Consider the following 557,240-nt stretch of genomic DNA (forward strand, 5'->3'; position numbering starts at 1 on the left):
ACTGTTATCCAAAATATACAAAGAACTCTTAAAACTCAATGATAAGAAAACAATCCAATTAAAAAATGAGGCAGGGCTTCCCTGGTGGTGCAGTGGTTGAGAGTCTGCCTGCCAATGCAGGGGACGTGGGTTCATGCCCCGGTCCAGGAAGATCCACATGCCGCGGAGCGGCTGGGCCCGTGAGCCATGGCCTCTGAGCCTGCGCATCTGGAGCCTGTGCTCCGCAACAGGAGAGGCCACAACAGTGAGAGGCCCACGTACTGCAAAAAAAAAAAAAAGGTGAAGAGAAAATGAGCCAAAGGGCTTCCCTGGTGGTGCAGTGGTTGAGAGTCCGCCTGCCGATGCAGGGGACATGGGTTTGTGCCCTGGTCTGGGAGGATCCCACATGCCGCGGAGTGGCTGGGCCCGTAAGCCATGGCCGCTGAGCCTGCGCGTCCGGAGCCTTGCTCCGCAACAGGAGAGGCCACAACAGTGAGAGGCCGCGTACCGCAAAAAAAAAAAAAAAAAATGAGCCAAAGACCTCAATAAACACCTCACCAAAGAAGATATACAGATGGCAAATAAGCATATGAAAAGATGTTCCACATCACGTGTTATCAGGAGAATGCAAATTAAAACAACAAGATACCACTACATACCTATTACAATGGCCAAAATCTGGAATACTGACAACACCAAATGCTGATGAGAGAGTGGGGCAAAAATAACTCTCATTCATTGATGGTAGGAACACAAAATGGTACAGCCACTTTGGAAGACACGTTAGTGTACAAAACTAAACATACCCTTACCATACGATCCAGCAATAATGCTCCTTGTTATTTATTCAAAGGAGGTAAAAGCTTCTGTCCATACAAATACCTACACATGGATATTTATAGCAGGTTTATTCATAATTGCCAAAACTTGAAGGCAACCAAGATGTCCTTTAGTAGGTGAATGGATCAATAAACCGTGGTACATCCAGACAGTGGAATATTATTCAGTGCTTCAAAAAAAAATAAAAAAAAAACAGAGTGCTCAAGCCACAAAAAGACAGGGAGGAACCTTAATTGCATATTACTAAGTAAGTGAAGCCAATCTGACACACTATGATTCTAACTATTTGACATTCTGGAAAAGGCAAAACTATGGAAACAAAAACATCAGTGGCTGCCAGGTATTGAGGAGAGGGGATATGAATACATGGAGCACAAAGGTCTTTTAGGGCAGTGAAAATACTCTGTATGGTACCATAATGGTGTATGCATGTCATTATATATTTGTCGAAACCCACAGAATGTACAATATTGAGAGTGAACCCTAATGTAAATTACAGACTTTGGGTGATAAAGATGTATCAATGTAGGTTCACATCAAGCGTAACAAAGGTACCACTCTAGTGGGGGATGCTGATAATGGGGGAGGCTGTGCATGTGTGGGGACAGGGGGTATATGGGAAATCTCTGGACCTCCTAATTTTTCTGTGAATCTAAAACTGCTCTGGAAAAATATTAAGTGTTTTTTAAAGTAGTAAAAACAAAGAAAGGAATTAAAATGGCACACTACAACATACTTATTTTAAACAAAAGAAAGGAGTAAAGGAGGAAGACAGGAACAACAACAACCAAAAGAATTGAGACATAGGAAACAAAACCCAACAAAACTAATAAGTGAGTTCAGCAAAGTTGTAGGATATAAGATCAATGTAGAAAAATCAGTCATATTTCTATATACTAACAGTGAACAATCTGAAAATAAACTTAAGAAAACAATTCCATTCATTAAAACATCATAAACAATAAAATCCTTAGGAATAAATTTAACAAAAGAAGTACCAGACCTGTTCACTGAGAACTATAAAACTGAAAACACTAAAACTATGAAACATGAAATTTTAAAAGATATAAATAAGTAGAGGGAGATTCCAAGTTCATGAATTGAAAGACAAGATTGTTAAGAAGGCAATTCACCCCAAACTGATTTATAGATTCAACAAAATCCCTATCAGAATACTAACTGGCTTTTCTGAAGAAACTGATAAGCTAATCTAAAATTTATATAGAAGTGCAAAAGATCCAGCCAAAACAAATTTGAAAAACAAAGCTGGAACATTTATACTTTCCTATTTTAAAACTTAATATGAAGCTACAGTAATCAAGGCAATGTGGTGCTGGCATAAGTATAGTCATATAGATGAATGGAACAGAACTGAGAATTTATAAATAAACCCTTACATGTATGGTCAATTCATTTTTGACAAAAGCACCAAAGCAATTCATTGGGGGAAGGATAATCTTTCCAACAAATGGTGCTGAGACAATTAGACAGCCACATGCAAAAAGATAAATTTAGACCCTTTACACCATACAAAAAATTAGCTCAAAATAGATCACAGATCTAAATGTAAGAGCTAAAGATAAAATTTTCAAAGAAAACACAGGAGAAAATCTTGATGACCTTGGTTTAGGCAGAGTTTTTAGATGATACCAAAAGCATGATCCATAAAATTTAAAACTTGATAAATTGGACTTAATCAAAATTTAAAACTTCTGTGTTTCAAAAGACACCATTAAGAAAATAGACTAGGAGAAAATAATTGCAAATCTGATATAGAACTCATATCCAGAATGTATAAAGAACTCTTAAAACTCAATAATAAAAGGGAAAACCCCAATTTAAAAATAGGTTGAAGACTTAAACACAAATATCTACAAGCACATGAAAAGATGCCAACATCTTCAGTCACTGGGGAAATGCAAATTAAAACCAAAATGTAGTATCACTACACACCCATTGAATAACTATAAGATAGACAATAATAAAGTGTTGCTGAGAATGTGGAAAAACTGTAAATTCATAATTATTGGAATATATAAAGTAGAAATATAAAATGATATATTGTACTTTGGGGGAGGTGATGGAAATATATTCAATATTAAAATTGGATTGTGGTGATGGTTACAGAGCTCTGTAAAGAATACCTCAATAGAGCTGTTAAAAAGAAAAATTAACTTTACCATTAAACTAACTTCCCATTTATAGTACTGGAACAAGTAGGACAACACCACAAGGAAACAATCAGATATAAAATGTGGGACATTATGTAAGACAAATGACTTACAATGTTAAGGACAAACAAGCAGGGGATTGTTCCAGAATTAAAGACTAAAGGTACACAGCAATCAAGTATAAGGCATCATTCTTGATTAGATTTTGCATCGGAAAAAAAATTGCATTTGCATTTTGCATTGCATTGCAAAGACATTTCTGGTGTTGTTGAGGAGGTTTGAATTTTGACTATTAGATGATACTATGAAATTATTGTTGAATTTTTATGTGTGATAATGGTATTGTTCGGTTGCAGCATGTCCTCATTCTTACGAGATATATGTGGAAATATTTAGGGATGAAGTACCATGATGTCTGCAACATACTTTCAAATGGATCAGCAAAAACAAATATGTATTTATAAAGATAAAGCAAATATGGAAAAACGTAAATAAGTGAACCTAGTTGAAAGGTATCCAAAAAGTTCATTTTACCTCTTCAAACATTTCTGTAGCTTTAAAATTTTTTAAAATAAAAAGTGGGGAGGAGACCTTCAAGATGGTGGAGGAGTAAGACGTGGCGATCACCTTCCTCCCCACAAATACATCAAAACTACATCTACATGTGGAACAACTCCTACAGAACACCTACTGAATGCTGGCAGAAGACCTCAGACTTCCCAAAAGGCAAGAAAATCCCCACGTACCTAGGTAGGGCAAAAGAAAAACGAAAAAACAGAGACAAAAGAATAGGGACAGGACTCGCACCTCTGGGAGGGAGCTGTGAAGGATGAAAAATTTCCACACACTAGGAAGCCCCCTCACTGGCAGGGATGGAGGGTGGGCAGGAGGGCAGCTTCAGAGCCACGAAGGAGAGCGCAGCAACAGGGGTGCAGAGGGCAGAGAGATTCCTGCACAAAGGATCGGTGCTGAACAGCACTCACCAGCCTGAGAGGTTTGTCTGCTCACCCGCCGGGGTGGGCAGAGGCTGGGAGCTGAGGCTCAGGCTTCAGAGGTCAGATCCCAGGGAGAGGACTGGGGTTGGCTGCGTGAACACAGCCTGAAGGGGGCTAGTGCGCCACAGCTAGCCGGGAGGGAGTCTGGGAAAAAGTCTGGACCTGCCAGAGAGGCAAGAGACCTTTGTTTCGGGGTGTGCAAGGCAAGGGGATTCCTTCCCAGTGTGCCCCCAGAAGGCAGAGCACTGCACGAGCTCCAGAGACAGGCGTGAACCGCAGCTATCAGCTCGGACCCCAGAGATGGGCATGAACCTCTAATGCTGTGGCCGCTGCCACCAAGAATCCTGTGTGCAAGCGCAGGTCACTATCCACACCTCCCCAGCCCCCACCAGGAGCCTGTGCAGCATACCACTGCCAGGGTCCTGTGACCCAGGGACAACTTCCCCAGGAGAACACATGGCGTGCCTCAGGCTGTCGCAATGTCAAGCTGGCCTCTGCCACCTGAGGATCGCCTGCATTCCAATTATGACTACTGTACTCCTCCCTCCCCCTGGCCTGAGTGAGCAAGAGAGCACTAATCAGCTGCTGCTTTAACTCCCTCCTGTTTGGGCGGGGAATTGACTCCTGAGGGCAGCCTACACCCAGAGGCGGGACCAAACCCAAAGCTGAACCCCAGGAGCTGTGCGAACAAAGAAGAGAAAGGGAAATTTCTCCGTGCAGCCTCAGGAGCAGATTAAATCCCCGTGATCAACTTGATAAACCCTGCATCTGAAGAATACCTGAATAGGCCACGAATGTTCCCAAAATTGAGGTGGTGGACTTTGGGAGCAACTGTAGACTTGGGGTTTGCTTTCTGCATCTAATTTGTTTCTGGTTTTATGTTTACCTTAGTTTAGTATTTAGAGCTTATTATCGTTAGTGGATTTGTTTATTGATTTGTTTCTCTCTTCCAGTTTTTAAAAAATTTATATATATATATTTTTTCCTTTTTCTCTCTCTGTGTGTGTGTGTATGTTTCTTTGTGTGATTTTGTCTGTACAGCTTTGTTTTTACCATTTGTCCTAGGGTTCTGTCTGTCCATTTTTGTTTTGGGGTTTTTTTTTTTTTTTTAATCTTTATTCCTTTTCTTCTGAGCCCTGTGGTCTTGGTGCTCTGGCCGGGTGTTGGGCCTGAGCCTCTGAGGTGGGAGGGCTGAGTCCAGGACACTGGACACACCAGAAACCTCCCAGCCCCACTTAATATCAATTGGCGAGAGCTCTCCCAGAGATCTTCATCTCAACACTAAGGCCCAGCTCCACCCAATGGCCAGCAAGCTCCAGTGCTGGACGCCCCATGCCAAACAACTAGCAAGACAGGAGCACAACCCCACCCATTAGCAGAGAGGCTGTCTAAAGTCATACTAAGTTCAAAGACACTCCAAAACACACCACTGGATGTGGCCCTGCCCACCAGAAGGACAAGATACAGTCCCACCCACCGGAACACAGGCTCCAGTCCCCTCCACCAGGAAACCTATACAAGCCACTAAACCAACCTCACCCACGGGGGACAGACACCAAAAATAACAGGAACTACAAACCTTCAGCCTGCGAAAAGGAGACCCCAAACATAGTAAGTTAAACATAATGAGAAAACAGAGAAATATGCAGCAGATGAAGGAGCAAGGTAAAAACCCACCAGACCAAACAAATGAAGAGGCAGTCTACCTGAAAAAGAATTCAGAGTAATGCTGGTAAAGATGATCCAAAATCTCGGAAATAAAATGGAGAAAATACAAGAAACGTTTAACAAGGACCTAGAAGAACTAAAGAGCAAACAAAGAGTGATGAACAACACAATAAATGAAATTAAAAATACCCTAGAAGGAATCAGTAGCAGAATAACTGAGGCAGAAGAACAGATAAGTAACCCAGAAGATAAAACAGTGGAAATAACTGCCGAGGAGCAGAATAAAGAAAAAAGAATGAAAAGAATTGAGGACAGTCTCAGAGACCTCTGGGCCAACATTAAATGCACCAACATTCGAATTATAGGTGTCCCAGAAGAAGAACAGAAAAAGAAAGGGTCTGAGAAAATATTTGAAGAGATTATAGTTGAAAATTTCCCTAACATGGGAAAGGAAATAGTCAAGTCCAGGAAGGGCAGAGAGTCCCATACAGGATAAATCCAAGGAGAAACACACCAAGACACATATTAATCAAACTATCAAAAATTAAATTCAAAGAAAAAATATTAAAAGCAACAAGGGAAAAGCAACAAATAACATACAAGGGAAACCCCATAAAGTTAACAGCTGATCTTTCAGCAGAAACTCTGCAAGCCAGAAGAGAGTGGCAGGACATATTTAAAGTGATGAAAGGGAAAACTTACAACCAAGATTACTCTACCCAGCAAAGATCTCATTCAGATTCAATGGAGAAATTAAAATCTTTACAGACAAGCAAAAGCTAAGAGAATTCAGCACCACCAAACCAGCTTTACAACAAATGCTAAAGGAACTTCTCTAGGCAGGAAACACAAGAGAAAGAAAAGACCTACAATAACAAACCCAAAACAATTAAGAAAATGGTAATAGGAACATACATATCAATAATTACCTTAAATGTAAATGGATTAAATGCTCCAACCAAAAGACACAGACTGGCTGAATGGATACAAAAACAAGACCCATATACTTGCTGTCTACAAGAGACCCACTTCCTACCTAGGGACACATACAGACTGAAATTGAGGGGATAGAAAAAGATATTCCATGCAAATGGAAATCAAAAGAAAGCTGGAGTAGCATTTCTCCTATCAGAGAAAACAGACTTTAAAATAAAGACTATTACAAGAGACAAAGAAGGACACGACATAATGATCAAGGCATCAATCCAAGAAGAAGATATAACAATTGTAAATATTTATGCACCCAACATAGGAGCACCTCAATATATAAGGCAAATGCTAACAGCCATAAAAGGGGAAATCGACAGTAACACAATAACAGTAGGGGACTTTAACACCCCACTTTCACCAATGGACAGATCATCCAAAATGAAAATCAATAAGGAAACACAAGCTTTAAAAGACACACTAGAGACTTCCCATGTGGCGCAGTGGTTAAGAATCCACATGCCAATCAGGGGACACAGGTTCAAGCCCCAGTCTGGGAAGACCCCACATGCCACGGAGCAATTAAGCCCATGCGCCACAACTACTGAGCCTGTGCTCTAGAGCCCGAGAACCACAACTACTGAAGCCCGTGTGCCTAGAGCCCATGCTCCACAACAAGAGAAGCCACTGCAATGAGAAGCCCGTGCACCACAACAAAGAGTAGCCCCACTCACCACAACTAGAGAAAGCCTGTGCGCAGCAACGAAGACCCAATGCAGCCAAAAATAAATAAATGAATAAATTTATATTAAAAAAAAGAAAAGCTGCCCATTCATTAAAAATCAATCAATAAATAAGACACATTAGACCAGATAGACTTAACTGATATTTATGGACATTCCATCCCAAAACAACAGAATACACTTTCTTCTCATGTGCTCATGGAACATTCTCCAGGATAGATCATACCTTGGGTCACAAATCAAGCCTCGGTAAATTTAAGAAAATTGAAATCGTATCAAGTATCTTTTCTGACCACAACACTATGAAACTAGATATCTATTACAAGAAAAAAACTGTAAAATATACATACACACGGAGGCTAAACAATACGCTACTAAATAACCAAGAGATCACTGAAGAAATCAAAGAGGAAATCAAAAAATACCTAGAAACAACTGACAATGAAAACACAACGACCGAAAATCTATGGGATGCAGCAAAAGCAGTTCTAAGAGGGAAGTTTATAGCAATACAATCCTACCTCTAGAAACAAGAAAAATCTCAAATAAACAACCTAACCTTACAGCTAAAGCAATTAGAGAAAGAACCAAAAAAACCCAAAGTTACCAGAAGGAAAGAAATCATAAAGATCAGATCAGAAATAAATGAAAAAGAAATGAAGGAAACAATAGCAAAGATCAATAAAACTAAAAGCTGGTTCTTGGCGAAGGTAAACAAAATTGATAAACCATTAGCCAGACTCAAGAAAAAAAGGGAGAAGTCTCAAATCAACAGAATTAGAAATGAAAAAGGAGAAGTAACAACTGACAGTGCAGAAATACAAAGGATCATGAGAGATTACTACAAGCAACTATATGCCAATAAAATGGACAACCTGGAAATAATAACGAATTCTTAGAAAAGTATGACCTTCCAAGACTGAACCAGGAAGAAATAGAAAGTATGAACAGACCAATCACAAGCAATGAAATTGAAACTATGATTAAAAATCTTCCAACAAACAAAAGCCCAGGACCAGATGGCTTCACAGGCCAATTCTATCAGAGAGGAGCTAACACCTATCCTTCTCAAACTCTTCCAAAATATAGCAGAGGGAGGAACACTCCCAAACTCACTCTACGAGGCCACCATCACCCTGATACCAAAACCGGACAAAGATGTTACAAAAAAAGAAAACTACAGACCAATATCACTGATGAACGTACATGCAAAAATCCTCAACAAACCACTAGCAAACAGAATCCAACAGCACATTAAAAGGATCATACACCATGATCAACTGGGGTTTATCCCAGGAATGCAAGGATTCTTCAATATACACAAATCAATCAATGTGATACACCATATTAACAAACCATATGATGATCTCAATAGATGCAGAAAAAACTTTTGACAAAATTCAACACCCATTTATGATAAAAACTCTCCAGAAAGTGGGCACAGAGGGAACCTACCTCAACATTATAAAGGCCATATATGTCAAACCCACAGCCAACATCATTCTCAATGGTGAAAAACTGAAACCATTTCCTCTAAGATCAGGAACAAGACAAGGTTGCAAACTCTCACTACTGTTACTCAACATACTTTTCGAAGTTTTAGCCACAGCCATCAGAGAAGAAAAAGAAACAAAAGGAATCCAAATTGGAAAAGAAGAATCAAAGCTGTCACTGTTTGCAGATTACATGATACTATACATAGAGTATCCTAAAGGCGCTACCAGAAAACTACTAGAGCTAATCAATGAATGTGGTAAAGTAGCAGGATACAAAATTAATGCACAGAAATCTCTTGCATTCCTATACACTAACGATGAAAAATCTGAAAGAGAAATTAAGGAAACAATTCCATTTACCACTGCAACTAAAGGAATAAAATGCCTAGGAATAAACCTTCCTAAGGAGACAAAAGACCTGTATGCAGACACTGATGAAAGAAATTAAAGACAATACAAACAGATGGAGAAATATACCATGTTCTTGGATTGGAAGAATCAACATTGTGAAAATGACTATACTACTCAAAGCAATCTACAGATTCAATGCAATCCCTATCAAACTACCAATGGCATTTTTTACAGAACTAGAACAGAAAATGTCACAATTTGTATGGAAACAGAAAAGAGCCCGAATGGCCAAAGCAATCTTGAGAAAGAAAGATGGAGCTGGAGGAATCAGGCTCCCTGACTTCAGACTATATTACAAAGCTACAGTAATCAAGACAGTATTATACTGGCACAAAAAACAGAAATATATATCAATGGAACAGGATAGAAAGCCCAGAGGTAAACCCACGCACATATGGTCACCTTATTTTTGATAAAGGAGGCAAGAATATACAATGGAGAAAAGACAGCCTCTTCACTAAGTGGTGCTGGGAAAACTGGACAACTACATGTAAAAGAATGATATTAGAACACTTCCTAACACCATACACAAAAAGAAACTCAAAATGGATTAAAAACCTAAATGTAAGGCCAGACACTATAAAACTCTTAGAGGAAAACATAGGCAGAACACTCTATAACATACATCACAGCAAGATCCTTTTTGACCCATCTCCTAGAAAAATGGAAATAAAAGCAAAAATATACAAATGGGACCTAATGAAATTTAAAAGCTTTTGCACAGCAAACGAAACCATAAACAAGATGAAAAGATAACCCTCAGAATGTGAGAAAATATTTGGAAACCGAGCAACTGACAGAGGATTAATCTCCAAAATATACAAGCAGCTCATGCAGCTCAATATCAAAAAAACAAACAACCCAATCCAAAAATGGGCACAAGACCTAAATAGACATTCCTCCAAAGAAGACATACAGATTGCCAAGAAACACGTGAAAGGTTGCTCAACATCACTAATCATTAGAGAAATGCAAATCAAAACCACAATGAGGTATCACCTCACACCAGTCAGAATGGCCATCATCAAAAAACCTACAAAGAATAAATGCTGGAGAGGGTGTGGAGAAAAGGAAACCCTCTTGCACTGTTGGTGGGAATGTAAATTGATACAGCCACTAAGGAGGACAGTATGAAGTAGTTTTTAAAAACTAACAACAGAACTACCATGTGACCCAGCAATCCCACTACTGGGCATATACCCTGAAAAAAACCACAATTCAGAAGGAGATATGTACCACAATGTTCATGGCAGCACTATTTACAGTAGCCAGGACATGGAAGCATCCTAAGTGTCCATTGACAGATGAATGGATAAAGAAGATGTGGCACATGTATACAATGGACTATTACTCGGCCATAAAAAGAAACGAAATTGAGTTATTTTTAATGAGGTGGATGGACCTAGAGTCTGTCATACAGAGTGAAGTGAGAAAGAGAAAAACAAATATCATATGCTAACACATATATATGGAATCTAAAAAACCAGAAAGGTTCTAATGAACCTAGGGGCAGGACAGGAATAAAGATGCAGATGTAGAGAATGGACTTGAGGACATGGGGAGAGGGGAAGGGTAAGCTGGGACAAAGTGAGAGAGTAGCATTGACATATATACACTACCAAATGTAAAATAGATAGCTAGGGGGAAGCAGCTGCATAGCACAGGGAGATCAGCTCGGTGTTTTGTGACCACCTAGAGGGGTGGAATAGAGAGGGTGGGAGAGAGGTGCAAGAAGGAGGGGATATGGGGATATATGTATACGCATAGCTGATTCACTTTCTTATACAGCAGAAACTAACACACCATTGTAAAGCAATTATACTCCAATAAAAATGTTTAAAAAAAAACATTAAAAAGACTTAAATAGGTTTTCCCTAGTGGCGCAGTGGTTGAGAGTCCGCCTGCCGATGCAGGGGACATGGGTTCATGCCCCGGTTTGGGAAGATCCCACATGCCACGTAGCGACTGGGCCTGTGAGCCATGGCCACTGAGCCTGCGCGTCTGGAGCCTGTGCTCTGCAACGGGAGAGGCCCAACAGTGAGAGGCCCACGTACCTCAAAAAAAAAAAAAAAAAAGACATTAAAAAGACTTAAATAAGTGATACAACATGTTCATGGATTAGAAGGTCCAATATAATAACATTAATTCTCTCCAAATGCCCTGCAGAATCATGGCAACTCCAATCAAAATCTCAATGTGTTTGGTTTGTTTTTTTAGTTTTGGGGAGGAAACTGACAAGCTGTTTTTAAAATGGATATGGAAGAACAAAGAACCAAGAAGAGCCATGAGCTCTTGAAGAACAAGGTGAAAGGACTTGCTATACTATATATCAAAACTTTTTTAAAAGATATAGTAATGAAGAGAGTGTATACAGCACAGAAGACCAATAAAACAAAATTAAAAGTCCAGAAATAAATCTTTGCATATATCAATGCTTAATATATAACAGAGAAAGCACTTCAAAGCAGTAGGAAAAGGAAGGTTTTTTTCAACCAATGGTGCTGGGACAACAGACTAACCATATAAAGAAGCAAAAAATAATAATAATAAATTACCTCATACCACATGCCAAAGACAGTTCCAAGTAGGATGAAACTTCTGTGAGAGAGGCAAAACGAATAAAGCATTTAAGAAGAAAATATCAGCCATATTCATAACCTGGAGAGAGAAAAAAATTTAAGTGAAATATAAACCATGCTACCCATAAGGGAAAACTGATGTATTTGAACATACTAAAATTAACATGTTAATCAAAACATTGTGAAAAGACAAGCCACAAACTGGGAAAAGATTTTGTAACACCACTCATAAAGGAATAGTATCCCGACATATAAAGAACCCCCTGCCAATTATTAAGAAAAATGGACAAAACCTGAACACACATTTCACTCACCAAAGATGAAATCCAAATAGCCAATAAACTTATAGGCATTCTCACATGCTATGAGGTGGAAAGTAAATTAGTAAAGTCTTTTTGAAGAACAATGTGGCAATATATATGAACATATAAAAGGCGTCAGCCTCATCTGATATAAGGAAAATGCTAATTAAAATCACAAGATAACATTATACACTCGACAGATTGGTAAAACTTAAAGAGCCAATACACTCTTGAAGGAATGTAAATCAGTACGGGCACCTCTGGGAAATAGTTTGGCATGATCTAGCTAAGTTGAATCTTATAAACCTTGTGCCTCTGTGGTTCTGCTCTTAGGTATATATCCTTTTAAAAATGCATACTCCAAAACACACATACAAAACATCCAGAGCCTGTAATATACCCAAACTGGAAACCACCCAGATGTCCAGAGTAAAACGGCAAAATAAGTTGTAATATATTCATACAATGGAATAAGCAAATCATAGCTTATATAGCAATTTATAGGGATGAATCTTATAATGTTTAGAAAAGGAAGCAAAAGTATACAGTATAATTTGATTCACATAAATTTCAAAAACAGGAACTAAATAGTGTGTTTAGGAATGTGTACGTGGGTGGTAAAACTATAAAGGAAAGCAAAGAAATGAAGAGCAGGGATGGTGTTAAAGACGACAGCAGGGGTTATGATGGGAGGATCCTGTGGGGGAACTTCTAAAGTATTAGAAATGTTCTTTCTTGACCTGGGTAGTTACATGGGTGTTCACTTTATGACTGTCTGTTTAAAAAATATCTATGTGTGTGTCTGTGTATACATATACACATAGATGTTTCATGTATTTTCTGTATATTGCACTATAGTAATCAGATACACAGATAGTAAATATGGAAAGACATTTGACCTCACTAGTAATTAGTAAAATGAAAACTAAAACACCTATCACGATTTGCCTAAAACATAAAAGACTGACAATATCCATTTTTGCTGCAGTTGCAAAGAAATAGGCGTTCTGCATATGCTGTCAGAAGGAAAGTAAATTAGTAAAGCCTTTTTGAAGAACAATGTGACAATATATATAAAAATGTAAAACCCATTATCTCATGAAGTACCAATTCCAATTTGAAATATCCATCCTAATGAAATACTAGCACATGTACTCAAAATACGTGTACAAAGATGTTTACTGTTCACTGCAGCATTGCTTGCAATAGTGAAAAAATGAATAAATGTCAATAAGGGAGTTTTTGTGAAAAGTATCATAACCCATACACTGGAATACTATGCAGCTGTTAAAAATTAATCTTTGTGAGCTGACCTGGAAAGATCTTAAAGACTTCAAGTGAACAAAAGCAAGTCACAGAACAACACATACATAGCATAATCCTGTTTTTAAAATATAAATATGTACATATATTTATATACATATATATGTATGAAAAACAGACCACAACTTTATACTCTAACCTTTAGCAGTGATTACCTCTGGGGCAGGGAGGGTAAAGGGAGAAGCAGGGTAAAGAGGGTACTTTCACATCTCTCTCTCTCTCTCTCTCTCTCTCTCTCTCTCTCTCTCTATATATATATATATTTTTTTTTTTTTTTTGTCCTGAAACTTTTGCAAGAACATATCCGTGGACTACTTGCTTACTTTTAACCGGTGGTAATAGCAAAACAACTGTATTGCTATTTATTCCATTCCAATGAGAACAGCTGAATACATTTGGAAATAACTTGCTTTCGAAGCGAATTCTTTTGTTCCTGGAGGGCCTCGAGAGAGCCTATAGTGTGCTACAGGGCTGTCAGCCATCAGTTGATGAACCACGTGTAGGATATTAAGTGACTTGGTCCAGCTCCAGGCTCACCCCTTGAAAATATTTGCATACATTCTCATGCCGGCTCATTGGCAATAGCAATAATGTTTTCCCAAAGCACTTTGCTAAAATAAATAAATTCTGATGCTATACATCAAATCACAACCAGAGCAAAGTGTTGATGTGGCTGTCAAGATGCATGTTTAGATCTAAATTAGCAATCACACCCTTTGGTGAGTGACTTTTGGAATAAGTTTGTATTTGGATTCATAATGAAGAGCCTAGACCCCACCAAATTATGAGATACAGCTTTTCTCTTTCTTCTGCACTCCTCTCACTCCACCACAGCCCTTTCCAAATCAAATGATTTCCTATAAAAGTGGGAAAGAGGGAAACCTGATCATTAGTTATTGGGAATCGGTAGTGAATCAAAATAAAAAGTACTATCGGTACCTTTATGAAGGAAAATCCAACTCCATGCATACATTTTGGTGTGCATTTTATTTTTGATTGGAATCATATCCATATGAAGGAAAATTGCCAAAGTATTCTTTACTCTTTTGAAAGCTAGGCCCTTGCCTTGCTGTGTCAGAGGAAGGCAAAACGAAGCCAGTAATGCTGGAGACATCCCTGTTTCCATATGCACACTGGCAGGAGAGGAGCTGTCTAGGAAATGCCTTTTGATTGATGAACAGAGGAGAATCTATACACACGTGAAATATAAATAGAAACCTATCAGTACACACACAAGTCATTAACCTGGTCCTCCGGCATCCACTGGCATGCATCTGTTCCAAAGGGTCTCTTCTTCAATGGTCTCAGCACTTTGTCTCATTATGCCTCTTATCAGCAAATACCTTTTTATTCCAGAAGGGAAAACAAGCTAGGAATTAAATACATCCAATACTGAATGCTTTATTTCCGTAAGTCACCAATAAGAGAATGAATTTAATTTCAATACATTTATTTTCGTGTAATTCTTAATAAAGCGCTTTCAAAACATTCTGTACATTTCAAGCCACTCAGAACCGCATTACATTCTATAAATGTGATTTGTCGGGATGAGGTGCCAAGATGTCTCTGTACAAAGATGTACAATATGTACAGTCACTGTAAGTGCAAGCTGTGCGAAGCGGTCTAGGACAGTAACTCATGCCAAGGCTTAGAAAACGTTTCAACACATAAAACTAAAGGTTCAAACTGCGTTGTATTTTTTTTTTTCCTGGGCAAATGATTAGTTTATAAACAAATATATGTATATGTCATATAGAAAGAATAGTTTGACCCCTCAGCTCAGTCAGCACCATGCAGCTGACTGGATGCGTTACGGGGCTGCTCTCCTAGGCCTCTCTCTCTAGGGCGCCGTTTTGCCGCACTCGATGGTTGTCTCATCACTGAGCTGCCGCCGCCACCTTTGGCTGAGCCACAGCAACACTAGGAGGTTTAAATTTGGGGAGATAAAGGCCAAACTTGTTTTCGATGCCAGCAAAAGTGGCTGTGGCGAGTCTGTATCCGCCGATGTGGTCGGGATTGGCAGGAGGAAGGTCTGCGATGCGCGACTTAGGTGTTGGTTCTGAGCCAGAGGGTTTGCTGTTGATAGGGAAAGCCAATGGTTAGTGGGCTCGAGACTGATAAAGATGGAAAACTACTGAACACTTTCAATCTGACCCGCATGCCTCAAAGAAGAGTGTCTGTCCAATGAGTTCCTTGTCATTTATGCTGCATTAGTCATTATTTATAGCTACTTTGAAAGCAACACATTCACATATTTGATTAAGAGAAATGGCTTCAATTTCATATACATATATAGATCCACAGAAAAGAGACCAGAAAAAATACACTCAAATATCACCACTCTGGGAAGCAGGAATACGGATGATTTTCTCTTTTCGTTTTCCCAATTTTTTTACACTAAGCATAAATTAATCGTAGAAAATTTACATCTTTCTTTTATTTTGACATAATTTTAAAAGCTACCTTTTAAGGTAAGAGACTCACGAAGGTTATTACTAAAATTACTTAAAGAGAAATAGATATAATGCTTACTTTTCCAGGATGTAAAAGTATAGAAAAGCCTGGAATTGTGAGACTGCTGTTCTTACTTTCTTTGTGTTAAGTCCCTCTACTTCTTGGTTCAACAGCTAATTCCCTACTTGGCTTCTGAGCAGGAAAGGGGTTCACAGGTTTATGAGGAAAAGACTCAGATACAGAATTTGATCTTCTGCTGAAAAGCTGGTAATTGCTTCCTTTGGGTAAAACCTTCGCCAGCAAATTCAAGTGATTCCTCTTGTCCACAGCACAAGCTTCAAGTACTAAGCTTCAAAAGGCCCAATTTCTGGCCTAAATGTCACCAGTGATTTTGTCCATGGGCATAACCTCTCTTTGAATTTTTTTTTTTTTGCAGTAAATCAGTTCTAAGAATGTCTATACCTATCTAAGAATAAATTATGGTGAATAATGAAATCTTGGGGGTGTGAAAGGGCTTCACTGAGTCTTAGAAAGTTTACAAAAGTGTAACTAATACAAATTTATATTACTTCTGGAGAAAAGGCCATATATAATAAAATCCAAATAAGGAGCTAAATCCATGAAGCTCAGTATCTGCCTACACGTAGAAGACAGTTCTTCACGTTACATTTTAATTTGCTGCCTCCCTAAACTTTCCCCAAGTAACTGCTTAATACTTGTATGATGTCACCCTGCCAAGGTCTTACTCCTCCGACACTGAAGCTTCTCAAGTCCACTGTCTGTTTTAAATGTGTTGGTCCTGCAGGATCCTCTGTCCTGTCAGTTTCTGTTCCAAAGCTGCCTTAGTAGGCTGAACAAAGACCTGTTTGGGGTTTTGGTGCTTTCTTTATAAGGGAGTTGAAAAGCTGCACTTACAGGCCTCCAAAATCAATGTAAAACCACCGCTGGAGAAGTTCATAGGTGACCAAAGTAACACCAAACTGGGGAGAGGATCGAAACACTCGAGCTGAAAGAGAAAGACTGGGGCAGTCAGCAGCAGGATGACTACGGCAAAGACAACCAGTAATGGGACCAGGACCCCAATGCCAGCCTTTCCACATGGCCCCAGCCCCTACCTGCGGTCCCTTTCCAAAACGCAGAGGGCCCTTCTTCCCGGAGTATCTTCCTGAAACAGTCGATGACACCACTGTAGGTCGTTTGGCCAGCGCGGGCGGCCACCTGCAGTCTTGTCTTGATGACATCAGCAGGGGTCACCAGAGAAGCGGCAGGCACACCTTTCGGGAGAAAGGCACATTTAATTCATCCAAAGTGCCTTAACAAAGGAGAGACATACTGCTAAAACTAACAATACAATTAGCAGCTTTAACTAGAAGCTTCTTAAATAGATACCTGGGTGCTAATGGAAAAAGGATCTATAAGCCTATTAGCTGCTTCAATGGGGTCAGGGCAAAGCTCTTTTTTTTTCTTTCTGAATTAGGAAAATCACTCTATATTGCATGATCCCGAAGAACTGTGAGAGGAAAAAAATGCAGCAACATGACTAGGACAATCCCCAAGTGTTCTTTAGGTTTCAATTATTTTACCTCCTTTCTTTTCTTAAATAAGATACAGTATTTTCATATATAATAGAAAAAATGAGGATAATGCCAATTTAATGAGCTGCTAAATATATCTGATACCAAGCTGTAGTGTTTTTTGCTGATTCCTGTCACCTTACTGTGCAAGGTGACTATCAACACTCATATATCCACTCACCCGTTTGAGGGGCTAACTTGAGAGCTGACTGTGCCCCTTTCAGACATGCTTACATGACAGAAGTCATTACAACTGAAGCAGAGGAGGCCAGGCAGGCAGTTAAGGAACGTAAGGGAACTGATCATGAAAAGGCCTTGTCATCCGTCCCCTGTGCCCCAGCTCCCCGGGGCCATGTTAAGATTCAGCAGCAGCAGGACACACGAGATGGATTTCACAACCACACCTTTCACTTATAAAACAAAACAGGGAACAAAGGAGCAAGATAATCTTCCTCAGGGGGAAGAAATTCAATTTGGCCTGAATATCACCAAATGCTCACTAGGCAGATGGGGCCGTGACTCTGCGGGGGGGGGTTCTGTTAGAGACGAGGCAAACATCCCCCCGCAGAGCCCTCTACATTGTTCAGACAGAACTAGGTAAACTGCCGCCTTTGGAATGTTCTGAATTCTGAATGTTCTCAGTGCCGGCCAGCAAAGCTTTACAGGTAAAAATTAGAACAATTCATCTCTCATTCTGAAAACTGACATCGAATGTCTGTGGGCAAGAAGCTGGTGCTGACAGTTCCATGAAAATGTTTACTTGGTTCCGTCAACCACTGGCAAAACGTCTGCCCATGATAAGACTGTTCTTTGCTGCTGCCTGGACAGCAGAGAGAAAAGACTGGGGGGAAGATTTGCTGGCCCTCACTTAAAATGGGGAGGCTTTGGTGAACACCCAAAAGGAACTGTATGAACACTCGGTGCCAAGACTGAGCAGGCAGCTTTACTGGCTTTCAAATTATAACTGCAAGTGACTGTCCCAAATAAGGGCTCAAGGCTCCCTGGGAGAGTTTCTTGATCATCACAAGTCATTCCCTATCATTGTGGATGAGAAGAGTAACATGCCCACCCGACACCCCTGGAAGCAAGGGCTCCTGCCACACACCACACTCCAGGGAGTGCTCAGGCTATCCTGCTGTGCTTAGCCAGCAAACCAGAGGAGAAGGTGCCCAGTGAGCCACACAGCAGTGCCAGGAGCCAAGTGGTAAGAGCCACCCTAAGCACCTGGGGACAGCCCTGGGTTTGTGCTCATTCACCTTGCCCGTTTCTCTCCCTGACCAGCTGTAACGGGGAGCAAACATGCGCCCTTTCCTTCTTCTGTCACATCCGAGGGCTGGTGCAACAAAGGACGCCTGGTCCTCCCCTTCTATCCCGAGTCAGCTCCCTCACAGCTCAAGAGGAAGGCTGGAGCATGAGATCAGGAGGAAGTGTCTTAGTACCTTCCTGCACTTGTTGGGCTCCTCTTTCAGATGGAATCTCTTCTGTGCTTAAATCCGGTATCTTAGACCAGATGAGGATTTTCATTCGTTCCGTTAACATTTACTGAGCTCCTATTATTACTATGTTGGCCACGTAGGGAAGGCAAGGATGAACAGAGTGAAACCCCTGCCCTCAAGGAGCTTCCAGTCCAGTACAGGGGGTAAAACTTATGCAAACAACCATTAATACAAGACAAAAAGTGTTAAGCGACAGAGAAGAGACGCCAACGGAGTGCAAGGTGTGTGCTGGGGAAGTACGGCTCACTTTGGTCTGATGAGGACAATGGCAGAAGGAACAGGAACAGCTTCCTGAAGCAAACTCGATTTTGAGCCAAATCGTGTTGATTCCAATATACAGAATTAGAAAGTGAGAGCATGCTTAGACCTGTGCGTCAGGATGAGGTACAACAAAGCAACTGGTTTGATGAAGAATTTTTCCACCTTAATGCTTAGCTGGCTGCACCCAAGGTTTCAGGGGTAGAGGAGGCTAAGGAACACGTTACTGATGAAAGCCCAATTGAGATGGGCAGAGCTAATTTGGCTCTAAGTTGCTAAGCTGCATTAAGCTGTTTATCCACATTATGCAAATGAAATTAACTCTCATCAGAATTACAGCACACCTCGCAAAGGAGAAAAAGGGATCATATTTAAACTAAGTCAGATACAAACAATAACCTTTCCAGAAATAAAGGGGGAAAGCACATACAGATTCTGTACTTCTTAAAGAGAATGTAGGGGGAGGCGGGGACTCTTTTGGTTTAAAAAAAATATTGTAGTTACCTGCCATGGCTCCAGCTGTAAGGAGATATATACCTCCCACGTGTCCGTGTTCATCAGCCAGAAGTAGTTTGCAGTGAGCATAAACAGGAAAATAGATTGCAGAGAAGGGAATGTCTCGGAGGAAGCACGCTTTGGCACCCTGTCACACAGTGAGGAAACAGTGCAAAACAGTTGTGTAAACAAGGTGTGAATGCCCACCAGGGATCCAGGGTGACAAGCCTGAGATGTCCCTCAAACAGCTTTGGGACTGATGTGGAAGGGAAATGGGAGAACCAGCCGGGCACAGGGAAGTAGAGAGACACGGCTCAAAGTTTGAGAAACACTGGTGGACCCAGGAGTCCTAGAGTTAGTTAACTGGGTAATGATGGTATTCTGACAACTAAGCATTTTCTGGCATTTCCAGTATAGATTCAGATTTTAAGGTTAATAAAAATTCAATGCTCAAATCTCTAGGCTGCTTGTTCTGTTTGGCTTTGGTGAGTGCCAGGGGAAGGGCGTGTGGGTGGGAACAGACTTAGAAACCCAAAATTAATAGCTTGATTTCAAAGCAACCAGCAAAGGCAGCCCCCAAAACTAACAAATTACCAATTCAACCCACCTCAGCTTTGAGTCCCTGAAGTACCAGGTAAGAAGCTATGGACAGGAGCAGTGGAAAAGGAAAGTGACTATTTTAGGGAAGGGGAAAAAGAAACCACCAATCTTCCCTCCTCATTCCCCATGTCCTAAATAGCAGAGGACGGAGGAAACCCAGACAAAATATTTTAGCAGGAAATTTCCCTGGGAGTAGAAATCCAGCCAGGTACAGCTTGTCTCAGTGACTGAGGTCGCAATGAACACCTTCCTCAACCCCACTATTCTACTCCCCAGGCTTTAGCTAGCCAGGCAAAAACTCCGTCTTTGGTACTTGTTTCCCCGATGGCTCTGTTTTTAAAAGACAAACTCAAACATTAAAAAAAAAAAATTCCTGGGACTCTCTGAAAGATGATACAGAGAGAAACAACTTTAATCAAATCAGCTCTCAAAGGGAATTCCAAAAAGGATGGAAGCTGGGGGCAGAGGGGAGGGAATATGTACAAAACTCTCTCAGGATAGGCATCATTGGTTTACTGGTCTCCTAAGAGCCTGTAGCTGTGTGATTCTAATCTAGAGAATTTCTAATTTCCAATTTGTAGCTACAGAAGCCAATTTACACATTTCTACTGTGATGGATCTATAAATAAATCAGATGCTGTGGAAACACAGTTGTCTATAAAAGCTAAATTTACGTATACCCCCTTTATACCAGGCAAAAGAATAGAAAGAAATATTCTTCCTTGTTTAAGAAAAATAATAGCTTCTGCTCCATTACATCTGATGTGTAATGATGGGAGTAAGTACACCTGTGGGGAAGGACTCTGTTGACTGGCGTTTTGCTAAAGTACAGTACACCCTGGTTTGGTTTGGTTTTGTGTTTTTAAATGGAATTCATTATTGACAAATCCCACCACTTAACTTCTTAAAGACCTGAATCCTACCAAACTCTACTACTGTTTCACTGTGGTCAAATTATTAAGACAAAGAGAAGCTCCTACTGGGAAGATAACAATAGAGATAACTCAGACTCAAAATAAACGTAAGACTATTTTGAAGTCCTAAACCAGCCCCAAAAGAACACCAAAGAAACTTCCCAAACCCACCATCAAATAAAAGGCTGTGAGCCTGCAGCCAGCTGGTCTGCAGGGCTGGCCTCCCTGCTGGCAGCTTCATAAAGGCCTGAAGATGACAACAGGAGAGCGCGTTTGTATATCCCAATGCCTCTAATAGAAGTGTCCTGGTTTTTCCTTTTTGTTTGATTTTCTACTCCAGGGACCACCCTGCTGGACAAGATTCCTTTTCCATTTGGCGGGGGAGAAGTCTGGTTCCACATTTTTTCACATTTCTATTGAGTACATTGCAACCTCTCTACTGAGATAACCCAAGGGAATCTACTCACCTTATACAGACCAAAGAGTCCCAGGTCCCGGAGCACATTCAGGGCACTGACCCTGGGTCCTGTGGTGATCTCTCCAGCTACCTGCAGGCGAATCTTGACTATCTCCAGAGGGTTAGTAAAGATGACCTGAGAGCCACCAGCCTGCAGGCAAGAAAGGAGAGATAGAGCAGATTTCCAAATCAGCCCCACCAGAAGTACAGGCAAGAAAAATCCGGAGATGCCTCCACACTGTACCACTTTACGCTTCCCTCTTCACGGGGGAATGAGAGTCTGATGCTTTGGCCTATGCTGGAGGGGCTCACAGGGATGGCCCGAAACTCTGTCTCAAGCTTTGTTTCTATTTGAAATGTCAAGAGTGTTTCCCAGAGCAGTCTTTCCAGGGTTAACCCAGCCATATGCAAAATGGCAAAACTAATAAACTCATTTGGAAAACAAAAGTGAAGCCAGATGTGGCAGCACGAGAGCCAACGAAAGGGAAAAGATGGTAGAAGATTGACTGGTATCTTTTACCATGCTGGAGCTAAAATTCGGATCTACAACAGTTTCTTTCCTCTTCTTAGCAAGCATTCTCCTTAGCTCAACCACCTGCTTCTGCTTCACTGGATTGCAGAGCAATTAACACAGAGGTGTTTCTGCCCCACGGAGGTGGCTTAAGTCAAAGGGGTAAGTCTCCTCTAGTTCAAATTCTAAAATGTACTATCCTGAACAAAACTCTGAGACAGATCTACAACTACACCCACACAAAAGAAGATAATTTGGAAGGACAATTGCAGTATCATTTCAAGACCAAACCAGAAACACTGTTCAAAGACAGAGCTGGAAAATGGAACATCTAGTTACCATGAAAACGAGGGGGCAAATCAAAGCCACACTCCACACTCTCTAGTGGTGGGTGACTGACAGAGATATTTGAATTTGGCTAATGAAAGTGTATTTGCACCTGAAATCTGTTAACTAGTGGTGGGGGGGAAATGTTTAACAAAACTGCTACCAACTCCTTTTTTGGTTTCTGTGAGAAAGAAAAAAAGTGTTTATGTGTATGTGTGTACATATGGATATATAAAAATAAATAAAAATTTAAAAATATATATATACATCTCCATTCATGAAGTGAAAAAAATCTCATTTCCACATCTTCATCTCAAGTGTAGCTGTTTACATTATATAATCAGAACCACATTCGTATAATCATAATACATTATATAATCATAACTTCACTGTAATAGCATGTCACATGTGAAACAGGAAACGGGTACCTCACTGGTGATTCTAATTCCACAGGTATGGGTGGACTACAAACAACACCCATAGAACTCACAAGCAGGGGCTTCCCTGGTGGCGGAGTGGTTAAGAATCCACCTGCCAATGCAGGGGACACGGGTTCGAGCCCTGGTCCAGGAAGATCCTACATGCCGCGGAGCAACTGAGCCCGTGCGCCACAACTACTGAGCCTGCGCTCTAGAGCCCACGAGCCACAACTACTGAGCCTGCGTGCCACAACTACTAAAGCCCGTGCGCCTAAAGCTCGTGCTCCGCAACAAGAGAAACCACCACAATGAGAAGCCTGTGCACCACAACGAAGAGCAGCCCGTGCTCACCGCAACTAGAGGAAGCCCGTGTGTGGCAATGAAAACCCAACACAGCCAAAAATAAATAAAATAAATTTATAAAAATTAAAACAATGGGGCTTCCCTGGTGGCGCAGTGGTTGAGACTCCGCCTGCTGATTTAGGGGACGTGGGTTCGTGCCCTGGTCCGGGAAGATCCCACATACCGCAGAGCGGCTGGGCCCGTGAGCCATGGCCGCTGAGCCTGTGCATCCGGCGCCTGTGCTCCGCAACGGGAGAGGCCACAACAGTGAGGGGCTCGCGTACCGCCAAAAAAAAAAAAAAAAAAAAGTAAAAATTAAAATAAGTTATAAAACAAAAAATACTCACCAGCAACATTCAATGCCACCTCAGTACTCTACCTTCACCCACACTCCCGTTCATTTTTTCTAAAACCCACAGCCCTCCCAGACCTTTTCCAAGGGGGAGCAACAAGTCCCAGCCCATTCTCCTAACTGGCCAGGGGCTATAAACCAACTAAATACTCTTGTTCCAATCCTGATCCCTTATTCCTATCAACATCCACAACTGCCAACAGTGACACAAGATTCCTTTCCTCTTTGTGAGGATTCCTCAGGGCCCTAATCCTCTTTTTGTCCACCAAGCACAGAGGGTGCAGCAATTTGCTGTCTCTCTGTGGACTTCCTGCGACTCCCAACTCTACACAATCCAGACCACTGGCACACAGGCCCCTGAATGACGACTGACCCAATTTTACATGTTGGTTTGCCTGTGTTTCTCTCTCTTTTAATCTAGGGCACTGCGGGCAGGAGGAAGTAGTTCAATGTTTCAATCGAAGCAAACAATACTTTCAAAAGGATTGCTGGGTGAAAAATTATGTCAAAATGATAATCCAAGTAATTGCTCCCCGTAGCTAGCATTAAAGACCAAACCAATCGAAAAAGTTTACTACTTCCCTGAAATCTCTTGTTTAAATAATTGTTGCAAAGGCTATCTTTGGGGAAATGCTCTTTATGTTCTAAACTAAAGCAGATTAAATTAAAAAAAGAACCAATTTTTATTATAATCCCCCAAATTTGCCACCACCAGATGATGTCAACCCCTGGGCTCTACTCATTAAACATGGACGTTATGTTTAAATAAATACAAGGTTCTTTCATGTTTTTAACCATTAGTAAATTATAACATCCTGCAGAGCAGGAATACTCCAACTAGCGCTCCCCCCAGCCACAGCTCCCTCCTCCTCGCTCTCTCACAGACCCTTCTGGAAATAACTGCCAGGTTACTGAGGTTTGTATTTCTTTAACAACTCTTCAAATTTCTTTCCACGGGTACATGTAATAGGCTTTCAATTAGAACAGTACACAACTAAAAGAAGGACACACAAACACATTAACCACTGCACGCTTTGAAGATCTGTTACCCAGCACATATACTAAGTCCCAGCAACGCACTGGAAACAACCACAAAACTAAACATATATATATATATATGAAATATGACAAATGAGTGTGTAAACAATGAAACAATGACACTATGATCAAGGCACACACCGTGAGTTTGTTTCACACCTATGTATGTACTCTACTATGACTGAAGGAGAAAATTTCTACCAATTTCATAGTCTGTATATGCTTTAAAAATTAATGATCATTTTTAAGAACTTTATGATAGACCTGGGAATATGTAGACAAATATTATTCCAGATGAAATGGAACAAGACCCCATGGGGCACTCCTAGGTAAAAATCCTTTCTGGGTCCCCCGTTTCTAGTTTGTAGGAAATAGGCTTCATTCAGCCTCCTTGACCTTCCCATAGTTCCAAAGGGCAGATTCAAACAGTCGCTTTTCAGGGAAGGGAGGGAACACAGAAACAAAGCAGGAGCAATCAAGAAACAATACTGCAGCCATGGGGCGGGGTCCTGGTGCCTCCGCAAGGAATATACATAACAAAATACCTTTGAGTTATTCTGCAGGAACTAAGCCCCCTACCCAGGTGGAGGACGGTAACTTCAGGTTGAGCACAGGATTCCTGGAACACTGCCTGGTTATCTCACCACCAACCAATCAGAAGAAAGGTACACAGTGGAAGATAAGGAAGACTCTGACCCCCCTCCCCAAATGATTCACCCTTTAAGAACTTTCACGGTTGAGCAGAACCTTTGAAGTTGGTTTTTGGACACGAGTCCGCCTTCTGCCCAGACTGCCGGGCTCCTAAAGCAAACTTTCCTTTTCCAACCAACACTTGCCTCTCAAGTACTGGCTTTCAAGAGGCGAGCAGCTGAACCTGACTTCAGTAATACAGAAACACTGAGTAATAAAGATTGCTATCTAATTTGTCTAAAACTTTGGATATTTTATAACACTTGAAGGAAAACATACAAGGCAAATACAGATTGTCCTTTTTTTTTTTTTTTTTGTGGTGGTGTGTGGGCCTCCGTTGCGGAGCACAGGCTCCAGACGCGCAGGCTCAGCAGCCGTTGCTCACGGGCCCAGCCGCTCCGTGGCATGTGGGATCTTCCCGGACCGGGGCACGAACCTGTGTCCCCTAAATCAGCAGGCGGACTCTCAACCACTGCGCCACCAGGGAAGCCCCTCAGATTGTCCTCTTTTAAACGCTGAGGTTAACCACTGTCACACATATTAAACTGGGAACAGGGGGCAGGGGGAATAAGATTTGCAATTAATTCAATCACTCTGATAAGAAATGTAGTGACAAAGAATGAGGATTATGATGTTATCACATCCTTAACTTTTTCCCCTCTGAGAAACAAACACCAGGAAAATATCATTTTTCCTCTATATTAAGATGCTACTGATTATTAAGTGATATCATGAATTTAATAACAGCTTTCCACAGGGGAAAAAACACTACTTACAGTAAATATAATCACTTAATATACAGAATTTCAGAAATGCTAAATTGTGAAATAAAAATATAATTTTCAATTTTAAAAGTACCTGTATTTTTACAAATATGCTAACGTTTGCTATTTTAAAAAGCAATAAAATTAAACAGAAAAAAAATTTTAAAAGCCCATAAGTAAACAGTTAAGTAGAAATAATTATATGCTCTTAATAAGGCAATAAGATTAGGTAATAAATCATGCCAAGTGACATAAACAGAACATAAAGTATTAGGTACCCATTGGTTACAAATATATCAAAATTTACCTAAGTTTATCAAAACCAGAATAGCTTTAGAGATGAAAACATTGGTTGCTCCCCTGGAAGGAGAAATAAATAGCTAGGAGAAAGAATTTGCAAAGCATATGCTGTTATATCTTTTAAATTCTGAATCATATGAATGTATTAACTATTCAAAAACAAAAAACAACCCCCGCCACGAGCACCACAAATAAGAAACAGAACTGGCCTTAGAAACAATGGCTCTTTTTACAGACTAGGTCCTCTCTCTCACATTCTTCCCCATGGTAAACTTGGTAATTCATACACTTTAAATGAATTTTTAAAAACTAGTTAGCACTTGTTATCTGTGGATCCAAAACTTTTAAAAGGCTTACCAACATACACATATATGAACATCAAAAAAATCTAACCAATTAAAGCTAGTGATCTGAAATAATAGACACCAAGATAAATAAAATTTCAGGTTAAAGCATGATGATACGCAACTATAACATAAATATATATGGACGTTTAATGTGTGTGCATATGTATGTGTGTTCATGTAAGTATGCAAGCATAAAGTTAAGACCACACTGGTTCCTGGGGATGGGAGTGGGAGAAACTATTTCGAAACAGCTCTTTAAAGAGATGTGCAAGCTCAGCTTGCCAAGAAAGACATGGCTTAGGGAGCTGGCTAGCTACCAATTGTGGCTCCCAGGATTAGTAAATGCTCCAACTAACAAGTGGACCTCTTGCTGCACCTGTACGGGCATGGGTATGGGTGTGTGTGTGCGTGCCCATGTGCACATATAGGCCAAAGACAGAAGAGTAGAAAGATTCCAGGTTTGGAAGGCTGTTGACCTATATGGTCGTTAACTTTGTAACTTTAGATAGGTCATAACCCTTCCATTCCTTGGTTTCCTAATATGACAACAGAGATTCCAACAACCTCACAGAGTTCTTGTGCACTAACCTAAGGTGAGAGTGCTACGCAGATTGAAAACACCTGCAGCATAATGGGGTTACATCAGTCCTTTGTTGAGCAATAAATACATTTTGAGTTTTATGACTTATCCATTCAGAAGTATCTACTCCCTGAAAGAGGTAATGTGATCAGTCAGGTAAGTGCTCTGGCTAAGTTTAACAACATAAAAACCAGAGAGATGATTAGAAAATACATGTAGGTCAGTCCCTTTAGACTTTTGAACTTCCTGCTTTGCTGACTCAGAAAGACATTAAATTTTTTCCCACTTAGGTTTATGAATGTGTCTAAAAAACTCTATATCATCTTTTTCTTTTATAAAACCAACACAGAGACTATTTAGATAATTAATAGGCAAGTCACAGCCTGGGAAAAATATTCATAACACATACACCTGACAAAGGACTGTATCCATGATTTATAAAGAACTCCTACAAATCAATAACAAAATATGAATAACCTAATAAAAATAGGCAGAAGACTGGAACAGATACTTCACTGAAAAAGATGTAAAAAGCCAATAAACACATGAAAGGATGCTCAATATCTTTAGTCATCAGGGAAATGCAAATTAAAACCACAGCAAGATATCACTTCACACCAAGCAGAATGACTAAAACAAAAAGACTAAAAATATCAAACATTGTTGAGGATGTGGAGTAACTGGAATATTTGTACACTGCTGAGGAGACTGTAAAATGGTCCACCCACTTCAAAGAACCAACAGGCAGTTTCTTTTAAACTGAACATACATCTACCCTAGTCTACTCTTAGTCACCCAAGAAAACTGAAAACATATGTTGACAAAAATATTTGTACAAGAATGTTTATAACAACCTTATTTATAATAGATAAAAACTGGAAACAACCCAAATGTCCATCAATAGAAGAATGGACAAGCAAATTGTAGCTAATTCATACCACGGAATAATACTCAGTAAAATCAAAAACAAACAAAAAACCCAATACTGATACCCACACAATAACAAGGATGACTCTTGAAAACACTCTGTTAAGCAAAAGAGGCCAACCATAAAAGAATGCATTTCGTGCGAGTTGTTGATATGAAATCCAAGAAGGAACAAAACTGTTGACAGAAATCAGAATGGTGGCTGCCTGGGGGAGGGGAGGAATGACTGACTGGAAAGAGGCATGAATTAATTTTCTGGAGTGAAATGTTCTTTATCTCACTCTTGAGTGGTGATTTCATGGATGTATACAATTATTAAAACTCATTAAGCTGACAGCTAAGTTTTTTTAATACATTAATTATACCTAAATAACATATATGTGTATATATATTCAGATATATGCTAAATTTCTATGATATATATCTATGTAATATTTTTAAAAAAGAAAGAAAAGCCACTACAAAGTTGAATGGTCTCATCTAGATTTACTTTGACACATGGAGAAGGCCTTGATTTGATTCCCTAAGACAGCATCATAGAACAAAAGGAGTTGGTCTTTTCTTTAAAATCAAAATATTTGGGTGTACATGAAAACTGCAGCATATATTAGCTGTGTGATTTGGGGTGAGAGTTAGCCTGTCTGACCTTCTGTTTCTCATCTACCCATTTTATAGGAGGTGGTAATAGTGCATGTTAAGGTAATTGGAAAAATTCTAAGTTGACAACGAAGTATTGATATTATTCCTGCACACAACAGATACCATAATTAAACACTCAATTTTATATATATATATATATATATTTATTTAATAAATTTATTTATTTTCATTTATTATCTTTGGCTGTGTTGGGTCTTCGTTGCTACCCGTGGGCTTTCTCTAGTTGCGGCAAGCAGGGGCTACTCTTCGTTACGGTGCACGGGCTTCTCATGGCGGTGGCTTCTCTTGTTGCGGAGCACGGGCTCTAGAGCACAGGGGTTTCAGTAGATGCAGCTCATGGGCTCTAGAGCACAGGCTCAGTAGTGGCGCACGGGCTTAGTTGCTCCACAGCATGTGGGATCTTCCTGGACCAGGACTCAAACCTGTGTCCCCTGCATTGGCAGGTGGATTCTTAACCACTGCGCCACTAGGCAAGCCCTAAACACTCAATTATATTTATGTCTGATATGGACATGTAATATATGTATGTGTAACATATATGTATACATTTATACACATATAAAGGGAGGCTTTCTAAGAGAAAAATGAAAACATATGGCCTGACAAGAACGGCTTACCTGTGAGAACAATGAGAAAAATTATTTGAAACCTACTGTTACACATACATTACTCATAAGCATTCATAACAGATATTTACTGATTAACTGTATCCATATGCATACGCTCTCATCTCATCCCCACCTAAAGAAGCGTGGAGAGATTTAATCTAAAGTTCGAGTTATAGATACAACAACAACAAAAAAATGTATCACATCTAAATCATAAATTCTGAACTATTAAGTCTTTTTTGAGAAGATTTTAATATAGATATAAAATACGTTTGGTTAATGTTCCCAATGAAGATTTAAAATTTGAAAACGCACACTCTGTTTATAATTCTGTTCCCAAAGGTTATATCTATTTCCAAAGTGAGAAGCTCCACTGTGATTTTCTGCTGCCCTTAGAAAGTGAGAGCTGCTTGCATTTCTAATCAGGAAGTCAGAGCCAACAAAACTTCCATCTGGTTTAAAAAAGAATGTGCATCATATGGTCACCTTATCTATGATAAAGGAGGAAAGAATATACAATGGAGAAAAGACAGCCTCTTCAGTAAGTGGTGCCGGGAAAACTGGACAGCTACATGTAAAAGAATGAAATTAGAACATTTCCTAACACCATACACAAAAATAAACTCAAAATGGATTAGAGACCTAAATGTAAGGCCAGACACTATCAAACTCTTAGAGGAAAACATAGGCAGAAAACTCTATGAAATAAATCACAGCAAGATCCTTTTTGACCCACCTCCTAGAGAAATGGAAATAAAAACAAAAATAAACAAATGGGACCTAATGAAACTTCAAAGCTTTTGCACAGCAAAGGAAACCATAAATGAGACGAAAAGACAACCCTCAGAATGGGAGAAAATATTTGCAAACCAAGCAACTGACAAAGGATTAATCTCCAAAATTTACAAGCAGCTCACGCAGCTCAATATCAAAAAAACAAACAACCCAATCCAAAAATGGGCAGAAGACCTAAATAGACATTCCTCCAAAAAAGACATACAGGTTGCCAACAAACGCGTGAAAGGTTGCTCAACATCACTAATCATTAGAGAAATGCAAATCAAAACCACAATGAGGTATCACCTCACACCAGTCAGAATGGCCATCATCAAAAAATCTACAAACAATAAATGCTGGAGATGGTGTGGAGAAAAGGGAACCCTCTTGCACTGCTGGTGGGAATGTAAATTGATACAGCCACTATGGAGAACAGTAGGAAGGTTCCTTAGAAAACTAAAAATAGAACTACCATATGACCCAGCAATCCCACTACTGCGTATATACCCTGAGAAAACCATAATTCAAAAAGAGACATGTACCACAATGTTCATTGCAGCACTATTTACAATAGCCAGGACATGGAAGCATCCTAAGTGTCCATCGACAGAAGAATGGATAAGGAAGATGTGGCACATATATACAATGGAATATTACTCGGTCATAAAAAGAAACGAAATTGAGTTATTTGTAGTGAGGTGGATGGACCTAGAGTCTGTTGTACAGAGTGAAGTTAAGTCAGAAAGAGAAAAACAAATAACGTATGCTAACACATATATATGGAATCTAAAAAAAAGGTTCTGAAGAACGTAGAGGCAGGACAGGAATAAAGACGCAGATGCAGAAAATGAACTTGAGGACACAGGGAGGGGGAAGGGTAAACTGGGACAAAGTGAGAGAGTAGCACTGACATATATACACTACCAAATGTAAAACAGATAGCTAGGGGGAAGCAGCTGCATAGCACAGGCAGATCAGCTCAGTGTTTTGTGACCACCTAGAGGGGTGGGATAGGGAGAGTGGGAGGGAGACGCAAGAGGGAGGGGATTTGGGGATATATGTATACGTATAGCTGATTCACTTTGTTATACAGCAGAAACTAACACAACATTGTAAAGCAACTATACTCCAATAAAGATGTTAAAAAATATATATAATGTGCGTGCATGCCTGTGTGTGTGTGTGTGTGTGTGTGTGTGTGTGTGTGTTTATGTCTGTACATGCACAAAAGCACGTCTATAAAAGCATTAGGAGGAAATATACCAAAATGTTGACAATGAAAAATAAAACTTTCATTTGGTAATATCTCTGCTCAAAGCAAAACACCAGAAAAAATTAAGGTTAAAAATTTGTGTGAAAGATCAAAGACCTAAATGTAAGATCTAAAACTATAAAACCCTCAGAAGAAAATAGAGGTATAAATCTTCATGATCTTGGATTAGGCAATGACTTCTTAAATAAGACACAAAAAGCACAAGCAACAAGAGAAAATATAGATAAGTTGGACTTCATTAAAATCAAAGTCCAGTTCTTCAAAGGACACAGTCAAGAAAGTGAAAAATATTTGTAAATCATGTATCTGGTAGGGTACACTAAATATATACAGAACTCTTGTGTGTATACAGAATACCCTAAATACATATAGAACTCTTACAATTCAATAATAAAAAACGAACAACCCAGCTAAAACATGGGCAAATATTCTGAATAGATTGTTCTCCAAACATAAACAAATGCCAGTACATTCATGAAAAGATGCTCAGCACTGTCAGTCATTAGATCACAGTAAGATACCATTTCATACCACTAGGATGGCTATAACAAAAAGACAGATAATAATAAGTATTGGCAAGAATGTGGAGAAATCAGAACCCCCATACATTGTTGGTAGGATTGTAAAATGCTGCAGCCACTTTGGAAAACAATCTGGCAGTTCCTCAAAATACTAGTTAGGGTTACCATATGACCCACCAATTCCACTCCTAGGTATAAACACAAGAGAAATGAAAACATATGTCCACAAAACTTCTTACATGAATGTTCATAGCAGCATTATTCATAATAGCCAAAAGGTGGAAACAACCCACGTGTTCAACAACTGATGAATGGATAAAAAAAATGTGGTATTATTGGTATAATGAAATATTATTCAGCAATAAAAAAGGCCTGAAATACTGACACATACTACAACATGAATAAACCTTGAAACGTTACACTAAGTGAAAGAAGCCAGACACAAAATATTGTTTGATTCCATTTATATGAAATGTCCAGAAATGGTGAATCTATAAGGACAGAAAGTTTACGAGTAGTAGCCTAAGACTTGATGGGGAGAGGGCGGGAAAATTGGAAGGCAATAGCTAAAGGGTACTAGGTTTCTTTTGGGGATGAGAATGTTCTAAAATTGACTATGGTGATAGTTGCACAGCTCTGTGAATATACTCAAAACTGCTGAATTGTACACTTTAAGTGTGGGGAATTGTATGATATGTGAACTCTATCTCAATAAAGCTGTTATTTTAAAATTTTTTCCTGAAACATAGCAAGCATTCGATGAATGAGAGAATGAATGAAAGACTGAACGAATGGAAACATAAACCAAGTATGAAAGAATATAGATTAGAGACAGAAGTGGTTTGAATCTCAATTTTTCCATTTACTAAGTGCTTGATTTCACTGAGCTTTTAGTTTCTTCGACTCTAGCTGGGAATAATGAGATAATGCCTATAAAGTGTTCAGTCCAGTGCAAGAGGCTCAAGAAACGGTAGCTATTATTACAATGAATTATAATCATAAGCACGTATTTTCTTTGGTGACATGTAGAAATGAAGCAAATCACGATAAGGAATTCTACTTTCAAATTACCACAGTGCAATATGTTTAGATATAAGATTAGGTTTTATCTGGTGAGAATGGTCAGAACTACCCTTTTTCTATGAGATATAAACATTTCCTAAGTCTAGTTCCTTGCACAGGAAGAAACTCTAAATCCTTCTCAGCCTTGACAGCTTGTTGGATGAGAATGAATAAATGGAAGAAAGAATGAATGAAAACATACCAAATATGAGTTAATAGAGATTTGGAGACAAAAGTGGTTTGACTCTCACCTTTGCCATTCACTAAGTGCTAGATGTCTCTCAGGTTTTAGTTTCTTCAACTCCAATTGGGAATAATAATGACAGAATGCCTATAAAATGTTCAGCCCAGTAAGAAAAGTCCCTACATGCTCATTAGCATAATAGCAGATTAGCGCTACAGTAAAAGCAAAACCCAGCATCAATGATAATAGTAATACTGTAGTTGAGTGGAGTGGTAGGCTCATGGATGCTCATTTTATTATAACTTTTTGTTTATATAATGTGTTCTCTTTTGCATATATCTAATATCACATACTTTTAAAAACAGATCACAAAATAAAACAAACAACAAAAAAACACATAATGCTTAAGGACTGGATATTTTCATTTCTTGGTCACCTCAATGATCTAGTTAGTGTACATCATTTTTCCTAAAGGACGGCACAGTCATTTTCAGAGCAGTAGAATTTCCCTCCCATATGTAGGGAACTCAAGACCCTAGTCCTAGCTGATTCTTCTGCTATGGAAAAAAAAAGCTGTAAAGTCAATACTAACTGCTCAGTTTGAGCCATTTCTTCTGAATTAATCTGCATTAGGTCAACACATTAGGTATTGGGCTGGCAAAAAGGCTTGTTCAGTTTTCTCCGTAAGATGGCTCTAGTAGCACTTAGTTGCCTTTAACTTCATTCAAAATAATTTTGTTAGACTGTATGTGACAGCTGTCATATCAGCATGCATTTAAAAAAAGACTTGTCAAAATTGGTGAATTTTTGTGTAGGCATTTTAATATTGAAGATGGAAGAAAAAAAGCAACATTTTCGGCCTATTATGCTTTATTTGTTATTTCAAGAAAGGTAAAAATGTAACCGAAATGCAAAAAAAGATTTGTGCAGTGTACGGAGAAGGTACTGTGACTGACTGAACGTGTCAAAAGTGGTTTGCAAAGTTTCGTGCTGGAGATTTCTCTCTGGATGATGCTCTATGGTCGGGTTGAGCAGTTGAAGTGGATAGAGATCAAACCGAGACACTGAGAACAATCAACGTTATGCCATGCAGGAGATAGCTGACATACTAAAAATAAGCAAATCAAGCGCTGAGAATCATTTGCACCAGCTTGGTTATGTTAATCGCTTTGATGTTTGGGTTCCACGTAAGTTAAGCGAAAACACCTTCTTGACCTTATTTCCGCATGCAGTTCTCTACTTAAACGTAATGAAAACGTTCGTTTTTAACACAAATTGTGATGGGTGATGAAAAGTGGATACTATACAATAATGTGGAATGCAAGAGTTGGTGGGGCAAGCGAAATGAACCCACCAGTCACACCAAAGGCCAGTCTTCATCCAAAGAAGGTGATGTTGTGTATATGGTGGGATTGGAAGGGAGTCCTCTATTATGAGCTCCTTCTGGAAAACCAAACGATTAATTCCAACAAATACTGCTCCCAATTAGACCAACTGAAAGCAGCACTCGACAAAAAGCATCTAGAATTAGTCAACAGAAAAGGCATAATCTTCCAACAGGATAACGCAAGACCATATGTTTCTTTGATGACCAGGCAAGAACTGGTACAGCTTGGCTAGGAAGTTCTGATTCATCTGCCGTATTCACCAGACATTGCACCTTCAGATTTCCATTTATTTAGGTCTTTATAAAATTCTCTTAATGGAAAAAATTTCAATTCTCTGTAAGACTGTAAAAGGCACCTGGAACAGTTCTTTGCTCAAAAAGATAAAAAGTTTTGGGAAGATGAAACCATGAAGTTGCCTGAAAAATGGCAGAAGGTAGTGGAACAAAAGGGTGAATTCGTTGTTCAATAAAGTTCTTGGTGAAAATGAAAAACGTGTCTTTTATTTTTACTTAAAAACCGAAGGGACTTTTTGGCCAACCCAATACATCTTTAACATTGAGTGCACTCCTCTCACGTGGTGCACCAGCTGCACTCCTCTCACCTGGTGGCACTGACAGCATTCGGCCAAACACCCACAGGACACTCCACATTCTATCACCACCCGTACCCAGGATCCTGAGGGTTGGGTTCTCCTGATCAGCCTCACGGGCAGCCACTCTTCCTAGTGTTTATCTGGTGGCTGCTTACCATGTTTCATTCAGCAAAAAGAGTATTCCTATATTCCACAGTGCCTGATATTCTATCAGCAGAGACTCGTCCTTTTTGTTTAAGGTTATTCTCTGTTGAAATATATAGACTTTTGGAAGAAGTAGCAGATTGTGCTTTAACAGTCATTTATACTGTAGTGTGATCGAATTCATCAGTAGAAACTCAATAATTATACATTTTCTTTCCTCCCTGAAATGAAGAGATGTAGAGGAAACAGGGAAGCAGAAAGTGTTTGTGGTGAAGAAGTGCATACAACCTAATCATCCTCCTATAGCCCAACCTGACTATTTTTCGCACTGTCAATTTCCAGCTAGACAATCCATCAAAGCACCCAGAAATGAGTCAAAGCGTCCAGAAATAAATCTCTTAAGGAAGAGATTCAGACTGTCAGCACAACCCTCGAGGCACCCCAGACTTCAAGAGAAATTCCCAAAGTTCAAAAATAGAAACAGGGTCAATACCTAGGAAGAACAAAGGAACCAAATACCTGATTATAATTTAACCACTTAGGTCACATGTCAGACAAGGGAACAAGTCAGGTTCATGGGCAAAAACCTCTGGATATTACAAATGGAAACAAATAATTAGTTACATGGAACACAGAGAGCATGACTTGGAAGATTTCTGACAAATGTACACAGTGTTGCAGCAAAGCTGAGTTAGGAAATTTCTTAACCAAATTAAAACTAAAACCACTGAGAAAAAGAATATTTATGATACGCAATGGTTCTTTCATTAGAAGAGAAACACTTACAGCAACTAATTGGGGTAAAGAGGAGAAACAACAGTAAGAACTAAGCAAAGGTCTTAGTCTATGTCCATTATTTGTCCTACATGAAAAAAGTTAGCCAAAGACATGAGTTTTCTCCCTGAGAATGCACTTGGGCATGTGTGCAGGTATAGCGGCAAATGCACGTAAGTACACACGCGCGCACGCACGCACACTCACACAAAGGGAGTGCGCCAAGCTACCTCTTCCATAAGAACTTTGGTTGCAGAAAGATGAGGACCCAGGTATGTGCCAGGCTGACAAATATCATGAAGGAGAATCCAGAGCACCCTCTCTCTCTGACCCTCAGGGAATCTTCTCTGAATTAAAAGCTGCAAAGGTCACTGACCTCATCACCTCAGGTTCCACAAGCAACTGAGGAGGGTTTAGCCAAGACTGTCAGCCAAGTCAACTGGAAGCCATTAAGGGTTTCAGGGACAAAATGGACTAAATAAATCTTTAAAAAAATCATGTACTACCAAATGTGAAAGGAACACCACAAATAAGATGAGTTGAGCTGAAAACTTAGATTTGAGAATTGGTCTAAATCCAATGTCATGCTCACACTTTAAAGACAGAATCTCTTTAAAGTTCAGAATTGTCAATAGCTTCAACATAGTTATGGCTGTTTGCCCTGGTCCCTAAAAGGAGGAAAATTATAATTATACCACAATGGCTTACTCAATCCTACACCTAAAATACAAGGGTCCAATTAATCAGTCACCTCACACTTATTTTAAAGTTCCAGTCAATATAAATATAGGGTAACTCTACCCACTACTCTGTTTTCTGTGGTATTTAAAAAGAAACAGAATTAGAACTCTAAAAAGTGTAGAAGGTAATGTTTTAGGAGCTTCTAAGAATACTACCTCTACAAAAATACTACCTCTATTCTGCCTCAAAACTAGTGAGATTATGCAATGAAATTTAAAAAATGATTCCTTATTATCACTGAGAAAATCTGCTTAGAGTCCCTTGAGTTCAGGGGGCATGTCACTCAGATAGTATATCCAGTGTGCAAAAATCCTAAGGAACATATTTGCCGTGAGAAATCATCAGTATTAATACTTACACAACCTCCAGCAAGGACTTCTGCTAAAAGTGGAATGGAGCCATCTCTCCTGGTAAATTTGTCCCGGACAAAATCATTGACCTAATTAGAAAGACAACATCAATTAACCAGAATTCCCAATCATTACCTTTAGTAGTACGTTACTGGTTTTCCCAAATCAGCAAAATATTTGTCTCATATAAAATTTAAAATTAGCAAATGACTACAAATAAGTTTAAAATTGTACAAGTGCCTTGATAGTGTGCTAATCTTACCAGCATCCGTTTTCACTTTTGGCTTAATGATAATCTAAACAAAGGACATAAATTCAATGAGAAAGAAACTTACAGTCAGTTTAATGGCCTTTTCTGGAGCAACCCCTATAAGTTGTGGTATCAGACCTAGGTAAACAGAGAGAATCGTTAGCGGTATAGATGTACTAGACGTGAATACACAAGCCCAACAAGGTGGTTTTCCCCATATTATTTACCCATCAAACATTTTAGGGTTTTTATTAAAATGGGAAAAGTGGCTTATCCTAAAAACTATGCATATGTATATAATAATTATTCATGTCAAAACAATGTTATACTTCTTGAGGCTATAAATCCTTTTCTTAAGCACGCCTCCTTTAAAGCCTGGTTATCTAACACCTCCCAAAAAGTATGAGGAAAGAATGGAACCCATGGATCTTGTCTACTCCCAGAACACTGCCAATAGCAGGGAAACCAGATTACCTCCCTTTACAACCAACAACATACTAACGTACACAGACGCGTTAGAGAAGCCAATGTTGTATGCTTGGAAAAGCTCTGCAAAGCGTCCTGTTAAGTAGACCCAGATTTTGCCACAAATGATGCTACCTGCATAATAGCATACAGTGGCTTGGCTAATACAGAAAACCAACTCCCATCATTTTCTCTTTACAGAAACCCAGAATTCAGTACTCATTTATTTAAAAGAAAGCCAAGGGCTTCCCTGGTGGCGCAGTGGTTGGGAGTCTGCCTGCTGATGCAGGGGACACGGGTTCGTGCCCTGGTCTGGGAAGATCCCATATGCCGCGGAGCGGCTGGGCCCGTGAGCCATGGCCGCTGAGCCTGCGCGTCCGGAGCCTGTGCTCCGCAAAGGGCGAGGCCGCAACAGTGAGAGGCCCGCATACCGCCAAAAAAAAATAAATAAAAAAATAAAAGAAAGCCAAAACTGCAAAGAAAAATGCAGTTTTAAGTAACATTTAATGGGTATCTTCTACAAGCAAAAACAGCCCATTGTTAGCCTATTTGCTAATATATGTCAAACTTAAGACATTTCAAAAGATTTCTCCTAAAACAAAGGAAATCATTGTTCTTAGAAAGTTAAATTTTCCAGGCTGGCTGCAAAAGAAAAAATATATAAACAACTCAACATCTGTAGCTATTCATAGGGCTCAACTTTCTAAAGCACACAGATTATCGAAATCGCTAAAATACATTTTTTGCATACATCTTTTAAAGATGCTAACAATAAACATACTATATCCTTTAAATCACCCAGCCAAGGGGAAGTTATGTATGTGTTTGCATGCTTGCTGCTGATCTTAAGCCTACTTTGAGGACACTGCTGAGTGATTTTCTGCAAGTTGAGAGCCAGCAAGTAATCGTACATACAGCCTACTGTCAGTCAAACTGAATTATCAGTGACAAACACAAATCTGCACACACCTTTAATGGGTAGCAAACTGATTTAAAAGAATAAATCAGCAGATGGCAGTCTTAACTTTCTAACTCTCATGATTATCAGGCCCTATTACTTTTAAGCTGACTCCCATACAACCGTGTCAGCATGTGTGTTTGTTTTACTACTTGTCTCAATAAGACTCACGGAATTTTAATAAAGTATTGATTTATGTCATTTTATCATTGTTGCCTATAAAGAAATTTAGGCTAGTCTGTCAACAATTTTGTCAATCATCTGACAAAATAATGGACCACTTCTAAGCAATATATGACAATCTCAACAATCACAGTGTTCAGATACAGGACTCCTACAATCTCTCACTTAAAGGACTGATTTTATCAGCTCACATTCTGAATCAAGCTAATGATCCCTCCACACCCTCCACCCCCAACTTGCTATATTGGACCCATTTAATTAACATGACATCTCTCCCAGATGAAATCTTCTGTAAGCATCCATCCATTGAGGAGGCTAAACTGTGAGGTGTATGTCTAGGTTCCTTCTCTTTTAAAGTATACCAAGGAGGAAGAAAGATTCTTACTCAACAAAGAAAGACTGGAGATGTCAAAGAAGCAAACCACCATAGCACCACTTAACCCTCAGATTCCCTATTAAATAAAATCTAGATGTGCAGTGTTTAATACAGTCTAAAACAAGCACTCACATGCACAGATCTGCATTCTAACAATGCACACCTCTTCCCATGGAGTAAATGTCGTACAGCTAGATTTCAGACGGGCTAGAGTTCTGCATATCTGAATAAAATTCATCGCATTCTTTCTCAGGAGCAGGGTATTGAGCCTAGTTTGATTCCGGAACAACTCTCTTCCCTTGTTCTATACAATGCCAAAAATGAACATCCTCATGACCCTCTCCTTCAAGTATAAGTATATTAGAACTACATTTTCACTTGAGTATCTGCACATAATGCCAATCAGAAGTGTTTTTCCTCCTGGTCATGAGCATAAAGCTTTGCTCAGGCCCAGTTTTTCTTTCCGAGGAAGAGGTTCTAAGCCAAACAGTTCAGCAGAGCTCAGAATGAGCTCAGGATTAATGGGACTGTGTGTGCGAACAAACAAGTACAGTAAATTACATAAATGCCCTGGAATTGAGCATGTAGAAAGTTTTTCAAAGAATTTCAAGTGGCGCCCAAAGGGATTAAAAAATTAATCTCCCTCCCAAAGGAAACACTAAATTCTAATGTGAAAACATGTACATGAAAGTCTCCCTCTCCTAAGAGAACAAGTTCCTACAAAGCCGATGGGGGTGGGGAGAATTCTGCATGGGGTTGCTGCCTCTGATGCCGATAGCAGTGTGCTCAGCTTAGAGTTGGTGGTAACATTCCCTGCAAAAGAAAATCTCTCTGCTTCCACTCAGTGCCTCTGAACTACAGGGAGAAAAGGAGCAAGAATAAGATTTGGAGCAAAAAGGTTTTCTTTTCTTTCTTTCTTTCTTTTTTTTTTTTTTTAACCTTCAGATGATTCACTGGTCTCCCTGGAAGAGACAAAAATGTGCAATATTTCTTTCAGGTGAAACAAACAGATAGAGTGTAAACTCACCTTCAAGTGGCAGCCTGGTTTCTATTTCACAAAGGAGAGATATATTTTTCCTCTCTAATTCTTTGAGAAAAGAAGCTCTCTATTTCTTAGCTGTCATCCTCGTATTCCACCTGCAGACATGTGCCTTAGTTTGTAAGAGCATGGTGACCACCATAGACCCATGCTGGGGAAAACACAGGCTTTAGATTGCAGGAAGAAGAAATAAAGACCTTGTCTGCAGACTAATATTGCTAGTTACCAGCAAGAATGTAAAAAGGGAAATGAGCAAGGAGGAAATAAAAGGAGAGAAACAGCCCTAGTCTGACTGAAAAGGCTATGCACTGATTTTCACAATCAGTGAGTCTGAAACCTGCTGCTGGTGAGATAAACTCACTAACTTCAGCAGCTGAGATCTGCTTGCTCACCCCGGTAGAGTCCAAAGAAGCCCTCGTAACGCAAGACTTTCTTAAAACAGTCAAAGCTGTTTTTGTACATCAGCTCCCCGACAACAGAGCCGGTGCCACGCTGATTCTGCATGCGGGTCTTCACCAGGTCTATAGGGTACACCGCGGTGGCTCCCACAGCTACAAACGAAAACAATTGTTAGGCTTAAAAGAGAGCACAATTAAACGGAGAATCTGTAAGGACAACAAATCTCTAAATCAAAGGACTAGAAAACAGAACACAGTATATATCCTCGCCAAAGAGATTTTACGTAATTTTCCCTTCTTCCATACACAGCTGAAGGATCACAGGCTAGCAACCACTGGGATCCATAAATACAGCTGCTTCCGAGAACAACTGTAATGGATTTTCAAGTCATCACCAACATTAGATAATCAACACTCAATTTCCTTTAACAACATTAAACTCTTATATATAACGTATTTCTTTATATTTTCCATTAAATGCCTACATATTATACCCAGTTACCTCTTAAAATAACTATATATCTACACATAGGTGGCTGCAATTTTAAAATTTAGTTTACTACAGCATTTTGGTAAATTAACCTTAGTTGCAACTATAATATTGGAACCAAATCTCAACATGACCCTCCCCCTACTCACAGCATTCGGTTTATAAAAATAAAAAGCCCGGGCCTTAGAATTTCTCAGGGACTGAAAAATTTATAACATGAATTAGAGTATTATATTTTTCAACTGTTGAAAACCAAAACATGCTTTGCAACTTCTAAAACAGATTGAAAAGAAAAAATAATAGTTTCATCAGTTTAGACTTCTTTTGAAAAATCATAAGTATTTTAATCACACTACTAGGTTCTTCTCAATAAAGCAACTTCAGATTTTATACATTTTCTGTGAAGAGATTTAAGCAAAAAAAGCCTCTCAAGTTTTGCCCAGGAGCAGGGAAGAGAGGTTCATTTTAACAAATAACCTTCAAGTCTAGATATTCTTCAGCCAGTAAAAGATGAGGTGGCGGGGGGGGGGGAAACAAGCAGAAAAGCAAAAGTGAATCACTGTGAGAGGTTGTTTTATTTCATAAGGTTCTGGAATTTGTACCCCAAATCTTGATCTCTTACCTGCCCTCACTCCTAACACCAGAAACACAGTCTTATTCTCCATTTCTTCGTACTGGCTTTAACCAGTATAATTAAGGGGAGTGCAGCACGCATCCAAGACTTTCACATGATTACAGAGGTTTTGTCTTGAAGACAGACTGGAGCCAGAGGGGCCACGGCTGTGCTATGACAAGTCCTCTGATCGTAGGTAAAAATAAAGAATACTTCAGAAAGCCCTGCAGTCGTGACCCTTGGGAACAATGAACTGAACCTTTGCTGATCTGTCCCGGTCTAGTGAGATAATATTACATGAACGCAAGCTTGAAACAGCACATAGACATGTCACTCACCTCCAGCAACTGAGCCCAGAGTGAATCTGTAAGCAGACTCGGCAATCTGGAGCCAGACAGGCCTGCCTAAACTGTGAGATTGCTGCGGGGAAGAAGAAAACATGTGAAAAATTTTGGAAAAGCATACGGCGAATGAAAAAAGCTATAATTTGGCTGTGTTAAGATTTTGAAATAGATACTCCTATTATTAGCATTTAAAACCCATATCTGGCCAAACAGACACAGTAGCTTTTTCCCCCCATTTGCACGAGCCTATTAACGCCTCATTTAGCTGCCACTACTGGGGAATACACTATCTTTCTACAGAAGTGAATCTTTCAGGTAAGTAAATATTTCAGGTTTAAAATCATTTCCCCCTTCTTTACTTTAACCAACTTAGAATTTTAGAATCTTTCTAAAATGTATAAAAACTATCGCGATTCCTAAATCAGATAATATTGATCATAATTTTCCGCCTCTGATGACTGAAGGTCAACATATTCATGCGTCCATCAATTTCTGCATCGAGATCTAACGCAGCTGTTTGTGCTGTCTTCCCACGCTTGACAACTATTACTTCTTTTACCAACAGCCTCCTAGTTTGATTTTGCCGCTTCTCATCTGTCAGGGCTGGAGAAATCACATAACCAGAATTGTTAGGATTATGTGTAAAGCAAGGTCAAGGACTTCTCTTTTGGGCTAAAGTGAAAAACTTTAATAGCTGCTATTTCAAGGGTTCAGAGCCTTTGCCCCTTTATTTGAGGCTTTGAAGCTCAACCACTGAGGTTATCAATAGATAAGTATAGTATTTCTCACCTATGCTACCGAGCATTTGCTCTCCTAGACCTATGTATTCCTCAACTCTGCCTACGCAAAGAAAACACCTGAGGGACCTTAAAATATATATCCCTGAGGCCTGGGGTTTATAAATTTTTAAAAGGCTTCAAATCATTCTGCTGTGTAGTTAGGTTGAGAACCACTGTCCTAGCCATGTTTGTAGTTCTAACATAAAATCTATGTTGAAAATAAAGCTAATGGGAAAAACCTATTGTGGTTCAGAATGTTATTTCATTGGTACCCCACAGCATAAAGGACTTGAAATAATTTGTCTATATTAGTGTGTCAGTCTTGTTCTTTAATATTTTCATTATGAAAATAACAGTTATGTGTATAAACAGTCTGAAATGAAGGAATAAAATACTGCTTTATCATAAGAAAACTTGAAAAATAGCAACTTGAATGAGCTTTCAAAACACAGCATAATAAAAATGTTTAGATACTCTCACTAGAATAATTTAGAATAATTTAATGGAGAGGGACTCCTTGCCTAAAATCTAAAGAAAGAAAAAAGTAAGCTAGTCTACTCTCATTTGCTTTCATTTGTACAATCTCTTCAAAGTTCAATTAAGGAAGCTAAATATGGCAAAACCAGATATTTATAAACAATTTGGGAAGCAGCCTACAGAAAGGTTTTATCTGTCTTCTTGTTTTGTAAATTTTGCACCACAGTAAGTATCATTTCTGTTTGAACAAAAGCATCTGATATCTAAATATTTAACGTTTGATTGTGATCTCTGTAGGCAGAGATCTTTAAAAGCTCATTATGCTTGTCATAGTGTTGTGGTTCAATATATTCTATAGTGAAGGAAAATAAGTAATGTTTGATGAAAAGTCAATAAGAAACCCTTGGAAAATCTGGCAATTAGTCAAACACCATTACTTCAAACAAAATCACTACATATTTTATAAATGTCAACTGTCCCAATATACCAACTTTACTATGATGAAATTAGGTGAAAGCATACATCTATTACATCCAAAACTGAATTTAATACATGGAAGAAACCATCATAAAAAAAGGCGAAAAACTGCACAAAGACATAATCATGATTTTGTAGGGAATACATTTTTTTCCTAGCAAGTTAGCCCAAGCAACTGCATGGCCATCCATTACGTTTGATCTACATGCTGTAACAAAAGTGAGCAATTAACAATTTAATATTGATATTTTATTTGAAATGTAATAAGGGAAAGAGTAGAATATTTTAACAAAACCTTGAGTATAAGCCTAATTTTGACTCATTCACAGAACAGCAAAAAATATGCCGTCCACAAAGATATTTTTTGTTCCATTTATTACTATGATAATAATACTAACTTTAGACTGTTTAGAGATTTGTTGTCCCCCAAAAGGTGAAAGTACTTGACCAAGCACTCAGGACTGTTGCCCTGATGCAGCCCTCAGGGGTCCAGTGTTTTTCAATCTTCTGTAAATAAATTCCCTTGTGAGACCATAGAAGGATGCTTTACTCTCAGCAATTTCTAACCACAGTGAGACCACACTGTACTATTTTGCCAGTCAGTCCACTATACATACAAAGGTAAGATGGCCACACTATGGACAGGACACGCGACTTGCCAAAGGTCTCACTGTGAAATAGGGAATAAGCAGAGCAACGGCCCCTGTCACTCCACTGCATTCTCCATTATAACTGAACACTCGTGCCAGGCAAAGATTGTAAGCACTTAACTCCAATATATGATTTCATTTATAAATTATATGCATGTTTTACTGTACTAATTATATACATAAAAATCTAATATATATTATTAAATTACATATAATATACATCTAAACATACAAAAATAGAAATTATAAAATAATGAGATGAAATAAAATGATTTTTTAAAATTTAATTTTGCATTTATTAATGCAAAATCCTTCTCGGTATCACTTTAAAATATTATATTAACTGAATATGCTTCAGTTAGTTTTTCAAATATTGATTGAACACAATGCGGGTAATGAGTTAATTCTGATACTCTGTTTCAAAGACAATCCAGTTGAAAACAAACGCAATCTGTATCTCTGAGGTAAAGATGATGTTCAACATCACACATTTTAAAGAAATTCAAGTTATGGCATTTTGGCTTAGATTTTAAAATCTTTTATAACCAATGTGGCTACCTATATAGCATATATGCTACCTATATAGCAATATACTACCTATATAGCATATATGTTTTTAACTTCTAAAAATGCACACATAAAACTTTTTTTCCGAAATCAAAGTTTCTCAGTCACAAAACTGGGTGAAAATAAATCCATTCTCGTAGATTATGAATTATTTTCAATCATGACTCCTTTCAAAAGAATGTTAAATTTAAAACTCACTGACTAAAAAGAGCTATGGTCCCAAATATGAATCAAGTACTGGGGAGGGGCAAGATAAGGGTATGGGCCATATGATATCACTGATATGTGGAATCTAAAATACAACACAGGGCCTTCCCTGGTGGTCCAGTGGTTAAGACTCCATGCTTCCACTGCAGGGGGCACAGGTTTGATCCCTGGTCAGGAAAATAAGATTCTGCACACCGTGCGGCACAGCAAAAAAAACCAACCAAACAAGCAAACAAAAAACCCCGACACAAATGAACATTATCTACAAAACAAAAACAGACTCACAGATACAGAGAACAGACTTGTGGTTGCCAAGGGTGCCAGGGGGTGGGGAGGGGGGACAACTGGGAGTTTAGGATTAGTGGATGCAAACTATTATATATCAGATGGATAGAGTGTGTGGGATAGTGTGGTCTTTGTGAGCTTCCACCATGGCGTACCGGGGCCAGGGCCAGAAGGTGCAGAAGGTGATGGTGCAGCCCATTAATCTCATCTTCAGATACTTGCAAAATATATCTCGGATTCAGGTGTGGCTTTATGAGCAAGTGAATATGCGGACACAGGGCTGTATCACTGGTTTTGATGAGTATATGAAGCTCGTATTAGATGATGCAGAAGAGATTCATTCTAAACCAAAGTCAAGAAAACAACTGGGTTGGATCATGCTAAAAGGAGTTAACATTATTCTGCTCCAAAGTGTCTCCAACTAGAAATGATCAATGAAGTGAGAAATTGTTGAGAAGGCAATGCAGTTTGTTTAGGTGTCCTTTGTTAGAAGTGTAACTCTAAAGCATTTATTCATATTGTTTTGCTCACCTTTATGTTATTACCAGATGACAATAAATGCTGTGGGATTGTTTTTATTTTTAAAAAAATGGATAAACAACAAGGTCCTACTGTATAGCACAAGGAACTATATTCAATATCCTGTGATAAACCATAATGGAAAAGAATATGAAAAAGAATATATATATGTATAACAGTCACTTTGCTGTACAGCAGAAATTAAACGCAACGTTGTAAATCAACTACACATCAATGAAATTTTTTAAAAAACTAAAAACAAAGGGAGGGTAAGTGAGTAAGAGACACAAGCTACTATGTATAAAATAAATAAGCAACAAGGATATATTGTACAGCACAGGGAAATATAGTCATTATTTTATAACATTAAATGGAGTATAGTTTATAAAAATACTGAATCACTAATGTTATACACCTGAAATTAACGTAATATTGTAAATCACCTATACCTCAATTAAAGAAAGAATCAAGTAACCACTAATTCTCTTATTCATACAAAAGCTTTCTCCTGTGTTCAAGCACATATATTTTCTTTATATGCTCTTCCTTTAAAGAATCTTTATAAGCCCTAAAAAATCCTATGAAAACTGTAGGATTATACTGTCTTTAATTCTTAGCTAAAAACATCTCTAACTATAAATACCCAAATGCCTTTTGAAAATGCCACCTCTGCCCTTATTAAATTGCATCCTATTTTTTAAAAAACATACAATATACAGTTACTAAGGGTTTTTTTTTTTAGGCTTAGCTATCACTATAACTATGGTTCACTTATATTCAGGTATGTAAATTAATATAATTAATGCTATGGATTTCATTTCATGAATATTCATAAGTAGAATGCTACTGTAGCTGTCATCTCTATTAATGACTGTGTACTGAATTTTTTAGCATTTAGGCTGAAAGAAAATCTCAGCACTAAGAAGATCACCTACCGTGAGCAAATGGGCCAAAGGAAAAGGCACTCTTTTCCTTAAGGTTATGATTATGATCATGGTGATATTTAACAAGATTAATTAAGTGTTTTTCAAAGCAAAATAAGAGTTGAAAATCTTAAATGATTTTACACCTGCTGCCTAAGCGTGTGTGTATGATAGGAAATGAGGAAATGGCTCGAGAGCTCATTGAGAGAGGAGAAAGTTCTTGTACTTTGTTGTTAAATGTAACTTATCCTATAAATGAGAATTAGATAAGGCAAGATCATGTCAGTTAACAAGTCAGGCACCCTGCCCAACCAAGCCGCTTCATGGAGTATGCCAACCCAACGATGAGAACTCCCTCTTCCAAATGGCACACTATTGACGGACAGAAGGAAAGGAAGGAAAAGCTGAAGTTTTTTATACTGAGCATGGGTTGTGGCGGGAGAGGGGAAGGCTAGACTTTACACCAACTAAAATGTATGACTGTAACAGCAAAATAAGCTTAGGGAAAATAAAATTCTTTTGTCTGCAAATCACATCTATGAATTTAGTATGCCTGAATTTGAATTCCATACTCTTGGCCTCATAAAACAAGATTAAAACCCAAAGCTGTGACGATATATACTTTTTTCTCAGTGAGAGGTGAGGTTAAATTGTGTTAGAGACTGTAATAAGTCTTTAATTCTAATACTTTAAATGAGGTAAATGGCTAATAAATACATAAATAAAACTAGTATAGAAACCCAATCGCCTCCTTTTTGAGAACAGATTTCCAGTTATGGTAAAACTATTGCAGATGACAGAGGTTAAAAGTTCCAAAAAAAGAAAAGAGTAAGTGGATTGTAACGCTTTCTCTTCACTCATGAAAACAAAGTTCTCAAGAAGGTCCATTAGAATGCAAAACACACAAAGAGACAAACTCCTATTTGTCTAAGAAATGCTATATAGAAAACAGAGAGAAAAATCATTCTAATAATGTTCTGATAGAACCCAAGCCAGCTTATATTCCAGAAGTTCTTTGTGTGAGTGGTCTGTAGCTTGAATGTAATTTCCCATAGAAACAAAACTTTAAAAAAAAAGTATTTATATGCCCAAGCAGGTCCATCATAGATAATTTACCCCATATAGTTGAAAAAGCAATTACGTGGTATACAGTAAAGAAAAAAAAAAAGAAGTTGCCTACCCATTCTCACATTGGGCTAGATAGAATTGGTCTTTAACCTCCAAAGCACTTCATGCTTCAAAAATGTCACATCCTCTTCTCTCTGCAACCCACCTCCTTTTATTTAACCCATTTTACCCAATTAAAAATTTCCCATTTTCTCACTGGTCATCTCTATACCACAACATATTTACCCATTCTACTATGGACACTTACTGCAAATAATGCTGCTATATACATTGTTGCATGTTCCTTTTAATCAACATATGTACTTATTCCTGTTAGGGACTACACCTGGGAGAGGAACTGTCAGGTCACAGGATGTATGTCTCTTCAATTGTAGCTGATACTCCCAAATAGTTTCCAAAGTTGTGATGCCAGAAGTTTCTGACAGTTCCCATTCCTCCACCTCCTAAACACTTGCCATTGTCAGAGTATAATATCGGCCAATCTGGATAGTATAAAACAGCATCTAATTGTAGTTTTAATGTGTATTTTTTTCTGTTTACTAATGATGCTGAACTAACTTCCCATCCCCTCCCCTCCCCTCCTCTTCCCTTCCCCATTTGGATATCTTCTATCTTTCCCTTTTGTGTAGCCTGTCTTTTCACCCTTTCAGTGATATGTTTTAATGAACAAAGGTTCTTAAATTTAATGAAGTTCAAGTTATTAATCGTTTTCTTTATGACAGGTATTTTGTGCCCTGTTTGTGAAATCTTTGCTTATCTCTCGATTATGAATATAATCTCCTATGTTATCTTCTCTAAGCTCTCAAGTTTAGAACATCCCAACTGGAACGTACTTTTGTGTATGGTATGGGGTGAGAATTTTTTTTTCTATATGATATATATCAGTCATAATTTAAAAAAAAATACAACGTAGAATTTCAGCCAGCACAAAAATTTTAAAAGCAAAACATTTCAGGCAATAAAGAAGAAAATACAAAGATATAATTCTTCCTCACTTTCCATCCCCTTCCACCTAAGGAAAGTGGATGAAGGTGGATGAAGGAGTTGTGTCATGTCTATAATTGAGCCCAACTTGGAGTTTGCTCAGATAGCTTTCTCGTATTTAACAACAATAACAACAACTGTAATAGCAGTTAACATTTATTGTATGCTTACTAGGTGTAAGTGCATTATCTCATGTAATTCTCACAATAACCCTATGAGATGGATACTACTGTCTCTTCTTAATAAATGAGGAAACTGAGAAAGGAAAGATGTTACATAATCAGTCCCCAAGTTCTTAACCTCTGCCTCTCTCATAACTTCTATTTCTGAACTCACAGATTCTCCATCATGCATATGTGCTTTCATAACAACTTTCATAGATTGAGATAACAACAAAACATGCCTTCCTTCCTATTTTTTTTTTTTTTGTTTTTGTTTTTGAGTTTTTTTTGCGGTACACGGGCCTCTCACTGTCGTGGCCTCTCCTGTTGCGGAGCACAGGCTCTGGATGCGCAGGCCCAGCGACCATGGCTCACGGGCCCAGCCGCTCCGTGGCATGTGGGATCTTCCTGGACCGGGACATGAACCCGTGTCCCCTGACTCGGCAGGCGGACTCCCAACCACTATGCCACCAGGGAAGCCCCTTCCTATCTACATACAAAATGTAAATAATCATGTATTCATATTTGGTAGTATAGAAAAAATAAGAGAATCAAAAATGTCTTCTGAAAGTGATATGGAAACAGTTATGGTTAGCACTAATGTAATTCTGTGGCTTAGAGAATTTTAAAAGACAAGTCAGTCACTAAAATTGAAGTCTATATGGCTGCCTTAGAATGCCTCATAAATCTAAGGAGTATGCCAACCCAACGATGAGAACTCCCTCTTCCAAATGGCACACTATTGACGGACAGAAGGAAAAAACCTGTTTCTAGATTGAAACCTGCAGAAAGTTTATTACTTTGTTTGCTATAATAACTTAGGCATATTTTTATATTATTCTACTTGGGTCCTAGCCTATATTCCTTACATAGCTTTTAATGTTACAAGGAAAAAGGAAGATACACTAAAATTTTTGAAAAAGAAAAAAAATCTATTGATTCACATAACTTTTACAGAATGCAAGAACTTAAAGGATTCTTAGAAATATCTGCAGGTACTAATTTTACTAAATGAGAAAGTGAGGCCCACAGAAACTTGTACCAGATGCCAAGGACAGTAAAGGTCAGAATTACAATGGATATAACTGGGGATATTAACTTGAATCCCTCTTAAATAATCTTCATAAATCTATTTCTATGAAATTCTAAAAATTATTTATGACTTCTTTGAGTTTTATTTTCCCAGGTGTTGTTTTTACCCTAATTTACAGGGAAAAAACAGATTTAAAATCTTCATTTTATTTCTCTGTTCCTAACCCTCAGCAATAAGACTACCCAATCTAGCTGATATGTGAAAGGAAAAATAATACAGTCTCTGACCTTCCTCCTTTGAGACCAATGTAAGAACACCCAGGATCTCTACATGCTCTCTGGAGACTGCAGATCCCTGTGCCATCCTACTGTTAGAGAAAAGGCAGAGAAGGCACTCTACCACCATCCTGGATGCCAATCAGAAACAAAGGGTAAGAAGAGTTAGTAGTGGTTTTTATCACTGCCCATTTTCTAAGTATCTGACAAGAGCTTTGAGGCCATCCATGCCAGCAGAAAAAGCACCCGTGCTGCCACTGAAGGCAAATCATCTTCGAATCTGTCTTCAAAACAATTTCCAACAGTATCAGAATTACATCACCTTCCTAAGGAATCAGAAATATGAGCGACACAGACTTAGGGCGCCAAAGATTACAAAAGTAACTTTCATTTATGGCCTCCAGGAAAATCGCTAGGGGCAAGAAAGGCAGGTAAAACAAAAAAGAGTGGCAGAAAGGCTTAGAAAGGAGGAAATGAGTGGGTTTTTTAAATTCATCACATTGTTTTTAATAAGCTAAATGAGATATTCCCCAGTTACAAATATTAAGGACACCCCCAAGGAAAGTTCTATTAATAGACCTGTAACACTAAAAAGTATCTCCTTTTGAAATGCAATTTTTCAAACTTCAAGAATAAATTTTTATAAATGTGTACAATATATGAAATTAAATTCAGTAAGAACTCTTTAAATATTTCAATACATCTCAAATTTTAAATAATTTTATTAAATTTTACTATAAATCAATGAATTGGAATAAATCCATCTATTTTTTTTAAAGGATCTGAGAACGTGTAACGAAAAGAAACTCTGATGTCAGCAGATAAGAGTTTTTTGCTACTAAAGAGGGTAAATCACAGTGGGTTACAGATATATTTTAATTTACACACACCAAGCAAAGTATTAACATAAAATGCAGATATAAAAGCAATTATTTTCCATTTTCAATTTACTTACCTGACTACAAAAGTTCTTGTTTATTTTACAAAGAAAAGCTGGAAATTCTAATTCGTTTCAGAGGCAGAACCATCATTCCATGGAGTTCAAGTAGAAGAAAGATTTGCTACTGAAACTTCCCACAGTGAACCACACTTAAATACCTAGATCTTTCACTAGCACATGTGGCTATTCAACAGTGTGGTAGCAGTAAAGAAAAAGCAGACTTGGTCTCTTTCCATGGCATGCCCATGTAGCTTTCTTCTCTCTCTTCTTGTCTCCTGTCTTCATTCCCCCTCTCCCCACACCCTCTCCATCTCTCCTAGCCTCAAAGGGCATCACAGTCTCCTAAAGAATCATGAGAGACACAGGTCTCATGTGTATTAGACAAGGACTAGCCCTCCTATAACCCTCACCATCCCCCGCAACCAAAACTATATGACCATTGCTGCAACTGAGGCTTCCTCCAAATGCTCCAGAAGTAGGGCTTCAGTTTAAATCAGATTTTTAAAAAACTGCTCCATTCCACTATTCAAGGTAATATCATGGGGTTTATTTTCCTACCAAGACAGTATTTTTGAAACCAGAAATAAGACTGCATTAACTTTATAGGACTCAGAGCTATTGTTTTTCTCACTCAAACAAAAAACTAATATTATCAAAAATGTAATAATAATCAAGGTTTTCCTTCTGATTCATTAATTAGATAGTTTTCCTGTGTTACTGTTGTAATCTATAAGACACATTCTCAGTGAAAGATTTATTTCAGTAAAGGAATGTTTTGTATTTTAAAAACCCTATAAATATCAGTTTAATGATACAAAATGAACTTAACACTTATCTTTCAATGTCACTAGACAAATGAAAGGAAAAAACTGCTACTCCTAGGGGGTGGGAAGCCAAGCCCATGTATGTCTGCACTCTTATTTTCCTCATCTTAATAAGCTAAAAGAAAAAACCACAAACATAAATCTAGTTGCTCCATAAAATACTCTGGGAGGGTAAGGGTGAAAGTTCTATAAAGGTAGTCTTTGAGCTAAGTAAAGTCTTTCTGTAAAGCAGTTTTTAATTTTCATAGATTCAGGAGCCTGAGGCTGTCATGTACATATTACTTCGGCATTTTTGAAGGTGATTCTGTTTATGAGACTCCTCCTACCTGTCTCTGAAGTTCTGCCAGGTTGTAAGGTAAGGCCGCCTCAGCCAATGGGGCTATTCTCTCAATATCTGCCAAAGTCAAGCGCCTTCAGGCAAAAACACAGGAAAGAAAGAACTGTTAGATACCAACAAACTCCTCATACTAAGATCATCTTTCTTCAGAAAAAAAGGGGGTAAAACGAATTATGGTTTAAAAGTAGTATTTCTCTATGCACACAGATCATTTTAGTGAGAGAAATAAAAAAAACTTCAGACGCTGCTTGTCACACGAAAAGCAAAAGACTCTAAAGAAATAATGTGGAGTACACAAATTTAATGACTCCAAAGACAGATAATAAAATTAAAGAAATAATTCTTGCCAGAAGCAAAGTATAAACATTGACAGTTCATACACACATGCATTAAATATGCATAAGTGCAAAGTCTCTTGAGAAGGATAAAAATAAGTGATAAATACCGGTTGTCTTTAAGGGGAAAAGGGAGAAGGGTAGAAGGGAAACATTTTTACGGCATGCTCTTTTAAACTCTTAAGAGTTTTGAACTACGCGAATGCACTACTGTTTCAAAGAAATTTTACTTTAAAATAAGTACATTCCCTGAACTGGCTAGTACATCACGTCAGATCCAGTTTTGAGAAGCACTTTTTGAAAGCGTTTATTATCATGGAGGTATAATACCTTTGCTAAAAATGTGAATTCTAGATGGATGAGACATGGCCTGATAGTTCATGTCAATCACCAAAGACGGGCTGGCTTATCCAGTCTCATCTCCAGCTCAACAATTCATTATGTAGCAGGAAGGTAATAAATCATCTATGTACACTCAACTTCTATTAGTCTTCAGTTCTAGGGTTAAAACCCATTTTTTCAGATATGCCTACACTTAAGTAACTACTACAGGTGACTAATAAAATCTGATCACTTAGCAGATCACACAGGTCCTACTGGTGCCCAAAGACAAGGGTTTTTCATCTGGATTTGCATGAGATTTTGCAAATTAAATACTCTATGTGCTTTGGGTTTTCTCAATCAATAAAACAGAGGCATAAAACATCTGAGCTTAACTATGATGATAATGTCACAGGCATATTTCAAGAAAATGATACTCTCCAACACAAAATGGTATACACTGTTTAGTAAAATCCCCATTCACAATGAATCAAAAAGATTATAAGATTCCTGAACATGTACTTCAATTTATTTTAAATTTAGGCAGATGTCCACAAATCACTAAAAATTCCTAACACCTCTAGAGTCCAGATTAAATCAATTTTTCTGTCCCTCTCTTACTTTTTGTCACTTCCCTCTCCCCCTCCTCTATCATTTTTCTTCCTTTCCCGTTTCCCTCTCTCACACCTTACTCCCTTTCAACCCCTTACTCCCTTTCTTTTCACCCTCTCTCTCCATTTCTTCCCTCTCTTTTTTCTTCCCCTCCTCTCTCTTTTTTCCCCTCTTGTCCTCTTTCCCTTTCCCTCCCTCCATCTCCCCCTATCTTTAGTCTGTCTTCATCTGTCTCTCCTTCCTCCCCTGTTTCTCTTATCTGTCTCTCTCTCTTTCTTGAAATGTATATACTGAATAAACTATTGTTTAAAAGAACACCACTGCTTCACGTTAAAATAACTGTCCTAAAAAATATCATGAAGAATTATTGGAATAGTTACCCTGTAGCATTATATAAGTCTGCAAGCTGGTACAGGATATCAATTTCTAGTGGGGTGACTTGTCCATAGCGTATGGCACTCTGGGCAAATTCCTCTGGAAGAAAAAGAAAATATTTTAAAATCTTAAAAGATTCTTAACATATAACAAACTTCTACCTTAACCAACTACTATCTGAAAGCTAAAAACATTTCAGTATTATTTTAAAAGGCTAAAATTGAATTTCAATGTCTAAGTTCAATTATATAGAAATAACCACAAAAGTATGAAAGGTGGCAAAAGATAAAATGTTAAGATGATGAAACAGTAAAAGCAGATAAAGATAAATTAGCTTCAGAGATAAAACAATCTCTTTAGGATCCTCTCTCTTGTCTTGTTTATTTGATTTGGTCTCCAGAGTTACAAGACAAAAGAATTGGCTCTTCTCCAGTCACCTAAAACTTCCCACTACAATTCAGCAAAAGGAGTAGGCTTGCCCATCTTTCTGTGGCAACTCCTTCCTCATACAAACAAGCCACTGCCACTAACCTGTTTGACAGACTGGGCCAAGGTTCTTTTCAAAACTGTCAAAGCCACTTTTCCATTCCTGACCTCAGCATCCCATTAAATCCACCTGAACTTCTGGAGACCATTATGACCCAAGTGAAGCATACATACATGGTAACATACTTTCTAGATCTGGCTTCAGAGTAGTAAACTTAGACCAACCTCATTCCCTAGATAAAGTGAAAATGCTGAGATTCGAATCAACGTATATTTTAAAAATCTTACCCTTTGTGACTTCAACATCTTTCCTTGTGCCAGCTAGAGTGCTATATATCTTACGAACAAGCTCCATGTTATTCAGTAAGGAGTTAAATGCATTGAAGTACGAGAAGCTAACCTGGTGTGAGATACTTCCTCCAGCTGCCTAGGAAATGACAACACAGAAAGTTAAACAAACAAACAAAACCAAAAATATACATTTATGGACACTGAACTTTTCTCAAAGAAGATCCAAAGGAGTCTTCATTACTAAAATGATTAACAGCCAGTCCATAAATACAAGGAAGGTATCGTGCTAAAACACTGTCAGTGTGTTTCATGCCCTCAAGGAAGTCTATGTAATTTAGGTGTTAAGGAAGAAAGCAACATCTGGAAGTTGGACTTCAGGGTTCATCTACCTATAAGGTCAAAAACAACAAATACAATTATCACAGATCAAAACCAATGATTATTTAAACAGGATTTTCAAGACCTTCAACTATGGAACTCCTGCTAGCTCTGGATAATCCAAACCTCAATGTACAATATAAGGAGCATTTTTTAAACTTGCTTTTTTCCCCACACACATATACAAAAACCAGTGGTAACTTTAAATTTTAAGACTATTTCACTATGTCAACTCTCCTAATCTTTTCCTTTTTAAGTTTATTGTTATAGTTAAGATATAAAACGTCCATGCTAGGTTCTGAATCTCTATCACAAAAGGTACAACTACCAAAAGCTCCAAAAGATGTAGAGAAAATCTAGGGATATAAATCATGTCTTTAGTAGAATAGCGCTAAAGAGGCTCTCTCATGCCTGGGGAAGGATGGGGGACAATGTGGCCTTCATTACCTCTACAGGGTGAGGAAGTAATTTCTCCCTCTGTCCAACACTTGGACATAGACTCAAAAGTGAATATTTTTCGTAGCTTGCAAAAGCCTAATTTCTAAGCCAAGAGGCAGAGGAACCCAGATGATTAAAAACATTCTCTATTAAAAACTCAAAAGAAATACTCATAGAAATACCAGTGTGACAACCTTAATCATAAAGGTCTACATTAAGGACAGTATAGGTAATGCTGGGCATATGTTCCCACCCCCACCATCCCTCACACACATGCATTAACCTAAATATATATGATATTTGTATTAGCCTGAATTTGGATACCAGCGACCCAAACGCCAGACTCAAATTATTTAACACGTTCCTCCAGAAATTGAGACGGCATTTGGTAAACTGAGGCTGTAACAGGTCTATCTAACCCAACTGGAAAAGATTAGATGGGTCCCCTCACCCCAAGGCACTGAGTCCTTCTCTCTAGGATTTTCTTTCCTTCTTCCCTCCTTCTCTCCCTTTCTTTCTTTCCTTCCTTTCATTTTTTGGCTGGGGTACGAGGTGAGGGTAGGGGAGTGGGAGATGAGTGTCAAGGAGGTGAAATGTGTAGGAGAAAGTGACATGCTCCATGTTCAAATTCACTGAAGAAAAAGAACAGAAGTTGATCTTTCTACCCCCGGTCTGAATAAGGGATAATGATCTTCAGCTGAAACAACAAAAGCACTCATTGGCTTCCCTCCATTTAAAACAAGCAGCAATCAAAAACTTATACATAAGTACAACACATGAACAAGAAAACTGATAAGTGAGGACAGTTTCACCATTCTTTGTGAGGAAGTGGATGACATCAGTTTGCTATTGGTCCAGATGATTGCTTTACAGAGATTAGCAGTGTAGAGAACAAAAAACTGTCTGGTCCATGCAGACTGAATGCACAGGTGAAGGGGCAGAGAGAGGAGTGAGCCACAGAAGCTGACGCCCACATATTTCCTCCATACCTTCTGCCACAGCCATGGTTATTAAAACAGTGTAGAGGCCAGTGATGATCCCTCTAGCAAACAGCACCCTGCTGGCAACAAAGGAAGGAGCCATCCTTATAGCAAGGCTTTGGGAGCCTGGTGGGATGGAAAGAGGCCACAGGTGAAGGCAGTAGTGTCTGAGCGAAGTACTGCCCACTGGAAAAAGTAAAAAGTAATTGCACTTGTCTACAAACTCCCCCGTTTTCTTTAGGGGGACTCTGTAAATGGAAATAAACAATTTGGAAATACATGAGAGCAAGATGGTGGTGCTGAAAAAAGCAGCTATGATCTGGGGAAAGACTATTCGCTATCACCCCCCACCACCACCTCCCTTACACACCCTGTTTACCTACTACCAACCAAGCATAAGGTTGGAATAGTTGAGAGTGAGATAGGCCCACGGATGCAATCCAGGACAATGGTTTCAAAGGTTTAAGGAAACAGAAAGTTGAAGTGGTTGCTTTTTACTTACTGAAACTAAGTTCTCCTCCACAAAGGGAGTAAGCATGTGAGACCGAATGGTAACCATGATGTCACTGAAATCCAGACCAGAAATCATGCCACTTTTGCTTTTGTCTTTCAGTGCAAAGGCTTGTCTTGCATGTTCCAGTTGTAGTTCCTGGAGGGAAAGTTAGAAATGGGGCCTTAGGTTAACTAAAAGCACATCCCGAGTGTATGTTTTAGAAAAGGATAGACATCCTTCCCCTACATGCATTTACTACAAAAGTGAACAATATACAGCTCTGAATGTACAACAAAACTCTTCATTTTTTTTAAAAAAGCACGTTTTCCTGAAAATATACTACATGTTACTCCTCAGGAAAAGTGAATCACAGAATGTCAATAAAGAAAAGGGAGGAAAAACAACCTTTGTTTACTTGAGAAGTTTTCATCACTGAAAACTTTTCAGAGTATCTTTTCAGTGCTTCAAGTTCTACCTTTAAAATAACTAGTAACTCTCCTGCTTGAAGGCATTCTTATCATCCAAGAGTACTTTCTGAATTACAGCTGGCTCTCCACATCCGAGGGTTCCGCATCCGCAGATTCAACCAACTGAAGCTTGAAATTCTAATGTGAAAGTTATGAATAACAAACTGCATAAATAGTGTTCAGCTATCACTCTGTGTGGCTTTGAGTGATACTCATAAACTGTAGAACAATACAGAAGATCTCTGAACTTTTAAACTACTGGGCAGCTGACTTTTGTAATAGGTGATATCAAAAAAAAAGGTGCTAGTAATACCCTAAGGGCTATGTAAAAGTCAAAATTTAGAGCATTTCTGCCCTGAGGACATATGACATAATCCAAATAAATCTGTTATCACAACATAATAATAGTGCTATTAGATGTCATTTTCACACTATTTGCAACTCCAGAAATAATATTCCTATCTAAATATATAAATATTATTCACAAAGTGAAATAATTGTAATTTAATATTGTAAATATTGTAATGGCAATTTGCATTGCCATTCATTTATAAAAGCCTACAAATCAATGTTGATTTACCCTTTTCTGACATTTAAAATAGCTTTTGATGGAAGTTTCACCCTTTTACTAATTAATCATATTTTTCTATACCTCAATAGCAATTCAAAGACATTAAAATTGCCTTAGCAGGTGTTTGTCTCATAATTCATTAAGTTATACATTTGTTTTATATGGTTTTCTGTATTTGTATTATATTTAACAATAAAACAAGTTTCTAAAATATTTTTTCTTAGCAGGTTGATAGGCTAGAGACAAGTATATCAAACCTACTAAATCTTTCAATAATCTTAACTTTAAAAAAATTTAATAACAACATTGTGGAAAACATCTAAACATTTTAACATCCATCATCACACATGTAAATATTTGAATTTGAAATATTTATATTCAAATATTCTATTGGTCTTCAAAAGACCAACAGAAGTAGAGAAACTAAAAGTCAACTGGTAAAAATGTATGAAAGATAGAGTACAAAATAAACAACCAGCATGATTTGACAAAGTTTTCTTTCCAACCCCTTCTGCTTTTTAAAAATTTCAACTTATTAAGGTATAATTGACAAATAAAATTATAATACATTTAAAGTGTACAATGTGATGATTTGATATATGTATATATTGTGCAAGGACTCCCACCATTGAGTTAATTAACACATCCATCACCTCACATATTTATCTTTTTTTTTTTGACGAGAGCACTTAAGTTCTACTCTCTCAGCAAATTTCAATTATACAATACAGTATTATCATCAGCATGTTATACCTTAGATCTTCAGATCTTATTTATCTTATAACAAAGTTTGTGCCCTTTTTCCAGCCTCTTCCTATTTCTCCCACCCCCTAGACACTATTCTACTCTGTTTCTACATGTACAACTTTTTTTTTTAATTCTACATGTAAGTGATACCATGGAGTGTTTGTCTTTCTATGTCTGGCTTATTTCACTTAGCATAATGCCCTCCAAGTTCATCCATGTTGCTGCAAACGAGAGAATTTCCTTTTTTTTAAGTTGAAAAATATTCCATTGTATGAATGTGGAATAATACTCATATATATATACATACACACACACACACACACACATATATATACACACACCACATTTTCTTTATCCATTCTTTTGTCAATGGACACTTAGGTTGTTTCTACACCTTGGCTACTGTGATAATGCTACAATAAACACAGGAGTACAAAAAAAAAGTAAACACAGGAGTACAGATAATCTCTTTGAGATGATGATTTTATTTCCTTTGGATATATACTCAGAAGTAGGACTGCTGGATCACAGTAGCTCTATTTTAACTTCCTGAGGAACTTCCATACTGTTTTCCATAATAGCTGTACCAGTTTACTTTCCCATCAACGGTGTACACAGGTTCCCTTTCCTCCACATCCTTGACAGCATTTGTTGTCTTTGGTCTTTTTAGTAACAGACATCCTAACAAGTACAAGGTGATATTTCATTGTGGTTTTGATTTGCATTTCCCAGATGATTAGCAATGCTAAGCAACTTTTCATGTACCTGTTGGCCATCTATATGTCTTCTTTGGAAAAATGTCTATTGTGGTCCCTTGCCCATTTTTTAATTGTGTTTTAATTTGTTTTGCTACTGAGTGGAATGGGTTCCTTGTATATTTTGGATATTGACCCCTTATCAGATATGTAGTTTGCAAATATTTTCTCCCATTCCATAGCTTGCCTTTTCTTTTTGTTGATTGTTTCCTTTGCTGTGCAGGTTTTCAGTTTGATGTAGTCCTACCTGTTTATTTTTGCTTTTATTTTGTTTATTTTTTAATTTGATGTCAAATTCAAATAATCATTGCCAAGATTGAAGTCAAAGAGCTTACTCTCTCTGTTTTCTTCTAGGAGTTTAAAGTTTCAGGTCTTACGTTCAAGTTTTTAATCCATTTTGAGTTGATTTTTGTGTATGGTTTAAGACAGGAGTCCAGTTTCATTCTTTTGCCTGTGGCTGTCCAGTTTTCCCAACACCATTTATTAAAGAGACTACCCTTTCTCCACTGTGTATTCTTGGCTCTTCTGTCAAAAATTAATTGACCATATATGCATGGGTTTATTTCTGGGCTCTCTATTCTGTTCCACTGAGCTACGTCTGTTTTATGACAATGTCATACTATTTTGAATACTATACCTTTGCAATATAGTTTGAATTCAGGAAGTGTGATGCCTCCAGCTTTGTTCTTTCTCAACATTACTTTGGCTGTTTGGGGTCTTTTGTGGTTCCATACAAATGTGAGGATTGTTTTTTCTATTTCTGTGAAAAACGCCTCTGGAAGTTTGATAGGGATTGCAATGAATCTACAGATCACTTTGGGTAGTATGGACATTTTAACAATATTAACTCTTCCAATCCATGAACACAAAATATCTTTCTATTTATGTCTTCTTCAATTTCTTTCATCAATGTCTTATAGTTTTCAGTTTACAGATCTTTTACTTCCTTAAATTTATTCCTGTTTTCTTCTTTTTAATGTTATTGTAAATGAGATTGTTTTCTTAATTTCTCTTTCCAATAGTTTCTTGTTAGTGTACTGAAATGCAACTCTTTTTTTTTTTTTTGCGGTACGCGGGCCTCTCACTGTTGTGGCCTCTCGCTTGCGGAGCACAGGCTCCGGAGGCACAGGCTCAGCAGCCATGGCTCAGGGGCCCAGCCGCTCCACGGCATGTGGGATCTTCCTGGACCGGGGCATGAACCTGTGTCCCCTGCATCGGCAGGTGGACTCTCAACCACTGCGCCACCAGGGAAGCCCGCAACTCATTTTTGTATACTGATTTTATATCTGACAATTTTCCTGAAGTCATTTATTAGGTCTAATAGTATTTTGTGTAAGCGTAAAGTCTTTAGGGTTTTCTACATATATTATGTCCCCTACAAGCAAGGACAATTTTAATTTTAATTAATTTAATTAACTTAATTTTTCTCTTTCCAACTTGGAAGCCTTTTATTTCTTTTTCTTGTCTAATTGCTCTAAGGACTTCCATTACTTTTTGAATAACAGTGGCAACAGTGGACATCCTTGACTTGTTCCTGATCTTAGAGAAAAGGCTTTCAGCTTTTCACTACGGAGTATGATGTTAGCTGTGGACTTGTCATCTACAGCCCTTATTATGCTGAGGTATATTCCACCTACACCTAATTTAAGAGTTTTTATCATGAAAGGATCTTGAATTTTGTCAAATGCTTTTTCTGCATCTATATCTATTGAGATGATCATGATTTTTATCCTTCATTGTAGTGTATTAATGTGGTGTATTAGCATATGTTGAACCATCTTTGCATCTCAGGAATTAAGTCCCACTTGATTACTGTATATGATCCTTTTAGTATACTACGGAATTCAGTTTGCTAATATTTGGTTGAGAATATCTGCATCTATCTTCATCAGGGATACCGACTTGTAATTTTATTGTAGTGCCCTTGTCTGGCTTTGGTATCAGGGTAATACTGATCTTGTACAATGAATTTGGAAGAAGTATACCCTCCTATTTTTTGAAAGAGTTTGAGAAGGACTGATATTAATTCTTCTTAAAATGTTTGGTAATATTCATCAGTGAAGCCATCTGGTCCTGGACTTTTCTTCATTAAGAGGTTTTTGTTTACTGATTCAATCTCCTTGCTAGTAACTCGTCTGTTCAGAGTTTCCATTTCTTCATGATTCAGTCTTGGTAGGTTGTATGTGTCTAGGAATTTATCCATTTCTTCTAGGTTTTCTCATTTGTTGGTGTATAACTGTTTATAGTAGTTTCTTACGATCTTTATCAGTTGTAAGGTCTTCTCTTTCATTTCTGATTTTATTTGAGACTTCTTTTTTTCTTAATCTAGCTAAATGTTTGTCAGTTTTGTTTATTTTTTCAAAAAACCCATTCTTGGTTTAATTGATCTTTTCTACTGTCTTTCTAGTCTCTATTTCATTTATTTCTCCTTTGATGTTTGTTATTTCCTTCTACTGACTTTGGGCTTATTAGTTTATTCTCTTTCAAGTTCCTTGAGGTATAAAGGTAGATTGTTTGAGATTTTTCTTTTTTCTTAATGTAGGTGTTTATCACGATAACCTTCCTTCTTAGAACTGCTTTTGCTACATCCTTTAAGTTTTGGCATGCTGTGTTTCCATTTTCATTTGTCTCAAGATATTTTTTGATTTTCCTTTTGATTCCTTCTATGAACCATTGATTACTTAGGAGCATGTTGTTCAATCTCCAATTTGTAAATTTTCTCCTCTTCTACTTTAGTCATTCTCCCTAACATACTCCAACTTTCTATCACCTCAGCTCCAACCACATCACCCTTCAAATGAAGCAGGAATTTTTTACCTTTATTTCAACCTTAAAATATGGTTGAAAGTGCTCTCCAAGAAAAGGATATTCCTAAGCAGCATCAGAAGCACACACAGCTCCACTCTATCTTACATAGGCTTTCCCTTCCTCACTCTTTTTTTTCCTCCCTATTTATGCCTTTGTTATGTCTTTGTCTTTTCCATGCACGTCTTAGACTCTCAGAAATATCCAGTGGCAACCATGGGCATGATTAAGCCTTATTAATGACATTAATTCTGAAGAAAAGCAGAATCCTCACTGCAAGAGTAATGCAAGAGTTATGCTGGAAGAACAGATTTTCTATTTTCTATTAGGTCAACAGCTGAAGGACTCCCCTGTATCTTTTAAAGATATATATTTGAAGTATCACATATGAAACTATAGAGTGTATGGGATTGGCTTCCAAATGCTCCAGTAGGGAACAGAGTGGAGAGTATAGGTTAAAAAAAGACTGGCCAACATTTAATAATTGTTGAAGCTAGTTGGTGGGTACATGGGGGTTCATTATACTATTCTATTTTTAAATATATTTGAAGTCTTTCAAAAATAAAAAATTAAAATTAAGGACTTCAAAAAGAAGCAACCAGGGCTTCCCTGGTGGCGCAGTGATTGAGAGTCCGCCTGCCGATGCAGGGGACATGGGTTTGTGCCTCGGTCTGGGAAGATCCCACATGCCGCGGAGCGGCTGGGCCCATGAGCCATGGCCGCTGAACTTGCGCGTCCGGAGCCTGTGCTCCACGATGGGAGAGGCCACAACAGTGAGAGAGGCCCGCGTACCGCAAAAAAAAAAGAAAAAAAAAAAAAAGAAGCAACCAAAAGGAAAAACGTTCTGCATATGAAGCTCTCCATTTATGTAGTATAATCAAAACATCAGGGTAGAATGGATATTGTGATCACGCTAATGAAAAAAACAATACTCTGGACCTATAAAAGATAAAATAAAGATATTCTAAAGAGATAAAAATACTCTAATAAATAAAAGATAAAATAAAATAAATCTGCTTCTAGATTGAAAGGGTGGGAAAGGGAAACTGAGGGAAAGGGTAAATACAGGAAGTTATGTTAAAGCTAAAGATCTTGTGTTTTTAGAAATGCATCTCATCTAATTATGAGATGAAAGTAGCAGGGGTTCAGAAATACTGTGGCTTTGGATGAGACTGAACTAGTACATTTAGCTCTGCTGTCTTTCAAATCTCTACTCTTCACTAAAAATCACACTAAAGAATGAAAAACAAAACAGTACAGAAACTCAAGGACAAAGAGAACAGAAAAGAAGACAGCAACTACATTTTTAAGATTAGAGGGACTTCCCTGGTGGCGTAGTGGTTAAGAATCCACCTGCCAATGCAGGGGACATGGGTTCGAGCCCTGGTCTGGAAGATCCCACATGCCGCAGAGCAACTAAGCCTGTGCGCCACAACTACTGAGCCTGCGCTCTAGAGCCCACAAGCCACAGCTACTGGGCCCGTGTGCCACAAATACTGAAGCCCGCACACCTAGAGCCCGTGCTCTGCAACAAGAGAAGCCGCCGCAAGAAGCCAACACACCACAACGAAGAGTAGCCCCTGCTCACCACAAGTAGAGAAAGCCCAAGCGCAGCAATAAAGACCCAAATCGCCCATAAATAAATAAATTTACAAAAAAAAGATTAGAGGGCAAGAGAGCAAATGACAACTGGCTTAGCAGGCCCAAGAAAACCAGAAGTGAGGAAAGCAAAAAAGCAATCCAATGTACATGACAGAATTTGCCAAAGACTTGTGAATTGGCTATACTAGTACCCCCAGAAGTAATGGTGAAGGTGGAGCTGAGAACAGGAGGCTTAGACGGAAGCCTGTTTATACAGTAATTAGTTACCTGCTATACTCCACCACAGCCAGGCCACTAGCCCTTTCCCAACCCTGGAAGACAACTAGGTGAGTCTAACAGAGGATCTCTGGACTAAGGGAGACCAGGCACAGATGAAAACAGGTAATTAAATGAAAGTCCATCTCCATACTGAATGTTGCAGACCTCTAACCCTTTTGTCTTACTCAGCAACCAGAATATCAAAAGCCAGATCTAGGGCTTCTCTGGTGGCACAGTGGTTGAGAGTCCACCTGCCGATGCAGGGGACCCGGGTTCGTGCCCCGGTCCGGGAAGATCCCACATGCCGCGGAGCGGCTGGGCCCGTGAGCCATAGCCGCTGAGCTTGCGCGTCCGGAGCCTGTGCTCCACAACAGGAGAGACCACAACAGTGAGAGGCCCGCGTACCGCAAAAAAAAAAAAAAAAAAAAAAAAAAGCCAGATCTAATACTCCAGATGTGTGGCTAAATCATTATTCTGATTCCCCAATCCAAAGTAAAAGACCTGAACATACAGGCATTAGAGAGTCCCCGGAAAAAGAGCCCAGCCAGAGAACTTCACAGTAAGGTCCAGTTAATAAATCCTGCCATGAACCCAAAACTCCCAATAAGCCTCAATCTTAATTTTAATATGAGCAGAGGACCAAGAACCATCAGACATAGGAGAAGAGCTACTAACATGAAAAAGAGAGACCCAAACAAAGAGAAGGAAAGTAACTTGACAGAAACAGACACTTTGCAGGGAGAAGAAAATTTTTTTAAAAAAAACAAAAACAAAAAACCCTGCCTCTAATATGTTTGGAGAAGTGAGAGAAAATACTACATCCATAAAAGAAGAACAGTATGCTATTTTTAAAAGAAATATTTAGAAAATCAAAAAGAACTCTTGAAAATTAGAGATACAACAAAAGAAACAATAGAATGTTCAGAAGGAAAACAGGAGAGAAAAGAAAACTAAAGGATCATACATTTATTATATTTACTAGTTCTAGACAGGAAAAAAAATAGAAGAAAAGTAGAAAGAATATTTTCAAGAATTGAAGTACATAAGCTTTCAAATTAAAAGAGCCCCTGAATGCTCAGCACAATGAATAAAAATAAACTCACATCAAGGAATATCATCATGAAATTTCAAAATGCTGAAAAGAAAAAAATCTTAAAACCCTCCAGAATGGGGAAAAAAAAAAGTTTCAAAACAGAATAAAGATTAGAATGGTATTGGACTGCTCAGTGGCAACACTGGAAGCTAGAAAACAAGAGATATATTTTCAAATTAGGAGGAAAATAAATTACTAAAATTCTATACCCAGCCAAACTAAAGGTAATGATAGAGCAGAGGCTTTCATATATCAAGTCTCACAAAAAAATTATTTTACTTTCCTTAGGAAGCCCCTGAATTAAGTATTCTACCAAAAAGAGGGAGCAGGGACTTCCCTCGTGGTCCAGTGGCAAAGAATCCGCCTTCCAATGCAGGTGATGTGGGTTCAATCCCTGGTCGGGGAACTAAGATCCCATATGCCACGGGGCAACTAAGCCCGCACACCGCGACTACTGAGCATGTGCGCCTCAGCCAGAGAGCCCGTGTGCCACAGACTACAGAGCCCATGCACTCTGGACCCCGCGCACCACAACTAGAGCAAGAAAACCCACATTCCACAACTAAAGAGAAGCCTGCACACCACAACGAGTGCTGCAATGAAAAATCCCACGTGCCGCAATGAAGACCCGACACAGCCAAATAAATAAATAGATCAAATAAATATTTTTTAAAAAAAGAGGAAGCAAACCATAATAAAGGAAGAGATGAAATCCAGTAAATGGGAGGTTCAACATAACAGAAAAGCAGATGGAGTCCCCAGGATGAAGGTGAAGGGAGATCACAAGTTGACAGCTATGTAGTAAGTACAAAGTCCAGTATCAGACAGTTCCAGGAAAATGGTGTAGGGGCTGTGGAAAACAGTCTGGCAGTTCCTCAAAAAGTTAAAAAGTTATGACCCAGTAATCTCACACCTTAGGGATATACTCAAAAGATTTGAGGGCTTCCCTGGTGGCGCAGTGGTTGAGAGTCCACCTGCCAATGCAGGGGACACGGGTTCATGCCCCGGTCCGGGAAGATCCCACATGCCGCGGAGCGGCTGGGCCCATGGGCCATGGCCGCTGAGCCTGCGCGTCCAGAGCCTGTGCTCCACAGCGGGGGAGGCCACAACAGTGAGAGGCCCGCGTACCAAAAAAAAAAAAAAAAAAAAAAAAAGATTTGAAAACAGGTATTCAAAAGCATACATGTATACCAATGTTCATAGCAGCACTATTCGTAACAGCCAAAAGGCAAGAACAACCCAAGTGTCCATCAACTAATGAATGGACAGACAAAATATGATATATCCATACAATGGAATATTATTCAGCCATAAAAAGGAATGAAGGACTAACATATGCTACACACAGATAATCCTTGGAAACACTATGCTAAGAAAAAGCCAGACACAAAAATTCATATTGTATAATTCCACTGATATGAAATATCCAGAATAGGTAAATCCATAGACAGAAAGCAAATTGGAGCTAAGGAAAGGCAAGAATGGGGTGTTAGGGCTTCCCTGGTGGCTCAGTGGTTGAGCGTCTGCCTGCCGATGCAGGGGACGTGGTTTCGTGCCCCGGTCCAGGAAGATCCCACATGCCGCAGAGCGGCTGGGCCGGTAAGCCATGTCCGCTGAGCCTGCGCGTCTGGAGCCTGTGCTCCGTGGAGGCCACAACAGGGAGAGGCCCACATACAGCAAAAAAAAAAAAAAAAAAAAAGAATGGGGTGTGACTGTTTAACTGGTACAGGGTTTTCGTCTGGGGTAATGAAAAGGTTTTAGAATTAGAGCTGGTGGTTGCACAACACTGTGAATGTACTAAATTGTGCATATTCACATGGTTAATTTTATGTTAATTGAACTTTACCTCAAATTTTTTTAAAAAGAAAGCAAGCTCCTGGATTGTTCCAGTAGGATGAAATTGACCAAACACCTACTCGGTTTTAAACGTATTAAAATGAGATTTTAGTAACTGAGGCCAAGTCTGAGAATGAATTGGCATTAATATACAGAAAATAAAATAATAAAAATTAGAATCGCTAAGAAAATCATTTTAGTCATGCACAGTGTTTACAAAGTTGTGGTGATTCAAATATGATTACCGATCTAAGCAGAATCATGACATAATTATATGGAGAAAGGGGACAGAAAATGTCCAAGTCTGTGATAGAGAGGGAAAGGTGAAAAAGCTAGCTCCTAATCTTCCATAGTTCAAATTAAATAAAAAATACCTAAAAGTGAAAAATTAAAAAGTACAAGTGCCAGCACATGTTTATTATTTGAAGCTATGAAAGTAAACACCGAAAGAAACAATTACGAGAATTTAAATAAGTTGCCTCTGGGAGTGAGAAATGAAAAATGGGGGTGAAATGCCACAGAGGATTGCTATTTTTTGTAATAAACCTAATAAAGCTAAAAGGGAAGGAGATGGAGGAGGAATGGTATATATTTACGCTGGTTATGAAAAACTAAGCTCACCTGAAGAAATTGTGTGAATTCTGTGTAGTTAAGATGCTTCTTCCGATTATGCCCAAAATGCAGCCGGATAAATTCACAGTCCCAGTTAAAAGGGATATGGTGATGAATAGTAGTCTGCCCAAAAATTTCTTTGACATTTTCTTGAAAGGGAAAACAAAAATAAATAAATTATATCTGGAATAAGTAGTTTAGTCCACTGCAATGTTCCTACAGAAAGAAATTAAGAGAAATTTTAAAAGTCAATATTATCTGTTTCTACTAACATTAGCTGCAAAATTTTTTGTGCTCAGAAACCCATGCACAGGAGCACAATTGATACAAAATATAATTTTACAGTTAAGATTGTGTACCATTACATATAAGGCCATGAGATTCTTAATTTCTCTTGATTTAATTTTAATTAGAAAGTGATTTATATCTTGCATTATAAATGGCTGCTACTTTGCATTCCAGTATAAAATCAATAGTGTTTTCCCGGTTCCTCAAGGAGTCGAATTAAGCCCTTTATCAGAAGCATGAATACCTAAATTACAGTATAATGCAATATTTGTCATACTAAGTATGGCTTGATTGAGGCTTGATTATTACATTCACACTAGCCTGAATATGTCTATTGAAGATAGGTATAAGAAATACTATCAAAAGCATATCATTAGCCCAGCAGCAAGCACCTTATTAAAAGCTTCTGATATTGTCAAAAATATGGTCTTGACACAAAGCTACAAGATCCCCATAAAAACCATGATTATTAGTCTCAGCTATTAAAATATTTTAAGATAAGTGAAATTAGTGATTCACTTTTAAGTAAAGAAGGACTAAACACAGTATACTAACTTTTAGATAGGAACCAGTCACACTGTGTAATATACAACCAAAACCTTCTGACAGCTTGTCTTCATGCACTAACAAAGTCATTCACTTTCTTACACCGTTCTACACTTACTATGAAAGTCAATTCACAAATGACTGGTACTTTAACAAGCATAGACTGGATAGACTAATTTAGAAGCTCATGCCAAAAAAAAAAAATCGTTAACAAAGTTAAGAAAGCAGGAAGCCCGTTTTACTGATGTCTTAACAAAATTATTTTCAAATTTAAGCCAATTATATTAGTGAAAGGATTTTACTATCTATAGCTATCAATTATACTAAAGAATTAGTAAATACAAGCTTAATGTTTTATAATCTCCAACTATGCTATTTTATCTAATTTCTGCAAATTCTTTGAGTAAGATATAAATCTCATATTGTAAATGGTTTAATGGATTCCCTTTAGTTTTAATATACTTTTTTTTTTTTTTTTTTTTGATAAAAGCATTGCTATGCTGGGGGAGCAGCAGGGAGTGTAAGAATCCTGAATTGGAAATCCTACCAGTCTGGACTCAACATGACAGCTCTGAATAGGTCACAGTGATTAGTCAGTTGGAAGGCGGCATTGGATGTCACTGGGGAGATGGGATTCTCATCTTTTCTTTCAAATGGAATGTAGCATTTATTTCTGGCCTAAATAGCAACAGTATTTCAGAGTTTTCAAATCGTCAATTATTTTCATCTTCCATAAACACAAATTAAATATATGAGTTTTTGTTTCTGAAAGCAAAGAATTAATGCAATACAGCAAGTCATGGGATCCTAACCAACACAAAGGATTACCCTTGAATCTATATGAAACTTCAACAAGTTGTAAGATATGTTAAAGTTTACAAACTAATTAAAATAATAAGGATGGCAAAAAACTATTTAGAGTTAAAAGTATTATGGCCGTCTAGCAAAGATTTTTTTAGGATCCTCCTAATTCAATTAATTAGTTGCTTCTCTTTCCAAATTAATTAATTTGATTTCTTATTTTAAATGTTAAACTAAGGGAATATGAAGAAATTAATGGAAAGCATATTAGGATAACTTAAATTACTACATATAGTTAAGTAACATTAAGGTAAATTATTAAAGGGAATGAGTTATTTTATAACCTTTATTTTAAAGGTCACAACTCCCAAAACTCAACTATTTGATAGGAAATATACGTATTGCTACCTAAATAAGTTTTATATAACAGTGGAATAAAACTGAACTCCCTTTGTATGACTGGAAAATATCAGAATCTCAAGTGCGAAACTATATCAAATAAAGCCAAAGATTCAAAAGCTTTCAAACTTATGAAAATTTAATGAACCATGAAAATTGTCTTCTATTATCACAAAAAGGATATTTATAAACCAAAATTACAATGTATAATTTACATTCAGAAAAATAGCTCTAAAATAAAAACTTTTAACTAAAATCCTATTTTGTAAACTACTTAGCAACCTTTAAATAAAATCTTACAATACCTTTGAAACAATTAAAATGATGGCTTAAATTACTCATAATAATTTCCCCAAATATAGAAGTGTCATTTTCCATGAATATTTGTTTAAACATTTCTCCCTTCACCCAAAGTGGTCAGTTGACAGCTTTGTATATGGTTTTATTATGACCATTATTATGTGCTGTTGTTTATTAACTACCCCCAGACACTTTTAATTATTTTAGCCATGTCACAGGCTACAAAATTTCAAACCTACTTTGGCACCTCTTGACATTCCACTTCCCTTCTGTTATTATTTCCACTACCAACTGCTTAAGGCTAAATCAGGAAGCTTACAGAAATAATTAGTACAACTATTGTTTTGAAGTCAAATTCATAATTACCACTTTACTTTTACCAGGATATGCTTATTAAAAAAAAAAAAAGTTATACAAAAGCTCCAGAACTGGAGAGCTTATACTTGTGTGAGGCAATAGCCCAAAAAGCTGATGATCTTCTTATCTTACCCAGTTTTATCAGCTTCTGTACGACATGAAAGGGAGCACCAATAATCTCAAATATACCCAATATATCTAACTGAAACTACATAGCAAGTTTCCCCCCAGAGAGAATCCCGTCTTTCCAGTGGCAAACAAGGGTCTTTAGCTCTCCAAGGAGTACTATTTCAGTGGCCACAGTTCTGGCTTGGATGAAAGGGATATGATAGTCACATCTTATTGGCAACAAGATCATGATCGAGTGTTTTATACTAGGTTGGCACTGCTAAGGGGAAATAGGAATCCATTTGTTTTCTGACATATAGAAAACAAAAGACCACTTTTTCACTTCCTGCAGAGCATGGGCTCATGAAAGAGATGGTTTATAATTCCTCTGAAAAGGGAATTGGGGCCAGATACAAAAGTAGCCTATCATTATGTTCTCTTTGCTTAAAGGAGAGGAGCACAATGAGTTGTCAGGAGGGCAGGTAATGGTGACAACTGTGATTAAGTAAAAATGTTCACAGACATATAACATTAGTCAGTTTAGCTGTATCAGTCACTTATGATGATTGCACTAGATGAAATACATCGAAGCATATATATTATGTAAATATGTCTTAACAGAGGTTTTAATTTCCCCAGCAGCCCACACTGTGTCTCCCCATCTCATCCACCCTCATCCCTCCCCTGGTCCTTATGGGAGCTTCCTACTGGTCTTGTTCACCTTTCTGCAGTACAAAATTACCTCTGACCGGGGCTGGCACTCTTCTCCAAGACTGCCGCCATGCCTGTTCCATGAATGAGCCTGGAAGGAGCTGCTGTACCAACGGTGTGGCCAGAGAACTCCTCCTGTAGGTATACAAGCCATCAGCCCTGTGACACAGCCCACCTACCATCAGCCCAACGACATACTGATTCCAAGGATTCCAGCCCAGCAGGAGCCACTCCTTCCAACTTATAGGCTTGAGATCAAACATTTTTATTGTCAGGGGAAAAAAAAGTCCTCAATAGCTGAGTTTCACCTGCACAGTTCTTAAAGTGAAGTCAGAGAGGCTTTTAGAAGGACTCCCACCAGGAACAATGAATATCCTTGTGTATAACTGAACAAAAACAATGGCAAGACTTGCAGAAGTAAAGAGTTTCTCAGTGAGGGAAAACTTGGGGGGAAAGAAGAGGAACGACTAAGAAACTAAAAAAGAAAAAAAAGGAAAACAAACAACAACAAAAAGATCAACAACAGGAGCTTGTAGAAGTCCCAGCCAACCCAGCATGTCAGGCCAGACTTCTGGGTTCTATTTCCAGGTGGCTCATTAGTTTCCGGGGTGACCTCCTCTGGTAACCCTTTACCTACCTCCAAAAGGGACTACTGTACAATCAGTCAACAGAGTAGTCCTGCTGCCAAATATATGTAAAGGTCCACTTCTCAGGAAAAATGAGTTTACATTTAAAGAGCATCTATTACTATAGAAGTTAGATGCTTCAACAATCTATCACCAAATGGCATAAAAACAAGTAAAACCATGTTCTCTTTTTACCTCAAATTCTAACCTACTCTATAGCCTTGAATATTAATGTGACCTTCTCTGCGATACCTGAAAGGAGTCTCAAAAAGTCTTCCTGATTTAATCTGAACACCCAAGTGAAGCTCTCATTCTTACCAAGTTAAACTAGGCATTTATTACCATTAGAATTTCATATTATACCATGTCTATAGCTTTGTTTCCACTGAGAGAGGATATGACATTTTTCATATCTAGACTTCCATCTCCTAACTCTTTTTAACAATACCAGTGGTCATGCCTAAAACAGCCCAATCAGATTATTATTCCCTTTAGGGAAAAAGAGTCTGTTTTAGAGGCACAAATGGAATACATTTTTATTTGTTATACATAATGATGGTCAAACACGGTACAAAATCGAAAGGAATCCCTACTTTTTGAGGGTTCTACAGTCGGGGTAAAGATGTGCCCCTGGAAAAGTTTTCTTCAGAGAGTTCCCATTCCCAGGCAAACACTTTGGAACACAATGTTGATGAGATTTTTAATAGAAAATTTAGAATATGTAACATTTATTAGTTAATAGGTAAGAGTGTTGTTGGGGTTTTTTTTTAGAATGATTACATCCTTGTTAAAGCAATAGGTTTTTTTTTTTTTTTTTTTTAACTTGGGACAAATGCATGGCAACTATTGACAACACACTGTAGAATAGCTGGTTATCTAGGGTACGTCAATCTAATTCTATTGAGCAGAATATCCAGTACACTAGTGGACAACAGTGAGACCAAGGCAAGTTTACACAATATCTAGCACACACCAGTCATGCAATGGCCCCTATAAGGCTCATGCCACCAGGCAGAAACAGATATACAAGCAATTAAGTAATCATCCACAGCATGCATTAGAAGTTTTACTAAAAGAACACCAAAGAAGAAACAACTGATGATTTTATTCACTCTTTTAAAAACTCCAAAACCCTCTCTTGAGCTTGTACATTCTAAAATGGATGACCAAGGTCTCAATGTAAGTCCTCTCGCCCAGAGCAGAGGTATCTCTAATTAAAAAAAAAAAAAACTTGTCCAGCATTCAAGTAAATGTTGTTCAATACTGATATATATAAATATTTGCAAAGATACACACAATTTAAGTACACAATTTGATGTGTATAAAAAGCATATCTAAAAAAAAAGCATAGATGAGAATATACACAAGTACACAGATAACATCGTCATAGTCCATGAGATATACTGACGGCGTAATAGTCTTTCCCCACTCCATTACACCTTGCATCCAATATTCTCTCCCGCCTTTCTCTCCTGACGTGCACAAGAAAAATCTATACTTTAAATAAGCTCCAAACTAGAAAACATAAGGCCATCTGGTGAAAAGGATTTAGAGTTAGAATGGATCTAAATTTTCCTTTTACCTAAACATACGTCTATAAATACATAAGCACAATTCATTTTATTAAGTGAGTACAAACATGAAAACTGACCTTTATCATAGATCCAAAATCCTATTAAAACAAACTCCAAGTTAATTATTTCCTTATGTTGAAATTCTGTAGTCTCGAATACAGCCTGAAATGAGTGGGCCTTAGAAATTTTGTTAAATGGCATCTGTAACAGTTTCAATGCTTTTCTTCTTTTCTTAAGGATATAAAATTAAAATTTCTCTCCTTCATTATGATTTTTTTCATTTTAGTTAAGAAAGTTTGTCTAAAAATGAATCCTCAGAATTTGGGATGTAGGGCAGGGAGGGGAAATGGTCAAGGTCCCCAGCAAATAGGTGAGCACCCTCAAGAGAACCATCCAGTTAGCCATGGACCACAGGAACAATGTCGAAAGGGAGCTCAATTTTTTCTCATTCCATAAGAATCTTCCTAACTCTAGATTATGGAGCAGCAGAATGAAGGATTCTGGAGGGTTTATATGCTCTTCAGTTCAGAACAGGTGCTATAAAAACTAAAACTGATTTGTTCTGCTTTTAATCCTAATTATATTTTCTTGAAATTTTAACTCATAAATCATAGTCTGAGGGAAAAACAAAAGATCTATAAAACGCTAAAGTTGGAGTCTAATAACTACAAGCTTTCATCTGCATGAAATAATGTGTGTATAAACCATTCAGCTACTTCCTACACATTTTAATCTGCTAATCAACAATGGCATGAGTCTCTATTGTTAGTCTGTTGAATAAACTGACTTGAGTGACTTATTTTTAAAATAGAAATTGGAAAAAGCAATCAAATGGAGGAGGCCCAAAGAATCAGGATACCAAGGTAAAGGGGACCAAAAAAAATAGAATTTGGTTTTGGGAAACCTAATTCTTAAGAAATGGACACATGACAGAAGCACAGGTATACTGTCACTAAGGCAGATATTTATATCAAGTTATTTCCCAAGCATCTGTGCATCACATTTGGAAATAAGGTATATGAGCATGTGTGATACTTACTGAAAATAGAAAATGCAGCATTCTCAGCAGTACAGGGTTAATGCTGAATGATGAGATGATAAAGGCTTTATGCTTTAAACTATAAAATCTGGGTGTTTCTGAGGAAAATCAATATTCTTTAGGAGGCAGAATGGCCAGAGCTTGCTCCAAAGCAGAGAGAATGCCAAGATAAACACAGACACCTGAAGAGCTCTGCATAGGTATTTATTTGGGAAAATCTTCTGATAACAGAAGACAACTGGGTCAGTGGGCAGAAAGAAGGAAACAATCAATGCCAAGCTAGAACATGTGCCCACTAAGATGACAGCAAAGGCGCACTGGTCCTTTCAAATACCTGTATTTTCTCACCATTCTCACCATAGCAGCGATACATCTTCCTCTGGGTTTAACTAGAGGATATTTGTTTTATAACCAACACTACAGTGAATAAATATTTAGCACTGTGGCTCAGGGGAAGCCTGATTTTCAAGAGTTTCCCTACCACATATTGATTCCAATTCACACCACTAAAGGAGTTCAAGTTGAGGTTTACAAGATGAAAAAGTTCTGGAGATCTGTTTCATTACAGTGTGAATATACTTAACACTACTGAACTGTACGCTTACAAATGGTTAAGATGCTAAGGTTTATGTTAGGTGTTGTTTTACCACAATAAAAAAAAATCCAAATATTAAAAAAAAAAGGGAGGAGTGCTCTAGGTCCTTGATAACACTACATCATTTTTTTTTTACATCATTTTTATTGAAAAGCCTCTTGCAGGAAAAAATTAGCTGATACTCTTACTAAACACATACTAATTTCTGCAAGTAAGCCTCTTCAAAAAACTAATACATGGCTATAGATAGAAATCCTAGCTTGTATGCTTTGAGACGTCCACAATGTGCTAGATTATGTGCCTACCAAAGGATTTAAATTGATTTCTACATCCAATTCAAATGGCAACTTTAATATTCTAGCCTTGTTGCCTAAAACCAAAAATCTAAAATGGGGGTTCAGAGAATGCTAACTATTCTTGCCTTAACGCCCTCCTTCAGTTCCATTCTTAGGTGTTAAAATGACATAGCAGCAATTTTCCAAAGATGCTCCAGAGAAGCTCTGAACTCTCTACCCAAAAATTCCTGAAGGTATGAGATGATTACTCCACGTTGTTCAGTCTGTTTCATAAAAAATGTTGCCCAGGCTGGCCCAGAACAAGATAATTTTACACCACCTACTTTAGGAATGTGAAAGTGTCAGAGAGTCAATGAGTTGATGTAACGACATTCCTAAATTCCTTAATTTTTTGCAATAGTCTAATGCTTAAAAGAAAATAAAGCCATTTTAATTTTATCTATGTAAATCCTTTTAGGAAATTAATACTTCATTTTTTGACTAGCTCTTAAAATAAGCAGCAATCTATATGCAGTTACTAAATTTAGCAATTAAAAACTGAACCAGCCTCACTAACTTCACTTAAACATATAATCTCTTTTTTTTCTTACCAAATGTCACCTCTCCATTTCCACTCTTGTCAAACAATTGGAAAGCCACTATGAACATGGAATCTGGAGCACATAAAACAGATTCAAATGCCAAAAACTCTTGATAGGAGATCAACCTGGAATAAAATATAAAATATTATTGGCTGGTAACCTCCCTTTACAGTATGAATTGTAGCTCAGGGTAACCAAATAACTGATGAAGGGAAGTGTCTCTTTATAGTGGTATTCCAGATAAGAAAGAAAGAAGGAATGATAGAATGTTACCGTTTTGTAAACCCTTAACTCATTAATGGACCTGGGCAATAATCAATAGCCTCTAACATGGCAAGAAGAAAGAGACTAGACTGAAAATAATTGAACCTGAATCTGATCAAGTCTCTAGATCAGAGTTTCTAAAGCTTGGCCCTCAATCGTGCCATTTGAAGCTGGATAACTCTTTGCTGTGGGGGCCTCCTGTGCATTGGATCATGATTAGCAGCATCACTGGCCTCTGCCCACTAGATGCCAATAGCACCTGCCCCACCGAGAACCACTTTAGATGTAATCAACAATTTACAGAAAAATACAAAGGACAAAGGAACATCTCAAATTAAACATTACCGCAGAAACACAATTAGCAAAAATGCAGACTGTGGGAAACTACAGAGTGAACATTCTGTATATGCAAAAAAAAAAAAAAAAAGACCTTTTAAAGAAGATATGGAGGAGAACCTCATTGAAGACCTAAGAGATGTAGCAATTAATTACAAAGATACAGATCTTATTTGGATTCTGATTAAAGCAAAGTAAAAAAAATTTTTTTTTAGTTTATAAAAAAATCAGGAAATGGAAATACTGTTACAACACAAATGCTTGATGATATTAAGACATCAATGCTTTTGAGGAGGTTTTGTTTGGTTTTTGGTAATTTTTCTTATCTTCTAGAAATACACACTGAGATATTTACAGATGAAATATGTCACCTGGAATTTGCTTCAAAATACTCCAGAGGATGGAGGAATGGATGGAGGTATAAGTGAAACAAATTTAATAATTATCTTAATAATTATTAAAAGTGGGTACATTTACTTCATTAAAGTGAACCCTAAGATGAACTGGGGACCTTGGTGATTATGATGTGTCAGTGCAGTTCATCTTTGGTTAAAAAAAAAAGTCTTAAAAAAGAATTAACACTCAGGGTAGACATTTTTGGCAAAACTTGTTACACTTTTATATATGTATACATATTATATATGTGTGTGTGTTTGTTGGACTGTGATGTAAAATGTACTTTTTAGATCAAAAAAGTTTGCAGGCCACTGTAGTTAAATTATACTGGCAAATAAAAGCACAAACTAACCTCAAAAAAAGTGGGTGATGAGTATATTGCATTTATTATACTACTCTTTGTTTTATATATGTTTGAAATGTCAATAATAAAAATTTTAAAGGAAAATTCAAAACCAAAAGGAAGAAAACTAACTTATTTCATCCTATAATACTCAAGGTTGTGAAATTAGCCAGTGGCCAAAACTACACTGAAATTGCCTTCAGTGATCTTATGGAGTAGGCATATGCTAGTTTAGAGTCATCTTCCACAACAAATCTTGCTGCAAATATTTCATACCATGTTGCTGCTACTGATAGTGACTAGTATCCAAGTGACAGTATATATCCAAGAAATACATATAACAGTATATATCCAAGTAATTATACACACACACACCAGTAGTGCCACATTTTACTCTCAAATGGGCTGATTCGGACAATACATTTACAGTCACCCTATCCAAAGGAACAGACCTAATTCTTAATGTAGCTTCTAGGCCCACAGGATCTGACTTCTCCATATCTCTTCCCTGCTCTCTGCACTCCAGGCCACTCATTTTAAGCTCCTAAAACAATCCATGCTCCTTCCACTCAGGTCCATCATTCAGCAATTCATTTTCCTTGGAATGATCCCACCATCTCCAAACTTCTGTCCATTAAATTTCCACCCAGTCTTTTTTTTTTTTTTAATATTTATTTATTTATTTATTTTTGGCTGTGTTGGGTCTTCGTTTCTGTGCGACAGCTTTCTCTAGTTGCAGCAAGCAGGGGCCACTCTTCATCGCGGTGCACGGGCCTCTCACTATCACAGCCTCTCTTGTTGCGGAGCACAGGCTCCAGACGCGCAGGCTCAGTAGTTGTGGCTCACAGGCCCAGTTGCTCCGCGGCATGTGGGATCTTCCCAGACCAGGGCTCGAACCCGTGTCCCCTGCATTGGCAGGCAGATTCTCAACTACTGCGCCACCAGGGAAGCCCTGACCCCAGTCTTTATATAGCTCATCTCAAATATCGTTTCCTCAAGAGAATCATCTTAAAGTCCCCAGATGACTTCACATCCCCTTCACACCTTACAGCAGTACTGTACTTTTTTAGCGCCCCTCACAGAATTCTTGTTAAAGTAATTATGTAACTCATTGTTTAAAGTCCAATTCCCTGTTAGAAGGTAGGCCTGTCAGAGCACAGGCTTGATTCAGGGTAGGAACTCATAAATCTTCTTGAATACACCCAATTTAGAATACATGACTTTTTAGAGATACCTATTTTCCAACACAGTATTAAGAAAGTGACTACATTTTACTTTTCATTTTATGCCCTCATTCATCTAAGACATATTTTACATTCAAAGTTACATTTTCTATTACTTAAAACACTTTGAAGTATGTTCAAATTACACAGATTATATTATATCCAAAGCAACGATGTACACTATGCCTTTACCCTTTTTTGAGGGAAAGAAAGGCTTTGTGGTGGTAGTATTCAGGGCACTGAAGACTATGCCCTCACTGTGCCCACGCTGAAGAATCCTTGGTGAAATTAGGAGCTTGAGTGCCTAATGAATCCTGGGAGGAACAATCAAAACTGTTTATCAGGCCACATGTCATAACACACCTTATGCATTACTAAAAAATATAGTAAAACTCAAAAGTATGATTATCAGTACACAAATTGTAGGGTAGTAAAAAACAAAGAAGTAACAATATATCAGGTATCATCATGACTATGCACACACTCCTAAAAAGCAATGAGCAATATGTGGTTTTAAGCTCTGAACAAAACTAAAGGTCAATGAGAATGTATAACACAAATACAATAGTGATCTAGGAAATGAGTTAGAGTAGACTTTCACTTTCTACATTATGTAATTCAGAAACATGTGAAATTTTTATATTTATAATAAAGAATTAGCATTATTTCTTCTGCTCATAACATTAATTTTAAAAATAAAAATTAAAAGTAGCTAGGCTGATTATAGGAGGGAAGAACAATGCCCAGCATCTTGGTTTTTCTAAAACAAGTCTCAGGAATTAGACATCAAAAGTACAATTACCCTGAAATACAGAATATGTAGCTTTAAAGCATATTTCATGCTCAGTAGTAAAACTTTCTGTATTTATGAGAAGAGGTCAAAGATCTTTTCCTTAACTAGCAAAGGTCATAAGTGGTTGGCTGGCAGCCTGAATTTGGCCCACACATATGTTTTCTTTAGCATGTAAAGCATTATGTTTTTAGTTAGGTTTGTTGCCAACATTAGGAAATCCTAAGATTTCACAAAACTATCCAGTTTTCTGGCTTCTCTTGATAAATTATGAACTTGGGCAACAAGTTTCTAGTTCCAAGTAGCACCAGCTTCCTGGAGCCTAGCAGAAGCTGCCTTCTTCAGAGAGACCAGGGCTTGCCAGTTATCTACACCTGCCCCTGCAGATTTGAGACTCTTGCAGCGTAGATTTCCAACTAAGTGCCATTTTGTTTAAAATATAAATTCTATGGACTTTATTAAATATCTACATTTTTATCTACCAGTATATTCAAAAAGGCAAATCATATATTCATGAAATTTAGAGTCAGAAGGACCCTTAGAAAATCTGAAGAAGTGATCTGTTCAAAGACATTCAGCAACCCAGTGGGCCACGTCGAAGACTCAACTCCTGCCTTCAATCCAGTGTTCACCATCCTGCCCCCCAATCCCAAATTTAAAGTTATAGTTAAAAAATAGAAAGGGTATCTGGTACCTATAGCAAGTAGAACATTATTATAATACTCAGCCAACCCTCAATACTCAGAGTTACCTTTGTTATACACTGATTTATTTAAAGAAAGAAAAGTCAATTAAGAAACACAAAAGCAACTTAAAAATAAGTCACTTCATATTATTCACCCTTAAAAAGGAATGAAATTCTGATACATCCTGCAACGTGAATGAATCTTTAAAACATTATGCTAAGTGAAATAAGCCAGATGCAAAAGAGCAAATATTGTATTGTCCCACTGATGTGAAGTACCTAGAACAAATTCATAGAGACAGAAAGTAGAATAGTGGTTACCAGGAACTGGGTGTTGGGGGAGAATGGGGACTTGTTTAATGGGTATGAAGTTTCAGTATGGATGATGAAAAAGCTCTGGAGATGAACAGCGGTGACGATAGCACAACAATGTGAATGTACTTAATGCCACTGCACTGTACACTTAAAAATGGCGAAAATGGTAAATTTTATGTTATATATATTTTAATACAATAAAAAATAATAAGTCACATGGGGTTTCCCAAGTGTGCACGTTTGCCAAAACTCAGGAAATGTACCTTTAATATTTATATTTTTCACTGTGTGTAAATGTTACATCTAAAGAAAAAAACCTCAAAACAAATATTAAATTCTAGTTAATAATATGCATGCTGAAATATTTAAGAAATGTATCAATGTCTGCAATTTACTTGAAATGTGTAAAAAAAAATAAGACGGACTGATGTAGAGATAGACGATAGATACATGAAAAGAAGTAGAGAAAGATGTTAATGGTAGAATACATGTGGGGGGTATATGGGGTATTCACTGTAAAATTCTTTCAAATTCCCTGAATGTTTGAAATTTTTCATAATAAAATATTGGGAGGAAATGGGGAGTGGGGATAGGCCACTTATTCTCTCTGATATGCTCCTTATCTATTTTTAGCCCACAGGCATTTTATACCACATTGTAATGTAACACTACTTTTCAGAAAGCAAGAAACAGTCTGCTTATCTGGCAACATAAAGCAAACATGTTCCAGAATAATTTTTAAAGCTCTTTTTCCTTTATTCTGCCATGATTCTCCTATCTATAAAAGAATCCGATCAAGACTTCAGCAAAACAAAGGCAAACCACAAGCCACTAACTGTGGAGTGAAGAAACCGTTGCTTACTTCACACTTCGATAAATAGTTTGTTTTCTTTTCTTTTCTTTTTTTTTAAATTTATTTTTGGCTGTGTTGGGTCTTCTTTGCTGCGCGTGGACTTTTCTCTAGTTGCTGTTGTCTTCATTGTGGCACATGGGCTTCTCACTGCGGTGGCTTCTCTTGTAGTGGAGCACGGGCTCTAGGCACGGGGGCTTCAGTAGTTGTGGCTCCCGGGCTCTAGAGCGCAGGCTCAGTAGTTGTGGCGCACGGGCTTAGCTGCTCCACAGCATGTGGGATCTTCCTGGACCTGGGCTCAAACCCATGTCCCCTGCATTGGCAGGCGGATTCTTAACCACTGCTCCACCAGGGGAGCCCATAGTTTGTTTTCTTTTAACGAGGATGAGGGGGCACCTTCACTTTTTACCCTACCTGCTGTTTGACTTTTTTCAAAGAACATGTATTCATTTTATAACTTTGAAATAATATATTTTATTAATTTGATGTTTTAAAATTTTCCTAAAGAGATCCTTTTTAATTTACTGAATGGAAACTAATAAAATTCCACAACATTAATATGATAATTTTGTAATTTTTAAAACAACCAAGATTTCCTCATTAAACGTTTTTCTATATGCATGTAGAATATTAAAGGAAAACACTTGTGAAAAAGAAAGGAAGGAAAACTAGAGTTTTCCACATTATAGGAGAATAGGGCCTCCTGATGAAATTCTGACTAGAGCTAAATATAGAAACTATGGTTCTAGAAGTTACAGTTTCAAACAAGAATCTAAATATTTTAGATTAAATCACACAATAATGGTCCCTGAGATCTGCAATTAATGCACAAAATCATTTTGCTTTTCATTATACAGCCAGAACTTCAAAGTTTAAGCCACAATCTCACAAATAATGCTTGGCTAATGGCTTTTACTTTTAGACAACCCATCATGCTATTTATACTATACAATGCTGTTTCTACATGGCTCTCCATAGCAAGCACCTGTATCAAAACACTCCTGCTTATTTTACTATCTGTTGGAGGAAAGGGAGCAGGGAAGAAGGGAAAGGGGGCAGTTTACATGCTAAGAAAACATGGAGGGTAAGGGCAGAGCATGCGGCCACATTTGACCACTCCCAAACCTCCTTTTCCGATACACTTAACTAAATCACTCAAACTTGTTTATGCTAATTGTATTAACTGAGATTTGGTCTGGGGTAATTATAAACAATATTATGTGATTCTATTTCAAGTTATATATCTATAGGACTCATCATCAAAAAGTATAATAGAATCAAGGAATACCTCTTGGAGCTGGAAAAAAGATGGACCAACTGAACTATTCTAACCTTTCATCATTGCCCTGGGTAAAGGGGCGGGAAACAGAACAGTGGGGAAAAGACAGCTTTTTTTAATTAAGAGAACTTAATCTTGTGTTATTGGGGAAGTCAATCAACCTCTCTGGAGCTCATTTTCCTTAAATGTTAAATGAGGAAGGGTTGGCTACTTGGAATAAGTTAAACATTATCAAAGCCTCTGATTTTCTTAAAAGTATTAAAGAAACTTTAACAATGATATTTAACTTTTTTTTTAACATCTTTACTGGAGTTTAATTGCTTTACAATGGTGTGTTAGTTTCTGCTTTATAACAAAGTGAATCAGTTATACGTATACATATGTCCCCATACCTCTTCCCTCTTGTGTCTCCCTCCCTCCCACCCTCCCTATTCCACCCCTCTAGGTGGTCACAAAGCACCAAGCTGATCTCCCTGTGCTATGCGGCTGCTTCCCACTAGCTAGCTATTTTATGTTTGGTAGTGTATATATGTCCATGCCACTCTCTCACTTTGTCCCAGCTTACCCTTCCCCCTCCCCGTGTCCTCAAGTCCATTCTCTAGTAGGTCTGTGTCTTTATTTCCGTCTTGCCCCTAGGTTCTTCATAACCTTTTTGAAGTCATAGACCCTTTTGAAAAACGTGTGATTTCTCCCCAGAAAAATGCAGATACAAATTCACTCATTTCGCATTATATTTCAGCAAGTTCAGGAAACTCTGAAGACTATCCAAGAACGGGAGGTTAAGAATCACTGTGTTTTTAGGGCTTCCCTGGTGCCGCAGTGGATAAGAATCCACCTGCCGATGCAGGGGACACGAGTTCGAGACCTGGCCCGGGAAGATCCAACATGCTGCAGAGCAACTAAGCCCGTGCGCCACAACTACTGAGCCTGCGCTCTAGAGCCCACAGGCCACAACTACTGAGCCTGCGTGCTGCAACAACTGAAGCCCACACACCTAGAGCCCGTGCTCCACACCAAAAGAAGCCACTACAATGAGAAGCCGGCGCACCGCAACAAAGAGTAGCCCCCGCTCGCTGCAACTAGAAAAAGCCCATGCGCAGCAATGAAGAGCCAATGCAGCCAAAAAATTAATTAATTAAAAAAAGAAAAAAGAATCACTGTTTCTAGAAAATTCCACCTTTCTCTCTTTTAGAAATAATCTATATGTTTCATAAACATATATTTATCATATAGTTATAATTTTTATGACCTAACTCTATGAATCAGATTTCCTACCCAATCTCAATCTGATTTATTCCAAGGAGAGAGGGGAAAAAGGAAGTTTAAGATGTTTTTAAAATTTGAAATAGAACAGATTTACCTTTTCAAAAGAGAAACAGTTTTTGGTTTTTTTTTTTAAGTAAACACTATTCAACAGTATTAGATTCTTTACTAGCCAAACCCATTTTTGATCTATCCCACTCTGGCAACGTAAACGCTTGATTACACTTGACCACACTTTAACAACACAACTGATTCTGGCAGAACCACATGAAGCTTCAAATAAGATAGACAAGTAGGATGGTTCAGAGCAGACAGTCACAAAAGGAAGCATCTGAAAAGATATGCATATCTGAAAGCAAGTCTCAGGCCAAATTAATGACAATAAATACTCTAATAAAAGTTTCTAAAAGAGCTTTAATAAATTTGAAGAAGGAATTCTGATTAAATATGATTAATTTTTATATGCCTTACTGTCTAATCACTATTGAGAGACCCAATGACTGAATGGTCCACAGTAACTCAGCAGTTCATTTGACTTTTTTTAAGAGACCAGGCACAAAATGTATACAAGTTCCCCGATATCTGCCATTGATAAATTATACAAAATCTTTCCAAGATATAAAGTACTCACAGTAACTTTCATGCACTGTGCTAGATTCTATGAGAAAATACAAATGAATACAATAACCCAGGATTCAAAGAACTTAGAAACCAACACTTCTACTTTAACTATTAAACAGCCTTCTAAACGAATTTCACTGCATGCAAGTCTTGTCTTACTCTAACCTTCCATTTTTCTAAAATCTGATCGTATTTGTAATAACAGAAATAAGGTTTAAAGACTTAAAACTAGTTTTGCCTAGTTTTTCAAAGTTCTTCACACAAGCACCTCTACAGGTAGGATAAAGAAACTGGGCCCTTGGAGGCCTGGGGCTGTAGCTTGGAACTCACAAAGCAAGGCATATAAATATTCCATTCCCTCCATAATACAGTCATACTTGATTTTAATATAAAAATGCTGTTTCCCCTTGATTTGAGTAAACTGACACTCTAGTAAGATGCACCTTGTAACTTCTGTGACTGCACACATGTGTACACTACCAGGCTAAAAATACCTCCAAATCTGAGAGTCACAAGCCTACAGGATACAGTCAAAGCTTAGTACATGAGGTCCCCAGCTGCACTCCAACTGCTACTCTGACAACAACAAAGTAATGCCACAGCCCCACCGAAGTACTTATAACACAACCTCCTCAATGTGTACACAGCAGAGACATGCAAGTGGCCCTTGATGTTTCATGCCACTGTTGTTCCCTTTCCTGGAATTCTCCCTATTTGTCCAACCACCAGCAAGCTCCTTTTTGTCTTCCCAGATTTCACTCAAGCATCACTTCTTCTAAGATGCTCTCCTGACCACCCAAAACATAGTTAACCATGCTTTCTTGGGTGTCCTTTGTATGTTTCATATGGTTCTACTATAACACCTTATTCCCAAAGTATTACTTTTTTTCTTGGTTTACTCATCCTCTTTCTCACTAAGCCATGAGCTGCTTCTTACGGTCAGGAACCTCATTTAATTTGTTTGTATTTCTAACGTCCAACAGTGCCTGGCAAATGGTGGTTGTTCAATAAATATCTGTCAGATAAATGAGTACACAGATAAATGAATAAATACCACTCTCTAAATTCTTCCCTGATTTATTTTTCTTCATAGCAGTTGTAACCACCTAACGTTATAATTTACTTTAAAATTTTGTTTATTGGTTTTCTATGATTTATTCACTGATGGAATTCTAGTACTTAGAACACTGCCTAAAATATAGTAGGTACTCAATATTTACTGAATGAATGAATGAATGAAAGACACTTAGTTACCTGAAAACCATTCTGCTCAGATTATTCAATATAAAATACGGCTTTTGCATGTAATTTTTTTTTCAAAAAAAGAAAAAAAAGAAATGCTAGTATATTTGATAATGGCACTAAATAACAGTTTTTATAAACTTCTAAGAAAAGATATGGTTTATTAATATTAAAATTCCAGATGGTCATGGGTAAATTCATGGTTTTCCTATTTTTTAACATAATATGGAAGAACATTAGTTTTTTTAAAAAGTGCATAAAGGTTCTTACCCATCCTTGGTTTGATCAGCTACTCCTGCCAAGAGCTGCACAATCTTCGGATTGCTATTTGGATCATTATACAGTCCAAGATAGCGCTGGACAAAGTCTTCCGGGGTCATGTAATGTTCTCCATTGACCTCAGTAGTGGCATACTAAAAAATAAATAATGTATACTTAAAATTAAAAGTATTCAATATCATTTCGTAGCCAACAAATGTTTTCTGAAAAGGTAAATTAAAGGCCAGTATCATAATCAAAATAAGAATAATAAATGCAGATTTTTCTCTGTATGGTCAAAAAACAAACACCCAGAGCCTGAGTTAAGAACATCAGTAAGGTACTGATACATGCTACAATATGGATGAACCTTGAAAACATTATAAGGTAAAGAAAACACACAAAATGCCACAAACCACATGATCCCATTTATATGAAATGTCCACAACAGGCAAATTCAGAGCTTCAGAGAAAAGAGTAGTTGCCAGGAACTAGGAGGAGGGGTGAATGGAGAGTAACCACTTTACGTAGGGGGTTTTTCTTTGGGAGTGATAAAAATGGTCTGGAATTAGATACTGGTGATAGTCATACAACATTGTAAATAAACTAAAAAACACTGACTTGCATACTTTAAAATGGTAAATTTTATGTAATGACTTTTATGTCAATCAAATATATGTGTAGATATATATGAAAAAATATGAGAAAGACGAAGAAAGGTGAAAGGGCAGCCAAGTGAGCAAGATGGAAAGTGAGAAGATAACATCTGGAGACTTCCTGCCTGCAAGAGTGGGGGGGGGGATGGGGACACAACCTGCAAACCTTGAATGACAACAGCATAGCAAACAAGACCTGCCACCATAGGTACTCATTCTAAGTTCCAGGAGCGAGAAAAAACAAAAACATTCTGCCTTTTACGTCAATAATTTTAGAGAATAAAATAATAATAATACCTGCCTATCATATAAATGCCTCTTTATACATTCAGGGTTTTATGTACTATGGTGTGACCAAACATGACCAACCAAAGTCTTCATCTTTGGGTTGCAGTTGATCAATTTAGCTACTTCGGTCAACTATCAAAGTAGTAACATCAGAAAAGTTGTCAGAATTGAGGAATACAAGGCCCACTAGTGCCAAGCACAATAAATTCAAACAAACAAAACAAAAACCCACACCAGAGCCTGGCCCATCATCTTAAAATTGCAGGACATCAGGATAAAGAGAAAATCTTAAAAGTTTTCAGAGAGAAAAAATAGGTCATATATAAAGAATTATGAATCATGGGCCTCAATGTTTCCCAACAGAAACAGTAGAAGCTTGAAGACATTGCAGTAAGGCACTGAAAATTCTAAGAGAAATGATTTCTCACCTAGAGTTCTAAACTGAGTCAAACTTTCAACCAATTGTAAGAGTAGGTTAAAAGTACTTTGAGATATCCAGGTTCTCAAGATTTTTTTTCTCCCTTTATGTACCCTTTCTCAGGAAGCTATGATAATTCGCTCCATCAAAAAGTGAGCATGGGGGTTCCCTGGTGGCGCAGTGGTTGAGAGTCCGCCTGCCAATGCAGGGGACACGGGTTCGTGCCCCGGTCTGGGAAGATGCCACATACCGCGGAGCGGCTGGGCCCGTGAGCCATGGCCACTGAGCCTGCGCGTCCGGAGCCTGTGCTCCGCAACGGGAGAGGCCACAGCAGTGAGAGGCCCGCGTACCGCAAAAAAAAAAAAAAAAAAGAGAGCATGGACCAAGTAAGAGAAAGACAGGGGATCCAGGAAACAGATAATCAAATCCAGTAAAGTGGCCAAGGGAAATCCCAGTACAACATTTGTGCTGCAGGTCTCTGGAGTGCCATTCCTGGCTGGAGCAGACAGAGGGCTCCAAGAGGGCAAGCCACTAGGGAAACTGTAATGTCAGCGTATCCAAGGCATTTGGTACGTGGAAAATAACATAGGGAGGAGCTTAAATCTTTATGCAAATGCCCTCCTCTCAATGAGACCTACTCTTCATCAGCCTATTTCGCATCACCACCCATGCCTATATCATATTCCCAATTCCTCCAGGGTGCTCTGCTTTTTTTCCCCCTGGCACCTATCACCTTCTAACATACTATATATTTTACTTCTTTATTATGTTTACTGTATCTCTCAACTAGAATGTAAATAACACAAAAGAAGGAATTTTTGTCTAGTTTGTTCCCTGATGTATCCCCAAGCACCAAGAATAATACCTGGCACATGGAGGGCACTCTAAACATTTGTTAATGAATTAGTACTAGGTACACAAATCACTAAGTAAATGAAAAGTTAGGTAATTTTTAACTCTATAAAAACATTAAATTATGAATAAGTACTTCTTTTGTATAAAAATAGAAAATATTATAATACATGACTTGGCTGAAAATAAACAGAACTTAGTCATAATAATGTAGATACCAAACATTAATAACAATTACAAATATGCTCATAAGAATGGAGGGAGAAGAATGCGGGAGGAAGTAGTATAAAGAAGCTAAGTCCTCATCTGCTATAAAAGAAAGTCAATAGTGTCTAGAAACAGCAGTATAGAAATATGAAGGGAAATATCAAAATGAATAGCTAGAAAAGTTACAAGAGCTTGCTTCTAGGAAACAAGATGAGGATGAGAAGGATAAGAGCAAAGGACGGTTGGTCTGCTTTTTGGTTAAGCATTTCAAATGTCCTCATTTGTGAATCTGTCTAAACCAAGCCACTAGCTCTTTCAATAAGGAGAGAGTTAAAGTTTTAAATATTTCCTTGGTTGTACTCTGAAAAATACCGTAGAGGCTATCACAACAAATGCTCTATCAGCCTGCACAAGAAGCAGCCCAAAGGTGGACACATTTTTACTAGCTGGTACTACCAAAAGCACCTAACTAATATCACCCCAAAAAAAGTCATGTTCTCTCTACATGCTATAAAAGTCATTCCTGAAAGGGTCCTGGGTTTATATCCTGGCTCTACCACTAACTCGCTGTGAGTCCTTCAACGATGCCATTCTCCTCCCAAGCCTCTAGATAAAACACGCATCTATAAAATGAAAACTAAATAATCTTTGAATTTTAAAACAATACACATGCAAATACAGGATAAAGAAAAAATAAACTGAATGGCATTGATAGTGATAGTGAGTGGATTCTACTAATTCTAATCAACTGCTTCTTCTCCTCCTTGAAGTTCTTCAATGTATAGCATAACATTGTTATGCTATACATTGACATGTATACCCTGACATGTTTACCAAGATACGAAAACCACCAGAGTTAAGGACAGGCAGGAGTGGGGAAAGGCACAATGTCAGGGAGACTACTGCAACTGGAAAGAGGGATCAATACAAGGAAGTATAAAAATAGAATTTTAAGAGACTGACAAGTCAACAACTAACTAGAATAAGTGCCAAAGGTATGAGAAACATACACCGGGAACCAAAAAGAATGATTCATTTTGCGGATAGGTAGGAAGGGATTGATGGGAAGGAAAAGAAAATAATGTTTAGAATAGGCCTTGAGAGTAAAACTTAATTTCAACTGCAAATGGAGAGAAGTATTTCAGGCTTAAAAAAAAGCAAACAAATACAGAAATTTAAAACATATATTTATTTCTTTTTGGGGGGAGGAGGAGTTAGTTGGAGAAAGAAATGGTAACAAAGAGAGGGTATACAAAGATATGTAGAAGAAAGTGAAGCTGAAAGGCAGTTTGAGACCAGATAGTGGAAGACTTGGAATGCTAAACTGAATAGTCTGTACTTTATCCTGGCCATGGGAAGCCACTGAAAATTTTACAACAGGAGAGAGACATGATCTGACCTGTGCCCTCTCTGGAGGCAAAGTAAAAGGTGGACTGGAGAAGAGAGAAACTGACTGGGGGCAGGGAGACCAAGCAGTGGCTACTGCAACGATCCAGGTAAAAGAGATTGAGGCCTGAACCAAGGCAATGGGAGTGAAAATGCAAAACAATGGGGACTTTCATCCACTGCTAGCAGCTTTTTCTTTTATTTATGATTTTAATGCTGTCAATTCATACCATTCAAAATTCAAAACGATATACAGTGAAAAGTCTTCCTCCCACCTCTGTCCCCAGTCACTCAATTCCTCACTCCAAGGGCAATCAATTTCTTGCATATGCTTCCAGAGATGTTCTGTGCATAAACAAGTAAATTTTATATATAGGATATATATATATATATATACATATGCCAATATATATACATACAAATATGTACGTATGAATATTCTTATCCATTTGTTTTTTACACAAATGATAACATACTGTTTACATTGTTCTATACACCTTGCTTTTTCAAATTCAGGCCTTTTAAAAAGTGATTTAGGGCTTCCCTGGTGGCACAGTGGTTAAGAATCCGCCTGCCAATGCAGGGGGACATGGGTTCGAGCCCTGGCTCAGGAAGATCCCACATGCTGCGGAGCAACTAAGCCCGTGTGCCACAACTACTAAGCTTGCGCTCTAGAGCCTGCGAGCCACAACTACTGAGCCCATGTGCCACAACTACTGAAGCCTGTGCGCCTAGAGCCCATGCTCCACAACAAGAGAAGCCACGACAATGAGAAGCCCGCGCACCGCAACCAAGAGTAGTCCCTGCTCACCGCAGCTAGAGAAAGCCTGTGTGCAGCAGCAAAGACCCAACACAGCCATAAATAAATAAATAAATAAATTTTTAAAAAGTGATTTAGCAACATATATGTACATACACACAAATATACATACATGTCATATATAAAGAACCATAGAAATGCTCATATTCTCTGACAAAGAATCCTGGGCCAACTTTTATGAGAAATTTAAAAGAATTAAGAACTAAATATAAAATAAGAAAATACAAGAGATGGGTTATGGTGATCTTTGTTCTCTCACTTCACAATTTGAGTGTTGCTTTCTTTAATTAGCAGATGTCAATTTTCAAAAGAAACAATATGAAAACATTTCAGAGTATTTACAAAATACAGCAACTAATTGTTCATTTCTTTTGTCACAGAGGTGTCTAATATCTAATACTAATACCTAAATTTGATTGCCAGGACTATCACCACTATATACACAGAACACAAACACACACACACACACACACACACACAGAGAATGTATACTGCACTTACTGAATCACCAGGATTTCACAACATTCTTGACTTTAAAACTATCAGGAAACAGAGCAGCCTTAGCACAAATCACCAAGGACACAGTGGCCAACAAGGAAAACAAATGCTTTTGTTGACATGTACTTGGAACAGGCTTTGCCAGTATCTTAGGTTATAAATGATGCCAGAGAATCACTTACCCTGAGGTATTTTGCTAGTGTTTTCCCCAACTCTCCTAGTCTATTTTAACTTGATTTTAACTGAAAGATAAAGTGCATAGCTCAGAGGAAAAAAACACAAGTCTTCTCACCTACAAGGAGTCAGTACTTGACTTCTGCAGGAGACAGTTAACTAATTAACTCATTAAATTAGAGACAATTACTTGGCAATGTCAGTGAGCCTGCTGCCTGAACAGACAAAACAGAAGAGGGAATTTAGAACTGAAACTAGAAATCTACTCACAGTCAGTCAAGAGACTAAAACATTTTAGGTATTATGTTAACAAAGAAAAGCAGGTACCTCAAAAACAGGTGATACGTTTAAACCGAAAAGTATTTTTTAAAAGAAGACTGACCTGTTTATTTTAAATAACTTCATTGCTTTCAACACTTATTTTAATTGACTGGATAATAATGTTTAAACAGACCAAAAAAAAAAAAAAGAAACATGGCCTAAAGTAACACATACAGCTAGAAATAGGAAAAGGTTAAGTGGCCTTATTGAGACCTTCTCTTTCTGCTAACCAAAATGACTTGCATGTTTACACTAAAAACGATAAAAAGCAATTTAAAAAAAGTTTTGGATCTCCTAGACTAACACTTATGCTAAAATTTTAATATATTAATTTAGTAGTTTCACAATATCATTTCTTTTTTTTTTTAAGTTTTTATAAAATTAATTAATTTATTTATTTTTGGCTGTGTTGGGTCTTCATTGCTGCAGGCAGGCTTTCTCTAGTTGCGGTGCATGGGCTTCTCACTGAGGTAGCTTCTCTTGTTGCAGAGCACGGGCTCTAGGTGCACAGGCTTCAGTAGTTGTGGTGCGTGGGCTCAGCAGTTGTGGCTCACTGGCTTAGTTGCTCCGTAGCATGTGGGATCCTCCCAGACCAAGGATTGAACCCATGTCCCCTTCATTGGCAGGCGGATTCTTAACCACTGTGCCACCAGGGAAGTCCCACGATATCATTCGTATTTTGTTCCTATCATTTCAAAGACTGAACTAAAATGACTTTAAATGAAATTAACCAAATATTATATCCATACTCCAAATAACTTTAGAGTTAATCATTTGCCATTTCAAATATGTTTCTTAAGCAGTCATAAATCCCTCTTGGGCAAGAAGTCAAGGACACATGAAAGACACAGACAAGAAGTAGCTGACAGTATCTGAATAAAAATAGGTAGTCTGTTCTCTCGATTAAACTTTTTCCTAACCTAACGCAAGTATTTTAATGTAAAAGTGCACATAGCTTTGACATTTCCAGAAATATTTGAATTTACTTTGAGTATAGTTCATATGTGTTTGAAAAAGCCTTGACATTCTGAAGCTTGAGAAAGAAAATGGATCTTAATGAAAAATTAGAATCTTTATACATTTATTCAAAATTATTGCTGATAAAAGACAGTAGGGTTTCATATACAGATTTATGTTGTACTTGCACTGAACTACCTCTAGCACCAAGTGATAAGATCATGTTATCTAGAAATGTTTTGCCTATCAAGCCTACAGATCAACACATCAAGACCTCACTTGACTGTAGTAAATTGGATAACAGTAACTCCTTTGCAATTTACCAAATTTAACCTTAAGTAACCTTTAGAATGTATGCAACCTACATCACAGGTCAACTATAAAGTAGACTTTACGTAGAGTCTATACACAACCCTAAATTTCCATTGAGTAAGGAAAAAAAAAAGTTAACTTAAAATTCAATGACATGAATGAGTAAACCCAAATAGTCTAAATGATATTAAATTACCTGTTTAAATGGTTTAAGTTCAAAAACAGATTTTATTTGATGTTCGATATTTCTAAAAGATTTTCCAGAGATTATAAAGGAAAATTCTGACAGGCTGTGACTAGAAAGTTGGTTACTTTTAAAGAAATTATACAGTGTGTCAAGATAAAGAATTTTCTTTTTTCAGTAATACCAAAACAAGGTAATATATCTAGAAGCACTACTTATTAAGCCGAAAATCTGCTTAAATCAAATCTTTCAGGTTACTTTGTTTTCACTTTTAAAACATTTATCAAGCACCAACTTTGTGCTGGGCATTAGGCCTGGTGCTAGGGATGTAGAGATCAAAAAAACTTAGTTCCAGCCCTCAAGCTGCTCAGAGAGGATGGCATGATGGACACTGAAACTAAGGTCAGAAAACAGGGACTAAGCCTGGGTCGTTAACTAATAGAGATTTCTTGAGCAAACACATAGCTTCTCAGAGTCTCTTTAACAAGAAGTTACAGAAAGATAGATATTTTTGTAAGGGAGAAAATGAGATCTTGAACACCAAAGTACTTGGAAATTGTAAAGCTAATGCATATTGACATACTTATTCTAAAATGCTTAGAAGACACAGAAAAGCAGAGGATCCCAGTTTCCCTCTTGCGTATTGAATTTTTCAGCTTCTGCTCGAACATGGAGGAGTTACTCTTCTAACTCCTCACCTTTATCCAAACCAAGGTTTCTTTGGGGTTGACTTCCACTATTCTTGGGTTTACCAGAAAATCAGTCCTGACTGGTCTAGGCAGCTTCATCTCTGCTCAGCCAACATGTGGCTGTAATATGAGTCAAAACACACTGTTCCTCCATGACTTTGCTCCAATTAAGATACACTGACATTTTCAGATCTTAACATCCTTGCAATTTCAGTAATTCTCAAACGACAACGTCACAAAGTTCAGTAACTACAAATATCACGTAGAGCATTTCCCATATAGAAAAATGAATTACATGAACAGTGGAGGAGAAAGACAGGTACCAAGGCAAGAGCTGAGCATATGAAGCTAATCCTCTTGCTGTCCTTCACTATCATTACTGCTCTTACTCCTAATGGAAGCCAAATTTAGTCAGGAATGCATGCCCTTTCACTACACACTCTATGCAACAAGCAAAGACCGCAACAGATCCAACAACACAAACCCTGTTACAATAGTACAATGTGGAATTCATCTATCATAAATAATATTTTAATGAGAAAAAATAATTTTTTAACACATATGGTCACATAAATTTTAACAACTCTATTGAGCCACATTAATTTTTTTAAACAGAGATTTTAATTAGTGACACAAAATTTTTCTGATATTTACTAAAATCTACAAATGCATTAGGAAAAGGCAGTTTTATACATCTAATTAGCACTTTCAGTTGCATATTTCACGTATACTAGAAACAAAACCTTCTATTTAATTTTGCAAAGAAAATTCTCCAGAAGTCTTCCTTTCTCACTCTGATTGCTTCATGAAATACTATTCTCTTTTTGCTTTAATATATGTATTTTTTACTGTCCATTACAGCAAGTCCTACTGTCAGCTACTAAACAATGCAATTTCTAATAGAATGAGGAGGTGTAAGACTCTCGTTAATCACTGAAATCAACTAAAGCTACCATAATAAACTAAGTCTATCAAAACAACCCCTAAAAATGGCCAAAAACCTTGTAAATAAAATAATGACCCCAGACAAGTCAATAACTGGAACTAGAATGCTTCTCAGGGCAGATTAAGTTGAATAATTAATTTGCATTGTTTTTAAAATAAATACTTCAATCTCTTGGTCTAAGTAACCATGGGAACATACAAGGAGCGTACACACTTATAAGCCGGGGCAAATCACGTTTGACAATCAAGGTGCAGCTCCTAGGAGTACAGAATGCTTTACTGTTGGTAAGCCTTGATTAAATAGCAAGATTTCTGCCATGGAGAAAGAAGGCCCTTTATCCTGGTAGGGAGCAAAGACAGATCAACAAAATGCAATGTAGGAACCTGGCTTGGGTCCTGATTTTAAAAAAGTAACTTTAAAAAAATCAAACAAGGGACTTCCCTGGCGGCGCAGTGGTTAAGAATCCACCTGCCAATGCAGGGGACATGGGTTCGAGCCCTGGTCCGGGAAGATCCCACATGCTGTGGAGCAACTAAGCCCGTGTGCCACAACTACTGAGCTTGTGCTCTAGAGCCTGAGAGCCACAACTACTGAAGCCTGTGTGCCACAACTACTGAAGCCCGCTCACCTAGAGCCTGTGCTCTGCAAGAAGAGAAGCCACCGCAATGAGAAGCCCACGCACTGCAACGAAGAGCAGCCTCCGCTCGCCACAACTAGAGAAACCCCACGTGGCAGCAACGAAGACCCAATGCAGCCAAAAATAAAAATTAAAAAAAAAAAGTTATCTTAAAAAAAAAAATGAAACAAGCATGGAAATTTCAACGTGAATGGAAATCCATGTGGTTAAGGAAAAATTTTAGGTGTGACAACGTATTGTGGTTTGGTTGGCTTTTCAGAGTCATCATCTTTTAGAGACAGACACTAAAGTATTTATGCATGCAGTGATAGGATGTCTGGAAATTGCTTCAGAATAATCCAGTGCAGCTGCAATATAGATGAAGCAAAATTAGCTATGATAGTTGGTGAAGATCAGTGATGGGTACATAGCAATTCATTATGCTACCTTCTTTAAATTCATATATGTTTTAAATTTTCCATAATAAAAAAGGCTTTTTAAAAGGTTACAAAAAAACGAGATGATTCTACACTTACTACCATACCTGTATTGCCCTACAATATTAAGTAAAAAAGGCATGTTGTATTAACATACATAAAGCAAGTCTCTTCCATTTACCATACAACCTTGAAGAGGTTGCTTAACTGTTCTGGGGCTCAGTTTTCTCATCTATAAAATGGGAATATTAACGGCACCTACCTTATAGAGTTGTTCTGAGGATTACATATGATTTGTATAAAACACTTAAAACATTGCCTAAGACATAATAGTAAGCAAACAATAGCACAGTCCTAGAAGCCCAATACTGGCCATGGCACTGGTTTCAGTGAACGATGTTTCAGAAATTTCAGCAGCACTAAGTAAAAGAGAGCTGGACAGAACAGGGAGATGATGATTTTTTAAAAATTACACACATAAAGAATGAATTACAAGTCTCTCTTTCACATCTGTGTCTTGGTATTTCTTGGTTGGACTATTTTTCCTTCTCTGATTCAGAAAGAACAACTGAAGGTTCAAAAGAAAACTCTACATATATCTTCCACAGTCTCCCAGTCTTAAGACCATGGCTCTACCCCTTCTCAGAACCTACAGACTTGTGAGAAATTACCTCTTACGGTGGTATTTCTGAATGTGGGGATTTGTGAAGATCTTCAGACTTATATCTCAAGAATGTGAGTAGGACTTCCCTGGCGGTGCAGTGGTTAAGAATCCGCCTGCCAATGCAGGGGACATGGGTTCGAGCCCTGGTCCGGGAATCCCACAGGCCGTGGAGGAACTAAGCCTGTGCGCTACAACTACTGAAGCCGGCGCACCTAGAGCACGTGCTCCGCAACAAAAAAAAAGCCACCGCAATGAAAAGCCTGCGCACCACAACGAAGACCCAACACATCCAAAAAAAAAAAAAAAAAAGAATGTGAGTAATTAACTGATTAAATGTACATAATCATAAACACTAGCATCTTAGTCACTTTATAGGTCCAGCACAGTTACCTGGGGAACACAAGGGACTGAGATCCTTTTCAGGAAAGAAAGTCCTCACCTCAGAAGAAAAGGAAGGGGACAAAGAACTAAGCTTTACTAGATTCTCCATGTGTCAGGCACTATTTACACATTACCTTATTTATCTTCATAACATCCCTACATGCTAGATATGGTTACTCTTTCTTAGACAGATGAGGAAACAGACTCCAAAAGTAATGTAAACACCTAAGGTCATATAGCAAAAAGGGATCAAATAAGGATTCGAGTTCTGGTTAGATTACAAAGCCCATGTAGGTTCCAGCTACACTCTGTGGCCTCCTGGATGAAAAGGAGTCAACCAAGGCCCAGCTCAAGATATTCTAAGAGTGCTGTGGACAGGAGGAAATTAAACTGAAAGAATCACAGTCTACTCAAGGCAGTCATCCACGACAAGGTACAGAAATGTATGAGAAAGCTTACATTTCAATATGATCTATCTAAATACAATGTATTTAAAATATAAATTGAATCATTCCACTTCCAAGGTGAAGGACCTTCAGCGGTTTCCATGACACTCTTTATAAGAAGAATCCAAACTCTTCTTCATGGCCTACAAACAAGGCCCTGCTTGGTGTGGCTCCTTCAGCCTCATCTCTTACTGGCCATGCACCCCCTCACTCACTGATGCTTCAGGCACACTGGCCTCATTTTTGTTTGTTGAACATACCAAACCCTATCACCATCTAGGCCCTTGCACTTGCGGAACTCTCTATACCTACCTTTCAGTTCTCAGCCCTAATATCACTTCCTCAGGGGCCTTCACTAGCCACCATCTTGAAAAACAATCACCTTTTCCATCATTCCATTTATTGGACTTGTCACAATCTGTAGTTGGTTTTGGTTTGTTTATTTGTTTCTCAGTGTGTGGTCTTTGTTATTGTCTGTCTCACCCCTACCTAGAATGTGAGGTCCTACCTTCACTAAACTCCTCTATCTTATCTACAAAGGTAGAACCACACATATGACTGGCCTATCACACAGAAGACAATTAAAAATGTATTGATTGGTAGTAGAACATAGATGGCATTTAATAACACATTTTTTCATCTTTTCAATTATTTTTTAATCTGTCTAGCTGATTCAAGGATAAAGTCTTCACTATGTTGCTAGTATGCCCTTAATGCCTAACACTTTTTTATTAATAAGAACTCTACATAGTTTACGGCAAATACTTTATAAACTAAAGATAAATGTTATCATCTTCAATTCCTATAGTCTGAAAAACTGGTGAAAACCTGTTATTCAGTGTGGCTAAGAAAACTATAGATCTCCTTCTGTGTGTCTCTTACTGGGTTCTACAACCCAATTTACACTGCAAAGTCCTTTTTTAACTTCAGGTTCTGAATTACTAAGTTCTTACTTTTTAAATTATTCACTTGCTCAAAATTTAATACATATACATTGAAATTTTGTTTTTATTTCCCCCGAATTCTTTCCCCAACCAAGTTAACATTATCTATCCTTCCATACCTTTCTTAATGTCCATTAAATTATATCAAACATATATGTTTAAATATACATACAACATATATGAAGTAATGTTTAGAAAAGTAGAATCATTCTACATAAACTTTTTTACATCTTTCTTTCCTCATTTATAGTACACTGAAAATCCCTCTAAATCAGCTGGAATAAGCCTGACTCATTCTTTCTCGTGTCTGCATAATTTTCCATGTTATGGTTATTTCATAATTTTTCTACTGCTTCCCTTTGATAGCATTTATTTTGTCCCCCCCTTTTTTTCTATTTTTTGAGGGACAATTGAGTGCTGCCACTAACAACCTTGTACATATATATTCTTATGAGTATTTTTATTTCTCTGGGATAAATATCCCAAAAGTAGGACTGCTTGTTTAAGTGGTATCTTTTTATTTTAAACCATTGCCAACTGCTTTGCAAAGAGTCTTTGTTTCCACAAATGCAGTATGAGAGCACCTTTCTTCTCCACATTTGGCCTCAGTAGGTGTTATCATCTTTCAATACTTGATAATCTTATTAGAACTGTAATATTGTGGTACACATTCTACACTTTGGAAAACATAGTCCTAACTCATATTTCAACAAAATAGAAAAGCCTCCTGCTAAAAGCCCTGCTTAATTCCCTTCTCAGCCACAGGTTACTGCCAAAAGTAAATAAATACGTAATATGTAAACAAATATTTATTGAATAAAGCACATTTCTTTCAATCAAAAATTTATATGTTATCATAAAAACCCTAAGGAAGAATCACTCTTTGCTTTACATTAGCAGCAGCATCTTCTATACCTACTTTCTAATGTAAAATAAACAAGATAGAAAAAAATGCATTTTCATAATTTTATATGGGATATGATCTTCACTGTTACATTGGTGATAATGAAAAAAAGAACAGGATCAAAATAATATTTGGTTTCTACATTGCCATACATTTTTGGTCTAGCATATATAACGGTACAGTCTCAACATGTATTGCTTTTATCACAGAATACATTGGTAAATGAACAACAGAAAATCTATCAACTAAAAAAAAGACAGAGGGCTTCCCTGGTGGTGCAGTAGTTAAGAATCTGCCTGCCAATGCAGGGGACACGGGTTCGAGCCCTGGTCCGGGAAGATCCCATGTGCTGCGGAGCATGCCTGTGTGCCACAACTACTGAGCCTGCGCTCTAGAGCCCACAAGCCACAACTACTGAGCCCACGTGCCACAACTACTGAGACCGCGCACCTAGAGCCCGTGCTTGCAACAGGAGAAGCCACCGCGATGAGAAGCCCGCGCAACAAAACGAAGAGTAGCCCCTGCTCGCCACAACTAGAGAAAGCCTGTGCACAGCAACGAAGATCCAACGCAGCCAAAAGTAAATAAAATAAAATAAATAAATCTATAAAAAAAAAAGACAGAGATCTTGAAAAATCATTCACTTAAAACAGTTTTTTGTTTTGTTCTGGTTTGGTTTTTTCGGCCCCACTGTGCAGCTTGCGGGATCTTAGTTCCCAACCAGGGATTGAACCAGGGGCCACAGCAGTGAAAGCGCCAAGTCCTAACCACTGGACAGCCAGGGAAGTCCCTTAAAACAGTTTTTTGATAAACCTACTTTGCCACAAAGCACAGACCAAACCAGATTAACTCTTCATTTTGAAATTCGTCAGGCTTATAACAAACAGCCTGTGACATTCCTGTTGTCCTCACCTCACCTCCCTCTTCATCGTTTCTATTGTCTCCTTTTGCTACTGTATACCTCTGATGTAGCAAATTTGGTTAAATGATAGTGTGTGGGTGAGAGAGGTAAAAGAAGGCATAAATCAAGAAATGACAGTTGTAAGGGTAGCAACAGTAAAATATTAGTTTGACAGATGGTTGTAAAATTATAGCAGTCTAACACATAAGAATTCATAGCTTTGCTCCAATTTTATGAACTTGGGTGACAGGAAAAAGCAGAATCCTAGTGAATATTATTGTTCTTTTTTAATTAATAGAAAACATAGCTCATCAAAATTTGAGAAACAATGAACACAGACAAAATAAACCTATTTCTCTATACTCAAACCATAATGCTTTACTCTCATGAACTTGCACACATCATTCCATTAAACATAGATACAACAGCACTTTCAAACAGGAATATTTTGCTGTTTACAAAACAAATGATTTTTTGAGCCACACCGACTATTCGTGAATTTAGACAGTTAATGCCACAGATCTAAATTTTACAAAAGAGAGCTTCTAACTGCATTCTAAAATTCAAAATTAAATCTTCTCTTTAAGTAGCTCAAATGACCCTGAACTCAAGTGACCCCCAAATCCTACCAAAACCAAATTATACTAATAACAGAATAATCTAGATTTTAGTCTTTGACTATACCCTTTTTGTGAAACTCTAAACTCCCATGGGATCATTCTCCCTAGTTCCCCTCCTCCTCCTTCCACTTCAATTGAGGATATCACTTATAAATCAGTCCCTTATTCCCTGTCTTGTTTATTTTATAAGTAATCCCCCTAACCCAAGGATTCATCTACCACCTGTACAAATTTGTATCTGACTTTTTTTTTTTTTTTTTTTTTGCGCTACGCGGGCCTCTCACTATTGTGGCCTCTCCCATTGTGGAGCACAGGCTCCGGACGCGCAGGCTCAGCGGCCATGGCTCACGGGCCCAGCTGCTCCACGGCATGTGGGATCTTCCTGGACCGGGGCACGAACCCGTGTCCCCTGCATCGGCAGGCGGACTCTCAACCACTGCGCCACCAGGGAAGCCCCTGTATCTGATTTTTACTTACTGGGACACATTTATTTAGCAACCAAACTTCAAACTGCGCCCCCCCCAAATTCCCAAAATAGATGCCTTATAAATTAACATCTATTCTAAAAATGCCAGATTCACTACTCCTTCCTTTACTTTCACATTTAATACCAAATTCAATTGATTCATCCCTTCCAAAGTCCCTGGTATTGTCCTTCCATTCCATTTCCTCAGCCATCAGCCACTCCTGATCATTATCTCCAACATGAATTATTTCAATAGCCTCTTAACTGATCTCTCTACCTACTTCCAACCTCTCCATACTTTATCCAACATACACAAAGAGCTGCCAGAATTCACCACTTCAGTTTGCCCACTCAGAAACCCACAGTGCCTTCCTACTGTTGCAAATCTAAACTCCTTGGCCAAATGTTCTAGGTAGTCACAGTGTAAAGGTACTGTTTTTCATCACCTAAGTAACTGGATTTTTTTTTAACTTCTTAAAAAACACAGCTGCTGTTAGACCCTTACATACCTCTAGCTTTCAAAAGTCATCCCATTTCAAGATCCCACAAGTGGCAGAGTATAAGGGTTAAGAAGATGGATTCTATAGTTTGATTTGAATCCAAATCTCTACCACTTATGAGTTAAGTGACATTAACCAGCCAATTAACTTCATCTGTTTAACAGGGACAACAATGCTATCTCCTAAGGTTGTTATGAAAATTAATAAAATACCCTTACCTGAAATATTGTAAATCAACTACATGTCAATTAAGAATTTTTTTAAAGAAAATTAATATAATACCCTTAAAGGACTAGGTCAATACCCAGCATACTACAGAATGATCAGTAAATTATAGCCACTGTCATTATTATCACATGACCGCAATTATCTGGACAAACCAACTTGACTGTCATACCAGAGGCTATGCCTTCTTGACTCCCTCTACCAAAAACTGTGGGAGATGGAACCCGTCTCAAAGAGGAGCTTGTCATATGTCCATTACCATTCAAGTCTTGGCTCAATCCTCCCCTGTAATTATTCAATATACTAAACTAAATACAAGTGCATACATGGCACACAAATAATCCTCAGTAAATATATGTAGCAACATTAAGTTATAAAGAAATGCATAGTTAGTATGTATTTTTGCCTATTACCTCTAAAATATTTATAAACCATATGTATCTAAAACAAAACTTTCTAAATAATGTTCTACAGCTTCAAGTAACTATAGTTTGAAGTATTTCAGACAGAAATTTTAAAATCTATGTTACTTGCTAACTGCCCTCAAACTGATTCAACTAAAGCTGCTTCAGCTACTTGACGGTAAGTTATCTCCTCTGTCTCTTACCAATAACTCTTGGGTCAGTGCTTTACAGTTAGGGCTGAACATGCAATTATAAATTCCACAAAGTTTCAGTATAAAAAATAAGGGCATCATCAAAATAATGTGTAAAAAGATAAGATTTAAAAGTTTTCAAAAAGCTAGGCACAGTCCCAGCTCTCTCTGTATTTGCATTCTCCCCTCTCCCCAAAAACCAAATCCATACAGAATCACAGATTTTTTCCATAGGATTTTTAAAGCTGAAAGGACTTCAGTTCACATTCCCTTATGGCCCACTGAGTCCCACATGAGAAGATGAAGCCCAGGAAAGCCAGATAATTAGCTTACAGGTACCACAACCAGATAGAGGCAGGGCTGGCAACTGAACCCAGTGTTCCTAACACCTGGGTCAGTGCTCTGTTCATCACCTACTGCAGCATTTTCAAATGATTTCTTCCATGCCTACTTAATTTAGAAAATAAAATGAACTATATCCATGAACTCCTCATAAAACAATTGAGTACATGGTGTGGTTAACACTGACATATTTTTGGTTATTTTCAAGAACAACTGTGAGGAATAAAGGTTTTGAACCATAAATAGAGCATTTCTATCACAATTACTTTTGTTCTGGAAATGATGCTTCCCTTCAACAGATTTTATAAAATTTAAGATTCTCAATTTCACTAATTGGTCATCTGTGAAGCGTGCTCCCCAACAATAGCTTAAGCAACTCACATGTCTCAGATAAAAATGTCATCTATTCCAGGCTGATCTGTATATGTTAGAGTCTGTTCCTAATATAGAATCATAGACTTTTGCAGTTGGAAAGAACCTTGGAGATCACCTCTCATTTTACAGAGGAAACTAATACCCAGCAGGGACCTGCCCAAGGTCAAAGTTTCTATATGAGAACCATGTCCAGAATAGAAAGTTCTTAAAAGATTTCAGAGAAAAATACAACATTTGGTAGAACACCTTAGCTTGTCTCCCTTTATATGTACTTAGGTACAATTTCCTGCACGCAGAACTTTTGAAATTTAAGAAAAGAAAGCAAAACAAAAAAACTAAGCCAATTCTTTAGGCGTCTACAGCAAGTCACTGATCCTAAAAACTTAGCAGAAGTGAAGGTGGATCCTTGCAAGAATCCCAAACAGTAACATTTTGTAACACAACCCCCAATGCCCATGGACATAATATAAATAAACAGAGGGTGAAAACACACAAATTAAGAACAGTTATAATATTCTTACCTCTGTAACAAATTACACAGTTGCTTAGAAGTAGGAAAACTTTATAAGCACACAGCTTTCAAGGAAAAAAGAATTTTAATCATCATACCTATCAATTGCACAAGAGTGTCAATACATTTTGAAATTTTATTTTGGTCACAATGGTTAAGAGAAGATGGAAATCCTTTTTAGTGTTTTTTTTACATGTCTTAAGTCATGTTAAAAAATGTGAGGGAAATCTTTTTATAAAAACGTAATAAGAGACTTATAATCTATATTATCTATTGTCAAGTTCTTAAGAATACATGAAAATAGAACATTCCTGAAAGTTAAGGCCTAAAAAGTACTAGACTTATATCTCCCCCACCAAGAAAAAGCACAGCCCGTAAGCCAATTTACCTGTAGGAATATGTTTCTTAACTCCTGAGGATCACCTCGCTTGGTTGTCTGCACCTGTAAGAAAAAAAAAAGCCAGTTAATGCTTCACTAGAGACCAGGCAATCTCTTGAGATTACAGTTCACAAATGCCAGCAATCAATGCTCTTATCTTTTATAAGGGCATTTAGCTTAAAACAAACCAAAAGCACTAATACTGATAACAACTGTCAAATTGGAGCTCTGTGACCACAGGGTGGAAAGACAGGTGTGAAGAGCCTAAAATATAGCAAATCTACCACATAGATTTCCCCTGGACTGGAAAGGGAAGGCCATGAGGATCAATTCCCTACCTATTCCACATCCACCAGCAACACATTTGGCAACCACCCACCTTCAAATCAAGAGGCCATTAAGGCTAGTAGAGACAACAGGAAAGTTGAAACTCCCAAATTAATCGCATGGCCTACTGGCCTTTCTTCCCGTGGAAAGCAATCCAGAATATAATTATCTCCACGCCCCTCTCTTTCTCCACCCAACCTAAAATCATGAAAACCGCTGCAACGTTTCTAAATACTTTAGCCATCCTGCCACCTGCAGCTCAAATGCCAACCACTGCCCCCTGCTCCAGAGGCCCCCAAATACTCAATTACTCACCCCCTCCCCCACCGCGGTACACAGATGCCTTAGGCATCCCCGGCTATATATGCCACTTCCTCCCACTCCCTTTCTGATGCCCTCCAACCCCTGGCTCACAATTCCATGTACCCAGGGCAGGATACTACGCTTCCTTCACCGACCTGTGGCCCTTACAAGCCCCTCCAACTCAAAATCCCTCCTCCTTCCCCTCCCCCGGCCGGGCATCCTCTCCCTCCAGTCCAAGCCCCGCACGGCTCTCCCTGGAGCCCCAGGACACGCTATCTAACAATCAGGCAAAGAAGTAAATAGGAAGAGGTGAGGGACTGCAGGCACGGTCCCCGGAATGTCTCTTATGAAATAAAGACAGCAGCAGAGAGTTAGAGTCACCTTGACCGCCATGCTGTGCTCAGAAGCCGGGGACGAGCGAGTGAGCGAGCAGGGCCGAGCTGTCAGGGCACGCGCGCGCCGCCTTCCCGGCCGCGCCCGCCCTCCCTCCCGCTCGGTCGCCGGCGTCGCGCGCGCCTCTATGCAAATGAGCCCGGGGCGGGCGGGGCCGGCAGGGGGCTCGGCGTCCCAGCCAGAAAGAGCTGGCCCGCGGGGCGGAGGAGAACGTGCCTCCCGCCGGGGAGACTGGAGGACCAAGCCGTGGGATTCCGGCGTGCCGCTTGATTGCCGGCAGCTGAGCAGCCGCCAGGAAAGCCCCAGGTTTCTTAAGGCCTCTTAGTGGGTGTGGCTTTGGGAGCCGACTTCAGCCAAAGTCGTTTTCTCCTGAGACTCAGAGCAACACTTGGGGCCTAGATTGAGCAAGATTTCGAAGGATCAAAGAACATGTTCCGTTTGAAAGAATAACAGCAAATGAATTGATGACAACTAAAGGGAAATACTGACAATAAAACAGATTGGGAACCACTCACTCTGGGGAAAGCCTAAGTAAACATAACTTGAGAAATAGGTCCTTAAATTGGCATGCGATGAATACGCTTAATATACTTGTGCTTCGTGTACTGTTATAAAGCTTTATTAGTAGACTCCACATTCCTAATCACCCAAATCCTTTGTGCATGAGGTGGGGCACAAATGCCAAAGGGGAAAAAAATCCATTTGACAGGGCTGGCACTGAATCCTGGCTCAACTTGCCTCTACATAAACATTTCCAGCCCTGTCTAAGAAAGGGTAGCTCTACTTTGAACCAAAATAATGTCTCTCAAACTGAGTCTTGCCATTATGACTATATTGAGCCAAATATTGAGTCATTCAACAAATGTTTGCTGGGCATCTATTATATGCCAGATACAGTCCTGCTTATAAAGAATACAAAGATTAATAACATATAGCCCTTACTGTCTAGGAGTTTACAGATGGTCAGTGCTTCCCCACAACCCCAAACCTAAGTGTATTTTTTTTTGTTGGTTGATTGTTTGTGTTTTTAAACCAAGCAAGCTTCCCGTTTAAAAAAAAAGTCTAACAACTCCAAGGTTTAGCTTATCTCATTTAGCGCTATAATCCCTCTCCACCCTCTTTTCCATTTCCAGTGTTGAATCTCACAGGAGGCTTCCCTTTTCTCCAGTCTCACTAATCATAATATTTGTGTTAAGTATCCAAGTTAATATTGTAGAAATAAGGCAAGTGGACTGGCAAATGGAAATTGTTGATAAGGAATGATATATTACTAGTACTCCTAAAGTGAGCTTTTCTGCTGCAGTTGCTTTAACTGTCTGCCACCATCACATCTCTTTCTTCAGTCCGTTCAAAGTTCTTTTAACAATGTAATTGGACATAAGGATTTACAAATTCATATTTTGTTTTGCCAGCACCTTATGTCCCTGATACTCTGCTCTCTTATTTTACGAAGTTTCTCTAAGTAGGAATCTCAAGTTGTTTATTTTATGCTACTTTTCAAGGGAAGGATGTCTGTTTGTAGCCCAAAGTCCCTTAGTTTGAATAAAAGTACTTAAGGGAAAGAAAGACATTTATTTAAAATGAAGGGATTATTTTCTATTGGAACACATTGTTGTTGACCAAATCCATACCGTTGGAGTGAAATTTAGGGACAGACTGGCCACTTGTAGAGAGGAAGACAACACTACATTTAGACAGAACCCACCACAATAATTCATAGGTATAGGCAGGCACCAGGCCACAATAATAATTTTCTTGAATAAAAAATAGCTGATCTTTGAGCAAGCTCTAGAGTTTCACTGATGCCAATCTAGTTGCAATGGAGATGATAAAATAATTTAAAACTAAGGCTGCCAGCTACCCTAAATAAAGAGAAGTTAGGAGAGCTCAGCTACCCTAAATAAAGGTGAATTTTGGGACTTCCCTGGTGGTCCAGTGATTAAGAATCCACCTTCCAACGCAGCAGATGCGGGTTCAATCCCTGGTCAGGGAACTAAGATCCCACATGCTGCAGGGCAACTAAGCCTGTGCGCCGCAACTACTGAGCCCACGTGCCACGACTAGAGAAGCCCGTGCAACAGAAATAGAGTAGCCCATGTGCCACGCACCGCTACAAAGACCCAGCACAGACAAAAGAAAAAAAAGGTGAATTTTGCTAGGTTTTTCATCTATCCAAATATAACAAACAATAAATTGAACAAAGGTATTAAAAGTGTGTACTGTGGGATGAACTAAGTATGGAAATGAATACAAAAGCCTATGAGTTAGAGCTTCTGCCCTGAAAAACTTCGAAATCTGTCGTTCTGTTATGATGATTGCCTAATAGTATTGTTAGATGTTAAAACAAACTACAACTTACTTTTTCCTGAATTGTAGATGATCAGAGTTGAGGGAAAACTTATTAGTTAATGGAATAACAAAACACAAACCTGTCAAATAAGATTCACAAAATATTTGGGAAAAGGAAGTAGAAACAATTCAAAACTTTTTATAATTTTTAAAAATAGAATGCCAGTATAGAAATTTATAACTTTCTTTAGACTGCAAATGATATCTGTAAACAAGAAATAATTTTAACACCTTGGCACAACTATAAGTTGAAAACTTGATAACTGAGTCTAAAAAGAATGACATTTCAGAAAGTGAAATTGGAAGTTAAAGGCTAAGAGACTAGCTGCAAAGGTACTGTCATTAATAGTCACTTTTTAGAGTTGGTTTCATAAAATATTTAATATGAAGCTTGACTGAGCTGGAAATTTAAATCTGCTTGTGAAGTCCTTGCCCATGAAAATAATATATTACCCCCAGATGCAAAAACGAAGTATGGGCTTACTAGACAAATCCACAGAAATATGTCTCCAACTCCCAGGCAGCTGACATTGCATTAACTTTGTGGGTGAAAGTTGGAATTATCCTAATGCCTAGCGCCCTAATAAACTAAAATGTAGTTATTAAAACAAGAGGCAATTTCCAATGAGCCTGTTCTGCCACAACTCCTGGCCCTCCTTCTATCTTAAATAACATGTTCTTTCTGTTTATATTCTAGCTCCCTCTGATTATTTTACTGACATGGATACATTTTTGTTCCCATTTCCATATCCCACACAGCTACGACGGATGCCATCTTGCAAGAACTAAATCAAGGTGGTGTACAAGCATGTAGTAGAGCATTAGGATATCACTGACTAATTAAACCAGGAGTGGGGCTCCTCCTAGATTAAGGGTACATACACCACCACTATGATGAGGAATAAGCTGGCATTTATGCCATCCCCACATCAAGATGCTCACTTAACATATTTGAAATAAATAGCATAATGAAATAAATGGCACATACACACAAAGATATTTGAACATCTGGAAATTTTAAGTGTAGATTGGTTTGAGCCTACATCTAGAAGTATAAAATGGTTCTTTATATTTTATTGAAATATTGCAAAACCTATAAACTTTATAAGTTGTGCTTTCAACGTTTTCCTTGCTAAGAGTCTATATGGGGAAACGGCAGGGGTAGACTGGGCAGAAGTATGAAGAGTTAAGTGTCCAAGTCTGAGCAAATTATGTTTCAGTTGGTAGGCTGACGTGGAAATCAATAAATCAGAAATTATTATTTCAACCCAAGCCACTTATAGTTAGATACTAGATAAATGACACATTTTAGGACTTCTCTATACTGTACAAGTATTATACTCCCTGTAGGAACATTGGCGCTAATTGAAATAAATTCTCATTTTGGTGGAGAGGGAAGAGTAGCATATCAGAAATCAGATGAAATAGCTGTACTCTTGCAATTGCATCTTCCTAAACTGCTCTTCCTCACAGTCTGACTCTAAGTCCTATAAATTATGCAATGCAGATAACAGTGATCTTAGTTTGGGACCACAGTCTTCTTTATTCCCTTGTGGAGGCAGTAACAGCCAGTTTTCTTTTCAATAGATTTTGTAAGGAATTCATGGAATGAGCTGCTCTAGATGTTGAAGGCTGTGAGTGCCCTATTACTGTATTAGTCATGTACAAGCTGGTATTTAGTGGGAAACCTTATGATCAGATGGAGGATTGAACTAGGTGAGCTTTAATGCTTCTTTTTTTTTTTTTTTTTTTTTTTTTTTTGTGGTACGCGGGCCTCTCACTGTTGTGGCCTCTCCCGTTGCGGAGCACAGGCTCCAGACGCGCAGGCTCAGCGGCCATGGCTTACGGGCCCAGCCGCTCCGCGGCATGTGGGATCTTCCCAGACCGGGGCATGAACCCGTGTCCCCTGCATCGGCAGGCGGACTCTCAACCACTGCGCCACCAGGGAAGCCCTTAATGCTTCTTTTAACACTCTAATGTTATGATTTGGAATGACCCAAATTTTAGTTAACAAACATTTATTAAGCGCCTTGTGTTGGTACTAAACTTGCTGTTGCAGCTATAGGAAATATAAGAAAAATAAATAGCATGATTCCCAAAGCATGGAGAATATTTTATTGCGGCAACAGCTACTATTCATTTTTTCAATGAATAAAGCTGAAAGAATGATACCAAAACCTTTGTATATGCCAAAGGCCAAGGCAGCTTTAGGTAATAATTGGGTAAAAACTCTGTGGTTTGTCACATATTCCCATTCCAATCAAAAGTATATAACTGGAAGAGCAAACATCCTGCCCAGTCCTTCAGCCGCTCACCCCTCCCCTCCTCTGGGGATTTACTTGGATCTGGTTTTTGCCTCCCTTCCACTCAGAGGTCAGTAAGGAAGGATGCTTTGGGTCTGATCCAAAGTAAAGAAAAAATTTCCACTTTAAAAATTGTGGGCTTCCCTGGTGGCGCAGCGGTTGGGAGTCCACCTGCCAATGCAGGGGACAAGGGTTCGGGCCCTGGTCCGGGAGGATCCCACATTCCGTGGAGCCTGCACTCTGGAGCCCGTAAGCCGCGGCTGCTGTGCCCGTGGGCCACAATGCCCGCGACGGGAGGGGCCCCCGCGGTGAGGGGCCTGCTCGCCATGGCAGGGGGTGGGCCCCCAGCTCGCAGTGGCAGGGCAGGGCCCGGGTGCAGCAGCGGGGACCTAACGCCTCCAAAAATAGATAAATTTTTTAAAAAATTGTGCTGGGAGAAAAGCAAAGACCCCAGAATATCCAAAGCAAACTTGAAAAAGAACAAAGTTGGAGGACTTACACTACCTGGCTTCAAGATTTAGTATAAAGCTAAAGAAATCAATATTGTATTGTACTGGCTGGCAAAAGGATAGATAAATAGATCAATGGAACAGAATAGAGAGCTCAGAAATAGTTCCAAAATTATAAAGTCATTTGATTTCTAACAAAGGTGCCAATGCAATCTAATGGGGCAAGGAGTCTTTTCAACAAATGACACGACTAGCTAGATATCCATGTGGGAAAATAGAGAAACTTCAACCTCTACCTCAAAACATATACTAAAATAAATTTGAGATGAATCATAGACCTAAATGCAAAAGCTAAAATCATAAAGCTTTTAGTAGAAAACATTAAAGCATATCTTCATGACTCAGAGTTAGATAAAGGTGTTTTAGTGAGAACATAAAAGTCAATAACCATAAATTAAGAAATTGATAAATTAGATTTCACTAAACTCAAAAATTTCTTCTTATCAAAAGACAGCATTAAGAAAATTAATAGGACAAAAACAAAAAAAAGAAAAAGAAAAGAAATAGGCAAGCCACATCTAGGAGAAAAACTGGCAAACATATATAAAACAAAGGACTGATATCCAGGATATAAAGAACTCCTAAAACTCAATGGTAAATGAACAGCCTAGTTTAACAATGGGCAAAAGACACAAACACTTCACAAAAGAAGATATACAAATTGCTAATATGCACATGAAAAACTGCACAACATCATTAGTCATCAGGGAAATGCAAATTAAGTTACAGTAAAAAGATGGTACTACATACCTGCTAGAATGGCTAAAATTAAAAAGACTGGAAACACCAGATTCTGGCAAGGATGTGGAGCAACCAGAGCTCTTGTGCACTGTGGTGGAAGTGTAAATAATATAACTACTTTGGGAAAAGATTGAGCGGGTGTTCATAAAACTAAACATATACCTACACTATGAATCAGCAGTTCTACCTTTCAGTGTTTACCCAAGAGAAATGAAAATATGTGTGGATAAAAAGACTTGGTCAAGAATGTTCACAACCACTTTATTCATAAAAGCCAAAAACTTCAGACTTCCCTGGTGGCTCAGTGGATAAGACTCTGAGCTCCCAATGCAGGGGGCCTGGGTCCGATCCCTGGTCAGGGAACTAGATCCCACATGCATGCAGCAACTAAGAGTTCGCACGCCACAACTACAGAGGCACGTACCGCAACTAAGGAGCCTGGGAGCCACAACTAAGGAGCCCGCCTGCTGCAATGAAGTAGCCCATGTGCCGCAACTAAGGAGCCAGCGAGCCGCAACTAAGGAGCCCGCCTACCACAATTAAGACCTGGTGCAACAAAATAAATAAATATTTTAATTAATTAATTAATTAATTAATTTAAAAAAGCCAAAAACTGGAAAAGCCCAGTCGTCCATCAATAGGAGACTGGATAAACAAACTATGATATAGTCACAGAATGGAATACTATTCAGCAGTAAAAGAGAGCAAACTACTGATACACACAATGACATGGATGAATCTTAAAAGTATCATGCTAAATGAAAGAAGCCTTACATGGAATCATATACAAAAGAGCATATACTATGTGATTACATTTATGTGAAGTTCTAGAACAAACAAAACTAATCTATGGTGGGAAAAAGCAGAACCATGGTTGCTTAGGGAGAGGAACTGACTGGAAAGAGGCATGAGGGAACTATCTGGAGTAATAGTAATCGTCTATGTCTTGCTAGGGGCTTCGGTTACAGGTGTATGTATTTTCCAAAATTTAGGGAATGTACACTTAAGGTTTATACATTTCATTGTGTGTCAATTTTTCCTCAAAAGAAAAAAAAATCTGTAAATAAATATTGAACTAGGTATGTAATGACATGAAGTATTTAAGGAGAAGAGTACTGGTATATTAAATTTACTTTGAATTCCATAAAGGAAATAAGACAATGGATGGATGGATAGATAGATAGATAGATAGATAGATAGATAGATAGATATGTTATACCTAACCTGGGGTGGGGTGGTATTTAGGAATTCACTGTTAAAATTCTTTTAACTTTTGTATACTTTTGAAAATTTTCATAATAAAATGCTGGGGAAAATCGTGCTGGGTCTTTTGATACTGAAGATGGCTATCCAGTTATGTAATTCTGTTATTTGGCTAGAAATTGTAATGGACCTTGTTTCTTAAACACTGACAGGTCTCTGTGCATTGTTGCAGGGTAGGGAAAAGAAACTGAAACTGTTTGACAAATAATATATCTCTAGTATGGGCAGCGAAATCTATGAAGACTATATTGCACTGAGGAAGAAAAATGCTTTCCTTAACATGGATTCAGACAGTAATTATATGTCCTTGGGAGTTGTGTGTGTTTGTGTCTATGTGTCTGTTTGGTCTAAGTTACCCACAGGAAAATTAGAGGAAGAACGTGGAGGTATATTTGCACAACATACTGACAGAAACCTTGGAAAGTACCAGACTTGGAATCTGAAGCCTGCCCTGGAACTCTCCTGTTGAAATGCACCTAGAGTGTAAATCTAGGCTGAGAAACTCAAGACTTTGGTGGGAAATATCCTGCAATGGGTCATTGTGTCCTTGGACTGCCCTGTTGTGGGAAGGAGAACTCATCCTAGGGTGAAATCAACCCCAGTGAGAAGGGAGTTTCAAAAAAGGGGAGGGCAGGTTTGTAGTGGGAGACATAAAAAAAGGACTCCTTAAGGAAGAGAGGGCCACAAATCTCAAGACAAGGAAGCTAGGAACCAGGGTATGCCCAGGAAGAAACTCCTTCTGAAGAATTGCTATAAAGGAATAATGTAATGCAATGTAGTATTGATCAGCATAAAATTGTACTGACCAGAAGAATAATCAGGAAATTTAAGTTAGAAAGTTCTGGAGAAACAACATGAAAGAGCTAAAACTTGAGGACAGTTAGACCTTGTGGAAAGAGACAAATCAAGGAGGAAAAGTGGGCAGAATTGTGGAATGATTGAAATTCTTTTGATTGGAAAAGGTCAGAAGCTGAGAACATAGAAGGAACTTGACTAAGAACTGTTAAAAGGTCTCAGTCAAAGTAGTATTCTGCACTTTCCATTCCCAGTAGCCCTGACAATAGTATATCTAGCACCTTAAGGTAATGATAATATAAGAAAAAACCACATAAGAATGAAATAAATAATTATGAGGTCTTCACCATGGTATAAGGTCTTTGTACTTCAAAAGATGTAACAATGGGGCTTCCCTGGTGGCGCAGTGGTTGAGAGTCCGCCTGCCGATGCAGGGGACACGGGTTCGTGCCCCGGTCCGGGAAGATCCCACATGCCGCGGAGCGGCTGGGCCCGTGAGCCATGGACGCTGAGCCTGTGCGTCCGGAGCCTGTGCTGCACAACAGGAGAGGCCACAACACTGAGAGGCCCGCGTACAGCAAAAAAAAAAAAAAAAAAAAAAAAGATGTAACAATGGATAAGAATAAACTTATGTATAAAAAGGGTTAACTAGGGGGTCCCCTGGTGGCCTAGTGGTTAGGATTCAGCACTTTCACTGTGGAGGCCTGGGTTTGGGCAACCATCCTACATGCTGCGTGGTGTGGCCAAAATACCAAAAAAAAGGGGGGGTTAACTATATTTTGTGCTTTTGAGGAAGCTTCTGGGTAATGCTGACCTGCTGCTTCTTCCGTGATTCTGGTCAAGTCAGCATGGGAAGAAATCATGGAGTACCAGATGTACATGGTCTTGCCTGTATTATCTCTCACTTTTACTACTTGGAAAGAAGCCCCAGAAAACATTGCTTATCCTGTTCTTCCTTCAGCCTGGATGGATGGATGGGCTTACCTGGACAGTTCAGGATGAGGATGGGTAATAAAATAGTCAGCAATTATACTTCCTTTAATCATCCCCAGCCCCTCAATAAAGCATTTTATGTGAACTAGTTTTGTGTTGATGGTGTGGACGGAAAATTAAGGCGCAGTAATGGGAAGTGTAGCCTTCCTCATATCACGCCTTCACTGAGATCCATGTGGCAGTAGCAGCAACATCATTTCATCAAAGACAGTAGGCTCAGAGTCCTAGGTAGGGAACAGCAGCCAAGTGAGTATAACCCAAGGCATACTGGGTGGTAAAGAGGGGACATGGATCACAGAGAAGAAACTGCTCAGTAGTAGATGAGACAAATCCCCTTTTGTTCAAACTTACTAGAGCACCATGAAGGGATGAAAGGACATTTCATCATATGGAATTCTATATGGCTATGAAGTTCTACTCCATCTCTTAGACAGAGTGTTGGCTTATTATTGATATCCATAAGCAGGAAATATGAAGGGAACATAATTATTCCTCTCCATAAAGATCTTACAATGTATTAAGACAAAACATAGGTAAAACCATTAATTAACAATGCATATGCTTAACTGTGTGGCAAATTTATGCAATACAGGTTTAGAAAAAGAAAAAATCAGTTCAAGCTGGGTGATATACAGAAGGTTTCACGGAAACCATAATTTGCCACTTCTTGAATTCATGATTTCTCTGTTTCTTCCAGGGTATATCTTATTACCCTATCCTTCCTCCTTCATCCACACCCTCGGCCCTAACACTTATCTAAATGTTTGACATTAACTATGTAAGTACGACTTAAATGTTTATTTATTTATTTATTTATTTATTTTGTGGTACGCGGGCCTCTCACTGTTGTGGCCTCTCCCGTTGCGGAGCACAGGCTCCGGACGCACAGGCTCAGCGGCCATGGCTCACGGGCCCAGCTGCTCCGCGGCATGTGGGATCTTCCCGGACCGGGGCACGAACCCGTGTCCCCTGCATCGGCAGGCGGACTCTCAACCACTGCGCCACCAGAGAAGCCTCTTAAATATTTATTGATTATTCTTACCTGGTTGCTCAACCACTAGCCATTAGTCCTGTTATATTTCCTAAGTAAAGACCATTACCGTTGTCTTAGTGGCTCAAGCCAGAAAGCTGGGTATCAGACTCTTCCTTACCCCTCACATCCAAATAGCTACCCAGTCCTGTGTTTTCCATCCTCTTCAGGCTTTTTAAAATCTCTTCTTTTGATTATAATGGCCTTCATTATGCCTCCTAATTGCTTTCCCATGCCTCCAGTTCTCCACTTTCTGCCTCCTGTCACTATCCTCAAATCCATTCTCCACAGTGCTGTCAACTGCTCGATATAAAACAGATACTAAATTTTGTCACTTCCCCATCCTTCAGTGGCTCTCTAGCGACTTCAATATAAAATCCAAGCTTCTCAGTTTGACGAAGAATAGAAGCTTCCTGATCCAGCCCCTTCCTCTTGCTTATATCTTACTACTATACTTGTTCCTTTAGTCACAAAGATTTTTGAGCTTTTATGCTATTTCCTTTACTGGAGATATTTTACTCCACATTTATTACAATTGGCCTATCCTTTAAGATACAGATCAAGAATTTCTTCCTCCAGAAAACAATCCTTAAGCCCCCTTTTTCACCCATCATAGACCTCCCCATCATATTTATCACATTGTGATAAATCACATTGTCTTTTCCACTGGTGGCTTTCAAACTTTATTGCCCCAGACCTAAATAGTAAAAAATACATTTTTTATCACAACCCCAGTACACACTGAAGTAAAAACTTCATGAAGCAATATTGAACTTTTTTACATGCAACATACTCTGGTATTTGCTATTCTGTACTATTCTATTTTTTATTTTCTAATTCTGTTTTCAACATTCTGAATTGATTTCATGACCCATGCTTAAAAATGCTGCAGTAGCAGCTCTTGTCTTTTCTGGCTCTCCTTGCTCTCTCCTTTTCTCTTCCAGAAACATGGTCTCTGGTGTGGCTGTGTCTGATGGGGCCATCAAAGCGTTCAATGACATGAAGGTGCATAAGTCGTCGACACCAGAGGAGGAGAAGAAGCGCAAGAAGGCGGTGCTCTTCTGCCTGAGCGAGGACAAGAAGAACATCATCCTGGAGGAGAGCAAGGAGACTCTAGACGACCCCTACACCAACTTTGTCAAGAGGCTGCCAGACAAGGACTGCAACGAAGACCCAATGCAGCCAAAAATAAATAAATTAATTAGTAAAAAAAGTTAATAATAGTAATATTTAATATAGGAATTAACAGTAGTAGAAATATATTGATATATAGAAGAGGAGATATCAGCAAAAGTTTTTATGCATATGTATACCAAATAAACATGACAATGACTAGATTACCTGATTTCTAAAATCACTTTGCTCTAAAATTCCTGATTCTGTATTATTCAAAGTACCTTAGTTGCTCTTAAAATCTATTAAAAAATAACACCATATCTATAGTAACATGAACTGCCTCATATACAACAAAATTTAACTTTATAAAGATATGTAAAAGTAAACCTTTTATTCTTTAAACGCATCCTAACCCTACCAACACACCCTTCTTACCTGATGAAGCAGGTTCTCTTTGTATTATATGATGCCGGTTAGCATGACAGTTTCCTTCTCTTAGATCATTAAATTCTGGATTCCTTCTAGCAAAATTTTCAGAAAGAATTCTTTTACTAATTTGCACAGTGATTGGTTGGTTTAGCTTGTTAACAACTATATATATTCCCTCAAAATTCTGATTTGTAAAAAAATTTAGAAGAAACACTACCATAAAGCTATTTTATTTTTTTATAATTCTTTTAAGGGAGAGGTTTATGAACTAAATACTTAACAGCACTATACAGCAGGCATAAAAGCTCTTCACTTTGTGTGTCCAGATCATAGGAAGTTAAGAGTCTTGTTCTGCATAGCGATATGGGTAAACAGGTTACAAAGGGGGTGCCTGAAAACCAACCCATTAGAACGACAGCTTTCACAACAATGTGAATATACTTAATGCTACTGAACTGTATGCTTAAAAATGATTAAGATGGGACTTCCCTGGTGGCACAGTGGTTAAGAATCCACCTGCCAATGCAGGGGATGTGGGTTCGAGCCCTGGTCCGGGAAGATCCCACATGCTGCAGAGCAACTAAGCCCAGGCGCCACAGCTATGGAGCCTGTGCTCTAGAGCCCACGGGCCACAGCTACTGAGCCCACATGCCACAACTAAAAAAGCCCACACACCTAGAGCCCGTGCTCCGCAAAGAAGAGTAGCCCCTACTCGCTGCAACTAGAGAAAACCTGCACACAGCAACGAAGACCCAACGCAGCCAAAATTAAAGATAAATAAATAAATTTATTTTTTTAAAAAAATGATTAAGATGGTCAATTTTATGTTATGTATGTTTTTACTACAATCAAAAAAAAGAAAGACAGAATGACTGAAACAATATATCAGTTTAAAATATTTCTAGTCATAATTTTCACCACGTTTTAGTCTTATTTATTTAATATCAAAGTAGCTTTGATAAAGTTTTCTTCACCCTCCTCCTATCCTGAAGCTCTTCTACATTGAAAAACAACACAAAACAACAGCAAAAAAAAGTTTAAAACAGAGGAACAATGGTCATTTTTCTGTTGGCTAGAATGGAAAAAAGAATTAATATTTGAAGTAATTTTTAACTATGAAATGTGAAATATCATAGGCATTATTGTGTTAGTCACCCTAAGTAGACATACATAATTAAAGACATTTTTACAAACTATAGTTTCAAAAAGTAAAGCGGGCATCACTGGGTGGTCATTTTGTAAATAAGAATAAGCAATTATAGTCCTCTTCCCTCATTTTGACCAGTCTTTGCTTGTAAATAATGACAGAATGCAAAACTAGAAATATTAATTTTCAATTAACTGTTCCTTGTACCAGTTAAGCTGCTTCTCTTTAATTCTATGTATCACAATTTATAGAATGTAGAGTGTGGAGTTAGCCACCATGTCTAAAAACTTCCAAAAGATTGATAAGTTTCTAGTTATGAAAGAAACCAATACATCCTCATTAAAAGAAGCAAACAGCATTTTTTTTTAAATCCCTGATTAATCCCCATCTCCAAATTCCCTCTCCTAGAAGGAGCCACAGTTAAACTAGCTGGTTATGCTTCCGAATGTTTTCTATGTTTATATCAAAATACACTTTTTTTATACAAGTAAAATAACATTATAATGTTAACTTATTTTTTAACCTATTATATAGTATTTTCCCAAGTCAGTACATATTAGCCAGCCCATTTTGATGAATGTTTAGGCTATTTCCAATGTGCCAGTAAAATTAATGCTGCCTTGAACATCTTTGATCATTTATCTTTGCATTCTTGTGCAAATAGTTTTGTAGGACAAATACTTCTAAGTGGAACTACTACCTCAAAGGATGTACAAATAGAAACATGTTAAATTTTTTAAATTGCTAAATTGCTTCTCAAAAAGTACTAGTTTATACACCTATGGGTAGTGTATGAGAATTGAAATATGGAATTTGCAAACTGTTGGTGCTGTGCATCTTAATAACATACATACCTTCCTCTAACAGTAGTTTTCAATATGAGCTGGCCTATTTTTATTTTCTTTCTTTTATCCTATATGAAAGTCATCTAGCTGGATAGGGGATTCTGGATAATTGTTCTGGGAACTGAAACTCATACACCACACCCCCACCATTTGTACTATGAGCTAAACAAATGAGTTAACTAGCTATTCTTATTTGTCTGTAGAGACGTATGTATTTTGAACTAAAGACACATCAAGTACCTGCATTTTTCTTTTGGATCTCAAATTTCCTACATCCACTTTCTGATAACCATCTTTTTAATACCATGTTTTTTTTAAAAAAAAAAAAATCCCTTCCGGAGGTTTCAAGACATGATGGCAAAATTTACTAGTCCATATGCAGTTGAACCTGTACCAAACATAAGGTTGCTAGTTCATTCCTAACAGTGTAATATGGCCTTTTTCTATGGAGAAAAATGCCTTTTCCAAATTTCCTATTCTAGAATGAATGGTATCATACTAATACCACCTCATATTAATGTAGAATTTTACAATTTACAAAGCTCTCTCCTAAATTTTTCCATTTGATTTTCACAACAACTCAATGTAATGACTGGGAAGGTTTTTATCTCCACTTAATAGATGAAACAAGGTCACACAATCACGAAGTAGTAGAACTGAGACTAGTAGGGCACTGAATTTTCCACACCACTATGCTGCCTCCTTCCTATACATGAGGACAGCAGATTCCTTGTGTAGAAATTGTATTCTATGGTGGTAACATTCACTTCCTAAATCCCCTTTAGAATAAGGTAAAATATAAATTGAAAAGAGTGGGAAAACCCTACAAAAATATTTTTTCCTTTTTGGTAATTTTATTTTTACCTTTCTGAAAGAAGTCATTCATTTAGGTTTTAGATAAACTAGCTAAACATGTATTCTGTGACATTTTTAATAAATATGTGTGAAGGGTTCTAAGACAAAGTCAGTTTAAAACTGTAACCTCAATTCTGCAAGCAGATCATATGAAATATTAGTCATATATAGGTTTCATCGTATTTCTTATTCATATTCATCTTATTTCTTATTCATATAATCATATATGTTTCAACATATTCCCTACAACCAACCGTAAAGTCACATAAAGTCATAAAATCTGTTTCAGATTTGCGGCAGTTAGGACAAATTCCTCTTGATTTCTTATTTTAAGGATCATAATTGCCGGTCAGCTATTGGCCAATCTACAGGTAAGGTGGTTTTGGAAAGAAATGCTGAATCTTGCCATTTTGAAAGAACAATTATATAAAAAGATTGTTTTCCGTTTTTGATCTATAATGTCATTAGTGACAACGATTTCAGTTTTCTTCTTAACATTATGATCGTAATTTCTTATGTTTCAATAAAGCTTAAAGAAAAAGGATCTGAGCATTCTCAGTACCTTTTCTGATCTTTATCTTCAGGAGGGCCATCTCCATGTAGTCAAATACTGAGCTGAGTATCTGGAGAACTGGGCTCTTGTGTAGGCTGTACACTGAGTGTGAATTTGGGTAATTTCTCTTTTCTGGGCTTTAGCTTCCGCATCTCTAAAACGAGGAAGTGTGTTAGTTCTAGATTATCATCTCAAGGGTCCATTTTAGCTCTCGTATCATCATTGTAAAACCTATTAACCAACATTTGTTGAGACAAGGCATTCTAGTGTACAGACATCATGGGTGTATTTGTGGATACCTAAACAGTGGCTTATCCTCTGGGACAAACAGTTTCAGCAGCTACTAAACACTAACAAGCCCTATGGCCCAAATCAGGTAGCATCCTGTGATGTGGTTACGCCACGAGGACTTGAGAGATGTAGAACCAGAACAGTTCTGGTCACCTAAATTATTACTAGGTAGCAATTTCCTTACACTAAATTGTTGCCTCATAACCTTAAAATGCGAAACCCGAGTGCCTAAGATATCACACCGTATACATACTGTTAAAAAAACATAAAAGAAAAACGATGTTAAACAACTATTTACCGCAAAAATAGAAACAAATAAATATGGGAAAATTTCTCTGGCAACTAGAACTCGATCCCTATATTTTACCTGTAAAACTCAAGTGTTTGGATCTACTGTCCAGGCCAAGGGAAAAGTTTTTCTAACAGTCTCCAAAACATCGTTAAGGGGGAACAGAAAACTGCCAGAGGTATGTATATTATGCAAATCACCCCCAAAGAAACTCTCCTCGAGCCAGCGAGCATCTCAACAGAGAATATCCCTCTGCGGCCTCCTCCTCCAATTCAAGCCTCAAAGAGGCTGACTGCGCTGGCCGTGGCTAGGCAACCGTCCGAGCCTTCCCTGCCGTGTTAGCCCCGCCTCTCGAGGCGCTTCCACCACCCCGCGCTTCGAACCCCCTTCTCTCATTGGCCAGCACCAGGCCAGGGGTGGGCGGGGGAAATGCGTCAGAAAGTGTGCTCACTTCCGGCTAGGGAGCGCGCGGGTTGATTCGTCCTTCCTCGGCCGCGGGTGCTCGCAGCTCGGAAATGGCGGGTAAGTTCCCGGGAAAAGTTTACCAAGGGGAGGGGGCGGGCAGGTTTGGGAAAGAACGCCGAGACGGTGGTGACAGTGCCCGCCTGGAACTTTCGGGCTGCAGCCTGGTTTCTAGAAGGCCTGTTTCAGCCTGGAAACGCGGAACTCTCAGCTCAGCTCCTTGTCCGCCGAGGTTCGTGCCCCCGCCCCCAACGGCTCGGGGTTCCGCACCTTCTGCGGGGAACTCGGCCCTTAGGAGGGCCGAAGAGGCCAGGAGAAAGCGTCGTGATTTGGGCTTGTAAGGTGCCAGGTGCCTGGACGCCTGTTTCTCTTCTCGTTCCCTTTACCGACTGCTGCCTCATCCACTAGTCTGGTTCTGTTCCCGCCAGCTGATTTTAATGCTCAGACTCTTCTCTTCCAGGTCTCTCTTCGCCTTCCACTACAGTCAACTTCTGAGCTAGCGCATTGCTGTCTTGCCCTGCACTAGGGCTCTCATTTGAATCTTGATTGACTCCGTAATAGTCTCCTTAATGCCTCACACTTTAGTATTACTAAGATCTATTTAGATTTCCTTTGAGAGACAGTGAAGCATTCTTCTTTAATCTAAACTTCTCTTTTAGGGGGTGTCTATTTTAATTTTCTTGTGTTTATTCTATCCACCTCTTCTTTATTGAGTCTCTTCAGTTCACAAAATTTAATAACTAATAATTGCCATTATTCTGTACGTTTATAAAGATTGTTTTGGGTTGAGTATATGCTTTTTTTAATCCATTTACATATCTTTTGAAGTAATGGACAGTTTCTTTTTCTTTTATCTTTCCCCATTGCCTTTATAGTAGTCTCAGTACACTTTTATGGATGTGCTGGATACATAGGCTATAGCATGAGCTCTACAGGTGTTTAAGGAAAGGCTCTTCTACCAAATAGAGACTGTCGGATTTGGGGGTACACTGGTACTATAAAAGAGGGGGGACACGTATATTGCACAGGGTGTAGTGTTATAAGAATTACACCTAAATTCGAATCTCAGTCCCACCGTTTAGTTATCGGGTGCCCTTTAAGGAGTAAAACCTCTTTCTTTTTTAAATTTTAATTTATTTATTTATTTTTAGCTGCGTTGGGTCTTCGTTGCTGTGTGTGGGCTTTCTCTAGTTGCGGCTAGTGGAGGGGCTGCTCTTCATTGTGGTGTGTGGGTTTCTCATTGTGGTGGCTTCTCTTGTTGTGGAGCATGGGCTCTGAGGTGCGCGGGCTTCAGTAGTTGTGGCATGTGGGCCCAGTAGTTGTGGTTTGCGGGCTCTAGAGCGCAGGCTCAGTAGTTGTGGCACACGGGCTTAGTTGCTCCGCGGCATGTGGGATCTTCCCGGACCAGGGGTTGAACCCTTGTCCCCTGCATTGGCAGGCGGATCCTTAACCACTGCATCACCAGGGAAGCCCAACCAAACCTCTTTCTAACTGAGCTTTTGAATATGAAATAGGGCTGATAAAGTATCTACTTGTCTTATAGAATTGTGGGGATTAAACTAATGTATGATTTGTTGCTTAGATTGTACATAAATGCCTTGAGGTGGGTTTTATTATCTCACTTTTATAGATGATGTTTGAGATGGGTTCTATTATACCATTTTTATCCAGTAGGGTCAGAGAAACCAAGTAATGTGCTCTAGTTCACAGATCTAGTAAGTAAATAGTGAAGCCTGGATTTGAATCCAGCAGTTCTGACTCCAAACCATTAAACTATACTGCTTCAAGTGTTCCCCACATTCTGTATATGTGTGTTTTAACCGCTTACTGAAGTTTGCGGCATGTCATTGTACCCCATTTTTCATTTCTGCTCATGACCTTTTTTCCCTGAATTTTTCCTAATTTTTATGATCATTTTGTCAGGAGATTTATTGTCATCTTTGCTTGAAAGTTTCTCTTCATAATGGTTTCTTCCATTGTTAATTATTATATACATTGATGGGTAGCCACGTTGTACTAAAACCATTTTGTTATTCCAGTAGCCTATGACTGCATGCACATGGTTACAAAAATTTTGCTAATACAGTAAAAATTTTCTTTCCTAACCCTGTCCCCTTTCCTTCTCTTTATCCTAGAAGTAACAGTGGTTACTAGTTTCTTGTGTATCCTTCCTGAGATAATCTTTCTATGCATTATTAGTTTTTTTTAACATCTTTATTGGAGTATAATTGCTTTACAATGTTGTGTTAGTTTCTGCTGTATAACAAAGTGAATCAGCTATATGTATACATATATCCCCATATCCCTTCCCTCTTGCACCTCCCTCCTACCCTCTGTATCCCACCCCTCTAAGTGGTCACAAAGCACCAAGCTGATCTCCGTGTGCTATGCAGCTGCTTCCCACTAGCTATCTGTTTTACATTTGGTAGTGTATATATGTCATTGCTACTCTCTCACTTCATCCCAGCTTACCCTTCCCCCACCCCACATTCTCAAGTCCATTCTCTACGTCTGCATCTTTATTCCTGCCCTTCCACTAGGTCCATCAGTACCAGTTTTCTAGATTCCATATATATGTGTTAGCATACGGTATTTGTTTTTCTGTTTCTGACTTACTCTAGGTCCATCCACCTCACTACAAATAACTCAATTTTGTTTCTCTTTATGGCTGAGTAATATTCCATTGTATATATGTGCCACATGTTCTTTATCCATTCATCTGTCGATGGACGTTTAGGTTGCTTCCATGTCCTGGCTATTGTAAATAGTGCTGCAGTGAACATAGTGGTACATGTCTCTTTTTGAATTATGATTTTCTCAGGGTATATGCCCAGTAGTGGGATTGCTGGGTCATATGGTAGTTCTATTTTTAGTTTTTTTAAGGAACCTCCATACTGTTCTCCATAGTGGCTGTATCAGTTTACATTCCACCAACAGTGCAAGAGGGTTCTCTTTTCCCGACACCCTCTCCAGCATTTATTGTTTGTAGATATTTTGATGATGGCCATTCTGACTGGTGTGAGGTGATACCTCCTTGTGGTTTTGATTTCCATTTCTCTAATGATTAGTGATGTTGAGCAACCTTTCACGTGTTTGTTGGCAACCTGTATGTCTTATTTGGAGAAATGTCTATTTAGGTCTTATGCCCATTTTTGTATTCGGTTGTTTGTTTTTTTGATATTAAGATTCATGAGCTGCTTGTATATTTGGGAGATTAATCCTTTCTCAGTTGCTTCATTTGCAAATATTTTCTCACACTCTGAGGGTTGTCTTTTTGTCTTGTTTATGATTTCCTTTGTGGTGCAAAAGCTTTTAAGTTTCATTAGGTCCCATTTGTTTATTTTTGTTTTTATTTCCATTTTTCTAGGAGGTGGGTCAAAAAGGATCTTGCTGTGATTTATGTCATAGAGTGTTCTGCCTATGTTTTCCTCTAAGAGTTTTATAGTGTCTGGCCTTACATTTAGGTCTTTAATCCATTTTGAGTTTACTTTTGTGTATGGTGTTAGGAAATGTTCTAATTTCATTCTTTTACATGTAGCTGTCCAGTTTTCCCAGCACCACTTGTTGAAGAGGCTGTCTTTTCTCCATTGTATATTTTTGCCTCCTTTATCAAAGATAAGGTGACCATATGTGCATGGGTTTATCTCTGGGCTTTCTTTCCTGTTCCACTGATCTATATTTCTGTTTTTTGTGCCAGTACTATACTGTCTTGATTACTGTAGTTTTGTAATATAGTCTGAAGTCAGGGAGTCTGATTCCTCCAGCTCCATTTTTCTTTCTAAAGATTGTGTTGACTATTGAGGGTCTTTTGTGTTTCCATACAAATTGTGAAATTTTTTGTTCTGATTCTGTGAAAAATGCTGTTGGTAGTTTGATAGGGATTACACTGGATCTGTAGATTGCTTTGGGTAGTATAGTTGTTTTCACAATGTTGATTCTTCCAATCCAAGAACATGGTATATCTCTCCATCTGTTTGTATCGTCTTTAATTTCTTCATCAGTGTCTTATAGTTTTCTGCATACAGGTCTTTTGTCTCCTTAGGTAGGTTTATTCCTAGGTATTTTATTCTTTTTGTTGCAGTGGTAAATGGAAGTGTTTCCTTAATTTCTCTTTCAGATTTTTCGTCATTAGTGTATAAGAATGCAAGAGATTTCTCTGCATTAATTTTGTATCCTGCTGTTTTATCAGATTCATTGATTAGAGTTTCCTGGTAGCAGCTTTAAGATTCTCTATGTATAGTATCATATCATCTGCAAACAGTGACAGTTTTACTTCTTCTTTTCTGCTTTGGATTCCTTTTATTTATTTTTCTTCTCTGATTGCCTTGGCTAAAACTTCCAAAACTATGTTGGATAATAGTGGTGAGAGTGGGCAACCTTGTCTTGTTCCTGATCTTAGAGGAAATGGTTTCAGTTTTTCACCATTGAAAACGATGTTGGCTGTGGGTTTGTCATATATGGCCTTTATTATGTTGAGGTAGGTTCCCTGTATGCCTGCCTTCTGTTGTTGGTTTTTTTAATAGTTGATCTGGAAGTACTCTGGGTAGAATTTTTTCAGTATTAGAAATAAAATGCTATCCTGTAATTATCAAAGGACATTCTCACCTTGATTCTTAGCGGAGCAGTAGCATCCTTTTTATATTTCTTTTAAAAAGGCTACTTAGGTATAAATCCTAGCAGGTAATTTATATTAATATTAAATATTCAGAAATGTCAATAGTCTGTCATTTTAATTATCAGCTTTACTCATTTATGTAAAGCAGGTCTAATTCACAAGCCTCTATCTCAAAAGTAATTTTTTTTCTGTTTTATGATGAGATAGTCATACTCAGTACATTTATGCAGGAGTATATGGAGATCTGTGATCTGTTAGCATGTTGTAAGTCTTACCTTTATTCCAGTTCTAATAAGAACTCTATTTGTAGGTTTGACTAATTAAACCACTTCCACCTAGACTTTTTAAAAACCTTTTTTCTTAGGATTTGGTGCTATGGAGAAATTTTTGGTTGAATACAAGAGTGCAGTTGAGAAGAAACTGGCAGAGTACAAATGTAACACCAACACAGCAATTGAACTAAAATTAGGTATGTATGCCTTTTCTAAGTAGTATTACGTGTGTACTGTGTGTGTATATATAATCTTTCTTTTTAAATTTGAAGTAGAATTTTATGTAAGAGCAGTTTATTGCAGACATTTATATAGTTATTGTATTGTTTTTGCAATTTAATGTTTAGTTTTCTACACTTATTGAACACATTCAGATTTTATTAAGTCTTGGTTTATGTCATGGTGTGGGTAGGTGTTTGAGAGATGGCAGAGTTTACATATAGAAAGTTCAGTGTGGCAAAAAGTGACAGGTATAAGTGGTCTCAGCCTCTTAAAAGTATTTACTTTTACTTATTTGCTTATAAAAATAATAGAAAATAAGTGTTGGGGAGAATGTGGGGAACTTGCATATGTTACTGATGGGAACATAAAATGAGGCAATTACTTTGGAAAACAGTTTGGCAGGTTCTTAAAAAGTTAAACATATATATTTGCCATATGACTCAACAGTTCAACTCCTAGGTATCTACCCAAGAGAAATGAAAATGTTTGTCCATACAAAAACTTGTACGTGAATGTTCACAGCAGCATCATTCACAATAGCCAAAATAAATAGCCCAGATATCAATCAGCTGGTAAGCGGTTAAACAAAGTGTGGTATATCCATGTGATGGAATACTATTTGACGATAAAAAGGATGAAGGTCTGATACATGCTACAACACTTAAAGCACTTAAAGCAGTTGAGTTTATGGGATGTAAATTATAACTCAATAAAGCTATTTAAGAAATAATTATAAGCTCATGAATTCTGGTTCCATCACTTTCCATTCCTTAGGTTTCTCATCTTTAAAATGGAGTTAATATTACTTACTGTATAGTGGTTGTAAAGATTACATATGAGGTTAAATACAAGTAAAGTGCTTAAACAATTTGATTTAGAAATTCACAATAAATGTTAGCTATTATTATTTAAAACAGTACAAACATAACAGAAATATAAAGAAAGTGACAGATAATGGTGCCCTGATGCCTCACTAAAAAGATAATACTGATCTAAGTTTTTTTTTCTTGTACATACATTAATTTTCTAAAACCAGGATACTGTTGTAAGGCTGTTTTGTTATTTAGCTTAATAGTATCTTGAATATTATTCCTTGTAACTATATATAGATCTACCTCATTCTTTGAAATTATGTAGTATAGTACGACTGTATCATAACTTATTTAAGTATTCTCTGTTGGGAGATGTGCTTCTCCTCTTTTGCTATTAAAAGTAATTCTCCAGTAAATATCGTTGCATATGTATGTACCCACTTGTGTGAGTGATCTGTAGAGTGTGTGGCTAGAAATTGAAATGCTGGATCAGAGTTTTTCAGCTTCAGCACTATTGACATTTTGGGTTAGATAATTCTTTGTTATTCTGTACTTTGTAGGATGTTTAGCAGCATTCCTTGTCTATTAACTAGATGCCAGTAACATTCTCCTTCAGTTGTGACAATCAAAAATGTCTTCTGGGGCTTCCCTGGTGGCGCAGTGGTTGAGAGTCTGCCTACCGATGCAGGGGACACGGGTTTGTGCCCCGGTCCGGGAAGATCCCACATGCCGCGGAGCAGCTGGGCCTGTGAGCCATGGCCGCTGGGCCTGCGTGTCCGGAGCCTGTGCTCCGCAACGGGAGAGGCCACAACAGTGAGAACAACAGTGAGAAGCCCGCGTACTGCAAAAAAAAAAAAAAAAAAAAAAAGGTCTTCTGACGTTGTCACATCTCCTGAGGGTTGTGTGTAAAATTGTCTCTGTTTAAGAACCACTGTGCTAGGTCAAAGGGTTACAAACATATTCTACTTTAGTAGCCGTTGCTAAATTGCCTTCCAAAAAAGTACCTGTGCTTACACCAGAATTTGAGATTGCCTTTTTACTTATTACCCTGGTCAGTGTTGCATATTATCATTAAAAAAAACAAAGCAGAACACCCTGCCCCTGTGATGGGTGAAAAATAGCTTCTTGTTTTAATTTGCAATTGTAGTGAAAAACACATAACTTAAAATTTACTATTTTTTACCATTTTTAAGTGTAGAGTTCTGTAGTGTTTAGCATTTATACTCACATTATTGTGCAGCTGATCTCCAGAACCTTCTCATCTTGCAAAATTGAAACTCTGTATCCCTGTTTTCCCCCTCCTGTTAGCCCCTTGCTAACACCTTTTTACTTTCTGTTTCTAGAATTTGACTACTTTAGATACCTCATATAAGTGGAAGCATGTAGTATTTGTATTCTTGTGACTGGCTTATTTCACTTAGCATAATATCCTCAAGATTCATCCATGTAGCACGTGGCAGGAATTCCTTCCTTTTAAGGCTGAATAATATTCCATTACATGTTTACACCACGTTTTGTTTACCTGTTCATCCGTTGATGGACGCTTGAGTTGCTTCCATCTCTTGGCTATTGCGAATAATGCTGCTGTGAATAGGGGTGTGCAAATATCTCTTCGAGATCCTGCTTCAAATTCTTTTGGATATATACCCAGAGGTGGGATTGCTGTATCATATTGTAATTATATTTTTAATTCTTTGAGGAACCTCCATACTGTTTTCCATAGTGGTTGCTGCTCCATTTTACATTCCCACCAACAGTGCACAAAAATTCCAATTTCTCCACATCCTTACCAACACATTATTTTCTGAGGTTTTTTTCCCCCACAGTTTTTGACCATTTTTTGATTTGATAATTAAAATTGATTTTTAATCCTAAGAGAAGTATATCCTTTATATTCTAAAAGAATCAGCCCTTCTTTGGTAATATGTTGCAAGTACTTTTTTCCCTGTTTTGAGTTTTGGTGAGTTTGTTATGTAGAAGTTAACATTTTTTATCTAGGGAAATTTCTTTTTCTTTTATGAGTTTTCACTGTGTCTTATAAAAAGGTCCTTCCTACTCTAAGATTATGAAAAGATTTATTTATTGTTTCTTTTAATAATTTGTCGATTTTTTTTTCTTTTTAAATTGAAACCTTTGAATCTTTATCTTGATGAGGCATAGGGTAGGAATCCAGCTTTATACTTTTCCAGATGGTTTAGTCAGTTATCTAGCTGCTGATTTGTTGTCTTCAACAATTAAAATTTCTTTTTTAATCATACTAAAATATTATGTATATTCTTGGGTTTACTCTGGGGCCTTTTTTTTTTTTCCCTGAGCCATTAGTGTACTGTTACAGTAAATGTTGTGATTAGTATATGGTGTGACTGGGTCCCACTCATTTCTTTAGGAGTTTTCCTGAGTTTTCTCTAATGTCTACTTCTAGGTGGACATTTTATCAGGTTCCAAAGAGGTGTTTGGTTGATTTTTTTTAAATTGAGATCCTGTTAAAATTTAAGTTTAGTATGGGGAGAATCAACATCTTTACATTGCTGAATCTTTCTTTCTAATAGCAAGAATATCTTTCTATTTATTCAGGTCTTTTTTTATGTCTAGATGTGGAGTTTTAAATTTTATGTACAGATGATATACATTTCTTAAGTTTATTCCAAGGTATTTCATCTATTTTACTGCTATTATAAATGGGATCTCCTCGTCCATTATATTTTCTATCTTTATTGTGTATGGGAGAACTATGGAAAATAATTCTTAACACATATCTTTTTCCCACATCAAAATCTAGTTTACATAAATTTTATACATATTTGACAGAACTAAAATTGACTGGGTTATTTGGTCAGTCTAATCCCTTACAGTCAGCAGCAATAATTTGCTTCCCTCAAAACAACCTTTCTTCCTATCTCCCTCTTTCCCTTCCCCTTCTACTTTCTCTGGAGAAATGTTTATTGAAAGCTACCATGTGACAGGCATTGTACTAGACACATGGGATAACTTTAACTCTTGCCTGCATACCAGTAATTCCACTAAGGTTTATCCCAAGATTCTTCTCCCATAGCAAGCTATTTTCACTTTGTGTCTGAGGGATTGGTAGGCACACTTTTCCCACACGGGTCCAGTGCTCTGGGGGTAGGTTACTGTAGAAAGAGTGAATCTTTTTTTCTATATGTCACTTTAATTATGTTTAGGTATACAATTAGGTAGCATTAACTACCTTCACAGTGTTGTGCAGCCATCACCACTATCTGTTTCCAAAACTTTTTTATCACCCCAAACAGAAACTCTATATTCCTGTTAAGCAGTAATTCCCCATTCACCTTCCCCTCCAGCCCCTGGTAACCTCTAATCTACTTTCTATCTCTATGAATTTACCTATTTTAGATATTTTTTTAAGTGGGATATTTGTCCTTTTGTGTCTGGCTTATTTTACTTAGCATAACATTTTCAACTTACTTAGCAAATGTTTCATGTTGTAACATGTATCAGAACTTCATTCCTGTTAATGGCTGAATAATATTCTGTTGTATACCACACTTTGTTTATTCATTCATCTGTTGATGGACACTTGGGTTGTTTCCTCCTTTCGGCAATTGTGAATAATGCTGCCGTGAACATCGAGATACAGTTGTCTGTTGTCCTTGTTTTCAGTTCTTTTGCCATATAGCTAGGAACAGAATTGCTGGGTCATATGATAATTCTATGTTTAGCTTTTTGAGGAATTGCCAAATTATATTCCATAGTGGCTACACCATTTTACATTCCCACCAGCAATGTATGAGTTTCACTTTTTCCACATCCTTGTCAGCACTTACTATTTTTTTATATATAGCCATCCTAGTAGGTGTGAAATGACATCTTACTGCAGTTTTAATTTGCATTTCCCTAATAACTGATGACATTGAGCATATTTACATGTGCTTATTGGCTGCTTGTGTATCTTCTTTGTAGAAGTATCTGTTCAGATCCTTTGCATATTTTTTCATTGAGTTGTTTGTCTTTAATATATTTTTTGTTGTCATTGTTGTTTTAATATATTTTAAAAACAGATAATCTTACTGGATTCTTCTACTGTTGTGGAGAGTGGTTTCAGCTGATTTTCTTTGTTTTTCTCAAGCATGCAATCATAGCATCTGAACATTTTAGTAAATTCACTTTCTTTTCTATATATACCTCTTACTTTGTTCTCTTTTCAATTTGCATTGGCTAGCACGTTCAGAACAGTGTTAAAAAATGATAGCCGTCATTCCTCTTCCTTAAATTAATGATGATGGTTCTTGTTATTTCTCCACTAAACGTGATCCTGGCTTATTACATTGGAGAGTATTTTTCAGTTTGCAAAGAGTTTTTATTCAAACATGCATATTAGACTTTATTGAGTGCCATTTTGGTTTCCCTGGAAATAATTTTTATTATACTATCTTATATACAATGTAAAACATAATATTTAAATAATTTTATTTTTTAATCTTTAGATTTTGAACCATCCTTGCATTTCAGTACCTCGAGATATTTTGTTTTGATGAAGACTATATTATCTTTAAATATTTTTACATTATTGTTTATAGATGATCTTGGTCTGTGTTTTTCTCCTCAAGGCTTTCTTTTTAGGGAAGGTGAAGGTCAGCTTTTGTACTCTTTGTAACTATTTCTCATGGCCTTCCCACTTTACCATTCCTACTCTCAGCAGTTTTTAAAGCATTAGGTATACTTGTTCCTTAAAGGCTTGAAATAATTCACCTTAATCATTTTGAAGAGATTGTCCTCTTAGGCCATTTAATGCTTTTCTTGCCTTAATACAATTTAGATTGCATTTTCAGGTTTTGTGTTTTACAGGCTACATTTTTTTGTCCTTCCATTTACTTTTAACCTGTCATTCCTTTTAGGCATGTCATTTATAGAGAACATACTGAATTTGATTTGTAAAAATTTTTTTAATCTAACTAGTTTATCTCTGTTACATTTATTGTTTGTTGCTTTTGTCATCTTTTTCTGTTGCTTCCTTATACTTTCTCATTCCTCTTTTCCTATGTAGTGTGTGTTTTGTTTTCCTTTATCCCTTACTCTCCAGTATACTCTTTTAAATTCTACTAAAAAACCATATAACCAATTATAAAAATACAGTGTATTGTTAGTTCTACTGAGATGATCTTTGTTTTAAGTTTACTACCATTCAGCAAATACTTATTTAGGTGTACTATGTGACAGGCACTTATCTCGGCACTAGAGGTAGAGCAGTATACAAACAGTCCCTCTTTTCACTGAACTTACATTTTCATTATGAGAAACAGACATATTAAATACATGACACATTGTGATATGTGATATGTGTTATGGAGAAAATAGAGAGTGATCAGGTCTTACAACTAAGGTGACATTTGAGTAGATGCTAAGTAAAGTGAATCTGTGAATCGTGTAGATACCTCAAGGATATCTCAAGGAGTGTTCCAGGCTGTCTCTTTTGTCTCCTTCAGACTGGAACAGTTGTCAGTCTTTTCTTGACTTTCCTGACCTTAACACTTTGAAGATTACAGGCCAGTTATTATGTAGAATGTCCCTCAAATTGGGTTTGGCACATGTTTGCTTATCGTTTATTTCAGATTGTATATCTTTGTTAGGACTATCACAGAAGTGATGTGCAGATTTCATTGCATCCTATCAGTTTTTCATTAAACTTTCAATTCTTTCATTTATTTCCTATTTTATTTAATGAATTATAACCTGTTACTGTCATTTATTTTGGTGGTCAATTTGGCCCTGACTTGACCAGTGGGAGGCCAGATCAAGTTGGCTTCTGTGTCTTTTTTACATGTCCTCCTTATTATTTGATTACTTCGTTTTTTGATTACTTTCTGGAACAAGATGTTCTAGGCTCATGTGTTATTTCTGCCATAGCTCTGGAATTTAGTATACTCAGGAAAATATATGTTGGCCAGAGCACTTAAGATTTCAGTTATTTAAAGAACACAGGGTTATGAATAAACTTACAGTCTAGAGTACAACTAGATACAGTGGGGAATATGTGGCATCTCTGAAGCTGCTTGAGAGCTAGAACCCATTGTATCTGCAATATGAGCACCTGTTAGTGGGTTGTACATATGTTAAACGCCTAAGTATTTAATTAAACTTTAATAATTGATTAACATGCATTGGTGATTTCTTAATTTTGTTTTTGGCTAATACGACATATGTAGAATGTATCTTTTTTTTTTTACATCTTTATTGAAGTATAATTGCTTTACAATGGTGTGTTAGTTTCTGCTTTCTAACAAAGTGGATCAGTTATACATATACATATGTTCCCATATCTCTTCCCTTTTGGGTCTCCCTCCCTCCCACCCTCCCTATCCCACCCCTCTAGGTGGTCACAAAGCACCGAGCTGATCTCCCTGTGCTATGCGGCTGCTTCCCACTAGCTATCTATTTTTCATTTGGTAGTGTATATATGTCCATGCCACTCTCTGCCTTTGTCACAGCTTACCCTTCCCCCTCCCCATATCCTCAAGTCCATTCTCTAATAGGTCTGTGTCTTTATTCCTGTCTTACCCCTAGGTTCTTCATGACATTTTTTTTCTTAAATTCCATATATATGTGTTAGCATACAGTATTTGTCTTTCTCTTTCTGACTTCACTCTGTATGACAGACTCTAGGTCCATCCACCTCATTACAAATAGCTCAATTTCATTTCTTTTCATGGCTGAGTAATATTCCATTGTATATATGTGCCACATCTTCTTTATCCATTCATCTGATGATGGACACTTTAAAAACTACAAATAGAACTACCATATGACCCAGCAATCCCACTACTGGGCATATACCCTGAGAAAACCATAATTCAAAAAGAGTCATGTACCAAAATGTTCATTGCAGCTCTATTTACAATAGCCTGGAGATGGAATGTATCTTCTTTTATGCTTCTTTGTCCCTCCAAAAATTACAGAAGTGATTCGGAGAACTAGGAAATACAGGAACTATATATATAGGAGTAGAAACAATAGGATGTATATTCAAAAAGAAAATTCATTGCAGGTCCTATGTTGGCAATAAGGTGCCATTTAGTATTCCAGGCCCTGATCTTCCATTTGTCTCCACAGATGTGAATGACATAATTTTTCTTGGAAAGAAAATTTTTAGTGCTTATTTTAAATTATTTCAGTTTTTATATTGTCTGTTTCTCTATTGGAATAATGTATATTTTGCAGAAATTTTAAAAAGTGCTGAAGAATATAAGAAATTAAAATTAAACCTGTAATTCTGTCACCCAGAATAACTACTTCAGTATTGTAATTTGGGATATTTCTTTCTAGTTTTTTAAATTATATATTTACTTATATTATTTCTCTTTTATAAAATTCAGGTCACAGTGTCATGTTCTGTTCACTTAACTGTAGGTACATTGTGAACATTTTTCTCTGTCACCAAATATCTCAGTAACATGATGTTTAGTGATTATATAAACCATTTCACATTTATATAATTTATTTAATCATTCTATTGCTTGATATTTGGTTTGCTTGCTTGCTCTCTTGCTTTACTGACGTAACAGCACTTCGTATGTGTTCTCATGTACATATATATATGCAGATTGAGTCAGCCTTAAACTCACTATTACCGACTTTGTAACCTTGAGCAAATTATTCTTTTTTGCATTATTCATCTGTAAAATGGAAGTAGTAATGTTACCTACCTTGTACAGCTCTTGCAAGGATTAACTACAATAATGTTTATAAAATCCTTAACAAATTGCCTGGCACACAGTAAATGTTCAAGTGACAACTAATAATATTATTAATAACATATTATTATTTTGTGTGTGACTGCTCCTTAAATGTATATCCAATAACAATGTTTTTCACACAAAAACTTGTGCACACACGTTCATAGCAGCATTATTCAAATAGTCCCAAATGTTCGTTAACTGATGAGTGTATAAACAAAATACGGCACCTCTGTACAGTAGAATAATGTTCAGCCACGAGAAGGGAATGAGCTACTAGCACATGCTACAACATGGATGAACCGTGACAACATATTAAGTGAAAGCAGCCAGACACAGAAGCCCTCATATTTTATAACTCTGTTTATTTGATATGCCCAGAGTAGGCAGATTTAGAGATCTGGTTTCATCCCTTTCATAGTAATTACTACATTTGTATAAGTGTTGAGGGTTTTTAAAATGAGAATAGAAAACTCACATTTGTCCTGTCTATTAAAAGGACTAACCTCCGTTCTTTGTGCCCCTAGCACCAATTGTTGGTTCCTTTTGTCTAAGGCCCAGGACTTTTTACCTTAAAAACCCTCTTTTGAGGAGATTACTTTCATTCTAATCTCTATCAAATTTAACCCATGGTATTTTCTCAATGTGTAATGCCAGGAACTTTTAGGCAACTTTTTAGAAATCTGCCCAGTGTGGTTAAAGGTCGTACAGTGAACAAATTTTCATATTTCAAGTTTCACGATAAGGACTGATATAAAAACTTCACTTATTGGATAGTAAAAGAATCCTTTATTAACTACACAGCAGTGGTTTTAAAGAGTTTCTCTTGGATTCTTATATTTAAAATCTAATCAAATCTGCTCAAGCCAATAAATATTTAAGTATATATTTGCCTTAAGCTATTTGAGTTTTACTTCATTTTGGGGTTTTTTTTTTGGTTTGTTTTTTGTTTGTGTTTTTGCGGTACGCGGGCCTCTCACTGTTGTGGCCACTCCTGTTGCGGAGCACAGGCACCGGACGTGCAGGCCCAGTGGCCATGGCTCACGGGCCTCGCCACTCCGCGGCATGTGGGATCTTCCCGGAGCGGGGCACGAACCCGTATCCCCTGCGTCGGCAGGCGGACTCTCAACCACTGCACCACCAGGGAAGCCCGAGTTTTACTTCATTTTAACTAAAAGATTCATCACTTTACTTTTTCTTTTAGTTCCTATCTTCTGTGGACTAAATTCCATGCTAAAATAGTAAAACCTCACTAATTTGGATGACAGGAGTGGGTATTGGAAGAAGGCCAATCCAATTTATAGAAATAGTTATCATAACTAACCTTACACTTTTCCTTTTCATTACTTGTCTTTTTCTCTATCCATGTCTCTACCCATCATTACCAAAGTGCTATACATATTAGAAGCAGTAGCTTGAAATTAATTTTTTTTGAAATTATTTTTTAATAATTTCTAGAGACTTTGAGACATTTTAAAATATTAAAGATGCAGTAGTTGGGAATTTTTAGGTTAATGAGTCTAGACATATTGGACTACTTTATTTTCTTATTATGAAATATTACAGACATGCAAAAATTACAAGCAACTAATGAATATCTCTGATTCCATCACTCAGCTTTTTCAAATCTTAGCATTTTGCTGTATTTTCCCAGGCCTTTTTTTCTTTCAATTTTCATTACGAAAATTTGCAAACACAGAAAAATTGAGGGAATAGGATTATACCTGTATATCCTATACCTAGATTTAACAATTAACATTTTCCATATATGCTTTATTGTGTGTGTATTTTTGCTGAATTATTTGAAAGTAGCTTTCTGAACATCATGAATTTGCTCATAGCACATGTCCTAATATATGAATATGCACATATATAACCACAACACAGTTATTACACCTAAGAAAATTAGTGGTAATTCTTTGGTATCATGAAATTTTCTGGTTTCCCTGGTTGTTCTGGAAAGTCTTCAGTGGCTTAAAAAAAAAAAAAAAGATTTAAACCAGAATCCACTCAAGAATCATGCATTGTGTTGGGTGTTTCTTTAATCTCTTTTAATCCAGAACAGTCCCTCCTACCCATGGAACTTTTCCCTCCCGATGCCATTGATTTATTAGGCAGAGTAAAGTCATTACATAGAATTATTAAACAAATCTGCATTCTGGATTTGTCTATTTCCTTTTGCTGGTATTTAATTTGTTCCCTTCTCTATTGTAAATTGGAAGATATAAAGCTGGATTCGAGCTAGGATAAAATTTTTCAGTAAGAAAACTTCATAGGTGATACTGTATGCATTATGTTGCATTGAATCAAGAGGCACATATTGTTGGTCTGTCCCACAATGAGTGATTCTAAGTTTGAGATCACTTGGAAAGATGGTGACCACCAGATCTCTACAGTGAAAAGATTGTCTTTCCTTTTGTAAATCAGTAAGCTGCTAGTTGATAACTTTGGCACCCTGTGAATGACCTGCTCTACAAGGACAGTGTTAGAAACTTTTCATCTGCAGTTATCTTTTCATTCTTCAATTGCTTAAGGGTTTGTTTGGTTTTTTTGGTAGTTTTTCTTCATAAGATAAATTATATTGGGAAGAAGTCCAGTAATATCAGTACTCATAATAAATGCAAATAAAAATAACAAGATACCCATTTCCATCCTGGATTGGTAGAAATTAAAGTTGAGGGTACAGAGTATTCTCAGGGATATGGGAGAAACAAAGGAGTTTAAGTAGCTGCTGGTGTGTATTTACAGTATTTTAAAGGGCACTTAAGCAGTATTTGCAAAAATATTTCAGTACTTTTTTCAGCATTTGTACTGCCAGGAATTTACTCTATGTATACTTGTAAAAGTATAGCACGGTTAAGGATGTCATTGCAGCGTTACTTTTAATAGCAAAAAAGAAAAGGAAAAAATCTAGGAACAACATAAACATCATCATCTTGCAGTCATAAAGAATGATGTGATGCTATGAGCTTCATCAAACTCAGATTGTTCTTGTTCTCAGAATGTTTCTTACAGCACTTTGTTTTTGTTTCCTTTGTACTGTAGCTTTTCTCATCTCAAAGTGCTTTTTTGGTTTTGTTTCCTTTTACTCTTTGCATTGTGTATAAACATACCAGAAAAGTAAAAATTAAATCAGATGCCTCTGTCATGCCTAGTTTTCTAATTCTTAGAATCAGTAGGGTTTTGACGCTGAAGCACTCAAAGTAATATTCTGATTTTCATTGTTTGTTTTCCTCATGAGAATCCAGTGTAAATCATATAATGGAAAAGTGACATTTTAAGTATGAAAAATGTTGGCTGTATCCTAGTTACACTGAAATTCTTAAACTGGAAATACCTGTCATCTTTAATATCGTTAATATCTCTATATTTTTTATTCTTTTAAACAGTTCGTTTTCCTGAAGATCTTGAGAATGACATTAGAACTTTCTTTCCTGAATATACCCATCAACTCTTTGGGGATGAGTAAGTAACTTAGTAAGATATTTGTCAAATTAGTATGGCAAAAACATTTTTTTTTTAATTTAGAGATGAGAATTTATTTTCTTTACTGTTATTTTTCATGTAATTTATTTTAAAATATAAGAATGGCATTTTTTACATTGAGACACCAATCTACTATATAATACCTATCATTTAGTGCTATAGGTGCATTATCTCATTTAATTCTCATAATCTTAGCAATGGTATTATCATTTGTAACATTAACATTGGTGGGATTGGATAGTTGCCTAAGGACGTATGAATGGCTGAAGTTCAGATTTAGTCAGTCTGACTGCAGAGCCCATATTCATAACTACTCCTTTTTTCCTACCATTTTGCTATACTGCTTTTAGAAAACACTCCCCTAAATCTGGAAAGCTTAAGTTTATTCTGGGACAAGTAAATAAGCAATTAAGAGAAATTTATTTTCAGAAGCAACTTTAAAGATACATCCTGGGCTATTCAGCACAATTCTTTAATTTCCTATACCTTCATTACATTATTAGAATAGTCCATCACCTTTTGTTTTTTTAACTTTTGATTTTGAAGAAAATTTCAAATTTACAGTAAGTTGCAAGAATAATATTCTGTATATCCTTTATCTACAATCATCAGTTATTAACATTTAGCTATATTTGCTTTAATCATTCTCTTATATAAATATATTGATAGGTTGTTGTTGAACCATTTGAGAGTAGGTTGCAGGAATATCTTCTCTTACTCCTAAATTCTTTAGTATGTATTTCCTAAAAACAAGGACAGTAACCATAGTAGAATTATCAGAACTCAGGAAATTTAACATTGATACAGTACTGTTTTCTAAAATATAATCCACATTTCAAACTTTGCCAGTTGATTCCTAGTAATTCTTTTATAACCATTTTCCCCATCCTGGATCCAATCTAGAATCACGTATTGCATTTAGTTGTCATCTCTCTTTAGTCCCTTTAGTCTGAAACAGTTCTTCAGGCTTTGTTTTCCATGGCACTGACATTTTTGTAGAGAATAGGCTAGTTTTATAAACCATTTTGGACTCATTTGATTGTTTCTTCATGATTAAATTCAGATAATGCATATTTTTGTAGTACCACAACAGAAGTTGTATATGTCCTTCTCAGTGTGTCATATCAGAAAGTCTATGAGGTCAGTTTGTCCCATTGTTGGTTAAGCTAACTTGGGTCATTAAGTTTCGAGGTATCTGCCAGGTTTCTCCACTAAAAGGTTATTGGGCTTTTCTTTGTTATTTATATGTAATCTGTGGGGAGATAGTCTGAGAGTGAAAATATCCTGTTTCCCATCAAACTTTCGCTCAGCAGCTTTAAAACTGTTAATGATTCATGTCAGTATTTTACTATGATTGTAAAATGGCGATTTTCTAACTCTACCACACCTTCAGCAGTTATTAGTTTGCATTCTGCTATAAAAACAGCTTCTCTTCTTCCCCTTGTGTATTGTTTATATCAGAATAGACTCAGGGATTCTTTTTTTAAATTAATGGTTTATAATCTTTTACTGTTATTAATTTGATGCTCAAATTATCACAGATTCAACAAGTGGCTCTTTCAAACTGGCTTTTTGAGTCCTTTAGATATATCGTCATCATTTTGAGGACATGTTACCTTGTGATACAATAAGGTGTTCCACGTTCACCTTGTACTTCCTCTGCTAGTTCTGGAGTCGGGCATATTCTCAAGGAACCATGGTTTTTTTAGTAGGAAAGAGTGTTTAGACATAGTTGACATTTAAAATATTCCCTCTTATTGCTATTTTCTCTATGCATTATTTCAACATTTTGGACATATTTATTTAATGTGTTTTTAAATTGACAAATGTCTCTTCATGGAACAAGTTTCTTGAGAATTTCTTATGAATACATCAGATTAGGCATTTTATGTGCTTTTAAATATTAATAACTGAATTTTACTATATATTGATTTGTGCCAAAATTTGAGCCTTTCATATTTTAAACAGGTTTTATTACACCATAAAAATAAGAATGCTTTCTCTTTGTATCTCTGTCTTTAAGGAGCTTTTTATTTTATTCTCTTCCTCTTACTGCTATTTAAAATCTCTTCCTATGGTAATACCTTAGTGAGTAGGATCTAATTTCACAGGTACTGCTTCCTAATGGCATTTTGCACACTCACTTTGCATGTCATTAAAAGTGGTGTGCTTGCATACCCCTCCTCTAAGGTAGGCAGATGACAATCACATAATCATGATAACTCTGTATCTTGGGACCCATGACATTGATCTTGATCCTAGTGTCATTGCCACTCCTTTCTACTACATATAATTTTCAGAGTCCTAGAATGGACACTGCTCATATTTTGTTTTGGTAGCCTAGACAGAAATCTGGAAATGACACTGCTTCTTTTAACCACTCTTTCAGTATTCACCTTCAAAAAAAACCCTCTGGGCTTCCCTGGTGGCGCAGTGGTTGAGTCCTCCTGCCGATGCAGGGGACGCGGGTTCGTACCCCGGTCCGGGAAGATCCCACATGCCGCGGAGCGGCTGGGCCCCTGAGCCATGGCCTCTTGGCCTGCGCGTCCGGAGCCTGTGCTCCGCAACGGGAGAGGCCACAGCAATGAGAGGCCCGTGTACCGCCAAAAAAAAAAAAAAGCCTCTATCATACAATTCAGCTTTTTTTTTGTGTGTGTGGTACGCGGGCCTCTCACTGTTGTGGCCTCTCCCGTTGCGGAGCACAGGCTCCGGACGCGCAGGCTCAGTGGCCATGGTTCACGGGCCCAGCCGCTCCGCGGCATGTGGGATCTTCCCGGACCGGGGCACGAACCTGCGTCCCCTGCATCGGCAGGAGGACTCAACCACTGCGCCACCAGAGAAGCCCTACAATTCAGCTTTTTAAAGTGTAAAGTTCCATGGGTTTTAGCATATTGAGAGTTGCGCAATCATCACCACTGCCAATTTTCATCACTCCCACCAAAATTCCCATTGTGACCAATTAGCAGTTGTTCCCTCTTTCCCCTACCCTCCCTAGCCCTGGGTAGCCACTAATCTACTTTCTGTCTTTATAAATTTACCTATTCTGGATTGTTTTTTTGGCCAGTGTGCAGGATCTCTGCCTACCAAGGATCGAACCCATGCCCCCTGCATTGGGAGCGCGGATTTTTAATCACTGGACCGCCAGGGAAGTCCCAGAAGACTTTTTTTAAGCTGAAAAAGGGAATAGCAAGGCGTAGATGGGTAGCGGGGAGCAAGGTTGGAAAAAAATAGCAGCAGCTCCAGATCTGCTTTCTGAGTTCATAAGTGGGGTGTGATCAGACAGGTACTATCACTCACCACTTTCAATAGCTCTGGATGTTGGTGATGGATGCAAGTGGTAAGTTGGAAGCACTGGGCTAAGGCTACATCTTAGCCGCTTGCCTAGCCAGGAATCAATTTGACATTGCTTGTCTCTGATTTGAAATGCCTCCTAGTAGTAGCAACAGTAAGAGCAGCAACAGTAGCTGTAGTATACTTGTACAATGTGACAGTCAATATTATACACAGTTTACATGTATTAACTTGTTCATTTAACCCATAAAACATCCTTGAGGTAGGTGTTATTATTCTCTCACTTTATAAATGAGGAAAGCGGAGGCCCAGTTTCATTCAGTATGGTTCGTTTGTGTATTTGTTTTTAATAAGTATAGTTTAAAATCTCGAAACTACCCATGAAGTTAAACTTGTTTATATGTAGGGTTAATACTTTGTCATGACTTTGTAAAGATTCATTTTCGGGTCTTAGATTACTGCTGTTTTTCCCCTTTTAGTGAAACTGCTTTTGGTTACAAGGGTCTGAAGATCTTGTTATATTATATTGCTGGTAGCCTGTCAACAATGTTCCGTGTTGAATATGCATCTAAAGTTGATGAGAACTTTGACTGTGTAGAGGTAAGAACAGAAATAAATTTATTTTTAACTGTTTTCCAATTGAGTATAAAACAGATTATAAGATGTAAAGGTTTGAGGGAGGAGAGAATCTGTTATATAGCAGCTTTAAAACCACATATTTAATATTTAGTCATGGAGATGATTGTCTGCCTGTCATTCCAGTTAACGCTGTGATCATGATCCTTAGCCTGATCTGTTTCCTGAGTGGACCTTTTCCATAAAAACCTTCACTTGGGCTTCCCTGGTGGCACAGTGGTTGAGAGTCTGCCTGCCGATGCAGGGGACACAGGTTCGTGTCCCGGTCCAGGAGGATCCCATGTGCCATGGAGCGGCTAGGCCCGTGAGCCATGGCTGCTGAGCCTGCGCGTCCGGAGCCTGTGCTCCGCAACGGGAGAGGCCACAGCAGTGAGAGGCCCGCATACCGCAAAAACAAAACAAAACAAAACAAAAAAAACCCTTCACTTGATCAGAGTTGCATTTTATTTACCAACTTTAGTTTTTTATTTTGAACATTAAAAGTACTTATTTTCCCCAAAGTTAAGATGGAGGGAACTAGCTAAATTTTCTGCATTTACTTCATGTACAATTTTCTTATTAAAATTTCTCTTGCCATATTTCTAATCCCAAATTTCCTAATATATATTCCTTTATGAACATGGATAATTAAGCTGATTACATTATAAAACTATTTGAAGCAAATGAACCAAAAGAGGGTAAAGGCAGAGAGTATGAAGCGTATGCACCTGTGGCAGGCTGAATTATGGCCCCACCAAAGGCAGCATGACCACAGAGGCTGAGTAATGTGGCCACAAGCCAGAGAACACTAGTAGCCACCAGGAATTGGAAGAGGCAAAGAACAGATTCTCCTTCAGAGCCTCTGGAGGGAGTGTGGCCCTGATGACACCCTGATTTCAGCTCAGTGATATTGATTTTAGATTTTGCCTCTAGACTGTGAGAGAATACGTTTCTGTTGTTTTAAGCCTCCATGTTTGTGATAATTTAGTACAGCAGCCATAGGAAACTAATACAGATTTTTGTACCAGGGAGTGGGATACTACTGTAACAACTAAAACTGTAGAAATGTCTTTAGAAATGTGTAATAGGTAGAAACTGGAAGAATTTTGAGACACATGATAGAAAAAGCAAGTTTGCCTTGAACAAACTGTTGGTAGAAATATGGATGTTAAAGGCACTGCTGGTGAGGACTCAGAGCAAAGTTAGGACCATGGGAGAGAAAACTTTTTTATCATCTTAGAGAATACATACTATATCATTATAAAAGAGAATGTTGATAGAAATAGGAATGCCTTCTAGTACTAGTAACAGTCCAGTAAAAGGTGCCTCTGGTGAGGGCCCAGAAGGAAATGAGGAACATGTTATTGGCAACTGGAGTAAAGGAGATCTTTTTTGTATAATGCCAGAAAGCCTGGCTGAATTGTGTCCTGCATTAATGTGGAAAGGAGAACTTGTAAGCAATAAACTTGAATACTTAGCTGAGTAGTTTTCCAAACAAAGTATTGAAGCTTTGGCCTGGTTTCCTGCTTTTCGTAAAATGTGAGAGGAAAGAGAGAAATTGAGGGAAGAACTGTTAAGCAAAAAAGATCTAGGACTTGATGATTTCGGAGATTCTCAGCCTGTTCTGAAGACACTAAAATTAGAAGATTCATTATCAGGCAAGTGTGCTGTGGGGAGAAAGCCAAGAGTATGGCTAAGTAATCTTGTTTTGCTGAAGAGATAGGCACGTGACTCACTGTTCTCAGTAATCTCAACAAAGCCAGGAATAGGGATTGAATTCTATGATATGAATTCAGGGAACATCTGTGGAGGACTGCCTTGTCTATTGACATGAACCTTCATGGTATACACAGATTACCCACAAGGTTTTTTGCGAGTGTTATATCAGCAGAAACACGGCCGGTTTGGACTGACAGAATGAGGGAAGGCTAATGGACTTCTAAAGTTCTATAGGCAGGAAACAGGCTGATAACACTATTCAGCTGCAAACATGTGCTACCTTTCAAGAAAAAGGAAGAACAATTTTGAAGGTGGAGCTTCAGGCTCAGAGGATGGACCCACAGGCCACAGTATTCCCAGGTCTAATGGAATATGGATTAAATTAGCTGGATTTTGAAATTGTTTGGTACTGGTGACTTATTTCTTCCTACCATTTTCTCCCTTTTTTTGGCTGCCTTGGGTCTTGGTTGCTGCGTGTGGGCTTTCTCTAGTTGAGGCGAGCGCGGGCTACTCTTCATTGCGGTGGCTTCTCTTGTTGCGGAGCACAGGCTCTAGAGCACAGGCTCAGTAGTTGTGGCGCACGGACTTAGATGCTCCACGGCATGTGGAATCTTCCCAGATCAGGGCTAGAAGCCGTGTCCCCTGCATTGGCAGGCGGATTCTTAAACACTGCGCCACCAGGGAAGTCCCAAAAAATTATATATTTTAGACTTGTTCTGTTCCTGGGCATTCCTGTTTAAAGATATTGAAGCCAACTTTTTCAAGGCTTTAACTAACTTTAAATTTCTGACTTAAGCCTTTTGCCAACCTTGTGCCCCACCCTTTTATTGTAAAACCTTCTCTCATTACTTGCATTTGTTGATTTGCCCCCTTATTATTATTGTTTGGTTTTCTTTTATTGTAAAGGACTTGCCCAAAGTCCCACAACTAGTATCAATAAATGATTCATATTGTACATGGGAAAGAATCACTTAGTCGTAGTATGCATAATATATAGTAATACTCTCTTAAAAGATGTGATTATAGAACTGTTTATGACCTGTTCTAAATGGGCCCAGGCGCTTGTGCTTATTAGTTTTTATTTCTGTTTTTTACAATGTGGATTTATTTTTGCCTGCTTCCATACTTTTATGCTGTTAGATCTCAATTTACTGCTGGTGTGAGGGACTTTCCGCTTGCAAACAGTCCCCTTATGGGTAAAAAATACCATATTAGTAAACTTAATGGAATTGTAACATGAATCATATATAGCATAAAGAGGTCTAAAATAGTCTCATATCCGTTATTCAAACTTCAGTGTCAGAAATACTTTGAGCACTTACTTTTTTTTGTTCCCATCCCACTCTGTTTGAGATGCCTAAGCTTGTCAGATAAATAATATGTAACTGCACTTAACATTTGTTTTATTCAGTGGTTTGTGTCCCTTGGAAATTTTTGAAAATTTGCAGATATAAAAGTGATTCTGAATAATACTGTAGTTGTGGTGATTTGATACTTGAAAAGATTTAATCTTAGATAAACTAGCATTTAACACAGACTTAGTAAAATGGAGCTTTTTATAATCAAATATTTCTTATTAGATTGTTAAACTTTCAAGCCCGGCTAGATACTCTTTAAAAATGCAGTGGTGGGGGCTTCCCTGGTGGCGCAGTGGTTGAGAGTCTGCCTGCCGATGCAGAGGACGCGGGTTCGTGCCCGGGTCCAGGAAGATCCCACATGCCGCGGCGCGGCTGGGCCCGTGAGCCATGGCCGCTGAGCCTGCGCGTCCGGAGCCTGTGCTCCACAACAGGAGATGCCACACAGTGAGAGGCCCATGTACCGCAAAAAAAAAAAAAAAAAAAAATGCAGTGGTGGGTTTTTTTTCTTGTGTTATACAAAATTCACTTTTGTTTGAGGGGTTTGCTGGTTTGGGGTTTTTTGTTTGTTTTTTTTTTTAAGTTTCGGCTGGCAGTGCTGAATTTCTTCCAAAGGAACAATTGAGTTAGTAATTGATGAATCTTTCAAATATTATGTGCAGTGAAAATAGCTATGTATTTGCATTGACTTCTAATTGTTCTATTCTTGAAAACCAGCTTTCTCCATTTAGAAGTACTGTGTTAGGAGTAAGAAATCCATCTTTATAATGCCTTTTTGTAGGACTATTTATTTGCTTCATGGTCGAAGATCACTTATTTAAATTACATGCTCAAGCAGAGACCTCTTTTTCCCCTTATACAAAAAGAATGGGTAGCAGATGTGGGAGGAATGGGCTTGCCTCTTCTCAGTTTGCAGTGCGAATGTTCATTTCACAATGCCTTCTGTGTTCTTGATGCCAGGAATCTAGTGGCAAACAAAGCAAAGTCACTGCTCTCATGAAGCTTACCTTCTTGCCAAGAGGAGCAGTCAGTGAACAAATATTAAATAAACAAATTAATATGTATGAAAATACGTTAATGTATGAAGAAACATTTTGCTGGTTTCTGAATGAAGAGGAGACAGCCATGTAATAATCTGAAGGGATCAATGTATGCAGAGGCCCTGAAATGAGAACATTCTTGGCATTTTTGTTGTCCAGAAAGATCACTGTTGTTAAGTCGTTGTGGTGATGGAGAGAAAGGTAGGAGATGGTTGAAGGGGGTTGGCGAAACTAGGTCATACGGAGTAAGAGTAGTTGATAGCCTTTGGAGGTTTTAAGTAGGTGGGGGTTATATGATAGGGTTTATATTTTTAAAAGATGATTCTGTCTGCTGTGCAGAGAACACACTGTAGGGGGCAAGAGTGAAAGAAGGGAGACCAGAATGTTGCAGTGTTATAGGCCACACTGCATTTAGTTGTCTGGTTAAGGATATCTTTGGAGGTAGAGCCAGTAGCATTTGCTGTTGAATTAAATGTGATTGATGAGGGAAAGAGGAACGAGGAGGATCCCATTGCTTAAGCAGTAGTGGTACTATTCACTGAGATGGGGAAGATAGGAAAAGTAGATTTAAGTGGAAAAAGCCCAAGATTTTTGTTTCAGATGTATTGTTTTGAGGTTATTACATAATATATCATAATTGAGCTTTTGCAGGCTCTACTCTGTGGCATTATTTTTGCATATGAAAAATATAGCCTTTTAGGTGGTCAGAAACCACAGCAAATCTGCTTAGAAGTTATTTGCTTGTTAAAATTTTGCCATTACATTAGTCTTTCATCATCCATTCTTTTTCTTTTACATGCTCTCCAGTGTCACCTGAAATTTTTTAGTTACAATTAAGATGCCTGTAAAACATCTCCACTAGCCATCCTCTTTAAAGACAACATAATTATTTTGAATTTTGCGATACAATAAACTTGATTATTCAGACACTGATGGTTTGGTCATCTTATGGTTGTCCCTGATCTTTGCCTTTATCAATACCTCCTGCCCTCTCTTGAGGTAATTTCATTGCTTTTTAGTGGAAGGGTGTGTAACTAAGATTGTTCAGTCTTGCTAACTGCTAACATTTTAGGGAAAGTTTTGTTGGAGAAAGTTGAAGTACATGGATAAGGTTTGTATTATCTGTGAATTTCAGTCATCTGTTTTATCCTTGTCTCTCATTAATATGGATTGAGTTTGAGAGTAGATGAGAGCAGATTTTTTAAATTTTCTGGATTCCTTAGGGCTTTTTAAATAGAAAATTCCTGTGTACTTATAAAAATTTAATCTTGAGGAAGCAAAAAAATAACTCTTTGGTAGACTAATAATATTTCAGTATATTCCACTATATTCTTTTTTTGATAATGGTGTCAGCATTCTTAATGAGTAATTTTATATGAAGTATCATAAAAAGCTTTAAAATTATGTATTTAGATTTTTATCTTGGAACTTTGTTGTGAGTTTAGGTTGCAAAACACTAATGCAGTATAAATTAACATAATGCGACCTTTGTTTTTCCAGTAGTTGAAATATTCACGCTTTTTCTCTACTCCTCTAACAAAATGGAAATTTCTACAGCTTAAATATTGTCAGAGAATGTAAGATTGAGCACGTTATGTAGATACGGAGTGTTTTTGCTTGTTTTTGTAGCATATCTTGAGCAAATTATGTAGATACGGAGTTTTTTTGCTTGTTTTATAGCATATTCTTAGAATTATAGTTAATGTTAAGTCTTCACCACTTCAGCCAAGTAAATGATAGCATGTACTACTATTTAACATGCCTCTAAAGTTGCTATTTCAAAAATAAAGCACCACAGACAAATTTAGACAAATGCTGCTGTTTAAGATAAGACACTAAAGAGGTAATTTGGTTTTCGAATGTGATAAGTACACGTGTACAAGTGTTAACATATTTGTATTACAGCAGACTACCAGTTAGTCTCAGGTACATTGCTTTATGCAGTGATGAAGGATAGTAAAAATTGCTTCATGGAAACATCTCATGTGTAACAAAGTACAGAACATTGGAAATTGAGATGACCATAGTCAGAAAGTATACAATCTAAAATATTTCATCTTGAGTCACCTAAGAGAAGACCTGAATAGAAGAGTTACTTTTATGCTTTCCTTATTAAAAAGATATTGCCAAGGGTTAGGAAAACATTTGTAAGGCATATCCTTATTAAATATATCAGGTTGTATTCTAGATTCTTGATCTAGTCAGCTTAATTTCTTATTCTTTCTAGAACTGTATTTTTACATAATTTTACTTAAAGTTTAGAATATTCTTGAAGATAGGGAATTTTTCAGGGATCTTCAGAAACAGAATCTAAACGTTTAGCCACAAGCATTGGAACTAAAAGGTTTCAGTTAATCTTTAATTCTACATTAAATTGAAAATGAGTATATGGGGGTTTTCTCTAGTGGTAATTGTATTGTCTGGCCAGTAATCCAATATGAAAAATGAATATTTAACTGAACTAAAATATATTTATTCTTTTAGAAAAGAGTACAGATCTGTAAGACATGACAGTTATAGGATTTTTTTTTTCTTAAAGCAGAATCCATTTAATAGAGAAACGCAGGCATTTTTCCTTTAGTGGTGCAAAGTTCTGAATTCTGGGTTTGAAGAGCTGTTTGGTTTTATGTTACGTATTTTATGTAATACATATACATTTTCTCTAATGTATTATATGTAACAGATTCCTTGTTTTTAAACTTGGCCTTTTATTCCCCTGTAAAAGTTCTTAATGTGTAAACTTGCCCAGAGCAAAATATTTATTTGAAGATATTTATTACAATAAATAGGTATCCTCTGAAGGCTGAAAGTTAAACATTAACTCTCTTTCAACTTCGTTGAGCTCAAATCTTTGGCTGCTTTATCTGCCATCTGAACTGCTACTTGAAACTTAGAGTTTCTGAGAAATCTTTGAAGTACATTTGGTGCCTGATATGTGAAGTTATTTGATCGTGCTTTGCAATGCCTTGTTGAGAAGACAGGACACAGGGAAAGTTTTTAAAGTTAAAATTATATACACTGTACATGCCTTGAAGTGTTTTCTTTTAAATTGATAGATTGTAAACCTCTTTATTTAAAAGTAGTGTTTCTTGACTTTTTAAAACTTGAATTAATACTACTTTACCCATCGCTACTTTGGATTTTAATTGCCACACAACAGACCTATTAAACCTAGCCCTTATTATTACACTTTCCTCTTGTAATTATTGAATTTGTACAAATTCTATAAAATATGTTTAAGATGGTCTCTTCACATTAAATAGCAGTATCAAGGAAAAATAATTTATCAAATAGTACTTTAAAAATAAGCAAAAGTGGTTCTGTCAAATGCAGTTTATTTGATCTTGAGGGTGAATGGATTGTAAGGACTGGTGCACATATTAGAAATAAGCTGTTGGGCAAAATGTCGAAGAGCTATATTTTTAAATAATAGCTTTTTTTTTATAGCTATAAACAAGTTATATATAAATGTTGGTAGTACCAGAGCATTGAAAATAAAACTTGTTTGTGATAAATTCCATCCTTCGTTCTCTATCCGAAAATGTAACTGAATGATAATAAAGTGCTATTCATCTGCAGGTGCATTGCTTCTGCTTAGTTAAAAGATGTTTGAAAGGACAGGAATTAGTAGCATGTTGTATTAGCCTTTTGTAGTGTATTTTGTCCTAAGCATCTTAATTTCCCTGTTTTGAATGCTAAGTAGCAAGGGTCTTGGTTTAGAACTAATACCCATCATGCATGTAAACGGTATGAAAGAGCTGCTTAGTAAGTTAACACAAAGTGTTCTTGTGTCAGTCCTTGTGGAAATAGATACAATACAAACATTACAGCTGAACTCACGGCAAACTCCATTAAGTAAAAACCTGGCCTCATTGTTCAGGAAAAAGTTTGAATAGAATGCAAGCTCATTTTGTTGAATGTAATGTCAGGCTTTTAGGGCCTGTATTGAGGGATAAGGTTTTGTTAAGTTGAGACCAATTCATTAAGTTTTATTGCCTGGTGAGAAGCAGTAATACTTTATTGTAAGACTTCATCAAATATTCATGGTTAAAGAGAAGTAGTAAATGTATTCAATCAAGTGGTCTTTGGGGTTTTGTAAAGGATTATGAAGTCTGCTCAGCTGATAGTTTAACATTCATTGAGGTTATTTAACAAGGATAATTTTAATCTCTGAGTTTAATTTTGTTGTCCAGGCTTGCCTTTTTTTACTGTCACAAATCCAACTCTATAAAAATTGTGCCACATTATAGGATGAGTGGATAATATATCCATTCATATAATTTATGTATTTCCTAAGTGGGTATATTTTTTAAGTTATCTTAATTTTGAGTTTCGTGTATGAGGGAGTTATGACCTACTTGCTTATTGTGAGGTTGCCATTTGTTTGGTCAGACCCTAGCCTCACCTCACTACGCTGGTGATCCTTTCATGTCTTGGATAATATACTGTCCTTGACACATGTAACATAATAAGCAGCTGTGTAAAATAATAAGCAGCCTTTTGTTTTGGCCAGTTTAAATTGTCTTGAAGGGACATAGCATTTTCTACATGATGTTAGAAATTTCTATAGCATTGCCCTCATTCTTGTAGTTGATTTCAGGCTACCCACCTCCTCTTTTTTATTTGTGTTGTACTTGTGTTCATCTGACATTTTTGCGGCAGCATCCTGTACACATGAAACTCATCCTTTCCCAGTTCGCCGTGTGTTTGTACCTTCAGTTCAACGGTGAATTGAAGAAAAACTAAGAAAAACTAAGCATGTTCAACTAAGTCAAATTTATTAATTTTTGTGTGTCCTTTAATCTCCATTCCTTAGGCAGATGATGTTGAGGGCAAAATTAGACAAATCATTCCACCTGGATTTTGCACAAACACGAATGATTTTCTTTCCTTGCTGGAAAAAGAAGTTGATTTCAAGCCATTTGGAACCTTACTTCATACATACTCTGTTCTCAGTCCAACAGGAGGAGAAAACTTTACCTTTCAGATTTATAAGGTAAAGATAAATCTAAATATTCCCTGGGTGAAAGTACCTCATTTGCCTGGAACCTGTATCCTGTTTTGATGTTTTTTTCCGTGATTTATTGTAACTTCAGGAAACAAGTCTTTGTCAGCATTAAAAACAAAGATCTGTTTTGTATGTGTGTCTGTGTACACATCTTAGTCTGAGACTTCTAAACATTTTCCCACAGAATAGTTTTGTGTTCTACAGACTTTCACTTACCTCTGTGATGAGTTTCACCTGACTTTTCCTGGCTTTTTCCCTAGGCTGACATGACATGTAGAGGCTTTCGAGAATATCATGAAAGGCTTCAGACCTTTTTGATGTGGTTTATTGAAACTGCTAGCTTTATTGACGTGGATGATGAAAGATGGCACTACTTTCTAGTGTAAGTACAGTTCTAAAGCAACAGTAGACCTTATTACCTCCACAAAGCCAGCATTTTAATTGTGGCGGCCCAATTATTAGGACAGTATAATGATATTTTTCCCAGGAAAGAAAATCTATTGTTTATGAGGCTTGAGTTTTCCTTCATTATGCTTTGGGAGACCTTGAGAATAGAGTTGAATAAAATGCTGTTGTCCGTTAGGGCCCTGAATGTAGGCTTAAACAGTAAAACGAGCTTTGCCTGTGTTTTCTTTTACTTGCCACCTATTCATCTTTATAATAGGCAAGTGCACTGAAGTGATGTAAAGAGGTCTGATTTATCCAAGTTGCTGCACACCAATTAAGTGAATTGTATATTCAGAACATAGCAGGTGTACCCATTGGGCCCTCACAGAGTAGCTTGCTGACACTGAAAATTCAGTCAGAGAATGGAAAAGAAAATGGACACTGCATGGGAGCGCGACTGTAATTGACCTGCTTGGCTTTCTGTTTTATCTGCAGATTTGAGAAGTATAATAAGGACGGAGCTACACTCTTTGCGACCGTAGGCTACATGACAGTCTATAATTACTATGTGTACCCAGACAAAACCCGGCCACGTGTAAGGTAATTGGCAGTATAACACGTGCCTTGTCTTTTATTTCAGAAGAAGGAACTGCTGAAGTTTCCAATACTTTTTATAATAGTGTTGATTTGTTTTAAAAAAATCACCATTATTCATTGGCTATGTACTGATTTATTTCATTGTTCCCTTTGAAACAGCGTGGAAGATTGAATGTTTACAGTTTTGAGTATCTCAATAATTTTTGGAATTCTTGAAGGTGGATTGAAAAAAAAAATCACACAAACTTTAAAGTGTTTATATTACTATAGTGACTTGCAATTTGTAAACCAGTCATGTTGTGATATTTTAATATAATTTCTTTACTATAGTCAGATGCTGATATTGACTCCATTTCAAGGTCAAGGCCATGGTGCTCAACTTCTTGAAACAGTTCATAGATACTACATTGCATCTCCTTCTGTTCTTGATATTACAGGTATGTAAATTTTGATTTGTTGTTGAAAGAGCCTTTCTAAAAAATCTCTTCTTTACTAATTTTGGTTTTGTCAGAAATAACTGTTTTATTTTAAATAGCAGCAGTCTCCTGAGGTCTTTTTGGAACTGTTTAAAAATGGCTTAAGGTTACATTTTAAATCATAAGCCTTTGTGGGATTGGATTGCATCTCTGAGTATGAGGTTCTCATTAATTGAACAAATTGAGGATAATGAATTGAATATATAATGGGAAATCTTAGGCATATATATGTTGCAAGTGTGGTATGACTTATTTGTTCAGTTTATTTGGCAGACAGTTTATAAAATTGATGTATCTTTTCATCTAACTTTACTGCTACTGTTAAATGATTTGGAAACTTGGGAGATACAGAAGTAATTACTAAAGTTAGTTTATATCAAAATTTATAAATTGTTTAAGTGACACCTTCACTAGCTTAGTGACTTGCAAAATTATAGAAACATAATACAAACAATAACACTTCTTTTTAGCTAAGCTCAAAATTGTTTAGCTTCTGTTTACTTATAGAGCTTGGACTTGGTACTACATGAAGGGACTTTTTTGGTGATTTTAATCTAGAGACTTAAGAGTTCACATAAGTAGTCTTTGTCTTCTCTAGTGGGTAATGTGCCAGCAGGGGTTGTTTCTGTGAAGCCTCTTAACCACTTTCTTCTGTCTACTCCAACCAATAAAGTCCTTGATACTTAGCACCAATTAGCAGATAAAGAATTTTATTTCTTAAATCTCAGTGAAGAGTCATCAATAATGGTAGCCTTTATTCATTGCAAACTGAAGTCTCTAAAGAGAAAATGCTAAACATGCTAAAGGACTTGTGAATTTGAAAACTGGGTATTGGCCTTTATTTTCAGTGTTAACATTTCTTAGCATTATAAATTACTAAATATGCCTTATCAGCTGTTCTAAGATATTTCTCCTCACTTTCCATACCCAGTCATTTAAAAAAAGAAAAGTACAGAATTTTCCACTCTTTGGTTGTTTTAGTTGCCTATAGCGCCATTATTTTGTATATTTTTTAAACTTTTTGGATCTTTATCAGGCTCTGAATTTCCCTTTGCAATCCAGGATATTCTTTATATTGAGATGGCCTTTTGCTTACTTGACATATAGCCAGATATAGTAAAAATTAAAACTTAACCAGCAATGGCCTATGTTACAGGATAGATAGGTGTTGTGGTGTAATTGCCACCCTTTTTTTTTTTTTTAGCACTTTTTTATTTTGGCCGCGCCTCTCGGGTTGCAGGATCTTAGTTCCCCAATCAGGGATCGAACCCGGGCCCTGGCAGTGAGAGAGCTGAGTCCTAACCACTGGATTGCCAGGGAATTCCCTTTTTTAAGCACTTAAAGTAAAATACTGGAAAACAGTTCTTTATATCATGTGCCATCTTCCTTTTGAGGATGTCAGTATTCATAAGATATACAGCGTTTGAATACATATCGGTTTTATGACCTTACATATAGAATTGGTGATTTGTTTCTTCCAGAATTATGAAGAGAGTTGCATTTGGCAATAGAAATTGATCTTGGGCTAGAATATATCTCACTATTATTAATCTATTAGTTGTATATTAAGAGCTAATTATATCTGTCCTTTAAACGTTCCTTGTAGTACTGGAATATGTTACATGGCTTTTTAGAGTGTTATCTATAAATTTTTTATAATATGAAGGTTTTTTTTTAATGATAGAAGAGCATTTATGTTGGTAGATGATGTATTTAACTTGGGAAAAAACTCAAGTTTTGATCCCACGTATCACTATAGGTTTATATCCAAGCAAATTTCATCTTTTAAATGCGTCACTCATCTGTGAAGGATGTCACAGATTAATGGGTGTTACCATTTTAGGTTCATTTTCAGGCTGACACCTTTAGTTAAAGTGCTGGAAGACTGAGTGGTGACTTGGCCCCTTATATTAAGCTGCAAACAAAATATTGTTAGTCTATAATGGCTTATTTAAAGCTAAGTGGAAATTTTTTTGCACAGTTTTTTAATATATGTGAAAATTTCAGATAAGACTGTGGAGTGAGATTTTTTAGATTTTTCTCAACTGTAATTCTTTTACCTTTGATGTGTTTTTTCCTAAAATTCTGGGGGTATATAAGTTACTTAAGTTACTTAAGCTTTCACTCATAAGAAATTTTATTTTAAACTGATATTAGCAGCACAGTTATTTTTTCTAAACCAGTTCAAGAAGAGGTGGACTTGGAAAAACTGATTTTTTTTTTTTTTTTTTCCGGTACGTGGGCCTCTCACTGTTGTGGCCTCTCCCGTTGCGGAGCACAGGCTCCAGATGTGCAGGCTCAGCGGCCATGGCTCACGGGCCCAGCCGCTCCGCGGCATGTGGGATCCTCCGAGACCGGGGCACGAACCCGTGTCCCCTGCATCGGCAGGCGGACTCTCAACCACTGCGCCACCAGGGAAGCCCCAGAAAAACTGATATTGAATAAGCATGTGCCTCACTATTAGCACTTAAAAACATTTTTTTAAAGAGATGCTTGCTTAAGAGTTTGTCACTTAGTAGAGATTTAATTAAAGCAGCTTTATTGAGGTATGATATACATAGCATTAAATTCATGCATTTTAAGTGTACAGTTCAGTATTCTTAGTACACTTGCCTAGTTTTACAACCTGTTTTAGAATATTTCTGTCACCGTAAAAAGATTCCCTCCTGTCCATTTGCAGTCAGTCCCCATCCCCAGTCTCTTGTATTGAGGTTTGTGATCCATTTTGAGGTAATTTTTGTGCATTATGTGAGGTAAGTTTCTAAATTAATCTTCTTTACATATGGCCATCCAGTTTTCCCAGCAGTTTGTTAAAAAGGCTATCCTTTCCCTTATTGAATTGCCTTCGTATGTTTGTTGAAAATCAGTTGCCCATAAATGTAAAGATTTATTTCTGGACTCTTTAATGATCTATGTCTATCCTTCTACCAGTACCATACCGTCTTGATTTTTTTTCTTTTTTGAAGAAACAGAGGCTGTTTATTCAGAATGCTGTCTTGATTTTTTATTGTAGCTTTATATATGAGTTTTTTTCGTGTGTGTATGTTTTGCCTTAATGATAATGTCAAGTTTAACCTGTTAAACATGTAAGTTGAATTTGTGGAGTATGTTCAGCCTGGTTGCTGTAGAATAAACAGACGTTTCTTCAAATGATTGATGAGTTAGAAATGGGTACTGGCCCTGGCCAGGTGGGTGGGAATGGAGCAGAGAGGAGAGGCCTCAGTCAGAGGGGCCTGGCCTGGGACGAGCCATGACCCTTAGGGACCCAGAGGCACAGGCTCCCAGAAGATAGTCCCTCTCTGAGTGAGCACCCAGACGACACAGACTAGGGCTGGTTGTCGCAAACTCATCAGCAGCTGACCCTGGTACAGCCACCCTGGAGGTGCAATCTATGTGACCAGTGGAAACTCTTCTTACCCCACCTCTCAGACACACAACGCCCGTCCCAAAAAGGTTCCAGATTCTAAAAGCAACAAAAACATTCAAATGGTTCCAGAAGAAATAGAGTCTTCATTTTTTGTCTCAAAGGTAGCAGCTGTTCCCTCACCGAAGCACAGTCCTCCTTTTCCCCCAAATGATTTTACATGTAAGATAATGAAGAGGAAGCCCCATGCAGTGAGAGGCTCCTAGCTGTGAGGGGCTACTACAGTGGTGCCAGGGTGTAGGGTGGGCAAGACAGGGCAGAGGTCCTGGCAGTGGGACCCAGTTGCCTGGTGTTTCTTCCTACAAGCCGTGCTTACTTGTTCAGGGTGAGCAACTGCATTCATTTCCTGACAGAGTTGCATTATCATTTGTTTTCCTTTCCTCTTTCTTCCTAGCAACCTCCTGCCCCTCTTGCTTTCTGCTCTTTCTGAATGATCGATCACCAGCCAGGCAAGGTGGCCTTGGACTGCTCCGTTTCCCCCGCTAAATACATTTTCATGTAATGCTCTTCTGCTTTTTCTTCTCAGTGTCATCATCTTCTCTCCTTGAAAGCTCCTTTGGCCTATCTAGATCTAGTTGCGTGATCTGTCTGATTGTCTGTGCCACCTGGTTGGGGTTCTTGATGTTAATGAGCCCTCCTACACCTTTGCTGGTGGTCAGCTTCATCCTCACTGTCTTCTGAGGCTAGAGATTTCTTCTTTCTGGAGTCACCTGCAGCCCCATCTCTACCTTCTTTCCTTGGTCCTCTTCTTCCCTGGTCGCCTGCTTTTCAGCTTGGAGCTCTTTGTCGGTCTCCTTGGGACTCAAACACTGCCTAGCCCAGCCTTTGTGGTCTCCCTTTTGCCCTCTGGGCATCCTGGCTCCAGTGGCAGCAGAGCCTCGACCTTTATATTAAGTTTTGAAATTGGGAAGTGAAAGTCCTCTGTGTTCTTTTTCAAAATTGTTTTGTTATACAGGATCCCTTATATTTTCATAAACATTTCTATTTGTTTTCTACTTCGTTGATCTCCCCTTTAATTTTCATTATCCTTATTGCTTTGAGTTTAATTTGTTCTTTTTCTAGTGAAGATTAAAACTTAGGTTATTGATTTGATGTCCTCCTTTTCTAATATAGACATTTAAATAATACTTAAATATATATTTATATATAAATACAAGTACTGCTTTTACTGATCACATAAATTTTCATAAATTGTGCTTTCATTTCATTCAGTTCAAAATATCTTCTAATTTCCGTTGTGATTTCATTTTGACCCATGGGTTGTTTGGAAACATGTTGTTTAATTTCCAAATATTGTGGATTCCCATATTTCCTTCTGTTGTTGATATCTAATTTAATTCCATTATTGTCAGAGAACATGCTTTGTATGACTTTAGTTATTTTTCATGTATTGAGTTTTGTTTTATGGCCTACGTAGGGGCCACAGACTTTTTCTTTAAAGGACTAGGTTGTAAATATTTTATGCTTTGCAAGCCACATAAATTCTCTGTTGCACAGTCTTACTGGTTTCTTGTTTTTTTGTGTTTTTTACAACCATTTAGAAACCAGTCTTAGTTTACATGTCATACAAAAGCAGGCCATGGATGAGATTTGACCACTGCGCCATAGTTTTTAGACCCTTTGCCCAACATATAGTCTATCCTGGTGAACGTTGCACATGTACTTGAAAAGAGTGTGTATTCTGCTCTTGTTAGGTGGAATGTTATATAAGTATCAGTTCAAGTTGGTTGATAGAGCTGTTCAAGCTGTTCTATCCATTATTGAGAGGATAGTGTTGACATTTCCAGCTATTTTTGTTGAATTGTCTGTTTCTCCCTTTAATTCTGTTAGCTTTTATTTCATGTATTTTGGGGTTTTCTTATTAGTTGTGTATATGTTTATAATTTTAATGTTGTCTTTATGAGTTAACTTGTGATAAAATGTGCCCTTTTTTCTCCTGTAATCTTTTTGTCTTAAACTATTTTTTCCTAATTTGTGTGGGGGTGGGGTGGGTAATGTCTTAAACTCTATTTTGCCTGATACTAATATGGTCACTCCAGACCTCATATTGTTTGCATGGTATATCTTTTTTCATCCTTGACTTTCAGCCTGTCTTTGAATCTATGATGTTTCTCTTGAAGATAGCATATAGTTGGATCCTTTTTTATTCAGTCTAACAATCTCTGCCTTTTGATAGGAGTGTTTAATATGTTTACACTTAATGTAATTATTGCTATGGTTGAAATTATGCCTGCCACTTTGCTATTTGTTTTCTTTTTTTCCCTTTTGTTATTCATTTTTATTGAAGTTTTTTTTTTTTAGTTATTTGCTTAATGGTTGCTCTGGGGATTACAATATGCATCTTAATTTATAACAGTCTATTCAGATTAATATTAATTTCAGTAAAATGAATTGCTCCATCACAGTTATTCTCTCTCCCCTCCTTTGTGCTATTATTGTTACGTAAATTGATATTGCCTCTTTATATCTTGTAAGCCAAACATTGGTTTTATAATTATTTTTTCATGTAATTGTCCTTTAAACCAGTTGAGAGAAAAAAAAATATTTATTCCAGTTTTTATATTTATCTTCATAACTATTGGTGTTCTCAATTTCTTCTTGTGGACTTGAGGTACCATGTTTCTTTAGCCTAAAGAACTTCCTCAGTATTTCTTGAAAGGCAGGTCTGCTAGCAACACATTTCTTCAGTCTGCTTTTCTGGGAATGTCCTTATTTCACTTCCATTTAGAAGGATAATTTTGCTGGATATAGAAATCTTGACTGACAGTATTTTTCTTTCAATACTTTGAATATATCACCCCACTGATTTGTGGCCTCCATGGTTTCTGATGAGTTGTTTCCTCTTGCGGCTTTCAAGATTTTCTGTTTGTCTCTAGCTTTTGACAGTTTGATTATAATGTATTTAGATGTGGGTCTCTTTGTGTTTTTCGTAGTTGAAGTTTGTTGAGCTTCCTGGATGTATAGATAAAGGTTTTTCATCAAATTTAGGAAGCATTTGGCCATTATTTCTTCAACTATTCTTTCTGTCTCTTTCTCTCATCTTTCTTTTTGAGACACAGATTACAGTTATGTTGGTACACTTGAATGGTTTTAATTTAGGTTTATGTCAGTCCACTTTACATTTTATAAAGCTGCGGAGTACAAGTGAGGAGGTTATTGTAGTTGCTGAAAAAAACACTGGTGGCATCACATAGGAGAGGAATCAGAATGTCCTTCAGATTTCTGGGTGGCTTGTATAACTCCATGGTGTGACCAGATTAATATGGAAAAGACTGAAGAATGAGATAAAGTAACTAATTACATTACAATCTTATGTTTATTTGGTGATTTTCTTTGTAGATCTGCATTTGTTATTTTGTTTACTGTTGATTTTATTATATGTACATTCCTGATAGATCATAATTTCATAACAAACTGATGCCATGACAGAATTTCACTTTACCACCTTAAAGCCACGGTCATATAATGTTTACCTAATAATTACCTGTATATGAAGTGCTGCATAGAAGCATAAAGATGGTATTTAAGTACATATGGATTGAATGAATAAATGACTCAATCATAAAACATTACCCTTAGCTCAGACGCTTTTATAAACAGCTTTATTGAGATATAGTTAACATGTCATACAATCCACTTATTTAAAGTGTACAATTTTTTAAAATTTAATTAATTAATTAATTAATTTGGCTGCGCTGGGTCTTCGTTGCTCTGTGCGGGGTTTCTCTAGTTGTGGCAAGCGTGGACTACTGTTTGTTGTGGTGCATGGGCTTTTCATTGCGGTGGCTTCTCTTGTTGCAGAGCACAGGCTCTAGGCATGCGGGCTTCAGTAGTTGTGGCTCGCAGGCTCAGTAGTAGTGGCTCATGGGCTCTAGAGTGCAGGCTCAGTAATTGTGGCGCACTGGCTTAGTTGCTCCGTGGCATGTGGGATCTCCCTGGACCAGGGCTCGAACCCGTGTCCCCTGCACTGACAGGCGATTCTTAACCACTGTGCCACCAGGGAAGTCCCAAAAGTTATAAATTTTGATATAGTCCTATTTATCTACTTTTTCTTTAGTTGCTTGTGCTTTTGGTTTGTTGTCTAAGAAACCATTGCCTAACCAAAAGTCATGAAGATTTACTCCTATGTTTTCCTCTTTGTAGTTTTACCTCTTACACTTAGGTCTATGATCCGTTTTGAGTTAATTTTTGTGTATTGTGTGAGGAAAAGGGATCCAACCAACTTCATTCTTTTTGCTGTGGAGATCCAGTTGTCCAAGTGCCATTTGTTAAAAGACTATTCTTTCTCTCATTGAATTGTCTAGGCACCCTTCTCAAAAATTAATGGGTCATAAATGTATGGGTTTATTTTAAACTCTCAACTCAGTTCCACTGATCTACATGTCCATCCTATGTCAGTACCACACTGTCTTCATTACTGTAGCTTTGTAGTAAGTTTTGAAATCAGGAAATCTGAATCCTCTAACTTTTGTTCTTTTTCAAGGTTGTTTTGGCTATTCTGAGTTCCTTGCATCTCCATATCAGTTTTAAGATGAGCTTGTTAATTTCTGCAACAAAAAAAGCCAGCTGGGATTTTGATAGGGATTGCATTGAATAATTTGTAGAGTATTGATATTGTAACAAAACTGTCTTGTGAACTATGAACTAGCTCAGACGTTAACATTCTTTGTTTCAAGTCTTCTACAGATCAGAAAATGAGGGCTCAGAGAAGTGAGGTAATTTGCCTAAAGTCCTACATCTGTGAATGACAGAACTGGGACTCAAACACATGTTCTCTGGCTGCAGTATTTTTTCTACCTATCATGTTTTGATATTTTCCTTGTCCACTACTTAGTCTAATGTAGCTAACATAGACAAACATAAAGGAACATCTATGCTATCCAGATGCAATGAAGAAAGAATCAAAATCATATTTTCATTTTATTCTCTAAATAAAAAAGATTTGTTTTGTAAAAGGAAGAATTTTTTTAACTGGGTGAAAGAAGCCTAGCAGACTATAAAGGTTATTAAAGTAAAGGAGTTATAAATTGAGCTTTGGAACCCTTAGGTATCAGAAAATACTTGCTTTTGGAGTTGATTATGCAAACTTGAATCTCTTGTTTATACAGCTGCTTTAACTGAAAATAAAACTAAGGTACATATATATGATAACAAACCAGTCAAAAAGTTTACATTTGAAAAGGAGTAGCTCTAATTTCACAAATAATATGTATGTATTTGCAAAAGGATTGCATCTATAATTTATTTGACAAAGATAATAGTGCTTGCTGTTGTTTGATTTATAAGGAATAATCCTTTCACGTTGTAACTTTTGTATATATGTATAATTCTTTTAAGAATATTTGCCTTTTCTAAGCTTAGCATGTATATTGAGGTTGCAAATGATGAAGAAATTATGTTAGGTAAGGGAAATGTTATCCTGCTTTATTTCTTTAGCGGAAGATCCATCCAAAAGCTATGTGAAATTAAGAGACTTTGTGCTTGTGAAGCTTTGTCAAGATTTGCCCTGTTTTTCCCGGGAAAAGTTAATGCAAGGATTCAGTGAAGATATGGCAATAGAGGCTCAACAGAAGTTCAAAATAAATAAGGTACTTTTAGTCTGTAGGAGGAAAACATTCAAACTTTGAAAAAAAAATTTTTTAAGTACATATGTAATTTAAACATTGCAAATACATTAAGAATACAGGCCCTGAAGCCAAATTGCCTGGGGTCAAATTTGGCTTCACCACTTGCTCTTAGGGCAATTTAGTTTACCTCCTTGTGCTTCAATTTTCTCATTAATAGAATGGAAAGATAATTGATTTCATGGCTATATTAAGTGTAACAAGGAGAACAAAGATGGATAGTAGGATCTTATTTTTGCTTTTTAAGAAAATGTTTATCTAAACTGGTAAAGTAGTTAATGCCCCTGGAGACTGTATTGGTGGGGAGGAGGGTTGGAATAAAACACTTAACTTTCACTTTTTATACTTCTATGTATGTTTGTTTGAATTTTAAAGTAGTAAATATCTTAAGTACAGAAAAAATAATATGGGAGTTCAGAGGAATTTGTTATATTTATGTAAGCAAGAAATCAGAGTATTTCATAGAAGGGATGCATTTGATCTAAGCCTTGAAGAATGGGTAGGTTTTGGATTATAAACGTATGAGGGATGAAGAGTATTCCAGTAATAAGGAGTAGCAATTAGTGGTGGTGGTGGTATGAATTGGGAGATTGGGATTGACATATATACACTAATATGTACAAAATAGATAACTAATAAGAACCTGCTGTGTAAAAAAATAAACAAAATTTTAAAAAAAAAGGACTAGCACTTGATACTATTGACCTCCCCTCCCTTGGCTTCTAAGGTACTACAGTTCCTGGTTTTCCAGTTAACCACTGTGCTCATCTTTTTTTGAGATACTGTCTACTAGCTTCTACTGCTCCCTAAATATAATTCTTCCCCAGAGTTTTTTATCCAGTCCTCATTTCTTCTCATTCTACTTAATTCTACCTGGAAGAGCTCATCTAAATCTTCAATCCAAATTTTCCTCCTGAGCTCCAAAACTGTATACCAAAAGTTTACTAGTCACTGACCTTCAACAAGAAACTTAATTTAAATTGAAACTTTCCATCTTCTCCTGCATAAAAACACTTTAATGGCTTCCTGGCTTTAAGATAAAATGTGATTTTAGAAATAATTTATATTTCCAGACTGTATTAAACCTTTATTAATGAGAATTTATTTAATAGCTCAGCCTTTAAAAGAAAGAGAATATGAGCACATTATTGGGATTAAAACTCCTTAGTATGGCACACAGATCCCATCATAATTTGGCCCCTGCCTACCTTGCTAGCCTCAGCTTCCTACCGCTTTCCCACACGCTCTGGCTTTGCTGAACTTCTTGTTATTTCCCAACTATGCTACAACTTTCCTCCTTTTATGTCCCTGTATATAAGCTGCTCCCTTTGCCCTTATACTCCCCTTCTCCTGTTCCTCCATCTTTGCTTGGCCAGGTAGTACTCATTTTTTCAGGCTCAGCTCAAGTGTTTCTTCCAGAAAGTTCAATGTTATCTTCTCAACTTCTATATACCTGACCTCTTCCCCACTCCCAATAAATAGGTAAGTGAAATGACAGAAATAGGAGAACTGTAGGCCTACTCCTTTGGCTTCAGTGTTACCCAAACTTCCTGATTCTTCTCATATTTCTTTGACTGTTTTTCTCTGTTTTTTGTCTTCTCCTTAACTGTCACTATACTACAGGGTTCTGACCTCTCCCCTGTCTTCACTGTGTATGTTTTCCTTGGGTGATCTTAACCATTAACTAGTCTTATGGTTTAAACTCTTGCCCTGTATACTGATATTGCTTAAATCCTTACCCTTAGACTAGAATTTTCTTCAGATTTATATGTTCTGCTGCCTCCTAAATCTCTCCTACTCTGAAAACTGTTATTCCATACCCTCCTCCACAGCCAGTCTTAACTCTTCTATATTTCTAGAATCCTTGGTCCCTTAGTATTCTTATTTGTGCTATCTCAGTTCATGCCCTTGTCTTTTTTTTTGGCTGTATTGGGTCTTCATTGCTGCATGTGGGCTTCTCTCTAGTTGACGGGCTTCTCATTGCGGTGGCTTCTCTTGTTGCGGAGCACGGGCTCTAGATACGCGGGCTTCAGTAGTTGTGGCTCGCGAGCTCTAGAGCGCAGGCTCAGTAGTTGTGGCGCACAGGCTTAGTTGCTCCGCGGCGTGTGGGATCTTCCCGGACCAGGGCTCGAACCCGTGTCCCCTGCATTGGCAGGCGGATTCTCAACCACTGCGCCACCTCATCATTTTTTGCCTGATTTAATAACTGAGCTTCCTAATTGGTCTCCCTCCCCTTCTTTTGCTACCATTTTTATGTAGCTGAGAAAATGCTTTATTTAAAACTCAAACCTGTTACCAACTAGATAAAACCCAGCTCTTTAACCCAGTATGTAAGGCTCAGTGCTCTTGCTCCACCCTCACTCTGCTGCTACTCCTCGCGTTTTTTTTGTTTGTGCTCGAGCAGTGTCAAACTGCTTCTGCATGTGTGTGCATGCGACATGCACACACACATAGTGCCCTCGCCTCTTTCAAGTATAGCATGCTCCCGTTCCTTTAAGATTCACTCAGATTTTATTCCCCCAGGAATCCTCTTCTAACATTTCCCCCATTCCCAGGCTGTGCTACCATAATATCCTATGCATATTTCTATCATTAAATTAACCATACCTTAGTCATTTGTGTTACCCACTAGACTGCTAGCTCCTTGAGGACAGAGATTATATATCTTTTATTGCTTTTTGTCTGGCACCTAGCACAATTTCTGGCCTATGACAGATATTCAATATATGCTGTGTTCTTTTGGGAAAGTGTTACTATTTTGTAATTTGAAATGTTCATATTTTTCTTTTGTTTGGTTTATTAGCAACATGCCAGACGGGTTTATGAAATTCTTCGACTACTGGTAACTGACATGAGTGATGCTGAACAATACAGAAGCTATAGACTGGATATTAAAAGAAGACTAATTAGCCCATATAAGGTAGGACTTTCAAGAGTCTTAAACATTATATTCTTGTCACTGTTTAAAATAAAGAAGAAAATCTAGCAAATGCCAATGTATGGGAGAGTCCAAATCGTTTTGCTAAATTAACTTTTACACAAGTGAAAATATTCTTCCAGTTAGTTATAAGAATTCTCCCTGTCATAATTTTCCAATGTAAGCTATAAATCTGTTTCCATTCACTTAAAAATTAATCCCAAGGATAGTCTACTCATGATTATTTTTTTCTTTCATTTGTATGCATCTTTTTAAAACCTGAATGCCCAGAATCTTCCCTAACAAAGTTATCTTGTTAGTTTTTTCTAATTGTCTTCCCATTTGTCATATATATTCTGTTTACCTTTGCTCCTTTCTTCCTAAATATGGCCTTGATTGCCATTTGTAACCTCTATATTTGACCATAGCTGAAATTGCAACTTAGTGTTGTTTACCTCTTTTTTTGTTATTGTTGTTGTTGTTGTTATTCTTGCTCCATTCCCCCCGCTTTTTTTCATCTCCTTTATTTTCCTCTAGCTCAAAAATCTCCCCTCCTAGATCAGGTCTGGCCTCATCATCATTTGGCCGTTATTAAGGTAGATATTGTCCACGCCAGCTTGTGTGGAGGAGGATTTGCTGTGATTCTTGTAGCTGGGCAGTAATCTGATTGGAGAGAATATTCATTTATTTATTCAACAACTAATTATTGAGCACCTGACATGTGGTTGCTGCATTTGAATACACTATACCTAGAGACTTATACAGCACAGTAGCTGAGAACATAAATGACAAATTCGAATCTGTCTTAAGATTGAAAGAGAAAGTCAATTAATAATGAGTACTTAATGTATCAAGTACACATAGTTCTGATTTTTCTTTTTTTTAAATATTTATTTATTTTATTTGGCTGTGCTGGGTCTTAGTTGCGGCATGTGGGATCTAGTTCCCTGACCAGGGATCGAACCCAGGCCCCCTGCATTTGGAGCGCAGAGTCTTAGCCATGGGACCACCAGGGAAGTCCCTGATTTTTCTAAATTAATCCAAGTTTTATTTATCATAGATTCTGCTTTATAGAGCCAGTCTTTTGAATGTTGATGGTATATAGGTCGTACTACTCGTTGAATCCCAGCTCTTTTCCTTTATCACATCTTGTTTGCAGTGCAACCGTATTTCCTAATTTGTTATTGTAATTCTAAACATATCACATTCTGAATATAAAAATAATTATTTGCCTATGACTATAAATCCTTGTATCTCGAATTCATATATATTTTTTTCTTCATAGTGCCATTTTATTAAGCAATTTAATGGATTGATTTTCTATCTTATGAACTACCATCTGCATATAACAGGTTGTAATAAATTATAATGGTCTCTGTTCCCAAAAATTGTCTGAAGTAACATTTTATTCTTTATCAATCCTTATGTTTATCAATTCAGAAACATCAGAAAATTGGTAGAAATGGTACTTTCCAAAGATTTTGATCTTTAATATTAATTTGTTAGCTAGAAAATTTCTTTATGATGAAATTAGGCATGTAGAACAATATAATTAGGTGTTATGACAACATTTAAGAGTATTAAAACTGTTTTAGTAAAGTAAAATAATTGAATTATGCATCTCAGATACTTGTGATATTTTATATAGGCAGATGTAGCAAATGAGAGAGAATGAATTCTAAGTATATATAGTAGTCATGAAGTTATGCCAAACAATGGGAATTTCTGTAGTTCATAAAAGCAAGTATTGTCTACTCTTAAAGAATGATGATTTTTTTTATATTAAGTATCCTCACCTGTCTAGCAAGTTCACCTTATCTAAAAGACAACCAAAGACTGTTTATTAAACTCTGTAAATTCTTAACAGCCAAAAGGGGTAATACCATCCTTGTACTAAAGCTCATACACAAATTATAAATTCTTCAGATACTTGCTCAAACCCTAGTTATAGTATGCACATTTTAATGAGTTTAGTTATCCAGTATTCTTTCTCATTGAGAAAACCAAGAAATCTTGAGGGTCCTTTCCCCTACTTTGGGTTGATAGCCACAATGTGGTTGAAAACTTACCACAAACTTAGTAAAAGCCTAGAAATAGTTGAATGCCCTATAGGCATGGGAGGAGTTATAAGATTTCTTTGTTGAATGTACGCAAGTGATTTTCTCCAATTTGTCATTCCAAGTTGATACTCATATACTTCATTGTGCTATCACAGCATTCTCAAATGCAAAATTATATTTAAGAATAAAGTAAAATTGCTTAATATTGAGTGTGGCTTCAAATTTTTTTAGGTCTTAAAATGTATGCCAAATGGGGAAAGTTTGGAGTTTAGAATTTCCATTTTTACTTCAACACATTTTATGAAAAGAAATTATAATTTAGATTGTCGTAAGTTATTACTGAGGTATGAAATTATTTACTGATAGCAAAGTCCACCAGTTCTGTGCTGCCTTTATTTGAGGGCTCAAGTTTCTGTATCAGCTTAATCACACTGTCCCACTAAGAAATTTTTTGGGTAGCTATTAGAAGTAGTTGTACCTTACTTTAAAAGTTGTAAACACTGATAATTCATTTGTATCAGTGCCAAGAAGGGATAAAAATAACCTGTATTAACTAGAATCATTTTTTAAAAGCACAAAAAGAAACTCTATTAGTACAGAAGTAATTTTCAGGTGTTCAAAAAATAAATTTGAACAATTTGGCTAAAAAAAGAAAAGTTGGTACAGCTGCTTGATTTTTAGCATTAAAGTTTTTATAGTGTTTCATGGGCATTTTTTTTTTTTTTTTTTTTTTTTGCGGTATGCGGGCCTCTCACTGTTGTGGCCTCTCCCGTTGCGGAGCACAGGCTCCAGATGCGCAGGCCCAGCGGCCACGGCTCACGGGCCCAGCCGCTCCGCGGCATGTGGGATCCTCCCGGACCGGGGCATGAACCCGTGTCCCCTGCATCGGCAGGCGGACTCTCAACCACTGCGGCACCAGGGAAGCCCTAAAGATAATATTTTGAGAAGTCTTAGGACTCGTCAATGCCTCCACACCATTACTATTTTTAAATTCTTACAAAAGAACCTTATCTCTTTAGTTCACAAAAGAGACTAGTTCAGCAGACAGAAATTAAGGAACCCTTAGAAGTGGTGGCATTTTTGAGATTATATTTGTAAACCCTCTTGGAACCTGTGAAAACTAGGCAAGAAGGAAGAATTGTTTTCTGGACCTTTAACACATTACATGTGTTAAAGCCAAATGTTAACATAAATAAATTGACACTAATACCATCTTTAATTTGTCTGCATTAATTAAAATTAGCAACAGCCCTAATCTATGAAGGAATTAACTTTTTATTTTTGGAGGGTGAGAATTATTCTGAGCCTACAGGAGGTCTATTTCAATCTTAAGGAGTTCTGTCTTTCAGTATTTAATTTGTACTCCCAATGTATGTCACTTTGCTGGATAGAGGTGTTCCCCAAATCAGTTCTTTTGTTTTTTGTTTTTTGTTTTTTTTTTTTGCGGTACGCGGGCCTCTCACTGTTGTGGCCTCTCCCGTTGCGGAGCACAGGCTCCAGACGCGCAGGCTCAGCGGCCATGGCTCACGGGCCCAGCCGCTCCGCGGCATGTGGGATCCTCCCGGACCGGGGCACGAACCTGCGTCCCCTGCATTGGCAGGCGACTCTCAACCACTGAGCCACCAGGGAAGCCCCAAATCAGTTTTTTGTTTTTTGGTGTTTTTTTTGGCTGTGTTGGGTCTTCGTTGCTGCGCGTGGTCTTTCTCTAGTTGTGGCGAGCAGGGGCTACTCGTCATTGTGGTGTGTGGGCTTCTCATTGCAGTGGCTTCTCTTGTCTCTTGTTATGGAGCACAGGCTCTAGGCGCGTGGGCTTCAGTAGTTGCAGCATGTCGGCTCAGTAGTTGTGGTACACAGGCCCTAGAGCGCAGGCTCAGTAGTTGTGGTGCACGGGTTTAGTTGCTCCGCGGCATGTGGGATCCTCCGGGACCAGGGATCAAACCCGCATCTCCTGCATTGTCAGGCGGACTCCTAACCACTGCGCCACCAGAAAAGTCCCAGTTTATTTTTTTTAATTGTTTTTTAAACACATTATTTAAAAGATTAATTTGTAATATTTCATACATATACAAAGTGTTGTGTATATATAGTTTCAGGAATATTAAAGTTATTTTAATATTCCTGAACAGTAAACAAGTTATTTTAAAAATTGAACCACAGTTTACATGCTCATGAGGAGCTTCTATATAATAGTTTCACATTTTTCCATAAAGCTAGTACATGTAGTTTTTATTCCAAGGTACTTAGAACTCTTAAATTTAATTCAGAGATGTACTGCCATGCCCATAAAAATTATAATAGAGATTAATTGTGACATCCATCTGAAAAAAACTGACAATGAAGAAATTGAAGGTGGCAAGGAAGGGGGAGATAAATTGGGGAAGTAAGCACTCGTAGAGATTTAAAAACAAGATAATTTAAAACAGTATGTTACTGGCACATGATTCATTCTATAGGTTATTTGGAACAGAATTGATAGTCAAGAAATATTTAAGAATTAATATGATGGTTCTGTTGTATATAAGAATTTAATATGATGGAGGCATATTCAAGCAGTATGGTTAGATTATTTCATAAATGTTATAACTGGTTAGCAGTTTAGAAAAATAGCTTTTATTCCTACCACATACCACAATAATTTTTGGATGCATAACCCTTTAGTTCCTGAGCTGTTTCCTTAACTTAGATGTTCTCATATAGGGCAGTTGCGCCTCTTGGCAGAAAAAATAACTTCTACAGCAGAAACAAAGCATTTATCATCCACATGATTGAAGAGTAAGAAATATACTGTCTTTCCAGGCCTTGGGAGCAATAAATTTGAATTTTCATCACTTCTCTAGAATATTCAAAGTGTGGTTAGAAGATCAGCAGCATTGGGAATTCCCTGGTGATCCAGTGGTTAAGACTCTGCGCTTCCACTGCAGGGGGTACCGGTTCGATCCCTGGTTGGGGAACTAAGATCCCCCAAGCCGTGCTGGGGGGGAGGGGGAGGGGGGGAGATCAGCAACATTAACATAACCTGGGAACTTGTTAGAACTGTAGAATCTCACCCCACCCCAGACCTGCTGAATCAGAATCTGCATTTTAACAAGGTTCCCAGGTGATCTTTGTGCACATTTAAGTTTGAGAAGCACTGTGTATGTCTATATTCCAGAATTATTAGGGTTTCCTTTAAGGAGACATTTATTAGTTTTTAGGATGGATTTAAGATACCATTTTTAGGGTTTTGTGGGGGTTTTTTTTTAATGTCTTTGGAAGTCAGTTAGATATAGGGACTCAGAATACAGACTTCCAATCAGATCATTAAGAGCTGAATCCTGGCTTCTCAGCTTGCTACCTCCATAAGTTATTTAACTCCTGCACCTTTTTTTTCTTTATCAATTGAAGAAAATTATAGTGCCTGTCTTATAGAGTTGTTAGGATTACATGAGTTAATATATGTGATTCCTGTTCTCTATGTAGAGTTATCTCTTCGTTATATGCTTTAATAAAAGAGGATTGATATAATCTAGAACAGTTTATCCAAAATGTATGAAGGTTTCATATATTACAGTGTTTTATATAATGCAGTGTTGCCACCCACCCAGGAATCTTGGAGTCCTTCTTCATTCTTCTTTCCCCACATCACCCAGTGTTTTCTTCCCTAAATCTGTTCTGTTCCTTCCATCTCTGCTGCTACTGACTTGGTCTAGACTTTCATCATCTCTTACTTGAAGCGCTGCAGGAGCTGCTGACCTGGCCCCCCAGTCCTGTCCTCAGCATTACTAACAGTATTGTTCTGATACAGTGTCCTGTTTAAAAGTTGTTACCCGCCCCTCAGTGTGGTGCAAACTCCTCAGCATGGTGGTTTCCTTCTCAGTAAAATGGAGAGGGTTTAATAAGATAATGTATGTCTGGACAGTAGAGACTCAGTAAATGCTAGTTAATATTGTTTTTTAAAATGTGACAGGGCTTCCCTGGTGGTGCAGTGGCTGAGGGTCCGCCTGCCAATGCAGGGGACACGGGTTCGTGCCCCAGTCCGGGAAGATCCCACATGCCGCAGAGTGGCTGGGCCTGTGAGCCATGGCCGCTGAGCCTGCACGTCCGGAGCCTGTGCTCCACAACGGGAGAGGCCACAACAGTGAGAGGCCTGCATACCGCCAAAAAAAAAAAAACAGTGACAGTTTTGGGCTCATCTTTCTGAAACTCTTCCAACAATTTATGTTGAAATTAACATGTGGTCCATAAATACATCTCTGGGTAAGGGAACTCATAAATGAGCCTAGTGGCAGAAGCCAGTTTGGAATGAAAATTAATGTAATTAATGATTAAATAGTGAGATGAAATAATAGCACTTAATCTCAGTTGTCTTTCTTCAGTTAATATATTTTTTTTTTAAAGAAGTATTTGAGTGTCTGTACTGGCCAGTTCTTTATTATGCTTTGGAGAGGGGGCTGTTAGTCACATATCTATATTTACCATTAACTGACACAAATTACACATCTTCTGGAACCTTCCTTTTAGAGAGTTTATAATTCATGGTTAACATTATGTTTAGGCTTCCTTAAGAAAAAATGTATGGGACAAATTTGGGCATATTCCTTCTACTATTATTTTTAACATTGGAGACTTATATTTCTTTATATTAGAATTTTATTAGCTTTCTTAGTCTAACCAATAATTGTGTTTGTTGCTTAGAAAAAACAGAGAGATCTTGCTAAAATGAGAAAATGTCTCAGACCAGAAGAACTGACAAACCAGATGAACCAAATAGAAATAAGCATGCAACATGAACAGCTGGAAGAAAGCTTTCAGGAACTTGTGGAAGATTATCGACGTGTTATTGAACGCCTTGCTCAAGAGTAGAGGTTATACTTCTCTGTACAGGAAGTTTGAAAATTTCTGTACATGTGTTGTGAAAAATCAGATGATGACTTTAATTTTAAAATCTTGTAACATTTTACTTACATTAAAAGTTATCTTTAGTTAAATATTTTCTTTTGGAGAGATTGTATATTTTAAAATACTGTTTAGAGTCTATGAGCATATATTACATTAAAAAAAGATACAGCTTCTAAAATACCACTGCACTTGCTTCCCTTCTTAATCAGTGTAATAAATGCTTAGTTGTGATATGTTAATGTGTACTGATATGATTCTTAAATACTTATGATAAACTTCTTCAGTCCTGTTAAAAAACGTTAGGTTTTAAGCTTTTACTATAATTCCTCCCACACTTTGCTTCTAAGATTTTACATCTGGCACCTTTAAAACATTTCTTTAAGGTCTTCCTAGTGCTCTTGGTCTTACTATGTGATTTTTCTAAGTAGAAAACGTTCCTAGTGTAGAGTTGTTTTAAATAAACTATTAACCACTTGTTGGGAGTAGGGCGGGTAATAGAAGGGAAACTAAATACAGCCTAAAACCTAAATGTTTGGCATCAAATATTAATTGAAGATAATTTGGAAGTTACCATAAACATTTTATAAATAACAATATAAGATAGAAATCAGTTCATAAATCCAGTTTACACACCATTGTTGAAATATATCTTGTGTAAAATGAGGTATATATCTCTCGTGATTTGATAATAAGGTTACCAAGATGTTGAAGTCCAACAAGGAAAAAAACAAAGTAATGATAAATTGCTTAATATAGTCTTTATTTTATTGAAGTAGAGCTAAATAAGTTGCTTGATACAGTCATTAAAAGTTAAAACTTGGGCTTCCCTGGTGGCGCAGTAGTTGAGAGTCCGCCTGCCGATGCAGGGGACACGGGTTCATGCCCCGGTCCGGGAGGATCCCACGTGACGCGGAGCAGCTGGGCCCGTGAGCCATGGCCGCTGAGCCTGCGCGTCCGGAGCCTGTGCTCCACAACGGGAGAGGCCGCAACAGTAAGAGGCCCGCGTACCGCAAAAAAAAAAAAAAAAAAAAGTAAAAACTTGATTTTTTAATGTGTGCCAGTAAGCCACGTATTGTATAACATCAAAAATGAGATGTAAGTTGAACTTTACTTTTAAAATCTGATGTGTTCAATGCTCAAGGCAAAATCCCAACTTGGACAAGCACTGTCTTATCCTTGGATCAGCCTTCCATCAGTACAATCTGTCAAACAGAAGGACAGTGACTAGTACCCTCTGGACACAAAATAGCTGTGGCCATCAGCATACCAATGGCACTAAACCATCCCCTTAAAATGAGAGTGTTGCAAACGTTTCAGGCAATCTCATCTCAGAAGCTTACATATAGATTAAATTTGTTGATTTCTGAAAGAGTATATACATGTACATAACTTGTACAGATTGAATGAACCAGTTCAGAGTCCTTCTGAAACTATATGAAAACAGTTTGTTTCCCATCTAAATTAGTAGATTTTAAATTTTTTTATTGAAAAGTCACAATTGATACCTAAAAAAGAGCTCGGAGGAAGAAAATCAGTACAATCTAAATAAATTATCTTTCAACATCCTTTTTTATATAGAAACCAGAAAAAGCCGGTGTGATACCAATTTCTCTACCTTGTTTTTAAACAGTGTTCTATGTTCCATGGCTAAAGATCTCGTTTAGCATTAATCTTTCGGACTTGAAAGGCTGTACCTTCATTTTGAGTTAGAAGAGTACGTCTGTTAGATCTGCACCTTGTGTGGGCTAATTAAATACCAGGATAGATGTACAGGACCGTGTGTGAAACCTAACACAGCCTCCTTCTAGGTCTTAGCAGTCACTTTTCACCCTGTGGTAGTAGCCTTCCTCCGCTTTATCACCCACATACACATTGACTGTATTTACTTTCTGCCTTTACCTTTTTCCCTTCCCCCGTCCACCACTCTTATTTTTTTCCCCTATCTTCTCCAAGTTGCATTTTCTCTACGTGTAATATGTTTCCTTTCTAAGCATCAGTGTTTTTCATCTGTAAAATGAAGTTGTACTAGAATTATCTCAAGGCTTCCTCCCTGTTCTAAGATCTGTGCTTAATCCTTTTTACATCTTTTCTCATCACTCTTCAGCTTTTCTACTCAGATGTCGGTGTAGGTGTAGTATATGTCTAAAAGTATTTTTATAAATCACACAAAATTCAGTTTATACGTTAGTTTATGTGTGAGAGGAGAAAAAAACAAACCCACTATATGTCCCTGACTCCAAATTGCAGGGGCCTCAGCTTGCTGTACCAGAGTCTTGTCTATTCTGAAGATTTATCTGATCTGTTTTCTTGCCTACTAAAGGAAAGCTCACAGCAGAGCCTCCAGTGCCATATCAGAGAATTATTAGAATCACAGACCTCAGAGGTCAAGTGATTTACTTCCTCAAATTCATTCTTACGTTCTTTTTAGTAGAATTGAAAAGCCAGTTCGAGAATATTAAATACTGATTAAATAATAAGGTACCCATAGTTCTTCCTTCTAAATGAAATTATATATTATCTCTATTTACATTGAACATAGTAGCATTTTGTTTTTAACAAACATTTCTAGTGTTCAAAATGGTTCTTATAGACGTACAATATTTCATGTTGATGTGCCCATATTAAACCATTTGCCTAGGTTTTTTTCTTTTATTATTACAACATTCAAATGAATTAGTGTCTTCGTGTATATATATTTTTGTATCTGTTAAGTATTCCTCAAGATAAATTCCTGGGAAATGCAGTTACTGAGTCAAAAGGTAGGAATATCTCTATGGCTCAGTTATATAAACATGCCGTATTTTCCAGAATGCTTTGTAAATTACTAACATATTAATGTGTATACTGGTTTTAACAGAATTCCCGTGGTATGGGATGTTGATTTTGTTGTTGCCTCAATAGGTATAAAATCTCACATTTATATTCCTTTTGCTTAATGGGAAGGCTGAATATTTTTCCACGATTTTGTGAAATTTTTTCCCTGATAGGAATTGTCCATTTGATTTTTTTCTCTTAGAATTATTTATTCAATCTCCCAAACAGAATCTGTCACTCCCTCTCTTTCCTACTTCTTATTGCACTCCTGTAGTGACTTGGAAGCCGTAGACAAAACACTCTTACATTTATTTATTAAGCTCCTCTGAAATACCTTAGCATATCAACAAAATATTTCAAAATGTTATAAGGTATATTTTAAAACAAAGGAATTTCATAAGTTGATTTAGCTTGGACACAATTGCATTTATTAATCCAACCTTTCCGTTTGATTTTTTAAATTTGTCTTTTAGGATCTACACTCTCATTTTATGGATGGACAATAGATCCAGAGGTTCACTTGCTTAAGGTCACACTGTGAATCAGTGGCAAAGCCAGGACTATATACCCTAGGCTCCTGGCTTCCACTCCTCCATCTCATCTTCCATCAAGTAGGCCAGCCAAGTCTTAAGCATGCCAGGAGGGGCTTTTCTTTCATCACCGTCTGGGAAATACCTCACCTGCATGTTTGCCCTAGTCACTAGACAAATACCCCAACTGCCCTCTTGTTTTTATAACCTACAGGAAGAAGTATTAGGAAAAGGGATGTTTATTTGTAATGACAAATTATTGGTGCCTCATTTGAAGTATGGCTTGAAGTTCCTCGTTTCCTCTCAACATTTTCAATTTTTCAACATCTACAACTTTTCTGTGTTTCCATATGCCTTTACATCTTTATTGTAATACATATTTCATTCTCCTTGTATTATGCATTGCAGTGGTGTCACACAGTGCATTAACTCATTGACTTAGGCAGAGCTGTCTATGTATATAAAAAGTAGTATGCATGTAGTACAAAAATGCAAAAGGGCATACTGTGAAAAGTTCCTTGACCCAGTCCTCTAGAAACAACCACTATTTCTGAGATCTTGCATATCTTTCAGAGATATATGTATAAATGAGCATATATATCTTCTATGTATCATATATACATATGGTAACCTCCTAGAGATATTGTTCTCTAACTTGCTTTTTAAACTTAATGATATCTTGGTTTTGGGGGGTTTTGTTTTTTCTTTTTTTTTTGGCTGTGCCATACGGCTTGGGGGATCTTAGTTCCCTGACCAGGGATTGAACCTGGGCCCCCTGCAGTGGGGGGCTCAAGAGTTCTAACCACTAGACCACCAAGGAATTCCTTAAACTTAATGATACCTTGGAGATAGAGCTATGGCTGCATGGTATCCATTGTATGGCTATACCATAAGTTACCAGTCCCCTATTATTTAGGTTGTATCAGTATCTTCCGTTACAAACAGTGCTGCAATGCATGCATGTTCTTGTACATGTGCTGTGCATACATGTGCAAGTATACTTACAGATTAAAGTCTAGAAATCATGGACTTTAGTCTGACCTACTTTTTTTTTTTTTTTTTTGCGGTACGTGGGCCTCTCACTGTTGTGGCCTCTCCCGTTGCGGAGCACAGGCTCTGGACGCTCAGGCTCAGCGGCCATGGCTCATGGGCCCAGCCACTCCGCAGCATGTGGGGTCCTCCCGGACCGGAGCACGAACCCGTGTCCCCTGCATCAGCAGGCGGACTCCCAACCACTGCGCCACCAGGGAAGCCCTGACCTCATTCTTAAAGTGGCTGTACTACTGTTCACAACAGTTAAAATTATTAACACCAACTAAGGTTACAGAAGCATAATACTGTATCAATCTGGAATCAGCTATGCAAATGAGCATATTGGACTTCTCCAACCTATACTTCTTTCCTATACTACTAGAAATATGATGTACCTTAAAGGCACGATGATAACGCTTAGGCATATGCACATGACTTTCTTTTTGTTTATTCCTTTAGTCTTGCTTAGCTCTTCTCAAACCTTATCATCCAGAAGAATTGCTCTACAGCAGGGTTTCTCAACCTCAGCACTGTTGGCATTTTGGGCCAGATCACTCTTTGTTTTGCCAGGCAGACCTGTATATTGGCTGGTTAATAACACCCCTGGCTTCTATGCACTAGGTGCCAGCAGTACTATCCCCACCTCCAGCTGTAACAACCAAACATGTCTCCAGACATTGCCACATGTCCTCCGGGGGGCAAAATCACCCTTGGTTAAGAACCACTGCTATATGGGATTGGATATTCACCCACATTAAGCACTGACTTTTTTATTATGTAACATGGACATAAGTACAAAATTCAAAATGAATTAAGAGTATTTGATAAGAAGTAAACTGCCTTCCCTTCCACGCAGTCACCTAAGTCACTTCTCCAGAGGCAGTTACTTTTCCCAGTTTCTCTTTTGTCCCTTAGAGTTAATTATCAGTTTCAGAAAGCCATCATTTTTTGTTTTAACACAAATGGTGATATACTACGTGCAGTACTTGGAATCTTTTCCAGTTAAATTTAACTCATATCTTTATTAGTGCATATCAGAACACTTCAATTCTAAACACCTTGATTCTAAACAGCTGTTGGATATTTATTCCATAGTTTGGTTTCAATGCGTTTAACCCAATCCTATATTGATGGACACTTAAGGCAGTTTCCTATCTTCTGCTCTTACAAGCAGTGCTGCAGTGAACGTTCTTGTGTACATCTCATTCTGTACATGTGGTGGGGGTATGTATGCAAGATAGTAATGGAATCGCTGAGTGAAAAGGCATGAACATTTTTGGGGGCTTCCCTAGTGGCGCAGTGGTTAAGAATCCGCTTGCCAATGCATGGGACACGGGTTCGAGCCCTGGTCCGGGAAGATCCCACATGCCGCGGAGCAACTAAGCCCGTGCGCCACAACTGCTGAGCCTGCGCTCTAGAGCTTGCATGCCGCAACTACTGAAGCCCACGTGCTGCAACTACTGGAGCTCATGCTCTGCAACAAAAGAAGCCACCGCAATGAGAAGCCCGTGCACTGCAAGGAAGAGTAGCCCCTGCTCACCGCAACTAGAGAAAGCCCATGCACAGAAACGAAGACCCAATGTAGCCAAAAATAAATAAATAAAATTTTTAAAAGGCATGGACATTTTACATTTTGGTACGTTTTGCACACATTTGAGACAATACAGAAATTTGAATATGGACTCTATATTAGATGATATGGAATTCTGTTTATTTTCATCGTTGTGATAATGGTACTGTGATTGTGTAGGAGAATGTCTTTATTCCTAGAAGTCACATGCTAAACTATTTAGGAACAGAGTCATGACATCTGCAACTGACATTCAAATGGTCCAGGAAAAAAGTATGTTTGTGTAAATGGCATACACATACATACATAGACATATGTACATAAACAGAAATGAAGCAAATATGACAAAAGTTTTAAATTAGTGAATCTAGGTGGGAGGGATATACAGGTGTTCACTATGTGATTCTTTCAACCTTTATGCTTTTATGTTTTCAAAATAAGACTTGGGAAAGATATTGCATATATGAAATAAAAACAATACTATGAAAAAGGAACAATCAGTGTATAAGAAAGAGTTCTTAGAAATTTTAAATGATTATTATAATTCAAGCAGCAGAAACTTGGGGTATAAAGTTGAAGAAATTCCCTAGAACATCAAAAAAGAGAAAATATGAGGGAAAAGAGAAATCAATGTGGGAAATCTGATAGCTGGCTTATTTTCAGAGAGGAAAAGCAAACAGAAGGACATTATCAAAGAAAGGGAGGACAATTCCTCAGAGTTGAAGACATGAGTCTTCAAATTAGAAGAGTTCACTGAAGGTTGAGCAGTATTAAATCATCACTAGCATTTATAGAGCCCTTACTATCTGCTAAGCACTTGGAACAGTCATCTCAGATCGCACAACAACCTTCAGAGGCACACATGGTATCCTCTTCGAGTGAGGTCGAGGGAGATTATTTCGCCCAACGTCACACAGCTAGTAGGTGGCAGAGATAGGATTTTAGTCCAGGCAGTATAATTCACTTGAGTTTTTTGTTTTGTTTTGTTTTTTTGCGCGCTATGCGGGCCTCTCACTGTTATGGCCTCTCCCATTGCGGAGCACAGGCTCCGGACGCGCAGGCTCAGCGGCCATGGCTCACGGGCTCAGCCGCTCCGCGGCATGTGGGATCTTCCCGGACCGTGGCACGAACCCGTGTCCCCTGCATCGGCAGGCGGACTCTCAAGCACTGCGCCACCAGGGAAGCCCTTCACTTGCGTTTTTAACCACTATAACACTTACCTAAAAGGATCCACATGTAGACTACATTATTAAATTTCAAAACACTGAGCATAAAATAAAAGTGCTAAAAGCTTTCAGAGTGGGAAACTTGGGAGAGGAAGGGGAATTTAAACACCCCCGACTCCTTATCAGCCATACTTCATGCTAAAAGACAATGGAACAATGACTTCGGAGTTCTGATGGAAAATGGTTTTGAATCAAGAATCCTACACCCAAGTGTGAGAGAAAAGAAAGGTGGTTTTGGAAATCTATGAAATCAGAAAACTTACTTCACACACTTTCTGATGAAGTTACTAGTTGATCTATTTCAACGGCATGAAGGTGAAATCAGAGCATGTAAGATGTGGAGTACAGGAAATAGTAAAACTATTCTGATTCCAATAAAAAAAATCTGAGGATGGCAACTGAATAACATGTCTACAAAAGTAATTGGTCCAAATTAGAATAGGAAATTACGAAAAAAGTGTAAAGAAAGTCAGAGTCTAAATATAATCAACTATAATTGGCATGGCTTTGAGCAGTGACTAGAAACGAAACAGTTCAGATTGGTTGAGTTTGGTCAAACTGGGAGACAGTAGGATGGGACACTATTGCTTTTCGTTGTAAACCTTGTTATAATTGCATGTTTTTTAAAACCAAATATGTGTTACCTTGATATAAAATTTTGTTTAAATATTGTTCAGCAACTGAAGCTCCATATAATTGTCAAATAAAATACAACTGTAAACTAAGGAAATTTTAAAAACAAGTTTATCTGAAGCAGGTAAGTGGCACCTTTAAACAGTGAGATTGTGCTCAGCCTGACTTCCACAAAGCAGAATTTGCCAAAAGAAAAGAGAGTAAAGAGCTCTCTTTAAAAAAAAAAAAAAAGTGGCTGTACTCAGTTCTTTTCTTTGGAAACTGATTCTCCAGGGAACCATAGTTTACCATATACTTTATTTGGCTACCAAAAGCAAACTGTTCCCATCTTTGACACACTGGCCCTATGAATCAACAGACACTAAATGTAAAACCAATGCTTTGAAATTTTTCGTGTCATAATTTGGGGGGCTTTTCATTAACCCTGTGGAGAAATATAATGCAGTAAAAGTGTAATGCGGTCTCATGAACAACTGAAGAGCTGTTGCGTGTAAAATGCTACAAGAAATGCCTCATAAATGTCTTATAAAACAAAAAATTTTAAGACCTCCAGTGTTACAATGTACACAGGCTGGAAAAGGGGCGAATCTTCTCTCCTACGACCTTTCCGGGCCTCACTAGCTTTACCTTAAAATTGGAAGGGGTAGAGTTCTAGTTGGATTAGGTGATCTTTAAAGCCCTTTCCAGTTCTTCAACTGTATTCTCCCTCTTCCAACTCCATAAAAGACCAGTTGGAAAACGTGCTTTGGTTAGACTTTCAGTTCACCTGGACAGTTCTTTAGATCTTTAATGAATAATACTGGCAGGTGAATCTGTGCAGAAGTCTTGGGCTGTGCAGTGTGTTTGCCTAGCTCTCTGAATCCCCTTTGTGAAGACTGTGGGACCACCACAGTGAGGCTTGTTTGCTCTCTGCTCCTGGAGCAGCTGCCGCCTTTCTTCCTTTATCCTTTCTCCAGCAAAGGAAAACGTGGTGATGTTTGTGTGTGCCTCAGATGAGGAGAATGCTCTCCAGACAGGTTATTCTCTGGGTTAAAGTGGATGGGGGGAGCACAGAGGAGCTCAGCTCAATGGGAAGAGAGGTCGAGGCAGCATCTGCCCCCTTGTTTGTTTCAACAGCTTCCGTCTTGAATACACAATCTGTTGAGTGAGTTAAGAAATGCAATTTAAGCAGTAGTGCATTTCTGCTTAGTTTGTCAGCCAGTTTGGGGAGTGGAGGTGGAGAGTGGGAGAGGGAAAAGGGACACAGACTAGTTTTCTTTTTCTATTATTAAATCCCTTGTTATTTCATAATGTCCACTTTGGAGGTTCTTACTGCAGTGTAGTCTGCATAACTGCTCACTGACCAAGGAGTACTGTTTCATACTTCTAGGTAGGAAATGTCAAATTCACAACTATTTTCAACCTCTGATCTTAGTGGTCCAACTGCTTTCTATATGAACTGGTCTCACAGAACCCTACAGGACACTGTTTACTCAAACACACTACAGTAAACACAGAACCATAAACCCAGCAGAAGGGTAAGCAAAGATGAAAACATAGGAGAAGGTAACCAGGAATGTACCATCATTTCAGGAGGGAAAGGGAAAAAACAGTAAGAGGAGTAATCTTATAGAAGGGTGGAGACATTGGAAGAAGAGAAGCAAGGGCAGAGTGAAGGCAAAAGGAAAAGAGAATGTACAGTAGACAGCAACAAAGGCATAGGTAATACTATGCATTCCTGTCCTCTCACATGTGGTTTGCCTAGCCTGTCCTTTATTCTATGTAGATGTGTGACTAGTCACAGTAAAACAGGTAACTTCCCTTAGAAAGTTCAGCAAATGGTATATGCACAGAAAGAACTCTGGATGAATACATATCAACGTATTAACAGTGATTACCTGGGAAAAGCTTTTCTGGGGAACTTCTACTTTCTATATTTTACACTTCCGTATTTTTTAAATGTTTTTAAAGAGCACATATTACATACATGTGTAAACAAAAAAGAAAAACCAAAACAGACTTTAAAAAATTCTAACAATGAGATCGAGAGCGTTTTCCCTTCTTTTTTACAAATGTGGATTAGAGATGGTAAAGGAAGCATTATTTCCCTTTCACCTTCATCTTTGCAGGAAGGATTTTAACAGGTGCAAGTTCCTGGGAATTTATATAATTAGAGTTCAGCATTTTTCTCAGTTCTTGGCAGCCAGGGATAACCAAAATCTGTGACCCCTCACACCTGGTGTTGCTCCTAAGAGGCTTATAGTCTCAAGGGTACTTGGTCTTTCTCTATGGACAATTTTGTGACCATGTTAGTCTCAGCTTTCCGATTGGCTTCCTAAGAACAAAAGTAATATCACATCTCCTTGGAGCCTAGAGTAGGCACTTAAGTATTCATTGATTGGCTGATTGATCACTAAATTCTCTTAGAAACTTTTTGCCTTTCCTTCCTTACTCTGCATGGAATTCTTCATTCTCCAGAAGTGTGTAAGCAGGTGTTACTTTTCCAGGGCTTAGTAATTGAGAATGGATGATAGTCGATAATGGTACACGTTTTTATTTAGATTTCATGGGGCAAATACACCACTTCTGCTTTAACCCAGCTTCCCTTAGAGCCAGTGCCAAGAAATGAGGTCAGGGAAGCCCTGTCCCTCAAGATAAAACTCAACAGCCACTGTGGAAAATAGTGCGGAAGTTCCTCAAAAAACTAAAAATAGAACTACCATATGATCCAGCAATTCCACTCCTGGGTATATTGAAGAAAACAAAAACACTAATTTGAAAAGATACATGCACTCCAATGTTCATAGCAGCATTATTTACAATGGCCAAGAAACAACCTAAGTATCCATCAACAGATGAATGGATAAGAAGATGTGGTATATGTACAACAGAATCCTATCAGTCATAAAAAAGAATGAAAGTTTGCCATTTGCAACAACGTGGATGGATCGACCTGGAGGGTATATCATAGTTAGTGAAATAAGTCAAACAGAGAAAGACAAATACTGTATGTTATCACTTATATGTGGAATCTAAAAGATAAAACAAACTAGTGAGTATAACACAAAAGAAACAGACTCACAGATACAGAGAACAAACGAGTGGTTACCAGTGGGGAGAGGGAAGGAGAGAAGGGCAAGAGATAGACGTAGGGGATTAAGAGGTACGAGCTTCTATGCGTAAGGTAAATAAGCTACAAGGATACATTGTACAACACAGGGAAGACAGCCAATATACTATAATACCTATAAATGGAGTATAATCCATAAAATTTTTGAATCATGTTGTACACCTGCAATTAATATAATATTGTAAATCAACTATACCTCAATTTAAAAAAAAAAGATAAAACTCAGATGCATCAGCGAGTGAGGTCTGGGACCACCCTCATCCTCTTCCTTATGGCCTTCCCATCTCTTCCCTCCCTTGGCCCCTGCCACCATTCCAGGTGGCCTGCTGCTCCAACAATGGACAGGCTGTTATGCTGAAGCACTATTTCTGCTGACAAATCTCCCATAATATCTTTCAAGCCAAGAGGTTGGAGCGGCTTTAAATGAATGTGGGCCACACTGTGCCTGAGAGCAACAGCAACTCCCTTGGGACAAAGTTTGCTCTTACCCTACAGCTAAGTTAGCCCTATCTGATCCCACTCCACGCTGCTTAATCACAGTGACAGGCTGCTCGGGAGGGCGCAGCATGCTCCTTGCTGAGCCCACTTGGATTAGGCCTATAAATGGCTGGAGAGCCACAGAATCTTCAGAATTTCAATGTAGGAGGGGCTCGGGTAGGGCAATCTTGTTAGAAGGGGGTGGAACTTAAAGTTTCATTTGCCTAGGAGTTACATGGTCTAGAAAACGTCATTATACAAATCAAAAATGGGGGGGCAGGAGGGTCACACATGATGCCAGCCCCCCTCCCCTGCCTCCTGGCTTCCTCTTGACCCTGCTGGAGACGAAGGAAGCAGGGCACAAACAGCACGGACACATCCTCTTGCACGTGACACTACTTTTCCTCAAGAAAACATTTTCTCTAAGGGTCCCCCTAGATTACCCAGTAACATCTCCATCATTGTCTCAAGTGATTGGTATAGGAAACAACATTCTACCAACAAGGTGGCCGAGAGCGCCCTAGAAACTTTCTACCTGAACACAGAATCATTTGAAGCTGGACCTTAACTTTAGAGGGGTCCAGGCAGCTTAGACAGCTCCCTGTTATATGTGCAGATTATGTTTATGCAGGACTCCAAGTTCATGGAAAGAATGTTCATTTGACTTAAAAAAAAAAAAATGTAGAGTAGCTCCCGCTCACCGCAACTAGAGAAAGACCGCACGCAGCAACAAAGACTCCATGCAGCCAAAAATAAATAAATAAAAATTTTAAAAAGCTTTAAAAAATGTAAATAAATAAAAGGATTTCCTCACACTAAAATTGAACACATTGGAGGGCAGGATGGGAAATATTCTTCTCAAGACATAGAGTAAACTGCTAAGAAATGATCCTGATATTAAACCAAAAGGCTGATTTTTCTGATTCAGATGACAAAACTGAGAAGCAAGCTCAGGAAGGGAGAATGAAGGCACCTGAGGCTAAATGACAGCCCTACTGAAGCTGTGCAGGTCCCAGGGCACCAGTTTCCCCCAGCAGGCCACAGAACCTGCTTTGTGCCTAGTAGGAAACACCACTTTATTTCAGTTAGTCTTATGTGTTCATATGTAACAAGCTTCTTCTATAGATATGTAAGCACCTTAGTCTTTATTTTATAGTCTATGTTTTTAAGTATCTTGCATTATAAGTAATCTTCATAAGTACTTAAAAATCTAAACTGTGTAACAAGTTACAGGATGATGTATTACAAAGCAAAATTTATTTTTAAAAGGATTTACTGGGACTTTCCTGGTGGCGCAGTGGTTAAGAATTCACCTGCCAACGCAGGGGACATGGGTTCGAGCCCTGGTCCGGGAAGATCCCATATGCCGCGGAGCAACTAAGCCCATGCGCCGCAACTGCTGTGCCTGCGCTCTGGTGCCCTCGAGCCACAAGTGCTGAGCCTGTGTGCCACACCTGCTAGAGCCTGTGTGCCTGGAGACCATGCTCTGCAACAGGAGAGGCTGCCACAGTGAGAGGCCCGAGCCTGTGAGCAGCAACGAAGACCCAACACAGCCAAACATAAATAAATAAATTTATTTTTTAAAAAAAGAGATTTACTTCATGTAGCATAATCCCTAGAGCATTTTAAATTGTTAACCTGAATTACAAATTCAGTATCTACATTATAGAAACCAATATAATTTCAATTTTATCACAAACTTATATACAGCTTTTGAAAAAGTTATATAAGTCCAAAATAAACTATCATTAAGTAGAAGAAGGAGGAAAGAAAAAAATGACTTTTTAAAAATGAGAATGTCGGAATTTATTTCTGATTTATTTCTTTAATAAAAGAAGATTAGACTTTAAAAGATGCTAATAAGACAATCTTTTTAAAAACCAAGGTAAAAGACCTATAAAGCAATAATTAATCACAATTAATAAAAATATTTTAACATTTAAGAATGAATTTCTGGACACAGAAACTGAAGGTATTAGGAAGTTATACTTTATTTCTTGAACCCTGGTTCTGAAAAATTATTCAACATTTTTTTTCAAGAAACACAAGTACAAAATCTGAATAATGGTGGGAGTTCAAATCAATGAAGTGCCACAACATAATTAACCTTCATTTCACAGATGGGAAGATGGGCAGAAATGGAGTAGAGAAGTGAGTCAGTAGTAGTTACTCAACTAAATGAAAGCAATCTAATGCCCTAACACCCAGGATCACAGATGTTAGAACTGCCACGGATCTTAGATGTCAGGGGTCCAGCCCTTTTTTATACCGTTGATCAGTATGCATATATCTCATAAATTGACAGTTTTGGAGGACACATGCTGGCAGTTCTTAATCTTTCTAAGGTCAGAAGGATGTGATGAAAGAAGCTAAATCAAGAATCAGTGCACAAGCTATCACCTGTGCAAGTTCATGTCTGCTTCATTTCTAGCTCATCCTGCACATCCACATCCTTGCTGAACTTACTGGAAATTTCCTCACTGGATTCCACTATGGTGGTGCCACCTGAGTTCTCATAGTGTTTCCTTTTCCTTTTCCTTCTAGTTTCAGGGAAATAAATTGTGCATTGGTTTTCCAAGGATTGGCTGAGCTGAATCACATGAACATGTGTTCTATTTCAGATGTGTTTGAAATTGGGCTTAATGCCTTCTGACATTTCTCTAGGGACTTCTAGGTTTCTTTTTTTTGCACACTTCTTGAGACTTGGTGTTCTGCTAACTCTCAGGTTCCTTTCCTGCATTCAGATTGTTGGCTTCAGTTACACTGAGGACAGATTAGCACGTTCAAAAACTCTCTCCTTGGAATTGATCTGCGTTTGAAAAAGGTGGGGCTTGAAGTCACCTGAAAGAGTACTTTTCATTCTCATCCTTGTACATTTTATTTACCTCAGTGGAAAACATTTTTTCTTTTTATCTTTCAAGGTGACCCAAAAGCATACAAAACTGGGTCTCCAAGAAGTACAGATGTGTCCTCTAATGAACTACCCAAACTCACTCTCGTTTTTCTCTTTCTGACTTACTTCACTTTGTACGACAGACTCTAGGTCCATCCACCTCACTACAAATAACTCAATTTCGTTTCTTTTTATGGCTGAGTAATATTCCATTGTATATATGTGCCACATCTTCTTTATCCATTCATCTGTCGATGGACACTTAGGTTGCTTCCATTGTCCTGGCTATTGTAAATAGAGCTGCAATGAACATTGTGGTACATGACTCTTTGAATTATGGTTTTCTCAGGGTACATACCCAGTGGAGGGATAGTCTGTCATACAGAGTGAAGTAAGTCAGAAAGAGAAAAACAGATACCGTATGCTAACGCATATATATGGAATCTAAAAAAGCGGTACTGATGGACCTAGTGGCAGGGCAGGAATAAAGATGCAGACGTAGAGAACAGACTTGAGGACACAGTGGGGAAGGGGAAGCTGGGATGAAGTGAGAGACTAGCATTGACATATATACACTACCAAATGTAAAATAGATGGCTAGTGGGAAGCTGCTGCATAGCACAGGGAGATCAGCTCGGTGCTTTGTGACCACCTAGAGGGATGGGATAGAGAGGGTGGGAGGGAGACGCAAGAGGGGATATATGTATACATATAGCTGATGCACTTTGTTGTACAGCAGAAACTAACACAACATTGTAAAGCAATTATACTCCAATAAAGATGTGAAAAAAAAGTAAAAACATCAGGACTATGTAGTCATTAAAAAGAATGAGCTCTAAGTGTTCTAAGATTTGATGTTCATGAGTGGAAAAGCAAGTTGCAACAGTAAGTATGTGATTCCATTTAAAATCTTTACACATATTTGCCTGTAAAAGGCATGGAATGACACACACAGTGGCTGACTAAATAGTGGGATTGTGGTGTGTAGAGAGGGTGAGGAAGGAGATTTACCCTTTCTTTAAAAAATCATTTCTGGGGGCTTCCCTGTTGGCGCAGTGGTTGAGAGTCCGCCTGCCGATGCAGGGGACACGGGTTCTTGCCCCGCTCCGGAAGATCCCACATGCCGCGGGGCGGCTGGGCCCGTGAGCCATAGCCGCTGGGCCTGCGCGTCCGGAGCCTGTGCTCTGCAACAGGAGAGGCCACAGCAGTGAGGGACCCGCGTACCACACACACACAAAAAAAGATCATTTCTGAATTGTCTGGGTTTTTCACAGAGTGTGTAGTTAAATTAAATTCTTAAATATTAATTAGGAGACATCACACATGTTCACCAAGAATCCTTATCAATCTTTACTGCATTTGGAGACTGTTACATTCTTGGTTTGACTGGGTCCATGCAGAGTTCAATTCCTTCACCAGACATTCCTTGAATATCAGGTTCTTTGCTGGGTACCAGGCTACCAAGATGATTAATACCTGGTCCATGACAGAATGGAAATATGCCCCAGAATGCAGATAAGAGGAACAGCGAATTTGGTAAAAATTGACACTGTCATCACTAGGGATACATCAGCTCCCTCACTTGATTCATAACTGGCCTTCTGTAGGCTTCATCTTTCGGCAGCGCAATTGGCAGACGTCATCCTCTCATTGTTAAAAGTCAAATTTAGGATTAAGACTCCACTTAATACCGCTGAGCTCGAGGTGTCCTTGGGGAAGGAGAAGTCCCCTGAATATACCCACTCTGGTACCCAGAATAGATTTTGCAGCTGCACACAGATCCTGTCTTGTCTGTTGTCTCTGCTGAGTAATGTAGATTCTGGGACAGCAAAGGGGCAGCTGGTGACTTTGAACCAAATTTTACCTTTCAACTGAATCCAGGGAAATAATTTGCAACAAAGAGCAGACGATGCAAAGTGCTATGTTGAACGCTAGATTGTGCTTTATTTTTTCCTCCCAACTTTACGTTTCCATGCACCAAAATGTTGATGCTACAAATATTGGATACCACGCTTACCTGACAGGCTTCTTCCATCCCACCTGGGCGCGGGGGCTCAGAGCGAGCGCGCGAACCGCGGCTGGAGCCCGTCTCTCGCGGCCGGAGCGGGCTCGGCCGGCCGCGGGTTCCCCTACTGGCCCCGGTGCCCGAGCCGCTCCGCCGCCTGGGCTCCCGCAGTCAGCTCCCGCCGCGCACGCGCACTCTCCCTCTGGCGGCCTCGGCGCCTCCGGTCTTCGGCAGGGCTGCGACTGGACTGCTCCTACGGGCGGGGCGGGGCGAGGCGAGGAGGGGGCGAGAGCTCGCGGCCACGTGACCGACGCCAACATGGCGGCGCCCAGCGGCGTCCACCTGTTCGTCCGGAGAGGTAAGCACCTGGAGGACAGCTCCGCGTGGCTTCTCACTGTCGCTCACTGGCTACGCAGTCGGGTTCAAAGGAATACACGTCCGCGATCAGACATCTCGGCGCACACGAATGTGCTTTCAGTTCTGCGGACACACGCAGACACACGATGACACATTGCCACAGGAACATACCCACAAGTGTTCATTTGTCACCTGCCTAGATCACGTCACTGCGTGGCATCTATTTGCAGTCCCTCCTTGAGATTTATGGGACATTGTCTAAGGTTTTCTTCTCCCACGTCAGTTGTGTGATTGCTGTAGCAAACTCTTTTATTCCTGGGGCGGAGCGATGAACCTACAGTAACTGAAATGCGCCTGGACCCCCAGTTGCCGCAGAGAAAGCAACTTGTATCCGTTGGCATGATACAACGCGTCTTTTGGGGAACTTGCAAAATGTGATTATTCTCTTCCATTGACTTAAAGTTAAGAAGAGGAGAAATTTTGTCTGGCTAGCTTTCAGTAGGTGTTACTCTTGTGTGAGTGGTGAGATTTTAGTAAATGTGCAAATACTTTTGCAGGTGAATCTTTGTTGGATTTGAACCGGTTTCTGAATCTTTGTTGGAAAGAACTAGGAAGTTGTTTCAAGGATGGGGGAAGAAGGAAATTAAAATATTTTCAAGGACTATTTAGGTTTCAGGCATGTAGGAACAACAGTCCTATGAGGCAAATATTATTTTCACAGTAAATAGCTCCGTTTATTAAGTGCTTTTGAAGTACATGATACTGTGTTAAGCACCTAACATATGCTAGCTACCTTTTAAAACCCAGTGAGTTAGGCATTATTCTCTGCTGATGAGAAAAGTGAGACAAAGTGGTTAAGTAATAAGACTAAGATTGCACAGATTGTAAGAGGCAAAATGGGCATTTGAACATGGAACTGATTTCTTTTCTTTTCTTTTCTTTTTTAAGTGCTCATTCCTCTGCCCTGCATGGCATGGTCTCTTCACAGAAATCAGTGTGCAAAGTTCAGATGAGACAGGACAAGTATGATGAGCATGTGTGAGAAGTAAAAAGGAAGATGTTTTTAGAGAGGAAGGAGGTTGGTAGGCAGATAGACCTCAGTCTTTCAGTGTAATATAGCGTTAGTGGAGATGACTAAGGAGCCACAGGAAGATATGAGGTGAGAGATGTGTAAAGGGAAGGTGATGTAGGCAGTATTTTGGACTGGTTGGAAGGGAGAGTGGAGGCCAGTGTGAGAGTACAGCCTTGTGAAAAGAGCACCAATTTACATCTCTTAAGATCTGGGTTCCAATCCAAACTCTGTTTACTAATCAAGTTACTTTTTTTCTGTTTCCTCTTTTGACAAGAAATAATGGGGTTTAGACTTCTTTTTTGTGCGCTGCAGGTAATGGTGAAGAGGATCTGGGCAGATAGTCAAGGTAGAGGAGGAGCCAAAACACACGCACACACACACACACACACACACACACACACACACACGTGTTATATACACACACATATGTATGCATATGTATATAATCTCTTTGCAGAGTATAGAAATAACATATTCATCTTTTTTTTTTTTTTTTTTTTGCGGTACGTGGGCCTCTCACTGCTGTGGCCTCTCCCGTTGCGGAGCACAGGCTCCGGACGCGCAGGCTCAGCGGCTATGGCTCACGGGCCCAACCACTCCGTGGCATGTGGGATCTTCCCGGACCGGGGCACGAACCCGTGTCCCCTGCATCGGCAGGCGGACTCTCAACCACTGCGCCACCAGGGAAGCTCCATATTCATCTTTTTTGTGACTTATGATTTTGACAAATGGTGGTTCAGACAGTCTTGGAAAAAGCTATTACAGAAATAGCTATAGTAACCCATCCCACTATACCCCACAAGAGGGTTATCTTCTGACTAGAAGAGGGGGATCTTCTGATTAGAAGAGGGAGGGAAAATATGTCATCAGGAAGAGATTTAGTGATAGGGAAAGGCCCCTTTATGGGTTATTCATAATTACTTTTATTATGCATTGCAGACAGGTTGTCCTGTACCACCTGCTCTCCGCCCCCCAGGGTTGAAAATGAAGGGTAAATTTATGAAGGGTACTCTCTTTTCTCTCTTCCTCCTTTTCATCCTTTTAGATTGATGTAAATTAATCCACTATAAGTCTTTATGTGCCAGGATTTATCGTCAGCATCTATGTGCACCTTTCCCTCTTGGAAAATGGGAAGAAGAGATTTTTTTTTTTTTTTGGCTGCGTTGGGTCTTCGTTGCTGTGTGTGAGCTTTCTCTAGTTGTGGTGAGCGGGAGCTACTCTTCGTCGTGGTGCGCAGCCTCCTCATTGCAGTGGCTTCTCTTGTTGTGGAGCACGGGCTCTAGGTGCGCGGGCTTCAGTAGTTGTGGCACGCAGGCTCAATAGTTGTGGCTTGCAGGCTCTAGAGCACAGGGTCTGTAGTTGTGGCACACGGGCTTAGTTGCTCCGCGACATGTGGCATCTTTCCAGACTAGGGATCGAACCCTTGTCCCCTGTATTGGCAGGCAGATTCTTAACCACTGTGCCACCAGGGAAGTCCCAGAAGAGATTTCTTAACCTCTTAAGAAGGGCATAAGGTTTCTCTCATGACTCTCCAGCTCATTGTAGCTTTAATCACAGTACACCCTCCATATAGTAGTTACCTACTTCCTCTCTCCATCCCCACTCCTAACTAGATTGTTAATTCTTGTTGAGCAGGAACCGTGTCTTATCTATATGTCTATCTTAATAAGCACAGTACCTGGCTGAAGAGCTTACTGAATTGAGAGGCTGTTAAGACTTGTTCTCTTCTGAGGAATTCCCTGGCGGTCCAGTGGTTAGGACTGGGTGCTTTCACTGCCGAGGGCATGGGTTCAGTCCCTGGTCAGGGAATTAAGATCCCGCTTAAGATCCCGCAAGCCCTGCAGCTTGGCCAAATTTGTTCTCTTCTATCATGGGCTAAGGGATGGGTGGAAACTATAAGTAGTGACATTGGAAAGGGGAAAGGATGGATTAGTCTCTTGGAAGGTAGAGAGAAGGTAACAAGAGCCTTTTAGGGATGAAGGTACTCCTGGTATTAGCACTGACACTAAATCCCTGATAACGGTGCAAAATCCCTACCCTGGGGCCCCAGGAGCTCTCTCCTTGCTTAATCTCTCACTCCCAGTTCCCACTTTATTAGAATCTTTGTTCCAGCTCTCAAAGCTGGCACATAAGATCCTTTGCCCAGTGAGGATGGCAAGGAATGGTGAAGGCAAAGAAGGGGGCATATTTTCTCTTTTAAACTCTTGTTCCTTTTATGAGCCAGTCTCTCCTGGCTTGCCTCCTGTTTCTCTGATTTTCCCAGACTTCCACTAGGCTCTTCTACTTCTAGGTTTTTAAATATTAGTGTTCCCCAGGATTCTGTTCTAAGCCCTCATCCCTGTTTCCTCTCTTTGTTGTCAGCAATCAAATTTACCTACCTCAATGACTGTCAAATCTATACAGTTTTTAAAAATCAACAGAGTATCCCCTGGAACTGAACACCAGGTCTGAATGCCAGCTCTCTGTTAGGTATCTTTTCCTAGATGTCTCACAGGCCCTTTAAGCTCAACAAGTCCAGTATGGAAATGAATATTTTCCTGCACATCTGCTTCTCCGCATATATACTCTGTCTCCATGAATGGCATCGCCATCCAGGCAGTACCTAAATGTAAGTATTTAAGGGCTTTTGGTCCCCACCACTGCCTTCAGTGTCTGTGTCCAGTGAGTCAGTAAATCCCAGTTTTCTGCATGGTCTGGGTATAATTCTTTACCATCCCTTGTAACTGGTCTCCACCTTAGTTCACCTTCTTCCCCACAACCAGCTGTCTTTCTAAAATTCAGATCTGATTATGACGCTTCCCTACTAAAAAAACCTCTGGGGACTCTTCATTGCTGGGATAGTCTGAATCCCTCCGCATCGAAGGATAGCACCATCTCAGTCTGGCCTCAGTTTACCTTTTCAGCCTTAGGTCCTGCCAGTTTCCTAACCTCATATCTCTGCTAAGGTTTGCCATTGTGTACCTCCTTAAGTGCTTTGCCTGCAATGTCTTTTTTCACCCAGCAAACCATTCATTCTTCAAGGCCACACTTAAATGCCATCTCTCCTTTGAAGCTGTATTTGCCTCTGCCCAGGCTAAACGAACCCAGTCTGCTTACATAGCGCTCAGGGCATGCCTTTATCACAGCGCGTATTACCCTGTATCAGAGTATGCACACTTACCTGAAAAGTATTTGTTTACACCTCCATCTCCCTTGCTAGAATGGGAGCTTCTTAGAGACAAGAATCTTATCTTCTTCATCTCTGTCTTCCCAAAACGTGGCATACAATGTGTACACATAGTAAGTACTCAGTTTCATAACCAAATGAAAGACCTTTCAGACTGCAGCCTCCTGTAGGAACATTTGTTCACAAAAGTTATATGGTAGGCCTAAGGAATAATTTATCTCAAAATGTCAGTTTTTGTCATATGACCGGCCTAGTTAGTGACTTTGTTCCCTGCCCCCACCCCCTTTTATAGTCCATCTCCCTCCAAGATTAATTTAAGGCAGTGTTACTTCTGTATACCTTTTTGGGCAACTGTGAGAATTCCAGGTAATATGAGTTGTGAGTCAGACTTACTGGAGATAATTAGAAAAAAGAGGTTGGGAGGGGGAAGGGAAGAAATCTAAAAGAGAAGTGCTTAAGGCTTAAGCAGTGTAGTCATGGGAGAGAAGAAGGAAGCTGATGGAAGTAAACCCTTAGACCTAATCACTATCCTGCTGTCCTTCCACAGTCCATGTGGAGGGAACTGATGCCAGTGAGAGGAGAGGGGGCAGATTGTGGGCAAGTCCAGCAGAAAGTCTAAGAAAGGCACAGCTGGTGGGTGTATGAAATAGTGTGGCTTTTCCAGAGGGCTGTGTGGCAATGTGCATCAAGGTGTAAGGTATACATACTTTTTAGCTAACAATTCTGCTTTTAGGAATTTATCCTGAGAGAACAATAGGATGAGTGTACAAAGATGGATAAATAAGAATGTAACTTTATAATAATGGTAATTGGGAAATATTCACCATAATCTGAAATGTCCATTGGTAAGAGAATGACTAAATAAATTATAGTTTATCCATGCAATGGTGTGCTGTGCAGCCGTTAAAAAGATGATGTAGATGTACTGTAGACTTAAAAAGTCATGGCCATGCATAGAGGAGAAAAGGCTGGTATAGAACAGTAAATCCCACTTACATAAAGTTTGTATCTTTGTTTCCTTATATGTATATATGCCCAAAGAAATATCTAGCATGATGCTCACCCAAGTGTTCATAGCTCTTATTTCCAGATGGTGAGATTGTACTGATTTTTACTTTCTTTATAATTGATGTGTTTGAATTTTATACATTGAGAAGATAGCATTTTTATTTTCCAAAACTTTTTGTTTAAACTGTATAAGAGAAAAAACCAACCAAGCAAATATAAAAGATATCAAATGTTTGAATGGGACCAGACCCAAGGGAAAAATTTCTTTTACTGTGCATATTCTCTGCAACAAAGCAAAATGTTTATGTAATTTATAATATAGGAGAGGAACACCTTTAAGATTTCCATGATCAAGGAATGGTAACTGGAAATTACTTAGATATACTCATTACTGTAATTTAAGATGCATATAATGCTACTAATATTTTATTATTCTTGTCTTTTTTTAACAAATGTACGAATTTTTACAAGTGCTTTTGTTCATTTGTGACTCTAAGGCCATAGATTCTTCCACTAAGAATTTTCTTATGATAGTGGTTTTTCAAAAATTTAACTTCCAAGTAGGGGAGGGGCTATATTACATAATAAATTAGGTACTTTAAACTTTTGTCAACTGACCTGAGATCCTTACTGTTTTGTATAGCTTCAGTAGGAAAATGTATCCTCAGTTTCATCAAACCAACTTAGAAATCATGTTTTGGGATGCAGGCCATGGATGATTTGGAAAATATCAATACTATTAATAAGGAGCTTCCTGTAACTTAAACTCTATTCATGTTGATAGCTGAGAATGGAGATGGATTTTTGCTATATGATTTTTTTAACAAGTACCTTAATACAAATACAAATAAACTCTGTTATGATATGGCTTGTTACTACATAAATTAAAGCATACTTAACAATCAAATCATAACCCTGAATTCCCTAAAGTCAGACTTGTCCCTCAAGCCATGTGTGCTCTTATGTTTTCCCTCTGCCTGAAATAGCTTTCTGTAACGCATAGTTCCTGTCTCCCATTGAAATTATGAACTTTACTACACAGTACAGGGCACGTAGACCCTCAATGATAAATGCTGTGCAGTCATTAACCAAAAAAAAAAAAAAAAGGTGTTGACCTCTATTTGTTGACATGGAATGATATTCACAACATGTATTATTTGGAAAATGCAAGTTATAGAGCAATTTAATATAATCTTATTTTGTGAAATCAAATATTGATCTATCCATGTGTGTCAAAGTGTAGAACATACAGAGAGAGAGAGAAAGAAAGAGAGAGAAAGATAGAGAGAATGGCATTCACCTACATAAATATTCACAGTTTTTATGAAATGTTCCCTTTCCCCAAGCATTGGGAATCTTTGAAAATGCAGAGTAGATGCTATGTATCTTTGGGAATTTGGCAAGACGGGAGGAGAATAAGATATATGCAAAGCTTCATTTGAACATTATCTTGTTTTTCAGTTAAAACAGTTTTTTCTTGTAGAGATTGGATTTTCTTTTTTAGCTTTTGAATGTGCAGAATTTCAAACATACAGAAAAGTGGAGAGAGCAGTACATACCCATCACCTAGTTACAACAGTCATCAATTTATGGCAGCTCTTGTTTCATCTTTACCCCCAGCCACTTCCCCTCCCCAAGCTAGATTATTTTGAAGCACATCTCAGATATATAATTTCATCTGTACATTTTTCATTATGTATCTCCAAAAGCCAGGAGCCTTTAAAATTTTCTTCATATATTGCACTTATCGGTTCTAGAATTTACATTTGGTTCTTTTCTTATAGTTTCCATTTCTGTGTTGAGGTTTCCCAGCTGTTTACTCACGTCCATCTTTTCCTTTAAGTACTTGTACGTACATATTTATAACAGCTGTTTTAAAGTCCTTATCTGTTCATCTGTCGTCTGGGTGATCTCAAGGTCTTTTTCTGTTTTATTGACTTTTTTTTCTGGACTGTGGCTCACATTTTTCTGTTCTTCATACGTGTAATTGTATATTCGTCCCAAGTGGATAATACCTTGTGGAGATTATGCTGTTCCGCCAGGCGTGGTTTTCTTCCTTCGTAGGGTGGATCTGTTTGTTTTGCTCTTAGTACTAGAGTGTGGCTCTTACTCTAGTGCAGAGTTCAGCAAACTTTTTCTATAAAGGGCCAGATAGTAAATATCTTAAACTTCTGTGGCCCTATCGTCTCTACTGCAGCTACTCAAGTCTGCTAATATAGTACAAAGGCAGCATAGACAGTATATAAACAAATGAGCATAGCTATATTCCAATAGAATTTTATTTATAAGAAAGACAGTGAGCTGGGTTTGGCTCACAGGTCTTAATTTGCCCACCTTTGCTCTGCATGTGCGTGGTTCTTATTCCACTGAGGGCCCACTTATTCAGTTCTTATTCCACTGAATGCCTGTGCGGCTCAGTGAGGTCCATCCACTCGGGTTGGGCTAAGACTTCAACTTCTCCCAGCCCTGCAACCTCTGGAATCTCTATTCAGCTCTCAGCCTTGCACCAGCCGCTGTCTGGTAGGCCTTGTGCCTCTCTGTTTCCCAGAACCCTCAGTACTGCACAAAGTCCAGCTGCTTCAGCAGCCAGCCCTCTGCTCTCTGCCTCCCTGAGTAAACAGTGAGGGGCTGTGCTTGGCTTGGGCTCCATCTCCCGAGGCCACATTTGGGACGGTTTCCCCAGGCAGAACACTGGAGCCAATCTGGGCTCACCTTGTGTACTTATTTACCCTCAAGGTTTACTGTCCTACACTGGTCAGCAGCCAATGCCAAAAAATAGCTCCTTCACATTTTGTCTAGTTGTCTAGTCATTTAAGGCAGGAAGGAATTCTAGTAACAGTTATGCCAACATGGCTAGAAGAGGATGTCAGTTATTTTTTTTTATTCAGTAAGTTTATTTTCCCAGGTTTTTTTTCTTGAAATTTATTTGTTGAAGCAACTGACTCGGCAGTCTGCCCTAATGGAGCTTTCCACATTCTGGATTTTGCTGACTGTATTTCCAGTGGAGTCATTTTAAATGTTCCTCTATTAACTGGCAGTTAGACCCAAGGCCTGACTTGATTTAGGTTACATTTTGTTGTTGTTGTTGTTTTGGGCAAGAATACTTCCTAGAGTATTGCTTTTTGTGATGTTAGTGGCCACTGGTGATCATTACTTGGCTCCATTAGCTCATTAAGACTTTGCAAAATGGTAATATTTTAATTCAGTCATTCCTTCTGCGTTTATTAGCTAGAAGATATCTACAGAAAGAAACTTTGTCAGCAAGTATTTGATTACCCTGATAGGCCTCATCCTGAAAAGTTAAATGTTTGATTTGTTCTCTGTATTTACCAGTTTTTAAAATAACAAGTTTATCCTCCAAAAGTGACCAATGAGTTGTGTTTAGAACTGTGTGGATTTATGTTTCATTGGGTATCTACTTCCTTAATTTTCTGAAAGTATATGAAAGGATCACGCAGTGTGGAAATGTAATCCTAAAGCAAGATTGAAAGATTATAGAAAGACGAGCAAAAGCAATTGACAGGAATAGCATTTTAAAAAATGAATTTAGGGAATTCTTACTATAACAATGTTAAAGTGGGAGGTTATAGAGTAAGAAAGGATTGAACATCCTCCAGTGTTTGTTGCAAGTTGAGTCCCATGGTGTTAGTCCTTCACATTGCAGCAAGAGGTTCAGTTTTGTATCTAGTGAAACGTCAGATCTTGTGCTTAGAATAATATGCTTCTTAATATCTAGAGAGTGATTATATATCAGAAAAAGTAACTGGTAAAGATCTGATTTTGGATCCTGTCTCTACAACTTATTATCACGTGAATTTAAAAAGTAACGTAATTTTCCACTCAACTTTTCTGTGAACCTAAAGCTGCTCTAAAAACTATGTCTATTAAAAAAAACAACTTAACCTTTCTGAATTTCACTTTCTTCACCTGTTTTCAAAAAAAGAAAGGGTCTAAAATTATCTAAGTTAAATGAAAATTAAGAAATTAAGTGGGAGAACCTGTGAAAGTATCTAGCACAAGAAATGTCCCTTCCCTTTTAGCAGATGTTCTCCATTGGTTGAAGCAATTACAAGGAAGCCCAGATTCGGGGAAGGGGATACAGAGTCCCTCTTGATGGGATACGTGTCAATGAATCGAGGCAATCTAAGGCTGTTTCTTGAATACAATGGGAAGGAAGAAGATGGACTCCTCAAATACATTCAAAATTTTGTCTATATGGACACTTTTCTGAAGGAAAATATGCGTGGCTTTCATTAATTTCTCGAAGTCAGATGATTTGAAAAAACAATAGCATCTCCCTTAGAATATCAATATTCTTTGATACCCCTCCCACTGAGAAGTGGGGTCTCACTTAGTTGCTCCACGGCACGTGGGATCTTCCGGACCAGGGCTCGAACCTGTGTCCCCTCCCCTTGAGTCTAGACTGTCTTGTGACTACTTCATTCGAAAGAGGATTGGGGAGGTGATGCTGTGTGACTTTCAAGGCTGTCATAAAAGGAGATGCAGCTTCTGCTTTGTTCACTAGAACAGTCATGCTGGCAGCTTCAGCTGCCTTGTAAGAAACCCAACTACCCTGGGGCTGCTGTGTTGTGAGGAAGCCAAGCCACTTGAAGAGGTTCTTTGAAAGTTATCCAGTCAGGAGACCTAATCTTTGAGTCATCCCATTGCAGGCACCAGACATGTGAATGAGCCTTCAGATGGTTCCAGCCCACAGCCCTAGAGTCATCCCCAGCCAAGTCGTCTTCTTTACTCAGGGCCTCAGATATCATGCGGCCTCAGACATTCATTTCCAAATTCCCGACCCAAAGAATCCATGAGCATAATAAAATTATTAGTTCTGTTAAAACACTGTTAACTTTTGGGTAACTCGTTACAAAGCAGTATTAACTAGGACACTATGTAATATCTAAGAGCCAGCAGCAATTAATTTTCAGTGGAAAACCTAAAGGACAACTTATAGGTAGTACATGCAGGCAGGCAGTCACAAAATATCTCCCACAAAACTTGGAGTCACCACACACAACAAGTATGGCTTATCACCAGATATTTATTTATTTATTTTAAAAATTTTGTTTAGACTTCCCTGGTGGTGCAGTGGTTAAGAATCCGCCTGCCAATGCAGGGGACACAGGTTCGAGCCCTGGTCCGGGAAGATCCCACATGCCGCGGAGCAACTAAGCCCGTGAGCCACAGCTACTGACCCTGTGGTTTAGAGCCCACAAGTCACAACTACTGAGCCTGCGTGCCACAACTACTGAGCCCGTGCGCCTAGAGCCCGTGCTCCTCAACAAGAGAAGCCACTGCAATGAGAAGCCCGCGCACCACAACAAAGAGTAGCCCTCACTGACCGCAACTAGAGAAAGCCCGTGTGCAGCAACGAAGACCCAACACAGCCAAAAATAAATAAATTAATTAATTAATTAAAAAAATATATATATTTTTGGCTGCCCACACTGCTTTTGGGATCTTAGTTCCCTGACCAGGGATTGAACCTGCACCTCAGCAGTGAAAGCATGGAGTCCTAACCACTGGACCACCAGGGAATTCCCTATCACCAGATATTTATAGTCTAGATGAAGTTTATTAATCTGGAGTCATTTTTACCATAAGTGATATTACTCAGTATCATGGCTGACTTTCCACATTTGCCAGGTTTCCAAAGAGAACAGAGCTAGAAAGTTAACCCAAGGTCAAATGTGTCAATAGAGAACTATCCATTGAGAAAAGCAAAGTAAGAATATTAATATTAGACAGAATAGAATTTAAGGCAAAAAGCACCAAAGAGGACAAAGAGGTTCATGGACCTTTTCTCTTTCTACCCTCACTATCCCCTTAATGATCTCATTAGTCATATGACTCTAATAACCCATTAAGCTGTTGCCTCCCATGTTTATGCCCTCAGCCAAGACCTTTCTCCTAAATTCCAGACTCATGCATCCATCTGCTTACTTGACATTTCCAAATGTCGAGATCGACATGTGCAAAACTCCAAAACTGGACTTCTAATCTCTTCCCTAAAATTTGCTCCACCCCAAAGACTTCCCTACCTTAGTTGTTGGTAATTTTATCCTGTCAGTTTCTCAGACCATAAACCTTCAAATCAACCCCAATTCCTTTCTTTCTCTCACGTATCCAGTCTGTCAAGAAATCCCATTGAATCTACCTTTTTAAAAAAATTTATTTATTTATTTATTTATTTTTGGCTGTGTTGGGTCTTTGTGGCTGCACATGGGCTTTCTCTAGTAGCGGTGAGCGGGGGCTACTCTTCGTTGCGGTGCGCGGGCTTCTCATTGTCGTAGCTTCTCGTTGCAGAGCAGGGGCTCTAGGCACGCAGGCTTCAGTAGTTGTGGCACGTGGGCTCAGTAGTTGTGGCTCGCGGGCTCTAGAGTGCAGGCTCAGTAGTTGTGGTGCATGGGCTTAGTTGCTCTGCGACATGTGGGATCTTCCCGGGCCAGGGCTCCAACCCGTGTCCCTTGCACTGGCAGGCAGATTCTTAACCACTGCGCCACCAGGGAAGCCCCAAATCTACCTTTAAGATATACCCAGAATGCATTTTTGACACCCCACTGTCACCACCCTGAGTTGAGTCACTATCATATCTTACCTGGATTACTGCAGTAACCACTTACTGGTCTCCCTGCTTCTACCCTTGCCCTCCTATACTGGATTCTCAACGCAGCAGCCAGACTGAACTTTTAAAAATGTTAAGTCAGATCATGTCATTCTTTTGCTGAAAACCTACTTCACTCAGAGTAAAAGCCAAAATCCTCATAATGTCCTGTAAGGCCCTACTCATAGCACTTAACACTTTCTAACACACTGTATGACTTACTTATTTGTCATGTTTTCTGTTGCTTACCTCCCCACATATACAGACTATAAGTTTGGCAAAGAGAAGAATTTTTGTTTGTTTTTTTCCCTGATGTATCCCAAGTACCTAGAACAATGCCTGGCACATGATAAGCACTCAATAAAGATTTTTTGAATGAATGAATGAAAAGTGGCTAGTTAATAATGATACAATAAAGTTATTAATAATGAATATTTATGAGTCAAATAACATGTTAAAATATTTAAAACAAGAGCTGTTAAAAATAAAAGGAAAAATGGATAAAACCGCAATCGTAATAGGAAACTAGCATGCCTCTAATTTGTCAATTTAAGTAGACATAATAAGGTTACTGGATTTCAGAATGTTATAACTAGTAAATTTGATTTAATATTAAATTTGATACCTTGGATTAGGATTTTTTTTTACAAATATACACAAAATAGGATAAAAGATGGTAAGTTATGCCACTGAAAACCTCAGTAAGTTCTAGAAAGAAAAATTGTATAAACTGCATCCTCTGATCACAAAGCAATAATGCACAAATTAATGGGGAAAGAGGAGATTTGACCCAAGTATTGTGGAAACAAAAGGAAACTAAATAGTGGGGTATGTACCATTTACACTGTACTGGCCTTGGAATACACAGTTCTTGTCCTCCATGAGTTCACAGTCCTTGGTGGAATCAAACATGTAAATCAATTTTGCAACAGAATAAGGATGCACAGATAGAGGTAAGCATATGATGCAATGGGATCATCCCGTAGAGACCGACACGCCTTCACCTTTACAGAGGAGGAGAAGACTAGGCTGAGTCTTCCAGTGCAAGGAGGGCCTGGTCAGATGAAGGAGTCTAGAAACAGAGAGGCCTCTTGTCCAAAGGCAGAGAGAGGGGTGAGAGCCTGTGCAGCCTTCTGGGAGCTCGGCTGGTTTAATATGGCAAGCAAGCAGGGTGAGAGCTAGGGAGTAGCCAGTTGGAGATGCTACTTTTGGCAGTAAAATGTATAGCATTTGGGGACTACCTGAATGGGACAGCTGAAGCATGTGTGTGAAAAGGGGTAAAGATACCAGACTCCTGCTCCCTTAGGGATGGAGGAAATGATAGATGTGCATGTAGATAGTTTTTCAGCTGGGAGAGGAGACAGAAAATTGAAGAAGCTCCTCGTCCCCCAATTACTTCTGTTTCTTTCTGTACATTTTTGCAGAGATTAGAGATGAAATGAGGTAGGGGGTTGGGAAATAGGAGGAAAAAATGATAAGGGATAATAGAAGGATTGCCCAGCAGTGTTGAGATCCAAGTGAAATTAGAGACCGTGTATCTGTAGTGACCCCATTCATTGCCACTGTGTGATTTTCTCCAAATGGGCATCATCCTGTGTGTATAAAAGAGTGAAGGTAGATAGTTGGATTGATTGGAATTTTCCAGATGGATGCACTGGAAGGACCAGGGAGTAAGAGAAAAGGGGAGTGGGGAGTTAGCAAGAGGGGGGTTGAATCAATGCATTCTAGAGTCTAGCCTAGGCTGGAAGTTTCCCAAGGTCATGGACCTTGTCTATTTTGTTTGTTTCTGGGCTCATTATTATTACAATGAATAATCTAGATCATAGAAGTAAAAAGGGAAGAGACTGATAGTTTGGTGGGGCGGGGGGGGGAAGGAGTTGTCCTAAGACGAGAATTTCCAGCAAGAGCAAAGAACAGGTATAATGGGAATTAGAAGTGAGGAACTGGAAGATTTGGGGGTAGTAGTCTGGAGTTTCACCACGGAGGTGACTTCTGAACTGGGTTAGATGGTTTTTAGTTTAATTGGAGAAAGAAGCCTAATGCCTATAACGATGTAAAACAGTATGATAGTGCTCTGGGAAAAAGAGGAAGGAAAGATAATTTGGGGCTGGAGTGATCACTTCACAGAATTGGGCCTTGAAGGATGAGTAAGGTGGTCAGCAGAGAGGCGGAGGGATGAGGGAGGGGCATTTCTAAGGGGGTAAAGCAGGGCAGCGGTGGGGAAACCATGTGAATACAGGACCTGTTCAGAGGGTTCTGGAATGGAGGGTTTGGCTGGAGCTGAGAGTTTGCATAGAAGAGTTATGAAGAGGAAGATTAATAATACAGGTTAGGGCCAGGTGATGAGAACGTTGAAGGTCGGCTTAGGCTTTATCTTATAGGCAGCAGAGACTGATGAAGGTTTTTGATAAATAAGTGAAATAACCTGCAGCTGGTGGTGCCCTGGATGTATTGAAGAGGGAAAGCTATCGTATCATTTGGGAAATATTGGTGGAAACAAAGTGATGGGGGCCTGAATTAGTGCCTTGTGTTCAGGATGGAAAGGGAGAGATGGATGCAAGAGAAATGATACAGAGAAGGAGGAGTCAGGACCTGGTGGTTAGAAAGGGGACCTGAGGAAGGAGAGGAGCTGTCAGAGCAGAAAAGAGGGAGTTGGCAGAAACAGAGAACATAGGAAAAGAGGCTCAGGAGGAAATTTTGGGATGACTCAGTAAGGGTCAGTGAAATTGGCCACTTGGAGGTCATAGAGACTTAGACCAAAATTTTAGCAGTGGAAGGAGAGATGAAAAGTGATGGTGGTGGCTGCAGAGAAGTGTGGAGGTTCTTGGTTCTCTTTTTAAATAACAACTTCATCAAGATATAATTCACAGACCATGCCATTCACCTATTTAAAGTTTACAATTCAGTGGTATTTAGTGTATTCAGAGTTGTGTGACCATCACCACCATCAATTTTGTATTTTCATCACCCCTGAAAGAAACCTCTTACCCATTAGTAGTCACTCTCCAATCCCCCTATCCTCACCAGCCCTAGGTAACCACTAATCAGCTTTCTGGCTTTATAGATTTCCTATTCTGGACATTTCAAATACGTGTAATCACATAATGTGTGGTCTTCTATGACTGGCTTTTTTCATTTAGGACTGTGTTTTCAAGGTTTATTCATGTTGAAGCATGTATCAGTACTTCATCCCTTTTTTAATTGCCAAATAATATTCTACTGAATGGGATATCACATTTTGTTTGTCCATTCACCAATTGTTGGACATTTGGGTTATATCCACTTTTTGACTCTTACAAATAATGCTGCTGTGGACATTTGTGTACAAGTTTTGTGTGGACGTACATTTTGGTTTTGACATAGAGGTCCTGGCTATGTTTAGACGCAGAGGGAAGGAAGGCAACTGGTAAGGAACAAGGACCACGGGAAATTCTGGAGAGCAGGGGGCTTCCTGGAGAGAGATCAGACCTGAAAGAGGTGAAAAGGAATAGAAGGAGGAGAAGGGGAAAATTCCCCTTGGAAGTGGTGAGAGTATCTCTACTTCTACAACAGGAGTGAAGGACGAGTGGGAATTTCTTTTTCTATGAATGAAAATACTTTGAAAATATATTTTCTGATTATAAAAGTAATACAAGGAAGGCTGTATAAAGAGAGGCTAAGAGTGTGGGTTGTCAAATCAGGCTCCTTAGGTTCGAATCCTGATGCTGTTGCTTACTAGTTGTGGAACCTTGGGCATGTTAACCTATCCAGGCTTCAGTTTCTTCATTTTTAAAATGGAGTTGAGCCAAGTACTTACCTTACTAGGCTGTTATGAAGATTAAAGAAATGATACCTGTGCAGCTGTATTAGTTACCTACTGCTGTGTAACAAATTACCCCAAATGACAAACTCTATGTCACAGTTTCTGAGGCACAGGAATCTGGGTGTAGCTTAGCTGGGGGCCTATGGCTTAGGAGCTCTCACAAGGTTGTAGTTGAGCTATTGGTGGGAGCTGTAGTCATCCCAGCACTTGACTGGGGCTGGAGGACCCACTGCCAAGCTCACTCACATGGTTCTTGGCTGGCCTCAGTTCCTTGTGAAGGCCACTTTCTTGCCACCTGTGTCTCTCCATTGGACTGCTCACAACATGGCAGACTGCTTCTTCCAGACTCGTGATCCAAGGAGGGTACCAGAGTGCCCACTGTGGCAGAAGCCACAGTCTTTTATAACCTAATTTCAGAAGTAACATCCCATCCCCCTGCTCCCACAGACCAGCACAGTGTAGCGGACCAGGGTGTGGATGCCAGGAGGCTGGGTCATTGGCGACCACCTTGGCTACCACACAGTTCTTAATAATAAGCCCTTAATAACTACAGTTGGCCCTTGAACCACACGGATTTGACCTGCATGGGTCCACTTATACATGGATTTTTTTTTTGATAATAAATACTACAGTGCTACATGGTCCACAGATACTGAAGGCTGACTGTTTATTTGCAGATGTTCTCCTGCGAGGAGGGTCAGCACCCTTAACCCCCAGGTTGTTCAGTGGTCAACTGTATTCATAGTGGAAATATTAAGATATTTTAAAAGTGGGGCTTCCCTGGTGGCTCAGTGGTTAAGAACCCGCCTGCCAATGCAGGGGACACAGGTTCGACCCCTGGTCCGGGAAGATCCCACAGGCCGCGAAGCAACTAAGCTCGTGAGCCACAACTACTGAGCCTGCTCTCTAGAGCCCGTGAGCCACAACTACTGAAGCCCACGTGCCTAGAGCCCATGCTCCACAACAAGAGAAGCCACTGCAATGAGAAGCCCACAGACTGTAACGAAGAGTAGCCCTCACTTGCCGCAACTAGAGAAAGCCCGCATGCAACAACGAAGACCCAACACAGCCAAAAATAAAAACAAATAAATAAATTTATGTTTTTTAAAAAGATATTATAAAAATGTATATAGAAGAGGGAATTCCCTGGTGGTCCAGTGGTTAGGATGCGGCGTTTACACTGCCGTGGCCTGGGTTCAATCCCTGGTCAGGGAACTAAGATCCCCCAAGCTGAGTGGTGCCATCAAAACAAAAACAAAAACAAAAAAAGTATAAAGAAGAAAGTAAAAGTCACTCACAGTCCACCATCTAGATGGAACTGGCATTTCTAAAATGACTTTTTCCCTAAGGAGGGCTACTAGTAATAGGACCATGATTTCTAAAAATTCCTTCCACATCTACGAGAGAAAGCTTATTAATTACTGAAATATTACCTTAGGAAAATGAACATTTGAGATCCTTTTATCTCTCACATTTGGAGTCTGCACATCACACTTGTTTATCCTTCTATTCAGCATTGTGATAATTCTGAATTTGGGGCATCACATACCCTGTCTCTGTCATCAGTAAGATGGTGATTTTCCTATAAGATCAAATAGAAATAGGTCACAGATGAAATGAACACCCTCACCGGACTCCCTGCCAACTGGCTGGTCCAGCTGAAAACCAGCCCCTCTAAGAATTGATGTTACAAAAACAGCTCCTCTCTGTTGTCTTCTGTCATTTCTCCCCTACTTTATGCTCCGTGAATAGCAGCTGTTCAGGGTATTGCCGAGTGAGCACAGGGGTGCTGCAATCAGAAATGTGAGTGAGCGACACAGCAGGAGAAGGCTGGGGCCGAGGGAGGTGCGTTCTGGTGATACAGTGAGTAAGTGGGAGACATGACAAACAGCCAGACAGCAGTACGATGGCCCACTGGGAAGCATGTGAAAGATTATCAATTACCTCGATTAAAAAAAAGAAAGCCCCCAGAAGTCTCTTTCGCCAGTAGAGAAAAATCACAGCTGCTGAGGAGGGTCTTGTCAAGTCTCTTAGGTGGATTGGTGCTTCGTGCTAGCTTCTTTTATAAAAGTCGGATTAATTTTCTAATACTGTTTTCTACTTTAATGTTATTGCTTTAATCATTAGACTATCACCAATTCCTTCAGGCAATAGGAAGCGATTGAAGATTTAATGAGATTCATACTGCTTGTCCTTAAATGTTGATGACTTCCTTCATGCATATTAATCATTCCTGACCTTGATCTTAAATTCCTTCCCAGCACAGATTCTCATCAAGCATACCTCCTAGATCCCTCGGTGTTCACCAGGCACCTGGTTTGTTTCCAAAAGTACATTAACTCTAATGTTCAGTGTACGTCAGATTTTTCAGTACCCTTGTCTGATTTGTCTTCTTGTTCTTACTATGATTATAAATCTGGAAAATTTAGGGGGAGAAGAATCAGCAACCCTGAAGAGGGGATTTAGCCTAGTTTAAAAGACTGTTCTGTTCAGCAGACCTTGAACATGCCTTAATTGGTTGTCTAGGTCAGTATGTCCAACTGGCAACTCTCAGACCCCATCCAGGCCATGGAGTGTTTCTGGGTGGCTGAAGTGTGTGTGCTCCGGCTGGCGATCAGCAGGACTCGGCCTTTGTCCCCTGCTTTGGCGGCCCCAGCCTTTAGTTCAGGCCTACCCCCTCCTGCCACAGGGGCCTGGGAAACCCTGGCTGACCACCTGGTCTCCTCATGCCCAGCATCCGTGCATCTGCATCCCCACCCTTGCCCCAATTATCTCCTCAGCCACCTTGGCAGATTTTCTAACCAACAGCCCTTGCCCGAACCAGGACCCAGGAAAGGAGTCGTTGGAGTGTGTGAGAGGAGAGGGCTGAGGAGTCGGGGGGCGGGGGGGGGGGGGGGGGGGGGGAGATGAAAGTGAGAGAGAAGGGGTGTGGGGGAAAGAGGGAGAAAGGATCACATCAGTTGAAGAGAAAATAAATATGTAAGACCTTGAGGGTGAGGGAGTCTGTATACAAGGAGACAGAACCAGTAGGAAGAACTAAGTAAAGAGGTGAAAGAGCTTGCGTACGGTGATGCTGAGATGAGGACGAAAAGAGGTAAATTTGCGTGTGAAAGATGCCACCTGTGAGAGAATGGGAGGAGAAAATGGAGAGAGCAAAACAGCTCTGCTCCATAGAACCTGACCAGGCGCATCACTGGGAAACACGGTCTAACAAAGCATTTTTTCAGATTTGTGAATATGTTTTTGTTTTTTGTTTGTTTGTTTTGCGGTACGCGGGCCTCTCACTGTTGTGGCCTCTCCCATTGTGGAGCACAGGCTCCGGACGCGCAGGCTCAGCGGCCATGGCTCACGGGCCCAGCCGCTCCGCGGCATGTGGGATCTTCCCAGACCAGGGCACGGACCCGCGTCCCCTGCATTGGCAGGCGGACTCTCAACCACTGCGCCACCAGGGAAGCCCGTGAATATGTTTATAACAAAAAAGTATTATTATAAAAATGTTAAACCACAAACAGACCGTTAGAAGATTACATTACTCTAAGGTTATTTTAGGATGTCCCAAATGCTTGCTGGCGTGTTGATTGTCTTAAATGTGGCCCATCCCAACCAAGAAGTTGGACAGTATCAATTTTGATGATGTTAAGTGCTTACCATTTTTAAAAAACAAATAAATGGAGTGCTTTTTACATACAAATGGAAGTTTTTCATCTTAAGTAATTATCTGTTGATATCATTTAACTGAATAAGTAGGAAGATATCCATTTTGTGAAGTAGGTTTCTCATATGTAATGATCAAAATCTTTCTTTTAAAGATAACTTTTAAAAAATAGTCAGAAATTTTCATACCTTTTAACTCAATTATTTAATTCCACTTCAACAAGTCTATATTCAGAAAATAACTAGAGATGCTGGCAAAGATTTCATTTTAAGGATGTCTATTACAGTATTAATCATATTAGCGAAGAACTGGAAACTCCCTAAATGTCTAATAAAATAGAGGAATGATTAAATTATGATACATCCATAAGATGAGAGAGTCTATTATATAGTCGCTAAACTACTTCTTCTAATTCATCGCCACACTACACTCAGGTGGCCTTTGAAGTAGCACATTGGATCATTTCACTTCCTCTTAAACCTTTCCTTGGCTGCCCATTGCACTCACCATGAAAATCCTGACCTCCAAGGCTTTGTCTTATCACCCCAACTCTCCAGTCCCTCCATTTCTGTCTACTGGCCTGCTTTTTAGGTGCTCTCATTCCCTAAGCCCTTTCCTCCCCAGGACCTTTGCACATGAACTTCTCTTCCCCAGCTGTTGTCTGGCTAAGTCCTGCTTGTTCTTGAGGTCTTAGCTTCATCAAAGGGATTTCCTGACCCTCTTTACCACCCCTGTACTCCACCCCCCAGCATACTCACTCATTGTGACCTAGGCTTCTCTTTCATAATACATACCACATTTTAAAATCATATGTTCATTTGTGTGGTTGTTCTTTTAATGCCCAGGTCCCCTCTGAACTTTGTCATTTTGTTCTCCTTTCTGAGAGAGATCCTCAAGTTTATTCTCTGCCCCTTCTATTGAAGTCTTCCTTTCTGTTGTCATATTTTTAATCTCCCAGAGTCTGTTTTGTTCCCTTAAAGTTTTGTTTAAAAATAGTATTCTGTTCTTGTTTCATGGTTGCAACATGGTTTCTTGAGTATATTATTAATATACTCACCATGGTTTCTTGAGTACATTATTAATAATTTTCTAGAAATTTTCTTCTCTATATATTGTTTCCTCTGAGGTTTTTGTTTTTGTTTTTGTTTTTTGGTATTTATATTTTATATAAGAGACTTTCTCAGACATCTGGAAATCCATGGTTGCTTGCTTCTGTATAAGAATGGGGGATTTAGGGGCTTCCCTGGTGGCGCAGTGGTTGAGAGTCCGCCTGCCGATGCAGGGGACATGGGTTCATGCCCCAGTCCGGGAAGATCCCACATGCCGCGGAGTGGCTGGGCCTGTGAGCCATGGCCGCTGAGCCTGAGCGTCCGGAGCCTGTTCTCTGCAACGGGAGAGGCCACAACAGTGAGGGCCCACATACCGCAAAAAAAAAAAAAAAAAAAAGAATGGGGGATTTAAAAATCTGAGTGGGCTCGTGAAAGACAAGGAAGACTGAGAAACTGCCAGAGACTGTAGAAGACTAAAAAGACTTAACAACTAATTACATTGTGGAATCCTGGATTTGGAGGCTGGCCCAGAAAAAAGGACATTAGTAGAAAAAATGGTGAAATTCAAATAAGATCCATACTTCAGTTCATATTAATCTACTAATACTAATTTCCTGTTTTGGATGGTAAAACTCTGGTTATGTACAATGTTAACGTTAGGGTAAGCTGATTGAAGGATGTGTAGGAACTTTTTGTACCGCTGTTTCCCTTTGTACTATTTTCAAAATAGAAAATAAAAACAAGACAAACTGAGTGGAAGCTCTGAGCAAGGGATGGGGACAAGCTGCTGTGGGTCAGCTCAGCCATGGGGTGACCTGATGGGGCCATTGAATGAGAAAGTGAGAGAGATGATAAGCAGGGAGGAACAGGTTCAAAGCAGCATGGCATAAAGATCGCCCTGGCTTCAGGGAGGAGAATGATTTGGAGGAGGACTTTAGAAACTGAGAGAACAGTAGGGAAGCATTTGTAACCATTTGGGGCAAAAAATGACAGTGGCTTGGACCAGGGTCGTGGGCGTGGAGAGAAGTGAATGGTTTTAGGAGCTGTTGGTGAGGTAGACTCACAGAATGGTTGTCGCTTGGATTTGGGGATGGGGATGATGGAAAAGGATGAGTGGTGGGGGACCCCCTGATTCCCAGGTTCTGGATTAGGCAGTTGAGTGGATTATGGTACCATTCATAGCGAACACTGGAGGGAGGACAAGGTTTGGAAGAGAATATGATCAATTTAACATGGCGAGTGTTAAGTGTGAAGTGCCCAGAGAGAGCCAAATGGAGATTTCCAGTAAGCAGAGGAGATGAACAGGTCGGGAGAGTTTGGGGAAGGGATCTGGGCTAGAGATGCAGATTTGGAAGTCATGAACATGTGGTGGCTATGTGACGGAACATATGTAAGCTCCCTAGGGGAAGGTAGTAGCTTGAGAAGAAGAGGAGTAAGGACAGAACCCTAAGAAAAACTGATATATAAGGAGTAATCAGGGAAGGGAAGCCTACAAAAGAGGCTGAGGAATAGCTAGAGAAGTAGGAAGCCTTTATGGGTAATTACCTTTTAGTTAATACTTTAAAGTATCATCAGATTCTGAGGTAAGTTTCCAGATCCAGTATGGTTGACTTCTCTCCTCAGCAACAACCCTCCTTTCCAAATACCTTCCAGATACCCTCACGTAGAGTCCTGCTGCTACTTGACATTCAGTAGATCCAAACGAAGTCCTCCCCAGACCAGAACCAACTTATCCTCTATTCTTTCCCCTTTCTGTTAATGACAGCACTGTCATCAGAGTCATCTTTGACTCCTTTCCGCTAATCAGTATGTATTTAACCAATTATCAGGTTATGTAAATTATACCTCTGCAGTCTCTGGTGTCCCTCCTCTTTCTTACATTCCCTAAATTACCACAGAGGTTTAATCCCTCATTACTTTTCATCTGTCCTCTTGTAATAGCCGCTTAACTGTGCAATATCCTGATTCTCCATTGCAATCCATTCTACCCTTTTAACTTCCCTAAAGAGTAATTTTTTAAAAATTTTATTGACGTATACTTGACTTACAATGTTGTGTTAATTTCTGCTGTATAGCAAAGTAACTCAGTTATATATATATATATTCCTTTTCATATATATATATTTTTTCATATAAGAGCAATTCTTTAATAATTTGCTTAATTAAATCTAAACTGAGCTCTTTAAACCTTTCAGAATATAGTCTTATTTTACTCTTCCAAATAAGCATACTCAATACTTTAGCAAAAACAAAACCACTCGACACTTCATATACTCCGGCCTTTCATAACTCTACACTTCTGTTCATGCTTTACCCTCAGCCTATTATGCTGTTCCTTTGCCCTTCATTTTTGTCAAAAGCCTCTCTGTATATCAAGGGCTACGTCAAGCACCACCTTCTCTATAGAGCCTCTCTTGGTCTTCCCTAATAATTGCCGTCTTGCCTGTCTGCCTCCCTTCCTTCCTTTCTTCCACCAATATTGGAACCCTACCAGTTGGGGAAGTTGCAGGAAACTGAAGTCATTCTGGCTATTTCAAGCAGAAGTGCCTTTAACATGGAAACTGGGTGTCCATAATTGTTGAGAGGTTAAAGAAACAGCCTGTTGGCGGAGCGTGCGGGAACAACTTCCAGAACAGCTCCTCCTTTCCTCCAGAGCCAGCCCACCAGGTGAGTTAAGCTGCCACCACCTCCAACTGCTTCTGAATACTCACGAAGCCGATGTGGGATGCTAGGATGCTGCTCAGAAAACCCTTACATTTCCCCATCGTGCTCACCAGCAGAAGAAAGAATAGCAGAAGCAGCAAGAATGAGGCCGCCATCACACTCCCCACTTCAGATCTCCCATGAAAGTTTCTAACTGGTAAGGTGAAATTCAGATGTAGAACCTTGATGTTGGGGAGTCTGGGACACATAGTTCTCAGCTATTGAGTCTCCACAGTACAGAAGACAACTGAGGAGGAGGTTGGAATGCATGCTGAGACGATCATTTTTTCCACAGACACTTAGTGTGAGCCATGGGCTGTTACATTTGTAACAGTTTTCACACTAACCTTGTCACACCAGTGGATTATCAAGTCTGCTAGGATAGGAGTATGAATAATTCCTATACCCCCTCCCAGTAAATACACAAGTTTCTATAGAGGGTAAGAACTAAATAACTATTTGCTATATGAGTGAAACTGAGTCATCTTGCCAAGACTAGCATCATTACTTGGATAGAAGGGAAAACCTTTTAATATTAACCCAAGACAAGACAAGGGAGTAATTAAAAGGAAGTCTAAAAAACTCCAGGGGAAATTTCAGTTTGTTTATGTACAAAACAGAAGTTTAATTGAGATTCTAGCTACAAATTACTTCTTTTTTCTAACACTGAAGAGAAGAGAGCCTGTAGATGGTTCTAATGTCATTGAATAAGAAATGTCCTGTGGGGGAGGGACAATTGCCATTGATGTTTGAAATGAGAAAACTCAGGGTAGTAGATGGAATTGAGTCCTGTAAACTTGTGTCTGCTTATTAAGAACAGAAATAGATGACTTACTGTGATGATTAAAAGAAAAAGAAAAGAAGTAAAAGAAAGTTACTAGAAAATAGATGCCTCTGGAAAATAAGGAGGACTTTCATGTCACTGATAACCAAGGTAATCAACTTGACTTCGTGGCTATGGACAGATTTATGAGGATGTAAGGACTCTAATAATAAATTGCAGTCAGGGTTTGAAGGATAACTTATTAAGATACAACAAATAAGATAAATTGTGTTAGAAATCTTTTCTTTATCTGAGATAAGAGGCTCACTTAAGAGATACTTCCATAAGTAGTGCAGAGGTAGGACCATAAAACTAAATAAGGAGTGGTAACTTCAGCTCTGGGTATAACACCATGTGACCTTAGGCAGGTCCCTTAGTTGGCAGCCTGTGGCTTCAGCTGCCATTCCTTTGCTGATTGATCTCTCTGTCTATTCATTTCCCAAAGCTCACTGTCCTCTAGAGTTAGAGATAGGCTATCCCAGTGGTTCTAACTGTATTGTGCATTTAGAATCACAAGAGTCTTTAATGTCTTCCCACAGTTCTTTAAACTCCTTGTTTTATAACACAAATCTCTTCATAGTTTGACCCTGTGTGCATCTCTAATCTTGTGATGGGCACTCTTCCCTCAAGCCATAACACCTATAGATTTTACAAAGACTACTCTTTGTGTGAAATGCATATACCACGACTATCCTCATCTGGCACTACATTTATGCTCATTCTTTAAAATTCATCTCAAGTACACTTTGATTGATATGCACCATCTCTTTGTTCCAGCAGCATCCTTAGCGTACCTCTAGTGCTGTACTGTAACCATGGGTTAATCGGTCTATCTTTTTTTCCCTTCTAGGCAATAAATTACTTGAGCATAGGGATTCTGAGTAGTAGGTATGGAGAGGGGCCTGGGAATCTGCATGTTCAACAAGCTCCTTGGGGAATTCTGAAGGCTCAGACCTCAGTTGTCTTTTTTAAAACTATATCCTCAGTATCTTTATTTTATTTTATTTTTAAAACATCTTTATTGGAGTATAATTGCTTTACAAGGTTGTTAGTTTCTGCTGTATAACAAAATGAATCAGCTATGCATATACATATATCCCCATATCTCCTCCCTCTTGCGTCTCTCTCCCCCACTCCCCATCCCACCCCTCTAGGTGGACACAAAGCGCCGAGCTGATCTCCCTGTGCTATGCAGCTGCTTCCCACTAGCCATCTATTTTACATTTGGTGGTGTATATATGTCCATGCCACTCTCTCACTTCGTCCCAGCTTACCCTTCCCCCTCCCCATGTCAGACCTCAGTTTTAATTGGTTTCTAAGATCTATTTCAACTCTGAAATGTCAAGGCTTTTCTTCCTTGCATTTTTAAAAATAAACTTATTTATTTATTTTTATTTTTAGCTGCACTGGATCTTCATTGCTGCTCACGGGCTTTCTCTAGTTGCGTTGAGCGGGGGCTACTGTTCGTTGAGGTGCGCAGGCTTCTCATTGCGGTGGCTTCTCTTGTTGTGGAGCACGGGCTCTAGGCACGCGGGCTTCAGTAGTTGCAGCACGCAGACTCGGTAGTTGTGGCGCACAGGCTTAGTTTCTCCGCAGCATGTGGGATCTTCCCAGACCAGGGCTGGAACCCGTGTCCCCTGCACTGGCAGGAGGATTCTTAACCACCGCCACCAGGGAAGCCCTTTTCCTTTCAGTTTAACTGGTGTTGAGGAGGGGAGAAAAAGCTTTTGGGTAGTTGATTAAAGCCAAAAAAAAAAAGACTGCCTATGCAGTCCTCTTCCATGACCACTGTAAGATTGCTTATTATACTGAATGTAGGATAAGGTAGATAAGTAGAAATAAGATAAATTCCCTGATTTCATTTAAGAGTGTTGGCTTAATCTGTTCAACTTTTTATTCATTAATTCTGAGACTGTTGAGGGCTTGCCATGTGTCACTGTTCTAGTCGTTTATTGCACATCAATGAACAAAACAGACAAAAATCCCTACCTCAAGGAGCTTGCATTGATAGGCAATAAATAAATATGTTAAGTAAATCACAGAGTATTTTAGAAGGTGATAAGCAATGTGGAGAAAATGGAACAGGGAGGGAGGGCTTTCTTTTACTTTGTCAGTGCTTAGTAATAAGTTACTAGAGAAAATAATTTATTTAATTTGAGCTGTTTAAATAAGCCATACTTTAAAAGGCAGAATTTAACCTGCACCCAGTCAGAACAGAGCTTGGGATTTGCAAAATTCAAGTCTAGTTTCCGTTTATAAAATTGACAATAACTGTCTTTCCCATTATGTTATTATATGTCAGTAGGAGAGAAATAATTTAAGGAATTGCTCCCAAGGAGTCCTAGTAAATTATGTGATTTTTTTACCACTACAAAGAAAAAGGAAATAAGGAATTAAGCCACAAAGCAGTAAAAAGAAGTTTGTATTTTATTCTAATCTGCAAGGCTGATTTAATTTTATTATTTAAAAGAAATCCACTTCATTCCAAAGCCTCTTTTCTTATCTCTCCACTTCCCCTTTTTAATTTTTGATTTGGATTTTCATGTTTAGATTAAAAAGTATGGGTCCTTTTAGAATTTATAGGGAAGCCTCATCGTATGCATGAGAAGCACAGGACTTTAGCTTTACCTGTCTGGGGCGCTCAGGAGGAGGCTAGTTTTGTGGGGAGAATCACGTATCCATCTTTACTTTCAAATAACTTAATCAAAAGATCAAACATTTCACTGTAAACAGTCTTAAAAGTCACACTAATGTCACCTGCAGAGGCAGCTAAAAGAATGATGCGTATTGTTTTGCACAGCAGTTGAAACTGTTTTCAAAGTCCTTCCACAATGAGGTAGAAAATGACTTTTCTCGCACTCCTTAAAAACTAGAACTGTGTGGTAATTCTGATGACTGTCAGTTCCTGTGGGGTGTTTACACAAAGGTACTTCTAAATGAAGAGACATTTTTAGAGCAATTAGAGACGAGGCTAGACAGAGAATAGCCGGCTCAGGGGCCTGGCAGGTCGGGGTTAAGGTTTATTGACAGGACAGGGTCAGGCGTCTGCTCAGCCACCACTGCCCCTCCTACCTGCCCTCCGGATACATCCAAGACCTCATCCAGCCTGGGCTCCCTGCTGTAAGCCAACCCCCCCTGCACAATGTGGGAAGGGAAAGAAGAAAGGAGGAAGAACAGGCGAAGTTCTGCAGAAACATTACAGTTCAGTCTTGAAATACAAGTTTGAAAATATTTATGTCTATTTTTCTGGCCCAGATGTTGTGTCACTTTAGGAAGAAGAAATTTTAAAACATACAAAGAATTGTCTGTTCTTTCAACTTTGTAGTTTGCAGTTATTGCATCCTGCAGAAAGAAATTGCCTGGCCAAAGTAGTCTTTTAATTTCATTTTTCAGTTTTGAGTTACAGGTTTCTGGCAAGCTCCCTGACCACTACTGTTACCTGGTGGCGCCTATATTTCATCAAATTTAGACGTGCAGACTACCTGGATCCAGGCCCAGATGAACTGTTGAGACTGATAAACATGATCCCACCCTGCCCCCATGCATGCTCCTGCTTCTCCCTTTAAGGGAATCTAAAACTTTGAGTCCTTGGGTCCCCAAGGGAGTTGAAAAAAAATGTGTTCTGGTATTTGGGTAGTCGAGTTTGCGCTGTGGTTTTCTGTGAGGCATCTCTGCTTGCCCAGAGGCTGGTGCACATCCCAGCCGTGCCCCACTTCTCCAGTGTTGGTGATTAATGCAGGGAAATTTTTTTTGTTTTTAATAAAAACAAGCAGAGACATCTGTCAGTCAAGGCAGAATTTGTTTGACATCTTGTGATTGCTGCTTACAGAAAGAATGACAGCAGTTGTTAAACAAATAAGAAAAAAACTGCTGTTTATGGGTAGTTTGCAGATATCCTAAGGATATCGTTGTAACATTACTTGCCTTCGCTTGTATAAGTAGAAAATAGTAGAATGAACAGAATCATTAATTTTTGAAATCTGGGTTGTATTAGATTTAAAGTAGTAATAAAAATGGAAATATTAAGCAAATATATTATTTTTAGCTGTGTAATATACTAGGGGCTTTTCCTTTCGTTAGAATATATTTCAAACATTTGTTTTCATGGTTGCAGGGGGAGTATTAGCATTCAATGTAATTAAACTTAATTGCATTTCCTATATGAATTATTTTTAGTCTCTTTTTAAAATGCATTTATGATTTTTTTTCCTCTATACTAGCTATTCCCATACGCTTGCCCTGAGAAAAGGTTATAGAAAATTTGTCTATTTGCTCGGAAACAGTCAGAAATCACGAATTAGATTTTAATTTAATTTAGAATTTTTGAAATGAAATTTTGGGATATAATCAAGTGGGAAAAGCATGAAACTCTTCAGGGTCTGAGGTTTTTGTTCTCATGCCATGTTCATGTGATCTAAGAAAAATACTTAATCTCTGTCTGGCCCAAGTTATTCTACTTGGGAAGTGTTACAATAATTTCAGTCCCTGATGATGTGGAAGTATCAGACCACATATTTCCTTAGGTACTGGGTGAGATTGGGGTTTGCTGGGAAGAGCAGAAAAGGAACTTCTGGAATGTTGGAAATAGTCTGTATCTTGATAGGTATTTGGTTACACAGGTGTATGCGTTTGTCAGAACTCATCAAATGATATACTTTAAGATTTAAAGATTTGTTCATATCATAGTATGTGTATTTTACCTCAAAATACAAAAAAAAAGGAATTCTAAACACATATTTGGTTAATGTTATACGTGTTGAAATATGGGGGAGAGGGTTACTGTCTTTGAAACTTACTTTGAAATGCCTCCAAAAGAAAAAAAAAAGATGGATATAGAATGTTTAGAAATGTGATAAAGAGCAAATATCGTAAGGAGTTAATTGTAGGATCTAGGTAGTGTGAATATTTACCATAAAATTCTTTGAACTTTTTTTTTTTTTTTTTTTTTTGCGGTGTGCGGGCCTCTCACTGTTGTGGCCTCTCCCGCTGTGGAGCACAGGCTCCAGACACGCAGGATCAGAGCAGCCATGGCTCACGAGCCCAGCCGCTCCGCGGCATGTGGGATCCTCCCGGACCGGGGCACGAACCCGTGTCCCCTGCCTCGGCAGGCGGACTCTCAACCACTGCGCCACCAGGGAGGCCCTGAACATTTTTATATGTTTGAAAATGTTCATAAAATGTTGGGGAAAAAGTGAAGGTACTGGTTATTGCTCGTTAAAGGATTTGTATACCTCCATTTTTAATTCTACCCCCCGTTCATTCCAAATTAAGCCACTTGGATTAATATCAAAAGGGGGGAGGAGTGTGAATGTGAGCCATTTAGATAAATAGAAAAATGTACCCACCTCATACTCTAGTTACTTTTGAAAGGCCGTTATCAAGCATGGAAGCCAAGAGTGTCTTTACAAACAAGAAGAGCTCTGAGAAACCCACATCATGCCCCCAACCAATGACCTCTCTGGGCAGATAAAAATTGGCCTCCAGACCCCTAACCATGGAAAAGGACATGGCCTCCTGACACATAATCTTCACCACTGGTAAGCAGGTAACCCCCCTGCTGTATACCTTATACTGAGGCCCTATCAAATGAAAATGGGCTTTCGGTTTTCAGCCAAATCTCAGGGATTTGGCCATGAACACCTCTACTTTTATCAGAATGCCAAGCTATCTCTTACATCCTGATAGAGGCCTCTTTTTAAAGATATCTTATATGGGACCTCTGTGATACTTATGTTGTGTGTGTGTTAATCTTGAAGGGTCAAAAGGGTAAATTGGTTCTGGTGAATTTGAACCAAACTTTTAAAAGCTAATGATAATACATTTTTAAATGAGGCCATGTTGCTCAGTTGGTGCTTGAACAGTAAACTGGAAAGTCAAGATTGGAGAGGCTCAAAGATCTCAATTCTTTCAGGGTCCCAAAATGAACTCTGGCCAGTTAATTTATCTCCATTCATTGATTTTCTCACTTGGAAAATGAGAAATGAAACCTGGCACAAAATGCCCGGTGAGGGGTTCTGAAACTTTAGTGTGTGTAAAAATCATTTAGTTTGTTAGAGATTCCAGCTTCCAACACCTGGGTTTTCTGAATCAGTAGGTCTGGGGCAGAGCTCAGAAATCTGCATTTTAATAAATGCCTGGTGTGATACTGATGTAAATATTGGACCACGTGAAAACCAGCATAGGTGTGTTTTGATGGGTACTATGTTAACTGATAGAATCTTGTATTATTTTAGCTTTTTCTTAGGGAGAATTTTACACATACACTGAAGTAGAGAGAATGGTAAAACGAACTTCCATGGACCCATCACCCAGCTTCAACATTCTTAGTTCACTTCTACCCCTATCTACTCCCTATACACTTCATCCACTGATTATTTGCAGAAGCAAATCTTAGGCATATCATTACATCCATAAATATTTTAGTAGGGGGCTTCTCTGGTGGCGCAGTGGTTGGGAGTCCGCCTGCCGATGCAGGGGACGCGGTTCGTGCCCCGGTCCAGGAGGATCCCGCATGCCGCGGAGCGGCTGGGTCCATGAGCCATGGCCGCTCGGCCTGCGCGTCCGGAGCCTGTGCTCCGCAACGGGACGGGCCACAACAGTGAGAGGCCCGCGTACCAAAAAAAAAAAAAAAAAAAAATTTTAGTAGGCAACCCTAAAATGTTAAAATATAAGTACTCTAAAAAATATACCATATTAAACCTTACAAAATTAGAGACTAATTCCCTAGTATCAAATATGTCTGTGTCTAGATTTCCTTGATTCTCTTTTTTTTTCCCCCACCGTTGATTTGTTGGCATCAGGAACCAAACACAGTCTACACATTGCATTTGATTGATGTGTCTCTTTAATCTTTTAATCTAGAGGTCCCCCTTCCCTGCTTTCTTTCTTTCCCTTGTGATTTATTTGCTGAAGAAACTAGGCCATTTGTTCTGTAGATTTTCTCAGTCTAGATTTTCTGATTGGATCCCCATGATGTCATTTATCATTTTTCTTTCCCCTGTATTTCCTGTAAATTCCATCACTTCCATCCTGAAGTTTGATCAGATTAAAGTTCAATCTGGGGGCTAAAATGCATCATTGGTCATGTCATATACTTCCATCAGGAGGCACATGTCTGGTTCTCTCTCTTTATGTCATGTTAGCAGCTATTGATGATCATTGCTGAGATCTGTTCTTACGTAGGGAGAGCCCCATATTTTGACTCTAGGTATTTCGTGGAAGAACCTTCTCCCTCTCACCATGGATATTTCCTTGTCTAAGTTAGGCTTTTAAAGCTTTCACAGCTTTCACAGTGAACCATAGCTGCCTACTTAGACATTGTGTTTGCTACAAAAAGCAGAAAGGCTTTCTTGCTTCCACATCTTAGTCTCATTTTCACAATATAGTAATCTTTAAAATTTGTCCTAGTGCCTTCAACATTTATTTCAGTTTCTGAGACATATTAAGATGAATGGATGACCACACAATTGAGCAGAAATTTGGGGGCCCTGTAATGAAACCACAGTTGCAGGCAAGGTGACCTGGTATAAGTACAAGGGAGTAAGAGCCTCCAGTTCTGTACCATCATCCCATCCTGAGGGGAAGGCTATGAGTGTTTAATACCTATATTTATTTACTTTGTCCTGAAAGCAAACATGAGGTTTCTGGATCAGGGGCAGACAATTATTACTTATAACAGTAACCATATTGGTTCCCTATACCCCAGTTTTCTCCTTGAGAGCAATGTGAAGGGGTCTAAAAGAATGAATTGGGTATGCCAAGATCTCTCCAGGAACTGGGAATGAATGGGTTCATTCCTTCATTCAACAAACACATACTGATGGTTGAGTGTATGCAGACACTGAGCCAGCTCTGGAGAGGATGGTAAATACTAGAGTACTCCCAACCTAATGCATAAAACCATATACCTCTGTGCCTGGAATTAGCCATCAAGTCTCATCCTATACTTATAGGTAATCAAATATATATATTTGTACATATGTGTGTGTATTTGATGTTATATATGTATGTGTATGCAATTTTATACCTATATAAGCACAAGTATGTATGTATTTGATTTTATATATGTGTGTATATAATTTTATACATATATAGGCACATATATGTGTGTGTTACTTGATTTTCCCCTCTGACTTACATTATAATTTCAAAAATCATTTCCTTAAATCATAGAGTTGCTCATCTTATCTTTAGTTCTTCTCAGCCATTTCTACCTTAGCGATGAGATCCGTATAAACCCAGACCAGAATCCTGCCAAAGTGTGTTCTTAAGTCTTTGTTCTATCCTGAATTCTGTACCATTTGGAATTAAACCAACTCATTTGAAATGGAAAAAAAAATCATTTTCTTCATTTGTCATTTACCTACAGATGTCATTTGCACTGATGTTTGCGTGACGTTTTCTCATCTCCAGCTTCTCAGGTAGCAAGTGAATTAGCTATACTTTATACCCACTTTGGAGTTTGCTCATGCGACTAGCTTTTTTGAAGAGAAAGTGAAATCCAAATTGGGAAAATTAGACTCTGAGAAGAAAATCCCAGTGCAAAGTACTAAATATTTCCTCAGGCTGAAGAGACCTACAGCAGGACGAGGGACAGACCCAACAGCTGTGGTAGGTGCTGGGGATTAGGTCTGGTGGAGCAGGCACCCTAATAGGGGAGATGCAAAGACACAATTAGACAAATGCGATAACTCCGCAACGGGAAAGTGCTTGGAAGGAAATAAAGTTAAGAGGTAGTGAGTAACTGGGGAGACCACTTTAGAGAGAGCGGTCCCAGAAGGCCTCTCCGATGAAGTGACATTTGAGCTGAGGCCTGAAGGATGTGAATGAGCCAGTGACGTGAGGAGCTGGTGAAAGAGCAGATGCAGAGATGAGAAAGGACTTAGTATGTCTGAGAACAGAAGGGGGCCTGGTGGCTGGCTGGCCGTGAGTGACAGGGGGAGTGGAGTGTGAGAGGTAGGCAGAGGCCAGACCACGCCAGGACCATGTCAACTCTGAGAAGCTGGAATTAATGTTCTAAAAGCAGTTAACAAACATTGAAGAATTTTAAGCAGGAAAACTTAGTAATTATCTTCATTTAGGCTTTTTTTTTACACATGTGCGAACCTCTATGTGTGTGTGTGTGTGTGTGTGTGTGTGTGTGTGTTTTGTTTTTTTTATTTTTTGGCTACTTCTTGCAGCTTGCAGGATGCGGGACCTTAGTTCCCCAACCAGGGATCGAACCCATGCCCTCCACTATGAAAGCGCAGATTCCTAAGCATTGGACTGCCAGTGAATTCCCTATGTGTGTTTCTAATGGTAGCTTGCTGTAGGTGATCATTATTCCAAATCATCATGTAGGTGATTTGCTCTTTCATTTACCAATAACATCATGGGCATCTATGAAAGGAAGATTTATAAGGAAAAATAAGTTTGATTTGCTGTGAACGACATGACAAATAGATGTAGATATGTAAGAACTTGAAACTGTGGCTAAAAATCAGTATAGATACAAATTCACTTCAGTAACTTAAGAACATTGAAGACATATTCTAACTTGATTCTTTCATAAGCTTATCATGATTAGTATATTACTTTAATCATGTATTTATTGTTAAAACAACTTTATAGGCCATTTTTAGTCTTCTAGATACAGCACAGCTTGAACAAAGAAGGAAGATAGAAGAATAAGAATTCAGCAGGAAGTGTGTGGTCAAACCATAACAAACCAAGAGAGATGATCAATAAACTCCACAGAGAATGTGTCACCTTGAGGAGTGTGATTTACTATTGTCAACAGTTATAAATGTACATATTTATTCACTTTTAAAGCATATTTAATTTTTGTAAAAATAGACCTAAAAATCCTTAAACTGTAAAAACTCCGGCATCTTTTAGTTCTTGCCCATTTGTAAAATCTAAGCAAAAGCTTAAACAGGAGAAACTGTCTATATTACAGTAAAGCAAAGACAAGGATTATGTTTTCTGGTCTTAGAGTCCCCTGTAGTATGGGCTTTATGCCAAACATTTTCTAAAATAGCAGGTGAATGAAAAAACTATAGGCTACAAAAATAACTGCCTCAAACTCATGAAACCTGGTGTAGCTAATTTTTCAGCCTACATTAAAAAACAAAAACAAAAACATATTGCAGAGCTAGAAATGAACTAAAGCAGGCAAGAAATAAGGGGCCTGAGGATGTGTGACACAGCACTGCTATCACATTACAGGAGGGATATCTCGGACAAAACCCCTGTCTGCACTCTTAACCCATGAACCCTGGCCCCAGCCTTCAGCATTTGGAAGTATCTTTTTAAATTCAAATCGTTGATATGCTTCTGGTTTTGTAATAAAGTCACAAGCAATAGTTATGCACTCATCAGTTACCTTTCTGCCTTTTATGGCAAATTGGAGACCCTGGAGCAACATTGATTAGTGAGAAATATTCTGTTTCTTAATAAAATCTTTCATGTAACTTTCTTCTGTACTTAAAAATGGAAATATAGGGACTTCCCTGGTGGTGCAGTGGTTAAGAGTCCGCCTGCCAATGCAGGGGACACGGGTTCGATCCCTGGTCCGGGAAGATCCCACAGGCCGCAGAGCAACACTGCCTGTGAGAAGAGTAGCCCCGCTCGCCGCAACTAGAGAAAGCCCGCGCGCAGCAACGAAGACCCAACACAGCCAAAAAAAAAAAAAAAGTAAATATATTTAGCTTCTCCAAACATTTAATTGTATGGGACGCTTTTGCTAAAAGGTATCTTAATTCCACAATTAAACACTCACCGACATGTATGTATGTATGATACCTCAAGAAATCTTCCTGTTGCTTACTTTTAAGAAATTGTTTTATGGAATAAGTACTCAAGATAATTTAGAGATATTTTATTGTAAGTGCTCATCATTTTCAAAAGCTCATAATTCAGAAATATTTCACTGGAAAGGGAGACTAAAGACATTTATAGGTTTTTTTCCCCCCAGAGCTTCATGTTTATGAAGCAGATTGTTAACAGTGGTGTAACTGAAAACACTGGAAGGGTCCGCTGGCCCCCAAATATCTCCACTCTACAGCCTGTTTGAATCTAAAATTTCCTACAATTAGAGTCATTCCTTCGGATTAAGGGAATATCCACACAAAGCCTTTGTTTAATAGGCGTTATCATTCCTGTGTTTTGCTAAGACTGGATTCGAAGGAATGAGTTGATGTGTTTTTAATAGTCTTAGTGAAGAGGTGGAGGGGAGGGTGGGCATTCTTGGTGGGAGAGAAGGGAGACACGCCAGTACCAAGGGCTCCAAAAGAGGGCTTTAGGGTGTGGGAAAGGCAGAGCCCCTACTTCCTAAATATGAAATGACTGCTTATGTGGGCGCTGTATTTAAAACTAATTGTACTGTACTCATCTAAGTTGTAGAATGGGTATAATCAGATGGACCGTGTCATTCGTGAACACTTCTGTCTCTTTTGGAGCAGGATGCCACAGGGTGTGCAGAATAACTTGGCACCTTCACTGCCTCCACCGTCTGGGGGAAAGTCCAGAGAACAGTCTAGTTGAATTCTTAGATGGGTTTTTGGCAAGAACACAAGGTCACTTTATACAGCTTGTCTCCCATGTTTTTCACTGAGTATCTGAAAGAAAAGGGAGAATTTGTGGACCTGATTAAAACAAGGAAGTAACCCAGTGACTTAAAGAGGCACGCTGTGGAATTTGAATCCTAAAATACAGCCCTCCCTGGCTGACTTTTCAGCCATGGGAATAACCAGTTGCTTCATTGTGTGTTTTGTCAAAGTGCCTCAGCCATTTGGCCGGCCTGATGGTTACCTGCTGCCTCTTTTTATAGCCTCTGTGTCCTTTGTTGTTGCCCCGCTGGTCAAACATGTGTAACGGTGCCCTAGGGCACCAAGTGTGCCCTCAGGGAGCTAAGTGCTGCCAGATGTGGGGAGCAAGGGTTGATTCACATGGCCATAATTTCCAATAGCTAATTTTACCTGTTTTCTTTCGGTTTTGGGTTTCTTTCTTAAAGAAAAATCCATTTGGAGTTGGGTCCCCCCCGCTTTAAATTGCAGTCTTGTTACCTCTAATCTTCCAGCTCCACCCCACCCCCCAAATGGAAGTGTGAGGAGAAAAGCATGGAGGAGATATGTGATTTATTAAGCCTGGGTGACTAATGTTTTTACTTTATGATAAAAATTAATAGAATGTTTCTGTTTCACTGGACTCTGACCAGTATTTTTACTTCAAAGTGCAATTAAGTTTCACTGACTCAATCTTTCATATAGAAATTATTTACACAGAAATAGATAATATTTTAGATCAGAATCTTTTAGATAGAAATTTTATCTAATCTCTGATTAAGAACACTGAATTTATTGTTGAGAGCTCTGAGCTTTTAACTAGCTATTCTGAAAACTGGTTAAGTAGAGAGAAAGAATCAAGCCATTAGCTTGATTTCCTGTATGAACTGAACGTCAGGATGGCCAAATACGTAGTCTAAAAAAAAGAAAGGATTTCTTTATAGAAATATTCCTGCCAACGAATTAAAAAGTACTGATGAAATATTACCACTTGGCAAACCCCTAATGAATTAATGGATCTAGGCACTGACCATCAGTGGCTGCTAACATCACAAAAAGAGAGACATCTGTCAGAGACCGCCCCTTAAATATTCTTGCTAAAAAAACTGAATTTGAATCAAAACAAGTCCCTGGGTTTAATATCAGGCTATAGGAAATATAAGGGACAGAGACACCACTAGATATAACTAGTGAATTCCAGTGTGAGGAAGATGCTAAGGACAAAGAAATTCATTTCTTTAACAAATAAATTACATGGAAGAAAAAATAAAAGAGAGAGGAATTGATTAAACAGGCATAAGAGACGTCAATCAAATTCAATGTGTAGATCTTCTTTGGATCCTATTTTAACAAATCATTTGTTTAATAAAAAAATTGAATTATATATAATTATATATACATATAATTTTCATATATATGACAAAAGGAGAGTATCTGAAGACTACAAATATTTGATATATTAAGGAATTAATATTAATTTTTTAATATGATACGGTTATATTGTTAAATTATTAAAGAGTTCTCATCTTTTAGATATACATACTGAAATATTTACAGATATGATGTCTGGGATTGGCTTCCAAATAATTCAGTGGGAAGGGAGAATGGTTGTAGATTAAACAAGATCAGCATGAGTGGATAATTGTTAAAGCTAGATGATGGGTACATGGGAGTTTGTTATAGTAATCTGTCTACTTTTGCATATGTTTCTAATTTTCTATTTAAAAAAAAAAATAGGCTTAGGGCCTTCCCTGGTGGTGCAATGGTTAAGAATACGCCTGCCAAGGCAGGGGACACAGGTTTGATCCCTGGTCTGGGAAGATCCCACATGCTGTGGAGCAAATAAGCCCGTGTGCCACAACTATTGAGCCTGCGCTCTAGAGCCCGCGAGCCACAACTACTGAAGCTCACACTCCCTAGAGCCCACGCGTCACAACTAATGAGCCCACGTGCCACAACTACTGAAGCCCTCTCACCTAGAGAGCCTGTGCTCTGCAACAAGAGAAGCCACGGCAATGAGAAGCCCACGCACTGCAACAAAGAGTAGCCCCCGCTCGCCACAACTGGAGAAAGCCCACGCGCAGCAGCGAAGACCCAATGCAGGCAAGAATAAATTAAAAAAAAAAAACTCGAAAAAAAGAAATAGGCTCAGGTTTGAAACTCAGATCTGCCACTTGTAACTTTTGTGATCTTGTGCAAATCCCTTAACCCCCTTGAGTCTCAAGGGTTTTTTGCCTGTAAAATACATACAAGAATATCTTCCCAGTTTACCTTACACAAGTTGTTGGACCAAATTAAATAATCTGTATGAAGTTATTTTGTAAATTGCTATAAACATGTCAGCTATTTTATTATTGTTATTATAAAGCTTCTGAAAGGATACAGTTTTCCTGCTAAGAAAGTTTGGTAGGTTTTTCTGCTTCAGCAAGCAGTATAGTTGTCCCATGTACGTTATATCAATTAAAAAGCCCTGGAATAAGAATATACGTTATATGGCCATTGAAGATATTTATTAACTAGTTTGTAGTAATAGAATAATTATAAGAATTCATTTTAATTTTTTTCAAATACAAATTTCTAATAGCCTGGTCAATTAAATATAATATAGATAACTATGCTATTAATTTTCACTGTGTAATAAGAATTGTGAATTATTTCTGATTTCCTATTTTACTTGATTTTTAAAAATTGCTTGAATATTAATAATAACATATTAATATTTTGAATTACTTGCATCATAATATACAGAAACCCGATTGTTAGAATGCTTTCTCATCCTTTTTTTGGTTTATTTTGTTTTCTAGTTCTGGCTTTATCCCTCCCTCCCTCCCCCTCTTCCCTCCTTCCCTCCTTCCTTCCTTTCTTCTTTTCCTGCCTTCTTTCCTCTCTCCCTTCTAGCACTTTATTGTGAAGTATAATATATAGAGAGAAACATGTGTAAAAGGATTGGGCAATTTAATGAGTGATTGTAAAGCAAACACCTATATTACTACTGTGCCAGTTAAAACAAACAAACAAAAAATCAGAATGTTGCCTGTACCTCAGAAGAACTCTCATTGCCTTTCCCAGTCCAAATCTCTTTCATCTCCCAGGTAATCACAATCTTGACTTTAATAGTATTCACTTTCTTACTTTTGTTTATAGTTTTACCCCCATGTATAGATTCTTTTTTTTTTTTTTAGTTTAAATATTACTAATTAATTTATTTTGGCTGCATTGGGTCTTCACTGCTGCGCGTGGGCTTTCTCTAGTTGCAGCGAGCAGGGGCTATTCTTCATTGTGGTGAGCGGGCTTCTCATTGCAGGGGCTTCTTTTGTTGTGGAGCACGGGCTCTAGGCACATGGGCTTCAGTAGTTGTGGCACTCGGGCTCAGTAGTTGTGGCTCGCGGGCTCTAGAGCACAGGCTCAGTAGTTGTGGCGCACGGGCTTAGTTGCTCTGTGGCATGTGTGATCTTCCTGGACCGGGGCTCGAACCTGTGTCCCCTGCATTGGCAGGCGGATTCTTAACCACACCCCCACCCATGTATAGATTCTTATAGAGTATGATTCGATTTTGCCTGTTTTTGTACCTTTATATAAATAGAATCACAGATTCTCTTTTTTTCTGGCTTCTTTGACTCGACTTCATGTTTTAAATATTCATCCATATTATTGTCTGTAGGTGCAGTTCATTTATTTTGGTTGCTGTATAGCCTTCCATTTTATGAATTTATCATAATTTATCCATTCTGTTGTAGATGGGCATTTGGGTTAGTTACACTTTTTTTCTATTACAGACGTTCTTGTACATGTCTTTTGGTGCATCTCTGTACCTCCGTATGCATTTTTATTGCGTGTATACCTGGGATTGAACTAGTGACTTCATTCTGTTTTTCATTGTGGTTGTACCAATCGACACATTCTCCAGTAATATTTGAGTGTTTTTGTTGCCCCACGTCCTCACCTGTACTTGCATTAAGTTTTAAAATGCTTTCTTTAAAACATTATTAGTAGGACTCCCCTGGTGGTGCAGTGGTTGGGAATCCACCTGCCAATGCAGGGGACATGGTTTCGATCCCTGGTCCAGGAAGATCCCACATGCTGCGGAGCAACTAAGCCCATGTGCCACAACTACTGAGCCTGTGCTCTAGAGCCCACGAGCCACAACTACTGAGCCCGTGTGCCACAACTACTTAAGCCCACGTGCCCTAAGCCCACGCGCCGTGACTACTGAGCCCACGTGCCACGACTACTGATCCCATGTGCTGCATCTACTGAAGCCTGTGCACTTAGAGCCCATGCTCCCCAACAAGAAAACCCACCGCAATGAGAAGCCCATGCACCGCAATGAGGAGTAGCCCCCACTCACCGCAACTAGAGAAAGCCCATGCACAGCAATGAAGACCCAATGCAGCTAAAAAAAAAAAAAAAAAAAAAAAATTATTAGTAAAAACAACATGGATAAATAAGTTTACTGTTGTCTGTTACTCATTTACACTTATAATTTAGAAGTCTGGGTTTTATTTGAGGAGTGTGTGTGTGTGTAGAGGAGTATTTTACTTTTATTTCTTTTGCCTTGGAAGACTGATCTAAGAAAGTATTGCTACAGTTTATGTGAGAGAATATTTTGCCTATGTTCTCTTCTAGGAGGGTTTTTTTTTTAATTTAATTAATTAATTTATTTATTTTTGGCTGCATTCAGTCTTTGCTGTGCGCAGGCTTTCTCTAGGTGCGGCGAGCGGGGGCTATTCTTCATTGCTGTGCGCGTGTTTCTCATTGCAATGGCTTCTCTTGTTAGGGAGCACAGGGTCTAGGCATGCAGGCTTCGGTAGTTGTGGCACGTGGGCTCAGTAGTTGTGGCTCGTGGGCTCTAGAGCACAGGCTCTGTAGTTGTGGCACACGGACTTAGTTGCTCCACAGCATGTGAGATTTTCCTGGACCAGGAATCGAAACTGTGTCCCCTGCATTGGCAGGCAGATTCTTAACCACTGCGCCACCAGGGAAGTCCCCATTTATCAGTTCTAATAGTTTTTGTGTGGAGTCTTTAGGGTTTTCTATTTAGAATGTCATGTCATCTGCATATAATAACAATTTTACCTCTTCCCTTTCAACTTGGATACCTTTAATTTCTTTTTCTTGTGTGATTGCTGTGGCTAGGACTTCCAGTACAAAGTTAAATAGAAGTGATGAGAGTGGGCATCCTTGTCTTCCTCCAGATTTTAGTGGGAAGGCTTTCAGCTTTTCACCGTTAAGCATTAGTTGACTGTGGGTTTGTCATAAATAGCTTTTATGATGTTGAGATATGTTCCCTTTATACTCACTTTGGTCAAAGTTTTTATCATGAATGTATGTTGAATGTTATCAAATGCTTCTGCATCTATTGAGATGATCACATAATTTTTCTCTTTTCTTTTGTTGATATGGTATACCACATTGATTGATTTGCATATGTTGAAGCATCCTTGTGAGTGTAGGAGTATTTTAGAGGTACATAAACTGTTTCTGGGCATTAATGTCCACTTGCTAAATTTCTTTTTTTTTTTTTTTTTTGCGGTACGCGGGCCTCTCACTGCTGTGGCCTCTCCCGTTGTGGAGCACAGGCTCCGGATGCGCAGGCTCAGCAGCCATGGCTCACAGGCCCAGCCACTCCACGGCATGTGGGATCTTCCTGGGCTGGGGCACGAACCCGTGTCCCCTGCATCGGCAGGCGGACTCTCAACCACTGTGCCACCAGGGAAGCCCCACTTGCTAAATTTCATCTTCCTACCTAACCACTACTGTTCTGGAGACCAGAGGGAAAAAGTAATATAGCTTTAAAAAAGGAGAAAGCATTTATGTATGTACCTTTTTCATTCAAAGTGATACTATACCTATAATGAATGATAGCTCAACTTCTTGATTGCTATGTGCCAGGTGCCATAATGATAAATACTTAATACGTATGAACTTATTTAATCCTCACAATTTTAAAAATTTTCCCTTTTTATTAACAGATAGAGAAACTGAGGCACAGAATGATTAAGTAACTTGCTGAAGATTGGCAGCTAGTAAATCTTAGAGCCAGAACTGAAGTTAGACAATCCAGCTACCCTGGCTCCATCTAAGTTATTATTAACCAGACCTCCTGCCCATGTTGGTGAACTCCAGTTAGAGTGACAGTAGTCCCACAGAGCCACCTTGTTTCCTCTCAAGGTGGCTGTACTGGGGCTTGAGGTGTTCATTCTGGTGCTGAGGGTCAGGGAAGTGGGGTTGCTTGAACTTCAAAACAGACTTGCTTCCTTCCACTTGCTCTAGATGTTGGAAGAAGCTGAAGCAGCATGAGGATCCTAGCTCTGGGGCTGGTACAGGTTTTATGAGAAGGAATGAGACTTGACCTACTCTCCTCTCTAGCATTTTCAGGGCCATTCAGCCTCCATCCCCTTTCCAGTGGGAGATGGAAAGGAAGAGACTGAGAATGGGAGGTAGAAGGCCATAGAGAGGGCATTTCACTTTCCCTCCTTGTCCATGTAGAACATGTTTTCCTCTAGAAACCACACTGTAAATGGCAGCAACATTCCCAGAAAATCCATAATGTAGCTAAAATATCAGGTGTTTGCGGCTGAATCGTTTCCTAGCTTTTTCTTTTCGTTGCAAATGTGTAGTATTTCAGTTGTATTATGGGCAAATGGGCTAGCCTAGAACTTAGACACATTGCTTATGTCGGAAAATGCTTTCCTAACAGCTAAGACCACATATTTATCTTGGTGTAGAACTAACTTTTTCCATAGTATGGCTCACTGACTACCTGAATATCCTGCTCCACGCAAACCGTACAACATGCATTTGTTTGATAGTAAAGTGAAAAACATCTCTAATAGGATAGGGAATCACTTTATATGGACACGCTGTGATGGGGACCAAGCTTTAATAAGCTAAGATATCTTAAAATTCCAGCAATACAAATATCCATGTGCTTTTCATTTGTCATATATGGGCTTTTATTTACCAACCTACATAGAACATTGAAACGTTGATGTTGCCACCTGAATCACTTTTAGATCTTCAGATTTGTATGGCGAAAGGAATGATAATTATGATCTGCTTCAGGCTACAGGCTAGAATAATTCAAAAGGAAATGTGCATTACTAATACGGCAGAGCTCATAAATTCTCAATGTCAGTTTGCCACTTGTGGCTGAAAATTGCAGTCAGGCTGGTTGGCTAGAGGCAAAAAGACTAGAATTACATAATATTTATGAGGTCTGAAGTTAGCGTCACCAAACCCAAACATTGCCAGCCTTTCAGATAACTCAGTGAGGTCAGCATCATCTAGTCATGGCAATGGATTTGAGAGCAGAGTGGATTTGGTAATGATGACACATTAATTCTAGGTGTAAATTCTGTCCATGTCAGTCCACTGCTACCCCCTTTACAGGATTTATGGCCTTCCTGTTTTATGTATTATCCCTGAAATACTTACCTGAGGGGCCCCATACCATTGTGCAAAAATCTACTTGCTGCCTAAGGTTTTATGACACAGAGGTGGAAATGGAACTTCCCTCACTGCAGTGTTTCTTCAGCACTTCCAGTGTTGAACTTCCATGAAGACTTCCTGCCTCTCTGTATATCACCATGATGGCCAAGCCCCAGACACTTTTCAGATCCCAGCCAGCACCTTATATCACACTGTGCTCAGAAAGAGTTTGGTGTCCAAACCTGTGCCCTCTTGTGCTATAATGTACTTTAGGAGTTTTACTTGCATAACATATGAGCAGTTAAAACTCAACCCCAGGTTTACTCCAAAGAAGGATGCATTGCTGTAAACTGCAAATTAGAAATGTGTGAATAACTCTGCAGTTTCTACCATCAAGAAGCATCAGTCCTGGGGCTATTCCTAACAGGAGCAATTGCAGATCAATGCTCATTTTAAATACTTTGTTTTTTCATTGTAAACAGCATGCTAGATTTAGAATAACTCTTCTATTTCCTACACTTTTTGAATTATTTTATTTTATTTTATTTTTGGCTGCATTGGGTCTTCGTTACTGTGCACGGGCTTTTCTCTAGTTGCAGTGAGCAGGGACTGCTCTTTGTTGAGGTGCGCCGGCTTCTCATTGTGGTGGCTTCTCTTGTTGTGGAGCACAGGCTCTAGGTGTGCAGGCTTCAGTAGTTGTGGCTTGTAGGCCTTAGAGCACAGGCTCAGTAGTTGTGGCTCACAGGCTTAGTTGCTCCACAGCATGTGGGATCTTCCCGGACCAGGGCTTGAACCTGTGTTCCCTGCATCGGCAGGCAGATTCTTAACCACTGCACCACCAGGGAAGCCCTCTTTGAATTCTTTAGGAAAGCTATTTTTCTTTTTTAGTGCTAGACCAAATGCTCTTTAAATTTTTTATTATTGAAAATTTCAAATATAGGTAAAAGTAGAGAAAAGGATACAATCCTCCATGCTATTACCTGTGGATCAGATATTTATAATGCAAAAAAGTAGTCATTTTTTTCTGCCAAATCTATGTCATAGGGATTTTCCAAACTTGCAGGTGGAGTTGGAAGTAGTATTCTGAAACTCATGGAAGAGAATACGTCAGGAGAGCATTTGCTCTAAGAGAACGGTAAGGAGAGGATTTTTCCCACACACACCCTGGCCCCCCTTCTACAACTTTAAGGAACATTTGTCTTCCCAGGGGGAAGTCAAACTGAATATGAGAGGATCCTGGCAACTAGAGCTATACAGAGACCTTGGTTGGAAAGCTGGCAGATTAGTTTTAAATTTATTTTTATTTAAAGTTCTTGATTTCTTTCACTGTTATAAGATGAGGGGAATTTTCGTAATTGTGCTGTTTGCTCAATGCAGTCAGACCTTCTTGTGCCTACAGGCACAGTTACAGCTGCATAAAGGCTGAATTAAGATGGAACCCTACCACTGAAAAGATTACTGTTGCCCCATCCCAACCCAGACACACAACTCAACACAAAAACAAAACTAAGCTGTAAATTTAGGTAAGTGTAGAATAATAAGTCTTAAAAAGTTCTCTTTCCCCCAACCCCTCATGATTAGGTCATTGCTTTTGAGGGGGAACATTTTAAATATCAAACCTTTGCCAAAAATCTGTCCTTTTTTGGTGCCTTTAATTTACTGGCACTTCCAGCACCTGTTAGCCTACCTCGTTTAACACTTCATATTTGAGAAGAGGGAGGATAACGTTGGGGTGAGACAAGGTAGGAGGGGGTGAGTTGGCAGTGATGGAAAGGAAAGTCTAGTTAAACCCAGTCAGTCCCAACTCACTTCTTTCCAGTGGAAAAAGCATGTGAGTCTGTATGTCTGTTTGATTTTTTTTATATATTAAGGAGCATGAAAGTATGACACTGGAATATTATATTTCAACTTTTTAAAACTTATGTTTTTTAAAAAGAAAAACAATTATTGTCCTATGTTTAGGCAGGTAATATAATGGAAAAAATCCATTTATGATAACAACCAAGAATATAAAATATCCCAGAGTAAACAAATAATAAGGAATATACAGGGCCTATGTGAAGACATTAGATGTCTACTGAGATATAGTAAAGAAGACTGCAGTAAATGTAAGGACATCTCTTAAATAAGACAACTAAATATTTTAGAGAGTCATAGTCTCCCTAGATTAATCTATAAATTCAATATAAGCCCACACTTTATTTTATTTTAATAATATCTAATTTTATTTATTTTTGGCTGTGTTGGGTCTTTGTTGCTGCGCACGGGCTTTCTCTAGTTGTGGTGAGTGGGGGCTACTCTTCGTTGCTGTGCGCGGGCTTCTTATTGCGGTGGCTTCTCTTGTTGGGAGCACCGGCTCTAGGCGCGCAGGCTTCAGTGGTTGTGGCGCACGGGCTTAGTTGCTCCGCGGCATGTGGGATCTTCCCGGACCAGAGCTCGAACCCGTGTCCCCTGTATTGGCAGGTGGATTCTTAACCACTGAGCCACCAGGGAAGTCCCTAAGCCCACACTTTAAACAAAGTTGAAATGCAAATGGCAAACTGAAAAAAAATTTGAAACAATATAGTACACAAATGTTTAATGTTTCTAATTCACAGAGCACACTTAAAGTAAATCCAGTAAGAAACAGCCCACAAGGCGTAAATGGGGATTTCACAAAAGAATATAAATACATAAATAAAGAGATCTTCAACCTCAGTAGTATCTGAAGAAAAACAAGTAAAAGCGAGATACCATTTTTCGTTTATCAGACTGACAAAGGTTTCAACATTAATAATAGTGGTGAGGGTGTAGGGGAATAGGTACCATTGGGAATATAAATTGCTCTTTTGTGGAGAGCAGTTTTGCAGATATGTCAGAATTTTGTATATTTTTTAACCCAAGAATTCTACTTCTGGGAATTTAAGCTAAAAAAAAAAATTACAAATACATGTATTTGTAAAAGGTATATTGTGCAGGGCACAAAACAGAAGAACTCACCTAAATGCTCATCATCAGTTAAATAAACTGCTATGTTACCCATCCATATAAAGGAGTACTATGAAACCAGTAACCCAGGAGGATAAAAAGTATCATGTAGATCTATAGTTTTTGTGAAAGACAGGTATCTTGGGATTCCCTGGTGGCGCAGTAGTTGGGAATCTGCCTGCCAATGCAAGGGACATGGGTTCCAGCCCCAGTCCGGGAGGATCCCACATGCCGCGGAGCAACTAAGCCCGTGTGCCACAACTACTGAGCCCGCGGGCCACAACTACTGAGCCCGCGGGCCACAAGTACTGAAGCCCGCGCGCCCAGAGCCCCTGCTCCGCAACAAGAGAAGCCACCGCAATGAGAAGCCCGCGCACCGCAACGAAGAGAAGTCCCCACTCACCGCAACTAGAGAAAGCCCACGTGCAGCAACGAAGACCCAACGCAGTCAAAAATAAAATTAATTAAAAAAAAAAGACAGGAAACTTCTGTATACTGTGGAGAGAAATTACTAGCTTTCAGAATAGCAGTTTATAAAACTACATGTACAAACAGAATATTTATAAAATATAAATTAATATACTATTAAAAATATAATAAAAATATATTAATGGGTACATAGAGAAATGGTCTAAAGTGTGTTTGCTGAATGTTAACAGTGATCATTTGAGGAAGCTCTTTACCATTTTTTACTTTATACTATTTATGCTTTCTCAGTATTGTTATAAAAATGTTTAATACCATGCATACACCATTTTCATAATCAGAAAAAAAAAAAGTAGGCTTCCCATGAACTCTGGCTCATCCTGTGTGGTTTCAGGCAAGGACAGAGCACATCCACTTAGGAGGATGACCCTTGTGAAGTGAGTTCAGAAAGAGAAAGCTAATGCCGCGCACTGTCTTCTTCACAGCTGCCAAAGACCCACTGAAGAGCTTCTGGTGGGAGGGAAGCGATTGCATGTGGCTTCCATACTTTTATTTGAAAGCACCTAATTCATATGGAACAAAGTGGTAGGATGGTTGTCCAGGATGGTCTTCCAGCACATTGCCTAGCCATGTAGACCAGAGCGTCCCTCGGTCAGACTCAGTGGAGAGGTCAGTCATGACAATGAAGGGAAGAGGAAACTGGAGTTGCTGTTCATGGGTTCACATCTGTCTCTCTCCATGTTCCTTATCAGATTCTTTCTTTTGATGCAGCTGGAACAAGATGATTTGCAGCTATTTCTAAAGGCCAGTTCTGCTTTTTCTTTTTCTCCTTCTCTTCTTCACTTCCTAGGAGCCATCAGCGGGTGAAGACATGATGGTTGTCCAAAGTGAGTGCTGTGTCCTCATCCACGCTGCGGCATATTTGTATAGATACCATTTGCCTGATCATACCCTTGGGGCCCTGTCTCATTTACAGCTGGGCTCCCCAAATTTTATTCTTTCTTCTCAAATGAAAAAGTTTTCATAGATTTCCATCTAATGCTTTTTTTTAAACTACAGTTTGGTATCTCAGAAATCTGTCCCTGTGGGCGTTCACTTAGATTCTGAAAACAGAGCTAGGGTCTTGAAGTGGTTTCCGAGTAAATAATGAAACGTGTGTTCAAAGTCTGTAACTCTTCCTTCTCCTTAACCACATCCTAGATAACCCGCCAATGGTGAGTGTCATTTGTGTGAATAGATTCTCCAGTTTTAGTTTTCAAGGCCATATTTTAAATTCTAGCTGTCTGAATGATTAATGTGACTAGGAAAATACTGTTGACCCATTTAAATCATGTCAAGCAACATCCATTGCTCATCTACATAATGAAATACACACTAAACATTACATCTTAAGTGTGGGAGCCAGTGAACTACAAAATAATGTTTTACTCCTGTAGCTTAAGAAATAAAATAGAAGACATTAGGACTAACTGTAGCATTAAATATTAAACTATTCAAATGGTAATTGTCAGTGAAAATCACCTATAAACTGAAACAGCTGATAGCATTACTGCTTCAGTAGCTAATTAGAAGGGGGGTGGTTACACGCAACAGTGTGAGTTTAAGAAAAGTCTTTATGTCAAAGCATGTTTTAATATTATTTGACTATTATGAGATTTATTGTATACAGCTGAGTTGTTTCAATTGTTAATCAGTGGTTGTGAAAATAGTTTGCTGAAAAATTAGAAAAAATTGTTTGATATTTTTATCATGGTTTCATTAAATTGGGCCATGAATAATTTTAAAGACAGCTGATTTATAGTTGAAACTATTTTGATCAATGATCAGATAACAAAGATAAGCTTTGACTACTTTTGAAATATTTAAATTTTGTAAGGACATCAGTTTGCATAGTGTTTAAATAAGTGGAAATTTTAAAGGCACTCAATTTAGGCTATCACGTTACCATGGTTACACCTTTGCACGTTATTTTGTGTATCTCACGTAAATAGATCTGTGAGTCACTGATAATTATTTGGTTTTTTTTTTTTGTTCTTTTGGTAGCTCTGTACTTAGCTGAATTTAATACAGTTCACACGGCTTGCTTTGGTTTTTATATTTTAGTGTTTGTGATTGACAGTGATTGAGCATTTCTTATGCAGTGCTTGCCTTTTTTGTCATAAATGATGTATGTTGGTAGTGCTTGAAATATAAATACGTTCTTATATTACTGTTTAATAAACAGGAATTTTTATGCAAAGGAGACTTCTTGGTACATTTAAACAATAAGATTCGGTGAGCTCTAGAATATTTCTATTAAATAGTCAAACAAATGTGTTTAAACTCTTACAAACTAAGTTACTGAGGTTACCAAGGACAACGTAACAGTTTATGGCTAAGCATAACATTGACTGAACACTATTTAATAACAGAATAAAAATAACATTCTGCTGTCTCAAAATTATTTGCGGTAATTATTTACAGGGGATGTGTTCACTCCCAAGTAGAATCTTTCTAAAACATACTTCTCTCATCCCACCCTTTGCACAAATATAAAATCTATTCCATATACTAATGTGTTTGGAAGGATATGATTCTTGAATAAAGCTGGGATCGTTTATGCTTCTAAATGGAAGAAGAGATTTTCCTTAGACTTTACCATCAGCTTTCTAGCAAGGCCCCACCAAGAACTCTCAGAAAAATGTCAAAATTAGGCTGTACATGATTCATCCTACTGAATTTAAGCCTTCTCTCAATACACTACAATCATGAGATGCCGTCTGGTTTGTAAAGTGTTTATACATCTGCAGTCTCATTTGATGGTCAGGGTGGTCCTGTGATAAAGGCAGGAGAGGACCAGTGCTTTGGATAGCATGGTTTTTAAGTAGCAGTTCTGGGACCCCACCTAGGATCTCATGAATATTTTGTGAAGTACTTACTTTGTGAATTATCCAAAACACATTTTGACGTTCAGGCTGGTTTCTACCTACTGATCAGTCCATTTTAGAGTGACCTTCTCCCATACATAGTCAGGCAACCAGTGATCATAATTACCATTTATCGAGTGCTTACCTTGTGCCACTCTCCATACCTCATGTCATACAGTTATCATAGCAACCCTGTGAAGAAGGTGTTGTTATTCCTGTTAACGGATGAGCAAACTAAGGCTTAGAGAATTTAACTAACTTGTCCAAGTAAACCAACTAATGCTCAGAGAAGGGAAAACAATTTAAACAAGAACTCAAGTAAATATAATTGGAAAGGCACACCTTTCAGAGGAAAATCCCATGGCACATTCACAAGCAAAATATAAAGTGTTTGAAATTCTACTATTTATTTTTACCTCCAAATGGGCTATGTTTTATCTTGGCATTTTTGTTTTTGTTTTATAACACTCTGGTAGAACTATAGTTCAAAAAGTGTTCACATTAGACAATAGCATGCTTCAGCTATTGTACACATTAAATATTTCAGGACTGTGGCTCTACTGAAGACTTTAATCTAAAAATGAGATGATGAATTTTTCATTCCACCAAGTGTGAATGACCTTGGTCAGCTACGGATTTCAAGTAATATTGTGTTTTCAGCTGTGAGAGGCAGCCTGCTTTATATAGGTAAAGAGTACACATTTGGGTAGTGGTGGCAGTGGTTTTCATTTTTAATCTTTAGTACAGAAAATAATGATTTTATAGCTGAGCATTCATATCTGAAAAAAAAAAAATACAAGAGCCAATTTGTAAGCAGGCTTCTGTGGGACTCCCCTTTTAAGCCTGTACCACTTTAATACATTGTACTTTTTGCATTAATTCTTAAAGCAATGGAGCTGTTATTTCTTCTTGTGGTTAACTAAGGCTACATAGTTGAATTAAATATAAAGTTATTTGTGGCAACATAACTACATCACTTCAAAAAGCTACCTTCAGATAATTCGGAACTTTTTTCTTTTGCTAAAGAGGCTACTGTGTATTTTCTCTTTATTTTTTGTGAAAATGACTCCTTGATGAGTGATCCTGGCTTCTCTTGTCTTGAATCTGTGTAATCTCAACTGCAGAAGCTGAAAATATATTGTTTTCCTGGAGCCTAGCTTTCTTATTTTCGGTTGTGATTATTGACCTACCTAACTACCTACCACTTCTATTGCCTGGTTACAGGGCAGAACTCCCACGATTGTCAAAATACCACCGTAGGATTTATATTCAAATGGTTTCTTTTTGTTCCATGCCTTTCACTTGGAGCTGTACAGTGAAAGCATTCTCAGGAAAATATTAAGATTTTTGGGGGTTTTGTAGAGGTTTTTTGGTAATGATACTGTAGTTTGGGTCAAAGCTCTGAGCTATTTTATACCAATTATTTGCATAAATAACTTTAAAGGGCTCATAAAAAAAAGAAAAAAGAAATGCATCCAACAATATAACTGGAGCGTGTTGCATATAGAATTCAGTTGACCCTGTTGTGAGAGGAAGATTAAAATTACAGTCTTTTCAAAGGCTTTAGTACAATTGAAAAATATTCATACTAAAGCTGTGCCTTTGATCATAAATTATAAGTCCCAACATCTTCTATTACTGGCTATTTTTATCCAAATAACTAATATTTTGAGTAGTATTTTACATGACAGTAGTATTTAAGAATAGTCTTTTTTGAAGAATTAAAGAAGGACTTTCTTATTATGTCAGTTTTTTGTAACTCATGATACTTTTGTACAGACTTTCTCTAAAATTGAATTCCATGTGTTATTTCTGTGAAACTGCTCTTTCTGATGCTTACTTGTGTGCTTTAATATAAATTTTTTTCTATGTTTTCCTCTTCTTTAACCCAAGTATGTGAGGTAATAGGAATGTTTTTTTGAGAGACTTTGGAAAGTTGAAGTTTGCCAGATGTTCTGTGCTAACCTAGAAGTGTGCATTCTCTGGGTATCAGGACTGTGTGAAATTCTTTCCTGTTACTTTGACAGAATGAATGTTTGCTTTTGGGTCATTTTGGTGTCGTACTTCTACTCTGATCAGAGCTTGACTTTTATTCTGTATTTAAATGATACTACGGCATCCAGAAAATCTGGCAAAGAAAATGATATTTTGATGACATTTTTCACAGGGCTCAACTGGAATGAATTATTACATTTTAACCACAGCCCTAATCAACAGCTTCTTTATTTCCTGTGAAAGGGTACAATATTTCTTTGTCCAAGAAGTTGCCTGAGTATATGTATTGTTGAAGCGCTAAAAAGCTGCTTTTCTCTAAACTTTAGCTGAGACACAATGGGATTTTCTAAGCATATACTATTTCAGTGTGACTCAATATTTTATGATTATAAAGAGGAATTTAAATTCAAATGTTGAACTAAACGTTTTTCATCTTAAATGGAGAAATTTCATACAGCAGTCCTAGTTCCTTTTACAGATGAATCATTTCTGTGTAACTTCCACTTATCCACCAAATGATCTGCTTTTAGATTTACATTTTGTGTTCTTACTATAATCTTTGACACTCCTCCCCTGGCTATGATTGGGCCGGCCTAAAGGAACTTTTTTCTAGGTTCACAAACATGAGTCTACTTTATTAAATAGGTATGTTTATTGATCTGTGTTTCTAGAATAGGTTGGGTTGTTTTTGTCACCCAAGAAGAGGGGAATGCTTTTCATTTAAATCACGGATCCCTAGGTGATGCTAGTGATGCAAATTAATGAATAACAACATATTATCCAATTAGCTTTTGTTAAGAAGCAAAATGAAGTATTTTTCCTAAACCCATTTCTGAACTTGTCATTGACATTATACTCTATCAGTTGCTATTGATACATTTTGTTAAAAAGGAAGAGGGATGTAGCACCGAGCCAACTTCCTGATGGAGCCTTGGGGAAGGTCATGTTTTGCCATGACCTGGGCATCATTCTTGAATGTTGTTATTATTGGTAGGGGGTGCCCTCAGGCCGCCACCCTTCCTCTTCCCAGAAGTGCTCTGTGGCTGGCTTTCCAGCTCATCTTCTTTAGAACCAGGACTCCCAGGCTCTGGTTTATAGGCTTGATGATGAGTTACATCCACAGCCTCATATGTGTGGTGAAGACTACTATCTCACCTTCCTCTGACTACTTAGTGTTATTAGTTGTAGTGGCCCAATTCTAATATGAGTATGATAAAGTCTCATAGAAATTGCAAACTTAGAGCTCTAAGCAACTCGGACAAATTTTTATGTTTCAGCATAAAAGTGACTTGTGATTTTGTGTCACGTAAAATACTTTACACATTTCTTTTTTTTTTTATTTCTGTGGAATCTTTGTTACTGTTTTAGCCATCTTAGCTATAAATAACTTCAAGGACAACCCTGTTGCATGTCGAGTAGAATCTTTATTTCAGATAAGTGTTTATGCCAGCGTACTTTAGACTTGACTATGTGCTTTATTTTGAGCATTAAAGAAAATGATCTGTTTTCCAGCACCTGCATAACAATTGGCCTGTATCCTCTTGAGAAATGTTGTTTAATAAACACTGTAGCTTTATCGTCCAGAGGCTGTTGCCGGATGCTGTTGCCAAATGCTGTTAATTAAGAAAAAAAAAGGGTTTTTTTACAGGTTTGTGAAACAGATCCACTCTTCTCCTTGTAATGGCATCTTAGCTTGAAATCCAGGAAGTAATGGTGTATGGTGTCCATATCCATGATTTTCTGAATTGGAGAAAAAGTGTGGAAAGCATCTGGGGAAAAGGAGGCTCTTTACCAGCTTGTTTCCTGTAAGCTCAATTGGAAGACCTTGTCCGTGCAAATAGATTTCAAAATAGAGCCTGCCCTTTGACTGTCTCCATAATTACATGGCTTGCTCTGTATTTTATTTGGCAGTCGGAGCAGTTAACCCCTGGAAGGAAGGGGCTGATGGCATGGGCAGCTTAGCTCCCCAGACATGTCCGTGGGAATGAATAAAGCACTGTTTGGAGAAGCTCATAGCTAAAAGCACACCAGAACTCAACCAAAACTTTTAAAAAACAAGTTTAATAATGTCTGTTATGATTGGTTTAAAAACTTACTTTGTCCTTATTGTGTAGATTATAGAGAGGTATTAATTGTTTTTTAAAAAATGGGAGTTGGGGGAGTTCCTTGTTGCTTTGATGTAATCAACATCTGTCAACAGAATGAATTTGCTTTTGTTTAGTTACAAGGGCCCTTGTCCTTAAGCTTTGCCCAATCAGTCTCTGCTTCAGCCTGGGGCATTCCTCTAGCCGTTTTGGGTTTTTTTCCCTTCTTTTTCTTCTTCTTCTTCTTCAACAGATGCACAGGTTATTTCTTGTGAAATGTGAGCTTCTCTTCTGCGTTATAGTCTCCTTGATATGGGAAGGAACTTTCTTTCTCATTTACTCTTAAAACATGTACCTCTTACTACTAGATTATAAAAATCAATGGGAGTTACAGAGAGTGAGGCAGACTATTTAATTTTCCTTTCACGACATTTGTGCAAGTTATCAAACCTATCAAGCGGACAGTCAATGTTTTAGGTCAGGAAATATGAGACATGGCTGCATTCGCCGTGCTGTAAGAGCCTGTACTCCTACCCTGGGTAATTGGTTGGAGTTCATGAACTGTGATCTTTCTGTGGTTCTAAATCAGCACCTTGAAAATGTATTTCTGTGGTACAGTCCCTCCTGAGCCTACTGTAGGAAGCAATATTTCTAAACAGTTAAAAATATCTTGAATTGCTGTCACAAGTTGCTTTTTTTTAGAGTTAATGTATTATTTTAGCAAATCCTTTGATTTAAAATTAAAATCATCAATGAGTGTAAGAGCCATATTTGAAAATGAATTAGCAAAACGTTGTTTTCTCTTAGTAATCATAAATCATTTAAATCTGGCAGGCATTCCTCCCTTCATCCAAAATAATTGCCTCCATTTGTAAAATCAATTAGATGTTGATATGCTATAAATAATAGTTTTGTTACTAGACTTTGACATTTGCTGATCATTACGAAAAAATACATTCAGCAAGACATTTTACAGGGTGTCTTTTAAATTACATATTATCTCTGGTTGACATTGTTGGCTAACGTAAAGTGATACAGGCTACTTTATTGTGTTGCTTTCTACCCAGATACTTGAAGCCTCTGAAACATACCGTAACTGAGGATTGATGGCACTCTGGAGGGTGAAAGTGCTTGCCTGGAAACGTACAGTGAAACATAGAGGTGTTGGTAGCCCACACTTGAGTACAAATGTACTTTGTTCAGTTTTACAACTGCTTAAGATAATAAGCATTAATAGGCATTTTAAATGTCTCTTTGGAAGTTCATTCAGAACTCTCTCTTAAAAATACTTGTTGACCAAAAGAAAACTTGCATTTCCGAGGGTAAAATCGGCTTAATTAAGGGTCATTAGTAGAGGTGCACATAAAAACCCAGGGCTCAGTGGGTGAAATGGAAGCTTTTCATTATGTGGTATAGAATGCACGCGCAGATAACAATTAAAATGAACCCTGAGTAAGAGGCCAGTGAATATAGGGCATGTCATGTGCAGCAATATTAGTTATTTTAAATGCATTCTTCCCCCATCATACTTGAATTCTGTCGTCCCACCTTTCAGACTTAATCTGTAAAGGGAAATAAAATGCAGCTTTTAGAAATTGATGTTATTACCGAATATGAAAATATTTAAAACTGTAACCTAGATTTACATTTCAAATACAAATTTAGAATATGAAAAATGTGCTGCAGGATCCAAGGGTCATATAGCAATTTCAATAGACATTCAGGCCGCACAGCGTGCTCCTCCGTGGAAGGAAAGAAGCAGTTGCTTATAATTTTTGACATTCAGCTCAAACTAGGAGCTAATAGAATTTTTATGACACTGAAAATAAATTCTTGTTATTACCTGTGATAACAGTAAGTATTCTAGTATTCATAACTAATAATGTATAGATTTACTGCCTAAGGAAACCTTATATAGAGTTTCTGTTACATAATTGACAGTAACAACACTCGCTATGATCATGTCTTTTAAGATCAAATTAGTCCAAAGCAGCTCCTTGCTGATCTGGGGCTCTCCTCTTCTGAGGTTTCTGATGATTTCCTACTGGCATCTCCTAAACTTCAGATTAGTCAACTTAACCCTTGTTTCCTAAAAATAGCTTTAACAAAAGAGGGTTTGCTGTGAGTCCTGGGTGAATGATGATGCCCAGAAGACCGAGGGGCCAGTCCCGAGGCTGATGGAAACCTGCCTGGTGTCCCTGCCTCTGATGATGGACATCATCAAATTAGCTGTGTAACACTGACAGTAGCAAGTTGGAAGTTACATGTAGTTATTAGAAGGTATCAGCAGTTCTTCTATTTAGTTATTTTTTTAATTGAAATATAACAGATGTATAACATATGTGTTCATTTTGGATGTACAAAGCAGTGCTTCTACAAAGAAAGGAAATATATAGGAAATTCAACAAACCTTTTCTAGACTGATCTATAGCAGATAATGTAGTTTGTGACCCTGAGTATAATTGGGATGGGGGATTTTAATTTTACTCCCTCTGCATTTAAAAAATTTGTTAATTGCTATTTATGAATTACACTATGATAAGCAAAGTTGAGGATCTCCCCCCGCATTTTTTGTCATGTTAATTGGAGAGCCATTATCTTCTAAAGGCACATATTGATGTAAGACCATTTCTTCATTTCACCTGTGAAAACACTAAATTGTTGGGGTTTTTTTTCTGGTTTGTAATGAATAGTTAGTAGAATAAACACGGTATGGTACCTTATTATCCTGTTACTTTGTGACAACATTTATAGGGTGTCTTTTATCAGATTGAAAGAAAAGATTTTGCTTCCAATAAAAATGTATCTTATGGAAGTGGAGTTGCTGAGAACACTGCAAAACCATAATTGTCAACAGATTGGATATGTTCAGGCTGTGTTCCCAATGTTTAAGTCATGTGTGGAGGTGCTTGCCTCTTTCTGGCAGTGAGCCTGTTATTTAGCAGAACAGGTATGTTGGCGACACTGTTCATTCTAGAAGTGAATGTCTGAGAAGCCTCATTCAGATCTCCTAGTAGAGACCTGATGACTTCATGCGTTGAGTTTAAGAACATTGGAAAGATTCCCCCTGTAATGACTGTGTACTTGAACTTGATAATACTGATAAAGATGACCTCTCTTTCATGTTATCAGCTGCATTGAAAAAAATCTACATGAGTCCTAAAATTGATCAGACTCTACATCGTCCCATTGCCTGGGACATAGCATGACAGTCAGAAGCTGCTGAATGAAGGCACACATTGTCAGAGCTAAAAGAGACCTCAGGGACTTCCCTGGTGGCGCAGTGGTTAAGAACCCGCCTGCCAATACAGGGGATGGGTTCGAGCCCTGGTCCGGGAAGATCCCACATGCCGCGGAGCAACTAAGCCCGTGCACCACAACTACTGAGCCTGCACTCTAGAGCCCACGAGGCACAACTACTGAAGCCCGTGTGCCTAGAGCCGGTGCTCCCAACAAGAGAAGCCACCGCAATGAGAAGCCCGCACACCACAACCAAGAGTAGCCCCAGCTCATTGCAACTAGAGAAAGCCCGTGCGCAGCAACGAAGACCCAACGCAGCCAAAATAAATAAATAAATTTTTATTAAAAAAAATAGACCTCAAAGATTATGAAGTTCACTCCCTCATTTTACTAAACCTTCTGTAGCAGTTGATAGTGTCTGTGAAGTGCTCAGCACAGAGCTTGGCACCAGTAGGCTCTCAGCCAGTGTTCACTGCTGTTGTTACTGCCCGAGGTCACACAGTTAGCTCCTGGCAGGACCAGGAGCAGAACCTCTAGCTCCAATGCGGTGTCATTCGGGCCCATTTTTCATCAGGAATATCACCATCTGTTATAATCGAATGTATTTGTTTGCTTCTTGTCTGTGTCGCACCACGGAATATGAGCTCCCTGAGGCAGGGACTTTGTCACCTGGTTCACCTCGTGTCCAAAGCATGGCATGTAGGAGGAGCTCAGTAAGTAATTGTCAAATAAAAGAATAAGTAAATTTCAAGGCCCACAGGTAAACATGTTGAGTGTTGAGAAGGGAAAGGAAAAGACATTAACATTTTTGGGGTGGCTACTTTTTAATTTTTTTATTTTTTTGGCCACACCACATGTCTTGCAGGATCTCAGTTCCCCGACCAGGGATTGAACCCAGGCCATGGCAGTGAAAGCCTGGAATCCTAACCACTAGGCCACAAGGGAACTCCCCCATAGAGTGCCTACTTTTAAAAGATGGTTTAGGGATATGTGTTATCTCAACTAATGTTCACAACAACCTGGTGGTGAGGAAAGCACTACTATTCCCATGTAATGGTGAAGAAATGGGGTCAGAAGTTTTGGTAATTCAGATCTGACTTCAAAGCTCATGTTATTTTCACTACCACAATGCCTCCCAGTTAAATCAGTTCTAAGACTTTTCATGAAAAATACCTTCATTCTGAATGTTGGCTGGTTCCATGATGTTTATTTTTTTTTCATGATTAAAAAAAAATTTCTTTGAAATTGAATCCCTGAAAAAACACATGCTATAGCAAAGCATACCAGCTACTAGAGCCCGTGCACACTGTTGAAAGGCAGCGTGGAGCGGCAGACACAGCCCTGGATTCAGACTTCGAGGACTCTAGCTGGGGCCACCAGAGGTGTGAGCCTTTGTTCCTCATCCATAAACTAGTGACATCAACAGCTGCCCGCCTCCCTAACAGCACTGGTAAGACTTAATGTGTGTGGAGCACCTAGGACTGTGCTTAATTAAAGAAACTGGCCATTAAGTGTTAACCACTATTATTGTTTTCTATTTCTATTAGTGTTATCGTTATTAATAGTCATCATAATACATGCTTTTCTCAGAAGGGAAAACACTTGGGAGCTTGTCTTTGGTCCTACCTAGGGATGCAGTTAGGGAGCCCAGAATCATGGATTGATTCCACCTGAGCCTTTCCTTGGCTTTAACTGGGACCCAGATTTTTCCATTCTGTGTCCACAGACTGCCCAGCCAAACCTCTACAGCATGTATTTGGTCAGCAAAGGGAGTTTGGCTTGAGAAAGAGGATGGATTAGGTCAACCCATCACCACTTTTGCAAAAAAAAAATAATAATAGTGGTAACTTTTACTAGTTTTGTGAGGCCTTTTACATTTTCAGAGTGTGTCCTTGTGTGTTGTTAGCTCATCTTTTTCTCACGCATGAGAGAGCAGTATACTTCATGAAGGCAACTGGACCTGCTTTTCCGCAGCTTTGGCACTCTGGCAGAGTTACTTACCTTTGTGTGCTTCCGTATCTTCAACTGTGGAATGAGTAATAACAGTTTACAGTTTACAGGGTTCTCAGGAAGATTAATGAGCTACCACATGTAAAGGGCCTAGCATAGTAATTGACGCACAATAAGTTCTCAGTATTAGAAGCTATAGTGAAGCCCAGGGTTTCTTTCTCATTTTACTTTTCAAGTATTCTTGAAGGAACTACCATTTTGGGGGGCATCTACTAAAGGCAGGGCACTTTCACAGACTTTATTCCAATTAATTCTCACTTGAGACTCAAAACAAGACACTTGCTCAGGGCCACACATCTACCAAGTAGTAGAGCTGAGACAGAAGTCCAGGCTTCTGCTTTCCGACCATCTGCTTTTACTAGGAAACTACCCTGCCCCTCATAGACAATTAACATCCTGGGGCTGGTGGTGTTGTCTTTAGGGAAATGTTGTACTTTACAAGCTTTAGGGAATATGTACCTGCCTCTATCAAGCAACTTTTTTTTTTTTAAAGAAGTGATATTACTGGCAGCATTTTGTCTGGTATTTGGAATTGTTTAAAATAATACCTGAAACACCTCTGTAAGTTTGATTCAACAATGTTACTTTCAGCTTTCTGGAAGAACATAATTGAGTGAAACTTAGGACACTGAATCAATGACTATAGGGGTTTGTTTGCTTCTGCGCCTTTTTCCCATTTTTCCTTTCTCCCACTTAGAGATCTTGAGTTTTGGGGCTAATACTCACCTGCAATTTGTGTTTCCATTATGTTTCACAGCTGAAAGATTACTCTAGGCCAGTAATTCTCAAACTTTAGTGTGCATGAGAATCACTCTGGTGAGGGATTGTTAAAACACAGATTGCTGACCACATCCCAGAGTCTGAGTCAGTAAATTGAGGAGGGGCCCAAGAATTTTCCCCATGTGATACTAATATGCTGGTCTGGGTACCACATTTCGAGAACCAGTGCTCTAGACCGGGAGTCGACAAAATTCTTCTCTAAGGGGCAGGTAGTAAATATCTTAGGCTTTGTGAGCCATATGTTCTCTGTCACAACTACTCAACTCTGCCACTGTCGCTCAAAAGCAGCCATGGCTAATTGTAAGTGAATGAGTGTAGCTATGTTCCAATAAACCTTTATCTATGGGCACTGAAATTTGAATATTGTATAATTTCACATTACAAAATATGATTTTTTTCAACCATTTATAAATATAAAAATCACTTTCAGGTTGGGGCTATATAAAAATAGGCAGCAGGGCAGATTTGCCCTTTGGGCTGTAGTTTGCCAACCCCTGACATGCAATTATGGCATGTTGGGGATTTTTAAAACTATTGTTTTAATTATAAAAGTAATGCAAGTGAATGTTTTTAAAAGTCAATCAGTATAGAAGAAAACAGAAGGAATCGGTAAGTCTTCCTCCCCACCCCAGCCCCAATCAGATACCCCAGAAATAACCACTGTTGCTGAATATCAATTTTCAGAAATTTTATAGGCATATACAAGCCTGTATAAATGTATAAGTTCTTTTTACATGAGCTTTTTACATAAGCTCCTTTTAATGAACTTCTAATATGTACGGCTCAGCATTTGCTATTTTCCTAACAATATATTGTGACCTCTTTCAATGTCAATACATAGAGATGATTTAGCTTATTCTCTTTAAACCTCTATAGTTTTCTGTTGTATAGATTTACCATAATATATTTAACCAGTCCCCTACGATTGGACACTTGGATTATTTCCCATTTTTTTCTACCACAAACAGTGCTACAGTTCATCTTCAAACATCCATCATTGCATACAGTAGAGTCCTAGGAGATGAATTGCTGAGTCAAAGGATGTGTGCATTTAAAATTTTGATAGATATTTCTAAATTCCTGTTGTGGGTACTTTAGGACCCTACATTCGTTTTCTTTCAGGGTTACACCCTACAGTTTTGCTATTTAGTCTTTATCTGACTCGAGCATTCATTACAATGAATTTCAGTATAATGCCTCGCTGCACATGAACTTAACACAGAGTAGTAATCCTATCGAGGGCAAAAAGTGCAGCTGGTAATTTGTCCAGGAGTCGTGAAAGGAAAATGGCTTTAAAGAACATAAAGCCACCCAAACAGTGCCCTGAATCTAGGGTCATCCTGGACATGGCTGCTTTTAAGGTACCACAGCAGAAATTGCTCTTTTTATAGACCTGGTGTTTAGCAGATGTTTCTATATGTCTTTAACCCACTAGAATAGAGTTTTCCATTGTCAAACATTTATGTAAACATACTATTAGCTAATAAATATGCTTTGCTACTATTGTACTAGAACTCAGAATACCACTGCTTTCCTTTCTATTTGGAGCTTTTTCTTTTTTGAGCCAATAAAGGATTATAATAATGATCTAATAGACAACAATGCAACATCTTAAAATGTAGCACTAAGTAGTTTTTTTTTTTACTTAAGATATGTCTATTTCTGCTTCTAGGTTGTCACAGGATTTTCTCTTCATCACTCAATCATATCTACTTACACAAGCAGTCAAGCAGTCAACAAAGAAGAAATTTCTTTTTCCGAAGACAAAGAGAGATTTCACACAGTATAGTTTTGCCGGCTGCAGTTTCTTCAGCTCATCCAGTCCCTAAGGTACTGTATTGCCTATTATTTTTTTGCTGCTTTTTCCGGCCAAGATAAAGGTTAACTGCAGAAGCAATCAAGTGTTTTTGCACCTTTGATTTCTGAGGTGTTTGAATTATAATTTTTTAACTTGGTCTGTGATTTAAAACTGTGGTCTGGGAAGTTTTAACATCCTGCAGTTCTATAATATTCATTTTTTAAAATAAAGCACTGAGCTTATAACTGCTTAATTCACTTAGAATTCAAGTTTCTATCATTAAAATTTCCATATTAAATTTCTACCATGAAGATAAGATTATAGACAATCTGTCCATTTTTCTAAAATGCAATGTAAAGGAGGTGTGGGGATCGTTTAGGAAGAACGAGAATAGGTGAAAGAAATAATAGATTTGTCACAAAAGTCACCTGCTTTCCCTCTTTTTCTGTTTTTTTGTTGTGTTTTTTTTTTTTTTGCAGTAAACCCACATTAAGTATATCATACTCCCTGAAGGTGAGTGGCCCATTTTTGTGACAAGGGCTGACAAGACAGGCCACCAGAGCCAGAGTATGTTTCTGGTATTTCTTTAGTAGAAAAGAAAAAAGAAGTCTCCAGAGAGGTGAATGTATTGTTTTAGAATTTCAGTGACAAGCCAACAGCCCTTCTGCCTGTGGTTGTAACCTGGCCAGATTGCAAAGAGAGAGGAGGCGGGGCTGTGGGAGACCGGGTGTGCTTTGTGGGTGCTGGTGGTAAAGCTGTAGCAGAGAAGATGCTCACCCCGAGCTCAGCTGCTGCAGCCCAAGCAATGGTGTTACTTGTGTCAGAAAGGCCCATCTGAACACAAGAACAAGTGAAGGTCCTTAAATCCTGCATGATGCAGTTCCCAAAGTGCAGAGCCCTAACCTCAGACCTTCCAGAGATGCTGTGATGTCCATTGAATAGCGTTATCTCTCTCAGCTTCCTGTCCCCAACTGCTGTGTAGCCTTACTGGGTACTGCTCAACAAAACTTATGTAGCAGTTGCCATAAATAGTTTGTAAAGAGCTGTGCAAAACCTTGGGACTGAAAGGAGCTCTGTGTGTAAGGTAGTATTTATTTTCTGAATACTGCCCACGGATTTAAGTTCGTGGTGGAGAATGTTCTCCAAGGGTGATCAGAGTTGAACATTTTGAGTTTTAGAGGAGGGGGGAGTTTGTTTGTTTTTGACAAATGATGGAAGTGTTCAAAGTATTTTTTATGTACTTGAAAAAAAAAGAAAGGAAAAGGAAAGAGAGCTGTTTCATTTTGTCCTCTAGTTCCTTCTTAGTTTGGGTACAGTTGCAAAGTGTAAGAGAAGTGCATATGTAATAGGCGTCCGTGAACTTGACAGTCAGCCTTTTACATATATTCATTGGGAGAGGGTGTTGTGAGCTATCCTTTGCATAAATTTATCTTTGTGTCGAGGAGATGAAAGTGCTCTTAATTAACCATTTGGCAATTGGGAAGCTTGGTGCTATTTGTTATCAATGGCAATAGGCTTCTAACGGGGTTGGAGAAGGAAGAAAACTCCTGTTTGTTTTGACCAGAAGTCTCCTTCAGTCCAGTGTGACTCAAAGCACAGAAAGGTTAACAGACCATCCAGAGGCAGCACTAACAGGCCATGTTAAGTTCAAAAGGGCAGGGGAAGGAACTGGGGGCAGCCTGGAGGGTCTGTTGTGCTGGCTTCAGAGGTCGGTGCTCCGGCAGGAAGGGCAGAGCTCCATGAAGCAGGAGGCTGTGTCCGAAAAAATGATCCCATTGTCATGCACTGGGTTCTGATCTTCGTTTTCAATCCTTTTTCCTCAAGCACATAAAGAAGCCAGACTATGTGACGACAGGCATTGTACCCGACTGGGGAGACAGCATAGAAGTTAAGAATGAAGATCAGATTCAAGGGCTTCGTCAGGCTTGTCAGCTGGCCCGCCATGTCCTCCTCCTGGCCGGGAAGAGTTTAAAGGTGGCGTCTCACCAAGCCTCGGAAGACTTACATAAGGGGCAACAAACCCTGCTCCCCTTTTTTCCCTTTCCCTTTAACTCTTCTTTTGTACACATCTCATTTGTTAAAATTAAGTAAAGCCTTGGGATAGGGGAAAGGGATCGTATTATTTCTGTGTTTATTCAAGAGATAATTGAAAATACAAATTTGATGTTAAGTAGCAGAATTCTGGAGATACTTGGAGCACAATCGGCCTATCCAAGTTGATCCATGGCAGATGGCTTTGACTTTTCCCCTCTTACTCCTGCCTGTAGTTTCTGCTTTTATTCCCCACATTATTTCCGTGTGCCTGAAGAGTTGCTTTGCCTCATCCTTTGTCTCTTATTTTCTTACATTGGCTCTGCAAAGAAAGACAGACCACATACACTAAGCTATAGGTAATTCAGCAATGTAATTGTGTACAACTATCTTACTACAAGATTTAGGTCTTTTGGAATAATCTGAAACTGAATCTGAATCCTGCTATGTAAGGATCATAAAAGAAAATACTGTAGTTTCCAAAAGGTGGGCAGAATTTAGGAAGTGAGACTCAAAGATGAAACACTTAGTGTATCATTTGTGTAATAGACTTGTGATAGCAACACAGCTAACCATAATGTGAATATAAAATAACATAAAGAAAACTCTTGAAGAAATACTTTTTAATAAAAGATTTTGTTTTAGAATTTGCTCATGATTTATGAATTTGTGGAGATAGTCCTCCTGTGCCCACAAAACTTGATTTCAGTTTTCTTCTAGTTTGGGAGCAATTGGATACCTTCTAGTAAGGGAAAAATATTTTTTTAAAACACATTGATTTGTTTAGGCATGAAAGAAATCAAGATTAGTGAACCTGAATCTCTACAAAATGTATCAGACTTAGTTTTTTAAATGATGATCCGTAACCTCCATGCCATTATGGCGAAACCCATGTAATGTTTCGCTGAGATAAAAAGGTGTGGTTTGACCTACTTTTCAAGCTTTGTCATCTAAATTGAAGATCCTTTTGAGAATTTATATGCTTTGGTTAGCCCAGGGCACTAACCATTGAAGAAGAGGAAGGAATTGCCTCAGAACATATTTTTTAAACCTTCAGGCTAAAACGGAGTCATGTCATTTAATGACTCACAAGTGATTGAAAGGATCTTAGATTTTAAAATGTCCATTTCCTAATAGTCCATAACACCATCATATACCCAAACAGTTGTCAGAAAGGCACAATAGGATTTTAAGGTTAATCATAATTAATTAAAATGTTGTACCACAAGTTTATCACAGTAAATTTATACAGCCTCATCTGGAAGTGCTGTAGCTATAGGCATAGTCAATAAATACAGGAAGTATCTTCAACTGTCGCTCCACAATTTCTTTATTTAATATTCTAGGTTGACATGACAACTGAAGAGATAGATGCTCTTGTTCATCAGGAAATCATCAGTCATGATGCCTATCCCTCACCTCTAGGCTATGGAGGTTTTCCAAAATCTGTTTGTACCTCTGTAAACAACGTGCTTTGTCATGGTATTCCTGACAGGTATTCATTGCTTAATAACATATTGTTCCTTTGGAAACTAAAACATGAAACTAAGATCTATAACATATGTTGAAAGACACTATAGTTTAATTGAAACCTACCTGCAAACTTTTGAAGCTGATTATGGTAGAGCAACAATTTTGAAGTATTTTGCTTCTAAATGGACATAATACCACCATTTAATGTTTGTTAAAGCAATATGTAATACAAAAAAAGTGGCTGTGCGTTAAGTATTTCTTTTACCATCTTAGATTTTTAACCATCCACTATTGCTTTGGCTCTTTGTAAAATTAAGGTAACTATTAAGTAAATTTGTTGAGAATAAGTAGATTTTTTACCAGTGGCAATACATGCTCATTTAGGTATTTCTAGTAAAAATTGATGTGACTAACATAAATTAAAGATTAAATATAGTTATTCCATTCATTCCTTCTCCACTCAGAATTATCACCGCAACTCATTAGGCTTGCGATAGTGGTCATTAGATATTTATTTTTATATTCCTTTTATTGGGATCTGTCTGTCACCATTTTTTTTCCTGTTTATGTTTCAGTCGACCTCTTCAGGATGGAGATATTATCAACATTGATGTCACGGTGAGTAAATCATATAAAAAAATAGTCTTTGATCAACTTCAGAATTGCCGGTAGCAACAAGAAGAAGAGTGGATTGAAAATGTGAACTGCACCGATGGAAGTGCTGTTTACTTCTAGACCCAGACACAAGCAGCTGGTTTCCTTTTTTGTCTTTAACTCTGTGTTTATTCCAAGTAAACCCAGGCCTGACTTGAATTTAGGGCTGGAATCAGATGCACTGAGATCAATGTTGGCCTAAGTGAAATGTCAACCCAATCCTGCTATGTGTCATGTTTTTGAGAAGGTGTAATTGTTATTGATCCACTGTGTAGTTAATGCAGAGCCCACAGCACTGGGCAGCTGCTGAAGCTAGATATGTATGAGATGAGCTAACGCGAAGAAAGCCAGCATTTTTCCTTCACTCTGCCAAGATTGATCTTCCTCTTCCTGCTGATTTTGAGTGGGGCCTGTCATTATCTTACTCTGTCATTAGGCGCTACATTGGCCTGTGTGTGTCAGTCTATTTGGACAGCAACTCTTTTGCTAGCAGTGTTCCGTAGATTTATTAAAATCCCTGAAGGTAACGTTGTATTCCATTTCTGGTATAGAGAGCCTTGAACTCAAAGCGTACAAGCAGAGTGCTTTTCTCTCTGAACTTCAGTTTTCACCAAATGGTTAACAGCCTTCCTTTTAAATAACAGCCCCAAGTAATTCAACACAGGAACTTCAAACTGTACAAGCTCTAACCTTTTCTAATTTCCCTAGCCTTCCACTATTCTCAGACTTGGGTTATTTGTGCTTTGGCAGTTCGTTTTACTAAAAAAATTTGTAATAGTACCTTTGGATTATGGAGATGGTAAATAAATTCTATACATCTGATGATTAATAAATACATTTTAAATAAATAAATATAAATTAAACATCTGATGAGAACTAGTTGAGATAGCATTCAAGGAGTACAGTTTCTATTAATGAGGAAATATTCTTAATAATAGTGATTTCATCTCCAGACCATGAACCTTAGGTGGGAGTGGGAATGCGGTGGAGATTGGCATCCAGTAGTTTAGTTCAGTCCAATATTTAGTTGTTTAAATTAATTCAGCTTTTTTTCTTCATATCAGTGTGTCTTAGGATATAGCCAAATATTCTTTTATTGCTGATGCTCTTTCCTGTATCATTTTGTCCTACTTAGAATACTTGAACATTTGTTCTACATATATTGTTGCTATCTTTCCAACTCAGAATATGTAGAAGGAAGTATTTTATGAAGTGTACCTGAAATGAAGTATTTTTCATGATGCACTTTTCTTTTGGATTGTACCTGATTTGGGGGCTCTTCATTTATTATCTCACCTAATCACCCCCTAATAAAATATTGCTTCTTTGAATGAAATCAGCATACTCTTCCTTCCTGTTTCCAATGTGTCCAAAGAGAATAGTCCATGCCTTTTCTAAGTTTCCTGAAGACTTTCAATAAACAATTCCATTTTTAACATTAAAATGGTCAAAGTGAAATATTTTCAAGTGTCTAGAAATGTGAAGGGACCAAGAAAACATACAGGTCAGTATCTTAAATTATATTTCTTATGAAATATTTTATTAAGTGAAAGACTCCATTATTAGATCCTATACTTTTATCAGAAAATACTCATTGCATTTTGTAATTGTTTACATTAGTATATATCACAAGAAGATAACTTCTTTCCCCCTTGAAAGTTGAATGTTTAAAAAAAGATAATGTGATACCCATATTAGTTGCTCAATAAATATTTGTTAAATAAATGAAGTATAAAACAAGAATAGTTTGTGGGTAAAAACAGTAATTATAGATAACTGCCACAGACTTTGAAAAGTATTATTTCATATATATTGACTCTTTCAAGTAGTCATTTTACAGGCTAGCAAAAAGTAATATGAAAAGGCAAATAAACATTTTTTAAAATACATTTTTACTTAAATAGCAACTATACAAACATTCAGAGTTACAATTTTGTTTTAATAATTACTCTTTATTAGTAAATGTTATATACTTGTGTATCAAATCAAAACTTGTACTCTCTTGGATTACAAATGGGAATAAATATATAAAACATTGTTTTATTGCAAGGTAATTAAGGTAATTTGATGTAGTAGCGAAAACACTTGATTAGAAGCCAATAATCCATCATATTAACCTGGTTCTACCTCTGTATTCTGCCACTAACCTTAGACAAGTTACTTGTCTGTGCCTCAGTTTCCTGACTTTTAAAGTGAGGATAAAATAAAGACTTCTCCTGCCTCCCTCACAGAGGATACAAGAGTATATTTTTTAAGCAGAAGAGTATACATATTAATTTGGTATTAAAGCAGAAAGCTCAGATAAATCTCTTTTTTATTACAGTTTTGCATTCTATTTCATGAGAAAGAGAAATGTGAACAATAATTACATAGGACAAGTTTATGCAAAATAGCAAATTCCATGCTATATCAAAGGATCAATATTCAACCAGTCTCCTCTGACTTCTATAGTTATTACAGTGTTTGGTAATTATTGATTTTTATAATGAATCTGGTGTCTTTCAAGATCCTACAGGGCCTTCTGAGTCATTGAAGACAGATAAAATGCTATTTTCTGTAATTTTATTCTTAAGCCTGTTTTGTTACATTCTGATTCTTTAAAAATCCATGTATAGTGTTTTCTGTTAACATTCTGCTATCTGGAACATTTGATTAAGATTCCACTTCCAGACAGGATTCTTCTATAACATTTTTCATTCCGATATTGAGCCACTTCAGTTCTTGGAACTGAATTCTCCTTCTGTCTGTTATAACACCAACATGTCTATCTTATTTCTTTTTGCCATTATCTATCACTTCCAAGTGTGGGACTGGTAAATAAAAGGTAAGTATCTTTATGACACTGAAGAAACTTTTCACTGTGTTAAATACTTCTGGATTCTCTAAACCTATTGTAGTAATTGTGGGTCAGTGTCTTTGGTCACTATTTCTGCATATATAATTTTGTCTCAGAAATAAAATGAGGACTCAAAATGTTAAAGAACATTGCTAATCCTAATGCTGAAATAGCCATACTAGTCACAAATTTATTTTAAAATCTTGCAATATCATTGCGTGTCTTCCTCTTCGTAATTTCTGTAAGGCTATTTCTTCTTTTTTTGTAGGTAAACTTGACAGTAATTCTGGAAGGGTGAAACACATGAATCTACTAAATACATAAATGAATGCAATGTAGACTTTAGGAGAGTAGATTTTTAAACAAGGACATATTTTTAAATTTCTGCCTGTGTTTAGGTTTACTACAATGGCTACCATGGAGACACCTCTGAAACATTTTTGGTGGGCAATGTGGATGAATGTGGTAAAAAGTTAGTGGAGGTTGCCAGGAGGTGTAGAGACGAAGCAATTGCTGCTTGCAGAGTGGGGGCTCCCTTCTCTGTAATTGGAAACACAATCAGGTAAGCCTTACACTGACAAGTAAAGGGAGGGTTGGCAAATGGTACAAAGGTTATTGGTGGCTTGGTATAAAGTTGATGACATGTTTTACTATTCAGAACGATCATTTCAGCCTGATATCAGTATGTGAACTGCCAGGCTGCTGTGTTGTTCCCTGAGTTTAAAAAAAAAAAATTTTTTTTTAAGTGAATTATATCAGGTCAGCAAAGAAACTTATAGAACCGGCAAGCAATATTTATGTGACCGCTTTACTTTTAGCTTGACATGTTGGTCTGTAGTGTTCCTATATTCAAAATCACACCAAACGTGGAAGGAGTAACTAAGAAGGGGTAAGTATCCCAACTCTTGGACAGTGAGACAGGAGAGAAGCTAGATTTTATAAAGGCATGAAGTGAAACATATTCCTGTGATAGAAAGATAAAAAGCATTATTAGCTCAAGCAAGCCTTACCTTTCAAATTGGTGGATTAACAAACAGCCTGAAAAGGTGATCTTTTTTTTTTTTGGTCTGGTTCATTTTTCCTATAAACCATTGTTTACTTTCCACACAGGCTTCTATGCTTGCTTTTTGAGAGTGTGTGTATTTTCCGAATTCAAGACTTTTCTTTGTAATCCGTTACCTACTTTAGATCTCTTTTTCTTCCCCATAACTGTTTTGAAGTAGACATACAGAATATGTGTTTTCATTTAACAGTAACATATTTTGTTAAAGATGATCACATCAGTACCTTTTAAAGTACTGTTCTCATTAATATGAACCATTGAATACTTCCCATTTGTCTGAAGGATGGAAGGCTTAGTCACCTTGAAAAGATGCTGCCTTTTTTCTTTGTAAGCCTTCAAACACTTTAAGAAAAAAGGCAGTAAAATATAAGTTAAATGCATTTATGGCTTTAAAAATATTGTAACAGTGATTCAGTGTCTGAATCAAACTTTAGTAAAATCTCTTTGGGTTATATGCGAGAAGCTTTTATTGAAGACTTTGAACAAAATTGTGTTTTTGACAGTTTTAAATTATAGGCTAACTAGCCTGGGAAAAAAGGATAGTGTCTCTCTGTTCTTTCATAGGAAATGTTGAATCAGACCCCTACTGAGAAAAGAAATTTAATGCATATCTCACTATCTTACTGTCCATGAATATAATAGAAATGAATTCAAAATGCAGTTTTATTTTTGCAAATGGGATGAGTCGATAGATGTACCTCATATTTTTGAACACCTAGGGTTCAACAAATTTACTGGTGGTGCTCTTGCATTTTAACAAAATTTATTCTTCAGTAGAAGGGGGCAGAGAACACTAGATTCTTATTCAAGCATTCTATCGAGCTCTGCATTCATGGCTGTGTCTAAAGGGCATGTCAGCCTTTGATTCTCTCTGAGAGGTAATTATCCTTTTCCTGTCACGGAACAACAAATGATAGCTAACTACAGAGGCACATTTGCAGTAGTCACATTCATCAACTGCAGAAAAAAAAATTCAATTTAATTGTGCAACACAGCTGCACATGGGCTTTTGAGCATTTCTGTTGTTCTCCCTGTCTCGCTATTCCTCCCTCCAGATCTATTTTTTAAACTTTTTTTCTGGTTATTTTTTCCCCTTTTTTGTCTCTTCTTCCATTTTTACTCTCTGTACTTTCTTGTTAAAGTAATTTTCCTTTGTGGCTCTCATTCTTTTTTCCCCATTGAAGGCTATGAATGTAGAAAATTATCACAATTACTCATATAATTGAGCCTCTTTGTAGCAAGTGCAACTCCAGTAGCCTTTCTCCATCATGAAAATGGTTTCATTATAGGGTTTTTCATATTCTCTGACACCATCTACACAGAGGAACAGGCGTGCAGATGAGATGTACTAGGAACAGGCTAGATCAGTAAGGTCACAGTAGGAATAATTAGCTCTGCTATGGAAAGAGCATCTAGGCCTTTTACTGCTACATAAATGTACTGTCCGTGGCTTTTAGTCACAAAAAAACTTACTAACAAATGGAGCTCCCGCCTACTACTTTGAAAAAAAGATTTGTATCAACACTACAATTTTCCATCATTAAGACTAATAACACAGAGCCTAGTATACATCAAGGGGAATAAAAAGAAAAATCTCACATTCAAGTGGCGGCTGGGTGCTGACCTTTGTTCCCTTTTTTTGTGTACGACTTAACTCTTTACAAAAAAGAGCCACACGCCACACCAACATGCAGGTGAACTCCAGCTAGTACTAGCAAAGCATAGCATTCAGTCGGAAAATCTGATAAATCTCCGTGCAGGATAATGCATTTCATTACATATTCACTACATTAATTCTAGCTACATAAAAAAAAGAAGAAGAAGAAGAGTAAAATTGAAAGTGACATTGGATTTTAGCTATCTGGATACAAAGGTCAGTTTTCGCAGAGGATGAATTTGCATGTACAAGCTCCTTTGAAAACCAGATCAGTCCCGACGACTGCACTTACGAAACTATGTGAAAAATAACAGACAATGAACTTTTTCCTTTACCCTAATGCATTTCATTATTTAGATGGTCTACGTCTGCCACTGAGGAGGAAACTGGCCCCACTTCTAACAAATGTTTGTTCTGATGTGTTAAGGCAATGTTTCTGGACATCTATTATTTCGCCTTTTCTCATTCAGGCAAAATCTCAAGGGAGTAAATAAACAAACAGTCTCCACCTTTAAGCCAAAAATACTCGGAATCATTACAGACCGAAAGTTGACAAACATCTTTCAACTCAGCCTCGTTTATTTTAAGATACTCACCATCTTTTGCATAGCCTCCCTCTACTGATACACCATGAAAAGCACATTCAAGCATCTTTCAGTAGTAGTATGTCACCAAAAACCTGGTGATCTTTATAGGAAATTTTGAAATTTTCTGAAACCTAAAGGATAGGATGGTATCTCTGAAGAAGTATTGGCTAAAAGACTTTAATGAAAAGAGTTCTCTGTGTGCCCTTCTGCTTCGTGAGGGACAGCTAGTGATCTTTAGGTTACAGTGTTACTATACTCACTGGACTTGAATTTGCTTTAAAATATTTCTAAATTTGTATTTTTGTAATTACCTCTAGATGATATGAGCTGTACATGTGAAGATACTGTGAATGTGTAGATTCATGCATCACAAATATGTGACAGCTCAATCAAAAATAATTTAAACTTATACTTGTAAATGTCATGATGAAAGTATCAATGAATGGTTTTTAATGTTTAATTCATAAGTATATGTTTTGATATTAATTTAGAAGAATATAAAGCAGATTTTTAAAAATCTCTTTCTATTAGATTATGCACATTTAAACAATAAGTGGCTCAGGCAAAATAAGTCATTTTAATGTCATCTGTGATGGATTTTTCTTGACAGCTACTGTAAATTACAATTACACTGCTTCTCTCTGCACATGAAAGTAAGCATTGCAATAAATTATCTTTTATTTCCATCCATCATGTCTGCTTTTCAGAAACAGAAAACCTCAAATAAAAGTTCAGCACTATTGTAAGAAAAATACAGTAATTTGTGATCCAGTTTGAAACAAAAAAATGTACCACTCTTTTAGAAAACAGTTGTTGGCTTTCAAAAATATTACTAATTGTACTTAAACATTCCTTGTCATTAAAGGGAATCCTTGAATTTGTGCATTCCTGCATTCAAAACTACTGCTTAAAATAAAAATCTGGAAAGAGTAAAGTAAAATTCCATAACTTAGAAAGTCAGGTGCCATTTGAGATCCTTTAATTAGAGATGTGACCATTTGGAAATCAGTGCTGTTTATAGGGTTCATGAGAAAATGGTAATAAAACAATTTTCATGTGCATTTTTATTTCTTTAGAAGAGTACGTACTTAAATATAATACTCCTCTGCCCTCTTGGGGAATGTATTTTTAGTCATAAAATGTAGTTTAAGTTTATCAAGGATTTTAATTTATCTAGACAAAACTTCAATTGAGGAAAACTATCTCATGAAAGGGAATTAAATTAAGAGAATGATCACAAGATGAAATTCCTTTAGAGAGATTTTTCTTTCAACTCTAAACCGTACCTGAAACATGAACTGTAATAATACAGTATAATTTTCAGGCAAGTTCATAAACTACTTTTATACATCTCCTTCCTCCTCTCCCTGCCTCTCCTCCCCAAATATTCCATCTGAAGGGCTTCAAATCATAGATGTACTCAGGCTCAGGTGAGTGGCTGTCTTAGAAATTTTTTAATTAGAGAAAATCAGAACAGAAGAGCTAATACCAGGAGCGTTCTTTTGGTAGATTTTAACAAAAAGAAGGCAGATTTCATCTGTGAAATGTCCAAGGCAGGAAGACCCTCATGCTCAGAAATGGGTCATGACCCTCGATGGCTGGCGTTGGGGAGCAGTTGTGTGCTTCTTGGGCACCCCTGCCCACCCAACAGCTTCCATTTCCCCCAACACACCAGTCACGAGAAGCACGTGTACTCCACTTTCCCATGCCACAGCTAGGGATCCTAGCCACTTGATTCCATGTTAGAGTGGAATTTGCTACTACAACTTGCTTGGATTACCTCCACAAAGTTAGATTTAAACCCTAGAATCAGGTACATAATCTTGTGCTTCCCTTATATTCCAAAATAGAAGAACAGTATATAGTAGAATAGTAGAAGGGGTACGCTTTTCAACAGTAATTAGAAATATTAATGAGATTTTCTTCCATTCAGTCCCAGGAAGTATGCGTTAAAAAGCGAACTACCAATCCAAAAGGAGAATACCCTAAAAAGCAGACAGGCGTGTTTACTTAGTTCGTGAGAATCAAGCACTGAGATGGGTGCTCAACCAAGGAACTGAGGGAAATTTGTCCTGTTCTTTTCCTCTTCCCACACAGCTGTGAAATCCTCTGACCTTTGCATCCATGGCACATACATTCTATTATCCTCCTAATACCAGAAGTTCCAGCAGGATCCAGGCAGTAAATTGTTGTAGAATGCACTCAGATATCTTTAGCCACCTAGTAATTGCACAGCTTCTTTTATGAAGAGGAATGAGAGGCATGGGGGAGGGGGGAGGGACCCCAGGTGTTTTTTCAGAGTGGGCTTTCTTCCTCTCCTCTCATCGGAAATTAAAATGAAGATTGCCATTGTAACACACATTTATGACGTAGCTGTGATGCCTGCCAATCAGTTAGAGCCTTAAAACAAAAACAACAACAAAAAACTAGTTTGGTTTTTTTAAGAAAAGAAAATAGAACAGTTTATAATGAATCTTCTTAGAATTATTGAGGTTTGTTGGGACATAGATAACATAATTTACAGGTTTAGATAGAACCCATTCTTGTAAAAAAAAAAATACTGGATCAGTTTATCTTACTAAATAATCTCTCTTCCACCCTCTATCCACTCTCCATCCTGAGTTTCTATTCAGAAATTGTGTGGTACAAATAGGAACATCTTGGAAAAGTTGTAATACCTCCTGTCCAAAGTGCAAAGACACACAGAAATAAGTATAACCATAAAGAACAACTTAAGAGATAAAAGCATTCAGTTACCATTCCTCTCTACACATGCATAGCTCACCTATTTCTGCACTGTTACATGGAAATTAAATCTGAATGAGAGGCTGCCCACCTGCTATTTATAGTGACATCCTGGCCTAAGTGAAGACATTTTACAGGTCCGGAGATGAAGGTTAAAAATGTATACAGAAAAGTATATTGACAGGAATGCTCATATAGATGCTGGCTAAACGCCTTTGAGTTCATGTTAAACTAAACCAAAGGGCTGTTGGAACCTCTAGTTTGGGATCTAAGAACTTTGGTTTTGTTAAGAATTTGAACAGTGGGCCTGTAAATCCCAGTCCATTATTATGGTTAGGGTTAAGGCACTTTGCCCTTCATTCACATGAAAATATAGATTGTTCATGATATGTATGTTCTTGTCTTTCTGGTGCTCCCAGAAATGAACATGTTCACCTGATGGCAAAAACGACTTCTTAACCTTGTAGGTGAAGATTTTAGGGTTGGATTGTAAGATTTCACTTATATGGGATAGACGGAACCCAAAAGATTTGCATGTAGAAGTAACTAATGAAGCATTAAGAATTAAGAATCACAATACTAGCTTCACTTAAGCATCGTAGCGATTAAAAAGCATTTTTTATGAATTTTGTTAATGGTGTAAGTCTTTAGTAGAAATCCCAAATAATCACAAAGTTTTGGAGTGTTTCAAGAATACTGACGAAGTAGATGTGACCTTTTGTGTGAGTGTGTCTGTTTGTAAAATGTTTAATGTTCTGAATTATAGAAGTAGGAAGTCACATTTCAGATTGTAATTTTTTTGTCTGGTTCCCAAATCAGTGGTAATTTGCACAGCCTTTTTGTGAAACTCCATACAAATCAGGCAGATTTTTATGACCTGCATTACCTGTACATGTATCTTGGTTATATTGAGCTATATATGTGTGCTTGCACACTCATCATCTAAAAGTGGCCTTGTTTGAATGCTGTACTAAAGTAAATGAAGCAGGGCTCCCTGGTGGCGCAGTGGTTGAGAGTCTGCCTGCCGATGCAGGGGACACGGGTTCATGTCCCGGTCCGGGAGGATCCCACATGCCGTGGAGTGGCTGGGCCCGTGAGCCATGGCCACTGAGCCTGTGCGTCCGGAGCCTGTGCTCCACAGCAGGAGAGGCCACAGCGGTGAGAGGCCCGCATACTGCAAAAAGAAAATAATAATAATAATAATAAAGTAAATGAAGCAAATTACTGTGTTAGATACATACCTTTTTTTCTTCATTTATCCAGAGGGAGTTGTTACAAGCTATGACAAAAATTTAAAAATTTTCCAGAATAATGAAAACAAGTTGTTACTATCCTAAATATAACTTAGTTTTTTCTTTTTCAGAGAATATTTTGAAGTGACTTTGTCTTATCTGTGTATGCACTTAAAATGATCCAATTTAATTAAGTATTTTGTTTGGTTACTTTTAAAGCCAGATAACTCATCAGAATGGTTTGCAAGTCTGTCCACATTTTGTGGGACATGGGATAGGATCTTACTTTCATGGACATCCAGAAATTTGGCATCATGGTAAGAAAGTTAGTTTGGGAGCTGCTTATCGAATGTAATCAGGATAAAGCAGTTTTGCTCCTGAATCCCTTGCTGCAATTTTTAATCCACAATGTCATCCTTTCCTATGAGTGTGTGGGTGGGAATGGGGGGGTCCTACCTAATCGTAACCAGCACATTACTATGTTATTGAATTAGAGCCCAGCCGTTTCAGTCCCAAAATAAGGTTTGTTTTGCGTTTTGTCTCCTGAAGGGTGATGGCTGGAAGGCACGAGGGATATTTGTCTAGAAAAAGTTACTGAAAACAAAACACCACAGCATCAATGTCCCAGCAGCATACACATATGACTGTTTTCTGTTTTTCTTTTTCTGCCCCCTTCTCAAACCGCTGACTGTTGTGGTTAAACTTCATTACATCCTACACAGCGTTGACAGCTGATGTATTTAGCAGCGTGTACTCTTAGTGATTTCTAGATTATACCCACCCTGTGTTCTTTCCCCAGAATCTCCTGTTTTTCCCTGCCTGGATGTGTACCCTACAGTGAGAAAGCAAGGGTGGGCCAGAAAGGGTGGGGTATTTGGGTTAGGGTAGGAAGCAGTTCTATGGAGTGCCCCCAAGGGGGGTGCATACCTGGACAGGGACCAAAGGAAAGTTGGCCCTAGAGCCTTGACCTGTGTGCTTGCGGTGGGAGCAGCCCCTGGAGGAACTACTGGCTGGAATCCATCCCCTGGAAGATCCCTAGAGACTCAGCAAGTCAGAACTCCCTTTGGGCCAAAGAGCTCCACCAGAGGCAGCTCATAAGAGGCCCAGGCTGGAGTGCAGAAAGGGCCTCTCAGGCATGTGCCTACCCAGCGCCAACACCTGGAAATATTTCAAGTCACCCCTGTTCTTGCCTTCTACCAACCTGCCTTCCCTTTGACTCAGTTCCCAAGATGTCTTACTCTTTGGGTTGGAGGTGTGGAGGGCAAGGTCCAGGACCCAGTGCAGCCAGGAGACCTCAGAGCAAGTGGCCAGGGGACAGTGGAGAGGGGGTGCCCAACAGGTGTCTCAAGCACCCAGGCTGATTTTGCTTAGCCTTGGTGCACCCTTCCTAGGGACCCTGACCCCAAGCTCAGAAAATGCAAAGACTGAGGCCTAGGAGCCCTGTGCTTATTAACCCATGGGTGGTAGCTACCGCCCAGGATTCTAGAAACCTCCACCCTTTCTTCCTAAAAGAAAAAATAAATAAGATAACCATGTTTTTTGAGTAGCCTAACCCCTCTAATTCCATTTCTCTCTGTCCTCTCCATTTCCCATTCCTGCTCCCCACACCCATTGTTTTCTGTTTCTGTTTTACAGCGAATGACAGCGATCTACGCATGGAGGAGGGCATGGCATTCACCGTAGGTCAGTGCTGAGCTCCTCTTCAGAGAGCAGTGGATCCCTCGCGGAAGCAGCGGCGCTGGCCTAGGCCAGGCAGTCCAGTTGAAGGGCTAATAAAGCCAATCAGCATAATTAAATAATTCAGATGCATAGTAAATCTGATTAAATAATATCCTCGAGCCCCATCTTCCTAAATCAGATACTTACCAACACATTTAGGAGACGGCAGCCGTCCAACCTTTTAATTCTGTTACCAGTGTAATGTGGTGTTTGGGTTTTTTGTGTTGTTTTGTGGGGTGTTTTTGTTTTTCATTAACACCCAGTAACTAGAGGCATTTATGTCCCTTGCTCCCTGTCGGCTAGTGACATACTCTCTGGTAACCCATTCCTGGCTGATCATGTGAGTGGTGTCACCACCAAATTCCAATCACCTAAGACCCTGAAGGCATCATATTTCTGACTGTGGGGCTTAATGGAGAAGCAATTAGAGTGAAATAAGAAAATTGTTATTTGCTGATTAATGAACATTTTGAGCATGTTTTAAAAATTCAAATATTTTTAAAAACTGACTGGTATTCATGAGAGGGACTGGTGTTTGGGTGGTTATTATCCACAGGGTCCTAATTAAGGCTTGATTAAAATGCCCTTTTTTCCTCTAAAAAGAATTACGAACTAGGCAACTTCATAACATTTTTGAATGCCATAGCGTTTCCTCTTCCTACTGTTTGGTTTGTAGCATACTATGTAAGCAACATCAATTATCAGCGCTTGCGAGATGACAACATGAGCCCGTGGGGGGAAGCACTTGGAGCGAGGGGGGAGAACCTTTTTATTCTCTTTTTTGATAATCAGCCGAAACAATGTTTAACAAGAATCTGATTAGATCACTGCAGTAAATATGTTCCCTCTTACAGAGCCAATTATAACCGAGGGATCCCCTGAATTTAAAGTGCTGGAGGATGCATGGACTGTGGTCTCCTTGGACAATCAAAGGTGTTTGCTTTCTGCCCGGTTTGTTTTAAATTGTATAGAAAGGGAAGGTTCGTCCGACGACGAGGGCGAGCTGCTACTCCCCGCCCCGCAGGCGCTTGAGCGCTTGCTGATCGCTGCCTTGTGTGTTTCAGGTCGGCCCAGTTCGAGCACACAGTTCTCATCACGTCGGGGGGCGCGCAGATCCTGACCAAACTGCCCCACGAGGCCTGAGGATCCACCCAAAGGTCGCAGAGACCCGGCGCCTTTTTTCTGAAGTTGCTGAAATCCAGCTGGAGAACTTTGAGAAGAAACAGGCTAACGGCAGGTCTCACAGTAACCTACCTAGCACCTAGTAGCGCCTTGGGAAAACGCGGTGGGGATTGGTGGCCGTTGAGAGCTCAGATCCGAGGCCCCGATGTGGCCGTGCGGCTTCGGAAAGACGGGTCCTGGCGCCGGGCTCTGCTTCCCAACGCGGGAAACGCATCTGGAAGGGAGCGGGGACGCCCTCATTTGGAAGACGAGGGATTCCTAGAAATGCATAGCTTTCTCTTTCCCTTGTCTTGACTGCCCGAATAAAAAGCTTTCACCTCCTAAAACCGCTGTGTCTTGTGCTCTTTCGTCTCTGAAGGTTACTAGGGTAAGAGGGTAGGTGGTTAATTTTTGAGTCTCTGAACTTTTAACACGCGCGCGCAGAAAGAAGAGCCCGAGCCTAGCTGTTAGGAATTTTTTTTAAGTCTCTTTCTTCCCCACTTTTGGACCGCCCCCCCCCCCCCCCCCCCGCCACTGGCCAGCCCTGAGGGAGCTCGCGGGGCCAGCTGCCCCCAGCCCTTCCGGTTCTTTCCCCTTCATAGCTGCTTCGCGATGAAAAGATTAGCCCGCCAGTGGAGGAGTTAGCTACAAATATTTCCTTGCCACTGGACCCTGGGCCTGGCCCTTCTGCAGGGGTTATCACTCCCCAAACTTGACTTTCCTGGTCCCGTGCGGCTCCTCTTCCCTGGCCTTCAACCCGCACCGCGCGCCCATCCCAAAGGTTAAATTTGAGAGACCCTCCCTCCGACACACGAAGGCAAGCTAGACCGTTTGTCGCCCTAGGAATTGGAGCATCGGTCCCACCCGCCCAGATGTGGGCGGTGTCTGGCGGGTCTCCTACCTAAATTGATCTCTTCCAATACTGGCCCTCTTCAGACCCGCGCTAATGCGCTGGAGACCCAGAGCATCCCTGCAAGAGGAGTCACGGGAACTTTTGACGGCAAGGGCCTAGTTAGTCGGGATTGAAGCTGGCGAGTTTAACCCTGATTCAGCCTGCCAGCAGCTCCACCTGCTTCAGAAGCAGGAAATCCAAGAGTCCACATTCTGCATCCCCCAAGGCTCATTACCGCCCTCAGTACCCTGCCTTTCTTAGCGCTCGCTCCTCAGGACCTCTTCACACCTGGGCTCAGAGGTGGCAAGGGCTGGGCTTCTAACAAGCCATGTAGAAAGTAGTTTCACCCCGTCATGGTTTCAGGGTGTCCCACCCGTCAGTGCTTGTGCTAACTCTTGTTTCTACTGAAGCGGGTTTTACAAAGCTGCCATCCACTAAACACAGATTGGGCTCAGCTCCAGACCACCAAGGAGATGTGGACACCTGTCATTGCCATGACAGGTGGCCTATGTGATAGGACTGGAGAGCCAGCTCGTCTATGTGACATTCAGAGTGTGGGAAAAGTTATAGGAAACTGAGGCCCACGAGCGTGCTTGGAAAAGTGGCTAGTTCAAGCTTTTCCCTGAACTCGGTTCTCATGGGCATCCGCCAACCCTTCCAGCTCCCTTTCTCTGCGTCCAGGGATGTAGAATTTGGACAGAGGGGATTCCGATTCTAGTGGACCTGAGAGCTGGAAAAGATGAGGGACGGGTTGAAGATTTACAAGACCCACAGGAAAACTTTAGGGTGCCGGGGAGTTGGCCAAGAAAAGGCCTAGAGACTGAGGCTGCTGCCCCAGAACAATCCGAATTTTCTAGAGAGGAACAAGGCCCAGATAGCCTTGGGAGAGTTTTGCCAGAGAATGACTTCACTTCTCTCCTAGATTAGTCGGATTGCAGCGATTAGCCAGTATCTTATCTACGGATCCGTTTACCCGGAGATTCCCCAAGAATAATTTCATTAGGACCACAGAATTTTACCAGCCACTGGGACAGCACGCTGCTTGTGCAGTAATTTTCCCGAGGTGGAGGTATTTATGGGACAGGTTTATAATCCCACTTATTAAAGTGACTAACCTCAAGTTTAAATATGATACGTATATACGTATATATACTAGCACCAGCCAATCGTCAGCAGCTCCGTAGGAAACAAACTTGAATTAGAATGAACTCCGTTTAACATGCTTTGAAGTTGAAATTTGGAAGCAGATTTTAAAATATCTTGTCCACGTCCCCACCCCCAATCCCGCCAACTCAATTGGCCCCAAACCTCACCCTGGGTTGCAGGGATTCCAGCCACGCGTGACTACTGCTAACACCACAAGGTGCCCGGTCCTGTGGTGTCTCCTACAGGTCCTACTCGGAATCCGGGGCTCTCAGGATAATTGAGAGAGTTTTGTTGCCTCTCTGAGTTGGGACAGGCGAAGATCTAAGCAAGCCGGTGTTTCAGAACAGGTGTCGCCTTAGCGGTGAGGGTTGGGAGGGATCCACCCTGGGCTCTTAGAATAGAGATAAGATCACACATGGAGAAGCTAGTCAAGGCCGGGCGTCTCAGCACCCGAGGGCCCCGGCTCAGCCACCCCTCCCCGAACCTGCTTCTCTGGGGCTAAGAAATAATTCCGGAGTGTAGGCACTCCCTCGCCCAGATACAATTCATTTTTAAAATAACCCAGGCTCTGAAACCATTTCCCGTGCGGGGCTTTTGTTCCCTGGAGCCAGCCCTGTCCCCTGCGCTGCGGAAGACTTGGATTCCCCCCCACCAGAAGTGAACGGCAAAGAGCCCTGTAGACCGTCGCGACCTGTGGCCGCCTCTCTCCCTTTCCCCCACCCTGCAGTTCTCTGGAATAAACTGGCCCAGGGCAGCCCAGCCGTCGGGTTTCCTCACGCCTTGCCCTGACCAGCCGGAATCGCCAGCCTTGCTTCCCTCCATCCCAATCCTGCCCCGCGCCAGCCGCGGCGATCACTTACGTGGGCAGGGCCCATGAGGCGCGCGGGAGACCAGGGGCCCGGGCGGCATCAGCTGCGGTGCAGGGCGCACCGCACTCCGCACCCCAAAACAGGCGCTAGGAAAGAGCAGTTAAAACCACAAGTGCAACACGGAAAACAAGAGGAGTGGAACGGCTCCGGGAGTTGTCTGGTGGCGGAGTCATTAGCTGGTTGTTGCTACAAAGCCTCACCGTGTGCTTCGGCGATTAAGTGGGGAGGGGGGGAAGAAAAAAGAAAAAAGAAAAAGAAAGAAAGAAGGAAAAATCTTTTAAAACGTTGGCAAACCCGTTATTGGTTTGGAGGATTGGTTGTTTCGTTTTGCTTGGCTTTTATTTTTTGCTCCAACCACACTGCCTGAAATATCTCTGCCCCCCAATATTTTACCCTTAAACCAAAGGAGAGGAATTCCCCCGGGCAGCAGCTGCTGCTACAGAAGTTAAAAGAGAGAAGCCCCTTCCACTAATATCTGTAACGACAGCACCGATGTAATTTGTTTTGAATGTTCATTTTTATTGGTGTTCCCTCTGCCAAAATGTGCTTGATTACAGAGGTTTGTCCTGTGATCACTACGCACTCTAGAAAGGGGAAGGTGCCTCGGCGAAGGTTCAGCTCAGGCCAGATCAAACCCTGGGCTGTTTAAGGCTGAAAGGCTGCATGTTGCTATTAGTGTTAAATATATGGCTAATTATGCATATGAAAATTAAACATCAGTGTTATGCTAATGGGGCGCCTTCAGCTGCGGATCCGAGCACTTGAGACTACCATTTAATCAAATGAATCAGTAACTAATACATCTGCACGTGTGAACTTTCACAAGATCATTTCCCTGTTCCCGTCACACCGCTAAATTATGAAAGAAATAATTATCAACACTTTCTAATTACCTAACAAAGTAATTTGGGATTCACCGTGGGGCTGGCGGGATAGGGAACCAACAGCCCCTTGGCAGCCTGCGTGGTGCGCGCCACGCCTCATGGGGGTGGCTGTGTGGCGGTGGCGGCGGGGGCTTTTGTGCACTTTTCTGTACCTAGCGCCCCAGCAGATAGAAGGCGCCGCGGCAGCTTTTGCCTCCACCAGCTCTACCCCAGGCCCAGTGGCGCCCGCTTTGACCCCTGGAGATGAGGAGTATCCTGGGTGACAATGAGAGACGTGTTCACACACAGACAAGCGAGCCTACCACTGGCCTGGTTTTGCTGCGGGTTTTGGTATCCTCCAGGACTCCTACACCCCGGGTACTCTCGCCAGACCCCAGGAGGCCGGAAAATGACCACCTGGCGTCCGCGGCTCAAGCAGAACTGAGCCCGCCAGCTCCCAGGCTCCACTCCGTGCCGCGCCCTAGGGGCGAGTGAGCCGGGGCGCTCGGCGCAGAGGGAATGGGGGGGGGGAGGAGGAGGAAGGTTGGGAGGGAAACAGGAGGTGGGTGTTGGGGGGAGGGGGCGGTGCGGTCGCCTTTCCTGGGAGGAGAAGCGCGGGTTCCTGGCTCTCCGCGCGCACTGTTTTAATCAGACCGGTGCAGCCTCGAGCTGGAGTGGCCAGCTTGGCCTGGAGCAATGCGAGCGGGCCCTAGGGAGCGGCGGCGGCGCGGCGGCCGAGTGAGTGAGTGCGGCCGGAGGGCCCCAAACCCGCCCCCAGGGATGTGGCAGAGCGGACCCAGGACAGGGAGGCGCCGCCGGGAGAGTGCTGAGCTAGGCACGAGACTCTCGGGAGGACAGCGCTCTGTTGACCGCCTCCGGCGCCCCCATTGCGCGACTCCGCGTACGGGAGGCCGCGGCCGGGCTGCAGAGCCGCCCTAGCTCTGCACCGGACCGGCTGGCGATTGCTAGGAAAAACTGCCGTGGTCCCCGGTGTTGGGGGTGGGCGGAGGGTGGGGACAGTAGGAGGGGGTGGGCGGCGGCGCCGAACCACTGGTTGATTTCTGGGAAGTAAGGCGCGCCGGGGAGGCGGGAGGCTGATGAGCCGCGGGCCGCGGAGGTTCCGGCGCGGACGCCGCAGCCCATTGTGCGCCCCACGCTGCTTGCTCTGTTGCAGAGGAGCCCCGGCCGAGAGGTGTGGATGCGTCTCTCCCGAGGCCGGGCCGTCTCGCCCGCTCTAGTCCAGCGGAGCCGGAGCGCCTCGGACCAATCCCCGGTGATTATGCAAGACAGCGGACCAATCAGCTCCGCCAGCTCATGAATATTTATGACCTTGGCTGAGTCAAAGCTTTGAAGCGAGTTTGGGGAGCTCGGCAGCATCATGCTTAGACTTTTCAAAGAGACAAACTCCATTTTCTTATGAATGGAAAGTGAAAACCCCTGTTACGCTTAAATTGGGTTCCTTCCTGTCCTGAGAAACACAGAGACCCCCAAAAGGGAAGCAGAGGAGAGAGAGACCCACACCCAGACCCCGCGAGAAGAGATGACCATGACCACCATGCCAGAGAGTCTCAACAGCCCCGTGTCGGGCAAGGCGGTGTTTATGGAGTTTGGGCCACCCAACCAGCAAATGTCTCCTTCTCCCATGTCCCACGGGCACTACTCCATGCACTGTTTACACTCGGCGGGCCATTCGCAGCCCGACGGCGCCTACAGCTCGGCCTCGTCCTTCTCCCGACCGCTGGGCTACCCTTACGTCAACTCGGTCAGCAGCCACGCGTCCAGCCCCTACATCAGTTCGGTGCAGTCCTACCCGGGCAGCGCCAGCCTCGCCCAGAGCCGCCTGGAGGACCCAGGTACGTGCGCCTGCCAGGGAGAGGAAGAGGTGCGAAGGGAGGGAGGGGGGGAAGAGAGAGGAGGAGGAGGAGAGAGAGAGAAAGGAGGGAGAGGAGTGGAGGAGAGAGACATGGGATGGGGGTGGGGAGGGCGCCGGAGCAGTGAAAGGTTTTGGGTATCAGTAAATGAATCCCTGTCATAGCAAAAAAATTTAAAAAATATATATCCACGCAACTTGCAACTATCCAGCAAAGGATAAATCCGAGAGCGTCCCCTGGCACTGGCTGGGCCTCTGGGTGGCTCCGTGAGCCGAGCACACAATGCCTTGGTGGAAAACAGAAACCCACATGTGCACTTATTAGTCTCGGTAATTATTTGTTGTGTAGCGCTGTAAACAATGTATGCAATTAAGGGTAATTAAACCTCAACTACCGCCTGTAAAAATAGCAAACTTTCCCTGCAAAGGCAGGAGCTGCGCGCCTGGGAACTGCCCCAGACAGCTTGCAGCGGCCGGGGTCGGGCCCTTTGGACTTGGCGGGACCCTTCCCTGGCTTTCTGAGTTTCTTGAGCGTTCTCATTCCTGGTCCTGCCTCTGCCACCCCTCTGCGGTCACTTGCTCTGGGCTCCCCGCACTAAAGGCAGTCCCTCGCCTTAACTACGGCCCCCACTTCTGCTGTCCCTCCAGGGGCTGACTCCGAGAAGAGCACGGTGGTGGAAGGCGGTGAAGTGCGCTTCAATGGCAAGGGGAAAAAGATCCGCAAACCCAGGACGATTTATTCCAGTTTGCAGTTGCAGGCTTTGAACCGCAGGTTCCAGCAAACTCAGTACCTAGCTCTGCCCGAGAGGGCGGAGCTCGCGGCCTCCTTGGGACTCACGCAGACGCAGGTACCTCGGCGCTGCCCCACTGTGGCGCCACGCAGGCTTCCCGTGGCCAACCTGCACCCGCAGCTTCATTTCTTGCTCTCTGGGCGTCAGGGGTCGGTGTGTGTGTGTGTGTGTGTGTGTGGTGTGTGTGTGTGTGTGTGTGTGTGTGTGTGTGTGTGTGTGTCCCACCCCGGCTCTCGCAACATCTCTCCTTCCTCCGCAGTTCTCTGTGCCCTGGCTCTGTCGCTGCCCTCCGTTCCTGGACAATCTGATTAGGGCACAAGAAGGATTTCCCTAGGCATTTTGTTTGGGGACTCTGAGGTCACACGTGCCCGAACAACTGGAACAATAGACGTGGGGGTTAATCCCTTCTTTGCCTTTAAAGTGTGTGGCTAATCACTCCTGGCCTGGGCCCGAGCCTCTGTCTCCCTCCTCCTCCGCCTTCTCACCGGTTTGGGCTGGCAGGGGGAATCCTTTCCTCCGCCCTCTCACCTCCCAAGTCCCAGACCCTGGAGGAGAAACGGAACCTTCCTTCCCTGGTTTCTCTAAGATTCCGGGGTCCCCTTGGGCGTTCTGATCACGACTGGTGCGGGTTTCCAACGTCCGGGCCGGGATTTGGAGCAGAGTTAGGAGACGCTAAGGAAAGGTGGATTTGAGTCCAAATGAAAAGTTTAACAAAACCCTGTGGCCTCCTCAGTCAGCCCGCAACTTGCTCAAGGGCTGAAATGATGGCGCAAAGAGAAGGCGGGTCACACTGGAAATAAATTTCCTCCACTTCTTTTCTCCACTCGGTTCTTTTATTGATGTTCATACTGGAATTGAAGCCTCGATGTTATGCAGGCTCCGCGTCTTCCCCAAAAGATTGCCGGGCTCGGGCTGAGTCCCAAGGCAGGCGAAGGCCTGGATCCCTGCACCGCTCACCACCACGCTCCCTGGCTCTCAGAGAGCTGCCCCTGCCGGCCACCGGCGGCCCGCGGTGGAGCCTCCCAGCCTTCGGTTCTTATGGGGGAAGGGGGTGTGTGTATGCTTCTCCAGCAGGGAGCTGCCAGGTCGCGCAGGGCAGGGGCCCGCGGGGTATCCTCTCTCGCTGTCCCACGGCCCCCTTATCTCCCCAGGACCAAGGTAGGCACAATGGACCTAGACCGAGTCACGTTGTTGTCCGTTCTTGCAGGTCAAGATCTGGTTCCAGAACAAGCGCTCCAAGTTCAAGAAACTGATGAAGCAGGGCGGGGCAGCTCTGGAGGGTAGCGCGCTGGCCAACGGCCGGGCGCTGTCTGCAGGCTCTCCTCCAGTGCCACCCGGCTGGAACCCCAACTCCTCTTCCGGGAAGGGCTCGGGCGGCAGCGCGGGCTCCTACATCCCCAGCTACACGTCGTGGTACCCCTCGGCGCACCAAGAAGCTATGCAGCAACCCCAGCTCATGTGAGGTTGCGCGTCCGCATCCGCCCGCCTCCTTCCCGTCTCCCTCTGCCCGGGCCCCTCTCGCCTCCCGGTCCATCCGCCCCGTCCGCGTGCCGTGGGTCCGGAGGAGAAGGGCCCAGAGGGAAAGAAGAAGGAACAGTAAAGGCAGGACGCCCGCCGCCTCCTCCGAGTGCCGCGCGGTCTGGCTCGGCGACTTCCCTGGCGCCCACGCCCTTGCCCGAACCCCGGCCTCGGCCGCGCGGTGACAGCAGAGTGGCCTCGAAGCGCAGGCACAGCGGCCTGAGACAGCGGGAGCCGCAGCAAGATCCCGCCGGACCCGACCGCCGACGCTCAGCTGTATGGGACTATCAGGAAAACAAAACAAAACAAAAAACAATGTAGAAAAAGCAAAAGCTCTTTCTGTCCTGTCCGTTTCTTGTCTCCTTTCGCTCTGTATCTGTGCGCTGACGAAGTCGAGGTTCTCGTCCGTCCGCTGTCCTCGTTCTTCGGCCGCTGAAAAAAGTCACCAGGTCGGAGGAGGCTTGGTCCACCGGGCCACCCTGCTCCGGATACTGGAACGTTTTGTCTTTTCGGACCTTTTCCTGGGCCTGCCTAACCATCTGTGTGGCTCGTTCGGGGATTGGGGGAAATTGGAGGGAGGGGGTTTTATTTATTGAGAAATGGACTTCGCTTGAGGCTGAATGTTCGGTCAGTTCACGGTTCTGTGGGGCGCGAGGAGCGCAGGGTCCAAACGTACCCATTACTTTAAACGCACCCGGAAAAACGAATAAGGAGGACCTGGTGATTTTTAATTTATATAGTAACTTTTGTACTTCGCTGGTATGGAGAGGTTGGAAACGAATGATTTGCATTTTTTACATGTCCCATATTATTTTAAAAAGAAAAGAGAGAGAGAAAGAAATGAAGCCAACACAATTTCCTCATCTCGGGAAGAACGCTTGATCGCTTTGCCTGGTTAAGCAGGAAAATCCTAATTCTTCCCTTGTGGAGAGAGAGGACTGATGGGCGGGGAGAGAAAACGTGCAGGGGTGCGCCAGTGCCCTAATGCCGGTGGGCTTTAAAGTAAGACGAAAGCAGCTTTACAACAATCCCCAGAGGCTCGACCACAGAATAATGCCAGTCACCACCCTGAATGCACAGTCTCCAGTGCAGGATCTAATTGCTGTACATATTATTGTTATTAATTATTATTGTTATTATTATTGTTCTGTAAACATGTTGCACAAGCTTAGCTTTTTTTCTGTTGTGTGTGGCTGTAAAACCCGATGCTTTGTGAAATGAGAATCTTGACATTTTTCTTGTGAAATTTGGAAAATGTGATCAAATGAAATCAACCGTGTTTTGTGTTCTCTATGTCAAAGTTTAGTTTTATATTGAGAATGTTAACTTATTGCTTTGTATCTTGGGGGGGGGAAAGAACTTTGTAAATAAGTTATAAAGTTTCTCCGAGACAGTAAAATTATGGTTTCGAGAAAGAGTTGCTGTCTGGTGTGCTGTGTGAGGGGGTGCTGGGGCCAGGCAGCAGACTGCCACCTCTGGGGACAGATGAGGCAGGGGCAGCGACTCCCGTCTCCAGACATAGCAGGATAATGGCGGAGGTATGCGAAGCCCCTGCTGGGACCATTCTTCAAGACTTAACTCCTGCACCCACCCCCCCCAAAGGGTCTGATCCCTGCCTGGGTTAGAGGGCGGTGGCAAGGGTTCCTGGGAAGGGGAATCATGAACAGGTGCGGCCTGGCAGAGCCAGGACTCAGGAACCAAAGGGACTGTGAAGGCCGTCTGAAATGAGATGAAAGCAGAGCTCACAAGCAGCCGCCCTGTGAGATGTAAGTGCCCCCCGCGCCCAGTCACCTTGCAGGGGGCCTGGAAGACTGCAAGTGGAGACACCCGACTATGCCCCTCGAATCCGCCGGGATCTGGCCTCCCGGCTTTTGCTTACCCGCAGGGTGCTGGATCTCGAGGCGGAAAAGACGAGGCCAGACGCAGGAAAGGGGCCGGAAGGACACGTCTGTCACGCTACCCCCCAATCAATCAGTGAGCTCCGGGGGACAGTCCCAAGGCGCCACCCGGGCCCCTCCACAGCCACTCCCACCCATCCGGGCCCATCCATAACGAGAGGCCCATTCCTGCCTAATGACCCCGGGCTTTTCTCTGCGACTAGGAGAAGCGGAGGTGAGGAGGGAGGGGCAGGTGGGCTCCGCTGACTCGACGGAACCTGAGAGCTTGTCAAGCCAAGCCCCCACCCCCTCCAGCGCAGAAGTCCCAAGGCCAGGCGGTTAAGGGGCACCTCCGGTGGACCGTTTTGATCAGTACACTCCAGAAGAACGTGGGCTCTGAGCCGCTAGCATCAGTCTGGCACCCTCCTCCTGCGCCCCAGACCAGCCTCAGCCCCAGGCCCCACAGCAAGCTGAGAGAGCTCAGGAAAGCTGCGGGCCCCGACGGGCTGCTTTGAAAGATTCCCGCTTCCCTCGAACTCGCCTTCCGACACTGCTTCCCGAGGGGGCTGGTGCTCCGCCTTTGGGGGCCCCTTTGCAGCGCGCGGTGGGGAGCAGAGAGGGGAAGGCAGTGATCTGTGTTATGACAATCACCCATTTTTCAATTGGTGCTGGTGAAAGATCGGATGTGCCAGGCTTCTCCGACGCCCTTTAGGAAAGGGAGGGGAAGGGGGGGAATGGTGGAGGGAGCAGGGGAGGTGGTGCGGAATGGAGCGGGGAACCTCGAGGCTCCTTCTGGGCCTGAGAGTGGGGCTCTTCCTCTCCCACAAGCCCCCAGAACCTGGAGGGCTAAGGGGGGGTGATCGGACCTTGGAGACCAGGATGCATGCGGGCGAAGCTAAAAAGAGGGAACTGTTCTCCCGGGCTGGGCTCCGGCGCGGGGACAGGGACCTTCCTGGATTTGGTTTCCCCTGCCAAATGTGACTTTGGTAGCGGGAAGGTTTGGGCAGATTTCTTTCAAGCATCCAACTCTGGTACCCCAGACGGCAGACAGGGCCCAACGCCTGAAGCCACAGGCAAAATCTGTTTGGTCAAGTGGATTTTAATACGTTGAGATACTAGCTTATACTAATTTAATAATCTCATGCTAACAGTTCAAATAGAGAAATTATTAGTTTTAGCTCAACGAAGGCGGTCTTTAGTTAGGCTCTATTATAATTATAAGCGGTTGTACTTTTAAAAAATGTTAATCTCAATATAGGTCTAATTAATGCTGCCTTGTTACTGACAAGTAGTTCATCAAATATCTGATTCAAAGATTTTCATAATGAGTATATTAATTAAACTATGAATAATCTAAAGGTGGTTATATTTAAACAATACCTCATTATAATGATTAAATACTGATTTTGAATATTATGTCTTAACAATTGTCACTTAGAAAACACAACCTTTCCTTATGTATGAGTCTGTAATGGCAAAATGCAATTTTGGGATTTTTTTCCCCTTGTTCAAAAAATGTGAACCTCATTTTAAAACACTTCTGAAATAGGTTACACACAGCTTAATGATTATCAAAATGACTCTTTTCTGCAAAAAAAGACCCCAAAGTGCGCGTACAGCTGCAAACCCAAGAGGGTCAGCATCATTTCACTGTATTCTCTTCTTGATTACAAGCCGGGCCCATCAAACACAACATAATTACAGTAATTTCAGGTTTATTTATTCTAATGCAGTTTCCCCATCTCTCTGGTAATTATGAGCAATTTTTTCGCCCAGGGAATCTTTTTGCATTAACAAAAGAGATAACGCACTGAAAGCCAAATTTGCTGTGCATTGAGAAAAGAAAAAAAAAAAATCAAATAGGTGCGAGCTGCCATCTCTGCAATTCTCCGGTACCGGAGCCGGCAAATTGCTTGCAGGTGTATGAAGCAAGCTTGTCAATGGCCGGGCCTCCAGATTAGCAAATGCACTGCGTCGAAGTAATGAAGACAGACTTAGCAAAATTGCCAAACAACAGATACCTCTTTAATATCTTCTCTCACACACTCGCTCTAAAAGGGGTAAGGGTGGGGGTGGAGGGACAGAAGCAACAATCCCCAGCCCCCTCCTCACTGGTCTTGGGTTTCATAAGCTGGGGACTGAGTGGCCCTGCTAGTAGTGGTCTAATTATGGAAAAATCAAGCTCCTAAATCTAGGCAATATTTTAAAATACAACATTGGAAACAGGTTTATAATTCACAACGTTCCTTCGTTGATTGTTATGTTTTATTTTTATTTCTTTCTTTTTGAGATCTGCAACTGGGCTAGGTCAGATGGCTCTCCAGACTTGCCTATTCTGCACTAGTTTAAAGAGCCACAAAAAGTTTTAGAATCCCCCGCATCTATATGCACAGAAGTATGAATTTACTCTTAGAGTCATTTGATGTAGAAATTAACTAAATCTCTCCCCTTGAAGAAATTGTCAATTTGTGTCACCAGAAGAAAGGTAGGTCTGGGTGCTGGATACAAAACCTGTGAAACTCGATCCCAAGAAAAAGTGGGAGGAAAGAAGCAATCCAGGCCCCTAGCTATATATTTTTATCCTGCTACTCATGTCTTTCATTCTGTATCTTTAAAAAACCGATTTCAAAAATCTCTAGCTTTTGTCATCCCACCGCCTGGGTTAAACACCCCGAAATCAAAGGCTAAAGCGGACTTTTCTGCTTCTCATCCCTCATGGCCATAGAAACCTCTATCAAATGCAATAGAGAGGGTAAGGGTCTCTCTCTCCCACGACTCAAAGAAACCCTCCTTCCGTCCCAGCTCTACAACAAACCCCAATTCAGTGTAGACTGGCAAACGGCTCTAAAGGGTGCCTTCCCCAGGTTCAAGAAACTGTCACCCCCCCACCCACTCCTCTCATACCCCCTCCCTCATCCCCCAACCTTCAGGGATTAACACTTCCTGAAACATCAAGTGTTTTTATAAAAAGGAAAAAAAATAATCCTGACATCGCTGACAAGAAGTTTTGATGGAAGAATTAGCTGGTGCATACATAATCACTCCCCCCACCCTCCTATTCCCGGAGCGGGAGCCGCTGCGGCGGGCGCAGCGCAGCCTTCCAACCCTCTGAAAAATGAAACCGGTTTCCACCCTTACCTTCTTCAGTGTCAATTTCAGATAATCTGGACACAATCTTTGCTACATCAAATCAAAAGGGTCGAAGGCGGCTTTTGGCTGGGAGAATGACAGGAAAGAAAAGGCAAAAAAGAAAAAAAAAAAGGAAAAAAAGAAAAAAAAAAGGAAAAATAGGAAATACAAAAGCGACCAAACCAGAGCAAAACAAAACCAGAAAACCAAAAAGTATCCCCCAGCCCCATCCTCCTATCCTGAGGTAAAGAGTGGAAAGAGGTCTCCAGGACCAGACGCCTCCGAGCGCCGCAGGCTTTTTGCAGCGCTGCGCTTGCAGAATAGGACTGAAAATTTCGGCTATATAGCCTCTGTCTTTATAGCTGATGAAAAAAATTGCAGATTATTAGCATAAATGTTTACTCTTCATTACGCTGATGACATTGTGCACTCGAGATCTTGGTAATCTTTGGGAAAATTATGAGTAATTTTTAAAAATTTTAAAGCAGCAGCAGTTACCATGCAATTCAGGCTAATTCTGCGTAGGCTCCGAACGGATATAATTATCGAGGAGTCAAGATGTTATGCTAAAAACTATGCATTGATATTCCCATTTATTATGTACATACAACTTTGACAATGTTGATGCTTGAAATAGCAGGAAATTGTCTTGCGCAAAAATTACAGTCCATATTAGGACATCTGAAATTGCGAAGAATTATATAGTAATTGCAGGCTTTCAGATGGGAGAGCCAGAATGCTCAAACTAGTGCAAATGTGGATAAAATTACAGATCAGAGCAAAAATTAGGGAAAAAGGGGGTCTGGGATTTTTCAGGTTGGCTATAGGATTCCGGAAGTGTCTAATGCCACATGATTGCTGCAGCTTTAGGGGAGACATTCATGCCTCAAATAGCGCCTTGGCCAGGGTGGCTTTAATTGAATTTCTTGGGCTTTTTCTTTTAATAGGGGCAAATGAGAAAATTGGCCACCCAAGGCAAATTTTCACTGTTCTCCTGCGGGAAAAGAGAATCCCTTTTCCCGCGTGCCGGCTGGCCCCAGCTGGGATGCCTGAGAGGCCCAGGACCCCGACCCTAAATGCGGCAACTAAGCAAGAAAGTGCCTGAGCAGGATTCCGACCACCCCCCTTCCTCCTCCCAACACCTCTTCTATTTCTTTTCTTTCCAGTTCTCCCCTCCTCCTTCCTTCGGCCCCTTTCCCGTATTCTCGCAAACCCCCTCCAAAGTGCAGCCAAGTAGGGCCCTGGAATCTGCAGGTCTAGTCCAGGGGGCGGGAGGTGGGGTGTGGGGGTAGCTGGCTGAGGAGTTGGTGTGAGGCGGTCATCACCCCTAGACAGAGTGCCGCCCAGTGCCGGCGGACACCAACCTGCTTTTTGGGAAGCTTTGGGAAGAGGAGGATCTGAGGATCCTCGGAGCCCGCCCCGTGAACTCCTAGGCGTTTCTTTGATCTCCACCGCAGAGAGAGAGCGCCCCCGAGAAACACCCATTCCCCACTTGGGCGGTGCTTCTCTCGGGCACTGAGACAGCCTGCGACTTTAAGAAGCCAAGGCCAGGGCCGCAGAGGGATGGGGCGGGGCGGGGGCTGCCCCGGGGCGGGGGGGGGGGGGCTTGCTGCGGCTCCGGGCTGGAGAAGCCTACGGAAGTGCGGCCACCGCTCGGAGCAGCCCGGACTCGGTCGGGTTCCAGGGCCAGAAGTCGCCATTGTTCCGTGAGCGACGATTTCATCTCTAGGGTATTTGAGCCTCCTGGGCCACAAAAAGGAGGGCAGGAGTGGGAGCGGGGTAAGCCCGCCATGTTTGCTCTGTGCGGGCCCGAGTCGGCCCCCTGGGATTACCCCGGCGCGCTCCAAGTCCAGTCCCTCCCTCTCCTTCGCCTTTTCTCTTTCCCCTGAGTTCTAATCTTCTGGCCCGCAGTCCCGACCCATCACAGGGAGCCTTTCTCCACCTTCCCGGGCTCCGCGCCCAAACCTCACTGCTGGTCTCCGCCTTCCAGCTCCTAGCGCTGGCGGGACCGGACCCGGGACGCAGCCAGTGGCACCAGGACTCCCGAGGATTCCCAAAACGGGCCTCCGGAGACTCCTGGGAGCGCTGCGCAGCCCGCAAACTGCTAAGACACTGCAGTGTTTGCGGTCTGGCCCGACCGGGAGGACGGAGAGGAGCGGAGGCGGCCGGAGAAAGAAAGGTCTATCTAGAGACTCTGCCTGTGTTCTCACGTGGAGGTGGAATGGCCGCTCCTCCAAGACTTGCCTGCTCTCTCTTTTCGTTAAACACAGCCTACCCGCGGCATCGCCTGGCCCCAGGCCCCAGGGCGGAATGTCAAGTCTTGTAATGGGGCAATCACTGCCAAACCCGTCCCCGCGAGGGGAACTCCCGGCAGGGGGGCCTCAGAGGGTAGCGGGGGCCTCCGAATCCGCCCGCGCCTTTGAGTTTGGGGGGTGGGAGACTGGGCAGCGGGTTAGGCTTGGGGGCAGATTCCAGATGCAGAGGGAGGCTTCCCTGGGGCGGTTTTGGGTATCACGACCCTGCGAGAGCCCGCCCGTCTCCGGAGAGCCTAGTCAGACCCGGCCAGGGGCCCGCGTAATCAAGACTGCAGCATCGCGTCCCACCCACCGGCTTGCGGGGACCCCAAAGTCAAATGCAAAGGAACCAGTATTTTAGGAGGAAGAGAGAATCTGTAGTTTCATTCTCAAAGAGGTCTCTAACCCCCAACAGGTTTAAGCGACTGGTGGTCGCTGTTCCCTAGAGGGAAAAGACCCGGCTTGTGACTTTTGAGCAAGTGGTTGGGACGGGGACGGGGGAGGAGGTGTTTGGGGGAGTGCGGGAGTTGCTCCTGGGTTTTACAGTCAGTGAGGACATCTTTGTTAGAAAGGTAAGGGGCCTTTCTACTCCCCGACATCACTCTCCTTCACGGGACCTTTTACCCCTCTTTTCCGCTCCCCCTTCTACCAAAGGACTGTTTGTAAACAAAGCTCCAGTCTTCCAGCCCTCTCTCCGCCCCCATCAAACCTGATACTTCCCCCAAACTCTCCCCACTAGTCTCGGAAATCCTTACACAGGACGGATATTCACAATTTTCACAAGTAATCCTGAAAGAAGGCGGAGGGGAAGCCTCCTAAATGGTCCCACATTGCAGCCGCGCTGATTAGGCCCGGGATGAATTCCCTTTCTTTCCTGCCTCCCGCCCCTCCCCCCCGCAGCCCGGGAGCGGCGGGGCGGGCGGCGGGAATTCGGGCCCGCGGGAGGGGTGTGTGTCTACACCCGGGAAGCACCCGGGGCGGGGTGGCCCGCGACGCAGCGCGCGCAGGGCGGGGGTACGGTGGGTGGGGGAGGGGGAACTGCGAGGGGCAGGGGACTCGGGCTCGCCAGGAGTGCCTGCAACTGGAGTTGGACCTCAGTGCCAGTGCTCAGCCGGAGTTCCGAGCAACACTGCCAGGGGGTGGAGCGGAGAGAACCGGGCACCCCTCACTCTTCGTCTTCCCTCCCTCTGCTTCCCAGCTCTTGTCATATCCTGTCTCTGGCCTGATATTTCACGCGAGCAAATGGAAGGAGATTACAATGAAGATTTATGTGTGTTCCGAGCGCGGCTGGTTTCCCAGTGCAGGGAGCCGAGATCGCTGCTTCCCATTTCCATTTTTCATTCGCGCTTTGGGGAGTGCAGTCGGGCGCGGGGGGAGCTTGTCTGCGCGGCGGCGGCGGGCTGATCACAGGGCTCTGCGTCTCCCAGCGGGCCGCGAGACTGAGAAGGACTTGCCAGCGCGTCGCCCCCGGCGGAGCTGGAGCCTGCTCCCTCCTCCCCCAGCCAGGCTTTGTTTCTCCCCTCGCTCACCCCTCCTCCTCCCCGCCCCCTTACTTCTGGGACCCAGGTGCATCCTTCTTTCCCTTCTCTTTGCCCTTCTCCTTGTCTGCGGAAACGCCCCCTTCCTCTGGCCCCTGCACCCTTCTGCTCTCTGCTTCAAGGGCTTCCCGGGAAAAGGCGCGCCTTGGCCCGGCCCGACCCCGCCGCCGCCGGGTGCCAGGTTCGGTGACTCCGGCGAGTCTGTGGGGCCTCGGCCCACCCCAGAGCTGGGGCCGCCCGCCCTCCCGGCTCCCAGGCTCGCTCATGCCAAGGCCTGTTGCGTGATTCCAACTTGGGCTGACATTCCCTGCCCCGGGCGCTTCGGCGTAGGCCTCTTAATCATCTTGTCTGCTGCAGATCCTCGACACCAGCCAATTTACTGCCCCGTCTCTCCTCGCTGGTTTCAGGAGGGGGAGGGGAGTGCGCGCAAAGGAAGGGAGGGCACAGTCAACCGCAGAAAGAAGGCTGGCACCAACTACTGGCACTCAAAGAAAACCACGAAATTTGGAGCTGGGGCGGGAGTGGTGGCAGGAATGGGGGTCTGCTAGGCAGCAACTGCTTAGGGAAGTCAGAATCATGGGGTCAATGAGCTTCATCCCAGGCTTCCCTAGCCTGGGAAAACACTGCAGGAATGCGAACGGACACTTGACTGAATGGCCTCCCTGCCTTCCCCAGAGCCCCAACTCTGTGGACCATACTCTGCTGTAAACTAGATTCAATGCAGGCCTCAAAACAATCTGACCAGAAAAGTGAGAATTGCTCTCAGTGATGCTTAGAAAGTCACCATTGTCCCACGTCTGTTTTTTTTTTTTATTTTATTTTTGGCTGCTTTGGGTCTTCGTTGCTGCACGTGGGCTTTCTCTAGTTGCGGGTAGCGGGGGCTACTCTTTGTTGCGGTGCGCGGGCTTCTCATTGCGGTGGCTTCTCGTTGCGGAGCACGAGCTCCAGTAGTTGCAGCACTTGGGCTCAGTAGTTGTGGCACACGGGCTAAGCTGCTCCGCGGCATGTGGGATCTTCTCGGACCAGGGATCGAACCCATGTCCCCTGCATTGGCAGGCGGATTCTTAACCACTGCAACACCAGGGAAGTCCCCCACGTCTGTTTTTTGGCAGACATTAGTTGAGGACACACAAAAAGGATGGCCTGAATAGCCATCCTAGAGGACATATGGCAAACTGGGCTCTCTGGCTTGCCCCAACCTCCTCTCCAGTAGACGCTGTTCGCTTCAGAGGGGATGGCTAAGGTTCAGCCTCTCATATAGGAAGGGGCCAGAGCTCTCCCAGCCCTAGAGTGCCCTAGAATGCTGCTCTTCCACACAAGGTGAACTTGGAAGGGCCTCTGGGTAACTCTGGGCCTCATAATTGCAGGGCATTTTATCCCAATGCCCTCACTATTTGGGGGCATTGGGATAAAACTCTATGCTACTAAGCAAAATTTATTGAGTACTTACCAGGTGCCACACACTGTCATTCCCTTGTTAAAGGCTCACAGCTCTGAGATATCTGTTATTATTGATTCCATCTTACAGATCTGCAAACTGCAGCACAGAAAGGTTAAGTGGGTAGCCTAAAGTCACACAGTTTGTGACTGAAGCCAAGACGTTTCCAATTGTAGGCCCCAGCGCTTTCAGGGAAAAAGACTTTTGGTTCAGGACTGCATTACCCACCTACCCCTGGCCTTTGAAGGGAATGCCAGAAATTAGGGTCACTTCCAAAGCTGGGCGCTAGTTATGTGGGACCCAGTGTGGAAAGCAGAGCTGAATCATGTATGGACGTTTCCCCTTCGAGATCGTGAGGTGTTAACAACGCCGAATCCACAGCACTGTGCGTCGGTCTCCGTGCGAATGTACATGAATTTTTGTCGGTGTTCTGTGTAGGAGTGTAAGTGTGATTCAATATGTGATAGTATGGATGTGACTGTGCGAGTCAGTGTGTGATTGCATGTGTGCTAGCGCAGCCCTGTGTGCCCAGGGTCGCCCTGCCTTCCAGAGTCTCGCGAGGGCCTGGGTGACTCACTGAGTTCTCAGCTCAGCCAGTCCCAGAAGGGCTGCAGGGCAAACGGTGGGGAGGGCCCAAAGTAGGGGTTAGACCTCGGCTTCGGCAGGTTCCCCGCGGCGGCTCGAAGGTACTGCCCTGCCTGCACCTCGGGCGCGGGGGCGGCTGAGACCTCCCAGGAGCGGGGCTGCGGCGCCGGCGCCGAAGGGGCCGGGCGGGCGGAGGCCGGAGCCACCGGGCGCTGAGTGACTCACCGCGCCGAGAGCTGGCGAACCTCGCGCAGGGACACGGATGCGGGCAGAGCGTGAACTCTCGCAGCAGCCCTGCGCTGAGAGTGCGGGTCCTCGCCTCGCCGCACCTCTCCGCAAGTCGCAGCCTCCGATAGATGTAAATGTCACTCTTGGCTGACCTAGTTCCCCGCCTGGGCAGCGGCTCGAGCTTCCAGGTCGTGACACCAAGAAAAAAGCGCACACATCCAATGAAAACAATAATTTATTTAAATAATCTCTTCATATTGTAAAATCAACATTAAGAGCATGTTGTTTTCATAATAAATAACCCCAAAATACCTTTCATTTCAAGAACAAAGACTTTAGGATAAGATAAAACAAATCCAAATCAGTAGCTTAGTTAAACTGAGAACATTTTTCGAAGGGAAAAATAAAACGGAGGGGTTGCTGAGGTCACTGCTAAACCGCAGTTTTCACAAGTGGGGATTTACAAAAAAGTCTGAAAAGATGAGTATTTTTATACAAATAAATCAGTGGGAAAATCTGCACAGACACCTTTATTTACAAACGCTATATCGAAGTCCAGGCTAATAATCCTGAATAGGTTTTAAAAAAGATAATTTAAACACATTTTTTTGCAGTGTCCACATATTAAAAAAATCATTTTTTCCCCCAACATCAAAATGAGGTCATCCGCAAAGGCACCTAAACTTTTAAAAAAATAAAAATAAAAAAACTCCACTGGTGAAGGATGAGGAGAGAGCTGAGGGAGCGTTCCTGCGAGGAGAGCTAAGGCGGGGGAGGGACGAGGGCTCCAACGGCTGGAAACAGCAGGGCAGAAAAAAAGCGGCGGGCCGCCGGGGTCAAGGGGTCGGGGCGGGGGGAGGGCAGGCCGGCAGGACCGGGAGGTCAATAACCCCAGAGGACCGGAGCTGAGCCTGGGGGCGGGCAAGGAGAAAGGAGCCTCAGAGGGCCCAGGCAGCCTCGCGGGCGGGGCAGGCGTCCCTCTCCGGGACTCTGCTCGCGGCCCGGGGCGAAAAAGGCGCCGGACTGCCTCGCCGGGCGGGGCGGGGAGGGGAGGGGAGGGGAGGCAAGTCTGAGGCGGGGCTCAGGTCGGAAAGGCGGCCTTGGCAGGGTTTCTCCCGCGGATGCCGGGTTTCTCCGAGAGGAGCCCGTGGCGCGAGAAGACGCCTTCCAGTCCCTGGCCGCGCGGTGGCCCCGGCCCTGGGGTAGGCCATCCTGGGCCGCCACCTCCGGGAGCGGCGGGTGGCATCATCGGGCCAGCCGGAGGGACCCTATGGCTCTGGGGATGAGCAGTAAGGATAACTGGTCCCTGCTCTCTTAGTCTCTGGCGCAGTCTCCGGGAGTTAGAAAATCGTCCCGGCGCTCACCGGGGCGCCCCCGCCGCCGTGGTGGTGCTGGTGGTGGTGGTGGTGCGGCTGCGGGGTCTGCGCCGGGTGCAGCAGCGGCGCAGCGGCCTGCAGGTGCGAAGCGGAGCCCGAGGCCTGGTGGTACCACGGGTAGTTGCCCAGGAAAGCCGAGGCGGCGCTGCTCGGGCTGGAGCCGGAGCTGCCCGCGCCGCTGCCGCCGCTGCCCGGACCGCCGCCGCCCCCCATCCGCTGCGGCGCGCCGAAGTCCCAGGAGGTCGGCGCCGAGGCCGGCGGCGAAGCACAAGGTGGCGAGGCGCTGGTCCCCGGGTGCTGCTCCGAAGGGATCTCACCGCTCTTCCACATTTTCTTGAACTTGGATCGGCGGTTCTGGAACCAGATTTTGACCTTTGTGGAAAAGGGACCTGAGCATTAATGGAGGAAACTCGGCCTGGGGCAGGGGAGGGGAGGAAGCTTAGGAAGACAGCTGGTTAGGAGGTGGATACCCTGGTCAGGTAAGCCGATCACGTGCCGCGGCCTCAGAGGGTCTGTCGGTTCCTGCTCCAATGGGAGGTATTCTCAAAAAACCCGAGAGAGCTGATGTGTGTGCACTTAGGTGATGGTGACAGCGGAGGGAGTCAGGAGGGCCACTTGTTTTACCCGCTTAATCAGTAGTACGCGGAAGGACAACTTGCTACCGGATTTCTGCCCACCCCTGTCCTATCCTTTTCTCACACGAGGTGGCACCCTGGGGGATTTCAGCTTCGGGCGTAGAAGTTTAGGCCGCCCAAGGCGCGGGCCTCGAAATCCTTAAAAGTACTATAAAAAATACATTAAAAAAACATAGTCCTAAACCTGCCTGCTTCCTGGCCATCCCAGGCCAGCGCCCTCCTCGTGCCTCCCAGGCCGCGAGCCCTCACCTGAGTCTGGGTGAGGCCCAGAGACGCCGCCAGCTCAGCTCGCTCGGGCAGTGCCAGGTACTGAGTCTTTTGGAAACGCCGCTGAAGAGCCGCCAGCTGGAAACTAGAGTAGATGGTTCGGGGTTTCCGGACTTTCTTTGGCTTCCCGTTTACTATCCGGATTTCAGGCTCGAGGTCCTCTTTCTCTGCAATAAAATGGAATCGTGAGAACCGCGCAACCGCGGGAGCCCAGGAGTTCCCCGCCCGCCGGGAGAGCAGCGTGGAACTTGGCCTAAGCCGGGAGGCGGGTTCTTGGAGACGCTGCGCGGCGCTCAGGCACAACTTTGCAACGCGCGGACCCGCGCCGCCAGCGAACCCGGGAGTCGGCCCCTCCAGGGAAGGGGAAGACAGGCGCAAACCGGGGGAGAAAGGAGCAGCAGGTGGTAGGGAAATGAGGTTGTTGTGAGGCGGCCGCCGAGGCCACCTGGTCCCACCAGCCGAGTACCCGGGTACCCGAGGGACGTACCCGGTGACCCTCGGCCAATTGAAAGCTGATGAGGGTAAAGGGCGCGAGGAGAGCGGGAAGCAATCAGTGTGAAAGGCCAGGGCTCCAGATGGATCCCCGTCCCAAACATTTTTATCCCACAGATTCCAGGAACTAGACGGACTTGGCACCCTTGACGCGAAAGTTATGCTTACCAGGTTCGTTGTTGGCCGGGGACGAACTGGTCCCGTAGGGCGCGTAGGAGGTGTAGGCGGCGGTGTAGCCCAGGTCGTAGCCGCTCTTGGCTGAATAAGGGACGTTGTTGAGGCCGCTGGCGTGGTACTGGTAGGAACCCATGTGCGCGTAGGGCGAGCCCCCAGCGCCGCCGCCGCCGCCGCCGCTGCCCGCCGGGTGTTGCTGGTTGGTGTAGTAGCTGCTGTCGGTAGCTGTGGACACCGGGAGTGTGGGCGACTCCTGAGGCTTGTGGAGGCTGCTGCCGTTGCTGCCGCCGGGGCCAGCGCCGCCGCCGCTCGGGGGCTGCTGTTGCTGGTGGTACGTGCTAGAGGCCGTGATCTGGGTCGAGTGCATATCAGCCACCAGACTGTCAAAGACTCCAGTCATCCTGGCCCGGGACGGGAAAGAGCAGGGGTGGCGGGCGCGAGGGGGGTTGCGAGGCGCCTCCTCCGTCTCTCCCTGTCCCCTCCAGCAGCCAATGTAATTACAGTGGGGGAGGGGAGAGGAAAACAAGAAATGCGGCAATGGTCTAGGCAACTCCTCCTCCGGGGGAGGCGATCACCGTGCACTGCTCGGGACAGCTGCCTCCGGCCTCATCCTCTCTCCGCCTCTCGGGCCGCTCGGCGCCTTGCCCAGCGCGGGCTCGGGCGAGGGGCGGGCAGTGGAGGGGGCAGGGGTGGCGGGGCCTGGCCAGGGCTCCGGGAGGAGGTGGGAGCAGGTGAGCAGCCCCGAGCAGCTTTACGATTGTCTGTGGGCCGGGCTCCCGCAGGGTGGGCATTTAACACTCGTCACGTGAGCTCAGGCGACGTCACCTAGCAACGGCCAATCAGAAGCGCCGAGCCACAAGGCTTCTGGAGCTCCGGAACGCCGGGCGCGGGGCGGGGGTGTGGGGGGAAATCACAGGGCTGGCGCGGCGGCTGCTGTGGTCGTGGGTGCAGACAGGCTGCTGCTGAGTGTGAGCTGCGAGGCGAGGGGCTGGAGGCGGGGGGTCGGGGAATCAGGGTGACCGATGGCAGGAGGACAGAAGGCGTGAAGACGGAGACTGTCATTTCGCCTCCGAGAAGAAGAAATGGGGTCTCCCAACCCATTCTGTGTACAAGTGTCGACCAACTCCAGTGATTCATACTTTCACGTCCGAGGTCAGCTTTCAAACATTAATCAAAATAAAGCGGTGCGGAGAGCCCGGCCAGTTCTAGCTCCGCTTTTCCTCGAAGGGTCTGGCATTTACTGTTGTCAGCCACTCGGCACTTGACATAGTCCATTGATATAATGGTATAATAATAATACCTGCTTCCTAACCCACAGGGATATTAGGACAATTAATTCGATAATATTTAAACTATTTTCCTTGCTCCTTGAGAGAAAAGCTATATAAATTCAAAGGTAGTATTGCTAATGATATATTTGAAAGCATTTTCCCTTGTACTTTTCTGATGTGGACACCGAGACTGAGTAATTACGTGTATTTGATGGCTAATTGACAACCGAAGAACGATCCCGGGGATTTCCTCTCTAGGTTGGACTGACCAGATGGCCTTCAAAGTTCGTTCTAACTTTAAATTCCATGTTTTTACGAAAAAGGAAATGGGATGATACTTTGGTGAGAGTGTTGTCTCGATACTACAAATCTTGCTAAATTTACAGAAACAGAAAAGTTTTATCTCATGCACTTAACCCTATTTTACAGTTTTTTTCATTTTAGAACGCTGTTTGGCCCTATCACTGCAATCTCTTTTAAATCTGAAGTGGCGACTTCCTCTATATCTCTTGTTTCCTGGTGGTTGGAAACCGTGGCCCGGAGTTGAGGGACACTCGCCTTTACCGGAGTCCGCAGTTCCTGCCTTGTGGCGCCACCTGGTGGAGGTGTTCGTGATTGCGGTGGGCCCAGTAGACGGTCTAATCATGCCGAGGCGCCAGCCTCTGAAACCCCCCAAAAGAACAAAATAGTAATTAAAAGCCACAAAATTGTGCTAGTGCACGCCATCTGAAGCACCCCGTTCTAAAGACATAACACGTCGCTGAAAGAACTTGTTACAACAACTGCCTAATGGAAAACAAGTTAATACTTTGAAAAATATCTTTGGTTTTCTTCCTCAGAAAAAGCAAGTGTGTAATTAAAACTGCAGCATCCACATAGCTCACTCTCTGTGGAATACTGAGGAACGTAATCCTCCTGGATTTAGTTTGCAGCCTTCCTCTTGGTTACAGAAGGCCCCTAGATGGAGAAGCGGGAGCTGGTTTAGAAAGCTTCAGGGGGTGGGTCTCGCCTCAGGCCGCATTGCCTCATCAGTGCATTGCGCTCAGCCTGCTGCTTTGTGGGCCCCAGTCTCAAACTTAACCTCTTGATATGTAATCAAGATTGCTTTTTGGTGTCCTGACACCAAGTTACAAATCTTTCTGTCACTAAGGTGGTAGCTGTTTTGACCTAAGGTAAAAACTTGTTTTCCTATTGAAAATGAAATATAAAAGATCTAATTTCCATAGCCTTGCCTTCTCTCTGCTCCTTTGTTTCCACCCCAAGCATGTACTCCAGACTTTCTCATGGTGGCAAATGCGTTTAATTTTATTAACTATGAGAACCTGCATTAATGGCCTGAAGTCCAGGTCAGCTAGGTCTGGAAAATAGCATCTTCCTGGAAGGAAATATGACCCTAGTTCCCCTTTAACTGCAAAACAAGGGACTTGTTTGTATGTGGGAGAAAAGACCGGAGGCAATGAGCAAAGAGAGAGAGGGAGAGAGAGGCAGAATTTACAATTGCATTTGGAGAATCAAGTAAAGACCTGAGATGTTAATTCTGATAATCTGGGCACAAATCTGGGTTTGCCTAAATTATCAGATCACAATATCCAAACGATTTCCTCACTTTGGTCTAAAGTCAGGGAGACAGTACTGTAGAGAAATGACACTCTTGTCCACAGTTCAGAGTAGGGGGATGCCTCCATAGTGATTTGAGAGGAGTTTGGGGGGGGCTCAGACCGAGTTTGGGGTAATGCCTCCTTGCAGCCAAAATTCCTCTTCCACCTCAGGGCACCCTCCTTCCCCTTTTCTGCTTTCAGTTTTCTAGAGAAGGATGGCGGAAGGAAGGGGGCTCAGTGTCTCTGCTCTGGTCTTCTATGTTCCAACACCGTCGCTGAGACCTTCCTGTTTTGGATCCCATGCCCACCAGGTTGTCGCGACAGCCCTTTATCTGTCTCCTCCCTTGGGAGCCTCGTGACAAGCCTTGCAGGCAAGGACGGAATCATAGTTCCCATTGTACACGTGAACAGTGAGGCTCCAGGGCAGAAACGACTTCCTTTGAGTTAGGTACCCCTCCTTTCTCTGTTGCCATAGTGTAAACCACAGGGTACTTACCGTAAGCCTTGGTCGAACAGCTGCCGACCTCTGGCAGACAGCGAGCGGCTCTGGAGAACAGGTCTGCTGCGCCTTGCTTTCAGGCCTCTGCCCCACCGCTGGCCTGGGTCAGGCGTTTAGGGCTTCCCCTGGCTCTGCGCACAGCCTCTGCCCGACCACTGGGCGTCCTCCATTACACAGAAAGCGGACGCCGAGGGGTGCCGGGATGGGGGGGGTGGGGGAAGAGGATGACCCCTGTCGGCTGGGGGCGCGGGGTGGGCGCCGAAGTGCAGTTTGTGCGCAGCCGGGACAGGCTTATTCTCACTCGCCTACGTCACTCGGGGTCACACGCGCTGCTGCTGGACTGCCCCCTGTTCCCACTCTGCACTCTGCCGTCGAGGGTCCCAGGCAGCTAGTCTCGCTTACCATGCCACGTACTGTGCCAGGTGCTGGGAGTTCCTGTTCTCCAGTACCTTACAGTCTCGTGGAAAAAGCAGATATATTGCGATAACTAATACAGTACTAACGGCCAGCTTTTATTTCTTGAGCGTTTCCTGAAGTCCAGGAGTTCTGACAAGCACTGACCCCTGGGAACCATCCTAATGTGGTGGGTTCACAATTATCCACATCGAGGAAACCAAAGCTTACAGAGACTGATTTTTTTTTTTTTTTTTTTTTTTTGCTTGAGGACACGCAGCAGCATCAGGACTTGAACGCAGGTCCGGGCCACAGAGGCAAGGCCGCTGCTGCCCGGGTCCGGTTTCAGGCCTGGGGGTCACGGGAGATCGCCGCGGCACACCCACCTCTCCCGGGCCAGGGGCTCCGAGGCAGAGGGACCGCTTAGGAAGGGGCCCTGCGGCCCCAGGAGTGGACTGGAAGGAGAGGCTTCTCCGGGAGACTAGCCTGCGCGGACACGGCTCGCGACCCGGGATGATCCCGGAACAGACTCGAGGGTCACTGTTTGGCGCGGGGAAGGCGGGCGCCCCCTCCCGCTCCGCCCTCGAACCGCAGCTCCGCGCAGGTGTTTTGTCCCCGCTGAGTTGCCGCACCTCCGCTCCCTGCTCGAGTGAGTAAACCCAGAAGGGCTTGGCGAGAGTGAGCTGACGCTCGGCGTTCACAGCCCCGAACCTTCCGCGGCTGAGTCAAGGCGCTGGGTGGTCAGTTCAACATGCTTCTAGAACTTTCAGACCAATTTCCCCGACTACCTTCTAGGTCTTCCTGACCCAGATCCAGGCCCATTTCGCTTTACTGCCTCTTCAGTGGTTGAAGCAAAGAGAGCGAAAGCGGGGTTTCCTGACCCGCCAGGGCGCCCAGACTGGGGCGAAGGGCCCCCCGGGTTCTGAGGCGCTGCGCAGGGCCTCAGTGTCCAGCTGGGGCTCCCAAGGCCGGAGACTCGGCAAGGTGGACAAGCTTCAGTGAGCGAGAGGGACGCGTTCTCTTTCCGCGGCTAAAAGCTTCAGAGCTCAGTGTTGGATCAGGCGGGCCAGGAACGCAGATGGAGTAAGTTATGCCCCCGCCCCCAGCTCCGAGCACTGGGACCTTCACTTTGCACTTTCAGCTGCACCCACGTGGGGTGATAAGAGGTGTGCAAACAAATGGCTCTCAACAAGGTTTATTCCTAAACCTGAAAGAAAACAATCTCCGCCCCTTTGCCCTAGGCACCGCATGGGCGGACGCCACAGGGAACGTTTGCGTCGGGCGAGCTCAGGTGCCTGCGGGGCGGGCGGGGAGAGCTGCGTTCATTCTGGAACCTCCTGCCCTCTGCGTGCCCAGCCACGGTTGACTGCTGCCTGTCAGGTTGAAGGGTAACTCCTCCCGTAAGAGGGGCGGAGGTGAACCCTTGTGCGGACGCCCAGACTCGATGGTCACCCCCTGAGGCTCATGGTGCTGGGTTGTCAGTTATAGCATACTTCTGGAACTTTCAGAGCCAATTTCGCCTTGTGCCTTACAGGTCTTAGACTCTAGTCAGGTCCATTTCACTTTATTGTCTATTCAGTGGTTGAAGCAACCCGCCCCCCAGTACCAAACGGGAAAAGAACTTGGAAGGAACCGTTTGAAACTCAGAGTACCGTTCTGGGTACACGGATTCCCTTCTCTCCACCCCGCCCCTTCCTCATCACACACTAAAGAGCTGTGCCACCTCCTATGGAGGTGCTGACTCCTGGGCTCGGGAGCCAGACTTTTCTGAGTTGAACCGCTGCTCTTACTGTGTGACCTTGGGAAAAGGACTTAATTTTTCTGTGCTTCGTTGTTTTTGCATCTGTAGAATGCGGATAATAATAATACCTTCCTGGAGGGAGTGGCAAAGTAGGTGAAGAGGATTAAGAGGTACAAACTACTACTATGTATAAAATGTTAACAATGATGTAATGTACGGCGCTGGGAATATAGTCAATATTTTATGATAACTTTATCTGGAGTATAAAAATACTGAATCATTATGTTGTACACCTGAAATTAATATTGTAAGTCAACTATACTTAAATCAAAAACAAAAACAAGCAAACAAACAAAAAACCCAATACCTTCCTCCTGGGATTATTGCGTGGGAACATATCACCACGTGTTTTCTTGTCTGCTGCCCTGCTTATCTGGAGAACTGGGCATTCTCTGGCCTAGGCTCTGCAGGTTCTAAAAGGCCAAGGCGAGTGTGTTGCCCCATTTTCTTCTCCAGTGCGTAAGGATGCTTTCTTCAGGTGGCAGGCTGAGAGCAGAGAAGGCCTGCTAACTCCAGCGGACCAGAGCAGGCTGGGGATATGGGCGTTGGCCTCCCAGTCGCAGTGCAGGGCCCATGTGCCTTAAGAAGAGGTCAGGAGCTGGGATGTGGGGAGTGCAGGGCTGCCTGCAGTACTGAATTTAGGAATGGCTCTCAGGCTACTTACTACCTAACTCATGTAGCATTGCACTATCCTCATTTAGTCCCCTGGGCACTATCCTCATTTAGTCCCCTGGGCAGAGTCCCTCTGTGCTGAGCCTTAGGTAGTTTCCCTGTGTGGCATGCCCCGGCTGCTTCTACACCTCTCTGAAACCGTAGAGGGGGATGAAGAGGAGCCCTGCAAGTTATTCATAGGGAACTGACTATAGCTATGTCCAGCTTCTTGCATCCTTTTTTAGATAAAGGGAAACGTTGTTATTGTTAAAGAATTACAAAGTAATTTGTCAGAGAATCAAATAGTATTAGAAATATATTGGAGTGGTTAAAAGTATAGGCTCTGGGCTCAATTCCTAGCTTGGCCATTTGCAAGCTGTGTGACCTTGGGAAAATTACTTAACTTCTCTGTGCCTCAATTTAGTCTTTAATCAGAATAAGACTTCATCATTTGGACTAGTAATGGAAAATTGTGAAATAGAACAAGTGCTGTCTCCCAAAATCTGATCTTTTGGGGAACACAGCTAGACCGCATTTCCAACCAACCCTTGCACTTAGGTTAATGATGTGATTCAGTTCTAGGCTATGAGTGGAACAGAGTGGGAGTCACGAGTACCAGTCCTAGGATGGGCCATTTAAGACAGAACTGAGACTCTTCCCTGCCCTTCTTCCACTGGCTGGAACCAGAGTCAACTTAGATTTTGCACACTGTCACTTCCACGGCATTCTGTTGGCCAAAGCAAGTCAGAAAGCCAGTCCAGAGTCAAAAGGGGAAGTAGACTTAAGATGACCAACTCATCTGGGTTTGCCCATGACTTTCCTGACTTTAGCACTTTAAGTTCTGTGTCCCAGGAACCCCCTCAGTCCTGGGTAAATTGGGATGGCTGGTCGCTCTAAGTAGACTCCACCTCTTAGTGGGAAGAGCTACAAAGTCACATTGTAAAGGGCATAGTTATAGGGAGGGATGAAGAAATGGGACATTTTTTACAGTCAGTCTACTCCAATGCCTATGAGGTTTCCAAGTAGAGTATCAGGTATCATTTGACTCTTATTTATTTATTTGGCTGTGTCAGGTCTTAGTTGCAGCACGCGGGATCTTTGTTGCGGCACGTGGGATCTCTTCCTTGCGGCACACGGTCTTCTCTCTAGTTGTGGCGCGCAGGCTTTAGAGCACACAGGCTTAGTTACCCTGCAGCATGTGGGATCTTAGTTCCCCAACCAGGGATCAAACCCACATCCCCTGCATTGGAAGGTGGATTCTTAACCACTGGACTACCAGGGAAGTCCTTCATTTGACTCATAAGAGAGGTCTAGTCTGGAGATAAATTTGGGGTGTGTGTGTGTGTGTGTGTGTGTGTGTGTGTGTGTGTGTGAGTGAGATTATCTAATATTTATTGAGCAATTGAATGACAGATACTAATATAGTAAACTTTTAAAAATAGTAATAATAATATCTTTAAACTGTTTAGTTTTAATCCTTACAAATTAAATAGGAAAATACATACTGTTTATCTCCATTTTACAAATGGAAATAGGAGTTTAAAGTATTGTTTCTTGAGATAAAAGGAGAGCAAGATAAAAGGAAACTGATGGTGAGGGATGGAGATAGCAAATCTACCAAAAGCTGATATATGGTTCCCAAATACAGCAATTTGAGGCTAATTAGCATAGGGGGAATGTCTTGACACACCTTGATTAGGTTCTGATGGACCTGGTAAATTATTGTTATTATTTTTTATACATCTATTGGAGTATAATTGCTTTACAATGTTGTGTTAGTTTCTGCTGTACAACAAAGTGCATCAGCTATATGTATACATATATCCCCATATCCCCTCCCTCTTGCGTCTCCCTCCCTCCCACCCTCCCTATCCCATCCCTCTAGGTGGTCACGAAGCACCAAGCCTCCCTGTGCTTTGCAGCAGCTTCCCACTAGCTATCTATTTTGCATTTGGTAGTGTATATATGTCAGTGCTACTGTCTCACTACGTCCTAGCCTCCCCTAACCCCCCTGTCCTCAAGTCCGTTCTCTATATCTGTGTCTTTATTCCTGCCCTGACACTAGGTCCATCAGTACCATTTTTCTAGACTCCACATGTATGCGTTAGCATACGATATTTGTTTTTCTCTTTCTGACTTACTTCACTCTGTATGACAGACTCTAGGCCCATCCACCTCACTACAAATAACTCAGTTTTGTTCCTTTTTATTGCTAAGTAATTTTCCATTGTATATAGGTGCCACATCTTTATCCATTCATCTGTCGATGGACACTTAGGTTACTTCCATGTCCTGGCTGTTGTAAATAGTGCTGCAATGAACATTGTGTTACATGACTCTTTTTTTTTTTTTTTTGTAAAAATAACAAATTATTTACTGCTTTATTATGTTAAAGTATTTCACCAAGACAAGTTGCAGTCAAATTAATGTGAGTCATGGAAAATGAAATACATAAAGATGTATTTATACAAGTACAGACTAAATATTTTCCATACAGACTCTTTTTGAATTATGGTTTTCTCAAGCTGTATGCCCACTAGTGGGATTGCTGTGTCATATGGTAGTTTTATTATTAGTTTTTTAAGTAATCTCCATACTGTTCTCCATAGTGGCTGTATGAATTTTCATTTCCACCAACAGTGCAGGAGGGTTCCCTTTTCTCCATACCCTCTCCAGCATTTATTGTTTGTAGATTTTTGATGATGGCCATTCTGACTGGTGTAAGGTGATAATCTCATTGTGGTTTTGATTTGCATTTCTCTAATGATTAGTGATGTTGAGCATCTTTTCATGTTTGTTGGCAATCTGTGTGTCTTCTTTGGAGAAATGTCTGTTTAGGTCTTCTGCCCATTTTTGGATTGGGTTGTTTGTTTTTTGCTATTGAGCTGCATGAGCTGCTTGTATATTTTGGAGATTAATCCTTTGTCAGTTGCTTTGTTTGCAAATATTTTCTCCCATTCTTTTTTTTTTGCAGTACATGGGCCTCTCACTGTTGTGGCCTCTCCCGTTGCAGAGCACAGGCTCCAGACACGCAGGCTCAGTGGCCATGGCTCACGGGCCCAGCCGCTCCGTGGCATGTGGGATCTTCCCGGACTGGGGCACGAACCCGTGTCCCCTGCATTGGCAGGTGGACTCTCAACCACTGCGCCACCAGGGAAGCCCTTCTCCCATTCTTGGGTTGTCTTTTCATCTTATTTATGGTTTCCTTTGCTGTGCAAAATCTTTTAAGTTTCATTAGGTCCCATTTGTTTATTTTTGTTTTTATTTCCATTTCTCTAGGAGGTGGGTCAAAGAGGATCTTGCTGTGATTTATGTCATAGAGTGTTCTGCCTATGTTTTCCTCTAAGAGTTTTACAGTGTCTGGCCTTACATTTAGGACCTGGTAAATTATTAATATTTAGAATAGTAAGCCTTGAGCAATTCAGAAAAAGTTAAAATATATTCACATGTATTTCTACTTTAATTTCGTTTTGGTCAGAGAACATACTCTGAAGGATTCTAATCTTTTGAAATGTAATGAGACTTGTTTTATGGCCCATATACAGTCTGATTCAGTGACTGTAATAAGTGTGTTTGAAAAGAACCTATATTCTGTAGTTGTTGGATATAATGTTCTAAAATGTCAATTAAGTAAAGGTGGTTGATAGTATAGTTGAGAATTTCTGTTTTTACTGTTTTTGTTTGTTGCCTTCTATCAATTGCCGAGAGAAAGGTATTAAGGTATTCAATAATGGTTGTGTTAGTTTTTCCCTTTAATTCTGCCAACTTTGTCTTTATGTATCTTGAACTTTGTTATTAGTCACATACATATTTATGTCTTCCTAATTAATTAGATCTCTTATAATTGTGAAATGCCTCACTATTTCTCTGGTAATACTCCATCTTGAAGAGTACTTTATATAATAATTATATAGCTAATCCGGATTTTTTATGCTTACTGTTTGCAGGTTTTTTTTTTAACATCTTTTTTTTAACCTATATATCTCTGTATTTCAAGTGTCATATTAGTGAGAGTCCAGCTGGGGGACAGAAACTACAGTAATTTGAACCAGAAAAGTTTAATATAAAGAATTATTAAGTAAAAGAGGGGATTGGAATAATGAGGGATTGATTAGTAAAAAGCAAAAAACCCCCAAAAAACTCAAGAATATAAGAAGAGCAGATATAAGTAGCACCCCTATTTCTAGGGCTGAGATAGGGTGCCCAAGGAAGGGTCTCTCCCTCCACCTCCCTCTTGCCAAAGCTGATGCAAAGCTCCACCTTGTTGGAGAAGGTTGGGCCATAGCTCACGGTATGGCAGAGAAGTCAATGTGGTGCCACATCAACAAATCTTGCTGGAAATCCACCCTCTGGAACTTGCCAGAAACTTGCCCTCTAGGATGCTGAGGAAAGTTGTTCACACAGAGGTGGTTTCTGCTATGAGACTGCCCAAGGGGTTCTGGAGAATCTGCTGGATGCTGGGTGCTGCTGACCATTGTGCACTTAGGAGTTGGGCACTAGAGAAGCTGACAGTGTTGTAGGTGTCTGGTGAGAGAGCACTCTGAAGCCAGCAAAGAAAATCTTTTCTTCCTGCAGTGTATCTCCAGTGATCACCACTGACAAAGCTTAACATTGTGGCAGGTGGCAAAGGGAAAATATTTAGATTCCTAACTCCATTTTTACAGAGCCTGAAAAGAAAGATGAATTTGGGGCTGAGAGGCAAAATATTGATAATTGGCACAAGTGTGTCTCTTGAAAGCATGTAGTTGGGTCTTGCTTTTCTACTGAGTCTGATAATCTCTGCTTTTTAATTGGAATGTTTGGTCCATTTACATTTACTGTAAATCATTGGTAGATTTGGATTTGGGTCTACCATTTTACTATTTGTTTTCTATTGGTTCTACTGAGTTGTTTTTGTTTTTGTTTTTGTTGTTTCTTTGTTCCTTCCTCACTGTTTTCTCTTAAGTCAATTAGGTTTTTTTAGAATTCCATTTTATTTTCTATATTTTTTAGTTATTCTTCTTTGCATTTTTGTTTTGAATGGTTGCTCTAGTGATTACAGTATACATCCTTAAAGTTTTCTTAGAGTCTACTTAGAGTTTTGGTTCCATTTAATGCAAAATATAAAAATTTTGCAACCATACAGTTTCACTTACCCCCAATTCTTTATCCCAGAGGTTGACAAACCGTGACATTTGGGCCAAATCTTGCCCTGTACCTGCTTTTGTTTTAGTGCAACACAACTATACCCATTTATTTTTGTATTGTCTGTGGATGCTTTTATGTTATGATGGCAGAGTTGAGTAGTTGCAACAGAGACCATATATCAATAGCTTACAGAGTCTAAAATATTTCCCATATGGCCCCTTACAGAAAAAGTTTGTTGACTCCAGTTTATGCTACGGTTGTCATATGTATTAATATAAGTATGCTAAAAATACCACAATATTATAATTTGCTTAAATGGTCATATGTATTTAAATATATTAAGAGAAGAAAGATTGTCTTTTATATTTATCTACATTTTTACTACTTCTGGTCATCTTTATTTCTCCCTGAAGATCTGAATTTCCATCTGGTATCATTACTTTTCAGCCTGAATTTCTTCCTTTAGCATTTCTTATAGTGTACTTATGTTGGTGATGAATTCTTTTAGTTGTCATTTATCTGAAAACATCTTTATTTTGCTTTCATTGTTTTTTTAAAATTAATTTTTGGCTGCATTGGATGTTTGTTGCTGCATGCAGGCCTTTTCCAGTTGTGGTGAGCGGGGGCTACTCTTCATTAAAGTGCGCGGGTTTCTTATTGCAGTGGCTTCTCTTGTTGTGGAGCACGGGCTCTAGGCGCGTGGGCTTCAGTAGTTGTGGCATGCTGGCTCAGTAGTTGTGGCTCGCGGGCTCTAGAGTGCAGGCTCAGTAGTTGTGGTGCACGGGCTTAGTTGCTCTGCAGCTTGTGGGATCTTCCTGAACGAGGGCTCAAACCCATGTCCCCTGCATTGGCAGGCAGATTCTTAACCACTGTGCCACCAGAGAAGTCCCTGCTTGCATTGTTGAAGAATATTTTCACTGGAGGTAGAATTTTGAGTTGAAAGTTTTTTATTCTGTAAATGCTTTAAAGATGTTGCATCACTGTCTTATGGCCTTCATTGTTTCAGATGAGAAGTTGGATAGTAAAGGTATCATTGTAGTAATGAGCTGTTTTTCTCTGGCTGCTTTAAATATTCTTCTCTTTATCTTTGATTTTCAGCAGTTTAACTGTGATATACATAGGTGTGTTTTTCATTTCTTCTGCTTGGGTTTTGCTGGGCTTCTTGAATTTGTAAATTTATATCTTTCACCAAGTTAGGAGACTGTTTGGCCACTATTCTTGACATTTTGGAGGGTTTCTTCTCTCTTCTTGATAATTTTGGGGTTCAAGTTATATGTATGTTAGATTGCTTGATATTGTCCTATAGGTCTCTGGGACTCTTCCATTTTTTTTTTCCTTTGTGTTTTTCAAACTGAATAATTTCTAGTTCTGACTTTCTTCTGCCATCTCAATCTGTCCAGTAAGTGCAGTTTTAATTTCATATACATATTTTTTCAATTCTAGGATTTCCATTTGGTTCTTTTTTATAGTTTTTATTTTTTGCTTAGGTTCTCTATTCATTCATTATGTGCACATTTTCTTTTATATCTTTGAACATATTTATAATAGTTCCTTTAAATTCCTTGCATGCTAATTCCAACATCTGGGTCATTTTAGTGTTGGTCTTTATTGATTGCAACTCATTATTGGTTGTGAAATAAAATTAGAAAGTTGTGCCTATCATTAATGATAAAAAAAGAATGAAAATAGCAAGGTGCATAGTGAGCACCTTATTTTGTGAAAAAATTATTTATATATGTATATATAAACACATGTGTTCTTAGTTGCTATGTAAAATGTATTTGTTATTGTGGTTATGGTAAAAAATGTTTGAAAGCCACCAGCTAGAAGACAGATATGTAATGGGATCTGTTTCAGAAGAAAGACCTCAAGTTCTTAGAACCAGAGCTTTCCTGAGGGAAACAAATGTATGTATAGATCTGGTGAGCTCTTTTATTTCAAAGGAGTAAAAAGAGAAAGTAGAAGTACTTGATTGGTATTTGCTAAAATTTGGCTCTCTGTATTAGAATCTCTAGGACTCTTGTTAAAGAATTAAAATGGTGCTTCCTAGATCTGGCTCAGAAGTTCCCAGGGAAGAGCAGGAGAAATCTGCTTTTAACAAGTTCCCTCAGGTGACCCTGAGTGAAAGGAAAGTCTGAGAACAGAGGTTTACACTAGACCTTAGCATGTGTGAAAGAAATGATAATAATGGCCACCATTCATTGAGCTTTGACTTGGATAACTGAAGCCAGAGAGGCTAAGTAATCCATCTGAGATCACACACCTTGGAAGTGATGGACCTGGGATGTCAATGAGGATTATCTGACCTTAAGCCCTAACTCTGAACCACTGAGTGGAGTGGGGTCTAAGATACCAAGTCTGCAGAGAGGCAGGGAAGTCAGTTGCCCTAAGCAGTGGTTTGGTGGGGCTCTGCTCTGTTAGCTGTGTGACCTCAGATTCCACAAGTTCTTCGGGCTTTGATTTTCTTCTCTGTAAAATGAGGGTCTAATGACACTTCCCCCTCAGGTTTTGGAGGGGTGTGGGCTGCATTACATGGTGGATGAGTGCTCTAGGTCTCTGTGTTCTGTCTTTTTATCACACTCTTCCCTTTCCTCAAAAAAGCAGAGTAATGAAGGGAGTGTGAAGGAGATCATGGGTCCTTTTGCAGCCAAACTTGGGGAGAGAGGACCCCACAGGCTCGGAGGAAAGGAGGCCAGCTCTAGGAATGCAGGTCAGCCTCCTGCAGTTGGCAGGCAAGGACAGGAGAATGCAAAGGGCCTGTTTGGGCCTGGAAAGGGCCTGTTTGGGCCTGGAAAGGGCTTCTGGGATGAGTTACAGATGACCTTTCTAAGATTCCCCTGTTCCAGTGGTCTTCATGACATCAGGGCAGTCTGCTTTTGACTTGGTTAAAGTGTATTTCCAAAGCTCGGGACTCCATTTCCTCACGGGGGTATTTTGAAGATTTGTGTTTTAAAGTACATCAGTTGTTTCAAGTGAAAAGTGTTGTAGAAGGAGGGCACAGAATCATTTGATTATCTAATTTTCATGTTTACATAGCATTTGTTTTAAAGTAGTAAGAATCTAAATTCCAAATGTGGTTACAAAATCAGCCTCCACTTAAACCGGTAAGTGTATTTTAATGAAGCTTAATGTAAAAGCATGTATTTGCATATTGAAATTTGCTTGAGCCAACTTGTAGAGTGTGATCTCCAGAGCACTGGTTTTCTAGTGTTCTGAGAATGTGGGAGTTCTTTCAAATTACTTTTCATGGCCTGGAAATGTTAGCTCAATTGGTATAAGGCTTAGTAAAATGGAGAAGGTTCAAATTAAATTATGGTATAAGTTACAATACAGTACTTTTCCAAGTCATTCTTAGAATGCTCTTGGGATTCTTTAGAACCCAAATGTCATATTTTGGAATAGTTTCTTAACTTTATTCTACAGCTCATCTGTATTTAAGGCAACAGGCATGAGAACTTAACATACGAGAATTTGCCAAGTCAGAAATAGACGGCTTCCATTTTCTACTGATACCTTCATCCAAAAGTCAAAGTGTATTAATACACTTATTAAAAGTTTAACAATTTCAGAGGGACTACTATAGTTATATAAAATGAGGCTGATTTGTTTATTCTAAACCTTTATTAATTGTGAAAGATAACACACAGAGAAAAGGTACATAAAACACAAAGTATGATGAATAATTACAAAATAAATATAATTAGAAAAAAAACACAAAAGCACCACCCAGATCAAAAAATAGAACATTGCTGTTATCCCCAGAACTGCTTCTCATGTGTCCCATCCAGATCACCTCTTTCTCAACCTTCCCCTACACCCCAGGTAACCATTATCCTGACTTTTATGGTAACCACTTCCTTGCTTTTTAAAGTTTTGCCCATTTTTGAACTCTATACCTAGATGGACTAATACTAAGAAGCACCAGCTTGGCTACCTAGCCTGCCCACATCTGTGTGAACCTGGCTGGGTAACACAATTCCCATAGCTAATCAACCTCACTATGAGGCTTTGTTTTCCTAATATCAGTCCAAGAAGAGTCTTGGTCTTTTTGGCTTTAAATGACCTGCCCTATTTCTTGTCCTCCCAGTTTTCATCTTCCAGAGCCTAGACTCTGTGCTGGATTAAGTTCCTCAGTTTGGCAGTATTTTTTTTCTACTCAGTACTCAGTCTTTACCAAGAGATGAGATTATTATTTTTTCTTTAACACTACAGAAAGTTTTCTTTGGGATATGTCTTTTTTGCTTAACTTTATAAGATTCATCCCTGTTGTAGGTGTAGCTGTTGTTTGCTCATGTTTACTGCTGTCTCATATTCCATTATGATTATATATATAATAATTTATCCATTCTATTATTGATGGACATGGGGTTGACTTCATTGTCGTTAAGAATTTCTTGTGCTTGTCGCCTGGTACAAATATATATGCATTTTTGTTGGATATGTACCAAGGAATGGAATAGAGGGATCATAGGATATATGTATCTTATACTTTAGTAAATAATTCCAAACTACTTTTCAAAGTTGTTGTGGTGGGCTTTTGTGCAATATAGTTTTTTTAAAAATGTGGTCAGTGTAGAAAAATAAATAGTAAAATAAGTCATTCTTCAATATGCGTCTGTTAAATTTTGTCATTAAAAACGGTCTATGAAAAAAAAGAAAAACAAAAAAACCAGTCTATGAGATCCGTATAGGTGAGCTCAGGTTCAAGTAAAGTGGTCCACTTTCATGATCGTTCCTGTTCCAGGCAGTTCTGGATACCTCTGATAACATGGTGGCCCTCCAAGGGAGACTAGTATACTTGTAGATTGGTAAGACACTAGTAGCTACCCAGTGGGCGTCTTGGAGTAGGTAGGACAAGATAGATCTAAGGGTTCTTTTCACAGGTCCTGTGTTCCACCCAAAGCAAGAGTCCCCTTTGGGGGCAGCTTTTTTTAATAGCTGCTTTCTGCAGAGTTGTAATCCCTCCTGTGATATGCTTTTTGCTCTAAGTGTATTCTCTTACCATCTGATGTTCTGGTTATGAGGGGGGGCCTTGTTTAAGTTCCCTGCCGAAAATTATATGGCTTTTTGATTTGCAAATGGCTAAATCAAGAATGAGTTAGGGAAGTGGTTTATCACTTTTTTTTTAGCATGACAACCTATTAAATGTTTTTTTTTATTGTGGACTTTTCTAAGCATACACAAACGTATAAAGAATGGTATCTCATGTATCCACCTCCAAGCTTTGATAATTATCATTTTATGGCCAATCTTGCTTACATCTCTCTTACTCCCCTTCCTACTGGATTATTTGGAAGGAAGTCCAACATATTAAATGATTTTATCCATAAATACTTTAGCCTGTATCCCTAAAAGGTAAGGATTGTTTAAGAAAACACAGCCACAATACCATTATTACACTTAAATAAAAGTAACAATTCTTTAATATCATCAAATATCTTCTCAGGATCCAAATTTCCCCAGTTGTCTCATGAGTGCTTTGTTATGGTTGGTTGGTTAGAATCAGGGTCTTATGAGGTAGACACATTGCATTTGGTTTCTAGGTCTTCTGAGTCTCTTATGTCCTATTTTCTTTGCCCTCTTTCTTTTCTTGCCATTGAGTTGTTGATTAAACTGCATCGTTTGTGCAGTAGAGTTTTTCTATCTTAGATATTTATAATTTTAGTCCTGTGGAGTTGCAAATTTTATTTCTGTGGTGATAAAGGCCGTTTTAAACCATATACTAGTAGTTGTAATTTTAGTATCTTTTAAGAAAATGCATATTGATAAAAGGCTACTAAAAATTCAGTAACACTTTCAAATTAATTTTTTTGTGTGTGCATGGGCAAAAGAGTTGAGAAATTGTAAATCAGTGAGTTCTCAGACTTTGTGGTCAGGACTCCTTTACTATTGAGGAGCCATTATAAAAGTCTCTTGTTTGTTTATTGATATCTGTTGTATTAGAAATTAAAACTGAACAATTAAAATATTTATTTGTTAATTCATTTTTAAAAATAATAAATCTGTTAGATGTTAACAAATAATACATTTGTGAGAAAAATGACAGTGTTTTTTTTTTTTTTTTGCGGTACGCGGGCCTCTCACTGTTGTGGCCTCTTTCGCTGCGGAGCACGGGCTCCGGACGCGCAGGCTCAGCGGCCATGGCCCATGGGCCCAGCCGCTCCGCAGCATGTGGGATCCTCGCGGACCGGGGCACAAACCCGCGTCCCCCTCATTGGCAGGCGAACTCTCAACTACTGCGCCACCAGCGAAGCCCGACAGTATTTTCTAAAACAAAAAAAAATTAGTAAGAAGAGTGATATTGTTTTACATCTTCATAAATCTCTTTAGTGTCTTGCTTGATAGAAGCCAGTTGGATTCTTATATCTACTTTGGCATTCAGTCTGTTACAATATTACACACGGAGTTGCCTCTGGAAATTTTGCTGTATATTTTTGAGAGGTTGACAGTGAAAAGGGCAAATAAAGTGTTAGTTTTATTATGAAAACAGTTTTGACCTCATGGAGCCTCTGAAAGTGTCTAGGGACCCCCGTGGGTTCCTGGACCACACTCTGAGAATTGCTGTAGAATATTGATGTGTGGAAGACATTATTATCATTAGTAGTATGTAGACAATGCTTAGGGAAGGTGTGTATTTGAGCATCCCTTGCAAATACTTCTCAACTCCCCCTGTCTCCCAGATCTCCACAATTTCTTTCTCCTTGCCCCAAGTTTGGGAGTGGCAATACAAAAATATTCTATAGATGTGGTAATGGCATTTTAATTATGTTCTATGTTCTTTTAACAAAGTGTTTACAATCTCTCCACACAGTACCCACCCCTCAATTCCATAGCAAGCTCCATAATTTTTTTCCTGAGAGTGCAAATGAAGTAGTGGAGCAGAAATGTACAAATGTGGAAGAAGCTGGAAACGTGAGTTCTAGTCCCAGGCCTGTTTCCAGAGAGCTGGGTGACCTTGGGCAAGCCGTTAACCCTCACTGAGCCTCTGTTGCTTTAGCTATAAAATATAGGAGTTGGAGCAGGTTATTTTAAGGTGTTTTCTGGGTCCCAAATCCAATAAATGCTACTATGGCTCATAAGTTAAGTCCATCCTGATGTTTCCTTTAGCTCAGGGATGTAACACTGGCCTAATACACAGAGGAACACACAGCAACATGAGAAAAGGGGATTAGGACCCTATTTGGTGAGTCAGAGGGAGAGTGAGAATTGAATACGCTGAGACAGACTCAGAATGGAAGAGTAACAAGGTGTAGGAGTTCCTTGTTAAGGAGTTTTGCAAGATTTCCCACACCAAGAGGTATCCTCAGAAAAAGAAACAAAGCCCAGCATTTTTTTTCTCCTAAGATCTTTGCAGCCTTCTAAACTTCATTCCCTAAGGAAAAGTGTCAGTAAACTGCAGCCTGGAAACTAAGAATGGTTTTTACACTTTCACATGGTTGAAAAAAAATCAAAAGATGAATACTATCTTGTGACAAGTGAAAATTATGTAAAATCCAAATTTCAGTGCCCATCAGTAAAGTTTCATTGGACACAGTCATGCTCATTCATTTATGTAGTCTATGGCTGCTTTGTGCTATAATGGCAGAGTTGGGATGATATGACAAATACAGTAGAGCTTGGAAATATTTATTATCTGGCCATTTCCAGATGTTTGCAGGCCCCTGCCCTAATGCAAACCTATAATTTGCATTTTATGGCTCTCTTTCAAAGGCTGACCGCAGTCAACAAACACTTCTAAACACCCATTCACACGCCTTCTCTGACTTAATTTGGTTCAACTTTTGTATTCTCTTAGGTTTCTAATGACTTCCGCTTCAGATCTTTCTTTTATATAAAAACTCCACTCTGACACCTTTAATTAGGCATCTCAATCCCTGTTCCAGAATAGTTTGAGGGCTGAAGCAGGTGCTCTTCTGTGATCCATCCCCTTCAGGTCTAGCGGAAGCCCCCCATCCTGGCTTCCCCTACAGACTTCCTCACATTGAATACCACCTGCACCCTTTAACTTTCTCCTTCTAAGGCCTCCTTACCTATAGCAATTGTTGACAGTGGCAGGAGGAAGATGTGATTTTGTGTTTTTGTTTTTAACTAGGGCACAGTTTGCTCAGCTAAGTCACATTTGTAGTTTTGTCACTTCATGGTTTTTGGTGGTCTTTTCCTGCTTCTCAAGGACATAGGCTGAAGTCTGAATGAGCTGGGGAAAGTTAATTCAGCAGTTAAAATGAAAAACAAAACAAAATGACCCCTCTTCCTCTCTACCTGGAAATCCTTGGAATTTTTAAAAGACACATAGCTACCTATTCTAAAATTATTCCCAGGATTTAATTTATAGAGGTTTGATTGAGTGACGGTTTGGAGATGTCAGTGCTGTTTTTTTTTTTTTAATTTTTATTGACGGATAGTTGAATTACAATGTTGTGTTAATTACTGCTGTACAGCGAAGTGACTCAGTTATACATATAATATACATATATAAGTGTATATATATATACACATACGCATTTGTTTTCATTTCTTTTCCGTTTGGTTTATCACAGGATACTGAAAATAGTTCCCTGTGCTATACAATAGGACCTTTTTGTTTATCCATTCGTCAGTGCTGTTGAATGAAGATTTTATACCACATCACACAGGGCCCCAGGGGAAAGGATGGTCAGGAGGCAGAAGGGGGGGCGGGCAGGAAACATTGGACCAGAGCCTTTACTGGGGAAAGGCAAGGTAGGGCAGAATGAACAGTTTAGAATTGGCTGGCTTGAATAACTGCATTGGGCCTTGGGACATAGGGGCTGTCTGTAGTTGCCCGGTACCTAGCTCTGGGTTTGATTTAGGGTGGGGGAAACATTGGCTCGGTTGTGTGAGAGTTAGATAAAAAGGTAGTTGGAGTATAGACTGGGAGATTGATTGGTTTGCATATGAAAGGTGTGTTCTTTGGCAAGTTGTTATTACCTTTAGGAATTAGCAAACTCTGGGAGGGGCAGTCTCTCTCTGGGTCTGTAAGGGCCCTAGAGTATCAAGAATACAGAAAATAAGAAAATATAGTTAACATAATTGGCTCTGTGATGAATGGATGACAAATAGACAAATACAGAATCTAAGAAAACACAGACCACTACAAAAACAGCAAATTAATTGAATTTATGTGTTTATTGGAATGCTGATTTTTACCATTAAAAAATAGAAATCTTGAGTTTGAACTAGTTTAAAAATTAATAATAAAAGGTATAGAAACTCAATAAAAATTTAAAAGTATATATACTTTTATAAAAGTATCTATATATACTTTTATATATATATATAAAAGTATAAAAGTATATATATATAAAAGTATATACCTGTATATATATATATTTCTGTTTCTGCCTCTGATCTCTGCTTGTTACACCTGTGTGTGTGTGTGTGTGTATATATATATATATATATATATATATATATAAAAGTATATACCTGTATAAAAGTATATAATGTGAAAAGTAAAAAGATTTTTCCACACCTATTCCTAATCACATTTCTCAATTAACTGCTAATTAACATTTTTTCTAAGATGCTTTTCTTTGCAGATGTATCCATCTCACTTAGGGTAAAAGCAGTGTTCTCACAATGTCTACAAGGCCCTGTTACCCCTGCTTGCTCTGTCCCTTCTCCCCCACTGGCTGTAACCCTCCAGGCAGGCTCCTGCCTCAGAGCCTTTGCTTCTCCTATTTCCCTGGCTCTTCCTAAGGACAGCAGCCTGACTTCCTCCCTCACTTCCCTCCATTCTTTACTCAAATACACCTCCTAGAGGTCTAGACTAGATAGTGGCGTCAAAAATCACAACCACCCCACACTTCTGTCCCCCTTCTCAGATTTCTTTTTATCCTTAGCACTTTGTACATGGTACATATGCCTTTTGTTTATTTCTCTTGTTTATTATGCATCTTCCCCACTGGAATGTAAGTTCTGTATGGGCAGAGATTTTTGTGTGGTGCCTGATACACAGAAGATGCTCAATAAATAATTCCTGAATGAATGGATGAATATCAAGCACAATTATATAATATATATTTATTTGTATAATTTTTTTTTTTTACATTATATATATGATCTCCAGCTTGTTTTTTTTTCGCCCAGCAAGGAATCTCAGACATTTTTCTATGTTAGTACATCTGGATGCAGTTCATTCTTTAAAGTAGCTGCTTAGTATTCCAGAGTACAGATAAACCCTAATCTATTTAACCAGTCATTTACTGATGGTTGTTAGGATGTTGAGAATTTCACCATTTCCTGCAATAACAACAAGTCAAGGAAAAGAATGCAGATCATTCAGGTTCAGGGTATGGGACTTGTTCTAGAACTGAGGAGGAGACTATTGGTCATTTTCTGACTTTCTTGTGCTATAATTTTTATTTTTCTTTAATCCTTGCTACTCAGTTGGGAAAAAGGTTGCTCCATTGAGGTATGGGCAGAGATGGACATTGAAACCATCACAGGTACTTAACAATAATTCTATGTTAATAGTTACTAGAGCCAAGGGCAGACCTATGTGCAGGCAGGCTATAGGCATATGGTGGGAGGCCTGTAGGCTGCGGAGGTCTGTGGTGGGGAAATGGAGGGGAGGATCCCTTCATTTCCTTTGACCTAAGTCACCCCATTTATCCATACCTGCATCTTGTCTTATATACCCCTTGCTGACTTTTCCATTCATCTACCATGTCCCTTCAAAACTAATACCTGACACTCCATGTGCTGGCCAATTTCTCTTCTCTGCAGTCATATCTTTCTTCTGTTTTCTATTCATTTAAACCACATTTCTCAGTCGCTTCCTCTGTAGAGCATAGTCACGTACTCTCTTTCCCCATTGAAATCTGCCCAGTCTCTGACATCTTCCATACAAAGGTTCAAGCCTCATCTCTCAGTGATGCTTAATGATATGGCCTTCATCTTGCCTTTCATTTCCTCCCTGGCCCTGGACCAGACCATCTGTTCCTTCCTAGCATCTCTGTTGCTTTAATCTGTTTCTGCCTCTGATCTCTGCTTGTTACACCTGCAAGCCCAGCCCATGTAATATGCTCTTCCTCCCTAACCTTCAGAAACCTCATCTGCTTCCCTGACTGATTCCAGCCTTACCAGGCTTCCCTGAGCGATTCTGCAGGCTACTTGAGCTGTGTCCTCCTGGGGACTGGGTGTTTATTCTCCATGTTATATCCCTTTTAGCTCTTTTGAATGTTCCCAGTTTGGCTTAATTAGGGTGCTGTGGGATCATACTTGGCCTTCCATTGTGGAGGAGACTAGGCAGGGGCACAGGAATGATAGGAAGGGCTTGTAAGATGGGCTGCCAAGCCTGGTGTCAGTGAGTTCCTGGTACCCCCCCAGCTCCTCTAAGGTGTCACTGGGGGAGAGGTCACTATTTTCAGGAGGGAGGGGCAGTTGGGTTTTAGAAAATACTGCTGGGTTATAGAAGAGATTTACTTTTACTGTAAGTTAGTGGTTCTTAGTGGGTTTTTTTCCCCCAGTAGTGGGCCTCTTGATGATAGCCATGAACCCTCTTTCCAGAAAAAGGCACATACACACAAATTTTTGAAGGAGCTTCCAAGATGTACCGGGAGCCCCTGAAGGCCACTAAAGATTCCATGGTCCCAGGTTAGAACCCACTTCCCTAGATCATGTTTCATACTTGTTCTTAGCTGTTGTATTCCCCCTATCCCCTCGACCTGTCCATTGGTTGTGGCTGGAAAGCATTGTCTTAACAAGATAATGAAATAGACACAAAATGACTCTGATGGCATCTTTTTTTTTTTTTTTTGCAGTACGTGGGCCTCTCACTGCTGTGGCCTCTCCCGTTGCGGAGCACAGGCTCCGAACGCGCAGGCTCAGCGGCCATGGCTCATGGGCCCAGCTGCTCTGCAGCATGTGGGATCTTCCCGGACCGGGGCACGAACCCGTGTCCCCTGCATCGGCAGGCGGACTCTCAACCACTGCGCCACCAGGGAAGCCCCCTGATGGCATCTTTTGCTTTTTTTTCCCCCTTATTTTTAAAGCAAGTTTTGCTTCTCTTTGGAAATGTTCTATATTGGGATTTAAAGAATTAGATAGAGTTCTTTCCCTGCACTGTGCACAAATTTAGGATTACAACGTTCTGTCTTGTATCTTAGTGATTTGTATTGCAGTATAGGTTGGTGGGAATTCCCCTCTAAGCTGCACTGGGGATTCTTCAACACTGGTTCTTTGCTTCCTTTCTCACACAACTCTTTTTAGGACTGGTGGACTGACTAGTAACAAAGGGAATAATAGAGCAGTGGGATAGCCTAGGTGTTAAGAGCATGGTTCCGCATAGGCAGGCTGATTTGAGTTAGGTAACTCAAGGATCTTAAACTGGTGACTCAAAGGCCAGAGAAACCAGTGGGTCATTTTTTGTTTTGCCTGCTTAGCATTCGCTAAAGCAAAGTTATCTTGATCTCAGTAAAAGGCATTATCTTGATCTCAATAAAAGGAATGTGTGATTATTTGTCTTATACTGACCCTGTTAAAGTGTTATGTCAGTTGTTTGACTTGAGGCAATTGAGTTTAGGATTTAGTTTCCCCATCTGTAAAATGGGCATAGTACCTATCTCAAAGCACTAAATGACTTATGAATGTAAGAACTAAATGAGTTAGCCTGTAAATTCTGAACAAATTGTACATCTGGTGATTAATAATAATCCACAGTGATGAATGCCTTAAGAAGTGCTAGAAGTGTGGGGATGGGGGAATAGGGGCAGATGGAGCTGAGAGATGTTGAGTCAGTTTGAGAATAAAACTAGGCGTGTTTGCTGGGAAAGTCACATAAAGTGGGAGAGCACAGTTTGGTCCAGAAAGTTGCAGAACAGCAGCCTGGAGTTGCTGACACACAGCTCAGAGAAGTCAATGCCCAGGGTTCCGCTAGAATGGCAGTGTGTGGGTTCCACTGCTGTTTCTTGCAGGGGAAGTGAAGGCCTCTGCCCAGGCCTATTTCCTGTCAACTCTCTCACCCTCAGGCCTTCTGTTCTTCCCACAGCTGCCTTCTTCCGCTGCCCACAGATTTCACAGCCGTTTCCAGACACAGGAATGCTTTTGATGCAGCAACATCCTCCACAGCCCTGGAAGGTAGGCCTGAGGTGCCATGGCCGCATCCTGGGTGTCTGAAGCTCATTTTAATCAGCAGCTGGGAAGCTCCCTAGGACTTCCAGGAGCTGACCGCCGTGGCCTGGTTAAGCACTGACCTCTCACTGACTTGGGCTCTGTTGTTGTCTGTACGAAGGGAAAGGGTGTGTCAGGAGAGCACTTGATGGGGCAAGGTGGGCAGACTCTGCCTCCTGACTTTGGGTGGCAGGCTGTGGGTCTCAGCTGCACTATTAAGGAGCGCCGACTGCCATCATATCTGGAGAGCCTGAGGGTGGGACTGAGGTTGGACTGGGGACAGGGAGTGAAACTTTCTGTGTTGGCATGAGCTCAGAGGTTAGGATTGCAGATCCTGGGTTCAAATCTCAACTTTGCTATTTACAAGCTATGTGACCTTGGGAAAGTCACCTAATCCCCTGGAGCCTCAGTTTTGTCACCTGTAAAAGGGGAATAATAATAGTACCTACTTCAGAGGATTGCTATAAAGACTGAATGTGTGTGTGTGTGTGTGTGAGTGTGTGTGTGCGCACGTGCACGTGTGTGTGCATGTGCTAGCTTACAAGCGTTAGCTACAATGATTTATTATTAGTGTAATACCAGGGCTTGGATTTCTGGGCTGGGCATTAAGGGTGGGCACTGGTCGGGGCTGGGGACTGGAATGAAGCTAAACATGAATGAATGAATGAATGAAACATAGCATTGGGGACAAACATTAGAAAAGTTGGGGTTAGGGTTGACTCTGGAATATAGCTTGGGCCAGCACATTTGCTGCATACTTTCATCAAGGGGTGAGAGACAGAAGCCGGGGATGGGGACAAAGGCTGCCTTCCCTACCCCCAATGCATGAGATCAGTATGGACACACATATATACTCTTGCCTCTCCTACTAGACCAGGGAGGCTGTAGCCCTGCAAGAGGCTAAGAAGGGGGAAGGAAGGTTCTAAGTTATTTGCACATAGCTCGAGAATGATGGTGGCAGTAGAGCCAGTGCCAAAGGCTGGCTGAAGGGGAGATATAACTGCTGTTATCGTCCATCTCCCAGGTCTCTTCCCCATAATGACTCTCCCGCTGCCATAGTTGGGAAAACCCAAGAGAAGTCTTGGAAGTAGTTTTGAGTGTCATCAGTGGAGATGACACCAAGCTTCCCCTATGGCTGCTCTGACAGCAGCAAAGCTTGGACAGTGGGCTGGGGAGGATGGGATTCCCTGGAGAAGACCTCCTTGTCTAGGTGGTGCATCAGGTCCATACACTTAGGTCCTGGTGCCATTGCACCTGACAGTGTATTGCCCTGTATTTGTGACCGTGGCCTTCATCACCTGGAGGCAGCTAGTGGCAGAGCTTGGTTCTGAAAAGGAGGAGATGTGTGCAGGAGATGGAGAAGGTCTGAGACCAGAGAAGGGCAGAGTCTCTCCATGAGCTCCAAAATGGTTTCCAGTTTCAGCCTGCTTTGAATTAAGTAGAGGAGACAGAAAAAGAATTTGCTCAAGCGTGGATGGGTAGTTGGACCAACGAAAAGAGCCAGAGTCCACCAGAGTCATTGTTTGGGGCAGGAGCAGAAGTAATTCGTTTTATATTGTTTCAATATGCTGTTCAATTTTGTGCTGATTAGGACAAACACACAGTTAATATCCGCTAATTCATATGGTGCTGCCGGGACTCATCATGGAAATGCGCGTGTTTATGCCAAGGGTGCCAATTCTTGATGTTCTCAGAACTGCAGGAACTGCCTTAGCCACGAGTGCTGTGGATGTGCTGAGCCCTTGAGGCATCAGCGTTGCTCCACCACCCTCCACAGCCCCTGAATCCCTGAGGTGGCATAGCTTGGACATGCTACATGTGCTCTGTGTGTGTGTGTGTGTGTGTGTGTGTGTGTGTTTAACAGAGGCAAAGGGATGCTCTCACATTGTGGTTTAGGGGCAGAAAGGAGACTTCTTTGAGAGCTAACCACCCTGGTGTTATTAAGACTTAGATTGTTATATTAGGATTATTTTAAGTTGTCTGTAATAAGAGTAAAGTGAAAGGAAGTGAGCACATGGGAGGTTGCTGGGCTCCAGTTGTGAAAATCAGAATGAGGAAACAACAGAGGCCTTCTCATTAGAACCATGAATGGATGATAGAATACTCACCATTACCATTATTATTTGATGTCTTTCCCAGTTTGTCACTAGTGCAATTAAAGATGAAACAGAAACAAGATTTAGATTGTTGGAAAGGAAAAGACAAAATTTTATTGTTTGCAGATGATATGATTTTATACCTAGCCTACTAAGAGAATCAAGCAAAATGAACCCCCAGCTATTGGATTTAATAAGAGAGTTTAGTGCGCTGGCTGCAAGCAGGCTAGACATACTCAAATCGAAAGTTGTCTCACATGCCAGCATTGCTGGGCTATAAAATACAATAAGAGAAAGAGAGATTGCATTTTTAAAAACAAATAAAACTCACAAAATACCCAGGAATAAGCTTAGTGAGAAATGTGTTCTGGGATCTATATAAAGAAAACTTAAAAATCTCCTGAAAATAAAGATGTGAATAAATAGAGAACCATATCACATTTTTTCCTTATTACAAATGTTATATTTATATCTTCTTTATTGCATTTCACTATATGCTACGGGTTGGGGATTCAGTGGTGAAAAACCTTTATGGAATTTACATTTGAAAGGAAGAGATGTTGATAAAAGAATAAACAAAACAAATTATTTACATGAATACAGCTCACAATAAGGATCGAGAGACATGACCTTTCTCTTTGACTTCTGTGAGAGAGCTCCCTGACAGGCCCCTATTAGCTCTCTGAAGTACCCAAACATTTTTCTTTTTTTAACTACAAATACACTGACTATAGGAAATTTGTTGAATAAGCAACAGATGACAAATCTAATTTAACTAAGAAAATATGCAGATGGGTCACTATAAACCACCTCAGCTCTCAGTTGTGGCCAGAGCTCACTGAGTACTGGGTTCTTTCCTTTAAAAGGAAAAGGACCTTTTCTTTTACTTTGTTTAAATGCATTCTTGTGGAAATTCCTTGACTGTGCAGTGGTTAGGACTCTGCGATTTCACTACTGAGAGGGTGCTGGTTCAATCCCTTGTCAGGGAACTAAGTTCCTGCAAGCAGTGCGGAGTGGCAAAAAACCAAACCAAAACAAAACAAAACTTGCCTATGTCACGTGAAAGACAGGAGGGCTTGATTTAGCCTGTGTCCCTGAGAGGTAGGGCAGGCCCACTTCTGGCTTTCACAGTATCCAATCTGAACTCTATTAGCGAATCATAAGGAGGTAGTGGCTTCTTCACCCTGGAGACTATCACAGTTTTGTGGACCGCTGCTTGGCTTGAATGGTTAACCAGGGAAGGATGCTGTTTAAATAGTTTCGCATCATTATTTATTATGAAAATGAACAGGATAGAAAATACCATTGAAGCATAGGGTGGTGAACTGAATGTGGAGAAAGAACCAGTTTCCAGTATGATATTTTCTAAAATTTTTTCTTCTCCATTTATTACCGATCTCTTATACTTTTCATCTTCTTCATCTGCCCTGGTCACACCCTGGATGAAAGTTTACTGATTTCCTTTGCAATTTCTGCCCATATCTTCCATCACCTTCTATCCTTTGGCCCTGTCAGAATTTTCCAAGGGGACCTATAGCTAACAGATAGTGTTCAACTTTAGAGAATAAAGAAAGCCGCTAACCATATTCCACACAGGGTGTCCTCCTTTGATGCTCTCTTTATATAGCATGCTAAGTACATATGGAATTAATTTCTTTCTGAGGCTTACAGGTTGCCAACTGACACATTTGTTTCCAGAAGGAAGGTAGGTATAGGCCACGTGCTTAGGTAGGTTAATTTTTGTTTGTTTTTAAAATTTTTATTGGAGTATGGTTGATTTACAATGTTGTGTTAGTTTCAGGTGTACAGCCAAGTGGATCAGTTATACATATACATATATCCACTCTTTTTTAGGTTCTTTTCCCATATAGGCCATTACAGAGTATTGAGTAGAGTTCCCTGTGCCATACAGTAGGTCCTTATTCGTTATCTATTTTATATATAGAAGTGTGTATGTGTCAATCCCAATCTCCCAATTTATCCCTCACCCCCTTTACCCCCTGGTAACCATAAGTTTGTTTTCTACATCTGTAACTCTATTTCATTTTGTAGCTAATTTCATTTGTACCCATTTTTTAGATTCCACATATAAGTGATATCTCATGATATTTGTCTTTGTCTGACTTACTTCACTCAGTATGACAGTCTCTAGGCCCATCCCTGTTGCTGCAAATGGCATCATTTTGTTCTTTACTTATAGCTGAATAATATTCCATTGTATATATGTACCACATTTTCTTTATCCATTCCTCTGTTGATGGACATTTAGGTTGCGTCGATGTCCTGGCTATTGTAAATAGTGCTGCAATGAAAATGTTTCCGTTTGGAGAAGAGCTGAGGGTGCTACTTCACCATGGCAGCAGCCTAGAATTTGAGGACTGTTCTCAAGGAGGAGACTTAGCCCTAGCTTTGCCTTCTGGGCCAAGGAAGCAGGGACTTGAATGATAAACTGTGAGAGCTTGAAGAGGATTTTAAAAACATTCATTCCAATCACTCTTTTAAACTAATGAAGAAACAGAAGGCCTGAGAGGTGAAATGACTTTCCCAAGGAGATTCCCAATTTTTAGCCCAGTAGTGTTCCTACCATACCTTGGCATCTGTTATAAACTTTGGAAGCCACTGTTGGAATCTACTAGTGATCTGAGCAGAGGGTTGTGGGTGTGGCCCCCTCTTGCTACAGGGCAATGAGGAGGTCATATGGTATCTTTTCTTCCAGAGACTGGGAGAATGATTCATCTTTAAGTCACAAAGAGACAGTAACAGATTCCTAAAGCTGCACACATCCATGAGAAAATGACAAACACGTGAGGTGCTGAAGGAGAAAAATGCTCTTAGTGATACAGCTGTGAAGAGGGAAAGCCTGTACCCTTTTGGGCAGTGGAAACCATACTTTTCTTGGAACAGGTGTGAGTTCAGCTTCAAGTGCTTCAGGAGGGTCAGATTAGAAGGCATTTGAAACAAAAGGTAATTTACAAGGACATGGGGAATGCTTTACTGTTCAGGATCATGAAGAAACTAAAGAAACACACAATTGAGATCATGTTCAAGTCTCCACCCCCTACATTTTAGTTGAAAATTTTCAAATCTACAGGAAAGTTGAAAGGATAATAAAATTAACATCTATACATCCTTTGCTTAGATTGACCAATTGTTAACATTTGAAAGTTGCAGATATTGTGACCCTTGACTTTAGCAAGCATCTCTTGAGAATAACGACCCTTCCCCTATGTAACCATAATACCATGATCATACCTGAGAAAATTAGCAATAATTCTGATGTATAATTTGTATTCAGTTTCTCCCCAAATGTCTTTTTTTATTATTTATTATTTAAAAAAATTTTTGGCCGCGCTGCACAGCTTGTGGGATCTTAGTTCCCTGACCAGCGTTCGAACCCATGCCCCCCACAGAGGAAGCGCGGAGTCCTAAACACTGGACCACCAGGGAATTCCCCCAGATGTCTTTTTATGATTATTTTTTCAGTCTGGGATCCAATCAAGATTCATGAATTATGTTTAGTTGTTATGTCTTCGGTCTCATTTAATATAGAATAACTGCCCCCTCCCTTTTTGATGACACTGGTTTTTTGAAGAGACCAAGCCAGTTAGTTCCCTTGTAGAATGTATCACATTCGGCATTGGTCTGATTGTTTTTTTCTTGATTACTTTTAGGGAAACATTTTTGGAAAAAATGTTACATAGGTGAGATTGTGTGTCTCTTTTTGCATCACACCAGAAAGCATATAATATGCTGCTAAGTGTGGTCATTCAGTTAGTGATCCAGCAGTTAGTGTGGTGTCCCCCATATTCCTACATTTCTCCTTTATAATTAGTAAATCCTCTGTGCAGTGATACTTTGACTCGATGTGAATATACTGTTTCCCCTACATTTTTTGCATCCATTGCCTAAATTAATAATTACATCACAGGCTGCAAAATGGTCATTTTCTAATCCTATCCTTCCTTCTATATTTTTTAGTTGACATTCTTCTATGAAGAAAATCTCTTTCTCCTTCTCTCTTTTGAGTATCACCATGGAGCATGGATTATTACTATTTTTTTTACAAACAATCCATTATTATCATTACTCTATTTCCATTTGCTGCTCAAGTTGTCCCAAATTTGGGTAGCAGGAACCCTTTCAAGCTGCATCCTATAACCTCCTGTGACCTTTTGACATGTCCTGGTTAGTCTTTGAATACTTTCTTGCTTTCTGGCGCAACAAAATATCCCGGGTTCACTTGTATTTTCCCTCTCCTAGACTTGGAATCAGTACTTTATCAAAGGTTTCTTATGGAGAATGATTTAAGCCATGGCCCAAGAACCAAGCTCATTGGTACTGTGGCACATTCACGTTAAAATGAAATCAACTTACGACAAATTTTAGTTATGTATTTTCTGTTATATATAAATAGTTAAATTTCCTGATCTCAAAATTAGGTAAGTCAGGAGTGAATAACTAGTATCAGTAATAAGAATTCTTGAAGAAGTCCTAAGCATTAAAAAAAACCCGAGTACTGTATATTTGAGGGAAACTGTATGTTTCCTGTGGGTGGCTTAAAATAACATAAATGTATAGCCTCACAGTTCTGGAGGCTAGAAGTCTGAAATCAAGGTGTTGGCAGGGCCCTCTGAAACCTGCAGTGGAGAGCCCTTGCTTGCCTCTTCTAGCTTCTGGGTGTTTACTGGCAATCTTTGCTGTTCCTTGGCTTCTGAATGCATCACTGCCATTTCTGCCTCCATTGTCACATGGCCATCTTTTTCCTGCATGTCTCTGCCTTTGTGACTCTTCTTTCTTATAAGGACATCAGTCATATTGGATTAAAGACCCACTCTCCTCTAGTATGACCTCACCTTAAAACTTGATGACACCTGCAAAGACCCTGTTTCCAAATTAGGTTACTTTCACAGGTACCAGAGGTTAGGACTTCAACATATCCTTTTGGGGGGATCCAATCCTACCTATAATATACACCATAATCCAGGAGTTAAGTGTTCAATGAAGTGTTTAGCTAGAGTAAGGAAACATCAGTTTATAGAAAAGCACTTCCTTGCTTTCTGGTGCAACAAGATATCCCAGGTTCACCTGTATTTTCCCTATCCTAGACTTGGAATCAGTATTTTGTCAAAGGATTCTTATGGAGAATGACATTTTAGCCATCACTCCTGTAAATTCTGACAACAGCTCTCTAAATTGAATGAAAAAAATACATAAGAAATATTTATAGTATTGTAATCAGCTTTATATTATATATTGGTTAGTAAAAGAGATAGGAGAAAAAGAGGGGTGGAAGACAATGAGAGACATACTGAGAGGACAGAGGGAGCACTTTAGACAACAGGCGATAAGAGAATGAGAGGCCATGAGAGAGGGATAGGTAGAGGGGGTTAAATAGGGAGAAAGCAGGAGAAAGAGATCTTTTGCCCATTCGGCTGGATTCACACTGTGTGACTTCACGGTCCATCCTGACTTTTAAGCTAATGCCACATTTTTGACTTGTGCTTCTTTATTAATGAGGCTGAATGTTAGTCTCTTTTACTCCTTGGCATGGATAGGGTGGGGACTGTGTGAAGTGTGTACCCTTTTGGCTTGAGGTGCGTCTTCCCTGAGAGGTAGGGGCCATGAGTAACAGCAGGACCAGAGTTTGGGGGCCAGAGCTGTGCCTGGGTGAGGCCAGTGTCTAGGTTACCAAATCCAAGTGGTCAGCCGTAAACTGGACATGAGTGTGACCTGAGGAGCTAGTTCAAAGTCTGTTCATAGAATTTGATAGGAATTATGGCAGGAACCAGAGCTTGTAGCTAGGAATGGGTACTTAGCCAATACATAAGAGTGTGGCAAAGGGTAGGCAGGGGTGCCAGTCCCCATGTGCCAGAGCAGATACAAGGAAGGTTCAACTTTGTGTGTCTTCCTTTGGGACCTCTCATCTGCCAGCCCCTTTAGCATCTGTCTGATAGAAGTTGGGGGAGTGGCACCTCGAGGACGTGCTAGTGTGAAGGCCTCAGCATTTGCAGGATACAGGCCTCCCTTGTCTCTTTCAGCAGAACCAGGTCCTGAACCCAAGGGCCTGACCTGACCTTAGTGACCACTCGCCTCCTGTACTGCAGCGTCCAGACTTCTCCAAGAAGCTTGATAAACAGTTACATGTTCCTGGTAGTGTTAGGGGCACTGGAGATCTATGGGGGACAAGGCAGACCTAAGGGGGACAGGGCCGTGCTCTCCTGGGGCTGACATTCTAGTGCACATAACTCCTAAGCCTGAAGCTGAGCCCTACTCTACTATATGGGGGTAAAGTTACCACAAGGGCTCATTCAGTTGTGTTGTGCTTTGCTTTTCTTGTTTAGTGCAGTATTCTTTTAGGTGAAAGTTTCTAATAGTAAATGATTAAAATCATAACTACAGACTAGTCCCAGACAATCCTTTGCTTTTGTGACCTTTTACCACAGACAAAATGAGAATAGAGTTATGAAAATGAATCATATATTTTAAATATTATTCCATAACAAAAATGTTTTCTTGGCATCACTTATTACACATTAATACCAGGTTTGTTCATATGCTATACACGTTTTTTAAAAAATTGAGGTAAAATCCACATAGCAAAAGTAACCATTTAAAATTAACCATTTAAAAGTGAACAATTCAGTGGCACTTAGTATATTCAAAAGGTTGTACAACCACCAACTCTATCTAGTTCCAAAACATTATCATCACTCTGAAAGGAAACTCTATACCCATCGAGTTGTCTCCCCCCGTTTTCCCTCCCCCAGCAGCCACCAATCTGCATTCTGTCTCTGTGGATTTACCTGTTCTGGATATTTCATATAAAAGGAATCATACAATATGTGACTTTTTTTTTTATGTCACCAAGTCCCCTTCTGATGAACATTGGAGTCTTGTGCTATTATAACTTGTTATGGGTGGAATTGTGTTCCCCCTCAAATATATATATTGAATCCCTAACCCCCAGTACAATTGTATTTGGATATAGGTATTTAAAGAGGTAATTAAGGTTAAATGAAGTCATGTGAGTGGGGCCCTAATCCCGTAAGACTGGTATCCTTATAAGAATAAGAAAGCATACCAGGGATGCATGTGCACAGAGAAAAGGCCATGTGAAGACACTGTGAGAAGGTGGCCATCAGCAAGCCAAGGACAGAGGCCTCAGGAGAAACCAAACCCGATGACACCTTGATCTTGGACTTCTAACCTCTAGAACTGTGAGAAAATAGATTTCGGTTTTTTAAACCAGGCAGTCTGTGGTATTTTGTTGTGACAGCCCGAACAGACTAATATATAAATTGAGACAGACATTTACAATAACTTCAGCTAGTACAAGGCAATGATCTAAAACAGCATATCTGTGATCTAAAATCAGCATAAATATCTGTTGATTTTAGGGGCTAAAAAGGGCCCTTTCTTTTTCTTTTTTTTAAAAAATTGAGGTATAATTGACATATAGCATTATATTAGTTTCAGGTGTACAACATAACGATTCAATATTTGTATACATATACTGCAGGTTGATCACCACAGTAAGTCTAGTTAACATCTGTCCCCATACATAGTTACAAATCTTTTTTCTTGTGATGAGAACTTTTATGATCTACTTACTCTCTTAACAACTTTCCAATATGCAAAACAGTATTAACTATAGTTGCCATGCTGTACATTACATCCCCAGGTCTTATTTATTTTCTAGCTGGAAGTTTGTCTCTTTGACCTATTTTGGATCTATTCTGGATAGTTCAGATAAATGGAATCATACAACATGTGACCTTTTGTGTCTGGCTTCTTTCATTTAGCATAATGTTTTTGACATTCATCTACTTTGTAGCATATATCAGTGCTTTGATCCTTTTTGTGGCTCCATAATCCATTGTGTGTCTACACTACAACTTGTTTATCCATTCATGTGTTGATGGACATTTGAGTTGCTTCCACCTTTTGGTTATTGTGAATAATGCTGCTATGAACATGTGTGTCACATGTGTACATATGTACATGTATTTGAGCACCTGCTTTCAATTCTTTTGGATATGCTGTTCTGCCTTAAATCATTAAGAGTACCCAGGACTCTGCCTAACCTAGGTCCTCGGTGCCATCAGCATTTGGGTCTGTCATCCATCGCTGATTGGGTAACTCTCTTAACTCTAAATTGCCCTTTTCCTGGGCAAGCTTCTGGTCTCCAGTCCACTCTCATCTGGGAGATGGGGTGGGCTGGGGGAGTCTGTACAGCACTTTTACATCTACATACATAGTTCCTGAGAAGATTAATTTGATTATTTGTTTAGTCAATCAGCAAATTTCTTTTGAGCATCTATTCTGCGAAAGGCACTGTGCCAGAACACTTAGAGGATAGGAAGAGATCTAAATTATGATCCTTGTTCACCAGTGCTGTGCTTACTAGCCAGTGACAGATGATCTTTCATGCAAAGAACTCTAAAACCAGGCACTTGACAAGTGTCCTGTGCCAAATACAGGACAGAGGGAGAGAGCCCTTCTTGCTGGGGTGACCAGGGAGGCTTTGTCTAGGAGGCATCACTTGAAATGAATGTAGGCTGTTAATAGGTGAGGCATTGGGGAAGGTATTTTTCACGGCAAAAGCGTGGCAGTAGGAAATTCAGTGCATAGATCAGTTTGGCTAGAGCAAGGATTAATATAGGGCAAGAAGACTGATGGAGGATTTGGTTGCAAAGGATTGAGTGTTTGCACTTTATCCTGAACCGAAATAGAATCTGGTAGGAAGCAGTCTAATAATTGGGGATAAATCTTTATTTTATTTCATTTTTATGGCTGTAAGATTGTGATGATCTTTAGCATTGATGCATGGTCATAGTTTAGAATAGTTACTCTTGCCAAATCCTTGAGAGCCTTCAGCTGTTCAGTCACTTATTTTTGGCTTCTCTGATACTTACTGATACTCTTTCTGAGAATTTGCCTAGCAGGTAAATTATAAGCCTATACTGGAGTGTGTTCTGTGGAACATCACTTCTGTGAATAGGATTACATGGTCAAATACATTTGAGAATCACTGTATATAGTGTCTCTCTCTCTAAAAGTTTCACAGTGCCCATTAACAAATTAAAGGCTTTGCAAAATCCTGCAGCAAAAAAAATGGCTTAATTTGTTTAGTCCAGCATTTCCTAAATTTATCTCTGTAGTGGGTTGAATGGTGGCCCCCCCCCAAAAGATACATCCACATCAAATCCCTGGAAACTGTGAATGTTACGTTATTTAGAGAAAGAGTCTTTGCAATTGTAACTAAGTTAAGGGTCTCCAGACAAGATCACCCTGAATTATATGACTGTACCCTAAATCCAATGATATGTCCATATAAGAGAAAAATAGAGGGCAATTTGAGACAGACAGAAGAGAAGACAGACGTGGAAGAAAGATGATGTGAAGACTGAGGCAGAGTTTGGAGTGAAGTGGCCATGAGCCAAGAAAGCCGAGGATTGCCGACAGCTACCAGAAAATGGAGGCGAGGAAGGATTTTTCCCCAGAACCTCTAGTGGCAGGGTAGCCCTGCTGACAGCTTGATCTCAGACTCTTGGCCTCCAGAACCGTGTGGGAATACATTTCTGTTGTTTCAAGCCACCCAGTTGGTGGTAATTTGTTATGGAAGCCCTTGGAATCTATAGGCACACCTCACTTTATTGTGCTTTGCAGATATTACCTTTTTTTTTTTTTTTTTAAAACAGATGCAAGGTTTGTGGCAATCCTGGGCTGTCAGATGATGGTTAGCACTTTTTAGCAATAAAGTTTTTTTCTTTAAATTAATACATGTACATTTTAAAGACATAATGCTATCGCACACTTAATAGACTACAGTATAGTGTAAATAAAACTTTTGTATGCAGTGGGAAACCAAAAGATTCACGTGACTCACTTTATTGCAATATTCGTTTTATTGCAGCGGTCTGGAACCGAACTTACAAGGTCTCTGAGGTATGCCTGTAATCCATTTGCCCATAAAACTCTTTTTTAAAGAAGCTTTTCATGGAACAACTACTGTGTATGCCCAAATATGAAGTAAGGTTTTCTTCTTCCAAATTATCCTTCATGGACATGTAAGATGGAGATGAATATATAAGATACATAAGATGGAGTTTCCTGATATTCAAGGGCTTTCAAGATCTCATATTTCAAGCCAGTTTCTCAATCACTTTCTTTTGAAAGTGATTAAATAACTAAATTTAAACAACTAAAGCACTGTATGAGGAAAACTTGATCCTGAGACAGCTTTAATCAATGTTAGTTTTAGTAGCTGGTAAAGGTTGTCTGATGGAATTAGGTAAAAAAAAAAAAAGGGAGGGAGCAAATAAATGTAACAAAAAATTGGTAATTATTCTTGAGAGTATGAGGCAGATGCTATAGACCAGCTTGCTCATCGTCTTCTCAAACTTTCTTCTGATCTATCTTCCTATATTGAAAAAGCTGGAAAGCTAAAAAGAACGTTTTCTTAGATTCTGCAGTGAGCATTTTGGAGGTACTTCAGGTTCCAAAAGTCAGATTAACTTGCATGAAACTTGATTTCCGAGCAAGGCATTCACTTTGGTTTGTGGATGGTAGCAGAGGGGATATGCAACAGCAGACTCTCGGCTCAGCCGGCAGCTTTCTGATTATAGCATGAGTGGCACAATGTTGCATGCTGCAGCGGCAAACCCAGATTTGGCTTGTGGCTTTTTGTTTTCTGGCCAGTCCTCTGGTGTGGCTTTGGAATTATTCTTGGAAGCTCAGCCTAGAGTCTGTTTCTTGCCAAACCCTCCCCACCCCCCCACTTCAGTGATTCTGGAAATTATGATACTGTTACAAATCTCCTCTTGTGTGAACTAGTCAGAACAGATTCTGTTCTCTGCAGCTAGACCCTTACTGATACAGGGTATGACCTCCCTATGCAAGTATTTGGTGTGTATGTAAAAAGCAATGATTAAAAAGCAATATAGTCAGTGAATATGTCAAAGAGATAAATCTAAACCTATAGCACAAATTTGAAAAAAAAAAACACCCTGAATTTATATAACTATGGTTAGGATTAAAATGTCCAGTGACAGCACCATACACGGATTTAAAAAAATAATGTATGTAAATAAAAGTGACTGTGTTAGATGCTTTAAGAAGGGCCTCTTGGCATGACTGAGATACTGAAACAGGTGAGAGTTTAAATAAAATTGCTTCATAAAAAGCGAGAGGAAAAAAAGCAGTATTACAAAATCAACCTGCTATTTCACATGTGACTTAAACTTTAATGTGTAACTAAAGGGATGAATTCAATCCTATACACAGACATTTAACTCTCTTACCTATTGCTGAAACATTTATATTTTTAAGGTGGCCAAAAGGCCCCCCTAACCGTAACCTTGTTTTTTTTTTTTTTTTTTTTTTTTTTTTGTGGTACGCGGGCCTCTCACTGTTGTGGCCTCTCCCGTGTGGAGCACAGGCTCCGGACGTGCAGGCTCAGCGGCCATGGCTCACGGGCCCAGCCGCTCCGCGGCATGTGGGATCTTCCCGGACCGGGGCACGAACCCGTGTCCCCTGCATTGGCAGGCGGACTCTCAACCACTGCGCCACCAGGGAAGCCCCGTAACCTTGTTTTTTAAGAGGGTTTTCCCTCGCAAAATGTGAGATCCCTGTATATTCAGAGTTACCTGATATTCACGATTTATGGCATTAATATGGCCTGAAACTAATATGCACAGGGCGACCTTTGAGAAATGCTGGGCTACTGGACCAAGGCTGTTATGACATAGATTCTTTCTTCTGTTTTTTTTTTTTTCTTTCCTGTTCTTGATGTCTGCATCGTTTCTGTCTTTCCCCCACTCCTAACACAATGAATAAGACATGGTCTCGGCCTCAGGGAACTTGTAGGTCCAGTAACGAGGCTGATGTGAAGATCTGATTCACAGCGGAAGGACCTTCACACAGGCCATGACACTAAGTAAGGGGACACGTCTACTTAACCTAGAGGCCGATTTCAGGAAGGAGGTGGCATTTTGGTCGAGCCTGCTTATAGTCAGTTCTACTGTCCATAGATTCTACTAGACCATAAGAGTCATCCTTCAAATAGAAATTGATAGTTCCTTCCTTGGACTTCATAAATGACCAGTCGTCCAGAATTCTGAATAAAATACCGCAGGCATTTCAAACCAGAACTTATCTGGCTAGCCGATTTTTACCCACAGGGTGAGTGCGGTAAGAAAGACCTGTGGAATTTAGCAACAGTGTCTTGGCAAACAGATAGACTCCCTCCGTTTAGAGGAAGGACACTGCGGCCGCATCACCTTTCGTTGAGACTGTAACTGGCAGAAAGCAGTGACTCTCCCGGTCCTCGCCCCACCGGCCGCCGGGCCGGCCGTCGGGCGCAGTTTCTCCGGCGGCCCGCTGGGTCGCACTGTGGCCCTACGGATGCGCGCCCGGGCCGGGCAGGGGCGCTCGGGAGCGGCCAGCTTCAGCCCCCGCGCGCAGGTGGCAGTGCCGAATCCGGGCGCAGCTGCTGCCGGGGCGCCGGCCTCCCGGAGCGGTGCCCGACGCAGAGCTTTCCAAATCCCGAAAAGTTGCCCTTGACAGTATATCCCAGGGCTGGACCTCGCCGGCCCGAGGGGCTGCCCTGCGCCACCCTCTGGAAGGGTGCGAGTTCCGGCCGTCCTGGCTGTCTCCCTTGTCATGGATATTTGGCGCCTCGATTTGCTGTCGCCTCCTCGGATGGCACGAAAGAGTGGTCTCAGAGAAGAGAAGGCCTGGGGGCTTCAGCCGCGGTTAGGGCAACGGGTGGTCCTCCGGCGCGGTCACACTCGTTCCAACTCGATGTATGGTGGTGGAAAGTGCTACTCCAGTTTCTTTGTTACATTGCTTTAATTTTAAAAAAAAATATCTGCACGTTTTAAATTTTATTTTAAAAATTGTCTGCATTTGACTTTTCATGAGTGCTCATTTCTGGGGTTGGATGTGGAATCTCCTTCCTCCTGACTCAAAGCACCATGGAGTCCCCCACTCTGCTTAAATATTAATTTAATATTTATTCAAAATAATTAGCTAGTTTTTAAAATGGAAAAATAATAAATACATATGGTAGAAACTTCAAGCAGTACAGAAGCCTCTCCCCCCTTTTATATGGCCCCAATCTCCCTTCTCAGAGGCAGCCACTGCTAATACTTTCTTTTGATTTATTCCAGAACACAAGTATATGGATATCTCCTTTGAAACGTCCTCTGTACACAAGAACTGTGCGCCCCTTCTCTTCTCCCTTTATAATACATCCTGGAGCTGGCCTAACATCAGCACAGGTGGATCCCGGGCATTCATTTAGAATGGCTGCCTGGGGTTCTGGTATGCAGCACACCATAATTATTCAATCAGCCTTCCACTAAAGGATATCGAGGTTGTTTCCGGTCTTTTGCTGTTGCAAACAATTCAGTGAACATCTGTGTGTACGTGTTTGGAGTACATGTGCAACTGTGTCTATAGGATAAATTCCTAGAAGTGGAGTTGTCTTGATGAAGAATATTTACATTTTTAATTTTATAGATCTTGCCAATTAAGGGTAGCACCAAGTCATACTCTCCTCAGTGACTACTCCCCATCCCCCACTTTGTTAACAATAAGTTTACTGAGCTTTTAAAATACTATTTGCCAACGTGAAAGATTGAAAAGTAGCATGTCATTGGGGCTGGGACGCAGTGGTTGAGAATCTGCCTGCCAAGGCAGGGGACACGGGTTTGAGCCCTGGTCCGGGAAGATCCCACATGCCGCGGAGCAACGAAGCCCGTGCGCCACAATTAACTGAGCCTGCACTCTAGAGCTCGTAGGCCACAACTTATGAGCCTGCGTGCTGCAACTACTGAAGCCCGCGCCCCTAGAGCCCGTGCTCCGCAGCAAGAGAAGCCACCGCAATGAGAAGCCCATGCACCACAACGAAGAGTAGCCCCCGCTCGCCGCAACTAGAGAAAGCCCGCGTGCAGCGACGAAGACCCAACATAACCAAAAATAGATAAATAAATAATAAATTTATTTAAAAAAATGTAGCATGTCATTGTTTTAATTTGCATTCTTTAAATTTTGAGTGAGATTTATTCTTTTTCACATGAATAAAGCAATGAGAATTCTATGAGTAGATGGTTCTTCTCCTTTTCCTGCTTCTATTGGATTGTTGGACTCTTTCTTATGGATTGCAAATGCTTTTTATACATTAAAGAAATTAGACTTTTGGCTCTTACATCTATTCAGTCTTTTGACATCATTTACCTTTCATAAATTTTCATATTTATACAGTCAAATTTATCAGTCTTTTACTTTATAGCTGCTGGGTTTTCTGTTTTGTTTAAAAAGACCTTCCTGACCCAAATATTGCACTCACATGTCCCCAGCTTTTAGTCTTTCAGTCTCTACAAAGAGACCCAGGTACATGAAGAGCTTCCTGGGTGCTAAAACAGAAGGGAGGGAATATTATTTTTTCCATAAGGCAAATATATGAAGTCAAACACGTAGTTTGCCTTTAAAAAAAATAACATTTTCTACCTGTTTACAAAGATTATGTTCATTGTAGGAAATTTGGAAATGTACAATGATATAAGGAAGAGAATGTAAATCATTGATAATTCTACCACTTCGAGATAAACAACGATATGTATATATATCTCGTTTATACTGTTTATATTTTGTAACCTACTTTTAAAATTATAGCAGTATTCTATGGGAATTTTCTTAGGGTATTAAGTATTCTTCTAAGCATGATTTTTAATTATTGAATTATTTTTTATTATATAAGTAAGATAATGTGTTTAATCCTAGTTTCAGGATGTTAGGGAATTTCTAATTTTTCACTGTTTTGAGCAAATTGTGATAATATGCATTTCCCTCTTTTTCTTTTCTTCTAATTTAGCCAATGCTGTAAGTGTAAAATGTACTGCAAAGAAGGGAGAATATGGATTTAGTTTCGGGATGGAGCCTTCCTGTCCCTAACTACCTTTTTTCACGTGATCAGTTAATCTCTGGCTATAATGTGCCAGGACCTCTATAGATTCTGTGCCTTCCTTTAATATCCTTTTAGGACGTAGTCATGCTTTCTGCACATAAAGGAAGAAGCAAGTCAACAATCCAGTTCCTTATAGTTTTCACATTTCAGTGCTTGCCTGACAGACTAAAAATTGAAATTTCCTTTTTTTAATATATAACATCTCTGAGGCTCAGAGTGAGAAACTATAGGTGGTATCATTTGTGCATCTAGAAAAGATGTTGGAGACTATCTGGTTTAGTCCCTACATTTACAGGTGAGGAAGTTGAGGCTCAGAGACGTTATGTGAGTCCTGGACTCACTCCTCAGCTGCATGAGGTGATGCAGGTTTTGTATTAGATTTTCTCTTGTCCATTATCTGAATTGTACATTCTTTCTTTAATGAAAATTTTTTTGGTGAACTGGCCTTTAGTGACTGTGATTACATAATTTCTGTATAGCGCATACTTCTGTAGAATCCTGGCTTTGCTAAATGCTTGGCTTCCCGAGAAATCTCAACTCCCCATACAGGCTTCTCACCTCTTTCTGCTCTACCATTTGCACTGAAAAAGTTCCTTTATGAATTTCCTTTCTTGTCTACCATTTTCCTGCTCCAAAGAGTTTAGCCAATTGTATGCTGCATTTTTGCCTCGGTTACTGATCAGGCTTTTATTTTGCTTCTCATTGAGAAAGAACTTACTGTGAACTCCCATTGTTACGACTTTCATTTATACTATAAAACAATGCTTTAGATGAACATTCTGAAAGCCTTGAAATCTTTTACCTAATTGACTCGAAGGTAAGTATAGTTAAAAACAATTTACTTGGATTTTAGACACTTTCACAGTTGTGGAGAATCATTTTGGACAAGAAATCAGCAAAATTAGTCGGATAAAGCTCAGTTGGCTGAGAATTTGAGATTGGTTTGTTTTGGTCCTTACTGTTCCTGAGTTAAGACATCATCAGGACTGCATCTCTCTTTCCCTTCCCTTTGTAGATTATGCAGATAGTTCTCTCCTTTGCTTTTTTTTTTTTTTTTTTGCAGTACGCTGGCCTCTCACTGCTGTGGCGTCTCCCGTTGCGGAGGACAGGCTCCGGACGCACAGGCTCAGCGGCCATGGCTCACGGGCCCAGCCACTCTGTGGCATGTGGGATCTTCCCGGACCGGGGCACGAACCCGCCTCCCCTGCATCGACAGGCGGACTCTCAACCACTGCGCCACCAGGGAAGCCCCACTCTCTCCTTTGCTTTTGACATAGAATAAAGCTTTTTTTTAAATTTTTTTTTTTTTTTAAAGAAAAGGTCTGGGAAATTGTTTTTTGCTTTGGACTTGGCTTCTGATGAATTGTATGACCTTGGGGGAAATTCCGTATAGAAAGTTCCCCGTACTTCCTTTTCCTGAAGAACAAATAGGATATCCTACCTAACAATGACATTCAGAATATTAGAATATGGACTATAATTCTGGATCTTGAATGTGGCTGATAGTCCCAATCATGGAGTGGCTTGTTAAACCTCCAGTGAGGAAGTGGAGATGTTAATTAGTTAGGACCCTTTAGGCTGCAAGGGAGAAAACCAACAACATCCAGCTCAAGCCACAAGGATAAACTTATTGATTCTTACAAATGGGAAGTCCAAGGGGGTAATCGTGACTTCACATGTAACTGAATCCAGAAATTGAGGTGATGCCATCAGCTCTGTCCTTCACTCTCACTTTTTCAACTCTGTTTACCTCTGCCTGGGTTTATTCAAGCCTTCATGGTCTTAAGCTCAAGGTCCTAGAGTAAGAGAGACAACATTTCTCTTCTAGTGCCTACATGTCAAGTCTTAGGGAAGATTCTGATTGGTCCAGTTTAAGACATTTGCCTATCACTGGACAAATAATTGTGGCTAGGAGAATGGGGTACTGTGATGGGCAAGCCAGGGTTGTGAGCCCATCTCTTTGAGGGGGGTGTGGGGATTGTGGCACCATGATAGACACCCCTACCAGGTTCCCATGGAGTCAGGTGAGAGTAATTCTGCTGTTCCAGACAAAGAGCAAAGGTATGCTAAGCAGGCCAAACCAACAGTACAAAAGCCTTTGCATGAAGTGTGAGTGTATTAGCTATAGATTTGTGCAGTGTTTAGACATGTTTATGTCTCTCTCTGAAAATACACCTTGTACATACAGTCACATTTAATTTGATTTCAGTATAAAGCTTAAGCTCCATTGAACAGAAGCAGCATCATAGTAAGCCTGGCAAAGCTGTGGTATTAATACAGAAATGTATATCAGGCTAGAGAGGTACAAGTAAGAAGATCATTTTTTTTACCTTCGGTTAGCATAGAGACATGATAATAGTTTTTCTTGGCCTCTTACATCATATCATTTAGAGAAGGTTTTCAAACTTTTAAAAATTATATAAACAGCCAAAAGGAGATAAAATTGAAGCTCCCTCTATCTCTCCTACTTCCAGATATAGAATAGTGTATTTTATAATATTCTAGAAACTTTCCATATACTTGCAAGAATATATGTATTTTTTAATATTTTATATAAACACTGGAATGATTCTACACGTCTGCACTGCAGCTTGCATTCTCCACCTAGTGCCCTGTCCTGGACATCTTCCTTTGTTGATATAGACAAAGCTTCATTTTCTTTAACAATTGCACAGTTTTCCATAGTATGGATGTGTAACTCATCCCCTCATTAGAGGATTTTAAGGTGCTTTACAAAGCATTTCTCTTTGGCCTCTCCTGCCTGCAGGAAACCTGGTCTGGCTGGAGGGCCTGTAGCTTGGAGTTGGGTGGTAGATGCAGCAGAAGCAGTGATGCCATCAGGGATTTCCCAGAGGGAGCAAGATTCCTCCAGAGCTGAGTTAGAGCTAGAATCTGGTCCTATTACTGCCCCACCTCCTGCCCTCCCTGTGGTTGGACAGTAAGGAGGCCCATTGTTGAGTGGATTGGCAGGTGTCTGAGAAAATTGCAAGGGTGCAATGACTTCCTCTCTAGCTTGTAGCCACACACAAGGGGACCGTACTAATTTCACAGGACTACTGGGTAGCTTGTCTTCTCCAGCCTCCTGAGTGGGCTTCTTTGTCTCCTTACAAATGTCAGCACACATTCCTGGTTATGATCGATCACAGGAAAGTAATTTACATCTGGTTTGGAAATGCTCGTATCAGATGTGATTCCCCCAGTATCTGTTTCTTGCCACTGAGTTACCAAGACTGTCCTAAAAGGCAGGCTGGGTTGGAGGGACTGTGACCAAGGTAGGTTGAGAGGACAGCTCTGAGGCAAATGAGCAAAGGAGCCAACCTCAACTCACTTTTCTGACTAAGAGAAGGCCTTTGGTCCTCCTCGTCTCCAACCTCTGCCTCCCAGTATTCCTCCCTCGTTCCCCTTCCTGCTCACTTCCTTCAGCATCCATGTCAAAGGAAGGGCTTCCTTTCATTCACAAAGGCCCTAGCTCCTGGAGTCTCCTGGTCAGATGAATGGCTACAGAGTTGCAGTGACCTTGGAACTACAATTTTAAGACCAGAAGGTGTCTCGTTCCTCTCTTTTTCTCTCAGACATCTCTCTCTGCCTTTCATTGCCCTCCCATATGGCTTTGCCTATTGAAACTCTTATCCTTCTAGACTCACCTCTGATGCCACCGTGAAGGTGTCTCTGGTCATCCCATTGGGAAGGGTCCCTCACCTTTGTCGCATGGGCCAACTGCCCATTGTCTGTCTCCCTCACTGGACCCCTGACATTCCTGGAGGCCTTGTCTTGGAGGTGCTGGGATAGGTAAGCTTTGTCTCTTCCATACCAGACTGTCCCACTTTCCCTCTCAAGGCTCAGAAGGCACTGCATTCTTAGCAACTAGCATGATGCCTGGCACATAGTAGGTACTCAATACGTCTATTGAAAATATGAATCTGATTCAGGATCTGCTGCAAAGACTTGGACTTAGTTTTACAATTAAATCACTGGCATCTTTTTTGGGATCCCTCTATTTGTTCCCTTTGTTGATGTTTGAGTTCTGGTGATGCTTTAACATTTTAAAAATATACATTTATATTTTTAGATGGAAACTCCCCGCTTCCCCTCTTTAGTCCCCTAGCAGACCTTAAAACTGTTGGATCCTAGGGGAAGTAACTGCATGGGGACAGGTTGTATGTAAGTCTAAGTTGTTTTGTAAATTCTAAAGTCAGAGGAAAACGAGAAAAAATAAATGTAAAAAGACCCCAGGAAATAGCATCTTGCCATGCAAGGGGTTGGGCACACTTTGCATCTTGCTATGATATATTTTTGGACCCTGGAAACCCTCCTGAGCATCTCTCCAACATAAGGAGGAACCTGCAAGGACAAGGACAATGGCACTACTTTACCTCCCTAGGGTGGCCGCAGCACAAAGATCTCAGAGGCTCACGTGGGTGCTGGTTTGGGGCACAGGAATGTGCTCTGACAAGAGGTTCTGTTTGTTTTATTTCTTGACACAGATGTAAATGGCAATCCTTGAGCCCTTTGCTAAGCAGACATTTACTCCTTAGGTTTTCTGTCTTGGGACACCACCTCCTTCTCCTCCCTGGATGATGGCAGTTCTGCCTAAAATATGCCACAAAAGCCATCTTTGGCTTTTTATTGCCTTATGAAGACAGTTCAGTCTCTTAGTGCGCACTTTCAAGGCCCCACAAGGCCATCTCTAGTTCTGACATAGAGTTAGGATGGTAAGTCTAGAAGCTACAGGAGAATCCATTTCCAATTTTTAAGTAGAAAGGATCAGCATTTCTCCTGTTTTCAAAGACCTCTAGCAAAATTTCTGTGATTTCTTTTTTTTTTTTTTTTTTTTTTTGCGGCACGCGGGCCTCTCACTGTTGTGGCCTCTCCCGTTGCGGAGCACAGGCTCCGGACACGCAGGCTCAGCGGCCATGGCTCACAGGCCCAGCAGCTCCACGGCATGTGGGATCTTCCGGGACCGGGGCAAGAACCCACATCCCATGCATCGGCAGGCGGACTCTCAACCACTGCGCCGCCGGGGAAGCCCTGTGATTTCTATTTGATGACCAATTTTCATTTATGAGTGATCTCTTAGAGAAATTCTGATTGAGTTTACCTTCTTCATTTCCCTTAGGAAGCCTGTCATGTGGTTTAGGGATTTTTCTTTTATTTATTCTTTTCAGACCTTATACGTACTTAAACTTTTTTTTCCTCTGAATAAATTGTGTGCTTGTTGGGCTACACCCTGCAGGCCTGCAAACCTTGTAATTGCCCAGCCATGAGACCGAAGAAAGAGCCTGGAGACAGTGACAGAGGCATCAATGGTTTGTTGGATAGGGGATCTTACACGTCTGAAGCGTAGTACTGAAGCAACACCCCACTGTGTGCAGCAGACATCAGGCAGGACATGGCAGCAGTCTTTACTACTGAGGGGGATGGAGGCTACCACTAATAGGGGGAATTGACATCAGGTTGGCTCACTGGTTACCAGGGCATGTAGACAGTTACTGATGAAGTCCTATAATTAAGAGGATTGGCTAGTCATATGAGTAAGGTGCAGGTGAAGCAGGGACTGGTCAAGCAGGGGATGTATGGAGTGCAAGAGAACAGCCATCTTGAGTGGCCTGACTATACAAGGCTCACTGAAGAAGATTAGAAAAACACAAAAAAGTGTAAAGAAAATAAAAGTAGTCCTAATTTTATCTGCAAGATAATCTGGGAAATGTTCTTCTATCGTTTTTTGAGGGGTTCCTTTCTTAGATTCTCTCTCTTCTGGACGTACCCTTCATGCCTCTCTTATCCTTTTTATTTCTGGGAGGATTTCTCTATTCCCCCCATCAGCTTTCTAAGTCTGCCTTCTGCTGTGCCCATTCTGCTGTTCAGCTCATCTACTGGGTTTTTAAAGACTGTTTTTGGGGGGGAGGTGGGGCAGTTAGTTCTTCTCTTGTTGTAACTGATGTGTCTGTCACAGTAAGGGTTTTCTTCAAATATTTGGTGGTTTGAGATTGTATATTGTGTATCTGGGCCATTGAGAGGCCCAGGTGTTGTGTCTGAGAATGTGCTGTCCTCTGGTGGTAAGGGCAGGAGCAGGACATGGGGCTGGGCAGGGTGACTCCCTAAAGTCTTCTAGCCAAGACACTTGCACTCCTCCTGGGTGAGGCCAGCTACTAGAAGCACCGCCTTGATTCTCTGGCACAGAATGTGCCCCTTGGGCTTGCTGCTCCTACAAGTTTGGGGTGTGTGTGTGTGTGTGTGTGTGTGTGTGTGTGTGTGTGTGTGTAACCACCTCCTTGACTGCTCCTCCAGTTTTTTTTTTTGGCTGAACTCCGCGGTATGTGGGATCTTAGTTCCCTGACCGGGGATGGAACCTGCACCCCCTGCACTGGAAGGACGGAGTCTTAACCACTGGACCGCCAGGGAAGTCCCTGCTCCTCCAGTTCTGACGGTGGCCCAGAACCCCTCATCCACCCAGGCTCCCAATATCTTCTCCCTCTAATTTAGGGTCCCTTGGAGCCATCCCCACCACTGTCCCCTCATGTCTGTTTTAGGTTCAGGAATCTGATTCCATCTGTCCTTTGTCTTTCAGGGATGGCTCATTATTACTGGCCCCAGAGGCTGCCTTTCTTTGCTTACCTTCAATTTTCTAATTCATTTATTTAAAATTATTTTCTGTCATTTCTAATGTTTTGGAGAGGGAGGGGTAGGCTGGAACACATCAGCTTTCTTTATCCAGTCTTCTCAGGTGATATTTTTCAAAGTCATTTGAGGTTTTCTTGTGGACTAAGAATTCAGTATTGATAATCACAGGAGGAAATAGCTTAATATTTGCCTCCCAGTATCTTAATAGGTATTAGGAATTAAAAATCTAAATACAGGGAAAGCATGGTTTGAGGCCATCCACTTGACTAAAACCCCAACTTTCTTTATCCATAGTTCAGGGCCGCTTGCTCAGAAGCTGCCCTCCTGACACTTGGCAGCCTTGTTGCTGGAGAACGTCGGCGGCCTAACTGGAGGCAGCACCTCCTTGGCTGTGGACACTGTTGTAAAGCTTTGCAACTTTAAGGAGCGGTATGGGTGGGGTCACGTTCCAGCTGCACCCCATAACATTTCCCACATACTGGCTGTGTTGACAGCTGGTGCTGTCTGCGTTTCACTGTCCTGGCCCACGAAGGCAGAAGAACTGCTTGCGTTGAAAAAGCATTGACTTATCCGGCAGCCTCTGGCTGTGGTTTACTCACATTTATAGCCCTCTGGGGCTGGCATTTCTGTGAGTTCTGTCAAGTTCATTCCTGTTCCTCAGGCTCACCCCTTTACAAGTGCTTGCTCGCCCTGCATGCCTAAAATGACAGAAGGACATCAGCTCCACATGATAACTTGCCAGTGACTTTTTTCTAGAATTTTCCTGGACTAGTGTGATATCATATTTATGTTTGTGCAACATACTAATAAAGGTACTTTGTTCTTCTCTAAAACCTTTTCCCTGAAGAATTTTTGAACATCTAAGGACAGTCGTTTTGTAATCCTCATAATTTTTCAGTCTGAGGTAAATAAATGTTCCTTTGTTAACTTTTTAGGCAATGAATATGACTTTGAAGATAGCACAGTGGGCTTTTAATTTTACCACAAAACAAAAGAACTCTGTATCCTAGGCCTGTGTAGAAATGTGGCATTTCATACCTATTAGGGGTGTAGATATACGTACAGGCATTTTTTTTACTTAGTGATATTTTAGTAAAGTTGATTACAGACTGTCACAAAACGTATTCTATGTCACCAAGATTTTTTGATATGAAATTAGAGATTTTTCAATAGGGAAGAATTCTAACAGAAACTGTCTAAATGTTTTTAGGCAGGGCTAAGGAGAGAATTTAGCTCTTTGGTGTCTGGAATGGTAGTTCTTAACCGTGTCTGCACAAGAATCACTTGGAAGCTTTTAAAACGTATGGGTGCTTGAAGTTTAGAGACTGGAAGCAGACCAGTGGTGCCTGGGGCTGGGGTGAGAACAGGGTCTGACTATAAACTGGCACTGGGAGCTTTTTGGGGTGAAGGGAAGGTTCCACACCAGACTGTAGTGATGGTTGCACAACTGTATGTATTTACTAAGAAAGTCACTGAACTTACAGTGGGTGAATTTTATGGTATGTAAATTGTGCCCCCATAAAGTTCTTCAAAAAAGCCTCTGCCTGGGCATCACTTTATGCCAATAAAGTCAGACTTTCCAGAAGTAGGACTCTGGCACTGGCATTTTTAAAAAAGCTCCCCAACTGATTTTAATGTCCAGCCAGGGCAAAGAACCACTGGCCTCACCATTGTTTGTCTTGGTTGGACGATCCTGCCCTAAGGCCAAGAACCTTCCAAACAGTATTACTTAGTAATGAGATTTGGTTTTTTTGCTTATCCCTTAAAGTAATAAAGGCCCATAAGATTCAGATATAAAGATGGATGATGCATCCGGACCACAATAAAATGGTTTTGATTTAGGTGGCAATGCTATGTTGGAAATACAGAAGAATGACTGGATGAGTCATTGCTATTTTAGGGGAAACCCCAGCCTTTGCATGTCTGGTGATTCTCTACGTGCCGAGTCAGTGCCTGGATAAGGGTAAGGTGAGTAAGGCACTCACCTTAGGTGAAAAATTTAAGGGAGCCCAAAAAACTCAGTAGTCAATGTAAATACTATTTTAATGCAATTTGAAAAATTAATGCAAAAGTCCATGGTGAACAAAATATCGAAATTTTAAAGAAAGGTAGGATTCTCCTAGTCTCCCTGATGAGGCTTGGCTCTCTGTCCTTTCCTCATGAGAGTCAGGACCCCATCCAGCTGGTTCTATAAGAAGAGGGGCCTGATGACTGTCTGTGCCTGAGACAGGGGGACTCACACCCAGTCCTGGCTGCTGCTGCTGCACCTGCTGGGTGCACAGATGCTGGATAGGAAGGAAGCCAGCTTTTTGGGGACCCATGGGTCCCTGAGTGTGCTAAACTGACCCTAAATTGAGTTATGAGGAATAACTCCTAACTGTCCCTTTTCCTCCCCTTGGGCGCAGCAGAGCAGGAGTGGCCTTGACGGTTGTGCTGTTATCCACATTCTGTAGGTCTCTGATTCTCTGCTTGATCTCCAAATCTGAAGCTAGAAAATGAGTCTCTAATTTGATAAATTCGTGGTCTCATCCAGGGATGGATCCAGGTTTTGTGGAGTCTGAAGCTTTACCATTTTGAAGGGCCTTCTTTAAGAAAAAGAAGAAAAATTTGAAAATAAAAAATTAAATTTAGAGCTTTGGAAAGAGCACCTTGCAAGGCAAGAGCATTTAAGCTTCATCAACTGCATGGTAAAATTGTCTCCAATCTCAATTTAATATTCTATTTTCCTTATACCGTTGCAAGACTTCTCTCTGTAATTTATTAGCTCACAGTGCCCACAGACTGTAGGACTATGTCTCAAGTCTTATCTTCCAATTTTATACTTTCAAAAGCCCCAGAATATTTTTTTGTGAGGTAGTGAAATGATTAAGAGAATCAATTCTAGTGTTAAACTGGATGATTTTGTATCCTGGTTCTAACAAACTAGTTGTATGACTTGGGAAAGTTAATTAGTCTTTTTGCCTTTATTTCCTGCTCTATTCTTACCTCATAGGTTTTACTGGAGCAGGACTAAATGAGATATTGCATGTGTAGGACTTAGCACGATGCCTGGCACATAAAAGGCACTCAATAAATGTTATTTAGTGCATCAGCTAAGATTCTTGATTCTAAGCAATAGAAACTTACTCTGGCTAGCATAAATGGAAAAAGAATTTATTGGAAAGATGTTGGCCAGTTCACAGAATTGACACAAGAGTTTGGAAAAGCAGATGCTGTCAGTAGACAGGAACTAAGGGAGGCCAGGCAGCAGAAATCATCTGATCAGGACATTCTGTACCTGTTGCTGGACCCAGGTACCACTGCTGGATTCTGCCACTGTTGCAATCCTAATCTACTCATCCCTTCTTCCTGACATCTCTTTCTTAAGATTCAAAAATCACTGGTGATCTTGTCTAATGGGCTGAGCTCCAGGTTAGAGAGAGGAGGTTCTATACAGTTTAGCTTCTATAATGGAAGTTGGGGCCTCTTACATTGGAGAATTTCACCCAAATAGGAAGAGGATTTGGATGTTGGGGAACAAAAAACTCCCAAGCTAACACTGTTGTTTCTGTTGTGATTCCTTTGGTGTATTCTTTAATATCTAATAGATCTGAGCTGCAGTATGTTATCCTGCCTGTAGGCGTCACCCTTTAACACTTGAGTATGTATATACCTTAACCTCTAACTTCAACCACTCGAGCAATCTGCGGAAGTAATTTGTGTACAGAACAGTGGTATTTTTCCACTGTAGTCAAACTGTGATGGTAATCTATCAGGTCACAGAAAATGGATTAAGTTCTCTCAAATGAAAGTTTGCTGTCCATAACTTTATGTTAATTCTTTGGTACTTGTTGCTATTTATCTAACAGTAAATATGAACATCTAATAAATTTAATGAAAAAACACAAAACCAGCTTATTAGGCTTGGTTTACTAATTTTTTTCATGATATGCTTTCACGCTCGTAATATTATGTTGCCTGTATGTAAAATACCATTATTTTCTGCAAGAATTATTTTCCTAGAATATGATAGAATTAGATGGAGACATGGCATTCCCCAAAGGCCAGGCATGGATTGGCGCTGTTCCAAGAGCTGTGCCAGCCCATAGGTTCCCCAGGGCCAGGTACTCCATCTTTTATTTATCAGTGCATACTTAGCACAGTTCTTGACACAGGTAGTTCTTAAATAAATAGAGGAAGGAAGAAATGAGCATCACAGATTGTAGGGGCAGTACTGCCTGGACCTGTTTGAGAATCACTGCCATAGTCTGAAAAGTGCTTCATTTTGCAGTTTGACTTAAGTCCTAGTTTATGGGTGTGGTTTTCTCCATTCATTTGCTTTTTTTTTTTTTTTTTGCGGTACGCGGGCCTCTCACTCTTGTGGCCTCTTCCGTTGCGGAGCACAGGCTCCGGACGCGCAGGCTCAGCGGCCATGGCTCACGGGCCCAGCCGCTCCGCGGCATGTGGAATCTTCCCGGACTGGGGCACGAACCTGTGTCCCCTGCATTGGCAGGCGGACTCTCAACCATTGCACCACCAGGGAGGCCCCATTTGCTAGTTTTTCATATCTTTAACCAAAACACACTAACTACTTACCACACAGTAGCTCTGTGCCAGGTGCAGCTATGAGGATTCGCCAGCAGTGTCCTGCCCTCATGGATTTCATGTTTGTATTTAGAGACAGACACACAAAGAGAGCTATAAAACAATGAGGTCAGCCCAATGATAGAAATATGCACATAGGCAATTCAGAAGAAGGACGCCTCCCCTAGCCTGGGAGGGTCAGGGATGGTCTCCTGGAGGATGGAAGTCTGAATTGAATCTTAAAGTTCTTTAAGGAATCTAATTTGTGCTTTTGGATATACTAAACATCACTATCAGGTGAAGAATTTAGCACAGTGCCTGGAACACAGTAGATGCTCAGTAATAGATAGTTGTGGAATAGTTAATTGGTTTAGGAATACTTGTACTGTCAGGCTGGTGTGATCTATAGCATGCTGCTAAATATAGGCTTAATTTTCTAGTATCCATAAATTGAATACACGCATTTAATCCCCACATTAGCTGGTTAGTTCACACATAGAAAAAGCCTCTGTTTCAGGGTCATAAATTGAACCTCAAAGCCCACTTGATCCCAGGAAGCATGAGGAGCATGACAGTGGCTCACTTCAGATCCACCTTCATTACTGGGGAAAGTGAGGAAAGCTGTGTCCCATGGCATATGAGCGTCAGAGGACAGCATACATGTCCCTGTGTCCGGTAGGTTCGCTTCCAACTGGGCATCCATCTGGAAGATGTTCTTTATTTTGAAGACAGAAAACCTACCAATAGCTGTGCAAGGAAAGCTGATGAGAAAGTTTATTAATTAGATTAAGATTACATTTCTGTTCCTTGCAGTAAATACTTCCACCCATCCCTCATGAGCCCCCAAAAGAAATCATTTTTTTTTCGTGTGAAGGTGACTTCTTAGAATGTGTTTCCAAAAGAAATCTTCATTCAAATTGACTGGTGTTTGGAAGTGTATTTGCCTTGCTGCCATACTGTTCAAGTTTCAGAAACTTATTTCACAAAGGGAAAGGGTTTGTCTTAAAATTTTTCTTTTGAAACAGAAATGTAACTTTAAGTTTTATAACATTTCTATCTGGTTCTCTGCTTTGCTTGTCTAAAACACTGCAGAACCTTGATTCAGGTCACATTTCGGTTTGGTTTAACTCATAAGTAATAACTGGGAGATGGGACTGGAGGTGGCCTGGGTCAGGTGAGGATATAAAGAAAGGATGTAAGATGTAAGAAAACGTGTACAATTCAGCCAGGGTTGGTTTATGACTAAGACACTCGCATTTTGTGAAGACAGTCATGGGTCCTCCCGCTGTGTAACCAAGGGGTCAGCTTTCCTCTACTTCTTCTTTTTTTTTTGGCCACATGTTATGTGGGATCTCAGTTCCCTAACCAGGGGATTGAACCCAGGCCATGCAGTGAAAGCCCAGAATCCTAATCACGAGGCCACCAGGGAACTCACAGCTTTCCTCTACTTCTTGAGCATTACATCTTACCTCTGATTTTTGAAAATTTTGAGTAGAAAACTTCTGGCGTAGTATGCAGTCAACAGTAAAGATCCACCTGCGTATATAGATTTTGCTGCTTTAATTAATTTACAACCCAGTTAATCTGATACATGTTCAGTGATTAAAAAAATGATTTTGTATTCCACTGGAGACAACACTTCCCATAAATGAAGGTATTTTTAAATAGCCAAGTTAACATTTTAGATGTTATTTTCTCCTGTTTATCTAGGACTTGTAATATCTCCACTGCCCACCTCTTCTGTGATACTCTGTACCTTTAATGAAAAGCTGCTCACACTCATTCTCATACATCTTAATACAAAGGCCCCAGGTCTCTTATTCGAAGCTGAAGCTCCGGTCTCCTGCCCAAATCCCACTCCCCAGAATTGATGTGCCTTGGGACTCTCGTCCGTATTTCTAGTATAACTTCTCAAACTTGAAGGTCGAGCAGTTGCTTCTGGTCCCCATACCAACCAAAATCCTGGTTCCTCCTGTGAGCTGAGAATCCTTCCATTGTTTTTTGTTTGTTTTCTTTTGTTTTTTAATGTGGCTCTGGGATGGTTCTCATTTGTTTGACAAAGAGGGATAAACAGCTTTTGCCTTAAATAAGTTCAAAGATTAGTGAGAGAGAGAGAGGAACCCTTAGAATTCAGGGTCACGAGTATATGATGGGGAAGTTCACAGAGTATGATGGAGCACAAGGCGGGGAGCATTAACAGACCCCAGGGAGGTGAGGAGAGTCTCCCACAGGAGGTGATGTCTCAGCTGAGTCTTGGAGAATAAATGAAAATAAGCCAGACAAAGAAGGATGGGAAAGGTTTTCCAGGTGCAAAGGCACATGCAAAGGCAGGAGTTGATGGAGAGCATGGCAGGTTCAAGGGAGCACAGTGGTACAGTGCAGACGGCTGACACAGGGTTTAAGGAGAGAATGGTCAGAAATGAGGCTGAGGCCTTGTCCTGGGGGACTTCTATGTCATTGTGAAGACTCAGGACTTTGTACTATGGAAAGCCATTGAAGAAGTTTAGGCAAGGGAGTGACATGGTCAGATTTGGTTTTAGAAAGGTCATTGTGGACAGGCTAGAGAATGGTTAGGATGCGATCGATGTCTGAAGCAAAATAACAGCAGAGGAAACAGAGAAGAGGAGAGATTCTGGAGATGTTATGCAGATAGAATTACTAGGACAGTGCATCGTCTTGGATATAGGCCACGAGGGAGAGAGGAGAGGCAAGTTTCCAGCTTGGGTGATAGGGTGAACTTCTGAATTTAGGAGGAGAAGGAAAGGTTTTTGGGGAAAGATGCTGAGGTCCATTTGGGATATGTGGGCATGAAATGTTTGTGGGAACGTATCTGGAGGTGCCCAGCAGGAAGTGGGACCTTTGAGTAGGGACCATGGGGAGGTCTGGGCTGGATGGGCTCACTCAGGGAGGAAGTGGGCGTGAAAAGGGAAGGAGGCAAAACCTCTGGAACTACTACTCTTGCCATCACCACAAAGGTCTAGAGGGGACTCTGGGGCCTCCCTTGCTAATATTGGTCTGCTCTGGCATCCCTGCCTTTGGTTTCTCCTGGCCTTTGACATGCTCATAGGGGTGAAGTTCCAGAATGTGGGAAAGGGAAATCCACTTGTGATTCCTTAGCCTGGCCATTCCCTCTGTCTGGAAAGCTCCTTACTCATATACTCCTGTAGCTCGCTCCCTCAATTCAAGCTTTTGCTCAAAAGTTAAGTTTTCAGGGCTTCCCTGGTGGCGCAGTGGTTGAGAGTCCGCCTGCCGATGCAGGGGACACGGGTTCGTGCCCCAGTCCGGGAAGATCCCACATGCCGCGGAGCAGCTGGGTCCGTGAGCCATGGCCGCTGAGCCTGTGTGTCTGGAGCCTGTGCTCCGCAACAGGAGAGGCCACAACAGTGAGAGGCCCATGTACTGCAAAAAAAAAAAAAAGTTAAGTTTTCAGTGAGGCTGGGATTAAAAGGGGTTAGGAAGCCATGTGGTTGTCAGGAGCCCTAAGTGACTTTGCTTATACAGTAGCTTGCAGATCACTTGGCTCTTCTGGCCCCAATTAATGTGCTGTTTTGGCATATGAAGTGTTTTTGCAGTTAGAGTTGTCTGAGAGGACTTGTTGGGGAGGGAATTCTGTGAGTTCTATCCATCTGTTTCATCATAACTCAAGCTACCATGTAATAGCCATGCACTGAGCTGGCAGCTGCTTGGGTCATCATAACACCCCCCTCCCTGAGCTTCCCACCTCGGTAAACATGTGCCAGGGGGTTGGGCCGTGGAGGTTAATGGATGAGGGCAGGGTGGCCTTGTAACCCTGCCCTGAAAGTAAGCTCTGGTCCATTTTCACTGTGAAGTATTTCTACTCCAGAATAGAAGATGGCTCTCTGCTATCTCCCTTTCCACACCAGTAGGTAGGATTTAGACTGTTGAAGACAGGTTGGAATTCTGACTTACAGCCAGATATGCTTATCCACTCCAGACCCTCTCCCTGTTCCCTAATTTGGAGCTTCATGGGGGTTTGTCTTTGTAGTTTTATGTACCAGGTGGCATCTTGTATGGGGATGGATTAGTAAAGTGGGAGAAATTATATCTTTCACAGAATTCACTGCAGGAATGCCTCCTTAAGATATAGCCACCTGGAAATATTCAGGGACCCCCTTTCATCATTATTTCTTTAGCTAATTCTCCTTCCAGGGGTAATACCCGCCTGCCTCATTTACAGATATCAAGGGCATCTCTGTTTACAGTTATCTCCCACACTACCTTACAGAGGCAAGGACGGTCTCATCTACTGTCTGTTTTCTCCAGCAGATACATAGGAGAAGCACCATGAGTTATCATGGCGCTCTCCCGTCTGTGGAGCTCATGAAGGGGTTGGCAGACTGATCCTAGACCACCAAGAGGGATTTTGGTTAGAAGGAGGGATGCATTCCCTCAGTCAGGTTGTTAATCCTGAGGCAGCTGTGGACTTCTTTTTCTCTAGGCCTTGATAGGTAAAATATCTTCTTACTAGTTAGGAATGTGTACTCCCGTCTGAAAGCTAGAAGAAGGCTTGAAGGACCTCCTCATGGAGGCTGCTCCCCTGTGTCTCTTGTTTGTTTGTGTTTTTTAACTTGAGGGAGCCAATGTTAAACAAAGGCTGAGAGAGCAGAAGAATCTATTTATAGAGCTTATATTGTGAAAAACAGAGTCAGGAAAAGAGCAGATTTTCTCTTCTGGGTTGGCAGTTTTCAAGGCTATACATTGTGAAATAGCCTGAAGAGGGAAGTGGACTCGGTCTGATTCATGTCTGACCCTTCTTTCCGTGTTCATAAAAGATGGTGAGCCCAGGGTCAGGGCTAAGGATGACTTTTGACTTGATGGCTCAATTGTCAAATATTTTGTGCAGGTTGCAAGGCGTGCCTGGTGCAGCTCTCAAAGTTTCCTGACCCTCCCAATTCCATTCCTCACTCTTGCTAAACAGTCTCAGAGAAAACACTGGAGTATGAAAATAATAAACCAGAGGAAGGCACACGCTGCTGAGTAGTGAAATATTAAGAGTGGATTGAGTCATGAACTAATACCATTTAGAGAGTTTTTTTTCTTTTAGTGTTCCCAGAGTAAACTATTTTTTTCTTTACGAAACTTTGGAGATTATTCTAGCCCTTATCAATTTTTCTAATGAATTTCTATTATCTCTTGCTTAAAATCTTAAATTTGTGTTTATGTTATAAAACTAAATGTTTGCCGTGAAATATTAAACCAAGAGAATAAGGAGCAAAAGCCTGTACTTTGTCATCCATTCTCTCTTCTGGGGCCGTGCTGTCAGATGGAATATTACCCAATGAACTGCCCCACAGGAAGGGCCTAATCAGTGGTGTGGGATGAGTTCAGAGTGGTTTGAAATCATCTGAGCCTGGGGTAGTCTGAGCAGGGGCAGGAAGGATTTGGGCTGGGCCTTAGGGGGCAAGATTTGGTTGGGAAGAAGTAAATGGGGGAAGGCCTTTGCAGAAAAGGGAATATCATAAGCAAAAGCATGGAGGTGGAAAAACACAAGGTTGATTGAGGCAATGATGGGTGGCCGACAATGGTGGAAGATGAGCCTGGAAAAGGAAATTGCTTCAGGCAGAGGGTCTCAAAGGCCAGGAATTTGGTCTTCAGCACACTGGCAGTCACAGCTAATTAGAGGTTTCTCAATAGGGGACTGCCTCTGCGGTGCTCAGTCATTCATGTTGTGGTAGATAGTCTTCCCTGCCTGTACACATATTTTATTCTTTTTCTCAAGAGACGGAGTCTACCCCACTTCCCCTTAAATCTGGGTTGGCCTTAGTGACTTTCTTAACCAATAGAATGTTGTAGAAATGACGTTCTGGGACTTCTAAGCCTAGGTCATAAGAAGTCTTGCAGCTTCCTCCTGGGTCTCTTTGAATATTCAATCTTGGGATGCTCCCTATATCTGGAGAAAAGTAATTTGAAAAGATACATGCACCCCAATGTTCACAGCAGCACTGTTTACAATAGCCAAGTCATGGAAGCAACCTAAATGTCCACTGACAGATGAATGGATAAAGAAGTTGTGGTATGGACTGGAGGGGTGCGCCTTCAAGATGGCAGAGGAGTAAGACATGGAGATCACCTTCCTTCCCACAAATACATCAAAACTACATCTACATGTGGAACAACTCCTACAGAAACACCTACTGAATGCTGGCAGAAGACCTCAGACTTCCCAAAAGGCAAGAAACTCCCCACATACCTGGGTAGGGCAAAAGAAAATAGGAAAAACAGAGACAAAAGAATAGGGACGGGACCTGCATTTTGGGGAGGGAGCTGTGAAGGAGAAATAGTTTCCACACACTAGGAAGCCCCTTCACTGGTGGGGACGGGGGTGGGGAGGGAAGCTTCGGAGCCATGGAGGAGAGCGCAGCAACAGGGGTGCAGAGGGCAAAGTGGAGAGATTCCCCACGGAGGATCGGTGCTGACAAGCACTCAGCAGCCCGAGAGGCTTGTCTGCTCACCCGCTGGGATGGGTGGGGGCTGGGAGCTGAGGCTCGGGCTTCGGAGGTCAGACCCCAGGGAGAGGACTGGGGTTGGCTGCGTGAACACAGCCTGAAGGGGCTAGTACACCACAGCTAGCAGGGAGGGAGTGTGGGAAAAAGTCTGGACCTGCCTAAGAGGCAAGAGACCATTGTTTCAGGGATGTGCGAGGAGAGGGGATTCAGAGCACCGCCTAAACGAGCTCGAGACGGGTGTGAGCCGTGGCTATCAGCACGGACCCCAGAGATGGGCATGAAATGCTAAGGCTGCTGCTGCAGTCACCAGGAATCCTGTGTGCAAGCCCAGGTCACTGTCCACACCTCCCCTCCTGGGAGCCTGTGCAGCCCGCCACTGCCAGGGTCCCATGATCCAGGGACAACTTCCCCAGGAGAACGCACGGCGCGCCTCAGGCTGGTGCAACGTCACGTCAGCCTCTGCAGCCACAGGCTTGCCCCGCATTCCGTACCTCTCCCTACGCCCGGCCTGAGTGAGCCAGAGCCCCCAAATCAGCTGCTCCTTTAACCCCGTCCTGTCTGAGTGAAGAACAGACGCCCTCAGGTGACCTACATGCAGAGGCGGGGCCAAATCCGAAGCTGAACCCCAGGAGCTGTGTGAACAAAGAAGAGAAAGGGAAATTTCTCCCAGCAGCCTCAGGAGCAGCAGATTAAATCTCCACAATCAACTTGATGTACCCAGCATCTGTGGAATACCTGAATAGACAACGAATCATCCCAAAACTGAGGCAGTGGACTTTGGGGGCAACTGTAGACTTGGGGTTTGCTTTATGCATCTAATTTGTTTCTGGTTTTATGTTTATCTTATTTTAGTATTTAGAGCTTATTATCATTGGTAGATTTGTTTATTGATTTGGTTGCTCTCTTCCTTTTTAAATTTTATATATATTTTTTTCCTTTTTCTCTTTTTGCGAGTGTGTATGTGTATGCTTCTTTGTGTGATTTTGTCTTTATAGCTTTGCGTTTGCTATTTGTCCTAGGGTTCTGACTGTCTCTTTTCTTTTCTTTTTTTTTTTTTAGTATAGTTTTTAGCACTTGTTATCATTGGTGGATTTGTTTTTTGGTTTGGTTGCTCTCTTCTTTCTTTCTCTTTTTTTAAAATTTTTTAAATAATTTTTTTCTATCTTAATAGCTTTATTTTATTTTTTTCTTTCTTTCTTTCCTTTTTTTTCTCTCTTTTCTTCTGACCTGTGTGGCTGACAGGGTCTTGGTGCTCTGGCCAGGTGTCAGGCCTGAGCCTCTGAGGTGGGAGAGCCGAGTTCAGGACATTGATCCACCAGAGACCTCCGGGCCCCATGTAATATCAAACAGCGAAAGCTCTCCCAGCGATCTCCATCTCAATGCTAAGATGCTGCTCCACTCAAAGACCAGCAAGCTACAGTGCAGGACACCCTATGCCAAACAACTAGCAAGACAGGAACACAATCCCACCCATTAGCAGAGAGGCTGCCTAAAATCATCATAAGTTCACACACACCCCGAGAAAACACCACCGGACGTGGTCCTGTCCACCAGAAAGACAAGATCCAGCCTCATCCACCAGAACGCAGGCACCAGTCCCCTCCACCAGGAAGCCTACACAACCCACTGGGAGCAGACACCAAAAACAATGGGAACTACGAACCTGCAGCCTGTGAAATGGAGACCCCAAACAGTAAGTTAACAGTAAGTTAACTTACTTAACTTACTTAACAGTAAGTTAAGTTAAGCAAGTAAGTTAAGCAAGTAAGTTAAGCATTTTGCTTAATAGTAAGTTAAGAAAAATGAGAAGATAGAGAAATACACAGCAGATGAAGGAACAAGGTAAAACACCACCAGACCAAACAAATGAAGAGGAAATAGGCAATCTACCTGAAAAAGAATTCAGAGTAATGATAGTTAAGATGATCCAAAATCTTGGAAACAGAATGCATAAAATACAAGAAATGTTTAACAAGGACCTAGAAGAACTAAAGAGCAAACAAATAGTGATGAATAACACAATAAATGAAATTAAAAATTCTCTAGAAGGAATCAATAGCAGAATAACTGAGGCAGAAGAATGGATAAGTGACCTGGAAGATGAAATAGTGGAAATAACTACCACAGAGCAGAATAAAGAAAAAAGGATGAAAAGAATTGAGGACAACCTCAGAGACCTCTGGGACAACATTAAATGCACCAACATTTGAATTATAGGGGTCCCAGAAGAAGAAGAGAAAAAAAAAGGGACTGAGAAAATATTTGAAGAGATTATAGTTGAAAACTTCCCTAATATGGGGAAGGAAATAGTCAATCAAGTCCAGGAAGCACAGAGAGTCCCATACAGGATAAATCCAAGGAGAAACATGCCAAGTCACATATTAATCAAACTATCAAAAATTAAATATAAAGAAAAATTATTAAAAGCAGCAAAGGAAAAGCAACAATTAACATACAAGGGAATCCCCATAAGGTTAACAGCTGATCTTTCAGCAGAAACTCTGCAAGCCAGAAGGGAGTGGCAGGACATATTGAAAGTGATGAAAGGGAAAAACCTACAACCAAGATTACTCTACCCAGCAAAGATCTCATTCAGATTCGATGGAGAAATTAAAACCTTTACAGATAAGCAAAAGCTAAGAGAATTCAGCACCACCAAGCTCTACAACAAATGCTAGAGGAACTGCTCTAGACAGGAAACACAAGAGAAGGAAAAGACTTACAATAACAAATCCAAAACAATTAAGAAAATGGTAATAAGAACATACATATCAAGAACTACCTTAAATGTAAATGGATTAAATGCTCCAACCAAAAGACACAGACTGGCTGAATGGATACAAAAACAAGACCCATACATATGCTGTCTACAAGAGACCCATTTCAGACCTAGGGACACATACAGACTGAAAGTGAGGGGATGGAAAAAGATATTGCATGCAAATGGAAATCAAAAGAAAGCTGGAGTAGCAATTCTCATATCAGACAAAATAGACTTTAAAATAAAGACTATTACAAGAGACAGAGAAGGACACTACATAATGATCAAGGGATCAATCCAAGAAGAAGATGTAACAATTGTAAATATTTATGCACCCAGCATAGAAGCATCTCAATACATAAGGCAAATGCTAACATCCATAAAAGGGGAAATTAACAGGTACACAATAATAGTAGGGAACTTTAACACCCCACTTTCACCAATGGACAGATCATCCAAATGAAAATAAATAAGGAAACACAAGCTTCAAATGATACATTAAATGAGATGGACTTAATTGATATTTATAGTACATTCCATCCAAAACCAGCAGATTACTTTCTTCTCAAGTGCTCATGGAACATTCTCCAGGATAGAGCATGTCTTGGGTCACAAGTCAAGCCTTGGTAAATTAAAAAAAATTGAAATCGTATCAAGTATCTTTTCTGACCACAACGCTATGAGACTAGATATCAATTACAGGAAAAAAATCTGTAAAAGATACAAACACATGGAGACTAAATGATACACTACTAAAAATAACCAAGAGATCACTGAAGAAATCAAAGAGGAAATCAAAAAATACCTAGAAACAAATGACAATGAAAACACGACGACCCAAAACCTAGGGGTTACAGCAAAAGCAGTTCTAAGAGGGAAGTTTATAGCAATACAATCCTACCTCAAGAAATAAGAAACATCTCTAATAAACAACCTAACCTTACACCTTAAGCAATTAGAGAAAGAAGAACAAAAAAACTGCAAAGTTAGCAGAAGGAAAGAAATCATAAAGATCAGATCAGAAATAAATGAAAAAGAAATGAAAGAAACAGTAGCAAAGATCAATAAAACTAAAAGCTTGTTCTTTGAGAAGATAAACAAAATTGATAAACTATTAGCCAGACTCATCAAGAAAAAAAGGGAGAAGACTCAAATCAATAGAATTAGAAATGAAAAAGGAGAGGTAATAACTGACACTGCAGAAATACAAAGGATCATGAGAGATTACTACAAGCAACTATATGCCAATAAAATGGACAACCTAGAAGAAATGGACAAATTCTTAGAAAAGCACAACCTTCCAAGACTGAACCAGGAAGAAATAGAAAATATAAACAGACCAATCACAAGCACTGTAATTGAGATGGTGATTAAAAATCTTCCAACAAACAAAAGCCCAGGACCAGATGGCTTCACAGGTGAATTCTATCAAACATTTAGAGAAGAGGTAACACCTATCCTTCTCAAACTCTTCCAAAATATAGCAGAGGGAGGAACACTCCCAAACTCATTCTACTAGATCACCATCACCTTAATACCAAAACCAGAAAAAGATTCCACAAGAAAAGAAAACTACAGGCCAATATCACTGATGAACATAGATGCAAAAATCCTCAACAAAATACTAGCAAACAGAATCCAGCAGCACATTAGAAGGATCATACACCATGATCAAGTGGGATTTATCCCAGTAATGCAAGGATTCTTCAGTATACGCAAACCAATCAATGTGATAAACCATATTAACAAATTGAAGGAGAAAAACCGTATGATCATTTCAATAGATGCACAAAAAGCTTTTGACAAAGTTCAACACCCATTATGATAAAAACCCTGCAGAAATTAGGCATAGAGGGAACTTACCTCAACATAATAAAGGCCATATATGACAAACCCACAGCCAACATCATTTTCAATGGTGAAAAGCTGAAACCATTTACACTAAGATCAGGAACAAGACAAGGTTGCCCACTCTCACCAGTATTATTCAACATAGTTTTGGAAGTTTTATCCACAGCAATTAGAGAAGAAAAAGAAATTAAAGGAATCCAAATCGGAAAAGAAGAAGTAAAGCTGTCACTGTTTGCAGATGACATGATACTATACATAGAGAATCGTAAAGATGCTACCAGAAAACTAGTAGAGATAATCAGTGAATATGGCAAAGTAGCAGGATACAAAATTAATGCAGAGACATCTCTTGCATTCCTATACACTAATGATGAAAAATCTGAAAGAGAAATTAAGGAAACACTCCCATTTACCATTGCAACAAAAAGAATAAAATACCTAGGAATAAACCTCCTAAGGAGACAGAAGACCTGTATGCTAAAAACTATAAGACACTGATGAAAGAAATTAAAGATGATACAAACAGATGGAGAGATATACCATGTTCTTGGATTGGAAGAATCAATGTTGTGAAAATGACTATACTACCCAAAGCAATCCAGAGATTCAGTGCAATCCCTATCAAACTACCAATGGCATTTTTCACAGAACTAGAACAAAAAATTTCACAATTTGTATGGAAGCACAAAAGACCCTGAACAACCAAAGTAATCTTGAGAAAGAAAAATGGAGCTGAAGGAATCAGACTCCCTGACTTCAGACTATACTACAAAGCTACAGTAATCAAGACAGTATGGTACTGGCACAAAAACAGAAATATAGATCAATGGAACAGGCTAGAAAGACCAGAGATAAACCCATGCACATATGGTCACCTTATCTTTGATAAAGGAGGCAAGAATATACAGTGGAGAAAAGACAGCCTCTTCAATAAGTGGTGGTGGGAAAACTGGACAGCTACATGTAAAAGGATGAAATTAGAACACTCCCTAACACCATACACAAAAGTAAACTCAAAATGGATTAAAGACCTAAATGTAAGGCCAGACACTATAAAACTCTTAGAGGAAAACATAGGCAGAACACTCCATGACATAAATCACAGCAAGATCCTTTTTGACCCACCTCCTAAAGAAATGGAAATAAAAACAAAAATAAACAAATGGGACTTAATGGAACTTAAAAGCTTTTGCACAGCAAAGGAAAAACGTAAACAAGATGAAAAGACAACCCTCAGAATGGGAGAAAATATTTGCAAATGAAGCAACTGACAAAGGATTAATCTCCAAAATATACAAGCAGCTCAATATGAAAAAAACAAACAACCCAATCTAAAAATGGGCAGAAGACCTAAATAGACATTTCTCCAAAAAAGATATACAGATTGCCAGCAAACACATGAAAGGATGCTCAACATCACTAATCATTAGAGAAATGCAAATCAAAACTGCAATGAGGTTTCACCTCACACCCATCAGAATGGCCATCGTCAAAAAATCTACAAACAACAAATGCTAGAGAGCATGTGGTGAAGAGGGAACCCTCTTGCACTGTTTGTGGGAATGTAAATTGATACAACCAGTATGGAGAACGGTATGGACGTTCCTCAAAAAAGTAAAAATAGAACTACCATACAACCCAGCAATCCCACTACTGGGCATATACCCTGAGAAAACCATAATTCAAAAAGAGTCATGTACCACAATGTTCATTGCAGCACTATTTACAATAGCCAGGACGTGGAAGCAACCTAAGTGTCCATCGACAGTGAATGGATAAAGAAGATGTGACACATATATACAATGGAATATTACTCAGCCATAAAAAGACATGAAATTGAGTTATTTGTAGTGAGGTGGATGGACCTAGAGTCTGTCATACAGAGTGAAGTAAGTCAGAAAGAGAAAAACAAATACCATATGTTAACACATATATATGGAATCTAAAAATGAAAAAATAGGTTGGTTCTGAAGAACCTAGGTGCAGGACAGGAATAAAGATGCAGACGTAGAGAATGGAGTTGAGGACACAGGGAGGGGGAAGGGTAAGCTGGAACGAAGTGAGAGAGTGGCATGGACATATATATGCTACCAAATGTAAAATAGATAGCTAGTGGGAAGCAGCTGCATAGCAGAGGAAGATCAGCTCGGTGCTTTGTGTCCACCTAGAGGAGTGGGATAGGGAGGTGGGAGGGAGACGCAAGAGGGAGGACATATGGGGATTTATGTATATGTGTAGCTGATTCACTTTGTTATACAGAAGAAACTAACACACCATTGTAACCAATTATACTCCAATAAAGATGTTAAAAAAAAAGTTGTGGTATGTATATATATATATATATATATATATATATATATATATATATATATATATATATATATATATATATACACACACACACATACATACATACATACAATGGAATACTACTCAGATATAAAAAAGAATGAAATAATGCCATTTGCAGCAATATGGATGGATCTAGAGATTATCATACTAAGTGAAATGAGTCAAAGACAAATACCATATGATATAGCTTATTTGTGGAATCTAAAATATTATACAAATGAACTTATTTACAAAACAGAAACAGACTCACAGACACAGAAAACAAACATGGTTACCAAAGGAGAAAGTGGGGGGGGGATAAATTAATAGTTTGGGATTAGCAGATACAAAGTACTATATATAAAATAAACAACAAGGTCGTAGTGTATAGTACAGTGAACTGTATTCAATATCTTGTAACAAACCATAATGGAAAAGAATATGAAAAATAATATATGTGTAACTGAATCCCTTTGCTGTACACCAGAAACTAACACAACACTGTAAATCAAGTATACTTCAATAAAAAACATCTTGGGATGCTCCCTCTTGGAACCTAGCCACCATGTGAAAAGTCCAAGGCACATGGAGAGGCCCCATGTTTGGGCTCTGGCTGACAGCCCCAGCTGAGCTCCTCCACAGTATCAGAGCAGAAAGGACAGAGCCTTGGATCCTTGATGATGTAGTTAAATCACTGAATCTGATCCAACCCTGACTTCAGTTACAGGAACCAATAAATCAATTGTATTGTTTTTAACCAGTTTGAGTTTATTTTCTGTTCCGTACCATGAAATGGGTTCTAAATGATACAGAGGAGTGCTGGATACATAGTAGTTACAGCTCTCTCCTCTTAGCTCTGTGATCACGTGCAGTGTCTCTTGACTGGCTTCCGTATTTCTGCATCTTTAAGAGATGCTTTATGTGGCTGGTCTTCCTGAAGTATCCCATACTTTTGCTTCAGATGAAAGCATAGTTCTCTCCTGGACCTTGTTGCATGCACACTGAGAAATTTCTCTACCGTCAATTACTTTTATATTTTAGAACCACTTCCTTTCTGTTTGCTCCATGCATTAAAGCCACTCCACCCTTAATTTCACATATAACACTTGTCATAACAATCTCAAATGTGTACCTTTTTTCAATAATGCCACTTTCACTAAAGAACCTCTATATAGAGGAGGGTGTCCTGGTTGGAACATGCAAGTGTCAAATCCTAGGATAGGTTTTACTCAGTTTAATTCAATAAAGTAGCTCTTAATTAAAAATCAGTGTTGACAGAGTTTGGATAACATGAATAGTTTCCCTTGGGTCTAATTATCTATGGTTAAGCCGACTTTTGAGGTTTTGAACTTACAGGTCTGGAACAATCCCCCAATCTGTGAAACCCAGCTAAGATGGTATCCAAAGACACCTTAGTCTTACTCAGGCTAAGCTTCCTCCTTAACTTACTGGACTCCCTGTCTCCAGGGATTTTGAAGGAACTATCCTTCTGTTCTCAATTCTGTTCTCAATCATAACTCAAATTGTGTGGGGGGTCTGGGCCTTCTGAAATAAAAAAAATCTCATGTCCAAAAAAGTTGGAATTACTAACCTAGAATAAATATTCCCTCAAGGCTCTGAGAAGTACTTCAATAGTCATCCTTTTTAGTCATACCTGGAGGGATAGAAACCTTCATTTTCTCATTCTCACTGGCTTTGTGAAGGTGAGGGTAAGGATGTCAATGCCATGGTTAGGAAGCTCTAGTTTCGAGACATTAACCTCAGAGATATGGATGCCAACCTTGGGCACACACATCCATTCCCATCCTGCTGCAGGAGTTCTGCTGTATTCTACCCTCATGTTAAGGGAATCAGAATTACACCTTCTTTGGCATTTGACTCCTGGAAATACATTCCAGCCCAGTCTCAGAGCATTCAGGATCAGGAGACCTGAGTTCCAGGATATCTTTGAATTTATTAGACCTTTGACCTCGGGAAAGTTTTTAGAAGACATAGTTTGTATGCATGTAAAATAACTCAGGGCTATGAGATGAGACTAACAAGGCTATGAAACAGCACTTTGAAAACTGTGAAGCACTAGGTCTGTGCACCTTGCCCTCTTGGTTCTCTGTACTCTCTCACAGGTAAACATTTCTGGTGGAATTATTGAAACCATTAGAAGTGAATACCACTTACAACAAAAGCCAGGTTTGGAACATTGCAAATAAATCCTTCTGTAAATCATAGGCCCAGATGGCTTTGGAAGGGAAAAGGACAGAAGGGTAAATGGTGACATATGGAAGAAAGAGAAAGAGCAAAAGGAGAAGCCCCAGTGGATGCTTTGCAGCTTGTCTGCACATCATGTTGGAGAGTCGGCAATTATTTGGTTAATTTGATGGTTGTAGACAGACATAAGATAATTACGGGCGGAACATTAGCTTTGGGATGTGATTTGCCCAGAGTGACTGTCTAGAATGATCTAATTATTGAGCTCACCAGCAAATGTTCACTTCACTTGAGGCTATAGAGAGTTATAGTTAGTTTTATATCATTCGGAGCAATGCTTAGAAATATATATTTCTGGTTTAGTGCTAGAGGAGTTTTTTTTTAACATCTTTATTGGAGTATAATTGCTTTACAATGGTGTGTTAGTTGCTGCTGTATAACAAAGTGAATCAGCTATACGTATACATATATCCCCATATCCCCTTCCTCTTGTGTCTCCCTCCCACCCTCCCTATCCCACCCCTCTAGGTGGTAACAAAGCACCAAGCTGATCTCCCTGTGCTATGCGGCTGCTTCCCACTAGCTATCTGTTTTACATTTGGTAGCGTATATATGTCCATGCCACTCTCTCACTTCGTCCCAGCTTACCCTTCCCCCTCCCTGTGTCCTCAAGTCCATTCTCTACACCTGCGTCTTTTTTCCTGTCCTGCACCTAGGTTCGTCAGAACCACTTTTTTTTTCTTTTTTAGATTCCATATGTATGTGTTAGCATACGGTATTTGTTTTTCTCTTTCTGACTTACTTCACTCTGTATGACAGACTCTAGGTCCATCCACCTCACTACAAATAACTCAATTTCATGTCTTTTTATGGCTGAGTAATATTCCATTGTATATATGTGCCACATCTTCTTTATCCATTCATCTGTCGATGGACACTTAGGTTGCTTCCATGTCCTAGCTATTGTAAATAGAGCGGCAGTGAACATTGTGGTACATGACTCTTTTTTTTTTTATTCATACAGAAAGTCACAAAAATTATAATCATCTTCATCAGTTCACTCAGTCCCATGTAATTAATATTTTTCATCTTGATCTTTTGTTAGCACTTTCATGAATTCATCAGTTTTCCATTAGAGTTCTGAAAATGCTTATTCATTCAGTTCCATAGTATAATCAGTTACCAGAAACCTGTACTTGTCAGAGTCTTTTCCATGAATTCCTTGAAGATGAAACCCTTTTATAGGAACATTTTTGCAGAAGCATCAGAGTACACCCAGAACTGTCTGTAAATGACAAAAGACTTAAAAATGACCATGGTTAAAGATTTGATGAAAGTTCATAATAATGCAGTTGACAAGGAAATTTAGTTATTTCTGAGATACACATTTTAAAATAATAACTAGAATTATGACTTATAACATTATACCAGAACATATAAGATTTTTAGGAATTTCATGTAATGTCTGAAACATTTACATTAACATATTTCCATACAAATAACCCAAAGAAAGTTTAGTATTAGTTTTTTTTTAAATTTTTAAATTTTATTGTATTTTATTTTTTATACAGCAGGTTCTTATTGGTCATCAATTTTATACACATCAGTGTATACGTGTCAATCCCAATCGCCCAATTCATCACACCACCATCCCCACCCCCCTGCGGCTTTCCCCGCTTCATGTCCATATGTTTGTTCTCTACATCTGTGTCTCAACTTCTGCCCTGCAAACCAGTTCATCTGTACCATTTTTCTAGGCTCCACAGACATGTGTTAATATACAATATTTGTTTTTCTCTTTCTGACTTACTTCACTCTGTATGACAGTCTCTAGATCCATCCACGTCTCTACAAATGACCCAATTTCATTCCTTTTTATGGCTGAGTAATATTCCACTGTATATATGTACCACATCTTCTTTATCCATTCATCTGTTGATGGGCATTTAGTTTGCTTCCATGGCCTGGCTATTGTAAATAGTGCTGTAATGAACATTGTGGTACATGACTCTTTTTGAATTATGATTTTCTCAGGGTATATGCCCAGTAGTGGGATGGCTGGGTCATATGGTAGTTCTACTTTTAGTTTTTTAAGGAACCTCCATACCGTTCTCCATAGTGGCTGCATCAATTTATGTTCCCACCAACAGTGCAAGAGGGATCCCTTTTCTCCACACCCTCTCCAGCATTTATTGTTTGTAGATTTTTTGATGATGGCCATTCTGACGTGTGTGAGGTGATACCTCATTGCAGTTTCGATTTGCATTTCTCTCATGAGTAGTGATGTTGAGCATCCTTTCATGTGTGTGTTGGCAATCTGTATATCTTCTTTGGAGAAGTGTCTCTTTAGGTCTCCTGCCCATTTTTGGATTGCGTTGCTTGTTTTTTTGATATTGAGCTGCATGAGCTGCTTGTAAATTTTGGAGATTAATCCTTTGTCAGTTGCTTCATTGGCAAATATTTTCTCCCACTCTGAGAGTTGTCTTTTCGTCTTGTTTATGTTTTCCTTTGCTTTGCAAAAGCTTTTAAGTTTCATTAGGTCCCATTTGTTTATTTTTGTTTTTATTTCCATTTCTGTAGGAGGTGGGTCAAAAAGGATCTTGCTGTGATTTATGCCATAGAGTGTTCTGCCTATGTTTTAGGGGAGATTTTCTTTTAAGAGTTTTCCTTAGGGAGTTATATTTAGGAAAAAACCTTACATCAAATTTTGAGGCCCTCATTGTATTTCCATCTGAGATGTATATTTTTGATGTTGCCATGCATTTAGTTATGGGCTATTTAACACTACCACATATTTTAAACTCCCCCTTCCCCTTATTTCATTAATGATGAGAAGAAGATTACAGCCTACAATCATAGTCTTCATAAAAAGGAAAAAGGAAATTGGTTGGTTCTTCTGTTATTTATTCATCTTCTCCGACTTCCTCAATTCCCCAAATTACCTTCTGGGTGTGTACCACCAGGGTGGTTAGCATTCTATTGATGTGGGAGTCCATTTCCTGCTCACTGGCCTTCTAACTAGAGTGCCACATTGCTTTTTAAAAATTAAACCCCTTAGAGCAGTCTAGCTAAGAGTTGGACTAATAGTACTCACGAGCCTGACTTACATTACACTTAGATTCACTGCAGCCACAGGGTCTCTGATGTTAAAATGGTGGCTATTATCCTAAGGGCCAGAGAAAGCACGTGGAAGGCAGTGACGGAAAGTAACTCTGCAGTGTATTGTTCTCAGGGCAAAAGGGTTTCAAATCTAACAGCCCAACGAAAGAGTGAAAAGAAAGTGCTTTTTGTCACCCTGGAGAATTCTTTGCCAAAACTCCCCTCTCCTTGGAAAGGATGAAGAGCTTTTACAAGGTTGGAAAAAAAGAGCAAGGAAATATGGCTCCATTCCCATGTCGGGCCTGCTGTTTCTTGGTGGGCACAGAAGCGCACTTGCGCAGGTCCACTCAATTATAGGAAAGAAGCATTTACCGGCAAAAGGGTGGCGTGTCTGGCAAAGGCATATAACCTTCCTTTCCCCCCAAACATAAAATGACAGTTTGGTAGAGGGGAATTTTTTCATTTTGACAGGGCAATAGCAGCGGTGTTCTAATCTCCATTGTCCTCTTGCTTGAAATTACCCTCCCTTAATAATAAAAGCCTTCCCAATACAATGAGTATTGAATAAAATAGGTGTTAGAAAGACTGTAGATTTCAGATTGTGGGGGGATCTGGGATTTAAATTCAGATTCAGGTCATGAGAAAAATGACCAGTAATCTGTGATATGTTTCACTGGAATTGGTCTGTTGTTTGTTTTTGTGTGTGTTTTTCTAGCACAGTGGTTCTCAGACCTCACCTACGTCAGAGTCACTTGAAGGGCTTGTTAAAACACAAGTTGCTGAGCCCCACCCTCCGTGGTTTCTGTTTTAGCAGGGCTGGGTGAGGCCTGACATTCTGCATTTCTAACCAGTTCTCAGGTGATGCTGCTGCTGGTTTGGGAGCCGCACTTTGAGAACCACCAGTAGATCAGGCTGGTGAAATGTCGAAAATCGTGACCTGACTTGTGTCAAATCCGATACGAAGCAAAAAGCTGAGTTTCTGGCCAACTGCTTTCTAGTTGGACTTAACAAGAAGTCTGGTGTGCAGATGTGAAACCGATAGCTAGTGGGAAGCAGCCGCATAGCACAGGGAGATCAGCTCGGTGCTTTGTGACCACCTAGAGGGGTGGGATAGGGAGGGCGGGAGGGAGGGAGACGCAAGAGGGAAGGGATATGGGGATGTATGTAGACGTATAGCTGATTCACTTTGTTATAAAGCAGAAACTAACACACCATTGTGAAGCAATTATACTCCAATAAAGATGTTAAAAAAAAAGTCTGGTATGGGTTGGTCAAGCTGATGGACACAGTTCACATCTGGGTTTTAAGTGATAAAGGACCATGTCAGAGGAATGATTCTTTTATACACCCCAGAGAAGAAATATGAAGGAAAAATGTACAAGGGTTTTGAGAATGGTAAAGATATAAATTGGCACCGAAGTTTCATTATAGGCCTTGTGCAATGGGATAATTTTTCTTGCCCTAATTTTCCCTGCATAATTCTGAATTATTTTAATCTACAAATAATTTATTTATAAGGAGGGTTGATTTGAGAACATTATACTCTGTGCGGCTCCTAGGATAAGCCTTGGGGTCCTTTGTTCTTAAATGCCTGTCCTATAACAGAAAACCACTCTTGGCACCAGGGCTCAAGAATTTTGGGACTCTTACCTCTGTCTAAACATAACACAGGCAGGCAGGGACTATGCCACAATCCAGCCTTACACAAATGGAAACCATAATAGTGTCAAATGACTAAAACATTTTATTAGTGAGGTTTCTGTCCTTTACTCAATCCATGGATTAGGGGAGCACAGTCAAGCAGTGGAGCACTCTTCCGGAGGGGCTTTGGGCAAGAACGAGTTTTATGGTATATTAGAAGAGGCAACACGGAAACAGCACATGATTGGCTAGGAGGTTGGGAACTTTCTTATAAGGCTAGCAGCTCCTATTTTCTAGGGTAAGGTGAGCTAGCTAAAGCTGAGTTGGAGGATTGGTGTTAGACAAGGTACCTTGACAGGTGTTTCCCCTAAGTGCAGGCTGACTTTGGTTTATATTTGTGATGCGGGCTGCGGGGGCGGGTGGCCTCCATCCTGTGGGTCCCTGTATAGGAATTAACTTCATCAGTAGTGTCGTAGGATGATGGGGTGGAAGGGGACTTCGAGGTCATCTGTCTCCATCTCCGTCTGATCAGCAGACCTAGCTGGGGTGCTTGAAGGAGCTGACTCTGCAGCAAACTGCACAAGCTCACATGGCCACTGGGGGTGGGTCTGGGCGGAGATCTTCAGGATCAAGGGCCGGCACGTCCTGCTGTCTTGCTTGTGCTGGCGCCACGCTTGCTGTGTGGTCATGCCTCTGTGACCTGGTGTGTGAAGGCAGGGGATTCAGGCTCTGAGAAGAGGAGGACATCATTGCATCTGGCAGCTAAAGCTTGACACCACCATCCCTCGGGTTTCATAGAGTCTGTAGTTTCACTGGGAGGTCAGCCGACTTGCTCTCTGCTGTTGAGTGTGGGCGAGGAAGTGGGGGGAAAGGACCGGGTGATGAGAGAGTAGGCAGACAAAGAGAGACCGTGAGGAGTGGAAAGTTCGTTGAAGGGTTTAAGGAAAAGGCGAGTGAGACACAACAGCCCCAATTTAAAATACACAGCTTCAAGGGGTCTGCCATATGCAGCGGACCGGGGACTTTACACCTGCTGTCACTTCCTCCCTGCCGTGCACTGCTGGCTCTGGGAACGTTCGACCTCAGATGGAGCCCCTGCTCGGTGCCACAGGACAGCCAGCTCTAGGGCATGTTTCCCAGGCTGCATCTGGATGGTGTGTCCGGTGGAAGGCATCCGTAGGACCGAAAGGTGAGGGGGTGGGAGAAGCCAGGGAGACCCGTCCCCCCCCGACCTCTGCCTCAGGAGGCCGCTCTGGCAGCAGCTGCAGACAAGCCCTCAGCGTCCCAGCTTCCTCAGCTGACCCTGGACTTCCATAACTTCATCTCCTCTCTTTGTCTTCCACCGCAGGGTGGTAGCAGCTTCCTCCCCATCTCAACTCCTCCGTCATCTGTGGAAATAATTCCCCGCATGGAGCCCTGTCTATTATAAATACTTAAAAGTAGTTTGTTTGATTGGTTAGATCCGGAGACAGGTTAGATTATTATTCCTAGTGAACAGAAGAGTGAACTGCGGCTTATATAGGTTAAATAGCTTGTCCAAGGTCATCACAACTAGCAAATGATGAAATTGGTATTCAAAATGTAAGACTTCAGAGCTCACACTCTTAATACACTACTATGTGGCCTCTCAGAATGAGTTAGAAGTAATTAAGGAAAAGGAAGAAAAATCTTTTCATGTATGAAATGGTAATGATGTGGAAGCGTTGCTTTGACCTTAAGAAATTAGGTAATCTCTGTGGCAGAGTAAGTGTGTGCGCCCAGTGTTTCATAGTCCTAAATCTTGGTAAATTAATTCAACTCAGGCACTGGTGCTAGTCTTTTATTATTCCTCGTTTTCTTGGTTGATCACAAGGGGTTACTTATTTCCACTCATCTATTCCATCTATTCCATTTCAGTTTGTGAAAATGTGGCCCGAGCCTCGCTTTGAAACTCAGGTTGCTATAGAAACTTTTGACTGGAGGTGGATGGATCACGAAGGTTTATTAATGAGAATTTCCTCCTTCTACCTCTGGGCTCAGTTTGTGTGAAAATCCAAGAAAGGCTCATTAGTTTTTGTATTAGGGTTCTCCAGAGAAACATACCCAGTAGGATGGATACAGATAGAGAAAGATTTATTTTAAGGAACTGGCCCACATGATGATGGAGGCTGACATGTCAGCAAGCCGGAGACCCAGGAGGGAGATGGTGTAGTTCCAGTCCAAATGCTGTCTGGCTTGAGACCTAGAAAGAGTGGATGTTGCTGTGTGAGTCCAAAGGCAGGAAAAAAAAAGGATGTCCCAGCGGAAGGCAGTCAGGCAGTTCTTCCTTACTAGTGGGAGGGTCAGCCTTTTTGTTCTATTCAGGCCTTCAACCGATTGGATGAGGCCCACCCATGTTAGGAAGAGCAACCTGTTTTAATCAGTCTACTGATTGGAATGTTGATCTCACCCCAAAACACCCTCACAGACACAGCCAGAATAATGTTTGGCCAAATGTCTGGGCACCCTGTGGCCCAGTCTGGTTGCACATAAAATTAACTATCACAGTTCTCGTTACTGAAGGCTAACTTTTCCTCCTGTTTGGTGATCAAAGCAGATGGTTGTCTCTCCAGTCAGCCCTACGGGATGCCGATTTCAGGCATCAGAGGAGAGTGTATCCTTGAATTGAGTTGCTGTCAGAAACCTGTCTTGAATTGATGGCTACCAGAGAGTCACCTGATATTCGAAAGATACTGTGCTCCCAGGAGCATCAGTATCACTTAGGGAAGTTTTAGAAATGCAGATTCTTGGGCCTCACCTCAGACCTACTGAATTAGAAACTGAAGGTAGGGCCCAGCAATCAGTGTGTTAACAAGCCCTTCCAGGTGATTCTGATGCGTGTTCAAATTTGAAAACCAGTGGTCTAGGCTACAACAGTCTCAGTTTCTCAAACAGAGCCATGGAGCTTATATTGGTCAGCAAATGTATTATTGGGAATGTTGACTGAAAAAAAATGCACAATGTAAGAGTTGTGAGTTAGGTTTTATTCAGGGACCTTATGAGGACTATAGCCTGGGAAACAGCCTCTCAGTAGCTCTGAGGTGACTTGCTTAGAAGCAGTAGGGGAGGAGCCAGTATGTATATGAATTTTTTTGGCTGGGAAATACATGTCAAATATAAAAAGATTACTACTAATCACGAAGAACAGATATCTCAAGTTAATGATTTTAGTACCTTTGTATGTATGGAAGATGCAACAGACTGGGGCTAGTGAAATTCTTCATTAGCTATGCATCGTAACTATCTAGAGGCTGTATATCTTAGAGCTTCGTGAGATTTTGCTAAGAGAATAAAAATGAAATGTTTTATTTTGAAAAAAAATCCAAAAAGCACAATATAAATGTATGCTAAGTAGCCTAAATGATCAGTTTGTATACAAATACTGCCGTACTATTTCTTTGTCCATAATTTGTGTCTGTATTAGTTTTTGTGTTGGTTTAGAGTAGAATTCCTTTGCCACGGGTTAATGAGATGCATTTGTGCTAAGTGAAGACTGGGTGAATTGTTTAGGAGTTTGAACCTAGAAAAATGATAGAAAATTGAGGTGTCATGAGGCATGACACTACCTGCATGTCAGACTCGAGGCCCTTGCAGTCAATGCCTATTCAGGTGTGATTTAGTTGAAGCAAACAGTGTCATCTCTCATCTGATTTAGTGCTGGTAACTTGAGTATTATTGGTTTTGTAGTTTTGTACCTGTTTAGTTTATAACCTTGTTTTGGCTTTATAGTTGTTTGTATATATAAGCCCAAGGACCTTAAACTGAAATTTATATTTATATATATCTAAGTAACGTAACAATGAAAATAATTTATGTTAACTTTGGGGTCTGTACAAATTTATTACCTTTAAAAGGAATTAGTTTTCATATCAATAAGGATAGGCACACTTATGCAACAATATTAAACAAAATAAACTGTTTTTTTTTTAATATCTACTTTTATTTATTTATTTGGTTACACCAGGTCTTAGTTGTGTCTGGCAGGCTCCTTAGTTGCGGCTTGTTGGCTCCTTAGTTGCAGCTCACTGGCTTCTTTAGTTGCAGCACGTGTGCTCCTTAGTTGCGGCTCACCAGCTCCTTAGTTGTGACATGTGAACTCTTAGTTGTGGCATGCATGTGGAATCTAGTTCCCTGACCAGGGATCAAACCTGGGCCCCCTGCATTGGGAGCACGGAGTCTTAACCACTGTGCCACCAGGGAAGTCCCTAAACTCAGTTATTAACTCAACAGAAGTTTAGGGAGTTTTGCTAATTGACCTCAACTAGACTCAGGGACCCAGGCTGACTGAGGTGTTGTTTTGACGTTAGCATTCTTTTAAAAATTATTTTTTTTTAATTGAGATATAATTCACACATTTAAAAGAATACAATCCTGTGGTTTTTAGTATATTCATATGGTTATGCAACCATCACTACTACCTAATTCCAAAACATTTTCATCACCCCCAAAAGAAACTCTGTACCCATTAGCAGTCACTTCCCATTTTCCCTACCCATCAGCCCCTGGCAGCCACTAATCTGCTTTCTGTCTCTATGGATTTACCTAATTTGGACATTTCATATCAATGGAATCACCCAGTATATGGCCTCTGCGTCTGGCTTCTTTTACTTAGCATAATGTTTTCATCCATATTGTAACATTTATCAGAACTTCATTCCTTTTTATTGCTGAATAATATTCCACTGGATGGATAAACCACATTTTGTTTATCCATTCATCAATTAATGGACATGGGTTATTTCCACCTTTTGGCTATTGTGAATAATGCTGCTATGAACATTCATGTATAAAATCTGAGCGAACATATGTCTTTAATTTTCTTGGGTATATACCTAGGAGTGAAATTTCGGGGTCATAAGATAGGTAACGCTATTTTAACCTTTTGAGGAACTGCCAAACTATTTGCCACAGTGGCCGCACCACTTTACATTTCTACCAACAGTGTACAATTGTTCCAATTTCTCCATATCCTCCTCAATACTTGTTATTGTCTATCTTTTTGATTATAGCCATCCTAGTAGGTATGAAGCAGTTTTGATTTACGTTTCCCTGATGACTAATGATTTTGAGCATCTTTTCATGTGCTTATTGGCCACTTGTGTATCTCCTTTGGAGAAATGTGTCTTCAAATCCTCTCTTTTTGATTGGGTTATTTGTCCTTTTATTGTTGAGTTGTAAGAGTTCTTTATATATTCTGGGTACTAGACCTTTATCAGATATATGATTTGCAAATATTTCTTCTCTTTCTGTGGGTTGTCTTATCACTTTCTTGATAGTATTCTCTTTTTTTTTGAATTTATTTATGTATTTATTTTTGTCCACATTGGGTCTTCATTGCTGCCCGTGGGCTTTCTCTAGTTGTGGTAAGCGGGGGCTACTCTTTGTTGTGGTGCACAGGCTTCTCATTGCGGTGGCTTCTCTTGTTGCGGAGCATGGCCTCTAGGCACGCAGGCTCAGTAGTTGTGGCCTGTGGGCTCTAGAGTGCAGGCTCAGTAGGTGTGGCACACGGGTTTAGTTGCTCTGTGGCATGTGGGATCTTGCCAGACCAGGGCTCGAACCTGTGTCCCCTGCATTGGCAGATGGATTCTTAACCACTGCGCCACCAAGGAAGCCTCAATAGTATTCTTTGATGCACAAAAGTTTTTAATTTTTATGAAGTCCAATTTATCTATTTTTTTCTTTGGTTGCTTGTGCTTTGGATATCATATATAAGAATCTGTTGTTGAGTACCCTAATGACCACAACAGTATGCATGTTGTGAAAAAATGTGCCCTGGCATTTAAAGTTTCCACTTGAGACTTCCATGTATTACTGATGCTCACATTTCATTGGCCACAAAATGTCACATGGTTTCACCTAATTTAAGGGGGCAGTGATATGCAATCTTACCATGTGTCTGAAAATGGGGAAACCAGAAATATTTGGTTAACAACACTAATGACCACCACAGTTTAAGTCACACTTGAGAAACACCAAACAACATATGTGGTATAAGTTAGAACCAAAAGCTCTGTCTTCACTGAAATACAACCAGGTCTTAGGTTCTCATATTTTTTCAAGGATCTATATGAGAACTGGTCACATGAAAAAGTTTTAACATCTTCAGCAAATTTGGACCAAACTGTATTGTTTGTTATGTTATTTGGTGGCTTTTACATAAGGAAATGCATGGTAATTCTTTTTAGAATTTAGTAACAGGAAGACATTTATTTATAGATAAAGTTAATGTGCTTCCTTTTTATTTTGGAGTGGGAAATGTGTTTTTGTCTTTATTTTGTTGCTAGGAAGCTCAGAGCTGAAATTCATGACCATCTCATATCTTTCCCTTTCTTTTTCAAATAGTAAGATTTTTTCCTGAAATGTTTATTTTATCTGTCTTGTATCATGTTTTTGTTTTTGTTTTTGTTTTTTTTTCCCCTGAGTACCTCATTTTTTGCCAGGCAGTTAGGAGATAAATTATAAATAAATTACAGATATTATTAGCTTTTTCAAATCCAGTTCTTAGGTCAATGTTATGCTTAATTTTCAAATTTTACAGATCATTGTATCATTTTCATGCATCATAATTACAATCATGAACTTTTTTTAAAAATTAATTAATTAATTTTTTGGCTGCGTTGGGTCTTAGTTGCAGCACACGGGATATTTCTTTGCTGCACACAGGCTCTTAGTTGCAGTGCATGGGCTTCCTTCTAGCTGTGGCGCACGAGCTTAGTTGTCCCACAGCATGTGGGATCTTAATTCCCCGACCAGGGATCGAACCGGCATCCCCTGCATGGCAAGACAGATTCTTAACCACTGGACCACCAGGGAAGTCCCTACAATCATGAAATTAAGACATAAAACTGGTGCAACATGAGTAAGGGGTGGAGAAAATGGGTGGAGGCACCTTTACTCAAGAGTAGACACTTTGGTAATTACACGATACTCACACTTTTGTGGGAGGGTAGTGTGGAAATCGTATCACAAGCCTCAAAATTATGCATACTGTTAGATTCAAGATTGAACTTCTGGGTATTTATCCTAAGAAAATAATTTAGGAAATGGCCAAAGGTTAATAGTTATATAATATCTAATGCTTTTTAAGCTCATGTTTAGTGCCTTATATGTATTATCTCATTTAAAAGATAGGCACCACTATTACCCCATTTAACAGATGGGGAATCTGAGGCCCAGACAGTTTTAAGCGACTTGCCTGAGGTCACTCGCAGCTAGTGAGGGCAGTGTCTGGGACTCAGACCAAAGCAGTCCAACTCCAGAGTCCAGAATTTTAATTATTATTCCCAGTGCAGATATGAGAGCAAAATCTGGAAACAGTAAAAATATTCAAAAATAGAAATTTGTTAAATGAATTAAGCCATACATTGGGATACCATGCTACCACTTAAAGTGTTGCAAAATGATTTATTGACACGGGAGTCTATTCACTATATATTGCTGAGTGAAAAAAACAGGAGATTTTAAAAGGCATGCTAGGTATGATATAAATGTGTGTGTGTTTGCATGTATGGGTCTGTGTGTGTGAGGGGACTGACACTTTGAAAAGGGCCTGGAGCAGTGGTTCCCAGCTTTCCCGGAGTCTTAGAATCCCTGGAGGAAACTTTAAAAAATACTGATGCCGGACCAATAAAATCAGACCAGACCAATGAAATAAATCAGACTTCTCCAGACCAATGAATTCAGAATCTCTGGGCGTGTGTCCCAGGTTTCAGTATTTTTAAAAATCTTCCCAGGTTATTACAGTATGTTGCCAAGGTTGAGGACCACGGGTAGAGCGGGAAGTCCATCTAGGTATTGAGTGGTTGTCCCTGAATAGAATGGGAGTTGGCTCGTTTCTTTTTATCTTTTCTGTGTACTTTTTTTTCTGTAATGAGGATATTACTTGTAATTTGAAAATTTTTTAATCGAAATAAATATGATTCAGAGCCTAGGAAATGAAATGCTTTGTTCCTTTTGCTTTCCCTTACTTTTCTAAACCTTGTAACTTACTATTTTATTTTCTAGCATGTAAGTATATTTATAGCAAAGATATACAATGTGTATGTGTGTGTCTGTGTCTGTATGTCTCTGTCTGTGTGTTTGTGTGCCTTGAGTGCTCCATGGTACCTGCCAGGGAAGGAAGGGGGACAGTTGAGTGCAGTCCCTCAGGGAGCCAAACCATGGTGTACGTGCCTGGGGACCAAGCCAGGTACCACAGTCCCAGTTCTCCAACAGCCTTGGGTGGTGAAGTTCCACCCAGGAGCCGCTCCTGCAGTTTCATCCATGCCTGCTAGGGTGACCAGTCATCCCAGTTTGCCCGGGACTCTTCTGCTTTTAACACTGAGTGTCTTGAGTATCGAGAAGCACCTCAGTCTTGGGCAAACAGGACAGTTGGTCACCCTGTCCTTGCTCTGATGGGCACTGTCATCCTTTGCTCTTGACTCTGTCTCTCTCTGAGCTTCAGCGCTTACACCCCATCCAGGTGGCAACTCTTTGTAACTACCTAACCCAACGCAGGGAGGCAGGGATGGGGCAAACCACATTGGTATTTGCTCCAGGGCTAAAGTACAAATAAAAAATGTATTTTTCTTTTTTCATCTGTCTTTTTTTCTGAAGGAGGATATCTCCAAGCCTAACAGTACCAGGATTTACTCTCTTGTAATTTGCTCTGGGCTGTCCTTAATGGCCTTGAACATGGTCAATTTCCTAATCTATAGGAGAGCTGCGGTATTCTTGCTGAGTAGTACATTTAAAAAATATTCCTGAATCATAATACATTTCTCTAGGGTATGTTAAAGGCTTGCCAGCCAGCCCTTCATTGTGACTTACCTTAGGTAGGTTGTTGTAAAAAGCTGGCCTGGATTTTGCTTAGATAACCATAGAAATGGAGTCAAAACAATCTATTTCTCCCTCTCTCTCTCTTTTCCTAAATTGCTGTTTGATCTCGTCATTTTTTGCTAAATCTTGGCCCCTGTTTCAAATTGCACATTATGCTTTTTACATGGTTTGACTGATACAACAAACCTTCTTTGAAATGTACACAGTATGTCAAACCGTTTTGATTACTTATAATATTTGTAGTATAACAGCACTGCATATATATCACTCTTTCTCTTAAACTCGGTGCATCAAAAATTTTCCCATTCATTTGCATATATATCATCTTTATCCATCAGTTCCCACTGACTAATGGCTCACAGCTGACCCAAATCAATTAAACTGAAGTGTTTTTGATGTATTAAAAAAATATTAAGAACCAAAGCTCTATTCCCAAGCTGCGGTAAGATCTAGCTTGTCAGACAGAGCTGAAGATTTGAGGCCAAAGTTGTATTGGGGATGGTAAGGTTGTACGATCTCTTTACAAAAATGGAGACTGGACTCATTATTGACCAGAACCGGGTAAAACATTTACCCTCCTTCTGCTGTAGCTGCTCACTTAGGAAAAACTGATTTCATCAGGCAAAATTTCACCAGACCCCTTACTCATCAGATAGCCTTGGTACATTACAAAATTATTCTTTTTACAGAAGACTAAATAGCTGGTTCTTCTCTAGCAATTGTAACATTTCCTTCAAAATGTGAATGGAATATAACCCCCCTGTTTATTGAGCTAGCATATTAGTAAGTATAGGGTCAATGACTTTTCTCTCTTTCTGTAAACACCTGGCTGGTTATAGACAAATAGGAAGAAAACTGGGTAAACAGAGCTTTTCCCCATCCATCAGGTCATGGCAGGGGCACTCCCTACCCCCTTCAACTGTGAAGACATATTTTCCTTCCAGAAAGGTTTGCGGGATAGAGGAGCTGGTATCCGGTGTCTCTGTTTTAGGAACCTTTGGACTTTGGCTACCTTGCACATCTTTCTCCTGTGCCCTTAAGAAACACTTCTGTTCTGTTTCCATTTCTTTTTGGTTAAATGTCTTGTTTTAACATTAATAACTCAGCAAATGTTGGCTCCCTTCCTTAGTCATGGATGCTTTTATTCCTTTTAATTTCTAACATTAGTATTTCTCAAAGCCTTCCTCCCCTAACCCCCATGGCAGGGATAGCTAAAATTAGGGGAAACATTGGGCATTTTTAAATATGTAAGATATACTGCACTTTAAAAACTCTCACTGGCAGAGGACTTACAGTTACTGAGACTGAGACCACCTGACCTAACTCCCCTCTTCCTACCCACTTCAGCATCTCTGTGTTTTCACCCATCCTTCCTTCCTTCCTCATATCACAGAAGCAGAAGTGTCCATAGTTAATACTTTCCCATTGCATCTTATACCCGCCCCCCACCGCCCCCGCCGACTTTTCTGAAACCTTGCAGGTTCCTTTTTCGGTTGTATCATTAGTCTGGTCTTCATTCTATTCTTTTCCACTGAGTCCTTCTCAGCCTCCAAACATACTTTAGCTTCCTCCTTCCAAAGAAGTAACCTGCTCTCGTTCACTGCCCTTTCACTGCCGTACTCTCCTTCTCCTCATTGCTGAGCTTCTCCTGCCTTATCTCAAAAATGCAAAGCTTCTGATCCTTCAGAACCCTGCTCAAATGCTTGACAACCTCCAGGTGGGAAGGACCTTACTCCCCTGCCCTCTGCTCCCCAAATTTCTCTCCTTCCAGAGGAAAGACCCTGATTCTCAGGATAACCTTCCTCTGTCCCCTGGTTTCCACAACAGTGTGCTAAACCAGAGGGGTGAAACTCAAGATCAAGTTTTCCCTTAGTATAGCCACCATTGAGAACAGTAGTCAGCTTGATCACTGCATTGGTTGACCTGTTAAATTTGAGCATCTTCCAAGAACAGACAGGAAGAGGGTAGTGAATGATTAAGTCAGAAATCACATTAAGAAAAGAAATATTTTCTCCTTAGGTAGGAACCTAGTCCTGTTTCGGGAAGCTACTGGGCTTCCATCATTACGTGGCATAGCACAGTTTCTATCCATTTAGTTTCTATCTTCACCTGGTGGGGGGGAATCTACCAGTATAAAAGAGGAGTCATATCAGTCTTTAATGGACCTTTTGTTACTCAAAGAAGGGCTCTGACATTCCATCAAATTTTAAGGCTCTTTCTGTTTCATTTAGTTTAGTGTTTCTCAGTGAGCGTCCTTTGGGTATTTCATCCCAGACAGTTATTCTTTGGCTACTATATGATATTAAGCATCCTTGCTTCCCCCCGTGTTCTGATGACACCAAGGGTTTGGGGGAACCACTGCTGACAATGGTTGAAAACACAATATTTTTACATGCATATTGTGGCACGCAGAATTCTAGGGTGACCCCCAGTGACCCACACACTTATCTCATCTCCTCTCCTTGAATGTGGGCAGAACCTGTGAATATGACGAGATACCATGGTTATGCTACGTGATATGACAAAAGGGAGATTAGCCTATTGGACTTGACCTAATCCAGTGGGCCCTTTAAAAGCAGAGAGTTTTCTGTGGCTGGTTCCAGAGGAGAAAGTCAGAGTTTCAAAGCAAAAGGATTCTACACACCATTGCTGGCTTGAAGGTGGAGGCCACGTGGCAAGGGAGGGAGGTGGCCTTTAGGAGCTAAGAGCAGCCTGGCTGATAGTCATGGAGGAGATGGGAAATTCAGTCTCATAACTGCAAGGAAAAGAATTCTGCCCACACTTGAATGAGCTTGGAAGAGGACCCTGAGCCCCAGATGAGAAACTCAGCCCACCTTGATTTCAGCCCAGTGAGATCTGAACAGAGATCCCAGCCGCTCTGTGCCTGGACTTCTAACCTACAAAACTGTGAGAGAACCAGCTTTTGGTAATTTGTTAACACAGCAATAGAAAACGAATACACATGTATTTGTCTTTAAAAAGTGTATAGCTTTCCCCAAAAAGTATATAATTCCCCAAATTATAATGCTCTCAATTACAGGAATGGCACCTGCTTCATCTTGGGTTATCACCATGCCCAGTGATGCCTCGTCATGGCAGAACTCAATTAATGCCTGTCTAGTGAATGAATGACATTTTAAGGTTCATCTTAAGGTGGGGGATAGGGAGAGAGAAGTAATCCTTCCTATAAAGTTGGCCCAATTTCAACAGAATAACAAGGCTTTAGTACCTGCTGTGTTCAAGGCACTAATCAAATGCTGTGACATACTGATTTCTTTCAGTGGCTGGAGATATTCAGCCAAACTCGATTTTTTCCTGGACTTCCCTGAAGATTTTCTTCCTTGGCAAGAATTTAACAAGAAAGAGCCAGGTCTACATATGATTTTATTAGTTTTGTCCTGCTGACACTCTGCAGCATGTGTACAGTCTACTAGGCTGTTGGAAATGGCAAGGTAATAACTGATTTTTTAAAAAGATTTATTTATTTTTATATTATTTTATTTTGGGCTGCATCGGGTCTTAGTTGCAGCACGTGGGATCTTCGCTGAGGCGTGCGGGATCTTTCACTGCAACGCGCAGCCTCTTCGTTGCGGTGCCTGAACTTCTCTCTAGTCGTGGCATGCGGGTTTTCTCTCTCTAGTTGTGGCACGCGGGCTCCAGAGCACATGGGCTCTGTAGTTTGCGGCACGCAGGCTCTTCAGTTGAGGCCCGCGAACTCAGTAGTTGTGGTGCGCAGGCTTAGTTACCCTGCAGCATGTGGGATCTTAATTCCCTGACCGGGGATCGAACCCACATCCCCTGCATTGTAAGGCGATTCTTTACCACTGGACCACCAGGGAAGTCCCTATAACTGATTTTATAGTTGTTTTTCCTGATTCTCAGTGTAGTCTCAGGTCTCTGTGGCAGGAGAGAAAGCCAGTGATATCTGAGGCGATGGCTAAACATGATCTGGTCCTCGGATATGATGTGGAGTGATGGTGAGTGATGGTTTACTCTGGTGAGATGTTGGGATCTAAGTTGCAGCCCTGGCCCTCACTGGGACGTGCCTCTGTCTCCCTACTTGGCCGAGGGGCTGAGGGGCTGATGATAGTACCGTCTCATGGGATGGCTGGGGAATCAACCAAATGATGCATTTAAAATACTCTGCATAATGCCTGGGGTTAGGCTGCTCTCAAATATTAGCTATTATTCTTACTACAAAATGTGAAAGATTTATTTCTGTAAATGTTTGCACTTTCTCTTCTGTAGTTTGTGTTGCAAAAATAATAAATAATTTTCCAATATAAAATGGCATACTATTAATTTTGCTTTTTTGAATAAAACATCCTGCTGGACAGTATCATTAGGCTCCTCTTGAGGGGCGGGCTCCCCACCCCCGACAGGAATCACTGGTCCTAGACCCAGAGAAGAGTAACTGAAAACTGCTCTAGGGTTAGCCAAGGTCACAGGTCACCCAGATCTTCCCCCAGGCCTGTAGCTCAGACACACTGAAACAGGCTGTTAGGAAACTGGAAGGGACTGCCTGTCCCAGGTGTGGGTAGCCTGGGGACGGGGGAGGGGATTGGGCTTGTCCAGAGGAAGCCGGGTTCAGGCTGTTGGTCCTAAGCTCTTGCCAAATCAGGTGGCGTCTTTCGTGGGTGTGTGGCCGGGATGACTTAGTGATAAGAGCCAGGTGCGAGAGGCCACACAGAAAACAGAATTTCAGGACTACAGCAGGAACTTGGGGAGGCTGCTCTTCTGGCCGGCTGGGCTTTGGATTTCTCAGGGAGAACAGAACAGGCTTTCTGTAGAAGGTGATGTGGAAACATTGACGTTTGTTTCGCTGGAGCGCAGGAAAGAAGGGAGAGAATACCGTGCCAGTGAAACCCCCTTGCTGTTCTTTCGGAATCTTGTTTGGAAATGGCATCTAGATTTCAACAACGTGCTTGCACTTGAAAAATGAAAACATTGGACAGAGCTGGTGGCTACGAGTGGGAACTTGCTGTGGCATCCAGTGTAATTTTTTTTTGCCACGTAACTGCCATTCTTCCCATCTGCTCCTCCAAGCAAATCTTTGTGAAAGAGGAGTTTCAGCTGGGGAGATCTTAGCTGCTTTGTTAAAAATATGCTAGCATGGGAGAGGGAAGGGGTTTCCCTGTCGCTAGCAGAGGAGAGTGTTACATGGACACTTACCCTGAACAGGAACTGAGGAGAAAGGAACTGTGTATTTGCACCCACAGAGATCGATGTACTGTTGACTCGTCTACCTTTCCTGGGGTGTGTAGGGATCCAACTGCTTAGCTTAGGCCTTTCCTGGTCGGAAGATACTCTCATGAAGCTCCAGGGCAGGGCTCTGGGGGTGGGTGCACTAAGGATTCTCCGGGTCTTAATTCAGGGCCTAGCTGGCTTGGCTAGGTCCCAATCACCATCTGTGTGACACTTCCTGACCTTTATTAGCACGCTTATTTTTTTGAAGAGCGTAGCGCTATACTGGGAGCCTGTGCGAAATACAGGTAAAATACAAGACCCTGGTTAAATCTGAATTTCAGATAAGCAACAAATAATTTTTTAGAATGAGTATGCGCAAATACTGCATGGGACATACACTAAAAAACACCTGAGCTGGAGTGAAGTCGCAAATGCCAGGAAGATATGGGGTCATTTCCTGGTGGCCTGTGATGACAAAGTGATACCAAGGAGTTCCCTCCCCAACGAGTCTGCTAAGTAGCAGGAACCAGAAAGGAGCGAGAACTTAGCAGCGAGAACCTGCTAAGTAGCAGGAACCAGAAAGGAGCGAGCGGATCCCCTGATTAAAGAAGTACCTCTGCATCCTTTCCTCACTGGGTAATGAAAATATCCCCTTCTCAGACCCACCTCTCCTCAGAGGACAGCCTCCACTGGCTTTGGCCATCCTCTGATGGCCTGGTGCCACACCACCTGCCGATGCCGTGAGCTGTTTATCCTACATTCCTAACCTGGGGAACGTCTCTCGCGCTTCTTGCTGAGGGGTGGCACCCAACTATCTGGTTGTTGTTGTGAGGGCTGATAACAGGGAGGGAAATCAGAAATCCAGGCTGAAGATAATGTAACTGGGAGATATGGCAGGCTGTAGCAGCAAGGGAAATTTATAGTCAGACAGACCTGGGTTCAAAGCGTGGGACCACTGCTTGCTCGTTGTTGGATCTTGGGACTGGGGGCTCAGTTTCCTCATCTCTAAAATGGGGTGGGTAGTGATATTTACCCCACAAGCCTGTGGTGAGAGTTAAATGAGATAGTATAGTCAAGGCTTTTTAGATCGTGTGTATTATTTGGTAAACGCTAAATTAATGGCAGTGCTTATTGCCCCGACCACACAGGAGTTCTGTCTACCCCATGCCGCCATGTTTGTCAGAATGATCTTCTCACTTCAACCTTGCCACATGCTAGGGAAATGGGCTGTTTTACATGCCTCCTTTTGGACAGCAGAAAGCTGGTCGGCTGGCCTCTGAAGCCACTTCTAGAAGGACTCTGGGGTATCTTGGCACCGTAATCAATGGCTGCACTTGGGCTATGAAGCCTGCAGCTCCAAGGTGGAGGTGGGGTTTTCGGGCTCCTCGTGATTTCGCGAGCTCCAACTCTAAACTTCGGCACGTCAACATTAAATCTAAGTAAACAGTGTACTTGCTGCACAGAGCCAGCTTTAGACGAGTCCCCGTTCCCCCAGTCAGACTGCAGCCCCAGGCCCCTGTGTAAAGACCTCAGGGGCCACTACTGGGCCAGACAATGAGACGTGCCTGAGAGGCCGCGTGCGAGCAGCCTCTCCGTGCACAGAGGGCTCCTGAGTTCTCGGAGCACTGACTCTGTAAGAACATGAGGAAAACAACACAGAAGCCATTCTAAAGTTTCGGCATTTGGAGGAAAGCTTCTCTATTGATAGCCTGTTGATAGCTATGTGCCTATCAGAAGGTGTGAATGTATGTGTTCTATAGAGGAAACATGGGTATATTAAAGGGACGCTTTAGTGGGACAGACAGGCTTTTAGAAAGTGCATTAAGAGAGAGTGCCAGTGACATTTTAATGTACTTGTTACACATAACTATGGGAGAGGATTTTTGGAATGTGGAGCGTAGACCATACCGTGGGCTCTGGAGGCTGAGGCTGCCTGGGGATTTGGGCTCCAGGAGAGGGCAGAACGAACTCAGTGGCTTATTCTCCTGGAACTGGCAGCTGGGGCCAGCCTTGCCGCTTGGCCTTCCGTGGCCCCCGGAGAGTCAGCTGGCTGGTGTGTTGGCTGACAGGACTGTGTGTGCTGAATCCCTTTCCAAGGAGGAGGAGATGCCAGTTATTCCATACATCATCCTCTCCACCTGCCAAGGAGGCAAGATACTGCTGCGGAGAAAACAGCTTTTACTCATTCCTTTGTATTTGGGGCTGAATAAGAGCCAGAAACAGTGGGGTTTGCTTCATAAATCAGTTGCAAATCATGCTGATGGGAGTGCTGCAGTCTGGAATATCAGGGCTGGGGTGCGTGTAATTGAATGTTGAGAATCTTAGGGTGTTATCCTCCCTAATGTTCCACTTTTGGAGCTACAATCATGTCATCATGGCTGGTGTGAGCAGCCAGCTATGACAGGGAGGGACAGGCAAGGGTCAGGGTGGTAAACATCTATGATGTGATCATTGTGGGGTTAGCAGAGAGCAAGCTATTGCCCTTCTCTCTGAGTAGTGAAGATGGAGGGCAGAGACATTTTGCTGTATGCAGAAAGAAAAAAGAGCAGATCCAGTGCTACCCCCAAACACAATCAGTTGTGTCTAGGTTGGGTTTCCTTTGGTGTTCTCTCTCAAGATGGCCAAATCAGATATCATACTCAGAGAAAGGATCCACCATGTTCAACAGAAATTCTTTCAGTCCTGAAGACACTGTAGTTTGGCACTGTTTTTCCTCCATCTGACTGTGGTGTGTCTTGGTACTCAGCTCTCACTTTGGCTCGGGTCTGAGTTTCATGCTACCTCTCTCAGCTCTCCCTTCCTGAGATCCTGTTATACTCCGCAGGGCTGCTTGCATCTTCCTCCAGTAGGTAATATGTGGTGCTGATGGGACTTGGTTTCATCAGTGATGTCGGGGGCTTTGCTGAACTCGGAAGAACTCCCCACAGCAGAATGGCTCATGGAGAAGTGTGCATAGGTTATCAGAATGTCATTTGCTGGTTTACATGAACCATCTTCACAAAAATAGGGGCTATCACTTTTCCTCCAACTATTGTCCAAATGTCTTTCATCTCCCACCTTGCCCCAAACACACACCTGTACCCCTCATTGGCCTCCTTCTTCCCTTTCCAGATGACTAGTAAGTTTATGAGTTAATTATACTTGAAAAGGCCTCAGTATTTTTTCTTAAGCCATGGTGGTGAACTAGCTTCTCCCCACCGCCTGCCTTCCTGAGTCGTTGCCCAGCCCAGCTGCCAGGGAGAGTTGGGAGGAGAAGGGTAGGGTGACTAATAACATGGGCGAATCTGTAGCCTAGAGAGGGATTTCCCTGCTTTCTCTACACCAAGCCATTGTGTGGAAGGAGTGTGTGTGTGTGTGTGTGTGTGTGTGTGTATGTACATGCTGGAGTCTTGTCCAAAAGCACGTGCTTTCTCAAGCATCACCTGGGGCCTTGCTGTGGGAAGGTGCTCTGAGGTCATGCACTTTTCCTTCTTGTACTCAAACTTGGAGTCCAACATTAGCTTTGTCGTTCCAGCCAGATGAGGAAACAGACCCTGTGCAAGTCATTTTTAAAATCATGTTCAATGAACTTCTTGAGCTTACAAATCCTAGCACTTTCCTTGGATAGATCAAGGGTGAGCAGCCTTCACAATGGTCTTTTTCCCTTCTTTTAAATTTCTGTTTTTCCAAAACTGTGAAAATGAGCATATTCTCCTTCAAATGGAAGTCCCTCCATAAACGACTCTATCGAAAAAGAAAATGAAATCCTTCAGCAAACTCCTTGCTTCCTGGGCCCCCAGAGAAGGGATCGGTTTGGGATACAGGGATCATGTACTCAAACATTACACCTCCATCTGCCCTGAAAAGGGGATCTGTGCCTTTATTTATAATGTATTTACCCAGCTCAGTGGCCATTGAAGAAGTCTGTTTAATGAAATGCTGCACTTGTATTTAGATGGGCTGTTGGAAATCAGTATGAGTAAACATGTGTAGAGATTTATTTTCCTCCCCCAGAGGTCTCTCGGAGGTCCCTCGAAGATAAATATTTGCCCAGAGTCCAGTTCGTATTTCCCCAGTCTAATGTGGTATTGAGCCAAGTGGATTGCCTTCTTCCACAGAGCTTGTTAACACGCACAGAACTGCTCTCCTCCCCGGGTGGCTGTGGCATCTAACTCTGCCCTGGAGACAGTGTGTGGGCACCAGCCTGGAACGCTGGTGCAGGCACAGGCTTGTTGCTGTTTGAAGCAACCACATGCCACCGCTGAGGACTGGACCACTTTGAATCAGATGAGTTTTGCCTTGCGTTCAGGATAGTCCCATTCCCTCTCCTGTGTGAATTTGCCTTGCTGCCTCGGTGTCACGGAATTCAAGGGCAGTGGACATAATTCTAGAGTCCTTTGAAATGGAAATTTCTTGAATCTTAATGTTCTCTCTGGGAAGCTGATTTCAACTTTCTTTCAAAAAATTTCTTTTTCCTTCAGGCCCTTAATAATATTCCAAAACAAACCGGGGTATGTCATCTAAGATCAGGATTAAAAAAAATTCTTTTTGATTGGTCTCTGTCTCTTGGGTAAAAGTGAAGGGAGAAGGAATTATAGAGTGTTTTATGCTTTTAACATATATTTTAAAAATATAACTACAAATTAGGAAGGTAGCCTTAATGTTACTCTGTAAAGGACATGACTGGTCATTTTAGAGTGCATTACCATTAGCATAAAATGGGGTTAAGAAGAGATCTGGGACTATTCAGTTTATTTTATAGCTCCGTGCTTGAGAATGGCACAGGTCTTAGAAATTGGTGTCCGAAGAAATTTAGGAAATATATTCAGTTCACACTCAAAATATTCTTTATTATAAGGTATCTATAGTATCATAATCTAAGAAATACTATATGCTCGTGTCTGTAATCTTGAAATGGGTACACAAATGCATGGACAGTCTTGAGGAAGACTGAAGTCACCTGTCAGGGATTTGGAAAAGGCTAGACAGTTTGAATTTAGACTGTAAAGTATGTCAATCTAAGTATATATTGCCCAGCAAGCACGGCTTCTGCATCGTACAAGATTCAGCAATTGATGTTTCTAAAATCACTGTTGGAAGTTCGGGGCTGAAAACTATTATGAAATCCTGCTCCTTGAGTAGCTAGCCATCCACTCTATGTGAATTGTCCTGACATGAGAAAACGGAGGGCTGGAGGCCAGTGAACTTTTTGAGAAACTGGCAGCCCAGCAGACATGCTGACGCCAGCAGGACACCACTGGAAACTGAAGGTCTTTGTACCAGGAAGAAAAGTGCTTCTTCCCCGAAGGAGAGGGAGCCCTGGCAATGGAAGGCCGTTGGTAGCAACTGGGTAGTGAAGCTTGGGGGAAGGGCCTGGGGATCAGAGAGTTGCTGTGTGTATAATAGGGGGAGAGGAATTTGGAGCTCTGGGGGTTGAAACATAAGGGATGTCACCATGGGAAGGGGGTGGGGGGAATGGCTGAGAGTGTCCTCCAAGAGGTGTCCCTTCTTCTTGTGAAAACCCCCTCTGTGTTTTCAGTGAAACCTCTCAGGAACTGCTTCATGCCAGCAGATTTATTTTGGGAACCAGTGGAAGGGCTGCATTTCGCTTTAGGGTAGGTGGAGGAACTCAAGAATGGCGTGCAGATTCAGGCGGTAAGAGGACATCAGACCCTATGGGAACTAGCAGGACTCTGGGGGAGTCTCTGGACCTTCCTCGACTGTAGAATTGGTGGGTTCAAGACAATTTCGTCCAGATGTTACAGGGCAAGGAGATCTGAACCTGAATTTTGGGTCACACCTTTAAAATAAACACCCAAATGAATATTTGTTCTTTAAACTCGTGTCCTGCCAGGCTGGCCTAACAACTCCGTCCGTGGATTCTGTTTTTCTGCCCCAATGAATACGGAATGGGAAGGGAGGGTTCGGAGGAGCGAGCTTTGGAAACAGGGCCAGACCGCCCGAGGAAGGCGGAGACCACGGCCAGGCTGTCAGGCGTGCTTTGCCGGGCGGGTGGAGCAGGGCGGCGCGTCGGGCTTCCGGGCATCCCGCGCTAGGCGGCGGTGGGCGGCGGCGCGGGGAGGGCGGGGAGCGCTGTCAGCGGTGGGCGGCGCCGGGCGCAGCGCGCTCCGGGACAGCTGGCGGCTCCGCGGCAGCGCGGCGAACGGTGACAGGTTCCGCAAATAACAGCTGCGGAGCAATCGTTGTGTTTGGACAAAGTGGGAAGGGCCATTGTTCACAAATTGGGCTCTTCAACAACACCTGCATGCACAGATAATAATTGACTGTCGGTCTCGGGCTTTCAAAGACAAAAGACAGCCGTGGAGGGAGGAGCGAGCAGTTACTGGAGATCGCGGGACACCATTTGAACCACGGAGGGTGCAAACGAGGATTCCAGGTTCTGTTTCTGCCTCCGGCGGGACTGTAATTCACCGTGGGGCTCTCTTTCATTTACCGGTAGTGAGCTCCACCTCTTTTATCCTTGCAGGCCGCCGCCGCCGCAATCATCATTTCTTAAGTAGAGCGTGCTCCCCTGCAAAGCAGCGGTCAAAACTGGTAAAGTGGCCCTAGGAAAGGTCACATGTGTGTATGTAAATCGAAAGGTTTATGAGGCGCCCGTGGTTTACACTCCTCGGAGACTGCAGTGTTAGCATGTCAGAGCTAGACTGGAACCAAGGTCTACATGCAGAGTCTCTTCCTGTGGCTCCGGGAAGGCCTGACCATGACCCTCTTGATCCTGCAGTTTAAAATCCCTTGGTGGCGCCAGATGCTGCCACTACGTTGCTAATGCATCCAGTACCTTCCACTTGCACTTGCATTTCTCATTTTAGCCTCATAAGGACAGTGTGAGTCTGTAGTGAGTAAGAGCCCCGTTTTAACAGAAGAGGAACCAAAGGACCAAGTCTGGTGTTCTGTCCACCACTTGGCACAGCTACAGTGTACATTGGGTTATTTGGATCCTATTTCATTTCATTTTTTCCTTTTTCTGCCTTCAGTGAACAGCTACTACCAGGTCCAAGATGAGGTAATAGGCACACCAAGACTTAGGCAATACACTTCCTATCCTGGGTGCTCTGTCCAGTATGGTGGCTATTAAAATTTAAATCTTAATTAATTAAAATTAAATAAAATGTAAAATTCAGTTCGTCATTTGTACCGGCCCCATTTAAAGAGCTCAATAGTCATGTATGCCTGGTGGCTACTGTACTGGACAGGGCAGAGAGTTCTACTGGTCAGCACTGTGTGTAGAGGCTAACAATCTAGTGAATCTAGTGAAGTTCTAACAATCTAGTGAACAATCTAGTGAAGTTTAGGAAAATTTCCCTCTTTTCTGTCCTATGTGCTATGTTCTTGAAGTTCAGTTGTTTCTTGGTGTATACATACTTCTTGCTTTCTAAAAAGTAGCCTGAGCAGTTTCAGTTTCTCAGTAAAGAGGTAAAATGTACCTACAACAGATGCATTCTTTTTTTTTTTTTTTTTTGCTGTACGCGGGCCTCTCACTGTTGTGGCCTCTCCCGTTGCGGAGCACAGGCTCCGGACACACAGGCTCAGCGGCCATGGCTCACAGGCCCAGCCGCTCCGCGGCATGTGGGATCCTCCCAGACCGGGGCACGAACCCATGTCCCCTGCATCGGCAGGCGGACTCTCAACCACTGCGCACCAGGGAAGCCCAGATGCATCCATTTTAATGCTCAATTTAGTGAGTTTTGACTAATGTAAACAGCACTGTAGTCACCACCATTATCAAGACAGAACTTTTGTATCTTTCCAAAATGTCCCCTCCGTGACCCTTCCCAGGCATTCCTCCTGTTAATCCTTAGTCTAGGCAAACACTGATCTACTTTCTGTCATTATATATTAAACTTGTAGTCCCCAGAGTTTCGTATAAATGGAATCATATAATATTCATTCTTTTGTCTGCTGTCTTTTGCTCTGTTTGAAATTCATCCATGAGATTCATCCATGTTGCTACATGTATTACTAGCTAGTTCCTTTAATCATTGAGTAGTGTTCTTTTGTAGGGATATATCACAATTTGTTTATCTATGCACCTGTTGATGGGCGTTTGGGTTGTTTCCAGTTTTGTCTGTTATGAACATTTGCATACCCATCTTTGTGAGGACATGTTTCCATTTCCTAAAAGTGGAACTTCTAGGTCATACTGTCAGTGTATGTTTCACTCTATAAGAAACTGCCAGACTGTTTCCAAAGTTACTGTATCATTTTGCGTCCTATTTAGCAAGGTTGCAGGATACAAACTCAACATATAAAAATCAACTGTATTTCTATATGATAGCTATATACAATTACAACTGAAATTTAAAAAGCACCATAAATAATAGCATAAAGAATGAAATATTTAGGGTTAAATTTAGCAAAATATGGAGCATTGAAAATAACAAAATACTGCTGAGAGAAATTTTAAAAGACCTAAGTAAATGGAGAGAAATATACTGTGTGCGTGGATTGGAAACATGATCTTGTTAAGATGTCATTTCTCCCCAGATTTTTTCAAACAATATTGAAAAGAGTAACAAAGTTGGAAGATTTACATGACTTAATTTCAAAACTTTAAAGCTACAGTAATCAGGATGGCATGGTTCTGGTATGAAGAAAGTCTAGATAGAAGCTGCTGAAGTACTGGAGCAGGAAGAGATATAGGAAAAGCTTTATGCTAAAGGGTCAAAATAAATGTGGAGTTTTGAGTTAATAAAGAGGGGCTTATAAAGAGGGATTTGTGGGGAGAACAGAAAAATCAAATGGGGATTTTATGAATTTGCTGTCTGGCATATGATGTAATTCTTCCTCAGTGACAACCTTAAATCTTAAGTAAAGTTCTTAGGAAAATTTTCATAGAGATCCACAGAGGGTAGAACCAAGATGGCAGACTCACATGAAGGAGAGGATTTGGGGGGCATGAAATAGCGAGAGGACGTAGTAAGATCCGGAAGTAAGTAAGTAGAATATAGTCTGTAAATGTCTCGAGTAAGATCAAGCATTTTATAAAAGTATGGGGAAGGCTTTAGAATGTTCCAAGCTGTGGAAGCAAGGTTCAGACCATAGTCAGTCAGATTCTCTCTGTCTAAAGACTTTTGTTATGTAAAGAGAATTCCTGAATCCAGTGCTGGTATATTGTACAACTCCAGGGGACACTGTTTTCATGTTAGCTTTCTCAATGAAAGCTGGTCCTGGAGTTGTGCAGCCCAACTCAGCCGCCCTCATCAACTGAGTCTAAAAATCAGCATTTTTTAAAAGGCTATGGGAGTGTGAGGTTTGCAAAATACTCTTCAATATTATGTATTATCTCTTTTGCGTTCCTCACCTGTGTCCCTAAAAATATGTTCCTTACTTCCCAAACTTCTCACATAAAGACTCAGTAGAGGGACTTCCCTGGTGGTCCAGTGGTAAATAATCCGCCTTCCAATGTAGGGGAAGCGGGTTCCATCCCTGGTCGGAGAGCTAAGATCCCACATGCCGTGGGGCAGCTAAGCCTGTGTGCCACCAACTATTGAGCTTGCGCGCCTCAACGAGAGAGCCCACGTGCCACAAACTACAGAGCCCACGCACCCTGGAGCCTGCGCACCACAACTAGAGAGAAGCCCACGCCGCAACTAGAGAGAATCCCAGCAGACCACGCGCCATAACGAAAAGATCCTGCGTGCCTCAACAAAGATTCCGTGTGCTGCAACAAAAACGTGACGCACACCCGCCCCCCCAGAAAAAATAAGGAAAAAAAAAAGGCTGAGTAGAAAAGACAGGCAATGGAAACAGTGAAGCCACATATCAAATGGGACCCCCAAAAGGAATTCTTTGTCTTCTTCCTTCAGTCTTCTCGGATTTAGGGATTCAGAAAAAGGAAGAAACTCTCTTATTCACACAGCCTGGATTAAACTGCATGTCTAGTTCTGTTCTATAAAGTCCTTTCCATTTGGATATTCCAAATAATTAGGCATGTCTGAAACAGAAAGTGAAGCACTTTTACTGCTTTTTAACATTGGATGTCCATTTCCCCTTCTGTAGTAGTGGTACCCTGCTTTCCCTCTGGGGAATCATCCTCACCCTTGCTCTGGGTAGAGTTGACTGTTCTCCCAGTACAGAGCCACTCCACTCAGGACAACCAGGGCTTTTATGATTGGTTCTCAGGTGGGGCACATGACTTAAATTGGGCCAATCAAAGTGAAACTCATAACTTGGTGGAAAAAGCTTCCTTCTGAGCTATACAGAACTGAACGTTGGAAGTGTTGTCAATAACTCCTTATCCCCCCTCTTTAAATTAGTTTAGGTCAGGTTTTATAGTACCTGTTGTCAATAACTCCTTCCCCCCCCCCCTTTAAATTAGTTTAGGTCAGGTTTTATAGTACCTCAAAGCAAAACAACCCTAAATGAAACACTGAATTTATTATCTGATCCTCTAAGCCCATATCAACTTCTTCTCTTGGTTGTTAAAATGGCACGATTACTGTTTCAGTCTCAGGATAAGTTAATTGCCGTAACAAATGACTCCAGAATGTCAGTGGCTTGCCGCAGTGAGCCATGTGAAGCCCAGGTGGTGTTCCTATTTGGCAGGCAGACTTTCATGTAGCCCTCCTTCAGTCTTGTTGATCTGACCCCCCTCTTCAGCCTCAGAGCCCTCTTCATTCATCGGGAGGATGGGAAGGAGAGTGGAGAAACACATGTGGGAAGTTTTTATGGACCAGACCTTTATGGGGAACACAGTACTTCTGTTCACAATCTTTCCTCAGAGCTCAATTACATGGTATACCCAACCGCAAAGGAGGCTGGGAAAGGTGGTCTACCTGTGGCCCCAAGAGGAAGAGGAAGCTACACTCAAGCTCCAGGATTAAAAAGTGTGGTCCTTTGTTATTTATTCCTCTCCTTGAGTTACTTTATTCAGCGAGCCACCAAGTCGTGTTAATTTTTACTTTGCAATGTCTTTCATCTCTTGCTTCTTCCCCCTTTACTCTGCCCCCATTTTTCTTCCATAATCCAGCCCCAACTCTTGCTCTCCTCTGTTTCAACCCATTTGCATTCCCCGCTGCCAGGCTCCTCAAGGGCAGCCGCTGCCTTCTCCAGCTTTGTATTCTCAGTGCCTACAGACACCTCATAAACATCAAGAAGTGTTTGCTTTGTGAAAAGCTGACACACTAATCTTCCTTATCACCAATTTCAGCATGTTGTTCCCTTGCTCAGAAATCTTCAGGAGATCTTGTAGCTTACTTTGTCAAACTTGTATTTACATGCTTGCCTTCACTTTGTGAAGAAGGGCACTCATGCCCTTCTTTTCAGCCTTCTCCACAGCCTTCTCTGCTCCCCAGGCCAGCTCCAGCCCAAGTGCATCCTGTTTTCTGGGCACTATGCTTTCCCTGAAATGCTCTCTTCATTTACCTCTTCCCTCTGTCTTTCCAAGTACAGATCTTCCTTGACTTTTGATGGGGTAACATCTTGATAAACCCATGGTAAGTTGGAAATATTGTCAGTTGAAAATGCATTTCATACACCTAACCTATGGAGCATCATAGCCTAGCCTAGCCTATCTTAAACATGTTCAGAACACTTACATTAGCCTACAGTTGGGCAAAATCACCTAACGCAAAGCCTATTTTATAATAAAGTGTTAAATACCTCATGTAACTTACTGAATACTATATTGAGTGGTTGGGTACAGAATGGCCATAAGTGTACTGGTTGTTTACCCTGTGATCACATGGCTGACTGGGAGCTGCATCTTGCTGCCACTGCCCAGCATCAGGAGAGGGTATTGTACCGCCCGTTGCTAACCCAGGAAAAGATCAAAATTCAGAATTTGAAGTGCAGTTTCTACTGAATGCACATAACTTTTGCACCACTGTAAAGTCAAAAAATTGTAGGTTGAACTGTTGTAGGTCAGGGACCCTGTGTACCACCTTCCCTCAAGGTCCATCCAAGCCCTGGCTCCTCCATGCACCTTTCCCATTCTGTACCTGCCCTCCTTTACCTCCCCCTTTTGTGAACCCCCCTGGCTGCCTGTATTGTTGATAACCAGGGTGACCCTATGTCTTTGATTTTATTTCTTTTTTTTTAAAAAAACACTTTCATATTATTGATCAGCTTATTTATTTATTTATGGCTGCGTTGGGTTTTCGTTGCTGCATGCGGGCTTTCTCTAGTTGCAGAGAGCGGTGCGTGGGCTTCTCATTGCGGTGGCTTCTCTTGTTGTGGAGTATGGGCTGTAGGCGCGTGGCCTTCTGTAGTTGTGGCACACGGGCTCAGTAGTTGTGGCTCACGGGCTCTAGAGCACAAGCTCAGTAATTGTGGCGCACGGGCTTAGTTGCTCTGCGGCATGTGGGATCTTCCCGGACCAGGGCTCGAACCCGTGTCCCCTGCATTCGGATTCCTAACCATTGTACCGCCCGGGAAGTCCCAGTCCTTGCTTTTCTGAGACGGCCCTGAACGCACATGATCTGTCTTGTTGTCAGACGCATCGGCATAAAAAGTAGACAAAGCTGGAGCTGCTCTGATTGCAGGGAGGTGGGCAGAGATCAGTGCTATAGCACCACACCTCATAACCCAGCATCTTCTTGCAGCCTTTTGAGGAGCAGAGTTTAAAAACCATTGATCAAGTTCAATCCCTTCATTTTACAGATGAGGAAACTGAGGCAACCAAGAGGTAGGCTTGCCCAAGTTCATAGCTGGTTGAAATAGTCAGAACCCACAGCTCCTGACTCCTAATGCTGGCGTTCTCTCCTAGCAGCTGCCTCCTAGTCTGTCCTGCTTTTGTCTCTGGTACACCTATATAGGAGATTCTAAACTCTACAGGGCAGCACCTGTCTGGTAGCCTTCCCCATGGCTGAGATTTAAATAGTAGTAAATGCTCAATTCATACTTATTGATTTAAATTCCATTTCATATCAGTGGGTTTGAAATCTAGTAAAATTAGCCAGGATCTGCAGCTAAAGCTATGAGCCCATTTTATATACATGTGGCAAAGATTGGAGGGAGAAAACAGAAAAATAAGAGTAACTTAATTTGATGGCTGGTGGGATTATGGATGAGTTTCTTTTATTTGTGCCAGATGTGAGGATGACAATGTGATAAAATTAACTGGAGTCCAGATAACTTCAATGGCACTTTCAATGCAGCTGAAGTCTTATTTTTCTTCTCTTTTTTTCTAATTTTCTCTTTTTTCTGATTTCAAAGTTTGCTAATTCTAACATTCTATCTTCTTTGAAGTCCCCTCTAATCTCTTTTTCATTCAAAACCACCCCAGGCATTTGAGAGTGTAATTCACAGAAATTTATTATTAATAATATCAGTGAAATGAATCCTGTAATTATTTACGCCATCATTTTAAACATGGCGGAGCATTTGCAGAAGCATGGACCTTGCCTGAAGGGTTATACCGGGCACATTACACGTCGATATGCAGCATGAATAAATCCGTTAAGATAAGATGACTGTTGGATCTCAAGGACAGAGAATTCTCAACTGTGTTCAATAATGCTATTAATCAGTTTTTCATAAAGAAGCTATCCCCAAAGGACAGAGAACAAAGGAGGAAGGAAGCTGCTTTGAAGAAAGTCTTGAAAGAGACATCGGTTGGGCATGGCATGTGGCTGGGAGCAGGCCAGGCTAAAGCCACAGAGTATGAAGTTGCTGGCATCTCAGAGCTGCCATCCTTTGAAAGAGAGGATTCTGTGACCTTTCTTCACGAGAATCAGGGACAAGGACCAAGAGCTGCCTGTGTGTGAGAGAGATTGGTTTGATGTTTTTATTTCTCAACTCTTAAGATCTGGGGGCCAGGTTTGAAGAGCCGTCATCAGCAAAATTTGTCACAGCACAGTCTGGTACAAAGAGAAGAAATAAAATGCTGCCTTAAAATACTTTAAATCACAAGGAAATTGAAGAGTCATCTACAAGTACTTGTTGTGGGCCTTGTTAGGAATCTTGTTGTGTAGATCCTGTTGGATGGGGGCCAGAGCTACCGCGTAAAGTGGAGCAGTTTGTGTGTTGCACGAAGGTCCAGGCTGAGGTGGTGAATCCATCTTGGCTCTACTTATTGAGCTCTGTATTGGCATGAGGCTGCCTGAGCCCAAAGGAATGGTACTTTTTTCCCTAATTTGCCCAAAGCTGGCTTGCCAAGCCAAGTGCTCAGAGGGTGTGTACTGTTGTAACTTGCACAAAGACACTGAATAGGTTCACAGTGGCCTGGGAAAGGAAGTAGGGGAGGCTGAAAAGAGAGAGGGTAACAGTAGAGGAAGAAGGTAACATGGATAATTTAAGTAAGTTGGGAAGAGAAATATTCAGAAGATGTTACAAGATACCATGTAATCAAATGTGCCATTACTGTCAGGATTCCATTCTCCTGTTTCTTCTACTCTGCTCCCTACCTTCCATCCTCATTGATTTTCTCCAAGCCCATGGCTTTTCCCTCCATGTCGATGCACAAGACTCCCAAATTTCTATCTCTAGATCTGACCTCTCTCCTTAACTTCAGGACCATCTGTCCAAAAACTTATATTGGAAATATCTATCTGGGTGGCCCTGATGCATCTTAAACTCAACATGTACCAAATTATATTCATTTTCTCCCTCTACCCTAAACTTGTTCTACATTCTTGACCTTGCAAATCCACATTCTCCTCTTTATTTCCCCTGCCAACGCCTGGCTTCAAGTCTAATAGCATCATAACTGATCTGCCTGCCTCTAACCTCTCCTCAATTTAACATGTCCTCCACATTTCTGGCACAGTAATTTTCCAAAAAGGAAAGTCTTTTCATACCTCTCTCCTCCTTAAAACTCTACTGGTCCTTTTTTGAGTCATAAGGTCTCCATGATCTGATCCCTGTATACCTCTCTCCAGCCTTAATTCCTACTTTTGCTCCCTTTATATTTTATAACAGCTCTGACCTGGAGCATCCTATACTTCACTTCTTCATACCTTTCTCCTTGATGATCCCTCTGCCTGGGATGTCTTGCCCTCCTTGGCTACCAGTTAAACTTGTTATTCACAACTTTGCTTGAACGAGGAAGCTTACCCTTAGAGAATTACCCATTCTTTCTTTTGTGCTACCCAATGCCTTGTACTGTTTTGGAACATATTTTTTTACATGTCCATCTTCTCTGCTAGATGGGGCTCTATGATGGTTAATTTTACGTGTCATCTTGACTGGGCTAAGGGATGCCCACATAACTTGTAAAATATCATTTTTTAGATGTGTCTGTAAGGGTATTTCCAGAAGAGATTAGCATTAGCATTTGAATCAGTAAACTGGTAGAGATGATCACTCTCACCAATGTGGCTGGACGTCATCCAATCCATTGAAGGCCTGGATAGAACAAAAAAGCAGAGAAAGGGCAAATCTGCTTTTTGCTTGAGCTGGGGCATCAATCTTCTCCTGCCCTTGGACATTGGCACTTCTGCTTCTTGGGCCTTCAGACTCAGATAAGGACTTATTCCATTGGCTCCCCTAGTTCTCAAGCTTTTGTGGCAGGACTGAATTACACCACAGCTTTCCTGGTTCTCCAGCTTACAGATGCCAGTTCACGGGACTTCTTGGCTTCCGTAATCATGTGAGCCAATTCCTATTATAAACCTCCTCTTATCTCTCTCTCTCTCTATATATATATATCCTATTCATTCTATCTCCCTGGAGAACCCTGAGTAATACAGGCTCCATGACATCAAGAGCGAAGTCTTGGTCATCTATGTGTAACCCATTCCTGTAAGTTTCCGGCCTCATCAGCCTGTGCCTACTCCAAAAAGTTGTGTAGTGTGTGTCATATCTTATACCCAAATGGTATTAGAACAAGTCTTCTCCTGTCCAGTTGCCAGAAATGGGCTTTCTTTCAAATGGGGTTTCTAGGTAAGTTTCCACTCTTATTCCCACCGTGGTTTTAGAGTGAAGAAGACCCATGCAGACACTAGGCTACAACTGCTACCAAAAATAACCATCCTTAGAAGTTAAAGGTCACACATAATCTCAGAGCCCCCATAAAATCTCTGCTGGGCCTCTACATGAAGAATCTCTCAGCATCTCCAAGCTAGTGAGGGGCCATTTAACCTAAGATGAACCAAACTGTTGCCTGGCTATGACTTGTCTAGCTCCAAAAGTTTAACTGGGCAAATCAGGTGTTCTTACTTGGGAATTTGAAGTCCAAAACACTGAAACAAGTTGCCAGTTGGTAGAAGGGGAAAAAGGTGAAAGGATGCTCAGTGGTAGTTCTGGGACCCTAGCCAGCAAAACCATGGATAAATTGCTGCAGCTTGAAGCCAGCAAAACTATGAGTGAGCAGGGGGAGGCCAGCTGGTGGAGATGGAGAAAGAAGCAAACACGTGAGGGTACCCGCTCTGTTATTGGTGGGGCACCAGCAGAGGAAGCTTGAGATTTTCTGCTGCTAATGTCTCTAAAGACACTCTGAAGTTTTAGTTCCCATGAGAACTGGCTGTACCATGGCTCAGTATCAGATCCTGTGACATCCCTGTCTCTTCCCTTACCTCTTATTTATTCTTTGAGTAACCCCCTACCACCACCCGCCCCCAGTGAATTAGGTTGAATAGTTCTCTGTTCTTTCCACCTTGGAAAGGGACGTGATTAACCCTTGTTGAATTACACCATATGGATTTTAAAAAGAGAAGGAGCACGTAAGTTGCTGTGGTGAAGCAAGGCTTCCTGGAAGAAATAGGACTTTCGTGGGAGAAGGGTAGAGGGAGCGATATCCCAGGCCTGAGACAGTGCACAGTAAATAATCCCAGGTCATGCCAAGGAAAAGGCTACTTAAAGAGCAGTAATTTGTAATTGTGTGGCGACGCTGAAGACGTGAGAGTCCTCGAGTGGTTTTCCAGGCTGCCAACAACCCTCACTTCAGTCTCCCCAAGTCATCATTTGGATTAGTCTGACCCCAAAAACTTGGGAAAGACAAAGAATGATTATTAAAGAAATCATACTACGCCATGGAAGATGGAAAGGTAAAATTGTGCTGTAATAATCCCTCAGACAGAATAAATGTTGTACTGGATTATTATGTTGTCTAAAGATAGTCTTTGTGAATGACACTTGTGATATTTTCAGCTATTTATTTTGCAGTGCTTCCATTTCCATTCTATTTGGAGTGATGGTTTCTCTTTTCCAGTGCCTCCTCCTTTCCTTCATCTTGGCAGTGAGAAATAACCTGACAAGGTGCTTTCAGGAACTCTCTCAAGGTACAGCACTCAAAGTTCTCCAGAATTCAGAAAAGTTCCTCTTTTCAATCATGTTACTGTATGTGTGTGTGTGTGCATGTGTGTGCGTGCATGTGTGTGTGTGTGTGTGTGTGAGAGAGAGAGAGAGAGAGAGAGAGAGAACTACAAAAAGAGAACAGGCAGCACCGGCCAGCTGCCATGGAGACAGACATCCGTGAAGAGGCATTTGTGTAGAAACAGCCCAAGGGTTGGGGAAATACTTCAGGATAAAGCAAAACCCTTGAACATGCTTGAGCTCTGTAGAACAAACCTAAATGTGGCTTATGTACCCTTCTAAACCTAAACTTTTCCAGCATTTTAAATTAATGTTTAATATTTCATTTACTTAAAAAAATTATTTATTTATTTTTGGCTTTGTTGGGTCTTCATTGCTGCACACTGACTTTCTCTACTTGGCGGCGAGTGGGGGCTACTCTTCATTGTGGTGCGTGGGCTTCTCATTGTGGTGGCTTCTCATTGCAGAGCAAGGGCTCTAGGTATGTGGGCTTCAGTAGTTGTGGCACACGGGCTCAGTAGTGTGGCACGCGGGCTCAGTAGTTGTGGTGCACGGGCTTGGTTGCTCCGCGGCACGTGGGATCTTCCCGGAGCAGGGCTCGAACCTGTGTCCCCTGCAATGGCAGGCAGATTCTTAACCACTGCGCCACCAGGGAAGCCTAGCAACTTTTGAAGTCAGCATTTTTCCTGTGTCCAGGTGAGGAAGCTAAAGCCCAGGGGGCTGAGATAACTTGCTAAGGTTGCCCAGAAAATTAGTGGTAGAACCAGGCTTCCTGATTCCTAGCCTAGTGCTTCTTCCTCAGATGAGTGGCTTTCCAGCTCTCTCTCTCTCTTTTTTTAAACCCCACATATCTCTTTCTTCAAATGAAACCATTTAAGACATCCAACATGTGAAACAAGTATGGCTGGAACTGCCCTAGTTGAAAATGGGGTGAATGTGGGAATTTTGATAGCTCAGCTACCCCCTCCCCAAGGGCAGCTGGGCCCTGAACTTTGTCTGAGGAGGGACTCCCAAAACACTGCTCCCGGAGCACCTGGTCTCGCCCAGAGCACAGACGAACTCCCTGGTTCATCAAAAAGGGACACTTCCCACCCAGAAGGGATGCAAGTTCATCTTTATTTTACTTTATTTTTTTAAAAAATCTATCTATCTATCTATCTGGCTGCTCCGGGTCTTAGTTGCCGCATGTGGGATCTTTAATTGCAGCATGCGAACTCTTAGATGCGGCGTGTGGGATCTAGTTCCCTGACCAGGGATGGAACCCAAGCCTGCTGCATTGGGAGCGTCGAGTCTTAGCCACTGGACCACCGGGGAAGTCCCCAAGTTCATTTTGATCTAGGCCAGCCACGAGCACAGTTTTATCTGGTGGTGATTTATTCTTTCTCTCCCTCTCCCTGCCACTTCTCTTGAGTCACATCTGCAGTGCTCTGAGTGTTTAATCTCTCACTTATCCCTTCTGTCCCACTAGCTCCTTGAGCTGAGGTGCTTTCATCCTGGCAGGTGACCGCCATAAGCCTTTAAAGAGTGGTAAAATGAGATGGAGAAGTAATCAGAGGCCCCAAGGCTGCTTTAGGTGATGTTTGTTCAATTTCACCCACTCTCCCTCTGAACTTAAGGTTTTCCATTCAGGCTCATGAGTGCCACGCCCGGGGCATTCCAGCTGAGCTGTCTGTAGCTGAGCCAGAGTTTTTAGATGGCTGGAAAAACAATGTGCTGAAGAAGCAAGACCTCCATGCTGTCATCCTGTTGGGACTCAACCCAGTAGCCTCAGCGAGGCCTCACACAGCCAGGCGCTGAGATGGTCTGCCCCGTGTGGTGGAAAATGAGAGGGGAGTGAGCAGTACCCACAGCCCTCTGTCTCCCTCCCTCCCTGAGTTGGGAATGACTGCAGGGTGAGCAAGCATCACGGATGCAGGGTAGACTTGCCAAAGTGAGGGAGGTATGTATGAGCCATTGAGAATGACTCATGCGCTTTCCACCTGATACAGGAATGTCAGCGCTTCCAGGATACGCTTTAGGAGATGATCAACTCTGATACAGGAATGTCAGCCCTTCCAGGAGACGCTTTAGGAGATGATCAACTCTAGCAAGCCCTCCCCAAGTGCCGCACGCTGCAAACTCCACACTGTTCCTGTTTTCCAGATAGGGAAAAACAAGACTGCAGAAGAGAAGCTGGATCCCAAAATGACACTTAGAGACACCTCCATGTTTCAGGTGAGGATTCTGGTTTAAAATGGCTGTTGGCACTGGGGAGACTGTTCCAAGAGTGTGGGTCATCCTGAAACCGCACATTCCGTGACTGATGGCTATTCCCATGGCCCCTTTCCAGATGGCAGCTCTGCACCGTGATGAGTAACCGTAGCTCACATTTCCATCGAAGTTTACAGTTCCAGAAGCTCTTTCTCATATATATCACTGAACAGGGGTCAGTGCAGGTGACAGCAACCACTTTAGAAGTTTAAGCAGAAAGGGCGTTAATATAGATCATCAGGCGCTTACGAGTTGCAGGCTTCGGGCTGGCCTTCCATGAGTGTCTCCCAGAGCTGGATCCCAGAACTGGCCTACCCAGAGAACATCTACTTCTGCCACAATTAGGAAGCCAGTCCCAGAAATGTTGGCTCTAAGAATATAATTCATTGTAATTTGGAGATCAGAAATATTGGCTCCAGCTCCACTTGTGATCTGTGCTAGCAGAATGCATACCGCATGCCTTCTTAACTTTGTAAATTCAAGTCCTTTGCAAAGACATCGCTGCAAGGGAGTCTGGAAACTAGGTTTTAGCCTTGCAGGCTCTGTGGTATGGGAAGGCACACTAGAAAGTTGGATAGATACATCTATTCTGTATCTGCCATCCTATACTATTTCTCCCTTAGTATTCACAGGAAATCTGAAAGTGACAGGAGAAGTGATAGTCTCATTTAGCACATGAGGAAAAGGGGTGTAATGGCAGGGCTAGAGAGAGAATAACGGGGAGACACGAGGCTCAGGGACTGTTGCTCTGAGCAGGCAAAGTTTGTGTTGAGGTCTAGAGAATGCTAGGGCTTCAACTCGATGAAGGGCTGAGCAGGAACGGTATTCTAGGCAGGAATAGCACGCATAAAAGTTCTCAGGCTAGAGGGAGCACAATCCACCTGCAGCACTGAAGCGGGGGCAGCGTGCCTGTGGGGCGGAGAGAGAAGGATGTGAGATGAGGCTAGAGAGGCACCAGGGACAGACAGGCAAGCCCTGTATGCTCCACTGAGGAACTTTGCCTTTGTCCTAAGAGCAGTGGGGAGCCATTCAAGCGTTTTATGGAGGGGGCTGATGTAAGCGTGTGTGGGACGTGATCATGTTTAATTTTGAAAAGGTGACAGGCTGCGGTGTGTGTCCTAATACCATGCCTGTATTCACTTAATCACTGTCTGCAATTTGCCACCGAACTCTCACTCTTCTGTAGTACTAAAGGGGTTTATTTTTGTGTCATCCTCATTCTTTCATTCTAAGCAACAGGAGAAAAACAACAGCAAGAAGAGGTCTACACATCTGGGAGGGTATTTCTAGGGGGTTTACATTTGTATAAATAAAAGGCTCTGGGGGAAACCATTAATTTCCCCTGTAGCTGCTTTAGGATGCTGGGGTGGGGGGATTCGGTGTGAGCTGCGGATTGTTCTGTGGGAGGAGCTCAACAAGGTGTGGAAGTGAATCAGCAGGCGAGGTCTCTGATGGTGCCTCTGGTCCTCTAGAAGTTGGCAGTGCTGGGCTACCTCGGTCCCCCTCAGGGATAGGTTGGAGGAGGGTGGGTCTCCTCTCACTGACCAGCACGTCAGGGTCTGGGCAGCCCATGGTCAAGTCGTGTTTCGAAGAGATCGAAGATCAGAAACTTAAAAAACAGACGTGACTGTACACCAAAACGACCACATCTCTTTAAAGAACTGGCCTCTGAGAGTCCCAGGTCTCAACTTCCTCCAGAAACCTTTCTTCCAGAGGCACCCAGCTCTGTTAGCGCCTTCCTCCGGGGAGGAAGGCATCCAGTAGGCAGTCTCACCTCCATGGAGGCTCTGAGTCTCCTAACCAGAGGTGAGCTTCTTGAAGGAAGGGATTACACTTTGCATAAGTCTTTGTATTCCTTACAGCATTCGTTGGGGTTGGTTTATGGTCTGAGTGGGAAATATTCACAAATCCCGAGATTCTCGACTTTCTTCTTTGGGTCATGGTGGCCGTGGGGTGGGGTGTTTCTAGACCCCAGGCTAGGAACCGTTGCTTAGACTAAACCTTCCACAGGACTTCTTGGAAGTGAACCTCTTTCTGATTCTCCCAAGCCTATGTACTGGGGGGCTGTCCACACCAGCCCTGAAACCAGTGACCAGGGGCAAGAAGTGTGCTTTGTGAGGTTCCCCTGGGACAGCGAGTGGAAGCAGCTGCGGTCCTCTTGGGCACGGCCTCCGCCTTCCTGCAGAGGTGTACAGAGCCAGAGCTGGTCTGCAGATGCATTGTGAAACAGAGTTATTAACAACCATTTAACTGTGTGGGTCAAAGACATCGATGCTCATTGCTTGCTCTGCTTTTCTTTTATGGGTTTCCCAGAAAAACTGCTAAGGTAGGGAGCCCTGTGCGGCTCACGCACTGAAGTGTCTCACATGCTGGCTGCCTTTCAGAGCCACTGCTGCCCACCTGGGGAAAGCACTTAACTGTGGCATTTTGGTGTCTCTTTGTATGAGCAACCAGAATGTGTTGGGTTTGGTGCTCTGAAGCTCACTTCTTTGCTCAGTTGGACCCCCCTTCCCCCGACTCCGGTCGTCCCTGCTTCTCCATCTCTCCATCCTCTGCTAGCCAATTCGAATAGGAACTCAAGAGAATCATTTCTATTTATATTTAGGGAATCCTTAAAAGAAATAGACGTCAAGAAGCCAGAGCATTACCCATTTTTTCCATTAAAAATGATAACAATGAAGTGATAAATGATTCATGAAGTAAAACATTATGGGCAGGGCTTCCCTGGTGGCGCAGTGGTTGAGAGTCCGCCTGCCAATGTAGGGGACACGGGTTCGTGCCCCGGTCTGGGAAGATCCCACATGCCGCGGAGCGGCTGCGCCCGTGAGCCATGGCCGCTGAGCCTGCGCGTCCGGAGCCTGTGCTCCGCAACGGGAGAGGCCACAACAGTGAGAGGCCCGCGTACAGCAAAAAAAAAAAAAAAACATTATGTGCAGATAGTGTAGTCAGATTCCTAGAGGCAGAAAGTAAATTGGTGGATACCAGAGCTGGGTGGGAGGAGAGAGTGGAGAGTTATTGTCTACGGAGTACAGAGGTTCACTTCGGGGAGATGAAGAAGTTCTGGAGATGGTGGTTGTACAACACTGTGAACGCACGTAATGCCACTGAACTGTATGCTTAAAAATGGCTAGAATGGGAAGTTTTATGTAACGTATATTTTGCCACAATAAAAGAAACGGCTGTGGACAGAATTATCTCAACGAAGAGACACTAAACGCGTTGCGTTTTAGCTTGGGGGCTGTGTGTGTGTATTTATATTAAAAGTAACCAGTTTCCCGAAAACATGTAACCTGCTCCGCGCCAAGAGGCTCTTTTCCTGTGCTTTTGTGCATCCTGAAGTTGTCTCCACAGTGTGTTGGTCAGGAAGTGGGTGACTCATGGGGCATTTATGACAAATGCCTGAGTCGCGCGCGGGCGCACACACACACACACACACACACACACACACACACAAGTCACCTCCCCCACAGGCTTCTAAGACAGGCAGTGATTTGGATACTGCCAGAGAAATGTGCCTGGGGCAGGCAGGCGCGTTCCTGGGCGGCCTTTCCTGTGGCTTGGTAATAAAGGGAAGCTGTGGCCACAGCTCGCAACTCCAGGCCCAGCATTACTTCTCTCTTTAAGTTCAACCTGGATGGTGGCAGCAGTGAGAGCAGTTGGTACTGGAAGTGCCTGGTGCCTGCTGGCCGCTGTGGGCTGTGCCTGTTTCAGGGGCCTCTTCATACAGTGATGGGAGCGATGCTGGGTGTAGGCACACAAGACGGCGGGTGCATCATGGGTGCCATGGTCCGGTTAATCCCAGGGCTGGTCTGACATCTTCCTGGTTGTTGTGAATTCGTTTGGGAGCTACTCAGTTATGTAAAGACATGGAGGGCTGAACTGGACGTTAGGAGACCTGGGCTTAGACTGGGCTCTGCCACTAGCTCCTTTGGTTACTATGGTAAATCACTTAAACCTTCCGGCCTCGGTTTCCTTCTAGATCAGGACTGGCCGGCACACAGTTCACGTGCCGCCTACCCCTCCTGCGTCCACAGCAGACACCACTCACTACTCACAGCACTCTCCCCGAGCCCAGACACCCGCTCAGAGCCCTTCCCACACTGCCCTCTTGTACCTCTTTCAGTGAATTGGAATTAGCATTTCAGGTGAGCCTATTTGCCTCCTAAGGTTGGTTCTCAGTTCTCACTTAGAATCACTGAAGAGTGTTTACAAAATACACATGTTTGAACCCTACCCATATGGGTTCTGAGTTAATTGGTCTGGGATGAGCCCCAGGCATTGATATATTTTAAAAGCTCTCCAGGTGATTCTATTGTGTAGCCAGGCTTGAGGGCCACTGGTTAGATGGTCACTAAGAGCTCAGATCCAGTCACTCTATGAACGAGTGTTGGCAATAAGGTGGCAGACGTGACTGGGCCAGTTGGGCTACACTCTGGTGGCCAGAACACGAGGTCGAGAACCAGGAGACCTCGCTCTTGTTTATAGTGTTCACTTGTAATTCACTGTATCTTGACTGAGTTATTTATTCTTCCAGAGCTTTAGATTCCACGTGTATAAACTGGGAATAATAATCTCTTGAGCTTCCTATTTCACCATATTTTAGGGGGATGAAATGGTAAAAGATAAATGAGAACAGTGCTACATTGTGTCACATAAATGACTCCATTTTAATAACCCAAGTGCCCCTAAATACTTTAAAAAATTTTTGCAATAAAACTTGAATCTATCCCTTAAGAGGATTTGGTGAAGATCAAGTGAGATGAAATACACAACAGCACCCAGCGCGCGGCCTGGCAGGTGTGCAATAAAGACTTGTTTAAAAATTTTCGTGGCGATTACTGCAACAGTAAATCACACACGGAGTTTTATGTGCCTTAAAGGAAGGATAAGCTCATTTCTGTGGTTGCTTTTAGATATGGCTCTTTATTTGATTTTTCTAAGGTAAAAAAATTATGAATGTTAATGCCGAAATAGCCTCCTTATAAAATATGCAAATGATAGAGAAGTAAAAAAAGCAGAATATGAAAGTCTTCCTTATCTTCCGACCCCACTGCTCCCACTCCAGAAATAATCACCAGCGGTGATTGAAGTGTGTTTGTCTAGGTAGGCCTCTTTCTTTGCATTTACATCACACACACACGTTAAAGATTTTTTTTTTTCTCATAGAAATGGGATCTATATAGTATTCTACAGTTTACTTAACAATGTGTTTTAGGGGTCAGTCCATGACTTCTGGCAAGTTATTTTACTCTTCATGCCTAGTTTCCTCGTCTGTAAAAGGGGGTAATAATAAGGCCATTATAAGGTTTGAATTAGTTAATATTTGTAAAGTGCTGAAAATAGCGTCTAGCACTTTTCTATGGTTAGACTCACAGTCAATCTTATAGAAATAAAGATTTCCCTAAAAGTTTATTACGTAACATTCTAAAAATAAAAAATTATTTATCTTCATTTGTGCTGAACTTAGGGCTAATGGTAAAAAATACCGCCACCCTCCCGGCCCCGCAACCCCCGGCAAATTAAGAGGCTGTTTTGAAAGTAGGTACCCTCCCTTACCAACCTTTCATACTTCATACAATGAATGTTGGGCACTGGGACCCAACCGTGGGGACTTCAGTGCTTTTATCCTAATGGATATCTGGATCTCAGCCTTTTCATTCCACTTCTGCACCTCAGTTTCTCTCCTGGAAAGCTAGGTACAGTATTATCTACCAGGCAAGAGGTGCCCAGAAGAAATGGACTCGAAGTGGTTACAGATCATGGTAGTTCATGACATCCCAAAGTGTTTGCCGGCATGGCTGAGTCATGGGTCATGACCTTGCCTTTGATTTCTCTTTGGGTTTTGTTAGGGAACGTAGTAGAGAGGAGAAGGTATTGGCATTTTGCCCCAGGAGGAATTTTGATCAAGGATAAACATATTCCAAGATGCCGTGAAGTTGAAGTCACATGAATGCTAAGTGATTTCTTGGCATCAAAAATCAGTCTCTTTCATGTCAGTCCTAAAAAAAAAAAAAATAAACACTTTTACCTTCTTCAGTACCGGGAATAGCCAAGTTGGTTTCAGCTATTACAGCAAAAGCTTTTAAAATAATTACTTGTAGAATACGATAATATTAATGATTAGCTTTGTGTTAAAATTGAAGAGATAAGTATTTAAATACTAGGAATAATAAACCTTGGAAGTGTCATTCTGTAGTAAGTTTGCCCATTACAAGTATCATTTTTCAAAGATTTTGCTCATAGTAAATTGTTCAGGAAAAATTAAATCCCTCACTAAGTAACCCTTTTTCTACAATTTAGGTGACTTCTTAAAATGATCTCTGATTTTCATCCATTAGAGTCAGACCCTTCAAAACAACAGATTTTTTAAGAAATAATTACACTCTCATTTATGGTGTACTTTCTGTGTGCTGGGCACTTGCATGCACAATCTTATTAACTCTGCAAACAGCCCTATGGAGTGATAGTGATTATTATCACCCCATTTTAGGGATGGAAAAACTGAGGCGTAGAGAGGTTAGGTAATTGATCAGATGAACACAGCATGTAAATAGCACGTACACTGCATTCATTGTCAGGTCTCTAGCTTCCTTTCATCTGGAGCAGTTCCTCAGCATTCCCCCACCCCACCCCCGTTCTTTATGTCATTGACATTTTTGAAGTGTCCAAGTAAGTTGTTTTGCAGAATATCTCTCAATTTAGATTCAGTTGGCTGTTTTCTAATGGTTACATTTACAAGATCCAGTTAATAGAGTCAAGTGACTCGGCTGGCATTTTTAATATTATATTTATGTATTACCTATATTTACATGCAAATATAAATATAGAAATATATAGATTATAAAAGTCATATAATTACATGATTGGAGAATTTAAATGGGTTTAGACAATACACAATCACAAATGAAGTTCTCCTGGCCCAGTCGGTTTCCCTGAGGTGATACTGTTGACAAGTTTCTGTTTCTATCCTGAAAAACATTTATGTGTACACTGCCAGACCCATGTCCATGCTTACATGTGCCTTTTTATTTACACGAAAGGGGTCATGCAATCAGACTCAGATCCTTGAACCACCTTTGTGTTTCAGTGAAGGAAAATTCCCAATGTGAAATGAATCTCTCGGTTGTTCCCTGGTTTGAAGAAAATCTCCGTGCGACTGCTTTCCATCACCTGTGTGAGAAGCTGTGAGGGGCTTGCCCTGAGACAGCAGCATTTTGATGATTAAGACAGACCAAGGTCCGTGTACATAGTAGCTGTCTGGCGTTGGCCTGCCTAATCGAGTTGTTCTCTTATGGGGCTGAGTGGGAAAAGTTGGTGGTTGATTAACTCAGGAAAGGTTTTAACAAGGCTGAACTCAAGGGTATGAAGGCCTTTGCTAAAGAGGTTGGTTAGTATGCCTTCTTTTTCTTTGTTTTTTTCCAAGGATTCAGGTATGCTCCCTGGAAGGGTGTTTGTACGTACATACGTACGTATGTATTTTCCAGTTTTATTGAGATGTAATTGACATTCAGCACTGTATAAGTTTCAGGTGTACAGCATCATGATTTGACTTAAATACATTATGAAATAATCACCACAATGTTCAGTGAACATCCATCATCTCATATAGATAGAAAATTAAAAAAATAGAAAAAAATTTTTTTCCTTGTGGTGAGAACTCTTAGGATTTCCTCTCTTAACAACTTTCATATATAACACACAGTGATAATTATATTTATCATGTTGTACATGACATCCCGAATACTTATTTATCTTATAACTAGAAGTTTGTACCTTTGATCACTTTCATCCAGTTCTCCCTCCCCCCCCTTCTCTGCTTCTGGTAACCACAAATCTGATCTCTTTTTCAATGAGTTTATTTGTTTGCTTTGATGTATAACTGACCTGCAGCCCTATGTTAGCTCCTGGTGCACAACATAGCGATTGGATATTTCTATACATTACAAAATGACCACTACGATAAATCTAGTTACCATCTGTCACCAGTATGGCTTCTTTTTTTTTTTTTTTAACTCAGGCTCTTTTTTAAAAAAAAGTGTGGTAAAATTCATGTAACATAAAATTTACCATTAATAATATTTATTATATTCACAATGTAGTGCAACCATCAGTACTATCTAGTTCAAAAACATTTTCATCACCCCAGAGAAAACCTTGTATGCATTAACGTTCCCTCCTTATTCTCCTCTCTCCCTCATCCCTGATAACCATGAATCTGCTCTCTGTCTCCACGGATGTGCCTATCTTGGACTTCTCATAGGGATGGAATCATACAACAGATGGCCTTTTGTGGCTTCTTTCACTTCGCATGATGTTTCCAAGCTTCATCCATGTTGTTGCATGTATCAGTACTTCATTCCTTTTTATGACTGAATAACATTCATTGTATGGATGACCATATTTAAAAAATCCGTTTATCAGTTGATGGCCTATTTTTATTAATTAAATTTAATTTATTTAAAAAATTTTTTTTAAATTTATTTTATTGAAGTGTAGTTGATTTACAATGTTGTGTTAGTTTCTGCTGTACAGCAAAGTGATTCAGTTATACATATTTTTTTCCATTAGCATTTATTACAGGATATTGAATATAGTTCCATGTGCTATACAGTAGGACCTTGTTGTTTATCCATTCTATATGTATAACAGTTTGTATCTGCTAATCCCAAACTCCCAGTCCATCCCTCCCCACCACACCTCCGCCTTGGGAACCACAAGTCTGTTCTCTATGTCTGTGAGCCTGTTTTTGTTTTGTGGCAGTTCACTTATGCCGTATTTTAGATTCCACATTTAAGTGATATAATATATTCATCTTTGTCTGACTTGCTTCACTTAGTATGATAATCTCTAGGTCCATCCATGTTGTGGCAAATGACATTATTTCATTCTATTTTATGGCTGAGTAATATTCCATTGTATATATGTACCACATCTTCTTTATCCATTCATCTGTCGATGGACATTTAGGTTGCTTCCAAGTCTTGGCTGTTGTAAATAGTGCTGCTATGAGAGTAGGGGTGCATGTATCTTTTTGAATTATAGTTTTGTCCTGATATACTGATGGCCCGTATTTAAATACCACTGCAAACCTTGGATTGAAGAGGCCCTTTTTGCATGGGACTTTTAAAAATTGTAAAAACCATAAACTATGTCAGTGATCTTCTTAGGTCAGGAGTTTAATATGCCAAATAAATTGTTTTAAAATAATCAGGTGGGACTTCCCTGGTGGCGCAGTGGTTGGGAATCCTCCTGCCAGTGCAGGGGACACAGGTTCAAGCCCTGATCCGGGAAGATCCCACATGCCGCAGAGCAACTAAGCCCGTGCGCCACAACTACTGAGCCTGCGCTCTAGAGCCCCTGAGCTGCAACTGCTGAGCCTGCGTGCTGCAACTACTGAAGCCCTCGCGCCTAGAGCCCATGCTCTGCAATAAGAGAAGCCACCACAATCAGCAGCCCACGCACCACAATGAAGAGTAGCCCCCGCTCGCCGCAACTAGAGAAAGCCCACGTGCAGCCACGAAGACACAACTCAGCCAAAATAAATAAATAAATAATAATTAAAAAATAAAAGAAATAATGTTGGCATGGCAACATCAATTTAAAAAAAAATCAAGCTCCTACCAACTAACAGCTGATAGTTTCTGAAAGGTAAAAGCTAGAAGGACTTCTTGACTGGAAATAGAGCCTCTAAGCTTTGTGATACAGTATTTGCCTTTTCCCCCCACCAACACTTTTATTGCAGTCCCCCTTGGATGACAGGCCCCAGGACCTCTAGGCTACTCAAATAATTGCCCCAATCATGAGTCAGATGGAACAGAACAGTCGTTCCTCCCAGGGTGGTTTAAGGATGGGGCAGCCACAAGCACCACCGTGGATGCCAGCTTGCCAGTCACCATCAACAACTGCTTCCCTTGCTTCTTGTCTGCTCAACACATGAAAACGCCCAGGAAACATCCTCCCCTTTCAACAAAAGATTTCAGTATTTCTACTGTCAATAATGTATTGCCTGCTGTGTGCTCCAACCAGAATCTATACTGTGATTGTGTGTGTGTGTGTGTGTGTGTGTGTGTGTGTGTGTGTGTGTCTAGTATCACCTAGACAGGGATTAGCAAGGAACTCCTTAGAAATTCATTTGATGGTGAATGATGGAAAATCCCAGGATTTAAAAGAACCAGAAAAAAAAATGCCTGACTTGCTTTCCAGACAGCTGCAAAATCTCCACCTCTAATTAAAATCTTGAGACCCACAGAGGGCGGGGAGAGAAGGAAGCCCAGGCCCCGAGAGCAGGAAGAAAACATCTAGTTGCTGAGCCCTTGGTGGCACCGAGCATTGTTTGAAGAGGTGAGATCTGATGAGGAATAGCCGATTTCCCCTCTCCCCTTTCCAGCTTCTCTTAGTCTTTCTCATACTGAACGTTTTAAAGACGTTAACGAGAAAGGGCATCCTGCAGGGAGCAAACCCACATCCTGAAGGAAGGCTCCAAGGCCTGCCTTCCATGTTTCCCATGGTGTAAATCCTGTCGCTCCACAGAGATTGTTTCCCCTCCCCCAGCCAGCTGAGGCCTCCTCACATACTCCCATTTTTCTCTCTTTTTCATCTATCCTCTCCTTCTTTTCTTTTCTTTTTTTTTTTTTTGCGGTACGCGGGCCTCTCACTGTTGTGGCCTCTCCCGCTGCGGAGCACAGGCTCCGGACGCGCAGGCTCAGCGGCCATGGCTCACGGGCCCAGCCGCTCCGCGGCATGTGGGATCCTCCCGGACCGGGGCACGAACCCTGCATCGGCAGGCGGACTCTCAACCACTGCGCCACCAGGGAAGCCCTCCTTCTTTTCTTTTTGACAGTCACATCCCTCCCTGGTTATGGTGTTGCACCAGAAGGTCGGGCTTGCTTTCTTCACAGACCATGGCTGTCCATGACTAACTGAAACATCAAGCCCCACGTCAGCTGTCCTTCCAAGGCCTCTGTGCCATGGTCAGCTAGTGTAGTAGGAGGGAAATATTTCCTTGATTACATAACTTCAGCTTTGAAGGTATTGGTACGTTAAAAACAAACAGAACAGGCTTTCCTACAGCATGTTTTTGAGATCCACTTGGGAATTTGGGTGGGGTTGGAAGAAACCAAGTGTCTGGCCTATCCCAGGGGATATTAGTCACCCAAATTACGTTTTAGGATTTTAAAAATATTAGACGAGTTCGTACATGGTAGTAACTGTCAGACTGGCCACTCCTTGTTGAAGCTTGAGGTTTCGGAATTCTGATCTGTCTTCTCAAAGAATTTGTTTTTCAAAAGTAAAAAGGCCAATGGAGAAGGATCCTGGGTACTTTTGGAAGGTAATTTCCTTATCAAGGTATATTAATAGTTAAAAAAAAAAAGGAAGGGGGCATGAAAAAGATAGGCATGGTTGAAACAGGTACAAACCCCAAACGTGCTCTCTGCACTAAACATGTACCATCTGCAGTGGGACTGCTGAGTGCTGCCCTGGTCCCTGCACAGCAGGAGAGACTGAGGACAACTGCAGAGAAAGGCAGACACTGAGACCAAAGGGGCTTTGGGATGTACAAAAGCAACTGTATTATCACCTTGGGTCCTTGAAAGATTGGGCCTCTTCATGGAACAGCTCGAAGCCCTCATTAGAGGGCTATAGAGCAAGTCAGAGATAACCCAAGGGCCCAGGAAGGGTTGACAGACTCTTATTCACCAAATTCCAAAGGCTCAAACAAGGAAGTCCTGATGGGACTAGCTTTAGCCAGTAAAAAAAAAAGTTTCTGCATAAGAGACTCCTAAAATGTAAAGGAATTATCCCAAATAATTTTCACGTTGAAAAAGGAAGACATCCAAGCCAGGGATGATAGATTTCTATCCTCTAAGGATGAAAGTATAAGGAAAAGTGGCTGTTATTTAAAAAACAAAAAAAAGCTTACATCCTCTGAAGTTAGCACTGAGAGGTGATTTGGGTATTGACCCCTCCCCTGCAGCTGACCTTGACATTCCTCTAGAGATGTCCAGTATGGAAGCCACTGGCCACATGTGGTTCTTGAGCACTTGAAATTTATATTCGTCAGTTATTCCCAATTACTCAAGGAAGTTAAAGAAATAGTAGATAGTTCAAATTGAGATATATATAATATGTACACTGGAATTCAAAGATTTAACATAAAAAAATGTAAAATATCTCATCAATAATTTTTTCATATGGGTATATTAAGGTGATAATATTTTAGATGTATTGGGCTAAACGAAATATATTAAGATTAACTTCACCCTTTTTTTTTTTTTTGCGGTACGCGGCCCTCTCACCGTTGTGGCCTCTCCCGTTGCGGAGGACAGGCTCCGGACGCGCAGGCTCAGTGGCCATGGCTCACGGGCCCAGCCGCTCCGCGGCATGTGGGATCTTCCCAGACCGGACCCATGTCCCCTGCATCGGCAGGCGGACTCTGAACCACTGCGCCACCAGGGAAGCCCCTTAACTTCACCCTTTACTTATTTTAATGTGGCTACTAGAAAATGTGTAAACATTATGTATGTGGCTTACATTTGTGGCTCACATTCTGATTGTTGGAGAGCGTTGCTTTAGAGTCCTTTGCTAGTAATCACGGCCATGATCATGCTTAATGGGGATGCTCCTCCTTTGTTCACACTGGCCCGAGCACATATAGCACTGACCCGTGGCATGGCTGGAATGTCCGGAAGTCAATGTACTGAAGGTCAGGGGCACACCACCAGAGCAGAAACACAGACAATCTTATCGATGAAACAAGGTTTTTAAACCTGGCTTTCTGAAACTGCTTTAATTGAGAGCTGACCTGAGGGCTTCTGATAATAGTAGGTATCTAATAGTATTGGGTTCATTTGTTTGAGGCACTTAGAACAGTTCTCATAGCAAATTCTTGAAAACATTCGTTATTATTCACCCTTTTCTTGTGTGAAAATGAACCTCTTTAAATAAACGGGTTTCCCTGACACTAATAACATTCCTTTGTTTTTCTCCCAATTTTTTAGTGTGGGGAATGGTGGCCCCTATTTGCCTACTACCAGCTACTAGGGGATGCCATTAATTAGGTCGGTCCAACTGGGCCTTGAGCCAATGATGGAATATAGACCCTCTTTCTAGTTAGTAGGGTTTGGACATGGTCTGTGTTTCTCCGTGCCACTCTCTTGGTGCCTGGGGTGGATTTTATTTCTGGGGCATTTACTTAAGTGCTAGATGTCGTTTCCCTGCCTTCCTCTTCCCTAGTGTCATACCTGGGCTCCTGGTCCTGTTTTGTTCGGGACATCTTAGTCATGGGGTCTGTCATGCTTTGCATCTGCCTTTAGCTGAAAGTACCCCCCACCCTGCCATATAGCCCCTGCTCGTTTAATGTGGTCACAGTTAATGACAATTACTTACAAATGATAAAAAAAATTTGGTTTTGAGCTTGCTACTAGTAACCAGGTAATGTGGATCTCAAGTTGTTCAGCTACTGTTAAGATCATCTAGATCAGTGGCTCTGAACAAGGGGAAAACTTCAGAATTGCTTGGGAACATTTTCAAAGGACATATTCTTGGGACCCATTCTCAGAAATTCTGATTTAGTGAGTTTGAGGTGTGGCCTTGGCATTTGTGCTTCTAAAAGGCTCCCAAAGTGATTCAAGGGAATGCACTTGAGTGAGACCGCCAGCTAGACAATAATAGGAACAGGCATTTTCCTACCATCAGCTTGGGTGTTAAGCAATTAATTTATTTGATGTCAAGATTAGATGGCTACTATTTTAATTCAAATTTTACAGGTATCCGTTTGTAGACACACACACACGTGTGAGTGTGTGTGTGTGTGTGTGTAAATGCTTTTTGCATTGAACATTCTCAGCATAATTGCCTGGCACATACAAGCTCTGACTAAATGATTGCTGAATTGATGACTCTGCATACTGAATACATATTTGTGGAGAAAATATCTTTAAAATGTATTTCATGAAAATTTTTTTGAGATATCTTTTAAAATGTGTTGAAGGTTTCCAGCACATTTCATGTGCTTTAAATAAATGAGAAATGCGCTCCAAAAGAGTCTGGCAGGCGGCCTTGTGGCGAAGGCCGGCTTCATAGTTGTCTCTGCACAGAAGACTTGGAAGGAGTAACTCGTTTGTTTTCGAACATACAGGAGGGATGCAGCCGCAGGAGTGGCCTTTGTAGACACCCAGCTCCACTCTGCGGCAGTTCCGCCGTTTCCTTTCTAAAGGAGGCAGCACAATGGAGGAAGATTATCTGCTGTTTGCATCCCCATGGGCAGTGCTGAAGGTGCTGGAAATTCAAGACTGAAAGTCAACTCCTGGGTGGCCAGTGGGAACCTGGTCTGTGGCTTGCCATTAGCTCCAGGAATGATGTTCACAGGTCAGCTGACCCTGTGGGGCTGCCCTGGGCAGGGCCGCACCTGTGACTGCAAATACAGCTGTTGGCCTCTTCACGGCCTCACCTCCTCTGACCTGGGGACCTCCAACCCTGATGTCCGTTGGTGGCTAGGTCTGATGTTTCTGCAGGACCCTCTGTGCTACCCCTACTCGCCACCCAGCCTCCCATTTCTTAGATTTTGAGAGAAGAAACAACCCACAAACCTATCTAAAAACAATTCAACTGATGCGGAATTCCAAAAATGACTGAAGAATAACATTTATAGGGTCTGAGCCTGTGTTCAAAGCAGTGCTTTCAAGAGCCCTGTGGGAAATCCACGCCCACGTGGGTTGGCCAGTTTCATCTTTTCACACACATTAGATGGTGGTTTTAGTTTGTTTTTAATTTAGCAAGAATTTGTCCAGTGACATCCCATTTTCACCAGCCCTTTGTCAGAGAAGGAAGAAGGGCCATGTTCTCAAGTTGTCGGTCCCTCTCCCTCTTTGATAAAATTCCTGTTGTCCTGTTCCCTTTCTTCCCTGCTCAGGCATGACCCCCCTCCATGCCCCAAGCCCCCAGGAACCTTTGTAACTGCAGGGAAAGGAGGAGCTCAAATTAGTCTGAGTGGGAGGGCGGCAGAGGCAGAAAGAGGAGCTCAAGTGCGCAGACTTTCTGCAGGTGACGTTGCACGGCCCGAGCTGCCGCTTGCACTCCAGTCTCCACCCAGGCTTTACTGTCAGTGACAGTAGGTCAGTGCAAACAATCCAAGAAACCACGGGCTGCCCCAGGTACTGCTGCCGCCTCTGGCGCAACAGAAAGTGAGTCTCTGCGGGGAATGGACAATCCCGCAGCGTGGCTGAGCACAGCTGGTCTCAGATGCAGAATCGTAGCAGGAGCGAGCAAGGAAGTCTTCACAGATGCAAAAATATTGGGAACCTGAACTTATAGATGGGACATTGGGACTTTCTTCCTAGTTAGTGCTGGGTGTTGTCACCATAAGAGGGACAACTGTTCAGTCAACACATATTTATTGGGTATCTACTGCGTGTTAGGCACTGTGCTGGCGGCTGGAGGTAAACTGGTGAGCAGGAGTTCTACTTTCACACAGCTGGGAGCCGTGGTCTCCAAATTTGAGTCACTGCAAGTCCCTATAGGAAGAAAATTGAGCCTATCTATGCTGTTTTCATTTATTCATAAATTATGTAATGTATTGCTTATTATGTACATCATGAAATATGTACATTATAAAATGGACATACAAAATAAGATAATTAGGATGAGATAAATAAATATATTCATATATAGAGAGATACGTTCTAATATTTTCTTTCCACCCGCCGGTGGCTTATCTTGTACAACTTCTGCGGGGGCAGGCACCCACTTATGGAGACCACAGATGGGATTAAGAGTGTGATCTGGAGTCAGATTTCCTGGCCTCAGATCCTCCATTTGTAAAATGGGTGTTACAATAATACCTTCCCCAGAGTTGCAGTAAGATTAAATGAAATAATCCATGTCAAGTGCTTAGACGGCTTCCCAGTATTTGGAAAGAGCTCAATAAATGTTAGTTATTGTTATAATTTGTACAGTCTGTTTGGGAAGAAAAACTAATTAACCAACTAAGTACTTAATTTCAGTTGTGATAAGGACCATGAAGGGCAAGTATGGAGGCCAGGAGGCTGTGTGTGGGGGGGACTTAACCTCGTCAGTTTTGAGCTGTGCTTTGAGTTTTGGAGGGAGCCAGGGTTAGAGCAGGGACAGAGCATTCCTAGCTGGCATGGAGGCCTGAGGCAGGAAGGAAGTTAACCCATTGGGGGAGGGGGACAAAGGCCCTGTGAGAGGGGGGAACAGCTGCCAGATGGAACAGGAGAAGCAGGCTGCCTGGAGGCCATGTAGGGCTCCATGGGCATTGTATCTCTCAATGATCTTTGTTACCAACAACAGAACCCACTCACCACAGTTTAAGCAGAAAAGGACTTTATTAAAGGATATTAAGACACTCTCAAAATCTCCAGGCGGGTCAGAGAGTCAGGCTTGGAGGTCAGGAAGCCAGAACGATGCTTAGACCAGCCATGCCTCGGGTGGAATCAGCAGAGGGCCTCCGCTACTGCCACCAGGTCTAGACTCCACAGCACAGCTCATGCCGCTGTTGCCCATGAGAGCTAGACACCCACTACCACCTTTTCTAGGAAGTGGTTTCTGCACAGTCGGCCTCTTCCTGTGGCTCATTTTTGAATGAAGCCTTGTGTAAGAACATCTGACTGGCAGAGTTTGGATCATGTGGATGAGGCCTTAGCTGCAAGAGAAGCAAGGAAAGTGAATTTTTTGGCATCTACTGAGAGGAGGTGAGCACTCCTAAGGTGGGACATTCTCCAGGTGTAGGAATGATGTCAAGGATTTTGGACTTACCTGCTCTCACATCACCAGATGTTTGCTTTGCTGTGGTCAGTAGGATTGGAGAGGGACAGAGAGATTCAATGTCCTTTGCAGAAATGGGAGAGAAAAAACAACCAACCAAACTCCGAATTCCAAACAACCAAACTCCAAAGCCAAACATTTAAGAAATGAAAAGAATTACTACCTCCTTTATTTGCAGTAAGTTTAACAAACCCTTTTCAAGGGGCGGTGCCGAAGGAGCTAATGCATGGGTTTGGATGTCTGCGTGACCAACGCTGAACAAACATCCCTGTCTGAAGGATATGGCACTCCAGTTTACAGTCTTTCTCAAGCCAGTTGTAGGTCTTTTCTCTCAAAGTTACAGACTGGAAAGGCCTGATTCAGAATCCAAAATTAGGTTTTTCTGTGGGGTGATGGGACAAGGACTGGAAGGACCTGCAGGGACAGAAATATGAGATGAAAGTATTTTGTATGTCAGAGGGAGGTGGATCAAGGAAGCAAGACAAAGGTCGAACAAGCTCTTTCTTAAGAAAAGCTGCTTTCTTTTTTTAAAGTAACCCTTAATGATATCATGATTTTTGTTGATTCAGGAAGCTGGTTGAGTTGGCAGAACTTTTTTATATTAACAGAAACAAATTACTGCTTTAGTTCAAGTAATAAATAATGTATTTCTAAACACAGCAAATATATTTAAAAAATAGCTGCAGAGAAGAAGGTCAAAATGAAACGGGGGTAGGGTGACTTCTACGCAGCTCAATATTTTCTGTTTAGTAGTCTGACTTATGGCCAAAAATGGAATTCTTGCTAAGTTGTATTATTCAAAGTAAAATGGTCCAGTACTTTAAAAGTGGAAGATTGATAACTCCTCTAGTATTATAATACAAACATTTTAAAGAAGTCAATCTTGTCATTATTTTCATGATTTAATAATAATCAGAAATTCTTAACTGATGATTTAATAAATTAAAAACATTATAAACCAGTTAAATATAATAAACCCTTTCTTCATCACATACATACAGATGCATCTTCTTTTTTAAAAAAAGAGTGTTCTTGTGGTCAAAAAAAAAAACAGTTTGACTATGTTTTTGGTACGAACAGCTCCCTGAGACCTGTACTAACTTTTATTTCAGTGCTTTTCTCTTAAAGCAGTGATTCTTAATCGTTTGGCAGGTGGGATCATAGATCCCTTTAGCATCTGACGAAAGCTATGGGCTCTTCCCTGAAGAAATGCTGTCTCACATTACTTCTGCAACAGCTTGGTGTGTAATTTCAAGGAGGCTCAAGGACCCACATTAAACTCCTGCTCTAAACCTTGGCTTCCCATAACTCATGGGAAAGGGAGACAGGAAGCTCAGGCTGGTGGTCCATGATTATATCTTTGATGATGGACAGTCCCAAATGTAGCAGTGGTAGTAGACCTCCTTGCATGTCATCCCCTGAAGTACTGGACTTGGTGGTGCTGGCTTAATGGCCAAGAGGAGCTTTGAACCAGGAAATAATCAGTTGGTTTTTATTAACTGCAACAGGCTAGGTAGAATAGAAATGAAAATGACCACAGCACTGCTGCCCCTGGCTATTCAGGACCTCACCTCCATAAACAAAGAAAAGTCTGCCAGGACCAACACTCTGCCTTCCTCACAGGAATCCTGCCATGTTAGTGGTTTTGAATAATATGTTCTTGTTAACTTAATAAGGAAGAATAGCTTCCTTGTTGAGTTTCTGCTTCCAGGTAGACACGTACATTTTGAAAGGAAGGGGACTTCAATGTCTTAACCCAAAGGGGTGTCTTCTCTGGGTTAGGTCTGGTTGTGGGGACAGGGGTTAGGAGCAGAGTTTGGGGACTGGTCCTTTGTTGAATTCCTAAAACTTTTGAACATACGACAAAGACTTTTAATTACATAATTACACATAAGGGTGAAATGAAATACTTTGGACGGGTAGCAGGAAATGTGGATTTCTATAGGGAGGAAGTGGCTGATAGCGGTTCTTTTCCAAAGAGGCTGTGGTGCAGCGTGGTGGCAAGACTTTGGGTTTCAGAGTAAAAAAGTCTTGTTCTAAACCTGCCTCTGAATCTTACTGACTCAGTGGAGACAGGGGAGCTTTGAGGCTCTGCAAAAAGTGATTCAACCCAAACACACACAGGCCTTATTTTGTGGCTTCAAGGTTTGAACGTTGCTGGTGAAACCATGACAACAGAATTAACCCTGCTTAGTTCTGGGCAAATTTCTCAACTTCCTGAGCCCAGTTTCCTCATCTGTGAAATGAGTGTGATAATACCTACCTCATAGTGTTGTTATGTGGAATTAAATGAAATAATACACACTATATATTTCATCAATTCTAAAACACATATTCCTCCCCTCCCCTCCCTCAAATTAAAAAGTTCCCTGAAATTGGGATGGTATCCAGGGGTGGATCCAGGTTTTATGGGGCTGAAACTTATATTATTTGGGGAACTTTAAAAAAATGATGAATGCAAAATTAGGTAAAATGTGAATATTTGTTTAGATGAGAAAGGAATCACAACAAATTATAAATTTAAAAAAGCTGAAATAAATCACGAACACCTTAAAATCCACAAAAAACACCGTAATATTTATTAATTAACTGCCTGACACGCCTCTATAATACCTCTTTGTCCTACATTTTTTCGGTTGTATAACAGTGATTTTGTTATGTCATTTTCTATAGAGCAAATAGGTAGGCTACTCAGTCTTCCTTCTCTGTGGTTGATGGAGAATTATTTTTTACTATAGATATTTTAGAGAAGTGTTTTCCAGCTTCACCACTTATTTTAGGTAATGTCAGATAAATTTTTAGGATTGTCAAATTTGGGGAAACCTCTATGAAGTTTCTTTCATATGGGAGCTATAAGATTTGGAAGAAATTTCCACGGGCTAGTTTTTGGCTTCATATACTTCAAACCTTGTTTTTTCCCACTACTCGTGCCATATACCTCTGGTGAGCATGGTGGGACATGTTGACACTCGATACAACCTGGAGCCCTGCACTGAGGGTCCCACCCCAGGAGAGCTGACGGTGTGGAGGGTAGAAGAGGTGGACACTGTTGCTGCACCAGAATGACCAGCAATGACTTGACTGCACGAATGTGACTGCGACCACATGCACACATCCCACTGAACCCAGACTAAATGTATCCCCAAGTCAACTTTCCCTTTAAGAAGATCCCCAAATTGCCCATGGCCACTCCAGTGCCAGCCAACACAGGGGGAAGTATGGCAGAGGGGAAGTCAGAGTGCAAAGAGACAGTGGTCTGATTGCAGCTAAAATACCTTTTTCAAATTTTATAAAAATATGTGGCCATGTGAATACACTACTGGGGTCCCTCTCGGAACCTTGGGAGGGTCTGTGCAAGTGCAGGGCCTTGAGACTTATTAAGTTTCCTTAGCTTCGCAATAAATACAGCCTGGATGGCATCCTTCAATTAATTGGTAGTGATTTTGCTTTTCTGGTGGCACATGAAATAATGGCTATGTTACAGTTGGTGGCAACTTAGATTCCATCTGATACATGTAAAGCATCCCACACAGTGCCTGGCACACACACCAGGGGTTCAGTAAGTGTTCCTTCCTTCCTCCCCTTAGTGAAAACCCAAAAAACAGGGCTCTGTCAATGGAGGGGACTATGCTCTTCAAGTGCATTAGTGAAGAATCAGCTTTGTATAAGTTGATAGACCATTAGTTTGCCTATAAAATTTTAAATTGCAGTTTTTGAATTCATAGATCTTAGCTCAGCGTCAATAAAAAGTGATTGATAGGTAACCAGCAAGTGCCCAGGGACAGATGATGTCCTGTTACTTTGTCAGTGGTCGATAATAGTGTACTCACCGCGAGCCAATCTCTAACAAAGAAAGCCCAGCCCTAAGGAACAGGAAAAAAAATGGCTACAATGTATTAAAGACACCTGACTGTGCAGAGTAAAGGAGAATTTTCCCTGGTATCAGCCCTGATGCTGCCCCTCCATCTTCTTGAAGGGCATGTGAAAGAAAATCTGAGCTCAAGCCCAGAGTCAGGACACAATGAAAGCCCTTGTGTTTTATTTTCCTTTCCACTTCCTTCTTCATCTTATGTTTTGCTCTTTCCTTTCCTCCATTTTGCCCACATTTTCTAGATTGTTTTCTTGTTGTCACTTCCTGCAAAAAGAAAAAAGATTCCACTGTTCATTGTGTGTTAGTGCTCCTGGGCATCCTATCTGACTTTCTACACCTCAGAGGTATTTATATATAAAGGATTAAGGTGTGGAGTACTGACACAGTAGGGGTCCGGGAAGCCCATTTCTATGGGAATGTAAATTGATACAGCCACTATGGAGAACAGTATGGAGGTTCCTTAAAAAACTAAAAATAGAACTACCATATGACCCATCAATCCCACTACTGGGCATATACCCTGAGAAAACCATAATTCAAAAAGAGTCATGTACCACAATGTTCATTTAGCTCTATTTACAGTAGCCAGGACATGAAAGCAACCTAAATGTCCATCGACAGATGAATGGATAAAGAAGATGTGGCACATATATACAATGGAATATTACTCAGCCATAAAAAGAAATGAAACTGAATTATTTGTAGTGAGGTGGATGGACCTAGAGTCTGTCATACAGAGTGAAGTAAGTCAGAAAGAGAAAAACAAATACCGTATGCTAACACATATATATGGAATCTAAAAAAAAAAAAAAAAAAAGGTTCTGAAGAACCTAGGGGCAGGACAGGAATAAAGACACAGACACAGAGAATGGACTTGAGGACACCAGGATGGGGAAGGGTAAGCTGGTACGAAGTGAGAGAGTGGCATGGACATATATACACTACCAAATGTAAAATAGATAGCTAGTGGGAAGCAGCCGCATAGCACAGGGAGATCAGCTCGGTGCTTTGTGACCACCTAGAGGGGTGGGATAGGGAGGGTGAGAGGGAGACGCAAGAGGGAGGGGATATGGGGATATATGTATATGTATAGCTGATTCACTTTGTTATACAGCAGAAATTAACACAACATTGTAAAGCAATTATACTCCAATAAAGATGATTTAAAAAAAGGCAAATGTATTTTCTTTCTCTGGCACCAATTTAAATTTGCCGTAATTCTGAGGCTGCCTACACGTTTCATGTGCGACTGTGTGTTAATGCACCCCATTTGCCCCACATCGTGGGTCAAGCTGTATTTCAGGTTTGGTATAATTATAATGGTGTTATTTCATGAACTATAGGGATTGTGAATAATTAAGATTCATTCTAGAATGAGCAAGGAATTTACTGGAATAAAGGCATGTAATAAAAAAGCAAGCCTCTTTCAATTTCTAACAAGGAGCTTGGTGAGTCTGTATCGGTGAATTTGATTTTGTAACAATTGTTTTCCTTAAAGTAATTTGGATGCTACATTAGTTCTAATTATTATGATTTCCTGTTTAGAACCCAGATACCTTCTTGATATGTCCCCCACAGTATATTTCTGGAAATGACTTCAACCAATTACATTAGCTTTTACTCCCTTGGTTTCAATGTGGTTCACCAGACAGGAACCAGGCTGCTCTAGTGTGCAGCCCAGATAGCGCGAGGCAGTGGGTTGAAATTTAAAATTACCCGAAGGTGCTATGTGGTCTGAAGGGAGCCTAAGTGGAGGAATGTGACACAGCTGAGGGTTCTGATGGGCGGGGGTGGGGCTGTTTGGATGTCTGAAATATCTGACCAACTGTTCTTTTAGGGATGATGTTGATGACTATTTCATCTGGTACCAAGTCTACTTTCAGTGTTTGACTAAGGAAGGTGACAGTGATGACAACAATAATGAAATTTACCTTCAGAAAATTTCCCCTTAAATGTTGTAGATGTAGCAGCTTAGGACAAATCAGAGAAGAGTCCTTATGGTCTTCTTAATGTTACTACTTTTATGAATAATAATGCTTTGTCATTTACAAAGACCTTTCCATATTGCATGGCAGATATCATTGGTCCCATTTTACAGGTATTTAAACTGAGGTACAGAGAGGTCCAGGTGTGTATTCAGTGTTGCTTAGAGTAAGCAGGGGAGATGGTACTTAAACCCCAGTTCCCTGTTCCCACTTCTCCCCTAGTGATGTCATACCCCATGCAGCAGTGGTGGCAGGGGTTCACAGGAAGTTGACAGGGATCTTCAGCCCCCTCTGGGTACCCTCTACACCCTGTGAATCTGCCGGGGGAGCAACATGCTCCAAGACTGTCCCTAAGGGGCGTGTGCCCTCTCCCTGTACACATACTGGCTGTCAGAAGACTAAGGAATTCTACATGAGAGGGATTTTTATAACACCTGCACTGACCCTCTCAAAGATCTGGAAGCATCATCCAGCTACACAGGGCTAGCTGGGATTTCAGGCATTTAGCATGGAGAAAACATTCTTCTCCAGAGTCATTTTCAGCTCTTATCCATATGTCTAAGTTTAAAAAAGAGAGAAAAAGAGGGCAAACCTACCTTGTGTATGTTTCCCTTGCTTGTGTTTCCCTTTCTGAAGTCAAGTTTCTTGGCACGTTTGGCAGTTTACCATCAGAAAGCTAAAGGCAAAGACAGAAACTGAAGACAGGAGACGCCCTGCTGTGCTGTCTTGTCCCCCTGATACACTGAAGAAATACTCAGAAGAAAGGTAATGTGGGGCTCTTGCAAAAAGATTCAGCCTATGAGAGTGCAGAGTGACTGGGAACAAGACACTCAGAAAGCAGAGATCTTTTAAACCTCATTTGGTAAAACCAATACTTCAGCTACTCCTCTACTCCCACTCAGTAGCGGGACGCAAGACCTGGGAGAAATTTCACCGAGAAAGAAGTGGTTGTTTACAGCACAGACAATAGGCCGGCAGGTTTAATTTCCCCTCAGTTTTATAAGAGCATGTAACTTGAAACCAGTTTAATTAAATAACTCCTGGATTTCAATGGCTGATGACTTGGGCCAGAAAGCCTGGAACCGCCACGGTTACTAAGGATGTGGTGGACAGGGGGCTGGGAGCCCACAAGCTGCAGTAACTATGGGCCAAAGCAGGCCTTTTAAAATGATCCTCCAGTAGTGCTCTTAGGCCTGGGAGTGTGGAGGCCTTTGAGAAGGTCAGCAGGGGCCCCCATGAGTCACAGCTTTTGTGTTTGGGACTGTGCCCTCCTCTGGAATCCCAGCTACCTGCTGTGGATTACTTGGCGTGAACTGTTTGACAGTGTCTCTCTGTGCCAGGGCTGCCAGGGAGGCAGAAGGAATCCTTTGGGATTTGAAGCCCAACAGCTGTGGACTAGGCATGGCTAAGAGGTCTCTGGGTACAGTCATCAAGTCCAAGGTGTTCATGTGTGGGCAAGACGTTCTCGCTCGAGATGAGCAGAACCAATGCTGTGCCTCTCCCCCGCTCTTCCAGAGGGGTGCAAAGGGTCATTGACATAACAGGCTGATAGTGATGGGTAAGGTCAAGGAGTTTGGAGTCAGATCAACCCACTTTCATATCCTGCCAACCCTCTCCCCTGCCCCCACTTATTCTGTGATGTCAGCAAATTAACATTTTTGAGCTATCATTTCTTCAATGCAGAAAATGCGGGTAATAACAACAAATGTTATAGAATTGCTGGGAAGATTAAATGAAATAGGTATGCCACATGGCCATCTCATACATGGCCAGAGGTAGGCACTTGACCATTTTGGCCGTGGGGAAACGTTACCTGCTCGGCTGGCTGAAGTTTGCCAGAAAACACCTTAATACATTAATCTTTGTGAGAGAAAATTAGGGAGCAGAGTGTAAATCTCAAATTTTTCATCAATTCAGTTCATCTGACATATACTTTTTTTTTTTACATTTATTTATTTATTTATGCTACGTTGGGTGTTTGTTGCTGCGTGCGGGCTTTCTCTAGTTGTGGCGAGCAGGGGCTGCTCTTCGTTGTGGTGCACGGGCTTCTCATTGCTGTGGCTTCTCTTGTGGAGCACAGGCTCTAGGTGCACAGGCTTCAGTAGTTGTGGCACATGGGCTCAGTAGTTCTGGCGCACGGACTTAGTTGCTGACATATATTTGAAGTGTCTTATATGCCAGGTGCCAAGGACCCAGGAATGAATAAGGTAGAGCTCTGCCTTCAGTAAAAGCACTTTCTTCTTCTTCCTTTTTTTTTTTTTGGCCACGTGGCTTGTGGAATCTTAGTTTTCTGACCAGGCATGGAACCCGTGCCCCCTGCAGTGAAAGCATGGAGTCCTAACCACTGGACTGCCAGGGAATTCCCTAAAAGCGCCTTCTGGTGCAGTGGGTTTCAAGCCTTTGACTATGACCCATGATAGGAAATATCACAATGCAGTACACACTCATACAAAGTATTTATACAAAAATTGGAACAAAAGTTTCTTGAAATAATACTTGCCTTTGCATGCAAAGCACTCTTTTTTTTTTTAAACATCTTTATTGGAGTATAATTGCTTTACAATGGTGTGTTAGTTTCTGCTGTATAACAAAGTGAATCAGCTATACATATAAATATATCCCCATATCCCCTCCCTCTTGTGTCTCCCTCCTACCCCCTCATCCCACCCCTCTAGGTGGACACAAAGCACCGAGCTGATCTCCCTGTGCTATGCGGCTGCTTCCCACTAGCTATCTGTTTTACATTTGGTAGTGTATATATGTCCATGCCACTCTTTCACTTCGTCCCAGCTTCCCCTTCCCCCTTCCCGTGTCCTCAAGTCCATTATCTAGGTCTGCGTCAAAGCACTGTATTTTTATGCTATTTTATTTCATTTAAAAAATGCCAATGGTGACTCACTAAATTGATTTTATCCTGCTTATGGATCACAACCTTTAGCTTGAAAAATACTAACTCTGACCTTCGGTATGACCAGGGCTGGCATGAGCCTTTGTGAAAACGGTATGGGAGTCTAGGGGGGTGACCACTCAGAAGGGGCAGGAATAGGTCTGGATCTTGATTACTCTAAGACAGGCTTGAATTCCATCCCCTTTACCTTTGATTATTAGTTTAGAGATGGACATGTGACACAATTCTAGCCAATGATACAAGAAAGGACATCTTCAGTGGGGCTCCTGGAAATGGTTTTCCCTGCTCTAAAAAAGGGGCCTGGGAAAGGGGCATTCCTTTTTCTGCCCCAGGCACTGTGGTCTACCTGTGCTGCTTGGACCTGGGGCAGGACCATAGTTAAACACGGCAACGTAATACGTGAGCCCTGAACCTGGTCATCACAGAGTGCGATGGAAAGAAAGAACCTGGGTTCCTGGTGACATTTCGGAGCCACTGAATTAACTAACTTTGGAATTGCCCTACTTCTGGACTAGTCATATGAGATAATACATTTTTCTTATTGTTTAAACTTCTTTTAGTTGGGGGTCTCTATTATTTACATCCCGAATGATGGACTGGTTTACCTGTCTCTCTTTTTTTAAAATTGAGGTATACTTGCTTTATAATATAATATTCTCTAAGTTTCAGGTGTACAACATAGTGATTCACAATTTTTGAAGGTTATACTCCATTTATAGTTATTATAAAATATTCGCCGTATTTCCTGTGCTGTACAATATGTCCTTGTAGCTTATTTATTTTACACATTGCAGTATGAATCTCTTAATCCCTTACTCCTGTCTTGCTCCTCTCCCTTCCCTCTCCCCACTGGTAACCACTAGTTTGTTCTTTATATATGTGAGTCTGTTTCTTTTTTTTATTATATTCACTAGTTTGTTTTATTTTTTAGATTCCACATGTAAGTGATATCATCCAGTATTTGTCTTTCTCTATAGGACTTATTTCACTAAGCATAATATCCTCCAAGTCCATCCATGTTGTTGTAAATGGCAAATTTTCATTCTTTTTTATGACTGAGTAGTATTCCATTGTAAATATATACCACATCTTCTTTATCCATTCATCTGTTGATGGGTACTTAGTTGCTTCCATACCTTGGCAGTTGTAAATAATGCTGCTATGAACACTGGGGTGCTATATCTTTTCAAATTAGTGTTTTTGTTTTATTTGGTTATATACCCAAGAGTGGAATTGCTGGATCATATGGTAGTTCTATTTTTAGATTTTTGAGGAACTTCCACACTGTTTTTCACAGTGGCTGCACCAATTCACATTCCTACCAACAGTGTACAAGGATCCCTTTTCTCTACATCCTTGACAACATTTGTTTATTTGTGATGTTTTTAATGACAGCCATTCTGACAGGTGTGAGGTGATATCTCATTGTGGTTTGGAGTTGCATTTCTCTGATGATTAAAGATGTCGAGCATCTTTTCACGTACCATCTGTATGTCTGCTTTGAAAAAATGTTTATTCAGGTCTTCAGCCCACTTTTTAACTGAGTTTTTTGTTTTTTTGATGTTGAGTTGTGTGAGCTGTTTATATATTTTGGATATTAACCCCTTATCAGTCATATCATTTGCAAATATTTTCTCCCATTCATTAGGCTGTCAATGTTTTCCTTTGCTGTGCAAAAGCTTTTAAGTTTAATTAGGTCCCATTTGTTTATTTTTGTTTTTGTTTCCATTGCCTTAGGAGACAGGTCCAAAAAAATATTGCTATGATTTATGTCAAAGAGTTTTCCACCTATGTTTTCTTCTAAGAGTTTTATGGTTTCCAGTCTTACATTTAGGTCTTTAATCCATTTTGAGCTTTATTTTTGTATATGGTGTTAGAGAATGTTCTAATTTCATTCTTTTTTTTTTTGCGGTACGCGGACCTCTCACTGTTGTGGCCTCTCCCGTTGTGGAACACAGGCTCCGGACGCGCAGGCTCAGCGGCCATGGCTCAAGGGCCCAGCGGCTCTGCGGCATGTGGGATCTTCCCAGACCAGGACACAAACCCGTGTCCCTCTGCATCGGCAGGCGGACTCTCAACCACTGCACCACCAGGGAAGCCCTGATTTCACTCTTTTACATGTAACTGTCCACTTTTCCCAGTTACCTGTCTCTGGTATCTGGAGCATGTGCTATGAATTTTTAACTTTGAATCACTTGGGAACTAGTAGAATCAGATTAAGGCCACTTAATTAACCCCTTAAATATGGTGTTTAATTAGGTTCACATTATGCAAATGGGCACCTTCTAATTGTAAACTGTGGAATGACTAAATTGATTTAAAAATTTTAGTTAACCAATGCAACAAGTCATTCAGCTGTGTGATTTAGGGCAAATTACTTCACTTCTCTGTGCCTCAATTTCTTCTTCTGTTTATAAAACAGGAACATTGGACTGGAGATTATTTTCCTGTCTAAGATTTTGTGATGCTGAGCGAATTCCACAGAGAAAGGAGTTTGCCTTTAAGTGGCTGTCATGACTATTTGTGGGGCCTTTATGTTTGAATAGAAAGTTTTATTTTGGAAGCTAGGGTTGGTGGTGGTGATGTGTTGAGATTTTATAGGACAGGGTTAGCAATCCGAAGCTCTAGATTTAGGTCGTGGCTCTACTGTTTGGTGGCTATAAAAACCTCATAAGGGGCTTCCCTGGTAGCGCAGTGGTTAAGAATCTGCCTGCCAATGCAGGAGACACGGGTTCCAGCCTTGGTCCAGGATGATCCCACATGTAGTGGAGCAACTAAGCCTGTGTGCCACAACTACTGAGCCAGCACTCTAGAGCCCGCGAGCCACAACTACTGAAGCCCATGCACCTAGAGCCTGTGCTCCACAACAAGAGAAGCCACCACAATGAGAAGCCCATGCACCGCAGCGAAGAGTAGCCCCTGCTCGCCAAAACTAGAGAAAGCCCGCATGTAGCAACAAAGACCCAATGCAGCCAAAATTAAAATAAAATAAATTAATTAAAAGAAAAAACTCTCATAGGTTACATCATTCACTGTGTACAAGGCTGCCTTGGATACTCTGTTCTCTATGAGCATCTGTTTCCCCTTCCATAAAATGGAGATAATAGTCTGTACCTTATCTGTTGACTTTTCAAGGGGGTGTGAGAATCAAATGAGGAACAGATAAAAACAAAGCACTTGGTTAGCCATTAATGTGTTATGTAAAAGATGTCACTGTCTTGGTGATGTAAACCATAGTGTTCGTTTAGCCTGTGAAATTCTGTGCTGTGTTTCTAACAAACTCTCAGAAAACTACTTACGTCCCAATTTTGTGCCAGAGAAATAACCATCATGCTCCTTGGCTGTGCCCTCAGGCTCTCCCTTTACTCCCTTCCTAGTTTCTAGAGAACTGTTTATGGCTTAAGAGTGGGCACAGTCCCCTGATTTTATTCTATGACTTTTCTCACTTGCTAATAAATAACTTCCATACAGAGTGAAGTACGTCAGAAAGAGAAAAACAAATACCGTATGCTAACACATATATATGGAATCTGAAGAAAAAAAAAAGGCTCTGAAGAACCTAGGGGCAGGACAGGAATAAAGACACATACACAGAGAATGGACTTGAGGAGATAGGGAGGGGGAAGGGTATGCTGGGACGAAGTGAGAGAGTGGCATGGACATACATACACTACCAAATGTAAAATAGATAGCTAGTGGGAAGCAGCCACATAGCACAGGGACATCAGCTAGGTGATTTGTGTCCCCCTAGAGGGGTGAGATAGGGAGGGCGGGAGGGATGGAGATGCAAGAGGGAGGGGATATGGGGATATATGTATATGTATAGCTGATTCACTTTGTTATACAGCAGAAACTAACACACCATTGTAAAGCAATTATACTCCAATAAAGATGTTAAAGAAAAAAGAAGGTGTATATATATGTATAACTGAATCACTTTGCTGTACAGCAGAAATTAACACAACATTGTAAATCAACTATACATCAATTAAAAAAATAAAATTCCATAAGGGAGAAAAAGAAATAAAATAAGGGAACTGAGAAAATGACTTGAAGCGTGCAGAGGTGAGTTTTGAGTTGAGTATAGATCTGTCTGGAGTTGACTTTCTCTTAGAAAAACCCACATTTTCATTCAAATACAGTATTGGCTTAGAAAACAGAGCACTTAGTGGTCCTTGGTAGGCAAGTCGATGGAATTAAGCATAAATAAACAAGCATGTTGATTCGTTGTCCCCTGACAATGGGCTCTGGTTGTAAAATAGAAAAAATTAATATTCCAAACTAAATGTGAGGAGTCAGGCTCTTCCTGCCTTTTTCTCTCCATGAAATTCTGCTTGTCTTACTCATTCTTGTTGGTGATCTAATCTGAGTACCAAGAGATTAGATGATTTTCCTGACTGGTGAGTGTCCCTCACAAAATCTGTCATTGGAGCTGGGGCCCAATGCCTGGCCTCGGATCCCAATAACCATCCCATATGTCTCTATAAATAGACCATTATCAAATGCTTTTTATCGGGTTTGGATTGGACAGCAACCGTGACTCTTAATGTCCCTTCCTTCCCTCTCATCTGATTTTAAATTATCTCTGACAGTCAGGATGTAAGTCTGCTGTGTTCAGAGTTCAGAGTTCTGAACACAATTTCCCAACGTAAGGCAGGCTGGAAATACATATTCTAGACAAAACATGGAAATCCTACCAATTGGTGGTAAATTCCCTCCGAGTTTCTCTCTTCCCTTTCAGGAAACATGGCTCGGGTCTCCTGTCCTTGTTAACACCAGCTCCTCCGGTCTGGCGATAAATCATCACCTTGGTAACACCGCTTCCCACGATCCACAAAGCTTTGGACAACCAGTCTCTGTTTTGCCTTTGTCTCCTAGTCTTTGGCCAGTAGGGTACAGGAGCCCGTGACCCTGCTCATCCCAGCTTTGTTTTGTCCAAACTCTTTTGTGCAAAGAGGAAAACCAGGATTTTGAAGCATGCTCTGGGCTGGGCTGGCACGGTGCACTGCGAAATAAATCACAACTCCTGTATTTTAGAGCAGCTGGACATTAGCACTTTTAATGGACAGGAGAGTCTGGCCAAAACAGGACTGGGATGAACAGGGTTATCCTTTCAGAATGCTGATTTTGGGGGGAGAATGCCTCTTCCCTGTTTTTATACGTCATGAGTCCCCTTCCCTTCCAGGCAGCTGCTGAGATGCAGGAGTTCCTGCAGCAAGCATCCTACTCACAACCACATGTTCACTGCACAGACTAGGCACAGTCTGTATCTTTCAAATCTGCACGCACACAAGTCACTAACCCTGGAAAAGTCAGGAGAGGAGGTTTAATTTAATAAAATGAATTAAAATGTAAACACAACACCAGTTAAAAACCAACAGTTTCATCTTCAACTTTCACAAGGCTATACCAACTGGTTGCAAAGGGAAAAAGGATTAACATTTACTGAGAGCCAAGTGTGTGCTAGGATCATTAAATTCTCACAACAGCCCTATGAAGCAGCTACTATTTTTGCTTCATCCCCACCCCTTTGGAGGTTATGCCAGGCAGTGGTGGTGGTGGTGGCTGCTGACACTGGCAACAGGAAAGGGGTTTCGGAAGCAGTGCCTAAGCCGCATGCCTTTTAATTGTCCTGGGAGATATCCCTGGATAAGTAGGTAGAAACAACAGGACTTTGATGGCCAAAGGTTCCAGCATGACTTTCCGTAAGCACTTGGGGAAACACACTGTATAACCCCATCAAATTATGTTGAACTAAACTGCATGCCTCGGTTGTGGGATAAGGTTGGTTCAATCACCCATGTCTTGTACCCAGTGATTTTAAAGAGCTGTATCTCAGTCAGTTTGGGCTGCTATAACAGAATACCGCAGACTGGTGGCTTAAACAACAAACATTTATTTCTCAGAGTTCTGGAGTCTGGGAAGTCCAAGAATAAAGTGGCACCAGATCCAGTATCCATGAGGACACTCTTCTTGGTTTGCAGAGGATCATCTTCTTATTCTATCCTCACATGGCCAAGAGAAAAGTCATCTCTCTTGTGTTTCTTCTTATAATGGTATAAGCCCATTCACGAGGGCTCCATCTCTCAAGGCCACACCTCCTAATACCATCACATTAGGGGTTAGGATTTCAACATATGATTTTGGGGGAACACAGAATTTTTTTTTAACATCTTTATTGGAGCATAATTGTTTTACAGTGGTGTGTTAGTTTCTGCTGTATAACAAAGTGAATCAGCTATATGTATACATATATCCCCATATCCCCTGCCTCTTGCATCTCCCTCCCACCCTCCCTATCCCACCCCTCTAAGTAGACACAAAGCACTGAGCTGATCTCCCTGGTAACACAAAATTTAATCCATGACTATCTGGTTTCAATGTCTCTGGGGGTATCAGATTCATCAAAGGCGCTCAAATACTTGCGTATGGATGCATCTGTATGACCTGACTTTTCATTTGGTGTGATCTGGCTAGTAACAGCTCAGGAGTAGGGTTAGGAGAAGGAATCTTAAAATTCTGCACCCAAGAGGCAGTAGGGTATAGCGGTTACAAGCACAGATTTGGGGTACAGAGTTCGGATTTAGACTGAGGTGTGTCATCCAAATTCTCCTACTTGTTTCACGTGTGACGTTAGGCAAGTTACTGAACCTCTCAATGCCTCAGTTTCTTCATCTATAAAATAGTGGTGATAAACATGACTCTTACCTCCCACAGAAATTGTGAAGATTAAATGAGTTAATATGTGTAGCATTAAAAGCAGTGCCTGGCATTTAACAAACCCTTTACAAATATTTGTTGTTATTGTTGTTATGGTGCTTGTATTTGTTTGCCAAGGCTGCCATAACAAAGTACCACAGACTGGTTGGGTTAAACAACAAAAATCTATTTTCTCACAGTCCTGGAGGCTAGAAATCTGAGATCAAGTTTGGATATCTTCTAAGGGCCTTGAGAGAAATATCTGTTCCTCTCTCCTTGGCTTGGAGATCGCTATGTTCTGTGTTTGCAGATGGTCTTCCTTCTGTGTGTGTGTCTGTATCCAGATTTCCTTTTCTTATAAGGACTTCAGCCATACTGGATTTGGGCCCACCCTAATGACCTTATTTTAACTTACTTCTTTAAAGACACTATTTCCAAATGATTTTTTTTAAGATATGAATTTTTGAAAGACACAAGCCCACAACAGTGCCTAAACAAGGTTCTTGTTGAAAATCACTTTCAGAGTAAATTGTATTCTTACAAAGTTGACGTTTTTTTCCTTTTTTTGAGTAATTAATGTAAAATTTCCACCTTTCTCATATTATCTTCTACTTACAGACTGCTTTTAAAAAAATTCGCATAAGTATTGGATTGGCCAAAAAGTTCGTTCAGGTTTTTCCATAAGATGTGGAAAAATCCGAACGAACTTTTTAGCCAACCCAATATCTTGGTCAACGTTCTATGGATGCTGGACAGGATGGATTCAATGTTCCCCTCCCCCAAGGGAAAAATCCATGGAATTGTAGGTCAAGCGATAACTCAGTACCTAAACTTAGGGCAGGATCATTATAATATACTTGAGCTTTTTTGAGTACACTCACCTTTATTTTGCTATTGATAACTAACCATGAGCAGTCACCTTTTTTCAACAGATTGTTATTAGTTAGGAAATACCATGTCAGTGAAGTCCCGAAATGCTGATGGCTGGTGTGAAGAGGTAGCTCTGAGTGTGAGCTGGGACTGGTCAGGCATGGTTGAGTACTGGTGGAACTCACCTGGGGTTTGACTGTCTACATACAGTCATTCTCACACAGGTCAGGCATGTTAAGTAAGATTCTCTGGGTGGCAAATGTCAGAAACCAACTCCAGCTAGCTTAAGCAGAAAAAAGGCTATACTGGGAGGATACTGGGAAAACTCACCAGGTCCCAGGAATCACTGAATTCCCAGGACTCAGGTGGACTGGGGACCAGGGCAGGAGTTCTAGGCCTGTGCTGGGTCTTTTCCATTTGCCTCTCCAGTCCACTTTCTACCCTTCCCACTCTGCTCTGTGCTCCATTGGACTATATGATGGGCTCTAGGGACTGCATCAATGAGCTCCTGTTCCCTTGACTTCTGGCTGGGTTTGGCCAGTGGTGTATCCTGCCCAGAGATCAGAGGAAGAAAGGAGAGTGAGATCAGGATGTTTCTTCCCTTGGCTTCTACCTTGGGGAATGCCTTGGGTTGGCCAGTCTCTTGGCCGACAGTCACAGGTCATCTTAAGTTTACCTTCTCAACATGACACTCTCCTTCCAAGTTCTAGCAACCCCTCTTGCCTTTCATCTCTTTGGCCTTAGCTGTGGTAGCAGCTCTGTTTTTACCATCCCCAGGGAACTGCACTACCCCTGTGGTTTCCCTGCATCCTGACTAGTGCTGTGCTGGGCCACACTGGAGCTTGAGGCAAAAGGAAATAACAGTAATACTGATCCTGTCATTGTTTAAAATGTTGGTATTTTGTTCATCATAGATATTTTTTGCATTAATTTTGATTTTTTAAACTATTGCATTAAAATATAATTAAATATAAACAATAAAAGTATAATTTATCTTGCTTACTAAGATGTGTGGTGCCCCCTTAACTTTTGCACCTGAGGCCTCACTCACTTTACTCTACTCCCATTACATTTTTTAACATATTTATTTAAATTTTTATCTTATATTGGAGTATAGCTGATTAACAATGTTGTTTTAGTTTCAGGTGTACTGCAGAGTGGTTCAGTTATACATATACATGTATCTATTCTTTTTCAAATTCTTTTCCCATTTAGGTTATTACAGAGTATTGAGCAGAGTTCCCTGTGCTATACAGTCGGTCCTTGTCAGTTATCTATTTTAAATGTAGCAGTGTGTACGTGTCAATCCCAAACTCCCAATCTATCCCTACCCCTCACCCTTCCTCCCTCGTAACCATAAATTTGTTCTCTAAGTCTGTGAGTCTGTTTCTGTTTGGTAAATAAGTTCATTCGTATCTTTTTTTTCCTTTAGATTCCACAAATAAGCGTTATCATATGATATTTGTCTTTCTCTGTCTGATTTCATGTAGTATGATAATCTCCAGGTCCATCCATGTTGCTGCAGAAGGCATTATTTAATTCTTTTTAATGGCTGAGTAATATTCTGTTGTATATATGTACCACATCTTTATCCATTCACCTGTCGATGGACATTTACGTTGCTGCCATGTCTTGGCTATTGTAAACAGTGCTGCAATGAACATCGGGGTGCATGTATCCTTTTGAACCATGTTTTTCTCCAGATATATGCCCAGGAGTGGGATTGCTGGATCATATGGTAGCTCTATTTTTAGTTTCTTAAGGAACCTCCACACTGTTCTCCACAGTGGCTGCACCAATTTACATTCCCACCAACAGTGCAGGAGGGTTCCCTTTTCTCCACACCCTCTCCAGCATTTACTGTTTGTAATTAATTAATTAACTTTTATTGGAGTATAGTTGCTTTACAATGTTTTGTTAATTTCCGCTGTACAGCAGAGTGAATCAGCTGTACGTATACATATCACCCCTCTTTTTTGGATTTCTTTCCCATTTAGGTCACCACAGAGCATAGAGTAGAGTTCCCTGTGCTATACAGTAGGTTCTCAATAGTTACCTATTTTATACATAGTATCAATACTATATATATATGTCAATGTCAATCTCCTAATTCATCCCCACCCCTGCTTTCCCCCTTGGTATCCATGCGTTTGTTCTCTACGTCTGTCTCTCTATTTCTGCTTTGCAGATAATATCATCTGTACCATTTTTCTAGATTCCACATATATGCATTAATATACAATATTTGTTTTTCTCTTTCTGACTTACTTCACTCAGTATGACAGTCTCTAGGTCCACCCACATCTCTGCAAATGACCCAATTTCATTCCTTTTTATGGCTGAGTAATATTCCATTGTATATATGTACCACATCTTCTTTATCCATTCCTCTGTTGATGGACATTTAGGTTGCTTCCATGTCCCGGCTATTGTAAATAGCACTGCAGTGAACATTGGGGTGCATGTATCTTTTGGAATTATGGTTTTCTCTGGATATATGCCCAGTAGTGGGATTGCTGGGTCCTATGGTAGTTCTACTTTTAGTTTTTAAGGAGCCTCCATACTGTTCTCCATAGTGGCTGTATCAATTTACATTCCCACAACAGTGCAAGAGGGTTCCCTTTTCTCCACACCCTCTCCAGCATTTATTGTTTATAGATTTTTGATGATGGCCATTCTGACCAGTGTGAGGTGCTACCTCATTGTAGTTTTGATTTGCATTTCTCTAATGATTAGTGATGTTGAGCATCCTTTCATGTGTTTGTTGGCAATCTGTATATCTTCTTTGGAGAAATGTCTATTTAGGTCTCCTGCCCATTTTTGGATTGGGTTGTTTGTTGTTTTGATATTGAGCTGCATGAGCTGTTTGTAAATTTTGGAGATTAATCCCTTGTCAGTTGCCTCATTTGCAAATATTTTCACCCATTCTGTGGGTTGTCTTTTCATTTTGTTTATGGTTTCCTTTGCTGTGCAAAAGCTTTTAAGTTTAATTAGGTCCCATTTGTTTAGTTTTGTCTTTATTTCCGTTACTCTAGGAGATGGATTGAAAAAGATACTGCTGTGATTTCTGATTACATTTTGTAAATTTTCCCATGATAAATCCCTCCTCTCTGAGCAAGCAATTTGTGTCCTGATAGGACCCTGACTGACGTAGATACTTCCTTTCAAAAGTACAGATTGTGAATCATTGGCTCTCAGGGAGTATTTTACCAAAGACATGATTTATTTGACCAAAATTTAGTTTTGAAATTTAGTTGACAACTTAAAAAAAATTGGAAGACCTTCATGTAAAAATCTAGATTTCTGGTTTCTCTTGGAAAAAAATCAAACAATTTGGCAACACTAGGCCCCTCTCCCATGTGGCAACAATTGGATGGAGGTTAGCAGCTGCCCCTTCAGACTGGGCATGGCTCTCCTGTTGGGCATAGTCCCCACCACTCTCTATTATCCCCCCAAACACAGACTTAGTGTTAGCTGCCATTTATTTTCATAGTGGCACTGCTATTTTATGATACTTGCCTACTTGCTCAGCTGATCCCTGTAAGGTACTGATGTTGAGATACCTGCTTTACCCCTGTGTTTTTATAAGATTCTGCTCCCAACCTCTGTGACTTTCAGTTCAGGGATGACATTCCCAGGAGATGGATCAGATTGGCTCAACCTGAGGCAGGTAGCCACCTCAGCGGCAAGCAACTATGACCAGAGGACCAGATCTTGTGGTTGAGCACCTGCCGGGGACCCATCCCTGAAAACGGAGGGTGGGGATTTTTAGAGAAGAGAAGGTGCTTCCAGCGTAATACTGTACACATTTTATATTTTATTTACGCTTTAATTTTTCGGAGTAAACACCCAACAGTATCCCATTCAGTGAATTCTGCTGATTAAATGCTTTCAAAGGCAAAAATGAAGGCAATTTGAAATTGATTTTTTTTTTTTTTTTTTTTTTTTTTGCGATACGCGGGCCTCTCACTGCTGTGGCCTCTCCTGTTGCGGAGCACAGGCTCCAGACGCGCAGACTCAGCGGCCATGGCTCACGAGCCCGGCCGCTCTGCGGCATGTGGGATCCTCCCAGACCAGGACACGAACCCGTGTCCCCTGCATCGGCAGGCGGACTCTCAACCACTGCGCCACCAGGGAAGCCCTGAAATTGATTCTTTATGTAAACAGTGTCTGTGAGAAGGCAGTAGGGATGTGTCTACGAGCCACAGGCTGGTGCTGCAAAATTCCTCTAAGACACAGATCTGTGGTGAACTAGTTTGAGGCTGATGGTCTAACACAGCTCTTGCACATCTGAAAGCCAGGCTAAGGATGGCGAATGTGGGAACCCGTGATTCTGTCTCTTGCCTGGCCCATGGCAATGCTAATACACTGTCGAATTCCTTACTGCCAAGCTTAGGAATGCTTCTCAACACAGCTCTCCAGGAAACCAGTATTAACTAAGCAGGTGGCACATGAAAAAAACCCATTTGTCACTCTTTCCCAAGAGGCTTTCTGGGTGACTTATTGTGGAGCCTCCTTGAGCTACTGGAGCCAGGATTTTATTGGCATTTGTGAATGTTTGGTTGGAGATTGCTGTTCTCAGCAGATTAGAGGTGGGATGCTCTCACTCATCAAGGTAACTCTGCCAGCTGTGGTCTTGCTAGAGACCCAAGGAAACCAGCCTAAGTCCTGCCCCTGAGGAGCATCAAACAGACTAAGGCTACTTGTTGAGTTTAAGGCAGGTAAGTGATTCTGTTGGGTCACAGTCGGGAAGATGAGTGAGTGAGCAGTCACAGGCCTCTGGCATCAGACTGCCCCTAAGGGGACTCTTCAGAGCATCTAGGAAGCATTTCTTCCTGGGTCCTGGGCAGGGGCCAGCTGAGGTGAAGCCATCGGAGAAGACTGCTTCTTTCACTGGTGTCTCAGGCTTCCGTCCACAGTGGTGCCATGGTTAATGGACCTGGCAGGCTTCCAGACACAGACACTGCACAGTCCATTATGAAGCCAAACCTGATCTCCTTATTCATTCTCTCACACCCCACCCCCCTGTTTCCTGATAGTTAAGTAAATAATCAAATGCAGATTGATATTGTTTGAATGAAAGCCTCAGAATTAAATGTTTAGTCCTCCTCAGGACATTTGTTTATCCTATTATTTAGGGGTCACCTTGTGACTTTATTAATCGTCTCTTGTGTCAGCCACTCCTCAGCTTTGAAAGGGTATGAAAGACATAGATGTGCGGAGACCTGGGCTGCCTCTATCAGGCTAGGTGTTCTGTTCAAGGGCCCCTGCCTCTCTAGGCCTTAGTTATCCCATCTTTAAAATTTGGGGCTCGGGTTGGTGACTGAGTTCCCTTTTGGCTCTCACAGCTATCAAGCTAGCTCTGAGTTATCATTCTAAGCTCTGACCCTCTCAGTCACTTACTGTGTGCTTGGAATTGCACTAAGAATTTTATGTACATTCTCTCATTTAGTTCTTACAAAAACAGGTTGAGGTAGTTACTAATGCTATCCTTTGTATCAGTTAATATTCATTTCAGCCGCTTATACAGAAATGTCCTAAACAATAATGGCTTAAATAGATAGAAGTTAAATTTTATCCCACGTTAAAAAAAAAAATAAAACAAGACATTTGGAAGTAGGCCAGGCCACTATTGATATGGTAGCTTCATGGTGTCATTCAAGATATCTATCTTTCTGTTCCACCATCCTCAGCATATCACTTCAAGGTTACTTCAGGGTTCAAGATGGCTGCAATAGCTCCAGTCATCACATGTCTATTTCAGGCAGCAAGAAGCAGGAAGAGAGTGAAAGGGCTACCTTTTTTTTTTTTTTAATTCCTAGAAATCCAAACAGTACTTCTGCTGACATTTCATTGGTTAGAACTTAGTTACACGTTTATACCTAGCTGCAAGGGAGGCTGGGAAATATCATCTTACTGTTTCACAGTCAGCAATGTAAATATTTGAGTTCTGTCATAAGGAAGAAGATGAGAGTGGATGTTGGAGTAAATTCTAAGTTTCTTCACATCATGTTTGAGCAGCAAGGAAGCAAAGCCCTAAGACATATAGCTGGTCAGTGAGTGTGGCAGGATTTGAACACAGCCCATCTGCATCCAGAGCCTGTGCTCTTAGATGCTGCATTATTAGACCCTCCCTGGAGTTCCCTTGCTGCTTCTTTCTCCTCCTTATCAGAAGCTTCATGCAATCTCCAGCTCTAAGCTTTAGTTCTCTTTCTGTATCAGGAAAACCCCTTATTGAAGCTACATGTGCAGGAAAGTTTGGCAGGACTGTAAGCCCAAGGCCAGACTGCCCTTCATCAGAGGTCCTTCTGTCACTGGTGGAAGGCACAGTACACCTGTGGAGTCTCCTCTCGTCCACTCCCTAGGCCCAGCCCTCACTCTATCGTCCCTGGTTCCTCACCTGAATGAGAATTTGCTTATTGAATACATTGCTTGCTTTAGAAGAAACTGGACTGAGAAGAAGAGAGCAAGTAAAAATCAGGTACTGACATAAATAACTGCCTTTTTTGACACAGCCTTGGACCTCGTATCTACCCAGTGCATCGTTCAAATGCCGACAGTTCACTGACTGACTGATGTATTAGAATGGGGAGCCAGACGAGCAGATAAAAGGTCTCATGCTTAGATTTCTTCTTAAGATTCCCTTGAAAAGTTACTCAAATCAGTGCCCTTAAGTCTCCAAATGGCTTTTGCAAACCTGATAAGCTTAGTGTTTTGGGTTCACGTAACTGGCCAGTTTTGCTAAGAGACTACCAAAAGCACTGTTGTTGTCTAAACAACTCTTTTAGTTGAAGGATACAATCTAGGTTTAAAAGCCAACATGTGACTCACTTTAAAAGCTCAGAGGAGAGAGCCGTTATACTCTTAGTCTCCTTTTTATATGTTATGGTAGTTCAGACACCTGGAAGAATAACAGAGCTATTTCTTTCTATGAGTTCAGGCTTAAATTGTGGAGAGCCCCAAAGAATTTCACCTTTGGTACTTTTAAAATTCTTTCCCCCACTGTGGGTTCTTCATGAACAGAGAGGTTCACAAGGAGATTTTTCCTTAAGGAGGCAGCATGATGTAATAGTTAAAAGTGGGGGCTGTAGCACCTGACCACCTGGCTTCAAACATAACCTTTACCAGCTCTGGAAGGTGGGGAAAATAACCTCCTACCTTTACAGGGCTGCCATGATTGCTGAGTTAATATGAGTGAAGGCACAGAAGAATGGCTGATATGCCGTAAGTGCTGGGTAAGCATGTGCTATTACCGTGTCTTTCTACAGTATCTAGACATCTGGCTCACCCTCTTAATCTTACAAATGAGAATATGGGGATCTAGAGAGGTCCAGGAGCTGTCTGCTGCATGGCCTGAGCTAGGGAGCCTTCCTTGCCCTCCCTGCTCTCCTGGGGGCAGCTCTGTGCTGGGTCAGCACCCAGCAGCTCCATTTCACACAGATGCTCTCAGGGACTCAGGTGAGGGTCAATGGTGAGAAGAGAATCAGAGATTAATTCAGGTCCTGAGTTTTCGTTTGTACATTGATGTCTCCCCTCGCTCCCCACTCTCAAAGTTATTTTCACCTTTTCATCCCTGGCCAGGCATGTATAGTCTAGGGTGTCGCCGGAAACCAAGACCGTGACATCTGAGAGACCAGAGCCGCTACCTCAGCTGCTCTTCACAGCAGAACAGTTTGAAATGACTACACTCAAAGCTAGTCCTCCCCCAGGGTTTTGCTAATTCCCCCTGCCAGTCATAGCACTTTGCTAAGATTAACTAATTAATCCTCACCATATACCCGAGAGACGAAATTAAAGCTCATTTTTTCACACATGTAAAGCACCTTTTATCTAAGGATTACTAACACTGATGCATTTGTCTCCCATGACGACAGGATGACAAGGAAAATTATTACCATTTCAAGAACTGGGAACAAAGAAACCCCCCCCACCCCAGGACACAGAGTAGGAGAGGGGCAGTCGCTGTACAGGTCTGTGGTAGCAGGATGAACACTGGAGGACACCTGTTGTTCCTGGGGTCCTAATGGGAACTTCCAGGTGGGGCTGTAACCCCATCTGGTCATTGTTCTTCACATTGTTCAAGGTTCCCCAGGGATCATGTCTGAGATGAGGAATGAGAGATGGTTCCATGGGGATGTTCAAGCCTATGTTTGGCTTCCTAAGGAACCTCCTACTTCTACTCTCCTACTTGTCTCCAGAATGCTGGTCCCTCCCCATCTCAATTTGCCAACGTTCTATTTGTGATTGAGATGAAGTGGAGCCGATGAGGAGGAGAGAGCCTGAAAAAGACATTACCAACTGAGGACCTCAAAGGGGAGGAGAGGTAGACGGGTGGGAGGGGGATGTCAGTCAGTCTGCCAGGGCTCTGGAAACAGCATTTGGAGTAAAAGAAGGGAAAAGCGGTCTGCACCGTGTGACCCGATGAAAGGTTTGCTATGATTTCTTTGTAGTTCCTTTGGCAGTGGATTCCTTTTACTTGACTTGGCCGCACAGACGGCCAAGGCTGAGCTGCAGCCAGGGGCTGGGAACTGTATTGTCCTCAGTTACACCGTGGGTGCTCCATATGGGGGCGCGGGGGGGGTGTCTCAGAGACGATGAAGGAGACACAAGTGGTAACTTCAGAGACACCCCTCCCATAAAGGCCAAGCAGTTGCATTTCTCCTAAGCCTCAGATTATTGGTTCAGACAACACTCCCGGAAACAATTTTCTGGTTTCCCTTCCTGATGACAGCTGTGACTTGGAGCTCAGAGCCCTGGACCTGCAGGATCTAGTGCCCCCAAGGTTGCTGCAGCTCCCTCCAGGCCTCTGAGAGGTAGGGGTGTCAGAAGGAAAGGCTCTTGCTTACTTCTAAATCCAAGAAAGAGACAGTGAGCAAGAACTTTACATTTACAGAGATTTAAGAGAAACTCTCAGAGGTGCATGACCTTATTTAAGCCTATGACAAGCATATGAGGCTAGACAGTGAATGGACATCTCTTATTTTGCCAGCGCAGCATCCCTTTCTTTGGGAAACTGACTTTTCTGTAATCATTGCATTCTGGTGGGTCTGCCAATCACGGGACTGTCCCACCTTTCCAACCCCTTCTGTCTCCCACCCCCAGGGTTAGGCGTATGGCTCTAGCTAGGCCACTGGGCTCTTTATACTGGACACTTGAATCTCGTGGGGAGAGTTTCTGGGGGAGGAAGGTGTTGGAGCTGTATAAAGAGAAGGCCAGTGGATTCTTGTTTCCACGATCCCCAGGATGACTCAGAGCCTGGCTGTTCAGCTCTTCTTTCCATCCTGTGGGTTATTTATTTTCCTCTCAGTAAAGTTGTCTTTAGTTTATGCTAGCTGGAGTCTACAAAAGAAGCCCAAATTATAACACGCACACCCCGCCCCCACCCCCGCCAGGTCTTCTCACCTCTGGTCAGTGACATTTTATCACACCAAGTAAATGCAAAGTTGCACAGCAACTTTAAGGAAAGACAGAGAGCTGAGCAGTGCCGGTAGTAAAGCTTTTTTGTAAGCCCGTCAGGCTGTGCGTCTTTCCGGGTAGCATCACGTCGGGATCCACCCCTGGGAATGTACTTCAAGTTTAACTGCAGCCCGGAGCTGGCACGTACCTGCATGCGCCCACAACCGGCCTCTTTTAAACTTTGCTCTTGTTATGTTTTCGTGGGATGTGTCTTTGCTGGTAGGCTGATTCTTAAGCGTATTTGGCTGTGGGTCTGTCTCTGTGTTTTCTAGACCCTGTTGATCTGGCAGATGATCACAGGTAGCTGGTATAGTTCAGATGGAGAAGCAGTGAGGTTGGTGGGTGTGCTTAGTAAAGATTTAGTAGCTAGTAAATTTTGGGCAGGTGGGAGAAATCTTTTCAGGGTAGTATATATACTAAAACATATGATCCAGCATTTTACTACTTTATACCACATACAGTTCCAGGATCTATACTTATGGAAACATATAATCGCATGTTACAGCACAAGGCCCTCTCCCTCTGGAGACTGTTCTTGTACTTTCTGCAATAGCATTAACTTAAGGATGGAGGACCTCTTTCGTGAGCTGAATCTCTTCTAAGTAAAATTAAGAAGTACTAAACTTCTAAGTTATGAACTATTTAGAGTGTTTCTAGCCCAGGACTGGATCCCAAAGGGAGTCAGAAGTGATCCTAAGACTTTTTTTTTTTGCGGTACGCGGGCTTCTCACTGTTGTGGCCTCTCTCGTTGCGGAGCACAGGTTCCGGACGCACAGGCTCAGCGGCCATGGCTCACGGTCCCAGCCTCTCCGCGGCATGTGGGATCTTCCCGGACCGGGGCACCAACCCGTGTCCCCTGCATCGGCAGGCGGACTCTCAACCACTGCGCCACCAAGGAAGCGCGATCCTAAGACTTTTGAAGTTTCTTCTACACAGAAGTTGAGTGACTGAGTGAATGGATGAATGGAGTTAGGGGTGGGAGAAATCGAAGCCTAGATCTGAAGGAACCTGGTGATCACTCAATACGACCCTGCAGTAGTTATCTATGACTGCATAACAGATCACTCCAAACCATAGTGCTTTAAGTCAAGAATTGTTTACTTTTTCCTCCTAGTTTCTGTGGGTTAGGAGTTCAGAGCAGCCTGGCGGGGTCCTCCTGGCTCAGGGTCTCTCATACGGCTGTACTCAGATGTCACCTGGACTGCAGTCCTTGGCTGGGGCTGGAAGATCTGAGTCCCAGGTGGCTTACTCACATGGCTGGCAGGTTGGTACAAGCTGTTGGCGGGAAGTTCCTCTCCACATGGGCCTCTTCACAGAGCTGCAGGAGCGTCCTCCAGCATGGCAGAGGGCTTCCCCTACAGCAAGTGGTACAAGAGAACAAGGCAGAAACTCCAATGCCTGTTATGACCTAGCATCAGAAGTCACACACCATCATTTTAGGGAGGCCACTGCACAAGGGTGTGAATACCAGGAGGCCAGGGTCAGTGGGACTGTCTTGGGCCCTGACTACCACAAACCCGTTCTCTTAAAACATGATTTAAAAATTTATTATGGGGCTTCCCTGGTGGCGCAGTGGTTGAGAGTCCGCCTGCCGATGCAGGGGACGCGGGTTCGTGCCCCGGTCCGGGAAGATCCCACATGCCACGGAGCGGCTGGGCCCGTGAGTCATGGCCACTGAGCCTGCGCGTCCGGAGCATGTGCCCTGCAACAGGAGAGGCCACAACAGTGAGAGACCCGCGTGCCGCAAAAAAAAAAAAAAAGAAAATTATCATGAAATATTTTCAGACATAGAAAAAGGATTAAAAAGAATTAAATGGATACTTATGTGCCTACTACCCAGTTCAAGAAATAAAATATTATCAATTCAATTGACATCCCTTATGCACTCACGATGACTATATCTTCCCCCTTCCCTATCCCACTGCCCTTAGGAAACTAGTATTCTGAATTTTGTGTTTACCCTTCCATGCATTCTTTTATATTTCCACCATAAATTTGTGTATCCTGAACAATATGGGGAGTTGTTTGGCATATTCTCAAACTTTATATGTGGCAGCATCCTGTATGATTCTTTTGCAACCTTCTCTTTTTATTCGAAGTTATATTTGTGAGATCCATCTGTATTAATCTGCATGGCTCTAATTCATTTGTTTTAGCGACTGTACAGCATTCCACTGTGTTAATAAATCACAATTTGTGTATCCATTCTCCAGTTGATGGACGTTCATGTTGCTTGTAATATTTTTATTTTGCTATTACACATAATGTCATTATGAGTGTCCTTGCACTCTCCTTGTGCCCATGTGCAAGAGTTTTTCCAGGACACCAGTCTAAAGGTGGAATGGATAGGTCATATGATATGTGCATTTTGACTTTTCTTAACAGCATCAAATTCTCTAAAACAGTTGCATTAATTTATACAACTTCCAACAGTGATTGAATCACCCTGCTCTTTATTCTGGTATTGTCAGATTAAAAATTTCATGCAGGGGCTTCCCTGGTGGTGCAGTGGTTGAGACTCTGCCTGCTGATGCAGGGGACACGGGTTCATGCCCCGGTCTGGGAGGATCCCACATGCCGCGGAGCGGCTGGGCCCGTGAGCCATGGCCGCTGAGCCTGCGCGTCCGGAGCCTGTGCTCTGCAATGGTAGAGGCCACAACAGTGAGAGACCCACGTACCGCAAAAAAAAAAAAAAAAAAAAAAAAAATTTCATGCAAAGCTGATGGATGTGAAATGGTATCTATTTATGGTTTTAATTTGCCTTTCCCAGTTATTCATGAGGCTGATTGTTTTTTCACATGTGTATTGGCCACTTGGGTTTCTTCTTCTGAGTGCTGCTTGTTTGCATCTTTTGCCCATTCCTATTATTTCTCTTTTTCTTATTGATTTGAAAGAGTTCTTCATAGATTCTAATTTTTGTCAATTACATATGTTGCTAACATTTTCTTCCTGTCTAATGCTTACCTTTTTTACCTTTTTGTTGTCTTGGTTGAATAGAATTTTTAAGTTAATGTAATTAAATGTGTCATTCATTTCCTTTCTGGCTTGTTTATATGGCAGAGGCTGCTAGCTGTCCATTAACACCTGCATCTCCTTTCTTTTCTAGCAATAGAGCTGTGGCTGGCTGTGCTATGGAGTGCATCTAGAGGGATATATGCAACATTGACCTCGCTTGCTTCAGAGGAAATATTTGTTTCTAGATGTCCACTCTTTACTCCTGCAGCAGACTGAAGTATCATTATTATCCCAGTTTTACCTACAAGAAAACCAACTCTACACTGCCAAGGTGAGCCCATCATCTCCATGCCCTGGCTCCTCCTGTGGAGCCCTTTTGCTCTGTTACCATGCCACAAGAGAGAAAATTCAACCTAATCAAATCCAACAGATATGTACTAAGGCCCTCTCACATGCACAGCTGTGTACTAAGGCCACACCAAGATGAGCTAGACACAGAGACACAGCCTCTGGTCTGAGGAGCTTACAATCTGACTGGGGGCAAGGCAGACTCACATAAGTGTCTGGCTGTGTGTATGTGAACACTTTCAACTCAGGGGATCAGGAGAATCCTCATGATATTTGAGATTCCATCAGACAACCTGGAGCAAGGGCTTTCTAGGCGCAGGGGACAGTTTGAACAAAAGCCCACAAGTTGAAAAGCACAAGGCGCGTTTAGTACACAGCCAGAGGTTGAGTTTGATTGGAGCAACGTCAGGTGAGAGGCTGCGGGAACTGGGGCTGATCTGTAGCCCAGCTGTTGGTGTGAAAGAGCACACCAACACAGCCCTAGAGGTGTGAGGGCTGCAGGTTACAGGAGCTGCCAGTGGCAGGGGAGCTCATGGGGTCAGTTAGAATCATTCTTCCTTTAACCTTCTTTAAAATGTTAAAGCAAAGTCTATATCACTGCATTCTGGTAGGGTTTCTAAACTCTGCAGAACCTTATATGAAAGGCAAGTAAGGAAGGTGCAAAAACAAGTTACCATCTTAGGATTTCTCTTCCAGAGCCACCTTTCCTCCTGTGGAGTTGGCATGGTGTGCACCTGTTTACAGGTCCTGAGAGACATGGGTGTGGGTCTCTGGCTTGATATCGACTACTTTCAGGAGAATTTCTTACCCCTCTCTGAGTTTCTCCATCAACTCATGCTTACACACTGCTTAATGTGACCAGTCTTATCCAAACGAACTTCAGGGATGGAGCCCCTGCCTCATTCACTGTTATGTCCCCAAAGCCTGGCTCTGTACCGGGCACAGGGCAGGTTCTCCACACATATTTGGGGGATGAGTAAGCAGATGTTGGGAGGGAATGAGAGAATGAATTCCCCAAAGCTGTGCACAGGGGCTGTTGCAGCATAAGTGTACCCTGGACAGCCAAGACAAGCGAATTCACAGGTGTCCAGAAAGAGTTCTTGACATTCTGTATTAATTAAGATACAGTCCCAGCTGCTGTCACAGAGAGCCAGCTTATATACAGTAAAGGATTATTTCTCTTCCGTGTAAAAGTCTAAGGCAGTATGTGCTCAGTGCTATAGAGTCGTCAGAGACCCAGGGTTTTTCTGATTCAGATATATATATATATATATATATATATATATATACATTCTCATTTTTATATTCTTTCCCATTATGGGAAAAGGGATATGATATTGAACTATATTCAATATCCTATTATCATAGGATATTGAATATAGTTTCTTGTGTGTACAGTAGGACCTTGTTGTTTATCCCTTCTATATATAATAATTTACATCTGCTCACCCTAAACTCCCTCTCCATCCCTCTCCCAACCCCCTCCCCCTTGGCAACCACAAATCTGTTCTCTATATCCACGAGTCTGCTTCTGTTTAGTAGGTAGGTTCATTTGTGTCATATTTTAGATTCCACATATAAGTGGTATCATGTGGTATTTGTCTTTCCCTTTCTGACTTACTTCACTTAGTATGATAATCTCTAGGTCCATCTATGTTGCTGCAAGTGGCATTATTTCATTCTTTTTTATGGATGAGTAGTATTCCATTGTGTATATATACCACATCTTCTTTATCCATTCCTCTGTCTCTGGTCATTTAGGTTGTTCCTGTGTCTTGACTGTTGTAAATAGTGCTGCTATGAACACTGGGGTGCATGTATCTTTTTGAATTATAGTTTTGTTCAGGTATATGCCCAGGAGTGGGATTGCTGGATCATAAGGTAATTCTATTTTTAGTTTTCTGAGGCACCTCCATACTGTTTTCCATAGTGGTTGCACCAACTTACATTCCCACCAACAGCATAGGAAGGTTCCCTTTTCTCCACACCCTCTCCAGCATTTGTTATTTGTAGACTTTTTTTTTTTTTGTGGTACACGGGCCTCTCACTCTTGTGGCCTCTCCCGTTGTGGAGCACAGGCTCCGGATGTGCAGGCTCAGCAGCCATGGCTCACGGGCCCAGCCGCTCCGCGGCATGTGGGATCTTCCCGGACTGGGGCATGAACCTGTGTCCCCTGCATTGGCAGGCGGACTCTCAACCACTGCGCCACCAGGGAAGCCCATTTGTAGACTTTTTAATGATGGCCGTTCTGACTGCTGTGAGGTGGTATCTCATTGTAGTTTTGATCTGCATTTCTCTAATAATTAGCAATGTTGAGCATCATTTCATGTACCTATTGGCCATCTGAATGTCTTCTTTGGAGAAATGTCTATTTAGGTCTTCTGTCCATTTTTCGTTTGGGTTGTTTGTTTTTTTGTTGTTGTTGAGTTTTATGAGCTATTTGTATATTTTTGAAATTAATCCCTGTTGGTCACATCATTTGCAAATATTTTCTCCCAGTCTGTATGTTGTCTTCTCATTTTGTTTATGGTTTCCTTTGCTGTGCAAAAGCTTGTAAGGTTGATTAGGTCCCATTTGTTTATTTTTGTTTTTATTTCTATTGCCTTGGGAGACTGACCTAAGAAAACATTGGTACGATTTATGGACATACATATCCCTTTTTAAGTGATCAGCCTCTCATCACATTTTCTTCTTGAGGGGGCACATTATGGCTGGTATTGGTACTTGTCCACCATATCTGTTTTCTTCCTGGATACAGGGCTAGACTGTATTTTCCCACCCACCTTGCACATCAGTGTGGTGGCATGATCCAGTTCTTTCAAATGGAGTCTGAGTACTGTGTGTCATTCCCAGGCCTAGACCTAAGGCTGTGTACCCCCCTCCAACACTTTCTTTTCCCTTTGCCCCTTTTGCGATGTTGACTTAGAGGCAGTCTAGCTTTAACCAAATAAACAACAACAATCCTCTACGGGGTGACAGAGCAGTAACCTGGAAGCAACATGGGTCCATGATTGGGCTTATAGACCAGAGCTGCCCACCAGGCTGGTATGCTTATCTCTGACTATCATAGGGAGAAATGAACTTCTTTGTTCTCTGTTCCACAGTGTTGTTAGGTCTTTTGGCTATAGCAGCCTAGCCTTTACGTTTAACTGATACACACTACACACATGATCGTTTTTTCCCGTCCAAGTGTGGGGCTGTGGAAGTTGTCCATCAGGGCTGTGTGCTCTAATTCCGTTAGCAGAGGAATGAGGTTGTTCTTCATGATGTACATCACACACATGTCTTCTGCCCAGCTTTTTCAATTGCAGTAAAAAAAAATCTACAAAAAATAATTCACAATAGCAATAAAAAGTAAGGTACTTTGGAATAAGCACCTTAAAAGGAATGTACAGAATCTATGATGAAAATGGTAACGTTTTTTGAGGTACATAAGACACCTGACTAAACAGAGACATACCACGTTACAAAAGACTCAATTGTGAAGATGTACATTCTCTGAAAATTAATTTCTAAGTGTTAAGTCATTCTCATAAAATTACTATGAGATTGTTTATGGATTGTGATAACAATTTAAAGTTATAGGAAGAATAAATGAAAGAGAATAACCTAGAAAATGTAGCAAAATAAGAATTTTGGGGAATGCTTTCCGTACCAAGCATCAAAATGCTACAATATATAAATAAATCTCATATTGTTTCAAGAATAGACTTACAAATTAATGGATATAAGATAGAAAATCTGGTAATTGTGTAAGCATGCACACACATATATATGAATTTTGTACATTATAAATGTATGCTTCATATTTATAAGAAAAGGTCACACTGCTCAATTCATAATCATAGGATGATACTTGATTGGCTAAGTAGAAAAAAATTATATACTTATTGCATAAACAGTAGGGCTGATTTTTTTAAAGGAAATTATTTTTAAAATAAAGAAAATATAGGTGAATGTTTACCAGATCTTGCAGTGAGAAAGCAAAGGATGAAATCATAAAAGAAATACTGATAGATTTGACTTCCTAAGAATTTTAAAATTTAAGTTAAGGGACTTCCCTGGTGGTCCAGTGGGTGAGACTCCGTGCTCCCAATACAGGGGGCCTGGGTTCGATCCCTGGTGGGGGAACTAGATCCCACATGCATGCTGCAACTAAAAAGTCCGCATGCCACAACTAAGAGTCCTCATGCCGCAACGAAGATCCCATGTGCCGCAACAAAGATCCCGTGTGCTGCAATGAAGATCCCGCATGCTGCAACTGAGACCCTGCACAGCCTAAATAAATATTAAACATTTAAGTTAAAAAACCATAAGCAAACATAAAAGATAATTGAGAACTGAGAAAAAAACCCCAGCAAATAAGTTGAGTCTTTATGTACAAGAGCTCTTCAAAACAATAAGAAAAAAACTCCTCAATAAAAAATAAACAAAAGATCTGATCAGATTGGACAAAGACCTGATCAGACAATTTGCAATAAACATATGTAAAACATCAACTTCAGTAATGATCGGGCGATAATTAAAGTAACAATGTATCAATAGTACAGGTCTTCATTTGTCAAATTGCCGAAGATTTTTAAAAGTTGTCATATCCAGCAGTGAAATGGAAATTCTTACACGTACAGAGTTATAATTTATCAGACTCCTTCTGGGCAAATTTGGAATGTGTGTAAAAAACTTCTTACGTATTTATATTCTTTGACTAATTACATTTCTAGGAATTTATTGTATGGACATAACCAGGGGGCTCCCAGGATTTATGTGTTAATCATCATACTGTTAATAACAGAGAAAAGTAATCAAAATAACCACAAAAGATGTTGCTTGAATACATTATGGTTAGTCCATATGGTACAATCTTATTGTCATTACAGAGTTATGTTTTTTTTAAATATTTATTTATTTTTGGCTGCTTTGGGTCCTCGTTGCTGCACGCGGGCTTTCTCTAGTTGCCGCGAGCCGGGACTACTCTTTGCTACGGTGCACGGGCTTCTCATTGCGGTGGCTTCTCTTATTGTGGAGTATGGGCTCTAGGCACACGGGCTTCAGTAGTTGTGGCACGCGGGCTCAGTCGTTGTGGCTCGTGGGCTCTAGAGCACAGGCTCAGTAGTTGTGGCGCACAGGCTTAGTTGCTCCGTGGCACGTGGGATCTTCCTGGCCCAGGGCTCGAACCCATGTCCCCTGCATTGGCACGTGGATTCTTAACCACTGTGCCACCAGTGAAAGTCCACTCCGCTTCAGCTACCCTGGAGTCCTGAATGTTCTTCCAGCATGCCCAGTGTTTGTGGCCTCAGGACTTTGCACTTGCTCTTCGCTCTGCCTGAAATACTTGCATAGCTGCTTCTTCATTTTCTTCAGCCTCTGGTTGAAGCTCACCTTATCAGCCACATCACCCCTGCCTGCTCATATAAAAATAGTACCCACTCCTCAGCCCACCACTGCCACCCCATCCTTTCTGTCACCGATCGTGCCTTATTTTTCTCTATAGCACTTATTGCTTCCTGGTACATGGCATATTTTTGTATTTATTTATTTATTGTCTGTTTTTCCATGAGGAGTTCCAGATCCATGAGGACTGGGAACTTGTCTGTTTTGCTCATTGCTGTATCCCCAGCACATAATAGGCCGTCAATAAATCTTTGTGAGACAATAAAATATCTAATTATACCAACAATCTTATATGAGTTTTATACAAAAATCTCACCATATTAACTCACATATCTCACACCATATTAACTGTGGTTATTCTTGGGTGTCCAGTTTCCTGATGATTTCGATTATTTCTTTACACTTTTCTGTGTTTTTGTAACTTTTTGCCATAAACATATGACATAATAAGAGAGAAACCAGTGTATTGTTATTATTTTAAAATGCCATGATTTGCAAAAATCACCTGATACCTGAGCTGACCAAATATTCCAAAAGTTCTCATTTTTCCCATGTTATGAATCATGGTGACTCTTCCACAGGGCTCTATTTTTTTTGGTATGCGGGCCTCTCACCGTTGTGGCCTCTCCCGTTGCGGAGCACAGGCTCCGGACGCGCAGGCTCAGCGGCCATGACTCACGGGCCCAGCCGCTCCGCGGCATGTGGGATCCTCCCGGACCGGGGCACGAACCCGTTTCCCCTGCATCGGCAGGTGGACTCTCAACCACTGTGCCACCAGGGAAGCCCAACACAGGGCTCTATCTTGTCAGCCGCTGACTCCTGGTATTTCCTTCCTCTGCCTTTCCCACTGCAACAAGCACCTCGATGGCGTGGAATTTCTTTGGGGGCACTTCTCAGTTAACGAAAGGCACGTACTACTGTGCTCAGTCCACCGTCCTCGGCCCAGCGCCAGCTCAGGAATTGCCAAGATTTCCTGCTCCTCCTCCCAGCCCAGCCTCTTCCTTGAGTTCCTTCCTGGGACCTGCATTGCCAGGTGCCTCGAGGCCTGAGGCAGTGGCTTCACAGGCCCCCTTTTAGCCTCCGAGGGAAAAGGAAGGTTAGCTTGAGGGTAATTATTGAAACCTGAGGCGCCTGATTTAGGATGATTGGCTTGTAATCCTCTTAAGAGACCTCATGCCAGCACCTACCTCCAGAGTCCCACCTGCATAGGGATGGGCAGAAGCCCTCTGAGGAAGCCGTGTCCCAGCAGCCATATTGACCAGCAGGGGTCCGAGCTGTAAGATTCTTTCCTTAGAAGGAGGGCGACTCAGTCCCAAACCTGAGAGCTCTCTTCATTTGTACTCTCATGCATCTTTCTGGCCTGGAGTAGGTAGCCGCACATGGCGAATTAAAGGTTCTCACCCACTGTGAATAGGCACTATTGTTCCACTTCTCACAGCACCTCCCTTAGTTAAAAGGAATTATCCAAGTACAAAATGTAGTCACCCCTTGAAAACCGGAAGCACACCCATGATGACCAGTGGGTGCACAGGCCTGGGCTTGAAGGAAGGGAGTCATCAGAGCATGACAGGATAAGGCTCCTGCTCAGGACCCCGATGGTGGTGAGCATTTTTGAGGTGACCTGGGCGACATTCAGTTATTATTTGTAGACTCAGCGGGGAGGGCCTGTGGGCTGCAGAGAAGCCCTCGGCAGTCCTGGACAGCGGGACAGCGCTGGCTTTGTTTGAGCAAAGATAACTATGCACTGGCTGGTGGGAGGGAGCGCCCTGTCCCGGGACTCCACGCAGGCTAGCAGCTCCAGCCGCCTGTCCGGGGCGGGGTGAGGGGGCTCCTCTTGCTGGCAGCTTAAGTGGGTTACAAGTGTGGTAGTGGCACCGTCTTAGAATGCGCAGCAATGTGCTTAGCAGTCCTTGGTATTTCTGAACCACAGCTGCCCTGGAAGGAACCTAAAAATGCATCCATTGTCCTAGGTCAGTCTCTACTGCCATTTAAAAATCCCGAACCCCCAACTCGGTCCCATCCTTTGTATTTTCTGAATATGCTGGACTTGCCTCTGCATATCACTCCCCGTATGTGAATTATCTATTCACGTGCCTGTTTCCCCTCCTAGACACCATATCTTACATGTGTCTGTCCAGTGTCTGGCACACAGGAGGTGCTCCATCAGTATTTCATGAACCTATTTTTGGAGTCTGTCTTTGAAAGTTCATTTTAAAACATTCCACTAGATGCTGATTCCTTGGAAATGTTTTCACTTATGGCAAGACTCATGGGGGTACTTCTTGGGATTGCCTATTTCTGAGTCTTCAAATGCTGAATAGGGAGGGGGTCTTTAGGGCATCAGGGACACTCAGTGCCTCAAATGGGGTTTGTTACTATTATTTGATAGAATGATTGTTACAATGACAATCTCCTACACGTGTCTGACATCATGATTTAAAGCCCTTTCAATTTTCATAGCGCCTATTATGATGTTCTGATTTCTAAGGCATGGTCGAAGGCATATTTAAAAATCTTATAAAAATCAGACACCTTTGTGATTTATCTGAAAGTCTTATTTTTAGAATCAAGCACCATTTTTCATTCATTCAACACACGTGTACTTCATATCCATTATGTGCCAGGCACTGTATAAGGCACTGAAGATACAGAGATGGAAAGTCATAATTCCTGCTCAGATTAGAGGCGTTGGTACCAAGTGATGAGGGCTACATTCAAGGTGTCATTAAAGGGAGTAATGGGCAGGAGTGCTTGATTCTGCCTGGAGAGAAGTGGGGGGAGGTTTCAGACCAAGATGATGGTGATGCTGATGGTGCTACTGAGGAAGAGGATGACGATGCTGCTATCAGCGATATACAGAGCTTACCACGTGCCAGGCATCTGCTGGGTGCTTTGCACACTTTAACTCCTTACTCCTCACAACCACCCTCTGAGGTAGGGGCTCTTATTATTTCCATTTTACAGACGAGAAAATTGAGGCATGCAGAGATTAGGTAAACTGCTCAAGATTGTACCAGTAAGTAAGTGGTGGAGATTATCTACTATTTCTTGGGTTTCTGAACCAAATAGCAACGATAATACTGGCAAAGTACAGGGGCTTCTGCTACTGCCAAAACCCACTTTCCTTGGCCCCCTTCCTGAGGTGCAGCCCACGTATTTCTTGAGCCAGCCCTTGAGCTTGGCAGTACATCAAGGGCCTTCCTGTTTAGATGGTGAACCTGGTTGGTGACCCTGGCCCCAGTATCAGCCCATGACTGATAAAGGGTCCTGGTCAAGATGTGGGATTTCAAATTGGACAGCCTTGGGCTAGACCTCTGGTCCCGTCAATCCTCCCATGCCTCTGTGGCCTCACATGTTAGCTACTTCTTGCTTCCCCTCCCCCTCACACAAGATGAGGCCCCTGAACCACTCAGATGCTGAAAACGAGCCAACCTGGAAGCCTGTGGAGTTCCCCAGCAAGACTGGAGGCATTGTTCTGCTGCCAGAGGTGGGGTGGGGTGACCCTTTGGCAGGGAGGGCCCGAGGGCTTCCGTGCCCCCGGCAGACATCTGCCTCGGAGGTTTCCTCCGCCTTGCTGTAAGCTTTTCCTTCGGAGGCTGAAGCGAATGGAGTTGAAAGCAGCTACTTCATGGGAACAACAGTTGTGACGGGCTGGAGGGCTGGCAGGAGGACTGGAAGTGGGCTTCACCCGGGGCTGCGTCCCTGGGGTACACCTCAGAGAAACCTTGGGGCCCATGGCATGCTCTCTGTTTACTCAGGGGTTTCCTCACTGAACCCGCTGAGGAAACAGCTTTGTAAGGAAAGGGAAAACATATGGTTTAGGCAAGGGACTCATTGGGCCCAACAGAGTCCAAGTGGCTGCCTCCAAATTGCCTGCCGCTTCAGTGCCAAGGGGGCAGAGTACAGCGCAGCTCCTGCCCTGCCTGGACTTCGGGCTAGCTGTGAGCTCCACCCCTTCAGAGGGGCCGGCCCTGCGGCTGCAGCCTCCTGGGCACACCTGGTGTCTTTTTTTTTTTTTTTTTTGGCTTTTAATGAAATATAATTGGCTTTTATGTTACTTCAAACGGTTCATGAGCCAGAGAATTTGCAAATATAGTATTACATCTAAGGCAACTAGGAATTTAGAGAGAGAAAAAGGGTGGACTGTCAGATGGTGGTTTGCTTTGCTCTGGTCTGATGCCCCCTTTTTTCCTGGCATGTGTACGCGCACTTAGTATCTCTTTTAATTGACCTGCTTCTCTGATTTCTAATGTGGTTATCAAGGAGCTTTCAGACCTTCCCTCTGCTCCTCCCAGTGGCCTTCCTTTTTTTTTTTTTTTTTAATTAATTAATTAATTTATTTTTACATCTTTATTGGAGTATAATTGCTTTACAATGGTGTGTTAGTTTCTGCTTTATAACAAAGTGAATCAGTTATACATATACATATGTTCCCATATCTCTTCCCTCTTGCGTCTCCCTCCCTCCCACCCTCCCTATCCCACCCCCCGGTGGCCTTCCTTTTGAGGGTGCTGCCTATAATGAGATGAGCACATTGGTAGCTATTTGGGAGGTAAAGACAATTAAGTAACTTTCTAGGCTTGATTTGAACTTCTGGGTCCTTTTGGTTTGTGGTCAGTTCCTTAACCTTGTGCTAAAAATCTCAAAAACATTTGGAGTCCTTTCTTTCAGATTTCTGCTTTATTTTGTCTGAGCTGAGCTCTTACAGGTAAACTATTAGTGTCTCTGGTCTCTCGATGCACCTGGTGCCTTTTAGGGAGGGCCATTAACTCTTCCAAGCCTCTTAGGCCCCTTAAGTCATTTCTCAGGGGAAGACATTTGCTTGCTGGTGGCAGAACTATCTGTCTCTTCACTCACTTTACTCCAGCTCACCTTTATCCTTGGTGGAAGGGGTTTTTAAAGCATAAGATACATCAAAATTATGCTGTGAAAGGTTATAATGGCAGCAAGAGAGAGGTTGTCTGATGAGGGCTCCACTTGGAAAAGGAATTCATGCCGCTGTTTCAGAATGAAGGGCAGGCTCCAGAGGCCGTGTGGCTCCAGGCTTTGGTGATGCTAGGGATGGGGGTGGGTGGATGGGTAGAGGCAGAGTGTAGAAGGAAGGAGGGAGGGAAACTGAGGAAGCAGGAACTTAGTCACGGTCGGAGTGTGACTCTGTAGGGTCTGCAAGGTGACTTACTTGGGAGTAAATAGATGATTGTATCATCCTCTGGACTCTCAGCTACAAGAAACACCAGACTCTTTCCGGAATTGGATTGTGGGAGGAGAAAATAGCATGGCCCACTTTGATTCAATGGCTGAGTATCTCCTATGTGCCAGCACCATGTTTCCTGCTGAGGAGAGACCTGTGGGTGCTAAGTGGGGGGCATTTGCTGAGGAGATCGTTCCTGTGGTAATGATCACGGACAGCAGCGATCGATTGAAGGACGAGCAAGAGCCTCTCGTGGGTGGCGGTCTGTGGGGCGTCACAGAGGAGGCACGGCTTCCCTTTCTTGCGAGACGGCAGGACAGAAACAAGGAGTGGGACCCCGAGCAGGACCAGGGACACAGCGTTCCAGAGCCGGCCTTTCAACCTGGCTGTGGTTAGGTCTTTGAGGGAAGACTTTTCGCTGCCTTAAGACCCTCCTTCCTACGAGGGATTACTGGCTCCTGATCAGTCAGTACCCGGGACTCCAGGCTACACTGAAGGGCCTAGCCAGTCTGGGTTTGAAGGCTCAGGGAATTCTCTGGACTCTGGGCTCTTTGGCATCCTGGCAAAGACGCATCAATTATACACATACACTGGGAAATAAGGGAAACCGAGGGAGACCCAGACCCTTTGCTGGAGAGAGTTCCAGCTGAGCAGAGAGCACAGGCCTGGGCTTGAAGGAAGCAGAGCACACAGGCGCTGGGCAGCCCTCAAGCATGTGGCCCTGCTCTGAGGGGTGCTGTGGACACCCACATGGCTTCAGAGTGCCTGGTAAACTGCTCCAGCTCTGACGTTCGGGTCTGCAAATTTCCTGGTCCCTCCTCCAGGGACTTCCACCAGATACAGCATCATATGCCCCGGACTGTTCTACCCGGGACTAATCCCCACCCCACCCAACCTTGTTTATCTGACTCTCTTTCCCATGGGCACATTAAACCTCCTAAAAATGTGTTTGCTTTTTTTCTCCCCCACCTTTGTAACTATTTCAAAAATGTTCTCCTTTTTGCTTCTTCCTTTAAGAATCTTCTAGGAAAGAAAGATCGCAGGATGGTTGGTACAGATAATGAGAAAAGCAGGATTGGGTGGGTAGTTACGATGTCAGGGGATTTGGAAGAAGAAATGCTTCTTTTCCCTCATCATTGCACCCAGGAGAGAAATAGTTGTAGCCATCCTCAGGAATGTGAGCAAAGCAGAGGGTTTTATGGACCTCAGTAGCAAAATGCATTCATCTGCAGTTATATTCACAAGAAGATTTTAAACATAATCAAGAATTAGACACAGTCATTCTGAAACTAGGGGAAGGTGTCAGGGGTTGATCTTAGACTATCGCAGCCAGTGTTTGCTGCAGGACCTACAGTGTACGAGGCATCTGGATGTCAGCTGAGAACTCTCCTGTCTACAACATCCAAGGGGGAGGATCCACAGAGGAAAGGTTTTTCTCAAGTTGAGCAATGGTCCTTAGGATTCAATGCCTTATTCTGCTTTAGTAAGACCAGTATTGCCATATTCTCTCACACTGTAGACTGTTTAGAATTTACAAAATGCACTTTTAGAGTGTTACTTAATGCTTAGTGCTCTGATAACACATTATTCCATTTCTAGGTTTGTTTGTTTTTGAGATCTGAGCATGTTTAACTCAAATTCTCTGTATAGAGCCTGTGTTAAGGCCTCTGGTACTTAGCATGTTTATTTTTTATTTCCAACTGGAAAAGTCTTAAAAACAGAATGCTTTCCTTTCTTTTTCTTTCCTTTCCTTTCTTTCCCATCATTTCCCCTTCCCCTTCCTCCCTGCCTTCCTCTCTCCCTCCCTCCCTTCCTTTATTCCTTCCTTTCTATAGTCTTTTTGTCAAAAAGAAGCCTTCTCAGTGTGAAATTTTCAGCACAATAGTTACATTTTCCATTGCCACGTTGTACTTGGAAGATGCATACCTTGATCCTGCCCCTACTTGCAGACACACTTGGCAGCTACCATAGCTCAAGTCCTTATCATCTCTCCCTTTTATTACTGTAATTATATAACTGCTTTTCTTATCTCCACTCTTATTCCCCTTCTTATCCATCAACCACATGGTTGTCAAACTGAACTTTGAAAGTACAGATCTAAGGAAGTTGACAACACACAGGCCAGGATATGAGGAAGTGAGCCATCTCAGAGATGCTGTGGGTGTGAATGGGTGCCCCCTTTGAAGGGCAATATGGTCATGTCTATCAGAGTTATAAGAACAGACACCCTTTAACTCAAGGTTCTACTTCCAGGGATTTATTCTGTAAGTTACCCTTGTACATGCAAGGATGTATGTGTGAGGATGTCAATTAAGGCATTGTTTACAAAGCAAGATACTGGAAACAAGCTGAGGCACCATTGGTAAGAGCTATTGAATGATGGTAACTGGATGATGGAGTTTGTAAGAACTATTTGCTGGTTGCTCTTCCAGAATCCATTCCCGTTCGTCCCTTCTAATGATTGGTTTGTGTTGATCCCAGTCCCATTTCTAGGGGTGGAAGCCCGTCAGTCCGTCAAGCTCCTCTCTCTGCTTTTCCCCAAGCTCCACTCGGGGCACTACTGTCATCCTCGGGGGCCTTCCTTCTTGGGTACGCCCACAGTGCTTGGTGGTGCCTTTCCCTTTCTTGCTACCCACCACATTTGATTGTAATTATTTGTTTATACCTACACCACCTGCTATTCTGTGAGTGAGTTCTCTGAGGGACCCATGTCTCCCTGGACCTAGGATAGTCAGTGCTTGTGACATGATGGGAAGAGGCACCTTGTAGCTGTCCCGTGAACAAAAAAGGTAGGTTCAGATTCCAGCTGTCTTTTTACTAAACTCTTCCATCCCTTTCGGATTTCTTTTCTCTTGCGGCTGCAAATTCTTATCTGTTCTTTGTCTCTCTGCCCAGTAACAATTAGCCAGGTTGTAGCAGAGCTAGAGTTCCCAGCCCAGCCCAGCTTGCATTTCCTCACTCTTAGCAGCTGGGGGGAGTCCTCTTTCACTTCACCCAGGATGTATCTGAGATTCACAGCAGGTCCAATGACCTGCTCTTTGTCTGCCTTGACATGTACAGTCTGTCATAAAGTGTTCATCCAGTTCAGAAAATTTTAAAAGCTGCGAGAGAATAGAAGAGTGAAAAGAGAATTTGTAGAAATGTAGTCAGTCACTTGGGCTTCAGTCACTTGGGCGTCCGTCCCATTCAGCAGTCTACTGCCTCAGGAAACCAGGGAACCTGGAGATGTGTACAGGAGCTATTCCCATGGAACCATCATTCCTGTTAAATAATCACCAAGCCTAGGAGAAATCTGGCATCTGCACATAAAATCAGCGAGGCAGAGTCTTTCCAGGAAAGAAACACAGTGAGACAATGGTGTGTTCCTCATTCACGCAGAGACGCTGACTGGCCTCGCTCAGGGAGGTGCTGACTGCCGCTGGGCCTGCGCCTGCTGGAGCATCGTTGGGGCCCAGGAAGGACCTGGCTGGCTGTTGGCTGGCTAGTGAGGCACAAGGAAAATGATGAGCCATCAATTCTATTCGTGGTTTCCAGCTTCAAGAGCAGTGACTGTTTGAGGGTGTCAGGTGTCGGGGTCTGGGGAAGATGCAGTGTCCAAGGTGTTGCACAGCAGATTCAGGGCTGTTGCTAGCCTATATAGTGTCTTTGCATGAATCAGAAAAAAAGTGCCCCCTCTGGGCTGACCCGGCTCCATACTAGGGCAGAAGCCTTGCATTTGGAGGCGTCTCTGTTCAAAGAAAGAGTGCTCGTTACTCTGGGTGGGCACGGCCCCATGCCAGGCACCTAGATCTCAATGCCCACTTGCCTTCTCAGCTGGGAGCCATTATGCAGCACAGGAACCACATGGCCATACTTGTGGCCAAGAAGGTATAGCTTTGGGGGTGTTTAGAAAGGAGAGGTAAGAGAAAAGTGAATTGATTATTCAGGGTTGTTTTTCTCAAAGTGCGGAACTCCCTATCACAGTCTCCTAGGTGTACTCGATAAGAGTGCATATTCCTGGGACCCACCTCAGAACCACTGAATTAAACGCTCTGAAGGGTGGGACCCAGCAATCTGGATATTTAACTAGCCCCCTAGAGGATTCTATTGACACCCCCCACCCCCCCCAACCCCGCCAAAACTTAAGAACTGCTGGTTTATCAACTGTTGTGTCAGAAGTCCTTGAGATCTGTGTATCTGGGAATCTAGAACTCTGACTGGACAGAGCAGACAGAGACGGTTCTCAGCTCTGCAGTGTCACCTCCTCGTGTGTCCTTGAGGTCTTCCCAAAGGCTGCTTCTCTGCGGTTTGGGGCTGATGTCATTGTTTTTCCTGGCACCGCTGCTTTGTTGTTTCCAAAAAGCACTTTAAAAAGTGTCAGCTTTTAGGATAAAAACTCTAGGAATCGTGAAACAAAGAGTGGGTAGGACTCAGATAATTCCACACTTGTCCTTCCTCCTTGGCCTCAGGCTTCTTTCCTGCCTCCGGGTCCTGCGGCAGAGAACGTTTCTGGCTGAGTCATTTCAAGGAATTCTCCTGGAGATACTGTGTTTCCATTTTGGTTTCAATTTATATGAAGGTTAAATTACATTGTTCTAAATTCCAAGGGTCTGATCAGTTTGCTTTGTTGAACTGGTGTTTCTGTCCTTTGAGTAACCCTTGAAATATGATGTGAGTGGCCCATAATCTGGCCACCTCTCTTTTATTTAGGGAGTTTCACTGGAACAGAGTTTTACCTGAGCCCACACGTGCTTACTTGCACCTTATATTATAGACACCCATTGCTCTGGGCCACAGGGAGGCACTCATACACCCAGCCTCCCTCCTTGGGGGATGAATGGAATGTTTGTGTCCCATAACCCCCCCAATGTGATGGTATTAGGAGGTGGGGCCTTTGGGAGGTGATTAGGTCATGAGGGTAGAGCCCTCATGAATCGGATAAAAGACACCCCAGGGAACTCCTTTATCCCTTCTGCCACGTGAAGACACGGTGAAAAGATGGCCATCGATGAACCAGGAAGCAGGCCATCACCAGACACTGGATCTGCCAGTGTCTTGATCTTGGACCTCCTAGCCTCCAGAACTGTGAGAAATAAGTGTTTGTTGTTTAAGTCACCAAGCCTTACCCAGTGATATTTTTGTTATAGCAGCCCAAACGGACTAAGATATTCACACTGTTGCCCTTGTGCTGAGCACAGGGCAAGATATGCTAGTGTGAGGGGTTGAGACCGTGCCCTGCCTTCAAGGAGTTTAATCTAGACTCCCACTGTCCCATACAATAGCCACCAGCCTCATGTGGTTATTGAGCACTTGAAATGTCCGAATGGAGACATGCTGTAAGTATAGAATACACACCAGATTTCAAAGCTCTGTAGGAAAAGAAGTGCGTGTGAAGTATCTCATTAACATCTGTTTTATGTTGGTTACATGATGAAATCATAATATTTTCAATATAGTAGGTTAAATAAAACTTGTTAAAATTAATTTCACCTATTTGTTTTTACTTTTTTAATGAGGCTGCTAGAAAATTGAAAATGACACGTATGGCTCGCATTATATGATTATTGGACGGTGCTCTCTAGAGGGTGAGAAAACAAGTATAATTGACTATCATAAAGAAATATGATTACTGTTGGGATAGGAGAAGGACAGTTCCTAGGGCGAGCTAGGAACTGTTTGAAAGAGCCCTAACTCAGCCTTGGGAGCTGGGGGAGGGCTTCCAGGAGGAGGTGATATCTAATTAAGACTCAAAAGTTGAGTAAGAGTGAGGTGCACAGTGAGATAGTGACCGGCATTGGAGGTGACAGAGCATGGTGCATTCTGGAAGCTGGGAGCAGTTCATCAGGGCTGTAGCTGAGTCGGGGTGGGGAAGTGGGCAGAGCTAGGCTGGAGAGGGAGGGTGGGTTCAGGATGTGGGGAGGGGGCACTCTGCTTCTTTCTGCAAGGGAGAGCTATGACCGCCTTTTCCTGGAAATGGGATTGGAGGTGTTAGAGATGAATGGGCATTTGGTTTCCTTTCCACCTGGGGTGGGCAGTGGAGTGAGGGGAGACACTCAGCAGTGTGTGGAGGGGGTAGGACACCTGTCCCTTTGCCAGGTGTGGAACTGATGAGTTAGAGCAACTCTTATCAGTGAGATTATGTATGCAGAAAGGCTTTGGGCGTATAACGCCCCTGTGTAGACGTTAGTTCGTTATGTTTAATTGGACCTTGATCTTACCATCAGAATATTGAAATTATAAATCTTATCTTTGGGAAAGTTGGAATATTTGCTTCAGATTTTAGCCTGTTTTGTTCTTAGAGGAGGTGATTCTCAATAAGAACAATCTTAATAAGGATAATGATAACTCTTTTTAAAGCAAAAGAATCTGAAGAGAGTAGCAGTTCTGACACGGAGGTTCAGAATTTTGTAGGAATGGTACAGCCCAGGTCACAAACCAAGGATATTACACCTTCTTCTCTTCTCTCAGGATGCCGTGCCTCCAGAAGTGAAAGGCCAAAGATTTATATATAAGATAATCTTCAGAATCCCTCTGTTCTTGCACAGTGCATCTTTACCCAGATGCCTAGTATTGTCATCAAAATTCCAGCAGAGCAGTCAGCTAAATGCTTGGTGGGGGACGTTCAGGAGGTCTCACTTCCGTGTGTGGCTTGGCTTTGCTCTTAACACGCAGTAAAATTGTTAGCATCTGAGAGTACACTTATCCTGAAATGGTTAGTTTGCACATTGTCTTCTTTGCCTTGGGCTTTTTCTAGGGATGGGGGAAAGGCAGAATTTGTCCAGAGCAAACACTTTTCCACAGATAAATGTCCTTTGACCCCTAGAAGGCTCAGAATTGGATTACGTCCTCCTAAGAAAAGAGATTCTCCAAGGAAAGGGGATGATTTTGGACATTCGCTCGTTCATTCTTTCCGTTTATTGAGCACCTACTATGTGCCAGAGGCTGTACTAGTCACTCTTGGAGAAAAGGTGAATACAAAAGGAGCCCTAACTTGGATTGAGCTCATAATCAGAGAGGTGGACATATCAGTTCTGATGTAGTTTAATGTTACACTAAAGGTGGGTACACACAGCTATGAAGGCCTGTGAAGGGAGGAAAGCGTTCAAGTTCTGTCTGGATGGGGGTAGGAAAGGCAGGAGAGCCCTCACCTAGGAGGGCTGGGCCTTGAAGCATGAGCAGCAGAAGGTAGAGGATATTCGGGGGCTAGAGTGGCACGGACATATATACACTACCAAATGTAAAATAGATAGCTAGTGGGAAGCAGCCGCAGAGCACAGGGAGATCAACTCGGTGCTTTGTGACCACCTAGAGGGGTGGGATAGGGAGGGTGGGAGGGAGACGCAAGAGGGAGGAGATATGGGGACATATGTATACGTATAACTGATTCACTTCGTTATAAAGCAGAAACTAACACACCATTGTAAAGCAATTATACTCCAAAGAAGATATTAAAAAAATAAAATAAAATCTTTGCCAAAAAAAAAGAAAGTGCATGGCCTGCTTGGGGAGTGGTGGGCTGGTGAGTGAGGGGCGTGAAGGAGAGAGTGTTGAGATGGGACAGGTGGGTACAGGAAGAACCAGGAAGCACTGGATATGGCACCTGTAGGGAGTGGACTTCTTTCAGGCGAGTGTCCAGATGGAGAGAGACAAGCTCTAGTCTGTGGTAGAAAGAGCTCCGGTAGTGGGGAAGCCTAGATTGGAGGAGGAAGGACGGGTCAGCAGCCCGGAGTCCAGTGATTTGGAAATCTATAACTGTCTGCGATTCCTTTCCTTCTCTCTGGAGCATGTCCAGCCAGGCCCCTGGACCCCCAGGCAAAGGTGGTCTTGTCTTACAGCAGAAGAAGCCTCTGACTCCTTACACAGGGAACCACGGGGATTCATACAGACCGATTTCCCCCTTGGCCCATTCTCCTGGCTTAGAAAGCACCTTAGCCACCAGGTGGAGATAGCTCAGTCTCAGGGCCTGGCCTGCTGTGGCAGGGGCTGTCTGGCTGGTGGTTTGAGGGCCCGGCCCTGGCCTGGCGCCTGGGTCTCTAAGGCTGGCTGGGAGGCTGGACTCTCTCCACTCAGTGATGCTGGGTCTACAGGACCATTGCAGAGTGGCAGGAACCTTGGTGAAATGTGAAATTTCCGTTGGCCGCCTGCCACAGTTCCCACTGTATACTGACACTCCACCCAGAGGCAGGATGCCCTGCCCTGTGGAGCGGTTGGGAGTGATAAATACATTTGTTTTGAATTAGAACCTTTCCTGGCACTGAGGAGAAATGCAGCTGTGGTTGCCTGGCCTCGCTGCTCCCAAGCCTCCGCACAGCCTACTCTCCGGCACAATCTGGAGCCAGAGGTAGTGATTACGTTGGCTTGCCCGAGCCCAAACCTCCAAGGACGGGGCGCTGAGATGAAGCGCCCTCAGACGGATTATCAACATCAAAGGTACCCTAATCACACCACACTAGGTAATCAAAGCCCAGCACGGCCTTTCCCAACATGTCCCTTATTATGGCAATGCACTCTGTTTGTTTCAACCCTGTGAGTGGAGGTCAGATTGCCCTGAGTCACCTCAAGGACAGAAGCTGACTTACCCAGGTCGTGAAGCAGCATTTGTTTCACTCTTCACCTGCTTAGCAAAGTTGAGCAATTGAGTGTATTTTTAAAAATGCTCCAGAGGCTTCCGTCAACTCCAAACCCTAGATGCAGCCCTGATAGAACTGCCCTTGGCAGGAGCAGGCTGGCCAGGAGAGATGCACCAGGCGAATAGGGGCTGGGGCTCCTCGGGCAGCTCCTCAGGACAGCTGGCCCCTGCACTGTGAATGTCCCTGTGCAAATGCCCATAGACAGATACTACCTGCTGGGCACCTGTATGCGCCAATGGCTGTGCTGATTGTGTGAGCCAGAAACAGCAGTTTTCATTTATGCTGCAGTGTGTAATAATAACCATGACTTTGTCTGGATAGCCGGTTCTCTGTGGTTGATATGTTTTGGCTAATTTCTTAAATTAAGGTATTGTAAGTTTTTTTGCTCTTCATTGTCCCAAGCTGGTAATGTATGTTATCTCTTGATAAAAAAACAAAACCCAAACGTCAACCCTTCTTTTCCTAAGTCATGGTTGTTCTGTTTAAGCATAACTTAAAGAGGGCCTGACGGCCACGGATTTGCTGAATCAACAAACACTATAACATTGCAGTTAAGAACATTCAGTCAGGGACTTCCCTGGTGGTTAAGAATCCGCCTGCCAGTGCAGGGGACACGGGTTCGAGTCCTGATCCAGGAAGATCCCACATGCCTTGGAACAACTAAGCCCGTGTGCCACAACTACTGAAGCCCGTGCGCCCAGAGCCCGTGTTCCGCAACAAGAGAAGCCACCGCAATGAGAAGCCCGAGCACCACGATGAAGAGTAGCCCCCGCTCGCCACAACTATAGAAAGCCTGTGAGCAGCAATGAAGACCCAACGCAGCCAAAATAAATAAATAAATAAATAAGCACCATTCAGTCAGATGACACACCCACTAGGTCAGAAACTCCCAAAGCTGTGTGATCCCGGGCAAGTTAAGTTCAATTTCTTCATCCATAAAAGGTAGACACAAATGTTACCTACTTCTGTTGTGAGAATTAAAAGGAAACCCAGGTAAAGGTACTAAATAAGTATTCACTAATACGGTTAAGCGCCTACTCTGTGCCAGGTGAGTAGAATATAGATATCCATATTCTAGATGAGTAGAATATGGCCCTTACCAACAGGAGTTCCAAGACTAGTGTGGAAAGCAGATATGGACCCATACTAAGCATGGAAATACAGGCACATACAAAGTACTACTGGCTCAGGAGGATTCATTGGGTAATCAGGGAAGACTTCACAGAAGAGGCAACCTTTAGCTGAGCATTGAAGGATGATTAGGAGTTCACCAGGTAGACAAAGATGAGGAAGAATATTCTGGACAGTACCAGCAGCTTGTACAAAGAGAGGTAGGAAAGAGTGTGGCCCAATCAGAGAACCATAGGAGTTATTAAAAGATATAAAAATTTAAAAGGATAGAACTGTGACTCTAATAGAATTATAAATTGAGCATCTGTCAGAGGTTTTATTGAACTCATTAATTAATGAGAAAACCAGTAAGATGTTATAAATTGTTCAAAGGAGAATTCAAAGAACATTCATCTGTAAGTTATCAGAAATGATGAAAAGAATTTAAGAATAGATGCAAAAACAGTCAATATCCACCGGTGCATCTCCAGGGACACAGTTTGCACTTCTGTGGCCAAGACTCATTTGCATCACTTTCACTAGTGTACAGCTTACAGAAATAAGATAGGAAATAGCCTACAACTTACAGAAATGAAATATAAAATAGTCTACAACTCACAGAAATAAACTAGCTCAAGACCAAGGAAAGATAAGGGTAACCCAGTAGGGTGCACCAGACAGGACACCCAGTAATCCATTTTGGGCCCGTTTCAACATTTTTCGCATTTTTCCTGACAGAGTGGGTTAATTTATTGGAGAATCATAGTGGAGGGTGGGGCGTGGATGACAGGGAGATAAGGCCTGAAGTGTAGGCAGGGACCAGACCACAAAGAGCCTAGACCATCATGCCAGGGAGTCTGAATTCTACCCTGCAGCCCACAGGGTCCAGGATGGACTGTGGGAGACTAAGTCCGGAAGACTGGGCCCGGTGGGGTGGGCGGGGGAAAAGTGACGAAGCCCTGAAACAAGGTGGTGAGAATAGAAATGGAGACGTTGGATTGAACTGGATACAGAATGAAGGGACATCTGGGGTGACTCAGGTTTCAGGAGGACAGAGAGATGTGATGAAATAATCTGAAGACGCTTTGTGGGAAATCTTCTAGCACGTGCACCCAAAGGTGATGTTCTCTCGGGAGGCCTTCATTGTGTCTGTTGAAATGTAGACCTTCGACTCTGACCTGACTTCTCCGTTAAAGAGAAGACATTTTCAAACAGATATCTTTCCTGGGAGAGGACGCACACCTTGATTTTTCTCTGGATCTTCTAAATGTGCTGATTCCCAAGCTACACTTTGGAAAATTCTCATAAATCAACTTCTCTCCCTAACCCGTTTGGATCCCTTGAGTCTGTCATGTAAATGGGTGTTCATTTCGCGCCTCTAACCTCGCCACCCTACCCCCCTCCATTCTCCCCCCCTCTCTGCCCTATCCTGGGAGATGGCTGACTTCCCCAGATTGTATCACCTGACTCCCCTGTCCTCCGCCTTCTGATTGGCTTTTGTGCCTGGAGAGTGGGATGAGAGAAAAGGCAGAATATTCATTTCTCTGGCCCCCTCCCTACTTTGGCAGGTTCTGGCTCTGCTGTGTCCCTCGTGACAACACCATTCCCCGGCTTCAGCTCTCAACCAGGATCTCCAACACCCCTCCCTCCTTTGCCTCTCTGGGCCTCGGAGAGTGTCAGGGGGTAAATTTTATCCCTCCAAAATTCCTAGTTTTTTTTTTTCCCCACAAATGTAGGCATATAATAGAACTCTAAGTGCCATGTGTATAGATATTTTTTATGATAACTAAAAAAAAATGTTTTATGGACATATAGTTGATTTACAATGTTGTGTTAGTTTCAGGTGTACAGCAAAGTGAATCTGTTGAAATCCTAACCCCTGGAACCTCAGAACGTAACCTTACTTGGAATAGGGATCATTGCAGATGTAATTAGTTAAGATGAGGTCATACTGGAGTAGGGTGGGCCCCTAATCCAATATGACTGATGTCCTTATCAAAAGGGGAGATTTGGACACAGACGTGCGCACAGGGAGAACGCCATGTGAAGACTGGACCTAGGCTGCCACAAGCCAAGGAACTACCAGAATCTAGGAGAGGGGCTGGAACAGATTGTTTGCTAGAGCCTTCAAAGAAAGCATGACGCTGCTAACACCTTGAGTTCAGTCATCTGGACTCCAGAGCTGTGAGATAATAAATTGCGGTTGTTTAAACCGTCCAATTTGAGGTAACCTGTGTTGGCAGCTCTAGCAACCAGAGTGGTGGCAGTTTTCTGCTGTGGCTTGTCCCTTAACCCACACCTCCAAAAAAACTATCCCTTCATTAAAAAGTCTCTTCAGAATTCCCGGTTGAGTGAGCCATCTGTTTCTGGCCAGGACATCACTATAGACTCACTGTTGTGTGACGGTGTTACTCCCCTTTCCCTTTTTGCCTTTCCTCTGAGAAATGTTATAGTCCTGGTCTTTTATGCTCTTCTGAGTCGTTTTGCATTGGAGTCATTGTTTTCGGTTAACCCTAGGAGTATTATTGTGGAGAACAGTCTGCATTTTCTTAGCCCGCTACTTCTGCAAAGGGCAGCATGCAGAGGAAAAGGTGGTGGCAGGAAACACGCACAACTTTCTCAGTGTTTTCCACGACAGCCAAACTCTTGAATGTTCATGCCGACAAGCTGGGTAACTGGCTTGGCATTCTAGGCCCTCAGGCTTCCATTTCCATATTGGGATCACATCCCTGTACGGGTCTTAACCTTCAACTCCAGGAAAAGCAATATTAGACCCAAATGGACACACTTGTTTGTGTCAGGCCTCAGCGCAGTAGAAGGCTTGTTGTGTGCCGTGGAGTGTGGCATCCCATCTGCCCCTGCACACTGCAAACACAAGTATCTCTTTATCCCAGCAGTCCTTTCCCCTCTTCTTCATGCGAGTCTCTGAACAAAGGTTAGCCTGTATTCTTTGGCTGAGTGTCCAGATTTCTCCTCTCACCAGCACAATGAAAAGATCTCTTCTTAGCCTAGTAGTCTTATTTATTTTCTCCAGTCAAGACAAGACACATCACCAGTTATTATCAGGGGTGATAAAGTGACACTTAAGCAAGGTCATACAGATGGCAGATGTCCGTACTGTTAATCTTCTCAGACTTGAAATACCAGCATCTGTTCTTTTAAATGTGAGTGGCACTTAAGTATTTAAAAGCCTGTTAGATTTATCCCATTCTAGAATTTTATCTCTACAGAATGTGTGTCAAACAGGTAGCTCTGTGGTGGTCTGAGAATCCTCACGGCAGTGCAGTAATAAAGTTTACAAAAATAAACTTCTTTCATATTGTTACTTAATATTTTCCAGTAGCTTTCAAAGTAGTTCTTTTCACAAAAATTATCTGGCCTATTAGAGTAGCCTGGATCCTGCCCCAATTTACCAATCATCTTTTCTCTGGCCAGTGGGCTCCCTGATATACAGACAGTAAATGGGTAAATATTTATATTTTAATATTTTTGCTTTTTATTCTTGGCAAGTGATTCTGGCTTTCCATTTTGGCGAGTGTTATAAAACTGCTTTTAAGAAAGCACAAGTGATATGTAGATTTGACAAACATTTTTGAAGATGGAATGACCAAAAAGTAGAGGAAATCATGGTTTTCAAAATGCAAATGATTCCTCATCCAGCAAATAGATCTAGTTCCCACAAAGATTTCAGTGCAATCTGAATAGAAATGGAATAGAAAGAAAAGTCAGAGGCTTTTCCCTTTGCCCAGCCCTAACGGATCTTGTGACCTGAACACGTGTGCCAGTCCTCATGATTGTGGCTGAGACCCTCAGGCTGCACCCTGCATCTCACAGGTGGATTCAGAGACACCCCCCCCCCTCTGCTTGGGGGCACAGTCAAAGTGGCTTCCACAGAACCAGGAGCGTGCCTGGGGAGGAACTCGCTCGGTCTGTAAAGACAGCACCTCCTAGGTAAGCCGAGGCTGTGCCTGAGAATGAGCCCAACTTCATTTGCAGAGTCCACACCAGGCTCCTTTTAGGGCCGTCATATATTCACATGGTGTATTCGTCCCCTAGAGCTGCTATTACAAATTACCAGACACTTGGTGGCTTAAAAACAACAGATATTTATTCTCTCACAGTTCTGGAGGCCAGAAGTCTGAAATCCAGATGTTAGCAGGGCCGGTTCCTTCTGGGAGTTAAGGGAAAAACACCCCATGCCTCTCTTGTAGCTTCTGGTGTTTGCTGGCAGTCCTTGGCGTTCCTTGGCTTGTAGATGCATTGCTCTGGTCTCTGCCCCTGCCTTCACTCGGCCTTCTCTTCTGTGTGGTCATCCAAATTTCCCTCTTTTTATAAGGACAACAGTCATTGGATTAGGACCTCCCCTAATCCAGTGTGACTCCATCTTAACTTAATTACATCTGCAAAGACCCTATTTCCAAATAAGGTATCACATACACAGGTCCTGGGGTTAAGGCTCCAACACCTATTTTGCAGGGGCAGGGGGTGAGGACACAGTTCCACCCATACACATGGTAACTAGAAGCTACAACATTTTAGAATTAAAGGATGATGCTCAGGTATTGCCGATGTGGCCGAGAGTGGAATACTGGGTCTCCACTGCCTGTGTTAGGTGCTGATGGCGCTCACGTCCGTTTCCTTATCAGCAGGCTGGGAGGATAACAGCATTGCCCACCGCCGGAGTCTGTGTGAGGATTAAGTGGATAATTCATGTGAAACAGCACCTGGCACAGAGAAAGCCGTGATAAATGTTACATACCTTTAGATAGCCTCCATATATGACCAGTCAGCCTCCCGTAAACTAGCAAGTGTCACAAAGGATCCTTGACAATAAAAAATGACACCTTCTGGTCTGGAAAATACAAGTAAGCTTTGAGGAATCAAGAGTAAGTGCTTATGTATGGTTACATTTTGATTTGAAAGAATGACCCTTTTGATGGTCATATAACACTGTGGTTTCTTGTATAAACTCTCAGAATATCTTCTATTTGAACAAGGCTTTTCAGTTTTCTAAGTGTGTTCATTTGATTCTCACACAAACCCTGAGAAACTGGCAGAGTAGGTATTGATAATCCCATTTTATAGATAAAGAAACTGAGACAAGGGTTAAGCGATTTGCTTTAGATCAGTGAGTTCAGCGGAGGGGGCTGGCTGCCCAACCAATTTGTATTCCCTCCTTTCCCTTGGTAACAAGACCCCTGTATTGTTCAGGTAAGGATATGTGCAGTTAATAAAGAACATTCCCAGATTCTTTTGCTAACAGGGCTGGCCAGTGACGTGTAAGCAGCAGTGGCACATGGGAAAACTTCCAAGACAACCCTTTAGAGGAGGTCAGTTCATCTGGCAGGGGCCCTTTTGTGTGTGTATGTGTGTGTGTGTGTGTGTGTGTGTGTGTGTGTGTGTGTGTGTTCATTTGCCCAGGGCTGGTTGGTTCACATTTGAAGTCCCTAATCAGGAATCCACACCCCAGAGCATTGTAGGTACATTTGGAGGGTCCTGGTCAGGAGTCCACTCTCCAAAGGTAGCAGAAGACAGCCACCTGCATCTTGACTAGGGGGTCTGTTAATGAGCACAAGGATTTGCAAGGACGAACTGTGGATTGGCTAGGAACGTCGTAAAGGGCGCTGTGCCCTTGCATTCATGTGGTGTTAGAGTGAGTCCACCTGATGGACCCTACCCCTACCACCACCTTGGAGAAGCGCTAGGATGGAGGCTTTGTTGAGTTTTGTGCACTGATGAGTCCCAGGGGATTTGACCACTAATGCAGCTGGGAGTTGAGCTGATTCTGTGGTTGGAGTGCCGTCACCTCTCCCTCCCTTGAGTGAACTTCCCGTGCAAGCTGATGTCAATCACTACGTCTTTGAGCGTCCAGTTCTCTGAGTGGTCTGATGTTTTTGTGCTTGCTTCTGTGTAAATGTTTGTATGTGTGGCGGAATTCTGAATGAGACCTGCTTTCATCTGGACACCGTCCTCATAGGGAGGTATTCGGGGAGGGGAACTAGAGCGCTCACATACCTCTAACCAGCGGAGTCGCCGTTAGCTACTGAAAAGAGCCTGATGAATGTCTTAGGCCAAATTGACGGAGGTCAATGTCAACGCCCAGGCAGCCATGTTTGAACGCATGACTGTCCCACTGGATCTGGTTTCTTGGAGCAGGTGGAGACACTGGCCCGAGCAGCGCCACTCTTTCCTGCAATGGTGGAACTGAGACTGAAAACTACTGGTCTCAGGCTCTATTCATTGCTGAAACGGAGGTAATATAAACCCAGGCATGCTGGGGAAGCCGTGTGAATGGACAGGGAAGAAAGCAGTTCTGCCAAGGGAAAAGGGGGGGGCACACCTGCACAGAGGCGGGGCTGAGAGACCATGTGGCCTCACAGCATGAGGATAGAGAAGAGCAGGACGGTGGGGAGCCTTCTGGGTTCCCGCTGACTTGCTAGTTCTGGCTTTCAGCTCCTCGGGAATGTCTAACTGATTTCTTGCCCTGAGGTTCCAGGCTCTACCTCTATCTTTGTCATAAATTACTCTTTATTATTGCTTAAGTGTTTGAAGTGCTTTCTGTTCCTTCAACCGAAGGAACCTTGATGCAATTCGATGTCACTCTGGAATGTATATAAATACCTTCTGAAAATGTTTGTAAACCTGTAGACTCTATTAATACCCATTTCTCCCAGCCTCATTAACATCGTCTTGATAAAGGACACACACACATATGCACTGCACTCACGCTCAGTTCAAATACCAGGTACAACTCCCCACGCGCCTACATGTCTTAGCCACACATGCATTTCTCAGACTCCATAATTCACTGGACTAGATCTTAAGCAGACTGAATAAACCAATGAATAGAAAAAAGATTGCTAAACTTTTCTTTGAGGTACATCCCCCTTCTTAGCAATAAATTAAGTTCAAGGGCAAATTTGCAGCAGACCTCATAGCACAGCTCTTGGGCTGATTCTAGTCCTTTACCACACAAAGCACAAGAAGTGTCTTGTGTTAAGAATGGTCATCCCTTCATTCCGCAGCCCTGCCGTGTGCTCTGTTCTGCACCAGATGCCGTGAATGCAAAGGTGTGTGAGATTCAGCCCCGCTGTGAGTCATCCCCACGGCAATTTCCTGACGTTACAGTGCTACCTCCTTTCCTCAGTTATCTCTTCTGGCTACCCAGTTTTCCCATGCCACTCTCACACCACTGTTACAGATTCCGTACCTCCAGGCTCTGACTCTTTCTTTCTAGAAGTTTTCCTTTCTTTGTTCTCTCTGGAATCAGGAAATGACAACTCTCTCTTACTTGCGATTCTTTCCCCAAATACGTCACCCATCAGGAAGTGGTGTTACCTCAAACGGACTGGACATGCTGTCTCCTCAGGGCTTCACCCTGGCTGTTCCCTCTGCTGGGAAACCTCCTGCCCAGATATCTCCTGGGCTCATTCCCTCACCTCTTTCAAGGCTTTGCTCAAATGTCACCTCTCCTGACCACCTGCCTCAGCACTCCCCCTTCCCCTTTACCCTGCACTTTTTCTTTTCCCACCATCCAACATGCTGTATAATTTACTTTTTTTGTTTTTAATGCTTATTGTTAGAATGTAAGCACCCCAAGGGCAGGGGTCTTTGTTTTGCTCATGCTGTATCCCAAAGGCCTAGAACAGTACCTGGCATTCAGTAGGCCTGCGATGAACCTTTGCTGAGTGCTTGAGTGAGTGGTGATGTAACCAGCGGGACCATATGGGGCCTTCCCAGGGACAGACCTCTCACTGTATCCTCTGCCTGCCTCTTGTCTGTAGAAAAGCTTCCCCTGAGTCACAAAAGCCTGACTCAAGAATTGATGATTGAAAGGATGTGAACAGGTGGTGACAAGGATGACAGTCAGACCTGGAGGGCTGGTGACAGTTTGAACAGTGGATCAGCCATGTAGCAGCCACAGAATCTTTAGTTCCTCCCTGAAGGACATAGATAACAGTGTCTGAGGCACTTTCCTGAATTGTTCTGCAGATACTAAAACCACCACCAGAGAGAAAAAGCTAACTGCATAATAAGCAGACTGTAGCCATGACATAAGCTGCTCCACCTTGCACAGTTACAAGAACTGGCCTCAATGAAATGGGAACACACCTACCCTGGAATTGCAGATTAACTGCGCTTAAAGCAATCAAGATGATGCTGACCATACCACCGCATGGCCAGTTTCAGGATGATTGTTGGAGCTGACTGTGCTGTTCTGCACGCAGCCCTCCCACCTGTGCACCCCTGAAACTCCCCTTTAAAACCTTTTGTCCCCTGATACCTGGGAGATAGTTTTGGAATGCTAGGCTGCCATCTTCCCAGGTTGGCGACTTCCTGAAGAAAGCACCTTTCTTTTTGCACCAACCCTTGGCTCTCAAACATTGATTTTTCAGTGATGAGCAGCTGAACCCAGTTCAGTTCTGGCTCTAGCCAGTAACAGTGATGTGGGACAAGTCCATTTGGGTGAGACACGAAAGCAAACCATCAGAACCTCCTTCAGTCAGGTGTTCGAAATTAAACTCACTCAGGTGACCTTAATGAAGGCAACACTCAGCACAGAGGTTAATTGGGGCTAGTTTTGTCAAGTTAAAAAAAGTAAAGACTCTGCAGGTACACAAAGCAGTCGGCATCCAGGGGCATAAAGTGTGCAGACCTGTGCCGTGCTCTATGAGAGAATGCATGATAGAACTACTGATGGAGAGTAGTTTTGATTGTGTGTTATATTTGGGTAGGTAGTTATTCATCCAATATTTTATGTCCTAACTTTCTTTCCTTTTGATGTCATTAACTATTAGGTTTATGTTAAGCATTATTGTTAAAAGAACAGCATTTAAAAAGATAAGAGAAAGTTGGACTATGTTGGGGAGAAATGGATTATTAGGTCGTGATGCAGACACGAGATACTTATGAACACCTGTTCTGGCCTGCCTGGTAGAGTGGAGGGCGCTAATTCTGAGTTGGAAGGTCCAGGTCAAGTTTTGGCTTGACCTCTTCCTCGCAGTCTTGGGTAAATAATTTCATCTTGTTTGGGCTTACTTAGATCATCTGTAAAAGAAGGGGATTGGACCAGATAAATTTAAGATCTTTTGTAGCTCCTAAGGGCTGTGATGTGGGATGTGTCCTGGGCATCGTGTCATCTCCTATGGCCCATAGAAGAGTGGAGACGATCCCAAGCCCTCACAGGGGTCAATGTTTGGCAGGTAACATATGTGTCAAATCTTACTTAGTTTATAAAGAGGCAAAATACTACAGGAAAACATTCCACTTTTTTGAGTGAGTATTGACTTTAAAATGCATTGGGAAGTAGAGGCTATTTTAAGTTGGAAAGTGAGAAGTTGATCATCTAAGAAAGACCATCTAAAGTAAAGATAAGGTAAGGACACAAAGGGAACTAGAATGTCCCCTCCTGCAATGGACTGAAAGTTTGTGTCCTCCAAATTCATATGTTAAATCCTAACCCCCAGTATGATGGTATTTGGAGGTGGGGCCTTGGGGAGGTGATTGGGTTGTAAGAGTGGAGCCCTCATGAATGGAAACAGTACTCTTACAAAAGAGACCCCAGAGAACTGAGTGGTTGCAGAGAAAAGACCTGCAGAGAATGCCATTTGGGGTCCCACCCTGAAAAGGCTGGCTCACCACCCGGTCTCCATCAATGAAATTTACCAGCCAACAAGCCCTGCCCACACCTCAAAGCAAACCCACGAATCAGATTTTTAGATCTTAGACTTCAATGTGGATGCACATCCAGGAGTCACCTGATTCGGAGGAAAGCCACCAAGATGAAAGAGTCCAAAAACATTCCAGCAGGGAAAAGATTTAGGAGGAAACAGAAACAATGCAGGGGAACAGACTAAAACTTCACAAACACCCAACACATATATATAATATTCTTTGGGAGATAAGAAGTAGTGCCGTACCCATTAATCAGAGGCAGAATGCTTAAATCCTGGAATGATAAAAGCACAAGAAAGAGAATCTCTCAGAAATTAAAAATAGAAGAGCTAAAAAAGGAGATTTGGCAGATAAAATGGGAAGATCTCCCAGAAAGATGAACCAAAAGATAAAGATGTCCAGGAAGGAAGAAATGATAAGAAAAAATAAAGGAATTAGTCCTGGAAGGCCAGTCTTCACCCAATAGGAATTCCAGAAAGAGAGAATAAAGAAAACAGGGTGAAAGAATTGGCAAAGAAAAAATACCAGGAAATTTCCCTGTGAATTTGAAAAGATCCACACCACGTTGTTACACCACTTTGAAATTTCAGAAACTGTGGATAAAGACCCTAGAGGGATAAAAACAGGTTCCATTTAAAGGAACAGGAGTTGCGATGGCCCAGGACTTCTCAATAGCAACGCTCAATGTCAGAAGACCAAGGATATCAAACTTCAGTTCATTTCTGTCCTCAGTGGCAACAACATCTAATAATGTAAACACGAACTGTTGATTTAACCAAAAATTATTATTTATCTGTGTTGAGAGAATGGGGGAGGCAAAATAGGGAGGCAGATGTAAGAGTCCTCTAACATAATAGGAAGCCAATAAGTCACGTCCCAAATGGATAAATCAGTAGCAGTATAAGCTTATTATTCAGAAATCTGGGGGAAAGTATAAGAAACGGCTGAAAAGGACAGGTTGGGGAGAGGAGCGGGAGACTGTCTTTTTCATTATAAGGCTTGTGTTATTAAACTTCGCAAAGTACTTGTAGGCGCTAGATGCTAAAATCCGTGGAAGGACGTTGAAAAAAAGATCGTATTTCCTCTTTTCCGTCCCCTGATCTGGTTGCTTTTCCTTCTCCGAGGTGGCGCCTGACCCTGGCTGTCTTGTAAGCCCTCCAGTGTTAGGGGATTGGGGTTCCCCTTGCTTGGGGGTACAGAGGCTTGTCTCATGGACCAGTCCTTACATAATGTAGAAGAAAAAGAAGTTTCCGATATGCCTTTGTGCCTGAGCTCCCGTGGACATAAAAATCATGAACATTGTTCTTTGTGTTCATGGCGATATTTATGCGAAGTTCTTTTGCCTTGCGGCGTTTATCTTTTGGCGGAGCTTGTCAGGCCTGTAGTGGACTCAGGTGATGAGTAAAGCCTGAGTCCCCTTGTTCCTCCTCCTGGTGACCCCACCCTGAGCCTGAACTAGCAGTGGCTTCGTGAGCCTGTCTATTGTCTAATGGGGTAAAGCCAGCCTTACTTTTGATGTCTTACAGGTTGGAAGAATTTTCTTTCTTGGCATTGACGTGAACTTGGGTTCGCAAAAATCAACTCAGGACAATTATGTCACGAAGACATGGAAATGAATCCTTGAAAAAAAGTTGGGGCGAGAGAAAAAAGCTAGATTAGGCAACACCTCCCCACCCTCTGCCCTTTAGAAGTTTTAATAGACCCCTCAGAAGTGCTGCAGATTAGGGAAAAGAAAGAGCTGAAATATATGCTGTAGATCTTGTTTCTTTGGGGTTTGTGTTCTCACACCTAGGGGTGTCTCCTTCCTATAAATCACAAATTCCTGGAGTGCCTCACAAAAGGGGCTGCTTCCCTGAACCTCTTGCTTGGGGTGGGGCTGGACGGGCAGCAGCGGGCACCATTTGTGGGAAGGGAGGATGCGGCCAGTGGAGGCTGCCAAAATTCAGTGACCCTCAGGAACAAGCAGTGAGTCTGCAGACCTCCTGGCAGCAGCAGCGGGAGGGGCCCTCGGCCAGGACACAGTGCTTCCTTCCCCAAGGGGCTTCCTTCTCCTCCCTTCAGGGATTGAGGTCCATTTCACGTTACCAGGCGAAGGAGCCCGCACAAGTAAACGCCGTGGACTACACTGCCTGGACTTGGCGCATGTCCCCTCCGTGCGCTCCTTTTTCCATTCTCTCTCTCTCTCTCTCTGTTTTCCTTCTTTTTCTTATAGGATCTGATAACTTTTCAGCTAACTGCTGAATCTTCTGGGCCAAATAGACACACGTGTGCTTCTCTGAGTTTGTTGCGATGAAGGGAGGTGGGGGAATTTATATTTCCTAAATTTGTCTTATTTAACAATTCTCCCGATGTTTTAAAAGATAAAAACACCAGGCCTGCCCTTGGATGAGATCCGGGCTTAGTTAAATCAAGAGCAAGCCAGTCTAGCTCAGCCTCAAACTAGGGTGTGTGGGAGCGGAATTCTTGGTGAGAGCCACCCTTATCTGATTAAGAACACTCATTAACATTTGAAAAGCAGGTGGTGCCTCAGCTCTGCTTCTACTTGCCTGATTTCAAGAAGCTTGTCCAGGCCCCGATTTTCTCTTCCAGAAGATTCCTCCCATGGCTCTGCTCCTGTACCCACCAAGGAAATCAATCACCCTCATCTCTTGTACAACCGACTATTTAGAAGATTCTGAAAGATGCTGGTGTTTTTGCCGTGTTTATCACAACAAAAGGCTGATGCGTTCAGTGGCTGTCCAGCCAGAGGGGGTTATGGAGTAAACTTCAACGTGTCCATCCAGCCTCCCTCCCTGGGGCTTTCAAGTCTTCTCAGGGTAGCCTCCGCTCCTGATGGCAAGGAGGACACTTTACTGGCCCCTCCCATGGAGTAAGTTTGCTTCCTTAAGAAAAAAGGGAAAGCCAGATACTACTTTCCTATCTAAAGGAAAAAGAAACCATCAGTTTTCAGTTTGGGTAAAATGGTGTGGTGTTTACAAGAAATCTTACACAGTTGTATGTTACATTTCTACAGTATTGCCCACAGAATGCAAACGTTTCTTTGTTCTCTATTTTATGCAAAGAAACCAAGAGGAAGAGAAGTTCAATTCCATTCAGTTCATACAATAATGTTTGGTAAACATAATTGGCATCGGGATAACCTGGGGAGCTGATATGATATAGGTTAGCAGGTACCCAGGCAACCTGACTCTATGGGGCCACATTTTGGGAAACCCTGACCCTTAGACTTGTGACTTTAAATGTCACAAAATTGGACAGGGCCTTAAAGCTCCTAAGCTTTAGGAGGGGTTGACAGAGGGGTTCTCCCAGGCTCCTACAGCTCACATAGCTCATATGTCAGAGGCAGAATCAGACCCAGATCTTGGTCCTGGGCTCTCTGAGGACCCCGTCCTGCTCAGCAGCCCCAGTTATCCTGTGGTCTCATATATTTCCTGCTCTCTCTGTCTCTCAGCCTCCCCACTTGCTGCTTCCTGTCTGTCTCTGTTCTCACTCTAACCAACATCCTTAACTTGAATCCTTTCTTCTCTCAGGTTTTATCCTACCCCTTCCCTCCTTACCACCCTTCTTTACATTCTCTACACAGTTCTGTGGCGCTGCAGTGATGGACGGGACCTCTTGCCTCTATGTGATGAACTCCTACTCATCCTTCAAGACCTAACTCAGCTTTTGTTTTCTTCAAATCCTTCTGAGTCTCCATCAAATTCAGGTAATGTCTCCCATTTCTTAAAATGTTATATAGGAAAAAAAATGTTATATAGGAATGGTATTTATATAGAAAGTCCTCATCATATTGTATTTAATTAATTTTTGTTGACTTGCCCATCTCCTCCACTAGAGTATGAGGTCTTTGAAGGCAGGTACCTTACCTAATAGATCTATCTTTGCATCCTCTGTACCTAGCTATTCTGGTTAACTGTTGTGAAAAATACTCTAAAACTTAATAGGTTAAAATAACAAAAATGATTTAATTTGCTCACAAATCCACACCATGGACAGGGTTCCACAGAGACAGCTCATCCCTCCTCAGCTGGGGTGGCTCCACTGGGGTTCCTCTGAAGTGGCCACTTCCACTGGAAGTCTTCCAATGCAGCTCACTCATAAGGCTGGCGAGTTGGTGAAAACTGTCAGTGCCTGTCCACATGGGCTTCTTCACAGGGCAGCTTGGGCTTCCTCACACAATGGTGTCAGGATTCCAAAAATGAGCATCCCAAGAGAACCTGCTGGGAGAAGCTGTATTACCTTTTATGACCTGGCCTTGGAAGTCAAATAAATAATGTCACTTCTGCTGTGGTCACAAGTCAGGGAGGGAACATAGATCCACCTCTCTGTGGGAGGAGTGGCAGAATCACACTGTGAGAAGAGCACGTGGGATGGGAAATTTTGGAAAATACAGTGCATCACACTAGCACAGGGCCTAGGACTCAATAAAGGATTGGTAGATGAACGAAGAAATGTTGAATAAGTAAATGGCTAAGTAAAACCAAAAGTCTTAAACCTTTGTAGCACCACAAAGAGCAGTGGCTTCTGAGGGGTTCTGATAGGTATTAGGTCACTTGGATTTTCTCTTTTGGGTAAATATAATTTTTTCAATTGTTTTGGATATAAGGAGGTTTTCATATAATTGGGAAAGAAAATGGATTCAGAGAATATCAAGATACATTCCTTTCTGAATTTTAAGTTCTCATGCTGAGACACAGGGTGTCTAGGGCATAGGGATGGGAGGAAGATCTATTTTCAACTCTATCCCCTTTTATACACTTTGGGTTTTGAACCATGCGCAAATCACGTACAAGTATCTGTTGTTAAAGTGTTTAAATTCTAAAATGAAAAATTTTTTTTTTTTTTTTGTGCGGTACATGGGCCTCTCACTGTTGCGGCTTCTCCCGTTGCGGAGCACAGGCTCCGGACGCGCAGGGTCAGCGGCCATGGCTCACGGGCCCAGCCGCTCCGCGGCATGTGGGATCCTCATGGACCGGGGCACGAACCCGTGTCCCCTGCATCGGCAGGCGGACTCTCAACCACTGCGCCACCAGGGAAGCCCCTAAAATGAAATTTAAAATTAATATTATAATGGGCATCATCATCAACTTTCCCTCAAATGATTCAGAAAAAATATATATATACACAAAGATGGAGAGAGAGAGATTGGGACAGAGAGAAACAATGATAAAGAAAATGGGCAAAATGTTGGCAATAGGTGAGTCTGGGTAAGGAGTATATGAGTGTTCTTAGCACTCCTTGTGCTTGCAACTTTCCTGTAAATTTAACATTTTCCAAATAAAAAAAATCTTGAAAATCATGATGGAATGAACATGGGCTGCAGCTGCTGGGTTACCAGCAAAATGGCTTATTTTTTGGAAGCGTCTTCTTTTTCTTCTTCTTCTCCTCCTCCTTCTCCTTCTTCGAAGTACAGTGGATGTACAATATAATATAAATTACAGGGGCACAATATAATGTTTCATAATTTTAACAGGTTATACTCTATTTACAGTTGTTATAAAATGTTGGCTATGTTCTCCGTGTTGTACAGTATATCCTTTAAGCTTATTTTATACCTAATAGTTTGTACCTCTTATTCCCCTACCCTTATTTTTCCCCTCCCCACTTTCCTGGAAGGAAGAGTCTTCTCAGCCATTTTCTTTGTTGCTTGCCTAGTGCAAAGTTAGGTTTTCATTCATAGGCCTTCTTTTGATTGTTTCCTGCAATAGATCCTTTGGTGAGTTTAATAGTAACACAAGTAAGAGAGAAAATCAATAAAACTTAGGGTAAAAATGAATTCTCTCAAACTAGGTGACATCAAATTTAGCAGCTGACAAAACAGAGTGACAGGTCTATAAGCTTCATGGGTGTTGAACTTTGTATCTCTAATATTTAGATTGAGAATTCCATAAGAAAGAAAGGGGAAAGAGAAGGTGAAGGGGACTCACAGTTATTTAGCACTTCCTGAGACAGAACTTGTGCAAGAAGTTCTAAACGCATTATCTTATTCACTGCCCTCCAAACCCGAGAAGGCAGATTGTACTGTCCTTCTTCTGTAGCTGAGGAAACTGAGACTCAGCTCAATGGTTGTGTCCATTCTGATGCCCTTGACTTCAAGTAAGGGAACTTCAACTTGACTGGCAGGAACAGCAAGGACATTTATTATCTCCCATGTTAAGAGGCTGGGAACAAGAAGAAAGGATTGATAATATGCCAGGGATTCTGCTAGCCCTGAAAATACAAAGATGGGAAAACCCAGCTATTGCTCATGGGGAACTCACAGTAGAAGTAACACTGAAAAGGCAGACCCACAGTCTGTGGACTTGCTCAGTGTTGGCCATCAGCAAGTAATCTGTCTTTATTTTAATAGCCACAAGGGATAATCATTAAATGAACACATGGCTTACAGATAGCTCTTAAATAGTCACTGCTTTTAGAGAGCAATATTTGTGCCTCAAACTAATGATGTATTTTCTCATCAGGGCTAGTATTATTTCTGTGTATTTACATATAATTTTATTGGCTTACATTGTTGGATCAATTTGCTAAAATCTTGTAGAGAATCCTTGCATCTCTGTGTAAAGAATATAGGTTTGCAGTTTGTTTCTTATAATACCTTTGTCTGGATTTTGGTATCAGAATAATACTGGCCTTATAGAATCTTGGAAAGTATTTTCTCTTCTTTAATTTTCTGGGAGAGTTTGTATAGAATTGATAGTATTTCTTCTCTAAATGTTTGGCAAAATTCCCAAGTGAAGGCATTTGAGCCTGGTGTTGACTTTGTGGAAAGGTCTTAAACTCCAAATCCAATTTCTTTGATAGGGCTATTCAGGTTATCTGTTTCTTCTTGAGTAAGCTTTGTTAGGTGGGACTGAGGCAGTGTTTAGTCTAGGGTCAAGTTTCCTTACTACCAAGTTAAGACCATTCTGAGTAGTCTATCCCACACCCTGTGAATTATAAGGTTTTTCGTTCTGGCTGATGGGAACGGGCATTATTCCCAGCCGTTTGTAAGCTCTCTGCTCCTTATCCCCTCTAACCCTTTTAGATAGTCTTTTCTCCAGCCTCAGGCAGTTTCCTCTCTTGCAGGCACTGAAGAATACGCAGCTGAATACTCAAGGGGGGTCCTCTGCCCGTCTCCACAGTCCTCTCTCTGTGCATCTCTCTCGTTTCCACCCCGTGGACTCTAGCCACCTTGGCCTCCCCAGTTTCCTCTACTCAGTGAGACAGCCAGACTCCATCCGGGTTCCCCCTTCTTGTGCTGTGGGCTGGAAATTCTCTCAGTGCAATAAGCTGGGGCAATCTTAGGGCTCATCCATTTCTCATCTTTCAGGGATCACTGCCCTTCATTGCCTGATGTCCAATGTGTTGGGAACTATTTTCATACGTTTTGTCTGTTTTTTTAGATGTTTTGGGTGGGAAAATAAATACAGTTTTTATTTTTCCATCTTGGGCCACACTAGAAGTCTCCAGGTTTACAGGTTTATTTAGTGTTATGATTCTAGATCTCCAATATCACCTTCTTAAGGTGCTTTGGAACAGAGTTTGGTTGCTTAAATTCATATTATGTTTGACAGTTTCTTCATTCTAATATACTGTATCTTATAGACAGGTTTTGACATTCTGCTTGGGCAGAATATACGTCTAAAGGAATAGTAGGAAGTTTCCTATCCCACTGATGCCTAAAATTTCACCATTAGCCAGCCATTTCTTTGGGTAAAACAATCCTCTTCTAGGCTTCTCTTTCGTAATCCAGATATCTGTGGGAAAATACATTGAGTCCTTAACATTTTGATGTTAATTAATGCTGTTTTTTCCTCTGATGAATCATATGAACAGGTGAGATCCTTAATGTCAGAAAGCAGGGCATAAAAGGTGGGGAAAAGGATACAGAAGTGGAGTTACCTGTGGTTCAGCTTTATTTGCAGACTGAATGCCAACAAGATTAAGATGTCTTGAATATGCCAAAAGACAATTTCACGCAAAGAGTGTAGCTCAATTTTCTGACCCAAGGATCGTCACCTTAATTAATTGCTAGAATTCTGCTTTTACTTAAGTGCTCTACCTTGAACACATCACATATTCCTTTGGCCGCAGAAGAGTTATTCATGAAGTAGTGTGGATAACTGCCTTCCTCCATGACAGTACACACAGAAGTAGGTGGAAGTGCTTTGGATTCTTTAGAGGCAAGATGCAAACACAAAATATGTGTAGGATGCACTGTCAGCTTTTTGCTCATGGTTGGAACCAGGCTGCAGACCTAATACTGATTGTCACCTCTCTGTCAATAGATGAAGAGTCATCTTGGGCACAAGAATAAGATCTCATTTAGTTGTCTTGGTATTTTAGCCAGCAGAAGGGAGTGGTGCCTTCTCTATTCCTGTGGGCTTCTTTAAAAAATAAAGCTGAGTTCCAAGAAGGAGGGGATGTATGTATGCATATAGCTGATTCACTTCATTGTACAGCAGAAACGAACACAACATTGTAAAACAATTATACTCCAATAAAAAAAATTTTTAAAAAGTAAAGCTGAGTTGTCAGAATCTTCATATTATCTTCTAAACAGGTAGAACGGAAGTCAGTGGCTCCAGAGATCTTTGCTACTCAAAAAGAAACACTGTAGATTTATGCCCCCAAATGGTCATTAAACTTTGAAATGGATCTCACGGGATTGCGGGCACGGACTAAACATTCTATATAGAGTAGGGGATGAATGGTGGTTTAGGTATCCTCCATGGGCAATTCTCCTCCTACTGGGACTTGATAAGGTGAGGTCCAGGAGAAAGAAATAGACATCTGCCTCCAAGAAATGATAATCTTAGTCATTAAGTTGACATTTGCAAAGTTCTTTGTACTTTTTCTTCACGGAAGGCTCAGAAGAAAAGACCTGGAGGACTTAGGGAAGGGACCACCCCTTGCTGCCAGAGGTAACTGAGTCAGACCCACAATGGGTCAAGTGGGTCTTACCACTTTAGTGCACATCACATTCACCTGGGGGCTTGTTAAACGATCTGATTTCCAGCCCCTACTCTGAAAGATTCTAATTCAGAAAGCCTGGGATGGTGCCGTGAGCCTACATTTTGAACAAGCACCCAGTGTTTCTGCCGCAAACCACACTTTTAGAAACATTGACCTAGATCTCTTAAGCTAGTCAGTACTTTTACTGGCTGGTTCAAGTGTTTTCCAGGGAAGAAGCTTTTCAGGACCTGGGAGAGCTGTAATAATTGAGGCACAAAAGAATCATTTAAAAGAGCCAACTGGCAGGGAAATGCGTTATGGTGATTCTGGAGAGAGAAGCCTGGCTCTGTGACTCTGGACTGTAGCTTCCCCTTCTTCCTCGTGCCCAAGCCTCAGGCCTGGGTCACCCTAGGCCCTAGGTGACAACGTGTCAAGGTAGTGCAGGCTTCGAAAACAATCGGGGCAGGAGTGCCTGCGTCGTAGCAGTGGGATTTGCAACTTGACCGTGCTTATCAACCAAACAGAGGCAGGACCTTTGACTGAACACACCAGCAGCCATGCCGGTACAGCTGGCCCACAAAGAGAGGTGGCAGCAGGGCCAGCCAGAGAGTCATGGGAGAACCCTGCGGGCAGATAACGAGCCGGGTGGGGCCTGGGCTTGGCAACCTCTCCGCTGGACATTTATGAGGCCTGTTGGCAAAACCTCGCATGCGAGGCCTGGGAGCCGGGCCAGGCTGGCCTGTCCTATTAGACTGGGAGACAAAAAAATAGCCTGGCCAAGCCTAGGGGATCTTTGGACTCAGATCATTTTTTGTAACCACACCCAGCCTTTGTTTCTTCTGGAAACTGAAGAAGCTGTGTTGGAAGAGGGCTCCCTGAGGTCCCTCCAGGGCACCTCGTTTTGTGATTGAATGAAGTCATCTCCATGACCAAGTCCTTATAAACTGGAAGCCGATCCTCGTGGGCACATCTATAAGGTACCAGACCTGATCCTTGGTCTCTGTGGTATTTAATAGGTCCGTAAACTACTTAAGATGTAGGTGTTGGGTAGTGATGAGGGGATTATTTCATCATGGGGAAGGCTTGGGTTATACAAAGAAATCTCTCTCAATGCAATTGGTGGATTCTGTTTCCCAGGATACGGGGCCTACCAGGCTTTGTAAGGACAGCACCAGTGTTCCCAGCACCCTCCACCCCACTCTGCACACTCTCCTCAGCCAGATGAGCATTCAGGCTGCTCTGACAGAGTCTTCTTCCCTCTCTTTCCTGCAATGGTTTTTGTTCCTACGGATCCTTAATCAGGTTCCTTTCTACATGGCTCTTGCATCAAAACTTCTGAACCACACTGGAAACCCTCATTGACCAGGAAGCCAACCACTCACAGGTCTTCTTTTGCATGTATTTTAGGCATTATTTATTTTATAAATTATCTGAGGTGTGATGGTAAACTTTTTCTGAAAAGAATCCAGTGGTCTTCTTGCCTCCTCTACTATTTTCTCGGGCAGCCGTCTGTTATGCTCGATGCTTTCAGGAAGGGCTTTTAAAGGTTCCTCCCAAAACATGAGGTGCTCAGCTGTGGGTCTGTGGGGGAGATGGGTGGAAGGGGAGGGAAAGTGGTAATGCTTCCTCATCCTGTGAGGACCAGAGAGCAGAGGCTAGCAGAGCCTAGGGCAGGACAAAGGAAACAGGCTTCGCTGGACTCTGTCGATCAGGTTTACATGGCTGTGGGCTTGTGTTTTCGTTCAAGGTGTTATGAATTTCAGCAATTTAAACATACTCATTTCATGGTGTCCTCCAGGGCCAAAAATGGCTTTTGGACTATTGGCTGTTTTGGATTACCTGTGTCTCTTTTATATGAGGAGGGGCATGTTAATGATCAAGGCCTAGTCCAGGTGGCTTTGAATGTAGCAGCAGCCTGAGCCAGCTCAAGGAGAAAGGGGAAATTTCTCATGGGAAACAAGGATGTTTCAGGAAGATAGGAGTGTCCTCGGGGCCCCATGCAGGCTGGGTACCAGAAAGGGCAAAGCCGTTAGCAACCAAGGCGGCTGTCTTCTCAGCCTCTGGGGGTGGGAGCACACAGGGTCTCGGGCTGCTCCTCTCTGCTCTCTTTTGTCCTCCTTCTTCTCCAGAGGTACAGGCACCTAAACTGGCTGAGTTTACAGGTGCTCTGAATTACGATTCCAGCTTCCCAGGACAGAGAATCTGGCTTAGCTTGGTGAGGTGTCTACCACTGGTCCAATCAGCCGTGGCTGAGATGGGGGGTGAGTGATGGTGTGTAAACATGGCTGTGGATGTGGTATCTGAGGGCAGAGGCAGCTCTCAGAGAAAGCTGGTCACTGTGGGCTGGACAGATGTCCCAGATGTGTCTACTAGAGCTGTTCGGATTTTGTGTGTAACCTATGTGTCCTTTTCCTTTCTCTCTTAATATCTATATTAGTCATTGTTTCTCCTCTATGCTGGAAGTTCTTGGAGACCAGGGACATAGTCTACCCAGCTCTATAAACCAGCAGATTGCCTCATACAATGTCCTGCATCTTATGAGGGTTGCAGTCGAGAATATAAGTGGGATAGTTAACATTTTCTCAAACTTGTGCTTTACCAAGTTTACGTATACTTTGTTCTGTTTGAGAACTTAGAATCAATAAAATTTTAAGAGACTTATGATGAACAGAATGAGGCTTGTCCCTAATCCAAAGGTTAAATAATATTAAGAAGGATATTTTATTAATTTAATAAAATTAAAGAGGGTTCCTTTGATATTAACCTGGGGGAAAGGGGGCAGCTATCAGTAGAAGGGACTTTTCAGGATTCCTTCTGGTGGCCAGATTCATGGACCCAAATAAGAGCCTGAAGAAATTAAGTCATGGAGTAATTAAGAGACATGCCTTGGGGGCAGCTGTTGGCAGAGCTGAGACACAAATTATTTCTCTGCTCAGATCCCTGGCTCCAGCCTTTGGTCTGCCCCTAGTGAGCTGCTGATGCACACACGATTGTGCTGTGTGGTAGACACAATATTCATAGGCAAGAAAATGACCTTTGGGGCTGCTGACCTTTCCAATTCCATTCATCCAGCAAGCAATTGGAGCTCCATTTTTAGAAAAGAGACAATGCAAATACTTGCAACTTTTCTTACTGGGTTGTTTTGTGCTTGGCATTAGCAATATTATATCACTGAAGTTTACCGAAATTATTTGACCTTTAAATATTTGTTCCCTAAACCCACTTAAAAGAGCAAGAAACTGGAGGGATGAGCTAAGGTCCGTGTAACTGAGAATAAACTGGTGATGTTGCTAATGGCTATTTTTTTGTCATTGAGTTGTCATCTGGCAAGTTGCTTGTGTCTTAAAAATCTTGGTTTTGAATTCTAGTTTTTGAATTGTAGGCTTGGGATGTTGACCCTGTTGAAGAGTATGAATACTTCTGTGATTCCATGGAAGGTAAATTTAAATTCATTTAGACTTAGGTCAGATCACATCCCTTGAAGCATAACTATATATAGCAATGGCTGATATCAAACCCTTCACTGATAAGTCAGGTGTCTGCTCTGTCCCCCAACACCACTCCAGTGTCTGTGACCCCCTAGCACACAACCCTTGGGAACTGACACTTCTCACTCTTTGCATTACCCAGCTCACCTACATGACCCTGGTGGTGTTTGCTGAGCAGTCATAATGAAGATGCCTGCCCCTTCCCTGTCCCCGTGGCAGGCTGGAAAGCCACAGATAGGCTTCAGAGCAGCAAGAGGCCGCAGAGGAGCCTCACTGGGATGTTGTCATTAGCTCCTGGCGTCTTAGGCTCTCTCCATCCTTGCCCCCCTGGTCCAGGCCTAGGTGCTTCCCACTGATTCTCATGTTTGGCCCCATTGATAAGAGCCAGAGATGTTGCTGTCTATATTCAGGCAATTTTTTTTTTTTTTTGAGGTATGCAGGCCTCTCACTGTTGTGGCCTCTCGCGTTATGGAGCACAGGCTCCGGGCGCACAGGCTCAGCGGCCATGGCTCACGGTCCCAGCCGCTCCGCGGCATGTGGGATCTTCCCAGACTGGGGCACGAACCCGTGTCCCCTGCATCGGCAGGCGGACTCTCAACCACTGCACCACCAGGGAAGCCCTATTCAGGCAATTTTAAAGCCTGTGAAGACTGATTCAGGCTATTCTCCTTGACAGGAGATGGTGAGAGAGATGGTGTGACCTTGGGATGGGGTGTTGTGTGGGGTGCTGACCTTGCGGGAGGAATGACCAGAGGAGGAATGTTGCGCAGCCTGTGGGCTCAGGCAGCAGAATGGGAAGATGAAACAGAGAGGGCACGGCGACGCTCCCTGATCACGTCTCCATATCTTTTATACCCTGTCATCTGCATCTTGAGGAGGAGACGAAGGGCCTGAGATGTCATAGAGTCCAGGAACCACCCACCCCCATGCTGTGTCTTATCTCTTTCATCCCTGTGATGGAATATTTCCAAAGGTGGGCACCTCATTACCTTCCAAAGCACACCCTTCTGCCTCTGGATATGACAGCTAGAAAGTTCTATCAAAGTAGAAATAACCTCCATGTAGAGGAGTGGTTGAATGTGGAATAGCATAAGGATATTGTACAACTGCTGAAAATTACATTTTCAAAGAATTTCAAAATGTTATAGGAAGATACTCAAAATATTAAGCAATGTAAACTGGGAATAAAACTGTGCAGTAGACCTATGTGAGCATATGTGCTTATATAAACATATTTGCATTAAAAACACTAAGAGCATCTACTGGTAGTTGATTTACAGTTGATTTTGTTGTGGCAGACACTACTAAGGGCTGCTAAAAACTCATTCTCTTCTTCCTTGCCAGCCTCCCACTATATAGGCTGGAAAAGCTAGGTGTTCCTTTTCCAGTCTTCCTTGTGGCTAGAATTGGCCACATAACCCAGTATGGCCAATGAGATACGAAGACATCTGAGAAATTGTTTCCTTTTCTGAAAAAGGACAGCACCATTAAGGAAAAGATCCTCTTTGCTACATCCCCTTATCGTCACCCTCCTCCCTTGCTTTGAGAGCTGATTTGTGCTGTTAGAGCTTCAGCAGCCATCTTCTGACCATGAGGCAACAGTTGGAGGATGAAACCAGAACTCTGAGGGTGGTGGAGGAAAAGATTGGAGAAAGCCTGAGACCTTACCCATGGACTACTTCTAGCCTTTTTTTTTTTTTTAAGTAATGGAATTTTTTTTTGTTGTTTAAGCCATTATTAATCAGATTTTCTGTTACTTCCAGTTAAACAAATCCTACTGGATACATTTGTTTTATTCATTATACATTATTCCAGTTTCTTCCTGATTTCACTCCTCAGAGCCATTCAATACAAGCCCAAGCTCTTTCACATGGCAGCATTTTAGATTCATGTAGAGAATTCTCCCTTCTCCCCGGTGCTTCTCTTCTCTGGCTACATAGCACTGTTCCTGCCTTACGTGGTTTGGGGTTCCCTTATCACACTGGTCATTCATTTTCTGCACATGCTCCAGTTTGCTTCCTTCTTAATGTACAGCAAGCAGACCTGAAATTGACATTCCGGGGGCCTGACTAGAAAGAATGAACCTGATTGCCTGCTCCCTCCTTTGCATACTGCTTTTCTACTAGAACAGCCTGGGTCCCATCTGCTTTTGGAGTACCCTCATCTGAGTCAAACCCCTGACTCTTTTCCAAGTGCTTTGTACCAATAGTTTTTATTTATTTATTTCCCTATCTATCTATCATCTCAAGTGCAGGGCATTCCCTTCATTCTTATTGTTTCCTCTTATTAAATTCAGGTTGGTATTCTAGCTTCTTGAGGCTTGTGGGTTCTAATTATGTATTTGCTGTTCCTTTCAGCTTCCTGTCCTCTACAAAGTTGATAAGCATGCCTCCTGTGTCTTCATTTCAACTCTTTGATAACAAGTAAACCCAGTCGTCAGTTGACGTCACCCTGTCCTTTGAGATTGAAAGAAAATTAGCTCAAGCCCCCATCACACATCCTGTGGGAAGTCAGATACCCTCCCAAAGATCTTTGCAAACTCCCAGCACTTTGGTGGTCACTTGCGTTCCTCTTCCTGCTGGCCTTGGGCTCACCCACATCCCACCTCTGTGGCTGCTCTGTCCTCTCAGGTTCATGCCAATCACGTCCTTTCCCTGATTTCTTTCAAGAAACAAAACATTTAGGAGTGTGGCAGATTTTGCGCAAGACTTGCAGAGATGGGGTGTGTGTGTGTGTGTGTGTGTGTGTGTGTGTGTGTGTGTGTGTGTGTGTGTGTAGGGGGGGTTCCTGTACAGAATAGGTACTCAAACAGATTTAATAGATCTCTTCTTTCTGTCCTTGAAAGTCCCTCAATAACACCAACACTAGGACCTTCTTCCTGGTCTCTTTTCCCCAAGTGCTCCTCAAACTACCCAGAGAATCAAGATCCTAGGATTTCATTAACAGCCCTTGTTCTGGCCAGGGTTGTTGGAGGAGATTGGGGCATGGGGAGAATTAAAGGCAGACCCTGGGCAAATTTGTGAGGAGTCAAAGTTTGTTTAAGATGTTCCCCATACTTCCTTTTAAATTAAAATTTAAGAATATATTTTATTTAACCTAAAACAACCAAAATATTATTTCACCATGTATTATGGGCTGAATTGTGTTCCCCCCAAATTCGTGTTGAAACCCTAAACCCCCGTCCTCAGAATGTGACTGTATTTGGAGATAGGGTCTTTACAGAGGTAATCAAGCTAAAATGATCATTAAGGTGGCTCTAATCACCAAGGTGGGTCATCAAGGACACCTGACTGGTGTCCTTATAAGAAGAAGAGATTTGGACACACAAGAGAGATATCAGGAATGTTTAAGCACCAAGAAAAGACCATGTGAAGAGGCAGCAAGTGGGCAGCCATCTGCAAGCCAAAGAGAGAAGCCTCAGAGGAAACAAACTCTGCTGGCACCTTGATCTCGGACTTCTAGCCTCCAGAACTATAAGAAAATAAACTTCTGTTGTTTAACCCACCCAGTCTATGATATTTTTTTTGTGGCAGTGCTAGCAAACTAATGCACCATGTTACTAACATAAAAATTATTAAGGAGTGTAGTGGCTTGTAAGGTGGTTCCCCAGAATTTATGTTCACATCCTAATCCCTGAAACCCGTGAATATGACCTTATCTGGGAAAAGGGTCTTTGCAGATGTAATTAAATTAAGGATCTTGAAATAAAATCATTGGGATTATCTGGGTGGGCCCTAAATCCAATGACAAGTGTCCTTATAAGAGACAGAAGAGGAGGACAGAGACAGAGGAGAAAGCCATGTGAGTACAGAGGCAGAGATCCGGGATGCAGCCACAAGCCAAGGAATGCTCAACGCTTCTAAGGGAGCATGACTCTGCTAACAACTAGATTTTGGATTTCTGGCTCCAGAGCTGTGAGAGAATAAATTTCTGTTGTTTTAAACCACCAAATCTGTGGTGATTTGTTATAGCAGTTCTAGGAAACGAATATAAGGAGGTGCTTTATGTTCTTTTTTCATACTTTGAAATGTGGTACATATTTTATATTCCAACACAGCTCAATTCAGAGTAGCCAAGTTCATGCTAGTTGATTTGGAAGGTGATCCCAGATAGCCAGAGTGAGGGAAGGGGTAGAGGCACAGGGAAGGGGGCCAAGATGCATTCTCAAGCTGGCCACTCCTACCCCCACCTTTCCCTTTGTAGCTTGTATTTTAGTCTTGTGCCCATGACCGTCAGCACCTTCCTGTTAGAAGCTGACTTCCAGGTCTCCCACTTATGCTGAAGTCTGCTTCCAGGGCAGGGACTCTTTCTTCTACCTGGAAACTCCAAACTTCCTGTGCAGCCCCCCTCAGGGTGCTGGTGCCCAAAGCTGGGTGGAGTGACTAGTATGCTGTGAAGTTTCTCTAGTGATGTTCCCATTAGCAAGGAATCCACATCCGCACTTCCCCATATCTTGCTTCCATAGCAAAGTACCAATTTCTGTTGGCTTAAACAACAGAAATTTATTGTCTCAAATCTGAAATCAAGGTGTTGGCAGTGTTGGTTTCTCCCAAGGGCTGTGAGAGAAGGCTTCTCTCCTTGCCTTATAGATGGTTGCCTTCTCCTTATTTGTCTCTGTCCAAGTTTTTCCTTTTTGTAAGGACACCATTTATATTAGGTTACGGCCACCTTGATGACCTCACTTTAACTTTTACCTCTGTACAGACCCTATCTCCAAATAAGGTCACATTCCGAGGTTACTGGGGGTTAAGACGCCTATGTATCCTTTTTGGGGAGACACAATTCAGTTCATAACATCTCCTTTGATGTTTCACCTCATTATCAAACCCAGTGTCCCTGGATTTTACCTAGCATCTGTGGGTCATTTTCTCTAAATCTACATTTAATTTCCTAATTTCTAAATATTATATATATGTTATTGTTCTGCGAGTTTAAAAGTTTTATTCAGGGTCTTACTGGAGATGATAGTCCAGGAAACAGCCTCTTAGTAACTCTGAGAGAAATGTTCTAAAGAGGTGGGAGGAGAAGCCAGTTTCTATGTTTTTTGGTGTTTTTTTTGGCTAGGGTATATGTGTAATCAAGCATACATTGTGATTAAAGATTACTGCTAGTCACAAGGGATGGACATCTCAAGTTAATGATTTTAGTGCTTTTTCATGTACGGGAAAATGCAAGAGTCTGGGTTCATTAAAATTCTTCCTGAAATATACATCTAAACTATCTAAAGGGACTGCTTGTCCAAAGCACACAGCATCCTGTTAATGTCTTTTTGTTGTTGTTGTTTTGGCTTTTTTCCCCCTATTTTTTTGTTTCCTTGTTTTTCCCCCATATATATTTTAATACAGTTTTTAAAGGTTACACTCCATTTACAGTTATTACAGAATATTGGCTCTATTGCTTGCGTTGTACAGTACATCCTTGTAGCCTGTCTTACACCCAATAGTTTGTACCTCCCACTCCCCAACCCCTATACTGCCCCTCCCCCCTCACTGGTAACCACTAGCTTGTCCCCTGTATCTGTGAGTCTGTTTCTTTTTTGTTATATTCACTAGTTTGTTGTAATTTTTTTTGTTTTTTGTTTTTTTGCGGTACGTGGGCGTCTCACTGTTGTGGCCTCTCCCGTTGTGGAGCACAGGCTCCAGACACGCAGGCTCAGTGGCCATGGCTCACGGGCCGAGCCGCTCCGCAGCATGTGGGATCTTCCCGGACTGGGGCACGAACCCACGTCCCCTGCATCGGCAGGTGGACTCTCAACCACTGCGCCACCAGGGAAGCCCTGTCGTATTTTTTAGATGCCACGTATCATATAAGTGATATCATACAGTATTTGTCTTTCTCTGTCTGACTTATTTCACTTAGCATAACGCTGTCCGAGTCCATCCATATTGCTGCAAATGGCAAAATTTCATTCTTTTTTATGACTGAGTAGTATTCCATTGTGTGTGCATCTGTGTGTGTGTATATGTGTGTATGCACACATCTATCTATCTCACATCTTCTTAAGTCAGTCATCTGTTAATGGAAACTTAGGTTGCTTCCATATCTTGGCTATTGTAAATAGTGCTGCTATGAACGTTGGGGTGCATGTATCTTTTTGAATTAGTGTTTTGTTTTGTTTTTTTATACCCAGGAGTGGAATTACTGGGTCATATGGTAGTTCTATTTGTAGTTTTTTAAGGAATCTAACACATATATATATATGGAGTTTAAGAAAAAAAAATGTCATGAAGAACCTAGGGGTAAGACAGGAATAAAGACACAGACCTACTAGAGAATGGACTTGAGGATATGGGGAGGGGGAAGGGTAAGCTGTGACAAAACGAGAGAGTGGCATGGACATATACACACTACCAAACGTAAAATAGATAGCTAGTGGGAAGCAGCCACATAGCACAGGGAGATCAGCTCGGTGCTTTGTGACCACCTAGAGGGGTGGGATAGGGAGGGTGGGAGGGAGATGCAAAAGGGAGGGGATATGGGGATATATGTATACATATAGCGGATTCACTTTGTTATAAAGCAGAAACTAACACACCATTGTAAAGCAATTATACTCCAATAAAGATGTTTAAAAAAAATGTTCAGTTCTTCTGCCCATTTTTAAAAATTGTTATTTATTTATTTTTGGCTGCGTTGGGTCTTTGTTGCTGCACGCGGGCTTTCTCTAGTTGCGGTGAGTGGGGACTACTCTATTGCGGTGCGCGGGCTTCTCATTGTAGTGGCTTCTCTTGTTTCAGAGCATGGGCTCTAGGCACGAGGGCTTCAGTAGCTGTGGCACGCGGGCTCAGTAGTTGTGACCCATGGGCCTAGTTGCTACGCGGCCTGCGGGGTCTTCCCGGACCAGGGCTTGAACCTGTGTCCCCTGCATTGGCAGGCAGATTCTTAACCACTGTGCCACCAGGGGAGTCCCCTTCTGCCCATTTTTTTAATAGAGGTGTTTGATTTTTTGATGTTGAGTTGTATGAACTGTTTATATATGTTGGGTAAGAGAAAAATAATATTTGTTTTAAAGTGTTGTAAGGGTTAAAAGTGATAACATATGAGAACGTGCTATACAATATGAGCTGGTGTTATTAGTACTTCTCACCACCACCCCTGCCCTTCATACCCCCTGATTAAGGGATGGAACAGTGCCAGCTGGACTGTGGAATCTGTCACCAGCAGTAAAATAGCCAAAGGTAGGTAGTATGACATAAATCTGAGACAAAATTTGCAATTTTTCAAAAGGAACTTTACCAAGGATCAAAATAAGACAAAGCAAAACACAAAACCCTAGAAACAGACGAGTGTGTAAAATACCTGTCATGACTTTAATATAGGAAGGCTGACCCTAGACTGGCTTGGCTGGGGTGTGGCTTATAAAATGTCACCTTCCAGCCCTCTCACCACCCCACCCATCATAGCAGGAGCCCTTGGCTGAGCTAATGGCCCAAGATAAGCCCAGTTCCCCAATCCTGCGATTTGATTCATGGCTTCTCCACTGAAGGGACTCACCTTAGTGTGAATTGGCTCCCTCCTCACTTCCTCTCCCGGACCTGGGCAGATCCCTCAGAGCCTCATGGTCCGGCCCAAGGGGATCCCTCAGACCCTACTCCGTATGGACCTACTCTGTCTAGGATATTTTCTCGGGTGAATGGGAAAAACAAAATCTTATTTTCTTAGTCACTGGGAAGTCTTAACTCACCAGTTTTGTTGAAAAAAATGCTTTCATAAACTCTCTAGAGTGGGGAGGCGGGACACATGGTTGAGTATTACTAGATGTTTGGTGGACAGTCTTCTAATAAAAGTGTTGGGGGAAATTACTGCCATGATTTGATTTAGTTGTTTTTATTGAGATGAAATTTATATAACGTAAAATTAACCATATTCAATCGAACAATTCAACGACACTTAGTACATCCACCATGTTTTACAGCCACCACGTCTGTCTAGTTCAGAAACATTTCATTACCCTAAAAGGAAGCCTCATACTCAGCAGGCAGCCACCCGCATTACCCTCACCCCCCAGCCTCTGGCAGCCACCAATCCTCTTTCTGTCTGTACTGATCTACCTATTCTGGATATCTCATATAAGTGGGATCATACCATTTGTGGCCTTTCATGGCTTTTTTTTCCACTTAGCATCATGTTTTCGAGATTCATCCATGTTGTAGCTTGTATCAGTATTTCATTCTTTTTTCACGGCTGAGTAGTATTTCATTGTATGTATATACCACCATGATTTTATTTTGCTAAGTGGAATATGCAAACTGAGTACCAGAACTGACTTCCTCTGGAGTTTTAGAAGCTGTGTGGAGAAAGAGAATGAAGGGAAAGGGAAATGGTGACTTACAGAGAAAATTTTTGAGAGAAATTACGGTAAAAAAGACTTTTATGCAGGTTTCGGTGTGTGGTGTAAGATGGCAGTCTTTTCTGTCTTCCTGTGAAATCTTCATTGAAATCGACGTCACTAGTGTTTGTGGCCTTAGATCTATTTTTTTCCGACGTGACAGATTGTTAAGTGCAACCTCAAGGTATGATCAGGGCAAGAGCTGAGGCTGCTGAGGCCAGTCCCAGGTGATCTGGTTACCTGGGTTCAGCTAATTTGAGTTAGAATCTGACTTTCCTCTGGAAGGTGACTAAAGGTTTAGCATCTCTGTAGAGTCGGTATAGATGGTGATACTGCCACAACCTGCATCCAGCCTGCTTGAAAACTAAGTCCAATTTTGGCTTATCAAGATATAATTTTGCTGCCAAAGAAAAAATTGACCGTGAAACGAGTCAGCTGATCTCTAAATTGAATTTTCATTTTAATCCTGTGTAATTGCGCCTTTTCTCCCCACCCTCAGCCCCAATGTATTGTAAATGACCAAGTTGGTGGGGGTATCTGATAAGGCTTTGCATGAGGAAGGATCTTCGCTGAAAGCCTTGGGCTGCTTCACCTCCTTTCTTGAGATGGGTTAGAAAAGAAAGAACTGACTTTCTTATTTAGATTTGATCATGGGGAAGTTCACTGTAACACAAAAGCAGAAACCTTTGGCCAACATGAAGGTTTTCTTAATCTGATTAGGTGCCTGGCATTCAGAATCGTTTAGTGCCTGTTGTACAAAATGAATAAAAATGTGCTGAATGTCAGCTGCTTACTAGAAAAAATAAAATTATAAATTACTAGGCAAATATATCACAAGAAATAAGGCTGTTTCCTTTTGGGGAATCTAGAAACCTATGATTCAGAGTGCTGAGCCCAGAGACTCGTTCAAATCTGAAGAACCCGTAACAACAGATTACAGACAGGTCAGAACCCAGAAAGAAAATGGAGCCTGCCCTTCCCCAGATTCCTCGTCTGCTCTGATGTCTACCACATCTGGAACGCTACAGTTCTGACAATGTTTTTATAGGATTGGCTCGAAAGGCAATAACCTTACGACATTTGACTTTTACTAGCCAAACTATTCCATCTAGAATATATAAAAAGACATGGAAAGCTGCATCCAACCCCACCTTCCCAACCCTAAGTTCTTTCCTTTCTACTCAGTTAATAGGTCTCAAGAGGTTGCTTTAAGACAGTATATTCAGAAGCTCTCAATTTTGTGCATTCTGTTTGAAACTTTTTCTCTCCTGATCCACAATATCACATTGTCACCAAAAGAAGCAACGATTAAAATATGGCTATGGCTTTTCTTTAAAAAGAAAGAGGAATTATATCTCGGTAGATAAAAACAAAACAGCCAGTCAGCTCTGTACAAATCAAGGTTCACTTCAGTTCACATAGGACTCTTTTCCTTGTTGTGATAGTGTATTACCAATGAAAATCTGTCCTTGTCACTTAAGAAACAAGAGGAATGAGGTGGGAGCAAGGGTGGGACAGAGAGAGGCACATGTGCTTGGAACTTAAGTGAAGACACATGTGTGTGGCTGATATGGACCTAGAGAGAGTCAGAGTGGGGTCCACCCCACACATTCCTGTCTCTCCCTTCCAGGGCCATCCGCCTCTGAGCGATGGAGAAGAGACATGAATGCCTGTCGTGAAGCTCCTGGGAATCACACCTAAAGGGCCATCTTGGACTTGATATTGGTTAAATATTGATGTTGATTTTCCAGAATCATTCTTTGTAGAAGCTCTCTCCCAGATGCTATATATTTGCTCCATCATGTCCTTAGGTCTTTGTTCAGATGTCATTACCACAGAGCGTTCCATCCCTCCCAACTCCTTGGCACCTCCATTTTTTTAAAAAAATTGGAGTATAGTTGATTTACAATATTATATTAGTTTCAGGTGTACAGCATTGTGGTCTAGTATTTTTACAGACTGTACTCCATTAAAAGTTATTATAAGATAATGGCTATAATTCCTGTGCAGTACAGTGTATCCTTGTTGCTTGTGTATTTTACACATAGTAGTTTGTATCTCCCCCATTCCCTTTCCCTTTTTTTTTTTTTTTTTTTTTTTTTTTTTTTTTTTTTTTTTTTTTTTGCTGTACGCGGGCCTCTTACTGTCGTGGCCTCTCCGTTGCGGAGCACAGGCTCCGGACGCGCAGGCTCAGCGGCCATGGCTCACGGGCCCAGCCGCTCCGCGGCATGTGGGATCTTCCCCGACCGGGGCACAAACCCGTGTCCCCTGCATCGGCAGGCGGACTCTCAACCACTGCGCCACTAGGGAAGCCCTCCCTTTCCCTTTTGATAACCACAAGCTTGTTTTCTATATCTAGAGTCTGGTTCTCTGTTTCTGTTTTGCATATACATTCATTTGTATTATTTTTTTAGATTCCGCATATAAGTGATGCTATACAGAATTTGTCTTTCTCTGACTTCTTTCACTAAGCCTAATATTCTCTAGGTGCAGAGAAAATTTTAACAGCATCACCTAGATGGTGGATTTTTTTTTAATGAAAGATTCTTTAAATTCTATAGTGCTTTACAGTTTTCAACAGTTTCACACACATGGTTTCATTTAATCCCATAACCCTTTTTTCCCCTTACCCCTATATTGCCCCTTCCCCCTCCCTCTCCCCACTGGTAACCTCTAGTTTGTTCTCTATATCTGTGAGTCTGTTTCTTTTATGTTATATTCACATAGTTAGTTTATTGTATTTTTTAGATTCCACGTATAAATGATGTCATATAGTATTTGTCTTTCTCTGTCCGACTTGTTTCACTTAGCATGTCTTCCAAGTCCATCCATGTTGCCACAAATGGCAAAATTTCATTCTTTTTTATGGCTGAATATTATTTCATTGTGTATATATACCACATCTTCTTTATCCACTCATTTGTTGATGGACACGTAGGTTGCTTCCATACCTTGGCTATTGTAAATAATGCTACTATGAACATTGGGGTACATGCATCTTTTCGAATTAGGCTTGTTTGTTTATTTCTTCGGGTGTATACCCAAGGGAGGAATTACTGGGTTGTTCTATTTTCAGTTTTTTGAGAAACCTCCGTACTGTTTTCCACAGTGGCTGCACCAATTTACATTCCCACCAAAAGTGTACGAGGGTTTCCTTTTCTCCACATCCTTACCAACATTTGTTATTTGCGTGGCACCTCCATTTGCTCTGCGTTATCTTTTACTTATTTGTTTATTATCTCTCTTTCTCCCATAGAATATAGGCTCCCTGAGGGCAGAGAGTTTTGCCTTTTTTGTTCACTGCCACGTCCTCGTCACCTAATTGTTGCCTGACATACAGTATACACTAAAGAAGCATTTGTACAATAACTAGATAAATGAATGAATGTCCTCCTAAAGCTCCTTTCCTTGGGAGGAAGGACATATCTTCATATCATCAGCACATTTTAAGGAGGTTATCATCTAGGACCTGTAAGGTACTTTACTTAGGCACTGCTTTTAAAACATATTTCTTTTCTGGATGAAAGTAACAAAAAATATAGGAAACTCATTTAATCATTTAGCAATCCTTCAATGAACAATTACTTGATTTTATTTTCTATCCTGATAGATCTTTATGATTCTTACATTGTTACAGAAAAAATTAGAACAGAGGCCTCAGTTTTACAATTTACAAGGTTTAACGGTGTGCACTTTCTCCATTCTGATTTTCCCCCTAGGAACTGGGGAGGTGGATATGTGCTTCCACGCGGGCACCCCCACGACTCTGACATCATCCTCACCCCCTGTAGCTGCAGGGAACCACAATACATCTTTTCCAAACCTCTATATTCCCAGTTCAAACTTCCCATTTCCCCATCTCCAGATGCTATCTGGGAAGCACATAGATCTCTCTCCACCTCTGTAGCTTCTGACTGTGATGCAGAAACTAAATGAAGCTGAAAGATTGTCCCTAAACCAAGAAATGGAGCTTGTCATTTTCAACACCTTAATTCTTGAACAGTAGCAACATATTGTATTGCAGCCTGTTACGTGGGACTCATCGTATGGGAATCATGGCCCAAATAGCTGGATGAACTAACACTTTAGTCTATTACCCAGGTAATAGTCCTGTCTCCCGGTAAGTCCATTATAGTGGGCTTTCTGTTTTGGACTCCGTCTGCTTAGCCGGAGTCCCTATTTTATGAGGCTTCCTGATTTTTATTCCTTTTAAGTGTTCTTCTGGGGGGAGAGCTTTATAGGGAGATGAAATTTATGTGGTATCAGCAGAATCCAGCCCCAGATGCCTCCACGCTGAAGAGAATTCTATCAGGCAGGTGCTGTGATGTATCTGCTTCACTTAGGGTCTGACAAATTGCAGATGTCTTAACCTCTGCAACCATCAGCAAGAAGTCCGGATACGATCTTCACTCGGGATTCCTGAACTCATCTTCTCAAAATCTTATAAAACTGCCCAACCTTCAGTACATTAAGCCAGCCAAATTAAGTAAACGGGGCAAAATAAAACTCCTTATAAGCACATTATTTTCTACATGAAAGCTCACTCTTCCTGTGAATTTTCTTAAAAGTTCCCCCCTGACGTAATATGCCTGGCAGCTATGTCAGGAAGAGAAGGTAGGGAAAATCCTCGCTCTCGGTGCATTCGCTAAGTGTTCGGAAGAAACTCTCAGAACCCAGCTTTCAGACATCATTACCAGTTGGCTCCCTCTGACAATTCTGCAGCCCCTGCGGAACCAGAACAAAGCGGGTGGGCTTCTTGGGTGCTGATGTTGCTGCAATGGGAACACTAGACCTTCTGTGTCCTGTGCTAGTTGCCCAGCAGCCACGCTGCGTCGACGAAGGAGGCAGCCCAAGGCGGTTCCCTGTCCATCACCCATCAGCTCTGCGGCAGCTGGGAGCTGATTGGACTAGGAGAGGCCCCGCCCTTAGGGCTACTCTATACGCAACAGCGTTTACTCAAGAGATCCAGTGATGGAGACAAGCCAGACCCATCAAAGCCTTTTTCTCTCAGGATTTGAATATAAAGCATAGCCAGAGAGTAAGGCTCTGGGTAAGTGAACAAATCTCAGAAGTGGAGACGGAGTGAGTGGATGAATCTCAGAACTGCGGGAGTCCTGGAATAGGAACCAAAGAACTTAAAGATTGAACCGACAAAGATAATCTGGTGTCCAGAGCTGCACTGTATTCCGGTACAGGGCTGTATTCGCAAAACAAGAATAGCAAATGCTCCTACAGCACTTGTGTGCCAGGCGCTTTTCTGAGCACTTTACATGTATTATGTCTTTAAATCCTCACAACGATCCTGAGGTCAATGCTTTTGTCATTCTCTCTTTACAAGGAAGAAACTGAGACACAGGTTAGGATTAGGAATTTGCCTAAAACCACATAGTTGATAAATGGCTGGAGGAGGATCTGAGGCTTGCTTTCTGACTCTGGAGCCCATGCTTTTCACCATTCCACAAGCTATCAGTCAGTCCCTGGAGGCTCGTTTCAGAATTTTTTCCTATTGCAAAGGTACTACATACATGTGAACAGACAACATTCTTTGATTGCAAGTAAAGAAACTGATTCTACTAACTTGAACCAAAGGGAATTTGTTCGAAGGGAAGGAGGTAGCTCAGAGAATGTAAGAAAACACATAAGACTCAGGCTTGCGCCTCACTGAAGCCAGAGTAGCTCGGAGCTCTTGGACCGAATAGATGATTTGGTCTATCTGGACCAAATAGACACTGCCACAGTGGGGTGAAGGATCCTTTATATATGCTTCTGTTCTTGCAAATCCCAAGGAGAGAGGCCCACTGGTCTAGCCTGAGTCCCATGCCCAGTCGTTGACTCAGTGGATGGTCCCTCCAAGACCACACACATTTGGGGAGCAGAGATTTCCCAGAAGGAAATCAGGCAGACATCTTCCCCTGGAAGGAGAACAGATGCTGTGTAGGCAAAACCAACCAAAACATGTCCACTACAGGATTCACTATAGTGGTGAAGAAGCTTAAAATTAAGGACATTGAAATTCTTCGAAATGCTACCATTCAGAGATAATCAACTTGTAACATTTTGGTCAGTATTTTTCCAGTCTCTTAATTCCCATGTGAAATTTTATACAAATGGTCATCACTTGTGCCTACCTCCCTCTCTTAATCTCAGTCTCTCTCCCTCTCTCTCTCTTTCCCAGGGCCTCACAAATGCTGCTTATCTCTCTTAAGTCCTTCCTTATCACTTCCTCTAACTCAGTGTTTCTCCAAAGATCTGTGAGGAAGAGCCAGTTGGTTTTTGGCTCTGTTTTTTTCAATTTCCAATCTGTCCTGACTCATTTTTTTAATAAAAATTTACAATAAAATTAATTACCACGGAAACTAAAATTTTAAGAACAGATACATAAAGTACATTCCCCAATTTTCTATAATTAGATTCAACAGACATAAAATTACTTTGCCCAAATGTTCTAAAAGTTTCTAAATGTTTACTCTCAATTTCTGTACTTACCCAGGGAAGACTGTTAACAAATAGACTTAGTGGACACTTCGAGTAACTTTGTTCTAGGTAACTCCAACCCTTTCTTTGTTTCTGTTTTTTTTTTTTTCCGACCCTTTCTTTAATTCTCAGCTAAGACATCACTTCTTCCAGGAAGTCTTCCTGACAACCTTCCTCCAACCCACATCTGGCTGGCTGGTCTCATAGAATTCTGTGTGTCCCCCTGTCAAAGCATTCACCAATCAAGCTGTGTTCTAAATGAATCTGTCCTAGTGGCTTAGAGGTGCTTCTGGTTATCTCTGAATGTCAACCTCTTGCAAAAGTTCAGGGTTCCAGGTCATGGAAGCAACCTAAATGCCCATCGACAGACGAATATATAAAGAAGATGTGGTACATATACACAATGGAATATTACTCAGCCATAAAAAGGAACGAAATTGGGTCATTTGTAGAGACGTGGATGGATCTAGAGACTGTCATACAGAGTGAAGTAAGTCAGAAAGAGAAAAACAAATATCATATATTAGCGCATATATGTGGAACCTAGAAAAATGGTACAGATGAACTGGTTTGCAGGGCAGAAATTGAGACACAGATGTAGAGAACAAATGTATGGACACCAAGGGGGGAAAGCCACAGGGGGGTGGTGGGGGTGGTGTGATGAATTGGGCGATTGGGATTGACATGTATACACTGATGTGTATAAAATTGATGACTAATAAGAACCTGCTGTATAAAAAAAAATCTGATCAAATGTATTCTATTGGAAAGAAGCAAAAATAGACCATATTTACTGTCTAAATTATATAATAATTTAATGATATTTAGCATCTGTTGCAGATGTATTTATTATTGCAGATTGTATTTGCTTTATCAATGTCTTTGCTTTGGGAGTCAAAAAAATAAAATGAAATAAAATAAAATCTGAAAAAAAATTAGTCACTATTTGTTGACCATCTACTAGTAATTAGCAAGGTACAAAAGAAAAAAAAAAAAGTTCAGGGTTCCAAAGCCAGTAGGGCCACCACAATCCCTTCAGCAAGCCACTTGACCAAAGGAGGTAAGTCTGTGTAGATCCATTTGTATAAGCGAAAAAAGAAACGCTGTGTGCCATTAAATTAAGATGCCACGAATTGTAAGACCATACTTAGTTCCGTGATGCGAAAATAAGAATTGTAAGACGCATCTAGATTTCAGAAATGGTAAAATGTGGATGAACAGGTGTCTTTGAACTGATGATATGTGGTTGTTAAAATCTCAATCTTCTGTCTTTTGAGTAATGAACGTCTCAATTGTCTCTGTGGAGAGAAAAGTTTGTAGAAAGGAAGTATACACATATGAAGTATATTTACATTTCTGATTGTGAATAATCCTGCCAGAAGAAGTTACTTGTGGCTTCTTCTCATCCTTTGCAGATATTGTCACTAATTTCTCCTTCATTCCTCCAAATTATGTATGTACTTGGTATTCTTATTTCCTCATCCTCATTCTACCACTCAGGTAAGTAAAGCCCTAGGTGGTTGAGTAAGTTACCCAGGGTGTTGCAGTGAGTGACTCAGCAGGGAATGGAATTTCTGTTCTCCTATCCCCAGGTTACATGGCCTAGAGCTCTGCTGGGAAACTCACCCTGTAAGGCAATTCCGGAAACTTAATTAACTGGACAGGCCTGGTCCTGACTCCATTGTTTTCATCTTCATTTGGATGACCAATGAATAAGGGCTGTGACAGAGGAATCTGTGTTGCCTGGTCTGGGAAACAATTTCTTTAAAAAACTCATAAATTGACCTATGACTATTATCAATATTCTAGGACTAAAATAAAGCCACAGCTACAGGCTCCGATGATATATAAACATGAGTCTATGTTAATTTGAATGTAAAAGGGCCCAGAAATCTCTTTGTGGCCAAATTTAAATGTATTTTTTCTCATTTATGACAACTGATATTATAGCTTCTTTTACCTACTGGAGATCATTGTGTAGTAATTAGAGTGTATTTTTGTATATTAAAACATCCATTAACTAGAATGATTTGGGATTTATTCAACTTGATCCAAAATCAAGTTTGGTCAGGACATGGGTAATCCATGCATACTAGGAATATTGATATGTAAATAGTTCATATTAATGTTTGAGAAGACAACAAATGGCAGTAATAATGCAAGTCTCCCAAGTAGACTAGTGACGCCAGAAGCAATGAGAGGAGGTACAGGAGCGTGGAACAGTAAAAATGATGGGTCCAGAAAATGTGTCAGTTCCTTGATACTAGAAAAAAAACATGTTGCCATAAAAGCATCATTCAAGAGACCATTACAGTCCCGGGCCTTCCCACAAACACCTGTGCAGCTGACGAGACGCCACCCTCTTATCCTGATAGCACTAACCTGGCAGCTGGGACCCAGGGATCTAGGCGAGAAGGAGGAAAAGGAAGGCATTTGCTGCAGACCTTACTTTATTCACATCTTTCACTTCCTGGAGCCCCCCTCCTAGGCAGCAAGGCTCTCAAGCTGCTTTATAAGGATCCTTCCCAGGCTTACTCAATTTCTCCTTGGGCCCCAAGCATCTCAATTACCTCATTCTTTTTTGCCCAACAAAACTCTCATTCCCTCTTGGCAGCTGGAAAGCAATGGGATTGAACTGATTGGCACCAGTCTGTGTTTGATCATCCCTATACTCATCTGTCCTCCATGTCTGCATTTAAAAAAATCATCTCTAGGGCTTCCCTGGTGGCGCAGTGGTTGGGAGTCCGCCTGCCGATGCAGGGGACGCGGGTTCGTGCCCCGGTCCGGGAAGATCCCACATGCCGCGGAGCGGCTGGGCCCGTGAGCCATGGCCGCTGAGCCTGTGCGTCCGGAGCCTGTGCTCCGCAACGGGAGAGGCCACAACAGTGAGAGGCCCGCATACCGCAAAAAAAAAAAAAAAAAGAAAATCATCTCTAAACTATGTCCAGTGGGTGGTCTGAAACAGAAGTGAAAAAAATATTCAGTGTGCCGAAGGAGGAGGATGTTTAAACACACAGCTATAAACACAGCATATAAGAAAATATAATCTAAAGGTATATATATTTGCATGGTATGTCAATTAGGATTCTTAGGTGTCAAGCAAGAGAAACAAATACTAACAAACAGAAAGGACATTTATGTGACGACTGTGGAGTAACTCACAGAATCGAAAGGAAAGTTAAATAAGTAGACTTAGAACAAGCAGGAATTGTGAAGTTTGAGCAGAAGCGGAAGTGTGTTCTAAGCAGCAGAATTGATGGGTGCTATCTTAGTAGGAGGAATCAACTCCACCAGTCATTTTGTCACTTTGTTCAAAAGTCAGATTCCCGAGAGAAAGCCTGTAAATCGTCTGGCTTGGGTCATTGGCTGGGGGTGAGCAAGGTGCTGTGATTGATGGTCCCCATCAAGGACAGAAGGTAGTTCACTAGGGTGAAATAGGGTACTGTTTCCAGAAGAGTGGATGGACGCAGGTTAGGAGTCTTACTGTCTGCTACGCACTCTAGTACACCAACCTCCTTGACCAGCGATGCCTGGGGGTGTGCCCTTGGGTTCAGTCCACTGCTCTCTACTTTTCACAGCCTCTACCCTTTCTATGTTAGAGCCCACACTTGCTAAAAGATCCCATTCAGTTCACACAATAGCTCCTGCAACAATAGCAGTTCTAATAAAGTGCCTGGTCAGCCCGTCCCGCCCTCAGTCCCCAGTTCTTAGCATGTACAGGTCATTGGAAGGTCTGACACGGTCCTGTGAGCTCAGGGTGATGGGCTAGTGTGGTTTCCAGGTGCAGCACTCTTCATTTTGGTCCTCTGGCCAGTGTTCCAGTTAAAATAAGAAAACTGGGACTAAGTCCAGTGACATTCCCATTGCCCCTTAAAGCTTTTGAGCTCTTCATTTGTGACTGCCAAGTATCTGGTTTCTTAGAATTAGAGAAACCCTTGCTTTGCCTAAGGTCGCCTCCCTGACAGGTGACTCTCAGAATACTTATTTAAACAAAGTCTAATTAATGCCCAATGGCAGGAACAGGGCCACAGATTAATATTTAACCAGTTGGAACGGTAGGTAACTGTGTGTCCAGGGTTTAGTAACAGATCTGCCGTGCAGGTTGACTAGGTTTCTGCCTCGTCAGCGCTCCTGAGGTCTCCCTGTTCCCTAGACTACGTTCTCTCCTTGCCTTCCCACCACTCCCCTCCCCCATGAAGAACTTGGGAGGAATCATGGAAGGTGAAGTCTCAAGCCCTGACTTGCTAACCTAAGGCGTAGTTGAATTTAAGTTTAAAATTTACTCAGCCAGGAAATGCTCTAATTAAGACTAGCTCTTTAAATCTTAAAGCCCCACCCTGAAAGGGCTGAAAACGATTACTCACCCCTCAGGGCAGAGCCCTTTGGGAAAGCACTTTTCTGCCCTACACCCAGATGTCTCAGAGATTGGCTTAGGTCAACCTTCCAAGCTCAAGTAAGAGTGTAACAGGGATGGTGGATTGACTTTTCATGGGATGTCCAGTGGCTTCCCGAATAGGAGCTGGCTGTGTAGATCTCTGATTCTAGATGACAAAAAGAGGAGCGGCCGAATATCCGGAACGAAAAAGGAGATTTTCCAGTCTAGGGAGGCAGTTTAGTATAGACATAGGAGCAGTAGTCAGATTTCCTGGGTTGAATTCCGGCTCCACCATCCTCTTCTGGGTGACCTTTGGGTGACTCAACCCTCTAAGCCTTCATTTCCTCAGGGGTAAGTTGCAGCAGTAGTATCTACTTCATGGGGTTCGTGCTTAGAGAAAATCTGCTACCATTAATTTGATCATTCATGGAATCATTCATGTAATCATTCATTCAAATAATATGCCAAGCATCCAACATACACCAAATAACGTGCAAGGTAATGGTTATACAGGAAACTGTCACTTTCCTGAAGGAGCTCACCGCTTAGCAGGGAAACACATACTTAAATTCTTCTTCTTTGTTGTAATAATTGCAATAATAAACATATTAACTCAAGTGATAGTAATGTGCAGAAAGAGAGCTGTTTCCATGGAAATTTTCAGGAAGGTTTCATGGTGACATTTAAACTGAGTGTTGTTTTCAAGAAGAGCAAAGAGGAAAAGTGATCCTGGAGGGAAGGAACATCATGCACAGGAGGACAACAATGAGAAAAAGCCCAGCGTGTTTGGGAAACAACAGAAAATTTGGCTGGAGTGCAGGGTGGGCAATGAGGCAAGGAGGCCATGGGCCATATCAAGGCATTTAGACTTTATTTTGCACGATCAGATTTCCATTTGGGAAGAGAATTCATATAGTAATATAAAAACTGGATGAGTAGAGAAGATATTAGAACCCAGAAGCACAAAGAGGAGACTATGGCCACAGTCCAGACAAGAAAGAAAGAGAGGTCAACTCAGGGCCACGGCAGATGATGGAAAGGAGAGGAGGGCAGAGTTAAGAGATAACTTGGATGGGATGCTCTTGTCCAGTCTCCACGTTGCGTCACTATGAACAAACCACTTCTGCTGCTCCCATTTCCTTACGTGCAAAACTTGTGTTAAGAAAGGGTTCATGGGGCTTCCCTGGTGGCGCAGTGGTTGAGAGTCCGCCTGCCGATGCAGGGGACACGGGTTCGTGCCCCGGTGTGGGAAGATCCCACATGCCGCGGAGCGGCTAGGCCCGTGAGCCATGGCCGCTGAGCCTGCGCGTCCAGAGCCTATGCTGCGCAACGGGAGACGCCACAACAGTGAGAGGCTCGCGTACCGCAAAAAAAAAAAAAAAAAGAAAAAGAAAAAAAAGAAAGGGTTCATGAAAAAAACCTCAGAAGTGTTGAGTGTTTCAGAAGAATATTTGAAATGATTTTTGGAGGGTAATGATTTATAAAGATTTATCCTCAAATAACCACCAATCTGTTAGGTAGATCTCGTAACTACCTCCCACACATGAATTTTTTACTTAAATTTGGTCCTCCCTTGTTTATCCTTCTTGTTGTTTTTTCCTTATTTTCTTCCTCCTGCCCTTCCTTCCTCCCTCCTTCTCCCTCCTTCCCTCCTTCCCCCGCTTCCTTCCATCCGTCCATCCATCCCAATAATTTTAAGGTTTCTTGACCTGTTCCAATCCCTTTATTAGTTAGCATTCTTGGTTGCAAGTGACAGAAACCAACTAGCATGACTAAGAAGGAGGTTGGCAAACCTGGGTCAGAAACCCACTTCTGTGGTCAGGAAGACTGGACCAGTTACCAAAACAAGGGTGTGTGTGAAGGTTTTGGACCAAAAGAAAAATATGTGACCACAGTTCACTGTGAAATAGTTGGTCAATGAGAATGATAGCAGCCCCTTCTATTATGCTCTCCGATCCACAATCAAGGATATTATCAGGCTACAAAAATACATTCTCTTTGCTAAAAGTTCAGATACCATAAAAAACAAAACACCCACCCAAACAAACAAAAACAGTGTTCTCTGAGTAATTGCTGGAAAGATTGTACTAAAATCCTGTGCTGTGAGGTGGGATCAGCACCCACCCACCAAAGTGGACGCATTTTTTTCATTTGCAGCCTGACATTAATGTCATTCAAACTCTTGGGGAGTCTTGAATTCATACTCTGGTTTCTGGGGTCACTCTGGATTCCTGATCCTGACTAATTTTTGTTTTGTCCACTAAGCATTCTGCTTCACTCTGGAAATCTTTTTAAACTCAAAGAGAAGAGCTCTAGTATTGGCACACTCCTTGGCCCATAGATAGGTTTATACTTTGTCCAGGCCTCAGTTACATTCCATGTGCGCATGTGTGCATGTGTACACACACACACACACACACACACGGTGTGCTGGAGCCAGTTCCTGAGAGCCAATTGTTACATTTTAGGAACTTTGCAAGCCAACAACTAAACACAGCCATTATTAAAATTTATATAAACTTAATAATTAAATAAATTATTTTAAAAGCAAAGATAATAAACATTCAAACTCTGTCACTTCCTGTTTTTTTACGCCTATGATATCCATGTGCTGGGAATACTATATAATAGTGCATCTCTTCCCACCTCTGTTCAGTGAAGTCTCATTGGGAGCTTGAAATCGGCTGTGGTGGGAGTATTTACATCATGGAAATTGGCAAATGCTACACACCAGGGCATTTTATTTTTGTTTCGGAGGGTTGGTTGTGAAACATTTACCAGCATACCAATGCACACACACACACAGGCATGCACACACACACACACACACACACACACACCCGACCCCAGTGTGGGCTTTCCATATTCTTTTTAGCACAGATATCATCTCCTTTACTATATGTCTCAGTACCACATATCAAGGAAACCCTTGTTATTCATGAAGATATTGTGGTATATGCGTCGTTCACAACTGAAGTTTCTTACCACGTTACTTATCTGCCTGCTTATTGGGGCAAGTAGAGAAAAATTACTAGACATCACAGTGCTTAGATTTCTCCCTGAACTCCCTTTTAGGGATTCCACAGTGAGAGGGCCCTCACCAAAACGAGATACCTGCATCTACTCTCTTAAATATGGCATTTTTTTTTCTGTTAGAAGACCACATTTAAGAACACTGCTGGCACAGAACCAGAAGTCTTGCCAATTTCCCAAGTCCTTGAAAGTGTAATCACTCAGTAGCCAAGGTTAAATTTACATTGGATGACATTTTTGGCCTTTCTTGCTAACAGAAATGTATTTATGAATTCAGTAGTTTCGCTGTCCTATTATTTCCTTGCTTTGTACAATTAAGCCAAGCGTAAGCTCAAAATAGAACTAAGTCCTGAATAAGTACTGTCTTAAGGCTGATGTAATTTCTTGCTCTTTTGCAAGCTGCAATTGAACATACATATCTAACAGACCAGCTATACAGGAGGCCAGCCAATGCTTTAGACTTTTAATCTACTTGATGGAATAAAGGTTAGGCATAATTAAATATCTTTGAGCTTGAATCTCTCAATGCAGTAAGCAAATGACTTTGAATTAAATCCATCCAGGGGATAAAATAAAAAACATTTATCAAGGTAGTGATTTTGAAGGAATAACTCTCCTTCCACTCAAACTTAAAATGGCTTGGCGCTTTGGCCAAATGCCTGAAAAATACATAACGACTTTAGCGCATTCTTAGTAACAGCACTCATAAAGAGTGGATGGAAAGATGAATTCCCTCATCTCAGTCTTCCCTGAGCCCCAGGATTTTCCTTTTTTTTTTTTGGTTTCTATATTCTGTGAACTTTCTGGAAGAATGTTGGAGGCCCTGAAGCAGTAAATATCTTAGAACGGCAGAGGTCAAGCATTCTAACTCTGATACGCTAAAGATTTTCCTACATCTGATAACTAAAAGGCAGCATTGAGGACAAAGATTATCTGTTCCCTGAAGAAGAAAGTGCTTAGCTCCTAATGATGGGGATCCCCATGGTCAGTGAAGCAGAATTCTGGTGAGGTGCCCACAAGCATGACATCCTGCTGCCTTAGATCCTATCTAGAACCACTGCTCCAAGATCCTGGTTTCAGTTCAACATGAGACTTTCAGCGCTGGTGACAGCCTACATCAGTCACTCCCCTTTGCTCTTTGCCTGGGAAGACAGTTGGGAACAGCTGCCTGGGCAAACATAGCTTTGCATCCAGGCTCACCACTGGTCTCTCCTGCCTGTTGACCAGAAAATAATTCATCTACCTGCTGTCCAGTACAATAAACCAGGCAGACAGGATTCCTTGCAGATGATTCCCTAAGATAGTCCACACTATGTCTGGAATCAGGAACATGAAGGTGAGAGGAAGGGAGTGAGTGAAGGCACAGGAGTGGAAGGGGGCTCGTAACCAGGGCCCTGTGTAAGGCAAATCACATGGTATCATGTGATAGTAAAAAGAATTCCCATTAGCTGTTCTTACGCCCTGTCTCTAACGTCCCAGAGGTTTCCTCTAACCTAAAATTTTAGTCTTGAGGACCATTTGTTTGCTTCTTAGAATTAGGAAGTAGAAGAGAGAATGGTGGCGAGATCTTTCCCCATCTCCACCTCTCTCTCTCTTTATACATACATATGTATGTGTATGTATACATATGTATGCATGTACATGCATACACACATGTGTGTATGCAAATACACATGCATACACAAACCTACACTTGTGTGTATATATGTGTAAGTCCTGATATCAGCATGTTTCTGACCATGTTTTGCTTGTAACAGATATTTCTCTGGATCCCTGCTTGCAGAACACTGTATTATGCTTTTGAATTGTGACCTAAGTTCTGTAATCTTTCACCTCCACGTTTATCTTGAGCCACTGATCCTTGGCATTAAGTTTTACATATTCTACATTTTAAATTCCATCAGTTTGTTCCGTGTCACAGAACTTGTTTGGGTCCAATACCCGTAAAGATAACGTTCACTTTACAATAGAGTAAATTCTGTTTCCTTGTTGACTCACTTTGAGCCCTGGAGAGCGGAATGCCTTGCTCTCACAGGCTGCCTGATAAGCATCAGAGTCGCCCTATTTGACTAGGAGGATGGGGGGCAGACACAAGAAGAATATGGTACTTAAGCTGTGATGATGGAGTCAAGTCCTTCCCTCAGCTCAAACTAAGAGACAATTCTCTGTGAGAAAATGCAGGGGTAGAAATTTTCAGTGAGATCCAGAGGAAGAGGAGGCAAGTTCATGAACCGCAAATGCTCGGGAGGGACAGACAGAACTGCAGTTTGAAGGAGTTGGGCCCGAGACCAGGGATCCTTGGGTGGGAGCCAACGGATGTGACCGCTCCTTTCACCAGCTGGGGAGGCCAATGTCCACTCCTAGATCAAATACTTGCTATGACCAGTGCCCTGCGATGCCACCATCTTTGAATCCCTAGAAGTCCTGCTTCTGGAATGGCTGCCCAGTTGCCTACAGCCTCGAGCACTTCCTTACCTGCCTTGAAGAGGTAACCCGAACCCCATCATTTTTCACTCTTTACAGCCTTGTTTCTGAAGTAACAGAGATGAAGCTAGGAAATGTGTGTGGCCGACATGGTGCCAGAGGGTCTCCATAGCTATGAGCTCCTTTGTCTAGACTAACAGACACCACTACCCCGCCCCTGAGGCCCGAGATAGTCCTCAAGTCCAAATGGCTGGGCCCCTAAGAGACAGGCCCCAGGGGCTGAGCCGTTTAGGAGAATTCAGACACGGCAATGAGCGGAGACCCCTAAGTTTGTTAACAGCCTACGAGGTAAAGGCTGCTCATCCCCAGCTACAACTTTCCCATATCCACTGGCCTTTAAAAACTAACAGATGAAACTCAAATAGCTGGGCTCTTTCATGCCACAGTCCCCCAAAGCCGTGAAAGCCTTGCGTGCAGTTTTCCCTGCTGGCGGATTTTGTGCCTGGAGGTGATGCCCCTGAGCTTGCGTCATCTGCGATTTCTATTTAAAGGCAAATCCCAGACAGAGGAATGTTTGTCGTAAATTATTACAGCAATGTGACACATGGCTTTTCTGCCACTAAGGTCACTCTGCCATAGGTCTCTCGTTTCCTCCTCAATTGCCGTTCATTCCAGGAGGCTTCCTCAATTTCAGCAATTCTTGTGGTGCAGAACTGCCCGCCCAGCCATTCATCACTGGTAATAACCAGGAGAGCTGTGATCTTTTACGTCTCCACACAATGGTCTGAGTCTTGGAAGGCTTCCTAAACTCCCCAGCCCCCTCTGCCTGGCCAGGGCCTCTGTTCCTTTCCAAGTGCGACAGACTGAGTTCAGAGGCTGGGCGCTCCCTCTACTAGAATCCCGTAGATCGACCGTTGGACAGGTTCATTAACGCAAGAGGGAAGAGATATGGGGACATGTGTATATGTATAACTGGTTCACTTTGTTATAAAGCAGAAACTAACACACCATTGTAAAGCAGTTGTACTCCAATAAAGATGTCAAACAAACAAACAAACAAAAAAACATAGCAATCACAGGAGAGAAAAAAGGCTGGGCCGTTCCCAGTGAATGCTGAGCTTTGCTCTAAATCCTCACAGAGAATCTCTTTTTTTTTTCTTTACCATTGCATTTTTAAAATGTATTTATTTATTTATTTATATTAGAGTATAGTTGATTAACAGTGTTGTGTTAGTTTCAGGTGTACAGCAAAGTGATTCAGAGATATGTACTTTTTCAGATTATTTTCCCATGTAGTTTATTACAAAATATTGACTATAGTTCTCTGCACTCTACAGTAGGTCCCTGTTGTTTATCTATTAGTAGTGTGTATATGTTACCCCCAACTTCCTAATTTATCCCTCCCCACCCCACTTTCCCCTTTGGTAACCGTAAGTTTGTTTTCTATGTCGGTGAGTCTGTTTCTGTTTTGTAAATAAGTTCATTTGTATCATTTTTTTTTTAGATTCCACATAGAAGTGATATCATATATCTGTCTTTCTCTGTCTGACTTACTTCACTTAGCATGATAATCTCACATAGAATCTTGATAAACTCGTGAGCGAGAGATTTGAGGCACTGCTCTGCAAAAGAATTTCAGAAAGCCAGAAGCATGGAATGGAGCCATCAGGACAGAAAGTCATGCGTTGCAAAGCCCTACTACAATAAGCTCCACTCTGGGGAGAGCTCTTAACTGAAAAAATAGCACACAGCCGTCATTCCAACTCCATTCCAACTCCATCCTAGCGGGTGAAAGCACTTAAAAATTTTGAATGGAAGCAAGAATTCCTTTTCTCCCCATCTGTAGTTCCTGTTACTTATTCTCTCAGGACTCAATGCCTTTCTCCAGCCCTATCTTCTGGAGCCAGAGGATCTTCCTGCATCTTGTAGACATTTCCCTCATTTTTGATGGACCCACCCAGGCTTTGAGAGTGGGAAGCAGGGTGTGTCCATTAAATACAATCTCCCAGGGGATGCATTTCTTGAGGAAGCAGGCCTGCGTATGCCTGCATCTATTCCAGTTCTTTCCATGGCTGTATCCTTCCTGTGAGTGGCCTTCCAGACAGGCACCCTCCGCCAGCTTGCACGGTGGCCTGTGGGGTGTTGCCTGCTGGATCCAGGACTCCACGGTAGTCCACAGCCAACAGAGAGGTCGGGACATGTAGGGTCTGGACAATGGACCATCCTGAACTTATAATTATGTTTTGGGAACAAAAACTGTACATAGAGATTTAAGAGTTCAGCATTCAGGTAAAAGACCAACGACGCTATGGGAGAGGGAGTGCTGCTTTGTCCCCACCTACCTTTTTGGGTGACAAATTCCAGAAAACTTCTGCAATTGCTTATTTAAAAAGTCAATCAGAAAAAAAAAAGTCTAAAACATTTCCCTTTGCCGGCCACTTTCTTATAAATGAGTGCACTTACAAGCACTAGATCTGGAACATAAAACCAAAACCAACAAACCAATCACCTTTCCCTCCTTTGTGACTGCGCAAAACCAAACACACTAATAAGGTGCATTTTTCCTTTTCAAGTTACCCTATTTCTTTCTCTTTACAATTTATTTTGGTAATGAGTTGCTGCAAAGGAATTTAACGGTAGATGTGCTTGCTCTATACTGATCTTCCCTCCTTAGCACCCTGGCTTCTTTTGATCAAAGAGCAAACTAGGTACCCACGTAGGAGAGGAGCACCTGAGAAGCTGCCCGCGCCCAAGGAGGTCGCCCATCACATGCTCCTTACTCAGTGGGAAGAGGAGTTGCCATTTGTTAGCGGCTAAAAGTCATGCTCAGCTCATGCTCTGGGTCCCTCAAGTCACAGTACGAGGGGTTGTCATGGGGGCAGGGAGACGGGGGCTGAGCTGAGTGACTTTGGCGTTTGGAAGTGACCAAGGTGGCGCTGTCTCTTGGAAGCCCAGTGAGATGGCACAGGTTGGAGGTGCGGGGGTTGGGGAGGGGCAGGCTCAGGTCTGCAGATGCTGTGGGAACGTGCCTCCCCGTCGCTGGGCCTCCTAAAGGGTGGCCAGGCGGGGCTGACTTGTGCGACTCCAGGGGCCCCATTCACCCTGGAGCTGTGTAATGCTGGCTCCTGTGGCTTCTCAGCCTTGCCGCCCGAGGGGAAGAGGTGACAAGGGCTGGGCAGACCTATGACTCCATCCCTCCTCCACCTGCCTGTCCCAGCGCCCTTCCATTCAGAGTCGTGTGGCAGACTGTGCCAGAGTCCATCTCTGAGGGCCACAAGGTGCCCCACGTGGGAGAGAGTCTCTTCCTGCTTTGGAGATCCTCTCTGGCCGCCTCAAGTAATGAGAATGTTGTAAGGACAGACATCGATACAGAGACGGGGATCCCACAAGGGCCCAGACTAGAGGACAGAGGTCCTCATGGAAGAGGGAGTAGAGTTCAGGAACTGGAAGGATCTCAGGTGTCTCTGGGGCCTGTTCTGCTGCTCCCTCAGGGCGACATTGTGAATCCCCAAAGAATCACAGTTGCGGAGCTCTTCTCGTCTTTCCTCGGATTTTCCCAGCATCTACCTGCCACCTGCACGGTGTTCCTGTACATCTTTTTTTCTACCTCGGGGACTCCCGCTAGCCCCAGCTCAGGGGTGCTTATGACCTCTGTTAACCCCTAACTCTTGTTCACTTGTGGACTCTCACTGCTTACCTGCCAATCAGTGCTCTTGTATCTCATCGTCAGGATGCTCCGAGAGACAGAATCTGACTGGCCCGGTGTATCACCAACAATCCTCCAGGCAGAGGCTTCCATGCTGGGTCACCCACCCGTTTGTGGCCTGCCTGCCTAGTCCTGTCACCTAGCCCGGCGGGGCATGGGGGTCAGGGGGGCGTGGGGTTCCCCAGTGGAAGACTGTGGCTTGCAGCACTTGATAGTTCCCTCCGGAATGTAGGATAAAATGTGAAAAGGAAATTTTCTATGATTCCACAACAACCCCAAAGTACCCCAGATGCTGAGGCATCTTGGGAGCCCGCTCTTAGTAGGGTCTCTAGAACACATATGGCATTTCTACCGACAGCAGAGCCTGCAGGCTGCTGGCCTGAAAGCAACAGCCAGGCCGTTATCTATCTGCCTGCCGTTTTGTAAAAGCAAAAAACAAAAAACCAAACAAAAACGCCCCCCACCCCCCGAAACCTTTGCTCAAGGCTGTGAATACTAAAATTTGCCAAAGGAAGTTGGTGGGAACAGCATTACTTAAATCCTTTCAAAATTGCCTGAATAAGACACTTCACTCAGACCTAAGGAGAATAGAGTGGCGCTGACCCTGCAGGGCATCCATAAGATGACCTCAGAAGTTTTTTTTCCTGTGTCTGGTTTCTATGAAGGAGAAAGACTGGAGCTGAACCAATGAAACAAAGAAGTAAGTTCATACCCCCTCCCACCCCCAAGCCCTTTAATCTTCAGTTGAGTTTTGATACCAGACTGTCTCCACCAAAGAATTTTTAAAAGCGTCCACGCATCATGTCATTCTAAAATACTGTAAGATCATCCTTTCCACTTTGAAGAGAGAATTCATTTCAAACAGCCGTTCTTTTTTTTTTCATTTCTTCTTCCATAATTACTGCAAATGTCATCATGAGTGGACTCTGAATAATTCTCCAGATTATCTCTGGTGCCTCAACAGGCCCTCCACCTTACGACCGTCAAATTGAGCAAAATGGGCCCTTGCACGACTTTACCGCATCTGTTATGAACTAAGAGTTGTTTGCTCTTTGAGATCCAAATAATCATCGGACAGCTTCTCAGGCAACAGCTAGAATCTGGAAAAGTAAAAGCAGAAGGAAATAGGCATCTTCTGCAGGAGGTGTAGCTTTGCTTTCTTTTTTTCTTCTTTTACTCATTCTTTGTTTAGAAAGCAGATAAGGAGGTATTATTTATTGAGAAGGAAGTGTGTGCATTGCTACCGTGGTAACTTATGTTACTATTGGCACTGCCCAGGCCAGTTAAGGTCCTTTCATAATGCTCATTTTCTTTCTAGGGGCTGGGAAAGCCACTCAGGTCAGAGACAGATAAGTACCTTGCAAGCCGTGAGCATCAGCCTTCGAATGTCCCTCTGTTGACTTTCCTGGAAGTCTTACTGGGCATGGTGGAGTTGCATTTACTCCCAGCCTCTGGGAGGAGCCTGCGCCCTGGATGGCGCCCGGCTCTAACACTGGGCAAGGAGACCTCCTCTAGCAGGGGTCAGCCTGGCCATCACACCCTTCTGCACCTGCTGCCCTGCCCTCTGCAGTTACGTTTTAAGCCTCACTTGTTTCGTTCTATGGAGATCTTCCTTCCCTTGGCCCTTGGTCCCTGCTGTCATACCTCTTTGATGCTAAAGCTGCTGGTCTGCTGATACCTATGAGTTTATCCATCTGCCCATCTACCCAGACACCTACCCATCTATCCATCCATCTATCCATTTATTACCTTCCTACTACATACCAGGTGCTGTATTTGGTGCAGGGGATACTGAGATGAATAGGACATGGTTTCTGCCCTCAAGGGACTTATAGTTGGCCCAGGCAGACAAATAAAAAGGCCAGTGATTTTATATGTGGACATACAAAAGTCACATCATATGAAAGAATTACAATGAAATATTTCATGCCCACTCCTGCTGTGCAGAGCCCCAGTTTTCTGCCCCACTAACTTCAACCAAGTTGTTGAAATCCTTCCAGGGATAGGTAGCACCCAGGTGTCTGGGTCGGGTGGGCATACAGTGGATGCCTTCTGGATCTGGGGACTCTGGCTGAAGCAGTAAGTATACAGAATCACTCCAGCAGGGTCCCGTGGGGCTATGTCCTACTGGTACACCGGCAAACACACTTTCATTCTTTTCAACTCTCCTTCCTACAACTGTGGGTTAATCCTCCCAGGCTACTGTAATATCTGTGATGTGTGCCAATTCTACTGGTCTGGGTACTTCACTGTTTCCTCAGCCACTTCTTTGGAGGTGACATGAGGCACCCTAAAACTTGCATTCCAAATCCTGTGTGAGTCATTTCCATTGCCTCTTGGGAGGCCCAACGCCATCATTTCACACTTTATCGCCCGTGATGGATATTCACTGTCACGTAAAATGGTGGGCCGGAAGAAAGGCCACATCAGGTTAAAAAGTGATTGTTTAACTCAGGGGAGTGTAGCTGAGTGCTAGTGACTCAGAGCCTGGAGAAAATACACACGAATGGAGGATGTCTAGTGGATATATTTTGTAGGTGTTCAACGCTTACATTCATCTGGTATGCGCTGGGACACCTACACTGTTGGTTAATAGCTGGTATATTTCTGATTAGTTGGTGTCCATGCCATACAGATTGGAACCATTTCAATGATGAATAGTGTTAATGTAAATAAGTACTTCATGGGATAGTTTGGAATGAAGAATGCCTGTATTTTATGTATAATCAATCACATATATTAGGTCTGAGATTTTAAAAGCATTTTCTGAGCCCCATTAACCTTTCCTTGGAAATTTCTCAGGGTGACCTCCTTGGGTAAGTAATAGGGCCAGGCAGGCAGGCCCTGGGTCTCCTTCCTTCTCCTGCCCGCACTTCACCTGCTCCGAGGTTTTGCATTAGGTTCTGAGTTAAGATTTCTTTTGAAGAAATTAGAAATAAGGCTGAAACCCTTTGAGACATACGATCCCAATACTCTGGTGGTAGTTCTGAGTTAAGATTTCTTTTGAGGAAATTAGAAATAAGGCTGAAACCCTTTGAGACATACGATCCCAATACTCTGGTGGTATTTCTACGGAGGCCATGGGGGATGTATGGGGAAGGGCACCTAATCCAGTCTTGGGGTGAGGCATGAATTAGGGAAAGCATTCCATAAAAAGTGATTTCTGAGCGTGTGTAGGGTGGGGTAGGGCGATTATGTATCTTCTAGGCAGAGGTAGCAACACATGTGAAGTCCCAGAAGGAAGGCAAAGAGAGTTTAACTTCTTCAGAAAAGGTGCAAGGTGTTCAATATGGCCTCAGCGTTTGGTTTAAGATGAGACTGAAGAGCTGCCTGCCTGCCTATTCCACCTTGGTAGTTTCACATCCTGCAACCAATGCTCTGGACCCGGGCAGTGCCTCCCAAACTCTTGAACTTCAAGCCTAGTGAGGGCACCATCTGTTCCCCCCTGTCCTCTCAGCACTGCAGAACTTCGACCCAACCGCATTCTCGGAACCTGCTTCCCACGTGACTCAGTCTGAAAGACCGGACGCTGAATCCAGTTAGCTCACCCGTACATCTGCTTTTTTCGAAGTCTGCATATACCCAGCAACTTTCCAGATTCCTGAGCCCGATCGAGCCTGGCACTTGATTTGTCTAAACCAAGTGCTAAATTTCCACTGGCCGTGACCTAGTTTTCTGACTCTCATTTGGTTTCTTAGTTGAGTCTTTGGATAAGAATGTTGCAATGGGATAATACAGTGATCTTCTGAATGCTCAAAACCCTACAGCAAGAAGGGGCAGCCCCTTTAGGAAGCCAGCCTCGGGTTTCCTGAAGGCTAGCCAACCCTCAACAGATATGGTGCTCCCCCTCCAGTTTGCTAAGATGTCTTTAGTACCAAATTGTAGTCCAGCCTACGACATTTTAGATTAAAATCAAGTCTTTCATTTGTGGGAAATGTTCTATTCTCTTTTCTTCACATTGAACTTCTCTTAGTCAAAGGGGATCGCCGGGTTATGAGAACTGAACATGCCAGCGATTTCTTCCCCTTGTGCAGAGTTGAGCACCGGGTGGGTGCCAGCAGGGGAACTTTGGGTTTGTCAAAACCAAAGAGCTCAGTTCAAAGTCTCTAAGGAACACTTTCTAGTGCAGAAACCATCAGGTCCTACACTGCTTATTATGGTCTCCAAACTGTTGATTGTGACAAAGCAAGTTTTGTGTACAGGAAGCAACCACTTCCCTTCTCCCTTTGGAGAACCTAAAAAAAAATTTGATCTTAGATAAGAAGCCATAAATAATTAGATAAACAATTACTCAGCCTTTACCTTTTTTTCTTTTAATCCTGTAATGGTACTTTAGCAATAACATCAAACACCACCTTTCCTCTTCAGTTTTCAGAGTGAATAAAAATAGGAATAGAATTTAAATAAGTACTTGGTTTTTAAGACTTTTGTTAGTTGTAGAGGATACTGTTATTGATCCATTGCTGGCTCCTAATTTGCTAACCATGCATGACTACACAACTGAATGCAAGTTTTCCCTAAGCAGAGAATAAGACCATTTTTACAGTATGCCACAGGGGACATAAATTTCCCAGTATATGAAGTGACTTAGATTAAAATTATGCCTTTAGAGGTGAACCATAGCTCCAATGGTTAGTTTTAACTATCTAAACTTTAACTTCTCCCAAGCCATAAAGAAGTTAAAAGCCAGGTCATTCTCTAAACAGAGGCTGGGCTTTCCAATATACTGTTATCTTTTATGGGAAGAAAAGTGTTGGCAAAGCTGCATAAATGTTAAGCTGGCTTATCCTATGTAGCTTTCTGGGGAAGTCAGGAATAAAAATATGACCCATCAATGTGAACAATAAATATTTGCCATCGGGCTTCCCTGGTGGCGCAGTGGCTGAGAGTCCGCCTGCCGATGCAGGGGACACGGGTCCGTGCCCCGGTCCGGGAAGATCCCACATGCCGCGGAGCGGCTGGGCCTGTGAGCCACGGCCGCTGAGCCTGCGCGTTCGGAGCCTGTGCTCCGCAACGGGAGAGGCCACAACAGTGAGAGGCCCGCGTACCGCAAAAAAAAAAAAAAAATTGCCATGTACTTAGTGATAGGTTAGACATTTACTATTTGGAAATATTCTGGAAAAAAAAGTAGAAGTCATTTTACCATGGAGAATATGACTATCCATTAACATGTGAAAAGAATTTCCAGGATTTGAAATCACTCAAAACAATTGATTTAATATTTAACACTGGCATTTTATGTATTTTTACTATTTTATAACCATGGCAATACCTGTTTATAATTTGATTGGTATAATATTGGATAATATGCTCTGACCAGTAAAGCCTATTTCATGAAAGTTTTCAAGGCGGAAGCTTCATTTAATGCTCTAAAGTAGTTGTGTAATTGTACCTTCTATTTTATTAAGCCTATTTGCCTCGCAAATAGTAGAATTGATTGCATCTACACCCTCCTCTATGCCTCCTTATGATGCTTTTGTCATTCATTCATTCACTCTACTTAAGTCATTCATTTTCATTCATTCTACTTAACACCTGTTGAGCACCTACAGTTGCCAAGGTACTCAGCAAGGTGCAAGGACCCAAAATGAATAGGACCGGGTCTTTGCCCTCCAGGAGTAAAAAGCAAGTGGAACGGCAGTGTGTGACCTGCTCTGACTCAAGTGTTAACAGAGTGCAGAGGATCAATTGAGGGAGGGGTTGGGTCTAGACAGGGGGCTGGTCTACACAGTTCTACTCGATGCAGGATTTCCCACGGAAGACAGACAAGAGGGTGTCGTGAAAGAGTCCTGCGCTGGGAATGAGAAGACTTGGGTCTGGCTCCTCGTCCAGCTACTTACTAGATTTGTGATCCTGAACAATTCACTTCAACTCCCTGAGTTTTCTAACCTGCAAAATAGAAATAATAATAGCGGCTCACTCATCACACGGAATGGTGGTTTTCAGGTTCAAATGAGCTAATGCATATAATTGCATTACATAATGTTATTTACATTTTGTATCTTTCATATTATGGGCACTACTTATTATTGTGACTGCTTCTGGACTCCATAATGAGACAGGGGGATGAAGGATTTGGAGAGGACTCAGAAGAGATGGATAAGAAGGTTAAAAAAAGAATAAAATGGGAAACCTGAGATAATTGTGCAGTGAACACAAGAGGGGCTCCAGGTGTTTCCTATATTTACCAAGAGCCAAACAAGAAGAAATGGATTTAAGTTGCAGCATGAGGGATTTAGGTTAGGAATAAGGATGCTTTTATTTTCTCTAAAGAGCTGTTAAAAGACTAAAATGGCCAGTGAAAGAAGCTTCTGGTTCTCCTCCTCTGGGAGTCTTTAGAAATAGAAAGAACAGAGCCATCTTACAGTGGGTCAATCGTCAGTGCAGAGGATCCAGAGTTCACGTACAAGAAGTGCCCAGCTAATGCTTGCAACATGCACAGCTTTAAATTATTCCTTTGGGGGAGAACCAGAATCTGGAGAACTACGTCAGGGCCCCCCTTACCTTCTGGACGAAGTGGATGGAAAAGACATGCTTTCTCTTCTGCAGACTTGTTTCTGTTACTCGTTGTTCCTTATTTTGTATACCTGCAGATGTTTCACACCTATACAGCCTGAGGGCCATGAAAGTCATTTGCTTCAGGACCAGCTAAGCATGCACCTGGTTTCTCTTAAGCACTTGGGTTGATTCTCATTCTTCGTGGGATTCTCTATTTTCATCCCAATGCCACGTGGAGTGCCGTACAGGCCTAGTGGACACTGGATTAACCCAAGCCACTAAGTTACAGCCCTCACCTCAGTGCAGTATATTTCAGGGATTCCTGATATGTGGCTGGTAGGAAAGGAGGTACATTGGGACCTAAAGACTGTACTGAACTTGGCTAGTTTCCAGGCTCTATAAAGTGAATAAAATGAAACAGAATCTTTAAAGCAACCAGGTACAGACCTAGTCCAGGCAGAAAGCAAGGGACAGTCTGCATCACTGGTGCAAACATTCTTCAAAGAAACCAATTGTCCTATTGGAGTTCTTCTGAAATGTTCTTGAACCCACACCATGATTAAACTTGGCTTTCATTCCCCAAAGAAATGAGAGCCTGCAAATGAGCAGCGGTCTATGGTGGGTTTGCCTCTCTGGCTGTGGTTTCGCCTTGCCATTCCTTCTTGCCCTGCCCTCCCTTAGCTCTGGGAGGAAAGGCTCAGCACCAGACAACGCTCCAATGGGTCCTCTACTTTCCATGCGTGGTATTTGTCATTCCCGAAATCGCAGTTCTATCTACAACGTATTTCCCCTCCGATTACACCATAGCTTGGAGCTACAGTGATGCTTTCTTTTCCCTTTCATGGTTGGAGCCTGCCTCCGTATTTGTGTAGTCAACAGGGAAAATGGCAGAAGTAGGAGGGACTTTCTGTTATAACTGTCTCTTTTTAGTGGCTCATAAACTTCCCAATATTCCTTTGGCCTGAAGCTACCATATGCTTGGTCTCAGCCTAAAGGGAAGTTATCTTGGAAAGTTTGAGTAAAATTCTCTCCATTGCTGCTTGGGCTGGGTAAGGGAGATAGAAAAAAGTGGGCTTTTGGAAAATCAGGTCAGTAACCTTGGGGCTGGTGTGGAATTGGCCGCAGGAATTCTGCATGGTCCATCCTCCCCCCTGCCCCCCACTAGAGGTGGGGCTGCTGGACTGAACACTTGGTGGGGCCCTTTCCTAGGCTGCTTCTTACCACAGGAAAGTGGCCATGCCATTGCCCCTGAGTTAAGGGCGGTCAGTGGGCTACACTGTGGTATGAAAGAAAAAACTAGATCAGAACTAAGGAGACTCACAATTTGCCTCTTACTATTTGTGTGGCCTTGGACAAGTCTAGTCCTTTCCTTGGAGTTCAGTTCCCTTCTCTATAAGATGAAGTAGTTAGGCCAGCTCTCATTTCTAATTCTGCTCTGGAATAAGAGGATAGAAATACATTTTTTCTTGGGATGAAAGTACTCAAATAACTGGGGGGAAATGATCTTCATCCTTTAGGGGAGCTGCTGGTAAGAAGCCATTGAGACCAAAGGCTTTTCCTGTAGCTCATATTTGGGAGAATAAAAATTTGAGGCCCTGGAGTACAAATATATAGCGGATTTCTTGTTTGTAGAGGGTGGAGATGTAGGAAAGATATAAACAAAAGTGAAGTGATGATTTTTTTAAATGGTCATTCCATGTAATTCCCCAGAAGTGAAACTATTTATCCATCAAAGCAGATGAAAGCCAAGGTCAAGTCTCTTTCCTTAAAAAATATGAAAAATTTCATTTGTTTATTTATTCATCTATTTATTTCTTCAACTAATATTTACTGAATGTCCACTAATTTTTACCCTTTCCTCATGGAGTGGGAAAGGAAATGGACAGGGGGAGGGAAAGGTAAGGATAAAAAAACTGGCTGACACCTGGTCACAGAAGGTGGGCTTGGGGCCTCGGGTGTGCGCTGAACGTAAGAATGGTATCCTCCAGGGGGACCTAGAGCATCACTGAGCAAACAGAGTGACCAGATGCCTAAATTGTACGTTTGTACTTCCCAAATGCTTCCGGGTTTCAGAGGCAAATCCCCCTCTCTGGCTGGCAGAGACGCCAGGGCTCTGCGTTCAGAGGCAATTGGCAGGATGCCATCACACCTACATCAACCTTCTCACTTCCTTGCTCCATCATCCATTCCCATGGGAAGCTCTGAGTTCCCACATGTCCTCGGCCAGGAAGGTCAGCGTGGACACATCTGTGTGTATCTCAGGGTGGGGCTGATAAGCACCAGCTGCTGGACCCTACTTGGCCCAGAGCACCACATCCCCTTCCATATCAGCTACTGCAGCAAAACCGCAGACCCCAGTCTGCTGGTCAGAGCCAGCTTTTATTTTTATTTTTTTTTAATTTTATTTATTTTTGGCTGCGTTGGGTCTTCATTGCTGTGTGTGGGCTTTCTCTAGTTGTGGCGAACAGGGACTACTCTTCGTTTGCGGTGCGCAGGCTTCTCTTGTTGCGGAGCACGGTCTCTAGTCGTGAGGCTTCAGTAGTTGCAGCATGCGGGGTCAGTAGTTGTGGCACGTGGGCCCCTAGAGCGCGCAGGCTTCAGTAGTTGCGGTGTGTGGGCTCAACAGTTGCGGCACGCGGGCTCTAGGGCAGGCGGGCTTCAGTAGTTGTGGCGCGAGGGCTCAGCGGTTGTGGCTTGCGGGCTTAGTTGCTCCACAGCATGTGGGATCTTCCTGGACCAGGGATCGAACTTGTGTCCCCTGCATTGGCAGGCGGATTCTTAACCACTGCACCACCAGGGAAGTCCTCAGAGCTAGCTTTTAAGAAGGGCAAAGAGAAATAGCGCAAGGAGCTTGACTAGGTTTCTTGCCAACCAGGCGAGACCAGGTGTTGGTACTGCTGCTGGTGGGAGTGGCAGAAGGGGAATGGTGGCATCTGTTTTCTGCGGCTTTGACATAAAACCAAGAGAAAGGAATACCTATACTCTCACCAACTGAGAAAGTAATACCAGAGCACATAGCAGTCCTTCTCAAGCTTTCACGTGCATACAAATCACCTGGGGATCTTGCTAGAAGGCAGGTTCTGAATCAGCAGGTCTGAGATGGGGCCTGAGAATTTCCATGTGTAACAAGCTCCTGGGTGATGTCTACACGGCTGGTCCATGAACCACACTTTGAACAGCAAGGCTTTATTTTAGTCTCCCAGCACTCCTCAGAGGTAGCAACATGAACATGAACCAAGCTAGACCAACGATAATATCTCAACACAGGTCAAGGGGTGGCACATAGGCCAGTCAGAGTTTTGCCTTTTTTTAAAAACTGAAGGTCGAGGGTTCAATATAGACCCAAGGAAAGGAAGCCCTCTCCTTTCTAGTTGCTAAAGAGTGAGCCGGAGCCACTACTGGCAATGAATCCCACCTCACAGAGGAAGTGGTCTGAGAAGATGCAGCAGAGGGGTGTGAAAGTGAGCAGGGGAACAGAGAAGATCTGTGTTCAATGTCCTGGTTCCGGCTGTCCCTAAGGTAGCTCCACCTGGCCCTTCCTGTGGTTTCCTTGGTGAGCCTGCAAATTACCCTCTATTGCTTAAACAGGTGGTTTTCCACCTTGTACCCCCTGGAATCTGATGCTGGGGACCAGATTCTGGGGACCATAATCCCCAGAATCATAATCTAGGGATTATGATTCAATCGGTCTGGGACAGAATTGGGGCACAGGTCATCTCTAAAGGTCCCTGAGTGATTCTAATGTGCTGCCAGGATGGAGACCCACTGTCTTTATTTTTAATTGAAGTATTTTTAATTGAAGTCCTAAAATGGGTTCTTAGGAACTACTGAGCAAGAATGCTGGGGCAGACTCCTGGGAGGACAGCGTCTACAGAGGGCCTGAAGAAAGGGAGGTTGAGGGCCACACTCTGGCCTTTGGTGACCTCTCTGCTCCCTAAGCTCTGTGAGTGCCATGGGATACCATTTCTGAATTATGTGTAGTACTTAGTCTTGTTTTGGTTTTTAATTGTTTCCAAGTGTTAGCTCTCGTTCCAGATTGTATGCTCCTCCAGGGCAGGGATGGCATCTGATGCCTCCTTCGTTTCTTCCAAACACCAACCACTGTACATGCACTTACTAACATTCCCAAACACGAGGCGATAAATGGATATCCAAGCATGTGCCATGGTTGGCCTCATCTTTCAAACCCAAGTCTCCCCAACTTCCTCCTTGATTGTGAAGAATTCCTAAGGCTGTTCACCATGTTCTCAGCATGTGTTTTGGAGGTAGGGAGGAGAAGTGCTTATGTTATAGTCCAGACCCATATCTTAGCCCAGAGTGGATGGAATGTGCCAGAAGTGAGGGATCAAGGGGTTTGCGAACTCTCTTGCCACTTCAGGTTCAACAACTTGTTCTCTTGAAATAGAAAGAGCTGCTAGTTTTGTGGGGTTTTTTTGTTGTTGTTGTTTTTGCCCCAAGGTCAGGCCCTTTTCTCAGAAATGCAGCTGCCTGTGGAAAACTGACACTCCCTAATGGGCCCTTAACAGCTGTCAGCAATAGTAATTATTCTGCAGGCTTCTTGCTAAATTCCAGCGGTGGTCTCTGCTGGGGCGGGGAGCACATGCGCACTGGAGGTGGCGGGAGCTCCGCGAGCTCTTTGGGTGGGATCCGCTCCCTTCCTTGGGGAGGACTTGGCCTGGGCGGCTTCCAAGTGGACCTTCCGCCGTGGAGGTGAGGAGACGGGGGAGTGCCTGCAGTGTTCTCAGGCTGGGCCTTAAGGCTGTTCTCCCGGAATCAAAGACTCTGAAGCACAGTAAGGGAGTGAGCTAATAGCTAGGAAGAGACACCAGCCTTGCCAAAAAAAAAAAAAACGTACATGGAAGCTTGTTAATATACAGAAAACCTTTCACAAATGTAAATTCTATTATTCTTTCTCCTTCAGGATCATTGTCTGAGTGAGAGACATAACATATACAAGACACTTTTTGACCAAAGCCCTCAGTGAGGACTCCAGAGCTCCACTGGGGTCTTCTAGGCTATTTTCTACTACCAACTTCCTGACAATTCAACTAGCTGGTCTGGGCCTCAGAGTTCTCACGTCTGGATGTCTAGTTGTTCCAGCAACAACATTGTTACAATTGGACAAGTTATTCATTGGGTGAGGCATGGACGGTCAATAGTCTTCAAATAACGTGTGGGGAAATAATTACAATTATTGGCAAGAATAGGAAGGGGCTATTCCCAAGTGACTTGAATTGTTTGGGTGTCAATTCTTTATTTTGTGGAGCCATGACCAAAATAAAGGGCTAACTGGGGAGGAACTGTAGCCCCCTGTAGCCTTAGTGTGTTATATGGATCCTCTTTGGCTTAGTGAGATAGAGAATTCATTTTTTAAACTCAATTGAGAATTTCTGCTGCGCTCTGTTCCTCCCTTCTCCTTTCCTCAGTCTCAATGACTTTCAGGGGTGCTTTTTACCAGAACACCTGGGAAAGGCATGGGGGTGGGGGATGTCCTAGACCAGTCAGCTGCTGCTTACAGCACATGCTAGAAGGGCTTTAAGCAAACAGTGCAGGATGCCTATCCAGAGGGTTGCCCCGCCCAGGCCATTCCATAGAGCTGGAGTCCAGCCAGTTCTTCCCAGCTGGCTCTGAAATCCGATGCCTCAATGATTGATTTCACCATCTGACTCCCAAAGACTTGGGCGCTGGGGTAAAAGGGACATCTCTCAAGAGTGCGATAATCCACACTTCCTGATGAGGTTTCTAAACAGCGGCTTCCCAGTTTTTTTCTCACTTGGTTGTAGGTTTTCTCTTGATCATCTGAAAGCATCATTCAATGTTATGAAGTGGGTGTTGTACTTTTTTGTTCCTAGAATGTGAGAGATCGAGAATACACGGTTTGGATCCTTCATGCCCACTTTCCGTGTTCCTCTCTGCTGCCACGTATCGGGATGTATTGTAATTATTTGTGTACGTCTTCATTCAACAATGATCTCTTCATGGGTGAGAGCTGGACCGTATTTATTCCCGTAGATCCAGCAACTAACAACACATGGTCCTTAGAACACAATAGGTGTTAACTAAATGTTTTTTGAATGGCTGCTTTGCATGAACTACTTGAGGGCATTTTGGTGATTTCTGGGATGAGAGGAGACCATCAAAAGTCAAAATATAAAAAACTGCGTGGTTTTAAGGTATCAATAGGGGAAATATATTTGACTGTGAGTTCAGAGCCTGAGATAACTTTTGATGTCAGTATAATCCAATTATTGGCTAAATCGGTTTTCTGTCTTATGAATGACTCCAAAATCTCCTAAGATAACATGAAATTCTATGAGGCCTTACATATATAGAAGTAAAAATCCTGTATCTTCATTTATCCATTCATAAGTCTTTGTCAAATGAATGAAAAAATGTCTCTTAATAAACAGAAGATATGTAAATTCCCTTTAATTTTCTTTGAACTCCATTATTTAAAAAAAAAACTCTACCTTTAAATGAGTTAATATATATAAACCTGGTATGATGTGTGGCACATAAATGTCAGCTATCTTGGTTATTTTAATGTGGGTAGTGAAGTGGCATGCTTCCCCATTCAGTACAAATCACAGCTAATGCCAAGAACTTCCCCACCCTTACGTTATATTAAAAGCAAATTAAAAATAATTTTTGGAAAATTCTATAGCTACATATACAGAATAATTTCTTGTATCCGAAGCCCTTTTTGTTTTGTAGTCTTTTTTTCTTTGGGGATGCCTTGATATAGCAAAGCAAGAAATACATCTTCAATGTGTAGATGAAAAAATGGATGGGTTAGGAGCAGAATTTGGCTAGATCTCAGGTCCCAGTGTGTCTTCAGCGACCTCTGAGTTGGTGGCCCATTAGTTTCTTCCGTTTTACTTCTGCCTCATTCCCTTTGCTTTGCATGGAGCCTGGGGAGGACAATCCTATACCTGGCATACTTGGCCCCAAAGGCTCCTAGAAAATGGGGCTGGAGTAATGGATTGAGGAGAGAGGGAAAATGGGGGAAATTGGGGAATTTCATTACTTACTGGTGTCTTCAAAATTCCTGGGAGGATTTGGTTAATTCCATCAGGTCATCACTGTTCAAGAGGGTCTGATGCTGTTTTTAATAACCCTGGTGAGCGAGGGCCTCCTTATAGGACACACAGTCTCCTCACCCTCTATCCAAGCCCTCTCCCTATCTCAGTAGCAAGACTGGGTTCCACGCTCCACACCAGCTTCCCTCCTCGCTGTAAGCGTCCATAGGTGGAGGGTGCATTTCCCTTCCTTTCTCCCTCTCTCTATAGGAAGCAAAGTTTGTAGGTACAGTTACTGACTTCACGTTATCCTGTTGTCCCCAGATATGGGCACATGAGTCATGCCCATTTGGAGGACTGTTTTACTGTTTGGGACAGGAAGACAGACAGGAGATGACAAAGCTTACGAGATGCGCAGAACCCCCATCTCCGGAGGAAGGCTGGAGTTAGAGGGAGGTGAGTGAGGCTGAGTCACGCAAGTGCAGGGTCTGATCCCAATCCAGATATTTTGTTTACTTGGGATTTTTTTGCATTAAAATTACAATTGCCTTGATTACTGACTTCTTTGCCCCCCATCCCGCTTACATTTTGACTGAGTCAGCAGTATTTTAATCACCAGGACAGTCGGAGTAGTTAGCTGTTGAACTGTTTTGTTGAAGTTCTCAGAGCCTATCGAGGCCCTAGCACTTCTGTCATGTCACAGAGCACCTTGTCTTCTGAGTTAACACAGATACCTAACCATGCCCTGCGCAGGGTGGGAACTCAACAAGTGCAGCTTCCCTTTCTTTTAATTGAGTGTGAAAGCATGTCAAAGCTAGAGGGGATCTTCTCCACCATAACTAACACATTTCAAGTGAATGTGGTAGGTGAGCCTGTCTGCGATCTATTCTCCACTGAAACGGAAGGGTTGTTTTTACTTTGGAGGGGAGGAAGCTGTTTGCTTCCGCCTTTGGGCTCCCACAGCACTTTGTTTCTCCTGGACGACAGCTCTTACCCTGCTCACTTTCACATGTCTGTCTCCCCAGACTGTACACCTTCCTATGCGAGGATGCCTTCTGTTTCCTCCCAACATCAAGCACAGTGCCTGGCCCCGGACCTGCTCAGTAAGTGTTTCTGAAGTGAAGGAATCCATTAGGCAGATTTTCTGACTCACAAAATATTTTTGGGAGATACTTTAGTGCAGTGCTTTTTGTTGGCATAAATGTTTGGTACCAGGAATTCTGTAATAAATCAGAACCAAGTGCTTTCTGTGAATGCTCTCTGGCTTTCACTTCCAATATTTCCATTTGCGAGAGTTCAATGTAAGATCTAGCCATTTAGGGAAGTTCTTAGGAACTGGCCAGGATGCCTGTCACTTAAAACCATTATTTTAGTGCCTGAAAGTTTACTTGAATTAATCAGGAACTTTTCGGTTGCAAGCAACAGACTCCAACTTAAATTGGCTCAAGCAAAAATGGGAATTAGCTCAAATAACACAGAGGCCCAGGGATGGAGAGGCTGAAATGATGTAATCTAGACCCCATCTCTCACGGGTGAAGGTGGTTTTCAGCATCTCAAGGTTCACATTGCAACCTGCTCCCAACCCTCAATGAGGAAGAGCTCCTTCCTTTGAACTCCATCAGGAAAGTGCTGGCAGAGACTGCCTGGCTGAGCCCTGCTCACCTGTGAACCCATCCCTGGGGCCTGAGAGAATGGGCTACCTTCACAGGCCTGGGTCACATTCCCATACCCGTGGCAAAGGGAGGACCAGGCGGTCAGGTCCACCTGAACCACACGGCCTGGGAGGTTCCGTGACAGAAGAATGGGGGTGGGTCAGGGCAGGCGGAAGCAACAGATGCCTGCTATACTTGTTACACTGGATTTACTCATTTTCCATTTATTTTTCCATTTTTGCATTCAGTCTTATTATCTTTAGTTAAGTTGTGAAATAGATTATTTATTTTATTTTATTTATTTGTTTGTTTGTTTTTTGTGGTATGCGGGCCTCTCACTGTTGTGGCCTCTCCCGTTGCAGAGCACAGGCTCCGGACGCACAGGCCCAGCGCCCATGGCTCACGGGCCCAGCCACTCCACAGCATGTGAGATCCTCCTGGACCGGGGCATGAACCCGTGTCCCCTGCATCGGCAGGTGAACCCTCAACCACTGCGCCACCAGGGAAGCCCTGTTTGTTTGTTTATTCGTTTATTTTTGGCTGCGTTGGGTCTTCATTGCTGCACACGGGCTTTCTCTAGTTGTGGTGAGCAGGGGCTATTCTTTGTTGCAGTGCAAGGGTTTCTCATTGCGGTGGCTTCTCTTGTTGCAGAACATGGGCTCCAGGCACGCAGGCTTCAGTGGTTGTGGCACACGGGCTCAGTAGTTGTGGCGCACAGGCTCAGTAGTTGTGGAGCACGGGCTTAGTTGCTCTGCAGCATGTGAGACCTTCCCAGACCAGGGCTCAAACCCGTGTCCCCTACATTGGCAGGCGGATTCTGGGGAATCCTTCCGCCACCAGGGAAGTCCCTGAAATAGATTATCATTGGAGCAGTTTTATGGTTCGATCTTTACCTTTTTTCTCTTTTTCTTCCTTTGGGAAATGTTTCCAGGCCTTTCCTGAGGTAGCCTGTTTTCTTGTTTCCCACTCTCCATCCTCCGTCTGCTTTCCTTTATTTACCAGACTCTCCCTTTTAGTGCTTGGCTCAGGGTTAGTCTTCATCATCCAGGACCTATCTTGGGCTTCTGGTTATAAACAGCAGTGTCGTGTGTGTGTGTGTGTGTGTGTGCGTGCGTGCGTGTGTGTGTGTGTTGTTTCCAGTCCTGACTATCTTCAAATGTCACTTCTGATGGCTTCTAGATGGTTTCAACAAGCAGGCTGTCTCATTTCACAGGGCCTGATTCTGATAAGCCCCACGGGGTGCTCACTGGGGGTGTTTGGTGAAGGCATGCTGATTCTCCTGGTTATGCACTGTGCTCTCACTCCACCAAGCATTTGTGCTGTCATCTCTGTCTGAAATGACCTTGCCTGGCCAATTTCTACTTGTCCTTCAAGTGTCTAATCAAGCATCACTTCCTGATTTTCAGGAAGCCCCCTGGCCATCCAGACTGGGCTAGGGACAGGGTTCTTTCCTAATCAGCTGGTATAGCCATTTATGGAGCCAGTCGTTCATGGCTGGAGTCAGTTCTGATTGGTCAGTTGCATATCTTGAATCACTATGGTTGGACCTCCTTCTCTGAATTCTACTGTATCCCATATATATCCCTATTACACCCTGTATCACATTGTTCTCTATTCATCTATTTACCTTGCTCTCCTAGTAGATGGTGAGCAACTTGAAAACCAGGACTGTCTTTTAACTCTATTCCTAATGTTGGGAACAAACTAGGCCTTTGATAAATCTTTGGAGAATGACCTAACCACTCCACTCAGGATCTCTTAAGCTCTGCCATGGGTCCCCGCTGTCCTAAGGGCTCACATCTATTAGAGCCCCACTGCTATTTGTTTATGTCTCATTTCCCCTATGACATTGTAAAGTTCCTGGGCTAACCAACTGTGTCTTCATTCACTTTTGTTATCTGGTGCCTAGTCCACCACCTGGCATACAGAGTAGGTGCTAAATGAGTGTAGAAAAATACTTTAAACTCTAATTTAAAAGTTTCAAAGTGGCAGTGTATTATATATCTTTTTTGGGGGGGGTAGGAGTTTATTAATTAATTAATTTATTTTTGCTGTGTTGGGTTTTGTTTCTGTGCGAGGGCTTTCTCTAGTTGTGGCAAGCGGGGGCCACTCTTCATCGCGGTGCGTGGGCCTCTCACTATCGCGGCCTCTCTTGTTGCGGAGCACATGCTCCAGACGCGCAGGCTCAGTAATACCTTTTTTTTTAATCTACTGAAGTGCCTGGCTAGTTTCATAAAAACTGAACCATGTGATTTTTGTCAACACTTGGTTTGGATATGCCTTAGATGTCCTCAGATACCGGACTGTTAAGTAGCATGACTAGACTTTTGTTACTCTTGATATGAGGATGAGAACAAACTCTGAGACAGTGAGCACAATCTGGGCATTCTGTGCATCCCATCGTCTTAACTTACGTCCTGAAGCGTGTCTTTATTAGGCATCCGGCAGACGGGGCCCAAGCCTCTGGAAGTGAATGGGCTAGAGTTTGTGTCCAAAACTGAAGGTAGGGTTGGCATCAAGTCCACACAGGTAGAGGGAGAGCAAGAACTGGATTGCATGTAGAGAATCCAGAGGGCGAAGAAGCTAGAGAGACCCGCGAAAGGAGGTACTGGAAAGACCTCAGAGGCAATGGGATGCAGCAAGGACCTCGTTGCTGCAAACCTACAGTTGGGTCTGTGGGTGGAGAGGGATTATTTGGGGCAATGGGTGAGCTCTGAAAGAGGCGGAGAAGTTGGATTCTTGGTTTATGCGTGGCGAGCCTGAGGACCACCACAAACACACCGTGTGTGTCAGAGGACACAATGTAGACAGAACACCCTGGATGAGTGTACCCTGAATTGGTCTTAGCCAGCTGGCCTTTGGGGCGTGATGTGGTGGAGGAAAGATGGGGTTTTTGCTCTCCTCTGTGTTCTGAGCAGCCCAGACGCGGACAGCAAAAGATCTTCCTCATCCTAGAATGAGGCCAAATCAGCTTAAATAAATATGATTAATAATATGTCAGAAGAGGGCTTCCCTGGTGGCGCAGTGGTTGAGAGTCCGCCTGCCAATGTAGGGGACACGGGTTCATGCCCCGGTCCGGGAAGATCCCACGTGCCGTGGAGCGGCTGGGCCTGTGGGCCATGGCCGCTGAGCCTGCATGTCCGGAGCCTGTGCTCTGCAACGGGAGAGGCCACAGCAGTGAGAGACCCGCGTACCGCAAAAAAAAAAATGTCAGAAGAGTCCAGATAAAGGAACTCACACCCAACCCTGGTTACCCAGGCCATGATTCACACTGGCTCAGTGGCTGTGGGCTCACAGCCTGTGCTGGATAAATGAGGGGAGACAGGGATGAAACTCCAGGGAAGAGAAAATAGTAAAACTCGCTTCTACGTTTTTATAATACCAGTCAGGTGGGGCAGGATTAGGTATGGAGAAAACAGACTCGATCCACTTTCCTCTTGGGAAGGAGACACTTTCTTTCCTAGCCAGCTTACGTCAGAGTAGAAGATGAGGATTTGATAAAACAATGTCTTTATTTCCTATGTATATTTCTTTGTTCCAAAAAGAGCTCTAATGTGTTTTCATGTTGGGTTCAAAGAAAAGATTGTCCTGGAAAATCACAGCTCCTTTGGAAGGACAACTGGGATGTGAAAGCCCTTCTGCTAAATCTTCACCCTGTTAAACTGAGAACTGAATGCTCCGGCTCAGGTGGTTTTTAATTAAAGCAATTTATATTCAAAGAATGTGCACACATGCAGGCTCACACAGAATCAATGAAGTCAAGAGAGGAAACAAAAAAACTGATGTAACCTAGAAGTCCTTACGAGGAAGGGCAAAAGAAATTTTTTTGGATTTAGTTTCTATTTAAAGTATTTGCACACTATTTACTATTCTCCCCCTTCCTTGCTGCCCCCCCCCTTACAAAAGGAGGCTGAGTTTCATCCTAGATTGGGCATGGCTTCTTATTTTTCTTACATTTAAACAAGTACACAGTTTGAGTGGTGAATAGAGCACGTGGAACACTTTGCTGCCACTCTCCTTCCATCAGCTCAATGGGAGTGAGGTATTGATGAGAATGCCCACTTAAACGAGCTGCAGAGTTTTGTCATTTCCATGAGGTTTGCTGGCATTTGAATATAACCCCACATTCTTTTATGAAATACATAAATGTAATCAAATAGTTGCTTTGGTTTTTTTCTGGAGGCAGAAGGAGAAAAATGTCAAACTCTCATTGTTCACTGTTTCTAACAGACCTCTTTTGTATAAATGCTATGACTTTCCAGCACAAAGTTCCAAACTGCAGATAATAGCTTAAAAGGCTATCTGAACCCATTCTGTTATGTAGATGAAAGGAAGTCTTTACAATTAATCTATGGCATCTCTGAATAAAAAAGAAGGGCACTCATCCAACTCATTTCCTTGGGCCAGGGCAGTGAGCAAGCAGAATGAAAATGCCAAATTCTGCTGCTCGAAACCGGAGTTTGACATGGCACATGGGCAGCCGATTAGCAACCAGATTTTTGCTTTTGACCTGTCACTGTTTGGAAATCTGAAACAGTGTGTTATTATTCAATGTTATCACTAAATTAAAAGTTAATGTAAGGCATCTGACTAAGTAAAGTGTAGCATAAATATTTTAGAACCTGTTACATTGCTGTTTTATAATAAAGTATTTTGCGAGATTTACGTATTTAAAAGGAGATGAAATAATCCTAATTTAAAAATTAGAAAACTGTTTTAGGAGTTCCCTGGTGGTCCAGTGGTTAGGACTTGGCACTTTCACTGCTGTGGTCCAGGTTGAATCCCTGGTTGGGGAACTAAGATCCCACAAGCTGCCCTGCACAGCCCCCACAAAATACAAAACAAGACTGTCTAAACCAAGGGAAGCAAGTGAAAAACTGTTTGTCAAATTGGAATGAACATACTGGGAAATAAGCATGACACGTCATCCTAGAGAATCGATTTTATTAATAAAATTGTTTCTCCAAATTTGTTTATATTACAACAAATACCATATTAAGGAATCAAATGCAAGTAATGGCAAACTAAGAGATTTAAAGAAATTGAGTTAATCACATCAGTTAAAGTGGCATCTGCCACTTGGGGTATTCAGGTGAAAAGACTTGGGATTACTCAGTTATCAGAACTAATAAGCGTTTAGGGGGATCAGTTACAAAATAACTATGCAGATCAGTACTGTTCTATATGCAAGCAATTAATGGAAAATGTAATAAAAATTGAGATCCCATTCACAAGACATACATACACACAAAACATAAAATACATGGGAATAGAAATGTGCTAGACTTATATTTAGAAAAAAACAGTTTCTTTTTGAGACATGGAAAGGAGGATTTGAATACATGGAGAAACATTTTCTATATCTCTACCACTGAAGATACAATATTAATAAGTCAATCTCTTCAATTAAGCTCTGATTATTAACACATTGCTAATGAAAAATGCCAATGGGATTTTAGGGAGAACTTGACAAAAATGTTCTAATGTTTACCTGAAAAAAAAAAACATGTAGGAGTATCTAGGAAAATCCTGAAAAAGTAGAATAATGATGTAGGACTTGCCCACGTTTAAAAATATATCATAAACTTTTTTTGATTAGAACAGTATGGTGCTATCATAGGAACAGGTGAATAGGATAGGATTAAATAACATATTTGGTCATTCTACTAATAGGGTAGACACACTCAGAGGTGAACACGTACCATTCGAGTTTTTCTCCCCAAAGAGGTGTCTACTGATTTCCAGGCAAACAGATTTCTACTGGGCATTTCTTAGGTTTATCGACTATGCCGTGAAGCCTGAAGGTAAAAATACTACCATATTACTCATTGTCATTCCCGCACAGTGCCTGTTAATAGTAGCTATTCAATGTTCGATGAATCAAGAGTGACTGTATGAATTACTGTGCACTGAAATGAATTAATGTGCATTTGAATAACATTAGGAAGATCCACCAGCTTTATTTAAATCTCCGCTTGAAAGTTACTGACAAAACTCCTTTATAATAGCTAACATTAGAATGAGATTTTCTATTTAATATACAAAACCCAGCTAATTCCTTAATTCAGTGTTTTTCAAAGTAACGTACGGATGGCTTTTCATGGAAAAAGTTCTTAGTAGCCCAAGTGATGACTCAAATTACTATTACTTTTAAGTAACATTACTTAAATATAGACACACACAAAACTAGGTATATACTTCTTAGGTTTATGACCCTTAAACAGACATAGCACCAAAAGACATTTGTCAATTAAACATCCATATTTATAAAATAAGTAAAATTTAAATGAGCAACAGATGGTATGTTATGGAAACGAAATTGCTGATGTTGGGTTTAATAACATATGTGTTTAGTTGTTTTACATTTCAGTAGTTGACTTGATTCTTTCCATCTTGAATATGATGGATCATTATCTGACGCTTTATTGTGGTCACTGCTGTTATTTTTAGCTTTTACGGTTGGGTTTCTATCCATTGATCCATTATTATTGGTTGTCCAATCAATTTAGTACTTTGCCTTGTATACCATGTGTGTACAATGTATAATATATGATACTGAGGGTTTAGCGCAGGGTCTCTTGGAGACACAAATGCAGATGCTGAATTCTGGACAGCGTTTGGTTACAAGGTGGTCATCGCAATGGTTCAGAACACTCATATTACTTTTCTTAGTCTTAGTCTTAAAGAAAACCCCAAATCAAAAAATTCTTTCAGAACTTGTGAATCTCAGTTTGAGAAACATTACCTGAGCTTATTTCAAGTTGTAAGTGATTTAAAAAAAAATATTCCAGGAAAACAGAAGGCATTGGGAAACCTTTTGTGATTGTCGTAATGAGATTTTGTGACCGTTGATCGATATTTTCAACACCTATTTCGGGCGTGAACCAACTGATTCTCCTTTGGAGACAGGCACCGAGAACCCTATTCTGCAGATGAAGAAACCAAGGCAGCGAACAGCACTCCAGGGGCACAGAGAACGTTGTGGTGAAATTTAGAGGTCAGAGTTGTGCCCAGTTGAGAGGAAAGGTGAAGGGTAATCACACAAATTGCTCAGCCTTTGGAGGGCTTTGACAATCATTTAGGCTGTACCTGTCTCCTTCTACCTAGGCAGGACTCGTTGGTATCTTGCACCACAATGCACAGAGCCTCATCGAGCACTTGTGCTAAATACACACTCCCTGTGCCTCACCCCCTGTGTCCTATTCAGCTACAAGGGACTGAGTAAAAGCTAATCGCTTATCTGAGACCGTGAGAGCCGGCAGCCAGCTTGCAAGGTGTTACGGCTTCTACTTATAGGTCTTGTGCTTACCATGGGAGCTACTATTCCTTCCCAAGTATGGGTGTTCCTTCTTCTTGAACAGCTGCCAGGTGCTCAGCAGCTTGGGAGCCCTTCAGATAAATAGCACCTGAGGTTACGTTATCTCAATTGCAGCATGTATGGGCACAACCCTCAGGTATTTGGGCGCGGACTTGCCTTAGTCATAGTGAGACTGGAGAGAATGTTCTTTCAAATCAGACCAAGTTATAAACCCCTCCCCAAATATCAGGGGAACATCACCCTAGCCATAGTTACTCTTATAACCAAAAGAAATCACCGAAGAACATAGAACACCGGAGAGATTGTGTCAAGTAGATTCCTAATGAGTGATAAATAAGACACCATGTAGTATAAAACAGAGCTTTCCTACCCTTGAAACCTTTCTGTGACTTTATTTCTGCCTCATTCTCCCCTCTAAACTGACTACCTTGCTCTGTCTTCTCACTCAAAGCTTCTGCTCCCTTTTAGCTTTGGCTTGCCCATGACATGGCCACAATGGCCTCTTCTTTCCTTTCCTACATCACAACTTTTCACCTTAAGTTACTGTTGCCAACTGGGTCACTGTTTTCCAAAGCAAATTCCCAAGAGTGGGGATCTGATAGGCCCAGCTCATCTTTTAATTCCAGCCTGTGGACTGACTGTGACCCAAGGGTGATCCGACACCCCTGGGTCAGGTGTTCACCCATGTGCAATCATCTGTGCTGGACATGGGAGGTGGTCATTCAAAGAACACGCAGAGGCCACTTTCCTGGTGGCGCAGTGGTTAAGAATCCGGCTGCCAGTGCAGAGGACACGGGTTCAATCCCTGGTCTGGGAAGATCCCACATGCCATGGAGCAACTAAGCCCGTGTGCCACAACTACTGAGCCCACGCCCTAGAGACCTTGAGCCACAACTACTGAATCCTGTGCACCCTAGAGCCTGTGTGCTGCAACTACTGAGCCCGCATGCCACAACTACTGAAGCCTGTGTGCCTAGAGTCCATGCTCCGCAACAAGAGAAGCCACCGCAATGAGAAGCCCACGCACCGCAATGAAGAGTAGCCCTTGCTCACCGCAACTAGAGGAAGCCCGCGCACAGCAACGAAGACCCAACACAGCCAAAAATATAAATAAAAAAATTAAAAAGCAAACCAAAAAAAAAAAAAAAAAACCCAGCAGAAAAACTAAGAGCACGCAGCGGGGAGTGGTTGATTTGGCACTGTGATTAAAAAACATCTTGAGGGCTTCCCTGGTGGCGCAGTGGTTGAGAGTCCGCCTGCCGATGCAGGGGACACAGGTTCATGCCCCGGTCCGGGAAGACCCCACATGCCACGGAGTGGCTGGGCCCGTGAGCCATGGCTGCTGAGCCTGTGCATCCGGACCCTGTGCTCCGCAATGGGAGAGGCCACAACAGTGAGAGGCTCGCGTACCGCAAAAAAAAAAAAAAAAAAAAAATCTTGGCGGGCTTCCCTGGTGGCGCAGTGGTTGAGAGTCCACCTTCTGATGCAGGGGACACGGGTTCGTGCCCCGGTCCGGGAGGATCCCGCATGCCGCGGAGCGGCTGGGCCCGTAGACCGTGGCCGCTGGGCCTGCGCGTCTGGAGCCTGTGCTCCGCAACGGGAGAGGCCACAACAGTGAGAGGCCCGCGTACCGAAAAACAAAACAAAACAAAACAAATAAAACATCTTGGCACGTCTGGCACATCTAAATTGAGTGGGCTTTTTTGTTTTGTTTAGGATATTTTTTTAACATCTTTATTGGAGTATAATTGCTTTACAATGTTGTGTTAGTTTCTGCTGTATAACAAAGTGAATCAGCTATATGTATACATATATCCCCATATCCCTCCCTCTTGCAAGTCCCTCCCACCCTCCCTATCCCACCCCTCTAGGTGGTCACAAAGCACTGAGCTGATCTCCCTGTGTTATGCGGCTGCTTCCCACTAGCTAGCTATTTTACATTTCGTAGTGTATATATGTCTATGCCACTCTCTCTCTTCATCTCAGCTTACCCTTCCCCCTCCCCGTGTCCTCAAGTCCATTCTCTATGTCTGCGTCTTTATTCCTGTCCTGCCCCTAGGTTCTTCAGAACGTTTTTTTTTTTAGAATCCATATATGTTAGCATACGGTATTTGTTTTTCTCTTTCTGACTTACTTCACTCTGTATGACAGACTCTAGGTCCGTCCACCTCACTACAAATAACTCTAAATTGAGTAGTTTTTATAGAACTATATTCCCCATTTGCTGTTCGTTTGAATTTCTATTGCCTTTCATGGTATTAACAATTTCACTAAAGTCATTATCATGTAAAAATTGAGGGCATATATTCTAACTCGTTTTTCTGCCTAATAAATACTGATATTGAATGAGATAGAGTCTAAGAATGAACCCCATGAGACTCTCCTCAGAACATCACAGGTGGACACTGTTCCATTGAACACTACTACCTTCTGAGTTTAATCCATAAGCCCCAACTCTAACTCGGACCAAAATAAAACCAGAAGATAACACTTTTTCCTGATTGATAGAGTCACGTAATGAATTGGTTGGGTGTGTGGGTCACGCATACAGGCTTTGGAGCCGGCCCACCTGGAATCAAAATCTGGCTCCACTTCGGATTTATGTAACTTGGGGGACTTATGTGACCCTGCTGTTCCTGACTTCCCTTATGTATAAAATGGGATTACTAAGAATATTAATGATATGGGTTATTGCAAAGATTAAATGAATGAGTCAATGAAAATGCGTGCTGGGAACAGTACCTACTACAGAGCAAATATCCCATAAATGTTAGTTATTATTGTTATCATTAGTTCCATAAACTTTGTTGAATTTTAATTGTATAGCTTAAGCTAGTTTCAGGTGGGAGCCTATGCATTTTACAACCACAATGGTCTTAATCAAGAAAATGCAGGTGGACTTCTTGTCACTTTCTACCAGTTTATGTGGCCATAATTTTATTATAGAAAGAAATCAGAGTGGTTTGTTATGCAGAGCTTTTTACAGAATCATGCTGGTAAATTTCTGTCATATTATTTCATGAATTTTCTGTTATGAATATTATCAAATGCCTGGGATCAAATTGAGAGCAATCGCATGATTTTTGTTGTCTTCCAGAATAGTAGATATTTAATTTATACCAATTAAAGTTTCATTAATTTAGTATAAAATATTTTACAAAGCTAATTCTTTGAATCTTGTAGTGACATTGTTCTTTGCATTTTTCTCCCTGTATTGCTTTTGGTTATAGTGACTTGAAGCTGAGAATGTATTGGTGTGAGAGAGTCTACGCTGAAATAGACACGAGTCACTCTCAAATCCAAGTTCATGAACTGTGAAAAGCCTAATAAGCAAAGAAATGTGGCATTGCTCATGTTAATCTTGAGCTAAGCTGAAAAAGTTCTGCTTCAAGGTTCTGTCACACCAAATACACTCGTCTTGCTAAGTATATGTATCAGGTTCACTGCCTCTAAACAGGCAGCCTCTCCTAAACTAGTGGTAAACATTTTGATTAGTGAGAAGTGTTTTCACATCTGCTTATTTCAAGCATAAGTGCTTTTCTCCTTCTCACAGAAAAATTGAGGTAAGCAAATATCATCATCCCCCATTCATTTCCACTTGCAGTTTCAGCTAGTATGTAAATACAAGTCTTGGAGGACCAGAAAATGTCTTAAATTAACACAGTACTTAAACTGCATTGCCCAATGCTAGGGAGTGATGGGAAATTGGCGTTCCTGATGGAGCTGTGGTGAATATTCATTTTTCCATCTGGAAACTTAAGCACATGCGATTTAGCAGATTGAAAACTGGTGTGACTTCAGTGCTGTAACTACATAAACTTCACAATCTTGAGAGTGTCATGCACATTAAAAAAATAAATGTGTTGCTGTAAAAGTATACAGATGAGATATAGAACTGAATTGGGTGCTGAAACGAATTAAGTCCACTTTTCAGAGGTAACCTGGGGCGCGGCCATGTTAAGAAAACTCTTGGGTGGGGATTCAGGACCCCACTTTGACCACTGTTATGAGGGGTCAGAGGAACTTGGAGACATTCTTCGCCCATTTTTCCACACGATTCCAATTTCAACAAGAATTGCCAGGATCTTCTTAGAAATACAGAAAATTGAGGAAATGGAAAGAAACTGAGTAACTCAAAGACATATCTTACGCCATAAATAAAATCCTGTCGTTAGAGCTTGGATTGAAACCCTCCCGAGGACTGATAGCTTGTTCCTCTGTTAGAACCACTCTCCTGAAATTAATGGGCTTGGCTTTGTATCTCCAACTGTTCTGCACAAATGAACCACACTGGGAATCAGTCGGAGTCACTGAAGCTTAACACAAGTCCAGCTATTGTTTACATGGCTCCCATGAAACCCCTATGCCAAACTGATTAGATTTACAGTTCATTCGATAAGCTTGTCTGCTCATGGCACATAAGGCGGTGAACCTTTTCACAAAATGAAACTAGAGTTGGAGAGAGAAAAAACAAAGCCTTTAATGAAGAGGGAGGCTGAGAGACTTTGGTGGGGGATCTTCTAAGTTTCTAGGAAGCCTCCGTTGTGCTGAGGTTCTCCTGCTCAGCGTTGGCACGATGCTCTGGGATTCGTCCTCCTGATTAACAGGAAGTCTTTAGTGCCATCTTCAAATGCGTTGTGATGATGGATACGTGTAATGCTAATGGGAACTAGGGGCTGTAAAAGACTCTTAAAGATGAAATGGGCCAGGGAGCGGCATGGAGTGGAAGGCATCACCAACCACACAACGGCAGAGCTGCTTTTTGTTCTTCCCCTATCCCCATGCTAGAGGCTGGGAGAAAATGTATAAAGCCTACCGTATTTGCTCATGCTTTGGACCTGTTATTGGGAATTAGTCATGGAGCCATGAAATCATCTCCCCCAAAACTCTTTCTAATCAACTTTTAAGCAAGTATAACTGATCTCCTTTGTCCAAGAGCATGACTCAGTAGCTTAGTCAACCACATCCTGGCACTGTGGACTTGCTCCCGTTGAGAAAGATGGCAGCGGATGGGTCAACTGAGCAGAAGCTAATGCTTACCTTTGGAGGAGTCCCACACAGGAACTTTATACTACATCTGTTTTGGTTACCTATCGCTTCATCACAAACGACCCTGAAACTTAGTGGCCTGAAACAACCGTTGCTTTATTATTATCTGTGGGTCTGGAACTCAGGTAGGGCTTGGATGGGTGATTCTTCTGCTTCTTAAAGTGTCAGCAGGGATTACTTGGTGGTATCCAGATGGTGGCTGGATAGGTTTGTAGGCTCCAAGATAGCTTTAGTCCCATACATGGCACTTTGGCGCGGACAGCCAAAAAGCTGGGCTCAGTCAGCCCCTTCCCTCTCCATGTTGTCTCATGGCTGCTTCACCATGGAAGGTGGACTTCTTACATAGTGGCTCAGGGTCCGAGAATGAGTGTTTCAAGAGTCCCAGGAATGAGCTATAAGGCTCCTTATGCTTTAGCCTGGGGAGTCCCAGAATGTCATATCTGCTTTCTTGACCAATTTTTATTGGTCAGGAAAGTAACTGAGGACAGTTAAGATTCAAGGGTAAGAGAAGTAGACCCCGCCTCTCAATGAGAGGAATGTCAAAAAAATCTGTGGCCATCTCAGGTTTGCCTCAAACACTTTCTTGTGACCGTATAGAAAGAATTCAGTATTATAAGTCATTTCTCAAATCCCTTATCCAAAAATGGGGAAAAAGTAAAGGAAAACTCTTAAGAAACCCTTATGCACACACTGAGTGTGCACTGAATGCTTAATAATATTTAGTAAACCCTGATATGCATTGAGTGCTTAATAACATCAATATTTAGTAACAATTGGGAGATCAGTTCAATGCAATATATGATTGAGAGTAATTGCACAGGTTTCAAGTAGATAACACTTGGCTGACAATTTTACTATCAACCTTGAATAAATCACAGAGAACATTGATGTTTATATAAAACAATATAGTCTGTATGTATTAAACTCTGGGACTCACACATTGCATGCCTTTTCCTATTGTTCACCTTGTAGTCTTTTATTGCTACAACCATACTCCTTCACACACTGCCCACGTCTCCAGGATTCTATGTAAACTATAATTGTGCCTTGGAACCACATTGTATCATCTTTACAGATGCAAACAGAAGCCTATTTCCTGCAGTGTTTTTTCACTGCAATAAAAAAAAAAAATCACATCTGTAGTATTGCTTCAAGCTCATAGCCTCAGCTGTGTCTGCGGGAGACTCAATGCATGCTTTCTCTCAGAAGTCTTTTCCTGAGAAGGTCTAGCTGGCATTAAGCATCGTCCCATGTAGGCATGTGCAGTTGGAATGGGAAGAGGGCAGGGTGCAGAGCTGACCCAGTTATATACTATTATTTACTATTGGGTAGATTGGGTGGTGGAGTGGGAGGTTAGGGAAATCTACCACCTGAACCCTTCCTACCTCATGTCACCATGTCTTTTCTTTCTTTGGTGACTAAAGGACAAGATAGACTGAAGGTGATAACATTGTTAGCACTTTGGGACAGTAGACCGAAGAGTGAAACAAGTGTGTTTTCCAATTTCAGGAACCTAGCCTTCTTAAGACGCGGCTCCTTTCTTTGTTCAAAGGAGTTCTGGATTTGCAGCCATCATGCCCCCCTCTCCAATCCACCCTCCTCCTCTCCAATCTCCCTCCAATCTCCCCAAAATCCTTTGCTAAGAATTTCCATTCCAGGTTAGGCAGTCCACTTTCACTTTTACTAGCTGTGTTTGAATTGTTGGCAGGATTATAGTATCAGAGACCTTGAGTCCAAAATGGTGCCTTGTTAATTGGCTGACTTGTTGCAGGGGTTTTCCATTTCCATGAGAATTACTGTTCTTTAGAGGAATCTGGGTGGGGAGGATGTGCCCTTTGAATAATGTGCACTATTGGGTATGCTCGGTTTTAAGCACGTAATGCAAGGGTGACACACTTTCTAAAAAAAGCTCTCCAACTTCAAAGAAGTCTTCTGGCATAAAAGTGATGATTGATGAAAACCCTTAGGTACCCTAGTCAGTCATTTTTTTAGTAGCTTCCATGTTCCAGGCCTAATTATTGGTACTGGGGATACAAAGATGAGTAAAGCATGGCCCCTACTTTGAAGGAACTAACAGTTTAGCAGACAGTTATATAAGCATATAAATAACAGTATTATTCAATATGAAGTAGGAGAGAGGTGTATGCAAAGTGTTGATGGAGTCTGAAAAGGGAGTGCCTGGGCAGATGGATATGGTGTCTTCTTAATGCTACTCTCTCTTCTTTGAATATTTATTCTAAGTGGCTGATGGCTGGAATATATATATATATATATATATATATATATATATATATATATATATACACACACACACACACACATATATATGTATGTATATATATAAAACATTTAATATATAATTAACATTTGAAAATATTTCAACTTTGGAATATGTTTTAAAAATACACATAACTCTCAAACTATTTTTCCTGCATTTGAATTATTTAAAAAATACAGATTAAAAACTGTTTATAACCCCTAAAGACATCGCTAGATGACTGCAGTCAACGCATAAAGAAAGTCTCAGAGAAATAGATGTACGTATCTTGGTTATTTACAGAGAGTAAATTAGGAAATTCTAATAGCCCTTCAAAATCAAAGAGCTGACTGTCTCCCATACTCTCTTACCTCCTTTTCAACCAGTACAGCATTTACCCAGCGATGTCTGTAACCAACAGCAACCGGGGATGAGTTGGCTACCGGGGAAAGTAAACTTCTGGAGCAATGGGGTGGAGCCTCTATTTCCTAGTAGGGTCCAAGGCTGAAAAAATTCACCCTGGTTCATTGGACGTGGTAGGGCACAAACCACCCCGGTTAGCCTTTCTACGCTTTCCGTCCTCCTGTGAGCAGCAAGAACAAGCAGCACGTGTTCATGTATGGACACCCCAGCCTAACTGATAAAACGTGACTGCTGGCTTTCTTTCCTGCCAGAGAACAGCTTTGATCAAGATGACATTTTGTGAGCTGCTACAATTCCTTGTTTGGGAGTCAGGAAATTTGGTCTCGCTGGACTATTTGTCAGCCAAGGCTGAAAAAGGTTGGTTATGAACGTGTGGTGTTGGTTATGAAATCAGAAGTCAGGATATCCTGAGTCTTAATTTGGTCGGAGACCCTGACATTCTCTCTTACGAAAAGTGCCGCTTCGATGTCTCCAGACATAAAATAGGACAATACCTTTTGCCTTGTGGAGATGCACTGAAAGGTTTTTGAAAATGAAATGTGGTGTAAGTATCCTTTCACCAGGGAGCGTCCAGAAACACCTTGTACAATGCAGAACCATTCAGCCCCTCACTTTGATCACGTGATCTGGGACAGCAAAGCCTTTGTTACAGGAACATTCTCGGCTGTTAGGTGGTCCAAATTTCTGCATTCTTTTTCTCCTTTCTTTGCTTTTTGTTCTTTATAGTGGTGTGTTCACAGGGCAGAATGTATTACATTGCCTTCAAACGTGTTGTTAATGTGACAGGAGAATCACCTTGTTAACTATACTGAGTACTTAATTATTTGTGTGCAAGTGGCTTTCCAGGTTCAAAAATTTTGAGGAAATTTTGAAGTTCAGGATCTGATTTCCCTGTGAAGTGTCATTTTCTCCTAATTACCGATGATTCATTTTAAGTAGTAGAAGCTGCTTTAATATTAGCAGCAAGATGTATTCAATTAAGATAAATCTTCAAACAAAATAACAATGATTTTTAAGTTGGCCATGATTTTTGATAATCTTTAGCACTTACTTTTCCCCTGGCTGATCAGATCGTGGAAAGAGGAAGATAAGGATATGTTTGGGTACATATGTCCACTTTTCATCTCTTTCTCCTACCAGGCCTCCTGGCTGGCGAGTCCTCTGAACTTTTTCTCTTCCAAACTTATGATACTGAGTTTGGAACCCATTGTTGCTTCTGCAAAGACTGGCAGGAGATAGAAGTGGTCCAGAGCCAGGGGGAAGCACAAACTTGCTTCCATCCAAACCTCAAGCACTGAGAAGTTATGATATGACAGAGATTATTTGCCAAGCTATGATGGGAAGGAATGGTTTACCCTGACCACTTACATCAGGTGAATGTGGGGCGCAGGGGACCTCATTCACATGCTTCCTCTCCCTATGTGTCCCTGATCTGAAGCCCTCCTTTGTTTTATATTCTAGTATATTTGCTTCTCCTTCATTTTCACAGCTACTATTTTATTCAGCACATATTTAATAGCAGACACTGTGCTCTGTATCTCACATATATAATCTCATTTAATCCTTACAACAACCTGGTGAAGTAAGATTTCTGGCCATTTTACAGACTAGAAAACTGAGTCCTGGAGAAGTAGAGGAACTTGCTCCAGGCTGTCAGCTGGGAAGTGGGTGAGGCTAAGCTGCCTTCCCTGAGTGCTTGCTTTCACCTGAATTGATACACTCCAGAAATCACTGGGTTAAGTCCTAACTCAGAATCAGCTTGTCTTTTTTTCCAGTTAAGATATTTTTATAGAAAGCAAGAAAAAATTTTAAAAACGTCTCCTCCAAGTTTGGCCTGTCAAGACTGCATTTGTGCGGCATGAGATACACAGAGATTCATGTTTGTTTCTGATGATGGTGGGGATGGAAAACCAAATTTTCCAGTGGGGGTTTCACCTCAGCCTTGGGAGCTCAGTTTTAGACTTAACTTGATTCATTTAAAGTTTGAGTTTATTTCTGGCTGGCTGGCAAAATGTGCCTTCTTGGCTTAGAAAATTTCCCTCAAAACAAATTTGAAAAAAAGAATCCCACCTAAAATGGCAACATGAAATACTGTACAACATTTAATGCACTCATAACAAGCAAATTAAAAACATTCAACTTAAATTTACTTTAAAATAGATCTGGTGGGGCTTCCCTGGTGGCGCAGTGGTTAAGAATCCGCCTGCCAAGGCAGCGGACATGGGTTCAAGCCCTGTTCCGGGAAGATGCCACATGCCGTGGAGCAACTAATCCCATGCACCACAACTACTGAGCTACTGAGCCTGTGCTCTAGAGCCCACAAGCCACAACGACTGAGACCCCATGCCACAACTACTGAAGCCCGTGTGCCTAGAGCCCGTGCTCCGCAACAAGAGAAGCCACCGCAATGAGAAGCCTGAACACTGCAACAAAGAGTAGCCCCCACTCACCGCAACCAGAGAAAAGCCTGCGTGCAGCAACGAAGACCCAACGCAGCCAAAAATAAAATAAATTTTAAAAAAAGCATCTTTTTTTTAAACAAAAGAGCTGGTGAACAACCTAAGGGTCTATTGATGGATGAATGGATAAAGAAAATGGGTAAAGAAAAAATATATATATCACATTTTCACATATATATTACACAATGGAATATTATTCAGTCATAAAAAAGAAAGAAATCCTGCTGTTTGTAACAACATGGATGGACCTTGAGGGCATTATGCTAAGTGAAATTAGTCAGAGAAAGACAAATATTGTATGATCTCACTTATATGTGGAATCTGAAAAAAAAAAAAACAACTCATAGAAACAAAGAACAGATGGGTGATTACCAGAGGCGGGTGGTGGGGGAAATGGGTGAAGGTGGTCAAAAGAAACAAATTTCCAGTTAATAAGATAAATATGTTGTGAGGTTGTAATGCACAGCATGGTGACTATAGTTAACAACACTGTATTGTATATTTGAAAGTTGCTAAGATAATAAATCTTAAAAGTTCTCACCACAAGGAAAAAAACTAACTCTGTGAGGTGATGGATGTTAACTAAACTTATTGTGGTGATCATTTCATAATATATACATATATCAAATCATTATATTGTATAGCTTAAACTTATACAACGTTCTATATCAATTATATCTTAATAAAACTGGAAAAATAAATAAATAAAATAGATCTGAGTGTTAAAATAAGGTAGAGCTGGCAATCTGGATTATCCTGGTCCAAACCAAAGGCAGATTTGCCCCTAGAAAATGTGCTGTGACTTACAGCAAATAAAATATCCAAACAAAAAGCATTAAGGCTCAGTGTGTGTGGAAGGAAAACCCCTGAACACGTATATAGAGACAAAAAAAGCAATTGGAGAAAACTCTATTTCTTTTTCTGAAACACAAAAAAATCTGCCACTGAACAGTCTGAATCCCAGTTTGGAACAGTTTGCTATATACACCTAGTTTATAAAACCGTAGGTATACCATGGGTCAGTGCATAACTTGTAAAAGCCAAATTGTGAAAGCCTGTACGCACGGGCGGAAGTTCTGACACAACATTCTAAGTGCTTCAGCTCATGCTAACTTTATTCATCCTCAAGGCAAGGCGACTCTTTGAGGGTGGATGCTATTATCCCTACTTCATAGCTGGGGAAACTGAGGTGGAGAGAGATTCAATGACTTGTTTAAGATCACCTGGCCAGTGTGGAGCAGAGATGGGATTTGAAGTGACTTGGGTTCCACGGACCATGTGCTAACCACTCTGACAAATGGCCTTCATCAAAGGGCCACAGGGAACACGTGAAACTGTTGATATGGCGATGTAATGCGACCACAGAAGAATAAAGAGATGTTTTAATAGTTTCTACGTTGCCTAAAAGCAGCAAATATGATATCCTCTGCTGTTGGTGATGACAAAGTCAATAGAACAGGGAACCTGAGAGCAAAAATGATTAAAGTAGGTCCCAGGAAATGGAAAATATATCAGGCATGACGTGAGTACCTCAGACCTTTGCATGGGTGACCCATAGTTTAAAATTATTTACAAGCTCCTCTACCAAAAGTGGAATATAGAACAAAAAAATTTCTTTTGAAAAGTGTATCAATAAAATACAAGAATTCAAAAGCTGTCAGCTGAGCAAATGCTTCTGTTCATTGCTTTCACTGCCTTTTTACTTAAAAATTTCAGTTTGTAAAATTTCTTCTGTGATGATCGTATCATTTTCTTAGGTATTCCATTTTGTTTGTTTTCTAATGAGGCTTTTTGGGAACATGACACAATTTTGTCATAACTGGATTTGTAGAGCCCTTTGGTTTTTTCATACACACACCCCCCCCATGCCATCTAATGGTCAGCACACCTTTATCATCAAGATCTCTCTATCACTTTGGTTCCAGACAAATGTCTTTTTGTTCCAGAATGTTTTTCATTATAACTATGTACCTCCCTCCTCAGGTCTTTACTTCATAATTTTTAGATGTCTTGATTCTTTCATTCCTTTGACCCTATAAACTGACATTGTCCTCAGCAAATCCCGAAGGACCTCTAAACCTCCTTTTTCTAAGACACCTCTTATGTCAGCCTTAACTATTTACCACAGAAATGACAACTAATTCACAAACCTTGATTGTTACAGTTAATCAGGAAGCACTGCCAATCTTCAAAGAGGTTATTATTAAGAGCCTGGGTTTGACTCAATTTCAAGTATGTTTGGCATCGTAGCCAGAGATAGGTGGAAGGCAGGAGTGTGGGTCCCCTGTGATGGGCACTTGGCACACTCCAGAACAAGTCTCTTATCCTTGTTTTTATCCCCTCCTTCTCCCACATAAGTAGTACTCAATTCGGAAGCACTATGTTTAAATTTAACATTATGTAAAATTTCAATTTGAGCATAATCTGTATTTGGGATCAAGGAGCTAACTCTGGCTATTCAAACGTCATCGACTAAACATACCTTTGGGAGGAAGCAAGAATTACTCTTGGAAGCAAGGGGTGATATTCGGTATAGTTAACAGTTGGTATGACATGAGCACACCCAATCAGAAGCCCTTGTAGTGCCAGGCAGGGCTTAAGGGCTCAAACCTTTGAGCTGCTGAATTGTGGGGAAGTTGGCGGGTCCTAGGAAAGTGGCCAGTTGAACCTGGGGAGCTCAGGGCATAGCTTTTAGCTACTAGTTCAGAAGTATTTCAGCAACCATTACAGCCCCATCAGTGGCTCCTGCTGAGTACCAGCCTGCAGTGAGGTTCGTTGTGCTCTAACTATAATAGCTGGGACCTGTACCCCCTGGAATAATATGTGTTTAACATGAAGAAGAAAGGCTAACTTGCATGAAAAATCATATTGCAGATGTTTCTTAGCTTACTAGATTATAGTCTCCAACGGTTTCTCAACCTTATCAAGGTTATCACGTACTGGTTAAAACAGTGTGATCTTCAAGATTGTCTACTGAACTTGAACTCACTGTACCCCACTTTGGACTATATTTGACTGGAGGTATCGATTGGGAGAGAAGTGGGACGTACCCCCCTCCTGGCAGCTGTTACCACCTGTGGACTCTTGATGATGTTCAGGTGGCTTTTCGGTGTGGTACAGGCTGCTCCCTTGGTGTAAATACCCCTTGCGGCGAGATGGCACATGACCCCTACCCCCCATCACCACAGGCACACTCAGAGCTCCAGCTCTTCCCTGGGACTGCACTCTGCTTCTCTTTCTATGTCAGATTTCAAGGCAGGTTCCCCAAGGCATTCCAGGAGCCTTTGGGCTAGCATTTTTGGCAGACTGCTGAAGACCATGGACCCCTTTTTAGAACAAGGTTTTTATTATTATTTTTTTAATCTTTTGGCCATGCCATGCGCCATGTGGGATCTTAGTTCCCCCAGTTCCCCCGACCAGGGATGGAACCTGAGTCCCCTGCATTGGAAGCACGGAGTCTTAACCAGTGAACCTCCAGGGAAGGCCCAGAACAAGGTTTTTAAATGCATAAAATAAAATACATGGGATTACAAAGGAAACCAATTTTATTGAAATACAGTTAACACAATATTTAAAAAAATTGTGTTATAGCACTATTATATACATTTTAATTGACATATTACATAACAAGATCTAGCTGAGGGTCTATCTGATAACTACTGTAATTTAAGATATTTGCAGCAACTGTGATGTGATGTAAAAAACCTATGGGTTCTACTGGAGACTAAGTCATGGGTTCTTACTGCCACCGTGGTGTGCTGCCTACCTTCATAATGGAACGAAATGCTAAATGTCAGTTAAAGGATTAGTGAAAATAAAAATGTAATTTTTTTTTTTTTTTTTGCCATCCAAATTCACAGTAACCTGAATTCTCTGTCCCCGGGTTAACAACCCCTGCAGGATAAAGTTACCCCAGGGGTCAACACCTCACTGGAGGCCCCACCCCTTGTGCTGGAGGCTGGAGCCTTTAGGCCACCCACACCGAAGTCAGAGCGGTCTCTTGGCAGGGAAGTACTCCTCCCAACTAGTTCTGGGAATCTGGGGGCAGGAAAGAAGGGCTCCTGAGCTCGTGGGTGCCACTTTAAATAACTCATCCTTCACTGTTGAGGACCTTCTCAGTCTGAGAACACCTGGAAACCAAGTGTGAAGTTGCCTACACCAGTGTGACTTCTCCCACAAACTCTCTTTTCCACCTGGACGCAGATCTGTGGCTGCTCTGGGGCAAGGCTGAGCTTCAGTTTTCTCATCTGCAAAAAGAAAACACCCACCTCATAGGATTGTTAGGAGCATGAAATGAGATAATAGCTGCGCGTTGTCAATTGCACAGCCCTATTTGTGCTGTTATCCTTTTCGACGGTTAGGTCTTTGAGGGCCGAGGAGAATCTATAGAGTTCCATTCCCCAAGTACCTGGCCCGCGTTAATCGCTCCATAAACACTTGTGGAATGAATGAAGGCAGCCTGCATTTGCACGTGGGCCTCGGTCGGCGAGCGCCCAGGGCTCCGGGCCATTAGGGCCGGCGCATCACCAGCACTTGTCTTTACTAACAGGTAGTAAACGCCTTTCCGGCTCTGCGCCGAATGGCAGCCACAATTCAAGTGTTTCTCTCCAGGAGGACACCCGAGCTGGGGCTGCCCGGCCCGCAGCTCGCCTCCGGGTCTCCCCGCCGCAGCTTCCGGGCCAGGTGCGGGGCGGCAGGGAGGGGCCGCGCCGCGCCGCACCGCACCGCAGCCGGGCCGGCCGGGAAGGTGCCGGCGGCGGGCGTGCGAGGAGGGGCCAGGGGGTGGGGAGGGCCGGGGCGGGGCCGGCGTCCTCGTCACTTGATAAAACGCCTGCGAGTCTCCAGAGAACAACGGGCTCATTCAGTGGTCGGGAGCTGCCCGCGAGGGGGAGCGGCCAGGCGGAGAGCGCGACTCGTCCCGGGGGTGGGGCCGGGCGAGGCGGCGAGAGGAGACCGAGGTGGCCGCGGCGGCAGCCTCGAACCCAGCCCGCAGCGCAGGGCGGCCGCGCAGCTTCCCGCTGCCCTCCCGGTGCGCCGGCCCATGGCGGCCGCGGGGCGACTGTGGCTGCTCTACCTGTCGGCGGGGCTCCTGCCGCGGCTCGGCGCCGCCTTCAACTTGGACACCCGCGAGGACAATGTGATCGAGAAAACCGGGGACTCCGGGAGCCTCTTCGGCTTCTCGCTGGCCATGCACTGGCAGCTGCAGCCCGAGGACAAGCGGCTGTGAGTTCCCCTATTCTGCCCACCCCATCGGGGCGCCGGCCCGCGAGCGAACCGGGGCGAGGGCGCGCCGCGTTCCCGCCGGCCGGCCCTGCCTCGCCCGGGACTCCGCCGGCCCCCAGGGGGAGCGGGGCCCGACGCCCCGCGCGCTCGCCTCCGGCCCCGCCCGGCGCCGCGCCTCCCCCCCATTCAGCCCCGGAAGGAGGAGAACCCGGGGGCCGACCCCTGCGGACCGCGGCCCTGGTGCCAGGCGGGGCTGTCCTCGGCCCCGGGAGAGTTTACTTTTTTTTTTTTAAACAAAGTGTTTTCCGGCTGTCTTTCCCTCTGGGCGTTTGCTGGGAACCCGGCAGGTGGCATGCTTTGCTGAGCTTCACGTGTGAGCTAGGCGGGGGTGACGTGGGGTGGAGGGTCGCTGTACGCTGCGGTGAGGTGACTGGGAGGGTCGTTCAGGGAGATCCAGGCCTTTCCCAAACTCACAGAGAGCACCGCGGCCCCCCGCAGACTCGCGCGCCCCGCACAAGTTGGAAAGCCACCTTTCATCACGTCCTGCGAGGCTTTCCCCGAAGGGTGGGTGCTCCAGTAGGAGAGACTTTTACATGCCTTTCCCCTTTTCAAAAAGATGGAACTAACCACGCACCTGTTCGCAGGCTAGATCAGCTGAGAAAACAAGACCCTCTTAGTGGTGTGGCCGACCCGTCGCCCAAGCCCCAAAGCGTCCGGCGCCACCCGAGACCCTCTGGGCCCCTGCACTGGGCAGGCCCTGCCGAGGGGTGAAAGTAAAATGTCCGATCTGGGCTGGTGCTTTGCAAACAAGGTTTGGAAGTGACAGCCCCGCACCATGGCAGAGCAGTGCTCTTCCCTGGAGAAAGTGGAGACCGGCACTCTTAGCCTCTCTTTTTCTTTGGAGACAGTGTTTGGTTCCCACATGATCAAACTCTTTAGGCTGGAGAGGGTATTTGGGAGCTTAGTCGCCGTAATCGCTGTGAGCTACATTCTTGATCTGTGCTACCGAAAAATAAACTCACAAAAGGTCCCCCCTCCCCACAGGCCTTTAGTTGAACTGAGGTCCTTCCAGGACCAACAGAGCGAAGAAAGCAAAGTGCAGCTACAGGAGAGAGGACTTTGTGTTTATGAGAGGGGAATGGGATTTTAGGGCTGGAGGAAACCTCTTGATTTCAGCAATTGAGAACTTCGGAATTGGTGAATGTTGCGGGTCCCTGAATCTTAAAGTCAGATTTTTCTGGTAACACCTGCTAGTGAAGCAAAGAAATTAGTTGGGGGTGGTCTGCAGGCCTGGCCAGCTGCGTATACTCTGCTTTCTCTCAGTAGAAATAATGGTTATGCTGTAAATTTGAAATGGAAGGTGGTTTCTGGTAACTCAGTGAATGGATGACACTTAGTCTTAGTCTCTGAATACTTGAGCTTGTAGATGTGCATCTACCCATATGGAGAATGAACTTGTTAGTGCAGAAATGATCGTGGGCCCGCAGGGGGAATACATTCTCCTTAGCATTCTCTGCGCCAGATGCCTACTGAAGCTGGTGGTTTCCTTGAAATACTTGTTCAAGCAAAGATTGTGAAGGGGAAGTACTGGGGCAAGAAAGTGTCTTGGTGGAGATTTGCAAAACGTGACTTCAGCCAGGATCTCTGTTGTCACTAAGGTTAGCTGCATGCTTGCTAAAGCTTGTTCTCTCTGGTGGGCTTCTCTATTAGAGCTGCTGCAAGTAAGTAAGAAGCAGCCTGTGTTTGGGGTCTGATGCCTTCTAGAAATGCTCTTCTTAGGGACTGAAGGAGAGGAGCAGCTCACTCTAAGGGGGCTGTATCTTTCCTTCGAGCTCAGAGTGTGGCAGTAACCACACTCTAAGGGGCTGTGGTTTCTGTCAAATGCTGCTAACCCCACGCCCCTCCCCTCCCCCCACCCCCAATCGCTTCTTTTGGTAAAGTATTCCAGCAGCATTGGCCCCACCAGGAGAACCAGCACACACAGGCCATATCCACATCAGTTGTAACCTTTGTCAGTAAAGGATGTGTGTAAATAACAGCCGGTGAGGCTGAGACCTCACAACTTCTGGGCCAGCTTCCTAAACTCTGTACTTGATGGAAAAGCTCAGTGGGAGTATTTCAGGGAACTGGTGAGAGAGACCTGAGCTCAGAATTCCTTCTCAGCTGTTACTTTGAGCCTTAGTGTCTTTATCTGTAAAACGGAGATATTACTGCTTAATAGGGTTGTTGTGAGGATTAAGAGATAACATGCAAAGTGCCTGATTCCTGCCTGGCATGGGTATTTGCTGACTAAATGGTGATGCATTTAGAAGCAGTAACTGAATTCCTACTGTGTGCCCTGCTACTCCACAGGTGTTAAACATCCTGTGGTTCTCACTCTGCCAAAGAGTAAAGTCAAAGGTTATTGCAGGTTGGGTAATTTAAACTTAGTCACATTTATGAAACCCGTTTTCAAAGCAATTTGACTTTAATCCATCTTAGACTTATAACAAAAGTTAATTTCTTCAACAGGGGACTTTACTGAGGCAGGAGAAGTAAAATACCAAAGATGTGTGGGCATAGCAGATGAATGCAGAATTATGGGAACAAGCCATAGAAGTTTGCGGGTTAAACTTTCTACGATGCCATTTAAATATTTAATAACATCTTAAACTCTACTTAACATTTTATAACAGAATCATATTGTATCTGAGAGCCTTAAAACATGCTGGGTGTTCCTAAAACCCTGGGGACTGTAAAATTGAAATAGAGACTTGTAAAACTTTCCTCGGCTGTGTATTAAAGAAGTTTCAGACTCCAAAAGGTTCTTAGATGGTTGGCTGAGTTACTGAGGTCTGAGGACCTTGGAATCTTTCATTTCTCTTAGGTAGTTAAGGTTGAGTTACCCTGCCTAGGTAGAAAGTAGGGGGTGGCATCTGTGGGTATGTCCATCCCGTGAATCATCCCTCTTAGCTCTTCTGGGAAGAGACGGATCTGTGTATGACTGCAGGGCAGAATCTGGAAGGAAGAGATAAGTGATATCCTCAGGGAGCAATCCTGGGTCTAATCCAATTGCCATTTTCTTATTTGGGGGAGCTTTCTGATCACTGCCGTCTTCCTAAGGCTCTCCAGGCCCACTGTCGCTTCTGTTCTGACTCTAACATTTGCTCTTGGTTTTTCTCAGACTTGCGATACTTCCGCTCTTAAAATCGTGTTTACTGAACTAGAGATCATCTAGTCCAACTAGCTCCCTTTATAGATGAAGAAACTGAAGCTGAAAGTTAGGAAATGTCTAAAGTCTCTTGAGTGCTTAAGCAGAATCTTAACAAAATCTGGATTTGAACTTGGTATTTCTGACTCACGCTCATTCCACCTCTAAAAGGAAAAGTCAGAAGCCTCCTTCAGACCTGGAGAAATTGGCCAGCATCTGAATTTTGGAAATGTGCTGTGTGCGGTTGATTTATTAAATTGCTCCCCGTGTGGGTCAGGCTGTCTATTTAAATATCTGTGCCTGGACTCTCTTCCTATTGACCCTTATTCCAGCTGGCCTTGGATCAGCTTCCAGGTCCTTCTTTGCCTGTCACTCCTTCCCCTTCTGAAAAAGCCCAGTGAGGGGTGACTGGAGCCAGCCCAGGATCAGAACTGTGTCCAGGATGTGTACTTAAGTACTTGCTTCCTTGCATTCATTCAGAGTGCCATGCGGCCCAGGGCCATCGTCCAGGGACTGTCTCAGTCACCTTGAGTCCTCAGAGTCGAGAAAGAGACAAAATGGGCAGGGAGACTTGGAGGAGATCTTAGGACTCTGCAAGGAAGCAGAAATGGACAAGTTGAATTTGAACACAGGTTGGTGTGAGCCCATAAGTAATGACTTAGGGTCAAAAAAGAAAAGTATTTTTGTGGTATGTGTAATATGTCGGGAAAGTCATGTGAAATGCTCATGTAATAAAGTGTTACACTATTGTAAAGAAGCAAGTACTGTGTTCTTAGTTGTATAATTCTCTATTTTAGCGTAACAATAATATCAAGATTTAATTTAAGCTTTGTAACCAAATAGTACTGGAACTATGGTGCCTGGTTCCCCTAAGAACCTTGACCTAACGTATTGCTATGGACGGAGTGGCAGGTGAATTATTTGGCACTTTCAAGATAGAAAGTGGAGACATGATAGAAAATACTATCCTTTGCTTAAGTGACAGGGTCAGTTTTACCTGGAACCCTGGTTGGTGCCAAGTCAGCCCACCTTGAAGAACATAGTCATGTTGTAAGAACCAGTTTAAATTTCTCCATGAAAGCCTTTTGAGCCCACCCCATACTACAGCACTTCTTCTTCCTTTGAATGTCCGTATCCCTTCGTATCACGTTCTGATGGTTTTGTGTATATCGGTTATCTGCCATTTTCAGAGGATGATCTAATCTCCCCCAGCTGGATTATAGGTTATGTGAGGGCAGGGGTCTTAACGTTCATTTCTTTGCCTGATGGCACGTAGCATATGCCTTGCAAGTACAATGGAGTCATATCATACACTCAATTTAACTTGTGAAATCAATTTTTCCAGCCCAGGGTAGAGATGGAGAAATCCCTTTATTTAGCCCTCTGTCCTTCCCTGCTCACCGTAGGTAGGCATTGGTCTCTGCTCCCCCAGGGAAAGAGAAGCTATGGTGGTAACACAAAGACTCCACAAGACCTCAATTCTTGGTTTTTGAGTTTTCAAGGGCCCAGGTCCCAGCTAAGGGATTTTTTTTTTTATAGGTGATTTTTAATTACACTTGACTTTTGCCTTAAAGGCAGACTTTAGAACTTAACCCCAGAAATACAGGCTGACCTGCACTGCAGTGCGTACTCAGGATCTGCTGGTTGGTAAAACGAGACTAGATAGAGAAGGATGGCCGTAGCGTAAGATCCTGGAAGCTACTTGACAAGGGTGTGGAGGGCAGATGGAAGTAAGAATGTGAGGGCACTTGTGAATTGATGGCTAAAGCTTTACTTATTCATGGTTAGTAAGGGAATCTTGGATACATGGAGCTCTTAAGTGCAATGGTGAGGAAGCTGCTGACCCTCTCCAGTGAGAGCTGTAGAATGGTGAACCAGGTGGATCACTCTCAGCTGAGAGCTAATGGCCTTTTGGGAGGGTGGTCAAGGTTGAGCCCTGCAGTAAAGGGCCCTGGGAGCTTTACTGCTCATCTTACCCTTGTGTTTTGGGGTAAAAGTTTAGAATCAAATAACTATATTTGCGAGGAACCTTAGAGGTTCTCAAATCTGGCTGGCCGTCAAGGTAATTTGGGGAATCGCTTTATAAAAAATATAATTCTAGACTCAGTTCAGATCTATTGTACTAGTTTCCATCTGTTCATAAAGTTTTCTAAGATTGAGCTAGATGAGCTTTTATTTTTCACACAGAAGGCAGAAATAGTGTAGTGGATAAGAGCAGACTCTAGAGCTAGAGTCTAGATCCCAACTAGAGTCTAGAGCTAGATGGGATCAGATCCTGCTCTGCCATTTACTAGCTGTGACTGTGTGCAGGATACCTATGATTCTGCTTGGCATTCCAGCATGTAGGGGTTTTCCACACACACCGCCTAGCCATTCTCAGATACTAGTCAACTCAATTCTGACACTCTGTACCTGGAGATAGCATCAGATTCCACAGATTAAGGGTTCCGTCCTGCAAGACTGCCTCTCCCCCACTTCAGATGCCCATGTCAAGTCCAGGTTGTCCCCTCTGCTGACGGACTGGCTATAAATTGGAGGTTCCCATGACCCCCTTCTTGGGTTTGATTAATTTGTTAGAGTGGCTCTCAGAACTCAGAGAAACATTTTATTTACTAGATTACCAGATTATTATAAAAAGATATAACTCAAGAACAGCCAGGTGGAAGAGATGCATAGGGCAAGGTATGGGGAAAGGAGAGTTTCCGTGCTCTCTCCTAGCACGCCCCTCTCCCCACATCTCCACGTGGTCACCAACCCCGAAGTTCTCCAAACTCCATCCTTTTGGGTTTTTATGGAGGCTTTGATACGTAAGGCACAGCTGATTAAATGATTAGCCATTGCTGATTGAACTCAACCTCCAGCCCTTCTTCCCTCCCCTGAGGTCAGGAAGGTGGTGCTGAAAGTTCCAGCCCTCTAATCAAGTGCCTGGTTCTCCTGGCAACCAGCCCCCCTCCCAGGTGCAGTCCCACTGCCATCTCATTACCATAACAAAAGACATCTTTGTCCCTCTCCTCACTTAGGAAATTCCAAGGGTTTTAGGAGCCCTGTGGCAGGAACAGTGGAAGGAAAGCCAAATGTATTATTATAAATCACAATACATCATCTCTCTGGGTCTCTTTCCTCAGCTGTAAAGGGAGGATAATTGCACCTTAGACTAGTCCTGACTCAGAGTAATAAGCACTTTGTGTGTGTGTTAAATAAATGTGGTAACCAAGGCTGTGAGAGGTGAAGTGGCCATGACATGTTGGGCAAGTTGGTTCTCAGTCCACATCTTCCATGCTTCCTGGCCTGTGCAGTATGTGCTTTCTCCTTTGGGGTTTGATTTTGATAATGTTCAAGTGTCCATCCTCCCTTCGCATCCATTCTACAGTTACATGTTTGGAAAGTACACCTCAGAAAGTACACCTCACAAAGGCCTTGTGGCCTTTTGGTAGCTGCCACGCGGTAGATAAACACCAGCAGGATTTCAGTAAGCAAAGGAGATGAATGGGCAGAGTGGTGCGGGGGTGATGAGCTTCTGGACGGCAGGGACTTCGGGCATAGGTTACCCACGGAGGGTGGATTGTGCAGTTACAGGGTGGAGTGATTCATGCTGTCTGGTTTCCAGATCTTCTCAGACCTCTGTGACTTTCAAAATCTCAGCTCCCACCTTATTCCTGGTAGGCTGGGTAGTGTGCACTCCACCCAGGGCAGGGCTGATGACGATTTATTTTTCATAGTCCTTTGTTTGGCACTAATGTATGGTAGGAAGGAGCTTGTGCAAAGCTGGATCTGATTTGTTGATGATGAAGCTGCCTAAAGCTGAAAGATGCAGGGACAAAGTGTGAAAGTCACGTTCTAGCAGATGTTTGTTTGTTAAACTGGCATTTAGAATTGCATACAGAGATCTCTTGGAACTAAATTGAGGCTAATTGTTAATTAGTTGTGAACTGGGACAGGTCAATTGCTCTTCACCAGTGTTGGTCCTTATTAGCCTAGTAACAGGGTAAGAATGATCACCATCTAAACCACTGCTGTCTGGCTTTTCCGTTTCGACAAACAGGGCAAGAC

At 41.6% G+C, this 557,240-nt stretch overlaps 7 protein-coding genes and 1 long non-coding RNA gene across 16 annotated transcripts in view; 6 read left to right on the forward strand and 2 right to left on the reverse strand.

Moving 5' to 3' along the window:
- Positions 1-14,337: 14,337 nt before the first annotated feature.
- On the reverse strand, positions 14,338-121,333 carry SLC25A12 (solute carrier family 25 member 12). 3 transcript variants are annotated; one of them, XM_079925259.1, is made up of 20 exons: positions 121,322-121,333; positions 120,551-120,695; positions 117,148-117,233; positions 104,600-104,653; positions 86,589-86,731; positions 76,721-76,836; positions 68,500-68,639; positions 57,754-57,900; positions 55,453-55,591; positions 54,684-54,777; positions 53,025-53,109; positions 42,464-42,545; positions 41,017-41,175; positions 37,689-37,741; positions 37,362-37,442; positions 21,693-21,833; positions 19,721-19,859; positions 17,004-17,162; positions 16,804-16,894; positions 14,338-15,510 (listed from the first exon to the last, which is right to left on the reverse strand). In XM_079925259.1, the coding sequence occupies exons 5-20, from the start codon at positions 86,696-86,698 to the stop codon at positions 15,312-15,314; spliced, it is 1,935 nt and encodes a 644-aa protein (XP_079781385.1). In that variant the 5' UTR covers positions 86,699-86,731; positions 104,600-104,653; positions 117,148-117,233; positions 120,551-120,695; positions 121,322-121,333; the 3' UTR covers positions 14,338-15,311. The 3 variants fall into 3 exon arrangements, with proteins under 3 accessions (XP_079781385.1, XP_079781384.1, XP_079781386.1); XM_079925258.1 differs by lacking the exons at positions 117,148-117,233; positions 120,551-120,695; positions 121,322-121,333 and adding an exon at positions 105,602-105,865; XM_079925260.1 differs by lacking the exons at positions 104,600-104,653; positions 117,148-117,233; positions 120,551-120,695; positions 121,322-121,333 and adding an exon at positions 87,949-88,053.
- Positions 46,037-46,515, forward strand: LOC307188291 (small nuclear ribonucleoprotein E-like). Its single transcript, XM_079925261.1, has one exon. The coding sequence runs from the start codon at positions 46,058-46,060 to the stop codon at positions 46,334-46,336; it is 279 nt and encodes a 92-aa protein (XP_079781387.1). The 5' UTR covers positions 46,037-46,057; the 3' UTR covers positions 46,337-46,515.
- Positions 121,334-121,550: 217 nt separating the features above from the next.
- Positions 121,551-172,299, forward strand: HAT1 (histone acetyltransferase 1; the record flags this gene model as incomplete). Its single annotated transcript, XM_079923964.1, is given in 12 exon segments — positions 121,551-121,590; positions 121,593-121,643; positions 126,563-126,667; positions 138,606-138,681; positions 142,473-142,593; positions 151,539-151,718; positions 151,991-152,112; positions 152,613-152,717; positions 153,045-153,151; positions 162,051-162,202; positions 165,042-165,158; positions 171,890-172,299. Coding segments are annotated over 12 exon segments (1,344 nt in total). The 3' UTR covers positions 172,058-172,299.
- A 16,400-nt stretch (positions 172,300-188,699) lies between these two features.
- On the forward strand, positions 188,700-267,302 carry METAP1D (methionyl aminopeptidase type 1D, mitochondrial). 2 transcript variants are annotated; one of them, XM_079924297.1, is made up of 10 exons: positions 188,700-188,740; positions 249,682-249,839; positions 251,632-251,781; positions 253,185-253,333; positions 253,887-253,929; positions 257,200-257,363; positions 264,305-264,402; positions 265,721-265,768; positions 266,659-266,737; positions 266,869-267,302. In XM_079924297.1, the coding sequence occupies exons 1-10, from the start codon at positions 188,701-188,703 to the stop codon at positions 266,945-266,947; spliced, it is 1,008 nt and encodes a 335-aa protein (XP_079780423.1). In that variant the 5' UTR covers position 188,700; the 3' UTR covers positions 266,948-267,302. The 2 variants fall into 2 exon arrangements, with proteins under 2 accessions (XP_079780423.1, XP_079780424.1); XM_079924298.1 differs by lacking the exons at positions 264,305-264,402; positions 265,721-265,768; positions 266,659-266,737; positions 266,869-267,302 and adding an exon at positions 259,665-260,131.
- A 4,958-nt stretch (positions 267,303-272,260) lies between these two features.
- Positions 272,261-274,880, forward strand: DLX1 (distal-less homeobox 1; the record flags this gene model as incomplete). 2 transcript variants are annotated; one of them, XM_079924217.1, is made up of 3 exons in its annotated part: positions 272,261-272,588; positions 273,254-273,453; positions 274,604-274,880. In XM_079924217.1, the coding sequence occupies 3 exons, from the start codon at positions 272,276-272,278 to the stop codon at positions 274,856-274,858; spliced, it is 768 nt and encodes a 255-aa protein (XP_079780343.1). The 2 variants fall into 2 exon arrangements, with proteins under 2 accessions (XP_079780343.1, XP_079780344.1); XM_079924218.1 differs by lacking the exon at positions 273,254-273,453 and having other exon boundaries at positions 272,276-272,588; positions 274,604-274,680.
- A 12,436-nt stretch (positions 274,881-287,316) lies between these two features.
- On the reverse strand, positions 287,317-289,347 carry DLX2 (distal-less homeobox 2; the record flags this gene model as incomplete). Its single annotated transcript, XM_079923739.1, has 3 exons — positions 287,317-287,751; positions 288,264-288,448; positions 288,942-289,347. The coding sequence occupies 3 exons, from the start codon at positions 289,345-289,347 to the stop codon at positions 287,344-287,346; spliced, it is 999 nt and encodes a 332-aa protein (XP_079779865.1). The 3' UTR covers positions 287,317-287,343.
- A 3,506-nt stretch (positions 289,348-292,853) lies between these two features.
- LOC307188169 lies at positions 292,854-475,438 on the forward strand. 3 transcript variants are annotated; one of them, XR_013828817.1, is made up of 4 exons: positions 292,854-293,791; positions 313,297-313,385; positions 441,167-441,346; positions 474,923-475,438. It is a non-coding gene; the product is annotated as an uncharacterized lncRNA (long non-coding RNA). The 3 variants fall into 3 exon arrangements; XR_013828818.1 differs by lacking the exon at positions 441,167-441,346; XR_013828819.1 differs by lacking the exons at positions 441,167-441,346; positions 474,923-475,438 and adding an exon at positions 395,228-395,447.
- A 74,237-nt stretch (positions 475,439-549,675) lies between these two features.
- The window catches only part of ITGA6 (integrin subunit alpha 6), a 77,792-nt gene continuing 70,227 nt past the window's right edge, over positions 549,676-557,240 (forward strand). For all 3 annotated transcript variants that reach the window (XR_013828606.1, XM_079923534.1, XM_079923535.1), the window contains exon 1: positions 549,676-550,000. Coding sequence is in view for 2 of the 3 variants with exons in the window: in XM_079923534.1 (XP_079779660.1) it covers positions 549,819-550,000 (182 nt within the window). In the remaining variant the exon portion in view is untranslated. The remainder of the gene's footprint in view (positions 550,001-557,240) is intronic.

This window comes from Stenella coeruleoalba, assembly GCF_951394435.1.
Source record: "Stenella coeruleoalba genome assembly, chromosome: 6".
NCBI lineage: Eukaryota > Metazoa > Chordata > Mammalia > Artiodactyla > Delphinidae > Stenella > Stenella coeruleoalba.

What these genes read in the sequence shown, in the direction of transcription:
- SLC25A12 (XM_079925258.1), bottom strand. An exon ending in TAAGAAACATATTCCTACAG is followed by an intron (nt 86,732 to 104,599) that starts GTAAATTGGCTT and finishes TTTATTTTTTAG; the next exon opens with TATGCCACTACTGAGGTCAA. An exon ending in GTTTTGGAAAGGGACCGCAG is followed by an intron (nt 16,895 to 17,003) that starts GTAGGGGCTGGG and finishes TTTCTCTTTCAG; the next exon opens with CTCGAGTGTTTCGATCCTCT.
- METAP1D (XM_079924297.1), top strand. Translation starts at nt 188,701, where the DNA reads ATGGCGGCGCCCAGCGGCGTCCACCTGTTCGTCCGGAGAG. An exon ending in TCCAGAAATTTGGCATCATG is followed by an intron (nt 264,403 to 265,720) that starts GTAAGAAAGTTA and finishes TCTGTTTTACAG; the next exon opens with CGAATGACAGCGATCTACGC. An exon ending in GTCTCCTTGGACAATCAAAG is followed by an intron (nt 266,738 to 266,868) that starts GTGTTTGCTTTC and finishes TGTGTGTTTCAG; the next exon opens with GTCGGCCCAGTTCGAGCACA.
- LOC307188291 (XM_079925261.1), top strand. Translation starts at nt 46,058, where the DNA reads ATGGCGTACCGGGGCCAGGGCCAGAAGGTGCAGAAGGTGATGGTGCAG.